General features: G+C 51.6%; 27 protein-coding genes and 1 non-coding gene across 38 annotated transcripts; 9 read left to right on the plus strand and 19 right to left on the minus strand.

Moving 5' to 3' along the window:
* The first annotated feature begins 23711 nt into the window (after positions 1-23711).
* Positions 23712-34895, plus strand: PICK1 (protein interacting with PRKCA 1). 2 transcript variants are annotated; one of them, XR_015183730.1, is made up of 14 exons: positions 23712-23739; positions 24754-24838; positions 25683-25794; positions 26275-26403; positions 26527-26593; positions 27898-27987; positions 28419-28472; positions 28567-28629; positions 28974-29107; positions 29889-29981; positions 31010-31060; positions 32563-32707; positions 32974-33592; positions 33749-34895. XR_015183730.1 is itself a non-coding variant. In XM_086469024.1 (13 exons), the coding sequence occupies exons 2-13, from the start codon at positions 24798-24800 to the stop codon at positions 33216-33218; spliced, it is 1224 nt and encodes a 407-aa protein (XP_086325150.1). In that variant the 5' UTR covers positions 23712-23739; positions 24754-24797; the 3' UTR covers positions 33219-34895. The 2 variants fall into 2 exon arrangements, 1 of the variants encoding a protein (XP_086325150.1); XM_086469024.1 differs by having other exon boundaries at positions 32974-34895.
* A 2595-nt stretch (positions 34896-37490) lies between these two features.
* SLC16A8 (solute carrier family 16 member 8) lies at positions 37491-42542 on the minus strand. The gene is made up of 4 exons (XM_009951682.2): positions 42314-42542; positions 41666-41809; positions 40245-41108; positions 37491-37885 (listed from the first exon to the last, which is right to left on the minus strand). Exons 1-4 carry the CDS (start codon positions 42540-42542, stop codon positions 37491-37493), a joined length of 1632 nt encoding a protein of 543 aa, XP_009949984.1.
* A 5450-nt stretch (positions 42543-47992) lies between these two features.
* On the minus strand, positions 47993-59522 carry BAIAP2L2 (BAR/IMD domain containing adaptor protein 2 like 2). Its single transcript, XM_009951683.2, has 14 exons — positions 59416-59522; positions 58355-58430; positions 57948-58034; positions 56785-56846; positions 56105-56176; positions 55386-55502; positions 54840-54986; positions 54238-54390; positions 53825-53963; positions 52800-53025; positions 51830-51901; positions 51310-51490; positions 49405-49445; positions 47993-48588 (listed from the first exon to the last, which is right to left on the minus strand). The coding sequence occupies exons 1-14, from the start codon at positions 59452-59454 to the stop codon at positions 48513-48515; spliced, it is 1488 nt and encodes a 495-aa protein (XP_009949985.1). The 5' UTR covers positions 59455-59522; the 3' UTR covers positions 47993-48512.
* A 1335-nt stretch (positions 59523-60857) lies between these two features.
* PLA2G6 (phospholipase A2 group VI) lies at positions 60858-76419 on the minus strand. The gene is made up of 16 exons (XM_086479774.1): positions 76156-76419; positions 75421-75636; positions 74443-74623; positions 72897-73084; positions 71529-71625; positions 70414-70596; positions 70009-70117; positions 69264-69413; positions 67468-67558; positions 66519-66682; positions 65845-65995; positions 65536-65672; positions 64767-64921; positions 63849-64016; positions 62660-62733; positions 60858-62156 (listed from the first exon to the last, which is right to left on the minus strand). Exons 1-16 carry the CDS (start codon positions 76362-76364, stop codon positions 62015-62017), a joined length of 2415 nt encoding a protein of 804 aa, XP_086335900.1. The 5' UTR covers positions 76365-76419; the 3' UTR covers positions 60858-62014.
* Positions 76420-77167: 748 nt separating this feature from the next.
* On the plus strand, positions 77168-79243 carry MAFF (MAF bZIP transcription factor F). 3 transcript variants are annotated; one of them, XM_086469054.1, is made up of 4 exons: positions 77321-77404; positions 77584-77610; positions 78491-78538; positions 78631-79243. In XM_086469054.1, the coding sequence occupies exons 1-4, from the start codon at positions 77321-77323 to the stop codon at positions 79042-79044; spliced, it is 573 nt and encodes a 190-aa protein (XP_086325180.1). In that variant the 3' UTR covers positions 79045-79243. The 3 variants fall into 3 exon arrangements, with proteins under 3 accessions (XP_086325198.1, XP_086325180.1, XP_086325189.1); XM_086469072.1 differs by lacking the exons at positions 77321-77404; positions 77584-77610 and adding an exon at positions 77168-77194 and having other exon boundaries at positions 78485-78538; XM_086469063.1 differs by lacking the exon at positions 77584-77610 and having other exon boundaries at positions 77321-77341; positions 78485-78538.
* Positions 79244-83130: 3887 nt separating this feature from the next.
* On the minus strand, positions 83131-109744 carry TMEM184B (transmembrane protein 184B). 2 transcript variants are annotated; one of them, XM_086469090.1, is made up of 10 exons: positions 109733-109744; positions 99035-99295; positions 96414-96579; positions 92886-92976; positions 92229-92304; positions 89015-89106; positions 88548-88717; positions 87133-87327; positions 86201-86224; positions 83131-85129 (listed from the first exon to the last, which is right to left on the minus strand). In XM_086469090.1, exons 2-10 carry the CDS (start codon positions 99233-99235, stop codon positions 84888-84890), a joined length of 1257 nt encoding a protein of 418 aa, XP_086325216.1. In that variant the 5' UTR covers positions 99236-99295; positions 109733-109744; the 3' UTR covers positions 83131-84887. The 2 variants fall into 2 exon arrangements, with proteins under 2 accessions (XP_086325216.1, XP_009958032.1); XM_009959730.2 differs by lacking the exon at positions 86201-86224.
* A 6578-nt stretch (positions 109745-116322) lies between these two features.
* Positions 116323-133337, minus strand: CSNK1E (casein kinase 1 epsilon). The gene is made up of 9 exons (XM_009951724.2): positions 133262-133337; positions 127221-127331; positions 126910-127058; positions 125938-126166; positions 119363-119533; positions 117693-117841; positions 116988-117180; positions 116745-116884; positions 116323-116355 (listed from the first exon to the last, which is right to left on the minus strand). Exons 1-9 carry the CDS (start codon positions 133335-133337, stop codon positions 116323-116325), a joined length of 1251 nt encoding a protein of 416 aa, XP_009950026.1.
* Positions 133338-154138: 20801 nt separating this feature from the next.
* KCNJ4 (potassium inwardly rectifying channel subfamily J member 4) lies at positions 154139-156736 on the minus strand. Its single transcript, XM_009954042.2, has 2 exons — positions 156699-156736; positions 154139-155468 (listed from the first exon to the last, which is right to left on the minus strand). Exons 1-2 carry the CDS (start codon positions 156734-156736, stop codon positions 154139-154141), a joined length of 1368 nt encoding a protein of 455 aa, XP_009952344.1.
* A 9114-nt stretch (positions 156737-165850) lies between these two features.
* LOC104353247 (endosome-associated-trafficking regulator 1-like) lies at positions 165851-166945 on the minus strand. Its single transcript, XM_009959777.2, has one exon. It carries the CDS (start codon positions 166943-166945, stop codon positions 165851-165853), a length of 1095 nt encoding a protein of 364 aa, XP_009958079.2.
* A 14255-nt stretch (positions 166946-181200) lies between these two features.
* KDELR3 (KDEL endoplasmic reticulum protein retention receptor 3) lies at positions 181201-186889 on the plus strand. The gene is made up of 5 exons (XM_009953876.2): positions 181201-181291; positions 182276-182376; positions 182913-183071; positions 183400-183652; positions 186849-186889. The coding sequence occupies exons 1-5, from the start codon at positions 181201-181203 to the stop codon at positions 186887-186889; spliced, it is 645 nt and encodes a 214-aa protein (XP_009952178.2).
* Positions 186890-189307: 2418 nt separating this feature from the next.
* On the minus strand, positions 189308-208322 carry DDX17 (DEAD-box helicase 17). 3 transcript variants are annotated; one of them, XM_086479800.1, is made up of 13 exons: positions 208016-208322; positions 203788-203938; positions 201617-201716; positions 201342-201475; positions 200516-200581; positions 200088-200229; positions 197856-198016; positions 197595-197767; positions 197112-197222; positions 196588-196649; positions 196098-196157; positions 191604-191843; positions 189308-190918 (listed from the first exon to the last, which is right to left on the minus strand). In XM_086479800.1, exons 1-13 carry the CDS (start codon positions 208057-208059, stop codon positions 190398-190400), a joined length of 1965 nt encoding a protein of 654 aa, XP_086335926.1. In that variant the 5' UTR covers positions 208060-208322; the 3' UTR covers positions 189308-190397. The 3 variants fall into 3 exon arrangements, with proteins under 3 accessions (XP_086335926.1, XP_086335910.1, XP_086335919.1); XM_086479784.1 differs by having other exon boundaries at positions 189308-190921; XM_086479793.1 differs by having other exon boundaries at positions 189308-190921; positions 191598-191843.
* A 2789-nt stretch (positions 208323-211111) lies between these two features.
* DMC1 (DNA meiotic recombinase 1) lies at positions 211112-224109 on the minus strand. Its single transcript, XM_086479812.1, has 13 exons — positions 224053-224109; positions 223442-223486; positions 220430-220576; positions 220032-220114; positions 219353-219405; positions 217719-217760; positions 216396-216468; positions 215660-215751; positions 214756-214829; positions 214538-214652; positions 213622-213682; positions 211897-212013; positions 211112-211181 (listed from the first exon to the last, which is right to left on the minus strand). The coding sequence occupies exons 1-13, from the start codon at positions 224107-224109 to the stop codon at positions 211112-211114; spliced, it is 1029 nt and encodes a 342-aa protein (XP_086335938.1).
* Positions 224110-245749: 21640 nt separating this feature from the next.
* Positions 245750-247632, plus strand: CBY1 (chibby 1, beta catenin antagonist). Its single transcript, XM_009949770.1, has 4 exons — positions 245750-245824; positions 246242-246347; positions 246428-246543; positions 247552-247632. The coding sequence occupies exons 1-4, from the start codon at positions 245750-245752 to the stop codon at positions 247630-247632; spliced, it is 378 nt and encodes a 125-aa protein (XP_009948072.1).
* A 718-nt stretch (positions 247633-248350) lies between these two features.
* On the plus strand, positions 248351-250295 carry TOMM22 (translocase of outer mitochondrial membrane 22). Of its 2 annotated transcripts, none has more exons than XM_086469143.1 (4): positions 248351-248461; positions 248573-248691; positions 248944-249061; positions 249551-250295. In XM_086469143.1, the coding sequence occupies exons 1-4, from the start codon at positions 248351-248353 to the stop codon at positions 249623-249625; spliced, it is 423 nt and encodes a 140-aa protein (XP_086325269.1). In that variant the 3' UTR covers positions 249626-250295. The 2 variants fall into 2 exon arrangements, with proteins under 2 accessions (XP_086325269.1, XP_086325260.1); XM_086469134.1 differs by having other exon boundaries at positions 248351-248458.
* Positions 250296-252638: 2343 nt separating this feature from the next.
* Positions 252639-260540, minus strand: JOSD1 (Josephin domain containing 1). The gene is made up of 4 exons (XM_086469155.1): positions 260322-260540; positions 255902-256030; positions 255573-255767; positions 252639-253038 (listed from the first exon to the last, which is right to left on the minus strand). Exons 1-4 carry the CDS (start codon positions 260504-260506, stop codon positions 252939-252941), a joined length of 609 nt encoding a protein of 202 aa, XP_086325281.1. The 5' UTR covers positions 260507-260540; the 3' UTR covers positions 252639-252938.
* A 2157-nt stretch (positions 260541-262697) lies between these two features.
* GTPBP1 (GTP binding protein 1) lies at positions 262698-281607 on the plus strand. 2 transcript variants are annotated; one of them, XM_086469166.1, is made up of 13 exons: positions 262698-262889; positions 268510-268621; positions 271112-271292; positions 272350-272698; positions 273139-273262; positions 275233-275347; positions 275801-275945; positions 276090-276272; positions 277092-277227; positions 277830-278008; positions 278529-278723; positions 279843-279884; positions 280327-281607. In XM_086469166.1, exons 1-13 carry the CDS (start codon positions 262698-262700, stop codon positions 280417-280419), a joined length of 2046 nt encoding a protein of 681 aa, XP_086325292.1. In that variant the 3' UTR covers positions 280420-281607. The 2 variants fall into 2 exon arrangements, with proteins under 2 accessions (XP_086325292.1, XP_086325301.1); XM_086469175.1 differs by lacking the exon at positions 279843-279884.
* Positions 281608-287418: 5811 nt separating this feature from the next.
* Positions 287419-294070, minus strand: SUN2 (Sad1 and UNC84 domain containing 2). 2 transcript variants are annotated; one of them, XM_086469185.1, is made up of 17 exons: positions 293943-294070; positions 293208-293380; positions 292920-293054; positions 292664-292759; positions 292395-292488; positions 292099-292169; positions 291711-291835; positions 291112-291342; positions 290952-291029; positions 290820-290863; positions 290195-290360; positions 289882-290109; positions 288751-288835; positions 288524-288639; positions 288171-288338; positions 287647-287739; positions 287419-287532 (listed from the first exon to the last, which is right to left on the minus strand). In XM_086469185.1, the coding sequence occupies exons 1-17, from the start codon at positions 294068-294070 to the stop codon at positions 287419-287421; spliced, it is 2145 nt and encodes a 714-aa protein (XP_086325311.1). The 2 variants fall into 2 exon arrangements, with proteins under 2 accessions (XP_086325311.1, XP_086325317.1); XM_086469191.1 differs by having other exon boundaries at positions 293208-293383.
* A 2749-nt stretch (positions 294071-296819) lies between these two features.
* LOC104341004 (extracellular serine/threonine protein kinase FAM20C) lies at positions 296820-302007 on the minus strand. Its single transcript, XM_086469203.1, has 10 exons — positions 301529-302007; positions 299866-300041; positions 299700-299778; positions 299111-299203; positions 298813-298928; positions 298321-298501; positions 298113-298222; positions 297349-297430; positions 297140-297199; positions 296820-297054 (listed from the first exon to the last, which is right to left on the minus strand). Exons 1-10 carry the CDS (start codon positions 302005-302007, stop codon positions 296820-296822), a joined length of 1611 nt encoding a protein of 536 aa, XP_086325329.1.
* Positions 302008-307541: 5534 nt separating this feature from the next.
* Positions 307542-309927, minus strand: DNAL4 (dynein axonemal light chain 4). Its single transcript, XM_009960328.2, has 3 exons — positions 309815-309927; positions 308889-308972; positions 307542-307740 (listed from the first exon to the last, which is right to left on the minus strand). Exons 1-3 carry the CDS (start codon positions 309884-309886, stop codon positions 307576-307578), a joined length of 321 nt encoding a protein of 106 aa, XP_009958630.1. The 5' UTR covers positions 309887-309927; the 3' UTR covers positions 307542-307575.
* A 9216-nt stretch (positions 309928-319143) lies between these two features.
* NPTXR (neuronal pentraxin receptor) lies at positions 319144-328197 on the minus strand. The gene is made up of 5 exons (XM_086469224.1): positions 327616-328197; positions 320679-320901; positions 320291-320535; positions 319772-319951; positions 319144-319368 (listed from the first exon to the last, which is right to left on the minus strand). Exons 1-5 carry the CDS (start codon positions 328195-328197, stop codon positions 319144-319146), a joined length of 1455 nt encoding a protein of 484 aa, XP_086325350.1.
* Positions 328198-333543: 5346 nt separating this feature from the next.
* Positions 333544-350104, minus strand: CBX6 (chromobox 6). Its single transcript, XM_086461694.1, is given in 6 exon segments — positions 333544-333655; positions 340295-341277; positions 349319-349385; positions 349564-349629; positions 349848-349891; positions 350036-350104. Coding segments are annotated over 6 exon segments (1341 nt in total).
* An 11927-nt stretch (positions 350105-362031) lies between these two features.
* CBX7 (chromobox 7) lies at positions 362032-371386 on the minus strand. The gene is made up of 6 exons (XM_086469236.1): positions 371318-371386; positions 369879-369922; positions 365721-365786; positions 365149-365215; positions 364191-364530; positions 362032-362180 (listed from the first exon to the last, which is right to left on the minus strand). Exons 1-6 carry the CDS (start codon positions 371384-371386, stop codon positions 362032-362034), a joined length of 735 nt encoding a protein of 244 aa, XP_086325362.1.
* Positions 371387-397991: 26605 nt separating this feature from the next.
* Positions 397992-411320, minus strand: PDGFB (platelet derived growth factor subunit B). The gene is made up of 6 exons (XM_086469246.1): positions 411165-411320; positions 404440-404536; positions 401116-401199; positions 400410-400615; positions 398534-398675; positions 397992-398128 (listed from the first exon to the last, which is right to left on the minus strand). Exons 1-6 carry the CDS (start codon positions 411318-411320, stop codon positions 397992-397994), a joined length of 822 nt encoding a protein of 273 aa, XP_086325372.1.
* A 35947-nt stretch (positions 411321-447267) lies between these two features.
* RPL3 (ribosomal protein L3) lies at positions 447268-454813 on the minus strand. 2 transcript variants are annotated; one of them, XM_086479820.1, is made up of 10 exons: positions 454782-454813; positions 453478-453670; positions 452728-452896; positions 451689-451824; positions 450283-450469; positions 449704-449864; positions 449322-449423; positions 448735-448830; positions 448130-448249; positions 447268-447378 (listed from the first exon to the last, which is right to left on the minus strand). In XM_086479820.1, the coding sequence occupies exons 1-10, from the start codon at positions 454782-454784 to the stop codon at positions 447334-447336; spliced, it is 1212 nt and encodes a 403-aa protein (XP_086335946.1). In that variant the 5' UTR covers positions 454785-454813; the 3' UTR covers positions 447268-447333. The 2 variants fall into 2 exon arrangements, with proteins under 2 accessions (XP_086335946.1, XP_086335952.1); XM_086479826.1 differs by lacking the exons at positions 447268-447378; positions 448130-448249; positions 448735-448830; positions 454782-454813 and adding an exon at positions 454143-454426 and having other exon boundaries at positions 449392-449864.
* Positions 450073-450163, minus strand: LOC147416339 (small nucleolar RNA U83B). Its single transcript, XR_015184255.1, has one exon. It is a non-coding gene; the product is annotated as a small nucleolar RNA U83B (small nucleolar RNA).
* A 4780-nt stretch (positions 454814-459593) lies between the features above and the next one.
* SYNGR1 (synaptogyrin 1) lies at positions 459594-475718 on the plus strand. Its single transcript, XM_086469264.1, has 4 exons — positions 459594-459692; positions 471165-471402; positions 472877-473022; positions 475500-475718. Exons 1-4 carry the CDS (start codon positions 459594-459596, stop codon positions 475716-475718), a joined length of 702 nt encoding a protein of 233 aa, XP_086325390.1.
* Positions 475719-485294: 9576 nt separating this feature from the next.
* On the plus strand, positions 485295-494129 carry TAB1 (TGF-beta activated kinase 1 (MAP3K7) binding protein 1). Its single transcript, XM_086469255.1, has 11 exons — positions 485295-485327; positions 486172-486308; positions 486501-486654; positions 487265-487351; positions 487916-488054; positions 488520-488633; positions 490987-491098; positions 491207-491351; positions 491753-491975; positions 492246-492402; positions 493454-494129. The coding sequence occupies exons 1-11, from the start codon at positions 485295-485297 to the stop codon at positions 493659-493661; spliced, it is 1509 nt and encodes a 502-aa protein (XP_086325381.1). The 3' UTR covers positions 493662-494129.
* A 40183-nt stretch (positions 494130-534312) lies between these two features.
* On the plus strand, positions 534313-535821 carry MGAT3 (beta-1,4-mannosyl-glycoprotein 4-beta-N-acetylglucosaminyltransferase). The gene has a single exon (XM_009956606.2). It carries the CDS (start codon positions 534313-534315, stop codon positions 535819-535821), a length of 1509 nt encoding a protein of 502 aa, XP_009954908.2.
* The last annotated feature ends 11185 nt before the right edge of the window (positions 535822-547006 follow it).

Consider the following 547006-nt stretch of genomic DNA (forward strand, 5'->3'; position numbering starts at 1 on the left):
GGACATCTTCAAAGAAGCATGTGCCGTCCACACATTCTCAGTGTCTCCTCACATTTAAATGGCAATTTATCCCTTCATTCTGCCTTTCTCCAGTCCTTGCTTTTTGTCTCCTTTTGTTGTGCCTCCTCTTTCTGAACTGTCTTGCCCTGTAGCACCTTTGCCCCTGTTCCAGCCCCCTCTGACAGCACTGACTGCTGGTATATCCTTTTCCATGTCTCTGCTGTCCATGTGTCATCTCTCTACTTGTGCTATGAAGAGGTTGATGCAGGACAGCAACCTGTGGAAAATATACCTCTACTGCAGCACGAAGAGGTGTGACTGTTTCTCAGCAGTTGAGGTGAGAAGACAGGCAGAGAGGAAGGAGAAAAGACCGTCCTTGTTTCAGGAATCACTGGGGTGGCACGTCTTTTCCTCCAGTGTCTCCTGGGAGCCCTTTTTAGAGACAAGGACCCTCCAAGAGCTACTGCTGGCCAGAGCAGCTACCGTTGCAGGTCTTTCTAAATGCAAGTCTTCCTAATGCCTGGTCCCTGGGGAAATGCTTATATAGCAGGTTTCCACCCCTTCTTTTCAGCATTTATTTCTATGGATGAGGTGCTCCAGGTCCACAAAAAGGGACAGCCCTTTGTGGATGAAGGATCTACCAGTGAAGGTGGTTCATGAGCCGGAGACCTTGCTAAGCCATAAATTTCCAGTGGCATGTCACTGAAATACTTTCTTTGGGCCTCAGTCCCTAATATGCAAAGCCAGAAGGATGCCACTTCTCCACTGTAAAGCCATGTTGGGAAAAACGGGTAAAAGTGGGTAGGAAGTGGAGATGTCCCACCACGCTAGGTGCTTGTGCACCTGCGCCGCTCCTAAGGGCGATGGGAAAGGCACCCTGCCCTGGGCTGTGGGCTCGGTTAGCCAGGTGCACCATCAGAGGGGCAGGGGCACCTGCTCAGTAGGATTTCAACGACCATGTTGGTAGGACATCACCACCACCAAGGTGGGACAACTGAGGTTGCTGGGGAGGGATTTTGCTAGATGACACTCATCCCCTGCACCCGTGGCAAGGGAGGAGTAAGAGAGGAAAGCCTGTCTGCAGCAGAGGAGCAGCATGATCCCCATCACAAGAGCCAGGGCCAGCTTTTGTCCCCTGCCCAGCTCAGGGGCACAGCACTGGTATTGTCCCAGGACTGCCTGGGAAAATGGGAGGGGTTCCCCATGAAATCTTTCCATACAGCAAAACAGCGTCAGAGCTGGGGAGCGAGGGGGGGACAACACAGACATTCGAAAAAATACACACACACACACACCCCAGCCAAACAATACCCGCAGTGTGCTGAGGGAAAGGGAGACCCATGAATTGGGAGTTTGATAAGGATTTTCTTCCGCGCGCGCCCGCTCTCTCAACAGCCCCTTCAGTTTTCCCAACACCCCCCCCTCCCTCCTTCCCTCGCCAGCTTTCTTGTTTGCGCCTTAAACAGTGCGCCGTCTTTGTTCGGGATACAGGTGAACGACAATCATGTGATTGACACACACTCACACACACACACATGGGCGCACATAAAAAGCTTTTTAAGAGCGTCCAGCTTGCTCCAGACCCGAAGACGGGAGAGGAGACCCAGGCTAGGAGGAGCTGAGGCAGCGGCAGTGGCCAGGATGGGGATGGTCACTGGGATGGAGGAGCAGGCACCACTGCTTCTCTGCGAAATCCCCTTCCCATGGAGGTGGGCACGTGAGGCAATGAGGGACAGGAGGGGTGGGGGGGGGCAAGGCTCGGGATTTGGGGGTGGGAGCGTGTCTCGACCCTGATGACTTTTCGCCCGTGCCAGGCAGGCTGTCCTGTGTCACTGGCTGTGTCCCCCCGTGATGCTGTGCGAAGGACAGTGGGTGACCATCACAACATCATGCTGGGGAGGGGGATGCAGAAGTCTCCCCTTCTCTTCCTGCTGGGGAGGGAAGCCAGGTTTCCCATGCCAAAGCCAAGCCCCCGACCCTCCCCGGCTCCCACGTGAGATTTGCATCTTCACTGGCATGAGGCTTGCTGGTCCTGCTGTGGCTGGAGGGGAGGGCTTGGTGAGGAAGAGGAGGGGGGGCAGCCCTCATGCTGGAAACGGTGGATGTCTCCCCACCCAAGTGTTGGCCCAGGAAGGAGAAAGAGAAAGAGAGGACCAGGCACCCAGGCAGTCGTGGGAAGGTTGCAGATGGCAGGGACAATTGACCTATGCTGGAAGAAGACTCGCTGCCCCAGCCAGAAATAGTGTATCCAACATCCTCAGTGATGACTGCATGTCCCCTTTAGTGTGGAGATGCCACGGGGCCCTATCACACCTCATCACCATGACTGAGCTAGTTACTCAGTCCTGGCGGGGAGGCTAGTGAGGGGATGGCCAGGTGACCATCTGAACCATCCACAGAGGAAGTCATGAAAGAATTGGAAAAAATGGCAAGATTTCAAATTGTTACTCTTTTTATTTGAAGATCACCTGACGCTCCAAGGAAAAGCGGGGGCGAGCAAAGGGAGAGGCCACCATAACCATAACGCTTGGAAAATCTATGGGTCTGCAGCTGGTCTCACTCGTGAGACATCATGGGACATGATTGATGGCAGCCTGGGAGAGATCAGGACTGGGCCATACCCTTTGCCGGAGCACCCAATCCCAGCCGTGTCTCCACCACTTCCTCATGCCCTTCTCTCCAATTTTCTCCTTGATCCGATGTCACGACCGCCTTCCCAGGCTCCCAGCGTATGGGTCATTTTCAAGCCCTTTCCATGAACAGGAGAAGCAGAAGGTCCCCAAAGCCCACGTTTGTGTCACCCTCCACAATTCTGTGGTGGCTGCAGTCTCCAAAGAACCATAGGCGTCCTCCCAACAGGGAGCTGGGCACAGGAACCACTGCCAGGCTCTGGTCTTCATCACCCCTCACCGTTTTTGGCTGAAGATGCCTCTTTGGTTCCAGTCATGGGCACCAGTGAACTGACTGCCCGCAAGACAGCCCGAGGAGAAAGAAAGCATTTTGGGTCACTCAGGAAAAGCAGAACTGCCTGCAGCTCTGCCTGGGTTTTGGCAGCACCACATCATGTCCATGTGGTTACAGGACAGTTAGCTGCAGGGGGTTGTCAGTAATTTTCGTCATGGGCCATGCCTGGAGTTGTTTACTGCCTGACCAGGTTGTTGGTCAACCCAGTGTCCTGCACAGGGCAGCAAAAGAAATGTGGTGTCTGCCCTTCTCTGGGCTTATCATTCCCCACAGTGACACAGCCTGGGTGATGCCGATCGGCACATGGCCCTGCGCTCCCGTCACCTCAGGTTGGGATGGGAATCCTTGAGAAGCTCTTTGGGGACTGGGTCTGGAACGTGATTGCAGAGTCCCACCCAGCTCCGGAGCAGGAGAAACCCCATTCCGTCGCCAAGGCATAGTGAGAGCTGCCACAGGTGCAGGAAACCACACTGCTGCTGCTGCTGGTGTGTGTGCCTTGATGTGACTGAGCAGGAGACTCTGCTCAGTGGCTTTTTTTTTGCTCTAAAGCAGTGGATTACAGTGCTAGTTGCTTCGGAGAGGAGGTGTAGGGAAAACCTTGTGGAAAGGAGAGAGGAAAATCACCTCTGAGCACTGCAAAGACCCCATGCAGCTCTGGGCCCATTGTCTTGGCCAGCCCAACATTTCATGGGCATGGCAAGGACTTGTGATCGCTAAAACAGGACAATTTTCCTGCATTACTCGGGTCTGGGAGGATCAAAGAGGAACAGGGCAAGCATGTCTGTCTGCTACCTGCCTTGATGGGTGGCACAGAGCCTCCCTGGCTGTTAACCCCCTCGTCTCCTGCCAGAGAAGCCAGGTGTACTTCCAAACAGTGAACCCCAAAAAGCAAGCGCTGAAGGGGTGGAGAGCTTGGGGAGAAGGGGACCGGTTTTGCCTTTTCTCAGATGAAGTCTTGCATATCCAATGTGGTGTAATGGAGGGAGCTGGGTGCTCTCGGTCTGCACGACAGAGTAGAGATGCCTGGTGTGGAGAGGAAAGGAATTGTACAAGATTGGGCAGAACAACCAGAAAAGGGGACCCTCCCAGCGGGACCTGTGGTTGCAGCAGTGCTGGGTAACGCTAGTGGGCTCATTCAGCAGTGGCCAAGGTGGCTCCGGGGTGATCTTCACCTCTGCTGGTCCTCTGGCTGCAGGGAGGCTCCTGGGGAGCCGGGGGAAGGGTTAAGTCGGGAAGGCTTCAGGCTGCTGGCTTGGCCCCTGTAATTCCTCCAGAGAGTAGGACTGGGAGAACAAGGAGCCCTTTCTGTTCACAGGAATTAATAGCAAAGAGTCATCTGGGGTGTCATTCAAGCCCTGATCAGCTCCCGGAGGAATGCGAGGGAGAGCGGGCAAGGGAGCACGGCCCGAGGCTGAGGCACCAAATCCAGGGCAGAAGCAGTTCGGTTGGTAACCAGTGTTACCGGCTGGCATTTGGGCATCGGGACCCTCTTCCCCTTCACCCCAGCCTCTGTCTCCCTTCTGCCCTGTGCAGGGCCTCATCCTGACACCCGTACTCAAAGGGCTCCCACCAGCTCCTAAGCTTATCCCTTGTTACCCATCACTTTGTCTCGAGGGGGGGGATACAATGTCCCAACCCGTCAACACCGCGGCCTCCCTTCTGCTGAGCTGGGAGGGATGGGCCAGGCAACCAGGCGCCAGCACAACCCCACTGCCCTCACGGTGGTCATGAACTCCAGCAGACACACCCTCTCCAGGGCTTGCCCATCACTCCCAGCCTGGATGGCCATGGGGTTTTTTCCTCCCAAGCAAGCTTGCCCATGGAGAGGGTCTCCAGGGAGCCCTTAAGCATGGCTGCAGACATAGGGCGATAGCTCAGGGGCCACAAAGTTCAGTGCTGTTGTCTTTACCACTGTATCATCTTGCCCAAACTGACTTGGTCACTGCAATTTCAGGAGAAAAAGATCAGACCAGTCAGTTATCATGTTAGCATTTCACAGCATTGCTTCATAGCTGCGCAGGAAGGCTTCAAAATGCTGCTGTAACGGCAACCAGCTCCGGTGAGACAAAGAGAGATTTTGGCCACATCTCTACTAGGCTGAGAAAGAGACCTTGGAGTGACCCATCCAGCTCCATGGCCTCCTGCCTGTTCTCTGCCGGGGTGCATCACGGGTGGCCCACATGACCATGCCTCTTAGCACAAGGTGGCCTAAGGCTCTGGTGATGCAGCATGGTCAACCCTACCATATGGACTATGGGTTCTTCAGGGCAACCCTTTGGGTCAGCCTTAGGTGTGCGCAGTCACAGCACGGACCATGATCTGAGCTCACCAGCCCAGCAGCGAGTGCAGGTCGGGCAGACGGTGACTTGCACGAAATATGAACGGAGCCGTCCTGGAGTGTATGAGCTGGTTTTGCTGGCCGAAGCGCATCCCACCAAAGCTTCCCCTCCTCCCCACACGCACCACGTCAATGCAAAACCAGGGTTAAGCACTAGCCCTGCATCTCAGCATCCTCTGAGAGACATGCAGTGTTGCCAGGATGGACCCCTCCGCCCCCTCCCCACTCCCTGTACCACTGCCACCACTGCCACCACAATGAGCGTGTCTTGTCGTAGAGGGGTTAATAAATGATGCAAGAAAGGAGCCCTTTAATGCACGGTGACCTTTGGCCTTTCATAAATCACAGTGTTGGGCTGCAAGTGCGCGGGGGGCACGAGGCAGTGGGGGGAGAGGATGGGAGGGGGTCCATGCAGCTGCGCCACGGAGTTGACATTGTTCCCACCATCACTAAAGTGCAACAAATCCCTCTATTGTGTTCCTGGTTTATCTGGTTCCTCTTGTTTATTAGCAGAGGTTGTTTGGCGCTGGCTCCAGCCCTGGGCGGGTGGAAAGAGTGTTGGCACGCACCAGAGGAGGGGAGGGAGGGAGTGGGGGGGATCGGGACAGGAGGACGAGAGCAGTTCATCAATGGCTGTATTGTCCCATCTTTTTTGTTGCTCCTGTAATGATATGTTCGAAAAAAAGGGATTAAATAAAAAAAAAAAAAAAAAAGAGGCAGGGGGAGGGGGGAAGACGAGAGAGGGAGAGAAAGACAAACGGCACAGAAGGACTTGGTAAGAATGGCTGGTCTGGGCCCGCAGCGGATGCTGTCGCAGCTGGGGAGGATGGGTCGGGACGGAGCCGCGACGGGGCTGCTCTGTGCCTTTATGCTGCTTATTCAGGTCGGGAGTTGTAAGCCCCAGTGGCTCGGGCTGGGCCTACCCGTGCCAACTCTATTCATGGCCAGCGGGGACCACGTGTGCACGGCGGAGGGGACGGGGTGGCGGGAGCGAGGGGCTGGAGCTGGCAGGGAAGGGGGAGGAAGGCTATTCTTCACATCCCTTGAGTCTGAACCTGCCTTTGTGCAGAAGAAGCAGTTGGGGGGCACAGCATCTTCTCAAAGCACTGGCAGTGTCCTTCATTCCACTTGGTCATTGTCCCCCAACCTACCCACTCATTATAAGAAGTACCAGGGCGCCTTCCCAAATCAGCAGAGATTTTCTTGTGCCCAGACCTTGCTTACGCTTGCATTTTTTCCCCTGGAGCTGCCTACGGACACGTGCCCATGGAGAGCTCCACTGGTTTTCATAGGGATCAGTGAGACAGTGCTGGAAGACAATGGCACTTTGGTCACCACTTGGCCTAAAGCTAGATGACAGTGTGAGTAAATCTGCCACAGCCACAGGGGCCTTGCTCATCATTGCTCTGCCTGTTGCTCTTCATGGAGCTGAAGAGAGGTACACATCCCTAAGAGGTGCACACCCTACCATAAACAGCCGTACTGAGATCAGAGTGAAATTTGTTGAGATAAGAGTGAAATTCTGTCTGGGATGCCCAAGGGCATTTTCTAGTTCATCTTGGGCCTCTATTTGGACAGTTTTACCCTAGCCACACTGGCTGTTTCTGCTCCAGTGTCTCTGTCACCTCAGAGGTGTCCTGTAGGGGTACATTGATCTGGACAAGCACAGCAGCTCTGCTGTGATTTTTTTTTTTTTTTTTTCAAATGGCATAACCAGGAATTGAACCATTCTGCTGAACTTGAAATAGCAGGGTTTTTTTTTTGTGGTTATTAGGCTCTTGTGTCTGACCCCTCATCTTTTAACTCGGGTCAAGATTTAAATGCAAAATGCTGGTTTGAAGTGAAATGTCAGAAATTCCCTTTGAAAATTCACAATTCACAACATTTTGGCGCTTAGAAAACAGAATAATTCAGGAAGATTGTCTTGAAATGAAATGTTTCAATATTTTAAAAATCCTCCTCCCACACTCTCATTCCAGCCAAAAGTGCTTCTTGAGTTAGGTCTGGATCTGCATCTGGTTTCATTCCCCTGAAGTCCCATTTCTTGGCAAACTATTTACCCATAAATGCTTCCTCGGTACCCGTCATTCCCACCCTCAGATGATGCCACATCCTTGCCATCCCTGGGAGGTCTCAGGGTCTTCACAAAGTGCTAGAGTGTGCCTGGATTCTTGGCTTCCCCGAGTCCCACCTTGCCACAAGTGATCTCAGGACGCATGGCAGGCCCGCCACCAATCTGCGCCACCCACGCCCTGAAGGTCAGGAGTGAAGCCCAGCGCTGGCACAGCTATAGGTTTGTAGCCTTGAAAACTAGAGGCTTAAACTCGTGTAACGTGGTCACACATGTTTGTGTAGTTGCTGCTCAGGGTGTTTCTAAAGGGACGTGTGAGGAGCTGGGTGGCAGGGCTGTGAAGGTGTGAAGCTGTAGGAGAATTGGAGAGGAGGAGATGAGGGGATGGGACAGACTCTTCCTTATCGCAGGGATGTAAGGCAATGCATGCAGAGGGACCCCTTTTCACCTGAGTGGAAAATTAAGTGTGTCAAAGCTGAGAAATATTGCTGACTTGATTAAAGATAACATTTTTTATACCCACTTCTCCTATGTAAACATAAAATGAAAGAGTGAACCATCCCAGTGGCCACACAGAGATGAGCCAGGTAGTGATAAGAGGATTATACAGCTTTCCGACCCCTCATTTCAAGAGTGGTTCAGCTCCCCACCTCCTCCTCTGCCCATCACACTCCTTCTCCAACACAAGTCTGATCAGCTTGTCCACTACAGGAAATTCTCAAACCTAATTCTGGGTTCCTGCAGTCAGATACTGCTCCATATCCAGCAGGTACCTCCATACCCAGTGTCATCCAAAGCACCTTCATGTAACCTCTTGAAAGAAAGAATGAATAATTCCCACCAGCAGTCAGTATCACTACTTTTTCAGATAAACCATCCAGGTCCTCCTGTCCTTTCCTTCCTCCAGTTCAGTGAGAGGGGACTTCATAGGACTTCTGGATTACAAACCTGAAGATTTATAGGGTTTTCCTTGGAAAAATCTAGTCACACAATGAGTTTAGCAGCAACCTGGAAACACTTTGCCTGTGCCAACTTGAACTGGTGGCAACATCAACCCTACACCTGAGCTGGACAGTCACAGGAATGTATTGAAGCCAAATCCCCTTTTAAGACTCTCAAGTCTCTCTTTTTTTTTTATGAGCCGTCTAAGCTTTGCCTAACCTAAGGCTACCTACCAATCTCATTGGCCCTTGCAGCGGGTGACACTTGTGGCTTTGAAGGAGGTGCTCTTGTCTGCCCAGAATAGATCATGTCACACCACAGAAAAGGCATAGCGCTGGGACCTGGATTTGTAGCAGGCAAATCCACCCCTGAGTGTTTTCATAGGCGAAGTCTAGCCTGGGCTGCTTCCTCTGAGAGCAGCATCTGGATCACACCACAGATGTCCCCAAGAGCATTCAGTGGGTAGTAATGAGGACCAGTCAAGTTGCCTCAAGGCTGTGAATGCAAAGCACTGTAGATTGCAGCAGGGAGTACCTCTCCTTCCACATCAGGTGATAATAGAAGAGAAAATAAATTCTCATAGCGCACACAAAGAGGACATCTCATCCCAGACACTCCTTGTACACCGAGGTCTCAGCTGTGCTCATGGCGGGCCTGGCTGCTTTCAGTGGCATCCCTTGGGGCAGGGACAGGGCCGTGACACTGGCCATGAACTTCACAGCCTGAGCAGTTGTCAAGAATCTTACCATTAGCTTTTGCTTTCCAAACCCCAGAGATGTTCAAAGAATCACTTGACTGCCAGCAATGGTCTGGGAGTTTTTAAATGAGTATCAGCGTTAGGCGGGAAATTCATAACAAGCCCAGATAACTTCCTAATCAAGAGGTACATTTGGGACGTTTTAAACCCAAGTGCCACCTCTTGGGAACAGCACAGGCCCTGTACCTCTGCAGAGTCGCACCCTCCGTGTTTTGCTCTGAAGCAGGAAAGGAGTCACATCCCGTCGCCCCACGGGACACGCGACACGGTGACTAGAGGAGCATGGCACTGCCTGCTGAGCATCCCAGCCCAGATGGCACAGCTGAACCTGCTGGGTGGCAGGACTCCCCGCACTGCTGGTTGCACCCGTTGCCTGCTCCCGCACTGCCCAGACCACAGCTGTCTTGTGTCTCCTCTCTCCCTACCCCCCCAAGAGACCGCACAGCATCTGTAGTCCCCTGGCCACCAACGTGGCCCCTCCATCAGGGGTCCCCTTGCTCACTGGTCAGCTCTGTTTGAATTGAGGCATGAGAATTTCTCCCTCATTCACACAATCATCTTGCCTTCCCCCCCCCCAGCCGTCAAAATCCTTCTTCCCTGCCTCCCTCCTTCTCCTTCCCGCCGCCTCCCCCCTTCTCTCCCTGGAACTTCCCTGCAGCTGCAGAGCTGGCTAGACAATCGGGTGTTTTAGAGAAATACATTTTTGGGCTAATTTGCCATGCATAAGTGTTTCTCTTACCCTTTAAAGGCAGGGAACAAAGAGCACATTCTCTGGGAGCTCTGCCCTGTTGTGAGCAGCCCTGCAGCTGTACAGCGCTGTGCTACCCTCCGCTCTCCTGCTCCACTCTCTACTAGCTGTGTAAGGAGATGGGGCTCTGCTTCTCCCCGGGACCACACCATCTCCTACCCATCGCTACACATTTCTTTCTGTTTTTTAAAAGCAGAGCCAGAACAAGTGGGGAGGGAAGGGATTTGGCAGCACTGTCACATAGACTGACTTGCCAGATCATCCAGGTACAGTCTTTTATGTCGAGACACCATTTATTTGGAAACAGTCTGAATTTTCCTTTATTTGGAGCTTAATCCTCTGTCCAAGTTAAGTATTTATTTTATCCCTTCGATAAGTAACACCTATTAGACTGCATGAAATTTTGCTCTATCAAGGAAATCTAGTCATTAAAATACAAGTCATGTACAATGCTTTCAGGTCCTATTTCCTCATTTCAAACTCTGGTAGCTATCCCTGGTTGGGGAATTTCTCAGACAGGAGGATTTTCCTTTTTAAGGCTAGGATGTTGAGTCATGAACAGATTTGACCTGGTGGAACAGATCAGGAAGAACATGCAGATATTCTGGCATGAACCACTCACAGGTAGTGGGAGAAGGAGATGGTCTGGAGCAGCGGGACAGTGAGGAACTAAAGATTTTTGTCAGCCTTTTGGGAATCCCATTTCAGCACTTGCTGAGTAATCTTTTCCCTATCCATGGAAAGTTGGTTCAGCAAACAGCTTCCCAGATGGGGTGACAGGTTCTGGTATAAGCAAAACGAGGCTTTTAAACCAGCCACAGTGAAGTCATTTCAGCAGCACTGTATCCAGGCAAACTCTTCCCATCAGCCCACTCCCATCCACCATAAATACTAACTCAGTCCAAACCAGTCCCATTTTCAGCTCCAAACTCAACACAGTCTAAGGCAGCCAACCCAGCCAAGTGTAGCCTACCCAGAACACGCCTATCACAAGCTGGCATCTCAAACCCACATCACGATTGCACTCAGTTCATGTAAGTGTAGCTCAGTCAGATCAAAGCCAGTGTAACTCAGGCCAAGCCAGCCATACCCAGGCCATTCTGACCAAATTCAAGCCACACTCCATTCAGGGACTAGTATAGCCTACCCTGTCCCGTTGCACTCAAAGTCTAACCCAGTAAGGGGGTGAACCAGGATGTGCCGTCTGCGAGGTGACAGAAATTCACCTCTGAGACACTTGAAATGTGTTTTTAGGTAAAAATGTCTGGATCTTACAGGGGTCACCATGGCTTTAATACCTTGTGGCACTTTATCTCAAACAGGTTAAAAGTATCAGTCCCCCTGAAACACCCTGCATATCATACCAATACAGACGCACTCATTCTTCAGTTCTTTCCCACACCTTGTGCCCTATTGTTTTGCCTCCAGCAGATCCTCTTGACTCAAATCCAGATGGATGTCTTGCAAAAAAAAAAAAAAATGTTAGGGACTCTGCTTTAAAATTCTTCCATCTGTTTTAGGAACACATGGGAAAAGAGGAGAGGAGAGGAGAGGAGAGGAGAGGAGAGGAGAGGAGAGGAGAGGAGAGGAGAGGAGAGGAGAGGAGAGGAGAGGAGAGGAGAGGAGAGGAGAGGAGAGGAGAGGAGAGGAGAGGAGAGGAGAGGAGAGGAGAGGAGAGGAGAGGAGAGGAGAGGAGAGGAGAGGAGAGGAGAGGAGAGGAGAGGAGAGGAGAGGAGAGGAGAGAAGAGGAGAGGAGAGGAGAGGAGAGGAGAGGAGAGGAGAGGAGAGGAGAGGAGAGGAGAGGAGAGGAGAGGAGAGGAGAGGAGAGGAGAGGAGAGGAGAGGAGAGGAGAGGAGAGGAGAGGAGAGGAGAGGAGAGGGAAGGACTGCAGTTAGCAGAAACGCATTTTGGGGGAACATGTAACACAAGAAAAAATGAAGGTCTTATGGACTGGAGACTAAGATCCTGAGCTTCTAAGCTAGGAAAGGCAAGCTTGGAAGAAATGATAGCTGGAGGAACATACAGTGGAAGAAGGTGTAATCGGCAACACCAAGTGCTAGCACAGCCCACTAAAACCCTCAGTTCCTTCCTGACTCTCTGAGGCCTTTGCACTCAGCAAGGTTGGTAGCCATGTGCACATAAGAACTTAGTTACAATAGGAGGCCATTATCGGAGCCAAGGCCCAAAGACATGCATTTTTTGATAGTCGGTGGCACTTGTTCTATGCAGATCACTACCTGCTCTTAGCTTAGAGCTTAGCTTAGAGATTCCTGCCTTGCTGTGCTACTGTGAATAAGTTGTATGAGGGAACACTGGAGAAGTTCAAGTTTCTTAGTTTCCAAACTCCATTTCAAACTCCAGAACTCATTCTTCTGAGCTTATAAATGACTCCAGTAAGTGCCAGTCAGGTATTAAAACTTTAGTGCCAAGAAGTTGATTTCTGCTGGACTCAGAGCTGCAATAGTGAAAATCCCATTGAGCAACGGGTTTAATCATATTTAGCATCCCCTCTGGGTAAATGTCCTTCAATCCCTCTAGGAGACTGAACTTTAAAATTTCCCTAGCAGGGCTGTGGGGGACATCACACAGCACAGGTGAACTGAGTGACATAGGTAGGCTGGACGCCAAGACCAAGTGCCAACACAAACACTCCAAAGCCCAAGATGAGGTTAGCAGGAGCAAGATTCAGCTCCAGCCTTTGTGATTACCATCTCAGCAAGACACAGAGAGAGAGAGAGAGAGAGAAAGTAGAGGGAAGGGAGGGAGAAAGTTAGGGAGTGGGGGAGGGCCAGGACCCTACAGACTTCTGTTGCCACATGATTTTCCTGGTTGTTTTCAAAGTACTGCTCTAACACATACACACGAGTCCCATGTGATCTCTTATTTACGAAAGCACAGTCATAATGCTGTGTGCATCTCAGATCCACTCAGCAGCCCACCTGACTGCGGGCTCTGTTGGCACCCACTGCATCCTCCCCATTTGCGCCATCGAGCCAAGGGGGATGGGTGATCCATGATGGGTGGACACTTCTCCTGTCCTGGCAAGGAAGGGATGCAGACAGGAGGACCATCCTCCCATTTCCAAACTGCTCTTTGTTTCCCTTTGCCTGGCACTATGTGAGGAGGCTCCAGAGGCAGGGTGCTGTCTCTTCTGTACTGTCATGGGGAGAAGGAGCTTTTATTTCAGATCTGGCTGTCTCATTTCTAATTTGCAGAGCACCCAGAAGCAAGCTCAGACAGAAACTGACCTAGCATATGCCAATATCCCATATTTGATCTCCAAATAGGTGCAGACTCTCTTTCCTTGGGTAGACTTTTTCTCTTACAGTCATCACAGAAGTCCCCTTTCACCCAAAGATCCACTAAATTAAAGAGGAAGCCTCAGAAAGGGCAAGGAGGAGGCTAAGGGAGAGTGTTCATAGTGAAATAAAGCTGGTTGTTTCTTTGGGGTTGGGGATTTGGCCTACCTTATATTCATTTGTACAGACACCCCCTAACTCCAGTAGAATTGTTCTTCTCAGGCGAAGGGAGGTCCAAGACATAAGCAAGAGAGATGCAATGTGTGAGAACGGAGTTTTTGAAGGCCAACAATAGGAACTGAATTCACAGAGGCTATGATGGGACAAGATTATGCTGCAGTAGAACATATATTTTAGGGGTGGTGTTTTCCTTTTCGTTCTGTCCCCATAGTCCTAGATGCCAGCGTCCCTAGAAAAAATGTCAATAGAAAAGAGTCATCACCTCATATGCTGCAAAAAAAGTCCAGTGATCTTTGCCAAAACCGAAGCTCCGATGAAAAAAGGATGTCTGACATTTTAAAGCTTTGATATGGTCAAACCACCCAACGTCATTCCTATCTCCTTTTCCCAGACATCCAACCCTTGTTCTAAATTGCCCAAGAGCCAAAGCTGCTACCTCACCACACTACCTCGCCGCACAGGTTACGCCTCTCACGGCCATGCCTCTTTCCTGAGTAAGTTGCCTCCATGAAGGGTTAATTCAACCAGAGCCTTTTACTCCAAGTTGTTTTCCAAGTAGCTGAGAGAATAGAGCTCTTGTTACAAACATGGCTTCTGGGCATTTGGTGATGCTTTCCCTTTTCTCTCTCTCTGTATCACAAAAGAATCTTTTGTTCTTGTCCCTCTGTCTCATTTACTCTCCCCCACCCTGCTCTCGCCTCTTCCCTCCATTGGCTGCCAAGTGACTAAGGAATGGCAAAAAATGACCATAGCGTGGTCATGGCAAATATTTCTTCAGCTATTATCTGATAGAAACCTTGAGCATCTATGTGAAGGGCCCTCTGCCTTCCCTCGGGCTTCTCCTAGAGATGGGGAAAAATGAATCAGACACAACAGGGCAGGATATAAGTTGAATCAGCCCAACATGCTAATGGAAATGTCTTGCGAATGGAGTCATGGTGCCTGTTTCAAGAAAATCAAATGATAGGGACCCAGAACTGGCAGGAATCCAGTGGCAGCTTCAATGGGTCTAAATTTTTATAGGAACTCTGCGTTTATTAAAAAACGTGCAGAGGCACAAAAAAGTCACTTTCTTGCCTCCACATTTACTGATTCAGCTGTTTGTAAGCTGGAGCCGACACTCTTTGTTGGATGAGTTGTAATGCCATATCAGTTCTCCGCACCATTGTTATAAATCTTGTGCATGACCAGGAGGTCACAGCAAAGCTGTGGCAAATCCCCATGGACATCACATCTTCCCACACCCCATTGAAATTATACCTCAGGCATTCCCACAGACATCCTTCTAGCTATAGACTCCTTGCACATACTGCTTCACTGAGTCATTTTACACGCACATGCATAGATATCTAAAAGTTCACATGACGCTAAAGTCACTGCAACTTCCACAATGACCTTTCTGCAGCAGAAACGATTCCCCAGCCAAATTCTCACCTCCCTACCTTTTAGAGCATTTGGTTGTATCCTTCACTGATACTGCTTTCCGCAAGAAAATCAAATTCTTCAGTCTCACCTGAAGCAGATCTTGCTGTTTCTGCCTTTCTGCTCATCTTCTTCTCCACTGACCCTCTTCACTCCTCTGACTACCCTTTGTCCCAAGTCCACCTCAGTCCGTGTGGTGCTTTAGGTGAACACAGCATGCACTGCCTGGCTCCATCTGCCAAGCTTTCTGCACTCTGCTCCCATTCAGTGCCTTAACTATTTTGGAAGACCTTTGAAACAATCACTAAATTTCAGCCTTAGTGACTTCCCACACACACACATACAAAACTGTGGATGTAAGGTGTTATCTGGAGAATTTTTATTCCTATAGAGAAGGGGAATGGACTATATAGATAAAAGGGCCATTATATTCCCACATTAGAAGGACTTCTTGTCTCGTGGATTTTAACCAAGCTGGTTAAAACATCGTGAAAATGGTGCACTGACCAACTTCTTATATTCATATGACTGTGCCCACGATCATAACTGTTTAAAATGTGTGCAGAGCAGCTTTCATTGTAAAGCATCAAACCCATCTAACATGTAACAATTAAGGAATATATAATAATCCTCTTCCTGCCTTCTGGCTTGATAGCATCTAAATGAATCCCAATGCAGACACAGAGATCCTTACTGCAGTCCCAGCTGTGCCCCACTGCTCCCACAGTAGCTCTATCATACAGGGTGCCCGACAGGAGTGTACAGTCAGACTTAGTAGATAAACACTGATCATCTCCACCACAAAGCACAACCAAAGCTCTGTGAGATGAAGAATTTTACCCTTGTCAAAAAAAGCAAGTCTCTAGCAGATCCAGAAACTTGTTAATGCAAAACGTTGTGCATCTAGTGCTATAAACATAAATCTCCCCACAGCAGTGCCCCTGGTGAAGCAATGCATTCCTGGATCCTCTTAGAAACCCACATTTAGCAATGGTGAAACAAGAAAAAGGATTTGCTTCTCCCTGGTTCCAATTCCCCTTCACAGGATGGAACCCCATCGTCCTGCAGTGGAGACTATTGTAGTCAAAGGCATTATACTGCCTAGAAAGCCCCGTTAGGATCATGTTTGCAGCCTGTGAAGATTTAAGAGTCGGTCTGAAAACAGCATTGTCTCAACCTTGTCATCAGGGATATGGACAGCAAACGAACCATCACTAGTCCACTGAGTGGACCGTGACAGAAGACCAAGAGGTCAGCTGTTGAAGTCCCTTTGGAAAAGAGAATCTACCACCATCTCTTTCACAGATGAGAAGCCCAAGGATGGATTATGGATTCTTACTTAGATAATTTTGGATGAATCGAGAAAAGAGAGGAGGGATAGCTGGGTGGCTAAATAAAGCCAATGAGATCACATGTTCTGCCTTTTTATCTGCTTTTCTCTTTCTGCTTTTGGACAACAAAGCTTCCTTTGATACAGAAGAAGAGGGGGGTAGGGAGGGTGGGGAGAGGGGGTGCCAGAGTCACCCCAATGGCCCCCGGTCACTTATCCACGCTCCTTAATGTGATGTTCCCACTGACAGAGACAGAAAAAACCAGTGATCTCATGATTCCAGAGACGATTCATGCAAACAACCCTGGGAGATGAGGGGTAAAGGGGACAGGAAAGAGGGGTGAAGGATGAGTGAGGAAAGGCAAGAAAGCAAGAGGAAAGGGCAGGAACGATAGGGAGAGGGGACACGGGAAGCAGGACCTTGGAGGACAGCTGCGGATGGAGTTAGAAACTGAAGGTCAGAATCCAAAAGAGGATGTGTCTCAGAGGGGTTGTAGGGAAAACAAGAAGAAAGAGGAGTCTTGAGACCAAGGGTAACAGGACTGGTGGAAGATGGTTAGATGTGACATTTTATGGCAGGACTGAGGGCAGGGTCGGGGTAAGAGTTGACTGAGTTGTTGAGTATGTAGGGAAGGGAGGCTGGGCTCAGAGACAGGGTGGTGGGATGAGGAACAAGGGCTTGATAGGAGTGTGAGAAGGAAATGAGGGGGAAATACCTATGGGGTTGGAGCAGAAGGGGTAAGACTTACTGAAGCTTGTTACTTCTGCATTCTGCTTACACAAAACCAGGTCACCAAATCTGCCAAGAAAATAATCCTGGTCTCTCGCAGCCCCAGAGCAACAGATGCCAGGAATGAGATGGGGAGAGAGATTTAATACCTGAAGCATTCAGCCATGTCCAAGGCAGGAAGTGGTGAGGCAGTGGGGCTGGAGACAGGCAGCCTGGTTTCCACTTTGGTTGGGTTGACCTCTCTGCAGGAGACCTTCACACCTGCACTGAGGAGCACTGCGTGTGTATTACACCTCACCTGCCAGCAGCCACCTTCAGCCTTCTTCCTTTCCTTCCCTCCTGCCCTTCCATTCCTCCTTCCCTTCTTCCCTCTCTCCATCCTTCCTTGCCACCTCCCCACAGGGAGACAAGTGCTTGGCACATTTGGCAGGAGATGTCCCACCTTCTTATCCATCCCCCCAGGGAACCTGCCACCCCAGCAGCCCTTCTCCTAACCAGTGAAGCAGCCAGGGCCCAGCAGGAGGCTTCTGAGCCCACAGAGCTCCTGATGGAGCTGGGACAAAGAGGGGGATGAAGGACTTGGGGAACAACCAGAAGAAAAAATGTCTCCCATTATGAGCTGCCATCTCCATATCTCACGGCTCTCCCCAACACTGGTTGTCCCAGGGGCTCATTATGTTTCCCCCCTCCTCTGTCTGCTCCGTAGCAGCTAATTGGTGACCCACTGACAGTCTCTGTCCATCACTCGTCTCTGCACACAATGGGGTAATTAAACCCTGACCCTCCGCTCCTTTTATCCATTTCCTCTGCGCAGTCGCTCCCTGGAACGGCAGAGGGGAGGGCCTGCTGTGGAGGCTCCTGCCCCAGACTCCAGCTGTAATGAAGATGTAAAGCACAGGAAGGACTCGCTGCAAAAAAAAAAAAAAAAAAAGATGCTGATGCTGAGGGGGGCAGCCAAAGAGGTATTGAGTGGTACAAGGCTTCCCACACACTTATGCTGAGATCTGCTGACCTGCCTCCCTCATGGACCTTTGCAAACCTTCAACTCTTTATCATCACACCCACAGGTTGTCCAGCATCCTTCCCCTGCCCACACATACCTACAGCAAACCCACTGTTCCTCTGCGTGTCCTCAGGGCAGTGCCAGTTGTGGGCACCTAGCTCAGGTCTAACAAAACTTTCCAGGAGCCTCAATATGTCCAGCCCTGGGCTTGCTCCCCCAGAGTACCACCCAGCTTTGTTGATGTGCCCCATCTCAAAGCTTCTGCACTCCCTGATGCAAACCCATCGCCTCCACTTGGGCTAAGCTCAGTGCCTCAGACCTGACACATTGGGCTTTCCTCATTAAACACCTGCAGAAGGGCAGAGGGAGTTTTCAGTGTCAGGGTGCATCCCATAGAGCACAGTGGATGGACCCAGGAGCTGGCTGGGGCAAAGTGATGTTGCTGTTGCCTGGACGGCAGGACAATGGAAGATGCACCCAGTGACAGTCAGGAGTCACAAAATGCCAGGAAGCTGGGGGGGTTTTTTCAGTCTTTCTTTTTTTCTGGCTTTCTGGCACTCCACACAATTTATTACACAGATTGATAAACAGCCAGAAATGATGCTGAGGAACCCAGATTCTGCTTCTTCTTCCCTACTGTGAGTGGGGAAGCTGCCTCCCTCCCACGCATGAGCAAGAAGGGCTGGGGCCACCCGGGGAAGGGCATGACGGGTAAAGCAGTGCCCCCGAACAATTAAGCACTGTCCCAGGCACTGCACACCCCTGTCCCGGGAACAAAAGAGTCACACACAAGAGACCTGACTGTGAAGCCTCCATCCGCTTTCATCACTGACCCCTGGGGCAGTCAGGGCACAAGGTCAGCCCTCTTAAACTCCAAACTCGGCCAGAAATAGAGCTGGGAAGTGGGCAAGGGTGGCCAAGTGCAGGGGTCCCCAACCATTTGAGGGGTTCTTTGACTGAGCCATTTCATTTCATCAAAGACACATTTTTTTCTGGAAGGAAAATGGAGAGCAGCGAGTGTGAAGGGAGTAAGGGGGAGGCAGGGTGTTCACCGTGAATTATGACCGCTCTCAACAAGAGTCTTTTACATTGCGGAGGTGAGGAAAGGATGGGGTAATTGGGCATATTAGACCCATGCATAATGAGGGCAAGTCTCTGCCTGTTTCCCACCCTCCACTCTGCCACTGCTCACGAGACGTGGTCGCCCATACGGCCCATCACTATTCCACTGGAGGTTTCAACACCCCAAGGGCTGAACCCAAGGACCACAAGCTTTGATGGTGCCTTACCAGACTGGCAGTCCTCCTGGGCTGTGCAATAGCGTGTGGTCATGCCTCTGGTGTGGAAAGGCTGAAAGTTGCCTTATAAATTAAAAAACGATCAGGCAAGCCGGGCTCACGCTCTCCACCTGCAGGGTCTCAGAAAACCCATTAGGCTTTAAGTCGCTGTTTTTTTTCAGGTTGTAAATACCGCCTTTGCATGCAATGCTTTCATGTAGCTAACAGCTGTACTTTCTGGGGGTCAGCACTGAGCAGTATATTAGTGGTAGGTAAGAACAGATGCTCCTGAGACCTAGCTCCTTGATTAGGAGGAGAAATCTGTGGGGACAAAGTCAAGGGGGAATGAAACATGTTTGGCACATGTGGAAGTACGATGCATCTACCATGGAGCATTGTCCATTTCACCTGGCTTCTTCCCTCTGGATAAGCTTCTGACAGTCATAAATGCAGGAAATTTCAGAGGAAGGACAATTAAAACACCCAGCAAAAAAAAAAAAATACAAAAGAAAAAAATAATCAATGTGCAAAAATGCTGGCTTTCACCCCCAAAATGTGAAATTTCACCATCCAGACTAAGTCAGCCTGAACTCCAAAGAACAGCGATACTGTGTTCTGCTGAAACGCTACGGGGCAAGCACTCAGAACTTGGTGCCCTCATGGGGAAGGATAGCTCCAGCTTGTGAGAATGAACTGAAGGTACATCTCATTCTGGGGGGAGTTTGAATACAGCAGCAGTAAGGTGTACTGGTTGGGAAATAAGCAGTCAAGTAATTTGTAGCCATGTTTTCAGTGTTCCTCACCCCTTCCTCTCTGAGTTGGTAGCCTCAGGATGCAAGTGCCAACAGCAAGTACTCACCCCGGTGTGTGATAAACCACCTCTGCACATGACTGTCCCCTGTTCCACCTCAACGGGGCCACCACCACCTCCTTCTCCCACCTGCACCATGTAGAGGCCCCTGCAGGGTTCTGGAGCACCCAGCAGAAGTGGGGCAGGGATGGGGCAGGCAGGCTGTGGATCGTGGGCAGGGAATGCAATCCCCACACTTATCCACTGAAAGTTCCCCCAAAAACAGACAACATGGCTCAAGGGACAACACTGAAAGAGATGTTAGCTTAGCGTTGTTTGTATTGACGCTGGTAACAGAAAAGCAGCCAGAAACACGAGATTCATCACAGACCCAGTACAGATAAATGAATCTGAGTGCCAAGAAGCTAACTAGTCATGCAACGTGTGATCTGCCTGCAGACTCCTTATTACACGTGATGAAAGACAAGCAAGAAGGGAGTTTGACTCTCAGAGCCTGGGCTGACTTTTCATGGGTTGTCTATTTGGGGGTGGAAAAACGTCTGTACTTGCAAACCGAGCCCTCTTGATCCAAACCATATTGGTAGACTGTAAGCAGTGAGCTCACTTTTCAGGATGAAGCTGTGTTTCAAATTTTTGATACAACAATTAATCAGACCTATTCTTAAAAATGAACAGCTTCCTGGGATTTTTTTTTACATGTTGGCTAGTCTTATTTTTTTTAGATTTGAGAGAACCATTTTCATCAGCAATTCATTCCTTTTTCCCTTAGGAGGAAGCGGTCAGCTGGATTTCTAACACTGAGCCAGGCATGGCTTTAGGGCACAGGCAGATTCATTCTCCATCTCACGCGGAGAGAATCCAATCGATCTGGGGCACGTTGGAGCGACTGTACCCAAAAGGCTGGGTCAGTCAGCACACATGCCTGGAAAGGCCGATGCTTCAGGGACACGCCGAAGGACACACGCAACGAGCACACACCACTGGAGCAGTACAAAAGCAAGGCACATCAGACCTACACGGTTTGGCCTTGTCAGTGTCAGCAGGCCTGGGTTTTTTATCTCAGGCTAGTTCTGCCTCTTGTCTTTCTTTCTAATGGCAGGAGCTGCCAGGAAAGGAGCATTCACCGCCTGCTCTTTTCCTCTTTTCCCCTGCAGCAGGAGTGGATGCAGGAGAAAGGGGGTCCCGGGACTTCTTTTAACCAGCCTGTTGCCCAGCCATGCACAAAGCCCTGAGCAATCCCCTTGGGCACAGCCAAATGATTTACGTAGGTGTTCTCCTAGGTGTGGCAGACACTGGTTTGGTTTGGTTTGGTTGTTTTTTTTTTTTTTCCCCCCTTGCAGTAAAATAGGAGAAATAGCCCACCGTTGCCAACCCAGGACGCCTGAATCCAGCCTCCCCCCGCCCCTGCATTCTCAGCAGCGCCCACACGGTGGGGCTCCCCCCCCAGAAATGGAGCCCAGCTGACCGGCGGGGTGATCCCCTCCTCCGGGGTGACCCCGCAAAGCCCGTGGGCACGAAAAGGGATGCGACACAGGGGACAGTGTGGGACCCCCAAGCCACTGCTCGGAGCAGTCCTGCCGTGGCATGGGACAGACAGCAGGCTCGACTTCAGCCCCTGCCGACGATCCGCCGTGTGACATTTGCTTAGTCAGATCTTGTCTGTATTAACTGTCAAATTTGGGGAGGGATATGCAGGGTTCATTCTGTGTTCAGCAGTGCCCAGCCAGGGGTTGGACTTCAGCGGGGGCTGCAGGCAACCGTAACAAATACGCCAACTCCTAGTTGTCAATAGTGAAGTTATGTGCTCTGAGGACAGATTTTTTTTTTTTTTTTAAATGCATTTCAAAGTATTCTGAGAAGAAGAAAGTTATGGACGGTTGTTTTATCCAAGAATTTGAAAGAGAATTACACAGGAAAACACATTGTAGGGTCTCTCTCAGGACTACAGCGTCACAGAATCTGTTCAGTTAAATTTTCACTGTCTCTAGGGATAGCAACCTCTCCAGGCTGCTGTAACAGTGCTTACCCACCCCCACAGTGTTGGGTTTTTTTTTCCCTTTTATTGCATCGGAATTTCGTGCTGCAACTTGCAACCCTCGCCTCTTGTCTTTTGCTGTGCAAAAGCCCTGGGAAGAGTCTGTCTCTGTCTTCTCTTTACCATCCTCAGCCGCAGCCAAGAGCCATTGCGCTGCTGAGTCCCAGCGAGTGCCTCATGTGCAGAGATCAGGGCCTGGCTCATCAATTCCGATGCTTCGTGGATATAAACTCTTGTCAGTGTCCAGGGTTGGGATATCAGTCTCTGCTCTTCAGTGAGCTCCCGCGTGAAGGAATGCATTTCTCATTCAGCTTCCCTTCATAAATAAATCACCTCTTAGACTCAGGACTTCAAAGTGATTGTTAACAACATGTTCTTGCCCTTGTACTCCAGTATTGTGGGTGGCTTCAGCCGGTGTTTTGATGTATGCAGTTGAGAGGTTCATTGGGCTGCACACTACAGACACTAGCCACCCTCCCAGCTAGCCAGAAAGGTCATCGTCATGAGCCAGTCCTTGTTCCCGGTCACAGACAAGTTTTCAGTTCAAAGACTGCAAATTATTTTTTTTTTTTTTTTTGATCTACGTCAATAAGTCAGGTTTGGCAGCCTGGTAATTGCTCAGAAGCCAGCAGCGGCTGAGAGAGATGACACATAGCGCAATAGGCGACGACATTCTTCTGGGAAATCAAAGCATTCTCTCAGTGACAGTGCTGTCTTGATGGAGGCAGAAAATTCATTTGAACACCTAACCACAACTCCCTCACACACATCACAGAGGAGAAAAAACACGCGGGAGCTTGGCGATCCTGCCATACACGTGGCAGCACGGTGGCTTTGCGTACAGCTGTGCTGACTGGCTTCCAAATCACTGCTTCCACAGGTCGCCGCTGGCCTGCCAGCAGTAGGGGCAATTGTGCCAACCAGTTTCAAAGCTCTTCATGTCCCTGCTGTCATCTGAATCATCAATCTGGGACGTGTTCACGTTCACAAACATCCTTCTGAAACGCACCCTCCTGTGGGAGGCCAGTGCTGGGTATGTTTGTGTAGGGTACATCACCCTGCACAGGTAACAGCTCTGTATTTTTCCAAGTGACAAGTGCAAGAGAGCGTCTTTTCCTCAAGGTGGGTGCACTTTGGGTGCCCCTCCTGGTGACCGAAGAGCTGATAGGTTGCCACGATCCACTAACAACAATGGTAGGAGAAGCCATGGCGCTGCTGTTTTATGCCGTGCCATGAAACCTGTTCAACTCAGAGGTTCCCATCCTCTTCTTCAGCTGCTGCCACCACCACAGCTCCCCCTCTGAGACACTGAGCCCAAAGACTCTGCCTCCGGGTGCCCCACGGTGACCGGGGTAACTCCGAAACCTAAATCGGAGTCTGACGTAGCTGCAAACCTGGGCTGAAGGTTACAGGCCCTGCTCCACCAGCCTGCCCAGCCCTCCCTCTCTGCACGCTGCGGCGGCCGGAGGCGCCCCAAGGCCCCGCCGGCCCAGCTCCCTGAACCGGCCACACCGGAGGGGGCCGGCTGGGGGGAAGGAGAGCGGCCCCTTCCCCTCAGGCCGAGGTGAGCCCCTCCCCGAGGGGGGGGGGCCCGAGCGCGGCGCTGGGGCCGAGGTGACACCGCCACCGCCACGCCGCTCTCAAGATGGCGGCAGCCCCGGGCTGGCCCCGCCCCCGCGGCGTCTCCGTCCCCATGGCAACGCGGCGCCGAGCGGAGGGGGCGGGGCTCCGCCTGGGTGCTTCCGGGCCGGCCCCGGCGGTGACGTGTCGGCGGGCTGACAGCGCCGGGCGGCAGGTGGCGGCAGGGACCACGCGCCAGGCGGCCACTTCCGGTGAGCCACGGGACCCTCCCCCTCCCCCGGGCCCTGTCAGCGCGATCTCCCCCCTCCCGAAAACGGCCGGGCCGGTGTCCGTCCCCGCCCCCGCCCCCCCCGACCCCGGGCCTGTGGGCTGGGGCAGAAGCCTCGGGCCGCCGGGAGACCCCGCCGTCAGGGCCCAACGGCGAGCCTGACAGGCCGGGCCGTGGCCCCGCGGTCCCCGGGCCCAGCCCGGTGAGAGGGCGGGGGGGTGGCGGACACGCTGTCGGCGGCGGCAAAGGGCTGTGCCCGACGTGCGAGGCCGCTGCCGGGAGGGAGGCGGCGTGGCGAGCTGCCGGCGAAGCCCTCACCCCGTGGGCGGCCCGGTGGGGTTGGATGTGGCGGTAACCGCCGCCGCGGCGTGAGGCAGCGTCGCGGCGCCTTTGGTGCTGCCGAAGGATGAGAGAAACCAAACCGTGTCTGCTGGTTGCTGTCCGGGATGAAACGGAAAGTGCAACGGGGCCGGGGCTCGTGCCTCGGGGGAATAACGAGGCTTTTTTGTGAAAGCGAGTTGCAAAAAGCTTTGTGGGGGCCTCCCGAGATACGAGATGAACGTCAGAAAGTGACATAACTTGATGTGAAGTCAAGAACAAATATAATATATAAATAAATATAGTATTTATTAATATAAACATCTCCGGTTTAACGGATGTAGGGCATAAAGCTGCAGGTATCTTTAGCAGCCGTGGTGCAGGTGGAGCATGGGGAGAAGCAGCTGCCGGAAAGGGCGGCGATTTGTTCTGTGCTTTGGCAATGCTGCACGTGCGTGGGGTTTGAAAGGGGCAGCCCTCAAACTCGAGGACTTTCTCCTGCCTCGTTCAGAGAACGAGACACGCTTGGCGTGTCTTTCAGCTTTGATGTAAGGAACAGGGACAACAACGTGCTGGTCAAAAACAAAAGAAGGGGATCGACAAGGGTGACGGGTTGATTCTCTGCAGTTTCTGTTGAGATCGCTGGTTTATTGGGGTTTATTCTGTTCGTTCTTCCCAGGGTGTAAGCAGTTTCAGACGAACAGGCTCCACTTAACCAAAACAATGTTTGCAGATTTGGACTATGATATCGAGGAAGATAAGCTGTGAGTATTTCGCTTGTCTTTTCCCAGTTTTTACTAACAGTAGAAATAGTCTCTGCAGCCAAGACCTAATGGGAGTGGATAAATTTACCTGCTCCTGACGCTGTGTGCTGAAGAGTCAGACTTGCTGTTCGGTCCTGATTTCTTGCTCCCTCTGGGGACTGGCGATGAGGCGTCGCTGTGCTGGTCAGCAAAGGAGAGCGCTTGTCGCTCTGCAGTGACTACCCTGCGGTTCTGATTGCAAAGCAGTGCTGACTGATCTCGTGTGAATTAGTGACCTTAGCCAGGAAAGGAATATTGATCACCGGAGAAAGAGAGTAAGAGGCAAGAAGAAGCGGAGAGAAACTCTGGACTCCTTGGGTCTGTTTGGAGGAGAACGCTGACATTTCCTGAGCACGTAAAAGGTTGGATGAGATTAGCAGTTAATTCAACGTGGAGCACTTGTCTTGCCTCTCATGGGGGCTCTGCAAGTTTTCCTCTCGCCCCAGCACTAAGAGCAAACGAAACGCTCTGTACAGACACGTAGCGTTTCCTCCTCAGTGCCTAGCGGTGGATGAGGGTGCCTCTCCCACCTCTGACCCTTGCACGCAGTCTCAAAAAAAAGATAGCCCAGAAGGTCTTTCCGCTGGCCCGTGCCGATAGAATCACAGAAACCAACCGCAGAGGTTGGAAAAGACGCCTGAGACCATCAAGTCCAAGACTCCGTGGCGGAGATGATGTCATGAACTCGAACGTGCCGTGCCCGTTGCGTTTTCCGTTTGTATCAGCTCAGATACCAGGGTTGTTTTCGTACACGCGCAGCGCTGCCTGCCCCGGGCAGTTACTCATCCCCCCTTTCTCATTCCAGGGGGATCCCCACTGTACCTGGGACAGTGACCCTGAAGAAGGACTCGCAGAACCTGATCGGGATCAGCATTGGGGGAGGAGCTCAGTACTGCCCCTGTCTCTACATTGTCCAGGTGGGCACCTAGGGAGGAAGAATAAACCGTCGCTGTAAAAGGCCCGAGGGATGGGAAGCGTGGAGAGTCCGATGCTGTTTGGTTTTTTCAAAGTGGGAGACATCATCTCGCTTTCCAGTGAATAAGGTTCCCTCACCCTGGTACCTGACAGGTGTGGAAGGATTAAATTCAGACTTCTGAAATTATCCTTCTCCTTGGAGAGCGTGTTAGAATTCACAGGGGAACAGTGTGACGTTCTCAACATCAAGAAATCCTGCGCTTGAGGAGGTACGTCCTGGAGGCAAGAACTTCCTGAGAGACCCAGATGGTCAGCCCACCTTTTAGTTAGGAGAGGGGGAAAACTGCAGCTTCACCGTGAACACAATACAGCCGAGTTAAATAGGAGGAATGTAATTGTCTCTCTTTTGTTCTTCAGCCCTGCATTCACCTTTCTCTTCCTCTTGGTTCCAGACTACCTGTGCTCTTTCTCCTCTCCGCTAGGTGTTCGATAACACTCCAGCAGCCGTAGATGGCACCGTGGCAGCTGGTGACGAAATCACAGGAGTGAATGGGAAATCCGTCAAAGGGAAGACCAAGGTGGAGGTGGCCAAGATGATACAGATGGTAAAGGTGAGAGGTAGGAGGGGGCCGCTGGAGCTTTTGGGTCATAGCTTGCACTTTCCTGTCCATTGGTAAAGGAAGCCACTTCTCCTTGCTTCCGGCACAGCAGTTTTGGATTTGCTCTTTCTGCAGGGAGAAGTGACGATACACTACAACAAGCTGCAGGCCGACCCGAAGCAGGGCAAGTCTCTGGATATCGGTGAGACCGGTTTCTTTCTTCCTAGAGCGTTAAAACAACACGGAGGGGTGAAAGATTGGTCCCAGCTAAAACTGAAGTAAAATTCTGGTTCCCTTCTTCCTCTTCACTCAGTCATTTTCAAATGGATACTGGTCAAAGAGAATTACAGGTTTAAAAAAATCTTCCCTGACTTCTTGAAGTAGTCTTGAAAGTTAAATTCAGGCTTGACTGTTGGTGCAGGAGGCTCGCTTTTCTGCGCTGTGTTTAGCATGGATGATGAAACTCAACTAGATAATAATTTAATTTATTGTTAACACATGTAAGTTATGCTGACCTATTGAGATTTTTCAGCTGTACACAGAAATGTGTCTATCGAAAAACATCGGTTGCAGTTTCTCAGCTTGGAGAACAGTGATGGAATACCTGTCTACACTGAGTTTTGTACAACCGAGAGCTTTATAGGAGAGAGAGGAGGCTTTACTTCTAAAACGAAGTGTGTTTTGAACTAAACCTACACAGCTGTGTCCTTTATATGGTCTGCCTTTCTCACTTTCCTAAACAAACCGTCTGTTCTTTTTGCTTTCATTTCCTTTCGTGGTGATTAAGGTGCTAATGAATTGACAGGGGTTCAGGAAAATCTTGAGGAGTGAGATTTCTGGGGAAACAGAAGTGTGGTGAGAATACAGTGTTTTTCAGAGGTGCTGAACACTGTGGCTTCAGCTGGGTTCTTGGGAGCTGCAGGCTCATGGCATCCCTGCAAGTTTGCCTCTAAATAAACGTGTCTGAGTCACCTGATTCCAAAGAGGGCAGGACTGCCTCTAGTAATCTGCAGGGTGTGACCACCAAAGACAGAAATTAATCGTATCAAGGGGTAACAAAAGGTTGAACTGAGGTTCAAAAGATAGAAGTAAGCAAAGGGGTAGCTTTGAGCATTATGTCCTATTTGTTTTGCTTTCAGCCTCGTCTCCTGACTTCAGCTGAAGTGATGCAGCAAGTAGCACAAGCAAAGTTTAGTTCCAAATACCACGATAGGTCGCTTATAGCAAAGTGATTGATTGGAATAGTCTTCCAAAAGAAGTGCTGGAGCTCTGTTGATTGAAGGGTGTAGGATGTGAGACAGAACAGACAGGCAAGACAGAAGATGTGCTGTGCGTGGCTGGACTGAACGCGTAGTTGATACGGAATTCTTTTTCTGCTCACTGCTTCCAAAGTGCGTTGAGTTCCGTTTATTCAGTGCCTGAGAAACCAATGAGGTGTGCTGGTGAGCTTTTCATGCCCGTATCAGTGACCCTGATCCTGGTTTGCAACCCTCTTTTGGCCTTTAGTGTTGAAGAAGGTAAAGCATCGACTGGTAGAGAACATGAGCTCGGGGACAGCGGATGCCCTGGGGTTGAGCCGAGCCATACTGTGCAATGGTGAGTGTTGTCCAGCAGGACGTTTTCTTAAGGGAACGCTTACCCTCTTGTGCTTACCTAGTTTTTGTTGTTACTTGCATGCTCCCCATTATTCCTTCGTAATTCTTTCCTTCTGCTGTGCCTCACTGCTGTGATTGCCTCTGCCCTCCCTGAGTGATATATCCTGTCGCTGGGGCCACGTAAATGTTAGCCAAGGTCAAATTAATTTAAAGTGGGGACCCACTTAGTGAATGCCAATAGGTGATGACCCCACACTGTTAATAAAAGTTTGCAGTTATTTTAAAAGCTTCCCATGTTGGACCAGGGGACGGGCATTAAGAGGTGAGGGAAGTTTGAACCAAAGATGCGGTGTTTTTCCAGTTGATCAGCTCGTAACCGTGTCCTGGATTTGACTGTTGTAATTCTGTATTCTGATTCTTGTTTCCGTTTAGATGGACTGGTGAAGAGATTAGAGGAGCTGGAGAGGACTGCAGAGTTATACAAAGGTATATAAACCTTTAGACACCAGATGGGAGGGAAGGATGCCTCCACTATGCTTCAATGAAATGAGTTAAATGTTTTTTCTGTCTTCCATCACAGGCTTGACAGAGCACACCAAGAGTCTTCTCAGGGCCTTCTTTGAGCTATCCCAGACACACAGAGGTAAAGAATCTCGAGTGAAGGGAGCAGGAATCTTTGACTTTCAGTTTCAGGTGTCTTAGTCAGCACTTAGATGTGCGGTTCCCTCACCCAAAGAAAACTAAGCGTTGCAGAAATGGGCAGGGAAGGGCTGCCCTCCTGGCTTTAGCTGTCACGGTGCTATCACAGGCCCTGTCTTCTACATGAGACGTTGAAGAAATGCCCTGCCGACTTCTGATTTTTAGGGAATATGTAGCATCGTTCCCCAGCTGAGTGCAAGGTTATGGGAAGGAGTTGTAATACTGGAGGCAAGATTATTCTCCAGGGCCAGCTTCTTTCATCTGTTGGTATTTATTACCCTCATCCAGCATTTGGAGACGTTTTCTCTGTCATTGGTGTACGGGAGCCACAACCAGCCGCCAGTGAAGCCTTTGTGAAATTTGCTGATGCCCATCGCAACATTGAGAAGTTTGGGATTCACCTTCTGAAAACAATTAAGCCGGTAAAGAATTTAACCATAGGGGTAAAGGGTCTGGAGAAGAGGGGAATCTAGAAAGACACAAGCCTGTCTTTGAAGGTCTTAAAGATCACTCATTGTGGGGAGAACTGCCTTTGTCTGCTTTCCTTCAGGGAACTCTCTTCAAAAAGAACCTGAGAGGTAACGTAGGGGATGTATCCATCTCATCCCTTTGACTTTTGTACATGAGTATATTCCTCTTCTTTTCTTTTGGGGATGAGGGGGTAGTTTGATCAGTGTAGTCCCTGGACCCCTTTCCCTGATGTTGGTACCCGTAATTTAAAAGAGATCACTAAATTGGAAAGCGTTTAGATAAGCAGTCCAGGAACAATTTAATGATGTCAATCAATATATTTGAGCGAGAGTCTCCAGGGGATCTGTCCACTTAGTTTAGTGAAGAGAGTATTAAATGTTGATTTGAGCACCGCTTTCAGTGCCACGTCGGATGGACAGTGTGGGATAGCGGGCCTGTGAATGGGGGAGAGCGGTTTCCAGGACCAGTTGAAAAGGAAAGGAGATGAGTGAGAAGAAGATGGATTCAGACTAGAAGCGAGGCTTGCATTTCTGACACCGGAGCCACTTGCTGGTGACAGTAATGGATGCGCTAAACCGTGGCAATTCTGAGTCAAGATCACACATTTTCTTCCAAATATGCCTTAGTTCAAAAAAGAGTTAACTCGAGGCAGTCTCATGACCCACGCCGGCTGGAGGGTTGCCCTTGATGAGCTGTAGTCATGCATTCAGCAACAGGATGTTTGCCTTGCAGATGCTCACTGACTTGAATACGTATCTGAATAAAGCCATCCCTGACACAAGGCTGACTATCAAAAAATACCTGGACGTCAAGTTTGAGTATTTGGTGAGCTGCTTGCCTTTTTTTTTTTTCTTTTTTTTTTTTTTTTTTTTAGTGCTGGTTGAAATTAAGTTTCACAGAATCACAGCCTGAGGGTCACATACAGCCCATACGATCACATGTCCATCCTTCCACAGCCCGTGCAACAGTGCGTTATTTTTTCTGGTTCTTTGTCTACTGCCGGATTACTCGGATTCAGACATTGCTTTTAACCTAATAGTTCTCACTGGTAAGAAAGATCTCCCAGAATCCAGATGACTTATCTTCCACCTGACTGAATTAATGTCCTTATTTATTTTTAAAGAGTTCCTATGCAACTTAACACTCTTGAACTCCCCTAAATAGCTCTCCTGCCCATATTTTTTAGGTAGTTTTGGATAGTCCTTCTTTAGCCAAACTAAACAAATGTCAAATCATATTTGCTTTCATTTAGACCGTGCCTTTTTTTTTTTTTCCTCCATTCCACTCACCCCTTGTTTTCTACACCCAAAAAGGGGAGGGTTGTTAAGTGCATCTGTTCTATAACTGTAGGAATCTATTTCCTTTTACCAGTTGAGAGAACTATTTGGAGCTGCAGCCCTAAGGCAAGTGAATATGGCAGCATCTCTTCCCATATCAATCCTTCCCAAAATTCATCTTGGTTTGGGGTTCTTTTTTTCCCTCTTTATTTATTCCCTGCTCATACCTTTCTGGTACTGTGTGTTCCCAAATGGTAGATGAACACAGGACTTTCCTCTTACTTAAGTTATACTTATCTAAAGTATTTGCTCCTGTAATAGAAATACTAAGTGCCTTCTCTCTCCCCCGACATTTTCTCTCCCCATCTTTCTCTAAATAGATTTTTTTCCCACCTGGGATGTTTAATATACTCTGATCCCGCTGTGCTTTCCCCAGTGTCCCTAGCTCCAGCATTGAAGGAAGGCTTGAAATGGTACAACCCTGTGGCTGTGGGTAATGGTGAAATTGCTTCTAATTCTTAATATTTCCTTCTTGTTCTGCTTTTTTTTTTTTTTTTAATTTTAAATCCTGCAAAGTCTTACTGCCTGAAGGTCAAAGAGATGGATGATGAAGAGTACAGCTGCATTGTGAGTACCAGTACTGTGGCAGTCACAACTGCATACTCTGTTTCTGCAGCTTCCTTGTGCACGCTGCCTTATAAATAAATGCAAAAGCACTTCTTTGCCTGTGTGCATCCACACTAGTGAATACATCCTAAAAATTGCATGCATTTGTTCTTAATGTATTAGAAATTGGAGATCCTTAAATGCTACCTAGAAAACAATGCCAATAACTGTCACGAATCACTGGTGCTGTGGAATAGTAGAAGGAACAGACATCTCCTGTGCAGCTTGTTTGCTCAGTGGTTGCCTGTCTCAGTGTTTAAGTAATATTAGCTTGTGTAAGGAGGATTAAGGTGTTATCTTCACAGATTCCATTTGTGTGTAGTGTACAGCTTATCATTAATTCTGGACTTGTTTCTGAGAAGTGGAGGCTTAGCTTCTCTAGCAAAACACATGGGAAAGCTGCATTTGTAGTTGAGGAAAATTGATTAAAGGATCTCTCTAACGGTAGGGGTTTTGGTAAAAATAAGTAATTTAAAATCAGAAGACTTCCGAAAAAACCCTGGCAACTTAAAGTAAAAAAGTAATAGTTTGCTGTCTGTTTTAGAGTTTTACAACTGTAATCCTTAGCTGCTCTGTTAAAGGTAGCTAATGGTGTACCCTACATGCTGAATTTCCCTGCATAAAAGTAAGATCTTGTTTTATCCTAGGTATTGATCTCAGAGCAGGGATTTGAATTTTTGGAATGCCTAGTTCCCAGTGCCGAGAAGGAGTGAAAGTTTCCTAACACAACATTTAATTATGTCTTTCCTGATAAATGGGAAGGAAAGAATCACAGTCTTGCCCAGCAGAGTAACATCTTTGGGTTTTGGCACATGCAGCGTGCATTACCAAGCCGTAGTCCCTAACACGGATTTTTATCTATGTGATGTTTACAGGTGCAAGAGAAAAACGCTGTTTTGCTGACAGCCCCAACCCCTTTCTCTCAAAATTATTTTGTGGGACAACGTATAGGTCCCTCCCTGCTGGTTTCCAGCATGAAAATGGTTGTAGATACCACAGGATTCTCTGTGTAGATGTACATAATGTGTTACACGTATAGGGCGAAGCTTGCAGAGAAGGACAGATTTTTTTGTGTGACTGATATAAATTAATATATCCCTCAGACTTGTTTGTTGCATAGTGCCTGCCTTAATAGTTCAGGTAAGAAGCCATTCCACTTCTCCGTGCTTGAAAGGTGCCCGTCCTCCTGTTTTTGCTTAGTACTGATGCTTTTCTTTACCGTGGTTGATGTGTATTTGGCCTTCAAAACAGCCCCAGTGACTCCCAGCTTTCCCCATTCACTGGCCTGGTTTAAGCTTGTTGGCGTGGCTCAGCGTTCCTTACATTTCATGCTTCCCGACTGCGGTTCCGGCGAGCTTCAGAGGGCTGTAATAACCCAGGGTCACTGTGAGTCCGCATTGGTAGGTGAACTGTGTGTACGAGCACTGTCGTGGGAGTCTAAAACGGCGCCGTGTTTTTGGCAGGCTCTGGGTGAACCCCTCTACCGGGTCAGCACTGGGAACTATGAATACCGCCTTATCCTACGTTGCCGGCAGGAGGCTCGCACACGCTTTGCCAAAATGAGGAAGGACGTGCTAGAGAAAATAGAGCTCCTGGACCAGAAACACGGTGAGTACCACTGCTGTGTCCAGCACCAGAAGGGGTCAGGCAGACGTGGCTCTGGCCTTCGTGCTCCTCCTTCATCTCAGCTCAGAAGTCTTTGCTGAAGAGCCCTTCTGTGGCTGTGCCTGAAACGTCTGCCCTCGGGGGCGAGAAGGGATTAATGCACAGGAGCCTGTATCTAATGCTGCTGAGGGAGGCTTGGTGACAGCCTTCAGGCTCTGCTTGTGAAGGGGTTTTTCGCCTGATTTGTTCCTAACTTGTCTCCACGGCAGTGCAAGACATCGTGTTCCAGCTCCAGCGTTTCGTCTCCACGATGTCCAAGTACTACGACGACTGCTATGCCGTGCTCCGAGATGCAGATGTCTTTCCCATTGAGGTGGACCTTGCTCGCACTACTCTCAACTATGGGCAGAAGGACGTGTACACGGATGGGACAGAAGAAGAAGAAGGAGGAAGCGAGAGAGAGGGTAGCGGGAAGGAGGACGCAAATGGTGAAAAGCTCATTGATGATGCCTGAGCGTGCCAGCACGGCCGGAGGAGAGACTTTGCAGACTGTTATAAAATCGTGTATTTCACATGGCGATTCATCCTCCGTGACTTCTGTATATGTCCAGCCTGGGATTCCTCCTCTGCTTTGGGTGGGGGGCGGCTGGTTGGATTGGGACCAGCCTCTGCTTTCCCCTCTCTTCCCTTGCTTGTTTGCCTGGATATTCCTTTTTCCCCCCAGAGACTTCTGCTGCCCAACTCGGGTACTGAGGTGTGGGGAGGAAAATCCCCGACCACACCGCCGTGTGACTCTGTGTGCCGACAGGACGCTGCCGAGCATGTGGGGTGCACCACTCCCCTCTGGCACGTGGAAGCCGGTTAAACACCTGGAGATGATTATGAATGGTGAGAACAGCCCCCTCTGTCCTCCCCTTGTGCTATGGGAAAGTGTCAGCACCAGCGTTGTTTTCTTCACCGCACTGCTCGCTGTCTTCAAGCTTCCCATTCGCTGGCCTGGTTTAAGCCTCTTTTGCCTCTTCTGTCTGTCCCCGTGGGCTGCAGGACTGATTTTTGCAGGACGATCACTCCCACCGCTCCCAGCTCAGTGCGCCACTGTTTTTAAGAAATAGGAGCAAGTCTGAACTGGTGCCTAGAACCAGTGGTGGTAGGTACATCTGATCTCAGCACCCCCCAGCCAAGGGGCTGGTGTGCTGGGCTGCTGCAGCCCTGCTGCAAAGATCGGGCAGTCTTTTCCCCTGGTTACCGTCCTCTCCACAGTCCCTGAGCTCTGGCACAGCTGGCACCACGTGCACACTCCATAGCTACTCCTCAGGGCTGGAATCCTGCCCTTCCCTGCGGGAACGAGGGACCCGGCTCAGGAAAGAGCTCTCTGACTCGGCAGAGATGCTGAGGCGAACGTGGCTTGCCTGAGGCAGACAGGTTCCTGGGAATGGCAGCAAAGCTGAGTGCATTTCTCGCCCGTCGTTCTCCTCTGTTAGGGCTCCTTGCGGCGGACAGGAACCGAACACGCTTCATGAGGATGCGCAGCCAGTCCTGCACGCTCTTTCCTTGTGCGGGTGCCAGGGGGAGCCACCTTAGAACCGCAAAGGAGATGTGCCATCCTTCGAGTGGAGAGGAGAGACAGGAAGCCTTGTGGAGAGAGGAAGACATGGCCTGTAGGCAGAGGCTTTGAGATTTTGTAGTGCCGTAGGTGAATAGGGTACCACCCCTACCGCCCCCTGCTCTCCTCTCTACACAAGCATTTTGTGCTGCCTCTGGGCCAGCCAGAAGCAGCAACCCGCATCCCGTTCCCCAGCACATGGGAAGGAGGGAAAGGAAGATCAAGGTAAGTGAGGCTGCTTCCTTCCTCCTTCCTTTTCTCCCTCCATCCCTGCAGGGTGATCCAGGATGCAGATGGCACTTTCTCTTCTAGCGGGCAGCACAACTGCGAGGAGTGGTGTGCTGCTCAGAGGCCAGGGTTTTGCCTTCTCTGTCATTACATTCTAGTGGCAGTGAGAGAAGTTATTTAAGGGCATTAATTTATGATTGTTTGGTTTGGTTTGTTTTTTTCTCTTTGATTTGTTTTTGGAGCTTCGTCATCTCTGTGGGTGCCTGGAAGAAAGCCACCCATGGCCAAGCTGCTCTGGAAGATTTAAACGGATTCTGATGTACTGACGGTTGTCTCTAATAAAGAAAAATGTGACATTTCGTTTCCTGTCCTTCGTGGGTTTTCTTTAGAGATTTGTTTGCTCATCCTCCACTGGTTTTAATCTTCAAATATAATGATGGGAAGATGTGCTGGCCATTTTTTTTCCTGCTCATACTGATGGATAATCTCTATGCCAAGCTGCGGGGGTCACTGCAGCACAGGCTTCGGGAGGAAGAGGGTAATAAATGCTACAGCAAGGCCAGGCCTCCGTGTCATACCAGCTCCTCTGTATCTTGGCTTCCCAGGGGACCACCAGCCTTGTAAAGCCCACCCGTGGCTTCAGTCCTGCCCGGTGGCATCCTTGCACCCCTCCAGGGCCAGCTTCTCCACACAGCTCAGCTGTTGCATCACAAGCTTGAGCTGATGCTTAAGTCCCTGATCCTCTTTCAGAGCTGTTTGTTGTGCCAAAATATGGAGCCGTTAAGAGGAACAGAGAAAACGCGGAGCCCGCCCGAAAGCCCAACAACGCAAAGTGGAAGGCAGCGTAGCCAGGTTTTTTGCAACGTGACTGGTGGAGGGGCAGGAAGAGGTCTGGGTATCTTACAGCACCGTCTGTGGCAAGAGCTTGTACCCTCAGGGCTTTTATGTGCTTTTGTGAAAAGATTTAAGAGCAGGAGGCTCAGTGGGAAACATTGGCTGGTGACGAGGAAACAGAGAGGACCTTGTTCTAGTGACCTGCCTGGAGCTGACAAGGGAAGTTGTTTTCATCTTGTGGACCTTGGACCTCTGGGGAGTTGAGGACTGCTTCTTGGAGGGGGGTGTTGGTGAACAAGGAAGACCCAGCCTGGGGGACAGGGGTTTGGGGTTGCTGGGGAAAAGCTGTGGAGCAACTTGGTTGAGAACAGCAAGTGAATGAATGCCTGCAGCGCTCTGTCACCCTTGCTGCTGCTTCTCATTCTCCCAGAGCTTCGCATCTGGGGTTTATCACGGTGCTTAGGCTGATTTGGGGTGTTTCTGAGGGGGTTTGAATAGGAAAAAGCCCAATTCACTGCTGTGACTGCCTCATAATCAGAGCTAACAACGGTGTTGTCAGCCATGGCAGGACCAGGCACAACCCCATGGGGTTTACCTTCTCCTCTCCACTTTCCAGTTCGTGGGTCTCTTCTTAAACCAACGTTCTTCAGCAGCTTTATTTTGCTCATCATTTACTGCTTTTTGCTTGGGAGCATCTAGAATGAAACCCTTTCCTTCATGTCCCTGCTCCTCCTCTGGGTTTAAATGGCTTTACGGGTCCTGCAGGCTTTGCCCATCACCGGTTAATTTGTAGTCAGTCCGGTTTGGAACGAAACACCTATTTTGATGGTTCCATGAGCTGCCTTCCCTGTAGCCCTCTGCTTAGTTTTTGATCCCTCGCTATAGTCACAGGTTCCCCCAGGGCCTCTGAGGTGAAGCAGTTCAGGAAACCGGAAGAAAAGGCTTTGGCCAGGGGTGTTTATAAAAGATCCAGTCCTAAATCAGATTAGGAATGGTTTAAGCATGCCAGGGAAGGTTGGCCTCTCTGAATCTAGAAATCCACCACTGCAGCAGGGGTGAGGGGGTCATGCCTGCCTTACCACGTGCTCCAACCACCTTGTTAGTGGCACCCAGGGGCTGTGGCTTGTCCTTCTGCCTTACCTTTGATTCCTTTACGTAAGAGGGTTTTCTCTATTTAAAAGGAATATACACACACACATTGGGTGCCATTGCTGCTGAATGGATAATCGCCCGGGACATGGTTATTTACCTGCCCTGAAACCCCCCACCCCCCCCATAGGGGCCAAGTTGTTCCCTTTACACATCAGTAGGACTCATTTCAGCCTAGATAAATCTGGCTCCCAGCTATTCCTATCGTCGAGGCTTTGTCTTGTGGCTGCTCACCTAATGGCATTAGTCTTCCTTAGATGTCTTCTTCTTGTACCTCAGCAGTGGCCTCTAACCCAGCACTTCCCTACTTCAACAAGCAGCATCATGTGCCACTGCCCTGGCTTTAGCACCCACCAAAGATACTCCAGACAGAGGTGGTCAGAGCCGGTGTCCCACTGCTTTGGCAGCGCTCGAAGGAGGTATTGCTGGGCACGCAGCACTACTCCCATGCTGGCTGCAGCAGGAGGCAGCCCAGATGATAGCTATGAATTACACCACCTCCTAAACCTACTGCCAGCTAGACTGGTGCTATCCCGACCATGGAAGTGGGGCAGAGGAAACACACCAGACCAAAGTGTACCAGATCTGATTACAAAGAGTCTCTAATTGTTTGTGTTTTGTATTGTGACAATGCAGAAGGAAAAGGAGAGTCCTTGGCAGCCTCTTCAAAAGGCTTTCTCCAGGGCTGGTTTGGAAGTGAGGAAAGAAGATTTTTTTTTTTTTTTTTTTTTTCTTTTTGGTGTTTGGGCTGTTCTGAGCCTGTGTTGTACCAGCATGGGTGCAGAATGCAAGTAGACGTATCACTGGGTAGGTATGTGGACATATGTACATAAGGACCAACTATTCTTACCCCTCTCACTTCTTACGTCTGCTCTTCTCTCAACTTTCTCCACCCCATATCCCACCTACCCTCCCACGCTGATGCACATGCAAACAAGGCAAGTTTCATACGTCCCTGTTCCTCTGCCCTGGCTAAAACCTGTCCCTCTCCACCATCTGGTCAGCGTTGCAGCCATCTCGTGCCAACACCTCCCCATCCCCCTCGGGACATCCACCTCCCTCCCCGCTCTGCTCCTCTGCCACATGGTTGGCCTCCTCGCTGGCTGCCACCACGGCATTGTCGGTGCTGTGGGCCGGCTGGTGGTTGTCGCTGCTGTGCTCCTCAGCTTCCTGCACGTCGGACTCTGCTTCCTCGGTGTCGCTCCCACCACCCACAGAGGGGTTCTTCTCCGGGGGAGGTTCCTTCTTCTTCCCTCGGTTCAGGCAGCAGTAGGTGGCCATGGCCAAGAAGAGAGCAGAAAGCACCACCTCTGAGCCTGCCAGGTAGAAGATCACCTCGTAGTTCTTGAGAGCATCAACCAAGCGGCCTAATGGTTGGAGAAGGAACAAGACAGTTAGCCTCAGCTACGTACTCCTGCATGGACAGCCCAGCACAGGTGGGCAGCACCTGCATTTGAATGAGGACCCATTTCTCAAAGCAAGAGCAAGAAGCCTGAATATCTAAAAATCACCCTGGGCAAGAGCCACACTGTCCCACCAGGGAAAGTACTGTAAGAGTGTGGGGTTGGTGTTTTGTCTTGTTTGGATGAGGTTAAATAATTGTGACACACTGATGTTATGGTCTCACATCATGGGGGGTCATCTTCTTCCTGCCAAGGTGAGACAAGCCTCTGAGGACTTGGCTTGTCCAGTCTCAGAAAAGAAACAAAATTTGAGAGGCATTGCTATTTCTTAAGATAGCATGTCAGGAAAACATTCACAGGGGGAGAAGAAACTTATCTTTGGCAGAGAAATCACTTTGGTTGGCCCACACCTGATGATTTCTCTGCCAAAGTGATGTTCTCAATGTATCTTCTGAACACCCCAGGGCCAGCAATGGAGGGAGGGTTCCCAGCCCTCAGCGCTGGAGAGCCTGAGCAGCTGTGCTGCTGTGGGTAGGATGGGGCCACAGTGACCAGAGGCTTCATCCCACTCCCCCGTGCTCCTGACTGCGCATGTGACCCCTGGTCCCTGCCTGAAACCAGCCCCAGGGCCCACTGAGGTGCTGAGGTGCCTCCCCGAGCAGTCATGGGAGGCACGCGGCAAATTCCTCCGCGGGCAAATGTGCCCCCGTTCACCCAAGCCAGACAGCGAGCGAGAAGCCTGCGTGCACGCACGGGCACACGCGCATGTGTGTGTGTGTGTGTGTGTGCAGCTTATCCTGTGCCAAACCCCCTCAGCCCCACAGAGCGGGAAGCAGCTCAGGAGGATTACACTAAACAAAGCCACTTTGTTCAACCCCCTTCTTCCAGCCAAGCAACACTCCCCCGAGTCCAAGCCGTGGGGTTTGCCAGCACACTTGAGTTTCCTGCAGCAGCAGGACCACCCGACCCCCCCCCCCCCGCCCCCCGGGGACGAAGGTGGGAACCACGACTTGACTCCCCCCAACACCGTTCTTTGTGACCCTGCACCATCTGCGTCCCACTGTGCGTGCGCACAGTACCAAGTCACAGCTGAACTGAGGCAGGAGGGCTAAGGGACGTCCTCCATCATCACCCACTGGGATGTCTTACTCCTTGGAGCAAGGCGCTGTTAAATTCCCCTCTTCCCCCATGATCTCTCTGCAGCTGCCTCTGAGACACACGTTTCTTGACCTTCCCTGGACTTGGACTGCCAACTGCCCCACCATTTGTAAGATGGGACATGAATTATTGTTAGCATCAAGAGTCTTCACTTGGCCACCAGTTTTCACCTGAGATTTGAGTGGAGTTGCTGAGGGCGGGTTTTGCTCATAACTGGTGGTATGTGCTGGGGAAGAGGTCATTCACACACTGATAGGCTTTAGCCCATGTGTTGCAGCTGAAGGAAGGGAGTGCAAGGAGCAACGAGTGGTTCCTGCCCTGGGATTTGTCCATGGTCTGTCCCTCGCAGACTGCATATGCAGGGAACTGCACTTCATTTGGAAATAAGCCTTTGGCATGATTTGGCTTTCTCAGACCTGATCAGACACTTAACAGTAACCTACACTAACCTCTTGGGTGAAGGGTCGCTCCCCATTCAACAGCCTGTTTACGGGCTGCTTGTGGGGCGTGGACCTTACCAGGGATTGTGGCCTAGACTAGATTGGTTGAGAAGCTGTAAGTGTCTTAATCCTCTTCAAAAAAGAAAGAGCAAATGCCTCAGGTGGCTCTACAAACTGTTTTGACTTGATTGACACCAAAATGCCTGTGCCTTGGGATCAGGGCCAACACAAATTGAGATCACTAGTCACAGCATCAATCTGAAGGCCACGGACACCAAGGAGAACTTGAAAGACCCTCACCTTCTCCTTCCAAAGACTCTCAAAGGTTTGCCTGCAGCATGTGCCTGACCCTACCCATAACATGATTTTATGCAACATCTGCAGTGAAGGCAGAGACCTGGATCCCAGCATGAAAGAGCGGGAAGTGCCACTGATCAGCACTGAGGGACAGTGGAAGTCATGCCACTCTGGATAGCTCTGTATGCCATCGCTCAGGTCTCTGAGGAAACCAGAAAGAGAAATATCACTTGCCATCTCCTGCCCTTGCTCAGATTCAGTGTTGTGGTACTTGGAATGAGACTGGGAGCTCTCACTTCAGATCTCAGCTTCCAGAGGAAATTTTAAGTTGAGAAATAGGGTCTGTCTTCAAGTACCACACCCAATACCTGCAATACTGTGGAATGGCAGCCAAATGAATCACCTGTGTTTTGCAGCAAGAGACCTACCTGCAGAGGGTGGACCGATGAGTACAGCAAAAGCCTCGATAAGTAGGACCAGCCCGATGGCACTGGAGAACTTCTGGGAGCCAACGATGGCCATCAGCACCTCAAACTGCAGTGCCCCCACCATGCCATAAGAGATGCCAAAAAAGACGCAGAAGATGACCAGCCCTGTGTAATTGCTAGCCCTGGCACTGCAGATGTCTGTCAAGCCATTGAAGAGCATAGCAAAGCTGAACAGGTATGCCACGTGAGGGCGGACCCACTTCAACCCTGCCACCATGCCGCAGGCTGGGCGGGCAAAGATGTCTATGAAACCAATGATGGAGAGCAAGAATGCAGCCTCTGTGTCTGGTACGCCTGTGTCTTTGGCGTAGTTGACCAGCAATATGGGGGGCACAAAGAGACCCAAGACCAGGATGAACTTTGAAATAGTGTAAATGATAAACCCTCGGTTGGAAAAGATACTGAAATCCAGAAGCTTTTTGCCTTTCTTGGGCTTCTTCTTGGCTTTCTTGGCTTTCTTGTTTCCATCAGTGGTGCTAATACCCTCCTCTGATTTCCCTCCTATGGGCAGCATCTCCTTCGCTTCATATTTATCCTGAGTTTTCTCCATCTTCCTCTTCATGCCCATATCCAGGGGTCTCATGACTGCCCCACAAGTGCAGCAGTTAAGCAGAAGGCCCCCCATGATAAGGAACCCTCCTCGCCAACCAAACTTCTCCAGCAGCACTTGCCCCAGTGGAGAGAGGGAGGAAAGGAAGACAGGGCTCCCAGCAGCAGCCAGTCCATTGGCAAGAGGCCGACGCTTGTCGAAGTAGGTGCCCAGCATGATCAGTGAGGGCTGGAAGTTCAATGCCATACCCAGACCTACATAAGGGTGAGAGCCGGGAAGGGGACAGGGAATGCAAGAACATGAGATGTGGTTCACAACAAGCTGAAAACTCCCCCCCAAGACTACCCTAGTCCTGCACTCCCGTGATTGGATTCACATGTTCCTCACAAGCCTCTGCTCCTGCAGGTTCGTGGGTCGACCCCAGAGAAGATGGCTAAACCAGCCTGCTACCTAAAATGTGTTTGTGTCGGGTAGCTGTGGCCATGTTTAGACAGGACCTGGGCCTTAAACAGGAATTTTTCCTCTCTCTCCGACCGCTATATACCGATGCTACCCCAGCTGCCATGATCACTGAGCATCACTGATGTTTCTTCTGTCCCTCTCCCCTCAACCACAAGCCCTCCCTTTTTAGACCCAGCAGATGCATCTCCCACAGGTGCAATGTTCAGGACTAGATGCCTCCTGTGATCAAGTGCAAATAGGTGAGGGAGGACCTGATGCTAGACATGGTGATGGTAAAGGGACATGCAACATGGTCTTGGCTCTTCCCCCGGTGAGTCTGCCCCCCACCCCCAACTCCTGGGGCTCTCACCCGTCAGCACGCCAGCTGTCAGATAAAGCTCAATGATATTGGTAGTAAAAGATGCCAGGATCATCCCAGAGGAAGCTAGCAGACCGCCGATGAGCATCACGGGCCGGCAGCCAAACTGGTTCACCATGATGCTGCATACTGGTCCTGGGAGGAAGCGGAGGAGACAGAGTAGGACACCAGAAGGACACAGGACAACTGGGAAGGGGCAGCCAGCCTAAGAGGGCACTCGGGGAAGGTGAAACACTGGTGATGGAGATCTCTACTTGGCTGCTTAGATACACATCTGTTGGGCCCAGCAAAGGGAGAGAGGCTGCAGTGTGGAGACCTCTGCTTTGCCCTGCCTTCAGCATCCTGTTCCCTGGGAACAAGAGGGCCTTGGTGTGGCAGGGGTAGCACTTCAACAATGGGAGCAAACCCCATGACAGCTGTCTGAGAGGCAGGTGGGGTGACCCCTGAGGTCTCCCAGGGCAAGCAGGGACATGAAATGCAGCACACTTCTAGCAGAGAAGTGGTGGGCCAATTGTATCCTGCATGTTGGTTCGTGACCAGGCCAACAAGTGTGAGGAAGGCCGATGGGGACATGGTCTGGGCCTGTAGTGGGGTAAGGAAGGAACAAGTTGGGGAGGGGGAAGTGTGTCCAAGCATCACCTGTCCCGTAGAGCATGGCCAGCATGATGGAGGAGATCCAGGCTGTGTCACTGTAGCCCACATGGAAATCTTTCATGAGCTCCTTGAAGTAGACACTGACGGCTTTTGGGAAGGCATAGGAGAAGCCGGTGATGACAAAGCAGCCAAAGAGCACGATCCAGCCCCAGCCACCATCTGGGGGCTTCACGGGAGCTGGGGACTGCCCTTCCTCTGGGTCACGTCTCCCCATTGTCTAGCCTGGGAGGGGAAAGGCAGGCCGGGAGGAGGTAGGGCAACAGAGAGAGAGAGAAAGAGAGAGTAATCTCCAGGCACTGCAAGAAGAGAAGAGAAAAGCAAAGCAGGCAAGTATTTACTACAAGGTTTCTCTCCATACCCACCATCTCCAAGCTCCAAGAGCCTCACTGGGGGACCACATCATCTCTTTGCACCTTCATCCTGCCAGGCGAGGCAGGATTGCTTCAGGGTGCAAGGTCAAGCCACAGCTGGGCAGAGGTGGGAAGCTCCTCCTGTGCTTGGGGTAGCCCACAGCTCCATAACCCCTGGTCAGACACAGCTGAGCAGGGTCACAGCTCCCAGCTGAGACTGGCGAGCTGCATCTGATGTGGTGGGGCATCAGGATCTGCAACACCCTACTTCCTCCATATCCAGCCTTGCCTGCAGGCTAGTGCAAGGAGAGAGGCAGCAACTTGAAGCCCTTTTGGCTCCCCAGATCTCTCCTGCTCCAGCTGGACCTGCCCTGCTACACCGAGGCACAGGAGATCCATTAAGCGTGCTGTGCTCTGGGAGGCCCTGGTGTCCACACCTCTCCCTTGCCCTCCCTTCCCCGCCATGAGGGGCCAGATTCAGAAAATGGGTGAAGGGGGAGAGCACGGCAAACCAGTGGTTATTTGCATGCCAGAGAGATTAGGGCTCTGTACCTACATGAAGGGGCCGGAACAAAGCCTAGGGGGGGAGAAGGAGGGAATTAGAGAGGATGTCTTGTGAGTCGCTCTTGGGGCTCTTAAGCTGCCCAGGAATTTTGCTCCAGTTGGCTGCTGTGGGTATGTTTTTTCTCATTTCTCCCCTAGGCATCAGGTCTCTGCCTTCCAGCACCATTGGACTCAGTTTATTGATCATCCAGGGTTATTTTCATACCTGTATGCAAAACCATCACTGGACTTTGATTTAAGATGCTCCCAAGTAGCATCAGACAAGCATTAGAAAGCAGGGGGGGCTTTCTTCATGCCTAAGCTGGTCTTTGTTAGGTCTGGTTTACCCTACCACCATCCTGCTGGCAGTACACTCCCAACGTGGGTCCTCTCTCCTCCCCAGCTCCCTTGGCTGAAGGACTATGAGATGGAGGCAATGTCCCCATCCCTTGACACCAGCAGTTGTGGGAAATGCCAGAAGTCACATACTGACTGGAGGCTGTGGAGGGGCCAATGACACTCCTATGGATGGGACACAGGAGGCTAGCACTCGGGAATTTTGGATCTGGGTGCATTTCTCAAGGAAGCCTCTCTTCTGTGATTCTGTGTGACTTGACCTGATTCCCATAGCTGCTGTTGCTCTGACATGGATCTGCATGTTAAAGAAGTGCAAATCGTTTAGGCAAAAGCATCGATGGCACAAGTTGGGGCAGAGCCCAGGTAAAGGGCCCTTGCTCGGCAAGAGGTGGTCTTACCCCTATGGCACCCTTGAATCTTGCAGAAAAGTAGAGTGATGATTGGTCTTTCTCAGGGTGCAGGAGGTTCAGCGTGCAGAGCCAAGGCTGGAAACAGGACTGAGAATTGCTTTGAAAGGGGTTTGAAACTAGTTTAGGGGATGTTGGAGGAAGGACTTGCAAGAAAAGACAACTAGGTCAGTTCTGGACCCCTCAGCAAGGGGCATGGCACCTGCAATCACAGTGCATCAATGTGAGGAGGCACAAAATGGTCTTGGCTGGTTGGTTTTAGTTAGGCGCCCAAGCCAAGGTTGACCTATGGAGGGAAGGGTGGGACAAGACTCACCAGCCACCCTCACCAGTACCCCTCCTTCCCCTCCCTGGGGGACCCTTGCTCCTGAAAATACAGCACTGAGGCACCTGCCACCACCACAGGTCCCTGAAGCAGAGCTCCCCAAACCTTCAGGACCCCATCAGCCATGAAAAAAGGGAGCAGGAGCTTTCTCTGAGCATGGACTGGGGCAGCTCTCCTGGATGGCCGTACCCTAACAGCTCTTGGGCTGAACCACAGGGGCTGGCACAGCCTACTTCAGTCTCTCCCCTGCATCCCCGGTCTCAGGGACTGTGGCAAGGGGCAGAGGCATGAACTGAGGACAGGGTACTTCAAGGCAAAGAACCATTGCAAAGAAGAAACTATTAACTATACACTCTCCAGACACCCATACTTTCCCCCTCACACCCTTTCTGGTGTTGTCTGGATCATTGGCACCCAGCCAGCCAGGCTGAACAGTCTCGCTCAGCTTCTACCATTACCTGCCTGCTGCTCCTCTCCCAGCTCCAGCTGTACAAAAGGTGACCTGCTGCAAAAGCACAACAATTTCTCGATCGGTGCTGGTGCTCCACCGCTGCACCATCTGCTGCACATAGCCACTTCAAATAAGAATGACTGCCACCAAACATACCCTGAGCCTTTTTATCCACGCCCCTCTCCCAGCCTTGTTCTTATTGATCTCATCCTGCACCACAAATGAAATGAATCAATCAAACCGTTGCAATTAATCTTTTTTTTCCCCTCAGCTTCCTAGCAAGAAAGTATTTGTCTGTCTGTGGCATGCTCTTCAGAGATTTCTGTATCATTGCTTGTCAACGATGAGTCAACAGCATCTGATTTTGAAGAGGACACTAGCCAAGTATCCATCAGCACTCTCTGGGTTTGGAGCTGGGTGGGTATCTCTGCAGGAGCCACTTGCTCGATGCTACAGAACTGTACAGCAAGGCATTGGAAGGGCTTTTACCGGCCTGCAGCTAGACGTTGGCTGAAAAAGATGAGGTGCACCAGAAGAGCTCGCCTGTGGAGATGCCTCCAAGGCCAATACGCTGTTGCACAGCTCTGCTGGAGGATTTATCCCAGCTCTGAGCCAGGCAGTTCAGAGCTGCCTTGTTCCTAACACTGTGGCACATCTCCTAGCTCTTCTGCTCACGGCTGCACACAGTGGTCACCACCGTGTACCCTGCACCTGCCTTTGCACACTCTATAGCTTGCTATTATTTTCTCCTCAGTTAAGGAGCTTTATTCACGGGTAAAAATACCACGTGTAAGTTCACGCGCACCTAAAAAGCTCATCAGCGTGGGCACCTGCCCTTCCCTGTGCATCACAGGCAGGCGGGCCAGAGCAGGCACAGATGCAGAGCGAGGTGCAGGTGGGTGCCAAGAGAAGACTTGCGCCGACACCAGAAGTCACAAGCCCAGGTTGGGAGGGCGAAGGCCGCAGCAGGTTCAGCCGTGGCTACCAGTCCCTGGGTGCACACAGAGCACAGAGCATCCAGTGCTGGACAATGCCCAGCAAAGCCCCACTGTGCCAGGCAAGCTGCATCCAGGAGGGTCCACAGAAATGCTAGGATGGCTCCTAGTGCCTCCACACAGTATGGGGGGGGGCGGTCTACTTATTAAATGCAAGGGCCACAATTCATGCCACCAGCCTCCCCAGCCCGCAGACAACACCCTAGGAAAACATTTGTTAGAGAATTAAATGAGTTCAGGCCTGGGACAAGCTGTCCTGTCAGCAGCCGGTGCCAGGATGCAAACATCCCTCTGCGCCACTCACCTGCACAACGAAGAGACGGCCTCTCGAGCACGGGCTGAGCCTCCAAGGGCTGAGCGGACCCGTCAGCAACACTCGCTTCTCCCTCTGGCTGGCAATTCCCAGCTCTGGACAAGGGCTCCTGGTTAGATGGTCCTGCTGCCTCTTTGCTCCATGGTGGGCATGCTGTCAGCTGGGCACAGGGCGATGCCTGCAGGAATCCAGCACCCGTGGAGCAGTCTCTTGTGCCCCACTCCTTCCTGTGGGGCGACTACGTCCTCACTAGAGAGCTAATCCCCCTCTCAGCCTGCTTTCCTCCAGCTCCAATGCTGCCCGTGGCCAATCTGGGGTGATGCCCCACACAGGGGGGACCCTCTTGCCTCCTGCAGGTGCAGGTAGTGCCCCACGGCGCTCCCAGCGTGGATGTGGGTCAGCAGCTGCTTATGGTTTCAGGTCGGCAGAGACCGGCGGGTGCTGAGCGGGCAGAAAGCACTTCTCCACTTTTAAGAGGCTTTCCCAGCCAATGGGGAGGAGGTGGCTGCCTGCCGCGGCCCGAATCCCCCGGTAATCCCACTGCCCAGGGGCTCCTCGCCTTTCCCCCAGCAGAGCGGGGCAGGCTGGCGGGGGCAGATTCAGAGGGGCTGAGGCAGGAGGAAGTGGGGCGAGGGCGGGGAAGTGCTGGTGGTGATGGACCCTGCCAGGAGGGAGGGTGCCAGGGAGGAGGGCAGCGGAGGATGAGGGCAGGGGCTCATGCTTCAGTGATGCAATGGGGGAAGGGGCTGCTTTCAAAGCCCCCTGCTGCTTCCTCAGCTGCCAGCCAGAAGGACTGAGAAGCGCTGGCGTGGTTTTGCAGGGCATGTGCCCAGCAGAGAAGGAAGACAAGGTGAACCGGCCGAGGTGCCATCCATGGCTCCAAGTGCCAGATCCAGCCCACCCCTGGCAGCTCACTAACCACCCCCCCCCCCCCCCCAAAGAAACAAACCAACCCCCTTCAGTGGCTGCCACCCAGAAGGGAGTCTGGCAGGCTCCCGGGGATGAGCCAGTCTCCGGCCACACATGGGGGAAACTTGTTTTACTCCCAGGGAGGGGGCCGGGGCTTGCCCCACGTGGTGTTTTGGGGAGGGAAAGGCCCAGGCTGTAAAACCCCAAAGCCCCTCAGCCTCCTGGTGGTGGGGCAGCAGCGGGGGGGCTGTGGGGACTTTGCAGTGCTCGCAGCCAGGGTTTAATTTCTATTAATAAGGCTAATCGGCTAAAGCCCTGCCTGTCGCTCTCACTCCCTCCCTCACCCATGCCACCTCTCCTGTGAGGTCTCCCCCAGCACATGTAGGGCATCCCCAGCAGCGGGGCCAGGCTGGTGGGACCCCCCACAGGTTCCAGGGGAGCATATTCCACACACATCCCCCCCGCAACAGCCCTGGGACCTGGGGTGCCCAGCAGTGGGTGAGGAGAAGATGGCCACCAGGCCTCCTCCTCCCAGGCAAGGCCTGCCCATGCATGGCAGCTGGGAAGTGGGGGCTTGCTGCCCTCCAGCAGCAGCACAGCAGCGGGAGCCCAGGGGGTGGCCAGCAGCAGGTAGTGCAGCCCTCCTGGTGCCCTCCATGTCCACCCTGGCCTCCTGGGCTGGCAGCTGCTTCATCTGGAGCCACAACCCAACCGTGGGCAGCCATCATGGCCCCAGTGCTGGTGGAGACCACACATCCTCCTCCTCCTGCATCCTCTAACCGAGGTGATGTCCCAGCCACTGGGATGGCTACGGAAGTGGTGTTCTCCATTTTATTTAAAAAAAACCCAAATCTTTTCCACAGGACAATAGGTGAAGGAGCTGGGCAGCAGCCCTGGGCACTGTCACCTGCCCCCACCTTGCCCCAGGGCTGCCCAGCAAGGGAAGGGGCTGTGCTGGGGGTGAGAAGGGGCAGATGCTGCTACAAATGGACACAATTGCCAGAGGGGCTGAGAGCAGAGCTGCACACTGCAGATCCCATCAGCCGGACCGTATCGCCGGAAGCCTTCTTGTGGCCTCCTTTCTTTGGGGTTCGTATTTCTGGTAGCAAAGGGACTGTTTGGCGAGTGTCCTTCTCTGCCCACAGCAGGGCCAGCAAAGGTTCGCCTTTGTCATCCTGCTAGCACCGCCCCGTGCTGCAGACAATCTTACCCATCCGTCCCTTCACCTCCCAGACCAGCAGCATCCCCTCTCCCAGGCCACTAGCACCAGACTTCTCCCACTCAAGTACAGTAACATCACACAGGGAGGGGGGGACAGGGGGCAATCCACAAAGAGCAGCAGGGATTTGCTGTTGGCTAAAGCAGCCAGACAGCCGGGTGAGGTAAGTGCCAATGTCCCGGAGGTAAGGGAGGGGAAAAGAGAGGTTACTCCGTGAATGATAGCACTAGGTTGCTGCCCAGCTGAGAGTCTCAGCCCATCACTTGTATGCCTCCCGCTTCCCTGCTGAAATTCTCCACTGTCCGCAGCCCCGCTTCATCGGATGATGGGTGCTGAGCGGTCATTGGTGACCGTGGGTCGCAGCTTGACTGTGGCAAAGGGGTTGGTACCTCTGCAAGGGGAAAGGAAACAGGCAACCATCAGGAAATCTGCAAAGACCACGCCGGGCTCCCACTGACCAAGCAAAGGCTCTTTAGTCCTGACAGACAGCCACCTCCATGACAAGGAGGAGAGCGCGGTAAAGCTGGCCGCTGAGTGTGTTTTCTCCCTCCTTAACACACCCAGCTGCAGGTTCCCACGTGGTTCCCCTTGGGCTCTCCTCAGGGCTTCTCACGCTCCCATAGGATGAAGAAGGGATGCTGGCATAAGGCTGTCCCTTGCACTAGCACACTACACTTGTGGCCCCTGACCCTCCGAACAAGGAGTCAGGGAGCAGAAAGAGGCCACAGCACCATGCCGGAAACATGGAGACACCAACCCAGCCGCAGGGGAGAAGGCAAGCAGGGATTTATGGTAAGTCTCATCTCCACAGACCTGACTCACCAAAGCTAAAAGCCACGTCCCTTACACCTCAGCCCTTCCCAAGCAGGTAGAGCTGCACAAATCATGTAGCTCCACGCTCAGGCTGCAAGCTGCTATTGTGGCTCTTCCAGAATGGATGGGAAGAAGCATCCAAGTCTGGCCGTGTGCTCAGGGTTCTCAGGTCCTACCTTGTGTTACCAGAGGTAGGAGAGAGCCCTCCCAGTTGGCAGAGGCCAGACTGGCCCACCTCTGCCTCCTGTCCTGGAAGGTGGGGTTTGCATTGCTTTCCTCCGGCCACTTTCCTGTTCCTCCCACATTTGATAATCCAAAGATTAAATAATAATAGCATTGTAATAATGCTCCCCCTGTCTGATGATTCCACGGTGGAGCTCCACGCCTCACTCACCGTGGGAAGAGTTCAGGGGGCTGGTGAAATACTCCCGATTTCTGCAGTGAAAAGAAAGGCAGCAGTGAGCGATCTGGGGTGCGGAATGGAGAGAGAGAAGTGGGGCAGGAGACACTGCACACACAGAGGAAGATTTCAGAAAACACTTCAGTGAATTAGGAGCCCAAGTGCTGTTAACGGGGCTCTGACTCCTTATTCATTCAAGCTTTGCAAAAGCCCACAAATTCACTGCTACAGACAACACCCTGATTTCCGTGGTGGGGGCTTGTCCCTACACCACAGGTTCCCTGTTCCCCTAGGTCACTTCCTTTTGTCTTGGGGAAGAAAGGAGATGCCTCAGATCCCCAAAGTGTCTGTCTGAAGAGCACAGCAAACAGTGACAGTCTGAGTTACATTCCACCCTGCCAGCACAGCCGGAGATGCCCCCCTCATGTTGCCCACACACCCTGGCAAAGAGTTTATTGTCAGTGCCCTCACATGCTTCCTGCATCCATGGGGAACTCAAGAGCCGTAGCTACCTACCCTATGCCACATACTGCTTAAATGTGAACCAACCTGATGGAGAAAGATGGACCTAGGCCCTGTGGCCCTTTTCTTGGCCAGTAGATAATGAAGAATTAGTGACAACTGGCCTGATAAAGTAGGCCAGTTTCTGTAGCTGGTGGCAGACAAGAAAGCCACATGTGGCTATTTGTGTTCCAGTTGGGAAGTCAAACACGCACCCGTTTGTTGCTGGCTCAATTGGAGGATGCCTTGGGCAGAAGCTTAGAGCAAGGCTGAGTCTTTCCAAACTTCTAATGAGGCTCAATTTCTCTGCCATGGTACTCTAAATATTCCACATGCTTTGTTGCTCAATCCCAGGTCTATCCCTACACCTTAGACCTGGGACTGGATGAAAACTAGTAACCCAGAGGTGGGGATAGCCTGCAGAGCCTGTTGACCTCTGTTTTGTGCAGCCTGAGGCTCCCTGAAACCACAGACAGTGACATGAAGGGAAAAAAGCATAATTAAACGTTGCATTTTTCAGTCCTGTGAGCCATCCAGTTGCTTGCAACCTCACAGTGGCCTGGAACCAGCAACAAGGTTTCCCAGCCTCCTATGAGGCTGAGCAAGAAATGCCCCACAGGCAGCACCGCTCTCTCCCAGGTCCTCACCTTTAACTGGCCTCAACTTTAACTTTGTCCCCACCAGTCAATTCCCCACAGCTGGTATCAGTGATAAGTGGAGGGTTTCCTTCTCAGTACGCCATCCGTAAGCCATGGGGTGGACACAACCTGCTCTGAGGCTCACCAAAATGGCTGTGCCACCAGTCTTTGCTCCTAGCTTTTGCCCTACTCCAGCTGTGACTCTAACCCAACCCTTGCTTGAATTTAGAAGAGGAGCCCTATGAAACTCCTCTCCGTTCTCTGAAGGGAGAAGAAGGATGGCATCTCTGTTAGCTGGTCACCCACTCCCAGCCCAGCCTGATCACTCCATAGTCCTACTATTAGCAGAAAGAGGTGCTGCCCCGGAGCCACCAGAAATCAGGCTGGGAGGTCATGGAGAAAAGGACTGAACTGAAGGGTCCCTGGTGAGCAAAAACAGAAAGAAATGAGAAGGGCAGTGGCAGAGAACCAGTCTCTTGGGGGGACTCCTTGGGGGAGTAAAGCCAGGCACTGAGGATCTACACACACAAAGCTGACTGGCAGGGGCCACCAGCACATGGTGGCATGCAAACAGACTGGGTGAGAAAGGCCAGTGCTAACAAGACCCCTCAGCTCAGGAAGGGAGGAGGCGACACACCAACATCTGGAAGGTGTTCTTCTTTCTCAACAGGCCAATGCAGAAAAGGTGTGCCTTGGAGGATGAAAGTCAGACATGGCCCACGCCACACACACAGACACACACCCCCCCCACTGCACTCACCTTGGAGCCAGAACTGGCCAGGGTGGCCACCCCACTCTGGTGACTGGTGGTACCCACCGAGAGGGGAGGTGGGTTCGGCAAACTGGGCTGGGCAGCAGCAGGCCAGTAATTGCTAGAAGAAGGAGTGCTGGGATGGTCCAGGATGTCATCCATACTGTGACTGCTTCGCAGTGGGAAGGACCTGAGCAAGAGGAGAAGACAGTGGGGTGAGAGTCAAAGACCAAGGAACAGGGAGAAGCACAGTGCTAGCCACAACACGTATCTGTGGAATGCCTCTGGAGAAAATACACGTGGCTTGGACCGGCCCAGTCACAAGCGCCTTTGAGAAGATATTGCACGTGTTAGGGGAGCCCTCTAGGGTAAGCCTGTGAGATCTCAGGGCACAGTGAGGTTCTCAGCAGATGCTCCAGCATGGCAGCACTGCAGCTCTCCACGGGACACACCCCAAACAGGTACCACCCCACTGGTGTTAGTGGGATAGCCACTTCAGCTCCTGCCTGGCCAGTTGCTCTGCTGTTACCTGGTGGCTGGCTCCTCCATCTCCCTCGCATCCTCCAGAGGCTTGACATAGGCTTCGGGGAACCAGCCACATCTAGGGCACAGGAACAGAGATGAATGAGGTCCAGGCAACCATGGATGGTGGCTCTTCAGATGCAGCTGCCCAGAACTCCTGATCTACACCCATCCCACACATCAGCCAAGCCGCTGCTGCCACTACCTCGTGTGACAGGGTTTCTGCACATCTCTCACCCCAAGGTGGGGCATGGGGTTATGGCGAGACAGTCCTTGAGCTTGGAGCAGGACTCTCGCTTACCTGGCTGAGCACAATCACAAGGAAGCCAAGGCTAGCACACGAGGAAGCTGTGCAAATCCCTTCTCCTCAGGGCAAAGCAGCTCCACCCCAGAAACACCCCCAAAGAAAGGCACTGCTTTTGCCCATCTCCCATCTGAGTGTGAGCTTCCCTGCAGAGCACGGTGCGTGTGGAACAGGGCAGGCTTTGCACACACAGGTGTTGGCCGGCAGTGCCACGAGGAGTAATTCAGTAAGTGCTGGGTGCAGCAGTTTCCATGCCCTGTCTGTGCTGGAGGCTGCGGTGGCAGTTGTGGTGTGAGCTGAGAAATGCCAGGCCTCTCAGGTAACTCCAGCAGTTCACGGCCCTGATCTGGGTCCCATGAGAGGAGTCACTCAGTCATGCAAGCCAGGAGGCGGTCACTGCCTCCCTGGCTCTTCCACCCAAAGCCCCATGAGCTTTCTTGGGCAGCTCATCCACCCTAGCCCTGCCCCACCACATCTCCTTGGCTTGGAGAGCCCCCGTGCTAGGCACAGCCCATGACTGAGGACATGGCGATGTCCTACCCAGATGGTGGGTGAGACACAGTGCCCAAGCCACACCAGGAGGGGAGGGGGGAGACAATTTCGGGCATAAGCCTCCCAGTTCCAGACCTGATAAGCCTGCACCAGGCCAATTTAGAGCACCAAAGTCACTTACGTGGACGAGCCCTCCAGCTTGCCATACAGCCAGCCGTTCTGTGCATCTGGCATCAGCACCGTGATGACATCCCCGGGGTCAAACCGTAGCAGGGTCCGGTTGGCACCTGTTGTGTGGGGCACAATAGCCTGCACTCTGACCGTGCCGCTCCTCCTCCTGCTTTCGCTGCCGCTGCTGGCCTCGCCGAAAGAACCCGAACGGGAGGTACGGCCGGTAGGAAGCAAACCTGTGGGGAGACATCCAAGGGGTCTGGATGGATTCTGGCAATCTCCTGCAAAACCCACGCTGCCTCAAAGGGAGCAGCGCTTCCCCAGTTAAGTAATTATCCTAGAGGAGTGGATGGCCTTTCTCTGCAGGCAGAGAGCAGGGCGTAGCATGGGAAAGGGCAAAACATTCATCTTGCAGGAGAAAATCAACTCAAGCTGAAACCACTTGCTCTGCGCTATGGCCTCTTTGGCCAGATGTCTAGGGCACAGGCACTGCCTGCTAAATGACTGGCTGATGTCTCTCTTCCCAACCCTGCTCGAGCAACTGAGAATCTGGGTTGTTTTCCTCTCCCTCTGCCCCCTTTATAAATTTTTTTTTAAACACTTGAATTTTTCAGGAAGGAAAAGCAGGTGAGACATGAGGTAACTGGCTGAGTTTTGTAGGGCAGGGTAATATTTAATTTGGTAGTGCAAGGGAAGGCGCATTACCAAAATGGGAACTCCAGTAAGAACCAGCCCTCATGGTTCAAGGAGCCTTGAAAACTGCACAACTGTGGGTTCCCACACACACACACAGCCAGCCGGGAAACCTGGCCTTGTCCCGGATGGACTGTACTCTGAAATTTGTGCTCACCCGCTGCTTCATTCAGCCTCGCCCTCCCCAGCTCCCATATGCATTGCCCTCTCACCACGCCCAGGAATGTGGCTGAGGACCAGCGGTCTGACAGAGTGGTAGTCCCTCCCCAAACCCAACCCTGATCCCGGAGAGGCCCAACTGCTCTGTTGCCCCACAGCATTGCTCCCGGACATGGGTCATACTGGCTGACGGTGTCCTCTGCAGCGGCCGCCTGGGGGGCTCTGGTTGAGGAGACAGTCTCATTTCTGGAGGCTCTGGAGAGAAGATGCTGGATCTACTCCCAGACATGGGAGAAGGAAAGTCCCCAAGGGGTCTCTGGGGCTGTTGGAAGGAAAGGAGGCTGAATCCACAGGGGCCGCGTCAAGCGGGAGATGCTCTGAGACATACCCAGTCCCTCCCAGAAGGTCAAACCCAGCAAGTTCCCCCATTGCAGCCCACACACACACTTCCCTTCATCTTGGCCAGGAAAGGCCACAGAAGCTGGACAAGGCAGCAAGTACCATGGCTGGCCAAGGACTGGCCTTGCCCTGCAGCCTGAGAGGGGCAGCTGCAGCCTCGCCACCGCCAAGGCAGAGGGTGTCTGTGGGCTCCTCACCATCTCGAGGTGCGTGGGGGTGAGCCGGCCTGATGGATACCCCTGGCCATGGGAGGCCGCAAGAAGCCCCTGCGAGTGGCTGTTTGAGGGGTTGCGGCTGGCCTCCAGCTGCTCCTTCCACTGCGGTGTCTTGGTCTGGATCATGCCCCGGGCCTGGGGAGAGAGAGAAGAGGGGGTGATGATTGGGACAGAACAGCTACAGAGGGAGCCGAGGGCTGCCACGCGCACTAGATTAGGGACCAGATCCTCCCACAATGAGGTTTGTGGGAATGGCTAAACAGAGCCCCGCAGAAGCGAATTTCCAGCAGAGACCCCATGGTCCCAAAGACCCTGCTATAAACACCTACATCCTCCTTCCTTCTCCCATCGCTCGCACACCCAACTAACCCCATGTCAGCACCATCCTCACCCCCAGCCATGCTCTCCCAGTCTGCTTGGACCCCACAGCAAGAAGTGAGACAGAGTTTCCTGCCCAGTCCATGTACAGATGCTGCCGTCACCCAAAGGGTGGCTCAGCCCTGGCTCCCTCCTGCCTGCATCCTCCCCCTCCATCCATGCTGCCTGCTCCCCCAGCTCCGCTCTCCGGCACGCCGGGGCTGTACCCTGCTGTAAAACTGGAGGAGAGTGTTGTAGAGCATCTGGTGCTTTTCAGCTAGGAAGCGGTAGCGGCGTTTCTCCTCTAGCTCAGCCTCCCTCTGGCTCTCAGAGACAAACACCTGCATCTCCGAGCGCAGTCGCATCACATTCTCCTGGGCCGCAGGGGAAAGAGAGAGGAAGGGATCAGTGTAAATCCAGTCAGGAGTGGGCTCACACATGGCAGGGGGAAGGGGTGAAACGGGTCATTGTGTCTACCAGCTTTCCAGCCCACCTGCAGTGCTGGAGCAGCACAGAGGAGCTAGAGCAGAGTGCCAGGGACCAAGTCTCTGCTCACTAAGGCTTGCCGAATGAGGCAAGGGCTTAGCAGAAGCGAGAAGCACAGATCAACAGAAAAGGAGTTTTCTTCTTTCCAGATAAGCCTGCTGCATTTTGAATGTTGTGGGCAACCCTCTGGCTTTTAAGGAAGGACAAGGTTGCTCAGAAATCAGTCCTGGCTCCAGAGAAATCATCCAGTTCTTTTTCCAGCACCCCTTCCTGCAAACACTGCTCACCTTCATCTCCCGGACATTTTTATCACGGGCCCTCTCCATTCTCCACAGCTCTGTCATGCACTTATCCAGGTTGGTGGCTCTGCGCTGGTACTCCAGCTCATACTGCTTCTGGCTTTCCTGCCAGGGAGAAACCAGGCTGGGTGAGGAACCGGAGACCCAGCTACCCAGTGATGCCGGAGGGGTCGTACTCTGACGGACGGTTGAGCATCTGAGTCCCACTGATCTCTTATTAAAACTCTCTTTACCTTTCTCTTCACTTTGAAGGGTCCCAGAGTGCTAATGAGCCTCAGGATCCCAGGAGCAAAAACTGGCACCCAGCTCCCCCAGCACGGGGAGCAAGCCCCCAGGCCTCTGTCTCCCTCCATGACACTACCCACTGGCACAACCAGCTGGGCCACAATGGCACAGGACCCACACCCTATGCAAAGGCCGTGGTTCGGGGAAGCTGGGAACTCTGCTTTTGAGATGCCAAGTCTCTCAGCCCCGTTGAAGCATTTGGCAAGTCCCACTGCACAAAGGAGAACAGCTGCCTGCCCTCTTTAGCCCTCCATCATCAGCCAAACTAGAGGGTGTTTGGTCCATGACAAGAGAAGAAGATAAGGCCCCCTAACTCCTGCTGAGGAAAGTCAAGGAAACACCTCAAGTGCTCAAGCTCCCCTTGGGCAGAGGCGAGAAGGAAACAAGGAGGGCTGAGGAGGAGAAGGGAATTTATCACTCACACTGATGAACTGCACGTCCATCTTGGTGTTCTTCTCCATGTGCTGCAGCAGGTCCACGTGGAAGGTCTGAGCCTGGAAGAGACGAAGAAGCCGTCACCCTCATCCCTTCACCATATGGGGCGTTAAATGCACCGTGATGAGAGGTGGGTCATAAAACCCGCAGAGCTAATGACTCCTTTGCCACCCGGACCCCACACAGAAGCCAGAAATGGGCACATCAGGGCTACCATGGAGCAGCCCTGCAGCCTGTGTGTTGATACTCATTACCCGCCCAACTGTTAACCCCTGAGCTTTGGCACGGGCACAGACAGCAGTGTCTGGAAGGGTTAGCATCCCCTCCACTCCCGTCCCACCACTGCCACCCAGGGAAAGAGAGGATGGCCTCGTCACTTCTTCAGAGCCAGGCATTGCTCAGTCTACCGCGCACTTGCCACCATGCTTGCGGAGAGGTGGTGACAGTCCACCAACAGCACCAAACATCGAACACCAGCCAGGCTCTAGGCATGCCAGCTCTGTAACAGGCCTCCGTCACACACAGCAGGGATGGCAGGGAGGCAGGCACCAGCCAGCAGGCGTGGGAGAGGGTGGGAGATGAGGCAAATTGGGCAAATGCTCACAAGCTGTGGTTAAGGAAGTCCCTTTTTTCCCCACCTGCCCCAGCCCTCGGGAAAACCACTCACCACAACTTCCAAATCAGAGCTCAGGAGTCTCTGCGTGTTGGACATCTGCATCAGAATTTCACCTTCAGGGAAAGAGACGAGAGAGGGTGGAAAAATCACATAGCCATTTCCTTGTGTGCCCAAGGAGGCAGACCAGCAGCGTGCAACTCAAGCTGATGATATACAGGTGTGAAAGTCCAACAGATATCACAACACACTCTGCTCTCTGCACCCTGAGAGAAGCTAGCAGCCTTCCTCCCCAGGGTTCAGCTCCACCACCAGTCCTCCAGGCACTGCTAACATGGGGTTGCTCCAGCCCATGAAGCTGCCAGCCCAGCGCTCTGCTATAGCCCCAGGTGCTGGCAGGCAGCCTCAGCTCTGCCATGGGCTCTGGGTGCCGGATTTCACTCCGCCACAGCCCCTACAAGCTCCATTTCCAACACCAGTGGTACCCTAGTTGCATTGCATGGTTCTGGCTGTCGTACGGGAAAGCAGCTACAGCACCTGCTGCTGATGCTGTGCGTGGTCCCGCTCCACCGGTGTTGGTATTCTGAAACGGGGAAAGGAAGAGACTGATGACAGGGAGCAGAGGAGCGAGCTGGGTGGTGCAGACGACGACAGCAGTCTGCAGAAGGGACATATCTGCTGGAAGCTTTTTGTTTAAAAATGTTTAGCAGCAGAGCAGTTCCCTGAACATATTTTCAGCAGCCATTGTTAGGCTGCAGCATTATTTGCGCTGCTGAGTATAAGCCCCTCAGCTCCAAGCTGCCATTTCAGCTGGCTGCAGGCTCGGGAGGACAACACCCCATCAGCTGTTGTCAGTCCACGCTTTCTGGGTTTTCCCTCACACCTGCAAGGAGGAGCAAAATGGTTCCTCCGAGATGAAAACTTCAGCGCTCAGGGCAGGATGCCTCAGCAAGGACTGGTTTCCATGAGAGGTCCATCCCAGGAGCTGGGCTCAGTCCTTGATCTCAGAGAGATACAGGGGAGAGTGCTGGGGCTTTGGGGGATATTCAAGGATATAAAATAAATCTGACTCTCACCAACTGGACAGGGAGGCACCATTTAGAGGAGCCGTCTTCCTTCCCCCAGTACCTGGGAAGGGACCAGCTAATGGGGAAGGCCAAAAAAGTGTTAACTGTGGCTCATCACAGGACAGAGGATGGCGAGCAGGAAAGCCTTACCCAGCACACGTGAGGTGGAGCTCTGCAGTGCTTGCTCCCCTATCTTCTCAATCGCCTTAAAATACACTTCAGCTGCTTTGGATAATGCTGTGAGGAGAGGAGAGGAGAGGAGAGGAGAGGAGAGGGGAGGGGAGGTAAGGATCTGGCCTGCCTTCCCACCATCACCAGCCCCAGCAAGCAGCACACAGGACAGCCACCCCCTGGTACCTCGCCTATAGACAAGGGCACCCCGTCTCTCCCCACCTGTGCCTAATAACAGCAGTGGGTCCCAGAGCAGCTTAAGAGCAGCTCAGGACACGTCAGAGAGGAGCTGACCAGCAACCTGGTCCTGGGTGACAGCACAGCGGATGCCCAGGACGGATGCAGCAGCATCGTCTGGAGCCCTGGCTATGCAGGACCCCACTCACCGTGGAAGGCACGCAGGTAGTTATTCCCCAGGTACACCAAGTTCTCCAGCGCAGGGTTGAACTGCTCCAGGATACTCTGTGGCCAGGCAGAAGCACGTTAACGTCAGTCTTCCCCGCGCCCCAGAGACCTCAGCAGGCCGATGCCCTCCTGCTGCAGTTTGGCTGGGTGCCGCAGGGACCCAGAGAGCTCCCCCAGCCACCACGCTGGGTGGCCGTGGTGATGTACAGCCATGCACAAAGTCAGCTCCCCGCATTGAAGGCAGCTGGGATCTTCGGCTGACCTGAGTCCTCTCCAGCCAGCCGGGAGAGGAGCAATGCCAGAGGGCAAGGTAGCCGGCGGCAGAGCCAAGTGGTGGCCTGAAGATGGCTTCCTCCCAAGGCCCCACACCCACTGCAGACGGGGGAGTAACTGCAAGGGGATCTGAGCAGCCTTTTCCTTCATCCCTGAGCCAGCTGGGGTGAGGGCCACCGCTTGTTACCGAGGCACGAACATGACCTTTTCCTAGCCAGGATGTGGTGCACTGTCAGACTCAGCAGCTTAGTAAGAGAAGGGATGGACTGCTTCAGAGCAGCCTCTCTGCTCTGACCTGCTGTATTTATCAAAGGTGTTTATTGCCTGCGGCAAAGCAGACCAGAGGCTGGAATAAGGAATTCCCCCTTCTCCCAGCCCTCACCACCTTGACGCAGCACCGATGTGCACAGGGAAGCGTTGGTGAGATCAGACTGCTCTTTCCAGCAAGGGGGAAAACAGCCAACTGGACTCCTCCTTCCAACCAGCAACCAAGCCATGTCACCCTTCAGAAACATGCTCTTGTCTCCAAACCACCCTGGTTGCCCAGTTCCTTCCCGGATCTGCCCAAAGACCCATGCCACCCTCCCCTCCCTACCACCCACCTGCTCTCCAACACAGCCCACAGGAGCTGCTGCAGTTCAGCCCGGGGATGGATCCAGCCCTCAGCTGCCCATCCTTCAAGGGAGCCTTTGGCAGAACACAGCTCTCCTCCTCCCACCCGCACGTCTCCCTGAGGCAGACAGGAGCAGCCTTCAGTGCTGGCACTCACCTTATAGATGGAGATGGTGGATCTGTAGGACAGGTCCATCTCTGGGGCTTTTTCCCTCTACTGCAGAGAACCCAGGAGCAAAGGAGAGCACAAGGTGCTGTACTGGCCTGGAGGACTCCGCTTCCGCACAGCCGGCTGGATGGAAAGAGCCCGTCGCTGGCAAGGAAGGAGAGCAGGAGACACAGACGTGGTACAAAGGGAACAGAGCGCTGCTGGAGTTTAATAATTCACCAGCCAAGAGGCTGGAACTTGATCTCTGGAAGTAACCAGACTCTGGGGAGAGAGGAATCCTGCGACAGCCAGCAAGGGCATGTGACCGCCTCCTTGAATTATTGATTGCCAGCCTGGTACCCAGCTCTCCCTGCCCTGACACCTGCGGAGCCAGCCACCTGCCAGAGTAACCACCTTATGGCTCGCTGCCTCCCTCACTGCCACCACCTGGAGGTGGCTCGCTCGGCCTCGCTGTGCTAGCAGAGCATCTTCAGAGCTGTCCCTCGCACACGGCTTGCGATCGCAGGCACCGAACGGCAGGGGCTGGGGGGTAAACGTAACCAAAGTTCAAAACAGGTTTCACCTCTTCCCTTCCCACTATTCCCCCAACCCCAGGCCTCACCTCAGCCCTCTGGCTCTTTGTCTCCCTCCCGCTCCCAGTGAGACCCTAATGGCAGGCACGAGCTTGTGCCTGAGCCCTCCTGCTCTCCTTGTCTGTGTGCAAGGAGCCCGCGTGCACATCAGTCCGGGAAGTCCCTGCAGATGGCGCGGGCTTATAGTGGGGGAAAGTGCAAGCCAGGGGCAAAAAGCAGAAAGGAGCTCACGTTCTCTCCATCCCAAGATGTGGGGTTTTGTTCTTCCGCAGGAAGGTAAGCCTCTCCGTTATGCAGGAAAAAGGAAACCTTTACTCCACATTAAAAGCCCCTTAATTCCACAATCTCATTTGTGAAACTGAAGACCAGAAGGCAGATAATCAGTTTTTAGCCTTATTTGTGACTCAGCACCCACACTCCTGCCAGCGGTGTCCCTCAAACCAGCAGGCAGCAGGGCCAGCAAGCTTGCAGCAGTTACCTTGTCCAGGAGCCACCTGGGGATAGTTAGAGACCCATCTCCAGTCATCTGTACCCCAAGGTTTCTCAGTGTTCCCCTTTCCAGGCCAGACCAGCTGCAAGAGGATTCTCACACGGGAGCTGGTCCAAAGCCTCTCTGCTGGCTGCAGCTGATAAGCTCAGCACGCAACGCTGTGCTTTGTGGGACAGCCAGCCACTCACACCACACACGTGCTCCCAGGGCTGGCTGCAGGGACAGGACATTCACCTCCTCAGCCCACACAAAGGGTATAATCCTGTGTCTCAAGGAGCCCGATTTCTGGTTTTCTACCTGTAAGAAATTCATAGGCTGCAAGCTCAGAACTCCTCTGGGATGGAAACAGAGACAAGACAACCATGGACTGCATGACGGCGGAACCAAATGCAAACCTCTCTTTATTTCACGTCATGTTAGTTTCGCATAGAAGCACTGTCCACCACAGCAGTCCATTCAGTCAAAAGCAAACGATTAAGAATTCAGGTTACTTCTCAAAACACCTCCAAATAGATACATAAATTAGTTATAAATATGCAAAATTTACTGCAGACACACCAAGTAGTGTAGCAGTCATAATGGGGTATCCAGCAGTAAAAAAAGTAAATCCAAATTGTCACAGGATCAACTTCTTTGGGGGGAACTGATCCCAGAGCATTTCAATTCCACAGTAAGAATAAAGAGAAAAGATCTCCCTGCCAAGCCACGGCTATTGTCCCTCATCTTGAGCTTGCTGTGAGTGAAGACAGGCTTTCACATCTCAGCCCTGGAGTGAAGAGTAGCACAGCAAGTCAGGTGGCACAAAACAGTCTCTGGGGGGCGGTCTGCTCCCACCCGGGGCGCAGTCAGTACCTGTGCTGCCAGCCCATCTCGGAGGGGAGAGGGGAAGGTGCTACAGCACGACAAGTGGCTCAGGAAAGGCTCCCCCTTCTCCCAAGGCCAGTTGCAACATTCTCCATCGTGTCTACTGCGGAAAGGTGCAGCGTTGCTCCTCCCCTTCACACTGGGTGTGCTGAGGGAAGAACAATCCCTTTTCCCCCATGCTATACACTCTGAAACACCTTGATCCAAGTGGGTCAAGTAATCCCTGAAGCTTTATCTGGCCTCAGCCCATTCTCTGATGTGGGAAGGTGCACGGTGCTTTGTCAGTGGAGGTGCTGCACAGACAGGAGACAGACTCCAGCTGCTGCAGCTCAAAACAAGTAGGTGAGGGTTCTGGCTTCAGGGAAGGGAGGTACTCTCAGCTAGCAGGGCAGCAAAACCAAGCTCAGCAGCAGAGATGGGGCTACAGTATGAAGGTAACTGTCGGCATTTCCCAGCTGTCCAAGAATATGTGGGTGTGTCCCGGAATATGTGTGTATGTGCACTGTTGTCTATTAAATATCATTAATTCCTCATTATTATTATTATCAGTAGTAGCAGTCCCTCCCTGACCTCAACACCTTGGTTCCAGGGCAAATCCAAGCCATTTCGGTGTCCGCTGCTCCTTGCCATTGGGATGGCAGAAGGGAAACCTCCGGGTCAGTCATCGGCAGAGATGTTGCACCAGCTGCTCAAACTGCTCCCGGTGCTGGTAGATGTAAAGCTGGGTGTCCCAGAGAGCATTCACCAGCACGGTGTCGTTCACCTCGTCCAACATCACCTCCGTGTGCAGCTGAGGGCTAAGCCTGCGTACAGCAAGACAGCAATCACCAGCTGGGCACAGGCACGAAGGCGACACGGCAGCGAGCCGGCCACGCACGAGACTTGGGCGAAGCGGCTCCCGCTGCTGTGGGGGTTCGCCCGCCCTCACCCAGCGGGCTCGCAGAGCGGAGGCCTTTCCCCTCCTTCAAGGCCCAGCCGCCCTCGAGGCTGAGCCACGGCTCAGCAACCGCGGCGCCTAAGGCTCGAGAGTCTCAAAACACGCTGCGCGTGGCGGAATGCACATCCCCGAAGGACCCCCGCCACACAGCATCCCCCCAGCCCCCCTAGCCGACCCCAGACAAGGTGTGGATCGGCTCACGCCGCGGGCCACGGCATCCTCCACGATGTCACTAAGGCATAAGGAGAGGGGGCAGGGGGACAGGTCTGAGCAGGCGTGCCTCTGGAGGGGATGACGCATGCCCCGGCCAGGTCTGAAATGAGAGGGATAAAAATAGGTCCACGCAGAGAGCGGAAAGGAAGCTCCTACCGGAAATATGGGACATCCGTCATCTCGCACCAGGCCCTGGCACGATCCACAGCTGGGCCATCTGCGTCAGTGCACTGCAGGAGAAACAGGCCCGCAGTTAGAGCCTGACTAGCACGCTGCTCTCCCCCCTCCCCGCCCGCAAGAGGTTCCCCTGGCACCAAGTCGAACTGCACGAGCCGCAGAGGGAGAGGGAAAACCGGGAGCGAGTTCATCCTGGATGGCACCACTCACCACCAAGCGGGGTGGCTTTGTATTTGTGCGTTTTTTGTTGTTGTTTGTTTTTTAGTGTAAGAACGGTGCTCCTGATCCTTGGGACAAAAGGAATTGCACCTTACAGATCATCCATCACAGCACCGAGTGGATTCCCTTAAAGAAACCCCCAGGATGATCTGAATCTCAAGCCTCCTCAGGATTTCACCTCTATCCATTTCTGCCCAAGCCCAGCACCAGCAGAGCCTGTGATTACTGCAGGCTTTCTGGGCTATCCTGGGACAGCTTCCCTCGGAGCTCTGAAATAAAAGACAGGGGAAGCAAAGGGACCTCCCTGGGTGTTTTCTGGCTATAGGAAGCTAAATGGAGATAAAGCAACAGAATTAAGATTATAGTCAGAACCTCAGTTCTGATCTTTCTGGCTTTTATTCATTGGGAGTGTTTTCATGCACAATATGTAATGAGCTCCCTTCTGAAGCAGGCAAGAACGTACATCTATTACACACTCCTAACCATAGCTCTAAACTACTGCTTTTTATTAGTGACACTCCCACTTCTCTAGATTTTACTAATTTCCCCAGTAGAGATAACAAAGCTTTTCTAAAGAAAAATGAATTTCTGTTTTTCCAAGGTGTGATTTTTTTTGGTCCATGTTGCTCAGATTATAGTCAGTGCTCCACGGAAAGATACTGAGTTTCATGAACACACACGTGCAAATGTTCCTAAGGGGCACTGATCACCATCCCGTCCTCAGCTCCTTTCAGCTGCAAGAACCTCCTTTGGCGCTCAAAGCCCCAAAGAGGCAGACGGGGCTTCAGACCTGCTGTGCTCCCGCAATTCTTGAACTGACCACGGTCGGAGCAATTCCAAGGAAAGAAAATTTTCTTCCAAAAGGAAGAAGCTGAAGACTGAAAACCTTTGCTCCCTCCCTGCAAGCAGCCCCAGGGGTCTTCCCCCATCGCCTCCTCTCAGTACTCACACAATCCACCACCATCTTGCCGAGCTCCCTGGCCCCAAAGACAGTCTTCGCCAACTCCCAAGGGTTGGAGGGGCGGAAAACATCCACAGAGCTCACCGGGACCTGCGGAGGCTTCCCTGTCCCCAGGGAGACCACCAACCCCAGTCTTCTTACTTCCTGCCTCCGACCCTGCGGACAAACAAGAGATTTGTTTGCAAGGACCAACAATGAAGGTGGAGCAGGTCTTTCACAGGGGTCTTGGGGAAGCTCTGAAAGTCAAGGCAAGACGCTCGGTAGCCTTTTCTCTCCTCCATCCTCCCCCTTTAGTACTGCCTGGTGAGACAGGTATAATCCACGGGACTTCAATTGTTGCACTGTTCCGTCCCTTACACCCCTGGCTGCACCCAAATTCATGGGATCACCCCAAAGATGAGTCCTGGGACCAGACAATGTGAAACAGTCCAACTCTTTCAGTCATTTTGACAACAAACCTCCCCTTTTAGCTACAGGGAGCAGCAGCTGCCAGTACTTAAGTCATCTTTCTGAGGAACTTGCCACACCACAGAAGGCATTCACCCTTGAGCCTTGCAGAGTGCCCTACCATTGTCTTCTCCATCTATTTTTGGGCAGAAAAAGGCTCTGTAGAGCTGCGTCAAGGGCCACACACAACCACCAACTGAATCATCCTTGCTTAAAGTAGCAAGGCCAGGCTGATGGGGCTGCCTCCCCATCTCACACCCTTGTCAGAGGAGGTATTTCACCCCTCAGCCTCCATTCCCAACACATATCCCCCTCTATACACTCCCTTCCAGGGCGCTGCACTGCTAGCTTGTTTATCCACTAGAGAGGCATCCGTTCCCAAACTCTCTTCCCATTCAAGGGAGGCCCAGTGGAGCCAATAAAGCCTCAGTCACCAGTCAGGGCCAGGGTTTCCCTCACCTTCTTGATCAGCGTCTTGTTGTACTCGTGGATCTCCGCCATGGCATCGAGGGTCGGGTTGTTGGCTAGCAGCCCGCCATCCAGAAAGCGGCCTATGGGCCGGAAATAAGTGGGAGCTGCACCGCTGCAGCGGGCAGCGCGCCACACGAGTTGGTCTGGAGGGAGAGAAAGCACACGGCCTCTTGCAGCAACTTTCCTGTGTGCGAGAAGCACCCTGCCTTCACCAGCACACAGCAGGAGGACTTGCAACCCCAGAGGACCCTGCCCTGCAGCTGTGCCTCTTTCTCCCAACAGCACGGCCTCTGCTTGGAGGCACAGGATTATTTCAGGGGATGTTCTCGCCACTTTCTACGTATCCTGGGTCAAATTCACTCCCTACCAGCTTTATTGCTGGTCTTTTGACAGTGAACCAGTTATGCTTGCTAGACAAAGAAGCAAGCTGGAGGTGGCCACATGCTTCAGTGACATAGCTTTTCCATGTTAATCTGCTCCTGAGAGTCCAGGGAAAGGTACGCAGGACTCCTCTAGCAGACCCCTTCCTCACGAACCTCGCTAGCCAGCCCCTGTTCCCGGTACAAGAGAAGCCAAGGGAGGAGGAAAGAGGAGAAAAGAGAACCATCACTAGGAGCAAGCTGCAAGATCAGGGATAAGCCATTGCCAGGACACCCCGATTTTCAGAGCAACAGGAGAAAGAACAGGAAATCTTCTGTCTCTGAGGGACGGCCCCCTCCCCTGCCAACCAGCTGGACTGCTGTGTGCCAGCATTTACCTTCTGGCGGAGTGAGTGGTTTGAAAGATGCGCTTGTCTTGTATTCAGTGGAGGTTTTCGTCTCTGGTACAGGGTAATTCCGGAAAAGGTGGAGCTCAGCCGGCTGTCGGTCACACAGTGTCCCTGTCACCATAACCCTGGGGGAGAGGACATGAGAGAATGAGGGTAAAATGGAAAAAAAACCCTTCAACAGTCTGCACATCACACTCCTCCAGATCTGCTCTAAGGAGAGGCTTAGCATCTCTGCTGAGAGTGGTCTAGAGCACACTCAGGAGAGCATCAACCAGCGCAGCCCCAGGCAGAACTTACTTGGGTTTTTGGACATCTGTCATTTTGGTGTTTTCCCCAAATTCCTTCTTCAAGAACTCATCCAGGGGCTCCGACTCGTAGGGCCGAGACCCCCGGAACACCATGTCCTTCATGCGGAAGTACAGGCAGCGCATGTAGTCCATGGACTTCCCTGAGACGGGCAACAGCATCGGCAGGAGCAGAGGGTGGGAGGAAGGGCAGGCAGAACAAACAGCACATCAGAGCTGGGACTTTCCAGGACCAGCAGGAGATGGGAGGTGTCACTCCCAATCTTATCCCCTTCCTAAGCTGCCTGTCTGCTTGGACCTCAGCAGCATGACTGGGAAGGATTAAAGAGGAAGGGCAAGCTTGGAGCGTAGTTTCCCACTACCAGAAAGCATCCATCACCTTGCTGTAAAACCCCCGTGGAGAGAGCAGGAAGAACAGAACATTGCACTCTGCCACCACACACTTCCCAAAACCCAGAAAGCTGCTCAAGGCCGGCCGATGCGAGAAGCGAGTGCAAAGCCAGGTCTAGGCTTTCCTTCATTAACAAACATCCCTTCCCTCCTTTGGCAGGGACAACAAATCTGTTGGGACTCGGAGAGGCAGCTCCCACCCCGCATCCGCTCCCCACAGAGGAGCGCTCAGGCCTACGGGAGCAAGAAGGGGCCCGTTATTTGCACTGTCCTCACCATGTACAATAGCCAAGGCCAAGATCCCCCCAGTGCTGGTCCCCGCGATCCAGTCAAAAATCTCTCGAACGGGACGGCCCGCAGCCTTTTCGATAGCTAGGAGGAGCTGGATGAGCACCAGGCCCCGGATGCCCCCTCCATCCAGGCACAGGAGGCGGTCGTGACTGGAGAGAGAGAGAAAGAGACCTGACACAGATGACTGGGAACTGTGGGACAGCTTACAAATCACAGCACGCTGCGTGGGAACGCAGCCCTGGGGACGAGAAACGATGCCAGTAACAAGAACGTTGCTGCAGACAGTGTAATCAGTGAACAAATAAATCCAGCGGTGCTTCCTCAGATGCAAATAAGGCTGGATGCAGCCAGACAAGCCTTGTCAGAGCTGGGGCAACGCCACTTGCTCTTTTAGCCACCTCTAACCTCTACAGCAGAGACACATTCACAAGCTGAAAATGCATCCAAGTCCCTCACTATGCAGTAATGGGTACCATGTCATAAATAAAAAGCAGACAGCCCTAAGTTCCTGCTAGTAGCACTTCAGTGCCAACTCTCCCTCCGCACCACGCAAGGCGAGGTGCAGGCACTGCCAAGGCAGCGCACAGCCTGGCAAAGGAGGTGGCTGAGCGTCAGGGCAGCGCGTGGAGATGTGGAAATCACAAAGCCAAAGCAGCATCTGGTGCCCAGCGGCAGAGGGGAGGGACAGAACAGAGGTTTCACCTGCTGAGCTCGGGCTCCACTGCAGCTCCAGGGCTGCCAGCAGGAACAGGCGGTGGCTGTTTATGGGAACAGAGATTTACCGCAAGGTTCTGGCAAAAACTGCAATGTCAATGAATTTTAAATAATGTCAGCTCTGAGGACGCCACACCCACAGGTGTGGGTGAGAATTCACACACACGGATTTCACCTTCAAGTTGCTCAGAAGCCTGGACAGAAGGTGTTCCTCACTTACTTTCTTCTACCCTCACTGGGTGAGTCCACAACGTCTGGTGCCTTCAATAACTGTCCGAGCGTTGTGGAAACATACAGAAGGTCCTTGTACCCTAGAGAGCCATGAACATGCAAAATGAAAAAAAAAAAAAAAAAAAAATTAAAAAATGAGAGACCACTTTGCTACCTGAACTCCCTGACGCGTGCCTCAGAGACAGCAGTCAACCAAATTACACTTAATCAATTAGAAAACCTTAAATTATTTCTCCTACTGTCTATCTGCCCCCAGAAGGCCTGGCCATGCTACCCAAACCTCCCACGAGTGCAGTAAACTATTTCCACCATAATCACACAAAGAACATCCAACTCCCTTCCCAATCAAATAAAGCTCCCTGCAGCAGACACAAGCCATCTTACCCATAGCCACCAGGTTCCCCCCGCCCAGGTTAAACCCCGCACCAAAGAGGAGAACCCCTGTCCTTTGGAGCAGGCAGCTGGAGATGCACCGGCAAAGACAAAGGATTTGTAGAAGCAGATGATGAGCAGAGCAGGCGAGAGAGGAGGCAGAGCCTAGCAGCGTGCCCACTACGCAGTTTACTGTAAGCCGTAAGATACAACCTAAATCTACCCCTGCGAGGTAACCTAGACAGGAGAGCTGTGGGGACAGGGTGGCTTGTCGTTACCCCTCAGCTGACGTACACCCAGGCCACCCTGGGTGCAGGGCACCAATCCAGGCTAGGTGAGAAGCCAGCCTGCAAAACCTAAAGAAGAAAGAACAGTGGGGGAGAAGTTCAATGCTCCTGCCAGTGCCCAGGCCAGAAGGTGGCTGCAGATGACAATGAATGTGGTGAGAAGTTTCTTCAAGGGCCAGAGTCCATGACAAAATAAACGCCTTGCTCTGTCACTGCATCAGAGCTGAAACTGGGGAGGTCGCCTTCACAAGACCGTGGTGAGAAGAAAGTTCTGGTGTCACGAGCCAGTGAGACTTGTGGTGACACCGACGCACTCCAGGGCTGGGAAGGGGTTGTCCTCTAGCCCCACAGGAGGGCCTTTGCAAAGGAAATCACCAGCCTGAGAGGGGAAGTGGACCACAAGCTGCTGTTATCTGCCTGCATGCCCCTCTCACAAGGGTCAGAGCCTCCCTCCAAGCCAACTCACCCACCACCCACTCCATAACCCCTCCTGCTGCCTCTGCCCGAGCTCTGGAGCTCCCCAGAGGAGGAAAGCCCAGCACCTAGAATAGACCCATGGGCTTACTCACACCGTCTGGGCAGTACAGAGCACAAGCTACCACACAGTCATATGTCCTAAGACAGGCTTCTTCTATACTGTAAACCCTGTGACCAGGGTTGCTTATCCTTGGGCTTTACCCCTTCCCTCTCCCAGCTGCTGGCCCCCAGGATCTGAATGAGCGACGCTTCTAATTTCCTTGTGCCCAGCACGACAGCAGGAGGTTCTCAAGGCAGACCAGGAAGTACCTCCCCTTCTGTACACGACCCAGTGGATAAAGTACACATAGGCAACTAAGTCCTACACCTCTTCCAGAGGGGTGAGGGAACCAGTCTTCCCTTTCCTTTTTACAGGGAAGCACTGTGATGGTCTATAAAGCAAAAGTTTAGAGTACAAGAGTTTAGAGTACACACACAGGAAAAGCATAGACAAGAGATAGGATCCTGCAATGATCTGAATGAGGACAGCCACCAGAAATGGAGAGCTAGGAGACAGTCCCCAGAGCACGGCCCACCTGAAGAAGAGATCTGAGACACCACTGTGAAGCAAGAAGGGAGGAGAGCGAGGGAGGGCCAGGGAAGGCTTTACCTAAGCTGTTGAAGCTGCTCCGCGAGGAAGGTTGGCCTTCCAGGAAGGAGGCGGCAGATGGTGCCAGGCTTGGGGAGTCAGGGTTGGGTGGGTGGCAGCGTTCGGTCCCTACAGTTTGCAGCAGGTCTAAGAGCACTTTCCGGTTCGCACCTTAGGTGACGAAGGGGGAGTCACAGATCAGAAAGAGAATCAGCGCACGCACACACCGGTAGGGGGGGCTCTGCCAAATTCACAGCAGCCCTGACCCTCATAAAAACCTCCGGGATGACATTGGGAAAGGGAAAGCACGTCCCGGGTATTTCTCCCCCAAACACCAGGCAGCGGGACCTGTGTACAGCAGGGACACCCAACGGTGTGCAGCTTCAAGGGTGTGTGCCGCACACTTCTGGCCAGTGAAGAACCGCCCGTGTCTGCTTATGCTTGGGTGGTTCAGCAGCGCTGTGCCATCCCGTTGCGAACCTGCAGTGCCTGACATGATGCCTTGACAGGGGTGGAGTGCATGCCAGCTTTTCCTCTTGCATCTCCGTCCCATAGAAGAGAAATCCATCAAAGGATATTAATATAAAGCCTATGCCACTAGCTCAGGAAGTGCCTACCCTGCGAGCAACTAGAAGCTGGGAAAGCATGTTGCAGAGCATCACCCACGCTTGGCATGTTTTCACCTCTGCCCAAGACACTGTTTTGGCCACCAAGGGGAAACAGGATGCCAGGTTCACCCTGTGAGGCTGATGACACGCTCCCTCACCTTTGCTGCTTCTGGCTGCCAACAGCCCTGGTGTCTCCCCAAAATCATTGGGGATCTCGACATCTCCTCCAAAGACGATGATCGCTTTGATCATATCCAGGTGGTCATGCTAGGGGACAAGAGAAAGCTCAGTCAAGAGCCACGCTCCCCTTGGCTACACGATTTCTCGTGCCCTCCCTACTCTTTTCATTAGCCAAAGCACCCACAAGGGATCACCCCATGAAAGACAAGGGCCAGGATTTCAAAGGAGTCTGTCCCTGCCTCAGCCCTTCAAGAAAATCCTCTCTCTCCCTCCCATCAACCCCTCTCTCCCTCCCATCAACCCCTCTCTCCCTCCCATCAACCCCTCTCTCCCTCCCATCAACCCCTCTCTCCCTCCCATCAACCCCTCTGCAGAAAACTCACCTTCATGGCCAGGTGCAGCGGCGTGTTGCCATCCTGACCCCTGGCATTGGTGTGGGCCCCGTGTGTCAGCAGTACCATGGCGCAGTCGAAGCGGCCCCTCTTGACCGCAATGTGCAGAGCCATGTCAGCCGTCCGGCTGGTCAAATTCACCTCAGAGCCGTGCTCCAGCAGCAGCCGTGTCATCTGCGCCCAGGCACGCACGTGCCAGGTCAAGAAGAGAGAAAGCCATCGTGAGGACAACCGCCCCGGGTGCTCAACCGATCCAGGTCTCACGGCAAGCAAAGCAGGACGCTTAGCTTGGACTTGACTGGCTGGCAGATGCCAGCTGCCTTGTTCCAAGCACTGGAGGTGGGGTTTCTCTGTCTTTTACCACAAGAATAGTTGGTGGTTTCACAATCTGGCTAGAGCTTCTGGATGTTTTGGTACTTACATGAAATCGTAGCAACTGGCTGAAAGCAATGGAGAAAAACCAGTTCCTACTCAGGCCAAAATCCCTGTGGACTGGAGGAAAAAGTTTGCTTTCTGTCCTTGTCTTTATAAGCCAAGGAGATTTATGTCTGCTCCAAAACTCCACAGGACGCTTCTGAGAGGGATGTGACACCACAGGACGGAAAACAGTCCTGACACAGTAATGTCCTCTGCTTGCAACACGCACCACTCAGGTGCTCCACCATGCACATCACACCACTGACCTGCCCATCTCCGGCACAAGATGAACCATGACCCATACGCCACCACCCTGTGTCAACCTCCTACTCTCCCTACGGTTTTCAAGGCAGCAATCTGCTTCCTTCCATGAAACCGTCAGTAATGAGAAGATGGCTCCTCCCCACACCACTCCAATTTCCCCAACGAAAGGGACAAGGGAGAAGCTGGCAGTTTCACAGCCAAGGACGACACACTAGGGATGAGCCCACCGGTTTGTTTCAGGTTTGCTCCACTGCTCTGTCCCCCGTGGCAAACAGCACTGAGCAGCACGTGGCAATCAAAGACCGGACTGCTGGCTGGGCTCTGACACTCCCAGTGCTCTGCACATGCACCCAGGACAGGGAGAGGTCAGCAGCAGGAGGAATTAACCGCATTTAAGGCCCTCGCCACAGACTGGGTGCATTTACCTCTGCCTTCTTCGCCCAGTGCAGCGGAGTGGCTTCATAGCGTGGGTCCTTGGAGCGAACCTGGCTGGCGTCCACCTCGAGGATGGCCTGGGCACACCTGGCAAAGACAACGAGATGAAGATGATGGGTGGCTGCTGTCTTGACTCAAGACTTCCACTCGCAGCAGCACCTGCTTCCTCCTCCAGGGGCTTTCAGGAAACCCTCCAGCAGGCGCAGGCTCTCTGCAACACCTGCATGTTCCTCAGCTGCAGTTTTGGTTTGCTCTTTTTAGAAAGGAAGGGCACAACAGGAAGCATACAAGCAGCGCAGCACTCGGAGGAAGCAGGAGAATCCCTTCCCAATTCCAAGTTGTGAAGCAGCATCTGGGTGCTTCTCCAACACAGCAATATGGCATTTCTGGAAACTCTCAAGACCCAAGGGGAAATTCTTCTCTTCTCCCTCTCTCTCCGTGGAAACGTGGGGATAAAACTGAAATAGTTACATATTTGCTGAAATTAAGGATCTGTGTACTTCCTCACAAGTGAAAAATCACACCTATTGTGAACAGACTAGTACCTAGTGCCTAGAAAGCGTGAGTAGGTACTTACAAAACAAGCATACGCTCTCCACTCTGAAACACCACCAAATAAACCACGTAGAAGAGATCGAGCCCCGCTGCAGACTAAGGGACCTAAGCACATTTTTGGCTCGTGAACGTGTCTCTAATGTTGGAAAGCACTTTTCAAAATGCTGAAAAATTAGCTAGCAGCAGCTAGTGTTGACTTGAGAGCCCTATTTGTAGCGCTCGGACACTATGAAAATTAAGTATTATAAAGCACGTACAAAGAGAATCAAACTTCTCCAGGGAAAACAAAACAGAGAGTAAACATCATGTCTCTCTTGATTCAGTTCTGGAGGGTGTTATTAAGAGTCAAGAGTACCTTTGGCCCACAGCACATGGAAATAACCAGGCTTTGAAATGAAAGCTTATTAGGATCAGAGCACTCAAAGACAAAGGTACAGCAATTAGCAATACTATTTAAGCACCAGTAAATCATCTTCTCACAGCTCATTCTGAGAAAAAGAATTTCACAAACACTTTTTTAAAAAAAAAAATTGTGTCTTTCTCCTGATGTGTGATATTAAACAATATATATAGATAGATAAATTCAGGGAAAACCTTTTTTTTTCTGAAAGTGTTTCTTTCTTTTCCACACTAGCACTTCCCTGTTCTTTTGCCAACTCGGTGATGCAGCAGAGGACAGCACAGGACATCTTCCTACTGAGCACTGCCCTGAAAGGGGTCAAGTCTTGGATAATCCTGAGCAAGCAGACAGGTCCCCAGACTGGAGGATGAGCCCTGTCCAGACAGCCCAAGTGGTTACTTACCCCTTCTGGGAGAACTTCAGTGCTGTGTGGATGGGGTAGCCCAGCGTCCCCACGACGCTGCAGCTGGCACGGCATTTCAGCAGAGACCGAACCATGTCCTCTTTGCCCAGCTGACAGGCGAGATGCAGAGCAGTCAGCCCTTCATGGCTCAGGTGGTCCAAGCCAGCAGTTGGGGTTCTGCCCAGGAGCTGGGAAGAGGAAACAATAGATAAATAAAATAGACAGACATGGAAGAGCACCATCTCCCTTCCTGAGCATCGACAACAGGCTCTGGAGCACTGGGTTCTTCACGACGCTACAGCCTGTCCTCTCCACCCCTGCTTCCCACACAGCAGCTATGGAAGCACTCCTTGTTTGCTCTCCCCAAAGGGTTTATCGCTGCTCTCTGTGCCCTCTTCCTCTGGCCTGGGTGGTTCTGAGACACCCCTCAGCCAAAAAGGGCTCACACCACCTTGAACGACACAGCCCAGCAGACTTCCACCATCTCCCACTGTGTGAGCCAAGCTCAGCCCAACCAAATTAAACCAGTAGCTCCCTCTCCTGCTGCGGCCCCATCAGTTACCACGGCCAGTCAGGAGGCAGCAGCTCAACCTCCCCTGCAACTCCACCATTGCTTTCAGATACAAATGGGATTCTGTTTAAAATATATATATGGGGATACATTTGAAGGAATTTTCCTATTCTCCCTGGAAATTTTAGATCTGTTACCTGCTGACTGGTTTGTTACACAAAAATATCCCACCGCTGTACTGGGAAACCCTGTGAGCCCTGGTGCGCACGAGAGAAGTGAAAATCTAAGAGGTTTTTTTCCTCTGGTTTAGCAAGGAATCAGGAGAGAAAAGAAACAAACAGGAGACAGATCAGACCTGGAAGTATTTCTGTAACAGCAAGCCAAGTTGCTGCCATCAGAGAAATAAAGGAAGATGGTATCTTTTTAATACCAAGGTCCTAACTGCCCTGCTTCACAGCATGGCAAGGATCATTACCCCTCCCCCATCATGCATTAGGAAACACCAGCACAGTCTGGCAGGCAGAGGGAGAGCTGTCACAACAGGCATTGGGCAAATGCGGGGAGTGCAGCTGTAGGGGAGAGCCGGTCTCGCGCTGGGGAGCTGATAAACCTGAGGAACCAAAGCGGAAGGCCACCCACGCCCTTACAAACCCTGTCACTCTGCCCAGCACTTCTCAGCAATCGAGAATGCCTCTGGCTTCAGACTGTCTTGGCCTCGAGGCTCTGATCAGTCCCCCGTGCAATGTCACTCAGTTCAAACAACAAGTTCTGCAGCTCAGGAGAGCCCCGGGTGGCTCCGAACTGTCCTTCAGCTTGTTCCGCTGCAGGGTTGAATCTGGAGCCTGCTTACAGGAAACAGCACCAGTAAAGTGGGAAGAAAGAGGCTGAAATCAGCCTCAAGCATTAACTCAATGCTGCAGCAGAGGGAATGGACTTTCTCCTCCCCTGCCTGCAGCTATTTTCCTGTCTCCTCCCCATGGCATAGAGAGGACCCCTTCCAGTCCCACTCCCTCCCTGCTTCAAAATCGCTCCCACCTCGATGATGTGGGGGCTGTTCCCTCGCACAGCGTAGTGGAAAACGGTCTCCCCGTTCCTGTCGGTAATGTCCACGCGTGCGTGGCACTCCAGCAGCTCCAGCAGGCACTCCATGTCTCCCTTGCGGCACGCCAGGTGCAGCGGGGTGCAGCCATCCTCACTGTCCGTGCTGTTCACGCAGCTGCAAGAGACAAGTCAAGGTGAGGATGAGGAAGGGCTGCGGAGACGAGGCCCTGCAGCTGCCCAGGAAGACGACACGTCTGCGACAAGCCCGGCTGGCACGAACCACAAGGTTCACGAAAGCCCGGCCTCTGGCCAGGGAAGGAGCATGGGCAAGGGCCGCCAAGCAGCCGTGCCACAGACCCTCTCCCTGACACGCTGCTCCTTCCTCTGTTCCACATACGGGAGCAGCTCCCCATGCCCAAAGAAAGGCAGGAGACAAATTACAGTGAGCAACCTGACAGAGGTGCTGCCATCAGTCCCCCAGTCCTCTAACTCCTCACTTGTCTCCTCTACCCTCAGTGAACTTCCCCATGGAAACAGGGCAAGGGCTTGTGGCCAAAAACCATTTCCAGAAAAACAGTCCTACTGTACCTCTTGTGGGGAGCCAAAACCCACTCTGAAAAGCAGCTCCACAAGGGTTGTAAGAATCTAACTAGGGCCTCTAAGCAAAACACTTCAATCCTTTAAGCCCAGACACCAGAGCTGTGGGCTTTAACTTCCACAGCAGCAGGCTGAAAGGCCGCCAACAAGCTTACACAGCAACCACCGGGCGCCCTTTGCTACCACGTCTGTCATTCAGGCAGGACGCACCAAGGGGGGCACTTTTAAACTCGACCCACGCAGTAACCACAGGTGTTAAGCTCCCCCAAGAAGCATTGGTACATCAAGCCAGGATACCCTCATCTGGCCTAGCCGGCCCTCCCGAGCTTGTTCCCAGCACCAGGCCCACCGGGGACCCTTGCCCCCGCGCCTTGCCTCAGAACGTGGTTGTGCCGGAAGCTCTCACGACGGCCGAACTCCACCGCGACATGCGCTGCAGACCAGCTGGGGTGGTCGCGGAAGCAGTCGCTGAGCTGCTGGAGATCCTCCAGCGACAAGGGCTGGTGCGAGCTCTCGTAGAAAGGGCGCAGCTGCCTGCTGTACTGCTCGAAACGTGCCAGGGCATCTGCTTCATTGTCGAGCTGGAACAGCCTAGAGGGAAGGCAAACGCAGTGTTGGTCCTGCTCAAGGAAACAATCTCCGTTCCACGCAGCTGAGAGAAACGGCTCTTCTCTAAACGTTAGTGCTGGATACTCTCCCAATCCTCCTCGTCTAGTGTCACGCTTGTTCCAAGGGAAGAAGGGAGCCTAATTCAATAGCAGAGAGCATCTCCTCTTCCTGAGGAACGCTAACTTTTGGGCCAAAGCATCCTGTGCTCCAGAAGCTAAAGCAGTAACGGGTACGAGTGGAAGTGCATGTACTTGTGGATATTCTGACCCGAGTACCTATTTCACAGTTGTGTGTTTTCACTGTTTGGACTCTGTCCTGCCCTGTTCTCACAAGCTGTTTTGATGACAACTCCTCCACCAGCACACGCAAGCGCCTCGCACTCCTCATGAGCCCACCTGCTGATCAAATACATCACCCCACACCCACTGCCATCCTGAGATCAGAGGGTTCGAGTCTTTAGTTTCATGTTTGACTAGTGACTGCTAAAGGTCTGTCACTTACCGGAAAGCAACCTGCGGGCTCTGGGGATTCACCAGCAGGCAATCCCAAGAGCGAGCGAGGCTGTTCTTATACAGGGCCACCCTGCCTTCCTCCCTCAGGCAGGTGTGAGCGGCATACTCCGCAGCCGGCACCTCCTTCACCCGGTAAGGGTTTGTGAATATCTGGGTGACGCTGTTGATGGTATTCACCAGCCGGCCAAAGAACTGCATCTTTCAGGAGCTTCAGGCGGCTTCTTCCCCGCGCCCTGAGGGACTCCCGGCCACAGGCTCCGCCCGGCTCCTTCCCCGAACTTAGCGACCCAGTGCCAGGAAAGGGGAACTGAGAGCCGCGGGGTGACAGGCCGCCCGGGAGGAAAGCTCGGCAGCGGCACCTGTGGTTTCCTTCCTGGCTCCTCCGCAAACACACCCGGTTCTCCTCAGCGCCTCACGGCGACCGCCCACCTCTGACCTCCCTCTCCCGGGCCTTACTCCGCCGCCTTAAAGGGAAAAACACCTCCCTCCGCGGCCAGCCCCGGTGCCCTGCCGCCTGCCCGCGCTGGCAGGAAGCCGCCCTCCGCCGAGGGGAGAGGAGGGGAGGGGAGCGGCGCGGGGCCCGGGGCTGGCGGCGAACCGGCGGCCTGACAGGGCCAGGCCCAAGCGCCCGGGGTGCGACGGCGCCCGCAAACGAAACGACGGCGGGCTCCCAGCGTCCTCCGCGCGGGGCCCCACCCAGCCCGCCTCGCCGGCTGCCCGCCAATCGCCGCACCGCCCCCCGGGGCGGGCCAATCAGCTGCGCCGCGCCTGGGGAGGGGCGATTGGAGCGGGGGAGAGCGGAGAGCGCCGCTGCGTCACTCGCAGCCGCCATCCCGGAAGAGGGCGGAAAGGCGGGAGGCGCCATCTTTGTGAGGGGAGGCGTGCTCTTCTTAAAGCGGCAGCGGTCTATTCCACGAGAGAGGGCGGGGGCGTTCTGCTCCTGGGTGCGGCCATTCTCTGGGCGCGTGTCACCACGAAATTTAGGGACAAACACCGCAGTGTTGGAGCGTGGCTGCATTCACACCCCGGTGCGTTTAATGCGCTGGCAGCGTGCGAGGCGGCGGGGTCACGGCGGGCGCTTTAAGAGCAGGGGCCACCCCGCGCGGCGGCGAGGGGGCGGGGCGAGGGTGACGTCACCGCATGACTGTGTTTTTATGAATGAAAAGAATCCGCGGGTGAGTAATCGCGGGGAGCGGGGCTGGAGGCGCCGCCCGACGGCCCGACCCGGCAGCGGCCCCGCGGGGACCAGCGCAGCCTCCCGGTAAGGGCCGGGGCGGAGGGGAGCGGGGAGACCCCGCCGGGGCGGCACCCGTCGCCCCCCCACTCCCATCCACCGCCGTTCGGCCGGGAGAGGGGGGCAGCGGGGTCCGGCACCGGCTGGAGGCCTCTCTGCTGCCGCCGAGCGCGGGGACCGGAGCGGCGGACGGACGGACGGACGGGGAGGGTTGTCCGCGCTTCCCTCCCGAGCCCCGGCCACCGCCCCAGAGGGAGCCGCCGTCTGTCTCCCGGTTCCCCGGCCCGGATTGCATCAGCTTCCAGCCGCCCCAGCTCCACCTTCCCCACCGCCCCCCTCCAGCCCCTCACCTCCCCGCGGGGCTCTACCAGACACCCCCCCCCCCCCGCCCTTTCGGAGGCTCCCCTAACGGGAAGGGGGCTCCCCGAGGTGGGGAGAGGCTGCCGCGCTGCCTGGGCCCGGGCTCCCGGCCCTCTCCATCCCCCCCAACCCCCCCTAACCCAGGGGACGGGGAGGGACCGGCCACCGGCGAGGGGACAGGCGCCTCTTCCGTGGCTTTCACCTCCCAGCCCCGGGCTGCTGAATCCCTGGGAAGCCACTTCTCGCCCACCCGACCCTTCACCCCGCAGCCTGCGGCCACCCGACCCCTGTGCCGGGAGCCACGGTGCCCTCGCCCCGCCGGGTCCCGCCTGGGTGGCTTCGCCCCGTGGGGCTCCTGCTTTTACTTTCCTTTCAGCCTCGGGCGGATCTCACCCGGGTTTCCTCCCAGGGAGGGGGAAGCCTTGGCCTCCCGGTAGCCGGGTTGGGGTGTTTTGGGTCCCCTGGGCAGAGCAGCATCCCAGCCACCTTGGGGTAGGGTGAAGGAGGGATGGGGAGCTTTTCCCAGTTATTATTATTTTTTCCAGTCATTGTTACTATTATTATCATTATTAGTACATCTATTTTTAAAGGGGTAAGGATGAGTCACGTGGCCCGCAGTAGGAGGGGGGGATATGGGCAGGGGTCCAGCAGGCCCAGTGCCCTCTGTGCCAAAGCGAGGGGCATGGGCTGGCAGTAACTGGCCTTTCTTCTGGCTGCTTGGCAGGGCCAGCGTGAGGCAAGGATGGCTGCGGACGGGCTCTCCAGCAAGGCCCTGAAGGTGAGCACCAGTGGGACTGGGGTGGGGGTGGGGGGTGGCAGGGCAGGGGTCTGGTCTCAGAGGTCTCCAGTGACCTCCCCTCTCTCCGGCAGGTGAAGCGGGAGCTGGGGGAGAACACTCCGCTGCTGTCGGACGAGGAGCTGATGGGCCTGTCGGTGCGGGAGCTCAACCACCACCTGCGGGGCCTCTCCAAGGAGGAGGTGGCGAGGCTGAAGCAGCGCCGGCGGACGCTGAAGAACCGGGGTTACGCTGCCAGCTGCCGGGTGAAGCGTGTCTGCCAGAAGGAAGAGCTGCAGAAGCAGAAGATGGAGCTGGAGTGGGAGGTGGACAAGCTGGCCCGGGAGAACGCCGCCATGCGCCTGGAGCTTGACACCCTTCGCGGCAAGTACGAGGCCCTGCAGGGCTTCGCCCGCACCGTGGCTGCCCATGGGCCCCCTGCCAAGGTGGCCACTGCCAGCGTCATCACCATCGTCAAGTCCAGTGCCAACCAGGCCGCCTACTCCTAGTGCTGGCCTCTGTCCCCCGGCTGGGCATGGCCCTCCTGGGGTGCCTTCCCCCATAAATCACCTCCTGTACCCTCCCTGACCTCCTCCCTGCCAGGACCTGTGCCTGAAATCCTCCTCCTCCTCCCATCCCTTGACCTCCAGTTTCCCCCATGTAAGGAAGGGCTGCTGCAGTGTGGGTGCTGGGGCAGAGGACAGGACTCCACCAGTGACCCACAAAGCCCCCCAGCCCCCTCCCTTCTAACTCAGCCTTGTTTCTGCCACAACCCCCCCTGGCTGGGCACCCCTTGTACTGGGGGGGGAGGCATGCAGGCAGGAGAGGGCAAGCCTGTGCAGGCAGCAGTGGGGAAGCATCCCTCAGGTCCAAGCTGGCAGGAAAACACCAGGTGCCTCTTTTTGGGGAAGCATGGGAGAGCTGAGCACGAGCCAGGCACTCATGGAAGCATGTGCCAGGGAGGGAAAGGAGGAGAGAGAGGTTTCACAGTGAGGGGCAGAAGCGATATGATGGAGAGGGGTGTCAGCATTGGCCCACAAGTTGGACCATGGTTGGAGCAGAGCGGGGAGGTGGCAGCATGGCTGGAGTCTCCTGGGAGGGGAGATGGCGAGGGAAGGTGGCAGGTCAGAGGGGGAGAGAAGGTGGCTGCAGGTTGGTGCCTCGTAAGGGCGAGCAGGATGGGAAAGTGCCATGGCAGCCTGTGGAGCTGGGGGAGCCAAGAGGTGACAGTGATGGAGGAGGATCCCTCGGGCAAGGGAGAGCCTGGGGACGTGAGGGGGTCAGCCCAGGCTGTTGCCTGCAAAGGGGAAAAGCAGTGGTGCTGTTTTATCTCGTTCCATCATGCACATCCTTCATGCCTCTTCCTGCCTACGGGAAGCTTGGCCAGCGGGTGTCTCCAAAATGCAGCGGCACTGGCAGGAAGGAAGCGGAGGCAGCTGGATCAGAGATAAACACTGTTTTGCTCAGCACAGGCCGGCTTGTACGGCCCCACCAAGCACTCCCCAGCACCCCACCGCCTACAAAGCCGACAGAAAGGTGCTCCTAGCTCTGGAGAGCTGGAGCTGTGGAGGCAGGGAGGGGTGGAGAGCATCCCTGCTCCTGGGAGCTGCCTGGCAGGCAGGTAGGCTCCTCCCTTTGGTTTTCCTCCAGCTTGGACACCTGTGTGGGACAACTGGCTCTTCAGCAGGCTGAAATGCTGGAGAAGAGTTGGGTTTGCTTAAATACAGGCAGCACGGGGGAGGTAACAGGAGGCAGACCCTTCTTGGCATCTGCCACTGTAGATGATCCCCCCACCCCCTTTCTGCCCCTGCCTGGGTATTGCCATGCCGGCTGCCCTCGGCTGCAGCCTCCGTCTCTCCCCAGAGAGGTGCCTGCCCGCTGCTGTGGAGGGGGCACTGTGGCTAGCATCCCCCCACCCCACCTCCTCTTGGGTTTATTTATTGCACGAACATAAGTTATTTTCACGTCCTCTTTGCCATTCCGCCTCTCGGCACAGCCAGGATGTTGGTACAGAGCCGTACTTTATATTTTATATATGCAAATCACATTTTATCTTATACTTATATAGAGCAAAAAAAATACTTATTTATTTTCTGACTTACAGTATGTGTCCTACCCGACTCCTCTGTATTTTGTAGACTTTACAAATAAAGCAAGTTCTTTTTTTTTCCACAGCCAGAGTGTGTTTGGTCATTCTTGAACTTCAGGACAGAGCTGTTGTCTCAGTGGGACCAGGTTTTCTAGCTCCCTCTAGCTTTGCTGCCGGACATGTTCAAGACCGTACCCAAAAAAAGATGGGATGGGGGACAGCTCATGACTTCTTAGAACAAGCACAGATTTATTGTCTCCGTAAGGGCTCAGTAAGCAAGCTTAATGCTGAACATCACCCCCCCGAAGTGCTTGCTTTCAGAGGCAGTTCAGCTGTCCTGGATCAGCTTTTCCTAGAAAAGAGAATGCTTTTTGTTAGAAAAATTCCCTCCGGTCTGCCCTCAGACCCAGTGTGGGAGGAGAGGCAGGTGCAATCGGGGCAGCTCTACCCAAAACCTTCTCTGCTGAGTGACCTCACTGCCTGACTCAGGAACAGTGAGGATGAAAGCAGGGAGCTTGTGTCCGTGGGTGGCAGGAGAAGGGGAAGGAAGCGTGGCAGGCGCCTTACCCGGAGGTGAAGTCCAACCTCCTCCCTGTGGGCAAAGCCACCCTTCCTCAGACCCGAGGTGGAACCGATGAGCTTGTTCCCCTGATGCCCAGGCAGGCCAGGTCCTGGCCTCCCAGCAGCTTACAGTGCTCACATGGTGGTTCTGGGTTTTACATCTAGTTCCCTCTTGCCACTGCAAACTGCCCCAGCGCCACCGCTGCTCGTGGAAGAAAAGCCCAGAGCCGCTGTTCACCAAGGCCCCTGTGAGAGAAAGCAGCCCCCTTTCTCCCGCAAGTGTTTTGTGCTGACCACCGAAGACAAGGACTCATCTCTACTCCAGGTTTTTGACAAATGGGTTTTGCTCCTGCCTTGGGCCGTCAGCGAAGTCTCAGCGCCAGGCTGCTGTAGTGCTGCTGCTCTCTCAGCTCCTGCACACACAGACAGCGCAAAGCTTTCCTCCCAAGAAGAGGACCAGGAGGACAAGACATACCGATCCACTAAGCCTCGGCCCCTGCAGTGAGCAAAAACTCAAGATCGGTGCAGAGAAGTAGTCACCCTGACAATACCACGCAGAGGCAGCTTAGGTACAATCTATATTATCTCTATATTTTTATTTGTCATCATATTTGCTCATTTCTGCAGAGTATAACATCACAAAGACCAAAATAGAGAGAGCGGCTTGTCGCTGAGCTCACATCCGTTAAACACGATAGGTACAAAACTAGGTGACTCTGTCTTATTTATCATACATTTTTTTTCAGTCATTTATATACAAAGAACTACGCTATATGGAAAAATAATAAACAAATCCCATGGGTATGTTACATGGTAAACAAAAAGGAAGGAAGGAAGGAAGGAAGGAAAGGGGAAGTAGGTGAGGGAGAGCAGCTCCAAGGGCCTACTCTTGGAACCAACACGTTTGTTGGGGCCCTGGGCTACCGTGAGCAGACCTGCAAGACCACGGACGCTTTGGCCTCCTTAGTCTCAAGCTCTGGATCTCGTATTTGTTCCTGCAAGCCAGAGCAGCTTCAAAGCCAGTCCTTGCTCTGGCACTTGCCTGTCATGAGGCAGAGCAGGAAGCTCAGAGACGATTTTGTGTGGTGTCAAAAAATATAGACGTATATAAAATTATAATGCATGGCAGCTGGCTGTTGTTTGGGCACTAGTTCTTCACCAGGCTTCTCCGAAGGCAGCTAGTGCAAAAGGGTTATACTTGAAACCACTACATACAGGAAGCTTTGAGAATATCCAGATCCTCTGCACAGCATATATATGCAGCATACATTTCAAAATAATTTTTAAAAAACAAACAAACCCGCCAACTCTTCCCCAAGCCTGGATCACCTTCAAGCTCCATGAGGTAATCCCAGCAATTTCAGATCTCAGCCACCCAACGCAATGAAGATTGGGGATGGTCACCAATTAAGTGACACGGGGACACCATCAAGGCCTGCAAATGCAGTGAGAGGAAGGGATCACGTCCCATGCCCCGCTTTCCTAAGAGAGAGGGGATGTTTAACATAAATACCTCACAGTAAAGGGCTATTAATCAAAGCCATGGAAGATGAAATGAAAGCCCAGTCTTCAGCCCTGCTTTCCAGGTGGCTTATGGCATGAGGAAAAGGAGTTTTACACCAAGCCCACACAAAGCCTGGCAGATAGTGTTTGTGTGTCCATTTAAGCAGCTACAGAGTTAGGCAAAGCAGTACCTAACTGCACGGGATCGCAGGATGTGTGCAAATGGCGAAATCCAGCAGCAGAGAAGCTGCTGGATCCACTGACCCTGCCTCCAGCTCCTTCAAGAGTCAGCACCATTGCCCCCACCTGCTTCACCGTCGCTCCCCTAGACATGTCAGTACAGAAGGAGACACTGTCCTTAAGCCTCCCTCTATCTTACCCTCACAGCAGGGAGCAAACCTGCCTCTCTTCAAGCCCTTTCCCTTTCCCCGCCCCCACCCCCCACCCCCTGCTCCTGACTACACGCTTCTGGCAGGGGTGCTGAGGAAACGAGGTGCTCTTTGATCACAGTCGCTTCTGAGAAAGCGAATGAGCGAGCACATAGTTTAGGATACAAGAGGAAAGGTAAACTCCGGGCAGTAAACCAGACCCCAGTTCTCTTGGCAGAGCAACGAGGGGCAATCTGGAAACGCACAGGTCTGCTGATGGCAGGGTAGGCATCAAGCAGGAGAGAAACAAGAGAAACTACAGCCAAGAAGAACACGGCAGCTTGCTCCAACCTCTCCATTTTGCTTCCTGCTTGCAGGGTAGGGGCATCTGATCTGCGGCACTTGAGTGTGCTCTCCCCTCCTCCCATAGACAATTTTAAGCAAGCAAGAGGCATTTCCTGGTCCCTGGATAGACAGACCTACAGAAGGATCATTTTTATTTTGGCTCCATTAAATACCTAGGGGCCAATCCAAAACCCAACAAAAGCAAGGGGAAGCTTCTTTTCCCACTCCCATGGGCGCTGGCTCCACCCTCGATAGCATTGCTGTTGCTCCAGGGTCTGTGAAATGTGCAGCAGCAGCAACTGCTGCCTGGGAAAGTAAGGGGGACAATTTTAACCAGCCAGGTCATGTCAGGTTTCAAGTCCACTCCAGTCTGGCCCCGAACAGTTATGGAGATAAAAAGCAAAGGAGGAGTGTGCAACATCCTTTCCTGAATACTCCAGCCCAAGGGCAAAACTTGCGCAGCTCGCAGGGGAAGTCAGTGATGAGAAGCACGGGGAGAGCCACCTGCGAGAGACCAGGACCTGCTCTGGCAGCTGGTGCAATCCACACCCTTAAGAGGGGCAGCTATGTCGGTGGGGGACAGGAAGCAAGAAGACAGAACATTTTATTATTTCCATTATCTTCCTTTCCCAAAGAGGGATGAAAGGACCAGAGCTCTACAAATTTCCACCACCTATCACGGCCAGTCCTCAGCCTTGTTAGCAGGAGACAGATGCTCCAGGGAGGCTTTTTGCCACAGGAACGATGCAGAGATGGGTAACCTGGACACCCGGTGGTTAGAAAACCCCGCTCTTGTGAGACAGTAATTCCATCCCTGATAAGCTTCAGCAAGCATCAGGTTTGATAGGAGGCAGGGGGGCTGCAGGGAGCTGAGGAACAGGAAGAAAGTCCTGTTCTTTTCCCCCTCGCTCACCAAGCGCTTAGGAGGGTGGGGGCAGATGTTCCTTACTAAGCATTCAAGGCAATGGCTATAGAGAGACCAGTCTCTGGTCTGGTCCTCAGGAATGCTCATCACTGCATCCTAATACCATTTCCCAAGGACCACAGAGATGTTAGTACCAGGGAGCTGGGGGAGAAAACTGTGCCTACATCAACAATTCAGGAAGAGTAATACAAAGCAGTCCAGTTGGAAAAAAAAAAAAAACAAAAACATTTCTGGCCATGACTCCAGGCCCTGGCCAGTCACGTTCCACACCAAGCCAGGCAGGTGTGGGAGGCCAGAGCCCGAAACCCTGGAGCTTTTGCTTCAATTAATTCCAGTCGATCGCTGCTGTAAGGAATGGGCTCGAGAATGGAGTCCTGGCCATTCCCCCATCTCCACACTGCTCATCGTGTCCGTACTCGCAAAGGCCAATGGGAAGTACCCACTTCTGCAATCTGCACTCTCTAGGAAGTGATATGACTTGTGTGTTTCTGCTTCAATAAATTAAAAAAAAAAAAACAACAGAAGAAGGAAAATGACAGCCTGTGCTGGCAGTTTCCCCTCCTAGAATTCATCGTCGGAGCTCAGCAAGAGGGTCTTCTCATTGTCGCGGGCACCCGAGCAGCTGTGGGAGCGCGAGATAACGTGACTGCCGTTGCGCCAGGGCGGACCATGCTCCAGCGTTGACTGCTGGGTGTACTGCTGGTAGGCTGGGGAAAAGTTGTGGATTGCATCTTGGACAATGTCGTGGGGGTTCATGGTCTCCTTGAGGCTGCTGGAAATGCTCTTCATGGGAGCACAGCGACCTGTTGGGGTAAGACGGGGAGAGACAAGTAAAGAGTACTGCTGCCTTCCCCCACACCCCTGAACATGAAGGTAAGGAGAACAGGGAACATGCACTCCTAAATCCTGCAGAAGTTACTTTACAGACTTCCTTAAGCAGCTGCTGAGGAAACGCCACACAAATGCGCTCCTAAAACCAGCCACTGCTAGCGAAGTGAAACCACCTCAGCACCAAAAAGGGGACATGCCATGAGAATGGGATACACCCACAGCAACAACCTCCTCTACACACTACCTGTGCTGGCTTGGGTGTGCAATGAAGACAGGTAGAGAGGTGCTCCTGTAGAGGGTTTCAGAAGACAAAAACTAAGGGAATTCTAAAAATACAGGAGAAATGGCATTTGCCATTTCCACTCCCTGGAAATTAGATGGGTAGGGCAGTATCAAAGCGCCCACAGGAAAGAGATCGTAAAAGTGGAAAGCAGTGCAAAGGAGGGGAAGGAGGGGAACAGGCAGTACTAGAAGCAGAACCACCCCACGGCTGGAGGGTGTCACAGTGATACCATGAAGGAAGCAACAGTTGGAGATTGCCCACCCAAGTGCTGAGCACAGAGGAAGGCTGTGTGTCCTCCTAGGAGCTGCCATTTCTCACGGCTTCTAGGTCTATCACGGTTCCCCACATCACACAAGGTCCCGCTTCCAGCACGGGCTCCTGGCTCTGCTCAGTCCAGGGGATGAGCTCGCCACACAACCAGAGCATGCTGATCATCTGTGGCAACTGGAAAGTGAAGGGAGGCTGGGGCTGAGACAGCAAACTGGCTCCTTTGAGAGCCTGTGCAACTCTTTGGAGAGAGGTTCAGACAGTCCCGACAGAAATGCTCCAAAGCTAGGTGTTATGCCACTGCCCGCGGGGCTGTTTTACAACTCATGATCCAGACAACCCTAAAGCAGCTGTGTGAGGCAGTCGAGTTACAGACCTATGAGGAAAGGGGAACAAGGGGCAGAGCAGGCAGTAGGCAGGCTGGGAATCAGGACAGAACAGCATCCCAGTTAAAAACCAACGGAGACAAACACACAGAGCATGCTGTACCTACCGTATGGCCCATATGATGGAACAGCTGCATCAGGGACCAGTGGCCAAAGCAAGGGAGAGATAAAAGGGAGAGGAGAGAGAGACAGAGAAAGCAAGAGAGAAAGAGAGAGAGGAAATAACAAGAACTGAACAAGACCCACCACCGAAACATCCTCCATTGTACTGGCCAGCAGTTTACCCTTTTTCATCCCCCAGAGATCTCATCTCCCCCGGCTGCAGCCACTGTCCTTCCCAAACCTCTGGGGCTGACTGGGATGGGAGGGATCATCTACATGAACATTGCCCAAGGGCTGCTGTCTTCCCACACCTCAGCACAGACTCCCCCCCAGCAGGAAGGAACCCCTTTATTTGGAGAACATTGAATGTATTTGCATAGACTGGGCATGAAAACCCCCTTTTCCCAGAGATAACGTCCACCTCCCTCTTCCCCAGAATAAGATTTCTATCAGCCCAGCCCTCTCAAAGTCATTACAGGAAGATCCTCCTTCTCCAAGCCAAATATATTGCCAAAGCACAGCCTCATCTTCCTGAGCCAGATTCAAAACAGAGCCTGTTTCAGGCCCTGTCCCTTCTGCCTTCAGTCTGTTGCACAATCTGGAGCGATGGAGTTCCCCTTTGGGGAGACAGGAAGAAGGACAAACCCACTCTACCAAAAGGATGCAATTCTTGCAGCCCTCAGGTCTGCAACAAGTTCTAGTGGGTGGCATCCTACGGAACTGAAAAGGGAACAATGCAATTCAGGCAAGGTTTCTGCCCTGCAGAGCCGTTGCACAATTAATCTGTTCAGACATCACAGAGGAGGGGATGTGATGTGATGTTTTTCCAAGCACTCAGGTTGGGAGTCATATCAGTGTGCTGGTTGCTAGAGGGACCAGTCTCCACCCAGTCTCGCTACTAAACAGACATGCCATATGCTCTGGCACTATTCCCTACCTTGGGCATCAAGTCTCTTGTCCACATACACCTTGTATGTGAAGGCATGGCGTAGGGCGATGGCCGCAAAGAACATCTCCACGCAAATGATGAAGTCCTGGTACCCAGCAGCTACGGTGCCTTCACCCACAGACACGTTGGCAGAGTGGATTTTGGGGATGGCACCACACTTTTCCAAGATGGCCAACAGCATCCCTAAACAAAGGAACAAACTCGTCTAAATGTGCAGAAAATGCGATCGCATACTACCTGTAAGGAATGGAAATAGCTGTCTGTGCAGTATGTCCTAGATCCAACCCATTTTACACAGGAGCTACAAACAGAGCGGGCTAGATACTCCCATCTATGCTCAGCTGTACAACAGAGAAAGGAAGAATAAATGATTCAGATATGTTTAAGCAAAAAAAATGTTCAAATACTGACCCTCTTTTAAGCTCAATTGGCGCATAATCTGTGGAACTAGCTGCTGCAGGACTTAAATCCAAAAGGGTAAGAAGCAGCCAGGTTATTTCTGTGAGCACTTCCGTGATCTCAGCGCTTCCACTAGCTAGAGGAAAATTGTGGTAATAGAGCCTTTCATTTAAACATAGAGTGTTTTTGACACACCTTTGCAAGAAAGATATTTCTCCCTGTCCATAGCCAGGTGGCTGAAGAATTCCAGAGAAGGCAGAAAGTCTGTGACCAGATGGCTCAACATGATACACTAGACAGCTTATTAGTTTGTCTGTAGACAGGGAGGATGGACCATATTCCAACAGCCTAAACTCCACCTAAGTTCCTACTCAATTAGTCTTTGAAGTGCAACTCGGTAAACTTAAGTAGGGCATTGAACAGGGAAATGCTTTGAGCCAATTATTAAGAAGCACTAAGCTTAGGTGGAATTTCAGCGCTCTGAATGTGGCTCTGCATCACATGTATGTATTCTCAACGTCCTTCCGCTCGGTGATGGCTCTGTGGCAGCACACGCTGCATTCAGCCAGCTTGCTCCTTCACATGAATCACAGACATACCATTAAAATTTTATTTATAGAGCACTAAAAAAAAAAAAAAAAAAGTACTAAAAATTGTTAGATGTACCACTTTAATCAATAAAATGGCAGCATGCAGATAAAATGGCAGCTTGTGCTTTAAAATTGTTCCAGGAATGCAAAGGACTCTTCATCCAAACAGCTGATTTTGCCAGGCAGATACGTGCACACACATAAGGATAGTGAGGATTCAGGAGCATAGAACCAGAAATGAAAATGAGCAAAATGGGTTTTCCAGAGAAAAGCAACGAAAGACTATAAACTAAATACAATAATAATACAGAAAGACATTTTGTCTACTAACTGGCTTCTGTTCTATCAACTCTAGCGTCTGAGCCCCTGCAGAATGCTCTTTGTGCCTACGAGGGGAAGGGAAAAGCAGCTCACCTTGCCAGAAGGACAGGAAGATGACAGACTTCACCATGAAGAACTTGAGGACTGGGCTATAGGGACTGAGCAGCTCACGTGTGGCGAAGTAGAAAAGGAAGAGGGCGTACAGCGCCAGGCTGACAGAGATGTTGTAGATGATCGTCACATAGAGGTAGCCACTGGTGACACTGAAAAGAGAAGATACAGGAATGCCTGAATTTTCAGCATGATCTTTTCCCCTTGCCAGTGTCACTGGGGAGTTTTAAGACTCCCTTTTCTTCCTGCCTCCCTGTCCCATTCCCTCCCCGAAACAGAGGCAAAAAACCCTGAAACCAACAGGCTTACCCCTGCTGTCTTTTCTCATGTGTGTTTCAGCCCATGTTGTCCCCCTGCCTTTTCCCATGGCCCAGCACACAGACAGACCAGAGGCACAGCCGGACAGAGCAGAGGCAGCCGAGGCTTGCCTGCTGGACAAACAAACTTACTCAAAGTCACCATCCTGGTACTTGCCGAAGGCCTGAAGGATGACTGTGCTGATCGCCATGAGGGGCTTCACCACACAGAACTGCAGGGTGGCCTACAGGAGTGAGAGAGGAGGAATGAGAAGGCAGGAGGTGCAAGAGGCCAAGTTCCCAAACCAGCACCAAGATGGGAGTGTCCACTGGGACCACTCAGCAAAGGCAACACAATCCAGTCCCAACACGGAGCCTGGCCCCGCCACTTGCTAACTGATTGTGCTTCAGGACTGCAGCACTCAAAAGGAGATAAAGGAGATTCAGCAGAAGTATGTGTGCTACTACTTGTCCAGAATGGGAAGAAAAACCCCCTTGCAGGTTGCTCCTAGAAGATGCTCAGCTGCTCTTTTCCAGAGCTGTTTTTCATAAGCTGTGCTGCAGCACGTTTATGCATGGCAACAGCATGAAAAACAAAAAATCCCACACTGTGCTATGGTATGGACACAGTAGGTTTAACAAAGGGATACTGAGGAAGGGAAGCAGACTCCAATCCATAGTTGCCATAAAGCTAGGCAAGAAGGTCCCCTGGATAGGAGGGGAATGCAGCTCTCAGAGGAGGAACTTTGACAACTGCCACCATTATTAAGACATTCTGTAAACACAGCAATGTGTGTTGCCAGACAGAAGCTAAGAGCTATTCTGTTGTCACCCACACGACTTTTACTGAATCTCCCCAAAGGCTTCATGGCTCTCGGGATCAACTCTATCCATTCTGCCAGTATAAATCACTGCTCCTGTTGGGACGACTCCTCTCTCAAAGCCACACCATTCCTCATCTTTCTGGAAATGCTGAACTTCAAGGTCCTAAGAGAGTGGAGGGTTGTGACCCTAAAACTGTCACCCGTGTCTCCCTGAAGGAGGCTGGAAGACCCTAGGTAGGTGTTGACCTGCACACATGTGGGGAGGGCTGTGTATGGATAGAAGGCAAAACCAAACAGGAATAATTGCTTTGGATACGATGCAATTTGTTAGTGGTCATAAGACTTCAAGGAGATTAAAAACCCCAGCACATGCCAGTTAGTGAGTCACTGTAAATATGTGAACTGGAAAAGGTCAAGCTAATTGGTAAACAACTCTGTCCTCCGAGCTTCCCCTCCTTCCAATCTGGGGATGTTTTAACCGTTTCCCTGCAATCCAAACCACCACATCCTATTTTTAGTTGCTTCCCTAGAAGATGCTACAGCATACCAGAAGCACATGGATGGTGTGTGACCCATCTGTGAGGGTCACCAGGCACAGATCCTGCAAAGAATCTTGATCAAGACATCTTCAAGGAATCAAGCTGTCTGGATTTTACACTGCAGCCACCCGCACACCACCTGACTGCTGAAGGGCCGCAGGCAACGCAGGCAGACTGACTGACCCACAGCAGGCACCTGCCTGAGAACAGCTTGGGGTGGGGGTGAAGATGGAAAGAAGGAACAGTTATAACACGTAGATTCCTTCAGGATGAAAGGGGCTGGAAAGAGCAGAAAATGGACAAGTGGTGGTAGGAGGCAAGAGGAGTGCTGGACACGCTGAGAACAGGGACAAAACGGGCAAGGTGCTCCTTCCAGCATGTGTCTCTTCCTGATCATCACCATGGTGGATACTGCACAGATCAGCATCTATATGTGCTCTGTTGCCCTTTCACATCAACCTTCACAGGAATAAGCCTTGAAAGGTCTTACTCGGTAATCCTGGAAGTCTAGAAGTACCAGAAGGTGAGTCTTGGTGTCAAAGATTTCTCACCACGGCAACATTTAAGCTTGAGCCAAGAAGGACAGAAGTATTCAAACATCCCTTTGCAAGACACCTCCCTCACAGCCTCCACAGCAGACTTAGCAGTTTGCAAAGGGCAGGCCTGACTAGAAGAGCTGCTGTCAGATAGCTGCAAAGTAAAAAGCAAAACATCCACCTTAGCCAGTTACTAAATGAGCTGAGGATCTACAGAAGCAAACAGAAATCCCCCCTCAAAAAAAAAAAAAAAAAAAAGTGCTTCTAGCCTTCATTGTTGTGAAAAAACTTTTCAAACACAGCCAGGTGTAACCCATGTGGAGATTAACTGCCAGAGGCTGTGGGACATGAGAAACAAGAGGTCTAAGGGAAATTATTTCTCCAGCGCTCATTCACTTGGATGGGTGTTAAATCTGCTTATGACATATTTAAAAGGTAAAAGCTAACATTAGGAGCAAAAAGAACAGGTAATGCATCGAATCAAACAAAGCGTGTACAAATGAAGCCCAAGTGAAACAGATGAAGCAGGATACTGGGAGCAGATTAGAAAACAAAGTATCAGGGAAGAAAAAAGGAAAGCCATGAGGACAGAATATAGGACAAACAGAACAGAGAAAAGAAAGATGTAGTTCTGTGAAAAAGGCCAATTGTGCTGCAGAGATTAACATTGGATATCACTACGAGGTTGCACCGCACCTCTGATGTTCCTGTATATTGCTAAAACACAGAGGATGGGTCATGATGTGGAGGAGAAGCCAGGGCAGATATCTAGACCCAGTGACCAGAATTACAATGACCGAAGCCCTTTCAAAGAACCAGACGTGCTTCACGCTGTCTCCAGAGAAACCTCATGCATTCATTTCAGCAAGTGAGCAAAGCCTCGAAACTCACCTGCTGTTTCACGGCAGCCAGAGGTGACTGACCTGGGATGAGCAGACAAGGGCTGTATCGAGGTTTAGATCTCCCCCATTTCCTCCCCCTCAACATACCCAATTCAGCACAGACAGACATGCATGGTGAGCAATACTCGGTTCCTCCTACAAAGTACTGTGTCACCCTTAACCTCCACCCCCTCCTCAACTCCAAACCACAACAGCAGCACTGGGAATTGAGGAGGCTGTTACACAACTGCGGGGTGTCTGCCGCACAACACAGCCATCAATTTCTTAAAGCTGGGACCTCTGCAATCCAGAAAGGGAAGTGGAAATCAGAATTTCTTCCCAGGGCTAATATCAGACCCAGGTCTTTTGCTAAGGCCTTCCTGAGTAGAAAATGTTAAGATCATTCAAAACAAACAAACCAACCCCGAAACACTCCCTCTTCTCAGCAGTCTGCAGGCCTCTCAAAACGATATTATAAACCCCTCAAAGGCGCACTCATCTCAGAAGTTCAGCAGCAGAAGGCACCACTGCCACCCCCACACAGTTCATTCACTTCTGGAGGATGGCACAGTTCCTCCAGCCCGTACCTGTTTGCAGAACCTCAGGAATCCAATTGAATAGGTCTTTCCCCACAGGCAGCAAGTCCCATAGACACAGCTGGACCTGAAAGAGCCAACACAAGATGCCAGCGCTCAGAAGCAAGATTTGGGCTAGAGTGTAAGATTCCTACCCTCTTTGTCTACCTCTCTGTAGCAAAGTTGCAGGACTGGTGCTTTCTCCAAACTATGATTACAGTTACAGCCGTACTGTCTTTCAGAGACATGTTTAAAACAACATCCTGACTCCATTCTCCAATATCCAATATTTTCCTCTCTTTTTTTTTCCTTAAATTTCCCTTTTTTTTTTTTTTTTAACTGAGTAGCATGGAGAGAAACACAGATCCTAGAGGAAGCACACACAACCAACTGAAGACAGAAAAGATTTAAAGGAGAAGGGAATAAGAAAAGAAACAAAGGAGTAGGCAGGCATCCAGGAAAGCTGTGAATCAGTCCAGCTTGCCGAAGAGGATGTGATCAGCCTGATCTGTCTCCGAGCAGGGTACTGGCAAACCATCACCATCCACACACTGCCCAGTCCCAGCAGGCATTTGCCACCTAACACAGTTTTTCGGGGCAGGGATAAAGGTATGGTACATGGGCACAGAAGGAGGAGAGTGTCATGCTGTAAGCACAATAAATACTCACTCGATTGGTTTCCCTCTGATCTCAGACATGATGGAGCTCTCCCCTCCCAAGTACTCATAGCAGAGGCTGAGAAAGTTGTATATTACAAAGGCTGCAAAGACATCAATCAAGGTAAAATGACAACCAACTTCAAAACAGGTGCAGGGACCAAGAGTACAGACAACAGACCAAACATTATCAGGGACTGCTTACGCAGCATCTTCCCCTTCAAAGCACTCCAGATTATTTTCACTACATTTATCGTCCTACCTCAGCACTCACAAGACTATCTGAACTGGAGTTTGGCCAAGGTCCCGGGCCAGCTCCATGACTCATGCCAAAAGGGTCACAGGACCATTTAGAACTGTGATCAGTCTCTCTGTTTTACTTGGCATCTGTAAGATGCCATTCTTTACAGGGTTCCTGTGCATTATTCCAGGACATTACACTGGTACTAAATAATTTGGAAAAGTTATCTCTGGTCCATCAACCATATCTTATCTCCTGTATTTAACCTTTTAGGTGATGAACACAGTTTCCCCTCTCTGAGGTAAGCAGACTATAGACATCAGAGCTGAAGAAACAGAGAGTTTTTACCAACCAGTGAAACTCTGTTTTCACGCCTGGTAGAGATTTTTGAAAAAGAGGCTCTGTGCTTCATTTCCTCAGAAAGCTGATGTTTCTGGCTGAATTGACTTCTCCTTGGGCCACCTCTTTTCTGCCTTCCCCAGCAACCCAGTACAGATGAGGAAAAGCCTTCTCAGATTGACCGCTAATACTCTGCCCCATTTCAATTCTCTTCATGGCTCAGTTTTGCTGATACATACAAACTGAGGTGAAGACACTGTGGGGAGGGCTCTCATCTCTACAGGCATGTTTCCTTTCCATGGGATACAAACCACTTCATTGTGCATGAAGTAAGCCTGTACGTGCCCTGTTTGTCACTCTCTTGACTTGTTATAATCACTGCCGGACCTTCAACCTCAGTTTCGAGATTTTTTTAGGGCAAGGACTGTACTCCTAAGTTTGCCACATCCAGTCTTGGGGCAAAATGACAGACCAGATGACCCTTCTTTCAATGTTATTTTCTATGATAGTCTATACCTAGACGTTCCCTGGAACGTCAACAGCCACATCCAGGTTTTGGCCCCCAGCATTGACATAATACAAAGAGAAAATAACTTCAGATGGAAACAGAAGTCTCAAGGAACTTTGAAATAAGAACAAAAGCCTAATAATGCACAGTCCTGAGCAGCTGACCTCATCAAGCAGCCAGTTATTAAACCTGAGCTCAATTTTCCCACGTGGATGAACTTCCAAAGTCAGTGAGAGACATCGACTCCAATTCTTCTACAAACATCCAAAACCATGCCCAGGAAAAGAGGTACTTAAAGCTCCCCCAAACGCTCATAGTCTCAAAACATTTTATTTATGCCTTGTAGACGTGCCTATCTGGCAAGAACACTACAGCACATAAAAGCCAGTGGCATACCTGCTTCTATGTGTGTAATCGGGATATTGTATTTCCATCTGCAACCCTTGTTATTGAACAAAGTTAGGTACGTTCACAGCACAACGATTTTGCAAAAGCCTTAATTAGGAGAGAAAACACCAACCATGGAAAATTTATTTAAATAACTGTGGTAACCCCTTTTGCCTGCAATTTTCCTGCAATTTAGCTGACAGCTCCCGGCACCCAGAGGAAGAAAAGCGAAGCTCTTCCTATTGTCCTCCAGTGACCCCTGCCCTCTGATGTGGTCATTACAATACCAGCTGCCCATTCCACAAGCACTAGGGAAGAAATGACATCAGAGGAAGAAAACAAACAACAAAAAAAACAGAATTAAAAAAAAAAAAAAAAAAAGAGAGAGGGGAAAATATCTGCCCCTCCATCTCCAAAAGAAATGAGTGGTAACTATCAAAGCTCACCACACCAGCAAAAGAACTCTTCTCACATTCATCAGATGGGGCTCATGACATCAGCACAACAAAAAAAATCTACTTGTGTCAGTGTTACTGACGCCCAGGTTTGACGTGACTCTGCTTCTGTACAAAGAGCAACACCAAAACATGCTCCTCCTAATGCACACTATGAAATGCAGCCCATAAATGGCCCAAGACAGCTTTCAAAGTTTATTAGCAGGGTCTTCTCCCCCATATTCCCTAACAGAGCTCGCAACCTAAAACCTTCCCAAAAAAGAGAGGATGAGGTGGATGGCAAGGGAGGGAAGAGAACAAAAAGGCCATTTCAGAGTGACCCCCGGAAGAAGCAAGGGAGAGAACCTGCTAACCGAAGGTGCTCCCACCTCCACCTCTACTCTTCTCACACAGCCCAGTGGGCCGAGGTGAACTCTGGAGCGCGGGCTGCCTCCTGAGCAGACGCTTAGATGTCTGCAAACTCCCCGAGCAAGCGAGGCAGAGGGAGACTGACTGTTGCTAGGAGAGGAGTTTTGCAGAGCAGCAGGCTTCCTGCTAGACCTACACAAGCGTGCAGGGCAGGGAAGGAAAAAAAAAAAAAAAAAAAAAAAAAAAGAAAAGAGACACCCAAACAAAGATGCCTTCTGAATCACGTGCGTGCATTTGCCATCTGCTGCTGCATCTCAGAGCATTGTCGTGGATGTGAAGGAGGGCCTGCTGGTCCCTTCAGCTGATTAACTTGTTCACATGGCCAGGGGCACCTCTCTGCAATGCAAATCTCACCGAAACAACTACACCAACGAGTCACGATTTAATGAAGGTATGGTCATAAACAGTCCTCAAAAATACACTGCTAGAGTGCAGTTTCTCCTGCTGGGTGGGTAGAAGCTTCTTTCTGGACGAGATCAGGAGAGAAGTTTAGATAGCATTTATCGGAGGGTAACCGTTTCCCTCGCATACTAGTGTATCTGCAGCAGATAACCAAACCCAAAGCAATCAGTAACCCATCCTGAACATGGCACGCTCCCTCCTGCAGGACTCCAAAGCACTTTACACCTCACCAACCCCAGCACGTGGTGGTTGTGCTACCCTGTGTGAGCACACAAGTGGCCACAGAATTGGACCAGAAGAATACATTGCTAACAAACTGCACCAGGAAAACAGGACAAAGCAAGTGGCTGGCAGCTGAGTAGATGCTGTTAGAAGAGCCAGGAGCTAACTGATACATTGCTGTATAATACACAGGTAGAATCAGAGTTTTGGCTTTACACCTTCCTGAAGCAAAGGACCCAAGAAAATCATAAGCTTCACCTCTACAGAACATTGGAGGGAAGGCTCAACACATCTTGTCATGCTCAGAGGCCAGCGAGGGAGAAGGTCAGGTTGGACGGGGCTTTGAGCAACCTGATCTAGTGAAAGACGTCCCAGCCCATGGCAGGGGCATTGCACTAGATGATCTTTAAAGGTCCTTCCCAACCCAAACCATCATATGATTCTATGAGTTTTAGTAACTGAGTAAGTCATTGTTATGCAGTGAGGCACACTGTAAAACTCTGTCTCAGCAAAGAAGCAAAAGTTCTCTCAGGGCAGAGACTCCCCACCGCCCCCATTTTCTGTCTGACCCCTCCTTACCTTCATAGCAGTCCCGCACTGTGCCAAAGTAAACATAGTACTGGTCATTGGTGAAGAACAGAAGACTGAGCCATGAGTCAAAGGCGTAAATGGGCACAATGAAGAGGATCCGAACAATGTAGCGCTGTTCATTTGGGCAGCTATAGCAGCGAAGATGCATGTAGATCTGAGAGGGTGGAGAAGGGAGACCAGGATCAGCGGTATATGGAACAGAGAGGAGAAAGTAGAACTGAAGAGTCAACTGGTCCAGGAAAAACGAACTCAGTAAATCACCTCTTGTTTGCCTCCAGCAGCCTCAAGGTGATGAACACAGAAAAAAAAAAAATCATCACTGTCAGCCTATGGCATTGATACAGCATCCCTTAGTTTGCAGAGGGGGAAGGAGGAAAAGAAAGTGGAGGCATTTCTAATCTAACTTCTCACAGGGAACTAATTTACCATTATTATCATCACCTTGCCCATATTCCTTTGGCCACACCTTTTTTTCCAACTATCAATCCCATATTCCTGCTACCCTGTTTTAAGTACCTAAGATTCCAACACTGCAGGTTGCTTTTCTCTGAAGAGGGAAGGTGCATGTACTTAAGCACATGCTCATTGTAAACACTCTCACTCTCTAAGGCAGTTTTCGATGCTTTCAAGACTTTCACCTGAAACAACCTAAGAGAACCCTTCACAGCACTGTCAAGAGCAGTGCTCAAAAGGTGACACTCTGCACACTGGTGACAGCACCGCCACAAAGCGTCAGCCGTCAAGTGAGCACCGAGGTTGTGCACTATGCTCAAAGGAACCACGCAGCCACACCGCTTGCTTTGTCTGACTGTCTGCACGCATGCCAATCCCCCTAAGTCACTGGCTAAGGGGACTGCAATGTCCCCACCCTACCCACTCCCACCGCTCACAGTCTGTTAGCCATCATTAAATCCCACACCTAAGATGCTTCTTCACAGAATACCCACCTCCTGGAAAACAGACTGACCACAAGCATACCCTGAAGATGAGCACCACTTCTGCAATGGCCTAATAACACGGCCAGAGCTTCAGCAGGGGTTGCGGGTACGCTCCATCGGCCACGTGCTCCAGAGGCACAGCCTCCATACAGCAACCCTCATCAAGCTGCTGCCCCAACTGCTGGAATTAATAACAGCTAGTTTATTACACACGTGCCTCACGACTGACCGATTTTGCTGCCTGAACAGGCACAAGCATTTGTCTGAAGCTTCACCCTGCATTTGGGGGTGCTGTGAGGATTCTCCAGGGTCTAAAGAGGCATACATTGATGATCTCGCCCCTCCCCCGTAAGGGAGAGGGGGTTGTCTCCTCCCAGCTGTCTGTTGTTCATCTCTCCCTGCCTCTTGGCCAAATCTGGTCAAAATCAACTCAAGGGCTCAAATTACTTCTGTTTCCTCTCCCTAACCCATGAGGAGCTCACAAAAGCCCCACTTCCTGAGGAGAACAGGTTGAAAATAAACTAACGAACCTTAGGGATATTTTTTCCTTGTGACAATCCCAGTGACACACCTCACCCAGCACAGGGACAGCTGACACCGGAGTTCAGATGACTCTGCGCTTTGCCCTTGGGATGTCACAAGAGCCCTGCGATCCGTGTGCCTATGAGAGCGGCGGAACTGCTGCCTTGTAACAGGACAACGGTGCATTTCAATCAACAGTGTCTCTCTGGCACTGACCTCCATTGGTTTCTTTGGAGAAGGGCATTAATGCCTAACAGTGCAATGCTATACTGCAGAGGAAAGATTTCTTCCTACCCTCAGTAGGCAATCAATTTGTGCTCTGAAACAGGAGGATCCATGGCACTTGTAATTGTTACCCAAGCTGGTGAAACTGCGGGTTACTCTTACTCATCAGTGACTAATCCATTTTTCAACTTCACTAGCCCCTGCGCTCCATCAATAGGCTGTAGTTTTCCAGATCCTAGTCATCACTCTGGAATCTACAGACCAACAGGTACAAAACACAGGTTGATAAATAACAGGGCTTGCGTTTCCCCACTGTGTTTTTCAGTTCACATGACAACCGCGTGAAAGAGAGGTATGGAACAGGATGCAGGGTTTGACTTGTTCTGGCTCCCAGGACACCTGCCCCAGAAAGAGGGGAGGGGAGAGAAATTAAAATAAAACATTTCCTGCTACTCCTTTCCGCAGTGCAGTTCAGCCTGTGGAATCCACTGGCATAGGAGATCAAAGGAGGTATGTCAAACAACAGACGACCACGATCATTTAGCTAACAGCTGACACAATAACAAAATGGCTAGTTCAGCTACAAGACCTGGGAAAGGATGGCTTGAGATAATACACCTTTCTGCAGACAGTCGAGACACGGACAAACGTTTTACACCTGCTAGTTTTAACGAGTTTGCTTCCTCTCCATTCACACTACAGGAATGGTCTGAAGCTGGGCAGAAAAAGGCCTTCATATAAAAGCTGCCACCTCGATCAGCACAGATAATACATTAGACCTCAAAGAAGCGGTCCTGGTACCACTCCAGAGTCTGCAAACCCCCATCACCCAGCTGTATCTGGCAGAGATAAGCCAGGGCATCACACGTGTTCCTCCACGTGGGGAAAAGAAAAGGATGAGAAGTACGGGAGATGGGGTTTTACCTGATGGCAGGTGATGAGCAAAGCTGTCCATACAAAGAAACCTGAGATGGCCTGAGCAGCGGTGGTCATGAGAAATATTGGCTGCTCCACAGCTGTGGGGCTGCCATCCTCTGGCATCCAGGAGAAGTTGGGAGCCACAGCTGGAGTGGTGGCAGTTGACCCCAATCTGGGGGCTGCAGTGACGTCAGTCATCACTATCATGGTGCCTTTTGGTGTGAGGTTCCAGTGGTGATTGCTAGGGAGCCACCCACGAGCCAAGACCTGTCAAGAAAGAGAACCAAACAGCAATTGAACCCAGCTGAAAGGACTCAGGAGCATAACAGTAACAGTACTTTGCATCTCTCGCATGCCTTTCACCAGGCTGCTCACATGCTTTACGAACAGGACCTGGGTAAGCCTGCCACTGCCACCCCTCGTGATACAACAAACCATGTGGTACTCGGGAACCTTTCTACCATCCACAACACAGCCGAGATCACAAAACACTGCCACCACCATTGGCACCATCTTTCTGCAAAAAAAATATTTAAGAACAGCATTCACCTGAGATCAGAAGGAAGTATCTAAACTATCCACACTGGAAGATGACAGGCACAGTTAACAGCTCTGCTTCCACAAAAGCACTGTCTGTTCTGTCATGTCCTGAAAAGCCAGAGCCCTAGTCTTACAGTTTCATCTGGAAGGCAGCAGAACAAGAAGCAGAGGCAACAAGAACATGCACCACAAAGTGTCACTGAGCAGCAAGGGGGAAAGAAGAGCATCCTTATTCCTCCAGCGAGCAATCCCCAACTCTCCCACTGCCGTTTTGAAAAACACACTCAGCCCAAAGCACCTTCATTGGAAGGGTATGCACTGAAAACTCTCCTCACTAGAAAGAGGAGCATGAAAGTGATGCTTTTACCAAACATCGTATGGCATGGTACACTTAGCCAGCCTCTCATTAATTCTACTAACTTAGCATTATTGTCTACATGACGTGAATTTAACCTGATTGGCTTTTAAAAGCCAGCTGACCCATGAAAACACACCCAAAACACAAGGATACGCAAGATCTCAAAGCAGCATGACCCTTGGTCATTTCCTGGATGAAAAGCCATTTTCTTTCAACAGAACAAATTCTTGAAGGTCTAACATCTAAAGCAGCTATTATTTTCAATTTGGTTGTAAGGAGGCTCTAATGTGACCTCTGGATTGGAGGAAGATAATCCACTTAAACCAAGATCATAAGCAGGCAGCCATTGGTTCTATCCACTAGAACAGCTGCTTCTAATGCAGCCATAGTAAAGACATGGCTATCAAGAGGAATAGCATAATATTGCCTCCTGATAACCTCCGAATAGTTTTTGGGATACCCTTTCTGTAAAAGTGCAAGACGTAGCTCTTTAAAACCAGCAGACAGAAAGGGGTTTAGAAAGGCCAACAATCCATCACCACAGTTTACAGCTGCAGCAGGGAAGGACACATCTGTCATTTTCTGACAGATCACAGCAGAACACGAAAGAGAACTTGCATCCACAGATGAACTGCCCCAGCCTTGCTTCACCTGAAGCCACGGCACAAATTGGGGAGCACGCACCCAGTAAAGGCAGAGAACCAGGAGCAAATCGCTTCCACCTGCAGACTAAGGTGTGCAAATGGCCCCTCCAGCACCTGCTTTTCCAAACCACACACTTGCACCAGCAGTGCACAGCACTCTGATGTTACTTACGTCACATTCCACCTCATTTCTGCTTTCTTCTACAGAGGGAAGAGAACAAACACAAATCCTGGGAAATTATCCAGATTTGTTTAAGCAGATATTATCTTACTATAGAGGGAGCTGCACAATTCTTATGGTTTAATTTACAAAATAATCATCAAACTTGGCTTTTTTTTCTTCTTTCCAGTTGTTTTTTCCAAAATATCCCTGCTCTGAGTTACAGCTTTCCATAACCGCCCATACTGAGAGGTAATTCCTTTTCCAGTTGTAATCAGTACAAGAAATATAACCATTAAGTTCTGAGTTTCAAAGCATTGACACACACACATTGCATTATCTATACTATTATCTAAAAATTTGGAGAGATGAAGGCTGGATGGAGATGTCACAAGGTAGCAAGGTCTTTATTGCTTTGAGAAGAAAGGGATTTCTACCCAAGCGACTTCTGAAGTGACTGAACACTCACAGTGCCAAGAGTGCTTCCAGCTCACAAAGGGCACATCTAAAACGAAATCAGAGCAGATGCACCTGTGGCTAACCTAACTAAATAAAGTCCAGCCAGCTGCGATCCTGCACATCCCGGTGCACTTTGGGAGCTATGCAAGAGAGGAAGCTGCTAAGCCCTTCCTAAAGTTCATGGGGGAGAGGATTTCTGCTGCAGACCACCAGCGGCAGGAGGGACAGGACCACGCTCCAGCTAATCAACAGCACAGACCCAACTGCAGAGCCGGTAACATCAGCAGAACTGAAGTTCTGAAAGGGAATTCCTCTGCTTCTCTGCACTCATTTTAAAAGAAGCTGAAACAGCAAAAGGGGATCAACAAGCATTTTGATGCCACAAGGGTTACATATTCAGAAGCAAGGACACTTACAAGTTCAAGTTGTGTATGTAACCTTAACACTGCCCCCTTGTGATTATACATAAACTGCATTAATTACGTGATTATGCACCATTCTTCACCTAATCGCCTTTAATTCACAGAGTTGTTGAAACTAATAACTCTTTCCAGCATTGTTCTGAAAGAAAACATACAAACTTTCTTAACCAGGGCTCCACTTCTCCTTGCCCCAAACCCCAATCCACCTCACCCATAAGCACCCCCCTGTTCCTCAGGGCTGTCCCTCAGGACAACTTTTTAAATTGCTTGATACTTTTTAGTGGTTCTAAGCACCAGCTTGCAGCTCATTCTCCTTGCGAGTGAAACACGAAGGAACACTGTACTCCCCAATCTGCAAAACTAATACACACCTTCCAAATTATCCCTTCTAATCTCCTAAAGTCCCATACACCACTGCCACAGTGACAGGTATAAGCAGTGCACAAAGCTAATAGGAAAGGCTACTGGATCCAGGAAGGTGAAGCTGTAAGAGCAATTCTGTACTATATTTAAGAAATAGGTAATAGCACAGATGATTGGATTTCAGCTCATTCACTACCACCAGCTCAGAGTCTGATAGCTCCTCTTGCCATGTTAAAAAGGGCATCACGAGGGCAGGCTGTTGCAACTCTCTCAACAGGCCTTGTTTCCCAGATGCCCCTTCCACACCCTGCAATGGGACACAAGCCCGGCACATCATTAGAACAGGCTTCCAGTAAAGGTGGTGCCTGGGAGCACGTCACAGCAAACACACAGCCTTGACAAGCTACAGATCAAGCACCCTCATGTAAGCAGCTTCCCTCTTAACCGACCAGTGAGTGTGTTTTCATACTTGTTTCTTGGACGCCTCTGCCACAGTCCACGTCAGTGCCACAACACACACCTCCTGCTTCCTCTCGTGCCTGGGGAAAAAGGTCCTTTCCAACAGCCACAAAGCTATTTCATGTTCACCTTGATTTCCTCCATCCTCCCACTTTGCTACTCCAGCTGTGCAACAACCTGACAACGGTTAGGCTACCAGCTGTCATCTCTTTTCCATGTACTCCTCCCAGCTGGCTGTATTTCTCTGTTGTTTCTTGCGCATTTTAAGCTCCTTGGGACAACTATCTTTTTGTTCTCTGCCCCATAGAGTTCCCAGCACTGTGAGGTACCAAACCATGAGGAAGGCACTTGACATTACCATATGGTGAGTTAGGGGCATTTAGAAGCCTGAATTACCAATGCATTACAAACCAACTAAGCTAACACATAATAAATTCAAGAGAGTTCCTCACTCTTCTGTCATATCCTGTTTTCTCTGCCCATCTCTTTTACCTCCACCTCATTGCTTCCATTTCAAGGGAGAGTAAAGTTACTCGCACACTTATTCTCCCCCTCTGGAGGGCTCTCCTAAATATATCAAAGGGAAACATTTCAACACTTCTGAATTTCACTCTTGAAGCTTTCCCCATCTCCAAGTGACTACCTTGCTCCCCCCGGAGGTAACCCACAATATAGCACATCCCAAACGGGACCAGGAGAATGGATAGCCAGGAAAAGCACCAAACTTTGGACACTGGAAACACACACACAGAAAAGTACATCTGGGTAAACACACGGGGCTTTCGGACACGGGCTTAGGTGTATTTCACAACGTCCACAGGAAACTTGGACCAGCTGGTACGACTCCTGAGGGTGGGCTACATGAGCTTCGAGCAGTGCTTAGGTCTGTGTGAGGTTTATACCCAACAACCCCAAATACGGAAGGCAGAGATGACACCCCCATCACCAACGAGCTGTTACATGTTTCTGCCTAGATGACACTACAAGTTATGTACATTAGAGCAAGACAGAACCTTGTACTGCGAGGGCATTAGCTTAAATACCAACCTGGTACCAGCTTAAACTTATCTAACAGATCTTCTGAAAGCACTTTAGGAGTATTAGGGTCTGCTCTCAATACGAGGAGGAGAAAAGAAAACAAAGCAAAACACGTGCTACTTGTATCAAGATAACTTCCCTGATAAAAACCCGGAGATGCAAAACACTGTTACTGGGATTCTTAATAGGGAAGGGGCTCCAAGACACATGGGGACCAGTTCCGTCAGACACACCACACCAGTGTAAAGCTAACAGGGATGTGTCTGCAAGGCCTGCACGCACAGAAAAACCGCAGAGCAGTAATTCTCCATCAGGAGCAGATTGCCATTCCTGTATTTTTTGGAAACAGAAGCCTTCTGTCTCTAACATTAACATGGCAGCTTCTTCCACTGAAAATAAATTCAGAACAGTAAACAGAAAGGATGTGGCACAAGCGAAAACAGAAAACTTCATTTTTGGCTTGCGTAAAGGCATGGAAAATGTTACCACTGAGGAGGAGCTATTTCTAGATAAACAAACATAAATATGCAAACCCCATTTCTGACATAACAAAAGCAGTGTAAGAGGAGCGAAGAAACATTCAAGCTTGGTCCTTCAGTTCCTAGGGGTACTTCCGAACACATATTCAATGACAGTCTAGTAAAAGAGGAGCGGGCTGCCAGCTCTGAGCGAGACCCGCTCCGTTGTGCTGCTGGCAACAGCCCGCTTGCTTTGCCCCAATGTTGGTAGGAAAAGAACCCCAAATGACATGACTCTGAAGCCATTCTCTACCATCTGCAAACACAATCTGTGTTTTTAAAATAGATCATCTCCTCTGAGGCTAAAAGCATTTCATTTCTAAACTGCTGAGAGAGCAAAGAACGATACACAAAGCTATCCCATGAAAGAGTCTTAACAGCTAAGCCTCCTTCTGCTGTACAAGACAGGATCCAACAAAACATGCATGACCTGGCTGCAAGGTTCTCCTGGAAAGCTACGAGGCAAGAAATTGCTCCTCCTTAAAACCTACTTCACACTTACTGTAGTCTCAAATATCCACCACGCTGAACTTTGTTTCTGTTAAGATACCACAAAACTATTTTCCACTCCCTCTGAACTTCTTATTCCTCCAAGTTTCTCCATTAAATTATCCCTATTCTGGACCCACAAAGACCAATGCAGAAGTGCCATGAGGGAGGTGATTTAAAGCCTGAATTTTCTGCGTCTATTAGGACACAACCCAGAGCTTTACATTAGTGAAAGCAGGAGCTTTATGGTTTTCAGAACGTCCCCTAGACTTACAAGGCATGTGAGAACACATGGCAAAATGGTTCCATGTTTATTTTAGACTATTTTAATTATAAGAATGCCTAGACTTGCCAACTGGGATCAGCTCTTTCCATTGTGCTAGGTGTATATTGCAAATTCATAATTGATTTAAGGTCTTTTCAAACCCCAAAGGCATGGCATCACCAGCTGATCTGGCAAAAGGTAGGAAAAGGAGGCGGCAGAGAGTCAGGACAAAATAACGTAACACTATACAATAAGAGAGTCACTGGTGCAGCTCAAACCAGTGATAGCAGTACAATAAAATCAAATGCTTTTAAATTTATTATTTCTTAAATTGTTTTTGCTCTTTGGGGCGGCATCTAGTTTACTTAGCTATGAGACACAAAAAGGACCCAACAGTGCATTTTTAGGCTCTCCAGTACCATTCCCAAAACAATCTGAGTTAAGTATGTGACCTGGCATGCAATTTTTACTAGTGCAACTCATTTACATTTTACTATCCACGCTGGGCAAAGCTTTCTTAATGTCAAGTCAGTGAGAGAGTCACCCCACAACGTGCACTTCATACACAGGCATGCATACATAACTCCAAGCATACGTGAGCAATACTGTGCTCAGCTAGAAGACAGGCATTCGACAAGATTTACAAAAACACACAGCAATCGGATCTACAGTTACTGTGCTTCGTATCGGCCCTTCTCTCTCAGATCCAAATGCAGTTCTTCGCAATGTTATTTTTCCAGAGGAATAAGCGGTCTGAACGCTGAAGAGATTTTGCCCAGTCACAATTTTCAAAACAGCTGTCAGTACAGTCAGTGAAACAAGAGAAAAGTGTCACTGGGACATAAAACCAGCAGCATCAGCACAAGTGGAGCAGGAAGACCATTAGCCTCAGAAGCAGAAGGTAGAGAAGTCAGGCACCTAGAAGGACCAAACCGCAGGGCAAGGTACACACCCACTACGCCATATTCAAGAGATGATACTACACCATATTCAAGAGGTGATCCCACGCCCATGTACACATAAAAGCATACCGCACACACGAACAATTTAACCTTCAACAAGGCCATGCAACAACTTTTCTCGTTTTAAGGAAATTAAACACTGAGAATACCACAAAAATCTTCTCCACTTCCAGCTCACACAGCCCCCACCCATTTTGCTAATCCACACACAGTCATCCAAAGAGAGAGCAGCTTCCCCTCCCCAGGCACCCATTTAAAAACTCAGAAACTACAATAAAACCCTTTTACCCTGAGCCGTGCGCTCTTCTTTCCAGAGTTTTTTTCTGCTCTATTAATTTCTGTTGTCTCGCTGTACTCACACAGCCCTCCTGCCCCCATCCCCATCCTCCTCCTCCTCTTTTTTTTTTTTTTTTTTGTCAACTGACCCACATTGTGATAGGTCAACATCCAACATCCAGTCCCTTTTTTGGAAGGGGACAGGAAAAAAAAAGAGAAAGGGGGAGGGAGAGGAGGAGGAGGAGAAAAGCTGTTCCCCATCCTTCCAACCACTTCTCGGAGAGCAGGATCAAGCACGCTTGGGCAATGTGTTGCATCCCTTTCCCATATTCCCAGCAGCCCCGCTACACACAAACCAGTCAAGCCCTCTGCTCCCAGAGGAGAAACACAGAAAGACTACAACAACGTTCTGCAACTGGCAGAGGGGAAAGAGACAAGAAAAGGATGTGTTGTAAACACTCATGTCTGACAGGACAGAGGAAGTTTGCATTTCATTTTCAAAGTTCTCAAGAACAAAGTCAAATCAGAACTCACTCCACCACCACTTGTACTCATCCCTCCCCACCTCCAAGTGCCAAGACAGAGGAGACAGCAGTTCTAAAGCTGCCACGGGGTATACAGTTACTCTTAAGAAGAATCAGAAGTCAAACTCCACAATGGGACTGAAAGCCAGTGAACTTGTGGCAGTCACACGTGAAGGGAGGGGCTTTTTTTATATTGGAGCATACTTTCCCACACAAAACATAACATAATCTATCAGATCAGAACCATACTTAAATTTAGGAAGTAAATGTGCTGGAAGAAGACAGACATCATAAGCCTAGACAACTGTGCAGCGACGCATATGAGGGAAATGGCACATCTGACTTCCCTAGCAATCAGTCTCTGATGCAAATACGTAGCAGCGATGAACACGGCAGAAGAACAGAGACTCTTGACAAAGCATCCAAAGCTGCTCACTATGAAACCATTCTGTTATTGCTAAAATAACATCTGATCTCTTATTTTTGTTTGTGGGTTGTTGCTTTTTTAAAGCTCTGGACATAAGACACATACACCCTCTTGTTAATACCCCAAAATCACCAACTCCTAATTTCATCACTCCTGTTCAACACTGCCCCCCCTCCACACTTCTCTCCTGCCCTGCTACTCCATCAAGAAAAACAAAAATCCTACAGATGCAAAATTCTAAAAGCAGACTTAGGAGCTTTGTATTCCCAGACTCCTGGGAGCAGAGAGATCCTCCCTACACAAAAATGCCAAGCCTTAGATACATCAGCATTACAGCTTTGCTAGTTAAAGAATGAGCCCAGACACAGCACTTCCCTTACAGAGAAGTCACCTCTGGAAGCTCACAGGTAGAGAGCAACACCTCAGGGAGAAAACCATTCTCGCCCTTGCTGGCTAAAGCACAGCAAGTAAGACAGCATCAGAGGGGAAAACCTTGCCCAGCAACCTCTTCCGAAGGCTACTTACACCACAGGAGTGGCTAGAAGCTGCTCACCCTTTCCAGACTCAGGCACCAAAGCTGACCACAGAGCTTTGCAGAGAAGTCGCCAATACTGTTAGAAGCTGGCAGATGCCAACAGCCACTAAAACAGTTTGAGGCAATTCTGAAATCCCCCCTCTTTATCCTAGAAGTCAGCAACAGCAGTGCATTTTCTCTATAAAGGGGCACACCAAGCATCCACCTGAGAGGGTGTGTGCTTAAATAAAGATAAAACTTCAACCCAATTTTTCCAGACACCGTAACATTAAATTACCCAGTTGGATCAACCTGCCTAAATGGGAATTTATATGAATAACTTCTAGCTTAAAACTCTGCTGTAAAAATCAGTGCCATCACAAAGCCATTGGGACAGGGGAAAGAAAGTCTGAAAGTCAGGAGAGTTTGGAGGAGGAGAGAGGTCGCTCCCAGCTCCCACGAGACAATTAGCTGCAAATAGCTTCTTCCCCCACCACTAACCAGCCTCTCCTAGCAAAGCTGGCAAGAAGGAGACAAGACCTGGTGAGCCATGAAGGGAAATTCACTCTCTTCTGAATCTGCCTCCTCAGGTGACTAACTAGTCCCGGTTCATTTCAAGTAACCTGGACAGAGGCATGGCTACTTACATTACTGCTGCCCGGGCTGTATCTGTGCTGGAGATGCCCAGGTAACTGCAGGCTCCCAAGCAATCAGCTCAGCAGCCCCCAATAGCATCCATGTCATGTTTTGCAGCCTGAGGAGGGAACAATGGGCTGGCAAGGTCAGCTTTTGAGGTATTATTTCATCTCATCTCCTTCTCAAAGCTTCACTGCTGCACTAGATAACATGTTGCAGTCATTTTCTTTGCTGAACCAGAGACACCCTTTTTTTACCTTTTTGCCACAGAGTTGATTGGGGGCCAGATGTACAACATAGCCAGGCAGAGAAGAACATTTTTGGGCTAGACACAAAAAATTTGAGGCTGTGACACCAACTCTCTATGCTCTTGGTCACTCTCCATTATAAAACATCCTCAAATAGCTGATCCTTTCAGTATCATCAGGCTCCCAGGCACTGTGACTGTAAGATAGTAATATAGCAGTATTCCCATCCTTCCAATCCATAGACAAAGTTGAGTGCAGGAAGACAAATATGCAGGTACTCTATGGGTTAAAGGACATTCAATGCTGCAGGTAGAGCATGTAAGTTATTTCCCTCTTCAGGTTTCCTGTAATTTATGCCCCCCAGGGGCCATAAAGACCTGGTTACACCCAGATACAGCACAGTTCTAGGGCAGCTTGCCTATATACTGCATTTTCCCTGGACACAGCTTGCTCTGTTGACTTCACAGATATGTTACTTACACCATCACAAACAAAAACCCCATGGAGATTCAGCTGATTTTTAAAGACTAGAGAGAACCTGGCTACAAGCAAGTACTCCAGCCCCCCTGCCTCTTCCTAGAGGTAGAAAAAACTCTTGAGGCAAGACTTCTGGAGTGTGGCTGCAACTAACTGCTTCAGCTGGCAAAATTTCACCTCCAAAAACTTCCTGGGGAATTGCTGCTCTGAAAACACGAACTGTTGCTCCCCCCCAAAGTAGTCCATAAGCAAAAAAAAAAACAAAAAACAACCCACCAAAAAACAAACAAGAAACCCCCACACCAAAAACCTTTTCAAAAGGGTGTTTCTAGTCCAAGCGCTGTCATATTTTACAGTTATGTTAGCTAAGTGTTTTAATCCATTTTATCACAGTGTCAAACCACTTTCAGAGTCCCAAGTGTTCTGGTAGGGTGTAATTTCTTGGCAGGAAACCACTCCTCCACCACAAGAAAGCAAACACCCAAGAGTTTGGGAAGAAGAGAGAACAGCACACACACCGCTTCAAGCGAACAGATGGGCAAGCCAGCACACAAAACCCAAACACAATGCTATTCTCTACAACACCTCAATTTTCCAGGGCCTCGGCGAGTGCAATCAATCACAAGCTTTAAAACAGAGAAAAGCTTCTGTCCCCAGCCCTGGCTGTTCACTGACACACAGCAGCTTTGTTACGCATATAGCTAGCAGCAGTCATGTACCAGGGCAACTCTACTGTACAAAGGTTAAGTGCAATTTCTCTCTGAGGCTGCACTACTCTCTCAATTCTGCAGACAGCCCAACCTGCACATTCACCACTGCTTTAGAACCTTGGTTTCCTGAATTTTAGCCTGAAAACCCTGTGAAAACTTGTCACAGCAGCAGCCCTTCAGAATCAACAAGCCTGATCTGCAACTTTGTATCTTACCTCAACCTTCAATGCTTTGAACAATGCAGCACTGGGCTCTTGAAGCAGCTAGGACCTGGTGGAAAATGAAACAGGCACTTCTGCTAGAAAGAGGCAGCAAGGGCTCATCTCCATCGCTGCAAACATAAGCCAATTAAACACAGACCCAAAACAGGAGGAGAGGAGGGATGAGGGGTAAGTTCCATCACATGGAAATTAAAAGGTTGTTGTCTTAAGCCAAAACATGATCATTAGATGTTTTAGTTAACTCAGCAGTAGAACTGGCTAGAGAAAAGGACCGACATTTTTTGACGGGCGGGGGGAAAGCGTTTTAAAAGTTATTTTAATTATGAGTTGGGGAAAAAAACCCACAACAACACACCCTTCCTTTATCCACGAGAAGAAAAGAGCCCTAATCCCACAACTGCAAACCGCAAAAGCTCATCTCCCAGCCTGCTACCAGCAAACAGGCAAACAAGCTGACAGAGAACAAGGTGGATTTCTAGCTGGATTTTATCAAATTGTTAGAAACCAGCCAGCTCAGAATGCTTTCGGTATGCCAAACCAGCTAGTCACACTGAACTTTATTTTCTCATCATCTCGTGCACAGCTAAGAACCTTCCCCTTCTAACTGCCACGTGTCCCAAGCAGATGGACAAATAAAAGTACAGAAGACGCCCCAGTGATTATGAAGCATTCTTCCCCTTGCTTTACATTTCCAAAACACAACCCCTTCAGCACACTGAACTGATTGTAGAGACCTGAGCAGAATACAAAGGAAAACATCTTCCCACACCACCGAACCGGTTAGAAACATTAACTTCAGTAGCAATGCTTTCCTGATCATTTTACAGCAAGACCAAACCACTTCTGCTCCAGAGGCAGAGGTAGCCACCTGCTCCATACATGCCACTTAAGGTTTACAGCACAACCGTAACAACCATGGTATTAGACTTAAAAACTGCTCCATTAGACCAGAGCAGATTCGAAGACCATTTTCCTGGGGACAATGGTGATAAAAAGCCTGAAGTAGGACTTTGTGGAATACCTTCACCATAAGAAAAGCTCTCCCTAAAGCCCTATTGTTTAATACTTAGCCAACATCCTAAAAGTGTGAGAGTTTTTCAGTTGTTTTTTTTTTTTCCAAAAGTACCACACAAATACAAACCTTTAGTATTAGAAACCCAAATAACATGAACATTTCTAGAGAAATATCTGATCCCTTTTAGGGAGGCTGCTAAGCTCTGAGACTCAAGGGTAACTTCCAGCAACACAAGTTCAATGGAACAGTTAACTATTGTGTTAAAAAAGCCAAGTCTTTGTTAGCTGGATGTATGCTTTATTACATTTTCATCGATTGTTGTCTTTTTCTTGCAGGATAGGAAACAGACACTTCTATTCATCCTGCTAGCATCTGCTCTATTATTGATCAATGCCTTTTTTTGGTTTTCTCTTCAACAGAGGTAAACAGTTTTCCCTCTGGGGAAGCCTGTCTATGTCTTCAATAATTACTCCCGTTCAAGCTCCTTATGTGGCAAGAACAGTTTCAAACTTTCTGTAAGGAGGAACCATCTTCAGTATTTCCTCTAGATTTCCCACTCCTCCTCCTCCTCCTCCTCCTCCCACTCTTGACAGCTTTACAGTGTTCCAGGCAGCTTTCACAGAGCTGTCCCTGAAACCACTCCAGTCCCTTTCCCGGATCACAATTCACGAGAACACAGTCACGCACGCTGTTCTTCCAAAGCCCTCCTTCCACTACACGTTGCAGTTGCCAAGACTGAATTAGCCCTCACGAAGCAACCGAAATTTCAAGCCATTGTGAGCATCCAAACAAGACCCATCGCAACTCACCTGCGATGCAGGAGCATACATCAGCACACCACACTGCGCCTGTCGGTCTGTCCAGCCTGAACCAGGGGAGGGAGGCACAACAAACACAAACCTGGTGCCCACCACCTGCTGGAGTCTGCTGTGCCCCCAAGCCCGCCTGGGGGCAAACACCACCCTTGTAAACGGTGACAACCACCCAACGCCACCGAGAAGCGTGACAGCACCGGGGGGGTGTGTGAGGGTGTGTGCTGGGGCAACACGTGTGCGTGTGCATGGGGAGACTGGATGGGCTGCAGCAGGGATATTGGGGGGGGGTGGGCGACTGTGAGGGCTGCACTAGGAGCTTGCGGGGGGGGGGGGGGTTGCGTGCGTCTGCGTGTGGGTGTGCATGCAAGCCACACGGGGGGGAATGTGCAGGCCGCGTGGGTGGAGGTGGAAGGGCGGGGGCCGCACAGAGGGGCAGGGGGGCGGCACATCGGAGAACGTGCTCGGGCTGCACCGGGGAATGGGAAGGAGAGCTGGGGGGGGGGGGGGGGCGGGGGGGGCCGCACCGGCGGAGGGGGTGGGCACGCCGGGGAACGGGAGGAGGAGAGATTAGGGTAGGGTAGGGTAGGGTGGGGTGGGGTAGGGTGGGGTGGGGTGGAGCGGAGGCCGCGATGCGGGGCGGGGTAAGGTGAGTTGGTGGGGTAAGGTGAGTTGGCGGGGGCCTCACCGAGCACCCCCGCGCCCCCTCCCCCCCCCCCCCCCCCCCGCAGCCAGCGCGGCCCCTCAGGCCCGCCCACAGCCGCCCCCACACCCCGGCTCCGCGGGCACCCTGCCCCCGCCACGTCTTACCTCCCGGCGGGCGGGGCTCAGCTGGGCTCGGCCCAGCCCGTTGGGGTGAGGAGGGGTCGGGTCGGGCCCTGCCCCGCTGCCCCGCGGGCGGGCGGGCGCCGGCACCGGCGCGGGGGCGCTGGGGGCCTCAGGAGCCCATGGCGACGCCGGGCCCACCCCGGCCCTCCGCGCCTGCGCACGGCGCGGCACGGCACGCCCCGCCCACTCCCCGCGCCGAGCGGGCGGGGCGGCGGGAAAAGAGGGTGACGTAACCGCCCGGTACTTAAAGGGGCGGCACCGCCGTGAAGGGCGACCTGGGCACCCAGCGCTGAGGGCGACGAGCTGCTGCCCCGACCCGCGCTGTGCTTCCCCGAGGCGGACACCGGGGGCTTCCAGCGCCAGAACAAGGGATTTTAAATCTAAAAAAAGAAAAACACTCAAAAAAACCCCCCAAAAACCCCAACCCCAAAACAAAAACCAAAACCCAGCCCTCAAAACCTTCAATGCACAAGCAAACTGCTTACACAGAGGCCTATGCTAGCACCAGGAGGTGATACCGGGCCTGAGACGTGCTTGATGAGACTTCCCCCCTGCTTCTTTGGAGGGGCACTTGCCATCTTTTGAAACACAGGCACGCTCAGGGAGCTGCTACCCCCTATCCCCCAAAATGGCGGCTCTTTCCCTCCTGTCCCAAAACAGAGCTCCCATCCAAAACCCAGCAACCTCTCCTGAACCCAGCCGGACCAAGGCTCTGCTGCCTGCACTGCAGCGAGGCCACGCACTCAGGGGAGCAAAGGCACCACGGGGAGGTGGGTGTTGTCTTCCACATAGGCAACGTCCCTCTTTCTCACAGAAAACAAGATTTAGAAGGGAAAAAAGTCCAGTTTCATTTGGATTCCTCAAAAACATACTCAAAATGGAGGCAGGACCAACACGTGATGAGTCAATAGGATAACCCCCATACCCCTGAACTATCCTCTTCCCTTCCCTTCTACTCTTCTTCTCTCATCCGAGGAGCTGGAAGCCCCACGCCGAAGGCAAATGAAGAATCAGCTCTTCCTGCTCAGTGGGCAGAGAACAGGCTTGGAAGGAATTTTGCGAGGTTACCAAGATCCATCATTTATTCCCAGCAGGTGTTTCTGAAAAATTAATTTCAAGAGTTCACACAGCCTGCAAGAAACAGACTTCACATCCAGCTAATGCAGGGAAGCATAACTAAAGGACCAGCAATTTAGAAATAAATCAGTATTAAAATTCAGTCATTTACTGCCAGACAGGTCAGGCAACCAAAGGAGAAACCCAAACAAACCACACTACCGCAGACACCAAAGCAGCAAGTGCCACTTTACAGGGAGTTCAGCATGTTTGCATCAGGCACAGCACTGTTGTCAGGGGCCCAGGGCTGCTGCTCTGACCCCTCTCCTTCCCCTTCTTCTGTGATTTAAGTTCAAGGATGGAAGAAAGCAAGAAAACACAAAACCCAGGATCCATCTCCGTCGAACGCGGTGCACACCCGAAGTCAACGGTGTGGAAAGGTCCCATCCCTCCCCTTCTGAAGGCCAGACACATGGGACACCAGAGGCTCAAATCCAGGAACTGAGAGATCCTGAGTCAGATTTCACATAGCTCTCACTGTTCCAAGACTGCAACTGCAGAGATCAGCTCAGATTTATTTTTAGGTGCTCCAGCCCTGTGCCTTTTTTCCAGTAATTCTGATCAAACTTGTTCCTGGAACTCAGGAACAGGTTCAGCTGCAAGACAGCACTTCCTGCATGTAAGATGTGACTCCCAGCAAGGATGCCAGGGAAGGAAGAAATGACAGATGCTGGCATCACTTTATCATTTTCTACTTTATTACTTCAAATTAACAACCACGATAAAGCTCAAAAAAGTCCAATATTTACACAGGAAAAAAGTACAAAATCCCCCCCAAAGTTCTTCAGGTTTTTTTTTGTTTTTTTAAATTACAAAGTAATAAAAAGTTTTGCTCTTTAATTAAAAAAAAGAGAGAGACAGTAAGAGGGGTAAATAAATTAGGAAAAAAATAGGGAGGAAAAATAAAGTGTTAAATAGAAAGGATAAAAACAAACAAAACAAAGACTAACCCCACCCTCCCCGCCCTGCCAACAACCCATCGGCTCCACACTACAGTGACAGTGTGTCTGCTACAGGCCATAGGTCGCAGTGGTGATCATTGTGTTTCAAAGCCCCAAGTGCCACAAAGCAGCTTGAGTATTCCTAAATTATATTTAAAAACAACTAAAGTGGGGGGGAAGGGAGGGGAGACGGGTGGGAGAGGGCAGGAAGGGATTGTGCATGTACGGTGGATCTCACTTGGGGTTGCATGAGGGAAGGAGAGCGCAAGAGCTATCGCTCCGAAAGAACACCAAACTCCAGTTTCTGTGCGCCCCTCTCTTCTCCTCAAGTCCCACACTCTCTCCGCAGGAATTAAAACAAGTTTTAATTAAAAAAAAAATAAAATAGAAAAACACGCACAGCCAGACGAAAAAAAGACCCCGCTGCAGGGATGGGAAGTGTGTTTCTCCCTGTATTTCAGCTCCAGCCTTCCCATCCTCCATGGGACCAGGTGCCTCTCCATAGAGATCCCTCAGCACGTGAGGGCTGCTCGGATCAGGGGAGTATGGCACTTCTCCCGACAGCCGAAAAAGAAAAAAAAACGCAGAGAAGCCACCCAAGGAAAGGAAGCCCGAGTCAATGATTAGGCTGTTGCCACAATTCCCCTCACAGCTTAAAATTCATTTAATGCTTGAGAAAATAAATTCTGTTATAATAATAAAAATCAGACTGCTACCATCAAGCGTGGCTGGAATCTGATTCACTCCTGGACCACAAGGCTCCTGAAAAAAAAAACAAAAACAAAACAAAACAAAAAAAAACCCCAACAACAACATAAAACCCCCCCACACCCCACCATTCCCTGCCCTCAGAAAAAAAAAAAAAAAAAAGAGTAAAGTTAAAATTTATATGGCTAGAAACCATACGATTTGAAAATAATAACTGAAAAAAGAAAATAAAGATAAGGTATCCAAGAAGAAGAAAAACAAAAAAGAAACTAAAACCAGGAGCAGAGAGTCAGGAGAGGGAACTGGGGGCAGCCCATGGGGGCAGCGGTAGGGCCAGGGTGGGGCTGGGGGGGCAGCGGAGGTGTTCCCGCATGGCTCCCACGTCGTCAGCTTCTCAGAGGCGCTCGCGCTGGGGGATGCAGGCGGCCTTCTCAGAAACGGCTCACGCCAGCGCAGGGGCACAGCTCGACTCCTCGTCGTTGGCAAAAAGAAATTGTCGGGGTTTTTTTTTTTGCTTTTTTTTTTTGTCTTTTTTAGTTTTTTGTTTGGGGTTTTTTTTTGGGTTTTTTGTTTTTTAAAAGAAAAATACAGTGAAGACACTAGAAAGAAAATTAAAGAGAGAGAAAAAGGGAAGAGACGTTAGGAGAAAAAGCTCTTCCCAGCACTTCCAGTGCCAACTGGAGTGTAGCAAATGAAGTCAGCCCTTTCTTCTATGCTCCTGCCACCCCTCGGAGTTACCTTGTCCGGCTACTGTCGTTTCCTCTACAAGAGGCACTCGCTAACTGTGCAAAGTCTCGCACACTTGATTACGTGCTCAGCACCCTCCTCCCAATGCTATCGCCAAAAAAGCATTCATCAGGAACTAACAAAATGGCTCCCCAGCCCAGCACCTTCTCCACCCGCCCTGCCCTCCTGGAGAAACAGAAGCTACCTTCACACCCAAGATAATCCATCCCCTCAAGGGTTTTGGCAGCCAACCTTACTCTTCCCTCTGAAGCTGAAAAACATCTCAAAGTAAGGTGAAGGAAAAGGAAATGTACCAATCCCCCACAGCAACACCAAAGCCTTAACCTAATCCCTTATGCCAGCAATTCCCTCCTTGGGGGATCCCAAGCATGAGGACAAGCTCACCTAAGCAAACACTGGTCCAGTGGCAATTGCTCCTCACTTCCCAAGGTGATCAAATGGCACACTTGTCTACAAGAGAAAAAAGGAAGAACAGGTTAAGGGATGGGGAGGAAGAAAAAGGTACAAAGCACACCAAAAGAGAAAGGCTGCACGTTTCTCTCACAACATCCTCCCTCCCAAGAGTTTACTGTTCCATGTCTCTAAACCACTGCGGTCTGGAAGACAACCAGATGAAGGCTTACTCCAAGCAAAGCAGAGCTAAGATGACAGTACTGAGCATGGCCTCCAGAAAATACATAACTGAAGAGCGAAGGCGTTAACGTGGTACCACTCCCCTCACCACACTAGAAGCTTCGGGCTCATGTCAGCTCCAGCAGATCAGGGAAAAACCACTGTGGGGCCCGTAGCCCTTCTGGGACATCCAGGCCAAGGCCACGAACATCACAGCAGGGACTCACCTGTGATGCTGAAATCCGTGACACCTCTTGCCGCCCTGTGAGGTCAGACGAGGAGACGTTGGCAGGAGCTCCTCGGTGTAACCTCATGCTGACCTTCCGCTCCCTGTCCACTCTTGAGATTGCTCTGGGGGACGTGTTTCCTATTGGGACAGAGAAACACGAGACAAGAATATCAGTCAATAGTTTCGGTTTCCAGCCAACAACAGGGGTGGCATCCTCCTCCAGCTCCCCCACCCCACTCACCGGACTGTTGGATTCGGGAGGTAGGGGTGGAGGCCATGGGCTCAGTGACATTACGAAGACGGTTGGCAGTGGCTCCAGCAGGCGGGCCAGGGGGCAGCGCTCGCGTGGCTGACCCCCGGAGTTGTCCCATCCTCTCTTCTCGCTCATGCTCTCGCCGCTCCCGATCCATATCCTCAGGGTTCCGGGCTGCTCCCTGAGGAGGAGAGAAACATCCACGCCGCACACGGCTGTCAGGCAGCAGAGACCACAGCAGCCCCAAACAGAAAACACATGGTGTCCCATCACACCAAGAAAGCAGAGCTCCATCCCCAAAACATGTTCTTCCCCCACCCCACTCAGAGAGGGCCTCTTTCTCTTCCATGAAGAAACAGGTAAGAAAGCATATGGTACTACAGCCATTATTGCAATCCACGTCTGCGTCCCACCTCCAAGTATAGGTTCTCTCCTGAAAAATTATCTCTACCTAACCATAGCGACAGATCTATTGACACACATGCTCCACCAGACACACTCACTAATACAACAGTAGCTGTACCGCCCAGTTAGCACCACCAAACAACTCTGCCTCTCTTCCTCTGGTCCCCTTTCTCAAGTTGCTCACCAGGGTTAAGTACAAATGGCAGGTAGTTTCCAATTTTCCTCCCCCACCTCCATGACACAAAAATCAACCCCTGTCCCTCCAGCCCTTTTGCCACACACACTCACAAATTTAAGCATGTTCCAGTCAAAGACGTAGTCGTAGGAGAAGCCTTGGCGGTGGAAGAGGTTGCGGAAGAGCTGCCGCAGGTATGAGTAGTCAGGCTTATCATCAAACCTCAGTGAGCGGCAGAAGTTGAGGTACGTCGAGAACTCAGCTGGAGGGAGCAAAGAACAGTTGGTTGTTGAACACCATCCAACCCCCAACAGTCCCACTGCAGAGCCCTTTCAGCAGTGGTGCGCTGGACCAGGATGGCACAAACAGAGCTGTGTAACGAAAGCGGAGCCGGCTGGTTGCAGTGCTTTGGCCACCGAGAAGAGTCCATCCCCTTTTTTAACAGAGGAAATGCTCATGCATCTCTTTCAAGCTGCTTCTCCAAGCAAGACATAGCAAGTCACACAGCCTGCTTAAGGAGATTAAGAATGCAGGCTTAAAGAATAGGAGGACGTGAGCTTTGGGAAGCTCAGCTCAGACCAGAGGTCCTCCTAGTTCAGCAGCCTGTCTTAGGCAGTGGCCAGAAGTGGACAGCTACAGAGAAGAAAGACTGGGGGAAGCACATCTGACACTTCCATTGACATCAGCCCAGCTTCCATCTACTTTCAGCTCAGGGAACTTTCTGATCTGGATGTGGTTTCTAATTATTTAGTAACCCTCAGTGGATCTCTTCTCCACATAGTCTTCCAATCTTTCCTTGAACTCCTGTAAGTTTTAAGTACCCACATCATCTTCTGGGAAGGAGTTATGCAGGTCTACTACTCGCTGGGTGAAGAACCACATCGTTTTGTTTCTATGCTAGCAGGAACTAGCTTTGTTTCTCTTCCAATACAAGAACCAGGGCCACCAAATAATCAGCTCCCATCCAAACTTCTGGAGGCACAGCGAGAGCATAGACTTTTACCATCTCTCTAATCACCTCTTTTCCAGGTTCCAGCAAACTCGTTGCTTGTGTAAAATCATCTCACTGCTGATTACACTTTTGGCCTTTCCTGGACCTTTTTCCAGTTCTACCACATCCTTTCTCAAACAGTGGGATGGACCAGAGCTGCACAGTGCACGCAAAGTGCGAGCGAGCCATGGGTTTATGCGCACTGTTTGTGCTTCTTTTCTTTCCTAGTAATTCCTAATACCCGAGCCACTTTCCTCAGTAGCCACTAAGCGCATAGTTGATGCTTTCAAAGGATCATCTAACTGCAACAGCTCATTGGTGAGTGGAACTGGTCAGCTCAGAGCTTACTATTCTGCATGTGACATGACGACCAAGTCTTCTACTCTCCCCTCATATATGTTACTCCACGTTTACCTACAAAGAACTGCGTTTGCCACTTCATTGTCTGGTTATTTCTGGGATTCATCACAGTCGGCCCTCATCCTCATTATCCAGAATAACTCAGGATCACCAGCACATCTTCTTACCTTGATGCCCACCCCTCTTCCAGACTGTTTCTGAGGTCCTAAAGATCCCTCTCAGCACCCCCACGTCCTTACTAACGCAAGGCTTGACTCTCCACAAAAAACATCTGCTTCCCACCACTGGCGCCTTATCCTTCTCATGGCTGGCATCAGCAGCACATGCTGGGGGTACTGGACATTGCCCTTCAGGACTCAAAACTCCATGAGGTTTCAGCCAGTGAGAAAACCATGCACCAGACAAGACAGTCATCAAGATGAAAGCACTTACAAGGGTACCCTTTACAGAGCACCTCAATGGGCGTTGACATCTTTTTCTCACTGATCCTCTCGTACTTTTGGCGCTTGGTGGCAGCCTTGAGGCCCTGCCAGGGCAGCGAGCCCAGGTTGAAATACATGAGCACGTAGCCCAGGCTCTCCAGGTCATCACGGCGACTTTGCTCTGTGGGAAGAAGTTACAAAGGGGCAAGGAGTGAGCAGCAACCAAAACTGCTTTAGCAATCACAGCTTTGGAGGGAAACATAGAACAAAATAAACAACGCCTCTCTCTTCTTTGGTAGGTTTCTATGGATAGACAAACTTGTAGAAGACATTGCAGTACAAAGTCCTACGGGGATGTTCATACTGCAAGAGTTAAAGCGCTCTTCTCCCCAAACAGCCCAACCCACTTCATAAACGAATAATTACTCTGACTACCTCCTCACTTGGACAAGCCTTAATTCACACAAGAATTCAACAGCTCAAGAACTGCTGCAGTGACACTGCCTACTTTGCTCTTCCCAGTCCCAAGGAAAGGCACCTACACTTCTCCACCCAGAATGATACTTCACCCTGGGGATTAGTCATGGCAGAGGTAGTCACAAAAAGACAAAGCTAACAGAGGTAAGCCCAACAGTTTGAAACACATCTTTTAATTAACCCTCTGATACTCTTTACACAGGGAAGAAACAAGGAACTAGTGACCCCTTCTTGTGGTAAATGACTTTGTCAATAGTTTAGAGAAGCCTAACTTGTAATACTGTGCAAATATCTTTCCAGATTGGTGGCATTTTTCAAGCTGTGGAGAAGAGAGGTATACTTTGAACAAAAGATCCCACTCCAAACAGGGAACGACTGCGTAACTGGCATCACTATCAACTCTACACAGAGCAAGGGTTGCCCTTAATATACCATTGTAAGGGCCCACTTTTAGATGCTTATTTACAAAACAAAACAAAAAAATTGTTTCCCCCAAGAAAAACATTCCAAATGGAACTTGTTCTCTGGAATGGCCAAGCCATTTGAACTTGCCAACTTAGCTCAAGATGGAGTTGATGCAGAATATCAGCAACTGAAAACACTGACTGGTTAACTTGCAAGACTCCTTCCAGCTCATGCTTACAAATTCATCTATAAATTTTGCCACAAAGCTCTTGCCCCTGTTCCCCTCCCAAATAAAATAAAATAAGCACTACAAAGAAAGCACATTACATCTTGAGGAGAACAACAACTTACATAGATAACACAGAGGCAAAATATGGCTTGAGGGAGAGCACAGGGCTAGAGGAAAGACTAAAAAGATTAATCTTTTAGATTCATTTACTACCACAGCACGTTTTGCTGGATTCAGTGCCATATCCTAGAAGATACCGCAGATTATGTATTGGTCTCTGGGTTAATTCTCAGTATCAGTTACATGCTACCACCTGCCCCATCCAAAGGCCAGTAGATTATTACAGTTACCCTTTACTCTGCTAGCTGAACTGAACCCTGATAAAGGAGTAGCTGTAGCAGGTCACAGATCTAGATGTCCAAATGTACCAATGCAAAGCTGTGGGTCACCACGGGCCTTTCTTCTCCTGCACACCCCTCATAACCTCTTAGTGTTTTGAGGACTAGGAGGCTTGGCAAATTAAAAATATTGGGGGGGGGGGGGGGGAACCCACTGTGGTTTCAGAAGAAAAGGAGGGCGTCATTAATCCATAAACGAGAGCGCCTTTGGTTCAAAGCACATGAAATGCCATGAAAATTCCATGTTCCAAGACAGAGGTAGAGGAGAAACTAGTCCCGCAGATCCCCAAACTGTCTTACTTGGAGCATGCAGAAGTAACAGCATTTTTTGACCTCACTAACTTACTGCCTCGAGTTGCCCACTTTAAAGGGGCTAATACTTCCTAATCTCATCAGGCTGCTGCCAAAGATAACTACATGACTGGCTGGGAGGTGCTTAGATGCTATGAAGGGAGAAGGGAAAAGAAATCCACAGTTATGCATTTAGCCTAAGGCTGGGATACGTGTACTCTCAGAAGGCTGCGATTACACACCATGCATACCAAATAAAACTAAACAATATTTGATAATGACCTACATCCTGAGACAGGAGGCCTGTGGAAATGGGAGTCAGGACTCACATCCAGGCCCTGAAAGCACAGGTGACGAAGGTAACCTCAATCCTGCAGTTTGCCTTGAGTCATCCATGCACTAGCTTTAAAGCCTGTAACTGTCGGTTCCCTGTCTGGAGTATGGGGGTGCCCCTCAAGAGGAACAGGGAAAGGCAGGGCAGGAACCAGAGACACCTACTGAAAAGACAAATCAGCCTCTTAGAAATAAATCAGAATCTTGCCTCCAAAATCTTGCTTAAACTCCACACTGCTTAAGGGAGGCTGGACCACACGTCTCCATTTGTGTGGAGCACAGCAGCTTTGAGCATAGCCACCAACCCCATCCAGAACAACAGGAGACCTCCTAAAAACACATGTCTAGGCACAGGCCTAGTGATTTGGGGAAGGCCAGAATTAAGAATTGAGGTTAGGGAGACAGAAGTCAGTGAGGGATGCTACATGTCCCTACTGGAGGCAAGGAGAGGGCTTACAAAACCACACTGGGCAGCTCACTAGTATCCACTGCATGCATGCAAACACACCTTAACTATGCCTTAACACAGCAATATGATCAAAGAAAAATAACTGTAAGCAGGATACTCAATTATTAAAATGCCAATGATAAATGTCCAATTGTGTCACATCCCTGGAATTATCGTTTCTCAGGAACATGCAGTCATTGTAGTCCACTTAAACAGTTTCAGTGAGAGATTCAAATCCATGAGGAGCCTGAAGCACCAACATGATGGGTCACAGTTTCAAGCTACCTCAAAACCCTGTAGTTGTCTTTCATCTGTAACCCGAACTACAAGATCCTGAATTAAACCTTGGATGATGATGAAGAGTTCTTATATCCCGTTTCTTTGTTTCATCTTCAGTTACTATTATACATCCCAAAGCCATCGCCAAATTTTTATTATTATTATTTTTTACCTGGCCTCATATACCAACAGCCACAGAATACTACATAACATTAGAGAGCAAAAATGGAGTAATTAATGAGGTAGAAAAAGGTTCACCTCTACAAACCAAAGAAACATTATTTAACATCACTGCTTCCCACTTTTAGAAGCTTCACGATTATTGACTAAGCCTCACAGCATGCCTGGGACGCAGGCAAAAGATCTCAATTTACGATTTGAGAAGAGAAAGAGAAACAAGTGACATGACTGCATGCCCAGAGCAAATCATTCCAGAAGGAGGATTACAGTCATGACCTGTGACACTACATCACACTTCCTCTCTGCATTTTATTTCAGCCTCTCAACTCTCCTACAATAGATGGGAGACTGCTACTTTTGTACGACACTCACCCTTTCCTCCCTCACAAAACCCCTTCCAACATAAAACACAAGGTTGCCTTCCCACGCAACCCAGCGTGACCTCTCAAACCCAACTCACTCTTGCAAGCAATCTGGTGCCAGTTCCCTCCCACTCCCAGGGAGGCTCCCAGCCAGCCTACACCCTCACTCCCTTCCCAAAGCAGGGTCCTCAGAAGGAGCCGAGTCAGGAATGAGTAGCACAAGGGTGAGTTACCTGGGGAAGACGTGCCTGGGCAAAGACAGGAGACCGAGGACTGGTTGGCTTAGATGTAAGGTTCGTGACAAAGCTTGTTTCTTTGCAGTGTAAAGGGCCTCTGGTCCCCAAGGACAGTGCTTCCCCTCATCCCAATCCTATCCAAAACAATGCTGTTCCCATGCAGGACTCCCTAGAAATCAGCAGTCTTCACTAGGGCCAGCCCAGCTGCAAGCAGTCTTAACCAAGCAATGTCTTCCTGACTACACACTCACATCTGATTTGGCACATGCTGGGACTACACTTCCCTTTTCTCTCCCCGCTGCATGGCAACAGGCTTTAAAAACACACAAAAATCTGGAACGGGTGACAGAGGGCAGGATGAGCAGAACTTTAGGCTCTGCACAGGCTACACTGATGCCATCTAGGACACGCGTTTGAGAAGGAACTGTCCCCCACCACCAGCCTCCTGTTATCCAGACAGAGCCCACCAGACTTCTTCCAAGACTGTCTCCTGGGCACCCCTGGGCATTTATTTCAGACTTTACAAGCTGCAAGGGACTCTCATCCCCAGAGCATGTGAAAATTGACTGGAATGCGTGAACCAAAGCCTGCACAGTCCAATGACTCCCCCAACAGCAAGTCTCCAGCTGTGGAAACCCTCCCCGAGCTCGATCTCGCCTCCTACTTTTTCACCGGGTCACTGGGAAAAGAATGTGTTTCCTCCAGACATCGGAATGCCCAACCCTTAGCTTGCACATTCAAATAAAGGCATTTATTCATTTGCTATTCCCGTCACATGAATACCCCAGCACCTGGTTCTTTCCCTCTCCTTAAACCGCATTAATGTAACGTTAAGACAGAGAATTCAGTCTCTGAAAAGTCAAAAAATTCAGAGTGATGGTTCCCATGGCAATGCTGCTAACTCACAAATGCGTCTGTCATACGCCCTGTGGCAAGGTCTTGAGAAACAGGAACTCCAGTTGCAGCCCTGACACCCCCAGCCCCTTTCCTCCTGACAAGTCATGTAACCTTTATGCCATTCAGGGGAACTATCTGCAACGTGGAGATAATACGCCCGAGACCTGTTGCGCAGAGTAACTCACACCCAGACTCTCCCCAAAGCAAAGGGCACGAAGAGAGCAACTGCTGCGCTCAGACCGACGGCATATGCGATTTGCCCTTGGATTACTGTTCAGACGTTGTTTGTTCATCCTCAGGCACAAGCCAAGCACCAGTAGTAAAGGCCTAAGTTGGGGTAGGATAAATAATAAACTCCCTCAAAAAAAAAAAAAAAAAAAATCCACAACCAGACATTTAGCCTCTCGTGATCAGTTCAGACAGAGCAGGCACACACAAAAGAACAGACAGACATAGTAGTGAGAATTATTTTGTGCATGTCTCCTTGTGGCAGTTACCATGGCGGTGGAAATCCTGACTGAGAATTCAATGGAGAGTCAGTTATATATAAGCAGGTCAAGCCAAAATACAGAAGACCAACTCGGAAAGCTCTACGAGAACTATTTTTACTACATGGAAGAGGTCAGGAGATCACAGCACACTCTCAACACACAACACTCCCCATTTCGATATAAATAATTTTCAGTCTACCATTATACAGTATTAAGCAACAAAGACAGTGTGAAACTGCTTTATTTTCTGCAGGTCAAGTCTTGACTTCAGATTTCTGAGAAACCATCTGCAAGAGGGGAGAATGGGAAGCTTTCCCTAGGAAGAATAAGGACATGAAATCCTGTGGAAGCTGCTAGTTTAAAAGGTTTGAGTTCGTCGCTCTGATTTTCAAATTCCCAGCTTAAACATTTCAGAATAAGGTCTCCCAGAGATACAAACTGAGCTGCGAGCACAGGAGCTACTCTCCTGGGTCCGCAGGCAAGGCAGCTTCAGTGTTTCTGCTCTTTGGCTTTGCCAAACAGCAGCAGAACCAAGTCAGCCTGCTCAGAACGGACCCTATGGTAACTAAGAAACTGTCACACCGTGGACAAAGTTTAGCCCAAGCATGGGAAAAAGGTCACACACTGGAGAGAAGTATCTGGTCAGGGGACAGAAGAGAAAACCATAAGAGGTTTCCACCTCTGTTCCTCACAGCAGCCAGGTGCTGTGCATCAGGGGCTCATTCTCAGGACAAGCTTTGGGTGACTTCAGGAGGTTTAAGCACAGCGGGTACTAACCTGAACAAGGTTTTTACAAAGCCTGGGATGACGGCCACCACCCATGTTAAGACCTGGCTGAAGCCTCAGCACTCTTTCCCAGCCCAGTTTCATCCCCACAGTACTAGCCATAGCAGAGCCCTACCTCCCTAAAGCTGCCTCACTCTCTCTCAGTGGTGAATGGGGCAGCATGGTTCACAGACACACACATATTTTGAAGGCCCATGACAACCAATCCTCAATCACAAAACCTGGATGTCCAGGCAGTAGGAAGCCTCCCCTCATTTCAGCTTCTTTTTCCTCCCCTCCATTTCCAGCACACGGCTGTCCCTGTCCTCAGTGGTGGGTAACAGAAGTATCATCGTATTGCAGTGGGGCTGTATCCTCCAGCTCCAACCGCTACAGAATAATCACCGATTAAGGCATTCAGGAGTCAACAAGAGAGGTTTCAACTGCACATATCCCTAAAGGCTCGGCGCCTACAAACGTCTCCTTTACACATCTAATCAGCCCGCAAAAATTGTGCAAGGCAGAGTTAGTAGCAGTAAAGTCAGGGAGGTCACAGCCTTGCTGCTGAAATAGGGCCCCACTGCACTAAGCAGCACACAAACACATACCAGTAGACAATTCAGGAGCTCAGAGCGCCACAAAAGGCAGGAGAGGAAACACAGGTGTAACAGTTAAGCTATTTACCCATCATCTCAACACAGGTCAGCAGTAGAGCCAGGCACAGAACCCAATTCCCTCCTGGGGACACACTACCTCCCCTGGAAAGCCCCAATAATCGGCAACAGCAGGCTCACCAATTCCCAGGTGGGTGTTGATAGAGGCATAACGGGCTGTGCCAGTCAGATTCTTGTTTTCCCGGTAAGGGATGTGCTGGTGGGTCCGGGCGTCTCGGTACTTCTTGGCCAAACCAAAATCAATGATGTATACTAGGTTGCCTTTTTTGCCAAGGCCCATAAGGAAGTTGTCTGGCTTCACATCCCGGTGGATGAAGTTCTTGGAATGAATGTACTCAATACGGCTGATCTGGAAGGGCAGGTGGGGAGGGGGTGTGTGTAAATAAATAGAGACACAAACAACAAGGTAACTTATGTTAACTGCATCTGTCAAAATAAGCACCCTGCCCAGGACAGTGGCCTGTCAGAGCAGGGAAAGGGACATTTTGCAGAGAACAGCAGAGATGACAGCCAAGGAAAAAGACACCCTCTGGAAGCACAAGGATCTAGAGAGGAAGAATGGAGATGGAATTCAACCCTGCACATCAGCCCAGTCTTCCATCTGGAGAGGTCACCATTAGCACCACAAGGAAGGATGGGAAGCAAGCTCTTACGGACTAAAACTTTGAGCTTCAGTATTGACACCAGGCAACTTTCAAACTTAGCCAGGCTGGAAGAGGGTCCAGAAGAGCTACGGGTCTTAAACCCAAGGCATGGGCGGTTGAGTCAACATAGGCAGCGATGCCAGCCGTTCGTTACATAGGCAAAAGCATCTATGCATGCAATGCTAATACAGGGTGAGCAGCAGGGGAAGGAAGGAGGGATGGAGATCAAGGAAACCCAGCAATGCCTAGGTTCCAGGCCTCCAGTTTCATCAAGAAATAGAAACATGGCAGCCACTTGCTGCTAAATGAAAAAAGCCTGGGATATAGCAGTTCTTGAGCACAGCGGATGGGAGGGGAAAGAAAAAAAAAACCAAACCAAAAAACCAACAACAAAAAAAAAAAGGCACGGAAAAGGAGAGTAGGCACAAATGCTTCAGAGGAAACTCACCATCTGGTCTGCCAGGAGCAGAACTGTCTTGAGACTAAATTTGCGGGAACAGAAGTTGAAGAGATCTTCCAGGCTGGGCCCCAAGAGCTCCATCACCATCACATTATAGTCCCCCTCTGCTCCACACCACTTAATGGAGGGGATACCCACTGGGGAAAGAGAAAGATTAAGCTCATGGAACAGAGGAAAACTGCTGCATCCCCTGCTGAGATGATCATATGTAACATCAAATCATTTCCTTTCTAAGTCCCTCCAGAATAATTTCTTTCTTCAACCACTCCCCCAGCCCCATCCTTTCCTCCCCGTCTCACCTCCTCCCTGCATCATCTTGTAGAACTTGCTTTCAATGTGGAGCTGGGGATGCTTGGTTTTGACACATTCCAGTTTGATGGCCACCTCTTCACCAGTCGCAATATTGGCTCCTGCATAGAAACAAAGGTCAAAAGAAGACTGAGCAAGCTTCCACTGCACACTTTTAACAAGGCCCATACAGATGTCAAAACCTTAAGATTTGCCCTGAAATTTATTCTCTGTAACAGAAATGAGATTCAGCAACTTCATACAGAGTTTCCAGCGCTGCCATTTTGCAAAGGCAAGCCCAGAGGAAGGCACATGAATAGGAAACCAGCTCTGATCCTGCAGCCAGGCTAGAACAGTCCTACAACCTGTTAACTGCCTTGTTATCTCAAAAAGTGCCAGACTTTGGGAGGTCAATCTGCTAACCCAAGTGGAAGTTTTAGCTGTCCCTGACCATATACCTAGAGCGTGAATGCAAACCAGGCCCCCCAGGCAGTGATATGGAGTACCTCTTCCCAAGCAAAATTACTGGTTACCTCGGGTACGTCATTTCAACAGAGCCAATTAGTTCAGGAGGAGACATTGTTAACATTCCCAGCTACCTCTGGTTTCTCCACAGCCCTGACCTGCTCAATACAGACAATTCCCAAATCTCCAGCTTCTCCCTCTCCCAAGGGCTTTAATAATACCTGTATCTTTTGCCAACATAGAAACATTTGCTATATCCTAAATTAGAAGCGTGAAGAAACAAACTGAATCAGGTACTGAATTAAGCTACTCAGATGCTTTTGTTGAAGGTACGGCTAGATAGTTTGCAATGATACAAAACCACCACCCCACACGCTTCTTTCTGAAAAGAACTGAGCTGCCAGCCATGAGAGCGAGCACTCTGATCCCAAAGTACACTGTCAAAGGAGGAACAGGCTGGTCATTCTCTCGTACTAGCTGAGAGGATTCCAGATGTTTCACATCATCCTAAAATGGAAAGAATTAAGATCTGTACACAGGTCACGGGAATGACGCTCAAGACTCTCCCCCTCTCCCATGCCTGCCTCACACACACAGACAAGCCCTTCCTCGTACCCGGAACTATTAAAAGCTGCACTCAAACACAAATCAGAGAGCAGCTCTGATCACAAGCAGATCATGAACACTGTAATAAAATAAACTGCTCCAGAATATGCATGTCAAACATGAGCTGGAGTCAAAGGCGATGTTTTGTAGATACCCATAGCTCGTTCTGGTAGGTCTGGTTAATTCGTGCCTCCTGATCCCTACGGGAAGACATTCAGAGTCCACAAGGACAGGTGCAGACAGATCTCCAGCCATCCTCTTTCACACACCGCCTCCAGAGCCAAGGACCAAAGAGAAAAAGGAGATGTTCACACAAGCAGATACTTTCTCCCCCTGGATCCTAAAGAGATCCATCTCCTGTTGGAGAGTTCCGGCATGTACACAAAGTTAGCCAAGAGCTGCCTGCTAGCAAAAAGACATCATCTAGATACTGCAATGCCAGGTCGAGACAGACAAGCGGCTAGGAATTTGTAAAAGAGGAACAAAAATGATCAGGGCCTAGAGGGATTGATTTACTAAGAAAGATTAAAAGAGCTAAATATGTAACCTAGACAAAGAGATACAACTAAGAAGGGTGGGGAGGAAGAATGGGACATGACAACAGTCTGCAAATATTTGAAGGCTGTAAACACTAAGGAGGGAGAGGAATTCTTTAGGGTGCTCTGAGGGAGGGGAAGGAGAAGCAATGGGATGAATTTAATAAGGGTTTTTACTCAAGAGCCAGGAGAAGGGAAAGGCACAAAGCCATCCTGAGAGCTAGAGAGCCATTTGTCCAATGGTTACTTTTGGAAAGATGCTGACATTTTCCACTTAAAAACTGCTGGCCAGCAAAGCAAGTCTGTACATTCCCTTCACTCCACCACAGGACCCTTCTTACAAGCACCAGGAGTGCAAGGAGGGAGGAAAAGAGCTCGAAAAGGGGTTCAGATCCAATAAAAATGTGGCACTGGACTATTATCTAACTTTTAAATTACTGTTCAATCACTGGCCAGCATTCAGCATGGAAACACCCAGGACATCGAAATAGATAAAAGCGCTTCCTTCCCTTCTCTCTTTCCCCCGCCTTTGTGATGACTTTCCTCCAAATGCTCTATAGCAGCTCCCTTGTCCGCTCCCTGGGGGAATTTTTCCCTCTCTTAGTCCATCTGCTGACACACACGCAATGATAAGTCTTGCTGACTTTCAGCAGCACTAGCATTTAGCATTTCGAATGAACCCTACTGCCCAAAGTTGAACAGCAGAAAGATGAACGAGTTCCCATCTCCACATTACCCTGTGTGTTTAAGAAGATGATGATGCATCCATCTACTAGGCTGTCTGCAGGTGGGGAGTGTTACCTGTGAGTATGTAAAGCAGGAAAAGGGAAAGGAGGGGCAACCGTCAAGAAAACTTAAGATTCTGCAAAATATAAATACGCCATTCCAATGATCAACATTCAGCCCTACACTCTCCATAGCCCAAACACAGGTGTTAGGAAAAAGCAGAAACAACCCCATGGCCTGGAACAGGAGAAGTAGGACCAATTGGACCTATTCTTTGCTGAGGGGGTCACTGACTGAACACTTTACGCTTGCTCCCTCCTGAAACCCTCCTATGTCTTCAGGTTGATCCCTCTACCATTTTTTGCCTAGAGATCTACCCAGAATGAGATCACCACAAGTGAGGAAGGAATTCAAGGGCAGGAGTCTCTCTGATCCTTTGTTCCATGCTTTAACCACCATCTTTTTTAAAGATACAAGTACAAAAGCAACAGTTCTCCGCTCCCTCTCCAGACTGGAAAGCACCACATTTCAGACAAACGCAGCAGAGCCTGCCTAGCTTCAGCCACTCGAGAGACGTATGTAGGATTGGGGATAATTCCTAACATCCACCCCCAGTCTCGCTCCGCTGTGGGGGCTGCACAAATTCAACTCATTCATCACAAGCTGTTTGAAACGGGGCCCCGGGGACAGAGGATGTCACCGGCTAAACAGGATCTTTTCGGAGTGAAAGCCTTGCTGCATGTCTGATACAATAAACACTGCCCTCCCTGCGCATCGGGCAAGCCAACAGGCACAGCCCCCCCGCTCTCCCCACTGCCCACTCCCCTCTCGCCAGCTTGGCACGGGAAGAATGGAGGGCTGGGAACAGATGGAAGAAGTCAGATAGGGCGAGAGAGAGTTAACAGGCCAGGAAACAAAGGGAAGGCACTCCCCTCCCAGCAAGGGAGGAGCCTGCCACCAGGAACTGTCCCCAGCCAGCGCAGGTCCCAGCATGCTTTGTCTGCCCTACCATCCCCAGCTCCTCTCCTCCGCCAACATCCGCTCCAGTGCATCCCGGCCCAAACGATTCCTACTGCATCCAGCAACCCTGCCCTGCCTCTTGGCCGACACCTCTGACAAAGCACGTCTCTTCTGACGGCCTGAAGGTCTCGCCAATTCCTCTGCAAACTCGGTTTTGCTCTTTTGAGTGAGAGTTTTGAGAGGCAAATGGGCTAACCAAGGCCCATGGGCAGCCTGACCTCAACCTCCCACCCTCCCAAACTAACATGGGGAGAATATCCCCCCTAGCACATCTATCCCTTGAGGCAGGGCACAGAAGCAAGGCATTGTGCTTTAAGCCTCAGCCAAGGATTAACAGGAGTCCACCCTTTGTGTCTACCCATGTAGAAATTCAAGTTTCCTTCCAACAGGAAAACCCAAAAACAAATCCCGAAGAGCACAGCATGCAGGACCCACTGTTTACAGAGTGGGTGAAAAGTACTAACATCCTGGAAGAGAGAAGCTGGGGATAAACTGTACAGCCCATGCTCATCGTCTGCTCCATCTCCACACCATTATCGAGAGAGAACTGTGATGTGAATCTGGTGCAGGAGGAAAGTCCTTGTGAATAGTCCCTCTGTCTGCAGAGCAGACCACGAGAGGACAGCACGAGCACAAGCGTCCTCCAGACGCGCCATCACAGACTACATGCCTGATCCCTCCAGGCTGGGGAGTCACCCAGGCTCCAACAAGTCTCACTATCGCTGCTTCAAAACACGCTGGCCTGCACCTCAATGAACATCACAAGGACTTTGATACTGCATTCAAGTAACCTGGTTGAACTCGGCAGTTGGAGGCATCCCACTGTGCTCACCACACTAGGGCTTCCTCTGCCTCTCATGTTGTTTGGTTACGGGCAAGGCAGGCACAACACCTTCCCCAAAGCCTGTTTTCCATGCTCCTTTTGCACAGGTGGACAACCTGTTACGTGGTGCAGAGGAATGCAGTATCAGGCCTTTCCATTCAGTTCCTCCCTTCTTTCTCCACATGTACCCCAGATGTTTTGCAAGATCCTGACAATTTATACTGTCCTAGAGAGGGTCAGGAAGGCTTCATGCCCTAGCATAGGTGGAAAATGCAGTGTCTGGGCTATCACCCCTCAATCCCTAGGCACCTGGGAATTAAAAGCACTGTCACCCAAGACACTGACTGGCTGGAGGGCCACAGAGGAGTGGCATACAGGAGTAGGCTGCAGTAAAGGCAGCACATGGTGGAATTGGGATCCCAGATCCATTATTTATCATCTTCATTCATGCTCTGGATACAGGTAGCAACAAAGCCTGTTACTGATGATTCCCACAGGATACTTAATCAAGAGAGGCTGCCAGCACCAATCAAGAGAGAATAAGAAAGCAAGAGGGAACTGGAGAGAAAAGCCAGAGGTAGAAAACAGAAAGTGATTTATAGACATGGGGAAAAGTAAACTGAACTAGAGATATTCAAGGAAAGGAACTCAGGGAGGGATGGGAAGATGTTGCAGAACCTGGAAGACATCACCTACGATACAGCTGACAGCGCGCTAAGGCCAATTCTGCAATCCAATACAGCGCTGGCGATGGGGGAAGCCAAGGAGACCCAAAGCAGTCTATGCAGAGGCGTCACATTACAGATCACTCAAGGGTAGCCCTTCACTGCCAGGCACTGGAAATGCCACACCTCAAACGCTATGTAGGCTCCAAGCTGGTCAGCAGACGGACAAACTGGGAAAAATGGAAGGAGCAGCAGGAATGAGGTGTGGTAAATGTACTGGGAAGCAAAGTACAATCCAACTGAGCAAATTAACAGTCAACGAGCACATGACAACCACCTGTTAGTACCCAAAGGGTGCAAACACCAAGAAGAGAGAGGGCAATCATTCTGCTGGCCTGCAGGACTACAGATAAACAGGTACTGGTGAGAACTAGATGACAGGTAAAGCCATGCTAGCTCTCATGGAGGCTACTGGGTAGTCTCGGCACTCCGACCCCACACAGTTTGAGCCAATAAAAACATCAGCAGACACAAGCATCAGGAACATATCTACACATCAGTGTGCTGGCTTGGAAGAACTTCTCCCCAGGTGACCTGCAGTGGTAACAGGAAACCCAGCATCTCATGGGCTCCCAGCTCAGGTCATTCCAGACATTAACTCTAAGTCTCATGACAGATCTAACAGATCTGGGCCCCAGGATCATTTAACCAGGGCAGCCTCTCTGACCTGTTTCACACCTCCTGGTCTCACACCTCTCTCACATGTGCTGGACCACCTCTTCCACTACCAATCTTCCCAAAACTTTATCACTTTTACCCTTCAGGAACAGAGCTCTCATCCCTTTCCACCACCCACTTTTTTTTTTTTTTTTTACAGAGTTTATACCCACACACACCCAAGCTCAAAAAAAGGAAGAGAGAGCTGGAGTAGAGTGTATGACAAATACGCCCCGAATAGTCCAAATCTACATCAGTCTGATCAAACTCCACTGTGTCTCCAGTATCCGCGAGGCAAAGCCGAGTTCATCCCACTTTCTTTGCCCTTAGAAGACTGGCAGCAACTAGCAGTACTCCTTGAAGTTCTTTTTCTCTCCATCACCTTCAACCTTACACGGTGGCCACAAATATCAACAGGCAAGAACAACCACCCCAAAACGATGACGCAATTCAGAAAAACAACCCTGTGGGGAGAAGGACAGACTCACACTCACCTAGGTAAATGTCTCCAAACGAACCGCTGCCAATCTTTCTGCCCAGCCGGTATTTGTTCCCCACTCGAAGCTCCATGGTTCAGTCGTGCTGAGAAAAGAAGCCCAGAAAGCACAGCGTCAGAGCAGGAACAGGAAGTGAATCATGTCAGACTACAGAAGAGACCTCCCCACTTCACCCACAGGCTGAGTACAGTTTTTAATCTTGAAATACTTTGCTTTCTACACAGCCTCTGTCACCTCTCCTGATCTCCCTGGATGTCCAGGGACAGCATGAGCCAGAAATATAGCAGGAACGTGACCCTTACAAGCATGTTTTCCATGTTCCCATTATGGGAATGAAGAAGGATTGAATCTCTTCCCTACCATTTTGTTCAGTGCCTGGGGGTGGGGGACAGGAAATCCCTCCTACAAAGGTTTCAGGGGGTGATGACTTCACACTGTTGTGAAAAGAGAAGGTACTGCTCCTTGTAACTTACAGTACCTGGCACCAGGACAGTGGTAACCTTGTGAGACATCAGAAGGGACAGGCATAATAAACTCTGTGAGAAGGAGCGCTTCTGGCCCAGCCCTAGACCAGCACCTCAGTGGCAGCAAAGCAGAGGACCCAAGGGCTGCGAGAGACAGACAGACTGCCAGGAGCAAGCGACTCCATCGCCCCTAGGCAGGGGCTAGCACAAGGGACAGGGAGGAGACATCTCACTGAACTGAACCCTGCGAGGCACACACTGACTGTGATCCCCACTTGTTTATCTCCACACACTTCTGCTGCTGGGATCACAGCCCCCTTTGGTCTGCCTGAGCCTCTCTGTCTCTGTTGCCTACCTAGGTGTGCCAGCTGTTTGTTTTTAGCAGCTCAGGCCTTTCCTCATCCCTTTACCTACGGTGATTAGCTAACCCTTTGACCTGCTATACCCCATCAACATGCCCGGGCTTAGCCTACTCACCTTCCACAGAAAACCAACTAGGTGGAAGGACCACAGCCACAGAGTTTGTTCTCCCTGCCAGCCTCAACTTCTGCTGCAAACACCTTGGCCAAACACAGTTCCAGCAGTTCCCCTGTCAACAGCCCCCGTTTCCTTGCCCCTTCCGTGGCCACCAACTTATTCGAGGAACCACAGCTCTTCCCGAGACAGCCAAAGCGTCTCCTTTTAGAGGGATCTGCCACACTAATTTATGCAATGCCACATTATTAGCGTACAAAATGCAGACACAGAGCCTGTTGGGGACAGGAAAGGTGAGGAATGATTCATGTTTTCACAAGTAGGCGAGAGGAACTTTCCCTTGCTGGAGCTTGGTGGGAAGGAAGCATCACTCATGGAAAGAAGGGAGGAATGGCTTTGTGAGACACAAGCTCAAAAAAATAATCCCAGCTACAGGATTCTGGGCATACTATAAACCCAGAGCTGCTTCTCCTGCCCCAAGAGATGGGATTACAGAAAGAGGAATGGACGAGCTGCAGAGACGTACAGAGAAATAATCCTATCAAGGCATTCAGGGGACATTGTGAACCCTGAAAGCAGAGCTCCAGTCAGCAGAAACCACACACAAAACACTCAAGAGGTGGAGTCCTCTCACCTAGTATTTACTTATGCATGTGGGTTTCTGTGCGTCTAAAGTCTACAAAACCCTGTGGCTATTTCTGACTTTCTTACTAGCAGGTATGTAGGCAGAGCCTTGGGAACCAAACCAGGAGGCAGGCGTACCTGGGTGAGGGCGCAGCAAACAGACATGATTTTTATCCGCTGCCTGCTGTTCTGTATAACCACATTAACATACATCTGACTTGCTTACACTCCTACTCCAATAAACGATCAAAGGTCTGTGTCCCCAGGAACCTGCCACACCACTGTCAGGAAGCCAGCTCTCAAACCTCCTTCCTTCATTGCCGTGTTTGCCCAGGCCTGCAAAGCCTGAGCACTTCCACTCGAGTCCAACTCCCAGCCAGGGCAAGCACAGCTGAGCAAGCTGCAGAGGCCAGGCAACAGGTCCCGGGAGGGTCCCCTCCGCACCAGGACGCAGTGGTTACTGCTCTGCAACACCACAGTCCCAAGCCTAAATTCGATCCCACCCTTCTGGGACAGGCAGGAGCCAGGTTAAGAAGGGTTTCTCGCACAACGAGGCAGCAGCCCTTCTAGCTGATTAAGCAACAGGCTCCAAAGGGGAATCTAAAAAATGCTCCGGGGCGAGGGGGTGGAAGCGGGAAGCAGGATAATGGAGTGAAAAATCACGGTCTCACACAGCTGTCATTTTGCCTTATCTCCCCCCCAACATACACACAAGTGTGCTTAGAAAACCTGGGCGGAGGACAGCCAGAGAGCAACAGCCTGGATTCATGCTAAGGGAGCAGGACACACACATCCCACCCCCCAACAACTGCTCCAGGAGTTCAAACATCTACCACATTTGCTTCTACTTCACACACATACCCCCACCATCTACAGCTTCTGTCTGCCCTCAGCATCTGATCTTCAGGTCTACTATTACAAGACGAAAGAAAATTTTACATACAAAATTTATATTGTTATATATGACATTTATATTACTCTCTCTGTATTATTTATATGTATGAAATTTAAAAAGCCCTCCCTCCCGCCCCCCCCCAGCAGGCTTAACCCCCCCTGCCCTGCCACCCTTCCTGCGCTCTCCAGCCAAAGCAGCGTTCCCAGGGGCTGCAGGGCAATCATTTAGTTAAACCATTTAGTTCTCCATAAGGGATTAACGCACATACAACCTCAAAGCGAGCGTGTGCTCTGCATGAGCGTTTGCATACGTGAATATCCAACATTACACAGACACCTACAATATACTACACAGCCTCAAAAAAAAAAAATAATACTATCCAGCCGCCAGCGCTGCTTCCCCACACACACCATTTTGCACCAATCCCCTTTTATATAATATAAAATACCCACGTAGAGGCACAAAGGCCATTATATAAACACAAGATAGAGTTGATCTCGCACCGCTGTGCCAGCACCGATGGCGACTGAAGACGCAGGGACCATCGGGGTGGGGGGGGCGACACACACGACAGGAGGGCCACCTCGGTCCCACCTGAGGTGGTCGGGAGCGAGAAGATGCCCTGGCTAGCAAAGGCCACGCAAAACCAAACGCACGGCTCCGTAATGGAGGCTGTCGAGCCCAGCAACCGCTCCGGCTTTGAGTAGAGGTGTGGGGAGCGGGGGCTGCTTTGCCCATAGACCATAAAGGCTTAACATGGCTTTTTTTTGTGTGTGCGTGTGTGTGTGCGTGTGTGTGTGTGTGTGTGTGAAAGGAATAAAGGAAGAAGCTGGCAAAACGGTAATGTGAACTGGCTTAAAAATGCGAAGGGAAAAAAAAAAAAAAAAAAAAGAGAAAAATAACATTTTGATTGAAATGCAAAACATCAAACCCCTCCAGACCCTTTCACACTTACAAAAAGGAGAGCAGCAAATAAGATGGGGGGAGAGAAACACCACGTACAGAGCATTTGGACTACATTTTAGGAAGAAATAGCCACAACAGGAAAACGGGGAAAACAAACAAAAAAAATAATAATAAATATGTCTCTTACACCCCCACCCCCTACAGGCAAAACACTACGCGAAGACAACCTTACCCGGGCTGTTATTTTTCCGGGTAGGTAACAAAAAGCAGCCACCCCCGGGAACGGCACTCAACTTCTCCTCGTCGTCTCCCCCCCCCCCCCCCCCGCTCTCGGCCGCCGACCCCCGCCCCTACTGCCCCCCACCCCGCACAAAAGCGAACACCGAGCCCCCCCCTCCTCCACACACACCCCCAAATCGCAGACACCCCCCCCCCCCGCGAAACCGGCGATGAAGGGGGCTGGGGAAAGAAACAAGGAGCATCAGTGAGCGGGAGGGGTGGGGGGTTAAATCACTCAGGGGGCGACCCCCCACAGGGACCCCCAGTCCCCCGCCGAGAATGGCACGGCACCCCCTCCCCGCTCACCCCGGCCCCGCCAGCAGGCAGGCAGAGCCCCGGCAGGGGGAGAAGGCCAAGAGTGGGGAGCCCCCCCCCAAAATCCGCCGCCGCCGGACGAAGGGACCCCCTCCCCACGCCCCCACAAAGGGGCTTTTGTCCCCCGCTACTCCCCCCGGCCCAGCGCATCGCGCCCTGCCCTCCCCTCCCCCGCCCCCTCCCCCTCCCTCCGCGCACACAAAGAGCCGGAGGGGCCGCCTTTCCCCCGGGGTTTGCGCCCCAAGATGGAGGCGGGCGCCCCCCATACCCACCCTGACGGGAAGGGGGCCGTGTGGGGCTGCTGCTCCGCCGGCTGTCAGGAGGCCAGGCGGCCGCGGCGGGAAGGATGACGGAGGATTGGGGAGGGCTGGTGGCGGCCGTGCCCGGCGCGTCCCTCCTTCGCTCGGCTCGGCTCGGCTCAGCGCGGCGCGGCGCTGCCTGCCGCCTCCCGCCCGCTCGCCGTCCCCTCCAGCCGGCGTGTGCTCGGCACAGCCCGGCGCTCACCCAGTTTCCATTGAGCCCCAGAGCCAAACCCACTGATGTCACCCAGCGCAGCCCCGGCCCTCCTCCTCCTCCTCCTCCTGCCGTTAAAGGCGCAACCGCCCGCCGCCGTTCCCGCTGCTCTCCCGCCCGGCGTACCCCCCTCCCGCCCCGCTCCTCTAGCCACGGCGAGGGGGAGGCCTACCCCACATACACACGGAGTGGCTTTGGGGGGACGTTTCCCCTCAGCGGCCGCCGAGCTCCCTGCTGAAGGTTTCTCCTTCTGGCAACAGCCCACTCGTAACACCCCACTACAGTGGGGGGCAGTGGGGCAGCCCCAATATGGCACCATTGCAGCCACAGGAGGGTCATCGGCCCCACTTGGGGATCCTGACGCAAGGGCACCAGGCCCCGTCGTGATGGCGGTGGATGCCAGGCAGGGGTCCAGCAGGAAGGCCCATGAGGCATCAAAGCCGCCCCAGTCCCACAAACGAGTTCACCCCTTGGGTGAAGCACCAACAAATCCATGCAAATGTCAGTGCCCACACATGAACTCTAGCACAGGTGAGCAGAAGTCCACAGGTGCAAAGCCAGGGGTACAACCCAGGCCCCAGGGGCATTTGAGGGCCAGGTGGCTCACCATGCCCCAGGAGCAGCTCAGAAAGAGCCAGCTAAGTCGGGGAAAAGCAACCAGAGTGTATCAGGCCTGCATGGGGGTGTAGGAGCAGAGCCCTGGCTGGGGAAGTGTTTGGGGGGGTCCTGGGAGGTGGGAGGTTGGGGCTGGATGGGCAGAGGAGGACTGAGGCGCCATTGTGAGCTCTGGGAGCAGGAGTGTGGGGGGAGGCTGGAGGCCAGCATAGGGTGAGAGGGAAGGGAACAGCAGTAGGTCCTGTGGAGCAAGAGGCGGACGCTGCCGAGCTTCACAGGCACCAGGATGCCTCGTTAGGGAGGAGCTGCTTCGGCACAGTCATGAACTGCAGTTTCTGCAGTCAGGCTAAGGGTGCAGGAGATAAGCATGATGGGCAAGAGCTCAAGAGGCCCCATACCAGGCCAGCCCCTGGGTGCATCTAGGCCAGGACCCCCACGTCGACTTCAAATACACATTGTAAACATGGGCACTTGGCACCACGAGACCAAAGTTGCAGCCCAGCCAGCACTGTGTGGTGCAGAGAGCAGTCGTTTCTTCAAATCGTACCAAGACAGTGGGCTGCAATGCTCTGAATTCTGCTGCCAGTCAGCGCCCGTGCTGAGTTGATGGGCCACTGAGACCTGGGAATAGTTTCTGGTTTATGGGAGCCTTTGGGAACTAGTGCTGTTTCCCTCTCTCACTGCTGGGCCAGTTTTATTACAGAACTTTGTCTCCATTCTGAGAAGTTAAAATTTAATTGAGTTTTTTGTAGTAATGACATTTCCTTACACATGCTCCATTGAACCGCTGTAGTTTCACAGCTTACGTAACAGCAAACAGATGGGAAGGTAGGTAATAAAGTACGCGGCCGCTGCTGAATACAGCTGAGGGCTTGCCCTCTTACCCTGGGTGGGTGCACGTCAGCCGGGAGGGAATTTGCTGGAGCCCAACACCGCTCACAACTGCGAGTGGCAGGCCTGTACAGGCACTGAGCCAGGTGGGCTCTGACAGAGAGGGCTCCTGGAAGGATGGATCTGAATCAGACCCCATGAGAGGCAGCTCTCGGCATGGCTAGTGGGAGCAGTTTGGGGTGATGCTGCCTGACAGATGGGTGCAGAGTCTGGGGGGACGGTGGCCAGGCCAGCTCTGCCCTTGTTGCTGGATGAGACGTCAGGAGGGAATTTGAAGAAATCCCGAACGTAGACAGAGCCCTTGGGGATGAAATAGGGATGTGTGTATGGACACTTCAGCTACCTTTATTTTAATCATTTAGGGCTTAAAATAAGAATGCTTTAATTAGAAACATTCCTTAATTGAATTGTAATCAAGCTTTTAGTGCCGTTAGCCTGGCTAACCATGTGATCTAATAACACCCACCTTCTTCTCTCCAAGCATTGCCTAGTTACACCTCTTCTTATGGAGTGATTTATATTAGGGAGCCTGGGCCAGAGTCTGCTGATTTTGGCTATCGTGTAGCAGCCAGTACCACGGGGACTCTGACTCCATCAGGACTGTCGCTGCTCCAGTGGTACAACAGGTAGCTCCTGCCGCAGTGTCTACGAAAGGCAGATGTTTTATATAACACAAGCAGCAGGACCCCAGCTAGAGAGAGGTTGCGGTTGGGTTGAGAAGAATTTTGAAGGACAGGCAGAATCCATGCTCACAATCTGTGCTGGGTCATCTCCATTTCTCCCCAGTTACCAAATCAGTGTTCAGGAGTAGCCACAAGCATCTTTTCCTCTCTGTGCACCTCTCCAAAAATGAACATCCCCTCAGGTCTAGTCCTTTATTAGGCACCAGAATACAACAACAAAGGCTCGCTAACACTTTGTTTAAACATCAGCACCTGGAAGGCTGCCTAACCTCCCAGACCCAGCAGTGAGCTGCAGCCACACTCATAACCCCATGCCAGGAGGAGACCTCAGGAGGCCTCACCTCATCCCTTCCCCCTGGTTTGGCTGGGAAGGATCTTTGAGTGTAGAGCATGGAAGGGAGTTGAAGCTCCAACCAAGCCCCTTAGCTCAGCAACCAGGGGACCTGCACCTGCAACACCTCACGTCTACCTTTCATGGGGTTCAGATGTGGCCAAAGCATCCCTAGATGATCCAGGGAGTGCTGCTGCTGAAGGCAGGCAAGCAGAAGATGGGGTACAGGGAGTGGCTCTGCTCACAAGCCCTTTGGCTGCTGCCCTGTTCGCATGGGAAGGTCCTTGAGCAGTCCCCAGTGCTCACACTGCAGCGCTGTAGGGGGAACCTGAGTCGATGTGTCTTGAGCTGCGTCTTGTGGGCTGGCGTGTCCAAGGGGGCTATACCTGAGCACCCAGGCAGCCTCACCACTGCCCGACATGTCACTCCTCGGGTAGGAAAGGAAAAGAAGGGCTAGAGTTGCCCTGTTTATTCACAGTGTCACGGCTGGGTGGCCTTCCAGAGTCACTGTACATCATATTCATAGCACCTAGTAAAACTCGCAGGAAAGCTGAGCTCCAGCGACCTAGCAGACCTCGGAGAACTGCCAGGTTGCATTTGGCAGCTCTGTCTGATCCGCAGTGAGCAGAATCCTGTTTCTCCTGCTATCTGGAGAGGGACATGCTGCTTTGAAGACCAAAGCCACTTCTTCACAGAGAGACTTGCCTGTGCTAGGAAACTGTGAGGAATCAAGGAAAGAGCAGAGAAAGCTTTGGCTCTGTGCTGAAGTTCTACTTCTGCAAGGCCAGTGAAAGCAAGAAAAGATGAGAAGTGAGAACAAACGCATTTCCGCTGGCAATTCAAGAGCAGAGGTTCCCGAGGAGGCAGGTACCTGTGGCTTGACACATCCAACAGAGCAGAACAGAGTTGTTCAAAGCATTAACTCACAGTTTATTCAGAAAAAGCAGCCCCCACTCAAAAAACAATGATTAACGTTCACAGGGTCTTTTTTATGGGACACACACTCTAGTTTCTCAGTACTTCCCAAATAATAATACATTTGCCTTTTCAAAACTCATACCAAGCAAGAGAGTAGAGATATAGAGAAGACCCAGTATCCCTGGAGGGAAGGTCAAATGCAGCCTGCAAGGTGGGGATGCTGATCTGAACACTTTACCAGAGGGCTCTGCATTTTAAAGCCTTTTCCACAGTCAAGTGCAAGTCCCCATTCACATGCAGCAGGGAGCAATAAATACTCCTGCAAATGAGACATTGGGATCCCAGGATAGCACAAGGCTAAAACCAAAGCAAAACGCCAAAATAAATAAAACATAGCTAATAGCTACCTCTGAAAAGGTTGCTGTGAGTGACTCGCTTAGCATCGGGTAGGAAATCTGCGGCAGGGGCAGGCGTCCAGGCCAACACACAACTGTCTCAGCAATGAGTCACTCCTTTTTCTTCACACTTTTGGGGAAAAAAAAAAAAAAAAAAACCAAACCAGAGATGGTGCTGAGTCCCTGCAAAGGGCCTCTTTCATGACACAGCCCAGACTCATCCAGAGCACCATCTAACCTGTGTGCTGCAGGTGTCCTGTGGAAAATAAATCTGTGGCCACATAATTAAAGACTCAACCATAATTCATATGCATGAGGACATTGAAGGGCAATTGTATAGCCAGGCTTGGTGCTGCCATTTCTCAGTGGTGAGAAATGTGTATTCTGATATAACAGATAGCAGCAATGGCCTGTTGTCCTCAGTGAGGAGCAGAGATGTCAAGAAGTGAAATGCGCTGTCTGGTGGCATTTGGGGTAACAGCATGGGAGCAGTAAGGCTTGGGAGGAAGACTTGGGAGAATACTCTTGTTTGGGCACTGGAGAAATCTGTGGTCCGACACACCAGCTGGTACGGCTGTCCTCCCTGCTCCCCTTGTCCCCTCCAAGCCTTCCCACTTTTGGCTTCCCTTCTTCGGGCTTGCCATGAAGCCCTGGGCTCTGGGCCCAGCCATTGCCCCCTCCCAGGTCCACCTCCCCTGTCCTTCCCTGTCTCTTCCCCACCACACTCCCGGGCCCAGTCTCCTGCCTAGGCAGTTTACCAGTCCGGCTCAGCTGTGTGCCCTTGGCCAGTTAGTCCCAGCCTTCCCACCACATGCTGTCCCCCTCCACACAAGCTGCTCCCTGTCACCAGTCCAAGCCTTCCTGGACAGTCAGTCGGTGACAGCTCCCCGCCATCCCCAGCCCCCATCTGTCACCAGAATCCCCCACTCCCCAGGCAAACAGTTTGAGTACTGCTTGCCTCCCTCCCATCCCTCCTGCCCGCTCCACTGCCGGGCACCCCTCCTCTGCTCTTCCATTCCCCATCTCACTGCCCCAGCCAGCCCTGCTTTCTGCTCCCAGTTCCCTTGCTCAGCCGGCCCAAGTCACTCCAGCAGCTTCCAGGCAATAGCCCCTTGCCCAACCAGCCCCACGGGGCATCTCCCTGCAGCTCCTGGTCTCATCTGCTTCCCAGTCTCAATTGCTTTTCCCCAGATTTGTGGTCCTTTCCCTTTGAGTTTCATCCTTTCCCTATTCAAATCAGGGGCTTCCCTCCACTGGGCTTCCCAGAAGCCAAAGGAGAGGTGACTGGGAGCATAGTGCAGAGGGAAGCATCGAGGGATTCAGCCCGACGCCTGACGCAGAGCAGCAGGGTGTGGCTGTAGAAGGGAAAGCCCTCCCAGGTTTCTTCAGCCTTGCTCCTTCGTGGGAAAGCCCATATGCCCCATATGCCGTCACACCAGCCAGAAGCCAAGGGAGGCTTGGGCAGGTTAGTAGAGGCTGAAATCTTTGTAGCTGTGAAGCTGTGACAAGTCTTCCTCCCGCGTTTAACAAAGCCGTGTAATTTGTACGTGCTGGTGGGGGAGAGCGGCAGTGTTTCATGGTGCTGGCAAAACACAGCCTCCATGACACAAAAACTGCCCAAGGCCAAGCCCTTGCTTGAAAGCTGAGAAGATCCACACCTTTCATCCCCTGGGCCATATCTATATATATAGATATAGGTATATAGATAGATATATAGATAGATAGATAGACAGATATTCCCAGCCTGGGCAACCTAGTGGTGGGACAATGTTTTCAAAAAGAACTAGATAAATGTGCCCAATTCAAGCTGAGGCAATTGCTTTCTATGGAAAATTTCTGCTCCAGTGGTGAAACTTTGACAAAGTTATAAGCAAGTGAAAACAGGGTCTTAAAAGGGGAAGTGTTGGTAACCTTAATAATAGGAGCTGCTCCGGGCCTCACCTGTAATTAAGGGCCTTTATTGCTTTTTTCCATATACCTTGCCTTTTTTATCCTTGTGGTATTCCCAGCTCCTGTCAGTTTGCAACTGACTCTCCTTATTACACCCACGCTGGCTTGCTTTGGTAAAAAAAAAAAAAAGACCTAATGGAAGAAAAACAAACAAACAGAAATATTCAGGTGCACCCTCAGAGCTGCGTCAGGCCAGGGCAAACGTAGCAGTGGACCACAGGACAGGGCCAAGGTTCTTTGGGAGGAGCTGGACTCAGGGCTGAATCAGCAGATCTTGCTTGAAGACACGTAACCTCGTCCTCCTTGCCTGCACACTGAGTGCTCCTTGGGCACCAAGGCACCTGAGTGCCCAGTGAGTGGTGGAAGAACCTGGCCCAGCAGCCTGGGAAAGATGCAGGGATGCAGTGAAGGCACCGCCTCTGCCTTGCCCAGCCTTGTGGATTCCTCCTCACCTTTCATGCAGCACATCTCCCTCCAAGAAACTCCAGCCCTCATATTTTTTGGAGAAAAGGAGCTGAACTGGTTCCTCTCTCGGTTTGAGCTTTTGGCCCGTGGCCACATCCTGTGGCAGAGCCATCGGCTGGGGCAGCCCTGTCCCATCTTCCTGGAGGGGTGGGATCAGGCTGCTCTGCTCACTTCTCCTTTTCTGCATGGCGCTTGGGATGGCTTTTGGTGGCAACGTGATCTTCTTGAAGCCTCTAGTGAGAGGATGTGCAGCCCAAGCAGAAGAGAAACAACGCTGGGGCTTAGAGACACAGCCCTCTCTCTGTCTCAGCAACAGCGGGAGAAAAGCAACAGAGAACCGAGAAGCCACATTCACCCCTGCAGGAACATTTGCAAATCACACCAAATGAAGTATAGGACTAGTCAGGCAGGAGGCAATTCAGCTGTGAAACAATTTGTGTTTGGGAAGCTGCTTGGAGGAGCAGCTGGGTACAGAAGTGTGGATCAGAGGGGGTTCCCTGTGACTGGAGAAAGGCCAATACTGCATTCTGCTTCAAAAAAGGCCAAAAGATTGATCCTGGGCACTACAGGGCTGGTCATAACTTGTTTGTGTCCTGGAGCGGGTCCTCTTGGAACACATTTCTGGGGACATGAAGGAGAAGGAGGTGGCTGGCAACTGTCAGTGTGGACTTACCAAGGGCAATTAATGCTTGAACAACCTGATCATCTTCTTCAATAAAATGACTTGATTTGTAGGTGAGGGAAGAGTAGTAAAAGTCACTTATCTCAAATTCATCCAGGCTTTCTACGCTGTTTCCCACAACATTCTGATATCCAAGTAAAGGTGTTGTGGTCTCAATAGGTGGACAACCACATGAGTAAAAAACTGGTTGACTGGTCAGGCTCAGGGAGTAGTTGTTAATGTGTTGTACTCTACTTAGAGGCTGGTACTAAGTGGGGTGCCTCAGGGGACTGTCCTAGGACCTGTCCTGTTTAACATGGCTGTTGACAACTTGGAGGAGGAGATGTGGTGCACTTCCACCAAGCTTACAGAAGACACCTAGTTGGAGGGGCAACAAGTCAACATGTCTTCAGGCAGGTCTGCCGTCAGAGGGACATAAGCAGGCTGGAGGAATGGGCCTGCAGGAACACTGTGAGCTCAGCAAGGGCAAACGCACAGCCCTGCAGCTGGGAAGGAAGAGGCCCTGGCCATGATACAGGCTGGGGACCTGCCAGATGGAGAACAGCTCTGTGGGAAAGGACCTGGGAGTCCTGGTAAAAGACAGAAACAAGCTCTTCACAGTGGTGCTCGGTGGGGGGATAAGGGACGACGAGCATAAGTTGAAACAGGTGAAGTCCAGCTTAAACACAAGTGAGATCTTTCCATCCCCAAAGACAGTAAAGCACGGGGAAAAGTTGCCCAGAGAGGCTGTGCGGTCTCCATCCTTAGAGGTTTCCAAAAAAAGCTCTAAGTGATCTTGTATGACCTCTGTGCTGACCCTGCTTTGAGCAGGAGGCTGGACTAGAGCTGTCCTGAGGTCTCTTTCAACCTGACTTATCCTACAGTCCTACTATGCCCAGTGCCCCATTTGTGTATGGCGCGGGTTTGGCATGTGGCAGGTCCGTATGTGCCACACACGTGTGTCCATGGCAAGGGCGAGCTGCAAGCCTGTGTCCCGTGTGAAGGGTGTAGCTGAAAGGGGACGAGGTACCACACACACACGATGGGCCATGGGTGAGGAGCACCCCGTGGCAGGGGAGCAGCTGGGCCAGCAGCTCTGAACGCCTGTGACGAGCGTGCCAGTTTTGCGCGTCCCGGTGAGCTCACCAAGCGTCACAAGCGTGCGAAGCAAGGAGCTTGCGATGCAAGCGTGCGGTGGGAGCGTGCAACGTACGCCAGGGGAGCGAACATGTGGCCGTAGTAGCAAAAATGCATGTGCAATTGGGGTTGGGGGGGGGGGCGCGGGGGGGGAGCGGCGTTTGTGTGGGCTTGTTAGTCACAGCCGCGCAAACCAGCGATAGCTAAAAAGCCTCCCATGTATGAGCATCTCCCGTGCGGACTCAGAGGGTGGTGGGACAGGACATAGCGCAGGCGGTTATGAAACCAGCTTGCCCAGTCAGGACAATATACGTACTGCTGTGGGAGGGACAGGAGAGATAAACAACACACAGGGAGATGGGAGGGCAGGGAGAATGGCTTAAAATGCAGCTTCCCAGCATGCCCTGGTGGATTAGTTCAGCATCTCAGCCCAGCTCCTCTTTAATTCTTATGCAAGGGGTTTCTCTGGAAGGGACAGCCTGTCCTCACCAGCTGAACGCCAGGCACAGGGCACCGATTAACAAAAGGCCATCTCACCACCCGTCCCACGCAGCGAAGGGCGAGAGGCAGCTGGAGACTTGTTCCCTATGAGGACTGAGGTTGTGGGGTTTTGTTTCTGCCTTTCATCGTGCTATTGCTTATCAGGGACTGCAGGACATGCTCGTCTGAGCCTGCCATGGCCTCCTATTCACTTCTGGGTGTGATCTGAAAGTGCTGATTTGTATCTGTAAGGCCCCGTGTAGGCTATTTTGGGGAAAGCACTGTGGCCCAATGAGTCCCAGTTCCTACACCAGGTTGTCTGGACGTCAGGCATATCCGAGTTAGGAATATGCACTGCACTGGGTCTGTCAGAGCTGCCATTTGGAGTCGTAGGCAGTGGTACAAAGGTGATGGGTGTTGTGTACATACCTGTGGAAACATGACATCCTGGCCACGGCTTCAGTGCAGCTGCAGTTGCAGGATGGGCAGAGAGCTATTCTAGGGAACACTCCCTGTTTGTTTATCACTTGCAATGTCCCCAGCTATGCAGAGAGGTGACAGGTTAAACTCTCAGTGGCACATTAAATTCCTTCTTCTGCCACTGAGTGCTTCATGATCTTGGGCAAGTCACTTTGCCTTGCTGTCAGACACTTCCATCCCCCTTTGCTTTCTTTCTGGCTGGGAACAGAAGCTTCCCCTTCTCTTGTGACTGCAGCAGCAAGCACAATGAGGCCATAGAAGACCTGAGGGTTCTGGAGGCTTCTCCGCGGGACAAATCATCAAATAATTACAAGGACTCAGAAAATCTCATGTTTTTCACAAATTTCTTTTGCATTTTAACAGCTGACGATGCCTTTTGAGCTCATGAGACCATTTGACTGCTGCAGGAGAGCTGTGTCTCAGAGCAGCGGGGAACACGCAGCTTCATCCAACCAGTTCAACTTCACCAACATACCTTGTACCTCCTCTGCAGCACCACTGCAGGCTGCTCTCACCCTGACTTCCCTCCTCCACTGACCTCAGACCGCTCTGTCCCATTGGCACCTACCAAGTTGCGGAGCACTTCTGGCTCCTTGGGCACTCCAGAGCTCCCAATTACTTAACTCTGGCACCCTGGGTGCAGCCAGTCACCCCGTGTCTGCAGCTGTCTGCTCCAAAGCTGTTTTTCATCACAGCTCTTCCCTGCTTTCCCCAGGCTCTTGCGGTGCTGGATGGGTCACAGAGCACAATGCTGTGTCCTGGAGAGCAAAAAGCACATGGTGTAACCCAGCAGCCTGGAGATAAATGATGGCTCTGCTTTGCTTACGTTTAATCAGCTCCTTCTGTGTGGTACCGAGTGTTCTGCCATAGGTCTGCATCGCCTGTCATGTGCTCGCACCCACTCTCCAACTGATTCATTATTTTGTCCCTGAGAGAAGCATGTGCAGGCTGCAGGTCGTGTTATATATATCTTCAAAGTCTTCTCTGGAGTTTCTGTGTCAGCTCGTCCTCCTCTGTTCAATACCCCAGGAGTGGTGTGCAGGCCTATGTCGGGTCCCTGATAGACATGCTGTTGCTGGGTGAGCATCTAATCACCTGTCAGGAGCAATTTCAAGCTCCTTATTCTCTCGGTCGCATGGCTTTTGTAACGAGGCTTTGTATCATACAGGCCTTCAGATGACTGTTTCCGTGGCTGTAGCACTGGGACATTCAAACAACTCTATCAATGCACTACAGACAGGGACCCAAATATTACCAGGTCCCAGGTTTCAAGATGTGCTATTTCAAATCTGGGACCAGCACCAAAATAATCCTGCTAATTTCAGAGGTCAAAAAAACTTTTAAAGCTCAAATATCCAGTGTCTCACAGACTATTTCAGGATGGTGTTTGTGTCCATCCTGAATTTCTTCACAGGCATTAAGGCAATGAAATCACATCATTCCACTTTTCCTCTTTCCATGCTGACCTGACTTTGATAGCGGGTTGCTTGGGGTCTGTGTGCCCAGGATGCCCAGAGAGCAGAGCATTGCCCCCACTAAATGCTTCCATCTGGAGCAGATGTGGTCAAAGGTAAGCAGTATACTGATGGCCCACTGACTGCACTGCTGGTGTTGCTTTCCCTGGCAGCTGGAAGAAGCCCAGGAGCCAAGGCTCCGTACAGTTTGCAAGCCAGGCTGTCATTATCTAATGTTCTGAGGGGGTGTGAAAAGGTTGTTTGCCAGAAGAGCTCTCTGGGCATTGCAAACCCTCTACGTGAGAGCCCTTGTGCTGTCGAGGATGCATTCGAGTGGGGCATTTCTCCACTATGCTGCAGTTTCACTGCCCCTCTCCTGCTGGGCGAGCGTGCTCCCCTGCCACTGACCTAAGTTGTGTGTGTCCCGTTGAGGGACTGAATAACAGGGAAAAGGGGAGCAAATCTCATTCGTTGAGCACATGCAAGCAGGCAGGGCTTGCGAAGCCACCGAAGGACACACAGGCAGCAAGGCGACAACCAGAAGGACCTGACTCCGAACCAAGATTTTCTCTGCCTAACTTCCCAGGGCTGGCGCGGCTTCGCAGGCTTTTCCCCAAGAAGAAATCAAAGTGGCAGCACACGTCTGAGCTGCTTTCAGAGTCAGCGGGTGCTCTGTGAAAGCCATGGCCTGACCTTTGTTGCAGGTTATGGGTGCAGCGCTGGTGGTGGGTGCCGCTCCTTTCAGAGCCTGCCTTCCCTCAAGATCAAACGTTTCGACTCCCGACCCCCCCAGCTCTGACCCACGGCACTGCCCGGGGTGCCAGCCCCAGCCCAGGGAGGATGCCGGGACCCGCGGGGATGCCAGCCTTGCTTTCATCTCTAGATGGTGCTCTGGGGCCAGGCAACGGCCGGGCTCCTCCAGTTTGTGCCAATCCCCTCAGCCTCCCTAGTTTGTGTCCTGCCGGCGGGAACACAGCGGGGCTGGGGAGGGCAGGACCCCCACCCTGCTGACCATGGCAGGAGGAGAAGCTTGTGTAGCCCCTCCAAGAAGTGGCTACCGTGTCGGCCCCTCCTGGTGTGACATCCCCTGGCCGTGGCATACCGTGCCATGGGCGACTGCGTCCGCAGCCTGCCTCCCTATCCATCCCTCTGCTGTCCCCCTTTACCTGCCCCAGTGGGGCTGCCCCCGCTGGCCCTACACCACCCCAGGCTTTCGGCCTCCCAGCAAGCTGCCTTCCCTCCTGGCCCCCTCCTGCACAGCCAGCAATAGTCCGTCCCGGCTTTGCAGATTTAGCACAGGGCCGGTGCCTGCGGGGTTTTCCGATAGTGGTGCTCCATTAGGGCCCAGCTCTGCTCTTACCACGGGCAATGGCAAAAGTCCCATTGACTTCACAGGGGTGAGAGAAAGCCCTTAATGGCCTGGGAAGGTAAGGCACTTTTTTTCTTTTTCTTTTTTTTTTTTTTTTTGGTGACATTTAAAACCGTGGCCACTTCATACTGCCTGTCCAAAAACTGGGAGAAACCTCAGGCCCTCCTGCAAAGGCAAAAAAGGGCTGCTAAAGCTCAGAGTGAGCAGAGAAGGCATTTTGCTGCACAGAGGTCATGAGCCTGAGTGCAGCTGCTGGGGCAGTGCCCTGTGCCCTGCTCTGCTCCTGGGCAAAACCTGGACGAAATCCACCTGATTGGAAAGGAACGTGTCTATTCAGCAGCACAGACATTTTCAACACCATTTCCTGATCATGGAAATCCAAACCCATTTTCTCCTCGTTTGAGATTATTGTTGTGTTTCTTGAAAATATTTTTAGTCACAGCGTGTATCATAATGTTTTGCTGAGCAAGTTTTGGGTGAGTTGAAAGGTGCCAATGACAGTTTCTTTTCAAAAGGGTTGTCCAAAAGTGTCACCAAAAATAAAACATGAACAAGTTTCTCAAGTGTCATTTAAAACCACAAAATTAATCTGAAAGCTGGCAAGGGTGACAGCAGCATAGTTAGTTGTCATAGGGTGGAGGATCTGAACCAGTGCCTGGATCTTATTCACAGGGAAAAAGTCCTTCCTCTCCCCATTATCTATCTGGTATTTGAACAGCTTTCAATAACAAGCCAAGGAAATCATCCAGAAGTAAGTCAGGAAAGAATTAGAGGTTGTGGGCAGATAAACAAAGAAGTGATGTCTTCCTTCTCAAAAGCGAGCTGCCAGCCCCTCGGGATTAGGGGCAGGTCTTGGGGAAGGAGTCCCTCCGTCAGATCCTGGAGGAGGGAGGAAGCCCAGGGACATTGTGCCTTGGTGTGCAATAGAGGTGCCTTCTCTGGAGAGCACAGGATGAGAAAGTGTCACCTACCTGAAAGCTGATGCTCCACATATTGTATGCAAAAGCCAAAATATCAGGTGTGTTTACAGTTGTGAATGGCTAGGAGAGACGATTTGCAGACTCCTTAAAAATGTCCAGTCTTCTTCTTTACAGCAAACAGCTTTCCAAGGTGGATTCTCCCGGTGGCTCGTCATGGGCTCCATAAAGGAGTCCCCAGCATACAGCCAGAGAAGCGCTTGTGGCAATGGATGCTGCTGTCACAAGGCATTTGTGTGTATGTTGTTGGGTGTTTATGGGATGAAGTTGTGGTATAGGATGGGTTATGCCCCTGTGTGTGACGTACATGTGTGGGTACGTGCAGTGTGTACTTGGGCGCAAGTACTCTGCGATTTGAGCGTGCGGGTACAGAAGTACCTGTGCAGAAGAATGTACGTACCGCTGTGTATCAGCAAGGCCTGTGAGCGCATGTGCAGCTTGCAGAGGCAGAACAGCACGTTTTAGTGGGGCAAGTGACCGCATCATGCCATCAGGTGGGCTATGTGTGCCTGAGGAACGTGACATTTTGACAACGTAAGAACAGCTTTGGGAGGAGTGCCTGACAGGAGGAGGTTTACCCATCACCTCCTGCACTCAGGCTGTCCCTCTCCTTCCCTCTGCCCCCTCACCTCCAGCCCCTTCTCTCCCTTGGGTCCTCCTCAGCTCTCTCCGCTCTCTAATGATGTGACAGTGTTGCCAGGTTTCTCCCAATTTTATTGCGAATGGCAGCGGCGTAGCTAGTTTTCACCCAGGCCTTGGTGTCTTCTCCACTGTGATGCCAAATGTGACATGAAAATGGCCAGCAGGTTCAAACATATGGAGGGGGCTGGGATACTAGCATGGCCATAAGATGCTTAGTCCCTTAGCCTTATTGCAACCTTTTCCCATTTTTCCCACAAAAAGCCCTGCCAGCTGAAGCGAGGGGTGGCAGTGCTGGCCTGTGTGCTGCCTCAACCACCCCAGCTGTGCATATCCACAGCCCTGGTGCACCTCAGCTGCCCCATCCTTGCCTGGCTTCCCTGGGCCCTCAATTCTTAGAGATGAGCCTCCCAAGAGCTAACAGGCCATGGGCACTTCATCCCCACCAAGCAGCGTCGTCTGTCTCTGAAGGATGCTGCACCTCGGCAGGGGGGCGCCCAGCCAGGCAGGTTCACCCCTCTTCTGGAGGCCACCACCTCAGTCTGTGTCCTGGATGCCCGTGTCCTCGCACACAGAGTCCTTCTCTCTCGGTCCATTAGTTTGTTTCCACTGCCATGGCCAGTGGCAGGCACCCAGCTCTGAAAGCTGTATTAAAAGCCAGGTCAATACCAGCCCCTGCCTGTTCCCTCTGGGGAAAATAAATAAATAATAAAAGGAGGGAGGGACTTCATTAATTACCAATGGGGAGGAGAGGTGGGTCAGGGACACACGTGGAAAAATGAGTCTGCGTATCAAGTCAGACATGGGAAAAGCCAGGAGGCACCAGGATCCACGAGCTCCTGTCCCCACTTTGTGCCTGATGGGAGGAGACAGAGGCATCAGGAGTGATGCCTTTCCTCCCCCCACCCCGGCCCCTACTGATGCTCTGCTCTTCAGTTGTCTACTGTCTGCTTTGCCCTCATCCTCCCACCAGGTCCTCTTCCCTTCTTGCCAAGGCTTCCCGAAGGCGTCTGGTCACTGCTTGGGTGCAGAGCAAACCCGCGCAGGACAGCTGTCCCCCCACAGAAGCCACATGCCGGGATAAAAAAATGGCCACGTTTGGGTCTAGACCCATCTTGTTTGTCTATCCCTGCTCTTTCTCAAATGCACTCCCATATTACCTCAATTTCTCTTCTTCTTTTTCCCTTCCTCCTCCTCCGCCTGCCTACTGTGCCTGCTTCTTCCTCTCACTCCTGCTATTTCCTTCCTTCCCCTTCTGCTTCTTCCCCCCTTTCTCTTGCTTCTTGAACCAATTCCAAATCGATATAAAGATGCTGTTTTTCTGCTTTGTAGATCAGGGCTTGGGTGGGACATAATTTCTTCAGTCATTTCCCCCATAGCACAACTGTTGGTGCCCAAAGCAGCTTCCTGAGCTACCTGTTTGTCTTTCTGCCCTCACATCATCTGCAGTTTTGAAGGAGTGATTCTGCTGGTCCTAAAGGAAAAGGCTCAGCAGGTTTTCGCGTCTTTTGTGAAATGATAGCAAAGTGATGTTACAGGTCTAGCCCTCATTGATGCCTTCCCTCATTCCATAGTTCTTACTTGCCTCTAGCAAAAAAAGAGGCTTTGGGGTTTTGGGGGTTTTTTTGAGCCTTACATCTAGAGCAACGTCTTGCACATCTCTACCTCTTCATCAAGCATATCTATAACCCTTCCCTGAGCAAAACTCTCGTGATCTCCAAAGCAAGCAGGATTGTTTGACCCATCCTACTGGTAATTTTAATGAAAATGCATCCCTCCCTCCATACGTTTTGAATGATCTTCTCCCTGAGCAAATTCTCTGAACCTCTTATGGTAGGTCTTTACCAGAAAGGACCAGAACAAGGGAGCCTTCGTGGTGGAGCTTCCAGGCACCAATGACATACAAACAGCAAACACCAGCACTAAGAACTCTCATCAGTCTCTATACCAGGCTGCAGCCTTGGGGTCTCTCCTTTGCTTCCAAACCTCCCCCTGGGATATTAGACTTTATTAAAAATAAATAGTTACAAATTCAGTTTTACAGCTGATGGCAGCAGGGAGAAGAACGGAGGAGGTGAAAGGAGCAAGTCGAGGGTCTGCTGTCCAGTCAGGTCACTTTGTCATCCTGGCTGTGCTGTGCCAGGGAGCAGTCTGAGTGTGCAAGCACAGGGCCCTGCCTCCTCTGCCAGGCGTCACAGGAGAGGAGCAGGACATGTTTTTGAAGAGGACTGGGAGAACTGGGTCTGAGTCTGTGGAGCCGAGCTGCTGCTGGAGGTGACAGATGCCAAAAGCCAAAGAGAGCACAGAGTATGCTACGTAGAGCGTCCTTGCCTCCTAGCTTGGCATTTGCAGTGGAAGAATATGGATTTCAGTTCTCTTTCTGTTTTATATACAAAGAAAGAGTCATGTGCAACAAGCAATATACATGCAAGTAAACCCCTCCCTTGAGATCCTTCCCCACTCCCTCCAGGAGTCCTGAACTCTCCCATCCATCCTCATCTGGTCAGTGCTTAGGTATTGCTCCTCTCCTAGTGACGGTCATGACTCTTGACAGCCATCGGCCTACCCACGTCAAGAGGGGACAGAAAGTCTGCTGTTGCCTCAGCAGCAGAAACACTTGTTGTGGGTCCCGGTCTGTCCGTTGAAGGCAGGGACTCCCGTCGCCTCTCCAGAGATGAGAAAACAGGCGTGCTGCTCTCCTGTCTCTGGGTAGGAAAGGGGTCATAGCACAAGCTGCACACACGGGAAGAGCAGTGTATCCTCACTCCTCCTCTAGGCAGTATGACTTCATGGAAAAGGGAGTATATCAGAGCAGCTCCAGGCCTTGAGGTACTCAGGGGCTGAGAGACAGTCACAGGAGGCGTTTTTTGGTGGGTAAGGGACTTATCCAGCTACGTACAGGTGCAGAACGGAGGAGGAGGTGGTGGGTGGCAGGTGTGGAATGGGGAGGCTGGAGGGGTTAGATGGCCGACTCCCTACGGTATGAGATTGTGTCTAGGGGCAGAGTTGCCTGGAGCCGCTCCAGGTCCAGGTGGCTTCCAAAATCCATCATCTGGATGACGCCTCCCTCCTCCTTGGTGCTGCCTCCTAACACCACACCCACTTCATCATCGTCTTCATCTTCATCTTGACTGACAAGAGCCAGCTCATTCTCATAGCAGAAGGCACTGGGAGGTGGGGGAGAAGGTAGGATAGTCATCTTGCTTTCTTGCAGCTCCCGGGCTGAGCAGCAAGGCGTGCCGGCTACCTCGTAGGTCTTATGAAAGCGTGAATAATCCACTTTGTAGTGGTTCTTCTCCTCAAACACAACCGGTTCAAAACGATGACCCCAAAGGATTTCACTAGCAAGGTAAGAGCTTCGTGCCTGTGTGGTCATGGCTGTGGCTTCCACCATCCCCTCCAGGATAACAACAATCTCGAAGTTCTCCGTCTCCAGCTCCTCCTTGCCAATCCCATAGAGCGGGCTCTCCTCATCAATCTCATGAACGATAATAATGGGTGAGACCAAAAATATACGATCAAGGCCCACATCATAGCCCACATTTAGGTCCCGCTGGTCCAGGGGGAGGTATTCTCCTTCCTCTGTCATGTAGGGCTTGATGAGCTGGGCTCGGACATGGGCCTCCACAATATGACTCCTCCTCAGGTTGCCCACCCGCCACATGAGGCACAGTTTGCCATCCCGCACGGAGATGACCGCATGGTGACTGAAGAGGAGGGTCTGTGCCCGCTTCTTGGGCCTTGCCATCTTTGCCATGATAGTACCAATCATGAAGGAGTCAATAACGCAGCCCACGATGGACTGGACCACAACAGCCATGATAGCCAACGGGCACTCCTCAGTCACGCAGCGGAAGCCGTACCCAATGGTTGTCTGTGTCTCCACTGAGAAAAGAAAAGCCCCTAGGAAGCTGTTCACGTGCATGATGCAGGGCTTAAGGAGAGAGGGACCACCTCCCACCACTGGTGCATTGAGGTCACCGTGGAAGAAAGCGATACACCAGAAGAGGAAGCCAAAAAAGAGCCAGGAGACCAGGAAGGCAGCAGAGAAGATCATAAGCATGTACCGCCAGCGTGTGTCCACACAGGTGGTGAAGATGTCAGCCATGTAGCGCTGAGACTTGTTGCTCAGGTTGGCAAAATAGACGTTGCACTGGCCGTTCTTCTTCACAAAACGGTTGCGGTGCTTCCGCCGGGGGGCATGGCCCTTCCCGTTCCGGCTGTGCCCGTTCATGCTGCCCAGTGCAGAGAACTTGTGTCCATCCTCTTCGGTCGAGACAATGCTGTACCTAGAAGAGAAGAAACAGGCATTTCCAGCAGAAATATGCGAAGAATAACAGCAACCACTGAGACAGTGAGGGTGGAAGAATTGTGGGAGGCTCTCAGGGCTACAGTACCCTGTTGCTGAATATCGCAACAGCATGTTTCCCTTGTTATTGCACTATGGTGCCACCCTGACCAAATTGGTGAAGCTCAGCTGCAATATTTGCCATGTCCTGCTGCCAGGAGTTTGTATCTAGCAAAGTCCTGACAGGGCAGCAAAGCAGGAGAAGCTTGCTGTGCTACCTTCCAGCCTTTGTGGTGAAGAGGGATCCAAGGCTTCGAAACCTGACAGCAGCTGGGACAGCTGGGAAGCTTGGAGCAAGCATGCACAGTCTGGCCACATTTTGGCCCTGACATTATGTAAGACCGGGAGTTTCTATTTTCTCCTCTGCTTTCCTCACTGATTTCATGGTGCATTGGCGACAATGTTTATACACTTCCTGTGCTCAGGACAATTCTGTTGCCACAGCAACACGCATGGCTCCTGGCATCCCGCATCCGAAGCCAAAGGTGTAATTTGGAGATCAACAGCCAAAGCGCTGGCAGTTTCCCTGGCAGAAGCTCCACATGCACTTTCTGGGAGATGTTTGCCCCTCCGTCTCCCCTCCCTTGCAGGTGGTGCTGCTGCTGCCCCTCACATGCTGGGACAGTTGCAGATACTCCTTAAAGGCTTGATGGCAGAAGATGCTCTGACCACCGAGGAAATCAAGTGGGTGCACAGACCCATGAAGAACGCTCTGCCCTCATGACCACTGAGCAGCAGTCTCCCAGGACCCCTCAGGCTGGCAGTGTCTCCCTCCCACCCCACATGGGGTTGACATGTCAGCTGGGGCCCTCCAGCATGGACTTTATGACTGCCATCCTTGTCTTACAGCTAGGCAAGCATTGGTGGCTGGAGTTGTGATTCCTGGGGACATGAGGCTTCTGCAGCACTGCTGGAATCTGTAATTTCTGGTCCAGCACCATGCAGCATTTTGCTTCCTCTCCATACTACTTCTCTGAGCACTGCCCCTATGAATGGCGTGTTTTGGATTGGAGAAGAAGAGAGGAGCCATACTTTGGAGCAGGAAAGACCCTGGCAGGCATTTTGAGAAGAATATACCGAAAGGCAGGCTGAAGGCAGGGCTTGAGGGGCCAGATGACAAAGGACGAGGCCACTCGGGGCAGCAGCAGTCCTTGAGAGGAGGGTTACTCACCGGTTGACTCGGACACTGCCCATGGCTCGCTGTATCATCAGGTGTCAGGGGGCCGCAGGAGCTGGGAGGGTGTGGGATCTCATACAGCAGCACTCACATGGGACCAGGCGGCTCCAGGTTTCACCTCTGGCGAGCTGGGACCCGCGTTGCCATTGCAATTTCTCCTGGGCACGTGCCTTGCAGAGAAGGACGAAGCAAAACCCAGTCAAAGCCTCCCCTGACAGCACCCATCCCAGTTCCAGAGTGCAGGGCGCAGGGCTCCCAGCCTTATGCTCAGGAGGGGTCTGGAGATGTCCAGCGGGCACCGTGCTGCAGCCTGGCTTGTGCAGGTGAGGAGCTGACAGACGCAGAGCAGGTTGCACGGCCCGCAGCCCCCATGTTCCCCAGCATCTACCACCGGGAGAGGTGCAGGGCCAGCCAGTCACCACTCTCCAGATCAAGGGCACAAGGGCTGAGCAGCTTGCAGGGCCCTTGCCCTGAGCCATTATATTAATATCATAGCTTACACTAGGACGGGAGCTCAGCCAGGCTAAATACCTCACACACAAGGACTAACGAAGCACAGACATGCACGGCAGCCCTCAGGGTTCCCCATCAACCCAGCATGACCCAGAAGGGATTTATTTCCAGGGGGTGCGGAACATGCCCCCTGTTTCAAAGAGGATTAGAAAAGCGATGGGTAGAGCCAAAAAGGAGAACTGATGGAAAGGAATGGCTTAGGGGTAGCTGAGGAGAAGCCGGTTAGAGCAAACAGACCTTGCGACATGCCCTGTCTATAGCATCCAAGGAGCGGCTCAGCAGCAGAGCCCTGGGGAGGATGTCCAGCAGATGTTACGTCCCGACCCGATGCTCCCCGAACTGAAGAACAGGGAAACTGAAGACTCAAGAGCCGACCTATCCCGCCTGCCCAGATCTGCTGGGAAGTGAAATGCAGTGAGGGGGCAATGACTCACAGATTAGGAAGGGCTTTGTACACCCGTGCTAATCCTGCACTGTAACCTTGGGATTACAGCAGCCGGTACGGAACGCAGGACACAGACAGAGCCAGCTGCTTCACTTTCTCCTAGCCTCACTGATGAGCAACAAGTGGTTGCCATATCTGAGACAAATTCAAGCATTTTGGGGTCAAATCCAAGGTTTAGAGCTGCTTGCAAGTGGTCATGCACAGACAGGAGAGAGGAACGGCAATGATGTTGTCTGGGATGGAAAAGCTGGCGAGAACCATCCTCATCTCATGATCAGTGTTGCAGAACGGGGCTTCACGTGGCTAAGGGTGACCACCAGCTTTCCCCGGTTAGGAGCACAGACTGGAAAGCAGCAAGTAAGGAGTTACAGACATCACCTACGATGTGCAAGCACTGCCGTTGTCAAGTCTGGGGTGAAGATTAACCAGCAGTCTCTCTTCCAGAGAGCAAGGTTACTGAGGCAGTTTAAGCTCTGTGGCAACACAAACATGGTTGTTCAGACCAAGGATATTATGGGACCAGGAGAAGACAGCAACCTTGTAGTCCACGACTCACCAGATAGAGATAAAAGTGAACAGCTGCCCAAAAATTCCCATCAGGAAAAAGTACTTTGGCACTGAACTCTGCCAGCACCCACCCCCTCACCATCATACTGCATCCAAGTCTTTAAGGAGGGTCGGTTTGGCCAAATGCGGGAAATTTTGTTTTGCAGCTTAATAAACCTACAGCAGTGTAATGGATCTGCCTGAGATGCAGCCCTCACCGTGCTGTGCAGTGGTAGCTAGATAACACACCAGTGTTTTGACTGCTGCTGAGTAGGGCTCACACAGCATCAAGGCTCTTTCCCCAACATTTCCCCAGCAGGCTGGGGGTGGGTGAAAACTTGGGAGGGGATATAGCCAGGACAGCTGACCCAGACTGACCAAAGGGATATTCCATAGCACATGACGTCTGCTCAGCAATATAAGCCGGGGAAAACAGGAAGAATGGGGTACATTCGTTTCGCTACACGTACGGGAGCCCTACTTCCCAGAAAGTGGCTGGACATCGCTTGCTGATGGGAAGTAGAGAATATGACCTTTTGTTTTGCTTTTGCTTCCGCACATGGCTATTTGCTTCATTAAACTGTCTTTATCTGACCCATGTGCCTGTTGTTACATTTTCTCTCCCCTGTCCAGCTGAGGGGGTGAGAGCGATAGAGTGGCTTTGGTGGGCACCTGGCATCTGGCCAGGGCCAAACCACTACAGTCTTTTTGGTGCCCAATGTGGGGCACGATAACGGGAGTTTTGTGTTAAGTGTGCTGTAGCTGCAGTAGCTATTAAGTGGCAAATTCCTGTGCAGGTCACGGAGTTTGTTAGTTGCAGTGCTTATCTCTTTATTTTGCTCTGCTTGGGAACATGCTAGCACAAAAAATAGCTATGTGCTCTTGCCTGGTATTGATGGCCTAACCGTGCTTCGGGAGCTGTATTGTGGAGATGAGAGAACCCATCTCCCTCTCCCTACCCAGGATTGGTGTGGATGATTTTATTATCCAGGCTCCCAAGGTTCTCATTCACCCTTATGTGAGTTGTTTAGTACTACTCATTAATACTTTTGGCATGGTATGGGTTCTGTGGAATCTGGCATCATCCTGGTATAAGAGAAGACAGCTTTTGGGTCAGGCAACACTGAAAAGTGCCCTGAGGCAGCCAGTCCCTGGGTGGCAGGGTGTGTGGAAGGATTTGGGCAGATTCTTAGGACGGTTATCACCTCCCATAACCTGGGACTTCACACCTGAACAGGCAAGCGATCCTGGCAAACTAACGCACCACCTGATAGAAGGGTGCCTTACCTACCCCAATGAAAACCAGCAGCTTCTAGCCCTGTACTGGGGCCTGGCCTGTGCCTATTGAGCCACAGTTCAATACTCTCAGAGGACTGTGGCCGAGGCAGGGACCTAAACTACATCTGAGAACACCATGGCTGAGATAGGAACCCAAACAACAACGATTACAGTAATTGCCCCAGTAGTGAAGAAGAAACAGTGGACAAGAAAATCAACAAGTCCGTATCCTCAATTAATAAGGGAGGAAGAAGTACCTGATCAAGAAGCCGGTCCTTCAACAAGGAAACCAGAGGAAGAAGTGAGAGAAATCAAACAGGAAGCAGAAACTACTCGGTCCTTAACCTCATCAGAACTTTGAGACATGCGGAAAGATTACAGCCACCAGCCAGGTGAGCGTATTGCTGCCTGGATGCTCTGATGCTGGGATAACGGGGCCAACAGTCAACAGCTGGAAGGTAGGGAAGCTAGGGAAACCCAACAGCTGGGATCCCTTGCTAGAGACTGGGGAATTGAGAGAGGAATTGGAAAAGAGACAGCAATTTGCAGTCTCTGGAGATGGCTGCTCTCAAGTGTAAAGGCAAGATATCCATTCAAGGAAGATCTTGCAACCTCACCAGGAAAGTGGATTACTGCAGACGAAGGCATCCAGTACCTGAGAGAACTAGCGGTGCTGGAAATCATCTACAGAATCTGGACAAAGATGAAGTCCCCAAAGATCCAGAGGATGTCCTATGCACACGAGCCATGTGGAGGGAGGTGGTTCAAAGTGCCCCTGTGTCATATTCTAGCAGCCTGGCTTCAATGTATTACCCAGATATGGATAGACTGACTGTGGAAAGAGTATCTGCTTGGCTCCGAAACTTTGAAGAAAATCTGTGTACCTCATTCTTATGGGACAGCACCGTAGCTGTCAGGGGTGCCCCAAGAAGACAGTCCTCTCCTGCACCGGTCAGAGGGAAAGGAAGCCCTAGACCTATGCCACGTGGTGCACTCTGGTTTTTCCTGCGTGACCAGGGGAAGGACATGAGGAAGTGGGACGGTGAACCCACCTCCAAGCTGGAAGGCCATGTACGTGAATTGAGAGGGAAGATACCTGTTAAGAAGGAACCACCCAAGAAGGCTGTCAGTGTAGTTTCTGCAAAGACACAAGAAGGCAATCAACAATCTCCCAGACATAAAAGAACTGAGATCACCTCCCTTGATCCTGATGAGGGAACTTCTGCTCTGGCACTGCAAAGTTCAAACAGTGAATATTCTGATGAGGAACAGGAATAGAGAGTCCCTGCCTTCGGCCAGGAGAAGGAAAGGGATGACCGAGTATACTGGACTATGTGGATCCAATGGCCTGGCACATCAGACCCACAGAAGTACAAAGCTTTAGTAGATACTGGCGCACAGTGTACATTGGTGCCATCAGGGTATAGGGGCACAGAACCCATCTGGATCTCAGGAGTGACAGGGGGATGCCAAGAATTATCTGTATTGGAGGCTGAGGTGAGCCTAACAGGGGATGGATGGGAAAAGCACTCCATTGTGACTGGGCCAGAGGCCCCTTGTATCCTTGGCATAGACTATCTCAAGAGAGGGTATTTCAAGGACCCAAAGGGATATCAATGGGCTTTTAGTGTAGCCACTGTGAACCCCAAGAAGATCAAACAACTATCTACCCTGCCTGGCCTCTCGGGGGATCCATTCATTGTGGGATTGCTGTAAGTTGAAGAACGGCATGTGCCAATTGCTATCAGGACGGTGCACCGACGACAATATTGTACCAACTGAGACTCCTTGGCACCCATCCGTGAGCTGATTCATCAACTGGAGAGACAAGGAGTCATCAGCAAGACTCATTTGCCTTTTAATAGCCCCATATGGCCGGTGCAAAAATCTGACAGAGGGTGGAGGTTAACAGCAGACTATCATGGCCTGAACGAAGTGATGCCACCACTGACTGCTGCTGTACCAGACATGCTGGAGCTCCAATATGAACTGGAGTCGAAGGCAGCAAAGTAATATGCTACGACTGATATTGCCAACGCATTTTTCTCAATGCCTTTGGCAGCAGAGTGCAGGCCACAGTTTGCTTTCACATGGAGGGGTATCCAATATACCTGGAATTGACTGCCCCAGAGGTGGAAGCACAGCCCTACCATTTGTCATGGACTAATACAAACTGCACTGGAAAAGGGTGATGCCCCTGAACATCTACAATACATTGATGACATCATCGTGTGGGGTGATAAGGCAGAAGAAGTGTTTGAGAAAGGAAAAAAAGTAATTCAAATTATTCTGAAAGCTGTCTTTGCCATAAAGAAGAACAAAGTTAAGGGACCTGCACAGGAGATTCAGTTCTTAGGAATAAAATAGCAGGATGGACGCTGTCATGTGCCTATGGATGCGGTCAACAAGATAGCAACTATGTCTCCACCAGCTAACAAAAAGGAAACACAAGCTTTCCTAGGCCTTGTGGGGTTCTAGAGAATGCATATTCCAGGTTATGATCAGCTTGTGAGTCCTCTCTATCGAGTAACACGAAAGAAGAACTGTTTTGAGTGGGGCTCTGAGCAACAAGCCTTTGAGCATATCAAACAGGAAATAGCTCGTGCAGTAGCTCTTGGGCCTGTCCAGACAGGACCAACTGTGCAATACAAAACTCTACACTGCAGCTGGGGAGCATGGTTTCACCTGGAACTTCTGGCAGAAAACATCAGGAGAAATCTGAGGTTGACCATTAGGGTTTTGGAGCCGAGGATATGGAGGATCAGAAGCCCACTACACCCCGATTGAAAAGGAGATACTAGCAGCATATGAGGGGGTTCGAGCTGCTTCAGAAGTTGTTGGTACAGAAGCATCTCTCCTCTTGGCACCACGATTGCCTGTGTTACACTGGATGTTCAAAGGAGACATGCCTTCTACGCATCATGCAACCAGCACTACATGGAGTAAGTGGGTAGCATTGATCACCCAACGAGCTCGACTGGGAAAACCCAACTGTCCAGGAATCCTGGAAGAAATCATGGACTGGCCAGAAGGCAGAGATTTTGGAGCATTGCCTGAGGAGATGGCTCGTGCCCAAGAGGCACCACCATATAATGAGTTATAAGAAGATGAAAGGCGTTATGCATTGTTTACGGATGGATCCTGTCGTGTGGTAGGAAACGGTCGGAAGCGGAAAGCTGCTGTGTGGAATCCCACACGACAAATCATTGAGGCTGATGAAGGAGAAGGCGAGTCAAGTCAATTTGCTGAAGTAAAAGCTATCCAACTGGCCCTGGAGATTGCGGAGAGAGAAAAGTGGCCAGTACTCTATCTCTATACTGATTCCTGGATGGCGGCTAATACCCTATGGGGTTGGCTACAGCAGTGGAAGAAGACTAATTGGCAGCACAGGGGTAAACCCATCTGGGCTGCTGCACTATGGCAGGATATTGCTGCCCGGGTAGAAAACATGACTCTAAAGGTACATCATGTAGATGCTCACACGCCCAAAAGCCGTGCCACAGAAGAACATCAAAACAACGAACAGGTAGACAAAGCTGCCAAAATCAAAGTAGCTCAGGTGGACTTGGACTGGGAGCATAGGGGTGAGCTATTTGTAGCTCGATGGGCCCATGAAACATCCAGACATCTAAGAAGAGATGCAACATACAAATGGGCTTGTGATCGAGGGGTGGACCTGACCATGGAGGCCATTATGCAGATTATGCATGAATGCAAAACATGTGCTGCGATCAAGCGAGCCACAAGAGTAAAATCTCCCTGGAATAGAGGGTGGTGGCTGGGTTTTCAATATGGTGAGGCCTGGCAAATTGACTATATTCGACCACTGCCACGAACACATCAAGGCAAGCGCTACATACTCACCATCGTGGAAGCAACTACCAGTTGGCTAGAAACATACCCTGTAAACCATGCCACTGCCCGAAACACCATCTTAGGCCTCGAAAGACAAATTTTGTGGCGACATGGCACCCCAGAAAGAATTGAATCAGACAATGGAACACATTTCCAAAATAACCTAATAAATACCTGGGCAAAGAAACACGGCATTGAGTGGGTGTATCACATCCCCTATCACCCACAAGCTTCTGGAAAGATTGAACGATATAATGGACTGTTAAAGACGATGTTGAAAGCATTGGGCCATGGGGCATGGAAGCACTGGGACATAAATTTAGCAGAAGCCACTTGGCTAGTTAATACCAGAGGATCTGCTACTCGTCCTGGTTCTGCCCAAACAAAATCTCTGCATACTGTGGGAGGAGATAAAGTCCCCGTAGTGCATACAAGAAAGTGGCTGGGAAAGGCGGTGTGGGTTGCTCCTCCCATGTGAAAAGGCATACCCATTCGTGGGATTGTCTTTGCTCGAGGCCCTGGATGTACTTGGTGGATAACGCGGAAGGATGAGGAGATCCGATGTGTGCCCCAAGAAGACTTAAGCTTTGCCAAGAAGTAATTTGTATGTTGTAGGAAAGTAATGTAGCAGGAGTGACCTGAACTGACGAAGAGAGAGTTTTGCAAGGAACCAGAAGAGTGCAGCGATGACCAAAACCAAGCCGGCGCTGGTGCCCAACCATAGAACATGTGCTTCTCTTGTTCTGAAGACTCATCTTGACAGATGGGACACAAGTTGTAGACCTGGGGAAAAAGACTATCTGTCTCCTAAAGGACAAGGGATAGCAGTAAATCAGAACTTTAAATCTCTATGTTGGGGCTAAAGATGGTTTAAGTATGTAGCATCAGTTGTAAGTATTGATAAGAAGGATGTGCATTAAATTATGTGGTACCTGAGCACGACACAAGTGGTATGGAATAAGATGTGGATATTGTAATGGGTCTGCCTGAGATGCAGCCCTCACCGTGCTGTGCAGTGGTAGCTAGATAACACACCGGTGTTTTGACTGCTGCTGAGTAGGGCTCACGCAGCATCAAGGCTCTTTCCCCAACATTTCCCCAGCAGGCTGGGGGTGGGTAAAAACTTGGGAGGGGATATAGCCAGGACAGCTGACCCAGGCTGACCAAAGGGATATTCCATAGCACATGACGTCTGCTCAGCAATATAAGCTGGGGAAAACAGGAAGAAGCGGGGGACATTCGTTTCGCGTTTGTCGTCCGGAGCAACCGCTGCGCGTACCGGAGCCCTACTTCCCAGAAAGTGGCTGGACATCGCCTGCTGATGGGAAGTAGAGAATAAGATCTTTTGTTTTGCTTTTGCTTCTGCGCGCGGCTTTTGCTTCATTAAACTGTCTTTATCTGACCCACGTGCCTGTTGTTATATTTTTCTCTCTCCTGTCCAGCTGAGGAGGTGAGAGTGATAGAGTGGCTTTGGTGGGCACCTGGCATCTGGCCAGGGCCAAACCACCACAAGCAGAAACTGGGGTTGGTAGCCTAAATTCATCAGAAATGTTGAGGGATGACTGGGTGATGAAGAAATGTCACTTCATGCCCACAGATTGTCCTGCTAGGATACAGCTAAGATATATCATCAGTGATTACATGGTGAGTTTGGACTGCGGGGTCCCATGGGTCTTTAGTAGGTGACAAAGGCAGGCAATTTAGGTATACCCCTCTATGCCAGCTCCAGCCAGGAGAGGAAGGGCATCCTCCCCAACTGAAGCCTGCCTTAGCCAGCCTGGATAAACCAAGGTCATCCTTCGCCAGTACTGACACTGATACCAGAGGAAAGGCATTGCCACAGCTCCCGTGGATACTTCACGACTTCCTAAAGGTTTCTGATCACCACCACTCCCCTTTCCTCAGCTGCAGGAGCAAGTGCGCAATTTCTAGAGACTTTGGATTTCTAGCCCAGGTGATGGCCAGCTCCAAAAGCAAAGGACCTAAGGAGCTTCTGCTCACTGAAACCATGTGCAGCAGCACCCAGATCTCTGCTCCTCACCTTCCCCACCTCACCAAGAAGGGGCAAAGGAAGCAGGTGAAATGCAAGGGCTTTGCTCACCTCCGGTTCTGGCTGGTACAGCCGTGGGAAGGGATGGGCACACTGTTTAAGAGCACTGCAGGCCATGCTGCGGTGTTTCCTCCCGGCTCCCACACAGGAGCTCAAGTCAGCCAGAGCCGTGGCACAGCCCCTTGTGCAGAGTCCACCACAGCTGGACCCTGCAGCTCAGAGCCTGGGAAACATTCACTGCTGGCTCCGTAGTGCCAGAACAGTGCATCAGCAGCTAAAACTTCATCACTACCTGCAGTTTGTACTCAGTCACAAGAAAAGTATTTCCATGAAGAAGAAAGGCTATGAATCTGAACACACACATTCAAGCATGTGCGAGCAAACAGTTTTAATATAGGCCGTAGGGGGAGACCTGTGGACTCGGTCCATACACCCATCTGTAGGACCCACATATTGTTTTCATAGCTCTTTTTCTGCTTCAACCTCGAAAATTTTGCCGATAGATTTAAGGACCTCAGCAACAAAATGCAGCGACTGCACTCCAGCGGTAAGCTCTCTGATGGACCAGTTTGCACCCATTATTATCTCGTGGAGGTTCTGCAAGGCAAAGTCTGTGTTTTGCTTCACTGCCCCTAGGTCAGTCATTTGGCCCGCTCTTAGGTTTTCGTTCTCCACCTTGGAGCTCTCCAGCTCTTCCTGCAGAATAAAGATCTCCCGCTTCAGCTTCTCCACGTTGCTTTTTGCTTCCAGAGCCCTCTGGGTCATTAGCTGAAGACTCTGCTCGGTCTGCTGGACAAAGGACTGTAGCTTCTGGACTTCCCTCTCTTTGTCCAGGCTGGCCTTCAGCTGCCTCTCCAGCCTCTGCGCTGTGCATGCCTGGCTCTCCAAGGAGCTCTGCATGCTCCTGACCGCCCTCCTGAGCACTGCGTTCTCCTCCCTAAGCGTGTCGTAGGTTGGCTGCAGGGATGGGAACTCCCTGTCCCCGATGGCCTCCTTGTGCAGCACGTGGGGCTCCACTCCCCTGCTGCCCTCTGAGTACCCCCGATAAGGGTCACTGGCATGGGCCCATGGGGCAAAGGTATCCATCCCCAAGTCCTTGCCCACACTGCCTTGAAAAGAGCCACAGGAGCCATGCGGTGCCATACCCACAGTTGGGAGAACATGCGACTTTTGATGCACAGGAAGGTGACAGGTCCAGGGATGGTCCTCATCTTTGGCCAAGCTGCCAGGCATTTCCTTGCCTTTGTACAAAGGTGCCTGAAACTCCTCATCTTCCTCCTCAAGCTCCAGTGCATGCTTCACCAACCTCTTGGCATATATTCTGTTTTTCACTCCTTCATTTTTCACCATGTAAGACTGTCTGGGCTTTAGGGAAAATGGGACGGGTTCTCCCAGATCCTTCACCTGACAGTCATAGCTCTTGCACTGGGGTGGAGCATGTGCAGGGCAGCAGAAGTAGGTGAGGTGGTTATCATCGTTATCATCATCTTCCAAGCCTCGAGACTCTAAGCAGACCTTCTCCATTGTCCTAGAGGTGCCAAACAGCCATGACATTTTTCAGGATGCTTTGGGATGCAGCAACTGAGAGGATCCAAATTATCCTCCTGGAGCCCCGGTTATACAGGCAGGTGTCACTGACAAGCAGTGTGCCAATTTCTGCAGCCTCAGCGATGTTTGTAGGTGAAAAAGCAGTCACTGAAATCCTTCCTTTTAGATCACCAGGGTGTTTGGGAGAGAGCAGAGAGGAGGACCAACCAACTCTGTGTCTCTCTCAACCAGCTCTGCGGGGAGACCAAGAATCACCAAGGTCTGTGATCTCATCACATGACTTCGCAGCTGCGAGTTATGACCATGGGGGAGAGGAACCAATCAACAGCAAAAGCGCTTTTTTTTGCAGCGGGAGGATAAGCTGGATCCTCATGGCCGCAGAGCTGACTCCACCTCGAGGGTGCTGTTGCGGGAAAAAAGAAGGAACTCAGGAAACTATCTGAGACCTCCAGCATGCAGGGACCAGCCAGCCCCAGGCAGGCTATGTGGAGCAGAGGGGACAACCCTTCCCCACAGGCTACCGAGATATCTCCAGCAGCAAGATGAAGCCGGTGGCATTTGGTGCCAAGGCTCACCCTGGGCAGAGGCAGGAGACATCTCCAGCACTTTGGCAAGAGGCAATGCCCCGAGCTGGCCAGCCAGGGAGCCGTGGTGCTGTTGATCTGATTCATCCCCTGCTGCCAGCTGGCGTAGGGAAGCATTAGTAATACCGGGCGCCACAAATGTGGAGCGGCACGAGCCAGGAGACGAACGAAAATAAACCCACTTACCACTTCCACCCCAACACACCCCCACAGCGCGTGGTGCCGCCATGGGAAAGACAGACAGGCAAGCAAGAAGCCCTAGGCTGGGGACTGCCATTGCATTGGGCCAGCATTCGCATTAATCCCCCGGAGATGCCACACTGGGAGGTGATGTAGCCACCATCCCTCCTCAGCAGGTGGTGGCCCAGGGCCACTGCTGACATCCCTGCCTGCAGAATGGATGCCACCAGCTCGACAAGGCCAGAGGCTGTACCAGGAGCCTGAACCCTATGCAAACTCAGTTCAACCAGCTGTGAAATGGTCCTGTTGCTCTTTGGCAACCCGAAACACAAATGAGATGAAGGGGGAAGGTTCAGAGATGCTTCCAGCAAAAGGGGATGACATTCACATCCCGAACAGGCAGCCGCCTGTCACACAGATGAGGGGGAGGAAAGCCTGGTCGAGGACAGAGATGCGAATCCTGGAGCATCCCCAAGGACTGACCTTGGAGCTTGCCCTGCCTCCTGGGACACTGCCTCCTGTGGAGGGGGAAGCCAGGGAGTCAGTGGTGACTCCTGGGGAGTGGGATGAAACCACACTCGTGGGTGCAGCACAGGGCACCCTGGGAGATACTAGGCAGGAGGCTGCAGTCCGAAGAGTTTCTTCTCCATCCCCCTGCTGCCCTGTCTGCAGCATACAGGAACACTCACATATTTCACGGCCTGAGGAGGCCCCCCAGCACTCTGTGAAGCTGCTGAAATGTGGGCATTACGGCTGCTGTCTCGCAGCATTGAAGCTGTCGGCCATGTGGGTCTCCAGGGGCCAACAGCCACCTCCAGCCCTACAGATTGGGTTGCTCTTCCCAACCACTTTCCCCCTCCTGCGCCCTAGATTCATCAATGCTGGGGACACCACCGCCATGCTGCAGTCATCCCCACCTCGCTGGGTGACACCGCGCTCCAGCAGCACAAGCCATTGCACCGGTCCATGCTGCCACCCTGGCGCTGCTCTGACCCAGTGCAGACACGTGGGACTGGGCTGCTGCCACCCCTTTCAGAGAGATCTGCAGGCTAATAATGTCAGGGCACATGGTGCTGATGCAATGCCTCCATCACTCCATCCCCAGTATACGGTGCAGCGCCTCGCACATCCCAGGCTTTCTCCAGCCCCTGCCAGAGCAGATCATATATTGTCAATCCTTCCTTAAAATTGCAGTGGAAGAGTCTCATGAAACAGAACAGAAAAGTCCATGCTGAAGCACTCCCCCACTTGTCTTTTTATAACAACCATATCTGGTGCTCTGGGATGTACACCGTGAACGACGATGATGGAAAAATCCCAGGGTATTTTTACACTCTTAGTCTTTGCTTTATCTGGAGTCGTCTGGCAAATGCTTCCCTCCTGTCTGTGGTCAATACCGCAGCCGCTGGTTGCGCTGCGCTTCATGCCTTTATTCCTCTTACCGGCTGCGTAGCACCGTCTGGTTTTGAGAGCAGCATCCACAGACATATCCTGCTGGCTTGGGCATGGTGACAACACAGCAGACATCCTCTCTCCTCTTGGGGAGTCAGGGTGGGAACACCCACAGTAGAGAGGGCTTTGGCTTTTTGCAGAGCCTCGCAGACCCACGGCATTCAGTTTGTCCTCTCCATCCTCTCTGTGACTCCATGTCTTCTCCCCTTCTTCACAAATATTCCTGGGGTTCATGCCAGGGCTCATAGGGCAGCTCGGTGCTATGGGGCTGTCTTGCCACAAGAGACAATGGCTGAGCTCTCGCTCCTCCGTGTCGGCAGGGCTGGGTGCTAGGCGCTGTACGAGCGCACGCGAAGGCACAGTCACCGTGCGGGAGAGTTTTACCATATTAAAAAGGCAAGTGGCATATGGAAGGTGAGGGGAGGAAGCTGTAATCAACTCTATACCATTTTTATATACACACTTCTGCCTTTTCGTTCAATAATTATAAATAGATCAAGTAAGTGCCAACAGTCCCCATCTGCCCCGCAAGGCATGATCCGCTGACCAGTTTCTCTCTTCAGAAGAGGATTTTATTAATGTGCCTCTGCCCAGTTTATATTTTGGGGTGGAGTGAGAAGGGGGGATTTTTTTTTTTCCCCCCTGTGAAGCTCTGGAGCCTGGGGATGGGTAATACGAAAACAAAACAAAATGATTTGAAGTTAAACCATCTCAGTGTGTGACTCAGAGCTATTCATAGCTCCCTGAAGCCAGCTGCAGCAACGGAGCCAGAAGGATTCTGCCCGTATTATTATTCCAATTACCATCTGAATTAAAAGTTTGAGCAGTGATCAGCCCACATACTGACGGGAGGGGGAGAGAAGAAAGCGAAGGAGAGAAAGAGAGAGAGGAGAAAAAACAGATAAAAATGGGATCCACACAAAGGTCCCCAGGATGACAAAGTCGGGAAGAGGCACAGAAAGGTGACAGCATCATCTCCTGCCTCCTCCCACACCGCCCCGGCAATCCCTGCTCCGGCCGCACCACCCGGGCAATGGCAATGCAAGAGCAGCTGCCCACTCCCCGGGATCCCGTCTGAGAAGGGGGTTCCCCATGGCAGGGCTGGTGGGACTGGCATAGGCACTCACCCGCTCTCCTCCAGCCAAAACGGGGCTTGGGGGAAAAGAGGCAGGGGGGTGGCTGAGCAGGAATGTAAGGAGAGGATGCTGCTGGGGCAGCAGCTGGCGAGAAGTCCCTGCTTTTTCTTGTCGAGTGAGGTAGGTGGGTGTTACACTTCGTGGCTGGCATCGCAGGGAAAATTAACTGCTCAGAAGGCCCCTGGCCTTCCCTGGGTGGTGTTCTTGGCCAAAAAAAGAGCCAGGCTTTCGTGGCAGCCAGGGCACAGATCGTGTTCCACCTGCTCCCGAGGAAGCCCTGGGCCTGATGTACACCCCGGCAGCCATCCTGGCAAAAAAAGTGGACTAGACACCCAAAGGGTTGGTGCAAAACCCGCGAGAGCTGCAAAACCAAAGGCGCTGGGGTGTCTTCGAGGTTTCCACGTCCTGGGAGGCTGTGGTGCACCCAGGTTGCCTCCTCCAGCTTCCCAGCATGACTGAACCAGCAAAAAGGCCATCTCCCTTAACCCTCCCACCGCAGGAGCTCCCTTCATTGAGCAACCTGCCCTGCAGGAGCCTTGCCAAGACACAGCAGTGTCCCTGCTCCTCGGGTTCTCTCCAGCACAGAGCCCCTCCTGAGCCCGTGCCAGCTTGGCCAGGAGGGCTGCCCATGCGGGGCCTCTGGATGGCTTTCAGCTAGTCAGGGATGAGGATTGTTATCGGTACTCAGGAAAAGGGGGGCAAGGGTGGCTCACATCATCTCCCTGCCCACGGCGGTTGGGCTCCTGGCAAGGCAGGGACAGTCTGCTGGTGCCTCTGTAAAGTGCCCAGCAAGGCAGGCGCCTGCAAATGGGTTATGAACGGTGATAACAACAGCAACAGCAGCAAAGGGCAAGCAATACCCAGGGCAAAGCCTGCTCTGTGCCAAGCTCCCGACCGAGAGAGGCTGCAGCCACAGCTCCACACTCGGCTGCTGCATGAGGGCTGAGTTTCCAGCCCAGCCTGGCTGCTCAGCGCTAACCCATCAGCCACAGGGAAAGAAAAAATTACCCCCAAACCCCCTCCTTGCTGCTCTAACAAGGAGCCCAGCAGAGCCTCCTGAGGGGGTCTCAGCTTCTCCCCTTTCAGTCATGCCTGCTAGGCACCAGAAACAGAGCCGAGAGAGCATCCCAGGTAAGCTGCAAAACTGCACTCCCACAGAGAATGGATCGACTATTTCACTACAAGCCTGCTGACTTGTATTGTTGCAGCTGGCTCGGTCTGGTTAAACAAATGCACCTGAAAGACATCAAGCCTAAGTGCTGCCTGGCCACCACAGTATGGAGGACCATCCCCCCCTTCCTTCCCCCGGCCCCCAGCTCCACAACGTGGCAGGGACTGCCACAGCAGAAGGGCTTGGGCGCAGGGGGAGAGCGGTACGAAGCTGGACGCAGCAGCCGTGTTTGCACTCTGCTACGCCTGCAATATCCCCCCTGCCATCGTTATGGGTTGCTGTTGTATCCCTGCTCCTCCAGGCTGCAATGCTCCCTCCTGCTTGCGCCCTGCCTGCTCACCTGCCTCTCACCCGCTGGCACTCGGCGTTGCCCGCAGCTTCTGCCTGGTCACCTCCACCCCGACATGAGGCTCTTTCTTGATGGTGGGAATGATGGGGACATGAGAGGAGAGGACTTCTGGGGCTGCTAGGTCTAGTCCCATGGCAGGCACCACCTCTTCATAATGCCATCAAGCTTTTCGGAGGGATGAAGCGCCTGCCTGTCCAGCCTCTGAGATCCCCGGTGCCCTTCAGCCCCTGTGCTCACCGTGCTGCTGGTGAGGCCAGTCTATACAGCCCTCATGGGGCTATAGGGCTGTTTTACCCTCCTCTATAGCGGAGTCACTTTTGACATCCTCTTATCTATAAGTCTCTTTTTGGTTGGCCCCTCTGCATGGGTGCCTGAGCAGGCTGCCAGCTAACGCCATGGCCCGGCGCAGAAAGGGAGCAGGCTAGAAGAGAGCAAAGATGAAGGCAGAGGAAAGGAGAACAGGCAGCAGAGAGGCAGACAGGACGAGGCCGGCAGCTCATTGCACCAGTGCTGCTGCCACTCGCTGGCGAAGGAGGAAGGGAAAGTGAGGAGGGAGGCAGGAGAGGTGTCGGGGTCTTTTCTCCGAGCCTTTTGCAAAGGGACGGAGTGGGGGACGTTGCCTCCCTCGTTTTCGCACAGCACCAGGCTCCCTCTGAAGTGTTTCAGGAGAAATGTTGCCATAGAAATAGAACAGCCGTCCAGATTGTGAGGGGCAGGCCCGCCGCCATGGTGGCAGGGGCTGGCGCAGGCGTGGGCAGAGTGGCGGCAGGACTCCTCGGCCAGCAGAGTGGGGCAGCGCCGGGCTGGAGGGTACCTCGTCCTCCATCCTCCGCTCTCTCAACTCCAGTGAGAGTGGCAGTGGTGCTGCCGTCCCAGCGTGGCCAGTGCCAGCCCCAGGTGGCACCTCCTCCCCAAATGCACCGGTGGGTAAATGCCAAAACTGCCCCTGCAGACAAGCTGCCTGCCACCAGGCTCCCGAGAGGACAGGCATGAAGGTGTGTGGGTTTCTGGGGCAGTCAGGACAGGGTCACACTGCAGCCAGCTCCCATCCCTCATCCGCCCGGGCCATGGCACCACCTCCACTGCTGGAGAGCAAGCCTGAGAGGTCTGAAGGCGAGGACCAGCTCAAAGGTGGCCCCTGCCCATCCCAAGCTCCCCACTGCCAGAGGATCAGCATCTCTCCTGAGAAGGGTCTTCAAGACCAACTATTCCTGCTCAAGCCACCTTGTCTGAGGAGGAAAACCAGTGCTGATGCCTCCGAGGACTCCATGTGAGGCCCCTCCACCCTGGTAAGGGGCACGGGAGCAGCGCCGTCGAGGAACACGAATTTAGCCCGACGCGTTTTCGCAGCGCTGCGAGGCAAGCGCAGCTTCACTCGGTCCTTACCATTCACAGAAAAACAAGCTCCAGCGGGAGGCTGGGGAGCCACGCGCGTGAGCAAGGGATCGATCGCTAAGACACGAGCATCCATCTATTGATCCCCAGCTGCACTGTCGGGTTAAGCCAGCCCAGCCCAATAACGAGACAGGACAGTGGGAACTTGCTGAGGGCAGATTGCCATTAACCGCTCCGCTCTGCACTGATGTCAGAGCATGGCAGGCACAGGTATCCATCACCGTGGCCTCCTCCCCCTCGCTAGCACCCTCCCGCCAGCAATGCCACCCCAGGAATGCAGCTGCTGCCAGGGTGGTGGCCAGCAGCTGAGCTTGGGTTGGCTGAGCGGCCGGAGGGGCTAGCGGGGACCTGTCCTGCCAGGTAACCCCATCCTTTCCCAGCCACATCCTCGCTTCACGGCTTTGCTTGCAAACCACGATGGGGAGACTGCGAGGGGCAACGACCACTGCCAGCCCTGTGCCAAGTGCCACACATTGTGGTGCTCGGTCTTGGCACGCAAGGAGAGGGAGAGATGAAAGAGGAGAAAGGTGGAGGAGAGGGAGCCTCACTTTCCTCCAGATCAGCCCTTTCCAGCTCATCCTGTCCCTGGCCATCCGCACCATCCCTCCTCTTCTCCACCACCCCCTGTCCCTACCAGGCTCACATTTCCCTCCTAAGGCACATATTACCCCTGTACTTATTATTATTGTCAGTGGCTACAAACAGGGGTGGCCACGTGCCGGGGTGACTCAGGCATCTCTGGATGCCACTTCCAATGGTGAATGGAGAGGGGGCACATCCCCACGTCTTTGGTGAGACGTCCCCCCTGGGCTCCGGGTGACCCCAAGCCCCAGGTCCCTCTCCACACCTCCCACCTCCCGCAGACGCCTCCTCCCAAGAAGCTGAGGAGGGCACAGAGCGGGGGCTGAGGGTAGTCTTGGAGCCTTGTCACCTCCATCACGCGTCCCCCGTGTGCACTGTCACCATCTGCCCTTCACAGCCCACCCCTCCGAAAGGAGGAAGGAAAGAAGGGAGAGGCCCTGGAGCCACCATTTGCATTGCCACAGATGGAGACAGGGCTGGGCGGTGGGACGGGAGACTCCAGGCTCTCAGCAGAGGGATTTGGTTGTCTCCAGGTGATTTGCCCAGGAGGGAAGGCATTGGGGGCTGAAGGTGGCATCATGGACGTCCGAGGTGACCTGTCTGCCCCAACGCAAACCTGCCTGCCCATTCCCGCCCCAGCGGGGATGCCAGCCTTGCCAACAGGGAGCAAAGGCAGAGTTTCTCTGGCATTTTGCTCATGGCTTCCTCCTGAGCTACTTCACCAAACCCAGTATCCAGAAGACCCTTTACACCATGCCTGTCTGGGGGATGTTGGGCCATCACCATGCTGGGACTAGAAGAGCTGGAAAGCAAGGGAGAAGGGTACAGGTCTGGAGCCCAAAAAGCTCCATGGGCAGTGGGAGAGCCAACACAGCTGCTTCAGCCCCAGTTGCACCCGAGTGCTTCGAGAATGGGTCTCCAGCTCCGTTCCTCCCCGGGAACTGGCCGAGACCATTGCCCCCATGGAGCAGGAGAAACGAAAGATGCGAGACCCAGCCCTGGGCGAGAAGGTGCTAAGGAAACACGGGGAGCCAGAAAAATGAAGAAGTTACCTGCCAAGCGACCGAACTCAGGGCGGCGAGGGGTGGGCAGGGAAGTTGGGGAGGTTTACAGGCAGGTACCCACCCCTGCCCCTTGGCCCACGGCCACCCCGGTAGCCGTATATGCATACGATGTGCACACAGGCAACTTTATTATTCACTGGCACGCTCACATGAAGCCACGCATCTCTCCCTAAGTTATATTTATAGCTGTTCCTCAGAGCGAGCGCAGATGAAACAATACATTATTTTCTTAAGGAAAAAAAAAAAACCCTTCCCGGTCTCATGCTGGTGAGGGGAGCAGCGCACCCCGGCACCGCCTCTTACCCGGGTCCTGCCGAGGGCTGCCGCCTGCTCCAGCTGTGCCGAGCCAACATCAGAGGAAGGGGAAAGCGGCCGGTTTCTCCATCTCACCATGAAATGCCTCAGCCGGACCGGAGGAATCAGGCAGGTCTCTCTGCAGCCCTCGCTCGCTTCTGGCTTGGGTTGGTTTCCCCCCCCCCCCCCCCACCCGAGGAGCTACTTCTCCACCACGACCTGCTCCTCTCCTAACTCTGCCCTGCCCACGCCAGTGCTCTCCTCCTGCCTCTGCCTCTCAGAATTTTTCGCTCCCGGGAGCATCCATCCCACGGAGCACTGATGTGCCTTCGTGGCTCGGCGACGGGTTCAGGTCTCCCCCTCCTGCCTGGCTCCTTCCTTTCCTAGTGTTATTTGCCCTGTGCCCTTCGCTGCCCCCCTGCTCTAGTCCCCAAATCCCCCCTCTCCCTTCCACTCTTCCTCCCTTTGCGCTCCGCTCCCTTTCCCTGGCTGCCTCTCCCCCTCGCTGATTGCTATGCAGTCTGTAGCTGAGAAGTCAGTAACTCTGTGGTAGGATCCAACAGCTTTCCGCTACTTTAGCCCATCCTCGCGTGTGAGCTCAGAGCGGTGGAGGCACCGCTGCGGAGCCGCCATGGGGGAGACGAGAGCGCAACCATCGGCAACGGGAAGGGGACGGCGGGGCCACTGGATGCCCCCGGGGAGGTGAATCCTCCCGCTGAGCTGGCGCAAGGGACTGAAATATCCACTGTTGGGGTTTTTTCCCCACCTGGATTTGGGGTGCTGGGCTGACACCTCACCCTGAGCAAGGACCAGGGTCTCCTGGCTCGTGCAGAGCGCTTGCCATGGGCATCACCTCCCCGAATCCACAGCCCAGCCTCCCCACCCCACAGTGCTGAGGCCATCCTGCTGGGAGAGGCGATGCCAGGTAAGGGAGCGTGGGCAAGGAGAGGCTGGCCCTCAGGTCTCCAGGATGGTGCATGGCCACCCTGCCAGGAAATCTGTTCCAGAAACCTCCCCTGGATCTCCATGGCCAGCAGCATCTTGGGGGCTTTGAAGAGGTAACTTCTTGGTGGCAAGGCAAGGGGCCAGGGGACCCTGAGGCAGCAAAGCCAGAGTTTGAAGAGTGCCCTGACCCCCCCAGACAGTGGCTGTAGGCACAGGGTCCTGTGAACATCCCCATGCCAGGCCAGTGGGATCCACGGGCATGGTTTCCACCCGTGCCTCATCTGCCATCCCCAGTGTTCAGGCCTATGCTGGAAAGTCAAAAAGGATGAAAAAAACGCTCTTTGAGTGTCCCCTGGGTCCCAATCCTGCAATGATCATGACCCTCGTTCCCAAAATCACCCCAAGATCTGCTGGCACATGGGGTGCCCCTTCACACAACACAACACACTGAGGGGACCGCCGTCCCCCACCCGGCATTGGCAAGCACCGCAGTGGCGAGCATAGCCCACTCTCACCTGGCAAAGCCACCCTAGGGGAAGCAGAGGGTGTTTTCAGTAGCTCTCCCCACAGATGAGCAGCTGCAAATGGGGAGTGTGTCAGCATCCTGCTCCAACCAGCTCACCCCAGCCTGTTCACAGCTGCTCACCACTGCTCAAATGGGGGGTCCTGGGGAGCCGCAGCACCTGGATGGAGCGGGGCCAGTCCACTTGCTGCAGCCATTCCTACGGGGACTTTGTTCAGGTTCAGGAGGAGACCTGTTTTCCCAAAAGCCCTGTCCCCAGGGCCTGTGAGGCTTCTTCCCAACAGCTAACAGCAGGGAGCTGAACAGGTGCCCTGTGGCAAAGCGTACCAGACCTCTGGCACCACGACAGGCCTTTTTCCTCCGTGTAGTAAAGGGATGAATATGCTTTTGAGACATCTTGCTCCTTCCTGGGGCAGACAAAGCCACCAGGCACCTGCGCACCCCTGCAGCCACCTTGGCTTCAGGATGGATTTCACCCTCTACGCCTTTTGCTCCTCCTCATCAGCTCCCCTGGAGACCTCACCATGTTTCCCTCCACCTGGCCAGCAAGAGGATGAATAGCTGCAACTTGTCCATGGCATGGCACCCTGGTGTGGCCAAGAGGCAGCCGGCATGGCTGGGACCATCAAGAGGGACATGAGGACATTACATGGAGGATGCCACCAGTCCTTCACTGTCCTTGTGCCCCCGGGGTGCCATGCCCCGGCCACCCCAGGCCCGCCGGCCCCAGCAGCGGGGTGGCTCACACTCACCACCCCCGCCCGTCTCCACCAGCACCGTCTTTAATAAGAAGCGTGGAATATTTTAGCACCTATGGAAAAGCCACCACAGACGGTGGTGGCAGCCGTTGCCAGGGAGACGCTCCCAAAAATAGTCCCACTCCGCCAACCTTTCCCGATGCTGCTGTGGGGATGAGGAAGGCAGAGGGATGGAGGGATGGAGGGATGGAAGGGTGGAGGGATGGAGAGAGGGATGGAGGAAAGGAGGGAAATGGAGATGGAGGGAGGGAGGGAGGGAGGGAGGGAGGGAGGGATGGGTGGATGGATGGATGGATGGATGGATGGATGGATGGATGGATGGATGGATGGACGGATGGACGGATGGATGAATGTTTGGAGGGATGGACGGAGGGATGTAGGGAGAGGAATGGAGAGGTGGATGGAGGGGGAAGAGGGAGCTCCTGAGAAGGTAAGCGAGTGCTGCCTGACCCCTCTCCTGCCTGGGGTTGAAGGCAAGCACAACCCCCATGCCAGCGGCCCCTGCTTGGGCACCTATGGTCCCGCTTTCCTGTGACACCAGCTAAGCCAGCATGGACGCTCAAGCCCTCTCTGCCCTGGGCAGGTCTGAGTTTGAGTGTTTAAACCAGGCAACACAGCTTTGGACTCCTTAGCACCTGCCAGGCTCCCTCTGCCATCCTCCTCCGACCATCCCATCTCTGTCTCCAGTGCTCCAGGACTGCCCTGGCTGAGCTGTCCTGGTCACAGGGGCAGAGGCGGTAAGAGATGGAGGTGGCCCGTGGTGCTCAACTCCACCATGTTCCCCAGTCTCTCCAGGAATGACAAGTCACTTCCCTCTGTGGGATGAATCCTGGGGGCTGCCTGCTTTCCCCAGTGGGGGGTTTGGATGTGGCCTGAGCCACAGCCTGCAGCAGAAATGGGGGGGACTCCCAGCTGAGCACCTCCAGGGGCAAAAGCACAGAAACCTTCCTGGTGGCAGGAAACAAATGCTTTAGTGGGAAGGAAACACCCTTCGCCCTTCTTCTCATGCCATTGCCACGGCCTGGCAGGGCAGGCGGAGGTGGAGAAGGGCCCTCGATGGAGCTGCTGCTGCCTGGCCTAGGGGCTCTGCAGGAGAAGGAGCCTCCTCGACCAGCGAAGGCAGAGAGGGAAACCCAAAAATAGAACTGAAGGGGGGGGGGGGGGGGAGGAAAAAAAAGAAACCAAACAACCCCAAATTCTTGTTTTTAATGCCAAATCCCAGCTCGCTCGCCTCCCTGTCACCCTGGCGATATTCCTTGCGGTCGCCATGGAAACAGGAGGCATGGAGAGAGCATCACCGTGCAGGGCGGTGGCAGCACCCGGCATTATTTCGGGAGGCAGGGAGACACCCGGTGCAAGGCGCTTCATGTTGTGGCAGGGAGGGAGGAGGGAAGGTTTATTTTTACTTGCTCTCACTTCATGTGTCAGTTTTTCCTTCTCTAAGCGCCCGGGTGCCCCTCGCCCTCCTGGCAGCTTTCCCACGGTCCTCCCTCACGCCACACGAGGATGTCCCATGGGGAGACCCCAGCCCCAACCACCATGTCCCAGCTAGGTGAGCTCGGTTGGGCTGCTCCCATGAAGTTCCTCTGATGGTCACCTCAGCTGGCAGTTCCTGGTGCCACAGCAGGAGATAATGCCGTGGTCTGGGGCCAATCAGCTCTTCTTGGGAAGGCGCAAGATGAAGAGAATAAACTTTTGCTACCCACAACAGTCTTACCCCTCCACAGGAGGCTTCATCCCCTGCGCAGGACAAGAAGCTGCGAAGAGGAGGACATGGGCTCTCAGACATTGCGTCCCAGAGGCTTGGAAGGGGATCTGTCAGAAGAGAGGACCCTAAACCTGTTCCTTCCCCTGAAACTTCCCATCCCTACGCCATGGCTCAAACCTCTTGCTGCCCACCTTTGGATTTGGGACACCAGGGACCAGCTGGGCCACTGGGGCTGGGGCCTGGCTTTTGCCGGTACCCACACGGCCACACAGAGCTCTGCTGAAACCCCAGTGGCTCAGCTCCAACAGCTAGAAACCTAATTTCAGCCAGTCCCTACCCTGTCAGTCCTTTGCCGATGCCCTCGTTTGGTCTAACCTGCTCTTCTCCCACCACACAACCCTCTGCCTCAGTGCCCTGGCCGGGGGCAGGCAGGGCCCTCCCCAGTTTCACAGGGCCAAGCGGGTGTTTTCCAACCCAGCCTGGGAACGTGGCTGGAAAAGCCCAATGCGGCAGGTGCTGGAGCAGCAGCGAGGGAAAACACAGCAGCCAGCCTAATGGGCAGGGAGGAAATGTATGCAAATGTATTCAGAAAGAAATCCGGTGATGCTAATAGACTTGTTAGTCCTCTCAGTAAGCACCAGGAATAATATTTTTACACTTTAATCATTAAGGATTTTACTCCAAGCAAGCCCATAAGAGCAGAGGGAGACGGCCACTGGTGATGGCTGGGGACAGGGAGGGCAGCCACCAGAGCCGGCCCCAGGGCAAGAGCAGGCGGGGTCACGTAACCCTTGAATAACCAAATTAGACCCACGGCCAGATGTGCTTTGCTTGGGGACAAGGGGACAAAACATCCATTTGGTTGTATTAAAGCAACTTTATATTAGTGATTAGATAATGAATAACTAATGTCCCTGTCTGGATGCAGAGGTCTCCCTGCCGCTGCCATGGGACCTCCCTGAGTAACTGCTGCTGCAAGGACAAGGTTTGTCCCAACGAGGCTGGTCACCCAGGGCTCTTTCTGGGTGTATTAAAACCTTGTAACTGTCACTACTAAGCTCCTTTCTGTCAAATCTATAAAAACAGCACACCTATGTGCTCCTTTCGCTCGACACATGTATTATGTTGTTTGTAATCCTTTTGCAGGAATCTTGTATTAGTATTTTCAACGAAGTTTGTCTCAAACCAGCCCTTGGGAGGATCTTGTCTTTGTTCTGGGGCTGGGCTCTGGGATCTACACCGCTCCAGACAGGACACCTGAAGGCAGGGGTGGCTGGTGGGGAGGCTGGTGGGGAATGGCTGTGCATGACCCGCTGTAGAAGTGGGGTGTGATATACAGCCACAGCATCCCGATAATTCAGATCTCTCCCTATTTCTTCATTTGCCCCAGGAGACAAGGTGGAGCACTGGGGAGAAGGTGCTGGAGGTGGGACGGGGATGGAGATGGGAGGGGCAGAGGGCAGCAGGCTGCCAGCTGGGAGCAGGACAGAGGTCGATGCGCCCACAGGGCTTGTCCCTGGCAAACCTCACCCTCGAAGGAGGGTGCATCCCCAAGGCCAGAGGATGGGAATCCCTTTCCCTCTGCCTTTTCGCCTTTAACGACACTTCCGTGTGTAACTTGAGACAAGTTGGGGAAGAAAAAAGAGGAAGGGAAAAAAAAGAAAAAGGGAAAAATAGCGCGGTTATTCCCGCCTCTGCCTCCTCCTCTCTCTCCTCCCCGGCCAGCCAGGAGCCACGTCACCGTCACCCAGCGCTGGCTTCGGGGCTGCTCAGCAGGCTCAGCCTGGGGCTCTCCAGGGGACAAACCCCAACTTTAGGCTTGGAGCAGGGAGAGGAAGGCCTTGTGGGAAGGAGAGGGAAAATCCACTTTGGGGGAAAAGTAAGCAAGGAAGACATCCAGCTTGAGCGCCTGGCAGGGAAAAGGCGCTTACAGCCAGGGGAGAGGGGAGCCTGAACTTTTCTCTGCCAGAAGAGAGGGCTCCCAGCTCGAGGAAAAAGGAAAGTTGAGCCACAGCGTTCACTCGGTCAAGGCTCAGGGGGGAAAAGCTCCCTGCCCTCACCATCCTTGCCTGCAGAGAGCACCCTGCTCCCTTCGCCCCAGAGGAGCCCCCTCCAGCACCATGAACGTCTTCCGCATCCTGGGGGACGTCTCCCACTTGTTGGCCATCATCATCCTCCTGCTGAAGATCCTGAAGTCCAAGTCTTGTGCCGGTGAGTGCTCCCATGCCCCAGGGAAGGAGGGGGGGGCCCTTCTTGAAGGGTGGCTCGGCGAGGGGTACAAGGGAAACGGGTGCCAAAAAGGCTAGTGGTAGCCCACACAAGCTGGCAGCCCTCCCCGATGGGCTCTTGGAAGGAAGTCATCCTCCTCCCTCCTCCTCTGGGAGGTCTCCCTGCCAGGATGAGAGGGCTGTGTTGGAAGGATGTGATGTGGCAAGGCGCAGGGCCTTGGGCAGGTGTTGGTCTCAGGGTGGTGAGGCAAAGGAGAGGGCAGCAAGGCCGGAGGGAGGTGGAAAATAAGCACAAGAAGTTGTGGCGGCACCAAAACCAACAACCTGGAGAGAAAGCTGCAGGTCGGAGGTCCTGCCAGCGGGTGGGCAAGTACCAGAGACTGCTGCATCCCTGGGTGAGGAAATCAGGGCGGCAGCTTCCTGCAGGAGGATTTTGCTCAGGGTTTCCTCCCCAAGAGACTTTGGAGCTGGGCTGCAGCACTGCCGCCGTTATCACAGGTAGAGAAATGGGTGGGTCTGACTGATCTCCCTGCCGGTGGTGACTAAGCTCCGTCAGCGACCCTGGGCTGGTCCCTGGTCCCGCAGCTCTTCCCTCCTGCGGCAGATGTCACATCACGCAACCCCTGGCAAGGTGGGCAGGCGAAGCGGGCAAGAGAGGGATGAGAAAGGCGTTTTGATGTCAGTAAGGACAAATTGGCCAAAGCAGTGAACGTGCCCACCAAGTGCTGATCCCTACGACCTGAGGCAGGTCTCAGCAGTGTCAGCAGGAGCCTGCCTTCTTACTTGGGAGGCTCTAGCCAGTCCTGGGGTAGATCTAGAGCTACCACAGCCCCTACACGCCAAACCTGGCTCACAAAGCAACAGGCATATACACAACCGCTTCCGAAGAAGGAATGAGAGGAAAGCACCACCCTAAGGGTCCTTCCTCTCATCTACCTTACCTTCCTTTCTTCTCCCTGACATGCAGGTATCTCTGGGAAGAGTCAGATTCTTTTCGCCCTCGTCTTCACAACCCGCTACCTGGACCTGTTCACGACCTTCATCTCTGTCTATAACACCGTGATGAAGGTAAGGAGAGAGCAGTGCAGAAGCAGGGGCTGCCCTCAGCTCGCCGTGGTTTCTCGGGAGAGGTGAGCGTACGCAGTCACTAAGTCAGTTTTTCAGGCAGGAAGGGCGGATTAAGATGCTTCCTTTGGTGTCACTGGCCCTCCGTTGACCAAAAAACCCCCTCACCACAGTTGGTGAGCGAGCTGAGCCTGCCACATTTAGTACCACCAAAACCAGAACGAGTCACCATGAATCAAGCCTGGGTGTCCTTGCACAGCAGGAGCGTTAACAGACAGCTGCCACCAAGCCAACCTCTTCACACAGAGCCCTAGAGGGCTCAAACAATGGGGCAATCTTTAGTTGACCGCTGGGGTATCTCCAGCAGGAGAATTCAATCCACAAGCCACAGCAGAAAAAGCGTTCACCACTATCTCACCCTGTCACGGCCCGCACCAGAACCAGGTTAACAGATCTTGACTTCGGCAAAGCTGTCCTCTCCTCAAGCACAGAAGGTGCAATTGCAGGTAAGGTCTTGCCATCTCCCTTCCTTCCCCTAGGTCATTTTTTTGATATGTGCCTACGTCACCGTGTACATGATCTACGTGAAATTCCGGAAAACATTTGACAGTGAGAATGACTCCTTTCGCCTGGAGTTCCTGCTGGTCCCTGTCACAGGCCTGTCGTTTCTGGAGAACCACAGCTTCACTCCCTTGGAGGTAAGGAAAACCTGAGGCAGGAAAGGGGAGGGGAAGCAGCAGCCTGGCACCAGGCAGCAGAGTGAGCAGCATGTTCAATAGTCGAGATTTTTAGCAGCAAAAGCCGGCAGGAAAGGCAAGGTTGGCAGGCCTTGAAGACCGTACCATCTGTAGAGCAGCTCAGCGCTGTCTCCTCTCAGTCCCAGCATAGCAGGCTCCCTTTCCCCAATTCCAGCAGCACTACTCATCCCACTCGCACATCGGTGCTCTGCCAAATGAAAAGGTTTGGGTCTTAACGCTTGTTAACCAGCACCAAGACTCTCCGCTGCCTTCATTTTGCATCTTGCAGATACTCTGGACCTTCTCCATCTACCTGGAGTCCGTGGCTATCCTTCCTCAGCTCTTCATGATCAGCAAGACGGGGGAAGCAGAGACCATCACGACGCACTACCTGTTCTTCCTGGGCCTCTACCGTGCCCTTTACATTGCCAACTGGGTCTGGCGCTACTACACGGAGAATTTCTACGACCAGATTGCCGTAGTTTCGGGGGTGGTACAAACCATCTTCTACTGTGACTTCTTCTATCTCTACATTACCAAAGGTAGGTAAAGAGGTTGGTGTAAATCTGAAATGTTCATTCAGCACTCTTGCAACGTACAGTGGAGCTGCAGCTTGCCAGGCATTAATCCTTACATGACTTTATCCTTTGCTGTATTTGCGGTGCATATCGTCCACCTAAAATCCGATTTAAAAACCCTATCTCTTGGATGCAAGTGGGCATCTCTGCTCACAAGGCTCTAGAGGTGAGCGTGAAACAAAGTAGAAATTAAACCAGACCTAAGCCTGGTTTAACCCCACCTTGGGAAGTTAACAATTGAGGTATATTCAATTCTATGTACACTTTGAAAGATTATGAATCACACAAAAAAAAAAACCTTTGAGGTGGGAAAAAAATAGCTGCAGGCAGACAATGTACCTGAGAAAGCAACTGCAGACATATGGAGATATTATTAAGCCTGCTTTTTCTTTTCATGGTAACATTCTCAAGAACTGATTCTGTAGGATGACAGGCATCTGCATGGACAACACACCCCTTTCTGTTTCCCAAAATCAGATGCCCCTTCCACTTCAGCGCCGTGCTTTTGTAAATGGGTACACACCAGAGCTAAGAAGCGCATCAAGGACATAAAACCTGGTAGAAGATGCTTTGGTTTGCTGAGGCTGAAGTACGCTTTAAAACACTTTTCTGTTGAGGAGGGGGGATTTGATGAAATCTAGCCCAGTGAACAAATATTTTCTTCCTTCTTCACATTCCCGAACGAGTCTGCCAAAAGCAGTAGTGAGGGCCTGTGTTTGATGTTTCAAGGGATGAATCTTTGGTAGCTTCATTTAATACACCTGCTGATAGAGAGGTGACAGGAGCACCGAGCAGGTGGCTGGCCTTGGCAGATTAAGACTTCCTTCTGTCATTAAAACACTTTTGTAGCCAGAAAAGTACTTTGTAAAACTGCCATCAAGGTGCTCCACGTCAATTCCCTTTTTTTTTTTTTTTTTTTTTAAACTAATTCCCATTTTAGCTTCACTCAATTCATGCGTCCCGTGTCCTTCTGTATTTTGTGAGAAACCCATACCCTTTGTGGTTGCGGATGGTGGAACAAAAGGGGGGAAAAAAACAACTGCTGGCTTTCAGTCTCGCATCGCTACTGAGAGCGCTGCAAAATTTAGATGATACAGGAAACAGAATAAAAAACATTTGTCCCTGGGACATCACAGCAGGAAGAGAATTGGCACTTTTTTTTTTTTTTCCCCCTCCCTTTTACACAAACGTTCTGGATCATGGGAGAGAAAAGGTATCTGAAGATATGCAAATACTTTGCAGTCATTTATAAAATCCAGCAATATTATAGCAGGTTGCATCTCTCTTACACTCTTGCAAGAAAACAGCTTTTCAAAACATTTCTAGCGCTGAAGAGCTCAGACAAAAGGGCAGCGATGCTGCAAAAAAGGAAAGATGAGTTATATAAAGAAATGCATTTAATAAGACTTCAGAGCCTATACCAAAGCATTGTAAAGGGATTTGTTACAGAACACAACTTCTTTTTATCTTGTTTTCAAAACTAGATGAGCTCCTTTCTGTTTAACACAAGGACCTGAAAGATATTCTGAGGAAACTTTCAGCTCCCAAAAGCTTGTATTTCACAGAATGGCTGAGGTTGGCAGCGATGAGGGGGATCATCTAATCCATCCCCTTGCTCACAGCAGGATCACCTAGAGCAGGTTGTTCAAAGTCCTGTCCAGTCAGGTTTTGAGTATCTCCAGGATAGAGGCACCACAGCCTCTCTGGGCAACCTGTGCCAGTCTCCGACCACCCTCACTGTAAAAAAATTTTTTCTTACGTTTAAGTGTAATTTCCCATTGCCTCGTCACTGGGCAGCACTGAGTGGAGTCTGGGTCCGTCTCCTCCACTCCTCCCATCAGGCATTCATGCGCATGGGTAAGATGCCCCTCAGCCTTCTCCAGGCTGAGCAGTCTCAGCTCTCAGCCTGCACTCTTACATCAGATGCTCTAGTCCCTTAACCATCCTCGTGGTCTTTCCAGATTCACTCCTGTATGTCACTGTCTGTTGTACTGGAAGCCCAGAGCTGGACCCATCGCTCCAGCTGGGGCCGCACCAAGGCTGAGACGGGGGAGGACCACCTCCCTTGACCTGCCAGCGACGCAGCTCAGGAGGCTGTTTGCATTCTTTGCCACGAGGACACAGCGGCGGTTCGTCTTCACCTTGGTGCCCACCAGCACACCCAGGGCCTTTCCAGCTGGGTCAGCGTCCCCGCACACTCTGGTGCACGGGGTTGTCCCACCCCAGGGAGCAGGACGTAGCATTTCCCTTCGCTAACCTTAACGAGGTCCCCGCCAGCCCATTTCTCCAGCCTGGCACGGTCCCTCTGACCCTATCTGGTGTATCAGCCGCTCCTCTCCGTTGCGGATCACCAGCAAACCACCGAGGGCATACTCTGCCCTTCCCTCCGAGGCACTGAGCAGGACTGGCCCCAGTACCCACCCCTGGGTACACCACCAGTACCAGGCCAACAGCTGGGCTCTGTGCCGCTGACCACCACCCGACCAGGGCAGCCACTTCTCCACCCACCTCACCAAAGCCTCTGGGCCTCTGGTATTTCCCAGAGGCCTCCCAGCCCAGCTTCCAGGTCAGATGAGATGGGGCAGGCTCGGGGAGGCTTGGCCACAGACCACTTATTCAGGCCATGTTCTCTACTAAAAAGAGGAAAGCACAGGAGCTAGAACAGTACATACTACATCATCAAGGAAAAAATGGGGAAATTAAGAGGGTCCACCCATGAACAAGATGGAAGAGGAAACTTCTCCTTCAGCATAAAGGAGAATAAAGAGGTTGTGGACCTTCCCCCCTTAGAAGCAATTCTGTAGTGTCTGCCTCCCATAAAGGATCACAAAGTCTCCCAGTCCGAGGATTCCTGAATTTTACCCTTCTCACTAAATTCTCCTGGATGCTCCTTCCACAGTGAACAGGATGCCCGGGAGCTGTTAGCACACCCTCCTAACTGAGGACAAGCACTTGTGTCCTGATGACAGCACAGCCCTATCCCTACTAGCCTGCAGCAGGTGCCCGAGGTCTGTTTGTAACCTCATCGCCATTTGCAGACCTGGCCACTCAACAATCCAGCATTTGAAATAGCAAGCTAAAAGAAAAAAAAATTGCTCAAACAATGAAACAGTTCAATTCCCCAAAGTTCCTTCATTACCTTCTCTTTCTCTTTGCACAGTCTTAAAAGGAAAGAAGCTAAGTCTTCCCATGCCTGTTTGAAGACATTGCCACAGAAAACACAAGGAATTCTGAAGATGAAGCTCTGAAGATCACAGCTGTTCTCTCCTGGCCCTTTTTGACTAACGGATGGCTCAGTCAAGTGTCACTCCAGTGCCAGGAAGACAATGAGGCCGGGAAAGCTGACACGCTTTTCATCCTTATGAGACTTTCCCTCCATTTTTTTATTTTTTTTCTCATTTCTTCTTACTTGAATTTGGTGCTAGTAAGTAGTGCTGGCCAATACTGAAGTAGCGCAAATTATTCTCTCCCGGCTCTTCCCAGCATCTACCTCCAAAACACGCCTCTACCTTGACCCTGAGGCAGCACAAGGAGTATAAGGGATATCGTCACTCCCTTTAGCCCTGCAGTCCTTTAACGAGTGCCCAGGGTAGAGGGAACATGGTACTATTAAGTGATAACATAGACAAAGGCCACTGACCCTCGTCACACGTGGCCACATCTGACAGAGCAGATGGTACAAACTGTTACTTTAACCCTGTATGAACTAGCATCCTCCTGAAAATTAACTCTGCCTAACCCTCATCCTATTCAGGTCCTGTAACATTCAGGAAAAACACAATCCCTTCTAACGCCGTGAATCTTCCAATTCCACAAGTATTCAAACATCCTCCCCACTCATTCACTTTCAGTGATGGTTCCTCATATTCTCCAAACAGGGGCCATTCAAAACAAAATTCAGGTGTTTCCAACTCCTTGAATTTGACTTTTTTTTTTTTTAAGAACTGGGAAGAACGGGGACAAAGACGGCTTTACACTCCAAAAATAAAGACAAAGTTCACAATTTATTGACAACAGTGTTTTTATTTATACCTACAAAAGAAAACAAGATGGTATCAAAAGGACAATTTACAAACTAAGAATAGTAACATAGCTCTTAGTATCCTGTGTCTGAACACCACAGATCTATGAATCTCTCAATTCAAGTCTTCATTAATACAACAGGAATGTGTTCAGAGACCAGCAGGTGTGTGAAACAAGATGCTGATCCCACACAAAGCCACTAACCCTTCCGTTGTTCAGAGAAGTCCAAACAGTAATTTGCTTCAGGAAGTGGGAGGGGAGGAGACACCCAACTCTTTGGACACTCCCACAAACTGTTACAGGTTGAAAACAAACGCAAACAACGCTAGACGCTAACGCTTTATCCACAAGGGCCCTCCAGCTGGGATATGGAACAGAGCAGCGAGCACCAGGTGGGACAGGGGCAGCACATGCCACGGTGCATTTATGCATTCGACAGTCTGGTTAACACTCTGAACTGAACTGAGACCCTGGGCTTCAGCTGACCTCAACGGCCAGGAAGCACTGCGAGACTCGGCACAGATGTTTACGCGTGCGCAAGTCCCCCCCAAAAGGAGTGAAAGCTACAGCAGACTCTAAGGCAGCTTTGGCGGTCCAGAGACCCTTCTTAAAGCCGGTCAGCGAGATGTCCTGCTCCTACACCCCTCAAACACATTTCTGCATTGAACTCACAAATTTGGCAAAAAAAAAAAAAAAAAAAAAAAGAAAAAAAAAAAAAAAAAAGAAAAAAAGCTCTACATTTGCTCGTGAAGGAGGCCAAAGACAAATCAGTCAGTGCCCAGATAAACAAAATGTTTCTGGCTCTCACTTAACACAACCAAAGGAACTTCCTGCCCAAGCACTGGAATCAAAAGATGGGATGAGGGAACCAAGGTTCTGGAAGATCTCCCCTTGTTCCCCCTGTGTCAGCAACCTACCTGTGTACTGCACACACAAAAAAATGTGCATTCATCCCCCAAAATTTTACTCTGGGAAGAAATTAAATTAAAAAAGAAATCATTTCTGTACAAACAACCTCTTTTCCTGGGCTACAAGAAGTTCCACTCTGCTATAGAAGGAGTGGGCTGCCTTGCTCATCCGTACGCAAGAACACCAACATGAGGAAAAAAAAAAAAACCACAAAACCCAAAACGCTGCACTCTCATAGTGCAAAGATTATGCCTCACAAGCCAGGAGATGTATCCATTCTTTTATCATATTATCAGAGCAAGAGCAGCCAACTCCTGTCATCATCTACTGCCTCTGAACCGCCTGGGATTAGAAATAACAAGTCAACAACATGCTTTACCTAAAGGGGAAGCCCCCTCACACCCACCTTAGCCTGTAAAATAAACAAGTTTTATTTACGTATTTACTAAAATTTCACTCTTCTCTAACATTTTCTAAAATGCTACCTACCTGCGAGAGCTCAGCTCAAAGGGACCAATGGAGCAGGGAAATGCACTCAAAAGCCAGAAAAAGCAATAGTCAGAGCAAGGTACAAAATGAAACAAAGCTTCAGAATCAAGATGCACTAACCAGCTCACTGCTTACCTCATGAAAAGGAGATTCCAGGCAATCTCCTCCTCCTCCCTTCCTCCCCTTGACCTCCCCCCCCAGCCCACCCTATTCAAACCTCTTAAAACTTAAGTGTGGAAAACTCTGTCACGTGTTATTCAGCGTAGCGGCATTCGGAACGTTCCCCGTGCCAGAAGGTCGTTGTTCGTGAAGGACAGACAAACGAGATTCGCTGCTCATCACCTCAGCTCTGCTCAGTTTCTGGGCTCTCAGGTAAGACTCCTCTCAATAAACCCAACAGAGCAGGAACTAATTTAAGGATAACCAGGCTCCACGCGTTCGCGATGCCGCGATTTAAGGATCGTAGGGAACGAACTTACTTGGCCGAACACTCTAGCAGCGGTACCTACAGCGACTTATCTGGTTTTCAGGTATCGAATCCAAGACAGGTTTGGTCTCTGACACTGGGGTTTTAATCCCAGCTTCCCTACTGCAGGCTGCTACGGGTACCAGAAGATGGGGCCGCTGCTCCCAGAGCCGCAGAAAACGCCAGCAGCGTACCTGGGGCATTACTCTGAACACCGCCCAGCTCAGACAAATGAGCAGAGTTTTCCTATAGAAAAAGTCACCTACGATAGATTACAAGCAATAGTAGTGAGCTACTTAAAAAGAAAAGTTAAGATTACGAGAAGTGAGCATTGCTCCCTTGCATTTATCATTTTAAACGAAGTGCTTTTTGGCTCCCCAAAGTTTCCCACCTCTCTTGATACCTCCTGAAATTAATTAACGTGTTATAGAATAGAAACTTCCTCCCCTCAAAAGCAAGTTTTCACACAAACCTTGGACACCAAGATGATCGAGCTGGGACCTATCTGCCTTATACCCATTTCTTTTAGAGAAAATAAAATTTCCAATTTCCTCAACATGCAAGACAAAAAATAATAAATTTTCCAGTCAACTATATATATCTCTTAAAAAAACAAAACAAAAAAAAAAAAGGGAAGAAAATAAAAGGGGATAGGGTAATCAGTAATGTGGACTGGGGGCCATTTTTGATGGGCTCAAGGGATCTGAATGGTGAATTCTAAGTCTAACCTGCATGAAAGAGACATCACAATGGGAAAGAAGAGAAAGAAAAGGTTCCTTTAAATGCAAGAGGTCTACACTGGTCACCAGAGGGCGAGTGGTCTCATTTGCGGGAGGGGGGAGGGGGCGGGGGAGGGGGCGGATACTGGTAGGTGGCAGTCTGTCCCATATAGCCCATCACGTTAGTGGCAGGGGGCTGCGGAAACTGTTGTGACATGAGCGGCTGTGGCTGCTGGCCCGAGCGCCCCACCATCCCCGCATACTGCTGTTGGGTAGTGCTCTGTGAGGTTCTCCCAGCGGTGGCAGCTGTGGTGCTGGCACCATAGCCACTAGCACTGTACTCTGCAGTGCCATAGCCACTCGTGCCATAGGCAGCTGCTCCATAGCTCCCTTGAGTGTAACCATACTGGCTCTGTGCTGCCCCAAAAGCAGAATTTGGGCTCCCGTAGGCACTGCCATAGGTCTTGTTGGCTCCGTTGGCGTAACTGTCACCACGCTCACGGTCTCTGAAGCCACCTGAGTCTCTCCGGCCCTCTTTCACTCCCCGGAGCCTCCTGTCACACTCTTCCTGGTACATCAGGTTAGGGTTGTTTACTGAACTGCTCGTTCGGTAACGAGAACGACCTCCTGGCGATGGACATATAAAGATTTAGTACCACGAACAGGTCTTAAAACAATGAATCCTGGTACAATCATGCCACCCTTTCTCCCCCTTTTTCATCCACCACTTTGCCCACGAGGAGCAAGTTCTTTTGACCGACTGTAACTCCCCTGTACAGCTGGGCATACACGCCTCCTCCTTTTGTTCAAGGGGTAAATATGAAGTTCAAAAAGGGTTCTTAATGCATGAGATTGGAGAGAAGGAAACAGAAGAAACTCGGGACTAACTTGGAAATATAAGGAAACCTATTGTCCCTTCAGGGAACAGGAGGAAAAAAGCGTCTCGGTCCCTGAAGGTAAAGTCAGTGTGTCCCTTCACCGATTTCAATTTTGCATGTGCACGCACACACCTCCTCTTGCCTGTGCTTAGTTAGGAGCTGCGAGACATTAATGAATCCAAGCTAAATTAACTCTGTGAGGACCTTACCAGGAGAAAGAAAATTCTACATCTAAACAGGGGACTACCTCTATGTTGGACAGAAATAGGACATCTACATCCGTGTTGAGACCTCGGGTACAAACCAGCTTTATTACTAATCTGTTTGCTATCTCAGACTTGCACTTCCTACTTCCCTACCCTCTTTTAATCTTCCCTCCCTCAAAATGGGGAATCTATTCCCTGTGTAGCCCTTTTCCCATGTGCCTTTACCTCCACCACCACCTCCTCCTCCTCTGTGGTCCACAAGCTGCATCAGCTTTGGATTGATGGCTTGATTGGCCTCTTCCAACACTTTGATAAGCTCCCTGGCTTGTTTCAGGTTTCCTGGTGTGAAGAAGGTGTAGGCAGTACCTTTGTTGGTACTACGTGCGGTACGGCCAATACGGTGCACGTAATCTTCAGAGCTGTTCGGATAGTCGTAGTTTATCACAAATTTAACATCTTCCACGTCTTGTGAAGTGCCCAGGTGCGAAGCACAGTGAAGGGGTAGGGTTGAGGAAAGGGGAGAAGAAGAGAGGACGTGCCAACGAAAGGTGGGGAGCACGAATGCAGGTGACAGTAATAAGAAAAAAAAATACAAAGTTAGTAATTGCACGGAATAAATACAAGACAGACTCATCCCAAAAGAGTAGAAGACTCAAATTTAAGATCATCAGGAACAAAGATCAGTGTCCTGAAAAACAGGGGTAATTTTAAAGCAGGTTTGCCCTACACTCAAATTCATCCTCCCCGGAATGCATTTCTCTGTCTTTCTGTGTCAAATACCTGATGTTTGTGAACAATCTAATTGAATTTCGTACTTTTTAAAAAAAAAAAAAAAAAAAACACAAAACCAAACACAACTTGGAAAGTGAAAATGCCACCATCAGACAGAGCAAACTGGGGTGGAGGAAGGGCAAAACTGCCACAGTAAAGCTTTTACTCTGTTGGGAGAAGTCTAACAAATAATAACGGTAATGAGATCACTTACCTTCCACTCGGTTAACATGAAATAAAAGGCAATCTTAAAAATATTTACTTTTACAGTCCTAATATACAGTGAACTACTTTTCCTAGCCTAAACCTTAAGACACTCCAGTTACATTAGCATTATTCAGCCAACTCATTAAAAATTATTCAGACCTAGAATATCTTAACTCAGCTTTGTAGTTACCACCAGAATGCATTGCACTAACATTTCACTGTGCTGTTCTGCCCAGCTCCGGCAAGCTTTCGTAATTCAGACAATCCTGAATTCCATTACCAACTCCCTACTTCCACTGTCAGACGGAAGGAGGAAACGAAACAACCGAAACTGCTTTGTATGCAAAACACTACTAAAATTTAGGAGATCAGAACTGCGAGCCTTATGAGAAGACAGACTTTGTAAACTCCCGGGACAGAAACAAAGTAAATGTTAGTGTAACGCTTCAGTGAAAGCCCCTCAAGTATCAAAAGCACCTGTTTACTATAGAATACAGTATTTTTTAAAAGCATGGTACTACAATAAGATCCCTAACAGCTCATTAAAAAAAAAAAATTAAAAATCTGCATTTTAAATAGAATATTCTGAAAATATCCAAGATAAAACACAGATTTTTGTGATTTCCTTTCCTTTTTTTTTTTGTTTGTTGTTTTAAAGAGAGAAACATTCTCTGTTTGTTACCAGACCGATGCACACTCCCTCCTCCTGTGGGAAACCGCTGCAGCCGATCCCGTCTCTTTGCCTTTTATTTTTGGCGGCCTCCTTTCGAAAACTCCGCCCTCTGACACGGGACCACTGGAGCGCGGGGAGCATGCATCAAGGGTCCGTGGCAGCGAGAAGTCCCCACACACGCTCGCTCTGTGAACTGGCTTAGACGCTTCTCTGTAGCCCCATTTGGTTGTGAAGCGCCGGAGAACCTGGGTTCAGGTAAAAGTTTCAGGTCCTCCAACGCTTTTTGTCCCCTATTTGGGGTTCTCGGGGGCAATTGTCAAAAAAATGAAGATACAAAAATTACATCCAAAGGGTCAGACTGCATCTATTGCCCAGACTGCATCAATTTCAAAGGGGTTGTAGGAAAAATAAAAACAAGAGGGTTGTAGTGACAAGAGGGGGACTTTATGTCTGTTTCTTATTACAGCAAAGGGGCGGCTCCTCAGTCTTTGCTGACTCCAAAGTCCTGAATCACACCAAAAAAAGGGAGTGAGAAGGCAGGTTTCACAGGGGGCTGCGCGAGTCTCCAGCTAGGGTCCTTGATGCAACAGGGTTTTTTTAAAAAGGGAAAGTGAAGTAAAGAGAGGAGTGCGTATGACAGATTGCATCTTCACAGCCAGGGTGGAACTAGTCTGACAAGCTGCAGGCTACACGATCCTCAGTCAGTCCCGTTTTGCACGTCCACCAGTAGCAAAGCGACTCGAATTACCAGAGGGTACAAGGACGTGCTTTCCCGGCAGAAAGCACAGGGAACTGCAGCTACCGATGTAGACGGAACTGACTTGACTGGGGAGGGGCGGGAAGAATGGGAAGGCAGGAAGAGGAAAATGCAAGGGTGTTTTCCAGACTAGAAAGTGGTCCTGGGAGAGCACGCAGCTCGCTGAAGAAAAGACCAGAGCAAGTACAAGACTCTGCTTCTCCAGTCTAGCATGCTCCGAAGGGTTTGCGCACGCTCGCAATCTTCCTGCACTTTTAGAGGACAACGTAGCAGGATCAAGATTTCAAACTGTAAATCATTCGTGACAGCTACCTGGGAAGCATTCCCTTTGTCAGACCATCAGAATACCCTACGGCACAGACAGTCTCCAAATATTAATCAGGAAAGAGATAAACTAGCAAACATGCTAGTCTAGAGAGCTGTTTAGACCATCAATGTAGATGTGCCCCCACCCCTGCACTGAGAATGATCTGCAGCTGATAATCAAAGCTTCTGTTAAAGAAAACAAAACAAAACAAATTCAATGTTTTTAGTTTAATAGACTGAACAAAAAAAAAATAAAAAAAATAAAAAAAATCAGTGCAGAGAGAGGACCTCACTCCAGGGAATTATCACAAAGAAGTCATTACGGGACTCAGAACTTACCTGGAAGAAGCTTTTTTGAAACCAATGTTCCATTAGGAAGAGGGAAAGCCCTGGTGACTCAGCCAAAAGGCGCGCGCCCCTGTTTTATGTTATTTAGGTAGAAGCCTTCACTTTCCAGGATCTTGGAGGAAGTCGTCCAGAAGTTTGCCAGTTAAGTGACTTATTTTAAGAAGCAGCAAACTCAGGGCCCCAAAACAAGCAGAGATGTTGTTCAGTAACAAGAAACAGACTCTGGTACCTTTCCCCCTTAGCTCGGGTGAAGTGGAGGATGGGAAGTGGGGAGACTGTTTTCTGAAGTGTTATCCAATTGAGTAGTTTCGGGGGGAGTGGGTTGGTTTTTTTTTTTGAGGGGGATGAGGCTGTTTTAAATGTCTAGGCAAGATGCACAAAGAAGCTACCAGCACATAGCAAGCCTGTTTAAAAAATGCTGCTAGAGAAAGCAGCTCTCTTTCATACAAACTGGTTTCAGGCCTCAGTCCCTTCTCCCAACAGGCCCAAGTTCTAACTGCACAGGTCCAGACATGACCCTAGAGGGCAGAGACTGAAGTCCATGTAATCACCTCTCTGAGGAAGTGTTGGACGTTTTTTGAGGGGGGGGAGGGGAAGGAGGGGTGAAGGTTGTGTGAACAAAGGCTGCCAAGTCTAGTAATGGTCTGCCTGTATTAAAGTGACCACATGATGCACAGCACAGCCACCCTTTCAGCATATGAAAAAGGAGAGCTCAGATAACCGAGGTTTTTAATGAACTAGAGATTCCTCTGAGCTTCTCTGCACTGATTTGCAGCAATTTTGTCTAAATTTGCTACAATGAGACATCAACTCCCAAGCAGTTTATCTTCTACCAAACTCAGGGAGGTAGAGTAGTCCATGTCTGTTGTTAAACTCTGAGCACTTCTGAAGCCATCCTCCTCCTCTATAGTGGGCAGACGTATAAGGACTGTGCTTAGCACACAGCGTTTCACAATACAAATATGCTTCTTAAAAAAGGGGGCACAGCTGATGCATCCAGACAGATCATTTTCATACCACCAGAATAGAGCTGTGCAATTTTGATTCAATTACACATCTGGGTAACGCTATGTTCAAGGCCATATATAATCTCAGTGGTCCTGCCTAGAAGGAACACAGAGGAGGGAAGGTTACATGTCAAGACCAAAGATCTGGAGCAGTGCTTTCTCAGATGTGAATACATCTGTCGGGTCAACATGCGTGTACACTGGGGTGGGTATGTTCAAATCTGTGGTGTGTCGGGGGAGAATATTAGCTATTTGAAGTTGAAATGCTCTCCCACAACTTCCTACTTGGACTTTATCTGACACGCTCTGAACTGAGAGCAATCCATCCCTATCATCCAGCAACAAAAGCTGGATTTGGGGAACAAGTGAGTGTGGTGGAAGGGTTGGGTTGCATAATTGGACGTCTCTTCTCCCTCTTGGCGATCGATTGGTCATGCCTAGGCCTTGCTGCAGACCAAAGCCTGTTCATTAGGAGCAGGAAGAGACTTTGAATATGAAAGAAAAAAAAAAGATTAATGTTAAAAAACGTATTTCACATGTGGGGGAAAATCACGCTTTGAATTTTTTTTTTTTTTTTAAAAAGAAAACATATTTCAGTCCAAAGAAGAAAAATACGCAGCAGTAGGCAAGAGTGGTCTATGTGTACAAACCTAGCCCACGAGATGCAACGTCGGTAGCAATGAGGATAGGAGCCTTTCCAGAACGAAACTCTGTAAAACAAAGCATGCTATGAAGTAAGACTTTTCAAAAAGGTTAAAAGTTACCTGAACTTGATTTACCCTAAATGCTCATTTCCCAGAACCTAGTAAGATGGGTCATGGGTCAGTTTCAGAAACCCCAGCGACTCAGGATATAACGTGTCAACTACTTTTTCAAAATCCAGCTCTCTGGGTTAAGCAATGATCCCACCATGGTTTTATCACAAAAAAAAAAAAAAAAAAAAAAAAAAAGCAGCAAACACAAGTACTGAAATTAACAGTACAAAGGCAAAGCAAGTTCTTTTGAAATGTATCTATTGCGTGTAGAGACAAAAAAAAAAAAACAAAACAAACAGAAGACGAGCAGAGAACCGCAGAAAAGCACATCTCAGTAAATTACGTACAGTGGCCCGAGTTATCCTCCCCTCAGCGATGGACTCACCATTAAGCACCCAATCTCTTTCTGGCTGACTCTTGTCTCCATGGATACACATGGCTGGCCAACTGCCAAACAGAGATGCACGTTAGTACAGACAGAAAGTCCATACGTTACTGGCATTTCGGTAAAAAGGCAAAAAATAAAAGACTTGAGAAATATTTTATTCCCTGTCCTCCTCTGGCCTCTATCTACCTAGCACATATACTGGTCAGTTTCTTGCGTGTTAAACCCACTGCCGAGACAACCAACCACCTAAGCCAAATCACACCTGCTCTATCGATACAGTCCCGACCAGCGTATCGGTGTCCTGACACACTAAAAGCTGCACGGCTTACAAACACTCTCTCTCTTGTACTAATGCTCTGATGGACTGGAATCTTCTGGGAAACCAAGACTGAATTCAGCCAAGAAAAGAATGGACAAGTTGCTCCCAACAATAGCATCATGGACATTGAAATCTTACTGCTCTTGATTACAATTTCTGTTTCCCACTAGAAACATGAGGAGGGAGGGGGGAAGCTAATCACCCATCTCTGCGCATCCTTCGAGTGAGATCATCACATCGCCTCTTTGTCTCCACAAAGATGATAGTCTTGTTTTCCTTCTCTGCCATGATTTCTTCCATCAGTTGTATCAGTCTAAAACAGACGTGAGAGCTAAGACATATATCCACATTTACAGGAACACAGGAGCACTCTCCCAACTTACATTAAGAACATAAACAAGGCACATCCACGTAAATAAGTCAGGATCACTTACACATGGCTTCCTACAACAGCACAGTTAAAACTGCTGTACAACATTTTTACGTAAAATCCGTTATACAAGAGTATAGTTAAAATATACACAATACATTAGTTAATTACAGAACCTGCTTATTTTGTAACACTCAAAAGGTTAAGTAATACTGCCAAGTCCCTTCACTATTTGAAATTCACATTTGGCTTACAAAGCAATGTAAATTTTTAAGTACAACCAAAAAAAGGGAAACGGTAGGCAAATCAGCTTACTTATGGTCTTTCTCGCTTTCCATGCATACATCCACTATCTGCAGGATATTGTGGTTGGCACTCAGCTCCAAGTTTCCCACATTGATCTGAACATAGTCCTGCAGGAAGTCCTCGGCAAGCTGGCGCACTTCTTTTGGCCAGGTGGCACTCCACATCAGAGTCTGCCTGTCAGGCTAAGAAAAAGGGAAAATGGATTTATTGAAGGTACTGGACTTCGAATGGGAAACCAAAGGAGGCCGTCCTCTCGCTAGGTTCACATACCCTTATCTGGTCAACAATTTTACGAATTTGGGGTTCAAATCCCATGTCCAACATCCTGTCTGCTTCATCCAGCACCAGGTACGTACACCGACGAAGGTTGGTCTTTCCTGCCTCAAGGAAGTCAATCAAGCGACCTGGTGTAGCAATGCAGATCTCCACACCTTCAAAACAGAACAAGGAGAAAGAGTAAGGCTCTTCATTTGAATGTCAATTGGTATTTTTAGTCAGAATGAATCACCTTCCAGAGCAAAATTGTTTAAAAAAAAGCACCGCCCTCATTCGTACCCAAGATTGAGTCACTTCAGTAGAAGCCCTAGTTTCTTTTAATATTTTTCCATTCTGAAATTACTGTTACAGAGCCATTAGAATAATAAATGCAGTATAAAAGCTAAAAGCTTATTGTCAGAAAACACCAGTGAAGAGCTGTGCAAAAATCAGAAGTAAAATAAGCTTCTACTCAAGCCTGACCCCCCTTAATCCAGAATTATGCAGTCTAGAGAGCTCTCCAGAAAAAGAAAAGAGCAAACTCCAGCTAAACTCCCCAATGTTAATCAAACATGAAGTGCTCCTCTTGCTATACAGGTCAAATTACTTCCACTTTATTTTTTTTTTTCCTTTTTAATACATAAAGCCAAAGCATAGATTTTAATACTGAGTAATTATGCACCAACAGTGACAGACAACCATCCTGCCCATATTTGCTAGCATAAAAATGGAATTAAAATCTTCATGAACTAGTATCAGCTATGGCAATTTCTACATTCCTGAAAAGGAGGGACTGGTTTCCACCAATTCCCATATTTTACAGGCGAGTCCTTCATTGTCACAGAAATGTCCCCAGGAGGTTAAGTTTAGGGAAGCAGGGGTGTGAAAAAGAGCAAAACCTCGACAGCTTTCTTCATACTGCACTTACAGATGCAGAGCATCTTGTGGCAACCCAGATCTTTTTGTCTGTGTCAACCAGGACTCCTCAGAGCTGACAAAGCTGGGCATACTTCTGGTTTCCATAAATCTCATGCAAGAATTAGATTTCTAATGGAGCCACTGGTCTGCTAGGGAGACTGAATTAAACTGCAATCTCGGTTGTCAATGATATACTCCCTCCACAGTACATTCACTAAATACCCCAAAGATCACAACTAAGGGGAAAAAAAAAAAGTTTTCTTTACTTTCACCTATTCAACAATCTTTGCTGCAGAAAATACTAAGCAATTATCCAAGGACAGTAAGACCTGAAAGGACTGGAAGCACTGAACCTGCCCACATCCTCTAACCAAAGCGTCTTCTTCATAGGCAGAACAGCTGTTTTACAGCACTCCAGCAAGGTGTGCAAAACCCCACCAAGCTGATCCTTCCAAGGTCTCTTCATGTAACCTCTGACTCTTCCATTGAAGATGGTACTTTCGAAATGGAATCCACTACCACTTTCTCAAAGAGAACTATCCCACAGCCTTCTACCATGTAGGCCTTCATCCCATTACAACACTTTTCAACTCTGACTCTGCAAATTGCAGTGAAAAATATAATTTTCTGACTTCTTGAGTTGATCTGTATGTGTAAGCTTACCTTGATAGTACTTCGTGCATCTTTTCATGTAATTCTATTACATTTTTTTTTATCGTAATGAAAATGAAAGCCATCAGCACATTCCTGCATTTGAAGTAACATGTAACCAGCGCTTGAAGGTTAGGTCACCTGAGCACTACTGTGTCACAGGGGCTGCTGGAGAACCAGCCCCTTGCTATGTACTGAATGGCAGTTACAGAACGTTACGGGGTACATGAACAGAAAGAAAGCTTAGTGCTTAAGAACAATAAAAACCCCAAAACCCACTGTCTAAAGAAGCTTCTACACATTCAGAAATTAAGTTTGACGATTTGAACAAGCCTAGGCAGAACACCTGAAATCTGGCTTAAGAAAAATCATCCCTTAAATTTGCTGCTTCTGCATTTCCTCAAAATAACCCCTTCTCTTTCTGGTAAGTTTCCTTTTCCCCTTTGCAGTCCTGATGAGGAAGTTCAAAGAGAAAACAGAAAGGAAATCTAACATGCAAGTAAGTTGCCAGACAACAAAGAAGAGAACTACCTCACGAACTGTCATTGTAACTGGAGAAAGAGAGCCCCACTCACGCACACACACCTCCTTGCAAACAGCTTTTATGAAGATCACCTTATTTTTACAGAGATTTTACAATACCACCTCCTCCAGAAACTACAAACGTTTCATAATTACCTCTTTCTAGATCTCTGATTTGGGGACCTTTGGGTGCTCCTCCATATATGCAGGTACTCTTCAGTCTTGAACATTTGCCATAATCATCAGCCACCTGCTGCACTTGCTGGGCCAATTCTCTAGTAGGTGCTAGAACCAGACACTGCAAAAGGAATCCATTCAGGATAGCCAAGCTGCACACACATCCCTAACTTAAAAGCTCTGCACAGATACCGTAAGCAAAGTTGGACCATCTGTTAGCCAAAACATTTAAATATCTTTAGGCTATGTCAGCGATTGCACAGAATTTCAGCTGAGTGGAATGCTCACATTGTGATAGTAAACATTTCTCTACTTACTGTTCTGGTATACCAATTAACTAAAGTATCCATCTCATTAATGATGCCATGTCATACACACAAAAAGGAAGAGAATCGACAAGCACTTACAATTGGGCCATCTCCTCTCTCCAAATATGGCTGGTGGTTGATGTGAACAATTGCAGGCAACAAGTACTAGAACAGAAAAATTCTAAGTCAAGACACAGGACTTCAACATTCAACGCAAATGACCTCCTGCCATGACACATGGATGACAGGAAGAGCCCATTTAGCTTAACTTCCCTTCAAGAAGCCAACACCTGATGTGAGAGACAACAAGAAACCTCAGCTATATAAAAGTCAGGATTCTGCAAAAGCAGATACTTGCATTTATCCAACAGATCAGATTTTCAGAGCTGCTGACCAACCATGTCTGCTTTGATATGAGCACAAAACTTAGCTGCTTAGTACCTCTGAAAAGAAGGCACACTTAAATTTGGAGTCTAAGTCAGGAGACTTGAGCAATCTTGGCCCGAACCAGTACTTTTGATACAGGATAAAATTCCTTCTTAACCACTGCAGAAAAAAAATAATGTACACCCTGAAGATTCAACCATGTTTTATTTTAACTTGCATAGGTAATAAAGCAAATACACTAAAGAGCACATACTGGTTTTTAAACCACAACGTAAGTGTAGACCAAAGACAAGTGACTAAGCATCCAAAAATAAAGACACACACAAAATACAGGCCTGTGAATAAGACAGGCTAATTGAGTTGAGACTAACGTCTCAAGTCTCACCCATGACAAAATAAACCAAGCTTTAAATTCATGTAATCATCTCACTTCACGCCTGTAGTACTGACAAGCCCAAAAACTACTAAGTAGCCAAGGGTAATTTCTGCAAAGCAACAAGGAAAAACAAATAAACAAACAAAGGTGAAAAATACATACTGCTAGTGTCTTCCCAGAGCCAGTCTGCGCAATGCCCACCATATCACGACCACTGAGGGCTAGTGGAAAGCCTTGGCACTGAATTGGAGTGGGTTCTGTGAAGTTCTGGTCCATCAAGGCATCCATCACATACTCTAAGAATTTAAGAAAAGAAAAAAAAAAAATCTTAAAAGGATAACTGAGGCTTCAGAAGACCTTTTAGAAAACAGAACAGGCCTAAACAGTTATTGTTTTCGAGTAATCCTCGTTATCTTCAAGAATGGCAAAATACATACGCGGAAAGCTACACTGGTGGAAGGCAAACACAGGCTTGGGGCAGCCCTCCATTCCTCGAATTGTTATCTCTTTCTTTCTTCGCAATTCTTCAACTTCATACTATGTATGTGGGGAAAAAAAAAAAAGGCAAAGACAAATGCCGAATGTCAGCAGGGACTTACAGTGCATGTTTGTAACTGTTAACTCACTTCACACCTCTAGATAACAGCTTTGTTAGAGAACTGAATTGAAACAAATCTTAAAAGGCCCGTTTTCCCAAAGGTTTTATCGTAAACTGAGCTATGACACAGCTTCTCCAATATTCAGAGGTATGAGTTCTCGATGTAGTCTAGAAGAACTAATGTCCGTCTCATTTTTCAACCAACCCTTTTTAATGAAAAGTTTATTAATACGGTATTTTTAAGAATTTTTTTCCAGAGGCCATAAATGCCAAACAGCTTAAAAATTATTATAAACAGAGGATCAGATAAGAAACAAGGTTTATGTCACAGGGCTAAGAACTAAACAAAATAAATAGGCCCTAATACACTATGAACAAGCAGAAGGCAGGGCAGTCCCTCTCCTTCAGTGAACACATTCCAGAGGTGGTTAAATACAGAGCTCTTGCTGGACAACTTGCAACTTGGAAATGCTGCTTGGAATCTTTTAGGAACCAGCACTTCTTTTCTGTATGAAAGAAGCTCAAGCAGTGTCATAACGATATCCCAAGACCTCATTGGGTTTTTTAATCATGGAACTTCTTAAAATATTTCTGAAATGTGTATCCACATACGCATAATTTTAGTGCTGGAAAAAATGTTTGGTCTAGGTTATCTCGCAAATCCAGCTGCACTTTGCCACATGCTTCCACAATTCATTACCTTATTCTAATGCTAATCGAAAAATCAACAGGAAGACACACATCAATACCAAAAATACACTTCATCCAAAGCAATAAATTTACTATTTGTGAGAATCTCTTGAGCTGGAATTAAAAGGTAGAACAAGAAAAAAAACTTCTGGGAAAAACATGAAAATCCTTTTAGTTGGCTAAGACAAAGACAGCTACAGCAGCTAAGGCTAACTGTGGTTCAGCAGTTCAAGTTGTATCTTCAAAAAGCCAACGCCTCCTTCAATTCCTTTATGCCATGTAAGTATCTCATGAATATTTCACATCAAGATTTGTGAGTCTATGTAATTAGATAAGAACATTTTGTTTGTTTCTTTGTGTTACAAATCAAGTATCTTAATTTCTAAATACAAAAAGACATTAAAGAGGTATAAAAAGACTGGACTCGGGCTGGGTAAGAAGGGGAGATTACTGTACCTAGAGAGTAAACACAAAGAACTGCACCCAGCTTTGAGCCCCCAGTGTAAGAAGGACTTTTTTTTTTTTTTTTTTTTTTTTTTTTTACCAGGGCATGTCCAATTGTGGGGGGAAAGCTGGAGACTGGAGTACAGGCTGTATGGAGAAAGCCTGGAGCGCTGGGTTTGTTGAGCCTGGGAAAGAGAGGACTAACAGGGGAATTTAACTGCTACTGTCAACTACTCAACGGGTTGCTATAGAGATGTTGCAAGTGGGGGGGCAGGGGGTGGAAATATCATGAGAGACATTAAGCCCTGGGACAGCCACCCAGAGAGGATATAAACTCTCCCCATTCCTGGGCATAGTCAAACTCAAAGGACAAGGAGCTAAGCAACCTGCTCTAGTTTTGTTGTTAAGCCTGCTCTCAGAAGAGGATTAAACTAGAGATCTCCCATGGCCTCTTTCAGCCCCAATTATTACTACGATAAAATAGTACTTTCAAACATTTCTCATGCATTTTGCCACTCTTAGTTCATTATTTCACGTTCTTTCAGGGCCTACCCAGTAATGCAACTCTCAAGTTCTCTACGTCTTATCTACACTGACTAATAGCTAGACACAAGCAAGCACTATGATGACAAATTACAAACCACCAAATTTAAAATATCTCGTATAAAAACAGCTAAGAGGAGAAGCATCCCCTTTGCTAATGTTAAATACTGAAGGCAACTAAAACTGGTCTCCTGCAGAGCACGCACATACCGAACAAGCTTACTGAAGAGACAGTTCTATTACACACTGTCCCGGAGTTCCTAGGACAAGTTTTTTCACTTGTGACATTTTCTACTGTAGGCAAAATGGAACAGACAAAATCTGAAAACTTACCGGAGTAAGCCTGGCCACTTCTGGATGTTCCACATAAAAATTCTTCTCAAACTTGGGCAGCTCATTTAAATCCCATTTTTTCTTACGTAAACGTTCCCCCGGATTACCAAACTTCTTTGGAGGAAGAGGACCTCCGCGACTTGCTCCAAACCTGGGTACATCAATGTTAGACAAAAGAGTATTTAATTACTCTGGCATTTGGGGGTTTCTTAAGCATTTTCCACTCTCTTTTCCCCAAACTGAAACAAGAGCACAATATTCTAGCAAAGTCACCCCTCTCCAATCACTGTGATGGCATACAACTCCTGCTTTAACACAAACCTGCTTTAAGTCAGTTCTGAACCTAAAAAGATCTTGAAGTTTCCTGCCAGTGCAGCCATTTGCAGTCACCGCCTTAACGCTCCTGTCTCTGGGTTTCTATCTCAAGGTTCCCTTCCCTGGGACAATGCTGTGGGTACACCTATAACACTTACCTGTTCTTGAAACTGACAGTACACTTAAACGTGGTTAGATGAAAAGGATGAGAAAAATCTCCAATTAAGTTCCTTTTATCTCTCTCAAGGTTAGTTTTACACAAAAATAGCTACTTCACTGCCTCTCCCTCTATGTCAACTCTCCTTTCTTATCAAGCAGTATGCCTCAAATAAAAATTAGAGTGAAGAACAGAGAGTAAACAAGTCCAGTCAAGCCTGTAAGTCTGTCTGTAATTCTGGAACCAAAGCAATAAAATAAATAAAATAAAAATTTATTTTGAAACCAGAGTCTAACAGGGGGAAAAAAAAGTACCTGGGAAAAATCATATCCTCTCAAAAATGTTTTTGATGAAGACTCAAGAGAGTACGAAGCTAATAGTTACTAAAAATTTCCTAACTAGCAGAACAGCTCGGAAGTTACTGCTCTTCACCCCATTAATTTAATATACTTCAGAAGGTTTAGAACTAACAGCAATGACTTGTTAATGCATTAGACAAATCATGAGCTTCTGGAAATAATCTGTAGGGGTAACTGAAACCCAAGTGGCATAAAATGATTATTTACTGCCAATGTAACAAATAATGTATTTTAAAATTCCACAAAAAAAGTTACAGCTCTTTCATTAGTATCATACAAACACAGCAGAAGGTACTTTTCCAGTTGCTATGGGGTCAAATTTTGTCCTAATTCAGATTTTGACTAATAAAGCTACAGCTTTCTGCAAAACATGAATTCATGAGAAATGTCCATTTAAAACAAGACTTTTATTTAGACAGCAAATCCAAAGTGTCTGCACCTTGGCAGTCCGCTAGTAAATAAAAAGCTGTTAATGAAACAAACCAAAAGCAACAAAAATCCCAAAGCAATCTTCTTACACTAGTAGCTTGGGGAGAGGGGGGGTGTTGCTAAAAAATAAAATCTGAAATAAATTTCTGAATTATCTTAAGTACAAGACTATCTGTTCAGGCATTAACTACATTTGTTCACTGAATCACTTCTCAATGAAACTACAAATTATAGTGATTAAAAGACCAAAGAACTCAAATCAACACATTACCAGGAAGAAGGGGTTACCTTGTTGGAAAAGCTAACTATGGTAGATATAATTTAACTTAAAACCTTGCAAGAAAGTTTTCAAATGTTTGCTTTGTTGCACCTGTTTCATTAAGTCTCTTCCCTCTCCTATAAATATCCCTTATTTTCTCAACAGTATGTCTATCTGATCCCCCAGGCAGCCTGCATAAGCAGCAATTTTTGTCATATGAAAAGACTGTGAAACACAACTTCAAAAATTCATTTCAGCATTACATTTTCTTTCAGGACAAAGTGCAAAAAATAGTATAGATTTTCTTTTACAGGGACATTCTGCTTTACTGAAGATGTCTGCTACTGATCATCCTAACTCGAGGTCAAAATGACGACTATTTCTGTATCCAAGTGGTTCTAATAAAACCCACAGTCTCACTCAAGTCAACTGGATGTTCAAATGGTCAGTGAGTTTCCTTATGGAAGGAAACATACGGAAGAACTGATTGCAAGACTGGACACTGCAACAGCTGGTTACTAGGAATATTTGCTCCATAGCTATCCAGAAGGAAGAACTGATACACTCTACATAGAAGTCATATAGTTTCAGTTCTCCATTCTTATATACAATATGGCTATATACCGACCTGAAAGAAGTAGCCCTTCAGCAGTCCCCAAACACTGCCTCTGATGAAGTTTATCAGCTAAACCGGCAGTAACTGACACTTGACATTCCAATTAGAAGTAAAACCAGATTCCAATTCCAGTTAAACTGACTTAGATTTAAGATAATTCCACCGATTTGCCAAAAGGTCTCTTTTCAAGTGTAAATTCAGTCTGACTGAAAACATTCTTCTCTGGTATTACTGGTGCCATCATTTCTGGGAAACAACCAAGTGAATTTGCTACATTCCAGAGCAAAACAGTAGAACTTTGCATTCTAAGAAGTCACCTACAATTTGTTCCTGACAGTAGGGAAACAGAAAGCCTGTATTTGGTTAGCCTACAAAAGAATCAAAAGACTCTCAAATGGCACTCAACCAGCATGCTAAGTGGCCCAAAATTTTAGAGGTTATTTATGAAATATGGTTGCTAGTGGTTACAAATATTTTCACACCTTAAATAGATGTATATAACAAACTGAATCTCAATGCATGAAAGCTTCCAGGATCACATGCCAAGGAAACTATTTTCCATGCAAATGTCCAAAAACTTCACAAAGAAGCATGTAGGCACTCCTTTTACTTATGCAAAACCCCTGATCTAAAAGAGAAGCATCCGCCTATTATCGGTCTACACAAAATGAGATCACACAAATTTTAAGGCATGCCAAGTGTTGTGACAGTGCTTTTAAGTAACTGTACATAAACCCTCATACTCAAACTCACTCACTGAACTCCAAAAACAGCTGGAGTCTGAACTATCTCAGACTTGCCAAAGCATTTACTCCAATGTCCTTGTGTTAAAACTGAGCTGGAAATCTCATAGTGGAAAAACACCAGAACCCTCCTCCCTGCGAAAAAAAAATTCAAGTATCTTTTAATTTCAGAGAGTGAAATGTGGGTGTATGATAAAGCAAGGATACGACTATCTCTCTCCACAGACAAGAAACTACATGTTAAAACGGATTGCAATATATAACAAAATATTCCTGAATCTCGAAAAGGAAAAGGAACTCATTAACTGAGATCTAGTCTGCCATATTAAGAACAACGGAGGCCACATGATATGTTTATTGCTAAACCCTGAGAATGGAGGCCTAACTACTTGTGATATAAAAGACAGAAATGGCCACTCTCCTGAATTAGTTCTAACTTTCTCTTTAAAAAGGCCTGGGATGAACATCTCATTACTTTCAACCCTTAAAAAAACTCAAGTCTCAAACTAGTCATATACTATAATACCATAGTATTTACTGCTGCCATAATAATTTTAAGAAAAAAAAAATAATAATCAAACCTCCAAAAACCTCTTCCAATCCAAGTTTCCTTTAAATAGCAGATTAAAAAATATCAAGCACTGGGCCTCTGCAGTGCCACACAGACAACTCCTGTTTGACTGCTACATAAGCTTGGTCACGCTCCTGATGAGTGGTCCAGGGCCGTGTTTACCGAGATCACCCTCCCGAGCCTGCACGCCGCCTGCATGGCAGCAGTTTTCAATCTCATTTCCTCTCACGATAAGCCTGGGAGCGCAACTGAGAAAGATCTTTCACCAGCTGCCATCTTTCTAGTAAGTCCAGAAGGAGCAATGACAAGCGGAAGGGCAGACCGTCCAACCACCCTTGCCAGGGCCACAAAGGCCGTCGTGGCTTGCGGAGGGGGGGGACGGGGGGGGACGGACGACGGGGAGTAGGGTAAAGAAAAAAGAGGGCTGGCAAAAAACAAATGAAGGGATGCGGGGGAAAGAAAAACGCAGGCCTTAAAACTGCAAGCAAGGCACACACGGTTACACACGAAAGCTAGAAAAGCTAAATTAAAAAAAAAAAAAGCCCACCACACCACCCCTTGCTGCCAGAACCGTACTGATAAAAGTCTCCAGCTCACCCCCCCACGCCGAGAATTTTTTTGGGAAAAGCTCCCCCAATACCGCACTCCAGCCCCCCCGCCGGCCCCCCGACTCCTCCCCCCAGGCCCTGAAAGCGGGGTAGACGGCCCCCTCCACCGCCCCCAAGTCGGGTCGAGCCGCGCCAACACCACCCACCCCACACCCCCCTCCCCCCCCTTACCCGCCGCGGTCTCGGTCGCGGCCCCGGTCCCCGAAGCCCCTCATCGCCCCCGGAGGGGTGGGAGAAAGGCAGCGGAACGCCGGCCGTGGGGACGGCGAGGGACTGGGGGTACGAGGAGACGGTCCAGCCAGGGGCGGCTGTGTCTCGGAGGAATCGCTTTGCGCCACCTCGCTTCTTTGGTGGGATACAAAAGGAGAAGAGGTGGTCAGTGGGTCAGAGACCCGCTGGACGTCGGCGGAGGGAACGGCGGGGCTCTCGGTCGGCTCCAGGGCCCGTGAAGTGTGGAGACACCAGCGTCTTCTTCCTCCGGGCTCCCGGCACAAAATGGCTGCCGCCGCCCCAACCCGCTTCAGTTACGTTACGGGCGGCCCGGCGCTGCGCAAACTGCGGCCCTCGAAAATACCTACGCCTATTCCCGGAAGCAAACTACGCCCTAAGCTCGCTTGGCGAAACACTGCTCCGCGAGGCAGGCGGGGTACGAAAGATGCGTAGCGTTCTTTACTTGAGCCGGGCCCCTGCGTGAGGAAGGGAGGGAGGAGAGTAACTCTCTCCCTATTCCTCAAAGTCTGCTACGCAAAGAGTCAACACTGTAACCCCTTCTCGGCAGCAGGGAGAACCTCAGCCGAGGCGTACGTTACGTAAGTATACGGCGTACGCAAGTTGCGTAGCAGGCTGCCATAGGGCAGGAGGAACCCGTGCGTTTTGCGTAAAATTCTTCCGCGGCTTGGGCAGGCAGGGTTGGCGGAGGGTCGAAGGATTACGTTAATTTTGCAGCGTAGCCGGGTTTGGAGAATACGGCCTTTCGCCTACGCGCCCGCTGGCCCCGTGGAGAGCGGCGGCGGGATTGAGGAGACAATAACGGGACCGCGGGGCGGCGGCGGGGGCCCGACCCGGCGGGGCGCGGGGGGCGAGCGGGCCCCTCGGGCCTCCGGGGCGGCGCCGGCGAGGCCCCACGGGTCCGGTGGGTCGGGGTTTTTCCTCTTGCTTTTTTTTTTTCCCTGGCAGATTATTAGGGGGATCTTGGCGCGGCGCTCGGGCAGGAGCAGGAGTGACAGCAGCCATGATGTTTGCGTTCGCCTGAGTGCCGGGAGAACATGGCATAACGGGCCCCGACACGGGTCGGGCCGGCAACCCCCGCTCGTACACCCTCTTCCGCAGCTGCTAGAGGTTCACGGCAACCTCTGCAGAAAGTAAATGAATTCACCCCTTCGCTCGCTGTGGTATTGCTGCCCGTGATGGAAGAAATGAAGGACTTGAAGGATGCCGGGCACGGTGTGGACACCGTGCTCGTGGGCTGCTAGCGTTTGACTCCCTAGTCCAACCAGGGACTCCTGGCTTAACGATAAAATAAGTCATGAGGCAGTCGCGTGGCATAGGCCAGAAGTTCTTTTGTGCTGCACTTACACTCCTAGCACCCACCAAGAAGTAGCCAGTCGGTCCATCCCTGCACGAGAAGCCGTGGCTGGGGGTGGGAGGGAGTCAGGCGGCACCGTAAGCTCTCACGGGCACTCAGTGCTTGGCCATTAGATGCGAATGCCTGGTGTGGGAAAGACGGGCACACTAGATGGCAAAGAACTAGGTGTTAACAAATGGCAACGGCTGGTCCGTTCCTGGCTCCCTCCGATCGGCCAACCTCCCTGCCTTTGTCTCTCTAGACTTCTCTCCACTGTGAAAAGTAGTGCTTTACCTCAGGAAAAATGTCAAAGGTCTGTTAATAAACCACTCAAGGAAGGGAAACTCTGTAGCTCCGTCACAAGGTAAACCCAGGCTACAGTGTCAGGCTTTTCCTGGATGAATTTCTGGTCATTGCTGCCTTGTTGCTTCATGTTATCTTACGTGGATTAGTTAATCTAAAGAAAAAAATTCTTATGTCAGTGAGGACAAGCTCTCTAAGCAGACACCAAAGTTAGACCCATTCTGATCAGTATTTTTATACAAGAGGACAAAGCAAGGCCTTCCCTTAAAGTGTCTAACATATAAATTGTTGAGTTTATTTTAAAAGAAGCAATTCCATGAGCATTGGAGGTGATGCAAACTGCATTGGGATTTTGTCCCCTGATCCCCCATTTCTCTCTTTACTCCTGGCTTCTTCTTTTGCCCCTGGTCACACACATCCCTGGCTAGATGGTAGCTTTGCCTGAGCTGCTGCCCAGGCAGCACGCTCCCCCAGCCAGCTGAGCCCTAAGTGCCTTTCCCTTGGTGTAAGTACCGGTGCCAGCCTCTCTCCCCTGTCTAGCCACTGGTTTTGTTTTCTTATGCTTTTTAACAATAATCTTTAATATTATTTAATAATAATCTTTAATATTCTCACTTATATTAGGAGACTGACAAAGCAAATCTATAAAGTTTGTGTCTTTAGAGAACTAGGCAAAAGGTTTTAAAATGGTGGGTTGCACCCGGTTCATTTCTCTCATGAAAGATCAGTGAGATTATTGAGAGCACGATTCAAAGCACCCAAACATAAGCAGAGTGCTGTTCTAATTCATAATCTTTATTTTTAACTTTAATAAGAACAGTTTTAAAACATTCTCTCCAAGAAGTAGAAAACGCCAAATGAAAATACAAAGATTATCTGCTCAAGATAAAAATGCCTAAAAATGTATTTTTAAAGTAGGTTGTTCCTCTACGCTACATAAGAGTCTATCACGTTCTTGGCTCCTGCCACTGCCTTTTCCATCTATTTATGTCAATTTTATAACTGTGTTTATTCCAATTCTGTTCCATTTCGCACTATTCAATTCTACTGCATAGACATTCTTTTTGAAAGAGACCAGAAAAGAGTGTATCAGTCTCATGTGAAAGGACAGCTTTGATTTTCACAAAATATAGGAAAAGGATTCTTTGAACAATTCACAAGCTTATTTCTTAAATCTTTGTCTGCTGAATGTTCAGTTGAAAAATGAAGACCCTAAATGAACCAAATCCTATTAAGATCAATAAAACTGAACTGTACCGAGTTCATCCCAATGTTCTCCCAAAATATCTCAAATGGTTCCCAAAAGATAAAAGCGCAGCCAAGCAGGTGGTGACCTTGCACAAATCTTCATCCCAGCTGCCTAGGTGGTTTTCAGCTGTACATTTATATCAGTCTTCTGCCTATTCTTTGGCATCCCCAATCCCTCCAGCAGTTATTGCAAATGTGGCTTCGTTTTCAGGCATCTCAGGGCTGGGGAAAAAAAAAAAAAAAAGAAACAAGAACCTTGTGGGTTTCCCCATGTTAAATGCAGTTGTGAAACAGTCCCCAAAATGTTTTAAGTGTAAGCACCCTGGAATACGTCAGTGTCTTTATACCTACGTGCAAACAGTAGGATATGATCAATATTATCTAGATCAGAAAATACTAAATCCGCATCTTGGAAGATGACAAACACAAGGGAGGGGAATGGAGAAGGTGCGGGAGAAGGAAAGATTCTGTCCATGCAAACTCTCATTTCAATTTCTTAGTTCCTGACCAGAAACACTGGTCTCTCCGTGCTATTCCACTAGCACGATTTTTAATGACTTGTGTCTGCCACAGCTTACCAGGTAAAGTGAAGTTAATTATGTCAGCAAAACTCAGTAATTTAACAGCTCTGGAATTTTCCTGCCAAGGGACCACCAGTCTTACCAAACTGTTTGATGGTGGCCCTTAAGAGATGAGCATCTATAGAAGGATTTATGATGAAAGATTATCTAATTTAATATATATGACATGCAAGACAACTTTAGTCTGTTAATTAGTTTGTCCTTCCAGATTTTCTCTCAGCTTACCATCCAGAAGTGTGGTTATTCTGAAACCATGAATCGACTGTCAAGCTATTAACTTTCAGTACCATGAACTTTGTGTCACCTTCCGGTTGCTCGTAACACGGCTTCCTTCCTGGGAAGGAAAGGTGATTTACCTGTCGTATATCTTTGCAATACGCAGCTCCCCTCTCCCTTTCCTCAAACTAATCCTGGTAGTCGAAGCATGAGCCAGGATGTGGCCCCCAATGGGCTTTTTTGGGTCTGCCTGAAAGCTAAATTAGCAAGAAAGTTGTGATGATTCACTGTGCAGATTCCATAGGTTAATACTGTGATTAACTGTCAGACAAGGCATATGCAAAGAATCACAGAATGATTTGGGTTGGGAGGGACCTTAAAGATCACCCAGTCCCAACCCCCCTGCCATGGACAGGGACACCTCCCACTAGACCAGGTTGCTCCAAGCCCCATCCAACCTGGCCTTGGACACTGCCAGGGAAGGGGCAGCCACAGCTTCTCTGGGCAACCTCTGCCAGTGTCTCACCACCCTCACAGTGAAGAACTTCTTCCTAATAGCTAACCTAAATCTCCCCTCTTTCAGTTTGAAACCGTTACCCCTCATCCTATCACTACCCACCCTGATGGATAGTCCCTCCCCACCCTTCCTGCAGGCCCCCTTTTAAACACTGGAAGGCCTGTCCTCACAGGGGAGGTGCTTCAGCCCCTGATCATCTTCGCGGCCCTTTTCTGGACCTGCTGGAGCAGGTCCATGTCTTTCTTATGCTGGATGCAGCACTGCAGGTGGGGTCTACCAGAGCAGAGTAGAGGGGCAGAATCGTCTCCCCCGACCTGCTGGCCACACTTCTCTTGACGCAGCCCAGGATGCGATTGGCTCTCTGGGCTGTGAGCACACATTGCTGGGTCATATTTAGGTTTTCATCCACCAGCACCCCCAAGTCCTTCTCCACAAGGCTGCTCTTGATCCCCCAACCTGTATCTGTGCTTGGGATTGCCCCAACCCAGGTGCAGGACCTTGCACTTGGCCTTGCTGAACTTCATGAGGTTTGCATGGGCCCACCACTCCAGCCTGTCAAGGTCCCTCTGGATGGCCTCCCTTCCCTCCAGCCTATCGACCGCACCACACAGCTTGGTGTCGTTGGCAAACTTGCTGAGGGTGCATTCAATGCCACTGTCCGTGTTGCCAACAAAGATGTCAAACAGCACTGGTCCCAATACCAACCCCTGAGGAATGCCACTCGTCACTGGTCTCCACTCGGACATCAAGCCATTGACCGCAACTCTTTCAGTGTGACCATCCAGCCAATTCCTTATCCATTGAGTGGTCAATCTGTCAAATCCATGTCTCTCCAAGTTGGAGAGAAGGATGTCATGCGGGACGGTGTCGAAGGCTTTGCACAAGTCCATATTGAATTCAGTAATGAATAATAAATAGGTAAATATATTCAAAAAGGACTTTAACCCACTAGCCTCAAGACAGGATACTCAAATGTTCAATGGTGGCATATTTTTCCTCTCAAATTCAAAAGGCTCAAGAAATACACACCTTAAACTTATATATAAACTGCTCCAAAAGAAAATGGTGTGCTTTTTCAATACTTTTAATGGCTTGTTCTCTTTGTTCAAGTCACAGTGAAAGAAGCCATTGTGCCAGGCAGCAGATAAACGTCAAAAAACTCATTACAAAACCTGAGAGAAACCTATAGATGTCATCCATGAATGATTCATCATACCAGAGGGACCAATGACCAGTCTGAACCTTCATTTCGGTGCCTCTTGCTCCATACAATCTCAGTTCTCATCTCTGTTAAATATGTAATACAAAAGAGAAGACTTTTTTTTTAAAAGAGAGAGAAGTATCTTACGTCATAGTTGCTCCTGGGTCAGCAGTCATCTGGTTGGTCACAAACACGGCCACATTATATTCTGCAATAGAAAACAATGCAGAGAAAGTGGACTATGTCCAATCAGAATTCCAAAATATTCTCCTATCCATGGTAAAAGCAGGGCTGCTGCTGGAGCATTTCAAATTTCAAGTGAAAGAGAAGGAAATACTCTTTATGTCTGATGGCTGAAGTTAATCAGGAGACAGCCTAAATTTGCTCCTGTGTGACTTCAGCTGTAATATGCCAAAAATGAGCACTTTTCAGAATTCCACTGAACAAGTCTTTCTCAGTTCCCTCCTTCTCTTTTGGCTCCCTGCCCTCAGCCCCCTCTCCCTCCTTTTGTTTCCCTTTTTTTTTTTTTTTTTTTACTTCATGAAAAAAACATTTACTCATTCCTCATCAACATTTCTGAGATGTTCCAAAAAGGAGGAACCCTATTCATCCTGTCATCGTCCCTCAGAGCATTGCAAAGTACTGGGAACATGGCAATGTGCATGGCCTTTTTATCTCTCTGTGCTTTCATCCTTTTTTCTATTCTTCATTTTTCTTATGTATTTAGTCTGTCAAAATTTGGGGAAGACAATTTCTCTTGTCCAGTTCTACATGGCCGGTTCTACAGCCTATTCTCTCATTAAGGACTTCTCTGAACAGTATTTCTAGGAAAACTCTCAATGTTTAATATTTCTAAAGACTCCTTAATCTGTCATCCTGAAATAATATATTATTATTATCAGTTTGATCTTTTTGGTAACTGACAGAGGTGTAGAGTGAGGAAAGATTCCTGGGCCAATGCCTGATGGATAATACACTCGGGCTATGAGGTGGTCATGCTACCAACATCTACTGTTTCGGTAACTCCAGTCCATGCTTTCCAAATTTTGCAATTTTCCCTTACCTTCTGATATTTTTTGGAGCCTTGACAGCATCTGAGCAAGTTTCTGTTGTCGTTCAGCCAACTCTCCACGACCACTGAAATCCACACGGAAAAGTGCCATTATGGAGTCAATGATCTGCATTGTAATTAGGCTAGATTAAGTAAATTTAGTGAAAGAAAATAGGAAAACATATTCTGAAAGCAGTAAGCATACAAAAAAAAAACCACTAGTCTTGTACCAATAGCTTGAAGATACCAGCTTCCTCATGGAACTTGGCTGCTACATAGTCAAGCAGTTCCATCTGATGTTCACCTGGTGGGAAGGACAGTTGCCAAATGAAATTAGGACCAGAAGGAGCTCTGAAGCAACAGAGGCCTGAATTTTAAAATTCTGCTTTAAATGTCTGCACTGTTTATATTTTCACTGCCAGCAGTTTTAAATCCAGTGCCCAATAACAAGCTACCTGTACAGTACCCAACAGTGCCTGTGCTTCTGCAGGTTCCAGTTTCCACTTGCCCAGCTAACAAAGCTTCTCTGTGAAAAGCTTCACAACAAAACTATGTGTGAAGACAACTTTTTTGTTGTGTTAAGAACTGAAAAGCAATATAAACATTTGAATTTAATGTTGAATTAATTGACATGCAAAAATTGTGTTAACCGTATTGTTCACGTTTATATTGTACTCCTACAGTAAAAGTCCCATTTAAAACTTCCTTGAAGTTTTAATGCCATGTTTTGTGACAGAGTGTGTTGGAGCTGTCTCTGTAAAGTTCCCTTCACAAGATCGTAGAGAATTTATCAGCAGCATCTATAGAATTTTGCATTTGGGCAATCATGGTTACGTTAATTGGTGCTTCTCTTACTAAGATGCTGCGCTGACACTCATCATATACACGGCAGAGTTCACTTACTGTTGTGGCAAACTGCAAAACTTGATTTTTCAGGTAGTGCAGCTGAGCTGGAATCCTTGTACAACACCAGAAACAGAAAATGGAAGCAAGCTTACGACTTCTTTTGTTAGCAGCAAAACATTCTTCGTGATCCTCAGTGGGCAATCTCAGGTAATAAACTGAGAACTATTAAAATGGGGCCCTTTTAGAGAAAAAACACAGATACCATGCCAGTTGCAATAATGGTCTTACTAGTATATGCACGTGCATACAGCACGTTGTCAAGTACTGCATCGTGGTCAACGCTGAAGCGATCAGCAATGTCACGAAGACGGTCTGGTCGGCTGGCATCAAAGTTAAGGATTTCTCTTTGTACAAACATGCTCTGGAAAGAATAAAATTCCATTCCAAAACAGAACTATGGAAAAATAAAGAAGAGTATTTATTTTGATCCTAGAGAAGGCTGACTTTTTCTCTTCACACTGTCCCACGTACCCTAAAGATAGTTTAGGGCTCACGATGATAATTGGTTTGTGTTTAGGGTTTGAGGCAGAGGGGAGGTTGACATATGGATATCTGTGCTCTAGGAATTTAGCTGTGAGCAAAACCTATTTATATGCAGTCTACCACAGACATGAAGTGTTAAAAATAGTGTTCAGTACTTAGATGAATTTCTCTTGAAGTAAACAGAAAAGCTTCTATCACCTGTCTCATTATCAAGAAGGCATATTAGACTAAAAAAAAAAAAAAACAATTAAAATAAAATCTGTGTCTTAACTCTAATTTTTCCAGGTTGGATTATTATCAAATGACAGAGAAAAAAAGTCACTGCCCTGTGGGCCACTGCACACTGTGCTCTCCAGGCATTCTGGGTCAGTCATAATGTTTTACACGTATGAAGGTATCTGGAGCCTCCTATTTGCTTATAACAAAACGAACTGTTTTTCCAGTTCTTCGTAGCTGTAGCTTTCAACAGTCCAAAAGATACAAAGTGTTTTCAGTATCAATGAAGATGATCTTTCCACCTGTGTAGCCATTTGGTCCTGGAAGCTGAGCTGTCACTACAGTGAATCATAGAAGATCAAAATAAAAAGCAGGAAAAATATATTCTTACTCCCTCTATTATTATTTTTTAATAACATACAACTGCTTATCCATATCACAGAGAACCACCAGTTTTAATCAATGGGGAAATCAGGAGTATCTCAAGTCTCACTGCCACCTTGAGAAGAAACTCAAGCCTTTTTTTGTGATTTGAGATCACAGGAGGTTTAATTAATGTTAAAATTGTGTCTTACTCAGTACCATCACTAAATCTGTATATTTTATGTTGAAAATAGGTAAGGGTATTATTAATAAGTTCTTATGCACAAAGCATCCTCTGAGTCCTCTGCCCAAATTAATGGTATTGATTTAGTAGGTTTTTTTTTTTCCCAGCTGCAACTCGTATGATCAAAAATTCTTTGGATATGAATTTTTCCTGATACACGAATAGTTACTGATTGTGGGTTTAGTCTCTTTGGAGTGAATAAGCTAAAATATTCAATTCAGTTGTAATCATTCATGCAAAAGGGTATGACTCTGCTGACCATTTGACTGTGCTAAATGGAAGAGGCCTTATTTTTCCAAAAGCTGCCATAATTTCCTTTATAATACAGGGTTTGTTTAAGGGAATGTTTGCCTACCCAGTGTCTGGTAACTATATGGAATATAGTCTGGTAACTACATTCCAGCAGCATTAGTAGCTATATTAGTTATTATTTACTTCTATTTACACATGGAGAGGTATCGCTGGGAAATCAGAGTCCTGCTGCATTTGGCACTGCCCAAATACGGTGACTGCCAAAGCCTTTGTTTATCCAGTTCCTGTCAGCCAGTAGTATCCTTTTGTTGCCCTTTCAGAATGTCATATTCAGCAAAACCTCTTGAAAACAGAAAATTAGAAGAGTGGCTGAGAAAGAATCTTGCCTTTGCCCTTTTCTGAGCAAAATGCCCCTGTCCACCTGCAACCCGTATTTGTGCTCTGCCTTTCCAGATGGCGTGTGTCACTGATTTCTCTAAGACAGTCTATTATCTTCTCTCTTCTTATGGCAAAACTTACACTGATGTCAACAGTATTAAAAAGTAATCACTTATATGAGTTCTCTACTCAAACACAATTAATGGAGGTAAGAGTTGCCAAAGGTCTGTTTCACTGCATTTCTAGAGATAAAAGATTCTGACTTGTCTCCATGTGTTTAATTCTGCTCTAGTTGTAAAGAGTGGATTCACTGAGAAGAAACAGCTCTCTCTTTTAAGGTATTACACCTACCACAAAGGGTGTGGGATAGCTGGGTTTTGCCTGTCCGGAACTCTGTTAAATAAAGAAAATTTTTTTTTAAAAAAAGGTCAGGGTTTCTTTTTCTGAGTTTTCCAGATTCAGGAGTTCTGCAGTTAGAAACACTCTAATTTTATTCACCTCTATCTCTACCTTTTAAAATCATTTAACCCAAATTTATAAATCATATTCTGTGCAGTAGAAATGTGTTGAATGAAAAGCAGAATCTCAAATGAATCATAGAATCATAGAACAGTTTCGGTTGGAAGAGACCTTCAAGATCATTGAGTCCAACCTTTGTCCTAGCTCTATCAACACCACTAAACCATGTCCCTAAGTACAACATCTACCCATCTCTTAAACACCTCCAGGGCTAGTGACTCCACCACCTCCCTGGCCAGCCTGTTCCCAATGCCTGACAACCCTTTCAGTAAAGAAATTCTTCCTGATATCCAGCCTGAACCTCCCCTGGTGCAGCTTAAGGCCATTTCCCCTTGTTCTATTGCTTGTTACTAGGGAGAACAGACCAACCCCTGCCTCGCTACAACTTCCTTTCAGGTAGTTATAGAGAGCGATAAGGTCTCCCCTCAGCCTTCTCTTCTCCAGGCTAAACAGCCCCAGAACCTTCAGCCGTTCCTCGTATGGGGGCCCAAAACTGGACGCAGTACTCGAGGTGTGGCCTCACCAGTGCCAAGTACAGGGGAATGATCACCTCCCTGCTCCTGCTGGCCACACTATTCCTGATACCGGCCAGGATGCTGTTGGCCTTCTTGGCCACCTGAGCACACTGCCGGCTCACGTTCAGCCGGCTGACAGTCAACACCCCCAGGTCCCTCTCTGCCTGTCAGCTCTCCAGCCACTCCTCCCCAGGCCTGTGGCGCTGCTGGAGGTTGTTGTGGTTGAAGTGCAGGACCCGGCCCTTGACCTTATTGAAACTCATGGAATTGGCCTTGGCCCAGCGATCCAGCCTATCCAGATCCCTCTGTAGAGCTTCCCTACCCTCAGGCAGATTGACACTTCCACCCAGCTTGGTGTCGTCTGCAAACTTACTAAGGGTGCACTCCATCCCCTCGTCCAAATCATTGATAAAGACGTCAAACACGAGTGGCCCCAGTACTGAGCCCTGGGGGACACCACTTTAAATGCTTTAATTTGATCATGACTGACTGCTAAGGTCGTTCATTCTTTCCTGTGTAGAAGTTAAAACCACATGGCACCTGTGGAAAAGTGTTAACTGTGGGAGAGGAAATGGCTGATTCCACTGATCAGGCCCAGTTTCATTTTCAGTAAAATGACCAAGGGAAAGCTTATGAGTTTATTAATCCCATGATATCAAAGCACCTTAGTCTCCAGTTTATCTTTTCTAAAGGGAAGAGTACTGTGGTTTATGAGCTCTTATTGAAGTGTTAACCACTAACTGGTCAAATTTACTATAATAGTAGCTTAATTTCAATTTCAAAATCTTACATGAAATGCAATGTATCCTAAGTGTGCATAAATAAAATATCTTTTGTGGCAGTTTTGTTACTGGAAAGGAACACAGTTTGCGTCAGAGAAATCTTTCCTATATGGCACATTAGTAATAGTATTAATAGTCCAGTAGTACTCATTTAATGTGGTTTTCTCACCTCCAAAGGCCTCAGTGATCGCCATGCTTTCAATCCCACCACCCAGAAGTTTACTGGAAAAAGGGAGAGGATTATGATATAGTTAAAGCCACAAAATCACAAGAGGAAAGTAAAAAATGATACATTTTTGCTGCTTTAAGAAAAGTTATCTCTGCTCTAAAGCCCCTCACTTGATGCATAAAGTGCAGGGCACTAAATGATCACTGATTTATAAAGAATTAACTCTGTCTTAACCTCAACTCTGTCTCAACCTCCCTTTCTGTGTGCAAGAGAAAGATCTACAGAAATTACTACTGGAAAGAAAGAAGAGAGAAAATACCTTTGAAAATATAACATTCCATAAAAGTATTTCAAGGGAGGTCTTGAAGACATAATTTTGACCCGAGACCTGCAGCTTGTTTTGGCTAGGTGAAAAAATGATGATACGTTCAGGATTTCTGGATGCAAACTGTTTATTTACAATGACTGTACAAAGTCCAGTTTCCCCTCAGAAAAGAGGCTGGTTTTGTTGACTACTGATGCAGGCATCTTTGAGCCAGCACTAGCTCCAAAGGCAAGGTACCTTACATGTCCTAGCTGAATATTTATTCCTTTATATTTTTGTGTCTCGTTAAAGGTGATAAATATGATTATTGGAACAGTTTGGACTAAGGAAGGATTTAAGTAGAGATAAGCTTACTCAAATTCCTGGCTGCCAGTAGTAATATGAAATACCAGCTTCCGTTTTTCGCTGTACTCAAAGGCGGTCAGGAAGCCTGGTTCCTAAGGAAGACCAAAGAGAACACGGGAGGTTTATTTTAGCTTTAACTTGAAGGTAAAGTGCAATGTCCCATCTAAGTATCTTCTCTCCACCTTAGCCTCCTTTACCCTCATTTACCCATAGGTTGGGTATGAAAAGCACCACAGCATTTGTCTGGTTGTTGTAGAGTATAAAGCATTATCCCTTTAGAATAAAACGCAGAATAATTTTCAAAATTATCTTGATGATGTGGTGAAAACATCTGTTAAGAGAAATGTCGCACAGCATTTTGGAGAGGCCAGCGTAAGTTTAAATTATGAGGAAAGTGATTGGCTTACAATAAGCTTGTTTGCAGCTTCTTTAATCTTGTCCACTTTGGCCTCTGAAAGCCCTTTTACATTGCACAGTGCCCGTCTTGTGGTCATCTGGATTCCTTTGATCGTGCAGATCCCAACTGACTTCAGTTTTTTAATATCCGCTACGTTCTGTGAAGACAGTTCCCTTCTGTGAGTACTCGTGACAGTTAACAACCAGAAGGCAAAGTAAACCTTTGAAACATATTTTATTATACATTCACATGTCTTCTCACCAAGAAAGAAGCCGATTTATAGTAAAGTCTTTGTTCGGTAATTTGTGACACCAACAGAAAATTTTCAGTAACAATGGTGTGAGGGATCATGGTGCAGAGACCAGATCCTGGTGCTTTTGATGGAGAGGTATCTTATCCCTGTTCAGTCTTTCTAGATCCAAGCTGGCAGCAAAGAAACAGTACGGATTATTTCAGATAGTCTGAAGCCCACCCAGGTAAACCCTGTAACACACAATCTGTCCTCGGTCCCTTAGCACAGCTAATTTGTAAACCAAATAATCTGATTGTGGCTAACTGGGAGCTGACTCACAAGGATCATCAGAAGCTGACTCTTAACTGCTGTTTCTCCATGTTCACAGTATGTCCAGTTTAAAACACACGTATCCTCCAGATCTGACCGATAGTTTGGGCTGGAATGAACTACTAGAGTTTTTCATAAATTGGAGACAGCATGACTTCAGTCAGCGCCCTACTGACACATTTTGCCTCCTCTCACTTCATTTAATGACTGACATCAGTGGAAACTTTAAGGCAAGTAACAGATTACTCAGAAGAAAACATACTATGTGAAAGGTGTGGGATAATACTTCAATTTACCATTTCAAGCCAAGATTTTTCTTTGAAAAAACCTATGAACTGGATGCATCATCTATTTATCTAGAGCATGTGGGTGCATAGGACATAAGAAGGGAGAGGGCTTATGCAAGAAATTAGTCATGTTCACTTGGAAGCTTATTTCTCATCCTTTGATATGTTTTTCGATTATTACATTAATAGGGATGGGTGAGGTAAAATCAGTCACGAATAAAAATGTCTCTTCCACCCAAAAGAATATGACAATCAGCAACATAAAAAGGATTGAGCTGGTTTATTGTTTGTTTCTATTAAGACAACAGACTGCTACTGCAAAGACCAAACTTTGAATGCATTACCCTGCTTCTGCGTTTCTTCAGTGGCTCTGTCTTTCTGATCACATCACACTTAAGGCTGTTGCACATTACAAATCTCCGTGTGGTAGACCTGGTTATAGAAGTTCTCTCCCGCACAGATCCACCTTTCACCGACAGCTTAGGTGCCAACCAAGGTCCTAGGATACATCCTGCCTCCTTAGACTAGAGTTCAGTACTGTGAAGGGTTCAGCAGTACTCCTGGCTGAACATGCTGACCCGCCTGCCCCCTTATACCAGCTGCTTCTCCTGATCCTCCGCCTCATGTTGCAGCCCTGTCCCAGTCCTGTGCCTCTGAGTGGAAAAGGGAGCAGGCTGAGAATTTCCAAACCAAAAAAACTAAACCATGTTTTTTTGTTGTGATACTGTTTGGACTAATTGATTCTCAAATCCAGTTCACAGGGTGGCTACGAAAGCAGATGTGCCAGAAGAAGGGATAGCATGCTCTAGGGGCAGGAACACTCAGCAAAGGCTGCGGGGTCACAGCACCTTAATTCCTACCAAACACTTTCGAATATCCAGCCGCAGCTTCAGTTGTGCTAATCTGACTCTCTTTGTGGCCACGCTGTCAGATCTACTAAATGTTTCTACTCCTAGGAAAAAAACTCTAAACCCACAAAAACTATTTATTTAAGCAAATGAATTTAACAGATATGGGTCATCGTATGTTCACACAAAGATTTTAACTGGCACAGCTGAGAACAGAAACTTTACCTGGCATGTGGGAATAATGACTTGGAAGGAAAAAAAAAAAAAAAAAAAAAAAAACACCAAAAAGAAAAAGAGCAGGAAACCCTCATTAAGCCAGAAGAACAGCCTGTCATTATTCTTTATTTTCAAGATCTTTCATACCTTAGTATCATTCTCTGCATACCATGCATCATTTAATCTTGACAGGCCAGTACAACTCCCTTCCAGCTCATGAGGTCAGCCTCCTTGGTCAACTTGTAAAATTTTTAACACAAGAATTTGTGTGGGTTTCCTATGTTGCCCCATAGTTAGAGCTCCCAATCTCATAATCCTTCAGAACCCTCAATGAATTGCCAATAAAAAAAGTCGACAACAATTACATGCTGACATGCTAAGCCCAGTAACTGTAGTGCTGACTAAAGCTGTCTTACTGCGTCTGCGTCCTCCCCATCTGTATCTGTCTGCAGTAATTTATATTAGAGCTAAATCTGACATTACTTTGGGAAAACCCAGCTTTTTATTCTGCTTCTATAACACTGAATGTAATAGGGTTCTGATTCATAAGCCGGTCTCCTGGATAAACATAGTAATAGTAGTTCAAATAAATAGGTGATGTTTATGTGATAATAATAATGATGATGCTAACGATTATAGGAATTCACATTTGATGAAGAAAACGAACCACTTATTTCTCTAGCTACCAATATTTTCCTCACTCCCACTCTACCCCCTTCACCAGCATGCTGAAAATAGTATAGCAACAATTGTCACAGTGTAATTTCACAGGCACCAAAAATGCAGGAGTAATTACAAAGATTGGCAGGAACAGGAAATAATCTATCACACAGTTTTCAAATAAATTAGCAAGTCGTTGGTTTTTCAAGAGTGCTGGGTGCTAAATACTCTGAATATCTCGCTGCTTTATTTAGGAATCTGATGGAATGAGATTTTCTGAAAACCTGCCTTATCACCAAAGGCAAAATTTATCTTCTCATGACCGATTTAGAATTTATTGCAAGAAAGAATTTAAGTTACTTGTATCAATGTCTATACACTTTTGGAAATAATCTCGTAACAGCTTTACATGGACAATTCTGTGCGGTAACATCACTGCTAATACTTACAATTCCATGCTTCTGTAGCAGGTCAATATCCTGAAAAAAGGATTCCTAAAAAAAATAGTGGAAAAAAAATGTAAACATTTATAAACATTTAAATTATTTTCCCTAATAATACGTAATTTGGTGGACTACCCGAATAAGCAAAGCCATAGTGAGCCAAGAAGGCCTACACGTTTCCTATCAGCCTCTTCATAAAATGTATGTTCACAGGCAAGCCATCCTTTGCTGTGCTAATAAAACTCGTGTTACAATCATCATCTTCTTGATTCCTTCCGCCACAGTTCCTCAGCCTTTTCAGGCGGAACACCACTCCTTGGAAGCATAATTGATAGTTCCTTTGCCTTTAATATAGAAGTGTAAAATATAAAGAAATAATGATAATCCTATTAAAAACTGTGCATAGCTTTTGAAAGGTTAATGAAGAGTACTTGAAGAGCAGGGCTGTGCAGGGACTAGAATGAGATTTTCTTGGTATTAGACTGGAACAAAATTTTAAATGCATTGAACTGCCTGATGGTCTTTGGAGACCTCCTGTCTCTCTGTGGATTTTGTAACACATCGAAATACCGTCAAACATTTGCTGCACATAATTTTTCAATGAATCATGAATTTACCTCATCATCCTGGTATCCTGGTTCTTCTTGGACTACTTGATCCTCCATGGCCTTCATTGTGAAAGAGCACGCGATAATTTATTGATCTCACTACTGGGAAATGCAAACAAAGATAGTATTGGGGTGGCAATAAGTGAGCAAACGACTGTAAAAGGACTTTTAAGAAGTCCTTGAACTACAGAACCTTTCAATATTCCATCACATATGGATTTAAACTCAGATTCTGCTTTCAACTCTTCACTATCTGACCTACCAGACCAAAAGGAGAAAATCTATGGCATTACTCTCAGATGAACCGGTTTGGCTAGGAAGGGTTTCACAGGTATTAGGAAAAGAGGTCTCATTTGCTTGTGAGAATCTTGGATCAGAGATGAGTTTGGAGGTGAGAACATTTTAAATTATTTACCATTAGTGGCATTTATTCTGGTAAGAAAGTTAAAGGCAGTCTGTATCTTTATGACAAAAGTCAGCATAGTTGCAGGCGGAATGGGTAACGGAAAGGCTATACAACATCTCAGCTTCCCCATCTTCCTGTGACAGAAAGCCCACAAAACAGTGCTATTGAGATGGCTACAACTTAGTCGTACATCTTGAAAGTAGATTATAAAGCTGTATTTGTTTTCAAGTTCTTGCTGGAGTTCAGATTACCTAATAAATGCTGAAGATGTGCAAGTAACGCCTGTAAGAAGTGTGCCTGCATGAAGAGAATAAAAGGGTAGTAAAAATCTGAAGCTTTTATTATGCACAAACATATACAGAGAGTTTATTTTGTGGTTTTTTCATAGTTAACTTCCTATGTCTGTAGTCCATTACAGCTCCACTGCCCTCTTTATGTGACTTCCTATAAGCAAGGCCTAGAACCAGAATAGGCACTTACTGATAGCACGGTTAAATAAAAAGTAAAACATGACCTCCTTAAATTTCGCGAATGCAAGAAAAATTAATACAAAGTAGATCCCTAGAAATATGATCTATAACCTTCTGTATCATTTTTGTGGTTTTGTAGATGGATAGGTTGCTTCTGTCTTCATTGTCAGCTCGCCTTCACTGTTCTAGCTATGGCTGATCAAAAGTTTTTAAACTACCTCATCCAGAAGTGCATATATGTTTGCTTGCTCATCCTTGCTAATAAGATCCATGAGAGGTAAGACAAGTTCATTATGAAACTACAAGATGGGCTATGTCTAACAAAGGACGGGATAATTTAGACTAAATATCTGCAAATAGCTTTTTTTCAGCTAAATGGACACGTAAGGTCTGCCTAATTTGCTTGCAAAAATCTTATGTACAGAGGCTGGAAGACATGAGAAAGAAAGTACTATAATTTTAGAATTACTTGGTTTTGGAGTGAAAATGTGACGGAGTCACTTCTGTTAGTATTTAATGGATATATTCCCATAAAATCAGTTGTTTCTGATAGTGTCAGGATATATTTCATTTCTATTTCAGATCCCTGACAATTATGGAATGAGAAATCATGCCTTCACATCCTGCCTAATATCAATCAGAAAAATAATTACAGTAAAACATTAATTAAAAAATACTTGAAGAGATGTAAAAAAACCCTTAGCTTCAAATACTGAAGGAAGAAAAACAAGTCATGCAAAAGGCATTACAATTGTGTTACAATCCCCTTCTCTATTAAAAATATCCTCCTGAAATGTACGTAATCCTGCACTCCAAGATGGACAGGTCATGGGACGACTCTCTTACTCCCCATCCTTAGGTAATTGGCATCTCACAGCAGAAAAACAAGGCAGACCCAGACCTGTGCCCTCCTGCAGTTTAGGAGGGAAAACAAAGAAATTACACCACACCCTACTGAAAACTTTAGGGATGAACATCAAGGGTCCTCGTGTTGCTGGTGTGTTGGCGCACCAAAGACCCAGAGGCTTTCAATTGCCACGGCCTGCAATGAAACAGATAAAAGGATGAAAGCCTGAGACGACACAGCAAGTCCATGAAGAAACAAGGGTCTTTCTGAGGAAACACAACGCTTTGTGCCACCTCGGGTGCCCCGATCCTCCTGTCACCGCCCTGGGAGCTAGGAGACGTGAGCAAGACCTACACGCTGCACTCCCTTCAACAGACACGGCCAGTCGGTGTGATAGGGACCTGGCCCCGACACGGAGCGTTGGGTTTAATGAGCTTGTTTTAATGAGCTGGTTTTGAACTGCCAGAAACTTGGCAGCTGACTTAACCGAAGCTGAGTTTGGGCCCCTGCGCTGGGGGCAGGAGGGGATCTGACCTGCCCCGAGGGGCGCCGTGGTGGAATTTTACATCTGTTGCCTCAGAGGAAAATAAATGATTAATCATATATCAACACACGGATTTATTTGGCTTTTCTTTGCCAGATGCCTTTTCAGGGGATGTAAATTTCTGTTCCCCAAGGGTAAAGCACCGCAGAATTTCCCTCCCCCATCGAACACCAAAATTCCTCCCTCAAAATTACAACAATAATTAAAACACAGCTCACCCCCGGAGCGCGGGGCTGTGAGAGGTTACGGTACCCCAGCGGGCAGGGCTGTGAGCCCCCTAAAGCCGTCCGGGCCGCAGTGCCCGCCCGCCCGGCGCCTCCTCCTGAGGGAACGGGCCCGGCGCTGTTCCCGCCGAGCGCTGGGACCCCGCTGCCGCCATGAGGGCGGCGCGCAGGCTCCTGGCGGGAGCGGGGACTGCCCCGTGTCCCTCCCCCCCGTCCCGCTGAAATACCGTTGAATTGTTGTCTCCGATCACTTCATCTTCTAAAATTTATCAACTACTGTATTGGCCATATCTAATGAATATTGCCAGCTGTAAAATAAGGGTACTACAAAGGCGGGCTTAATTAAAAACGTGGAGTAGTGGTGGTTCGAAGGGCATGCAATTCGACACAGCTCAGCCTTATCTTTTCAGGGTGACACACACACACACACCTTTCTAAACAAGGCACATGGCATTTTTGGATCGGTTGGCCAAAACCTGTCAGAAAGCTGGAAAAGAAATGACTCGCCTAAAGTCACAGGACAAGAAAATGAGGCTGAGTCATACACATGACTTAATCTACCATTTTAAAAGGATGGAGAAGGTGCTTTTTAGGATACGAACACTTCTACAAGACTCCTGTGGGCTTCTTAGAAACAGTGTTTGAAAGCAGTCACACGTTTTATCTCGCCTTCGGTAACGCCGTCAGTACGGGACTGCACATAAAGGAGATGTCGGTGTACTGCGAGCAGGAGGGGTTGCTGGCTGCCCCTCTGGTCTCTGCCCTGGTGGTGGTTCAAATGGCAGAAGGGATGGAAGCAGCATCTCAGCCTGTTTCAAGGTGCTTGTCAAAACTTCCCCTCTGCCTGTGGGAGGTTAAGAGCGCACATGGCTGTTGTCAGTGCTAGCCAAGTTGGGAAACCAACCAACAAAACTCACAGCCCCTAACCATCATCAGGATGTGCTTGCAGGGCCCTCATTCGAGACACCATTTATGTAAGTACCTAAAGTCTAATCCTGCATGCCCAAGGCTTTGTCTATACAGAGGAACTGGCTGGCGCTGCTTTTGAAAACTGCATTATTCCGCAAGATCTATTCCAGAAGAACACTTAGGCAGACAGACTTTTAAAGAGATATTCCTTCACAAAGTATGCTTTTATTCCAGAACACAATGCAGAGAGTGATTCTTCTGGTGCTGATGAACAAGACTGCAGCAGCTAATGCCTATGTGAACAACATTCCTTCCATTATCCTTCTAGTTCGTAAAACAGTTCTCACAGGGGTCAGTGCATGCACTGAATCTGAAGATCATTTCCCACCCCAAAGTGATACTTTGGGCAATAGATTACATTCTACATCTTGAAAATGTTGTGTGATCATTAACTGCTCTTTCGGCTTCCAGCTGGCATTGTGCGATAACCCCACATACCCCATCACGTTACACACCAGCCAAGTGAGTTGAGGCATCCCAGAGTCTGCTTCTTCTCTCTTGCAGGTTCTGCTGCTGACCAGTGCACCCCTAGCTGTGGGTGAGGCGCTGGCACACTGCTGTGGTTTGCATTTCCTCTCGCTTGAGATCTTTCACCAGTTCGGACAAGACAAGACCCACGTCAAACCATTACCATAAAAATATTAAGTATTCAGCTGATTTTTTCATCCTCACGAACCATTTTAATCCATGGTTGTGCTAGGAAAATCATGTGGGGTTGTTTTTGTTGTCTGGTTTTGATTCAGATTTATGTGGATCAAATGGACTAGAGTCAAATATACAAGCTAATGCCTTCTCTGAACTTGGCAAGTTTGTCTGTTCTTAACCAGGACAGAATAATCTGATATTAGGCCTTCCAGAATATAAACCATGAAGATTCAGCCCGGGATATAAATGTACATTTATGTCTGAGTTGTTTTGGAAGAACTGCACCTTCTGGTTTCCATAGGAATGCATTTCACTTACAGTTGGTCCCCGACTAAAACTGACACACCTGAAATCCTCCCAAAATTGCAGAATGCTTCTGGGCAAAGATGCAGCAATTTCTTCATGTTCTTCAGCTCTCCCTTCTCTAGCAGGAATTGGGTTTTTGTTTTTTTCCCCTTTAAAGTTGAAAATACATGGCGGGGAGGGGGGGTGGGGAGGGGAGTGGTGAATACCAGATATTTCAAAGGCAATCCAAGTATTAACAAGGTAAAAACTTCCTTATGTCTCCTGCATCAAAGGAATATACAGAGTAAAAGTCCAGCACCACTTTGGAAGTTAACTATTATATCCCCAAATTTACCCAAGTCATGATAGCCTTGCATTGATGTCTCACTTTAGCTACTCCTTAGTCACACCAGAATTAATGATCACTGCTTCCAAAACAAAATCTGTCAAAAACCTTTCTGCAAGGAAGCACCAGGCAAACAGATTCCACCTCAGTCTGTCTCGGGGAAAGGCCATGCTGTTTTAATGCGCCTCATGGAATTTGTACTAACTCACTCCACACATCACAGCTCCCTCTTCTTTCTCCACACCTGAAAGGTCTTCTGAAAACCCTTGTTAGGTAATGGGTTATACTTCTAGCAAAAGAAAAGAATAGCAGAATTGAATTCAGGCTAGCAGGACACAGTAGGATGAATCCACACAGATTTTTTTGTACTTAACTAATTTTTGCTTACCTTTCTGCCGCTTCTGGTCCAAATCCCCCATTTATCTCCAGTGTCTCTGGTACATTTCTTTGAATGCCATGTCCATCTTGTGAATATGCCTGAAACTCTGTCTGCATGTGTTGGGGTAGACTCTAAGTTTTACATAAAGGAAACAACCTTGCCTATGTTTTTCTTCTCTTTGGTCACAACTAAGATGAACTGCAAAAGCGGTATGCATACAATGGGTCTCAGGACAGGACTGGCAAAATACCAGACCAGCCAAGCTTCATTGTTCAGACTGGAAAAACAAGAGGGCTCCATTTTAAAACGGAATTACTGGAAGGAATAGAGATGGTACTGCGAGACTGAGTGATGTCTCTGTCCCAGTCTTGAGATCCTTAGGCAAAGTCTTGACAAAATACTCAATACTACACTGCTGGGAGTGATCCTACATTAAAAAGACACAGATTTTGCTGCCTCTAATTTACCTTGAGTCAATCATTAAGGATCTGTTATAGTATTAGAGATCTCCCTTCTGTGTATCAAGATGTCCTGTCCCGACCACGGTTCAGCGTTGCAGCCCTGGAGGAAATGGTGAATTTGAGGGCTGTGCCCGCTGATATTAAAGGGGTGCCAGGCCAAGTCAGGACCCCAACAGGTTGGATGTGACTGGAGAAGAAAAGTTGCCAAAGATAACTTATTAATATCAAAACACCAACTAGAGAATTCAGCCATGGGTATTTTTCTAAATGAAAAAGAAAGAATCTGTATGTCAACTATACAAATGCAGTAAGCGATAGCAGTCCAAGCACCACGAGCTTCATTTTCTTTGTGATCATTTTAAGAGATGATCATGAAGTAAGTAATTCTTTACATATAATAAAGGATGACATGGTAACAAAAATGCCGACTGGAATGAACAACACCACTTTTAAGCTTTTCAAAACCTAAACCCAGTTAGAGGCTTTCTGGAGACACACACCAGTATATCATATGCAGAGTCTATCAAAAAGACAAAAGAGGTAAGAAAAGCAATCCCTTTTGAGAATGCACAAGGAATTTTTTATTTAAGGTAAAAGAGCAACCTAGGAATAGAGAACAATAGGACTGAAAGGGACATTAAGAGATTATCTAGCTCAAAGCAGAATCAGCTAAAATTGGCAGATGTTTGTCTGCCTGGGGAGTCTGGGGATTTTCTTTTATTAGAGGTTTTTAAGAAAGAACCAGACAATTTCAGTGCTCAACTATCCTTGCCATTACCCTTGTTTTCCACCATTCACTACGTAATGCGATTTTGCCTGTAAAATACGCAATATACTTTGAGCTGACTTCTAGTTTTAAGAAGTCAGATAAGTGAGACGCTTAATTCTTGCATTCTTGTGTGTTCTACCCCAAAAGAGAAAATGCGCCAGCATATCCAATTCCAAAAAACCCCTGCTCAAACCTGATGGATTAGCTGGTAGTGCGTGCAGCTTCCTTTTACCTGCTCATGGCTTTTGGGGCTCAAACACTGTAACCACATAGCCCTGTAACAGAGTATTGCCATTTTCAGTAATTTCCCACAAGCTTTGTACTGAATTTGCAAGGCCTCAGGACTGAGGCTTGCCAGGCTTGCTTTGTCTGAACTTCTTTTGACCCTTCAGTACCTTTTACTCGGTTAGCTGTGACAGCAGTTTCCATGATTGACCAGGTCTATGGCTAACTTGTTTTACTTCTGTTTATCTGTGTGTGGTACAGCCATCATTTTATACGAACAGCAGTAACAGTTATTCTATGTAGAATGAGAGAGTTATGACTAGCACAAGGATGCTGTGTAGAGACATACAGGCCTGGTGCAAGAGCAGAGGCCTCGAGAAGTGGGGACACAAGATGTGCAGAGCAGTACAGGCATGCAAAGATAACAAGCGAGGCACAGGCTTGGCACTGGAGACCCGATGGCTGTAAACAACTCACCAGTGATCAAAGAAATGCCGACCTGGATGAAACTAGTTTTAGGGGTAACAAAAAGAACAAAAAAAAATAGTTAACTAACGTGTAATAGGCATCATATACCATAAAATCAGATGTAGCATGGTGCTGCAGACAACGAAGAAAGGTGTAAATGCTTGCTAGCAAACATATAAAAATGACACCAGGCAGATCCTAGAGCAAAGAAGGAGAAATCATCAACATGAAGATCATCTTCTCCCAGCAAAGGACTCTAGATGCTGACAACTCTCTATATCACCCCTTCCACACACACACACACACTAGAAAGAAACCACCAACCTCAAGACCCACAGGAGCAGTGGAAGGGTGAGTGAAGTACAAGGAGAATGGGTAGAAGCCAAGAAGCATACGTGTTACCATTTTATAGAAGTATTCTAACTGCATTATTATTCTTTCTCTTTCTGTAAGTTATATTTGGACCAATAATCATGAGACTCTCAAGATTTCAATTATACTAACAATAAATTCTTGGCTTCAATTATACACAAGGTGCACTTACTCATTGTCCATAAACAAGCTTTGAATGTAGCAGCGCGTCACTAACTAATGGCTGACACACTCACTTCTTAATTTCACTGGTAGCTGATAAATTAGAAGAAACTCAAGGATTGCCTGAGCTAACAAGCAGATCAGTAGCAAAACAGACAGACATGGATTAAGTGCGTACCCTGGTTATAGCTAAAATTCAGACCTTTAAAAATCTATCACTGAGCACGTTTCTAACCTATACTAATAAATATTTTAAAAAATATTTTAAAGCAGCTTTTTAATTTTTAACAAAATAATTTTTCCTGCTTGGGAGGCTGGTGCTGTGGCCTTTCTGCAATTTATCAACCTCTGCACAAAAATCTCTATTGCCAGAAATGAAATGCAGTTGGGGGAATACATTACTCTGAATCATGAAATGTATGCTTTGGGAGACCCAGGTCTCTTCTGAACTGGGAGAGCTTTCTAAATAGCTTTTGCAAATTCCAAAATAACTGCTCTTGACTAACTCCATATACACAGACTTTTGTTCTGGAATAAGTGCACCTTGTTCTACTTTACCTTAATCATCTTTATGATAAACAGGAATAACAGACTAATTATGAAATAAGACTGCCCACATACATAGCTAAGTGGGAGTAGTAATTGCAGTTACGTATATCTTTGTGTGGAGAATTGACCTCCTAGGTCAGATAAAAGTAGGATGAAGAAAGCAATAGTAAAATTGATTTGCTATGAAACCGTTATCAGTCTTCAAAGTCAGTGACAATGCCACCAACAAGCTTGCATTTAAATTAAAGCTCAATCGCAGGCCTGGTTAGGTGAATTACCTTCATTTCACTCAGTAAACCAGAAGAATTGACTAACTGTTCCTCCACTCCCAGGTGAAATGGGAAGCCATCACCCAAGGGAATGAAGTACATAATGCGGCCAGTCAGGCCCTAGGGCTAGGCCTGAGCAGGCTCCAGAGCGCGGCCAGGCTCCCATGCTCCCCCAACTAACGCCTCCCGCTGCAGCTCTCCGTCAGCCCCAGCTTTGGTTCGAGCCAGCAGGGCATTATGCTCTCCCTTATCTAAACGGCTTTACATTTTCTCCTATTTGTAGTCGCGCTGGTGCTCATCCGAACAGTAAAAAAGATGAGATGGGATCAGGCAGCCAGGGCATGGGGAAGAGAGGCAGGGAAAGGCTGCCTCAGCAAGGTGTTGGATCAGTCTTGCCATTTGGTGGACTCTCACCATTCCTGCAGACAGAGGGACTTCTCTGGGACAGAATGCAAATACAGGAGGTGGAATTTGCCTGGTGGCAGCTGTACACATTAGTGCATGAGACAGGAAAAGAGAAAGAAGCAACAGGGATTATTGCTTTAGGAGGAAACTGAGGCAGAAAACTTGATTTAACCAAGGTAACTCATTAGAAAGGGAGTTAAAGCGAGAAAATTGCTGACGGATGCATCTGCCACGCTGCAGAACACACGACTGTGTGTGTGTTCTTCACACCAAAGAAATTCTGACTCCTAATACAAACAAGCTGGAAGTTCAGCAAATATTGTCTTAACTGTTATGGCCAAGAGAGTCAATGCTTCTCTAACTTATTCACACACCAGCATTGAAGATTAATCTGAAAAAGACACAAAGGAAAGCAGCTTTGTCCACAGAACATAGGAGAGCAGAGTTTTCAGTGTTACAGCTAAAAAAAGCATAATTCATGGATGTTTCCCCCCCCCAGTACATTCCAGCTCACAGAAGCTGAGTGCTTCTGTTGTCACATAGGTTGAATAATGACTTTGAGTACACTGCTCTATTTTGTACTCGGGACAGCATTTTTATTGGCATGCTTCAGAAAGAAGAATGTATTTAAAGTGCAGCTAATAGAATTTTTTTTTTTTTTTTAATTTCCAGGTCACAGCAGAATTCACTGATCACATCAAAGAATGGCATTTTACAAGAAAAACATTTTTAAATTCGCACTTGGAAGAGGTTCAGCACTGGAATTTGAGACATTTCTTTGTTAAAAAAAGAAACCAAACTTTGAAGAGCCTCTACTTGAAAAACTAATGATTTTCACAGTGTTTCTACATACCTTATGAGTTTGGAAAAGTTGAGGCTTTCTAGCTCAGCCTCTCAGTTGGTAGCAGCTTTTCTTTTAAACCAGACATGCTGCAGAACTGAGCATGCTCTTCTTTTGGCCAGTTTTTTACTCTTGGCTTTGCCTGCTGCGTCTGCAAGTGACGTTGCATGTAAATTACAGAAAAAACCCCAGTCTTGCTCCATTTGTATTCCTTATGTTTGTCAGGCTAGTGGCCAGAAGAGATATCATAAGCACTTTGTTTTTCAAACCCTAAAACTTGGATAGGCATCGACTGCATCATCACACAGTTATTTTTAGCTTAGAAAAATATTTAGAGCTCTCAGGAGTTGTAATTAGCTTTAAAATACTGCATTTCCTTGATTTTGCTACACAGAGCCTTAATTTTCAGTAATGGTTCAGCTAATAATTTTCCTCAATCCTGCACCTTCAAACTTCAGAGATCCATTAGCCTGATTATTCTTGTTTTATCCCTTGTTCCCCTTTCCTTGCGTTATCATGGTTTCTTTACCAGCCTTACTGGAAGTGTGTCTGTTTCTTAAACATTTCTTCTGTACGTAACTGAAGAAAGCTTTTAACCTCTCCTCCTCATGTTCTTTGCTGAATTGGTGATTATAAATAACATATAGGTGTCCCTGAAAGTCAGTGCAGGTGCACAACTCCCACTCGGTTCAGTATACGCCTGTACTTCCTACTGCAGTCAGTCTGCCTCTTTTGTCTGTCCCCACTGATATTTTCCCACCGGATTATTAAGGCAGCACTTCCTGCTTTACCGGCCAGGCAATCCAAGACAGAGCAATAGGTCAGAGTTTCAGAGACCAAATTTCACACACAACCTCTGTTCTTAGGGCAGTGAGTACAAGACAAGTAGGAAATCACATGACACTCAAATATTTGATTTCAAAATAGTATTCATGTTGAACTGCAGCCAGGAGATGTTCCTAACTGACCAGCCACTGTTCCCCATCCTCAGCTACCACAGTGCTAACGCAGCAAAAGCAAATTGGAGATAAAAAGCTGATGAGAGTAACAACCATCTTTCATTCCATGCATTTGTAAGAAACGACTGAGTGGCCTTGAAGGAACTCTCTTTAAAATAAAAGCTAAGAATCAGCTCAGGAGTCGTAACTATCTGGGTGGAGGACTTTTCTGGGTGTCGCTTCAGGAGGAATTCAAGTATATTTGATAGGAAAAAAAAAAAAAAAGGCAGGGAAGGAAATTCCAGACACAGATAGAAGCAGCATGCAGTATAGAGTTTGTCTCCAACACTGTACTAAAGTTCCTAAAGAGCAACAGCTAAAGGAAGCCTGTCGAGAAGCACACAGTGCTACAGACTTCAGAACTGTCATCAGTAGGAGACTAAAAACATATCCAAAGCACGAAGGTTTAGAAACTGTACTTGTCAACAGTTCAACACAATTGAAGTTGTTTCAACTCTCTTAGAGGACCTGCTCCAGAGAAAGGAATAACGTCCTCTCACCCATTCCTCTCAGGAAGATGAAAGGTTTTAACAGGGACAGGGAAGGGACCTTACTGACATAGGGACAGAATCTCTGTGGAAAAACTGACAAGAAAGCAACACTAAGCTGTGCAAAGCAATCCCACTTCCACACTCCTTTTACACGAGCAGCTGCCCTTAAGAATCTTTTCTGTATTGCAGGGCATATGTGGATGCCGAGAAGATCAGCTATGTCAGCAGCAGAGAGAAAAATTCACTCAAATCTATCACGTCTCCCATCTTTCTCCAAACACTGCATCGCCTCTCTAGGATGAGGTGCTATTTTTAGTCTTCTAGTTTTAAGCATATGTTGAGATTGCATCCAAACTCTTTCCTTCTTATCCTTTTCAAGCTTTGCATCTTGGGTGTGGAGGTCTGAAATATGAAATATTAGCCGTCTGGATTCCCCTCGCCTAGCACACGTCAGTGAATCTAATACCTAAGGAAGCATTTGCACTAATTAGGCACACACAAGAGGATACACACACAAGCAGCTTTGATAGGTTCCAGCTGTCTAGGTTGGACAAACATATACAAATATATGTACACACACCCTCCTGCTTCTTGTCTGGGGAGCACATCCTGTAGCATAGCAAAGGCCTTCAGAACAACAAGCCTGCAAAGCTGTAGTAAAATAAGTAATATTTAACCTTTTCTTGTCCATTCTACGCCTGGAAAAGTCACTTTTTTATATTTTACGGTTTTGGACTTGGAAGACTTTGCTTGTTTGATGGGGTTGGTACTTGCTAGAAGCTTGTCCATGTCTCCAGTCCTTCAAGAAAAAGAAAAGGCAGAAAAACTTTCAGTAATTTACCATGTTGGTAGGATTAATGCCTTAATTCTCATGCATTCTCTTTAAAAAGTCTAGCCCATCCACAAATGAAACATAGCTGTATCTAGGGCAAAATAGAGCAGCCACTAGTGCTAGCAGCACCACATTGCAGTCATGGGAAACGGAATAAAAACATCCTCTCTTGCTGTAATGGCAGGAGAAATTTCAGGGTCATAGAAGGCAATTCTAGGCTTTCAAAATAGCTGTGACACCAGGGTAATGTCCTCACCTAGTAAAAAGTAACTGATGGAACTATTCCATAAAGTGCCCAGCCAAGTCAGCTGTCTCCAGCAGAAGCAAGTCTGGAAGATTTCTTCCCTCAAGATTCACTGAGTCCATGAATTGCTTTAACAAAATTCATAAAGCACAACACACTCATGTGTTTCAATATGCAAATCTGGGTTAAAAATGGCAGTAACATCACACAGTCACTGTATTTCTCCAAGCCAGTTTTATAAGCAAACTAGCCTCTCCCAAATACATCTACTCCTTGCACAATTAATTACTCAGTGAAGTATGTTGCCCCCTTGCCACGCTACAGTAACAAAGCAGCACTGGTAAGGGGGCTTTTTCTAACACTCAGTAATGGCAAGACCCTGGCTGTGGTGAGAGAAATTGATATGCTGGCAGCGTGGCAGTATCACTTTGATGATATTTAAATGTAAGCAAAGACAAGGATTCCAAAGAACGAAAGTGATCTGGAGCCTGGCAGCGTTCCTCTAATAGTGTATATTAAAAGAATAAATACACCAAGCTTGATTTAGCTTGGTCAAGAGAAACAGAAGTTGTTGCTTCCACTTGTTGACAGGCATGTGACAGCACAAACTTCCCTCACAAAAATATGTAGAAATCAGCAAGATGCAAGCTGAATAAATTGTGTGTCATGCTGAGAGAAGTCATCTGCAATATGAGTAAATATAAAAGAAAATGCTTGATATATCTAATTTCAGACTTTAAGGAGAATAACTTGCTCTCCTGCCAGCTTGTTTTCCAGGGCTCTAGGTTTTAATGGAATGGGCAGACCTTACAACTGATCACCTATTTCTTTTCCCCGTCTTCGATGTACAATACAGGAAAAATCACAAAGTGTGCAACAATACACACACTGTTCTTCAATTTAAGAACAATATAATTCAGTTTATTTCCAAAGCATTTGTAGAGAAATAAATGACTGACTCCATCAGCACCGACTTTGAATATTCTCACTGGCTTCTGTATCAGGTTCAGCGTTGCCAGCCTCCTGTTCCAGGCCGTCACTTTGTGTACATTTACCACTACCATTCCTTCCACTGTTCATACTTTTTTCCATTCTACTTTGCCCAAATATCCTTCTCTTGCTTTTTTGTTCCTTCTGTCTGACTTTCTTTGCTCTCTGTACTTAGAACTTTTCCCTTCTTTGTGTGACAAATAACCATCTTCTCCTTTCTCCTAAACCACTAACAAAAAGCGGGTCTAAAAAAAACCCAATGAATTTTGATTAGACATTTCAAAGTAATTTGCTACTCTGTATCCAAGTGCAGGGTAATGCTCTTGCATTAGTCCATCATCCAGGTCATTCAGGTCCCAAGATTTCAAACCAGGAATTAAATCAGAGGCTCGTAATTAAACAGCAAACTCTTAGGCGCCAGGCACCTGCAGTTGCCATTGAGGGCAAAATAAATTCTTATATTATAGAGCATTTTGGAAAATATCACTACTTGTCTAGGTGACTAAATACCAGATTAGGACATTTATTCTGGAAACTGCAATCCCCAGTTTTTACTGACTTGGTTATCCTCACTTGCAGCCTGTTGGACATTAGCTCACCTGTCTCGATTTCCATTACAAGCTTTTCCGTGTTCTACACAAAGCTTGACATACTGACACGATCCCTGACAATAAGTTATCACTACCAGTTGTTTAATCTTGGAACTGAGGCAGCACATTACTTCAGCAGTAAATGAATGAATGAATTGTGAGAGCAGCCTGTCTGCTGACCCATGAAAACAATTTAGCTTTCTTTCGGACTGGAAAGATTTAAATCTTCAGAGACTCAGATTTTCATCTGCTTTTATTTCCAAAATGAATCAAATTACATAGATGTGTGAGCCAGGAACGAGTTTCTGAGTATATACATGCGACTTCCCTCCCAGTAACATTATGGTGTGTAAGTCAAAGTTAAGTATCATTTTCCCTGTGCCACGTTCTCCACTTACTTCTTTTCTAAAGGAGATGACTCCTGTGTCTCGGCTGGCGAGTACAATACAGACGGCAAGCGCTGCCTGCGGAATGATGACCTGCAATGAGCGAGAATCCCTAAACAGCAAGGGAAGTGCAAAAGGTGCTTGTGGGGCATGTGTTTGAAAGCAGTAAGATCAAACTTAGAGAATGAGAAGTCTGCTAGGGACTTCAAGAAATTCTTTCTGAATGGTTAAGGAACAACTCTTTTTTCATGTCATCTGACAAACTGATCAAAAAAAAACACCCCAAACCGACAAACTTGTCAGTAATAGGAACAAGATAAAGAGGTCAGCAATGGATACTTTTAATGAAAGCCTTAGCTTCTGTGACACATCCATTTGCTGGCCACACATCTTTGTGAACATATTTTTATCCTACATTCTTGCACAGAGTGCTTACCAGCCTTCTCTGGACTGCCTGTCATCTTGAAGGCATCTGGGTAAGGGAGGCAGAATGAAAAACACAGTTCATAAGTTTGGAATCCAAGACGTAGAACCAAGTTTATGCAGAGAGAGCACTCTCCATAAGGCTCATTTTGCTTGGGCATTGAATGCAAATTCAAAATTTGTATTTTCAGGATTCTCTTTCCCTTGTGAACCAAAGAAGATCCTGCTTTACTGCTGCTGAACACAGTGATACCATCCAGCTATTTATGTGACAACTGTTGAGCTATCAAGATCACCTTCTACCTGGTCCTAGTAGGCCTCTCATTTGCACCCCTTGCTACCCCAGGGAACAACACAGAATTAAGATGGGAAACCAAAACACAACAATCGGATCTCCCATTTACTGCTCTAAGTACTACAGTACCTGGCCTTCAAAGCTTTCATAGGAACAAGTTCTGAATCTTCCCGTGTCCCTGAATAGTTTTACCCCAGGCTAGTTCAGGCCATGGGTGAGCAGCATCTGCATTCCCTGAAAGCTTGAAAAGCCACCTGATCTGCATATAAGCTTGAGCAGATACCCAGGACTGGAAAGGACTTTCTGGGCCACGCAGTCCGTTCTCATGCTACTGCAGACACCACATCATCTAAAGCCCATGTTACTTCCAATTTTTGTCTTTGATAAGAGGCCATCCACAGGTATACATTTCTAACACGAAGAATCAGTATAGAGTAAGACCTATAGGTCAAGGCATCCTGGGGAGAAAAATGACCACTCGGTTCGGATACGGAAGTCCTATTTAGATTAGCAGGGACTAGGACAAACTGCTTACATCAGTGTTCTTACGACTCTCCTCTGACAGCAGATTGCTCATCTTGAATTTTTCTGGTTACAACTGGGAACAGGCCCAGTTAGCACAGCTTCTTGGGGTTGGTAGTGTGCCTAAGTGGAGAGAAACAAGGAATGGTGAAAGAACGCGGAAGGGAAAAGGATATTCAGCACCTTTCTCCCATCTTCATAGTGTGCTGTACACACTAAGATTCACAGTATCTCACGATGCAGTATCGCTTGTTGGTATGGACAAAGCACAGTCAATGTTCATCTAAGGCATGAGATAAAACAAGCGTAGAAGAGGGTTTAGAATGCAGGCCCTGTTTGGTCTCCCCTATAAACAACATGGCAGCTCAGCCCAACGGCCTCACATCTCATCTGCAGCTGCAGAGGGTTACAGCAGAGCATAAGAAACTGATCCACGCTGAGAGATCCTTTCCCTGGTATAGGCTCCCCGCATCTGCTAATCGGGAATCTACAGACTGGAGGTTTAATATTTCATCGTTTCCTGGAAAGGACATCTTAAGTGACCCAGAGAATGGATAAGTGTGAAAGTAAGAGACAAAGAGGAGAGTGAAAAGGCAGACACGGAAGCAAGCAAGGCGTAGCCAGGTAACAGGAACTGAACAAAACAGGGCTTAACACAAGCTTTCACTGCTGCGAGGGCTGCACGTGTCCTCTGAACCTTTGGTCTCCTGATCACCAAGGACAGCCTCATGGCAAACCCTGTCAGGAAGCGATGGATTCTATCCAGTGCACGTGAGTGTCTGAACTGCCTGCATATTTGCTTAAGGTCTTTGAGGTGAACAGTGTGGCCAGAATGGTGAATGAGGATTGGAAAAGCCCTTCAGAGGCCTGGGAACTCTGTATACAACATCCTGGCTTCGTATACACTTTCCCTGCTCCTTATAGCAGAGGATACACGTTTTACACATCAGTACATATAAGAAAGGCCCAAGTAAACAAATGTGAACATGTAGAATGTGTATGTGGGAATTCAGGGAAGGAGGGCAGAATCCGAGTTTGAAAGACAAGGGATAACTCAATTTGCAGCCTCCAGCTTGCAAGAGCCACATTTCCTGACAGAGCAAAACTGCTCTCATCCATTCTAAAACTGTAATGCAAAGCTGTGTCTTGGACTCACCAGCACTGAAACATGATCTTGGGAAAACAGAACAGAAGCAGAGAGCTTGACTCAGCAGTGAAGAGAAAAAACTAGGGTTTAGGGAAAGACAAATGAAAACTATGCACTTTTTAGTTAAGAGGTCACGGACACAGTGTTCTTTTGAATAACAAAGTCTACATTTCAGCCAAAGCAATGACTGCAGCTTTGAAGAGGCAGTAATTAAGGAAAGAAGTGCACAACTTGGGGAGAAAGAGAACAATCAAACAGACTGTTAGTGATGATATTTAGAACTCTTAGTAGACAATGAAAGCCTGCTGTGAAAAGTGAAAGAAAATTAAGAACTGAGGAATAAGTAAATAAGTAAAAGAGAAGGCAGAGGTGAATTAGGCAAAGGCATATTCATTGGGTGAAAGACGGTGGGCAGACGCGAGTGACTGGAAATCAAACCCGTGCTTTACCCCATTTTATTATTTTACTTGTGTTATCAAGAGCCTTACTATCCAGAAGACAAAGGCATAAACTTTCCTGGCTATCACTTGGTGGTTCAATGCAGGGACAGCACCCATGACACCCCAGTATCGTCAAAAGTTACAGTACAACTGATGGTTGGATATTAGGATTCCTGCAAGCATTCATTTATAGCAGCCTCCACAGCACTCCGAAAAATCCCTATTTATAGGATAAGTATTAGTTTCAGATTACTCCTGTGGGGACGGGTTTCTCCACCTCATTTCACTGTCCCAGTGTTTTCCTTGCCTAGCTATAAGCACTGCAGTGAGGGCCTCCTGGTGGTGGAACCTGCGACAGACAAGCAGGAGGAAAGCAGAATTCTCTGCAAAGCGGTCAAACAGCTGATCTTCTGTCTCTTGAGCTCGCTATGGCGAAAAGAAGAAACAAAGAGAGAAAAAGAGGTGTCTGCTTTGTCAACAAAATATAGGTGAGATATTTAATATCTAGGATACATCACTAACAGCAGAGCGCTGAGGTGACAGGAATTATCTCATTGCCAAAGAAATTAATTTCAATTTGCCAAAAAAATTATTTATTTTATAGGTTTTAAACTCAGTCTCATTTAGCCCACCAGTCAACGTAGCAAGTTTCAAGCAGCAATAATTACAATAAATATTCTCTTTGATATCAGAGTAAGCCTGTAGCCAGTCTACTGAATTCACCAGTCAGTGGGGTTCACCTGTAATTACTGATATACCAAAGAACAGTAATAATCCCACAGTGTATATGAAAAAAGGCAAGAGAAACACTATGGAGTTAAAAGTGGCTCTGAGCCCATCTAAGCTATAGATTCTGTATCGCTTGTGAACTGAAAAACCCAAAGAAGATGCTCCAAATTAGGCTACCAAGAACAGCTTGGGTCTATTCCAAAATTTCCAGTCATGTGCTACAGCCCTATCTTTGTCCTGTCACTCTCTCAGCCTTTCGCCAGTGTTCCCAAAGACAGCCTCATAAAAAACCACGCAATTTCCTTACACAATGACTATAATATGCAGGTTCTTCACTGTTAAATGAGCTTTTGCAGATCCTAAGTGGTATCTCTAGTTATTGTGCTGGGAGAGAGAATGGGCACCAGGTGTTCACTTCCCCACGAAGCGAAAGGGACAGAAGGAGGCACAGCACTACGCCATAACACTTTTAACATCGCTTAAGATCACACGTCAAACTACCCACTGGCAGGAGAACAATGCAATATATTGAGAGACAATGCTAGAAACAGCAACGGTCAGCTCTTGCCTCAGATGTAAGTGGAGAAATAATGACAAAAAGCCACTGCCAGAATAGCCTGGGAGGCTGGTGCAGCGAGGAAATTCCACAGCATTTTTTTTTTTTGGGAAACAGGAGTCTGGCAAGAAATGAAATTTAGTGAAACCATGCAAAGGAAGAAAGATTCCTGAAGCAAACCACACCAAAAAAAACAGATGCTGAACCTCTTTCTCTAGCTCTCAAACTTCGGGAGCAGCTTTCTGAGCTCTCATTCACAAGCCCTACCAACTGTGAAGCTATTCACGCACATACTAGCATCCGTGTGCGCAGCAATCGGGCACCCAGAACTACGCCTTTGCCTCACACGCCCAGGCGGTGGGGATGGGCTGCCTGCCTTCGCCCGAGTCTCTGCCTTGGAGAAAGAGGCTGTCAGAGAATCACGGCGAGACCCTGGATAAATGAGACAGTTTAGTTTTACAATAATCATGATGTATTACTACAATACTCATCCTGCTCAGCACAAGACTCGAGTGCACTTCCCTGCTGAAACACACACGTTTCCTCTAGGAAGGTGAACTTTACCACCCCTGTGTTACTGGTGGGGCATGTCCTGACCAGAGCTTCTTAATATCTGGTTTTTCCCCTCTCATTATAAATACTCCTTATGAAGGAAACATATGTGCCTTCTGTCTTTGAGCATCTCAGGGAGATGCTTCTGTCATCTGGAGCTCTTCAGGTGAAAGTGGTTGGTAAGTCAAAGTTTTTCAGTGCTTTTAACAACTAAAAAAAAAAAAAAATAAAGAAAATGAGTATTAAGAGCTCAGTTCCTCACTATCCTGTATGGTCTTTGACTCTTCTAAGCACCTACGTTAGCTACACGTCTTTTTCAGTTCAAAATTGCAAATCTCCATTCTCCCAGCTTTTCTTCCAAGGTTCTTCCCCTCGTTTCACTTCTGGTCTTTCCTCTTTTTACCTTTCTCACCCAATATATGCACATGCACACACATACAGATGATGACAGGAGCCACAACTACTTCACAAAGCCCTTGTTCAGAACTGCAAGTTTTTTGTCTACTTTTAAGTGTGTTGGTGTCGTCCCTCTGTCCCTGAATCCCTTCTCTTACTAAAAAATAAATAAATAAATCACTAGTTTCCAGTGCACAGACCCTAGTACACGGGGTCAGAAGGCCACTGTTTTTATAGCGTGCGTCCTGCAAGAATCAGATATTGCTTAACTGGACTACCAGAACATGCTGCAGCATCAGAGATTTTTCTTGCCTATAGTCACCGGGTTGGCACTGCTGTATCTTTCCAATTCGCATTACAAGCGAGCAGTTTTCTGGTTCACTTCAGGCAGGGTGCCAATGCAGAATGAAAGATCGTTAAAAAACTTTTTTTTTTACAGACTATTAATACCGTTACAAAGCAAATTAAAAGGTGGGTGATTCTCCTCTGTTTTCTCCTCTCTTTTCTGCTGGAACTTCTGTTTATATTCCTGCCCTCCCTCCTCCACTTTTTCCCCCTTTTTATTGTTCCTCTTTAATTAAAGCTAGTATCCTAGCATCTCATTAATCTAAAATTTTCAGGAAGGCCTCACAAAGTCCTCAATAGAAGCTTTTCTAACAATGAAGCAAGTAATTTCAGATCACTAAAACCTAGCAGATTGGAGAATGATTCTAAAATTTAGAAAAGGAGTGGTATTTTGCCACTGCAAAATGAAAAAATATTGATGATAGGTGCTACATACCCCTGCTGTTCATTCAAAATATTATCCCAACCAACTACCAAGGCCACCTCCTATGGAATACAAGCCAGCAAGTAACACAATAAAACTAAATTTATTCCATCATGTGCTGCGAAGGGAAGGCTTTGCAACGCAGGCCGAAAATCAGGACGCTGGGACCGCTTCAGAGGACAGCTCAGGAAGGAACTGCCTGCTCTTGTCCCTCCAACTTCTATCCCCTCATTCCCTGACCTCAGACCTCCTCCACCTCTTCTCCCGTGTTCCCAAGCGAGAAGGAATTCTCTGCCTAATGGCGTTTCGATGTTTATCTGCAAAAAGAAACGAATTTTAAAAAAAGCTTTCCAGCCAATGCAAGCACTTTAGGGACGGCGGGAGGAACGAGCGGGCAGAACACCGCAGGCTGGGCGCAGCCCGGCCGTGAGAACAGCCCTGTCTCCACAACAGCAGCTCCGCCGCGCACGGCGGCTCCGAGGGGCGGCCGCAGCGGGCCGCCGAGCCGCGACGGCAGCGGGCCGCCGGGGCTACGCGAAGGCCCACCGCCTACACCGCCCGGCGCCGCCTCTCTGCCTCGCCCGCTCCCGCAGCCCCGGAGCATCCCTCACCGCCGCCCTCCCCACGGCAGCTGCCGGCCCCGCACCGCCCAGGCCCGAGGGCTGCCGCCTCCAGACGCCGCCGCGGCGGCGGCGGCGGCGGGGAGGAGGAGCGGCGGGGCCCCGCCATCGCCATGGCAACACAACGGCCGCAAACCGCTCCCGGGGCGGGCGGCGGCAGCGGCTGAGCCCACCGGCGCGGTGGCGGACGGGGAGCGCCGGCAGCAAGCGCGGCTCGCCGGAGAGGTGCTCTTCTTCTTCTCCCCCCCCTCCCCCCCCCCCCAAATTAAGGCGAACCTCGATGGAACAGCCCGGCCTAGCCGCCCCCGCACCGCGGGGCTGACCCCACCACTCTGGGGCGGGGGGGGAAATGGATAACGGCGGGGTGTTCCTCGTCTGCTCTGCCCTCGCCAGTGAGATGCCGGGAGGGAAGACAGAACGAGGGACCACCCCGGTGCCGGCCCGTACCGGGGGATAACGCTCTCCCGTTCCCCCCTCCCTTCTCCTCAGCGTTCCCGGTGGGTGGTACGATCCGTGCCCGCCCCCCCACCCCCCCCCGGTGCCGGGCAGCGTGGCGCTGGGGATAGCTACCGAGTGCGCCTGCGCGGGCGGCGGGGTGCGAGAGGAGGGGGCGCAGCGGCGGGGGTCCCAGGTGAGGGCGGCGGGGGGGTGGGGCTGGCTTCTTGTTTACGGTGGTGCTGGGGGGGGGGGGATGAGGGATGGCGGCAGGGGCGGCCTCGCACCGTTCGCCGCCCCCCCCCCGCTCACGTGGCGGCGGAGGTGCGAGGGGAGCCGCGTGCCAGCGGGGCGGGGCGCGGGGCGGGTGGGCCAGGCCCCACGCCAAACACACCCCCCCCCCCCAACCGCCATTTAACCCTTCAGGGTTCCTTTAACGGGGGCGCACGGCGTGAGGAGAACGGGCGCGGGGCCCAGTTTTAGGTAGAAACCGTGCAACGTCAGTGGAAGCACCGGAAAACGGGCCTCCGGAGGAAACCTCGTCCCCGCCGCTGCGGCCGTCTTGTGGCATCGCCGCTTCTGGCCCGCGGCCGGTCCGCGGGGAGCAGCGCAGGGCCGTGGGGAGCGCCCCGGTGCGCCCAGCCGGCACCGCGCGATGCCTCTCTTCGGGAACACCTTCAGCCCAAAGAAGACCCCCCCCAGGAAATGCGCCTCTCTCTCCAGTTTGCAAGTGAGTCGCGCGCCCTGCCTGCGGAAACGCCTGCTCGGTGGCCGGGGGTGAGCGGCGTCACCCTGAAAGGGGTCCCAGCCGTGCCCCTTCCCTCCTGCGGCGACGCTGCTGGTGGCTGTATATGAAGGTTGAAACGGAATGGCGCAGGGAAGGGCCGTCATCGCCCCACCCGCGATCCAGAACTTTCACCCGAAACTTCTCACCGATGGTCTCCGAGCCCAGGGAGACGAGTGTGTATTTGGGCGGGAAAAAGCGCAGGCACGGCAGTGAGCGGAGCTCATCCTCCAGAGCAGGATTTCAGGCTCCAGGGCCAGTCGGACCAGCAGCTTTCGTTGGAAGGCCAGACCCTAAGGAGATGGGAGAGCAGGGGGTGGCTTTGGATCTCTGTAGACGCTGAGCGTGATCTTCTCCCTGCAGCTGGATAGATCGGCCCATGCGATCGATCAGGGCCCGGAATACAGCATCCCCACCATGAACCTCGCCGGCCAGAGCCTCAAGTTTGAAAATGGCCAGTGGGTGGCAGGTAGAGAGCAGCTCGGCTCTGACCTGAGGTAGCCACAGTTGGCTGGCAGTCTGTATTTTGACCTCTCTCTTTCCTTCCAGAATCAGGAAGCTTCACGGGGGATCGCAGGGAAATGCAGCGCTTGCGCAAACGGAACCAGCAGCTCGAGGAAGAAAACAACCTCCTTCGGCTGAAAGTGGATATTCTGCTGGACATGGTGAGTCTTTCCCCAGCTGCAGCGGAAACGCCCACGCTAGGGGTGCTGGGGCGGCCAAAGGAGGCCGTTCTGGCTGCGCCCTGCTCCTCCCTGCCGCGCCAGACAGCCGTGCCGGCAAAGCGACTGTGGGAGGAAAGTCTGATCTCCCCTGCGAGGAGCGGACAAGGTTCCCCCCCTGCCTGCAGCAGAGCCTGACTTTGGTGGACGCTGTGGTGGGATCAGAGGGGAGCCCCTGCAAGTGCCCTGTCTCCCCTTTCCCTTTCTGCGTGGAGCACGGCGTTTTCCTCGCCCCTCTGCCCTGTGAAACCGCATTACAGCCACTCTTTCGGGTCATGGAACGTTAAAGCTTCTTCCATCTGCTGTCACAAGTGGTGTGACACCTATTCTGTGTGTAAACCTGTGGATGAAAGAATTCCCAAGCCCTAAACAAACTGAAATTCCACCTTACCCAGGGATCACAGCGTGAAAATGAATTAAGATTGATTTAAAATTGATTTAAAATCTGGAGACATTTTCAGCGAAACAGAATACGTGCGTATTCTCACTTGGTTAGTGATTTAGCCCTTATTTCAGCCTGAGCAAACACCTACTTAACCCTTCATCGTTCTCCTGACGTTCTTCCCTGTGTTTTAAAACTGGCAAGCCAGAGCGCTTAGCGGGAGCTCCAGCTGCTCTCCAGGTTTTCTAGGCGACCTGAGCGAAGCGCGAAATCCCAGCTGCCCTCTTGCTGGAACGGGAGCAAAATGCCCTCGCGCGCTCGGGCGCTGGCCTACGGCTGTGAATCTCGCTGACGCCTCTGGAAGGGCGGTGCTGTGAAATCGGAAAAGCTTCCGAGGCTGCCGTGACACGAGGTGCTTCCCCAGAGGGAGGACGATCTCCAGCCCCTCGAGGGAGCTTTCACCTCCCGTGTCCGAGGAACGCGGCGAGGTCACCGATCCGGTGGTGTCCCCACAGCCGTAGCGCGGGGTGGAGGTTGGGGGACTCGCTCACTCCTGTCGTTTGTTGCAGCTCTCCGAGACGACCGCTGAGACCCACCTGATGGAGAAGGAGCTGGAGGAGCTGAAGCACCACAGCCGGAGGAGGAAGTGAAGAAGAAGAGGTGGCCGGAGCAGGGGAGTGAGGAGGGTGGCCCGGAGCTTTGGCTTCCCCCGCGTGTGGGGTGTGGGGCTGGCTGGGGCCTCCTGGCCATGTCGGTGCTACCTGTAGGGCCGCGAGTGACAAGACGCCCCCAGCACTGCGCGGTGCCGTGTAACGGCCGGCTCGGTGCCCCAACGGGTGACGCCATTAACGAGCACTTTGCCTTTCCCCACCGCGGCCCAGCGGTACGTACCCCCTTTCCTAAGGCTGGCTGACAACAGGCAGTGGAGAAGATCACCCGCCGGGTGGGCTCTTCCCTGCCTACTGTGCTCCAAAATGCCGCAGGGAGACCCCCGCTGCCCTCACGCACCCCCAAATCTGTCCCCTCATGGGGGAGTCGTACCAGCTCCACCGCCTAGCAGGGCGCTGGGGTTGCTGTTCTCAAGGGTTTTGCATACCTTATATAAAAATATACATTTAAAACCAGCTTCTACGGGTGTTTGTTGTGTAAAGGGTCGCGCTGCGAGCTGGAGTGGGGGGTCGAGGGGAGGGAACTGGGGGCGCTGCGCGGAGGGAGGCGGCCGGTGCTCCTCCGGGCCGCCAGGGGCCGCTGCTTGACCACCCCCACCCCGAGAGCGGGCGGTGGGAGCACCGCCCCGGTTCCGGCGGCGCTCCGCCCGCCTTTCCGCTTCCGCTGGCTCGCCTCCCTCTCCGTCCCTGGCTGGTGGTGATGGCTGCCGCTGCGTCCCTCTCTCCGGAGGAGTTGCTGCCCAAGGGCGGCTCGGGCAAGGCCGAGGAGCTGGAAGACGAGCTGGAGGAGGAGGACGACGACGAGGAGGTAGTGGGGCGGCTGGCGGCGGGCCGGGCCGGGCCGGGCGGGGCGGGCGGGCGCGGTGACCCCGGCGGGCGCGCAGGGCCGGGGCGGGCCTGACGCGGTACGTGCCGCCCGCAGCTGGACGAGACTCTGGCGGAGCGGCTGTGGGGGCTGACGGAGATGTTCCCCGAGAGCGTCCGCTCGGCGGCCGGAGCCACCTTCGACCTGTCGCTGACGGTAGCGCAGAAGATGTACAGGTGAGGGAGCGGCGGGGCGGGAGGCCCTCGGCAGCGGGTCCCGGTGGATGCAGGGCGGGAAGGGAGCGGCAGGGCCGCGGTCTTTGTTTCTTCGTGGTGTGGGCAAAGCCGGGCAGGGGGAAGGTGCCGCCCCGGAGCTCGGGGGTGGAACTGGGGGAAGGCTTTTGTCAGAGGCACGAAGAAGCAGCCTAACGCCTATGAACCGCAGTGAAGCAACTGGTTCTTATTCCTACTCTGCTTTCTCCTCCCAAGATTCTCCAGGGCAGCTCTGTGGATTGGGACCACCTCCTTCATGATTCTGGTTCTTCCTGTCGTCTTTGAAACTGAAAAACTGCAGATGGAGCAACAGCAGCAGCTGCAGCAGCGACAGGTGAGGTGGGAAGGCCCCAGCCCTCTCTCCTGGCCCTTCAGAGTCAGCTCAGGGTGCCTGTGCCTCCTCCCAGTCACCAGCTGTTGAAGGAGCTTGGGGATCAGAGTGCAGCTTGTTACACGTTGTGGCCTCCTTCATCCCCCCCTGATGCTCTGGTTGGATGTTCCAATGGGACGATCCTCCCGATTCCCAGTAACAGGCTGGCAAAATGCTCTGGCAAACACAACCCGGCTTTTGCTGGGCCAAATTAGGCAGTGGGGGCTGCGCACAGGCCTAAGGCAGCAACGCCCAGACCCGCCCCCTTTGCATTTGGTGTAGTCGAGTCTTAATCTCAGTTGTCGCACCAGGGGAGGAACCGATCCTGCAAAACGCTGCGGCCAGGACCTTCATTGCCCCGACGAGGAGCTGCGGGAGGGAGGGGAGGGCGGCGTGGTGCAGGGCAGCCGTCTTGGGTCCTTGCAGCCCCTCAACTGACCATTTTCCTTCCAGATCCTCCTCGGACCCAACACGGGGCTCTCAGGGGGAATGCCTGGGGCCCTGCCTCCGCTCTCTGGAAAAATCTAATTTGCGGAACCTGCGTTGGATTCATATCGTATGGGAAGACCTTGAGATTATGATATATTGAACTGTTGATTTGTTGGGTCAGGGCATTTTTTTTTTCTTTTATTTTGTTTGTTTTTATTTTTGGTTCTCCTTTGGGACATTGACCTGTTCATAATGAGGGGGGGAGGGCCCCCTCTCTGGACCTGATGACGGCTCCTGTCTGCATCCTCCCCCCATACAAGTTGTGAGTCTTTCCTTTTTATTCAATCAGTACGCCATAACCGGTTACAGACTTGAACTGGGAGAGTTCCTTTCCCAGCCTCCCTGCCTCTCCCAAAACCACCCTGGGGTGCACAGGTCAGGCTTCGAAAGGTAACAGTCACACAAAAACAATCCTTTCCTGGCTGACTCGGAGCCGAAGGACACAGGTGATGGGAGGAGTAACTTTCCCAGCAGACAAAGCAAAGGAAGAAGGGGTGCAGGCAGCTGTACCCCCTGGAAACCGCTCTCCGGGAAGACACGTCTGCAAAAATACTGTCACTGCAGCTTCACGTGCGTGCGCGAGAACCGAGGGAGCGGCAGGCCACCCGCAAGACGATCACGCCCATGCTGATCCTCTGCCTCATAAAGTAGAGCTTCAGATCTCAGCTGCGTATTTTTTTGTATTGAATATTAAATAAATCCAACCTGAGCAGTGTGGTTTTAATAAGACGGCTTTAGGGAGGCTCAGTTCTTTCAGAGCCGTCGGTGGCTTTGCACGTGGAGACCCCGTGGTTTTGTGCAGGGCCTGGCGGTGGGGGAAGGGATAGACACCGCTTTGTCACCTCCTGCTGTCTGAGGAAGCTCTGCATGGCTTCAGGGAGCTATGAGAGGTGACTCCACCTCAGCACTGGTGATCCACTGTCAAGGTTCTTAACTCAGAGAAAGGTTGCAGTTTTATAACCAAAGAAAAAAAAAAATTTATTTTTCTTTTACATACTTTGTTACACAACAATTCAGTTGAACATACAGAAGTGATAGTACATTTATATGGAAGTGTTTTTTTCCATTTTTAATATTTGGTTAAACAAAATACATCTCTGTAAACAAACCCAAGACAAGGCTCTAACAAAACCAAACGAGCAAGAAAACAAACACGGGCTTTCCCCGCTCCCAAGCGGTGGGTCCGGACCAGCTCGCCCACCCTTGGGCAGTGCAGCCTCGCCTCCCACAGGGGTGTGATTATACTCCTTCCCTTTACCTGAGCAGCTGGGTCACACCGTTCCCCACCCCGCCACGGGAAAGGAGCTGACAGCCGAGGCGAGGAAAATAGCCCCAAAATATTTTAAAACATCTTTGCATATTGTGCACTGATCCGTTGGCTTGCAGTTTCCATGCAAACAGGGTTTCTCCAAAGTGCGACTAATCAGCATAGAAAACGTTGCTGTTGAGATTTATCCCCCCCCCCCCCTTGAAGAAATGGCTTCAAGTCACGAGCAGAACGCCTGCAGGCTGTGCATCCTGCCTGTAAAGTGTTTAAAAACTCTGCCAGCTGGTATTGGTCATTGGAATGTGTTACGAAATAGGACTTTTTATAGAAACGTTGGGTCCTTAAAACTTAAAGAGCCATTTGCCCTTGACTGCGGGAGGCTGTGCTCAGAAGACTGCAAAAGAGTGCTTGCCAGACATCCGGGGGTCAGTGAACGGCATCGTCCCGTCGTCATGCGGCCTCCATTCTCTGTTAGGAAGGTGTGATTTTGGTGGTCTCAGCTTCGAGCACCTGCTCGTGCGTCTGCAGAGCTCTCGAGAGAAAAATAACTGAGAAAAGGTAGTTACAGCCCCTCCTTGCGCAAGCTCAAACACCAGCAATAAGACTTTCCCGCACGATGGAGCGGGGATCCTGTGAGCTCCCATCACGTCCCAGAGGCCGCTGTTTAACTGAGACACAGGTTGAGGAGGGAAGCAAAGAGCAGCTCAGCCAGGAAGCGCTAAACGCAACCAAGTCTGTTCCAAATCCAGCGTTTCCTCCTCCTGCTGTGGAAGGCATGACTGAGCTACAGCTCGCCCAGGTGACGGGAAACAGCCGGTAGAGATTCCCTCTTAGTGTCTCCACGTCTAGTCGATCTTCCCCGTGGAAGGGAAGGGAGGAAAAAGTGATTTCTCCATTAATGGAATGTTTGTCAGCCAATGCTAAGACAGAGGTTGGTTCGACTGCCAAGTCGGGGTCTCTCTAACACCCAAAGGTTCTGGTGGACCCTCTGCATCTCCCACATTATCAGCTAGTAACTATAAAAAGGGCAAAACCTGATTATCACAAAGGCTTCCCCCCACCCCACCCCCAGCCAATGTTTTCTTTGTAATTTTACCTCTTCCTGGGACATTTTGCATGACATTTGCAACTGTGGGCTAGACTTCTGGAAAGAGGAAAACAAACCTGAATTAATTCCTCTCAAAACTCCTTCAGTTTGATTCCTGTCTCCGAGCAGCCCCTGAACTACTGGGTGACCATGCAGAAAACCAAAATAGATATTAAAAAAGAAAAAAAAACCAAAACCCTAACAATCCCAACGTAGCACAAAGAAACCCAAACAGACAGTGGCCTCTCTCCAGTCCAGGAACTCGATACTCCTCAATTAGCCTGTGCTAGCTGTTTCCACGTCGCCTTAGCCAGCCCGCATGCTGCCAAACCACTGCTCACCATGTACGTAAATCCCTGGAGACACTGGGGAAGAATCCTCTAGCTACCCAAAGGATTTCTTGAAAGATGACCCTGGTTTTATTATTGTTTCCTAATCCCTGGCACAAACCATCCCTAAGCAGCAGAGGGTTGTGCCGAGCACCGTACCATTCCTAGTGTTTGAGTGTCCTGAGAGACCCTTAGGAATTGGGAACGTCTTCACAACGACTTGTTTTGGAGGGAAGAGACGCGTGAAGAGGCGGCAGCGTGCTCGGCCCCTGCTCCTCCCCGACAAGCCCCGGAGGGAGCAGTGTCCCGCCACACACGGCCTTGAACCACGTAGGGAAAGGGAGGCCAGAGGCTTCCAGACCCCCCCTAGCCCCAAAGCCCAGTTTTAAAGGGCGCCATCCCTTCTAGCTAACCGAAGGGCACGTAGCTCACCCGCCTCTGCAGTTAAAGTGACTGGCTTCCAGTTTCCTCCACTCTGCCCTCGATTCTTCCCCGCTCGCCACCCCCAATGTCCTACGCCGTTGCCCTATTGCACCAAGGAAGGAAGAGAAGAGCCTAACAAAGGAAATTCCAGACGAGAAGAGTCGGGGCGCCCATTGTCCAGGTTTCAGGACGTCAGGAGTTCAGTAAAGGGGAAGAGCTGTAGTGGGAGGACAGAGTCAGTCCATGTCACACGTCAGCTCTCCAGCTCTGATGTGCTTCCACCTCCTCTGGCACCACCAACAGGAGTTCACAGTTCTTTCCTCTCAGCTGGTGTTTCAAAAATTTCCTATCATAGAGGGAAACAGAAGTAAGCGCTACTGAACGTAGAACTTCGTTGTCTTCTACAATGACTAAACAAAACTAGCTGCAAATATGACAAGAAATGGGAGGGAACCCACACATATTAGTTATTTTCTGACCAAAAAAAACCCCGAACAAATATTAAACTTGCCCGACTAGATTCAACACACGTCTACCCAGAAAGTTATCGCAGAATCAGACAGACACGGGGTTAACCTCAGCAGAGGTAAGTCTATACAGATGTCACTTTCCAATTTCCCAAGGTGGCAAAAATAGAATTAAAAAGAAGTTCAGTTTCTTCAGATCTCTGAGATCAAGAATCCCACTGTATTTTAAAATAATTCTAACAGATCTGGAATACTTGTGGAAACAAAAATCAAACGCACATCATTTAGATGTCCTGTAACGGGTCTGTGTGGCAAGGTTTTGGTAGCAGGGGGGTTACAGGGGCAGCTTCTGTATGAAGCTGCTAGAAGTTTCCCCTATGTCGGATATAGCCAATGCCAGCCGGCTTTAAGACAGACCCGCCGCTGGCCAAGGCCGAGCCAATCAGCAACAGTGTTTTTCGCCTCTGTGATAACGTATTTAAGAAAGTGAAGAAAGTGATTGCACAGCAGTAATTGCAGCGAGTGAGAGGAGTGAGAATATGTGAGAGAAACATCCTGCAGACACCAAGGTCAGTGAAGGAGGAGGAGATGCTCCAGGCACCACAGCAGCGATTCCCCTGTGGCCTGTGGTGAAGACCATGGTGAGGCAGGCTGTCCCCCTGCAGCCCATGGGCGGTGGAGCAGATGACTGCCTACACACCGTGGAGGGCCCCCATGCCGGAGTAGGTGGATGCCTGAAGGAAGCTGTGACCCCGTGGGAAGCCTGCACCGGAGCAGGCTCCTGGCAGGACCTGTGGCCCGTGGAGAGAGAGAAGCCCACGCTGGAGCAGGTTTGCTGCTAGTGACCCCACGGGAGGGGCCCACGCTGGAGCAGTTGGTTCCTGAAGGACTGCACCCCATGAAGGAGACCCACGTTGGAGTAGTTCACGAAGAACTGAACCCGTGGGAAGACTCATGCTGGAGAAGTCATGGAGGACTTTCTCCCGTGAGGGAGACCCCACATTGGAGCAGGGGAAACGTGAGGAGGAAGGAGCAGCAGGAACAACAGAGTGATGAATTGACCACAACCCCCATTCCCTGTTCCCCCATTGCGCCGCTGGAGGGGGAGGACGGAGAGAAATTGGGAACAAATTTAAGCCCAGGAAAGACGGGGGGGTGCGGTGTCTTAAGATTTGGTTTTATTTCTCATTACTCCTCTCTGAGTCAATTGGTAATAAATTACATTTTCCTGAAGTTGAGTCTGTTTTGCCCATGACTGTAAATGCTGAGTGATCTCCCTGTCCTTATCTCAACCCCACAAGCCTGTTGTTACTTTTTTTTTTCCCTCTCCCCTGTCCAGTTGAGGAAGGGGAGTGATAGAGTGGCTTTGGTGGGCACCTGGCATCTGGCCAGGGTCAACCCACCACATGTCCTTATCTCAGGTCATAGTGGCAGCGTACCCCTGGTCATTTGACATCATCCTGCAGCCCCTTTCCGCCCATAAGCTTTTTCTAATACCAAACTTGGATTATCTTCAATAACTATGAAAGTCAAATCAATCTTTTCTCCAATACCTTTTGGCCCAGATTTCCAAAATTCCCTATACAGGAAGCCCTTATTTATTGCTGAAGAACAGCACACCCAGGATAAAAACCACTACAAGCTCTGCCCAGCAGCTCCAGAACCGCATTAATTTATCCCAGAAGTTCACGAAAGGCTGACATTCACTTTACCAAGACTTTAATGGCACGGTAGGCTCTGCAAATACTGCTCAGGTGTAATCCCTACCTCAGCACAAGCCTAGTCAAGACAGCAAAGCTGCTAGTAAGGCTTTAGAAGAGGATGGAATGGAAACTAAACAGCAACTAAGCACAGGGGAGACTTTACAGTCCAAGTAATTACACCAACCATCTCATGTTAAGAGTAAAGAGGAGAAGGGGGTCAAGCCAGAAGTGCAGCATGTGCTTACATAGGCAAGTGATTCCTAACAAGCAGCTTTCACAGGTATATGGCTGCACTTGTAGTCCGGAAAGCCTTTTGCTGGGAACACAGACACAGATGGCTACTAAAGAGACAAAGGAATGCTGATACTCCCATGTTTGAGGAGAGAGAGAGGCACAGCACATCTTGTTGCAGGTGTCACCCACTAATACCAGACCTGGCCTCTACCTTCGTCACTAGTGACAGAACCAGCCACGTGAGAGACCAAGTCAGGCTCTCCTGAGCTCGCAGAAATCACCGCTGCCAAAATCATTTCCCTAGCTTCATGCAAACAGGGTATAAACCTAAGTAGAGGCACGAGAACCTTATTGCTCTCAAATCTTGGCTATTGAAGGTCAACCATAAACATTCCAATCACTGACTGTTTAAGGACAGATTCCCCCCTTCCAACAGGGAAGGATTTGAGGAGGAACAAGGATACAATAAATCCTACCTGAGCTCACTTTCACCTCCAATCCACTCGGGCACCTTGAGTTTGGAGTCGAGGTTGTAGTAGGTGCCTCCCACCTCCCGGACGCAGATCCAATGCTGTCGCTTGAGAGGGAGCTTCAAGGGGCCCCAGCAAAGGCTGGAGGGCAGATTCATGATGAAGCCCATCACATTAGACAGGGCAATGACGTTAACATCCCTGAAAGAGTGCAAAAAAACCCAAGGCAGCAATAAGATTATATTCTGGTACTTGTAACTTCATGGGTTTGGTTTTTTTTTTTTTTTTTCTTTTTACAGTGTCTCCATGTCCAGAATTACACGACTTCTCAGTACCTGCGCTTGTCCCACCAAACTGCCTCGTAGCCTTTGGTCTGAAGCGCTGCCATGATCACGTTCACATCATAGTTTCCGTTTCCCAGCATGCTCTTCTTGTGGGGCGTCACCATGGTGTTGGGAGAGAGCCTGCAAACAGGAGACTGCTCTAGCGGGTGTTTGCAGAACCTACATCCCACAGTTGGAAAGGGCAAATTGAAGCCCGTTTTCAGGGGTTTTGTGTTTAATCACGAACTATTCTGTTCCCTCTTATCACTCAATAAAGGGGCTGAGAGGGCTAAATAATGCATTAAGAATAATTTTGATGTACGAAGCCTCTAAAGATCCTAGCTTTGATGGGGAAGAGACCGCAAAGCAGGAAGCTCTTCCTGCCCCTCCATGAACCGGTACTTCTGAAGAACGCTTCCATTATTTTTTCCCCCTCAATTCATGGCTGGAGTAAATGCCAGTTTGCCGTTTAGAACAAGGGCTATCACAATTTCAAGAGTCCAACAGCCAACGCCAGTCTTGAAGACTGGATGAGATAACAAGAGGCAGGGCAGGCTGGCTGCAGAAAAGGTTCCTCTCCCCCCACCCCACCCCCTCATTGGTAGATGAAAAAAGTATTCAGGCACAAAGCTGTGAAGATATTTGGGTTTGGGAGCTTTCTAAAGCATTGCCGTTGCTATATGATAAAAAAATTTATCTGTTGCTGCTGGTAACTAACCAGATAACCTTGTCGCAAACAAATCTCTTCAGCTTTAAGCCATGAGCTTGCCTAGACAGCACTTGCATTACTACAGCATCTAAAAAATCCAGAATTGCAGTCCATGTTACATGCAAAAATATAAGGCAGCCTTTGCACAAACACAGATAATGGATGCAAGACATAAAACACAGAGACACATGGCAAAAGACTCCCAAACAAACAAGTTAGTCACTTTTATTGTTTTATGTTTTTCCCCCCCCAAGCATTTTTGTAAGGAGGGGAAACAATGAGGGGGTGAATTATTATGAAGGTGATAGACAGACTTCAACAGCTGGAAGAGTAAGCACAAGGAGCAGAGAACAGCAAGGTCACACTATGCCAAACCAAACCAAAGAAAGTCAGGCCTGAGGTCAGTTCTGTTGTAACGAGTTGCTTTTGATTGGTAAGGGCTCTATTAGCTCTGCTGGCACAAGGGTCAGATGTTTCATATCATTCAAATATCCACGTTTCACCTGCTTCTCCCTCACGGCAAGTCCGTCCCCCAGAACTCCTGATATTCCCACATGTTTTTCACTCGGCCTTTAGCACAGCGCAAGTTCTGCAGGCATATTCCATCCAGCGAAAATCCCTCAGCCCTTCTGCATTCCTCCCCTCACAGCATAAGGCATTTGACAAGAAGCAGCAGCAAGCAGTGGGTTGAGTAGGGACTTTCAGACCAACCAAGTCTAGAGAGGCTACAGACAGGTAGCTTTTCACATCAGCTGCAAGTTTTCTTGGGGTGGAGCAGACTGCAGCAGAACAGCCTGGCAAGTGACAGAAGGGAGGGGAGTCCAAAACAAGGTGGAAATGGGAAAAGCTATTAATACCCAGCACTGGGCATTTCCGAGCGAGGCAGTGACTTTTCATGGTTTCCAGTCTCCAAAGCTCTCCTGTATTTTACTGATCACAGAGATGCAACTGTAGCTTGTCACAGCTCTTCCAGCATCTCCATAAAGCGAGAACCCTTGGCTACAACCAATTCCTCAAGATCACTGCTTCAACCTATTAACTCTCATGAGTGCCAGCGAGCTCAGAAAGCCTTCCAAATACAGAGCCCTTTGGGTTGCACAAGCACCCTCTTGTGGCACCGTTTTCCGGAGAGAAGCTTAAATGTGTTCTTTCAGCTCTCAAACATCTTTGTTCCTTCCTGTAACTTTCAAAGCCTCCTAAATGAGACCAGCTGAGCTGACACACCCAAAGAACTGGTACCTGTGAGCAAATTTCTACCAAGAATCACCTCAATGTCTCTACTCACACACACCTAAATAGGATCCACAATCATCAGCTGAAGGATTCTGATTAGACAACGAATTAAGTTGCCTCCCCAAAGTTAATTTTTTTTATTTAAACACTAAGCTGAGGAAGACTGACAAAGCTGGACGGAAATCCAGGTAATAACCCTCCTGAGCTTTCTACGTCAGAAACTTTCATCAACATGTTGTCTTAACACAATGGGCTCCAAGATTCCTGCACACAGTTGTCTTTCCTAATCAGATCTCAATACACAAACTCCAGCGAAGCGAAGTGATTTTGGTTTGTATCTCCATGCCGCATTTGGAACATGCAATCTCACTTCTGCAACAAAAGCCAGAGGAACATCAAAAAGGTATTTCCTGTACTAGAGGAAAGAAGAGAGGAAGGACTACAAAATCAGAGGGGAGTTTGAACCAAGTGTTGGCATATCCTTGAGATAACCATCAGAGTACCCTGGCCTTATGCAACGGGATGCAGCAAAAGGGAAACTAATGATTAAGTAACGTCGTTCAATCACTCTTCAAGGGATGTGCAAAAGCTACAGAAAGCTTAAGCTTATTTGTGACTCCGTTACCTTGTCAACACTGGGTTTAAAAAAAAAAAGAAAAAAAAATCACACCTCGCAACATTTTTGTAGCTTATTAAAAATACTCATCAGTCCTTTATCAGTCATCAACACAGAATATGACTAGACACAGGAAAGACTTACGGAAAAAGAGATGTATAAAGGGTGACTAAATCCACACTTCCTAAAGGCAGGTCAAAGAGCTGGATGCGAGCAGTAACCCCACAGAGATGCCAAGGCAGTGGCAATTCTTAAGCACAGCTGAAAGCTCATCCATTCCTGAGAGGAATTTCCATGTATGTTTCCATACTACAGTGGGGCTGGATCAATCTGTGTATCTTGATCCGAATATGAGGACGGAACACCACCAGGTTGGAATCAAAGACAAATCCTCCCTTCTAGGGCAAGAGGTCCAACAAGATTAACATGCCAGCTCTTTCCAAGAGGTTTCATGCCCCACACTAATTCTCTCTCACCAAACCCAATGACAGCAAACTAATTAGATCATCACACTCCTACCACATGAACCGCCTTTGTTTGCTTCAGGCCAACAGCAATCCATCTGTGATTAAGATTCTGACAATCGCAGCTCTGGAACAAAACCACAGCATCTTCACACTGGACAAAGAGTGCCTTGAGCCTGCCATGGACCAGCTCCACTTCACCAACAGGAATTTTATTTACAATGCTATCATAAACAGCATTTCAACCCAGTATTTGCTGTTGTCCATCACCAGTTTCTTTTGCCAAAGACAGGCAAGTGTTTGGAGAGTCAAAAACCAGTTCCATAAATCTGCCGACTTTCAGGGTAGCAGCAACAGGCGCGCGGCTCCCTGCTCACCAGCACAGGGCTCCACGACTCCCTTGTCCAACCATACCTGCATAACTACTGCTGTGAAGCGTGATTTCCTACCCCTCACAAACACAAGATGCCATCAACTGCTGGTAACGGGTATTCACGCGTAACTTACGCACCGAGTACACCACCCACAGATGGAGTATCAGAGGAGACCCCGTTCCCTATTTGATTACTGTGCTTTGTCAATGAAAGGTCATCACAATTTTCAAAGGCACACTCAGAATTTCCTCAAAACGCCGAAACGGCACAAAATAAACATTGAGCAAAATATAAGCTACTGTACAGGCCACATTAATAATTTACATTTATCCCAGTAAAACTAAAAAATGCTTTTATTAATTATCTGAAGCTGTCAGGAAACATTTAGCAATGCCATGGAAAGTGGGGATCTAGCTACTGAAATTAAATCCAGTTTGACAGAGTACACACGGTCTTGCTGCATGAAAAAAAACGTAATATTTGAAGAACTTCATTTAACCACTTGAATAAGGAGTCATTCATTTGGCAAAGCTCCTAATTTCCAAAAAACTTAGAAGAGTTGCAGTACTAAATCAAGAAGTTTTTATGATGACCCATTTGTCATTCCTGATGCCTTCACTCCCCCAAGGCAATAGTAAAATCCGTTACTAACATCAAGATAACATATCTACACAAGGCAGAGACAAAAATATGGAGTAGGGTAGAAGATGCATTAAGGTGGGTGGGGGAGAAAACAGCAGTCCAACCACATGACAGCAACTCCAAGAAAGCCCTTGGTCCCCAAATTAGGAGCCAGAATAGTTTAAGAAACAAGCAAAAAGAGAGAGAATTTTTGCATGGAGAGAGGGGAGGAAAAAAAAAAAAAAAAAGAGGGGAGGGGCAAAGGTTTAAAAAAAAAAAAAGCTACATTCAGTTCAAAGCAGTGGCATACTCTGAACCCCTCCTTTGCTCTATTCTTCCCCCAAATAAGACCTGAAAATTTCTCCAAGCAACAGAGGACAAGGGGAAGCTAATGCCAGTGCAGAGAGTATCCTACCTCTGAAAAATCTCCTGCAGGGTTTCCCTAGTGAAGGCGTTGCTGTCCTGGAAGACATTGTTGAGGGCATGGAGGGCACACAGCTCCCTACGCTGCTTCTCATGGTAAATATGCAGTGGCGGTAGCTGGGGCGGCTCTGGTGATTCCGATTTGGTCTTGTCACCTTTCCATGGCACGCAACTCATTTTCGCGCAGGGTGGATGGAGAGTAGGCGGTGAGAAATGAAGGAGGCTGAAGTTTCTTCCTCCACAGTCACAACAGCAGCCCACTGCCCCCTTTTTTTGTAGGCTAGCGCTGCTTCCAGCTCACAAACCCTCCTCTTGTGCTTCAGTTTATTCAGTAATTGCCTCTGATGGCTGGTTTTAAAAACCACATAAAGATCTGCAACATATTTTTCCTCTCTCCTCCCATATCCCATAAAATGTAATAGTTCCCCCCACCCCCCCGAAAAAAAAAAAAAAAAAAAGAATGTCAAAAGATATGAATCCTCCTAGGCTCAAGGTACCAGCTGGAATTTATCACATCGCTCCTTTTCTTCCATCTCCTTTGGTCTATAGTGCCACTAAAAAGGTACCCAGATCAGATAACAAAGAGAGGTCCACCCCCAAAGTGCCAAAGTGGAGAAGATGAAGCCAGCTTCTGGTGCTGCCTATGGGAGCACAGGGTGGTTAAGGGCTTATCAGCTGCATTCCTCCATTCCTTTGGGAATGACTGAATCCAGGCAAGAAGATGCCAACACCTCGGGAAAGGAAACCGCTTCTTGCTAGGCCACAAAAAAAAACACAAAAAAACAAACAAAAAAACACCCCAAAAAACCGGTCCAGGCTCCGGGGAAGGCAATTCCTCACAAGTCACCCTGCACTCCGACAAAGGGAAGTCTCCGTTAGCAACGAGAAGAGGCAGCACAAAGCCCGTGGGGGCGAGGGGAGGGCAGGCAGCAGGCAGGACCAGCCCCAAGGCCTGCCTCGCACCTTCCCACCCCGGCCCTCCCCAACCCCGCGCTCGCACAGCCGCCACCACCACCCACCAACCGGGCGGCAGCCGCTTCCCGCAGCCAAGGCCCAGCCTCACACCCCGGCCCCAGCAGCCCCCCGCTGAAGAGACTTCTCCCCTCCGCCTAACTCCCCCTCACCCCCAACCCCGCCAGGCAGCCTCCCCACTCCTCGGAGCTCGCTGCTGGGCCGAGGCGCCGACCCTTCCCCTTCGGAGGGGCGCGGGGGGGAGCCGCTGGGCCCCGCCGCCTCACCCGCTCCTCGGCCCCGGTCGCCCCACACCGCCGCCCGCCCGCGCATGCGCGCTGGGCCCCGCTCGCTCCGCTCTTCCACTACACCCCCCCCTCCCCTCCCCTCCCCCCCGTGACCCCCGCTCCCCGCGGCGCGCGTGCCCCGCGGCCCGCCCCACACGCGCCGACGTCGCGCGCGCCTCCGCCCCCCCGACGTCAGCGCGGGAGTTAGGAGGTCGGGGAGGCGCGGCGGCGGGACGGGGTGTCCCGCGGCCCGGGACTGCAGCTGAAGCTTGTGGCGGTTGGGGAGCGGGTGCGCGACCCGGCGGAGGAGCAGGACGGACGGCTTCCCCGCCGTCTTGGGATCACCTGCCAGGCGGGGTGTCCCCTTCGGCGCGGGCGTCCCGCCGGCCTGCCCCTCACGGGCCGAAGGCCGCGGGGCCCGCACGGCGAGCAGGCGGGGACGGCGTTTCTCTCAGGAGCCCAGGGCCTGAGGGGGCGGCGGGACCCTTTGCCGACCTCCGACCCACCCCGGGAGCTGCCAGCACGCCGGGGCCCCGACGCCCGGGCTGCTCGGCGGCGCACGTCACCTCAGCGGAGCGCCCGGCCGGGACAGCCGGGCCCGCGGCTTGGAGGAACACACGGCACGCTTCCTCCCCGTTCCATTGGCCTATACAACTGTCCATGAAGAGCCTCCTCTTTCTCATTGGCCAGCCTGAGGGAGTACCCGCCTACCAGGGCGGGCGCAGTCCATTGTGGCAGCGGATTAGTCCCACCCCGTCGCTAGAGCCTTCTTGTTCGATTGGCCCTTAGGGTTGTTTGTCAGGAGGGCCAGCTCTCCTATTGGGTAGGGAGCACCGGACACGTCGAGAGGGCTCTGGTGTGTGTGTATGTGTGTATATATAGAAAACAAGCCGAGCTGGCAGTAGTTTTCCCATTGGCTTCGCGCGCTTCGCGGGGGCGTGGCCCTTCCTCATGAATAACAACAATCCCGCCCGCCGTCGTCGTGGCTACAGGCTAATCACCCCGTTCCTCCACCGGTGATTGGCTGGCACCTCCTTGGCGGGCCGGGGGCGGGGCCGCCGCGCCTCCCGGGGCGGAGGGGAGGGCGCGGGGAGGGGAGGGGGTGGGGAAGGAGGGCCGGGGCAGGGAAGATGGCGGCGGCGGAGCGGAGCCGATCCCCGATGGGGGGCTCCCCGGTGCCGGCCTGTATGTTCGCCCCGGAGCCCGGCTCCCCGGGTGGGGGGCCTCGCGTGGCGGCTGCCGCCTGTCCCCTCCGCGGCGCCTTCGACGCCGAGGACGGCGAGGCGCTCAACGGCGAGCCCGAGATCGACCTCACCAGTAAGGTAGGCCCAGCGGAGGGGCGGGCGGCGGCGAGCGCCATCAGCCCCCGACAGGTCCCGCTCCCTGGCGGCTGCATTGCCTGTGGGGTTGCCCCCCGCACCCTCCCTCCGCGGCCCGGCCGGAGAGGGGCGGCCCGACCCGACCCGACCCGACAGCCGGGGCCAGCCGTTTCCCATAGGAGAGTGAGGGGCTGCGGGCCTGCCCGCCTCCGCCGGGGCGGGGGTGTCACCCCGGGAGGCTTCCCCGCGGGATGGAGTTGGGTCCCGGGGGTTCCCCCTCGCCCCAGCATCACCCGGCCGGGCGCTGAAGGCCGGGCGGCAGAGCCCGCCGTGCCGCGGGGAGGCGGCGGCCGGGAGAAGCGCAGTAAAGTTGAGCTACGAAGAGCTGAGGGTGAGCTGTGTGTCCTGGCCGGGAAAGGAGAGTGCTGCTAGGCTTGTCCGCCCGGCTCCTTCCCCTCCTCGGCTCCCTGGGGAAGCACTCGCAGCGGGTGTTGCATTCTCTCAAGCAACAAGCTTGAAGCCGACGGCTGCTTTAACGTTTTGCTAACGTTCTTCCTCTGCGCTGGTTGTCTGTGGTTATCTCTGCTGCCAGTCGTACTAGTTCCTGGGGCTTTCTTCGCAATCTTAAAAGCAGGTCAGAGCTCGTAACTTTGGAGCACGAGGGCTCAGCGACAAGGGTGCCTTGCTCTTGCAAACCGGGTTGAGTCAACACAAAAAGGTTTGTTCGCCTTATGCCGTTCCTTTCTAGGATCAGAGTGACAAAACTGTGGTGGTCTTATTCCTGTCACGATCCGTTCTCACTTCCATCTTGCAGGAAGGTGTATTGTAGTAATACATGTGTGCCAGAGCCCGCCACAGACTACATCAGCTGTCTTTCTACACTGTCTTCTATTTTTTCCCTGTTGGCTGATCTCTTTAACCGTATACCTTTTGCTGCCAACGGTTTGATGTATTGTGATGACATCTCCCACTCTGAAGTCTCCTGACAACTTGGTTCGGTCTGCTTGTAATTATGTGATCCAGAAGTCAGCGTAGTTCCCTCTGTTTTTCTGCCATCCCTCCTCTTCATGCTTCCAGCTGGTGTTGTTCCAAAGTCCTGGATTTTCTTGCTGTCTGTGGAGAAATGGAGGGAGAGGAATTGTGGTGTGAGGATGTGGAAACATTTGTTTTTGAGGGGATGACTGGATATTTTACAATGTGGTACTGTATTAAAATGAATGTTATGAATAGGTCTTTAAGATAGTAAAGAACAGAAATCAAACCTGCAATATTTATTGAGCCACCTCTTCACACCTTAATGAGCTGGACGAGATTTTGCTACAGGATGCCAATATCGATCTGTGCTTTGTCTTGGACGTGGCTGAAGTGGAAGAGGGCCCAGGATGACGCCGAGGGCTGTGTCACAGATTCTTGACAGCCAGGAACCTGACCAAAACTCTGACGAAGAGAGAGGAATGCTTTTCTCCCACAGCCTCCATTTGTGTTGTCAGCCTGTCTTCCATTCCTAGAAATCCGCAGGCACTATGGAGGTGATAGGTAAGCATTTTTTTCACCTTTTTTACTTTTCTGTACAGCAGTGTACACCTGCTATCTTTTCGCTAGACCTTTCATTCATCCCCATCTCAGATGAAAGCCAAGACTATGAGCTCTGCCCCAGCTCTCCAAGTTAGTCTCCTGCTATGCGCTCAAAACAGCAGTCCCATACGGTGAGAATGCAGTAGCTAACCTGCCCCCCCCCATCCCCCCACCTTTTTTGTCTTCCAAATTGAATTCCTGCCCTGCAATTCCTGCTTAAAATGGTGATTTCCACTGCAGTCAATTTGTTTGCCAGTTGCTGCCTCAGTCCTGGTGTGACCCACCCCCTCACTGTGTTGCATACTTTTCTCCCAGTGTGTTCGTTGAAAGGTGTGCTCTTTTTAGAGAGGAACACTTTGGGATTCAGTTATCAAGTGCACTTTGTCATCTGGTCAAGCAAACAGTTCCATTTGTCAGCACTCATTCATTATCGTGTCGATCCGAATGGGTGTTTGTTTTCCCTTCAGTAGTAATCATCTTTCAGATTAAAATCACATCACACAAAGCTATTGGTGAAGCTGATACCTTTATTGACCACAGAACATCGATAGCACTTGAGTATGTATGGCCACAGGAAACAGAGAGCAAAATGTGACATTACGGAAGGTGCCTTTCCCCTGACTTCCCCGCAGCTGGTGGTGGCCTTCCAGCCATGCAAAATGGCAGGCTGTGTTATTCCAGTAAAGAGCAGCACTATGTACCACATGGTATTTGGTTTGCCCTTAATCTTTATAGTTTGTCAGTCTCATGGATGTGGGATGCTTCTTTTGTAAGAACTGCCTGTAATGGTGCTGATGCAACCGGAACTCAATCTCACCGATGTCTTGAAATTGCTGTTAATTAATACTATGGCCTCTTGCTTGCTGTTGGGCAGTGCAGAATGGCAGAGTCCAACTTGTCCCCTGGAGTAAGCTCAGACAACTGTAGCTATTACCCACCTCTGGTGTATGTTAATCCTAAAACTGATCAGAGGAAAGGTGGGGAAAGCCACCTCTCCCCAGAGACTGGGAAGGGACTTTAGAGATGGCATCTCAAACTTGTAAGTTACATCTCTTCTGCTGCCATGAGAATGAAACAATAACCGGTTGTTACTTTTTTTTGGCCCTATAGGAAATGTGTGGTTGCTAGACCCACATGGCTTCCACTGTTAACTGCCCAACGCCTGGTAAAATGGAAACAACAGAAGTGGAAAATTTTTGACTTTGCGAAGACCTCTGGAAAACACGAACACGTAGTGCAAGCATGGAGGGGATTGCTCAGAGGTGAAAAGCAGAAAAAGCAGAGAGGCCAAGGTGGAGGCTCTCTCTCCAACCAAGGAGATGGCAAAGAACAGGCTCCCTCTGTCCAGGAAGCTAGCTAAAGAGATCTTCAAAACAGCAAGTAAAGTCTTGCAGTGACCTAGGGAACTGCAGACCTGGCTGGGGGCTGCGGGCTGCAGAAGTCGCTGTTAGAAATACTGAACAGCATTGGAAGGTGTGATCCGTGAAAGCTGCTATTTGTTCTACGTGTCCTTCTCTTGACATGCCGCTATATCATATCAGCTGTAAGCTTCGTTGGCCCCAGGGTAGGCTTTGGAGGCAGTCTATCACTGGAACAACCTTCAGCAGCACCTTTGCATGGCAGTGAAAGCAGCAGGGCTGGGGAACAGTGTTTTCAGCTGATGTGTGTGAGTACCATGCTGTTTGAGCCCCCAGCCCCCCTGCCTGGTACCATGAAGAAAGGCTACAGCGAGCTGCTCAGCTGAAATGTCCCCTGGTGCTTTAGACAACGCCCTGGCCACTCGCACTGCTGAAGCATTTGAACTCGTAAAAAAAAATGAAGCTGGTGATGAGACTTGAAGAAACAGAAGCTAGTGTGCCTCTGCGCTGGTGGCCCCTGTTGTGTTATTGATCTGTATGTGTATGACAGCCTGTTTAATAGATCTTCCCGAGTCCCTGACCTGTGCTGGTGCACCAGCCTGAACAGTGAGCCTGTCTACTGTGCTCCCAGGAATTCTGGAAAGAGCTTGCTGGGCAAAACAAGCCCCACACGTCAACACACAGCCTTCCATTCCTATCCCAATCAAGCCTCTGAACAGTTGCTGGTTTCCCTCTCGATGCATTTACATCCAGTGGTCTCCTTTAAGAAGAAAACAAAACCGAAAGAACAACTAATAAAGGCAAAACTCAGTCCTTTGTAGCACGAAATAGAAAGACTATGTAGCCTTCCAGATCAGGGTGCTTTGCTACCCTTTGCAGACAATGCCAAGTAGTTAAAAGGCTTAGGTAGGGCATGTGTCTGAAAGAGGCATGTGAAGGTGCTTGTCTCTCTCTCTTGTAGCTCTCTGGCCCTTGCAGACACGTACATGCTCTGTGTGACCCTTAACGTTTGAGGAAAGCGTTGCTTTGGCTGCCTTAAACCTTCTAACCAGCGCTTGCTGTCTGTGCTTGAGTTTTCCAGATGCGTGCGTTGCTATAGTTTTGAAAGCTGCTTAAGCATTATTTGTGAGGTTTTGGGTTCCCTTACACTCTAGATTTCTAATAAAGGTCTCCATCAGCTACTATGTAGTAGTACTAGTAGGTGGTGAAGGTAGTTCCTCCTTGAATACACATTGTGTGGGCTGTGCTAGCGAGTCAGGCTGTGTTAGTAGAGAATGTTGGGCAGGCTGGAAGATGTAATCACTGTGGACTGCTGTAAACCATATGTTTCAGGCAAATCTAGCACAAATTTGAGACTGGCCTGAGTGCGTAGTGAAGGGAAGTACATCTTTCTGGGCGTGGTTTTGGAACGTGTATGTAAGGACAGCTAGTGGAAGTATGGGTTTCATTGTAGTGTGGCACAGGCATGCCTACCCATAGGGCTGTTGGTAGGTGATAGCCTTTACAACTCTTACTAAAAGTGCCTTTTTAACAGAAATGCGTATCTCATTTGCATCAGCTAGTGAGCCACTGTACCAGGATGCTCGGCCACCAACAGATCTGTAGCCATGGAGGTAGCCAGAGAGCAGGCAGCCAATCCATCCTGAGTGGGTGATGAAGGTCTCCTTGGTCTGCCGCTGCCACGCCACCATTGTGGCCACTCTGCGAGCGTCCTCAGCTGTACTGTGTGAGCGACGCAGGTTTTTGCCAGAAATGGTGCTACACCATTCTGTTCTAACAAAAATCTTTCCTGAAGCACTGTCGTCTTGTCTTCATTTTCTGATTTGTTTGTGTCCGCTTTTTCCTTCTCTTGACGCCTCTTGCAGGGAAGGACAAAGGAAGCTGTGGTTGTTGCAATGACTGCAGTCAAAGCTTGTTGGTAACGCAGCTGCTGGCTTGCAAAACTGCAGCTCTCCCCTGGTGAAACATCCAAATATGCTTGTACAAACTGCTTTGTGTGTCTGCCTCTCAGCACCGTAGCGTGAAGTACCCAAAGTTTTGTTAGGAGTTTGAAAATAATGCTTATTTGTGTTCTCTCCTTCCCCTCTGTGCCCTCAGAAAACAAAGGGGGAGATCAAATATGTGAAGGACTTATGAGATACTCTAGGTTCTGGTGTCTAGGTGGGCTCTGCAGTGAGGTCTGGCTGGCTTCCTCTGGCTGTCCCATCCTGTTTTGGGGGGGGAGCAGCAGCACTGTGCAGCAGAGACTGTGGAGTACACAGCTGAGGAGTTTCTTTGGAGAAAATATCTTGTCCCCTTTTCTATTTTCCTTGGAATACATGGAAACATGTATTACACAGAAGTAGAAGTGGGATGTTCACTTAAATGTGGCTTTTAAACGCTGGTTACTTCAAAATGAGATGCTTGGTATTCTTCCTTGCTCTGAAGTCTATCTTCCAACGTGAACTCGGAGGTCAGACAAATAACCTTATACAGTGTCACAAGGAAATAGCTGTCAGCAAAGCTGGTTTTTTAAAATTTAAAAAAAAAAAAACAACAAACCAACCCAAAACCAAACCACCAGAAAGTGGTCCTTGGAAAAGAGCCCTTCTCTTTCAATAAAGCACATGGATTGATTGTCCTTATAACTGAAGCTAGTTTTGAAATTGTTTGCTTGACATCTGCAAATGGATATTTAATCTTTCTTCCAGCTGGTGATGGTGAGTCCAACTTCAGAGCAGTATGACAGTTTGCTCCGGCAGATGTCAGAGAGAATTGATGAGGGTTGTGGGGAGACCATCTATGTCATTGGTCAAGGATCAGGTGAGTATAGCTTCCTCAGGGAAACAACAAAAAACATTAAAATTGTAAGGAAAACCTAGTTCACCTTAAGTGAACTGCTGCTGAAGGTAGTACTTACTTCTCCGGGATACCTTGGAAACCTCCATAAAGTATAGCAGAACATGTGGGACGGATTCTTTTATTCTATTCCTGCCAGCAACTGTCTTATGTAGTGAAGCTAAACATACTTTTTGTATAAAATCATACAAGTTCCATTTTGGAAATAAGGCGTAAGTTGTCTGGGCACACCAAGGAAAGACAAAGGATCTGAAATTATAGTAACAGTTTTAGTACAGACATCCTCAATGTCTGATGGAGGTCTTGTTCCGTCTGGTTTTGTTCACTTCTCCATCGTAAATAACAATATTTTTACCCCACAGGAATAAATGCTGCTGACTTTGTCAGTGGGCATCTGTACTATGGAGGGAAAGGTTTTCCGTTTCTCATCGTGAGGCCTTTATTGTCACATTAACTTGGGCCTGACTGCAGTTATTTGCCTTTGCAGATTTTAGCATTTAGCATGGTTTACCTTTCTGTTCTTTTTCACAATTTGAATATTTGCATCTGATTCTGGTAAAATAATATTGAACATAGCCTTGCTTTGAAATTGAAATTTGTGAATGCAAAAATATTATCTGTGGCTATCATAAGGCTAAAGGCATGTTTCAAATATGTTTGTTATCTGCTGGATATCAAGTTGTTATGATCAGACGTTCTCCTAGTTACTACGTCTGAGGAAGAGTACAAAATCCTGATTGTCAGTGCCAGGATTGGCTGAGATAGTGGAGGGAGAGAGTTGTCCTACCTTAGAAGTGTGTGCTTTTTGAGCTTGTGCTTTTTGGGTTTTCTTGGTGTCTTGCGAAGCCACCAACATAGGAGAAAAGCCAGGATTAGATGGCCAGTGATCACGCAGCCAGTATCACAGGGATAATGCTCTTTCTTCCAAAAGAGCTTCCCAGGTATAGTCTGAATCCTCAGTGTTTGGGATAACCTCATCTGCAGCAGAGATCTAGCTAGTCAGGCTAGTAACTGCTTTTTCTTCTAGGATACCTCGTAAAGGTGTTAACTGGTGGTTGTTACAATGACATCCTTAGAAGTAGACATTTGATTCTTAAAATATGAACTAAAACTTCTGACTTCATTTTGGGTTGGTACATAGTCAAGGAAGATGGGGATCTTTTCTGTAAATTGAGAGCAATAGCCAACAGAAAAAAAAAAAAATCTTGATATCACTGCCACTGTTGCTCCTTCTCATTCGCTTGGAGTGTCTGTGATTTTGATCATCGTGGATACCCAACTCTGATGACTGAGAAGTGAGTGTAGATTGCCAGGAAGCTCCCTGCTTCACCAGTAGTGACCCTTCCCTTTCTCCTTTGGCTTTTATCCTCTCCTGTCCCCTCATTCCCCTTCTGTGACCCAAGACCCCAGTCACGGTGCTTCTTGTTTTCCCCACTGTCTCAACAGCTTCCCAGGCAGCTTATGAGCTAGGCTGGAAATCCTGCAGCAACTCTACTTGTCCTAGAGCTGGGCGGTAGTTAAAGTGCATCAGCAAACTGCAGTTACTGCTCACCAGCTGATGAGTCAGCCATGAATGTGAATGCACACACAGCAATAGCTTTGGTCATCCAGGTGCTTTGTGGCTCCCCACCTTTGTTTGTTGTGTTTGGTTTTTTTTACCCACAGAGGAGATTCTGGCCTAAAATCTCTGCAGCTTCTCAGCACCTGGGTTAGGAGAGAAGTTGAGAGCTGTGGTGGCCTTTAAACTGTCTAGGTAGTTGCCACTGTCTTGCTCTGACTGTCAGCTCTTTGCTTGGGTGGGCTGTTCGGAGGCAGCAGTGCCTCCTTGTTTTTTTCTGGCCCCATGTGCAGTCAGCATTTATTTCAAGTGCCAGGACGAAGGCAGCAAGACATGCCAAAAACATTGTTTTAACTGGAGTACGTGGGGGCTAAAGAAATTGCTGTGCAGGCCAGACTTGCAGAAAATGTGCACTTGGGATGTGGTTTTATAAAATAAGCTGGTTGTTTAAATTAGTCCCACATTCACTAGTTAATTGTGGTGATATTTCAGTCAGAGCTTTCCTTTTGTGAATGCTTTTCCCTTTATTGCAATGTGAGAGGAGATGTTTTATCTGACGGAAGGAAATTGCACGCAAAGTACCTTCAGCATGCGAAGGAAGGGAATTAGACAGAAATGTGTCTTTTTTGCCAATCCCTAAGTATTTGCTTGTAGAAATTGTGAAGAAAACTCTTCTAGATGAAAGATGGTGCTTTTCTAGTACCTGTTAAGGCCTAGAGCGAAGACCGTCCTTTATTGTTTAGGGCAAAGGGTGCTTACTCTGTTTACATGTCTGACATCTCCAGTCAACGTATAAATCCCGATCGGTGTGAAAGTCCCGGGCAGAATGACATTGCTGCTGGCTGTTGCAAGGTGGTGCTCACTGACTGCCCTTTGTCTCCTCAACATCATTCTAGACGGGACTGAATACGGTCTGAGCGAGGCAGACATGGAAGCATCCTATGCCACATTGAAGAGCATGGCAGAGCAGATTGAAGCAGACGTGATCCTCCTGCGGGAGCACCAGGAGGCAGGGGGCAAGGTGCGCGACTACCTTGTTCGGAAACGTGTGGGTGACAACGACTTCCTGGAGGTCAGGTGAGGAGCCGGGTGGAGACAGGGTTAGTCAGCAGCCCAGCTGCATTTTTACCGTGTGAGCCGTCCGTGATGCTGAGCCAGCAACGCTGATTCAAGTCTGGGTGTTGTAGCTGCCCCACAAAGCTTGACCACTCCTTGCTAATGACATCGCCCTTTCTGTTGTTGTTGCTCCTCTCTTTTGTGAACAAACTGTTTGTGGAGATTTGCCTGTGTTGAGCTGAGGGCTGTTGCTGTCTGGGTGACAGCTTCGCAGTTTGGGGATCTTTTGTGGGCTGGAATCCCAGCAGGGAGTCACATGTGCACGTGTGTCTGTGTGTGTGTGCGTATACGCACGCTGCTGGAATACAGTACTTTTGACTAAGGGTTCGATTCTGTTCCAAGACTGTGATGATCCAAGTCACCTGTTTAATGGACATATAATAGCTTGTGTAACATGACTTGAGAGTCTGCCCAGACCTGGATGGAATGGATTTTCAACTTGCCAACAGCCACAATAACCACCTTGATCAGAGGCAAGGAAGGAGATTGCTGTAGGAGAGGGTTTTTCCCTAAAATGTTCCATTGTTGCTTGAGCTTTTCCTTTTCTGGGAACAGCAACTTAAATTTCTGTGCTCTGCCTAGCACCCGGTGCTATTGCAACATGAGGAATGAGAAAGGCAGGGGTATTCTAGACCAAGTTGGGATTTAGTCTTTCTTTTCAGTTGCCACAGTGTGTAGGTTGGATTGCAGAGACTAGGTGTTGGAAGAGAGATCCTCTGTATAGCATCAAGCAATGTCAGGTTCAGCTGACTGTGTTCTGGACAGCAGTGACATGTTTCCACAGTCTTCCACATCCCAGGCCCTAGAGTCTGGGATCTCTGCTGTTAACTAATAACTGTGGAAGAATCTCTGCTCTGCTTGTGAAGGTCTTAACATTTTTGAATCTCTGTTTGAAGGTTAGGGAGAAAAAGCTAGTTATTGGCAGGAGCAGTGGTGTTTGGGTTGGGGTTTTTTTGATTGCTTTTTTGTTCCTTCGCCTGTCGGATTTTACCAGGTTCCTTTTTCCTTTCCCCTCCAGGGTAGCAGTGGTTGGCAATGTGGATGCAGGAAAGAGCACGTTACTAGGTGTCTTGACACATGGCGAACTAGACAATGGCCGAGGCTTTGCTCGGCAAAAGCTCTTCCGCCATAAGCATGAGATCGAGTCAGGCCGCACCAGCAGCGTCGGCAACGACATTCTGGGCTTCGACAGTGAGGGCAACGTGGTGAACAAGCCCGACAGCCACGGTGGCAGCTTGGAATGGACAAAGATCTGTGAGAAATCCACCAAGGTCATTACTTTCATTGACCTGGCTGGTCATGAAAAGTACCTGAAAACCACCGTCTTTGGCATGACCGGCCATTTACCCGACTTCTGCATGCTTATGGTAGGTAGCAAGAAAGATGTACGGTACCTGCAGGAGTGGGGCTGTTCACAGCCTTAACAGCCTCAACTTCTTTCCTATTGCAAGGTCCCTGTGGGGTTGTGGAGGGGGGCAGCATCTCCCAGAGGTGGAGAGCAGGGGCCACTGTGGATATCTAGCCAGGTCTCGGAGGCGAGTGCCCCAGGACTGTCTGTCTCAGATGTATGGTTCTTGAAAACAGAAAGATTTCTAAACTCCAGAACACCTTGCTAGAATTGAGGAGCAACGAGTCCTGACGCAGTGTCCAACAGCATTTGGAATGAGCTGGGCCTGCTCAGACAGTCCCAGTGATGCGTGTACAACCTAATCACAGCCTCCTGCATGTCTGACACCAGACCTTCTCTGTAACCCAGCTCACTGCAGGAGGAACGTTTACATCACCCTATCTTGTATCCCTGGTGTAGGTTGGCAGTAACGCTGGGATTGTTGGAATGACCAAGGAGCACTTGGGTCTGGCGCTTGCACTTAACGTTCCCGTCTTTGTTGTGGTGACCAAGATCGACATGTGCCCTGCCAACATCCTGCAAGGTGAGTCCTACAAGCTCTCTCCAGGGCTGTTTCTCACCTCTGTACATGCTGCTGTCCTCTGCTTGGGTTGAGGAGTTACTGCTGGAGGAAAGCTGCTTTATCTGGTTTTGCCTGCGTCTTAAACACCTTCCAGAAATCTGTCCTTTTCCCTTGTCCATTTTGCAGTCAGTTCACATGTAGTCACCATTGCAAAATTACCCGAGTTGGGGGACTGAGCTGGGCAACCCAAAAGCGTTTGCTACAGGGTTTTGCTTAATTGAGCTCTAAGGGGAAAAACGTACAGTTGGGGTTGTGGCTTTGCTTTCTCTCTGGGTACTTAAACCTGGAGGGAAAGTCTGTAACTTCTCTTGAAAGCTGCTTTCCTCCTTGCCTGCAGTTTGAGAGTGATCTTAAGCTGTGATTAAACTTGTTCTCCAGCAGCTGTTAGGTGAAGGGGCAGCGGCTTTTTAGATCCTACTCACCTGGGCGCTTCTCAGATATGCTGGCATGACTGCAGCAACTCCTTCCTCTGTCTGAACAACCAACCAACACTTAATAAATCATGGCTCAAAGCAGCTGCGTATGTGGGCTATGGTAGCAGGACTGGGCTAGACACAAGCAGGGATGGTAGTGAGCAGCAGGGATGGCAGTGAGCAGCAGGGACTATTGACTTTTTTGCTCAGCAGCAGTTAAAGCAGCACCTCTAACCCCAGCAGTGTCCCTTTAACCTATGCTTGACATTTTTTCAGGCTGTGACCAACCTTTAAAATTCTCTTGGTGCGTTTCTCACACCTTCAGGAACATGCTGTGGTTAATTGGAGCAATGTTGGTTTGGTTTTTTTTTAGTAATCAGTCCTAAGAGTCAGGAAAGTGAATGCTCCCAGTACTGTTTGTGGTTAGTCCATTATTGTAAATATCCTAAATATGTTTCAGGTGCTTACCTGAAGCACATGTCATTGGAAGATAATCTAAATGTCTCTATAATACATGTTTGGCAAATAAATGTAAGGCCCGACCATAAGATAATAACTGGGAAGGAAGGAGAATGTTTGGCTCGGGGTGAGGAGAGAAGAGCTGCTCTTGGGAGAAGCCACTCCTGTGTTGTGTTGTGTTTAAATTAAATAGACACAAGATTTGGCTCAAGTGTATCTGTGGAGAGCAGATGGCATGATTAGATGTTTGTGTTTCTGTATCCAAAACATTACTTTCCCATAGGCAATCATTTGTTCACAAAGAACATCTAATTGGATGACAATTGTGGAATATAAATTATTTGCTCTTTTAAGTCCTTACTAGCCTTTTTTTTCCTCATTATTTCCACTTTGCAGGAGGCTGATGCTAGTGCATCAGATAATGCCCCTGCTGGCTGATAGATAGGAGGCTTAGAAAATAAAAAGAGGCAAAAGATCAAAGTTGGGAGCCATGAGATTTGTCCCGAAATACTTATTTCTGGATCTGGTCCACCTACGCTGTCCTAGTCTCTGATGGTGATCTTTACCTCTTTCATGCTTCTCTAAACTTCTAGGGGAGGTTGATTGCCAGGGAAAGTGTGTTGAGGTTTGTTTGGTCAGACTTGATTTCTGATTCATGTATTCTCAAATATTTCAGTTCCTGAGTGCTGCTGGTTTTCAATGAATTCAGTATGAAAAATCCCTTGTAGGAAGAGAAAATATCTTGTAACTGCTTAAAGCTACTTAATAGACAGCTATAAAACACCTACTTCACAGCATTGCACTTGCAGAAGCATACACATATGTCTGTTCATGTATGGTGTCACTTGGCAGCAGGCGAGCTGGCATGAAATGGAAGATGGAACGGCTCCTAAGTCCCACCTGGGCTGCAGCAAACTCAGTCTCACTCACGCACCTTTAGCCATCTTCTCCTGTCTATTTGTGGCGAAAGCACCAGTCTCCCTTCGGGGAGAGACCCCGCAAAAGCGATTTGTAAAGACAGGAGATGCTGCCCTAACAATATTCGTTTCACCCTTTAAGAAACCCTGAAGCTGTTACAGCGACTGCTGAAGTCCCCAGGGTGCAGGAAGATTCCCGTGCTGGTTCAGAGCAAGGATGATGTCATTGTAACAGCCTCCAACTTCAGCTCAGAGAGGTAATGGGAGTAGAAGAGAGTCATTTCTCTTTCGATCCTATTTGGAGACGGGGTGAGAAGATTCAGAAAGAATTGTCTAGATGTGTGAAGGTTGCATCTGCCATGTGGTGTGTTGATTCCATAAGAATGTGTTGATTCTGAGATTGACATGCTTGTGTTCCCCTCTCTGAGACAGAAATGAGAGGCTGCTTCTGGGCAGCCTGCAGAAGGTGGCAGGGTATTCGGCTTCCTTCAGTCCTGGAACCTTACACCTATTCCTGAATGTCATTAGCAGGCAGAGGCAATGTTGCAGGTTTTCAAACACGGGGTGTTGTGCATCTGACTGCTTGCTGGGCTCTCCCTTCCTAGCACCATGTATTGAATTCGGTCCCAAGATTTTGGATGTCTCCGTACACGTGGAATTCCAGGCAGGGAGGTGAACTAACTCCCATTTTCATCCGTTCTCCTTTACAGGATGTGCCCGATTTTCCAGATTTCAAATGTCACCGGGGAGAACCTAGATTTGCTGAAGATGTTTCTTAATCTTTTGTCTCCACGGACCAGTTACAGGGAAGAAGAGCCAGCAGAATTCCAGATAGATGATACTTACTCTGTCCCGGTAAGGGGGCTGGTATTTAGAAGAATTTTCTGCTCCCTCTTTCAGGTTGAAGAAGGCATCTTCCCTAGAGAGGGGAGTTCTAGAGCTCTTCTGCTAGCATGGTGGAGTAACCCCAATTACTGTTTTTTCCTTTTTTTGGCATAGGGTGTAGGAACAGTTGTGTCTGGCACGACACTGAGAGGCCTAATCAAGCTAAATGACACCCTGCTGCTGGGGCCAGATCCCCTGGGCAACTTCCTACCTATTGCTGTCAAGTCCATCCACCGCAAGAGAATGCCTGTCAAAGAAGTGCGGGGAGGGCAGACTGCCTCCTTTGCTTTGAAAAAGGTGAGATGATCTGCTCTGGGCTCCCAGAACAGGAACCACTCTCCTTGTTTTAGAGTGCTCTTGGAGTTCGGCTGCACCCAGACTGCTTCTGCAAACCTCAGCTGCCTCATTTCACAGCGCATTAAAATCCCACAGAACCTCCGTGGGTCTTATGTCCCAGTTGCTCCACCTGACAGCTACCAGGTAAGAGCAGTGGGACCCAAGGTGATGAGGACCGGTGTTGGGAGACGTGTAACAAAGCGGAGGCATTGCAAGAAAAGTCTCCTCTTTTGCTGTAACTGCAGTAGTGGTCTAGGCAGGGTGTTTTATGTTCCTCTCAAGCTGTAGGACCAGCTGCATGATTTGGGGTTTAAAAATCAGCAAAATGTGATGTGATTCCTCTGGCGAAAGGTTTCTGTCAATAGAAGCTGCACTGATTTTAAGGGGATATAGTTTAAGCTATACCAAACTTCGTGTGTTCAGTCTTATCATTTTGTGTTAACAGACATCATGCTTTTGGAGAGATCATCTGCTTGGGTAATGTGCAACCGGGATGTGTGTTTTGCTTTTAAAGGATCAGTGAGTTAAAACTTCTGTGCCAGTGTCCAGCATTCCCAGCACTATAACTAAAGCTTCTTTAGAAACTTCAGCTGAACTTGGTTTTTGCAACCTTTGCATGACATCGTTACATACTGCTAAACAGCTCTGGCTTTGCCTTTTGGTGAGCACAAGCTAATATCTGTGAAATCCCTTAGGATCCTTCTGGATGCAGTCAGCCAGAGAAGCAAATTTCTTCCCTGGAGAATCACGCTAAGGTTTTTTTGTGTCTGTGCTTTTCAGATCAAGCGCTCTTCCATCCGGAAAGGCATGGTAATGGTGTCACCCCGCCTGAATCCACAAGCATCGTGGGAGTTTGAAGCAGAGATTCTGGTGCTCCATCACCCCACCACCATCAGCCCACGATATCAGGCCATGGGTAAGTGTCTCAGTGCTGTCTCATCTTTGTTTCCTAGTGGTAACAGTTTATATCAGCCCTAGCCTGAGATCATTTTTCTCCTGATGGCTCTGTGAGCCTGAATATAAGCCGTAGTTCCTGGTTTGACCTTTCCCAGCAATGCATTAGAGGGAGGTGAGGGAGCTGACAAGAGAAGAGTGGGGAAGGCTGTAGGTAAAAAGGAGATGTGTGACTCCAAGTGTACTTGGAGCCTGCCTGAGCCAGATCTCCACGGTGTGCAAAGATTCTCCAGCTTCAGATGCTGACTGAGAGACTCATTTTAGGTCCTGCCCTCTAGCCTGGCTGCTTAGCGTGTAGGATTCTCTTGAGGATGCTTCAGGAAAGTCTCAGTTCGAAGGCAACCGTTGTAGCTTATATGAGGACTGATTTGCTGAAGCTTCTTTTTGAGGACTGAACAAAGGCAGCCGTGTGACCTGCATAGTCTTTGGCACACAGTAGATTTTTACATTCCAAACCCAGCGCTGTTAGCCGTAGGGTGGCGAGAGCCACCTTAGATGTCTGTCTGAAGCTTGTTCCACTAATGGCACTGGCTGTTGAAAGCCTTTGTGCGTTAACGTTCGCAGTGCATTGTGGCAGCATCCGTCAGACGGCCACGATTCTCAGCATGGACAAGGACTGCCTGCGGACGGGGGACAAAGCCACCGTGCACTTTCGCTTCATCAAAACCCCGGAATATTTGCATATAGACCAGCGGCTGGTCTTCCGCGAAGGCCGCACCAAAGCTGTGGGTACCATCACTAAGGTAAAGGCTGAAGAGTCCGACTTTGGGTTTTTTTGCCCATTAGCTACTTTTGGCACTGAGAAGCCAGCGGGAGAATCCAGATAGCTCTGGGAAACCGAGGGAAGAGGCCGTCCTTTGATCACAAACGTCAGCCCTGACGTGGGTTGCAGATGACCAACGTGCTTTGTCGTGGAGTGGGTCTTAGCTGGTGTGAATGAGGGAATGCGAAGGCGGGGGGTGAGACAGATGCCTCTGGTTCTGACAGCTTGGTCTCTTTCTGACAGCTTGTAGCTGGTCCCTTTGAGTCTTATTGAGGAAGGCTAACCGTCACCTCAGCCAAGTGGCCCTTTCCACCCTGTGAGGGTTCTTGAGGGCAGCTCAGGGGCCTAGATTTCTTTGAGCAGCTGCTGCTGCATTCTTCTCCCAGTGGCTGTTGGTGTCAATGCTCTCAAAGCTGTTTGTTAAAAAGCAGCGTTGAACCTTGACATACTGGCCTAGCTATTTTAATGCTGATTTTGGCCTCTCCCTTTGTAATTTGCAGTTACTCCAGACCACCAATAACTCGCCAATGAACTCCAAGCCACAGCAGATCAAGATGCAGTCAACCAAGAAGGGAGCTGTTACGAAACGAGAGGATGGTGTTCCCCCTGGGATGGCAGCTGGAGGCCCACCAGCTGGGGACGAGGGCACCTCAACAGCCGCAGCGCCACTGACACCTACTGCCCTGCAACCATTGGTAAGCGAGGAAAGCATCGTGTCTGTCCTAGCTGTTGGCAGCCTGGTTTCATCTGCTGGAGGAAGGGCACTCAAGCACAAGCGTTAGCCCCTCATACCCTTGAACTCACCTTGGGACTCAATGTGCAACAGAAAGAAGTAGAAATATAAGTAGTCTCACAGCAGAAATCAGAATTCTCTGATGACTAGATGACTCCTTGTGGCTGACCTTTCAGCAGCTAGCAGCTTAGGGTCCTGGGCCAATTCAGGTTGGACTTCAGGAAGTGTCTAGTCTAACCTCCTGCTCTAAGTAGGATTAGCTATGAGGTCAGACCAGGTTGCTCAGGGTTTTATCCAGTCATGTCTTGAAAACCTCCAAGGAGGAGGACTGCACAACCTCCCTTGGCAACCTATTTCAGTACTTGACTGTGCTCACAGTGAAGAAGCATCTCTATATACCCAGTAGCTGAACTAGTGAAGCATCTAACAACCAGTCACAGAGAATCTGAATGAGAGGTAGAACATCCCTGCACTACAGAAATTACAAACTAAGCAGTAGTATGAGACAGAGGTCGTCTGCCCTGTCAAGGAGGGAGGATGGAGGCGTCCAAGGAGGAGGAAAGGCTTATCTCTTTCAAGAGAAATTTATCCAGGTTGTTTTGTTCGTTAGGACTTCTCGGCTCAGCTTGTCCCAGAAAGGTATCTAGCCTTTCTGATGTGAAAGGAATGGAAACTCAATTCTAACTGCAGGCTTTGGGGGCTATTTATTAGCTTTATTACATGGGTCTTCTCCTTTTAGTGTACTTACCTAGTAAGTGAAAGGTTCAGGAACTGACTCTGTCAAGAGTCCTGGTCAGTGTTCCCCCTCTTAATTTTAGCTATCTTAGTTACCATTAGTCAAATCTTACCCTCTTGAGCCAGGCTGGCTGCTGAAAGAGGGCCCTCTGCCAGGGGTTCTCTCCCTTTGCATGTGCCTGTGGCTTCTTACTGATCCCCCATCTCCTCCTTGTCTTGTTGTAGCGTCACGGTGGTTGTTAGTAGAGCTCCCAGCTTGCTCTTTGTTTTGTCCCTCACCCTGAGAGTCTGCGATGCTTTTGTTCTTGCTTACCTCTGCCTCTCTCTCCTTGCTGCTTCCCCTCAGCCTGCGCTGGATGAAGAGCCCCACATCCGTGAGGGCAATAAGGTATTTGGCTGCTTTAAAAGAGAACGGTGGGTTTGCTGGCCTGAGGCTGGGAACGGAGTCAGGTTAGCAAGAGAGCCCTGGTAGGGGGGCGGGGGGCTCTCCTTCCATTCTGCACAAAGCCAAGGGAGCCTGAGGCCTCGTTTTCCCGGATGCCGAGCCCCGTGGCACCTGCTGCCTCTCATGGGAGTGAAGCATTCAGCAGATTGGGAGATCAGGTCATCCCCAGCTCGAAGGGCTGAACTTCATGGTGTATCTGTCTCTCCTCCTTCCTTCATGGTGTGCCTGTCTGCCTTACGTCCTTCCTGCAGTGGCAGGAAGCTGATCCGTCACCGCTGCCCTCCTGCTGTCTGGATGTGTGTGTGTAATCCACCTGAACTCCTGCCGCGTTGATGCTCTGACTCAGGGGTCGCTGCGCACTGAAGTGCACCTTCTTGTTTTTCAGTCAAAAGTCGGAGGAGGCGGCCGGCGACGTGGGGGTCAGCGCCATAAAGTGAAGTCTCAGGGAGCCTGCGTGACTCCTGCCAGTGGCTGCTGAATTTCTTATTCCTTCTCCCTCTGAGGAATTCCTCCCCTTCCCTTCATTTCTTATCCAAAAGATCCAGAGCAGCTTAAACCAAAACCCATCCCAGCTGATTGGCTGCAGAAGAATCGTCCCTCCTCCCCGAAGGAAGCGATGGAGAGGAGCATAATTTATAAGCTAATGAAGGTGATAAGACACACAGAACTGAGTAACTGACACCTTCCTCCTCCCCCTATCGACACATTTTTGTACATCATGGGCTTAGTTTTTATTCTTATTAGTTTTTATTATATTTTGTGTGCATGAAGATGAGAGGAGAGTCTGGATAGAACTGAGAAGAGCCAGTTAGCTGCCTCCCTCCTCCCTCACCCCAATTCTGTCCACAGGACTTGCTGCTCTCCTCCTGTGCACTGTCTCAGATCCAGGGGTTATCAGACGCCTGAAATTTCAGGCTTGCAAAGGTTAAAACATGTTGCTTAGGGATGGCTCCATAGGGCATTGTTTCCTCACCACTGTGGCCCCATGCCGAATAATGTTTCTGGATTCCCTCCATCTTAAACTATTTCTCAGTGAGTTTAATTTAATGTTGTAGTGACTGAAGTTTGAAGGAGATGGTAAGAAAGTTCATTAGTTGGAGATCTAAGAGGGAAACAAATTGGAAAGCAGTTCTTGATGTTGAGTTGAGGAATCCTACACTAAATACCCTTCTCAAATACATTGATAGCACTTAAGATTGTAATTAGAGACAGAATTAAATGGGCAGTCATTTGCCCATCCTCTTCCCCTTCCCATCATGCTGCTTCTCCTACTGTTTTGTTGGAGCAAACCTAACCTGCCTCTCAAGGCTGCGGCAGCTCGATTGGCAGCATTAAGAATATAGTGCAGGAACACACGGTCGGTCCCTTGAGCCAGGGAAAGCCTTCTCACCTCGACGGACAGAGCTCACAGGTGGCAATACACCTTTGGAACAGAGACACCAGGCAAGCACAACCTCCCCTTGATTTTGTTTACTTCCAAGATTTCCCAGATCTTTTCTGGAACTCACTGGCCAAACTTTGCCGTGGCAGAGGTAAGATTTGTGTTCTCCCCTCTTGGCCGAAGAGGGCATGCTGAATTGGTACCAAACTTAGAGACGTGCTTTCAGGGTTGGAAGTACATGGTAATTTTTCTGACTTTCATTTATGTTGTTTGTTTTTTTTTTTAAATGGCAAAGTATGGCTTCTCCAGGAAGGCCGTGCAAGGATGGTCAACTAACTTCATTGGTACCATGATTTTTTTTAAAGCTGGGTTGTGCAAGTGATCAATTCCCTGCTTATTTTGAGCTCTCTTCTAACCCTGCCTCTTTGCTTGGCTCCCATGAGCACAGGAGTTCCCCTCTGCTGGTTTGTGGTGAGCTGTGGGAGCGTGGTAGCATTTTGAGGGAGGAGGCAGCATCCTCAGCAAATCGTTGCTCTCCCCAGCAGGTGCGGTCAGCCTCGGTTTCTTTGAGGGCTTCCTCCTCCAGTGAAGGACTTTTAGTTTAATTAGAGGGAGACTGTAAAGTTCCTGTCCCTCCTTAGCGGGTTGTTCCTGTTCCTCGCTCTGTGGCACCTCGGCGGGGGTCATGCCAGTTCACCTCGTAATTCGAGGTAGGCTGTTAAGCCAACTGAGCGACAGCAGGCTCGGGGCGGGAGAGCGCATCTCCCGACGCCGGCACCAGCACTCCAAGAGCATTAAGCAGCATGGGAGAGGTGAGGACCATGGTTTGGAGATGAGGGTACTTTGCCTTAGAGACTGCAGTGGCCTGAGCAGGGGTGGAAGGGGGAGGTCAGACAGTCCTTTCCAAGCTATGTGCCTAAATACCAGCACTCTCCCGGCAAGGGAGGAACTATAGGCGGCTACAACACTAATAGCACCCGCGTTGTGAGAGGGTGTGAAGTGTGGCTAGGCAGGGCATGAGGGCCTGGTTGGTTTGTCTTTTGGCCCTGTAACAGCATCAAACTGCATCTGATTTCACTGCCCTCTGCTTCCGAGGGGAGCAGGGAGCTCCAGGCGGTTTTCTCTTTCTCCATTCCTTGTGCTCCAAATGAAGGAGACTGCCAAGACTGGAAGAGGGTTTACTTCAGTTCGTGCAAAGGAGGAGGTGTGATTTCTCTTTTGTGACCAGCATTCAAAGATCACTCAGGCTGGTGTGATCTATAAAATAAATTTTAAAAAAGTTTGTTCCAAGTTAAAGTACATCTTGTTGCTTTTTGTCCCTCTGGAAAACCACTGCTTGCTGCTTTAATGCCGAAAGCCAGACCAAGCGGGTTTGCCTGGCACTACGCTCCTTTGCTGGCTACGAGAGGAGGCTGCGTTGGTAGCGATGGCAGGGGAGGGTCATGCCATGCTGCAGAAGAGCTGCTGCCGCCGAGCCTCTGCACAGCCCCAACAGCTTCTACTCTGCCTAAGATTTAGTGCTTCTTGGTGGCGGAGTGGTGAAATAAGACTGCTTGCATGGTGTGAGCTATGCTGTGTGAGATGTGTGTGTGTGTGTGTGTGTGAAGAGCTGCTACAGCAAAACATTTGGGGCCAGTTTTATCAGAGACGTGTTGCTAGAGGGTGCAGTTTTAGCACAGCACTTCCCCTGCCTGCATAAGCTTGTGCTCCCTGGGCCCTTGCAGCGATTTGCAGCTCACCTGTTTCTGTGAATACAGCGGGACTTCCCAGGGCTTGGAACGGGCCTTCTCCTGCCTCCTCCCGTGATCTCAGAGGTTCACAAAGGCTTTTCCTGCCCTGCACAGCCCCTCCAGAGGTAAGTGTTGGGCTGGGAGCTGGGAGTAGCTGGAACAAAGACCCATGCAGCCCCTCTCCTCCTCCTGGAGGGGGCTGGGCCTGGGCCAGCAGCAAATAATCCTTTCCCTAGGGTGGCCACCTGCAAGGAGCTGCATGGGGGTTCCTCAACACCAGCCTGCCTCCTGCCCATCTTGGTTAAGCAGGCACCGGTGTGACCCTCCTCCAGCTCAAGCCACTCCCATTTCCCTTTTTGCACCCCTTTTTTATGCTCCAGGTTAACTTCCTCATGCTGAGGACAATTCAGTATTTCCTTTTACTTGCTCGTAGCTGCTTGCTAAGTTACAGCCCACGTTAAGGAAAAGACAGCAAACTGCAGCAACCCTTAACTGTGGTTTGTGTCAGACTTTGTCCTTGCCCCTCCACTGTCCCAGCCTCACTTGTCACTCCTCGAGGCCAAGCCAGGCTCTGCTCATGCCCATGATAAGGCAGAGGATGGCCTGATGCCCAGGGATGGCGTGGAGGTCACTGCAGGGATAGACTGAGCAAACAGCCAGGGTCTGTCACAGACTTAGACTACTAGAAGTCACCAAAGTCTTGAGGAATTTGAGTTTTTAAGAGTAAAAGTCTTGTTTTCATCATTGCTTCAAGCAGTTTTTGCATCCCAGAGCCTGCTCAATGACAAGGTAAAACCTGCTGACCCTAGAGTTAGTATGTCAGGCTGGAAAGTAAGGATTTGCCATAAGACTACATAGACAAAGCTATTCTTGTAGCTCTTCTTCTGTCTACTAGCTGTGCATCATTCCCACCAGCAAATTCACCTGCAAAACAGTCAAAGCAGTTTTGATATTTTATTTGTCTTGGTCTTTTTTTTTTTTCTTGCATAGGCATAAATTACAATCTGTTGATTAAAAAATAAAATGAACAAAACAGTGCAGCATTTGCAACAGGCTACAGCATCAAATACAAACTCGGTTCCTGCCTGTAACCATCTGTTTCTGCAGGGCTAACTCATAACACGTGTAGGGCAAACCAAGAAGGAGGGAGAACAGAGGAGGGAAATGGAGTAAATAAGGGAAATCTGCTCTGACAGCTGTTTTGCATTTCTCCTGCCTCACCAGGCTGATCTTCTGCACCAGCTCTAGGATTAAATACCCCTGGGCAGAGATGCAGATGCTGAAGCAGCAATTTTATGTGCCCTCTTTTCCTTTGCAGCTCAGGAAAGTGCTACAGAAATGCTGCAAGCTGCTGCTGGTGAGAGGCAGCTAGCTGGGCACTTGGTGCAGCCCCACACTGATGCAGAATTCAGGGGCTGAAAAAAACCACCCACAGCCTCAGCATACTTTCCTGGGGATCCCCATGCAGTCAGCATGGTAAGGCCTCTAAGACCAGCACTATCCCCTAGAAAACAGCATAAACCCCCAGGGTGACCTCTCACTGGTGTCTCCAGGGGGTTTTGCCCCCGAACAGCAGAGATTTTCAACTCCAAAGGACAGGGCAAGCTCACCCTGTAAAGCCAAACACTCCCTACCCCATAGCCAGTGGCTCCTTGGAAGGAGCAGAGACTGCTCCAACTCCATTCTTGGTGGAAGAGGCCCCCCTTTCCCATCTCTCACCAGCATGCCTGATACAGCCCAAAAATCATTTTTTCTTGGGCAAAGACCTTATCTGCCCTGACAGCCCAACCCAGAGGCCAGGGAGCCAGAAGGAACAGAAAAGGGGGTTTCCAGCCCCATGGTTATGGCATTTGCTCCAGCAGCCAGAGAACCCCTGGGGAAGGGGGAGAGCTTCACCTCTACGCTCTCTTTATCATTCAATTAAATACAGGAGCTGCTGTGCCAAGCCCAGGACACGTCTAGGCATTCATAAAAGCACAACTCTGTGTGCACAGGGCACTCACAGACAGGACTCCAAGGCAAGTGGGCAGCTGTAGACAAGTTTAAAATAACTTTGGCTGTGGATGCCAAGAATTAAGACTATGCTCAATATAGGAGAGAATTTATCATCACTGGAATGGGCTGCAGGTCTGCTTTCTCCCAGCAGCAGGGCCTCCCAGCTCTGCGGGGGGCTCCATGGGGTAATTTTAACTTGTTGGGAGACAGGGCTGCACCCTTTGGGCTCGTTTCCCTTGCTTGGAGATAGGAGACCCCTCCAGAAGGGACATGCCACCATAGCTTTCAGCCCCTCAGGCTGGCCAGTGGAGGGGTGCAGGGCTCAGCACCTCTGCCTGACGCACATCAGGGCGTGCTGAAGGGAGAAACCTCTTCAGCCCCTTCTCCTCCTCTACGCCCCTCGCCTTACAGCGCTTCAAGCGGAGCAGGACTCAACTCACAGTGCTCCCCCAGTGCTCGCAGTGCCGGGGGGGGGGGGGGGGGCGATGATGCCAGCATCAGTCAGGGCTGAAACACTGAACACAAGCCCTTTAGCGCTACTTTTTTTTTTTTTTTTCAACAAAACACAAGACAAAAGTGGAGGTTGTAAACACCCTCCAAAAACGTAAGCCAAACTAAGTGTGCTGCAGGCAGCCAGGAGGTGGAGTGGCCAGATGGCCCTGGCACTCCTCAGCCTGGGGAAGGTCCCCACGCATCCTTCCTGCAGTCCCCTCCCACAGCTCCCCCCCATCATGTGATGGGTACAGGCAGGATTTACTGCCCAATGCAGGCAGGACTCCCCATCCTGCTCTGGCATGGTCCTCTGCAGCCAGGGCGATACCAGCCAGGAGAAAGTAGGAGGGAAAGGGAGTCCTTCCAAAAGAAAGGAGACCAGCCCGCACCAACCATCTGCTATTGGGGACCAGGAGGTGACACCGGCAGCCCGGAGCTCCGCAGGTGGGGGGATGCCCTGCTGCCCCCCCCCCCGAGGTGAAGAAGCATGCTGGCACCTGCAAGCCCTGGGGAAGGAGGTCTCCCCTCCACCCCACCTCCCACCCAACAGACCGCCGAGGCATGGCGAGTCACGCAGAGCGCCGGGACAGCAGCTCCCGCTCGCTGCGAACCGTCACACCTAGGGACAGATGCAGCCATGGGCGAGTGGCCCTGGCCGCGCGTTGCAGTCTCGGAGGACATCTCCGGAGCAGGGAGGGCAGGAGTGCCCCCGGCACCCCGCCCAGCAGCAGTCCACAGAGGACCTTGTCTCCCACGTCCAGCTACCAAGCCACTGACAACTCAAGGCCCACATTTTAAACAGCTCTGCTCATCTTATTCTAGCTTATCCTACTGCATATGCTATTCTCCTACTAAAGAAAGCTCTAGCCCTCTCCACATCTAAGCCACTTGCCCAAGCGGCATGACGTAACATTCTCCGGTTAAGTAGAAATTGCATGGAAAAAGTATTTTTTTCCTTTGTTACTACAAAAAAAAAATAAAATTCCCCAACTGGAAAACAACCCGCGTCCCCACCCCCCCTTAAAAAAAAAACAACACCACCAAAACAACAAACCACAGAACAAACCCAAAAGGGGAAGCAGGCAACAGGAGTTTTCAATAGCATCATCAAGCTTAACACCAGGGAGCCAGCCAGCCAGGGGGGCCAACAGCAAGGCCAAGACCCAGCACAGCTGCCGGCAGCAGGAGGGCTCGAGCGGACCGACAGCAGCACTGCGGCGGGCTCCACCACCAACATGTGCCAAATATCTCCCCTCCTGCTGCCCCAAACCGTTAGTTTTATGTTAATACTTCATTAATACTGTCTCATTTCCCCTCTGCCAGCTCAGCATCAGAGGTCTGCAGATACCTTTACCGAAACCAACACCAAGGCAGGAGGAATGACCCCCCACAGAGGGGAGAGATTCTGTGGCTGTGACCAGTGGCTCCTACCTACTCCAGCAGCACCGAGCTGGTCACCGCAGTCCCTTACACCGTATCACGCCCAAGCCCGCGTGAAGCGCATTGCAAAATTGCGCACCCCTTTCCCAAGCCCTGGCAACGTTGGGCACGTCATCGGAAAGGAGCAGGGCAACGGGGATGAGGGGCCGTGCAGACCCAATAAAAATTAGCTTAAAAAGTTAAAAATGTCCGATACGCACTGAAAACAAGCCAGGCTATGCTAGGACCCACGCGAGATGGTCTTGCCTCACCATCCCAGTCCTCGGAAGAGTGAAAGCCTCACCCCTTAAACACCAGCTCTTCTCCTCCCCGAGGGGAGCAGCTCCCTGGGGCGGCTGCTGGCACATCCCAGGATCTCTACGTGCGAAGCGGCGAACCAGACGCATCCCCCTCCTGCTGTCATCCCCGCAGCATCCTCGTCCCCCACGGGAGCTGGGGGTCAGTGCGCCGGCTCCCCGTGCACACGGAAGCGGTAGATGCAGGTGTATTCGGGGTGGCCCCAATTGCTCAGCACCCGGAGCTCCACCAGCTGGTACGTGCCCACAGCATCACCCTTGGGGAGAGGGGGGAAGGAAAAACCTGAGCCCTTCAGAGCTCTTGAGGGCTCAGAGAGCCCAAGGCCTCGTCTTCTTCTTGGTGTCAGGTGCTCTGAGGGCAAAGCACTTACCTCCAAGTAAAATGTTTGGATGGGGTCGCCATCATGGTTGTAGGTGAACTGACCAAGGAGAAGACCCTCCTCCTCTCCCTCCTCCTTCAAGCCCTATGGAGGGTCAGGGAGGCAGAAAGAGAGAACAGGGAGTGATCAGAGGAGACTGGAGGCAACGAGAGCATGCAGGGCAGAAGAGGGAGGTGGAGAGGCAAGTGTGCTTGGCCCCCGCTCCTGCTTTTCCAGGCCAAAACAGATGAACGGGGACAGGGGCCAGTGAGAAGGGATGGGGAGGAAAGACCAAGAGTTACACCTACTCAATCCCTTCTCTCCCAGTATCAAACCAAAACCCTTCCTGAAGCCCAGTGCTCCCTCTCTTCCCCCAGTACTGCTTCCTTCCTCCTCGTCAGTTAAGACCAACCCCCCTCAGAGCACCCCATAGCCAGGTATGGGGCTCCCTAGCCCTCCCCTCCTGTGCCCTCCACCACAGCACCCTCCTGCTGCATCCCCCTGCTCCTCCCTGGGGTCCAGGCAAGGGCACTCACATAGACAGCGAAGTCCTTGGGGGCACTGGGGATGGTCCCCTGGGGCGAGAGAGCTTTCGGGATGTGCTCCAGCGTCACGGCCGTGGGGCGGATAATGCCAGAGAGGCGGATGACAGCAAAGCCCTGGGACCCACGAAACGCCCAGCAGTTCCCAGGGTTGACGTCTGGCTACGAGTGTGGAAGCAAGACACCAGCAATGTTATCACCATCAGCACCTTTTTTGCCCCCCCTGACACCAGCCTGCCTGCTCGCTCGGAGCAACAGCGAGAGCCCAGTAAAACCCATTGAGCCCATGTGAGAACCAGCCTGGATGGTCCTCCCCACCCGTGGGGTCTCGCCCCAGGGGTGCCCACCTGCAGGATGACACGTGGGGACTGCGAGTGGTACCACAGGGGGATGCCGAACAAGCTCAGCAGAGCCGTCCGTGTCTCGTAGGTCTCCGAGCAGCGGGTGTTGATGACGCTGGCCCCTGGCATGGAGAGGGGACGGCAGCCGGTAAGCTGCGTGCCAGCACCCTGTGGTTCCCTTCCCAGGATGGCTGGTTCATCCCGGGTGGGTGAGAGCCCCCACCACCACCTACCTGCTGACTCCAGAGCGTAGTCAACCATCCCCACACGGTCCTCGCTGTAGCGCTTCAGGGCCTGGCCCACGATGAGATGCACTTGCTGCAGTGGGAGCAGAGGCCTCACATGAGAGGGGTGAAGGGCCAGGGCAGGCACCCTGCCCCCCAGCCACCTCCACCCTGCGGGGACCAAGAAGGCACAAGGACCTTCCCACAAAACAGCCAGGGGATGAATCACCACAGCAAAAACAAGAGGACATGCATTTGGCTGGGAAGCCTCATTAGAGGTTGCTAAAAATACCCCAGACGAGAGGAGCTGTGCAATGAAGGGGCAGCACCCAGGGACACTGGACTCGCCCGTTCCCATACCAAAAGAGGGGCTGGCCCCAGGGGAGGAGGGGTATCCCTTAGTGGGTACCAGACACAACCTGACAGCCCACCCAGTCCTCCCCAGCTGGTCTCTCCTGCCCCTGTCCCGCAGGATCGATGGGAGCTCCCCCCCATCCAGAAAAGGGGGAACTGGCCAGAGCATCCTTCTGGAGCCAAACCCAGCCCCAGGAGCTAGGACACTGCAGCACCACTGTGTGTCTAAACTTTGTGGCGCGCACGAAGCTTGCGCAGACCACGGGGAGTGCTAATCCCAGCTTGATCCCTCCCTCCGCTGCCTCCGCAGGGAATTGCCAACAACTCTTTCCAAAGCAAGCAGGCTTATTTTTTCCCCTCGGTGTCATTCTGCTGAAATGCTTTGCCCCAGATGACTCGGCAGCGCTGCTGAAGGACAGGAGTAAGCAACATGCTCAACCCATGGAAACCATGCTAGTGCCTGCCCCACCTCCTGGGTGAAAGATGCACGAGCAGAAACTTGGATTTTAAGACAACAAGAGCCTCACAGGCATGCGGATACTGCCACCTGCGACCCCTTCCAGGGCAGGGCACAGGCACAGCCCAGGGGAGGCTGGCAGCAAAGAAGGAACTGGAGGAGTTGCAGGGATGCTCTTGCCAGGTGGGATGTGAGGCCAGGATCGATGTCCCAGCTGTAAGGGCTGTCCCCATGGCTCTGCCATCTGCCAGGCAGATGTGCCAGCCACCCCTGCACACTCGCGGTGGGTCACTCACCACCATGTCCCTGGGGCTCAGGCCAGCACTCACCTCCTCTGTCACTCCTGCAGTCCCCCCTTGTCGCAGGGCCACTCCGATACCAGCCTGAGCATCCCGTGCCGACAGCCTCCGGTCCTCCAAGACTTTGGCGAGGATCTTGCGCTCCAGAGCCTGGAGCTCGGCTTGCAAGTCTTCCCGCTGGAGGATGAGGCCAGCAGCACCATCCCGCCGGGACTGCGACAGGAACTGACTGACCCACGCCGGGAACTGCGCTTCCAGCTGCAACGGTGGGGATAGAGCTCAACCCCGGGGCAGAGACCCTCGCACCTCTCTCTGCCAAACCGGGTGGGGACTGGGGACTCACGTCAGCCCGCACCGCCTTCAGCTGCTCCAGCATCCCCTCCACGTGCTTCCCCATCACCTCCTGGTCAGACTTGAGGCCTGCCAGCTCCCTCCTCAGCGCTGCCACCTCCTGCTCCAGCTTGCTCACCTCCTGCTGGAAGCTCCCTCGCAGGCTATCCTGCGCCGAGCTGTGCCAAGAGAAAGGCAACAAAACCTTGTGCCGACAGTCCCAGTTCCCCTCTGATGAACCTTCTCCCCACCACCTACGCTCAACCCCATCTCCAGCTCCAAACTGTTTTAATTCCTGCAGCAATGACCACTTGTATTGCATCCCACGGGAAAGCGTCCGCGGCTCATCCCTTGGCTGAAAGGCCACGTTCCCCAGGGTGACGCAAAATGAGAGTGACAAAGGTCATTTGCTGCAATCACCCTTTGAACCCTGCTGCCAGCCAGGGTGCTTTCTTGCTGACATACCCACATAGCCATCCCTCCTTTCCCACCAAGATTGTACCTCTTGACCTCTCCTTTGGCCCAAACAAACCAGTCCTGGAAACCCCTCCCTACTAAGCCCCTCGCTGTGGGGATTTCACCCTCCTACCCGCCTGTCCCTAGCAGAGCGGCAGCTCTGCCCTGACAGCCAGCATTACCTCTGCCACGCCGAGTTCAGCTCCAGCAAGCGTGCCTCCATCTCCTGCCAGGAGAAGGGGAAGGGGTGAGACCTGTGCCACCAGTGCTGAGGACACCCTGCCCGGGTAACCACCACACGCTCAGCCCCTTACCTGAGAGGCTTGTGCCATCTTCCCCAGGCGCCCATCTAAATCCCTCTGCACCTGGGCTCGGAGGGCATCCAGCTCACCCTGCAGGGTGAAGAACAGGGGGGGACATCAGAGCCCAGTCCCACATGCCCCCATCTCCCCATGTGTCCCCCACACCCCTCACCTGGAGGTGGATGGTCATGTCAGTATGGAGATGCTCCTTCAGCCCCGCATCCCGGCGGCTCACCAGCCCCTCCAGCAGCTCCAGGACGTCTGCCGGCGGTGGTTCTCCCCCAGATGCCACCGCTGCTGCCCCCCGCCGCAGCTCCCAACGCGACACCTCGGCCTCCAGCGCCTCAAATCGCTTCTCCAGGGCCTGGAAGCGAGCCAGGAGCCGGTGCTCCCCCCGCAGCCCCTGTGTGAGGCAGGGTGCGATGCAGCCCCTCGGGGAGGTGTGGACCCCCAGGGGGCTGTCCACTCCACAGGGAACCCTGTGAAAGGGGACCCCAGGCCACCCAGTCCCCAGAGTCAGTGGCATCTTATTCATCTGCCGCTTCCCAGGAGAGGGCAGATGTTCCCCCTGCTCCATCCCTGGGACACCCTGAGACGGCCACAAGCTGGGGGGAGCAATTTCCACCAGCAAGGAGCCACCATCTGCCCAATCCTCCACCACTTCCTCATCCCCTGGAAGGGTTCCTTCAGCCATGGACCACATTTGTCCTGGCTCTCCCTGCAAGGCACCCACCCCACCTGGGCCACCATCGTGCCTTTACCGAGGCTTACCTGGTCCAGTGCGGTCAAGTCCCCTGCCCCAGGCACATCGGAGGAGGAAAGCTTTCCAGCTCCCCACCACGGGAAGGCAGGGAGGCTGAGTGTCGACAGCCCGTATGGGTAGAAGTACCAAGCTCCTGGGCACGCAGGGGGATGAGACAGTTAAAACAATGGGCTGGTAACAGGCCACATCAGGGGACAGGGTGGACCTGCAGAGGCTCAGCCATCAGCACTGCCTGGAGTTACCAGGAGGCCCCAGCGCAGGGGTGAAGACGCACCAGGGTAGCAGAAGCCATGAGCACTGAGCTCAGGACCATCCCAGCTCATCCCCCAGTACGGCAGTGGGGTGCTCTGCACTGCCCCAGATCTCAGGGCAACAGATCGAGCCGGGCCAACTCACCATAGGCGGCAGCAGCGAGGAGCAGGAGGAGCAACAGCAGAAGCAGGGACCTCTTCAGCCAAGGGTAGCGCCTGGAATAGGGAGAAGAAAGGCATTTCCTACACCTGTAGGACAGCAGCCGCCTTGCCCCACCACAGCACTCCTCTGGATGGGAGCCAGAAGCAAAGCCCAGCCAGGCTTCGGCACAAGACACCCACACCATGCGTGCCAGGCTCTGCGGGGCACCCCCCCCTCTCCGGGGTCCTGCAGGTTTTCCCCATGCCTCCCTCATCCCAGTGTCCTGCCATCACACTCACCTGGAGAAGGGGACGCTGCTCGGGTGGGGAGCCATGCCGGTGAGGCGGTGCCAGGCAGCTGCCAGCCCCGAGAACAGCCACCCCACGAACCGAACTGCCAGGAGAGAAACCGAGCCTCAGGCAGGGTCCCGACAGAGATGTCCACTCCAACCCCAAGGACAAAACCCCTCCACCCGATCAGGGAACAGCACACATGGCATGTGGGGAGTAGAGATGCTGGCAGGGAAGAAAGGTTCTGCCAGAAACCCCCCTGCCAGCCCTCCACTCACCTGGGAAGGTGAGCACCTGCCAGAGGAAGGAGCCCACCCGGGAGGCTGCGGTCCTCAGCCCCGACCCAGAGCTACTCTGGCCTGAGTAAAAGTGACCTGGAGAGGAAGAAGCGAGGCAGTTAAGTGATCAAACAGAGTCTGCATCCCTGTGCATCACCCAGGGCAAAGGTTTTGCACAAGGGGTGGGCCAGGCACTGGGCTGGTCCCTTGGGGACCCCCAGCACCTCTGCCACCACAGAGGTTGGCGCATCCCTACCGGCGTAGTCATCTTCCGAGGAGTACCCAGACGAAGATGCGTAAGTGTCGTACGTCTTGCTCTCCAGCAGCCCATTGACCTTACTGGACTCAGTGTCCCCTGTGCCTCTTCTCCTCCTGGTGGAGAGCTCCCCACCTGCCCCCAAAACACAGAGTCCCCCCTGAGAAACCATCCACCACCACCACCCGCACAGGGGGCAATCTGGTCAGTAGGCCTGGGGGACTGCCCCAACACCCCCCTGGTGCCCAGGGAGGTCCCCAGCTGCCACAGGAGGGAGGGAGGGCTCACCCCAATATGTGCTGCTGTCCAGGTCATCGTCTAGCACGGCCCTGCCCAGGGCAGCAAGGCCCCGGCTGCCCCCCAGGTAGGACTCACTCATCATGGACTCGCTGTAGTAGGAAGTTTGGGTGCTGGGGGCGGGAGAAAGGCGCTTCGTGCTGCTCGATTTCCTTCTGATCGTCCTGCTGGGGCGAGAACGGGCTCATCAGCCACGTGTGGTTATGAGGTGGGGGGGGGTGGGGGAGGTGGGGGTGTCACAGTGCATCCATGTGGGGAGAAACAGGGAATTCACCCCAACCTTTTGGCTGGCATCACTTCCCTCAGCCCCCACCCCCGCACCGTACCGGATGGCAGCAGGTTTCGGAGGGTGCAACCGCCGCTTTGCGTAAGGCCCTGCCCGGCAGCTGCTGGCACCGCTTCCGCTCGCACCGCTGCGGTTTTCCGGCCCGGCACTGGCAGCGTACCTCCCGCCCGCCATCGAGCCGGAGCTGGCTGGGGCTGGTGGTGTCACGCAGCCACCCCCAGCCACCCGCGGCAGCCACCTGTGCCCGGGGACGGGGAGTACGGGGCTTTCGCCAGCGTGGGGGGCACAGCTAGTGCCAAGGCAGCCATGCCCAAACGCAGCGAGCTCGCCGCCACGCTCCCTTCTGCGAGGCGCCCCGATGGCCCAACCCGGGGAAGGTGGCGTGGGATGGAGCGCCCCGGCCACTGCGGGAGTGGGGACCACCCCTGCACCCCACGAACCTGCCGGCGCTCTCCTTGAAGGGGAGCTGCTGCCCCCCCAGCAGGGAGCTGCTGCTGCTGCTGGTCGTGGCATCGTCGTCCCCGGGGTAATAACGCGTGGTGACGAGGCGCTGGCTGCGGCGGGACATGGCGACAGAGCTGGGTGGAGGGGGGGGTGTCACGGTTTACCTGGGGGGCCGAGGAGAGAAGAAAGTGTCAGCGGGGGGCAAGGGACCCGCCCGGAGGGACCCCACCCCCGCCGGGATGGAGCCGCCGCTCCCCCACCGCCCTCCCCTTTTAGGGTTACAAGCCCCCCCCTGCCCTCCCATGGGCCACCCTCGCCGGACACTCCGTACTCCCCCCCCCCCCCCCCCGGGCCCAGCTCATCTCCCCCAGGCCCCGGTACGAGCCGGCCCGCCCGCAACTCCCCCTCCCGCCCCCTCCCCCCCCCCCCAACCGCAGCCCCACGCAAACCCACGGGCGAGCCGCACACAGCACGAACGGAGCCCCCGCCGTCCCTCCGGGCCGCCGCCGCCGCTCCGCTCCCTTTTGTTTTGCAGGGGAAGGCGGCCCCAGCCCCCCCCCGGCCCCCCCCCCCGGCTCCCCGCCGCCGCCCCGCCCCGCTGCACCGCGCGCGCGCGCCCGCTGGGGCCGCCCCCGCCCCCCCCCGGCCTTTAGGGGCCCCTTCGGTGCCCCCTTCTTTATTATTATTACCATTATCGTCGTTATTATCGTCATTATTATGGCAAGTGTTTGTTATTTTAAACATTTTATTTTATTTTATTTTATTTCAGTTAGTTTTGTTTTATTTTATTTTATTCTATTTGTTGTGTTTAATTTTATTTCATTCTATTCTATTCTATTCTATTCTATTCTATTCTATTCTATTCTATTCTATTCTATTCTATTCTATTCTATTCCTATCATCATAATTTTGGGGGGAGCAATGGGGAGGGCCCATCCCCACCCCCTGGCTGCCCACGGGGAGCTTGTCACCACCTCAGCCCCGGGGCGGGGGGTGTCTCCCCGCCCCCCCATGCCCCTCACCAAGGGCCGCAGGCAGCCCACGCTGCCAGGTGAGGTCCCACGGGTGATGCCGGCCCAAAATGGGGGCTCTCAGGTGCATGGCTGCACCCCGGCCCCATTTGGGTTTTGCCAGCGCGGGTGGGGTGGGAAATACCCGGCACCCCCGCACACCACCTGGCGCGACGGCACGGCCGAACCCGTCCCTGCGGCGTGGGCAGCCCCGCTCGACGCCCGTGAGCCCACGCCGCCTCGACCGGGCGGGCGGGTTCTGCGGCTCCCCGGGGCCTCAGACACCCCGTTACCATCCCTCTCCCCTCCACGGGCAGCCGGGCTGGCTCGGCAGCGGGGTGCGAGCCAAATCTGGCTGCTCCCATGGGACCTTGAATGTGCGACGGCGCAGCCGGGACCTTGTGCAAACTCGCTGGGCTGAGAAAACAGCCGCCCTCCCACACCCCAGTTTCTAAATCTGACGGCGCCTCGGAAAAAGATTTGCCTGGGGGGGCTCAGCGAGGGCGGGGGGAACCGTCCACCTGTGTCTGGACACAGTTGTAGGGCCGCGTCTGTGGGGCATGGGGTGGGAATGGCCTTGCCGTGTGGGTATGGCGGCAAAATTTATAGAAAAGGTTAAAAAAGATGAAGCCAGCAAAAGGGGAATAACCTGTTGCAAAACAGCCCCGAAACCTTTTCCTCCCCCGTGCCAGGGTTTGGTGCACGAATGGGAGCAGCAGCAGGAGGACGTGCCGCCCGTGTTTGGGGGGGGGGGGGAACACTACAACAAACCCCGATTCAGAGTCCCCAGCCCCGTTGTGTAACGCGGACAGATCCTCTTTGTCTCCCTTTTTTTTTTTTTCCCCTGCCTTTCGAGCCCATTTTTTGTTCTGGCCTAAATCTCTGCCTGGCTTTTCCAGGGCAGCTCCGTCTTCCACTTTTGCCAGCCACCGTTTTTCACCCTATCCTGCAGCTTCCCATCGCTCCGTGGGTAACCAGCCAGGCCAGAGGACATCTCTTCTCCCCTGTGGCACCTTTATCTCTGGCCACGCCGATGTCAACGCTGTGCCCCATCCTGGGGACGCTGGTGGTGGCTCTAGAGCTGGCACTGCCCCTGCTGACGTAAACCTGCCGCAGATTAACCCCCCTGGGAGGCTCAGGGGATAAGCTGGGTGCTGAGCCATCGGGCACTAAATAGGGTGCACGGCCCCAGGTCAAGCCGTCCCGTGCCAAGAGCCACTTTTTTGGGTGGGGAGGGAGCTGGCGGTAGTTCCTGGGGAATTTGGGAGGATGCTGGGGCACGGAGTGGGGCTTGTTCCCCCTTGCTGCAACCCCGGTGCTGTGGCAGAGGCGGCAATGCCAGAGCCGTGGGGGTTTTTGGGTAGGCGTGGGAAAGGGGGGGGGGGCAGGGATAAGCTGTGAGTGGCCTCAGTTTCCCCACACCAGCAGTGGGGAGCCTCAGCTCTCTTTTTGGGGGTCACCAGGGCATCACCTTCCTGGGTGCAGGGGAAGGGCAGAGGGAACTTGCCAACTGCTCGAGTTCAGCAGCTCTTGCTGGTGAAAGGCAGGAAAAATCCCTACCTTTTCCTAAAAGGCTTTGGAGGGCTGAAGCGACACATCCAGGCAGGCGAGGACAGGCCAGGGCTGGGAAAGCAGCCCTGGTGGAGGAGATCTCGGCTCGTGCCTTCTCCACTAGGCAACCACCTTTTTATTTAAATACCCTCCCCATCCCCGCTACCCTTACAGCCCGCTTTCCTGGTGCATCACGCTGCCGGCTCCGGCGCTGCCAAAAGCCGATGCTACACGGAGTCAGAGCTGCACGCCGGCTCCCGTATCGCCCTTGGCAGCACGTCGAAACACCCCAACGGGGCACCGAGCCATCCATCACACCCGTGACCCCACATCATCCACCAGCACCTCATCCGGGCGGGCTGACCCGGCCAGGCAGCGTCCCACCACCGCCAGCACCTTCCCCAGGCGTCGGTCCAGCGCCCGCAGGTGGGGCTCGGCCAGGATGGGGGCCAGGGGGTCGGTGGCCAGCGCCTCCCGCAGCAGGTCGCTCAGGAGGTAGGGCTGGGTGGCCAGCAGCTGCAACCGCAGGTAGGTCGACTTCTTGATGCTGCCGAAGATGAGGAGGGAGAGGTCTCAACCCGGGGATCCTCTCCCCGACAGCAGCTCTGGGGTGGGCGGTGGGAGCCCCTTACCTGCAGCACTGCTGGAGGGGGGCCAGGATGGATAGTTCGTCACGTGAGTGCCTGCCAAAGCTGGAGGGGGGGAGAAGCCCACCGGTGGGTGTCAGGGCGGCATTGCCCCATGGCTCAGAGCCCAATGCGGGGTGCATTTTGGCAAGACCCGCGGTCTCTTCTCACCCCTTTGCCAGGATTTCTTCCCCCCCGCCCCACCCCTGCTTTACCCGCGGCCATTGTCCAGGTGGAGCAGGAATGTGTCGTTCCCAAATTTCTCGAATGTCTCGTAGTGGTGACGGTCCATATTGCCTATGGTGGGGCAACAAAATTGTCATTGGGTGGTGGGCTGGGAGGCGGGAGCGTGGACATGCAGCACCCTCCTGGTGCAAGGCCAAAACCCAAAGGCCAGGGAAAAGGGCTGAGGGCACCTCTAAGATGCACATTTGGTGGCGATGGCTTGGGGGGGGACACCTGAGTGGAGCCCCTGGGGCCTCCAGGCCCCTTCTCATCCCAGCAGCCCCACGGAGGGACAACAGTGGCAAATGGAGCAGAAGTAACGGCAAAGGCACGGCTGGGTAGCCACGGACGAGGAGACGGGATGCTCTCCAAGTCAGATGATGGCAGGGGAACAGCGTGGAGAGGAAGGAGCGGCCCCGGGGACAGGAGAAGCAGCGTGAGCCCAGGAAGCATCACCACCAGCCCCGGCTCCCCAGGGGCTGCATGTGGGAGCTTGCTGGGAGGTGCTTCCCGTTCCTGGGGTGTTCAGCTGGGATCTCCCCAGCATCTCTTGTCCTTCAGCTTCCGCCTGAGATGGGCCGTAACAGCACAGCCCTGCGCTCTCATTTTGGATAAGAGCACAGCTCTCTGCAGCCTGGGCCATGGTTTGGCTGACAAACCTCGCAGGGTGCGGTTCTAAGGGACACGGAGCCATTTGGGCCTCTCGGTCCCGAGGGGCCCCCGCAGCCCCCAGCGCCAGCACGGCGGGGCTCACCCATAAGGAAATCAAGCACCGTCATGTCGATGAGGTCGAGGAGGCGATGACCCCTGTCATAGGGTGGCGTCTCTCGCACCTGAGCGCAGTAGTTGGGGTTCAGCTCCCACCTGCAGGCAGAAGCCAGGGTGGGGCCATGAGAGGGGCCGTGGGGTGCCCCCCCCATCCCACAGCTCTGCTGCCCCATGCCCCCCGTGCCCCGGCTCACTCAGCCTTCTTGCTTTTGTGGTAGGAGCGACGCCAGGGGCTGCGCCAGGAGCGGCGCTTGGCCAAGGTCTTGTCGGGCAGCAGGGCAGCCATGGAGCCCTCCAGCCGGTCCGGCTTGCCGCAGAGGGCGTGCTCGGTGGAGCAGTAGTAGGAGCACTCCCCGTAGAAGCAGACGTTGCCCGCTGGCCGTGGGGACAAAGCAAAGGTTGATGAAGAGCAGGAAGGCAACGAGCCTGCTACCCCCGTGCAGGGTAGGTCCGGCAGGCGGCCAGGTGAGGATGCTCTACCCACCGTGGACAGGTGCCACCAGAAAAGCAATGGCAAGGAAGGCCTTGAGGAGCAGAACCCCATGGCAGGGGACCCAGCAGGAGCTGGAGCAGTCCCCAAAGGGACAGTTTGCCCCAGTGCAGGGGGAGCCAGGGCAGGAGCAGCCAGGTCCAGGGGAGCTCCATGCGGGTGGCTGCAGGAGAGGATGGATGGCATGAAAGCTCACCTGGGGAGATGAAGAAAGTCTTGGCCAGTTTCTTGTCTGTGGTGATGTCACGAATTTCCTTCGTTACGTTGACCAAACGGCCAGAAACTGGTGGGATTCGCCGGAAATCCAGGATCCTGAAATACAGAACTTGGAACCATTTCTTGCCGACCCAGCTGGTTTTCACAGCAAGTTATTAAAACCACGGCGAGATGCAGGTATCCCTCACAATGAGGAGGAAGAGGTGGGATGAAGAAGCAGTCTCTCTGCTGCTTTGCTGTCACAGAAGGGCAGGGTTGGATGCAAAGCTGGCGCTCACCTGTCCAGGTGGAAGGCTGCAATCTCCGCGTTGTGCCGCTCAAAGTCTGAGAAGTAGAAGAAGTCTATGGGGGTCTCCTGGTCCCGGGTCTGCCTGGGAGGAGAGAGGAGGGTGGGAGTGATGGCCATGGATGGCATCACCCCGAACATGGGCTTGGTTCCAAACCACCACTCACCTTGTGTCCCTGGTGCCACTGGAGACACAGCCAGACCCAGTCTCCTCCAGTCACTCCCCGCTGGGGCCAAAGCCCCCAGCCAAGCTCCCACTCACCCCCTACTCCCAAACCAAGGGCTGGGAAGCCCTCATGGACTGGAGGGTCCTGGATGGTCCTCATGGACCGTCTTCTTCTTTCCACCACTGGAGGTCACTACCCCATCACAAGCTGCGCCCAGCCCGCAGCAAGCACCACCAGGGAAGGCGAGGGGAAGAGGACCGTTGTGCTCGCCTCAATTTTTGGGTTGTGTGGGCTGAAGCGAGGCAGTGCAGGAAGCATTTCTCCATTTCTCCCTCCGTGGTCTCCTCTGGCCACTCCTCACCACCTAACGGGCCCGTGCCCATTGGGTATGGGGTTGTCCCCGGCTCTACTCACTTCATAGGCTTGAAGAGGGCCTGCCCGTAATTCGGGAACGTCATGATGAGCTTGAGTTGGGTCCCGCCGGACTTCTGGACTGAAAGGGGGCACATGGGGATGATGGAGGCAGGTGGCGGGCAGCAGGGCAGGGGTGTGGGCAGGGGTGCAGGCAGGGACGTGGTACCCGAGCTGACGATCCTCTGCGTGGCCAACTCCCGGAGGAGGATGGGCATCAGGGGGTCCTGGCGGGGGTACAGCTCGTAGCGGTTGATGCCAACATGGAATTTGAGCCAGGCGGGGTAGGTGTCATAGGCAGTCTTCCCTGTCGGGAGGAGCGTCTCGGCTTTACTGCTGCTGACCCTGCAGTCCAACAGCCACCGCCACCCCAACAACAACGACAGCATTTAGTTGGGACAGGACAGGTCCTGTGTCCCCAGGCCCTTCCTGGGAGCCAGTGCATGGAAGGTGAGGCAGGGGGAAGGCCTAGCACAAGCCCTGGATGGTGGTGAAACCCCCAGCCCCATGTGCCCTCCTTGGGGCTCCTGGCACCTAGGCAGATCCCACCCACGGCTGGTGGCTGGGAAGACCTGCTAGCATGGCCGGAGGGGGCTCAGTGTCTTCCCTCACATGCCCTGCGGAAAATTCCCGGTCTGATCCTGATCCTCTCATCTCTGCCTTTATTTCCCTGCCAGAGCAGCTCGTCTCGTTGTTTTTCCCCAAGGGATTAGCATCCAGGAATACAACTGGCTACACCCTGCCACATACTCACTGGCCACACACACGTGTTTGTAAAACAGGAGTGGAGGAGCAAGGGCTTCCCTGCCATCCCCAGCACCGACCTGAACTCCCATCCTCAACATCTGGTTCCCCTTGGACGGGTTTATCGCACACCCCTGGTTCCCCCAGGGGGATGAGTTTAGGTTAGCACTATCCCTGTCTCTGTGCCTCCTGCAAACTTGCAGTTTGCTGGCATTCAAGGGGGGCTCCTGGGGGTATCTGCCCTGCCGCTGCACCAGCACCTGCTGGCACAGCAATGGGACAGTCTGGCCCAGGGCATCTATAGTCCAAATCCACGTCTCTCCCGCTCTAGGAAAATGCAGGCTGTGCCTCAATTTCATCGAACTAGACCCGTCTCCCATGGTTGTCCATAGGCGAGGTAGTCCTCAGAGACAAGGCAAATGCCCATTTGTGGAAACCAGCTCTTACACCAGCTTTTATTCTCTCCCATTTTTAGCAGCCACCACATTTGAAAGGTGTGCTTTCCGTAAGGAAGCTTCTACGTGTTATCGACGCTAAAGCTTTTAATATCTTCCCTCCTAATTACAGGTTAGTAGTCCAGTGATAAAAATAGGCAGCTGGCAGCGGTGAGCTCACCATACGGCCGAGCCTAAAGAGGTCAGGCAATGTCCTGCAAAATGCAGGACAGGAACGGTCTCACCATTAGAGGTAACCTACATTGTGGGCTTTGCATCTCCAACACGTCAGGAGAGGGGAATAAAACTGGTTAGAAATCTGGAGTGGGGACTTCCTCATATATAGACAGAGAGAGACCAAAGGCTAGAGTCTGCATTGGGGAAGGAAAGAAGACGAGGAGATGACCTAAAAGATACCCTACATAATACTGTGAATAATTCAAGAATCTCCTTTGGCTTCACTGTCTGCTACAGGCTCCCGGGTAACAGCCCAGAAACTTGAGGATTTGAGGCATGAGAAGAGCACACTCAGCAACTGGGGCACCTCCAGGATGGGATGCTGGTCTACGCAAAGAAACAACGTGTTTTCTCCCTGCCGCTTGCTCCCTCAAACCCATCTATCCCCCAAAAGCAAGGGCTGAGCTCGCTCCTCACCATTCGTCACTCCCGCTGCTGCGCAGGCTGAACTTCTCCATGGGGTTGACGACAAACAGCTTGTCTTTCTCCGTCACCTCCGGGATTGGGATGTTGTAAAGAGGATGCTTGAAGAGCGCTGCCAGCTTTGATCCCTTGGTCCCCCCTGCGTTCCCCTCTCCGCTCTGCCACCAGACCCCCGGCTCTCCAGCCCTGGCTTGCAGTCTCGCCCCCTGTGGCTGGGAGCTTTTCTCCAAGGAGCCGTTGCTGCCGCTGAAATCCTGAAGGATTCGCAGGCTCAGCTTTTTGGGGCCGGCCAGCACAGGGCTGGCTGATGGGATGCCCGAGGCTTTCGATGCTTTCACATCGCAGCTGCAGGGCCTGCGGGCTGTGGGGAGAGCCAAATCCATCGCCAGGTGCACCAGAAGGGCCAAGAGCAGGAGAAAGAGGAGGCTGACTTTAAATTTCCTTTGGAAAAGCGTTTGCAGCCGTCGCCGCATCCTTCCTCGCCTGAGACACTCAGCAAGGGGTGGGCACCCACCCGGGGCTGAAAGAGAGTCGCTGCGGCCGCAGCCTCTGTGCAAAAATAGGAGCGAGGCGTCCCGGATTTAGAGCATCGCAGCAAAAAAGCAACCGGTGCAGAGTCACAGGAAAGATCTTTCACGGTGGCACCTCTCAGGGTGAAGCGGGACAGGGCGGGAGGTTGCAGCGGGGTTTATCAGTGCTGATAAAGGACGAGCCGGTACCTCCAAGGTTAGTGTGATCGGGGCAAGTTCCAAATCAATAGCCGCGATGCTGGCTCGGGTTCAGCGATGGCTGCAGATAACCCCCGCACCATCCTGTCCCTCCGTGCTGTCACCTGCATGGGGCTGTAGAACATTTCTTGGTATACAGGGCATTAAAGCGGTTCTGCCCCTCTGCAGCACCCACCCTGCCCAGCACTACGCAGCCCCATTCCCTGTGTCCATCATATCCGCACACTCGTAACCCAGGAGAGTTTTTCTCTTGCTGCTCAACCAGAGCAATTTTATCACCCTCCCCATCTATTCAAAACCACTTGTACTCAGCCCCCCCTCTTAAAACCCACTCAAACTAAGTAAAACAAAGGGGATGTGAGTATCAGCCTCGCTAGGAGGGGAAAAGCTGGGCTGGCAGTGCAAGGCAGGGCCACCAGGCAGGTGAGGTTCATGGGCAGGGACGATCCCAGGGCCCCTGAAGCAGGCAGGGGAGGCAGGTAGGCAGGAGTGGGGATGGTGCCTGCTGCCTCAGGCATCAGCACTGAGGGGCAGCAGGACCCACCGACAGCCAAGGAGGACCGTCAGCTTGTGGAAGGGACGGGCAGTCCATTTTTACAAGAAATTAACTTTTCCAAAAAATTAACTTTTCCAGTGACACCCAGGGACACAGAGCTGGGCTGCGTGGGCAAAAAAGGTTGGCGACTTGTAGGGAGGGAGCTTTGGATTTGTTAAGGGACAGAAAAGCACGGGACCACCTGCAACAAGCCTGGGGGCTTGGGTACAGAGTCCAGAGCAATGTTTTCCCTCTTTTCAATTTCCCAAAGGATGCAGAGAGCACGTGAAATCCTGTACAACACACAGTCCTTCCTTGCTGTGTGAGGTATCAGCAGCCCGCTTGGACACCCTTGCTCCAAGCCAGGGAGGGTATGATAAGCGGCAAGCAGGAGGGGGCATGCTGGAGACTCCCTCCTCTGCTGCCATCCCCGCACAACTCTCTTGCTCGCGCTGCCCTCTCCGCACTGTCCCATGCCGGCTCCATCCACGCCGGGCTCGGCCCCCTGCCAGGCGGTGTGGCGAGAACACGGTGTTCCCGGTGTTGTCGGCTCGCCGTGTCCCACGGCACGACAGTTGCCTGGAAACCGCCTCCGGCTGACACCATCAGCCGCCCCAGATTCAGCCAGCCCCGCGTTCCCGTGCCTTGCGCTAACAAGATGGCCGATGGGAGCCGGGGCGAATGGGGAGGAGGAGGACGACAGCTTTCCAGCCCGGCTGGCGAGCTCAAAGCCCTGCAGAAGGAGCCGGGCGGAGGGGAGCAGATGGCTTCCCCGGGGAAGGGAACACGGCGTCTTGCTCCAGGAGGTTTGCTGGATCCAGTCCGGACGTACGGTCTGGAAAGAAGGCGCCTAGGAGGGGCTGTAGCTAGAACACGGGATCGTTAGGTCATTGCTTAGCAAAAAGAAAAATAAAAACAACAACAAAACCCATGTGTTAACCGCTCGCATCAAAGGAGCTGGGCTCAGCTCCCGAAGCAGAGCCACAGATTTCTTTATTCCAGAGCCAGCCCTGGGAGACCAAGAGAAGAGGGAGAGCCCCTTTCTTCCAGTGTCCCAAACCAGCTCCAAACTGGGCTACGGGGGATAGAAACCTCCTTCCCATACAGCCAGACAGGGACAGGGACCCTACAGGCCGAAGCCACCCTACTGACCGGGAGTCCCATCTCCAGGCTAGGGGAGCTTGCAGTCCTACCCTGCGCCCCAATTTAGCATCCCATTGGAAAGTGGAGGCAGGGGGATTAGGTGGGGCACTTGCCACCCTTAGCACTTCAATGCTGCCATGAAATATTAACCAAAAGACTTTTCAGCGAGTCAGACACAAGCCCGCATCAATGGGGAAGAGCTGGAGAGCTTCAAAGCCTGCCTGGGCCGCCTGGCAGCATGTCGACGTACCTTGTTGCCATGACATCATCACAGAGAAGCGGTTGAGTTCTCACCTCTTTCTTCCCATCTCCCCACCTCCAGCTCTTCCTCCATCTTCCCAGCGCCTTCTCCCCTATCCAGCAAGTTCAAGTCACCCCTGGGGTGGAGGAGGAGCTGTACATCCAAGGACATTTCCACTGCTGGCACCGAGTCAGGACTCCCTGGCAGCTGATAATGATGTTGCCCATCTCCCCTCAGCGGGGAGGGATGAAGTCACGAAGCACAGCCCTCTGAGCTGCTTATCGCAGCTTTCCGGGACGGGCGGATAGAAAGGGTCATTTCGGCTGGCACCAACGCATCACCCTGCGTTTTTCATCTCCTTTTCTACATCTGACTCAGCCTGATGCTTTGATGGGTAATGGCAGCGATACGCAGGGGGCAAGAAACACGAGGGAAAGAAGAATACAATAGCAAGCCACCTGTTGCCAGCTTCCCTGACTTTCTGCTGAAAATTTTAAAGGTAAAATCCTTCAGCAAGAGACTGCAGTTTTATAGTGAAAAGCAGATAGGCCCTAGAGGCTCCAAAGCATCAGCCACAGAGGGGTCTCTTGGGGGAAAACACCGGACAAGGGACCGTCTCTGATCCATGAACCATACTCCCCTGAAAATTACAGGCATGTCCGAAAATGCACCAGTTCCACAGCAAGAGGACAAAAGTATTTAAGTATTTCTTCTAATACAGAGGGGCCGTCTCAGCATGGCTCAACATGTAACAGGCAGGGAAATTGATCTGTCGTATTGAACACTTGCCTCAGAGCAGGGGCCTGCTCGGACACGCGCAGCTGAATTTTGGGAAGCTTTCGAGTACGGTGCCGACGACGGGCACGCAAACCAGCTAAGATGGGTTGGCTTCTTCGTGGCAACTTCTTGCGAGAAAGCTGTCACCCTTGGAAACAAAAATAGCCTGCCGCTCTCCTGCGAGCCACCTTGCACTCACCTTGGGGGGAGTTACAGCGTGGGAGACGAGTTGCTGTGAATTCACACCTAGCTCACCTCAATCTGTTTGCACGCTCGTGCTTCGAGAAGGCTGGGGAGCGGTCAGCCTTTGCTTGTTGCCAGTGCAGGTCATGGAGACCTTAGCTTTGGTCAGCTGGTGGCCAAAGAGATAACGAAGCGGCAGTGAGGCCAAAAGATTGTGTGCTGAGGTAAGCAGCTCCCTGCGATCGTCTGCAGGTCACCACGACCCTGCAGAGATGCCCATGACCAGTGTGTCTGTGCACATGCACACAGCAGTTAATTATTCATTAGCTTGAAAGAGGCACGACTAAAGCGACTATGGCACGGCTGAAGGTATCATCGTGCTCCAACACGGGGCATTCCAAAGGCACTGGCTTTGCCATTTCCTCTGAACCTAGAGGAGACAGAAACCTGTGGAAGAGAAAATTATCTTCTCCACCTGCCAGCTGCAGAAAGTGCCAGCCAACAGTGCAATCTTCATGTAAAGGCAGCCAGCTGGAGTGAGACAGAGTAACCACACCAAGAGACAGCTCAGAGGATTTGGACTCTTCTACACTGCACAGCAATCCTGCCACCGTGTTCCACGGCACGGGGCAGGTGTCATGGCACCAACTACTTTTTGATACCAGTTATGTCCCTCCCCCACCTTGCAATTGCCTTCCACCTGATCAATAAGGTATTATGTGAGAGGACATTGGGCCCAGCCAGCACAGATGGTCCAAACTTGAAATAATTTCTAGTTGTCTTCATATTACTCTAATTCCTGACTTATAGAGGAGCTCCTGACATGACGAAATGGAGGAAGGACATCTCTAGCATCACACTGAGGTTCAGAGGAGGAACAAAAGGAGTTGTAAGACCCTCCACCAGTTTGATCCACCACAGGCACTAAAGCAGAAAGATCCTTCGGAATCAAACTATGGATGAGAGCGTGACCCCTCGTAAAACACAAGGTGCCAGTGGTACTGCTGGTGACTTTTTGAGAGTAAAGTCTGAAAATCAAGGAAGCCACAAATAGGAGACCCTGAACATCAGAGCAGAGGCACACTGCCTGGGCAGAGGGCACGGGTACGCTCCCTTGCTGCTGCTGCTCAGATAGCTGCGTGGCCTGAGGACTTTGGCCAGCAGCGGCACTGGGGGCCTGGCAACCTTCCTCGGCATCGTGGCTTGCACTGGTGAAAGGAACTGAAGAGGGAGGATGACAGCGAGTCTCTGGCACCTATGAGTCACTGAGGAAGCACGCGGGACGGACACTTGTCACTGTCCTCCGCCTGAGCTACACCATTGCTTGCTTACTTCCTACTTTTCCTTCTTGTCCTCCACTTTGGGATTTCCATTTTAGAACACACAGAGAAAAGGACATTTTACTAAATTTTTATTGTAAAAACACGATTCCCCAGATTTATATAAATAAGCTGTGTACGTAACATAACAATTACGTTCATTCCATCCTCCAACACTGACAGCTTTAAAAATTGAAACAGGCGAAAAGAATGCAAGTCCAAAAAGACGTTAGGTTTCTGATGACCAAGTGATATCTCACATGGAGCCTCCTTCCTCTGCCAGCCTCCAAACAAGATGCTGAAAGTACACAGCACTTGCAACACCCCCAAGAACTGACAGGGAGGCATTCAAGCCTTATGAAGAGTTCTCACCCACTCCCCAGGCATCGTCAGCCGCCTGTGTTTTCATGCCATCTCAGTGCGCGGTGGGTGAGAAAGGAGGGGGCAGTTTGCATAGCAACCTCCTACACCCAGGCAGCTCAGCTGTTGTACCCTCCCAAAAGAAGCGGGGCAGGGCAAGCGGAGCCCTGCTTCCCTGTGGCTAACACCTCCACGGGCAGCCCGAACGGAGGCCCTTGGCACTGCCAGTTCCGTACGGACATCTTAGACCGGGGAGGGGGAGAAGGTATTCTCGGCATTCAGAGAGAGGAGAGACAGGTGCTGGTCAGAACCATACCACATGGTAAGTGGGGAAGGCAGAGGAGAGAGGACACGACGTGGAACAAGTGGGAGTTAAAAAAACCCCCATACGGCTAGATAGCACCTTTTCTTTTTCGCTCCCCCCCTCCTAGTGCTGCTGTACGGCCCTGCAGCGTGTCGTGAGATTACCTATTCACCACCTCCTTCCTGCTTCGGCTCCAACTCCAGGGAAAGAGCCACAGAGGAGAAATCCCACAAGCAAGGACAGGACAGCTTAGCAAGTTTATATGAGCGCACCCCCCCCCCCCCCCCCACTCTATGTATCCCACAGAACTGCTACGTCAGTATGAAAAAAAAAAACAAACAGTCTTGACGTTTAACTATTAAAAATAAAGCCCCACCTCCAGATTGTACAAAACCTGTCATGAGAAGGAAGAAATCTCTTGTATGCAGGGAGTCTGGGACCCGGCCAGATGTCAGGAGCACTTCCAGACACACACAGCCAGGCTGCCACCAAAGAACATGTACAGCAGATTCTTCGCCTCGTGAGTGATCTCAAAGCCAAAACCTTCCCCAATCACCACGTGCCAGGAGGACCCAAATTTCTTGTCCATCATCTCTTTGATCATCTTGGCAGCGCTCTGGAGAATGTTAAGGAGGAGAGCATAGGGTGAGACAGAGCAAGCAGTGAGTTTTTATGCAAACACCCCCCTAGTCTTCTCCCTCAAATAAGCTACCCAAGCCATGGGCAAGAGGTATAGCAGCAGCTGCACTGCAGGAACTGGGAGCTCCCCAGAGCGACGCCCGAGGGTAGAACAGGTCTCTGTTTTCAGCAGCATCTGACACAGCAGCTAGGAGAAATTAAAGAACTGCATCTAGCAACCACTTCTCTCATTCACACAGTCTGAAGCAAGGGTTCTGGTGTAGATGCTGACGGAGTTATGCTGGGTGCAGTGAGCATGAGAGGAGATTCAGGTCACTAAGCTGCGGCTATTTTTACAGGAGTCCATTTTTTTCCTCCAGCTAATTACCAAAACACTGAAACTAGGCTGACTTTTAAAAGGCTCACTTCTCCCAGATCACACCCTGCTTGATCTAAATAAAGGAGAGAGGAAGATTTTGCAGTGACACACGGTGTCTCAGGCAGGATGGCACAGAAGCTATCTCTGGCTTGTAGCTTTGCCTTGCTCCAACACAAAACTGCTCCGGCAACAGTCAGTCTGTGCCCTGCCCACGGAGCAAGGTGTGTTTTCCTTTATCATTGGCTCTCAAAGTTAAGTGCAACCTTTCTTCCCAAAGACCGTAACTTCTGCATTACCCCCCATTTATATGGGCTCAGTAATTCCATTCAGGAGGCTGAAAGAAGAGAGGGATGACCTAACAGACTGTACCTAAAGGTTCAAAGACTTCCCTGTACTCATCCCCAAAACAAGAGTCTCCACACAGTTCTGACCCAAGCCCTCAGGAGACAGGGTATTTTATGAGCAGAGTGGAAGCATCTCACAGGCAAGGCAGCATCAGAAAGGAGGTAAGGTTTGGGAGGCAGCATCACTACTAATCTCTGCTTCCTGCAGGAAAGAAAAATGCTATTGTGGATCTTGCTGATAAAGGGAATCAAATCAGAGATCTAGCCAAGCTCTTTGCCTCCTTCTACCCTTTCTCAGTGCAGAAGCAGAGTAACAGGATGTCAGGATCTGACTCCACTCTGCCCTGCGTCCTTAGCCCTGCTCCTGCAGGTTCCCCACGCCGCAGCAACTGAAGGCTGGCCGTTTTGGGATTTGGCTAGTACCTCGTTGTTGGTGGCGTATTTCTCACACGCTGTGACACACAGCTCCATGGCCTCTACGCGCATCTCCTCCGGCATGTCTGTGTGCTGCAAACAGCAAACCAACAAGAGGAACTAAGCAGAAAAATTTGAGCTCGGCACAAGACAACAATAAGCAGCCCTTCCTTTTGCACAGGCTATAGCAGGGGCCTAGACTGCTGGAGGTGGGCAAAAGGCAGCAAGTCCCTGTGACTTTTAGCACTTGCTTCAAAGGTGGGGGGCATCACCAGCGAGGGGCTTGTCTGGACACCAAGCACTTCCACTGTTTCAGAGTACAGTCAGTATGAAAATGGCTCATTGCATTGCAAGTGATCCATTTGTTCCTTTGTCCCAGCCAATGCAGAAGTCTTCTCTACCTAACATTAAGACTAGCACTAAGTAAGCACAGCTTAAAGGAAGAGATAAATACATTTGTCAGTTTTTCTGTTAGAACGATGGAGCATGTTAATACTGCTCCAACCACAGCCCTTAATTATTGCTAGCGTAACAAATAAGTCTAAATTACACAGCCTTTTCTTCCTCTTTGGCTACCTGGCTGGCTAGCAAGGTCTTTTACTCCAGCTCCTCTAGGAAAAAAGCAAGCTGCATCCAGAACACAGGAGAAGGCTCCAAAGGCAAAGGCAGCACGTTCAATTAGGCAGATCACTTTGCCCCAGGCTTCCCCTGGCTGATGGAGGGGAACACCAACGCTAATAAATTTCCCTGACAGAGGTCAAGGACAGGGAGGAAGCAGCGATGATGACTGGGATCCGTCCACAGGACCACCAGTACACACATTCTCACAGCAGCTACTCAGTGGGAGAAATCCTAGTTTGGAAGGTTGGTAAAGAATGAAGGTAGAATTTCCTACCTGTAACACTGGTAAATGCATAATCCATCCCTCTCCTTACCCTAATCAGTGGAAAGCTGTGGAGTCTTTTATAATCAGCCTCCTCCTTTTTCCCCTCCCCGGTGTCTGCCATGGTCCTTCCACAGAGACCCCAGGAAGGGGCAGAGGGGCTGCCCAGAGCTCAGCAAGGTGCTGCAGCGCAGACAGCCGAGAGGAACACGGCTCTGTGAACGTGGGCAGAGCAGCTTCAGCAGAAGGGGGAACTTGTCGGCCCAGAGGACACTGTTTAGACAAAAACACAGGAAAGAGAAAGACAGCTTTGATTTAAAACAGAAGGCAAATAAAGCTATAATGAGAATATTGTCCGATCTCAGGTACTTACTGTTTCTCAGTACCGTCTTCACACCATGCACTTAAGAGGGTTATCTTACAAACCAATACAAATAAATTTTAAAAATCTATTATTTTCCATAAATGAGCTTCAAGAGCACAGCACTTTCCCAGAAGCATCAAGCAAGCTTGAGGGAAGAGCCAAGTCAGGGTACAGCTTCTGACAAGGGAAGGGGAAGAACAATACATCAGCCATTACATCTATTGATTAGTTCCAAAAAGATTTTCCCAGAACACTATTATCTGTGAGGGTTTCAAACTGCACATGACAACTGAAGGGTAAGAGTACTTTAGGAACAGGATCAGCGTACATGTCTGGAGGGAAGTGTTTAACAGGAACATCTTGGTCTGGTTTGTGCACTTGCTCTTCACGTCCCCGAGCATTTGTCAGCTGGGGAGGACCATATGGGAAAGCCCTGGACTGTGCCTCTGGGCCTAATTACCAACCAGCCTTTACTTGGGCAACGCAGAGGCACGGCACCATCTGACTGGCAGCTTCAGAACATTTCACTGTGCTCTTCCCTGTGGTTCTCTTATCCAGAACAAAGCACCTTCCTCTCCTACCCAGAGGAAGCAAGAGCGATCCCATATTAAAGGGAAACCAAAACAAGCAGTATCAGGCAACATCACACAGACCAAGCATTCATGCCAAGCACGCAGAGCTGCCGGCTAAAGCACCAACTTTGACAGACGACCGGCTTTCCCACGAGGGACTGTGGGATCTGTAGACGTCCCCACCACAAGCTCCACAGGACAGAACAGCCGCCTGGCTGGCATCAGCCTCCCGCAGCGGCGCAAACCCCGGGAGCCACTTCAATACCCAGCTTCTCCCTGAAACTCCGGGGCCACAGACCAAGGCTGGCCGCCAGGGGCTGCCCCATGGGCCGGCAGCGGTTCCCCCGGGGAGGAGCCGCCGCCGGGCGGCTGCATCGGTTAAAAGACAGGGCACAGGGGCGGTCTGGGGGCAGCTCGCCAGCCGGGAGTCCGGGAAGCCACGCTACAGCCCCGGCGGCAGCCGGAGGTGGGGGTGCAGGGATCGGAGCCACCGGGAAGGTGGGGTCCCGGCAAGGACAAGCCCCCCCCCCCCCCCCCCCCCCCCCTCCGGCACGGCACCACCAAGGGGGGCGGGGCGGGGAAGGGGCGGTGGAACACGGGCCGGGCAGGCCGCACACCCGAAGCAGCCCCCTCACACCGCCCCGCCGAGAGGAGGGAAGGGCTCGGCAAGCGGCCCTGAGCGGAGCAGGGGGAAGGGAACGAGGGGGCTCCGGGCACGGCCTCACCTGCGCCGCCGCCGCCACGGCCCGCACCACAGCCCCAGCGCCGGTTGCTAAGGAAGAGCCGTGCTTGTCGTAGCAACCGGCGCAGGAAGTCCCACCCACCCCGCCGTCCATTGGATGTGAGTGTGCCAGCCTGCGCGTCTGATTGGTGGCCTGCCTTGCCGGCTACCGCGCAGGGGCTTGGGGCGGCTGCGGGGCGCCTGTCCTGCGCCGCCCCAAGCGCGGCGAGGGGGGTGGCAGCGCCCGCGGCTCGGTGGCCCTCACCGGAGCAGGGGGGAGCGCCCGTGGCTGGGGACGGGCTGCCAGCACCGTGGGAGGCCTCGTTAAAGCACCCCCGGCATGGCGAGCGGGCAAGGCCCGTGACCCCGGGTTACAGCTGTGCCCCGCCAGTGCCGGGCCCGGGCCCGGGCCTGTGCGCTTCCCCTCCGCGGGGCGCCTCTGGGGCCGAGTCGGGAGCTGCGGGGAGGGAAGGCCGTCTCCCGGTAGCGAGGAGGAGCCATGTCTCCCCTGGCCTAGGCCTGGAAAAGGGCCTTCGCGGAGCCTCCCGGCCCTTCCCTCCTTTTCCATCTGAAGGTTTCGGGGTGGGGTTCGGCCGGGTAGGCTGCAGCCAAACTGCCTTGTATCTGGAGACTTAGATGTTTTTCTGACTTAAAGCGTTTGGGGGCTTTTGATTTAAACAGCAAGGGTAAATATTGGAGCGGTTTGGGGCAAATCAGGGGTTTTTTAATGTTTTTTGTTTATGGGAGAGGCAACCATTCATGTTTGCATGTTGATGTAACTGTAAAGAAGGAGAAGAAGACCCCAGGAGGGCAAGGAGGAGTCATGAGTTTGCAAGTAGCTCATATGACGCTAACCCCCATCTTCACTGAGCTCGTCGCCCCTCCCACTCTCTATGGCCTTCATATTTGTAATGTCTGTTTGAGGTTTTCCTTGACTCTCAGCTCTCTAGGAAACCTGTGTTGTCTCTGCATCCCGCTACCCAAACACTGATGTCTTCTAAACCAGAGCTTAAACAATTTCATGGGCGTCTAGGATTGTATTTGTCTGAAATTAATACAGGTGGAGAAGCAGCAAGCTCCAGATAATACGGAGGGGAAAGACTGCTCCTGTGCAAAGCCCCAGCTGCTGGGTGTGATGCCTGGGCTTCCATCAGGGCCTGTCCTTGTCTTATGGGGTGGCTTGTGGGCCAGATCTTCCATGCGGTCTGTCTGGCGTATGTTTGAAATGTCATCGTTCCTGGCTGTCTGCTGAAAGAAGAGTTGCTTTCTAGCTGTCTGAGAAGGAAAAGAGTGAGGGAGGAACAAGCTGGGCACTCTTCTGCCCCTGCCAGCTTGTGTAGAAGTCGGCTTCCCTCATCATAATCTCCTACAGCTGTAGGGAGGACATCTTGTTGCCTCTTTCACTGGTGTAACAGTGAATCGGACCTCCTCGTTGTTGTTAGCCTGACAAAGCAGTGGTGGAGGCAGCAGAGCCATCTCTGGGCTTGGAAAGACAATTACAGTGATCCTTCATCTTTGCCTTGGTTGCCGTCAGAGACAGGAACGAAGCGCTGCCTCCTGTCCCCCTCGTTCTACCGCTTCTACCTCCTGTGCAGATTCTCTCTCCCTCATTTCAGCAACCATCAGCCTCTCACAACGAGGCAGGCGCAGGGCTAAAATTGTCAAGAGATAGATAAAAGCTGAGAGATCTTTTTTTTTTTTTTTTTTTCCAGAGGAGATAATTAGGAATAGAATCTTTGCGAGGAAGAAGATCTTTCCATCACCATTACTTTATCTCCAGGCAGCTACTCTAATCTCTCCGGGGACACAGCGCTTTCAAGCATCGTATTCTTACTGTGGTTTCTTTAATGCTTTAATCCCTGTGTAGTTCACCCACTTCTGCTACGAAGCAGCAAGTCGGCGCGAGATGGTGTGTTTGCGTGCGTGTGCCTCTGTCCATGTGTGTGTTGGGGGGGGGGCAGGGGGTGTGACGGGAAGCGCGCAGGCGTGTGTGATTTTTGGGTTCAATTAGATGTGCTTTGGGTTTTGATCAATGTGTCCCCAGGGAGTGTTTCCCTTGGGAAGTGCTGGGACTGGTTGTAAGGATTATTCATCAGCAGCTCCTAGGTGAGAAGCCAAGAGAAAATGGCCAAACCCAACAGCAGAGAGCCCAAAGACAGGAATGCTGTGGGGTTTTTTTGTGATTGTAGTGGGTGATACAGCAGGGCTGCAAGGTAGAGATGCCTCCTGAGGAAGAAGAGCATCCCGCTGGCATGTCCCCGTTGTCTATGGCTTAGCAACATGCAGGCAGTTTGTTTCTGGACCCTCAAGTGCAGGGTTTCCGTGGGCTGCCTCTACAGCACCACAAGCCAGTGAAAGCTTTGTTGGGCAAACACATACTGGTCCCTTAGCTGCTCACACAAAAGGCAGATACACGGCTGGCTTCACATCACCTGGCCTTTCATTTCCATACTGAGCGACCAGGTGCCCGTCTGTAGGCGAAGGTGAGCCCAGAGCAAGGGTCCAATTTGCCCCTCTGGATCTTTAAGGAACTGTAATCGTTCCTCTGCTCTGGCTCGTCGTTTTTTTGTTCACCACTAATCACAAATGGAAACTTTTTCAGCCCTCTGCCTTCAACAGCCACAGTAAAATGCATTAAAACAAGTGCCGTTTGCTGCCTGACATTAGATTGTGTTGTACTTCTTAGCTGAGAAGCAGAAATGTAATTGCTGACTGCAAAATATGCATATATATATAATATATATATAGTGCCCCACGCTTTCTTTTAGCCATCTCGGTCCTCAACAGTGGGAGACCAGCTGGCAGGCTGACTCTTTATCAGGCAGAAGGCACCCACAGACTCTTTTCTTGGCCACTTCTGGCCGGGTTTTGGGACCTCCCCATTGTCCCCATGGGCACAGGCCCTGCCGTGCCCCATCTCCTCTCTGCGGTAAAGCAGGAGGCTAGAGATTGCTGTCCTGCCTGTCGGCCGCAGCCCAGGGGCTGGGCGCTGCTCCCCACAGCAGTGCTCCCCACACTCCCCACAGTACCAGAGGGCCCGGGCTGGCGACTCGGGACCCACTGAGGTCTGCCCTGCAGCTGCCCCAGGGTGGGTAAGATGGTCGCAGCTCTCTGGAGGCAGGAGGAGTGCTCAGGTGGCCCCCGTGGGGATGCCGAAGCCACGTTTTGCTGGGATCAGAGCCCCATCGTGTTGCGTTGAGCTGAGGGAAGGCAGAGACAGGGATGCTGGTGTGCGGGAATGGATGGCAGCCGAAAGCAGCCCAGCCCTCTGCTCTGGAGGAGAGAGTAACCCGCTTCGGGACAGCCAGATCCCCTGGTCTGCCGGGCAAGGCAGTGCCCCACGTGTGATCCCATAGCTGCTACCTCTAGTGACGTCTGCTGCCACAGCACTAGCAGCCGTGCGGGGGCCGTTCCCGCGCCAGATGCTCTGGAAGCACGACACGTTCCTTGTGCGAGCGCTGCACGAGTCTTAATGAGCCTTCCTGGCTCCGGGAGGGAGCGGAGGACACTCCCGGCAGGATGGAGAGGCGCAAGGAGGCAATTAAGGCAGCCCCCCGTTGCTAGGGCAGTGCGAATGATGGGGGCTTTGGAAGTGTCAGCTCCCAGGGGACAAAGTATGGGCTGGCTTGACCTGGTTTGAGGGGACTGGGGGGTTGACACACCGCAGGGACCCACAACCTGCGAGCCCAAAGCTGAGGCTGCAGGTGTCGGGGAGCTCCTGTGCTCCCCCGAGGCGGGGGTCCCAGGGCTGCCCGTGTGCCCGGGGAGGCAGAGCCTGCATGGCTGGTGGTGCTCTCCAGAAAGCTGGGCAGGGGCTGGAGGGGTTCAGCAATTGCAGCATTTTCTTTTCAAACCCAATAATTAATAGCCATCAGGCCTGAAGGTTTCCTCTTGCCATGTTTGACCTGGTTTTCGCTGCAGGACAAGGCCCTTTGGGGGGGTGGAAGTGGGGGTTGAGTCTGGCTGAACGCTTGGCCCACAGAAAGCCCTGCAGCAGCGAGTCCTGCGGATTAGGAAGGGACATGGCAATCCCTTTTCTCCCCTTGAAGCGTGTTAACAGCCCCTTGGTGGGGAGATAGAGGAGAGCATGCAGGTGGTATCCATCGCATCCGCCTGCCTCCCCCGCCGTCTCCTCTCGTGCCAGCCCCTGCTGAACCACCATAGCCCAACAATGCCCCTGCTCTGCCCACCTCTTGGGCTTCCTCCTGTTCTTCCCCCCCCAATCTTAGCTATCCAGACACAGCACAGTGTCCCAGCTGAGCACACCTACCCCAACCGCAAAACCTTCTCCATGCTGTTGTCAAAATTTTCCTTCTTTAAACCCCCCCTAAGGGCGAAGTTGTTGTTCCTCATCTCTTCTGCGCGCCACGTGTTGTTTTCCAACCGTCTGCCCTTAGAGAGATGCAGGGCTTCTCCTGAGTGCTCCTGGTTAATTTAGAAGCAAGCAATATGTGTAAGTCATTGTAATTACTCCTTCCAGCCAGCAACGACTTTGATTTGTTGTCTCCTCCACCTTTTAAGCCCTGTCACAGGCTTTTTTTTGCAGCTCTTGCAAGGATCAGCTTACCAAAAATAAATGGTCCCTTCTTGCTCCCCAGATGAGTGAGAAGCAGCCGACGCTTCCTGCAGAGAGCCAGGGCAGGATGGAAATCAAATATTTATTCCTGCTCTTGATTTTCTGTCTCCCAACCAATTTCTAATCTCTCCGTAATGTCTTAGGTTCCTGAAGAGCCTTATACAGAGGCATTTGCTGTAAGCTTTTAAAATGTCTGGACAATTTATTTCAAGTTTTCCTGCGGCACACCCACACACCCCCCACACCCCCCCCACTCCTCTGTGATCCTCTGCAGGGAGAGGAGGTCGCCTTGCAGAAGCTGTGCCACTGGGTTCCCCCCTTTCTCCCATCCCAGAAGTGACAGATCCCAGGGACGCGGCGGGGGTTGGGATCGCACCAGAATCATCTGGCAGGGAGATGGAGGGCAGCACCGGGGTCCCTGCCCAAGCACCTCCTGGTGTCCCCTTTGTTTCTGCTTTTCTGAGGGGGATTTACACAGATTTTGGCACGGGCTGGGTTTCCAGGCTCCAGAGGGGATGGGTTTTATGCCAATAGTCTACACCAATGGCCACACTGTTTCCATCCATCCTCCCGCATGTCTTCTGCCTTGGCCGGCAGCCCCAAAAGCCCCCTTGCAGGGCTCCTGCAGTTTTAATAGGAGGGTCTTCTAGACCAGCCCCTTCCTCCCCATTTCACCTCCTCCTAAGTTTGTGACCCCCCCAAGAGATGATTTTTGACATTTCCTCCTCTAAAAAAGTGCTTCCTTCCTAATTATGCTGCTATTTGGGCAAATGAGCAGAGGTCGCCTGTTGAACCCCCTCCTATTAGCCTCCAGCTCAGCAAAGCCCTTGAGCATATGCTCCAGCTGAAGTACGTACTCAGAGTTATAGTTTGTTCAAAAAAACACCCACTCAGCTTTGAGCAGATGTGCTGAAGGGCTGGAGGTGAGAGCCCCAGACTTTGTTTTATGGCATTAAATACCCTCCAGAAGGAGAAGTGGGAGCTGGGGGCATGGTTCTGGCTCAGCAAGGAGACCCCACTAGCACACCAGCAATGGTAGGGCCCTCGGGAAGACTGAGTCCTGTGGCTTTATGCTCTGTTTTCCCCAAATATTGGTGAGGCTGTGCCTTTCCTAGGAGGGGCAGGACCCACTGAGGGGCAAAAGTATTGTGCAGACCTGGCCACGAGTTGCTCTATAATAGGTGGCTCCAAGAGCCATGCCGAGGGTGAAACAGCTTGTGGCTAGCTAGGTCAGGAACTCATTACTAGTACTTAGCTAGATTTATACCCGACATGAGCTCCTCACCATCATGGTCTGACCTGAAGGCTGTGATTTCCCACTGGTTTCTGCTTCCCCATTGTCAGGATGGGGGCTCCTCCTCTGTAGAGCAGCGTTTACCCTAACACACACACCCACCCCCCCCCCCCCTCAGTAGCAGCCTGTATCCTGTGCTGCTCCATGATGGGACAGATAAGAGGTACCCAAACTGTGACACTCCCCACCCCTGGGTCAACAATACCCAGACCCTCGTGATGACATTTCTGTAATGCCAGCTACGCAGCTGTGGGCCTGGCCGTCTCCCTCCGGGGATGCCACCCTGAGGAAGGACACCTCGGCTTGGGCTGGCTGGTCCCCTCCATCCCCACAGCAACCTCGCACCCAGCGGGAGGCTCAAACAGAAAACATCACGTTTATTTTTCACGATCAGCTTTACAAAAGAAACATCCCAACACGGGTGCGCGTCAGGGGCCCCTTTCACAAACGTGCACGAGAGAAAGCGCGCGAGCGAGCGAGCGAGGAAGAAGGGGCAGCTCGGCAGGGAGCACGAAGGTCACAGTGTTTCCCACTTGGCACAAGGGCTGGGCCTCGTCCCCGCCACGTCCCCGCTGGTGGGCTGAGCCGCCCCACTGCCGGCGGGAATGCTGCCGGGGGGGGTGATGCTGGGTGGCAGGGCTGTCCCCTCTGCCTGCTTCACCTCCCCCGGGGGCAGGGACAGCCGTTGCCGAAAGCGCAAAGTGGGACTTGGGGTAGGGGGGAAGCACTGGAAGCTGGACACTGCATTGAGCAACCATGAGACCCCTGAAATACCCCACCCCACCCCCCCGAACACACACACGCACACACACACATACACACACACACACGCACTCTTGTTGTGAGACGTTGGTGACCACACGGTGTGGAAACAGCGTATTCTCAGGCACTCCACAGGGAAATACCAGCCCACCCCATCACCTCCGCCCAGTTCCAAGGCCAGCGGTGGCCCTGTCCCTGGCCAGGAGCAGCTCAAAGCAGGGGAGCCGGGTGGAGGCAAAGGCAGAAACCCAAACCAGCATTCAAAAGGCCAAGAGATGGACGACAGGGCTCGTCTGGCCACCACCATCCTTTGCCTCTTTTTTTTTTTTTTTTCCTTGCTTTTGATGGCAGTGCTGCACTTCTTCCCCCTCAGCCAGAGCTAGGGGAGACGCTTTGCCCCATTCCTCCCATTCCCTCGGTGGTGACCGATCCCCCAGCTTGCGGGGGGGAGCCCACGCTGCTTCCCTCTGCCTTGAAAGCCTGACTTCCCTCGGGCAGGGAAAGGGATGCAGGGCAGGGAATGCTGCCCCACCGACCCTCCACCATCCTCCCTCAGCCTCCCTGGGGCCACACTTGACAAACCAGGGTGGTACGAGAAGAGGGGACGGGGCCAGAGGGGAAGATGCTCCCAGCCGAGCCTTTGGGCTCGTTTGGAGTACGGGCTCACAAAACCGGATAGCAGGGCACTAGAAATAAATAAGGACAGGGGATGTGCTCCGGGGATGCCTGCACGCTGGCATCCCACTGAGGCCAGACCACACTCGAGGAGGACAGAGGTCTCCTTCCCCCTCGCCATTGGGGCCGACAAGGCAGGGACCCTCGTCGTACCAGAGATGCCTACGGGTACGGCAAGAGCCTCCCAAAACAGAAGCAGGGCAAGGCGAGACCTGGGAGCAGGCATGCCAGGAGCGGGGACAAGCCACGCCACTGGTGCAGGGCCCCCCCCCATCCCTCCCAGGATGCCAGCTTGGGGGGCTTGAGCATCGCCCCAGCGCAGTGGCAAGGCTCAGCAGTCTGGGAGGGGAGAGAGGGGCTCCCTGCTTCAGGGCTGCTGCCAGGCTCCTTGACACTGGGGAAGGGACAAGGGACCGCTTATGCCTTCCTCCCTTCGTCGCAGGCAGCGAAGCCCCCCTTGCTGGCACCCCCGAAGACCTCCACGGCCTGGTCGTCCCACTGGATCACGTTGCCTTGGAGGTGGGAGGTGCAGTTGGCCAAGCCCAGGATCTCTGCCGGCGCCAGCATGTGGTCCCACACGCCAAACTGCGCCAGCTCCCCCACGAAGGCCTGCGTGGCATCAAAGCGGCCGCCCAGCGTATCCTGGGAAAGAGCAGGAGAGAGGATGGGACAGGGATGGGGACAGGAGAAGGAACACACATCCAGTGGGCAAACAGGGCAAGAGGGAGAGGGAGAAGTTTGGGGAGAAGCGGAGCGAGATGCCCGATGGCAAGGAGAGGAGGGGATGGAAGAAGACAAGGCAGGGAGCAGATGGGGGACGGAGGGATGCAGGGAGGGACAAGGAAGAGATGATGAGCGCATGTGGCCTGCCAGGAGGTCAGCTGAGCAGGCAGGAGAGCCCCTTGCCCAAGCTGCCAATGTGCCATGCTGAGTGCTCCTGCCCATACCACCCCCTGCCCTCGCCCCATTTGGGGGCTGCCCCCCTGACTGCCTTCTGGCTGCAGCGATGCAAACCGGCAGCCCTTGGTGGCAGGCCAGCACGTACCTGCTCCTGGCCCAGGATGATGACGCCCTGGGGCTTGATGGCGTGCCAGGAGGCCAGGTTCTCGCCGGCACCCCGCTGCTCGCCGTCCTGGTACGCTGACCACTTGCCATCCCGGGTGGTCCACGCCACGCAGACGTGGTGCCAGGCCTTGTCCTTCAGGCTTAGCGGCAGCTGGGCGACCTTCGCACAAAGAGCAAGAGCCTGGTGCTTGGTGGGACTGCTGGGGGACTCCAGTGTCCCTGCCAGCCCTTCTCAGAGTAAGCGGTGGACCCCCACAGTGGTGGCACCCCAAATTCTATAAACATCCTGATGTGCTGCTTCTCCCTCTCAAAACCCGCCCCAGCGAGCCATCCTCCCAATCCTCCTCATCCTCCTGCCTCCCCCCTCCCTCCTGAGCACCTTCCTCCCAGCTCCCCCATACTGGTAGCCCCAGGAGCATCATCTCCCAGGGGGGGTTGTTGAAACAGGGGAGATGAGGGCAGGAGCTTCCCTCCCGCCCCCCGCTGCGGCTGGGCTGACCTTGTCATTGATAAGCAGCTCCAGGGGGTTGCTGCCCCACTCCAGCAGCACGATCTCATTAGCTTGGCTTGGGACAGAGTAGGAGAAAGGGGTGCCGAGCCCCCCCAGGGCCTTGGACTTCAGCCACATGCAGATGGTGAAGGCATAGAGCTCCGGCAGGCTCTTCTTCATGCGGGCATACATGTAATTGTTCTGCACCGGGATGGTCACCTTGAAGGCGTCGGGAGGACTGTAGCCTGGTGGTCCTGCGTGCCAAGGATGGGGAGGAGATAGGAGGGTCAGCATCCATCATGGCGATGAGGGTGGCCTGTCCTGGGGCTCTCCTGGAGATGCACCTTGGGGTAGGAACGCCCCTGCACCACCTCCATCCCCACCGGGCAAGACTCACCATGCTCCAGCTCGGTCACGCGGTTCTGGAGGGAGTTCAGCTCCTTCTCAATGTTGTGCTGCTGCTGGCTGCGGTCAGTGCTGGCGGCCTGGCGCTCCTTCTGCAGGGTCAGGATCTTGGAGAGGAGCTGCTCCTCCAGCTGCTCCATCTTGGTGTGGAGGGCGTCGCGGGCGAGGGCTGGGGTGGTGGGCGCTGAGCCGTTGGTGCGGGCTGGCAGCTCCTGCTGCACTCAGCAGCAGCCGCAACAAGAGGGAAAGGAGGGAGAAAAGAGAAAATTCAGTGCGGTGTCACCATAAGAGGTTAAATAAGGACATGCCAGCCCACACCACCACGGGGAGCGCTGGGACCACAACCCTACATCCGCAGCGCAGTCTTCTCCAAGAGCCTCCAGCTGACTTTGTATCTCCCCTCTCAGAGCTCCCATCGAGTTCATTATTGTGAAACAAAGCTTGGCTTCCTGCCACTTCAGAAGCAGAGCAAGGATGGGATACATGGGCACTCAGGTCATCCCTTGTCTCTGTTCCCGTGGGCAGCCTCCCACGAGGAGGGGACAGCATGGAAAGGAGCTCGGAGCTCCCCTCCCTGCTGCTCATGAGGCTGCTTTTCCACAGCCAGCTCATTAACACCACATAACGGGGCTGTAATCCTCTTAGCCCAGCTTAGCCAGCGCGCGGGGGTGCATGCACGTGTGCCAGGTGGGGCAGGTAGCTTTCTGTAAGCATAAGCCAGCCTCTCCCAGGCCATTGGGATGCCACAGAGAAGTGGGGCCAGTGGTAGGTCCTCCGGTCCTCAAGACGTGACCCATCACTTGAGGATATCAAGCACATCTTGTCCCACCAGGGTTAAAATCCAGACCAAAATTCTTCCCTTAGCTGATCCAAAACCTAGCACCTAGCGAGGATGCTCCCAGACGCTACTGCACCCTGCAAAGACCCCAGATGCCACCTCGCTGGGAGACCCCATCCCAGCTGGAAGAAAACTAGACTGGAAGGGAGAAGGTGGACTTTTGCCATGCTCACGGGGTTCCTCCATAAATAGCAGCCTTCTCCTTTCCCCATGTCCTTGGGGTGTTAGGCTCTCTGCCATGGGCTTGGAAAGATGGTGACCGCCTTCTCTGTGCTGCCAGAACTTCCAAAGCTCTGGCAGAGGCCAAAGCAGGGGCCACCACGGCTGCTCTGGCACTGAGAGGGGTCTGCATGGCTGCTTCAGCCCTGGACTTGTGCTGGTGGGACATGGGGTTATGCCATCCCTGCTGATCTGCACAGGCCCCCTCCCCCAGCCTCGGAGCTGGCCTGGAGGAGGTCACTATGCTCATCTATGGTTGTGGCTCTTCAAGCTTTTTCTTCTTCCCTATATCCTGCTTTTCCAGGATGGACAGGACCTGATGGTCATGCACACAAAGATGAAGGGGGGGGATGCCCCCCATGTCACCCCCAGTCTTTGCTGTCCATCATGAACAACAGAGGGAAAGGCTGGAGGAAAGACGGAGGAAAGCCAGGTTTGACTGGGCAGGATGCAACCTTGGCGGATGGGAACAGCAGGGAGAAGTTAGCAGGGAGAGGGAGGGTGAGAAGATGATGTTGGCAGGAGCACAAACGGCCCTGCACTGGGCAGGAACACACTCAAGCTGCAAACGAGAGGGCAGCTGAGATGCCCCAGGGTCTGGAAAAGCCTCCAGCAAGGTCTGCTGGGACAAACCCACAGGTTTTGCACGGAAAAACAACACGGAGAACCAAAACCAAGGAAGAAAAGAGAGGTTATGCGGGGGACATTTGCCAGCCCTGACCAAATGCCAGCTCTCGCAGACAGCAAAACCTCTCTATGCCCGGCAAAGTGCATCCTGCCTCTGGTCTCCCTAAAACAGGGAGGGAAGAGCTGATGGGGAGGGGGCTTTAGCCCCTTTTTTGGGAGGAGTGGGGGGGGGTGTGTCTCAAGGACCCTCAGGTGCAGCTGGCTGAGACGAAGGGGAGGGACAGCCAGAGGGAAGGGAAGGTGAGTGAAAAGGTGAATTCCCATCCTCCCATCAGGGATAATTCCCACCAGGGCTGCCCCCACTTGTATCCAAGTGGAGCCAGCTGCGTTGGTGGGGGCAGAGCAGGTGAGATGGGGATCGCTTTCGCCTCTTTGTCCCCATCCCGTGAGCCACGAGAGCTTTTCCCATCCCTTCCGGCCGCCTGGCTGTGGCGGAGGCTGGCACACTCCTGTCTGCCGCACGCTTTGATTGCTCGAGCTGCGGGTTTGGAGCCTACGTTCCTGCTTTCATGCACGGCTCCATCTGTTAATGACGAAAAAAGAAAAGGCTGGGAGCTTTTGTCACTCTCACTAGCCCCCAATAGCCTGCCCTACATTATTCAGTAGTGACTGAGTGCTTTTTTTTTTTTTCCTCCTCCTTCCTCCTGCTTTTTTCTCCCTGCTGCTATTTTCTTCCCTCTGTAACTTTTCTCCCTGTGGCTTTTTAATTTTTCTGGCTTCAGAGTGTCTCCTCCTGATGCTCCCCTCCATGCACACACATGCTGTCCATGCACATACATGCTGTCTCTCCCCTTTTGCTCAATTCCTTCCCCCTTCCTGAGTTTTTTCCCCTCTCCATCCCTCTCTCCATCTCTCCTCAGCCCAGCAGCCAGGGCACCGACAGCCGGACCCATGCAGCCAGCTGAACCATTGCTGACCCCATGTTCCCCCTGGCAAGGGAGGCGGCTGGTAACCGCATCCGTCAGAGTTTGGGGGTCACCCCGTCATCCCAGGAGCATCCTGGCAGACACCATTGCCATGCCTGCAGCCAGACCACAGCCGGACAGGAGACTGGACCTCCCCATCCCATCACCCGCAGCCAGGATGTGCCAGGTGATCCCCCCGCCCCCGGTGCCAGGCTGGGCTGCATCCCTTAACCATCCTCCACGTCTCTGAGCTGCCGCACGAGCGTCTCTCTCCTAAATCAAAATTATTTGCAAAATTATTAGTGCTAGATGTGCAGCTGTTATCTACCGGTGACCTTTGGGGAGGGGAGACGGGGGGGGGGGGGGAAGCGCCTTCTCCCCGGCTGTTCGGCAGGCAGCCGGCTTCCCATCTGCCGCCGCGCAGGCAGCAGGGGAGTGGGCAGTGGGTGCGGGGGAGGCTCGCTCGACGCATTTTGGCCACCGGAGCCGGCGAAAAAGATTGAAAGATGCCAGGTAATATTAATCACATTAAATGTCAGCAGCTGGTAGGGTGGGGGTGGGGAGGGGGAGGCGGGGGTGGGGGGCCAGGGCTGTAGCCCTCAGTTGGCAAATGCACTTCGATTTATGTAAGGAGATCAGAGCCTCATTTGCTAATGCACCGGCAAATCTGGGCCCCGCTGCTCCCCCTTGGCCACCGACATGGAGGTGCCCACCTTAGCTGCTGAGGTGGGGCGGGCAGGACTGTGGGATGATGCCCTGGCACATCCCAGGGATGATGATGCTGAGCTGGGTGCGTGCGCACAGCAGCTCCATCCCCTTCCCCCGACCCATGAATCCTCCCTGCATTGGCCACGGCCTTCCCAGCCTGCCCACAGCTCCCCGGTGGCCACAGCTATGGGATGCTCACTGCCACGGGATGGCACACCCGCCATGTCGTGGTTTTTTTGGACCCTGCCACCTTTTTGGACCTGGGCAGGACTCGAGGGTCATTAAACTCCAGGAGGGACCACCCGGGGTGGGAGGCGAGCAGGGATGCATCGGCCTTTCCCTCCTCCTCCTCCTCACACGAGAAGAACTCGCTGCTGATCCTGTCCCCCTCAAACCTTCCTCGGGGCCCGGGACTGTCACAATTCGGGGCTTTCCATCCCCACTCTGCCAGAGACAGAGGCAGGAGGGAGGCAGCCGGCTCATTCCCATTCCCATGCCCTTACCCGCAGGTTTCCTGCCAGCAGCCGGGTCACCAGCCACAACGGCATAGCCGGGCCGGCATGGCTGCACGCCAGCCGAGGAACAAACAGGCTGTTACGGCTCTGCCAAGGCCGGGTCCCCTGTAAGTCCCACCAGGGTGTCCCTCTTCCCGGCCAGCCCACCTCCGAGGGATGATGAGGACATGGAGGGCATCTACACCCCGGCACAGCCCAGGGGGCCAAAGCAATTCCCTCCCCCCTCCAAAACTGCTCAGTTTCCATTAGCAGCAGTAATTATAAAGGGTGGAAAAGGAGCATCTGGGCCACCCAGCTCTGTGTGCCAAGATGCACCTGAGCATACGAATGTGAGCACGTGCAGGGGAGGGGGGCAGACCCCTCGAAACTGGAAGGAAAAAGCCCAGCCAGGCCTTTCCACATAAGGATGAGCAATGCCTTGGGGGGGTTAGCAAGGGGTGATGGACGATGTCCCCATGTGAACACCGTGCCGGTGCTTGCCCACCCCTGCCAAAATGGTGAAGGGCAAAGAGCGAGCCCATGGGGGCCCTGCATCTCCCTCCCAGTAAACCCTGCCACCAAAATTAAGAATCAAATGATTTAATGAGTTTTTCAGTGCATCGATAAATCTCGTTATGCTTTAGTGCTGGGGCCGAGGGCACCTAGATTAGATCAGCGATCTTCTTCCAGCCCCCTCCCCACAATCCCAGCTCCAGACCCTTCGGTGGTAATCCAGCAAACCCACTGTCTGCAGGGAGACGCGCTGGGACGCAGCCTTCCCGGGGAGGCCCAAGGCATTTTGTGTCATCCCTCTCCTGAGACTAAGCCACCCCGGGCTTCGCCAAGGTTTCCTCCATTCCCTCCCACTGGGCTTCGCAGAGCCTCCGGCATGCTGGAGGCCACCTCAGGACTGTCCCCATCCGGGTCATCTTTTGGGGTGATCACTGCCACCCTTTAAGAGAGCTGCTGGGGCTGAGGGTGCCCCCCATGCCATGAGGTACCCCGGGAAGGTTCCTGGATGGAGCCATGTGGGATGGAGAGGTGGCAGGTACCCCACCATCCCATTTTAGGTGCCTGCTCATATGTGGGGGTGCAAAGGGCAGGCGGGGAGGCAGGCCACAGGCAACCATCACTGCACAGCCAAGGGGTGACCCCAGGGCTCGGCTGGCCGGGCTGTGGCTGTCACCGGGCCAGCCTTGGCAGCACGATAGGGCAGGCTGGAGCCAGGGCAGCCAAAGCCCAGCCCACCCTGCGACACGCTGCCCTATTTCCTGAGCTGGCAGGGCTCACCGAGCCACGGGGTGGTGAATCTGCCCTGCAGAGTACCCGTGGGACCCTCAGGTCCCCAGCAGCATGAAAGGGAACATTTTTGGCAACGTGACGCTTGCCTTCCTCATCAGTACATGTCTGTGTGAGCCTTGACCCAGCATCGCTTCAGGCTCCCCAGGCGCACACGAGAGCCTGCTCCGGCCCTCGTGAGCTTCACCCTCCTTCACCCTAAACCACCTATAATTGCCAGAAACCCCAGAAAAGGGGCCAGGGGAGCCCATGGGTGACGCAGCCCCACAGGAGAGAGAGTGACTGAAGAGCAGCTGAAGGTCTGATGCTCCCCGAGGTTCAAACTGATGTGCTGGGCACTGTCCCACTGCGCGTCACCCAGTCCTTCTGCACACACGGGTATGTGCATGCAGGGGCTTTTTCCCGCCCCGCGCCTTTATTTCTGTGTGAGCATGTCTGCTGTCTGTGCATGCATTTCTTAGCCTGGCTGTGTGATTCCACTTGTGGGAATCTGTTTGTTTGGGGCTGCAGGGGGGTTTCAGGGTAGCTCTGTCCTTCCCTTTGGCTGCATCGGGCTCTGGGCACCATACTCAGCCAGGCTGTGCATCCCCCTCTCACCACACATGCCTGTTTTTGTGCATGTATGTGCATTACCCTGGCAGCTCACAGGTGCTTCCTCCAGTCTCCAGCTCTTTCTCTTCGCATGTGCATGTGTTTACTTGTCTTTTCACATCTTTCTATCGCTGTTCATATCTCCATCCATAACAATAACCCTCTCTCCCAGTCTCATTCCTCAGCCCATGACCTCAGTGGCGCTGAATTTCCCACCCGTGGCCTGCTGCTACTGCACCCACGAGGCTGTGGTGAGGGGGGCAGAAGAGCAAAGGTGGAGAGAGGGACCCCATGGGGTGCTGCCTGACCCCCCTCCCAGCTCCACGCTCCAAGGAGGACGGGGCAACAAGGAACCAAACAAGAAGATGAGGAGGTTGAGGACTTGCAGGTGGCTCTGGCTCCTGGCAGACCACAGGGGACAACGCAACCCGCAGCAAAGATGGGACACATCGAGCAAACCCCCCAGGGAAGCCAGGCAGCTCCTGCAAAGCCTGCCAAGGCCCATGCAGCTGCTGAGCCCACGTCAGCCCAAATAAATCAACACACACGTGCACTCCGCAATGGGCCCCATCACAGCGGAGCCTTTGGTGCTACTGGCCTGCGGCCGGGACAGGGCTGAGCCTGCCGGGCACATGCTGCATGCCTGCTACAGAGTAGGGACCAGGGGTCCGCATCCCAAGTGCCAACAGCCCGAAACCACAGTGACGGGCATGGTGGGTGACTTCAGCTGCCCCCTTCTCTCCACAGCCCCTACAACCCATGCGGGGAAGGGGCACTGGGCTCGCAGGCGGTGGCACCGCGCTTTACTTTGTGAGAAGTCCCATCCGAAACTGGGATGATGTCGGATGGGACTTACCTTCCTGCTAAAGGGCAGGATCTGGCTGACGACCTGCTCCCGTGGAGGCCTTGGTGGGTGCTATGGGACAAGCGAGGTGCCCTGCCTGGGTGCAGACCTGGGGGAAAGTAGAGCAGCCCTGGCCCCTTGGGACTGAGATCACAGGGAAGAGCGGGGCAAGGACAACCTTCCTGAAGCCTCACAAGGGGGACGAGCTGGTTTGAGGGGGTTGGGGGGGGGGGGGGGGGGGGGAGCGGTGCAGCTGCAGGCCTGGGGAACGGGAACGGCGTGTGCGGGAGCATCTTCCCGCGGGTCCACCCCCCTCCCCAGACCCCCAGGAGCATCCCTCGCACCTCTATCCGGTCGATACGGTCCTGGAGGGCGCGGACGGCCTCCTCCAGCTCCCGCACAGCGGGGGGCTCGGCGGGGGGATGCCCCATGGTGCCGGGGCGCGGGGCGGCGCGGAGCCCGGCGGCGGCGGCGGCGGGGGGAGCGGCGGCGGGGGGCGTTCGCAGGCCGCCTTCGCAGCGGCTGAGCTTGCCGGTGAGCTCCCGGATGGTCTCCTGGTCCATCCGGATCCGCTCCTTCTGCTCCAGCGCCGTGCGGCGCAGCTGGGCCGCCGCGCTCCGCAGCGCCAGCAGCTCCTCGGGGCCGGGGCCGGTGCCGGTGCCGGTGGCCGGGCACTCGGCGCTCAGCGGCGTGCAGACGAAGCGGCTGAAGAGCGGCGGCGGTGGCGGCCCCCCCGGTAGGCGAGGCCCGGCGCTGGCCAGAGCCTCGGCGGGGCCATGCAGCGCTCCCAGCCCCTTGTCGGCGGCGGGCAGGAGGGCGGCGGCGGCCGAGTCATTGTCGGCGGCGGGGGGGGCGGCGGGAGCGGCGGTGCCGGCCGGGTGGACGCTGGCGATGATGCAGATGATGGCCCCCAGGAAAGCCAGCATGCCCGCCGCCAGCAGCACCGCCAGAAACTTCAGGGTGGCAGCGGCGTGGGGGGCCCGAGCCCGCGGACGGCGAGAAAACAGCGGGTAGAGGGAGGGAGGGAGAGAGGAATGAATGGATGGATGGATGGATGGACGGACTGACAGACAGCCCGGAGGGAACCGGCGAGAAAAGACGGTACCGGCAGCAGCACCGGCGCCCCGGCGCGCCGCGCCGCGCTTATATCTGCCGGGCGGCGCCGCCCGCACCGCACCGCACCGCCCCCGCCGCCGCCGCCGCCGCCCCGGCTCGGCCGTGCAGCCCCGCCCGGCCCTGCCCCTCTTAGGGACCCCCAGCCCCCCCGAGCATCTTTCCCCGGGCGCAAGCGTGAGGGGTCCGGGAGGTGAGCGGACGAGGGGCACCGGAGATGGGGAGGAGCGGGGGGGCGGCACCCCGGGGGCACCTGGGAACGGGGGCAGCCTCGGCTCGGGCTTGCTGAAATCAGCCCGGTGGGAGCTTCCAGCGAGGGGATGGTCCTCTGGGTAAGCCCAAGGGAGGATTTTGGCCTGCGAGATGCTTAGGCTGGAAGTAAAGGGCCTGGGGGTCAGCACCTCGCTGTCAGGCATCCCCCGGGAGGGTCTTTTGGGCTGCTGGTGGGCCTTTCCCTCTTTGCCTTTCTCCTAAAAATTAAACCAGCAACCTTCCAGCTCTTGGAAATGCCTCCTCCAGGAGAGTGGTGGGGTGGCCGTCTTGCTCTCCCACCCCAGACACGACTGTTGCAGGGAGCAGCCATGGGATGCCTCACCCTCTGCCCTGCATGCCCATGCCATCCATTTGGGAAATACCTACACTGCTTTACCCTAAACTGCTCGTGAAGAAGTTACTTCAGACACCCACATTCTCCTTGCTCCGACAGCCCACCCAACACAAGCCGCACCGTGCCCTCTACCCTCCCCGGGCACGCCAGGGCCTCGGCTGTGCAGCCCAGCCGAGCAAAGAGGAGCAGTGGAGGGAAAGCGAACAAAATCGATTTAAGCTCTGCTCAGTGATGGCAGGAAATCCTTCCTAGCCGGCAGAGAAGCGGCAGCATGTGTGTTTAAAACAGCTCCAGCACTGGATATGAAACGCCAGTAAAGATTATATCTACTTCCCCCGCCAGGCACGTTTGCATGGATAGCAAGGGAGCCAGAGCTATAAAGGCTCCTCAAATTCAGCTTCATGCGAGCAGGGAGTGGGATGCCGCTGGCAGGGCATGGTCACCCTCTCTCCCCACAGAGTGCATTGTGCTCCAGCCCCCCAAAATCTTCACCCTGGAGCCAGCAAGAGGCCTGCCTGGCTCTCGGTCCTGGGAAGCTGCAGGGAGGAGAGGAGGAAGTCGGATGGGGTGGTTTAAGGAAGAGGGAGAGATGAAGGGAACCGTGAGGCAGAAAAGTGGGGGTGAGAAGGTGGATGTGGAGAAAGCCCAGCGGCAGGCAGCTGGCCCCGGCGGCAAGGCCAGCAAGCGCTCTGGGCAGGTGAGCGCTTGGTGTGCCGGGACGAGTGGGCACTGGTGCAGGATGCGAAGAAAATGGAAGTGTCTGCCCTGCGGCACAAAGGGAGGCCACCGGCCTCCAATCTGCCTCTTCCCAGTGGCGACAGGGGATTGCACCCCCCCTACCGTCACCCCCCGCCTGCAGCCTGCCCACCCCTGTGGGCCAGGCAGGAGAGGATTCAAAACCCATATGGGTGCTGGACCAGCCCATCCTAACCCCCAGCGTGCAGATCAGGGCAGGAGGGGGCGTCCTCTTACCTGTAATCCTGCGAAAAAATGCCGTGCGCCTCTACGGGGCTTTTCAGGTCCCAGGCGATGGGGGAAGCAATGTGTGCTGGGGACTTTGCACTGGCCCGGCCATCCAGATTTTATTGCCAAAGGCTGCAGGATCACGGTGGCAAGGTTTATCCCTCTGTCTGACGCCGCTGTGGCAGTGAGTGGGGGTGGGTGAGCCCCTCCAAACCAGCCCCGACCCACTCACCCATGCCAGGAGGTGGAAGAGTTGGGTGCCACAGCAGGGCAGGGCAGGGCTCACCGCTCCTGGGGTCCCGACCTCTCCCTCTCCCTCAGCAGGGACCACAACTTCCTCCCGGAGACAAAGAGGTGGCAAAAATAGATTTTTCACAGAGGGTGATGACTCAGACTGGTGAGTAGCCAGAGCAGCCTCCCTGTCCTGTGAATAAGGATTCAAAGATGCTCCGTGGGCAGCAGGCTCTTCCAGGACGTGGTGATACTGAAATCCTGCCCTCCTGTGGGTGATGGGGTGGGGGGAAGCAATGGGGGGCTTTGGGGAGCCTGGTTTTGAATGAGATTGGCGACAGAAGCTGGTTTTAACAAAAGCTCATGGATTCAGCCCAGAAGGATGGAGAGCAAGCAATAAAGGGGTTTTCTTCCACCTAATTAACACGCAAACAGTGTCTCGGGTTGGCAGCTGTCCCCAAGGGGCGGCCACGGGCAAGGCAAGGTGGGCCAAGGGGCTGCCCTGCCATGGTCCCCAGGCAAGAGGGACATTTGGGATGGGCTGCTGGTGTGAGGGGAAGGACAGCCCCTGCTCTGAGCCAGGTGGATGTGCTGCCCCCCATCCAACCCTCCCTGTGGGAACAAGGCAGCCTCTCGCCGGCTGGGGGAAAGCCTGGTGCGTTCCTAATGTTCAGGCCAGCAGGGTGGTGGGGGTGAGAAAAGGGGAGAACCCTTTCCCAGGGGATTGTGACCTGGGGTTTCTGGGGCAGGGGATACCCCCCCCCCCCCCAGATCAGGGCCACACCCAGGGCCACCCCAATGGGGCAAAAGGGCTTCTCTGCAGCTGTCACCCCATGGGTTCAGCTCCACCTTCTCCTTAGACCGAGAGCCTTCAGTCCCTCTCGCTTGGAGATCTCCATGTACGTGGAAATCCTGGCTACTTTCATTTCCAGGTCTCACAGGCATGCAGACACGGCTTGTGTCACCTCACCCTGGTTACAGGGTCTGCCTGCACCAGCACACTGACACACAGCCTCATCAGATGCGTCTGGTCAAGGCTGGCATCTGCCTCTCCAGCCTTCCTCCAGCTCCAGAAGGTGTGGGTCAGCAGTGGCTTCATTTGCTGTACAAATTTCGGTCCAACCAACAGCCTGCTCACCTCTCAGCAAAACCAGGGCACAGGAGCGAGGGAGAGAGGGCGGCGTTTTGGCACGCAGCAGACACAAGGTGAGGCTGGTGGCACGACACAAATAGCACAACCCCTTGGCCATGCTGGGCTTCGGTGGGCAGCGTTCCCTGCTCCCAGCCAGCCAAGACCCACCGCCGCTGGAGAGGGCTCTCTTGGGTCTTGCTGAGCCTTGGATGCTGGAGAAGCACCTCAAGCACTTCCAGCCTTTGCTGACCACACAGCGACTCTCCTCCAGGAACCCCCTGCTCAGCCCAACCTCTCCCCCTCTGGCAAGACCCGGAGCACCACACAGTCAGAGCCACCTCGATGGTGACACCCTGCAGCCATGTCCCAACACTGCCCTTTCCCAGCACCCAGAAGCGCTTCCCTTCTCCCTGCTCACCAGAAGAGCACCTTTTCACCCAATACCCATCCGCTTTCCCCATTGCATCTCACCCCAATAGCACTTCCCCACTTTTTTTTTTTTTTTTCTGTAACCTTTTTTTATACATTTCTATGGGCGAGAGACTAATGGAGCGAATCTGGGACTTCAATTACACACCTTAAGAGTATTTTTCACCCTCTTTCTTAGATTAGCGTGTCATAAAGTGCACTTAGGGCCATGTTTCGGGGTTGGGAAAAGCCTAAAGCATTTTTCAGCCACCAAGTGCCAGGTTGTGCTCGGGTCTAATTTCCTTTTGAAAAGAAAAGGATGTGGGAGACCCACGGGAGTTTCTCCAAAGCACTTCAGAGGAACATGTTGAGGTTCCCCTTGCTACAGGCTGGCCTGCCCAAGTGCCCTCCCCTGCCCGCTGCATTACAGGAGAGCTTTGCCAGAGCTTCTCTGTATCCAGAAAGGTCTGAAGACCCAAACCAGAACTGACCCACGGCACGTGATAAGGTACTAAGCGTGTTCATATTTGACAGCAGAGCTGATCGATGCTGACTTAGGGCAGGTGTTTCAGTATTCCCACCAGCAGCTCCGCAGGTCACTTACGCCCAGAGCAGGTCACAGCCCACCCAGGGAAGAGAAGACAACAGGTTTTGGAATGTAACAATTTATTGGGGTTATTTTTTTTAATTTTTTTTTTTTTTTTTAAATTTTAACTCCCCATTTCTGGCATTGATACAATATTCAAGAGCAGCAGAAAGAACAAAATGTACAAGAATACAAGAGTAATTAGCACAACCCCCACCCCCAAACCTGGAGCAAACCATTTTCTTGTGGGAAGCGCCAGGGGAAGGGGTGATTCAATCACCCCTCCAGTCGCTACGCCTCCCACCCATCCGCTCTAGACAGAGTTTAGCCAGCTGGGAACTGGATTAAAAAACAAAACAAAAACCGAACAAACACTATATTTAAAATGAAAATTGCAAGACAAAAAAAAATATATAGATATACAATTCATCCGTGCACAATCCTTAAATGCATTTTTTTAAAAAATAAAAAAATTACAAGATACATATTTAGGTTTATTTTAAATTAAAAAAAAATTACCACCTTCACTCTGTATGCCAAGTGAGGGGAAATAAAGAGACAGATGGGTTGCACCAGAACCATCAGCGCTCTAGGAGTTAGGTCTGACCTTCTCTAAGAGAAAGGATAAGGCTCTGATGCTGCCAAAACTCAAGCACAGGCAGAATCTGAAGCACCAAGTACCACAAAGCTCAGTGGGGTAACTCGCCTGCTTGAAGTTCAGTATTTGCAGGAATCTGCAGGATTTGAGCCTAAGCTTGGCACTGGGGAAGGTGAAAGGAAGGAACAAATGAGGCAGGCCCCTGTCCTCCACCACCGGACAACTTTCTATCCAAAAAGAAAACAAACGAGGGGGGAAAAAAATAGCCCAAAATAGAGAGTCTCCTCTATTCTTACAGGGCGTACAAGGCTTAATGGCAGGGGAGAGGAGAAGAGGAGGAGAGGACAGCACACCAAGTCGATTAGCTCGGGGGAGGCGGGGGCATGACAACTTTTTTCTTAAAAAAAAAGTCACCACAGTGAATTTTCTTTTCTGTTTGAAAACTTGACCTAAGACTACCTCCCCCTTTGCAGCCAGGGGGCTGGAAGCAGCAGGCTCCCTTCGGGACAGCGAAAGAGCAACCCACCTGTGAAAAAGCACCCACCTGCTCAGAAGGAAACCCTCAGCACCCCCGGCAAGCGGGGCTCAGCCGTGGCGGGGGGCTGCTCGGGAGCACATGAAGGCCCTGCTAGTCCTACGAGGCCCCGAAGCGCCACAAAGTGCTTTGACGCACCCAGCCGCGCTCCTGTTGAAGCGCAAGCTCCAAACGCTCGGCTGAAGAAGGAACGAAGTCAAGAACCGAGGCCCTGCAGCGGGAATTAACACTTCAAGCTGCTCGTCCTCACCATGCCCCTTCCCCCTCGCCAGATCGATTTTCTGAGCTGCTGCCAAAGCGGGCGTCACCCTGACCGCGCCTCGCCGCTCTCCTGTCACCTCGCTTCTTCCCTGCGCCGCAGCACGGTGCTTGCTGCCCGCTTCCCTGCTCCGCTCAGCCCGGGAGCGCAGGGGGCAATCCCGGCTCCTCCACCTCGAGTGCCGCCCCTGCTGGCACTCTCAGATGGGTGCCCAGAGGGAAGAGGGCTCAGAGCACAGCGCTCACCCGAGGCGGAGGCACCCTCACCCCAAGGACCGTGCTTTCAGACGGTCCTGGAGACATTTTGTTTCCCACTGCAGAGAAGCTGGAAGGGAGAGAAGAGCTGCCAGAGGCAGCCAACCGCCACACGAAGGGCAAACTGATTACGCCTCCCTTCGCTCCCAGAAGGAGAGATTTAAAGAAAGGGAGAAAGAAGAACTCGGGGGCCCTGCAACATCCTTACAAGCGAGGCAGGTGGGACACAGGGCACCTCAGATGCACCATGCGGAACACAGGCAAAGCTGCCGGTGCCAAGGCCGTTGGCCCTGCACGGACAAGGGTGCAAACCCCACTAGCCACGTCAGTCTGACACAGGACAGCATCGAAAGGGGAGAGAAGTAGGGGACGGAAGGGCAAAGGTGAGGACGGAGACAGACTCCAACATCTCCTCCCATCTACACCCCCAAAAAGAAACGATACACATCGCATTCTGGGGAGAAACCTAAAAAAAAAAACCAGAAGCAAGAAAAGAAAATAAAGCCACTGATTCGCTCAACCCCAAAGCATTGATGAAATGAAGAGGCTTCCTGGAGTTACCGAGGGAAGGAAGCACGGACAGGGAGAGGGGGATTTCTGAAGCAATACTCGGCGCTCCTCCGGCGCTGTGCAAACGCCGCGGGAGTTGGGCTGCCAGCACCCTCAGCAGGATGGTCCCCTCCACCCACCACCCCCTTCGCACGAGGGAGACGAGGCACAGGGCAGCGACGCAGCTGGCAGAAAGGCCACGGCAAACCGAGGAGGAACAGAACCCGGGAGGCACCGAATCCCCAGCCCCGAATGAACCCTCTATAGCACAGCGCCTTCGGGGCGGAGGGCAGGAAGGCTGCACGCAGGGTGGTGGGTGAGACGGGGGGGAAAAGAAGGGAGGGGTCCTTTTATATTTATATATTTATATATAAAAAGTAAATAAGATCCCAGCTCTCGCACGATTATTGGGCAATTGAAAAATGCAGCAAAAGCAAGCGACATTGGAGTAAAAGGATGCGCCAGGCAAGGAGGAAAAGGTCTTGTCAGAAGGTGGGGAAGGAGGCAAGGGGAAAAATAAGCACTTAGCCAGACACGCGCTCCAGGTTTGTTACACCTCCCTGGGAAGAAGGGCCTGCTCCCGAGCAGCCCCACTAATGCCACGACCTGGGGCAGGCAGAAGCGTGGGGGACTCGGGACACTATCCTTCAACATGGCAACCTCTTTCTGCCAGGAGGTCCCCAGGAAGGTGATCATCTCCAAACGCTGGGAGCTGCTGAAACCTCCTCTACAAAGAGGGGCTGGGAAAGGGAGTGAAATCCCTAGGAAGACTCAGCTCAGAGACAGCTCCTACTTGGTAAAAAGCAGGATTGTGGTTGGTTTTTTTTTGTTTTTTTGTTTTTTTGTTTTGTGTTCTGTTTATATCATAAAATCTCCCTGGGAACTTCAGTATGGGGAGATGCAGAGAAATGCTCCCTTTCTTTTTTGAAAACAGAAACCAAGCAGTGGCTCACCACAGCTGGGCCTGCTCGCCACACTCTGTTTCTCTGTTTTCCATCCCAAAAGCAGCATCTCATTAGCTTCACACCTCCCCAATCCCGCTCTGCTCAGCGAGAAAAAAAGAGAGCACAAGACAGGAGGCTGCCGCTCCAAGCTGAAGGCTGTGGGAAGCACTGACAGAGCTCGATGGGCAGAGAGAGGAGAATAAGTTCCCAAGAGCAGCCCAGGCTATGGGAGGCATCGAGACATCCGTCACCTGCCACCGCAAAGCCAAGGGCACCAGAGAAGTCCAGACAAGAAAAGCTGTCCTAGCGTCCCCTGCCTGCCACCTTCTGTTCCAACATCTGGTGGCTTCCCTCTTCCCTGCAGTCACTCCCATGCACCAGATGAACACCCAGCAGAGACATCTCGGATGGGGAAGCCAGCACGCAAGAGCTGCCTCCTCACTTTGAAGCAACATTCAGGCAACTCTTTCCCCGCCACCCCGCAGGAAGCCGGAGCAGAAGGCAGTCCTACTCGAGCACGGTCCCGCCAAGGCACTCCTCTCCCCTCCCCACACCAAAACCTCCAGCATTCGCTGGCCTCACGGAGAGGGTACACCTCATTCGGCAACACCTTCAGAGCACACGAGGCAGCTCTCTCACCTGCCTCTGAAGATCTGACTACTGCCAGAGATGGGATGCCAGGCTACACACAGATGGGACTCGGTTCTGTGTCCTGATGTGGTGAATCCTATACGGAGAAATGCCACTCCCCACCTGATGCTGGAAGAAGCTAAGAGACCCTAAGGAGGAGAGGCATATCTGCTTCCCAGGAGATAAGCCCACCATGCTTAATCCTGCTTGGATATGTGGGAGGGAAGAAAAGACAGTGACTTGGCAGGAAAGGTACATGCCAACCCCAAAATCTTAGCAGCTTGCTGTGCATGCAAAGTCAGTCAACTGTTTCCATGTTGGTGGCCCGATCCACGTTCTGGCAGAACGCGACCGGCCATTTCTGAGGGCCGCTCGGCCGGAAAAACCACTTGGAGACTCCACCTTAGCTCACAGGAGAGGTATGGGAGGGAAGGGAACTCACTCCAACACTTGGGAGGCAAGGACGGGAAGGGTTTGTAGACAGGGTTCCTCCAACATGCAACTTGCCTTTTCAGCTCAGAGATCGCTGCTTAGTCTCAGAATGCCTTTCCCTCCAGTTCAAGCAAGCCAAACACCATCCCAGACATACATACTTCGATACTACAAAATACTCTTTCCTCTAAGGACCATCTAATACCACTACAGTTTGTGCAATCACTGCATTTATTATTCATTTTAAACTCTCTCTCTCTCTCTCTTCCTGTAGAAATTTTTTTTAAACTTTTCTTTTTTTATGCAAAACTAATCATTTCACTTTTTCCACTCCATCATAAAATCTCCTCTAAAAACACGACGACAAGAGAACAAACATGGCACAGACACAGAGAATATTTCCCTGTTTTTGCTTCTTTTCTTTTTTCCAGGGGTTATGGGGAAGGGAGAGGGATACTTTCAAATAAACTCCTCCCTCAACCCCATGCCCTTTTTAAAGGGCACGGCGGGATCTTCTTTCCCATCTCCATTAAGGAGCAAGGGCAAAAATCCAGAAGAAGGAGCATAACCCACGTGAATACGAAGGTAGGTTAGTCAGCCTCAAGTGGCTTGTCCACCTGAGGGAACTTGAGGCTGCTGCTGCATTCAAGTTAGCAAACCTCTAACTCGAAACAGCACAGGATCCTCATTTCGGATCCAGAGGTTCAGGGTTTGGTTCCCACCTGGTGACCCACCCAGGGAGAGATTTGTCACACAAGCAGTCGAGCTGTGTCTGCAAGCCGGATCATGCTCCTTTCTTCCTCCACAAAGAGGATCTCCTGCACGAGTTCCTCTGCCACAACAAGTCCCCGCATCTCCTCACCACAGGAAGAAGGTCCTCACGGAGTATCCCTACAATGACCCACTGTTTTGCTCTTCACAGACAGTCCCCTTGCTTGTCACTCTGGAGAAAGGCAAAACCCCTTCAATTAAACAATTCCTGCCCCCGGCCCCCAAAGAACACCATACAAGAGACACTAGGGAAAAGAATTTTGCCAAGCAAACACATCTTGGCCAAAACACATCAAGAGTTTCCTATTAAAGTTCCCTTTTATCTCCCACTTAAACGCTTCAAATTTTTTTTTTTTTCCAGAACCTCAACACCACGAAACAAAACACATCACCACATACGCACCAAACAGTAACTCAACAACCTAAAGTGACTGGCCAGTTTGCATCCACCCCACAAAGAAGCTCCTCTTATTTCACAGCCACAGAGTATTTCTCATTGAGACGGGGGGGGAAAAGAAAAAGAAAAAAAAAAAAAAAGAGAAGAATCTCCTCGCTGTTTCCTTAAGAGCGAGCTTTTCCCTATGCCTACAAACTGCTCATCTTTGAAGCTGCAGACAAATGGATAGGCTATGCTAAAACAAGGGATCCCCGGGTGTGCCAGGCACAGGAAAGATGCAAAAAAGAAAAAAAAAAAAAAAAGACACAAAAATACAGGCAGGTATTAATACAGACACGCACACAAGTCCAACAAGTTATAGGAAGCCTTAGCTTTGTGAATGGATCAGGGAAGTCTCTTTCTCCCTGCCCCTAGCTTCAGCTGTGAATGCAACCACATCCCCAAAGAGTCCACTAAGCTCTTTAATCAAGGAAAGAAAAAGAAAGAGGTGTGCAAAGGGTGGTGCTAACAGCACCTGGAATCCCCCTCGGACCATCTGCACGGACATCCAACCGCAACTGGTCTGAATTCGCCGTGCTCCACAGCTCTGAACGCCACCGGCTGCGAGGCAAGGCTTGTGGGGAGGGCAGCAAAGGTTTTATTACACCAACCCAGGCGCTGGAGGCAGGGAAAAGACAAGCTCTGGGCCCAGAAGCCCTAATTAAGGTCAGAAGCTGGTCTATCCCTTTACCGCCCCAACGACTCCTCTTGGGCAGACAAATATTACCTCTCTCCCACAAACCGCCTTCCTTCTACCCTCAGACCACTGCAACCACAAAATCACTACTCCACACGAGAGCACTCCTTGGAGCCGGCAGCTCCCGAGCATCCTCATGTGGAAGCACCAGAGGGGCCAATTCCACTCGTGTTCACCCACCCAGGGCAGGTTTGTAAGTAGGTGAGCCCTGGCATGGGGAATTTTTTCCACCCTTTTCACCTCTGCAGCATGTTATGTAGAAGTGACACCCCTCTGCCCTATCCCAAAAACCAGGGAGAGGGCTGAGAGGGTGAGGCTCTCCCACCAATTGATCAGCACCTCTTTCCCTTGCCCCTACAGGCTGAGTCCTGTGCGAGTAGGGGGAGAAGGGAGAGCACAGGAATAGCATCTCACTGTGAAGCTTAGGACCCACACAGAAATGGCAGGCAAAAGAGCGAGCTTATTTTGGATGTGAACAAGGGTGGTCGGGGAAAGAGGGAGCTGTGAGTAACGTACAGCAAGCTGCAGTCTTGCTCGCTCCTACTTGCTAGGGGGGGGAAGAGAAGGAATTTCTAGATCAGCTCATGAGCTCTAGGGGGAGAGATCCAGTGCACATGCATATGATGTGAGAGAGACCGTTATTTCTTATTAGCACCTTTGGCTGACAGTTGTAAGGGCTGTTTCAGATGCTGAAAACACAGAGGGGAACCCTCTTCCGGGCCATCCACCACAGGGAAGGGAGAGCAGGGGAGACTGAAGGAAGCAGAAACAGCGAACCACCCGCCTTAGCAGCCCTCCCTCCCTCCAAGGGAGTGGGGGGAAGCAAAAAGGGTCGGGGGAAGCTTATGCGCAAGGCGGGAAACCAGCCTCACCCGGCTGGGGCAGCTTCACGCTGTCAGCGTTATCTTCCCCCAAGCTGAAGGATGGATGCATGGCCCACTCCCACTTCCACCACAGAAAGGCTGGGGAAGGGCATTTCATGCCCTCTCCCCCAAGCAAGTGCAAGTGATGAACACCAGGAGGAAGATCTGGGCCAGAAGCAGACTCCCCTTTTCTTCCCTTCCCCCTGCTGAGCAAGTTGGAAGATGCAGGAGGAGGGACCAGGGCACCTGAAAGCGCCCATACAACTGCCAAGGTAGCACCAATAGTCAAAGGAAAGGGGAAGCCAATATGGGGGCGTATGCTGCACGGGGCACCCCCCACCGCTCCAGCTTTGTCTCAAGCACCTTCCAGGCATGACGCTTCACCTGTCCCTTTCCCCCTCGCTCTGGGGGCACCTGGATGCCACGAGGACAGCACAGGAGAGGGCAGATCCAGGCTGCATGCCAAGAAGGGGCAGGATGGCAGGATCAGAGTCATGGCAATGGAGAAATGTAGGAATGGAAGAGACTGCATGCACATTGTGGGAAAAGGCCTGGGGGTTGTGGGCGAGGGCTCCAATCCTCTTCCATCTTCCCCTCAAAGGTCTGGAGCTCCTCTTCAGTTTTTGTCAAAGATGGAAGGGGAAGAAGGAGGAAGAGCACCTCCCCCACCACCCCCACAGGCACACGCTTACCCTTCCCTCATACCCAAAGGTTCCACCGCCCGTTGGACAACACCACATTCAAGGACAAACAACCACTCCCCAGCCCCACCACGACCCTCCCTGCCTCCTCCCAGTGGCAGCGACACCCAGGAACAGTAGGTGCCCCTGCTCCCCGCCACTGACACACTCCAGCCGCCAGGCAAGAGGGAGTGGGCAGGGGGAAAGGAGGAAGGGTGGCAGTGAGGGCAGAGGGACAGCCAAAGGGAGAAGGAGAGAACTAAGGACAGCCATTCGCACCACGACTTCTCGCAGGTAGAGCTCCCCCCACGCCCCTGGAGCGGGGGGGGGGAAACCTGGCTGCTCACTTGCTGCCTCCTCCACCGCCGCCGCCCGCCGCCACCTTCTCAAAATCCTCCGCGTTGCAGAACTCCTTGATGGTGACGGTGAGGAGGTTGCTGGTGACATCCGTGACCACCACGTTAGAGCAAGGGGACATCTCGGGACGCCAGTCGCCGGCCTCCTGCTCCGGGTCAGACGAGGAGAGGGACAAGGAGGGTGTCTGCCCCCCACTGCACCCTCCCGGCGGAGAACGCTTGCTGGTGGCGGCTGACTCGGGTGGGATCGAGAGGTCGAGGACCTCCGACTCACGCCAGTCGGGGATGGCTGGGCTGAGGGTCTCGGGGAGCAGCTTCGGAGGGGAATCATCTGGGTCAGAGGAGGAGTGGGGGGCGGGTGATGGGCAGCCAGAGGAGCTGGAGCTGGGGGCATCATAAGGGGTGGAGCCCATAATGAGCCCACAGGAGGCTGCCTGGGAGCCTTCGGCCTCCCCTTTGCCCTCCAGAGAGGGGGCAGGCGCAGCGGACGGCTTATTGTAGAGCGAAAAGGCGCCGAACTTCATGTGGCGGATCTGGGTGCGGAGGACGCTCTCGCTGAACTTTTTGCTCTTGCCAATGACGCGGTTTCGGGACGGGATCTTGGGCCGAGCCAGGCCCCCAGCCCCGTTGGCCGGCTTCCCACCTTTGTCAATGACCTTAAGGTTGAGGATGATGCGGCTGCGCTTGGGCTCACGGGGTTTCACCTTACGGTTGATGATGCGGACGGTTTCCGAGAAAGGAGAGACAGGAGGACGGATGCCAGCCCCGCTGCCCACGCTCCCGCCGTTCTGGGGGTCCGGACGGGGCAAGGGGCGCCGGGACATGCGGTGGCATCGCCGGATGTCTTTCTTGAGCCGGTGCACCGCGGCGCTGGAGTGGAGCTTGGGAGAGGAGGTGCTAGAACCAGGCTTGACAGAAAAGTGTACATCCCCAATGTGGAGGGCCTCCGCTTGGGCCCGAGCCTGCGGTGGTGGGGAGAGAGAAAAAAAAACAGGGTCAGAGAGGCAGCCTAAGCGCAGCCAAATCTCAAATTGGGCGTTGCTCACCTCAAGACACGCGCTTATGAGCAATGCCGTGTCACATTTATACCCTCATCAACAACAAGCACACATACACACCTATGGACTAGTGCAAGGGGCACCGCCTACATCCTTTTTGGGCAGCTAATGACTCCCTAGGCCGTGCCCCTGTTGACACACCCTCCAGCCATGTTTCAGGGTTACGGCTAATGGTTTCCAAGGACCCCCTCTGTCATCATCAGCCAATGTGCACAACCCTCCCCCATCAGCCAAACAGCCAAGAGTCCTCCTAGGCACTGGGGCTGTTAGTGTGAGTTAGCATGCAAAATTAGGTACTAGTCCCATGACAGGGGACTGTATCAGGTCCTCTATGAAATGAGCAGGAGACAAGGGGGAGAAGAAAAGTAATGCATTCAATTCTCTTCCCCTCCCACAACCAAACTCATCTGCTCTGGAAAGCATGGTAGAAGGTGGTCCTGAGGAACACAGATGGAGGTGGGTGAGGGTGGTCTGACAAAGCTGTCTTAGCTAAAGACAAGAAATACAGAGATCTGAAGCTCAATTTTAACTAGAGACCACAAAGAAACGGTTTACCCTTCCTCTGCTGTGGGAGCAAGGTCCAGTGTTTAAAACCAGACACTAGGCCAGCTGGAATTCAAGTCAAGTTTAACTGCATCCCAACGAAGAGATTGCTTTGTCCTTTTGAACACCACACTTGTTTGAAAGCTACTAATGAAACAGGGCAGGAACAGCATTGGTTCAGCTGCTCAGTGCCAGCCCTCCCTGAGAGCCAGGGCAGGAGAACAAGACTTTTAAGCTCTTCTGGTGCTTGGAGATAGTGCCAAAACCTGCCCTGATTCATGCACCAAAGACAGGAACGTCCTCTGGCAGCAGGAACAGTTTTGTTGATAAGTGGAGGCAGTATGACCTGAAGACCCTGTGGACATGGAAACCCAGAGTGTATTCTTACATGACACCTTGTGAGAACACAGTTGCTTGCGGAGCTCAGCCTCCCACCTGCACCCTGCTCCTTGCCCAAAGCAACCCGCTCCTTACTGCCTCACAGCAGCGGTCACAGGCAGAAGTGACCCAGGCCTGGAGGGGACAGGCGAGCCCCCTTGATTGCCCATCTAGCGAGCAGCTTCCCCCACCTCGTGGGCACAACAAGAACTGCAGTGCTAGAAAACAGCTGCTTTTCCTCCCCAACTTTTCCATCCCCTTACCCCCTAGCACAGGCCAAGATCGGGATGGCTTCTTGCCAACTAAGAGCTTAAGCTCTCCAACACCATCTCCTTTGTCACCCTGCAGGCTGTGCCTCCTACCAGAGAAATGCCTGGGGGAAAATCCGTGCGTGTAAAGGCAGGGATCTAACAGATCTAAGCGAGGGGCCCAGGCCAGCTCTTGCACAGTAAGCTCAAAGCCCTGGCCCCACATCCCCAGAGCTTTGCTGTCACCCAGTGTGCCCCTCTTCTCCCACCGGCATCCCCATGGGAACCACAGAAGATCCTGAACGAGCAGAGAACAGAGACGTTAAGACATTTTGTTCCTCCCTGGGTAATGCTGGATGATCATGCCCTTCAGTACTACTTGTATCCTGGCTTTAAAAGGACTGCAAAGATGAGGCCTCCTTCCCCAGCTGTAGGTGAAAACGCAGACTGAAGGCTCACAGCTGAATCAGGGCCTCTAGAATTTGTATTAGCCAACTGACAAAGAAACAGGGACGGGTAACACGACTGCCAAGGCAGGCACAGCTACTCTCCACATTAACCCTGGGTGGTACAAGGCTGTTTCACGCAGCTAGAGGGAAGCATCCCCAGCACAGACAAACACCAACATGTCCTGCTGTTGCAAGAAGCATCCTAGTGTCCAGCTAGTTTCTCTTTGCTCAGCCTCGCACACTACTCCATACCCCAAAACTGTTCAGAAAATGAATAGTTAGACACAGTTCCTGTCCCAGGCATCCTACAAGCTGGAGCACAGCAACAGCACCAAGGAACTCCCTGTGCCACGTATCAACTCTCCCCATCCCTTCCCAGTGATCCACAACTTAAGAGACCCTGCAGACCCTGTCCGGAGGTCACAGCCACAGACAGATGCACATCGAGGGCTGTGCTTGCTCCCTCTCTGCTCAGGTCCCTGAAGCAGATGGCAGACACCAGGACAAGCTACAGTTTGCTTTTTGACATTACCTACCAGCACAGCCTGGATTAACAACTTTATTCTTCCTTTTCCCCTCTTCCCCATCACAGTCAGCCATTCTAGCACCGCTGGCTCTTATGCTTTGGGCTTCTCGCCAATTTACCACTGCTCAGCTGAGGGCAAAGTGCAACACAATGTCCCGTTCCAAAACGCAGGACAGGGAAGCCAGAGAAGAGGGTACAGACAGATGCACCAGTAAAAATCCTTGATCCACAGCTTCAGTGGATAGACACAGGCATCTTTCAGGGCCTCTCCTGCTGCCAACACTGCATGACTTCTAGATTAATTCCCTACACTGTAATCACCCCTCAGAGGGAGGGGTTCTGCCCCGAGTCGAGTCTGATTGCCGCCTGCCCACAGTGCTGCCTTCCACCACCCGTGTAAGAAAGAAGGTGGTCTCCTCCGAGTCTGGGGGAACTAGTTACAAACACCCACAGTTGCCTTATACACCCCAAAATCCCTCAGCAAAGCTTTCCATCAACCACCAAAGAAAAGCAATAACGCTGAGATGGTCACTGCCCAGCCACTTCCACAGTCCTGCTGATTTTACTTTCTCAGCCTGTGCACATTAATCAGCTCCCATCCTGTTTTGACAGGGACACCTGCCTTGGTTTTGTGCTTACACAGAGGCTAGCGCAGAGCCCTGTTCCACGGTTAGGACTTTTCCAGTGTGCCACAACCACTAGGTCTCCTTTACTTGCTATGTGTCTACGTTTCCAGTTACTTCTGGGGCACTTCCTCAAGGCTGAAGCTGTCTCTTAACTCATGTTTCAGCTCCCTGCATTTATTACATTTCAGTTTCGGTAGTCTCCAGGCAGACTACATGCAGCACCGATCTCTTTGGCCAGATTATTAAGAGAGAGGGTAAGCTGGGACCCAACAGTGTCCCCCCCAGGTGCTACACTGCTATCCCCAGCAACCAGCTTCAAGATAAGTTCCAAAGAGCAACATGCAAATATTCAGCTTACCTGGAAAAACAAGCTCAAGGTAAGGTTTCAAGAAAAATACTATCAGATGCTTTATCTGAGACCAGCCCCCAGAGCTCTCTCACTTGTGAAGCTCAGTATTCCTACCACAGGATCAGGTTTATCTGGGCATCAACTACACAAACTCAAGTCTCTTCCCTGCAGAGGACAGCACATTTTCTGGGCTCTCCTTCTCCTCCTTCCAACTTTACATTAAGTAACTTGCTACCTCCGGTTTGGAAAGAGCTCAGTATTCAGTTTTATCTGTTGGAAACGCAGTTCTCCCTGCTACAGCTTCATTCCTGGATCACACTCACAAGCCATATGAGCAAAAGTTCTTTGAAAAACAAACCCATTTAATCCTTTCAGCTGTGTCACTGCAATTTGCTACTTAGCTCGGAAGTTTTCCAAAAGGAAACTACGTCTCCAGGTTTTGCTGTTTTCACCTGCAGGATTTGCTCACTGCTGAAGAGGTACTCGGCATGTATACGAAGTAATTCACTCTCTGCTTACAGCTCAGCCTACATCAGGATGCAGCTTCTGGAGGCTTGCTGCAGTGCTCTGTCACGAGAGCAAGCCAATTGCTAGCATTGCTTCCCTTCCCCCCTCTTCCCTTTTGGGATATGTATCACCTTTATTTAGCTTGTACAGCTCTCCCTCATTGCCCCTGGGAACTAGTATATCTCCCTCATTCCCTACTATTTCTGAATAAATGTCCCCCGAGGCCCAGCAAGCATATTTGTTCATTCATTCCCTTAACGCAGAGGCACACAAGCACGTACACGGACACGTGCTTAGAAAAGCCTCTCTTACCTGATTTGTATCAAAACCTCTGCAATTTGGAAGAAAAAAAAAAAAAAGACCAAAAAAGAGACCTTCTAAGGCAACAGATTTCTAGTTAATTATTTCAAAATCAAGTCATTTCCAGTGGTGCTGCTGCACCATAGTAGCGCTACTCTCTCATAAATTACTCGTTCTGCTTTGTCTTTTATTCTCCACCTGCATTCCCACAGTCCTTGCTCCAAACAGCATTCGCAAGAGCTCTTCTTTCCCCTTTTTGGCTGCCATTCTGCCTTTTTATCGCCCTCTTTCTTCTGCAGTCTTCCAAGTGACAAGGCAACAGCAAGGCAGTTCATAGCACAGTTCTCCCAAGCAACACTGCCATAAACTAAAGTTTCCCTACTGGATGGAGAACAAAATGCTACAAAGGGGAACGGTCTGTTTTCAAACCGCTCAGGGATAATTTACGAACAGGGAGGAGATCAAAAGAAACCCAACTCCAAACTCCAACTTTAGAGTTCAAGGAAGGGCAAAGTGACAGAAAACCACGCTGCTCGACCCCTTCTTCCCCCCTCTCCCACTAAGGCTGTCTTTTACTCTACTCTCCCTTACTTCTTCCTTCCCATTAACCTTCTCCAGTCTTTTCACCTGAGTATTTACAGCCACCCCAACTCGGGGGCTTTGCTAGCCACCCACTGAGCTTGCAGCCCTGTCTCTTAATAGCACTTGCTAGACTTTATTAGATTAGTTGGCAAGTTTTACATTCCACACAGCAGAGTGCCGGGGGAAGAGCAAAATAAAAAGAGCAAACTGAGCAGTGGAAAAAGAGGAAGATCACTATAGCACGCGCTATGTCTTTTGCTAACCTCGCACAAGCTTCCATTCTGACCTGCAGCTGAAGGGCCTGTCCTCAAGGACTTCTGCCAGCCACCTACGTAGTAAGGTAAGAGCCTTACGTACAGCGCTGCCCGTTTCAGACCACAGACTCTGCTTCCCATACACTCGGTCCAGAGCTTGCAGCATACCAGCAGCCTCCCAAGAATTACAACCTCCCGCCAAGCTTGATCTCAGCTGTGGGAAAGTTTGCCCCTAGTATGCAGAGGATAAAGACCCATTTCCTGCCCAAAACTTTGCAGTTGAAGTTTGCACGGGTCACTTTCAACACTGGCCATCTTGACAGTGGTATTACAAAGCCTGGACTGCAATTTCCCTTTGCAGTCGGATCAAAAGAGCAAGTGTTAAGAGAGCTCTCAGCGACAGGAGCCTGGCTTACAAAGGCAGCAGGTGGCCAAAGACGCAGCTTTTCAAAGATTTTCCAAAGGCGTGGGCCACTAACCTGTAGGAATGCTTTCTGAAAATCCCCCGGGGTGCCTATCTGCAGCTTTTGAGAACTAATCCTGGGATAAACCTAGCCCCAACTGCAAACTAAAACACCCACACAAGCCAGGGGAGTGAGCAGCCTATCAGGGCACTAATGCCTTACTGGAGACTCAGGAGCCTAAGTTTAAGCACTGATACACGTGCAAAATTCTAGCAAGCCACCGAGTCGAGGCCAGACTAGTCTCCCAAAGTAGTCCTAGGCCAGACTCCTGCTTAAACATCACTGCATCCAGGCCTAATCTGTTCAGTTAACAGTTCAAAAAGAATATTGTTCTAACTGCCAACTCCAAAGGCTCCCTCTGGGATACAAGAATCAAATTTCTTCCCCTGCTTCTGAAATTCTCACTGGCAAGAGATTCTGCAGCTGAAGGAACCAAAAACATCGTCAGCGATGCACGAGGCAGAACCAAATCCCACTCCTCCCGCAGCAGCACCGGTGCTGCAGGGCTGGCAGAGGTCAAACCCCCATTTTGGGCAGGGCAGAAGAATCGACCGAGACCTGCATGCGATGTCAACTACCATGCCGGTCCCTGTCGCATTTCTAGCTGCAGTTGCGTTGCTCGTGGTTTGCCTGAACAGAGCTCAAACAAGTTCAAGATAGGGCTCGCTAAGATAGAGTTACTTCTTGCTGCCTGGCCTGGGGTGTTATTTTTAGGGTAGGATCCATAGTCACAGAAAAACGGCAAGTGGCAGCACTCTGCCCTGCCAGCCTCTCCCACAACGTGGCACCAGCCTTCAGGGGAGCTCATCTCGCTCCCTATTGCGATCCATCTCCTACAAAGTAGCAAGCCAGCTCCGCAAACCTACAGGTTTTCAGTAGCGTTCGAGAAGCTGGCAGAAGGAAGATGTGCCACAGAAACGTGTCAGGGATGTGATTCAAAGGATGCTGTTGAATAATTCAGGTTCCAAGTTTAGGGGGGTTTTAAAGGGCAAGGGGAGAAGAGGAGGAATGAGTGGGTTTTATTTTTGAGTTTGGGGGTTGGCTTTGGTTTTTTAAATGTGAAAAATTGGCAATTGATTCTGCCTTACCACGTTCAAAATCAAAATGAAAAGAAACTGATTACACAGAGTAACATTAAAAGCACAGCATAAACACTTCTCCACCACACTGCACAACGTCAGGTGTTACAAATACCACTGTTTTTTAATTCAAGCAGAGAACTATTTTAAGCTGGTGGTTTCCCTTTAAGTGTTTCTCTGCATTGTTGGAAACCTAAACACAAGGGTTTCATTTAATGCATGACTGCCAGAAAGAGAAAAACCAACCAGTCTAGTTTCCCTGAATAAAGTGTAAGAGGTGGCACATATCAGTTATGTTTGTAGTTCTCAGTCTGCAGACACAGAAAACGGTTAGCAGAAAAACAGGCAGTGAGGGAGAAGAGTGGTTCCATCAGCAGGACTTTCTGAGGATTACCACGGTCCCCTGGGTTTTACTTGGGGCATCAGAGCACGCCTGTTCCTGCATTTCTTCTGTCTGCTTCGTTTCGTCCTCTTAAAGCAGAGGAGAGGTGATACAGTACCCCTCACCGCTCTTTCTGGTGCTCACACAGTTAAAGTGCTACACTGACTTGAGTAAAGCTCCAACCGCTGTCAGGCAAAGAAAAGTATTAACCTGTTTCACAGATGGGGAAACATGCACAAAGGCTAAATGACTTGCCCAAAGCCATAGGATGACTTAGTGATAGTGATACCTTACCACAGGGTCCACCCTAGCTGTTCCAGGGCTTTATACCAGATCAAAACCAGGGAAGCTGTGAACTCGCTCATCTGTCTTAATCATACAAAGAAGGGTTGTTTCTACGTTCATTTGAAGTTTGAGACTGAGATAGTTGGAGAGGAAGGGGGGAAAGAGGGGAGCAAAGCAAGGAGTTTTGTCTTTAAACTAATAAACCCACAGAGCTCGCACAGCAGTCATGCAGATTTCTTAATTAAAAAAATAAAGTAAAAGAAAAAATAGAAGGGTGCAGCACCAGGGACTATCTTCCTCGTTCTTCACCGCAAGCAAGCAGAGATGCTACAACAACATCTCTTCTTGCAGAGATGCTGGGTCTATCAGAGGGGAACTGGAAACTTCAGCTGCTATCCTACACAGAGGTGAAACACTCCTCCTCCTCCTCCCCCCCCCCCCCCCCCCACTCCCCCCAAAAAAGTGAAACAAGCCTACAGTTTACAGATCAAAACATGAACCCTTCATGAAACTCCCATGGAGCACCTACATGCTGAAGCACAACCGGAGGAGCACAAGCGGCAGCGGGATTCCCGCCACAGCTGCCCAATTGCTCAGCATGCTGCTAAGTTGCAGGGCACAGGCTGGATGGAATAGGCTGCTGATGGCAAAGGGAGCGAGGCTGGCTAGCTCTCCACTGCGGCAGCAGAAGGCCGTAAAGAAGGAGAGGATAGTGGAAAGAGAGATTGCAGCCTCACTGTGCACATCTGCGTGTACCGACCGTCCTGCTGGGCCACGCGTCGCACACGCACACACTCCCCCCTCACATGCTTCTGCATCTCTACCCCCCACCCATTCCGTGTCGGGTTGTCCCCACGTTCCCAGAGCCAAGCAGCAGGCACAAGTCACTTGAAAGTCCAGCCCTTCCAAGGGCACACACCAGCAAGGTTTAAGAGACATTTGGCTAGGCCTAAGTTATTTAAATAAGAGTTACCTTCAGGAGAAAAGTTTTAGGCTTAGGTCCTCTCTTCTTGGGCCCATACAGCTCACGCTCTCGTTCCCTTTAGGGAGCCAAATTTATCAAGAAGTTAAAACTTTTCCCAAAGGGAGAAACAGAAGTATACAAGTTTAAAAAAAAAAAAAAAAAAAAGCGCCTGAGACGCCCTTTCCCGCTCACTCACCCACCCGAAGCCAAACCTGCTGCAGCCCCCCAGCCCGCGGTGGGGGATGAGCACTCACTTCTGCTCGAAGGCGGCGATGAGGCGGGAGTCCAGGATGTTCTCCTCGGGTTCCCAGGTGCTGTACCTGCCGGGGCGCGGGCAGCGGGGGGGGGACACGGGGACACACAAGCGGAGGGGTTAGCGCCCAAACCCCCCCCACAGCCGTACGCAGAGACCTCCCTCCCCCCCCCCCCATCCCATCTCACCCCATCCCGTCCCGTCTCTCCCCTCCACCCCCGCAGCCCCGGGGGCGGCCCCCCGCGGGGCGGCGCGGGCGAGCCCCCCCCAGCGGGATACACTCACTTGATGGCCCAGCCTTTCCATTTCACCAGGTACTCGATGCGCCCCTGCAACACACGGGGGAAGGGGAGAGAGGGGGAGTGAGGCGGGGGGCCCGGCGGGCCGGCGAGCGGCGCGGACGGGGCCCGGCAGCGAGCGGCGAGGGGGGTCCCGCGACCGCCCCGCCACCCCGGGGCCGGTCGGCCCCTCACCTTTCGGATGCGCCGCTTGATGATGGACTCGGCGGCGAAGACGCGCTCCCCCACTGCAGACAGCTCCATCTTGCTCCTCAGCGGCGGCGGCGGCGGCGGCGCCCACAGCCCATAATAATCCCGCCCGCCCGCGCCGCCCCGCCCCCTGCCCCCCCCGCCCCGCCCTCCTCGTGCCGCCGGCGGCTCGCGCACGCCCGCGCGCCCCCTCCCGCCGCGGCCGCGCGTGACCCTCCCCCGTGGCGGAGGGGAGGCGGTTGCTAAGGGGGGGGGGGGGCGCGCGCAGGCGCCGCCCGTTCAAGGGGCCGCGCAGCGGGCGGTGCGAGGGCGGGGGCTCTACCACTACCCCCCCCCCCCCCCTTCCGCCGTGAGGGGGGGACCCGGCGCCGTTCGCCAGCACCCCCCCAGCCCGGGGGACGGCGATGGGGGCCAGGGACCAGCGGCGGGCGGGGGAGCGGGAAGGGAAGGGAAGGGAAGGGAGGGGAAGCCCGCCCAGGCAGACCCTCGGCATGGCGGCGGTGCTGCTGCGCCTCCGCCGCCCCAGCCCCTTCCCGCTCTCACGGGTCCTTTTTTATTTTTTTTAACTTAAAACAATGGCGGCAGCGGGGCCCGCGCAGCCTCCTCTCCTCCTCTGTCACCCACCTCTAGCCGGCGGGGTGGCACCGGGGGGTAAATGGGGAAGCAGGCGGTTTGAAAGTACCTACCACGGCAAAAACTAGCAATAAAGGCGCTTAAATCCCTTTTTCTTTCTCCCTTTTGGCTGGTGCTTGTACGTGCCCTCATTTTTTGAGCCGTTAGCAGGTACTACAAGGTAAATGGGCCAAGCATGCTTTGGAATAAACCTTTAGGAAAAAAAAAAGAAAAATGTTAAGTCACTTAGAGGAATTCCCTGCCCTGAGTGTTGCTGCAAAATCCTATTTAATTTGCAGTGTGCTTCACACTCTCTTCCAGGTGCTAAAAAGACAGAAAAGAAAAAACCTCGGTCAAATAATCGTTCTCTGTGATTCAAAATGGAAGCTCCCGGCCCTGCAGCTGTCTTCATGTGGAGCTCGTGGTCCTCCTACCTGGAGGTACCACCCAGCGCAGCAGGACAGCACGTTCTCCTGCTTCAGCTCCGTTTTTAGGGTGAGGAGAGGGGGTGTTTCAGAACGACACCCTCTGGAGGAAGGGGCAGTTGTGAGGAGGGCTGGAGGCAGCGGCCAACTTGTTGCTGCTCTTTCTCAGCCCACCATGACCTCACCAGCTACCTGCGGAGCGTTGGCACCCCTCTGCTGCCTGCGTTTCAGCCGGCCTGGCAGGGAGCGCTCACAGCCCCTGTGGCCTTTGCTAACCCTTTCTCCATTTGCATCCGCCTCCCCTTTCCCTCTCCACCTCTGGCTCAGAGGTTCCACCCAGAAGGAGGATATTCTGGAAATGGCACTACTTGCAGGGATGGATTTCCCAAAATCCAGGTGGGCAGGTAGGACAACGAGCGTTTTCCTCACCGCCTGCAATTCAGGCAAGATCCGTCATGGCATTTTTTTCTTTTCTACCTTAGCAGCTGAAACGTTACAGCCACCACAAGCTCTCTGACCAGTGGAAAAGCAACTCAAGAGAGGACGTGTTCCCCACCGCCTTGTCCTCGTTCGAAGGGGGGTGGATGGGGAGGCTGCTGAATGCTGACAGAGGAGAGACGGCAAATGGACAGTCAGACGGACCCTGGTTCAGAAGGTGTGAACGATTCGGAGAATAAGGTGTTTCTGTGGTCAGGGACTGAACCATGGTGTGCTTCACCGCTGGTAGTTCTGCATTTAGGTCATACCACTTGCTTCGAGAACGGGCTGCAAGAGGCCCTTGCTCAGGTATTTACCATCACAGGGCAACCGAGACCAAAACCCCAGGCCGATCACTCAAAGACTCTCACCAGGAATGGGACAAGTCCTTCTGGACTGCCCCATTTCTCCAGACGCCACTTTTTTTTTTTAAGCTCAGTTCTTTATATGCTTGAAGGTGACTTCAAAAGAACAAGTCGATCACACCTGTTGCCTTTTGCTTTTCACTTTTTTAACTGCTTTTAACTTTGCACATTAAGCGTTGATTAACACCACCCGCATTTAAATTAGCGTATTTGTTACTGTTCACTTTGTTTAAACACAACTGCTTTAAAGACACTTGTGGCTGAGCGTCAAAGAATTGAACTTCCAACCGTCAAGTACCATCCACCCTAAAAAGCAGGCGCTCCCAAATCAAACGGGGGAAAAGTCCTTACGCAGCTACACAAACGCACACGCAGCAGCTGTGACGATGGCCTTGTCCCCAAACAGACGTGTGGGCCACGAGCAGCACACCTCACCCTCAGGGCAGGAGCACGAGGCACCCCTGATCCACGGACCAGAAGGGGCAGCAGCATGTCAGAGCGCTCCACGTGCTCTTTCCAGTTATTTTCTCCTTCCACCTGTCAGCGGGACCTTCTTTGCAGCCACAGCGACTGCTCAAATCAGCACGAGCAGCCATTGTATGGGTATTGCCCAACCCCAGGCTCTTTCATCTAACTTTTACTCTCGCAAAGAAAAATAGCGGTAGAATATCCAGCTGTTCAGAGCATTGTTGGGTATTTCCTTTGTTTCATTCACGTTTCCAGTAAAACGCTTTAAAAAGAAAAACAACAAAAAGCTTGGGAAGATGGCTCTCCCAGAACGGCTCTTGTTCACTACAGACACTGAAATAAAAATACTATTTTGGTGGCTCGCTGCCTGCAGGACCCTGGTGCCGTCGGATACACCGCAGCACTTCTTGCTAGCACTGGGAAGCCGGTGCAGGGAAGCAGTAAGCTTTGGGGGAGCAACAGGACCTTTCTCACCAGAATCACTGGCAAGCGGTGTATGAGCACAGCGGGGGAGCGGCAGGTGCAAGAACATATTTCTTTATTTTTTTTAAATGCCACTTGATAACGGGGCACTTACCTGCTCAAAGCTGGCACTCATTTTTTGTGACCCGGCAGGAGTAGCAGTGCTTATCTCCCTCTGTTAGAACAACTCCAAGGGCTGATCAACCGACTCCGTTGGTGTTTGCTCCAGGGAAGTCATGGTCAGTAACGGCAAATTTCTGCAAAGAAACGGTCACTCCCTCGCCTACACCGGGAGCCGGTGCAGCTGCACACACCCCAGCCCCTCAAGCAAACGCTGCGTCGGTTCTTAAGCAAACCCTTGGCGCTATGGTCATCCATGTCAACGCACGGCGAGATGTCCCAGCTGCAGCTCTGAAACACGCAAGAGCAAAGACAGACCCCTCAGAGCTGACCATGCACCCCCCCGTGCAGCAGTTACGGGGGCCTCAGCGCAATCCAAGTGGTGGCCGCAACGACCACCCCTCCAGCCCGCTAACTCTGTGACGCAGTGGAGAGAGGAGAAGGCCCTCCTGCCTCATGCAGTGCCTACACCACTGGGGCACTACAACACCCCTGGGGCCTGCCTAAAAGTTCCCAAAGCAGGCCCAGCCACCCAGGCTGCCACCAGGTCGGGGTGAATGCACAAGCCCCCCGGGGTTTCTTGCATCCTTGCTTCAACAACAGTTGCTTGGGGAGCAAAACGCTGGGAAGAGAAGGACCAAGAGCAAGGAAGGCGAGTGACGCTGAACAGACAGGAGGTGACTGCCGGCTTCCTGACAGCACTCGCCATCGTAGGGGCCACGCACGCAGCACTTCACTCCGTGCTGCTTCTCAGAGAACACCGAGCTGCTCAGACCCTGCGGTTTCCCCTTTGGGGTGCCGACTACCGTAGCAGGGGCCTGGGGGGCACGTCCTGTGGCGCAGCTGAGTGTCCTCGTTCTCGGACATCCTATCGGGAGCGCTGCGCAAGGCAAGCTGGCTGTGCTGCACGGATCAGAGGGGTGGCACAGCAACAGATTATGTAAAAAAAAAAAAAAAAGTCCTATCCAGATTATCTTTTAATCCAACCAACACATGCATGCGGAAGGACAAGCCGTTATGAGTTTCTAGTGCCAGCAGCCTCTGCAGCATTGGCAGGGGTAGGAAGAACCAATCTCCAGAGCAGGCTTTCCCGTAACTCTGCACTGCAGTTTCTTACAACTTCACCTGACTCACTGGCTGCTGCCAGAAAATGAGTGGCTGGCTGGAGTCCTGCTCCGATGCCATCACTCAAATCCAGCCCCCTGGGCTTGGGGCAAGCACGCTGACTGCGCTTTGCAAGACCTAACCACGCTGCCTTGAGCCACGACCGACTCAGGAAACGCGCCCCATCCCCCTCCCGTTTTTGCGCTGTGTGCTTTTGCGATTGACGTCATAGCTGCGTTTGGATGCAGGGCTCACCCCCACGTTACATCTACTAAAGACATCTCAGACATTCGCTTGCCGAGGTACCTCGACTAACAGCTAGCCCCTCCCTCCACAGAGGATGGGGAGGCACAGGCTTTGAGGGAACAAGTCGGAAACCAAAGTGGATGAAATTATATTTGGGATACTCTCCACGGAGTACCCGCAGTTCCAGGATTCGGGCTCCGTGGCTAAGCCCTGTGTTATTTGCAGTGAACCAAACTCCACCCAGAAGCTGCTGTGCTCCTGGGGAGCTCTTTGACAGCCCTGCAGGCCAACCCACCGGAGCCTTCCCCGCTGGCAACCAGTGCGGAGCGTGTTTGGCAGCCGAGGCCTTGCCTCAGATTTTGTCTGTTCCCACAGGAGACGGAGGCTTTGGGGCACAGCAGCGCTCTCCTGGTGCCGGCAGAGCTGTCCTGGCACCGCGGTGTGCAAGGACGTCAAGAACTCCCTAAACCCAGAGCAGCAGTCACCCTGCCATTGGCGTTCTCCTCTTCAAATTCTAATCCATCAAAGACCAACCGTCCCAGGTCACCTCTGTTACAGCTCTAACTTACCCAGTGGGTTAAAAATTAATAAAAACCTAACCTCCTCGATCAAAGTAATGAGTAATGTCAGAAACAGCCTTCTGCAGGCTCCATTCTCCATCGATCCTTCTTTACTGCTCCTTCTCACGCACGCACACACATTTCCCATTCTTTTTCCAGCCGCACTGCATGTTTATACCAACAGAAGTGACTGGCGGAAAATAATTCAGCTGTAGAATTCAAGTAAGGGGAGGTAAATGACCACACAAACAGACCATTAGGTAAATGTCAGTTCTCATATTTAATATTTTAATAATTTTGTTTGCAACATTTACCACATATATCATCTAAATAAATAGATGCTGTACAGTCTCTTATCCATATCAGTACAAAAATAAAACCACACTTTGTGTCAAATTATACTTGAGCCTGCCCTCCCTTTGCTATCACAATCTCCTTTTACAGCACATACTCGCTCAGAAAAGGCAATATACTCTGATTGGTTTGTTTGGAATTGGTTTACTCCCTATTTCCCCCCCTCCCCAAATACATTCAATTAGTCTGTACAAAAGCTAGAAGCTCATTCTGTGCAAAAGGAAGCTTTCTGTGTGCAAAGACTCAGATACTCTAGCGTGCTGACAGGAACAACAGCAACAACTGAAGAGACAAGAACAAAAATAGTCGGGGACCCTCCCCTCTAACGGACCCCGTCCCCCGTCCCCGCCAACAGAAAGGAAGCATACCGAATTAGAGGAGTCAGCGTGCAAAAAGAGTCCAAACGACGTGCGTACGCTGAGGGAAAAGGCTGGTGCTGAAAACCCAGTGAGAGAACCGGGGTTCCCCCAGCTGTAGAGCTGGCTGGGTGAGGGAAAAAGATTCTCTCATCTTAGCCTGCTCAAAAGGTTGTTAAAATACGCAGAACAAAAGCTTCATCTGAATGATTTTAGTTCTTTTGTTGCCGTTCTGTTGGAGGCGAGGTGAGGAAACGGCCTCTGGAAAAATCCAGCAGCTACTGAAGACAGCTCCTGCATCACCCTCCCTTCCTCTCCTCACTCCCTGCAGGACAGGTATCTCCCCGTTCCTCAACTAAGCTAATAAGGTGCAATTTTTTGGACAGGAAACTCTATAAAGATGTCTCCAGAGCTGGAAGAAGTGGTCGTAGTTCCAGACTAGGACCACTCAAAACTGAAACTCAAAACTTCATTTTTCCCTTTCCTCAGACAAAGGAGATGGGGAAGGAGGGAGCCAACCTGCATCCTGAAGGCGAGCGAGGGACTCTGCAGGTCTCCTCTCCTCCCTTCGGGAGCCCTCCTTGACTTGGCACGGCGAAGCACACTCCCCCTTCCGCTGTGGGAGAGAGGGAAAGGGCTGGGTGGCAGCTCTGGAATAACGGCGAGGAGCAGCCAGCGGCCTGAATCAGATACATCTTTTGCTTTTCAAACACCACTTTTAGACAGACGATGAGGAGTACTTAGCACTCCTAGTGCTTTGCATTTCCAAAGTGCTTCAAAACATACTTCAGATTTAAAAGCGAAAAAAAAAAAAGCCGCTTAACATTTTGACAGATTTGCAAAAAGCTCCTTTGTGCTGACACTACATTTTCTTGTTAAAAAAATTAATAATAATAAAAAAGGCTTTCCACCTCCTCCTGCTCCAAAATCCCTCTCCCAGTCAAAACTCTGCTACCCCAGTAACCAGATAAGCTGTGATAGAGGTTCCGAACGGTCTGATAAGCATTCCCTTTCGTCGGCCGACTGCCACTCTCGGGCAAGGACCCCCTAAGCATCTTTGCTCCCACCTGCCGTGGGGCTGCTCTGCAATCTCGGCAGCAAAGCTTCTCCTCCATCCCAACCTGGTAGCAACCCACCTCCACCATCAGCCATTACATGTTCCCACTGAGCTCCGCTCCTCTCTACAACTCCCAGTTAACTAGGGATCATCTCCCACCTGCTCCTTGCTAGGCCACTATACTGTAAGAAATTCAGGGTGCAAGGGAAAAGGAGGGGGAAGAGAAAAAGGGGTCATCACTCCAGGAAGTGCTTGTTACAGGAAAGGATTTGAAGGGTCTGAATTCAATTTTAAGAGATTGCTTCTCTCTCCTTCCAGTTTCCCTGGGGCTGTTTTGTAGGCCTTCCCATCTTGACCAGCTGCTTGGGTGGAATCCAGGTAGTTTGACACCCAGAAGGTTCGCACTTTCTCTGTGAGGACAGTAAGCTCAGCAGGCAGAGGACAACATGGTCTCTTGGTCATCAGCTATTGTCTCAAAACAAGTTTACCATGCCCTTGGGAAAAACTCTTTATGACTAGCACAGCAAAAGCCACACGTTCCCTTGACCTGCACGTGCCAATGCTGTACATTCCCACGTAGAAGCTACCCTATGCAAGCGTTAACGTACGCTTCTCACTCGCTTTCCCTAGTGGCAAGAGAGATGTGTAAATGCAGCACCGACCACCTCCTCTCCACAGGGCCCACTCAGAACTCCGAGGGGCACCCCCCCACTGATGCAACGGATCACTTCTAACATGCCTTCTCTCTCTGCCGCTGTCCTCAACCACCTGGCAAGAGCAACTCTGAGGCAACTCCTTCCCTCCCTTCCGTGAGAAGCAGCTGCCCCTACTATTTTCCTAGAAAGGCCCACTGCCCTCTTCTTCCTAGGCTGCAGGTAAAGGAGGAACAGAAGACAGGCAGACACCCGTTACCGGTTTTTGCACTTTCCCTACTTCAGAAAGCACAAACTGAAAGCTTGAGAGGAGAGGAAGGGGTGCAGAGGTGGTGGCAGATTTAGCTTTGCTCCAATACATGGATGTGGCTGACAGCCCTCGCTGCTGTCTTCCGCACCCCGGCCTCTGTTGTGGCTACCACAGAGGGTCTTGCAAGAGCTACCCTGCCTATTTTTTGACCTGGGCAAGGCCTCCCTTCGCTATGCCAGAGAAACCATCAAACAGCACTAGCAGGAAACAGTACTGGGGCCAAGGGCCCCCTGTGAGGTGAGCAAACAATTTTATACATTCAGTCACAAAACACCAGAAGAACAATTCCGGACAGTTTCACAACACTAACTACAAAAAAAAGCCATTCATTCCTTAATAAGCTTCTTTCTGTCTGAGGCTCCGACATAAGCGAGGGTCAAGTCACTGACAAATTTGGGCTTATTTTGGCAAACAGAACTGCTTTTGGGTGTTCTCACAATATCCTGGCCTTGCTTGATAGAGCAAAAAAACCCAACACCTTGGTCTGACTTCACAAACAGAAGGGCCCCCAAGCAAATGCAAGACAATAAGGAGCATGCAGGAGCTACGAGGCTACTTAATGCCACTATGTATGTGTTAAAACTTGCTGTTCCAAGGCATCACTTATATATCAGAGCAATAACATGTAGTTTATAACCATCCGGGAACAGAGGCAGTCCTTTCCGGTTTTGTGGTTTTTCGTTTGTTTGTTTTCTAAACACAGTGTCAACATTAAAGTTTTTCCAACCTCATGAAGCCCCTCAGTTCTGTCATATATACAGCAAATTCACTGTGAGAAGATCTATGAAATAAAAATTTCTGTCCCCCAAATGCAGCTGGCAAATTCTCACAGGGAAACAGTTCTAAGAGTTACTATTAGAACAGTTCTTCTTCGAGAAGTTTGTTTCTTGTGTGCAGTTCAGTGATTTCCACTGGCTGAAGTTTATTTTTCTTGTTTACAGCCATGGAGCCAAATGAGGTATGGGAGAGTTAGCCCATTTCTATTCTCGGCTTGTGCTTCAAATAGAATTATTAAACTGAGCTTCAGCTGGATGCTATTCTGGCTCTTCTAATCAAACGGAATGCTTAACGAAGCTCCGAGCACAGCATCTGATTTTCATGGTACATTAGCCCAAGAGGTCCCAATTCAATTTTCAGATTTTGGGTTCAACTGACGGATGGAAGGTATTGGAGAGAAGAGACGAGTAAACCCACACAACCTCTCTTGCCATCACAAGTAAAAACCCCAATATATCTCTAAACCTGCAGAAGTGGAATAAAGCTAATTTTAAAGTCCCTGAAGGCCAGCTCTACCAAGGAAGTTTACAACGATATGTCATCAGACAATATGGAACAGAGCTACATTTGAAAAAGATCAAGAGAAAAATATTCTAAAAAAGATCTTTAAGATAAGCAAGAATTCATGAACGTCAAAAAAAAAGTCCACCCCAACACACTAACTGCTTAGTTTCCTACCACAAACTCCTCCTCACACACACAAACCAAACCCACGCACATGCAACTTGTCGCATCTTAACCTGGTAAGGGTTAACTCCTCGTTGACCTGTACACAAAGCAGCATGGTAGCCAGGTACTTTGTTAAACACTTCGTGTGGTGAGATGATTAGTCACCAGCAGAACGCAAGCTAGACTGATCCAAAAAATGATTAAGAGCTGAAGCTGTGGGTGGATCCTCTTTGAAAGACCACCACAGGTCTTCAAAAACTCCATTGCAAGAGGAAGAAAAGATGTTGAAAGAGAAATTCCAAAACAAAACACTGAGAAGTCTCAGCTGGGTGAGCTGAGAGAAAAGTGGAGGATGGAAATACAGACTATTAGGATGAGCTCTTTCCTGGCGCAGGACTGGTATTGCTTCCAATGTCAGCCAAAGCCAGAAACCTTGGTAAATAGGAAGCTTTTTTGGTGTATTTGTACACTGAGATGGAAACAGGACAAAGGCAGCAGTAGCTGCATTAGAATAAAGAAACCAGATCCCATAAGTGCCATGAAGACTTAGCAGGATCAGCCAGAGTTCAAGATTTTTTAAAAAATAAGCTAAAATATTATGCTTCTGCAACCATAATTACCTGACCTGCTACAGCCCTCAAGAGTGGGCTCAGCCATGCGGTGTGTCCACTGGTCACAACAACAACAACCAAAAAAAAAAAAAAAAAAAAAGTTGCAGGTGCTCAGTGCATTTGGTAAGTGTCAGGAAGAGGGGGTGTGTGTAGGGGTGACAATGACAACGCTGTCTGACCCCACATCCTGCAAAAGAGGGTGCAACTCCAGATACAAAAGCCTCGCTCTGGACACCCACATTCAACGAACATCCTGAGCCTGTATGCTTACCTCATCAATCTGCCCTTGCTAGCAACTGCAAGCTTCTTTCCCACTCACTCTTCCTCTCATCACGATTCCCCTCCAGCTTCCACTTCTCACCCTCTGCGATTTCTCCATAACAGAACTCCCATGTCACTTCTTTGTGAGACAAAAAGTTAGTCCAGAAATTCAAGACCTTCCCAGTGGTCCTGAAACTGGTGTGACACGTCAGAAGACAGGGCTGCTCAAACAGCTCTGAGATGGGAGGGGAAATCCGAAGTCTACACTAAGCTGCCATATCCTATCTGAGGTAAAACCTGCTTTTAATAGAAATCATAGGGGCAGTCCAAGCACTTTGCAAAAAGTAGATGTTTGGAGGACCAGAAGCCCCAGAGCTCCTAAATTCTGCAGGCCAGCAGCCACGCCCTTCACAGAAACACACTGAGGATTTCCACAGGTGTCTTTACCTCAGAGCTCAGAAGGCTCGTAGCTTCATTTAGAATAAATACAGCAGGTAAGAGATGCTTCAGGTGGGGTGGGGAGAGGAAACAAAGGATCTAAGGACAGTAATAATGACAGTAGCTAATGTTACCCTGCAGCTCTGTCCTGCAGTTCCCACCTTAGACTCTTATTTTACTTTTCTTGCTTTCCATAGGAAAAGTCTCTATTTAAAAATGTAAGCTATTTAAATAAAATTTGCTTTTAAAAAATGGAAGAGAACATGCATGTGCAAGAACAGATGCTATGCTAAACTACCAACTCAAAATACAGCAATTCTTCAAAAACCTCAAAGTGTCACAGGCAGTCCAGCACAAGGCATTTTTAAGTGCAAGATCAGGCAGGGTCTATTGAAATGCAGACCACTTTCCTTGGCAAAGATTTTTAAGCCTTCCAAGGGGAAGTTCCCATCAGTAAAGTACTACAGGATCACAGATACTGTGAGGAGACTGGAGTCACAGAAGAATATTACTCAGGCAGAACAATCCAAGAATTCTCATTGCTAAGAATTAAGAATTTTTTTCCCCTCCTCAAATCTAATACTCGCCGTCCCCACATGTTGTTTACCTTGGATCTCTCAATGGGATCCAAGAACAGAATTTGCTGCTAATCAAGGTCCATTTCTAGCTCAGTTCTGTCCAATTCCTGTGTCCTGGGCCTGTGCCAGTACCTTGGCTATCTCTGCAGCGCCAGGCAATGCTTCGGTTGTCCTATCAGCCCCTCCTCCCGGAGGAGTCAATTTTCAACCAACTTATTACCACAGATTCAGGGCAGCGTTTGTCATTAATAATTTGGCAAAGGGCAAGAACACCCCACTTTCCATAATGCATTCCTCACACAGCCCAGCCTAGAAATCCTGTTTAGCGTATACAGAACGGTATGTCTCGACTGCGCTGGGTTTCTGAGCTTTTAATGAGGGAAAATTGAATTTACGTCGCCAATCTAGATTTCAGAGATGCATTTCAGTCCTTCCACATGATCAACAATCACAGGGAGAAAGCTCTGCTGTCTGTATGGACGCGGGCTGCAAAGACTGACTTACCACAGACAGGCAAATACGGTTCTGAAGTCCTGACAGCAGGCCACAGGGAAAACAGCACTGGAGAGAAAGTCTTAACAGGCTGGAGTTATCTACACAGGTCGGATCCATCGCCTTTCACTGCTGCAGGAAGAGAGGGAGGAGGAAGGTGGGAAGAGCAATGCACAGAGAAGTATCTTTATCCAAGGGATATCAATTGCAGAACAAGGCGGCAGGCTAGAGATCCAGCTCTCTTTCCACCTCCACATGCCCTCTCCCCACAAATGCAGCTGCCGCCACTTAACAGGATAAAAGGCGAATTGTTCAGCTTGCGGCTTTCACATCTAGGAGGGGAGTCTTTGCCAGGGAAAGGGCTGTCAGTTTTTCAGATGGACAAAGCAATGACAAACACACACCCCCTACACTGCCCTTTTTTGCGTATCTGAAAGGGGAAAAAGGAGAAAAAAAAAAAAAAAGGTCTCTGTAAACATTTTAAAGAGGAGACATTTTGGATTTTTTTTTTTTTCTTAAGGGATAAAATAACCCTTCCCTAGCCCCACCCTAAAAGCATTGGTTTTGGGGAGCACTGAAAACAGATTCAGAACTGCGCACTCCGGTCTCGGAAGAAGCCCTCAGCCACTTGTGCTTCTCTGAAAGTGACGGTAATGGAGTTTGCCGTGATGTCTGTCACTGTCACTTCGCTGGGGGGCACAGTGGGAATCCAAGGGAGACTGCCATCCACATCTGCTGCAGAAGGAGAGGCAGATAAGAGCATGTTAGTGAGAGAGAGAGGGTGAGAGAGACGGAAGGAAGAAGAGAGGGAAGGGAAAGAAGGGAAAAGGGGCCTCCTTTCTGACAAGCGGCGGGTGAAATCAGCCTGTACTGAGTCTGCACGTACAAGGCAAGAAAGAGCATGGGCAAGCCCTCCCCTCAGAGGCTAAGGGAAAATGGAGGATCACTGCAGGATGCAACAGGAAAAGGAAAGAGTAGCAAAGGTGTCCAGGCACACACCAGTGTCAGAACAGCCTACACAGAGGTCAAAAGACCCTGTAACACCACCCAGCTCATCTAACCATCCACAGTTCCCTGATACCTCTCACCCTATCTCAGCCCCTAATGTGGCTCTGTGCCAGCAAAGCACGCTCATCCAGGTGTGAGCTCACCTGCTTCTTCATGACCTACCCTGCCAAAAAGCCAAAAATCACACACTGTTACACACACTCTTCAGATACTCCTATGAGTGTCAAAGGGATCCAAAATGGAGAGTCTCCCTTGAATTGCACCTGCAACGCAGCCTGGGTACGATTCTATCAATACTGCTTCATGGAGAGGCTGCTCTCCCTTTCCCATACCCTTCCTTTGCTCCCGGATAGCTCCACACAAGAAACCCAAGCATCCCTGCACTTTCTCACTATAAGAATAATGATCAGTCCCTCTGCCACCCAAAGCCTCACTTCCCCCAATGCCCAGACACAGCCACAAAAATACACAGAGAGAGGAAGGAAAACATACCCTCTCCCTGTCGCTATACCTCTACTACACACCTTGTTGTGCCAGCCTGGGCAAGGAACGAGGGCCCTTTAAGAGCCTCTGTCTCAAATACCTGGGGTGCCTACTTTCACCTCAGAGAGTCCAGTCCCCCCTAACAACAACTGGAATTCCATGCAGGCCATGTGTCAAGGGGAGAACAAAAACAGTTTTAAATTTCTGTAGTGCTGTTCGCTCTTCCAATCCGCAAGTGCCAGCGCTTCTAGGGTGGAACAGCCCCACATATTTGTCCATCGCCAGGATGCAACACTGAGTTCCTCCGTGCTACCTTGCATTGTTGCCTGGATTTTGGGCACTGTTTGAGTCCCTCTCAGAAAGGAGAGGATAGCATTGATGCCCAGAACACAGCCCTCTCCTCAAAATCCTGCCTAATCCAGCCTGGCTAACAGCTACTCCTAGCAAGGAGTAACAGGATTCCCTTAGCTACTACAAGCAGCCTAAGCCCTGGTTTTCCACTCCTCAGGAAAGCTACGCCTTCAGAAGCTCTAATAATGCAGAGATAGAGTTTCCCTGGTAACTCAGAGCAACATGCACATCCCACAGCCTTCCTGCACAAAATGCTGGTATCCCTCCCCAAAATGCCAAATGTGCTTGGACATCTCCCGTGCCTACACTCACGCTGCCTACTCAGTGGGACTGGGCAGGGATTACCATCCTCACTTCATGTCTCTCATCCCCTTCTCACATAGCTTTACAGCAAGAGACTTTAGAGGACAGGGGGTGTGGAGAGGAAAGGGAAGGAGGGGGCAGAGGAACACACTATGGGTTCCTAGTGGCATTCCTGTATGTGAGCAGCGCTACGAGGGAAGCGCTCCGAGCTTGTCCGCTGCCAGCCAAGCTCCTTTTAGCAGAGCGGCAGGCTGAACACGTGTGGATGTGCGGACAGAGGCAGTGTTCATCACTGTCACACCTGCATGACACCTCTGCTGGGAGGAAACCACGAGAGGGGAGTGTTTTCTGACACTGGGAGGGGCACCACTCATATGAGACTACGGAGAGACAACAGCATGAAAAGAGCAGATTAATCTCTGCTGTTCATCCAAGCAAGAAAGGAACTTGCAGACAAGAGGGCCACAATGCGAGCCAGCGAGAGCTGCTGTGAGGACCTGACCTAAACCACAATCCCAGGACGAGGCAAGCAAGGAGGAAGCATGCAGAACATCCTTCGCATGTCCCAGACCTTCACAGCCAAGGGGTGTCTGGCCTTACCTTCTTTGCTGGTGTGCTGCATGGCCTCCCAGTCCTCAGGGCCCTGCCTGGCCTCTAGGCCCACTGCATCATTCAGGAAGAACTCATGCCTGCAGTTTCGGCTCTCCAGGCTCGCCATGCGGGGGAACTTCTTCCTTGACAGTCGCAGGTACTTCTGATTTTTGCGTTGCTTCCGGAGAGAGAATGGCAGGACCGCTCCCCCAGTCTTCTCCGAGAACTCTGCCTGCCCTGGCTTGGCCCCTGGCAGGCTACTGTCTCCTCCTCCAAACCTCCGCGCAAGAGAGAAACAGAGCTTCTCCTTTCCCTTGTGGGCACTCCTCAAGTCCATGCCATACAGCCGCTGTCAAGACATCAACGCAGCAAGGGTCAGAGCAGAAATCTGATAGTACAGTCAGGGCTCCCATCTGGGAGCCAGGAAACTAGTCTTTGTTCAGTCCCTGAACACCTAGATGAGCTAGGAGAAGTTGTGCTGTTTCTACAACACTTTTCTCTCACCTCTTCAACTGCCATCTAAGCTCTTCCTAATACCTGCTTCCTGGGATTGGCTGCTTTGCTTGGCAAAGGTCAAAGGGTACTAGAACTTCGCTTCCAACCAGTGGCTGCCTTTAACACAATGGAAACTCCAAGTCCAACATGAAATTAAAAGAGCACGCAAACCCAGTAACCTGCAACCACTCAAATCCAAAGTTTATAAAATCCTAGTTCAGAGAGCAAGGGCTGTTGCTGGTGTGGGTTTTTTGTTTTGGTTTGCACTTTTAAAGACAAGTTAGCTGGCTCTTCAGCTAACAGGCTAGAACTATCTGCCTACCACTTTGTCATGGATCTCATGTTGTTGTGTTAGCTCGTTACCTCCAGTTTTGTCCATGCAACAGCAAACAGACAGTTTCCACCTCCCTGTGAGCAGAGGAGCAGCACAGCAGCTAATGAGTTAGAAATACACAGAAGAGCAAGAAGCTACCTGCAGTAGTAGGCGCTTTGGTTTGGGGCCTCTTTTCCTGTACCCCGATGCACGGTCTCTCTCTTCCCTGTGAAAGAGGAACACAAATCAAACTGAGTACTAAATACCACAGCACAAAACCTAGTCGAGACTTCTACCTTTCACAGCACAGCTCCCTCATTTCCTTCATTAAAACCTAACAGTGACCAGTGTGGGCTTGGAAGAATTGCTTCTTGTAGGAGTGAAAGCCTTGTAATAAGGGAATTTCTCCGACTCAGCTGATCAAGGATGGGTTAGAGAAACTTATCACCTTGCATCACTCCAGTCCAGCCCTGGACCTGATTAAAACCCAAGGCTGATTGCTCTTTGGCTCAATGCTGCTTGTTCTTGGCCTCATTTCCTGAAGAGTGCCAATCAAAGCTGCTTTAACCCTTGTCTTGTCTGCCTCAGCCAACACTAGGGTACAGGATCTACTGCTATACATCTCATCTTTGGTTGAAGTAGTGACAACAGGGACACTTCATGCACCCTACAAAATAAAGGCACCATTTCCTTTTCCTGTGTCCAGGGAGAGAAAGAACACGCGCCCTTACTTTTCTTCATAAGCCACTACCAGGCGAGGGTCCAAGATATGATCCTCTGGCTCCCATGTGCTGTATCTGAAGAAAAACATAAGGAATAGAAAGTAAACAATACTTTAATGAAACATTCTCTCTGCAAGCCTGCTACCAGTGTGCTGTGGCCCTGGATACTGTCTTCACAAGGGTTGGTGGGGCGTGCCACAACACTGCAAGAGCTCTGAGGAATCCCAGCCATTCCATCCCCAACTTCCCGCAGACACCATCTCTTCCAAAAACGCGCAGGGCCAAGCATTAAGCAGCTCTTTGTAGGAGAACAGGGAAGACTTTCCTCCCCAGGGCCCCCTCCACACTGTCTGCAAAGCCTGTGCAGACACTCGCAAACTGATTTTAAGTCAATGCCTAAACAGGTCTCCTCTACAGCACTCCCTCAAATCCAACAAACGCCATGGAACAATGAGATGTGATTTGATACAGCTTTCTGAAAAATAGGTCTCTCTTAATTTAGAGTGCTCAAAGAGTAAGTACGCTTTCTCACCGGCATTATTAATTACCTCTAATCACTGGAGCTGAAAGTCTTCATTTAAGAAGAGTTTAATTTTTCTCCACCGACGCCACTCAACTGAACATGTTTAGACCTGGGCCCTGAGGCAAGCTGATGGCAGCTTTCCAACTATTCCTCCTCTTGCTCCACTCCCCCTGCAGGTTATTTCTATCTAGCAGAGGTCACCAGTATTTCTGTACTGGCGCAGGAGGGACCCATCTGCGTTGTGGTCAGAGCTACCAAAACTACTCAAAATAAGCCTGAAGCTCTGAAAGTAGCCTGTGAACAGTGTCACTCACTGCCCCATCTGCCGCCTCGATTGCCAGACAGCTGCGACAAGAGTCAGATGCTCAGGAAAGGACTGAACCCATCTAGCAGGCAACGCCAAAACCGGTTCCCAAAGGGCACATCTACACTTAATACCAGGGAGAAGCAGTCAAAACTCCCATTGTGGCAGGTAAAAGGATCACAAGGTGGTTCTCATGGCATGTTTACTTCTAAGGGGTCATGTCTGCCCAGAAAAGGTGGGTGGCATGTCTCTACCATACAATCTCAAAGGCAAGAAGGCAAGTCTGAAACCCCAAATGCCTCAGAACATTAATCTTCCCGGAATGGGAGGTCCAGGGCCTGGAGGCAGCGCCCCTCCCAGCCCCTGGGGAGGAGGGCCAGAGAGCACCACATACAGGTGGGCAAGAGTGCATTTGTATCCATGCCTTTAAACAGGGGGAAAGCATTTTAGGATGTTTACATTTCTGGATCAAGCACAGGCTGCACATGAGGCCACGTGGTACACTCATATATGTACACAGGGGAGGTGGTTTGGGAATGCTTTTCCCTTTCATCTCTCCATCAGACAGAACAAAGGTACTGAAATATAGGAGCATTCCTGGAGAATGGGTCTAGAAATTCAAGTACAATTCTTTTACAAAAGAGAGATACAAAAATATGAAATTCAGGTATCCCAAGGCGTACTGGACATCAGAGAGTTAAGAACAGACATGTCTTCATAACCAGCTGATTCCTCCCCCCTGCCTTCGCTCAAGCCTCCTGCAGCAACCTGACTGTGAGCTGTCAAAGCCAAGATGCTGTTTGAACAGAGGAAGGTTTCCTCCCAGCTGCAGGGATTCTGGCACTCATTCTACAAATGTAAGAAAAATAATAATACAAGGGGGGAAAAAAGACATTGGATTGCTTTTCACGGGCAGGAGAAGAAAGGGGATTTGCTTTTTTTAAAAAAAAAAAACAAAAAAAAACGGTGGGTGTTGCCGTTTTCTCTGCAGCTCAGTTTCTGGCTTCGCTGCAGTGGCAAAACACTGCGTATAAAAAAAAAACATGGTTGAGTTTGCCCCGTGCGCGCGCGCACACGCACACACAGCACTATATATACGGGTATACACAGCCCAGGCTGCAGCAGTATTGCAGAGAGCAGGCACTCTGGAAAACAGAGATCATATGATCTTCCTTCCCCCTCCTTCTACTCCTCCTCTTCCCCCTCCCCTCTTAACTCCAACACAAGTTGTAAACAAGCTTGTAGCTAGAATCAGATTGTAACTCCTCCATTCCCTCACTCCAGCAGTACAATCCAGAAATCTGAGCTGCAGGGCATTAACAAGAATTTTTTTTATTAAAAAGAAAAAAAACCCCACATCCTGAAATATCAACTACATGGGAAACCAGCAAACTCCTAACCTATCCGTATTCCCTTCCATGAAGCTTCCAATGGGAATGACAGGATAACTGGTACAGAGATTACAAAGAGCAATGCGACAAGGTTGGGGAGAGGAATGAAGAGAAACACGACGTGGGATGAGGAAATGCAATATGTTGGAAGACAAAGATGCAAACAGCTTGTGGTGCTGCATGCCATCACAGGCATATGTATGTTTAGAAACAAGGAACAGAGACTGCTAGCAGGATGAAAGTGACTTCAGTGCTCAAAGCATCTTGGTTTTAAGCACCTCAAAACACTGAGTGAACAGTTAAAATGGGGGCAGGGGTGGGGGGTAAATCAGTGCTCTTCAGATTTGGAGTTTGGGGGAAAAGGGAAGGTGTTTGGACACATCACAGCCTCGAAAGAAAAGAACCCTGACATCCCCTTGCTCACTGGGCAGAAGGCTATGCTTTTAATTCCCAAAAGAGAGTTTCTGGCTCCCCCCGAGTTCCAAGGCACAGGGCAAGGAAAGGCAGCAGTGAGAATAAGGGCTGCTCTGTCCAAGGAAGCATTACGCCATGCCTCAGCCCACCTTCTTGGCAAGTGACTTTACAAGAGAAAGACCTCAATGCATTTGTTGAAAGGAGACTGGGATAAACATCGGTATTCTGGCCAAGAGGGGATGGTGCCTCACACTCTTTTTTTTTCCCCAACCTCTACCAGCAATTAAATTAGCGTTGGCTACTTAGAAGGCTGAAGCAGTCCAAGGACTGACCCACACTATACAGCAACTGGTGCTCAACAAGTGCACAAGGTTACACTTTGACAGCAGAACTTAAGAGTCAAGAACAAAGTCACCCTCTCCCACTACCACCAGTGAGGGGAAGCTGCTTACATTCATACATGCCTTACAAGCACAAGGATTAGGCACGAGGATCATGCACACCAGAACACATTTCCACTTCTTGGACACCAGGTCCATCTGTCAAGACCACCTTAGCAGGCCCCACTTTGCAACTGCAAGGACAAACCCGTAAAAGCAGCCCCCTTTGCTTAGCAACACCCAGTGCAACTCCATGTGTAACGTAGTTGTGCCCACGCACATTGTGTATGTACACACACAGTTACAAACAGACAAGCAAAGACAGGGCCCCATATGGGTTGACCAGGAGGCTGTTCTACTAGACTGCTAGCTAACACAGTAATATTCCCCAGTTACCTAATCCTTTTAATCTCAAAGCATTTTGCAGACTGTTTAGGCACAGAGCAATCAATCTTCTTCAGAGGCAGCTGCATTTTAATAAAAGAAGTATACATAAACAGTGCACAGCAATGCTGCAAAAACTTTTTTTTTTTTTTGGGGGGGGGGGAGGGCAATGGAGCAACCGAAGCAAAAGCAGAAGAGGCACTCAAAACAACAGAAGGTTTCAGACACGGAAATGAAGGCATGGTGGAAATTTTCAAGGGACAAAGATCACCTGCATTTGGCTACAATCACTGAATCTGAAACACTGCCCCTTTCCATTTGTGAATTGCAGAGGGGAAGCAGTAGGACAACAAGACAAGACCATCAACTTGTTTTCTATTTTAAAAGACTGAATACAGCTCTAAAAATAAAGTGGGGTCCTCTTGGTGCTGACTCAGAAAAGCAGGAGCCATTCCAAATTCAGAAGAATCAGGGTTCCCTGTGGAACTCATAATGAATTTAAGAACATTTGTACCTAGAAAGCATCTCAATGGAATAGCTCAGCAGTGGCAAAACACAATCAGAATAGACTGGCACACAGTTTGTATCCCTCAGCTGCCAGTCCAGAAATAGATTTGGTTTTGGTTTGTGGTTCTTTGTTTTTGTTTATTGTTGTTAGAATGAGGCACAAGAGGTTACCCATTAAGAATGAGATGCTCAGTTGCACAGATACAGCGTAAGCTATTACCGAATATTAAAGAAAGAGTAAAAGACAACTGAAACACAACTTACTTTGGAGGCCATCCTTTCCACTTCACCAGGTATTCTACTTTACCCTAAGAGCAGAAAAAGAAAGAAGAAAACAGGTGAACTCCACAACCAAATACAGGCTACAGTTAGAGATGCAACCAATCAAAAGGACTAAACTCTGCAACTGCAAAGCTCATTTCCCATCACTTTATTTTCAAAACAAAGCCACTTCCTCATTCAACCATGCTTGCTATACCTTCTGCCGCAGAAAACTGGCACACAGGGGTATTTAAGAGTGCTTGAACTACCATCAGCTTGGGATCATACCTCCGCAGAAGCCTGGTAGGCAGAACCCCAAAAGCCAAGTGGAGAGCAAGACTGCAATTATTCCTGCACTTACAGGCAATCCTACAAGAAGTCAGCACGTATAAACGCGAGAGGGAGATGTATGCCAGGAGCAAGTGTCAGAGGAAATTTTTTTAAGCAGAGAGAAGAAATACAATATTTCAGACCCTATGAAGCATCTCTTTGGCATGTTCCCTTCCAGTTGCTACACGCTTTACTTAAATGCTGTTCCATCCATCACAGTCACTCAACCTTTCAACCCAAGCAAACAGCAGCTCACAGCTGAAGTTCTCAGTTATCCATTTATTTCTTGACTCTAAGAACAAGATTTAAAAAGCGAAACAAAACAAAAAAAAGTGTAGTGATTGGAAGCCATGTTCAATGGCTTCATGAGCAACTATTAAAATCTTTAATGTTATACTAAGGGGCTTGTTAAGCACTTCCCAAAGCATGGCAGAGGCCTTTGTGTATGCAGGATGACCAGTCCTCAAAGTGCCACTATTGCAGCTGTGGACACCTTTACATGACAGCCCAGCAAGCAAAGCACTCGAGTACTTGACCCAAAGAACCGGTTTCATTTTCCTCATTGGGGGCTCATCAGGTCCCCAATGTTGGAAAACCTTGCCCCTATAAGAAACTTTCTACCAGAGGACCTTTACACACTGCGTGCTCACAGGTTAATCCTTGCAACACCCAGTGGGGACAGACCGCTGGGGAAACTGAGTCACTGAGCTGGCCAGCAAATCTTTGCTAAAACCTCTCTCGATTCGGGCTGTCCGGTTTGTTGTCACCGGCACCGATTTTGCAGAAACCGAAACCCTTAACAATGACACGAAGGCTGCCCCAGAACCCCACCCACGGCGACCCCCGAAGCACCCACCCCACGAGCAACTCCCGCCAACACGCGTGCCCCTCGCCCCCCGGCCCCGCAGGCCCCAGGCAGGTGCCGGTGCCGGTGCCGCCCGTTACTCCGCAGGGAGGTGGAGGCCCACCACGCCCCCCGCCCAGCCGCCCTTATGCGAGGCGGGCGGAGCGGGATGGGGGGGGTTGAAGGGAGGGGGGTGGGGGTGTCCCGGTGTGCGCACACCCTCCCCCCTATTCTCCGGCGGGGCCCGCCCCGCCCCGCTGCAGCCCACCTTCCGCACACGCTTCTTGCGGATGCTCTCCACCGCGAACACCTGCTCCCCGATGGCCGACAGCTCCATGCAGCGGGCGGGACGGCGGCGCTGGCGCCGGCCACCGGCGGCACCGCGACCCGAGGAGCCGGCTGTCGCAAGGCGGGGGGCGGAGGCTGGGGGGCGGGGGGGGGGGGGAGCTGCCTCCCGCGGCGGCAGCGGCGGCAGCGAGGCCGGCCCGGTGGCGGCGGCCGTTGCCCGCTGGCGGCCGTTACCCGCCGCTCCCCCTCACACGCCCCCTCGCGCGCGGCCGCGCCCCCTCCCCTCCCCCCGCCCTCGCTTTAGAACCTGCGCAACGTTTTCCCCGGCGCGCGCGCGAGGCGGGGGGGGGGGGGGGGGGGGCGGTGGCAGTGGGGGGGGGGGCGGGCGGCGGCAGTGGGGGGGGGGGGGGGGCGCGGCTTGGGCGGGAACCGCCGAAGGGGCCGCTCCCGCCTCCCCGCCTCCCCGCCTCAGACCCCGCCGCCCCCGCCCCGCCTCACCCCACCCCACGCCGCCGTCGGGACCCGGCCTTCTCTCCGCTCCCCTCCGCTCCGCTCCCCGCTCCGGCACGCCGCTTTCTTCACGGAAAGGGCGGTCGGTTTCCGACAGCCCGGCGCTTGGCGGGGAGACCGCCGTGAGGAACCTCCGCCCCGCCCCGCCGCCAGCGCGGTCTCTAGCCGTCGCAAAGCGGTAGTATTGAGGAGCGTTTTTCCACAGGAACGGCCCCCAGCGATCGGCGGCGGCGGGTGGGAAACCACCAGGTGACAGAAGTGTTTGAGGCAGGAGAGGCCGGCGGCGCGGACCGGTGCGGAAGAAATCCGACGTGGCTCGTCCGTCCAGGCACCCGCCTCGTCGCGAGGTGCTGAGGGATTTTTATGGATGTAGCACACGCGGAGCTGTTTGACATCTTGACGCAGGCAGGAGCTAAGGCCACCTCTTCAAGGTGCCCAGGGCTGTCTTGGGTAAGGCACAAGAAAACAGCAACGACGCGAGCAGGCATTCAGCGCCGAGGTGTCCAAGCTCCATTGCGCACCAGTCTGGTACACAGAAATGTGCTTTTGCTGCACTAAACGGCAGATTATTTTTTTTCAAGTCTCCTGGGACCTTTTTTTTTTTTTTTTTCATCAGAGCAGGGATTTATTTCTACATGTGTAGCTGCCTTTCCTCCCACAAGTGTGCTCGATTGCTCCTCCACTCTGACATCCAGCATGTCCCTGGATGCTGTTTGTATGCAAAGTTTGAGGTGGGATGAACCCAAATGGCAAATATTACACAGAGGGAAGTCTGCAATGAGAGCGGGTTAGGGTTAGTCACGGTCACACGCCGTACCCAGTCCATACCTGTGGATGCAGTAACTGGCAGGGTGCTGCAGCCTTTTAAGAGCTCAAGGTTCACATTTGGGAATAGACCGCTGGGCTAACCATTAAGCAGACCTAGGAGTTTATAACATAGTTTTGGTCCTGTAACAGCATAGCTGTTGAATACTCAAGATTTTGTACTGTATTGCAAATTAATAATAAAAGCTTTAATCTTCTTTTTAATCCTTCATTTCTCATATTATGCTTCTATGTTTTAGAAGGAATAGAGGAAAAATGTTGAAGATAAAATTTACTTTGTTTCTCAAAATTAAGACCTTCAGAAAAAGTAGAGACAAAAGAGGATCAGAATATTTCTCTGAATTGCAGCGACCTGTTTGTAATCCCTTTCCTTGCACTTGAATCCGATTACTGTGGTGCCGAACTGGAAAACAGAAGAAACTGTGCCCGGATGACCACCTGGGGGTAAAAGAAAAGAAATAAATAAATCCCACAGTCAAAACAAACTTGCAGATGGATCCATTGTTGATAAACTGTTGCACTTCTTAGTATAGGATATGTACAACTTGTTATTAAATATGTCTTTTTAAGGTCAAAGATATAGATTGACTTTTTTTTTTTTTTTTCAAAATTAAAGAAACTTTGTTAATGAATGCTAAAGGGGTTCTCAAAACGAGTCAACCCGCATTTTGATCGCAAGCTATAATACTCTTATAAACAGAGATACGCAACAACCCACATGCTCGGTATTGTCAGTATAATTTCTGCACAATTATTCCCTTCTTTCTTTCTGCTTTTCTCTTTTCTCATGCCAGCAGCCGGCCCAAGTGAAGTTTAAGCAATATTTGCATCTGTTATGTCGCAGCTTTCAAAAAAATGGCACTTCTTTGCCGGGAAGGATGAGTGATGAAATCTGTCCACGGAATGCCATCAGCATGCAGCAAAGTTCCAGGCAAAGCCCACGACATAACAAAAACACGTGTTCCTCGTTTGCTGCGGGATTTTTCCATGCAAGCGCTCTTTCCTTCACGGGGGCTTTATTCACACGTGCGGCTGCACTGGCTGCCGTGACACCTGTGTGAGTGAGGACTGCTGCAACGACAACACCTCCCTGGTCCTTTGAGTGCCTTCGGTACCAGAATCCTCTGCTTCTGCCTCATTTTGCTTTTCAGAAAAGGCTACTCAGTGTCTTACAATGGTCCGGTCAGGTTTTTGCAGAGGTTGGGTGGTTTTTTTTAGGCAACACTTTGAATAAAAAAGTTACTTTTTAAAGCTTTACACCGCAGTTACTTTTCATTCTACTAGTGATTATAATTAACTTGAGTAGTGTGGGGGTTTGTTTGTTTGTTTGGTTTGGTTTTTTTTTTGCATTGACAACCAAAACCTGAACCCTAAAGGTGAAAAGCAAAACTGTCCTACTTCCTCCTCCCCATCCCAAGTTCTGAGTTGCCGTTAAGTGAATGTTACTAAGCCATTTATAGGGACTAGAAATAATTAAGACAAACAATTTAAGCAATCAAGTTTTTCAGATCTTACAGCTTGTTTTAGCAGTATTTTAAAAGCCATTCCGTGATAAAAGACCTTTTCTAAAGTGTATCAAGAACTAGATTACAGAAATCTTTATTGGAGTTGTTCTTGTTACGGCTAATTGTACAGTCGCACTAATATATAGCAGTGAACTTAATGTGCAGAAAACCAAAGCAAATATTGAACCTTCCTTAGTACAAATTCAGAGACCCAGATCCAGGAGCCTTTAATCAAAATTCCAATTAACTTCAAAGAGTTCTACTTGAGTAAGAATTGCAAGCAGAATCTAGCACAGAAAAATTACCATTTTAATTGCTACTAGTCTGATTAAGCGATTCAGCTTCCAGTTGATACAAGCACTTACATTAACACTAAAAATTTATTAATCTTCATTTACATTCTACAAAGCCTAATCCTGCCAAAGATTTTTTTTTTTTCCAGAAGGCTGCAGCGAAGCCAGCGCAGCTTCGAAACCACACAGCACATCCCTGAAGAAATGCTGCTTGATGAAGCTTCAAGAAACGACCTTGCAGCAGAAGCAAACCTTGGCAGCCTACGAGCACGGTGCTGCCATGACTCCGTAACGTCACGGGAGCGGGCAGCCATGGAGAGCCGTACTGCCGATGCCGCTTGCGATGTGTCACTGACTCGGTGGGTGAACCGGCCTCGCTCTGTCTCTCTCCCTCTCTGTGGTGCTGTGTGTTTAATTATCAGTAGATGGCACTCATCATGCCGCTCTGCAAATGCAGGTCCATTTTACACACAGATCACGGTTTTGGTGTGCAGCCTCGTAGCACATCATGGAAATAAAGGACAGTGAACGGGCACAGTCAGCGCTGCCCTGGCCCAGGAGAGCAGCCCGCTCAGCCCCTGAGCTAGCTCAGCAAGCGGAGTGGGCTGAGGCGCAGGCAGGATGCACAGGGGATCAGTGCAGTGAAAGCCCGAAGGCATCAGAAAAACTACCCTGTTGGTATACCCACATTAATACCCACACATTAGGATTTTTAATGTTAGTTTCTTAAAACCCACAGAAAGAATGCAGCTGCCCTCTGCTGCCGCTTGGCAGCTCCTCGGTTTACCCGGAGCCCTTGCGACAGCAGCCGGAGAACGATGAGTTTAAAGCCGCACTTTTGCCGTGCATTCCTCTCCTGGCTCTGATCTGCTGCCAGCACAGGGATTTTCCTGCAGTGGATGGATGGCCAGCGAACCACGGCCCCAGCGCAAAGTGGTGCTCTGCCTCTGGGGGGGCTACATGACACACACACATGGAAAACAAACCTGGAAGTCTCCTTGCCTTGGCCAAAGGAGCTAGTCCTGGGGGACAGTGGTCCAAGCTCGGGTCCCTCTGAGAGATCTGGCTAGGGTCTGCCACGAAGAAAAATACCTCCTGTGGGTTCAATGTCATTTCATGTCCCCTCTTAGCCCCTTTCTGCCCAGCATGGGGTTTCTCTGTCCCTTACAAGGCACACATGACCATTGTCTACTTCAGCCTTTCAAACTCTTTGGATCAGAGCACCCAGCATTTCTCCTTCATTATGGCCATGCCTTGGGCACAGGTCTGAGGGACCTGGAATATCATCCAAATGGGATGGTGAGCACTGAATCCCAGACTGTGATCCTCTAAACACTGCACAGCGGGCACTTGACTCTTAGTGTCACTTCGACTTGGTGGGCAGCTCAGTTTTCCTCTGCATCTTGGCTCACACCCGGGTGTGATCAGGAACCACCAGGTAGGTGTTTCTTCAGAGTTTGCCTTGAAAAGCTCAGCTACTTCCCGGAGCAGGATCAGTACAGAAAGGAGTAGATACCATTTTTCTTTGAAAACGCCGCTGGAAGAGGATTTGTTGTTTTCTTACCTGTTAAACAATAGCTCAACAGTTATAGCACACACCCAGCAGTGCTGGTGATCAAGGTCCAGTCCTTCCTCTGTCTTCAGGGCTATGAAATCCCATCTTCTGGGAGAATGCTCCAAACACCAGATCATTATCTGTCTCAGGAGCCAGGGGAGCACTCATGCACCCACTGAAGTTGTCTCACTCGGCATGAGACGAATTCAGAGTTCTCTGGGCCAGGGAACAGGTGTGACACATCTCACCTCCATGGTCATCTTCCTAGGCAAGAGGACATCTGTGTCCCAGTCCCGACCCCTGATGTTACATGTTACCCAGCGCCTGACTCATGTGAAATACCTGAACTGGTCCTACTGAAGGTGCTGAAGCACCGATCTCCGCTTTCCGAGTCAAACACTTATCTAGGGAATGGTCTTCCTTCTCTCTTGGCCACTTGGGCTGCTGAGTGCTTCCATGTCACTGCAAGAGTGAACTACGCTGGTTTGGCACACAAAGTACACAGTTCAGATAAATTCCTTTATGGGAAGCTGCAGTAGGGTTTTCAGTGCTCTGAAGCCTAGACTTGAAGCGTGGGTGGGCAAAGGAAAACAAATTCTTTTGTGGTTTGTTTTTTTAAAAAATATTTTTGTGGTTTCAATGAAATTGAGTTTTGTTGTTTCAATTAATTTGAGTTTTGTTGTTTTAGTGAAAGCCTGCCCATCTGTCGACATATGATATGTCTTTGAAAAGCCTTGGCTCCCACATGCTCTATAGAAACTTCTTCAGCTGTTCGGCACTTAAAACATCTAAAGACTCCCACCCTCATGTACGATCCTCTCGCGGCATCTCCTGCCTGTAGAGCATCCAGCCCTGAAAATGTTTCCTTTCGCAGAGGACTATTCGCATGTGAGGCAATGCATGTCCCCTGTTCCTTCCACTGTGAAGGGGACAGAGTTGCAGTGCTCACCTTCCTCAGGTCTGAAGGCCCCTGAAAATTTTGAAAGACTTAAAAAAAAGGTATGGGACAGAGAGTCTTTCATACTTAGCTGACAGTTCAGTGTGCAGGCCATTACCTGATCGAAGTTGGTGTTCAGATTTCCCGCCTTGATGCCAGAAGCAGGCAACCAATCTTCACGGCAGGACACGACTGGGTTATGCCCTTGGGATGCAGAAGCTGGGTCCTGCTTTTCCTCCGTATTACAGACATACCATGTTAAACCATGCCCTGTCATGCCAGGCTGGGTGGAGTAGTGCAGACGAGGCTGGTGGAAAGAGCACGTTACAGTCCCTCCAGGCTGAGAGGGACGCTTAGGTCAGACCTCCCGCTTTCTGGGAGAGGGCTTTGACCACACACCTACCATTTACATGCATGCCATGCTCTGTGACAGGACCTTTACAAGAGTCCTCTGCTCTGGTGGTGCCTGATTGGAGATCATGACAGAGAAGGTAAATGGAGGAGGAGGAACGCACAGCCCTAACTCCTAAGCTCCAGGGAAGGATTGAGCCCTCACATGTTTTCTGCCTGCTGCCTCTAGGCAGCTCCTGGCCCTGGGTAATGATTTGTCCTTCCAGGTCCCTGCTTGTATCAGCAGAGTCCAGAAACCTGAATGCAGTCCTGGGAGGCACCTCAGTACCTCAGTGTCTTGCTCTCTGGGTCTGAGAAGGCAGTCATTGCCGCTAGGACCAAGCTTGCACTTTGTGTGGAGCGTTCGTTCTCCTTCTTTTTGGTGATTTCTTGTGCAAAAACCAAGCACCAGCTGGTTTCTTTCTGAGGGAATGTCCTTTAGGCCCTTTAGAGCCATTCATAGAACCACAGAATCGTTTAGGTTGGAAAAGACCTTTAAAATCATTGAGTCCAACCGGAAACCCAGCACTGCCAAGTCCACCACTAAACCATGTCACTGAGCACCACATCTACACGCCTTTTAAATACTTCCAGGGACAGTGACTCCACCACTTCCCTGGACAGCCTGTTCCAATGCTTCACAACCCTCCTGGTGAAGAAATTTTTCCTAATATCCAATCTAAACCTCCCCTGGTGCAACTTGAGACCGTTTACTCTTGTCCTATCACTTGTTACTTGGGAAAAGAGACCAACACCCACCTCGCTACAACCTCCTTTCAGGTAGCTGTAGAGAGCGATAAGGTCTCCCCTCAGCCTCCTCTTCTTCAGGCTAAACAGTCCCAGTTCCCTCAGCTGCTCCTCATAAAACTTGTGCTCTAGACCCCTCACCAGCTTCGTTGCTCTTCCTGATCCTCATGCCTGACCACTGTCCTCACCAAGCAACTGAAGCCCAACTTCCGCCTCCTAAAAAAGTGGGAGTTCATGGCTTGTCACTCAGGAGGGTCCTGGTGGTGCGCGAGGAACAAGCCGGTGAGTCCCAGGAGGAGGGTGCAGGTTGCAACACTCCTCACCGTGTCACCTCTCTGCCCTGCCCCTTGGAAGCAGTATTTCCAGAAGTGATGCAGAGAAAGGACTTAGTCTAATTTGTTACTCAACTGCTGTTGACTTGCCTTGGGTATTCGGGCTTGGCGAACAGCTGCTCTGTGACCGCAGAGCAGGATTAGTATTATCTGCTGCCTAACGGCTGGGTTGCAAGGACCGAATAAATAATTTCTGAAGCACTGGGAGAGGGACGAAAGGCATTAGAGAGGAATGAAGAGCCCTAAGGAAGCCTCCCGCAGCCGCCTTTGCCCGATTTCCCTGCACACAACAGCATGCGTGTGGACCCCGAACGGCGCTTGTTCATTAGGTGGCACTACAGGCCCAGGATTTCACGGGCGAGCTCAGTCTACAGAGGGCTCCTCTGCGGCTGAGCCGAGGTTTGTCAGCTCAGAGGCTTCACTGCCCTATTTGCGTTGGCTTTTTCTCTTTTCCTGGGGAAACATGCTGTCCTGACAAATCCTGGAAGAACACAGAAGTGGTATTGCAAAAGCAAAGCAGCAGCAATCAAGACTTCCGATACTGCCACCCGGGCCTGAAGTCTCCAGGAACTGCACAGGGGGGCCTGGAGCTGCTTGGGGTAAAACCCCTGCGAAAGACCTGCAGCCCACCCACCCGCCGTGTCTGCACCAAGGCGGCACGAAGGGCAGCGCTGTGGGGCTGCTGCTTTCCCCTGATCCGGGAGACAGCAGAGCCGGTTCTCTCAAAAATCTCACCCTTTCTCCAAGAGCCTGCAGAGAGGCCTCAAAGGCTGCTGGTGATCCAGAGACACATGCTTTTGAGGAGAGGGCACTATACCATGGTGCCTGTGCCTCCTGCCTCTGCTGTGGGGCTGGGAGCGACGCCTGGCACCTTCCTCGGGGCCTGGAGTCTCCTGTGCTTTTGAGCAGAAGATACCCAACACGTCTCAGGGTGTGCCTCTTCCACTGAAATGTCCTGAGCTGAACTGGGGTAGGGAAGGCGCCTGTGTTCTCTTACAGCCCTCCCAGCCACCTTCTTCCTCACCTTGATTTCCTTGGCATTTCCTTGATTAAATGTTTATACAAGTTTTCAAAGCCAGGGAGTGCACGGGCAAGGTCCGGGAGTGCTTCCCTTGAACAATTTGGTTTGAAGTATTTTAACTCCTTTCCCCCGCGCTGCCAGCTACTCCTGGCCTGGCGCAGTCCTCACTAAAGCCTGGCTCTACCAAGGCACACCTGACTCGGCTGGCAACTAACGGCTATTCCCCTCCTGCTAGAGCTGGGCCTGGGCTTTTCCATCCCAGCTGGCAGCTTAGTCATTCTCCAGCCCCGGGGGCAGTAACCTGCAGCCTACTCAGTGCCCCTCTGTCTGAAGCTGAAAGATAAATGCCCTTGAAATCTGAAGTAACCACGATAATTTTATTTTGAACAGGAAAATGGACTGTTTTTTCCCCTTATCTAATTGATTAGGAATGTCAAATATTCTTTTCTGTACACCGTGCATGCCTCTTATTTATGTAGGAAGCAGCTGGTCTAGGGATTGAGCCAAACACTTTTTTTAACTAGAAAAAATTAAGCTTTCTTTTGGGGCTGGGGGTGGGGGGGGTGTCACTGTATTTCATCGTGAGTTGACAGATAGAATCCATCTCTCTGCTTTTCCCTCTGCGTTCTGACATGTCTCTGGGAAACACTCACCATGTCCCCGCTTCAAAGAAAACTGCAGGTGTCTGGGAGAATGGGGGTGAGGAGGGAGCGCCCGGATGCAGTCAGGCCAGAGGGATGTTCGCAGCCTAGGAGACACGTCTGGATGCCCGAATGACATCAGAAAAAAAATCTTGGCTTTTGTCTGGGTAGATTTCTGTCCACTTCTATTTCTGCACATTGCTGAGAAGTACTAGATGCAGCAGTTACTATCTAGAGGATGATATTAGCTTTGCATCCGCGTGACTCTGTAAGTAATTCCTTTCTGTAATGGGCTTAAAATGGAGTGTATGTTCCTGTTTTTCTCAGTAGGCAGTTACGCTTCCCATCTGAAATTATGCAGCCTTAGACTGCATTTCGGAAAGTTTTCTTAGGAAGAGCCTGAAATTGCAGTGTAGTTAGATTCGTTGCTAAGGAAATCTGTTCGTTCAGCCTGATTGACGGATACAGCACTGTCTACTTGCAATATCCAACAGAAAGATGGTTCTTGTGTAAATTGAAGCCCCCTAAAAGGTGTAGGACTCTGTTGAGTCACTAGTCATCACAACACCTAGAAGTTCATGCAAAGAAAGTTGCCAGTCAATAGAACTATTCTGTAGTATAAACGTGTAAATAATTTAAATGTGAGGAAAAATAGACAATCAATGCTATAGGTACCACCTATAATGTAAAGCTGTCACTATGGACGTGCCTCATCCCAAAGCAGCCTGATGCAGCTCCGTATGACCACGGCCAGTGGTTTTGGGAGCAGGTAGTTTGTTAAAGGGGGATGTACAAAAGAAATGGTAATGGAAGCACTAAATAAGGCCGCATATTGCATGGGGAACATAAAAATGTACCTCCAGTAGCACCTCCGTTCACAGAAAGTGAGAGCCGCAATGGCTCATATGTTGGTGGATCGTTGAACTAGCAATCTTTCATTCAACGTAGGGTTGGCGTCATCTGTAGGAGGTTTATACCCGAGTGGACTGAGCCGGGAGATACCAAAAAAATGGGGTAGCGTCTTACAACTCCTTTTAAAAATGTTCACATGACTCCATCACTCAGCCATGGCTGATGTCACCACCATTGCTTCCCACTTTCTGTGATACAGATCAGCTTGGAGGGTTTTCATCACAGATCCCAGATGCGTGCCTGCCTTCATAACCACACCGGGATCTTGCTGGACTTTGCTGTTGTAGTTAGCAGAGAAGCCACAAGTGGGGTGCAAGTGGGGGAGAAAATCAAGCTAGAAATGGACCCTCCCAGTCAAAATAGCACATATTCCCTGTGACAGGTTGCTATGGGAAGTGATCATTCTGACAGTCACCTTGAAAATTCCTCAGTCTGGTGAGCTGGCTTGGCGCTGATACAGCTTTCAACAGGCTTACACATGAGGAGTCCCATGACCAGCCAAGCCTGCCACTTATCTGCATAGGCCTCCAAGCTTGAGCTCTGAAGAGCATTAAGAATGGTTTGAAGAGCACTTTCACAGCACTATTGAGACAACCTGGGCTATCCTGACGTGACTATTCCCCTTTATTTACCCTAGTTGTGCGGCGTTTCCACGAGCCGTTTCAAAGCTGACCTCGTGGTTATCACTAGGGCTATGGCCAGAACGTCACTCTGTGCCTCAGCGCTGAGTATTCAGCAGTAACTGAGCCGCTAAAAGCTGCTCAATGAGCTCGTAGGGACGAGGCAGCTGAAAAGGCTTGACTTCACCTGGTCTGGCAGGAAATGCTGGGATTTGTTTAATCAGCTAGCCAAACAACCTCCAGCACCTGCTCCCTTCGCAGAGGAGGCCAAGCAACAAAACATTTTGCTGGATAAAAGTTTCCACCAAGTTCTCACTGGTGGGAGTGAGATTGGCCAGCAGTGCTCCTCTCCATCACTGAGACCTGTTCACAGGGGCTGACCCGGACATAGAGGCAAATATGGTCAACCTGGTTGCTCCCACCAGGTGTGAGGGCACATATACATGGTAATTTGGGCTAACTGTTTAGGTTTGGCTATTCTAGGTTTTTACTCGTGTTATCAAGTGCTGGTGAATTGCCAAAGGTTTGGCGGCTGATAAAAACAAATGCCGTGCCAGATCCAGCGAAAATGCCATGCTCAGAAGCAAGTTGCTAGCCCCAGCAACACTTTCTAAGCCAGTTCCAAAGTCCCCGAGGGACAGATTCTTTGACAATGCTGTTGGAGGATGAGCCATGCTCTGCGTGTTGAGCAAGCTGGATTTTGCTGAGGCAGAGGTTCCCGTGATCAAATTCTAGCCCTAACTGTAGTCGTTAAATAAATCAAGACAGGAACTGTGTTCCTGGACTTGCTGCTGCTTGTCGTATACTGGCGCACTGCTCTCCTGGGGTGGGATTCACTGTGCTTGGTGTTTGTTGGCTAAAAATTAAGCACCTTAGATTGAGCTGGCTGAAAATGAAGCACTCAAACACTAGCAGCCCTTGTCTCCTCCAGACAAGGAGAGAGTTGAGTGCTGCCACAGCACGATTCATCCCAGCCTTAAGAAAATAAAGCCAGAGAATTGAGTTGCCTTCTGGACGTGCCCATCTCGCTCTGTTGGCTGTCAAGGGAGCTGAGAGAGCTGGCTGAGACTTCAGAGCCAACGTTTAGATGTCTGCTGCGAGGTGAATCCCACTGTTGGCTAAGAAGGTGAGCTTTCTGCCCCGGTGAGCGACCAGAGTTACCACCACACGTAGATGGGTTTGGGTACGCACGGAGGGTACAGCAAGCACGCGGAAAGTACAAACGCACAGCGTTCTGCAGGGCTGTGTGCTGCATCCCAGCTCTGCCACAGTTTCCTTCCTAATTATCTCCCACTAATCCATCTCCAAAACCTCTTTGACATGGCTAACATTTGCTCAGAAACTGGCTTTCGCTGACCAAGAGGTTACCCTGGCTGCTGATGTGACTGACCACATACACCCTGTAGCAGGGGACAGGTTTATCTTCTGGATGGGAGAAGAACAGACCAAAACAGTGCCAAGAAGATGTCACCTTCACAAGGCATTTATTATCAGAACAGAAATCCATCACCCAGAGGCGCGACCTGACGTTTGTGCCCAGACAGTGCAGGTACGTGGGACCTTGGATGTGGCTTTTCTGGATTGCCTCAGGAATGTCAGTCAGTCCTTGAAACATATGAGTTTGCTCAGCTTAGGGCGTCAGTGGACACGTACGTCAAATGCCTACTTACACCTGCCGTCTGCTCCTCCACTGCAGAGCCTGGCCTGACCAGGACGAGGCTGGTCAGTTGTGCATGCTACTGGCTGAGTGCTGAGCGCTGAGCCTTGTCGGTAACAAGAACTACTGGGTCCATCTTTCCCAGCAGCCCGTGTCCTCTTGTGAGAGAGCAGAAATCTGGGGATTACATATACGGCTGAAGTAATGCCATTTTGTGCACAAAGACCCCATTTTGATTTTAAAAAGGGCAACTCCTTTCTTTCTTGCACCTGCTATTTAATCAGAAATCCCAATAATCCTCAGACAAAGAGATATGGATCTGATCAGTCCCTTGAAGATGGTTGATTGACACTGCCAGCAAACGAGAGGCGTGGCGTCTCAGATGCTAAATTTCTCAGGAAAGCAGCTAGAATAAACAAAACCGGTTTTACTTGGATCCCTCCACAACTCAGCCATTTAAATACTGTCGGTTGGGTGCCAGTGACACTGTCATTGGGAAGAGAAATCCCGAAGAAAAGAAAGCTGAGTGCAAGCCAAATGGGAACTGAAGAGCCAAGGTGCAAGTAACAGGGGTTCCCCTCCTCCCAGCCTGGAAGCCTGGCCAGAAATGTCATGAAACCGTTCGTCCCACACATGATGTACATTGTTTTGTTATTCCGTTTTACTTAACCTGGCAATAAATCCATGTCTTCATAGCTTGGGTATGGCTACACAGGGGTGGCTCGGGGTGGCTCCCTAGCTTATCTTGAAGGGATATTGCCCTGCAAAGTAGCTAAACCTGGATCACGCTGGTAGGTGGGAGAGGCCAGGAGAAGCGCCGAAGAGCCCCTTGCTCCCCACAGGAAAGCTGGGGGGCAGCGGGCAGCCCAACCGCAGGCCCCTCACTCCTCCGTGGTGCTGGGAACCAGTGCTCCTCGGTGGTGGGGACGAGCAGCAGCCCCGAAGCGCCGATGCTCCTGGGATGGGAGCCATCGGTGCTGACCGACCCCCGCGCAGCGGGGGAGAAAAACAAAAACCAGCTCAGGAGGGCCTTATTGCGAGAAGGAAGTATTATTTAACGTGCATTGTGCTGGGAAAGGAAAACAAGGGTCCTGGCGCAGGGCCAGGTCCTTTGGCCTCTCTTTTTTTTTCTCTTTTCTTTTCTTCTGGGCAATTGTTCTAGTGAGGCCATTTTTTTTTTTGGTTGTTTTTGCTTTGTTTTGTTTTCTTTGGTGTTTTTGGAGTTGACAATGCACGGGGTAATTTCTCGGCGCTCTTCCTGTGTTTTGGCACAGGGGCTGCCCAAAGCGCTCAGCCGTGCTTCCTGCGGCAGAGATGCCACCGCCACCAGTGCATTGGTTGCATCATCAGGCGAGTGGGGTCTTCTCGACTACCCTGGAGCCTGGGGGGGGGGGGGGGGGGGGTAGGAGGGAGAGGCAGGCAGCGGGGTGAGTCAGTGTGGAAAGGCAGCGCGCATTTCTGCGGGGTGACTCACCAGCCCTTAGGAAGAAAAAAAATAATAAAAGAAAATTCCAGCCAAATTCTTTCGGGGAGGTAAACAAGGTCACTCAGCGCGGCGAGATCCTGTTTACCTGAGACAGGACGTCTTTGCAGAGCCCTGGAACTGGGGACGTGTTGACATGACTCAGGGCGGCCGACGCAGGGAGACAGGGCTGGGGGCACCGCTCGGCCCGATGGTCCCAGTGGTGAGGAGGGGGCAAACCCCTGCCACGGGGCCAGATGCTCCCCTCTGTGGAGGCTCACCCTTCTGCCCTGCGGCTCTGCAAGGAGGGAGGGCAGAGGGCGAGGGACCACTGGGCGACAGCAGGGCTGTGCCTGCCCTCGATGCTCACCTCCAGCCCTCGCCATGCCTGTGGGCCCGGCAGCTCTGACACACGGCTGTCCCCTCGCCCGTACCCCATCGCGAGTGGGTGCTTTCCCTGTGGCCCCACGAGGAAACCCCGGTGGCCACACGGTTAATCAGAGCCCATTCCAGACGCTGACTGAGTGTTTTTTCCTGATAACAAGACGTGTGTGAGTGTATGTCGCTCGGGTGTATATCCTGTTCTTGCGACTGGCCGGGGAAGTGGGGGGCAGCTGGGGGGGACGACACACACAGCCGGCCGGGATTTCACATTCCTGGCATTCCTGCCTCGTCTGGCGACTGCAAAACAGCCCAGGGGGGAGGACAGGGCACCCATGGGTGGCCACTCGGACCACCTGCACACCCACGCTTTGCCTCCATCACTGCCTCCCTGGTGAGCCTGGCCGCGGCATTGGGGCAAGCAGTCAGCCTGGGCCACCCCTCCGTAGCCGCCAGGTCCCCAGATGGAAGCGGCCCAGCCCCCTCGGCTTCTCCTCTTTCCCTGATGGTCTTGGACCCTTTTCCAGCACTGCCCCCACGCTCCAGCCTTGCAGCACAGCATGCTGGTGTGAACCTGCGCTGGCCTTCGGGGGCACCTGCTGCAGGACGAAAGGCTGTGGGGCCTCACCGAATCTCTATGTCCTGCCCTTGACCACCCTGGCAGACCAGCAAAGACATGCTGCAAGGACTTTGCACTCAGGTCTCGCAGTCCAGGGTTTCACTGGATGAGAAGGCCCTGCTCTCCTCCCCACTGGAGTGTGATGCACGGGCAGGACAGGGATATACAGGAGCAGAGGTTACCCTGGTCTGTGCAGCTGAATTTAACTCTCCATAAACAGGTTTCTCCTGCTCCTTCCATAATCCCCAACCCATCAGCCACTCTCGGCTTCTTGCTGGGTCCGGGCAAGCCAAGGATGCTTAGCGCTTCCACTGCTCCCAAGCTGCTGTCAGGAACGAGCACAGCAATGGAGGAGCCCACAGGACATCCTCCTTCTGTCGGCACCTCTTCAGCATTCAGGGGTGCCGGAAAGCACCCACAGCCCTGCTTCACTCCCAAGCAAAGCACGGAGCCCAAGAGTACCCCTCAGCTGGCTGCCTGGATCGGCTCCCAGCCCCTCCACCCTTGCAGAGGTGAGCCAGGATCTGCAATCCAGCCATTTGAAGAGCTGCAGCAAGAAGAGCTCACTTCTTTCCTTTTTTTTCTCCTTATTTTCATTGACAGAACAAAACAAACAGGGCCAACGCTGACCCTTGGCCAGAGCTACGTCATGATGGTTTTGTCTCACGGTCAAATCAAGCTCCCCAGGGTCTTGCACAACCAGGTACTTGGAAAAAAGAAAGACTTCTTTCTTTCTTTAAAACACACGCCTGTTTCACCACCTCCAGCTTCCCGCTTTCCCCTTTGACAACCTGCTGGGGTTTGGTAACTTTGTCAATGAAACAGGCACACATCGTCACCCCATCGACTGCTAAAAAGAAGGAGAAGGAGACTCCCCATCACTAGCTGTGCACACGTGTGTTAATGGAAGGGGAAGGGACCAGGAGGAAAGAGGACAGTGCCTCTGGTCACATGCAGAACCCCATTTTTGAGGAATCGAAAGCATGTTATATCTGCAAGATTTCAAAAAAATACCCAAGGCTGCTTCTGCATTTTAGGAAGTGGCCAGTGCAGACATGCCCCTGAGGCCTGGGCAGGCTTGCGGGAGGCTCTCGAGGGAGTCCCAGTGCTAGCCCTCCCTACAGCCATTGGGGAGAAAATTGGGGCACACTGGGTGCAGGTTCCACCTGTGACTCGGCATGCAGCAGGGACCTCAGCCTCATCGCAGCGCCTGGTGCCTTTGCCTTGACAGTGGCAGGGTGAGGAGCTGGCAGGGTTTGGGGTTTGCTTGTCTTTTGTAGGGGGATGACTTATCACCAAGCCACTGTGATTTTGGTAGATCTGAGTATTTGTTTGTGGTGTTTATGGTGGGGGAACATGGGGTCAGGTACCTGTGGGACTGCAGTCAACACCAGATAAGCTGCCTCCACTCAGCATGGAGGCAGGTCCTTGCTGTCTCAGGGCCTCTCTCTGCAAAGAAGAGCTGCTCTGCATCGGTCCCAATTTTCTTCGCAGCGCGGAGGGCCTTTTTACCCCCCACTGGAAGGGGACTAAGCCGCAATGCAGAAGAACAAGGCAAAAGGGGCTTCTGTGCTTTGAACTCAGCCCCCAGTGCTGTGCAGGAGCTCCCTCCGGAGCTCCGTTTATTCCTAAATTCCTTAAATTCAACTTCTTTTTGAAAAGCCTTTTACACCTGTGGCCGAGGAGAGCCGTGATATCGGGGAAAGGTGGGAAGATTTTGGACAACACATTGACAAGTGCCTTATAAACACATCGTGGTCTGTAGGAGGAACGGTGTTGAGGTCTGGCGCTCACTGACGAAGCCCAGCCCAGCCCGAGGTTGCTTGGGAAAGGGTGTACGTGAGTCCTGCGCTGCCCAGAGAAAAGGTCCAAAGATCAGGAACTTAATCTGAGGCACGAAGCTCCAGTCGCTCAAGGACTTCAGCCCTGCCCGTGACTCCCAAGCAACCGAGCTCCTTGGGAACGGGAAAACCCCAGCAGGGATGTGCTGGACTCCCAGAGGATTACAGCCTAAATGACTAAAACTGTTAGGTCACTCAAATGATCTGCTTCCTTTTATGGTCAAAATCAAGTGTCAGAATCACAGGTTTCCTCTTTCCTTAGAACTGAGCTTTCTCGATACCACAGATCCTTCTTGCAATGCTAAAATTAAATGTCTGAAAGCACATGCATAGTGTTGCAATCTTGCTGCCTTGCTTACTCGTCTGTGTAATGCATGAGTTGAGTAACAAACAATAGAGGTTGGAAATAGCTGGACCGAGATTTCCTCTTTCAATTGCAGAATTGTTTCCTTGACTGGTGCGTGCATAAGCCAGGTGGCAAAATGCTTGCCCAGACCAAGTTTCCTGGCAAGCAGGAGGGGTCTTTGGGTGAGGAGTGGAAAGGAGTGAAAGAAAAAGTTCCCCCAAAGCAGCTCCTCCTTTTCTTGGGCCCAGCTTCACTCTCCTACTCCTCTATGAGTTCACTCTGCCTCTCAGTAGCGGGTTCTTGCAGCCCCTCACAAACTTCTCAGATTCTTTTTCAAACCTATAGGTGGGAGCTATTGACACCCCATATTAGAGAAGGAGACCTGAGATGCAAATGCCCGAAGCACCTCTGACACTACCAAAACCTGGTGCTGTGACCTCTCCCGTGCAGTGACAAGTACCCCAGGGAGCCAGATCCCAAATTCAGGCACTGCAGTGACGGCTTCCCTTAGCCCGCAGTAAGTCCCAGATGGTACCTGCTCCAGCCGAGCGCGGGCATCCAGGTCTCACCAGGCTCTTGTTTCCCTCCGCTCCAGTTCAATAAGGACTCACCCCATTCGAGGCTCAGGGCCCACCTGCCGTACCCACGGCTCGGCTGGAGGCCTGGCAGGGAATTTGTCGTGTCCTGGTCTCCAGGGGACCTGACAGCCCACTGAACACAGGTGGGGGAGCTTGCAGTGGAGGGGCTTTCCTGCATGCTGCAGACCCACCTGGTGCTTCTGGACCTGACTGTGCTGGTAGTGTCACCTACACGTTCCTGCTTCCAAAAAACCCAACTGTTTGAGGTCCCCTCCAGATCCTGGTGTTTGCGCCTTGACCGAAATGGCTGTCTCTGCCGCTCTCAACCGTTGTGACCCAAGAACTCCCCCAGCTGGGAGGTGTAAGGCGGCTGCCTGTCAAGCTTGTGACACTTCGGCTTCGTGGCCACAGGCGCCCCAAATGCCAGGGACGCTGACAACAGCAATGAAGTCCCTCCCCAGCTGCACCCACAGTGCAGGCAGAGCACCATGGTGGGCACGGCAGCACCATGCCAGCTCCTGCTGTTTGCTGCTGAGGGCTTCTGCTTCCCGGAGGGGTGTTCACATGCACCTAGATTCTTCATTGTTGTTTTTTTTTTTTAATCCAGGTTCATAAATATTAATGTTTTCCAGCTAGAAAAAAATCCATGTTCCTAGCTGGTCTTCCTCAGGGACCGGTGGTGTATCAGCCCCTGCTCTTCCTCCCCATTGCAGTGGAAAACCTCCAAGCTCCCAGGGCTTCTCCTACACCCATCCACCCAACCCAGCCCTCTCCTCAAAAGGAGAAGAGGCTCCTCAACCCAAACCACTCCAACCACCTAACCTCTTGCTTGGCAAAAAACACAGAGGATGAACTGGCAATCAAATATCCTGCTTTCTAATGGCTGCGTTAGACCACGGAGGGAAAGGAACAGGTTTCAGCCCTGGGTTGCACCTGGCTCCTCATCTGTGTTCAGAGCGGGAAACTGGGACAGGTTTTCTCTCCCACACTGTAGCAGCATCTGGTTGCTCCTTCCTGACCATGAGCTTTGAAACCATCTACAAAACTTGAGTAAATAAATAAGTACAACAATAGGTCGCAGCATACGCAGTGGGACTATCCATGGAAAAGGGAAAATACGTATCATGGGGAAAAAACTGCAAATCCTGTTCAGCTGCTCCTTTCTGTTTCATTTAACGCACTTGAAGGCAACTGCGCTGGGAAAATGTTTTGTTCGATTACGGGGCTCTTCGGGTTTGCCTCAGCAGAGCCAAGAGAGCCTCATCCCAGCCAAACCTGAATGCAAAGAGCACCCATTTCAATCCTATTACAACCAGCTATAAGTAACCCCCATCCCTCCCCAGAGACAAACCTGCACCACTGGCCATCGGCCTCGCTGCAGCAGGCACTGGTCCTGCTCTTCAAGGACCAAGAGCCTCATCTGGATTATCTGGATTTATGCATCCTTACAGGAGGGAGCTGCCCCTCGCCCAGCCTGAGATACTCCGAAGTGGAGTCTCCCATCAGCAAGGGGTGTGCTCCCCTTTCGCTCTGCTGGCCAGAGCTGCCTAAAACTTTCCAGGGCAAGGCTATGTTGCGATTGTGGTGTTTTGTCCACGGCCACCAGGTTTATGGGACACGAGGGAGACCCCCCTTTTCCTCCCCTCCCCCTCCCAGCACAAGCGTTTTGTTTTTCTTCTTGATTAGTGGAAAAAATTCCTGAACCTGTCAGAGGGAAGGAAGGTCTTTTCTCTCTCTCTCTCTCTCTCTCTCTTTCTCTCTCCTCGGTCAATTAGTGAAATACAAACAAATTCCATGGTCAGGATGAAACACTTTTTCCATCTAAATAACACCTCTACAGGCTTTAAAGGCGCAGGCACCTTTTCACAGCCCCCCAGCACGAGAGATGCCCTCCCCGGGGCCACATCGGAGCAGGAGGGCAATGGCTGTTTCCCGACCTGATTACCCGGACACATGCAGCCAGCCCAGGGCTTAGGGCACTGCAGGCGCCTCACAGAAACACAGACACCTTCCAGGGCTTTTCCCTGAAGACACCAAGCCAGTGTGTGCAGGGTCACAGCAAACCTCCCTGCCCTCCTCTCTGGGAGCAGCTAACACCCCGGCATGCCCAAATGTCAGCTCTCCTGAGTGCCCTGCCAACCCGCTGACCTACACCGAGCTTGCCGGCATATCCAGGCAGGGAATGTTCCTGGTGAAATCCCCTCCATGGAGGTGGCCATCTCCAGGACCTCCCCCAGTCCGGGCTGCACATGCCTGGCTGAGCTCCGCTGCCCGCTGTGCAGCCCTGCCTGCACTGGGGTACCCTGGCCCCTGCCCGCTGGAGAAGAGAGACAGCATCCCGCCTGCCACGTGTGCTGCAGAGTGCCTCCTTACAGCCGCCTGCCTCATTTGGGCAGACGAAGCGCTCGTGAGGGTGTGTGGTGTCATTCACATGTGTCTCCATGCGTGTACACCGGGCTGTCCATGTGCCTAACTCTCACTGGGCACATACAACATCACTGGGGGAGAAGACCACCTATGGGTATCCAGAGCCCTCTAGCCAGCTGCCTGCTGGGTGCCCTGGGCATGCATGTCTGAATAAGGGCTTCTTTCTGGGAGCACACCTTGGTTCATCACTCACCACTTTTCCTGTGCTGACCTCATTTTCTTTTGTCGCTGATGTCATCGCTCCCAGCCAGCTCTGCGCTGCGGGGACCAACGGTAGCTAACACCACCTCTTCTGCTCTTCCCTGCGTCTGTGCCAAGATTTGCACTGAAAAATAGTTTCTCTTTATGCAGAAAACACCCGAGCAGGGCCTGGGTTTGGGGAGCAGAGCTTGCCTGCACTGACTGCATTGGCTAGCAGTGGCCAGAGCCGAAGGTCAGGGTATTTGGGAACCTGGGAGTTTCCAAAGCTGCTGGGGGAAGACCTGCAGCAGAGCTGCTTGCCCAGCATCTCTGCACCATCCATCCTTTGTTTTTGCAGCGCGTGCAAGAAAAATAATCACAGCAATCATTTTGAAACGTGCATAGATTGTCAAGCTACAAACCTCCCTGCTGCCTGGGTCCCCAAAGCCGTGTTTGGGTTGCTGCTTACAAGCAGCTTTTATTGAGTTAGTAATTACAAGGGGGGTTGTTTCCCTTGAGGCTGCTTTGCTCCTGACTTTGCTACGGCCTTTGCTGTGAAAGCAAGGCAGTCCATCCTGCCGGAGGGTCCCATTTCATATCTACCTGGCTGGGGGAGGAAAAATTGTAGGTGAGACCTGCCATAATTCTGTACTTTAGTCTCTTCACTCTCCTGGCTCCTCTGCTGAGAGCCCCACTGTGACTGGGGCTCTTGCATTAAGCCAGGGCCTGCAGGGAGGCCCTGGCATTTGGGGTTCCCTCCAGTTCCCACCCTCTTCCTGCTTATTTTTTGGGGTGCTCTGTTCCTTTAACCCTGCGATGAAAGCCAAAAACAGCCGAGGCTGCCTGGCTTCCTCGCAACGTCTTTTAAGATGGGAAATTCCCAAGCCTGCAACAAGTTCACTTGGTCACGGGCAGATGACAGCCCAGGGTGGGCCGGCACCATTTGGTCACGGGCTGCATGAAGGCAAGTGGGGAACAGCTGCGTGCTCAGGCAAGGGATTTTTGTTGTGTTTTTTTTTTTTTCCTAAATAGCTTTTAATTCTTCACATTTTCCTTCTTTGTACCCTGCTTTTCCCTTGGCATAGCCAGCTTCTCACCCCCAGGGCCCACCAGGCACTGGTGCATGGACAGTGAGACAGGGCTGCCCTTCGACACATCCCCATCCCACCCCGGGATCCAGCAGGACAGCGATGGCTCCCACCGAGCCCTCTCCAGCTGCATCGGGAGCGTGGGCAGGTCGGGCAGCAGGACAGGGTGGCTGTTGTGGGGGCCACGGCTTATGCTAGGGAGGCGTGAGCTGAGTGCAGGGAGGAGAATGCCTGTGTGGGCTTCGTGCCGCATGGCTGGGCTGAAGAAGGCTCTTCCTCCGAGCCACAGCCAGGCGTGGGGACGAGCTTAAGCTGTTCGTACTCCCCAGCACCAATAAAATAAGCAAACAGCCAAAGGTTTTCCTGGGCCCGGCGAGGAAACTTTTGCAAAGTGATTTTTCACTTAGTTTAGCCACGCGACAGCTTTAGCGTTGCAAACGCTCAACACCAAAAAGCCCAAAGCTGAGGTTTGCTTTTTGCGCCTGAATAGCTCGTGAGCTAGCTTGCCCCTCTGCCTGCTGCTTTTGGGAGCCACGTTCTTGCAGGAGGACCCATCGCTGAAGCCTCTCTCCACTGCCTGGAAGGCTGGATGCGTTTCCTCCATTGAAAGATGACCCTCCTGTTGGATAACAACATATCCCGAGGCTGGGCCTTTAGGTAAAGCAGCAGTCGAGCAATTAAACCGTGGAGAGTCGCCAAGCCTCCTCAGCTCCTCCGAGACCACCTGTAGCAGCCGGCGAGTGAAGCTGACACCCCTGCATAGAGGCGATCCTTTCCAGCAGTGTGCTGCGGCCCTACCGGGGCTTATTTCGGAATTTATTTCCCAAGCTTGGCTTTGCGGGGTGGATGCAAACCACCTGCTCCAGCCTTGAGAAGCGGCGGCGCGGGCGCCCGCCTTCCTGCGCCCCACGCCGAGCTGCGCTGAGCGCGCGCCAAAGGCTCTGCGAGCGAAGGGCGGTGGAGCGAGCACCCGCGCAGCTGCTGCGAGCGGAGGCCAGGCGTTGGGGAAGTGTCACCTCCAGGCACCGGGGCCCGCAGCTGCTTTCAGCACCTCTTCATTTCGAGCTGCTAAAAGCAGAGACGCGCGCTTGCGGCTGGAGTTGCGCGCCTGCCCCGGGGACTGTCGTGGCCGGGCGGTGTGCTGGTCCCCTGGGATGCCTGGCCAGGTGGTGTGCTGGTCCCCTGGGATGCCAAGCCCTTCCTCCCACCCCCCCGCCGCAGTCCAGGCTGATGCGCCTGTGTTTCCCGTGCCCTGTACCCCTCTTTGCACCAGTTGCTCCCCAAATTCCCCGCTGACAGGCCTGCAAGCCCAAGGAAGTCTCATGCCAAAAATCTTTCTTCTCACCGGGCTACACTAAGGAAATCAGAGGAGGGATGTGATCATTATCCTCGCTGTGATTTTGCGGGTGCTTTCCATCCTCAGGGGCAGGTAGAGCTCACCCCAACTCCAGCTCCCTCCGGAGGAAAGCATGCCCTCACCCCAAAATGAACCACGCTGGAGTGAGGCACACACCCGGGAGCGCCAGGCTTGTCCTTCGAGGACAGCCTGGAGCACACCCAGACACCGAGCTCCCCGGGTTCACCATCGCAGCACAAGTCCCCACTTGGGTCTACACTCCTCAGAGCCGAGCCATGGACTGGGGGTGCTGTGCATGTGCCGGGGGGTATCCCAAAATTGAGGCACAGGGCAGCAGCTGCCTTTGCTCCCCGCCGCCTTGCACCCAAGTGCCAGATGTGCGATACCTCCCTTGCTGGGAGGAAAGGGAAACGTGATGGTCTTTCCGACCGAGGGAAGGACCGCCGTTGTCTAGACTATGTGACTAAGGAGGGAAGGGGCCGACTGTTTGTACAGCTTTGGGGAGTGTAAACAGTGCCGACTGTCCCAAGCGCTTCAAAGCAGAGAAATCCGGAGATCGGATGAAAGCACAGGGAAATTCTGGCCCAGTGTCCAAACAGAGCAGCTAAGGAGAAGGGGACCTCTTTGAGATAAAATCCCCAGCGCTCGAGTCATTTCAAACCAGCCCGAGCGCTGGGTGACAGGCGGGAAGGAGGAGCGCAGCACCGCCGGCCGTGGGCAGGGCTGTGTGTGGGCTCCCAGGACTTTCCCAGCTTTGGTTGCTTCTCTCTGCAATCTCAGAATAAGTGTCCTGAAAACGAAACTGGAGGCCTTGGGAATCCCGCTCTGCCCTGTGGTGAACTGGTCTGGCCTCTGCATTTCACTCAGCTCACAAAAAGAAAGAGAAAATGTTGTTTGAGAGGCGTTTTCCTTTTTTTTCTTTTTTTTTTTTTTTTTTTTTACAACTTTAAATACAGTACTGAGTATAAATTAATCTTACATTTAAAAAAAAGGCCAAAAAATTAAAATAAAATAAAAGCTCACCATCTTTACAAACCAAAGGAAACAGATTTTTGAACAAAGTGTCTTAAGACTTGAGGGCTTGGGGATGGAGGGAGGAAGCAACGTGCCGCCTTGGCAGTGGTACAAGAAGTGCTCTGGGCTTGCGAGAGGCGAGGGCTGGATCCCTCCGCAACCTGTAACAGCTCCCAGGTTGTGGCTTCGCCTCCTTCCTCCGGCTCCCCCTGGGGCTTTGTCCCGCAACAGGGGTGCGTGTGTGTGTGCGAGGGGCGAAGCGGCTGGAGGCAGGAGGGGAAGGGGAGGGCTGCCGCGCGAGCTCTGGGCAGGCATTTTCTTCGCGTGTAACGCTGCAGCGCCCAGAGCGCCGCGATCTGGGACCAGGGCTCCGAGGCGACGCTGGAAATTCCCATCATATGCAACATTTCTGCTAACGGTGACTGAGTATGAGGTGTGCAGAAACAGCTCTTGCCCACAGAGTCCTCCTCCCTCCTCCGTAGCAGGCAGCGGCCCGGGAGGGACTCTACAACTGACCCTCCAGTTGTTCTCTGAGTCCTCCTCACTTAGAAGAGCTTGGTTCTGTCTCAGACAGCTGCTGCCAACTGCAAAGACTATCCTCATTTCTTTGTCTATCGCTACGCAGAGCTGCCCACATCTTGGACCAACTTCCAAGCTAGGTGGGCTGGGAACATCTAACGGGCAAAAATCCGGAAGGAATTTGAGAGGGAAAATGTGAGGAAAACGATGGGAGATGTGGGGTCATTGGCAGGGAGGGAGGAGTGCCGGACACCCGTGAAGGGGTTAAAAACCTCGGGGGAATGACATGATTCTGCTTTCAGGAGCACAGAGCAGGCAAGGACAGCTCACTGAGATTAAGTCATGCTTCTAAGTTTGGCTGTTGTTGGGCTTGTTGTGGTGCCACTTCGCCTCCTGCAAGGAAGTTGTGCTGGGGGGTTGGTGGAGAGCGAGGGAAAAGGGCAACAAGACAGAGAGAGATCGGACGGTGCCTCTGCCCCGTCCCGCCGCAGACCTCGCAGGCACGTTGCAGCAACAGCGTGCTCTTCTGCCAGCCCAACGAAGCCGACGCATGCACGTGCCTCTGAGCTTCCTGCCACTGGGGAATGAAATCCATTTAAGAACATATATATATATATTTATATATGTATGTATAAATACACACACACACGCACACACGCACACACGCACGCACACGTATATATATATATATATATACACACACACATATACATGCGCACACATACAGAGCGAATTTAAAAAATAATTTGAGTCCGAGCCTGGAAAGTTGAATTCTCCACCAGCATGTGCAAAGATGGCTCCCCTTGGCAGGGGCCGGGGCGTGGAGACGATTCTGCCGCCGTCTGCTCCTTCCCCACGATCCAAACACCTTCCAGTCAGCACCAGGAGCAGGAGGGGAAAGGGAGGGGAGGAATGCATTTGGCTTCTTTGTTTTGTTTTGTTTCTGTTCTGTTCCCCGAGATGTTGTATATCTTAGTGGTTTTGGTTTTTCTTTTTTTTCTTTTTTTTTTTTAAAATAAAATATACACACGCACGTTAAAAATATATCTCTGTCCAGGTAGGGCGATAAAAGTCCTTAGTGCATTTTCCATCATCGGTCGCCGCTCGCAATCTGAGATACACCTGTTTTCAACATGCAGGTCCAGTGCAAGTGCTGATCTCAGCTGGGCCCCCCCCAGCCTTACCAGAAACACGAGGGAAAGGGAGAATATTCCCCTTCCGCCCTCTGTCCATTTGTTTTTCTCCTCCCCTCGGAAGAAATTGGACCCACTTTCCTTTTCACATTTTCCATCCCGTCCTCTGGAGCAGGGAAGGCATTGTCCTGACCTTGTGGCATATTGCGGCTGTCGGGGTTCATGATTTTATTTGTACTTCGTTCTTTTCTCATATATATATATATATATATATAGGTCATGTTTGTCCTTTTCTTGTGTGTGTAAAACTTTAAAATTATGCTAATAAATGAAAGAAGGGAGAGGCTTTGGTGGGAGAAGGTCCGCTGATGGAAAGGGAAGCACCAATTGCCGTCTGAACCAGACGTCGAGGCAGATGGACAAAGAGGAAAATTTATCACTCCAAGGACCCCATGGGGGCAATACAGCAAATACATTAAATAAACCTGGAAGTGAAACAAAACCAGACACGGCATGAGAATATGTAACCCTCTCCCCCTGCAACTCCCCTCCTCTCCCGTTTTCTCCTCTGGAAATGTTTGTGTCAAAGGGCCAGATTAGAAGCCCAGGAAGGCTTTTGACCTTCTCTATTTTTGCCCCCGGACAGCTTGAGCCAGAGCTGAGATTTGCATGGGTTTGCATCGTTTCTGCCCTGGGAACTTCGGGCTGGCCAGGAGGATCCTGGGATAATCAGAGCCCTCGCAGTGCTAAGCGTGGGAATACCAATCCCAAGACACCGCCTGGCGCCCCCCGTCCCCAGCTCCTGGGACGCCACATGTGGAAGCCGGTTGTCCCCTCTCCCGAGGTGAGGGGAAGTGAACGTGAAGTGAGTGGCCCAGGCTCATTCAAGGGGCCGTGGCAGAGCTGGAACTGCTGAGTCACAGGCCAGGGCTTTCCCTGTCAGGCTGTGCCACCTCTCTCTAAATTCAGGTCCCCCCAGTCTGCGCCCTGGCTACTGCTTCTCTCTTTTCTGCACCTTTCCCTCTCTCACGGGGAACCAGGGCTTATTCTCCTTTCCCTCGTACCATGAAATTCTTCTGATGACGAGGGAATTGCTCCTGTTTACACAAGCCAGGGAGAGAAGAATCAGACCCTGGACTGACAAAATCCAGATCTGTTGCCAGAGATTCCTGTTCTCCTTTCCCCCGGTCTGACCTTTCTTACGCACTCAGGCTCCTCGCTAGGAGAGAGAAGAACCAAAAGTGTTGCTGCTTTTCAGTCTTTCTGCCAGCTCAACTAATGAAATAAAAGCAAAAGGGATCCCCAGAGCAACATTAATTCTCTGCTTTCAACGGACAATCAATAGAGAAAGGAGAACAGGAGTGGCTCCACAGAAGAGATGAATTACATGCACCCCGGAGGGATCTAGGTGTAGCGAGAAGTCAGGCTCGCTCTCTGTCTGCAAGGGAGGCAGAGAAAGGAGAGGGCAGGGCCCGAGAGCAAGAGAGCTGCCCGTGGTTGCAGCACGATCCTTCCACCGTTGCGAAGAGCCATAAAGCCATAAATAGGATGCCCGTGTTGGGTCCCAGCCTAGTCCTTCCCTGTCCTTCAACCCGGGATTTATCACGCCCAGGCCCTGCAGTAGCCCCGCGCTGAATGAGCGGCCAGCGCTGCGGGAAGGCTCCAAGATGCTGGGCAGAACCACGTCCCGGGAGAACAACTCTCCCGACTGGCAAAGCAGCTCGCTGTTACCTGCCTTGTGCTCTCTCTCCCCTGCCAGCACTTCTATGCTATGAGGATTTCTTTCAGCACTTTCTTATCGTTGACATGCTTGTACTTCTTATGTTTCCTCTTCTGCGCCGGCGGCCGGCGTACTCGCTGCCTCTGTGAGACAGCGGCTGTGGTGAACGGCGGTGACAAGCCTGCCAAAACAGAGGGGAGAGTGTCTGTACAGCGAGGGGCAGCCGGCTCATGTTGAAATATCTTTCTCCGCACACTATCAACAAAGAGCTCTGCAACAAGAGGGCCACAAGGCCTCCTTCTGTTCTTCTGTCCCTTGTCCTCTGTTCTCCACAGTCTCTGCCCTCTCCCTTTTCCCACGATGCCCTTCCCCTCACCTCTCACCTTCCCCTCCTTCATCTCCCTCGGTTTCAGGCCCTTGCTGGCAGGCAGACATCCTGGGAAAGGTCCCTCGGCTGGTGTAAGCCAGCGAAGGCCCACGGGATTCACTGGAGCTAAGCAGACTGAAACCAGCGGAGGGCTCTTCCCTCTCTCCCCAGCCTCCCTTCTCACGCCTCCCTCCGCTCTACTCATGCCAAGACCCTTACGTCTCTGTTCACGTGGCCCTGGCCGGCTGTTCCTGGGGGGCGGACGGGACACCGCTTCACACCGACACTGCACATGGTCCTCCAAAGGCACAACGACTTTTTTGAATTTTGGCTTCCTCTGGACAAATTCGATCTTGTTCACCTATTTGGAAGAGAGAGGCAGGCAAAAGATTTAACACAGCTGCAGCTCCCGCTCTGCAAAAATAATCAGTGTCAGTACGCTTCAGTACTGGCTCTTTTCCTAAAGGGTCAGAAGGCAGTTTATAGAGCACGGTTCAAACTCAGGGGTGGCGTGTACGGGAGCTAATTCTGCACACACCAGCAGAGCAGACCTAGACCAGGCAAGTTTGGGTGTGACTGGTTGTTTCCCCCGTTCCTAACTATTGCCACTGCTTCAGCAGGATGACTGGCTGATCACAGACAGGAGCATGGGACGTGCAGAACATGCTAGCCTGCTTCTGACAGACGTGATGGCGGAGACCTGGGGGCAACCAGAATTAGTTCTCACACGATCCTCCAGGAAGGGCAAAAGGAGAAAAGCTCAGGCCCGACGCAAGCAAAACGCAGCCTCACCAGCTCTGCTGAGGCCTGCCTGAATTTGTCTCAAGCTCTTTAATAACTCACGGGGCTGAAGCCCTCAGCTCTGTGTTTCACGGGAAAGGCGGTGCTCTGGAAATTCCCTCGGACTCCCCACCAGTGCTGACTCAGAGGGAAGACTCACAGCTCTGCATCCCACCACAGGGCACAAGCTTCCTAAGGGGTCCTCCCACTCCAGGAGCGGCTGGGCCTGACCCCACTCAGCTTATCTAACAAGACCTCGGTCCCTGAAGTGCTCCGCAAGCTATAAATACTTGCTCTGCCGCGCGTCTCGGATTGAATTCCTTTAAACCCACTGCCCCCAGCCGCATCCCTCAGCCAGTGCCGAAGCAGCCAGGCTGTTTATCTTTCCTTGAAAGCCCACTCCACACGCTTCAGACCACACGCTGCTCGCTAGACAAACACTTCGAGCCAAACAATAGAGAGACCTCTGTCCTCAAAGAAACCATTTCCAGGTCACTTTTTCAGGCTGGCTTTTGACCTCTCACTTGTTTTTTCCACAAAAACAACTGCTCCCCCCCATTTTTCCCTCATTCAGCCTGGCTTTTCTGAGAAAGGAATTTCCTGATGAAAAGAGCTGTGTGAATACAACCTCTCCCAGCCAACCTCAGCCGCCTGCCTGGGGGAGTCTCTTACAGCTCAGGCAGAGGATTAGTACAGGGTGAGTATTATTTTTAAACAAGCTGTCTGGGAGGAAGCTGTGAGGAGATCACTGGTAGCTGTGAGGAGGGCAGGATCAGAGCAAGAGGTCAGCCATCAGGTGTCTGCTTGCTGCTGGAGCGGGTCAGGAGGTGACTGTGGGGCTGAGAAAGAGGAGAAGCTGCTCCAGCGCACGTCTTGGGAAGACGCTGCAGCAGCAGCAGCGAGGGGGATGGAGCACTGCCACGACAAGCCTTCCTCTTTTTTGCATCAAAACCAGTTCCCGCGACAAAAGCGTCCTGTTTCTTCTGCTCTAACACAGCAGATAAGGCTGCCTCCAGCCACAGGAACAGCCGTGGCACGGAGCTGCAGCTGGGGACGGTGCCCTGTAGCTCTGCTACGGTGACAGTCCCCAGCTGCTGGACAGCACCAGCCCTCCCAGCAGCTGGCACGGACGTCACCCCGCGCCAAAGGCCGCAGCGGTGCATGGCTAATGCAGGAGACGTGACTGCAGAGGGGGTGCGAGGGAACAGACAGATGCGTGAGCCTCGCACCTGAGACCCGCCGTGGTTTTGGTTTTGGGGGGTAGGGATGGAGGTGGGCTGTGGCAGGAGGGAGCAGTGGGAGGCATCTCCCTTACCTGGACGTGCCGGACACGAATCTGCGTGGGGCGACACTGCACGTTGCGGTTGTTGCAACACCCGGAGCAACGCTGCACCTCCACGCAGGGCGGCCACACCACAAAGTTGGCGTTGGTGCTGTCCACCATGTTGCGGGAGATTTCAAAGACCACCGCCCGCGTCTTGCACTCTGCGAGGACAGCTGGCTCTGCTGCTGCCAGAGCATCTACAGAGGGCCAAGAAAAGAAGGGGGGATGAAACGGGCTTTGCAGCTGTTACCAACCCCCTGCAGCCACCTCTACTGGAAGAGAAAGACCCCACACGGCTCTCTCACACACACACACACGCTCTTTCTCCTTCTCCCACCTCTCCAGCCCCCTCTCTGGACAGAGCTGCGCCCTGTGGAGGAGATCCTGATAAAATGATGCTTCTCGCTGCAGCAGCAGCCCTAGGCAGGAGAGGAAATTTCTTTAGAGCAAATCAGTACCAGCAGGATTTAAAGCAGAGCAGCTTGCAGAGCTCCAGACTCCCTCTCCTGCCCTTCTGGGGTGTAACACCCAGCTCCTACACGACGCCCAGACCCTCTTTCTCGTCTGTCTACTACACATCCATACGCAGTATATAACCTCTACCCCGAGACGTGTGTTTCAGACACACATCTACACCCAGCCACAGCTGCTCAGGTGAGTGCCCCAACAATCACAAGGTGCAACACCCCCGACTCACCTAGGCTTCGTCGCTCTCGAGACGGAGCCACTGCATTTTGACCAGTCTGAGTTGCATTCAGGTCCAGGCTCGAGCTGTCCTCCTCTGCAAAGGGAAAGACATGACCTGATGATAGCACCAGGCAGAGGCAGGAGAAGACGGCAGGCACTTGTGCTCGTCTCATCAGGCAAAGTGCAGCGACGTGGGATAAGCCATGACCCCAGTACATCACACAAGGTGTAAATCCACCAGCAGGGTCACGGCTCTGGTGGGGCACAGACACTCTAGGTTTGCTCTTTGCTCAGACTAGGCAGTTCGAAGCGACAAGCCTATCGTGAAAGAGGGGTCCCAGTCAGGTCTGGGAGAGGAAAACTCCAGCTCGAGAATGATGAGGCCTACAGCAGGGCTGTCTGCCGTCAGAGAGGCGGAGCGGAGGGATTCAGACAGGCTGGCTGAAGCCAGTGTGTGGCAAGGGGGATAAAGACCTGATGGGACAAGCAGAAAGTTTAGTATATAGCACTGAGGTGCCTTGCTGGGATGGCTGGGGACTGGGAGAGGTGGGGTGTGAGAGGGCAAGCGAAGGGTTCAATGGGCGGGAGGTGGGGTGCTTGGTTTCTCTCTCTGAACCCACCGCAGCCGCTCTAGGTTACAGTCAGTTTTACAACAGAAGAACAGAAAAATAAAGCTGAAATGTTTTTTCCCCTATCCTACTCTAAGGTAAGCTGCAGAATCTGGAGGTATTTCAGTCAGTGATGGGAGAGGAAGGCAGATAGCATTCAGGCCAGCCCTGAGCAGTTCCCTCCCACCCCACTGCTTTTTCCCATAGGAAGCGCTGAATAGAGAAATGCCCATAATCCCCATGGAGCACTCCAACACGCAGCCCCTCCTGAGCTCCGGACAATGGCCGCGCTCAGAGATAGCTCCCACCCAGCCACAGCTCCTTCCTTCTCTGACCTGCTTTAGCAGCTGAAGGAAGCTGAATGGACGTCAGCATCGAGGGAGCAATTTTCTTAAAGGGAATTTGGGGCCAGTGGAAGATCTCTGTTTATCAGATGTGCGGTGGAGCAGACTTCCCATACCTATCATGTCCCATCCCTCTTCCTCAGTCCTGCCCTACTGCAGCTCTCTTGTAAGGAGAAGCAGGGACTTTGCTCTCTACTCAGCTCTGAAGCAATCGCTGAAGCATTTGGGATGGGTGCACAGAGGCTCTGTTCACAAGGCAGGAATCACATGCCAGTGCAGTCAACATCTATGAGGTGGCCACACAGACACCCTCTAAAGTGTCTGGAGAGGTGTGATCAATTCTAGGGCACCATTCATCTCACCCTGAGGCAGGCACACAGAATGAGATCTGGTAGATCACGCTCCAGAAGGGCATAGCTCTGCAAGGGCTACAGAGGGTGTCTGGATGACTGGCTTAGATGGTCATGCCTGCTTTGCAGGCAGCCACAGTTAAAGGAGATGACCCCCACTCTACACCCCTCTGTTGTTGGTTCTACAGTAGTGCCTAAGGTCAGGAGGGTAGTATCTCAGCTCACCCGCCTCCTGGAGCTGCCTAATCCTGGCTCCCTGTGGAGTCAGTGGAGGGCAGTAGCTGTGGCACATACACGAGGCATAGACAGCACAGGGAATAGCCCCACCCGCTTTGGGATTATTTTTTTAACACACTTATTTGCTAATACACTAATTCCACACAGGGCAAGCAAATGGTGATGCCCCTCAGTCACTACCTGGGAGCAGATGAGAGCCACAGGATGCAACAAAGAGACAACTTCACAGCACCACTTTCTGCTTCCCTGACCAGTCTTTCCCATCTGGGACCTGAAGTGAAACCAGTGACTGAAAGCTCTGCAGCCTTCTCCCATACCCCTGGGCTTTTCAAGCCAGCAAGAGAAGCCCATTTTATTTCTTAATCGTGAGGGTGGTTAGTAACTGTGACAGAGGTGTATCTGTTCCTTAGACACCGGGACATGACAGACTGCACGCATCTTCTCAGCCGCTCCTTCCCCTCCCCTCCATCCTGCGCCGCCTGGCATTTTATCAGATGAGGGTGGGGGCTGTCTTCTGCGCAGAGGTTGAGTTGATGAAGGGGAGGGGGGGGAAACAGCAACAACTGTTGACTCGAAACAAATCTCCTATTGAAAACCATGTCCCTCCCTCCCCCAGGTTGTCCTTCTATACCCCGGGTCAGCACTAAAGAGGGTTGGGGCGGGGGGGACCAGCCTGGGACAATCCAGTACAGCTAATTTTGGAAGTTGCCCCATTGTGTGGCTCGTGGACGAGGAGAAGGGAACTGGTGAGGGCAGGGAGAGGCCGTGGTGGTGGGGAGCCTCGTCGCCTCTTTCTAAGGCAAACAATAGCTGAACGCAGCTGGTGCCCTCCCCCTCGCTTTCCCCCCCCCTGCCCCTCCAGGGCCGTTTTGAAAGGCAGCGGGAATGCTTTTGAGACTGCGCCAGTGGTTGGACTGGCATAGGAAACAAAAGCAGGAAATTCTGTTCCCCCGTAGATAGTGTCTCGGCAAGGATTACAAAGCTCCAAACAGACAAAACACGAGAGAGAAGGCGAGCTGGGGGGGGGGGGGGGGGGGGGGCGGGGGATGACGGGCAGGAGCAGGGTTAGAATAGAAAGGAATTTGCTCTGAAGAGACCATTTATAAATAAATTCCTGGGCCAGCCCAGCCGCCGTGGCGCGTGCTCCAATTCCCACACGTGCCGACCCCTCCACGCTTTGCTGCTCCTGCCGCTGGCTGTGCTCAGCCCTGGCCAAGTGACCCCGAGGCACTGTGGCCCCCGGAGCTCTTATCTACGGGCAAGAGGTGAAGTGATGCTACCCTGACTTAGCCCCTGTCCCGTATCTCAACCAGGGACACGTGTTCTGCTGCTCCTATCCTAAGAGCCTCTGGGAGCCCAGGGCCCTTTGTGGATGCTAAATGTGAGAACTCGTTCAGCCCTTTCCTCCTCTGTCACTCTATTCCCACCTTCTCCACCTGCTAAACTGATCCTTGGCCAATTCAAGCCCTGCTGCCTGTGCACCTCTCAGGGTGAAAAGTGCTGAGCCCAGTTCCTTGCACTCACCTTGCCCATCTCCTATCATTTTCGGAAGCCACTGTCCCTCAATAAACCAGGCAGTTAGGAGAAGATCTAAAAATGCATCTAGTTGCCTAACTCCCACAGGTTTCAGGGGGGGCTAGGTGTGGAAATAGCCAGGTCTTGGCTCCTGAATGGTTCCTACATTTATAGTGAGGTCTGATGATAGTGTGCCTGCTGGAAAACAGAATAACCCCTCCCTCCCCCCCGCAAAGAGTTAAGAAAAAATAGAGAAGTGTTTGGTGAAAAGGAGATTTACCTACGGAGTCTATCCGCAGGGCGCGCTGGAGGTCGCTGATGGAGCGCACTGAGCTGCCACCCAAAATCTCATAAATGTCTTCAGGTATGGGGTCCCCCTGACAGATGACAAAAAGAAAAGTAGGGGAGAAACAAGCGTTAGAGAGGCGGTCTGCAAATACTGACAGCGTCACGGAGCGGGAGTGGGGGGAATCAAAGGGGCATGGAGGAGGCACGACAGAACCAGCGAAACGCAAAGATGAGGCCTCATGAAGGCATCAGCCTGAAACCTGAGCAAAAGCGAGAGAGCCCCTCTTGCTGCCTCTCATAAAGCAGTCAGGAGGCTGAAAAAGCCCAAAAATGCCCGGGCTGCGCAGCAGAGCCCCGAACACTATGCAAGCAGCCAGCAAGGCTTCCTTCTCCGGTGCTGTATGACTTCTCCAGGTGGCCTCTCATTCCTGCTGCCTGCAGTAAAGGCGTTTTAACAGACTTCCCTTACGCTATCAGATAAAACCTTCCCAATATTTCCCTCTGTTATGAAACTCCCTCACGGGCTTTGTCAGATATCGTGTGTATGTGCGTGTGCGTGCGCGTGTTTTCAAACCACAGCGGCCCAATAATATACAACATTTGCATACTCTTAAAAAAAAAAAAAAGGTGGGGGTTGGAGAGGAAGATTGACCTTCGCAGCTGAGGCTGCTCCGGCATGAGCCCGCAGTGAAACCACAAACGCTGCAGGGAGGACATGAAAGGCTGTTCGAGGCAGTGGGCTGAGGAGCTCATTTGGACGGAGAAACACATGGGAATTTGGATGTCATTGCATGCCAGTGCCAAAAAACCTTAAGTAAGCAGGTTTATAGACATCAGACGATGGGCCAAATTCAGGGTTTGTGCGGGCAGGTGCAACGCCATCAATCTCTCGGGAAATTTTACCCTGGCACCAGGCTTGAACGGGCCCCAGTGACAGCACTTAACAAGACTACAAAGGAGTGGTGTGGGAAAGTAAGCACTGATTAAAACATACTTCCGAAAGACTAGAAAAAGAGACGGAGGAAAGTACTGGCCAAAGTGTTTGCTTAGCTCCTAGCTCTCTTCATTCAGGGCTACTCATGCGGAAAAGCTGCTCTTTCAGCCGGGTGCTGGATGCCGTCTGAGCCACAGCCCTACACATGCCCCTGTAACTGAGAGGAGAACTTGGCTCGTGTGCTTGTGAAGCGCAGGGATTCTTGTGTGGGTTTTTATGGGCAGTTGGTGGCATGTGTGTGGTCCTTCTAGTGTACAGCTATTCCCTCCCTGCCTGCGTTCAGCGCAGAACATTTCCCTTCCACTTGAGAAAAACCACCAGGCAGGTGGTTAAACGTTGGCTTTTAAACCTTGAGGGCTCTAGCCCAAACCTGCAGCCACTTTTGCATGGCTGCTTGAGCCTGGCACCCTCCCATGCGCACCTGTCCCTTGGCCACCCGCCCTTCGCTGCTACTAACAGGGCTATTGAGTGCTCCCTCCTCAGCCCTGCTAGCCCACCCTTCTAATACTATAACTTAAACTAGGACCTAGGACGTGGTGGTTTGAAGGCTGCTGCAGCCCAAGTCACGGGGCAGAAACCTCCTCGGACAGCCGCAGAGCAGACGACACCAGCATCTTAAACCTCCGCAGCCTGATCCACCAGAGAGCTCAAGTCAGACTGAGCCTCTCTGCCCTGCTCCGTCCCTGTCACTGTCACATCTCACCACAGATCTTGCTGTCCGCCTGCAGCGAAAAGCAGATTTTGCATCCCCAGGCATTACTTCCCCAGTCTCCGAGGGAGAGGGAAACAGCATCAGTGATGAATGCACAGCAAGAGAGAGACTTGTATAATTCAGGGATCACTGAATAGCTGCGAAATGAAGATGCCTTCTGACAACTCCTGCTGCGTGAGGAAGTGGGACCAACAGCCCAGGGCTGGAGAGGCTCTGCAGCACTTCCCTGCCTTGAGCCACACACATTTACTGGAAAAGGGATCATTTGCAATTCCCAGTACTTGCAGCCAGAGCTCAGCACTGGGCGGTGAAATTGCAGGCTTTTTAATGTTTGCACCTGTCAGCCAAACGCATTTGTGTACGAATGCTGCCGTGCACCGATGCCCCTGGTCCTTCCTGACACTTAATACGTGTAGGAAATGGAACTTTATTTTAAACTCCAGCACTCGCTAGGGGAGAGCGTGGGCAGGTGCTACGAGACTCGGTGACTTTGGAGGCGAGCTGGGAGGTGTCACCTTGCTAACTGAGCAGGGGGAACAGATACGAATCGGGGATTGCAAACACAGGCCCTCAGGAGCCGGATTGCTGGGGACTGCCTGTAGGAATAAGCTCCACTCCCTGCTCACAGCAGCAGTTTTAGGTGCCAATTTTTTCTTGTCGCAGATACTATCAGCATGGCTACGGCGTATCACCAGCCCACACGGCTCATAATCCTGTCCTCCTCCCCGGGGTTTGTGAGGCAGCTCTGCCAGTGACAACCACAAGCCTGTGAAGCTACTTACTTTCCTCCAGTGCTGCAGAACCGTGCCTAAGGCTGGCTTAAGAGCAGCTATGCACACCTGAGCTGCACGGTGTGTCCTTGCTCCCTTTGGGGTCTGTGATGGGGAACAGCCATGCCTCTGGGTCACCACCCCAGCCCTATGCCTGGGGGGCTCTGGGGCTGGGGCACCACACACCCAGGTTCGGCACACTGGGTGGGGATGGGACACAGGGAAGCAGAGCCACCTCCACTTGTCCCATGGGGTCAGAAGGTGGAGGAGCATTGCAGGAGGTAGGATCCCCAACAGAGCAGCCCAAGCAGCTGGTGCTTTTCCTGCTCAGCAGCTCCTCTGGAGTTATTTGTCTAACACAGGTTAACAATCTCCTTTTTTAACTTCGCGGCAGATCAAAGACGACTTTTGTCTCAATGGACTCCTGGCTGGCTGTCAAGTGCCCCAAGGCCTGGCCTCGTTTTCCTGCGAGGCCCTGAATTCCTAGAAGAAAGTAAGTTTGTTCTTCACTCCCTCCGGCTGCCCCCAGTGCCTGGCTCTCCCCAGAACTGCAAAGGCACCCCCTGCTCTGCCAGTCCCCTGGCAGCGACGTCCCCTTCCCTTCTCCCGGCTGCCGGTGCTTGGGGCGGGGGGGGTGGTGAGAACCAGGCCACACCTGACACAAGGCAGCAGAGCACCTGGGCAGGGGCCCTGCCTGCCCGGCAGCCGCTCTGCGCTGCGGCTGTGACGCCGGGGCCTTTCAGCGTGCCAGCTTTGCCTCCCTCCTCCCAGATGTCTGCGGAACTGTTTGGTCGCTGCAAACTGATGCACGTAGAGCAATGCCCTGCAAAGAGGACGTTCCTCAGTCCCTGCTCCCCACGCACACATTCTCTCAAAATCAGCCTCCTCCCTAATTCCACCACCTCCTGCCTCTGGAGCTTTCAGCCAACCTATGTTTTTTGAGCAGCAAGGATGCTGAAAGGTCCCCTTGTGATCAGCCGCAGCCGAGGTGGCGCAGAGAATATGCAGGGCTGTGGTCTGGTCCTCCCTCCGGCTATTCATAAGCCTTGGTTTCGGAGTCTTGCCCGAAGGTGTGTCTCTCTTGGTAGCACAGCAGATACAGAGGAGGAGGGAGCAAAGATTGTGCAACTGGCAGAGAAGGCAGACCCTCAGGGCTCAAAGAAACCAGCCAAGGATACTCCCAAGGTGAGGACTCCTCCTCTTCTTTGAGGTGGTGAGTCCACACACGCATGCACGTGTGACTGCACACGGAAGGACAGCAGGGTAGCAGCAGCAGGGACGTTCAGGGCAGGGAAGCACCAGCTATCTGCTGCTCCGCCCAGGAGAGGAAGACTTTCCCGAGCACCTCCACACTGACCGCAGCAGGGGATCTTGGCAGCAGGGTCTCGAATGATCAGCCAGGCAAAAAAACCCAGACAAACAGCATTTTTAAATTCCCTCTGAAGCCGATGTGAGGACCCCAAGGGGAGACTCCACCACGTTCTCTAGCAGACAGCAAGACCGTCAGCAGCTGCCACCAGCCCGCTGAACCCCAGAGGCTCTTGCTCCCCTGGCACAGGGCTTCCACCCTTCCAGCACCACTCCCAGCTACTGGCGGACCCCGACATCTGCCTGCCGGAGGACCACACATGCCTCTCCCCACAGCAGGCACAACCCTCCTCACACGAGCCCCTTTCACGTGGGACAGCAGCTTACATTTTCCTCCCTTAAAAGAATCAAACTTCACGTTTGATCTAGCCCACGTTCCTAAAAAAACAGCCGCACCTATCCACCCTTTTTCCCATTCTACTGCTCCATCCTGCTCCTCCACTGTCCCCCCACACCTCCCCTGCGAGGGCTGGAGGCATTTCCCCCTCCCCAGGGCTGGTTGTGTACCAGCAGCGCTGGAAACAGCGCAGGAACCACTGTCATTCTCTCCAGCTGCTGCGCATCAGCTGACGGTGAGAGGGAGGCAAGGACGACTCGCCCAGCTCCTTCCACGAGCTCACCCCAGACATGTCATCCATCCCGTCTTCCACGGCTTTGTCCTTGTCACCGCCTGATGCTAGGAAGACTTGGGAAGAGCCCGGGTGCCTTGCACTGGGAAGATGCGATGGGGAGCTGGGATGAGGTTATAAGCAAGCACCCAGCCGCACCCCATTCCTCAGGAATTCCAGAAAGCCCTGCCAGTGGGGCTTCACCCCAGCACAACCACGAAGGGCTCAGCCCATCTCTGTAAATGTTGCAAGGCAACTATTTCAGCCCGTGGGGCAAATGCAAATTGGTTTAGCATCCTCACTTCCCAACTGGCAAATACCTTCCCGTTGAGGCTCGTACTCCCTCCCTCCGGCTGGAAGAGCTCCAGGGCCCTCCAGCTCCAGATGGGTGTGATGGAAGAGGGACTCAGGAGGCTCCATCTCCTGGCCCAGGCCTCTGCTGATCAGGGGGAGCTACGCTGGGGAGGAGGTGCAAGCCCCATTCAGAGGATGAGTGTGGTTCAGAAGCCTGGTAGGAGTCGTGTTGTATGCACCTGGTGCAGAGGGTGCAACACACTGCCCTCAAAGTGGGTGTGGGGGACTGGCTGCAGGCTGAAGCATCTACCCAAGTAGAAACCTTCTTGGGTCTCTGGTCATAAAATGACAAATATCATGAGTCCTCCCAAGAAACCTAGAGCCAGAATTCCCAAACTCTAACCCTACTAGGTTGTCATAGAGCTCTGCTGGCTTTTAATGTGATTACAGTGCAAGAATAACAGCCCCCTGGGATCAGACACTTCCATCTTCACCCTTCCCCAGCGCCAACCATAGCTGATGTTTCACATTGCATGGGAGAAAGAGATCTGAGCCACCCACAGAGGAAATACCATCCTCTGCCCAAACAAACATAACCACTGGGCAGCCCACACTCTAACTGCTTCCCTTTGCGGCTTGAGCAAGGGCAAAATGGGCCCATAAGGAGGCGACGCGATACTTCGCACCCAACCCCTTCCCTGCCACCCACAAGAGAGGCTGCCTGAAAATGAGGAAGGAAAAGAAAAGATGCAAAGGGAGGAAACTTTTGGTGGAAGGATATTTCCTGCCCCCGACAACCCCCAAGCTGCAGATCCAACCCATGATTTTGCCAACTCGGGTAGAGCTGAAGTGGGAACCGAGCGCTGCGTGTAAATGGAGTTTCTGATCCCCTCAATCTGCACGCAATCTGACGCAGAAATGTGGCAGCAGAGGTCAAAGGATTTGGGGTCTTGGGGCTCCTTTTCCTCAACCACAGCTCAGGGTGAGGCTTTGATTTCCATGTAGGGAAACCAAAGAGGGTTGGGGTGTACATTCATCAGCCAAATCTACCGCCTGGCCCCCACCCTGTGCTCAGCTTCCTCCTGAGCAGAGCATGCAGGAGGGCTGCAGGACAAGATGCTCGTGTGACCGTGCAAGTGCAGCAGAGGCACTCATCTCCTGCCTCTTCCCATGGCCGCAGCTAGACACCCTACTAAATAACCGTGCCACCCCAGTGCTCGTGTCTCTAGCCATGCTGTCCCTCTCCTCGCCCCTTTCAAAGCCCCCCGCCCTTTCTCCATCAGCCCCCAGGCGATGCCAGGTTAGGTTTTGTGCTGTGCGTTATTCTGGAGGTGGCAACTGGGCCCCGGTCCCTGCCTCACGCATCCTGCCGCACTGCTAAAATAACCAGAGGGGGCAAGAGGCTCGGCGGAATCGCCGGCTGGCACCGCGCCCCGGGGTGACGGCCGCTGGGCGAAGCTGCCGGCGGGGCAGGAGGCTGCCGGCTCCCCGGGGCTCCCCAGGCGTTAACCAAGGACCGATTCACCCCGGTCTCCCCTTCCCCACCAGCCTGGCGCTAGCTCCAGCCCGGGACATACACGGGGGTGGGTTTCTCTCCCCTCAGGACGGGCCCCGCCGGGGAGGCACCCCCTCCTGAGGAGGGGAGCAGCCCCCGCTGCGAGGCGGGAAACCGGCGCCAACGGTCGCTCCCCCTCAGGGCCGGGGGCGGCCGGCTCTGCCCGCCATTAGCGCGCCCGCGCCCCTGCGCAGCCCTTCTTCCCTCAGAAAGGGGCAGGAAAGCCGCCGCCCACCCGGGCTCCTCGCCGCAGCCGTGCAGCTCCGTTCTCCCACCACCTACCCCGGCCACCCCCGGGCTTCACCCCGCCGCACCTGCGGGGCGGGAGGCGCCGCCGCTGCCGGTCGTCTCCCCCCCCCGCCACTCCGGGGCTCGCAGCTCGGCAGCACCGCCCGCTGCCAGCGACGGAAACTCACCTCCAGGCGGGCCAGGGGCAGGGAGAGGATGAACGCGAAGACCACGCCGAAATTCATCCCGACTTCAGGCCCCGCCGGCTGCGGGCACATGGACGGCGAGCCCTGGGAGGGAAGCGCTTCCCGCAGACAGCCCCGCGGCCGCCCGGCCTCAGGCATCGAGGGCACCCCGCGTTCCCATCGCCCCTCCGAGCCGGGCTGCTGGTGGGAGAGTTGCAGGAGCCCTTGGAAGCGGAGGTGGTGGTGGTGGTGAGGGGAGACAGAGGTAATTCTCAGTGACTTGCCTGCCTCTGCGCTATCTCATAAGCCCGGTGGAAAAAAAATGCAGTCCCTCGAAATTATACGCATCCAGAGTCTGCGTCCCCCTCTCCGCAAGGGATGCTTCAGTATTGCCTTTTGCTAGGTGGTCCACATGCTATTTTTCCTCTTGATTGTCTTCGGTTTTATATATATATATATATATAAGATTTTACATACAGGTAACAGTGACTCAATGTTCTTAGAAAAAGACACAAAATAATAATAATAATAATAAAAAAAACTTTTCCAAAGTTTGGTACAAAATCCAAAAAACAGAATCTTCTTCCTTAAGGTGTCCTTTTCTTAAAATGCTCCTTTTCTTCCTTACACCCACTTGCTTTTTAGCGAAAAGTTGCTAGTGTACATTGAATTTCTTCCCCTTACATTAGGTTCCTGCTTGGACGCCTTCTCGTTCGAAGTGTTGGCGGTTTGCTTGGACGTGAGGTTTGCTTTGGGTTTGGAGACAGGTGAGAGCAAATGTTTTCGCTCTGGTTTGCGTGTGTGTCTGTGTGTGTGCGTGCGCTGAGCCTTGACAAGCCTCAGAGAGGAGCCGCTGCTGCCTCCCGCGCTCTGTTGCAACAAGAAAGGAGGGGAAAAAAAAAAAAAAAAAAAGGCAGAAAAGGTAAAATTGAAGGGGAGGCGAGCGAGCTGATGGGTCTTTATTTTAGTCTGCGAGCTGCAAGAGAGACTAAACTGGCACTCGGGGCTGCTCCTTTTATAAAGGAGAGGAGATGGGTGGAGCATAACTTGCCATCCTCCTCTTGGCTGGGTATCAGAAAAATCTAGTGAGGGAGTAGCAGCCCATTGCTGACAAAATAAAAAGTGTGTTAATTTAAATGATAAATTAATTAAAAATGACTAATGCTGTAATAACCCGTATAATGTGGCTTTAATATCGCGTGAGGAATGGGGACAGAAATTCCTTCCTCCTCGGCAAGAGATAAGAAGAGAGGAGTTCCCGGCACAGTAGTTTGTTATTTTTTTTCTGGCCCCGGGTTCTCGCTCTTGCAGGCTGGAGCCCATTTCTCTAAGCTTCACTCGCCTTCTTCCCTTCCCTGCCCTGCTACACCACTAGCTCCAGGGAGAGAGGCAGCTTTAGTGTCTTACATCTCTTTGTGTGCACGGAAAAAAAAAGCCCCAGAAATTTAAACATTGCTACAAGACAGTCTGGTGTTGCTCATGGCACTGGGAGGTATTTTGCTGTGTGATTATCTCCACGATGTAATAAACATCTGAAGGGAAATTAAGCAAGCAGATATTTGCTGGGGGGGGTGGGGGGTGGGGGGGGGTGGGGGCGAGAAGGATGGGGAGGGGAAGTCTGCTAACAGGTGAGTTCAAGAAAGAGTCATATCCTATTGAAAAAACACCCGTACGCACGCTCTCTCATGGACATACGAGTGATCTCCCGGTGCGGAGTTGCACACTCGCAAAGCACATTCCAGGCACGACCGGGAGGGGTTTCTGCACCATCTTTGTGCAGGCTCGTATCCACCGATACATTCCTGCACCGTCATGCACCGCAGGCACTCGGCAGGCGTTCGCTCTGAATCCCAAGCATCTTCCCTGCTTTTTCTATGCTACGCACACGCTTCTATCCGAGACGCTCGCATGCACGGCTACGTGCAAATTTTGTCTCATTCACACATCCCTGGGCATCCATGTGTTCTCCTTCACTCTCCCCCTCTCTCTTCCTTTCTCACATACATACACCCACCAGCATACCAGTGGCCTCATCTCACAGCATCACACATGCTCCCTTAGACTATCTAGGTGCCTGCAAGCCTCATGCAGCCAAACCTCTCTAAAACACACGGTCTCACACCAGCACTCGCATATGCACCGTCCAAAGTGTCCGGGTACGAGGAGCGGCAGCCAGAACGGAGCAGCAGGCAGCCCACCAAATGCTCTTCTGTAGTAGGCACCTGACAACACCTCCCAGCTTGGCTAGCTATAGCCCCGAACCTGACTTTGGTCTCATGGATGTGGATGCTGGTCAGGAAGCACAGGGACACAAGGAGGACTGGGGATCCTCCATAGCTTTCTTAAAATAGCATAATAGCTCCTCTGCTCCTCCCATCACTGACACGGGTAACTCAAACAGAACATGGAAGGTCCTATGGTAGGGCAAAGTGCCAAGATGCTCTTGGGTCACAAGGGATCACCGAACTTCACCTCGGCCCAGAAGAAGAGGGGGTAGATTTCCCCACAGGTAGGGAGTTTGTCAGAGCCATGCCAGCTCCGAAGCCCTGGCCATCTGAGGTGCATGACTGCAGAGATAAGGAGTGTCCTCGGAGTCCCTCAGACGGAGTCTGAAGTGGCTCAGTCCCAATTTTGGAGCTCAAGTGGGAAATGTGGAAATGCAACACATACCTTTGCTCATTTCCACCACCAAGGACCTTAACAGGACTTTACCTTAGATGCTCCAGCCATGCTAGTAGCCCTGTCCCACCCCAAATTCCTCAGGGCGCTCTTAGAATTCCCCTCATTCTCCATCCTGGACTACCAGCGGCGTACCAGCCATTTCACGTGATGACAGTTTGGCTCCGACCCCCCAGCAGGGTGGAGCTACTACCCTAATGTCTACCTGGGTGCTGAAAGTCCTTCTGAAATCTGTAGGAGGCTCCAAAAAAAGGTTTTAAAAGGGTTTGGGTCCACATCACCTTGTTCCATATGGCACTGGCCAAAGGAACGGCGTAGCCCTGGGCTCTTTGGTGGTCAGTGGGGGGAAAGCCAAGGATGGCCAAAACAGCTTCTGGAAGTCCTTCTATCTGTGTAGAGGGAGCTGCGGGCAGCTAGGTCCCAAACATCCATGACCCCGTTATGTGTTTAAAGTTCATAAGGAGTAAATAGAGGCTCGGGTGTCCTTTGAGGATCTCTGCCCTCAAATAACCTGCCATGGCTCCACCACCTTCACGCCACCTTATTCAAGCTGTGTAGGGGGTCCCCCATGCCGTAGTGGCTGCCTGGCCAGGACAGAACAGCCTGCGTGTGGGAGGGTTGATTAAATTCCTCAGCAGGGAGAGATATCACCACCGGAGAGGAGAAGGACCTAGCAGGGACTGCTGCAAATTTCTTGCTTGGTAGCAACAAAAGCTACTGCAGGGCCTGGATTTGGGGGGGCTATGTGTGGTGTGTTGGGGTTTTTTTTTAAGTATCCGGCTACATTACATGTGAGCTGGGATAGAAATAGAGTTATTTATTTTCATGTGGATGATGCTGGGCAGTTTTTAGAAGCTCGACATCAGAAACAAAAAGCTAAACCCCATTGAATCTCCAGACGACAAGGAAGAGGATGTTTGGAATTTGACTAATCATCTACCTATGACCCTGCCTGGAAATAGAGCAAAATGATATTCAAGCTGCTCAGGCTTCAGCCTCTTTTCCTTATTCTTTCTGCTTTTAAGACAGGGACAGATTTTCCTGTAGCGGGGTCTTCAGATGCACTAAAGGCTGGGCCAGTCTTATTGGCGTTGAGTTCGATAGGGGCACGTCACTTAAAACCGCTGTGCCTTGAGCTGGGCGGGTGCTCCTTTGATTCTCTTGCTTTTGTGAAATTAGCCTGTCATTTATCCGCCAAACTCCTAAATCTAATTGGGTCGATTCTGTCTTCCCCACACCTGGCCTGTGGGGTGGGCATGGAGGCCTGCAGGGCTATCGGTGTCCCAGATGTCACAGGACAAGAGTTTAAATACACCATTGCACAAGGTGGGAAGAAATTTCGAGGTGACATGCAGTGGCTGGACCGTAAAAACCTCCCGTTAGAGCATCGCGACTTGACATGGTCCGGTTGCAACTGTGCTAGCTGGCAATGGACCCGCAGACAAACCACAACAAAAGCAGAGATTTCATAAGAGCCTGTAGCAGGGTTTCTTATTAAAATACTTTCACCGCCACTACAGCTTTCTAACCTGTGAACAGCTGAACTCATCTCCTCAGTTATTTTCTTATCACTGAGGAGGAGGGCAACACGTGTCCGAAGACAATAGGCAGTTCCTTGCTGCAAGGCTGCTCTCCCCTCATCTCGTGTCGGTGGAAAAAATTATCTACTAGCCACCATCCACAGAGGCACAATGTGAGGGGTGATATCTTCTCCTTTTTAACTTCTTTTCAGAGTGGGGAGAGAATTGTGAAAGGGCAGGAAGAAAAACAGGGCTTACAATGGAAAGCAAGACTCAGTCTGAACAGCTGAGATGTCTCAGCCTCTCCATGATGAGTCCTATTTTGAAAAACAATCAATGGAAAGAAATTAGGAGGTGTTGACAGACAACGTGTAGTCAGCCCGCCCACTCAAGGTATCTAACTTAGGTGTTGCTCCTGCTCCGGTCTCTAAGTTCAAGAGAACGATGAGCAATCCCTACGCCTACTCCACGGGGCTGCTACAGCCGTCAATGGAGGGGAGCAGCCGTGACACTGAAATGAAACACCTAGAGTAAGTTTTATGCCTAGTTTACACCAGGAGGCCCGTTCTGTGGGCGCATCGGTTTTACGCTGCATCGCCCGGTTGTATGAGGTTTATCGTGACCAAAGCAATCAGAACAGAGTCATCGTATGTATCTTATGCCATGTTTTACACCATTTGCTCCAGAGGCTGCTGCCATGGGAGATGCTCCGACTTCTGGATGAGTGAGCTCAGTCTAAGGGAGGAATAAAGGAGGAAAGGAGAAGAGAGACCAAAGGAAGAAGACAGACACAGGCAGGGAGCCTGGTGTTTATATTTGGTGCTGGAGAAAGGCAGAGCCTCGGGGTACCCAGGGCTTGCATAATTCACCTTCTCGCCCCTGGCGCTGGCAGGGAAAATGCTTTCCAAGGATGAGTAAAGCCCTCACAGAGCAACTGGCTCCAGGGGAAAGGGAAGGTGTCACCTGGCAAGCAGGCATTCGATGGGATCTGCCAGGCTTCCTCCAAGAACATCCCCCCCTCTGCCTGTCTCTCCCCAGCAGAGGGATTCCCTCAGCCCCTCACCACCTCCTTCATCTCACCCATTTCTGGCAGAAATCTGGCAGAGAGGAGAGGATGGGGAAGGGGGACGAGCGCACAGACGCATGCAGAGGGCAGAGCACAGCCCCTAACAACGGCAGAGAGGGAGAGGGTTCACGCTGGCCGCAGCTTGCTGCCCCGTGCTTTGGGGTGAAGGAGAAGGCAAAGGCGTTTCACATCTCTGCGGATGTGCAGCTCGAGCAGGATTCAAAGAGAGAAGGCAAAGCTGGGGGCACTGATTTCCCAGCGCTTTCCCATGTGCATACACGTTCCTACACCAGGTGGGGAGGAGGGGATGCAGCCTTCCCGGCTCACGCTACCATACATTTCTCCCCGCCCCCCAACCCCCAAGTTTAGGGTAGAAGGGAACAATTTCCTTACTCTGGCAACCATCCATTATGTCTATGGATCTGCTCCCCACCCCATTCCCCCTCTCTTTCCTGTTTTGATGAAAGGAAAAAATGTTCTGCTTTCCTTCTTTATTTTTCCAGACTGGTGAATAGCACTCGAAAGGAATTTCTCTCCCTCCCCCCTTCCCCTCTCCCAGTATAATAAATATATACGTTATGTGCGTGTGTGAATACACCGCACACCGCAGGTCATCTGTTGTTTTTCAAGAGGCATATACTATTTTTGTTTCCAAATTGATTAGGTGGGCAGCGGTCCCCCTTTCCACTGACACCACCCCAAACACCGCTTCCCCTGCCCTCAGCCTCTGCCACTCACCGTCTCCCCATCCTTTGCCCCTGGGTCCGCAGCGAGCGGCGGTGGCGGTGGCAGCAGTGAGAAGGAAGCTTGCTGAGCTGGAGTAAAAATAGCCCCAGCAGTTACTCAGCTCAGAACGTAACATGACTCATGATGTGAAATGAAGCTGAGGGTCGAAAACCAAAAGCAAGCGTCTCTCCCTCCCCCCTCCACCTGCCATCGCAGCTCACATCGCAAAGCAAAACCCACTCTAAATACTGCTTGCCAGGGGTCGGGGCATCGGCTGAAGTGGAAAGCCCCATGTGTGCTACCTGTGAGAGCTGGTCCCCCTGCCCACGCCGATTCAGTTGCTCCGACACCCGTGGCGGGTGGGTTTGGTGACGCTGCACCCAACCCTCAGCTCATTTACCTCCCGTAAGCCACGGGCCCCGAGTGAAGCTGGCATCCTGTTAATACAGCCAGGCAAAACACCCTGCAGCACCCTCGTGCCGGCATAGCCAGCAGCTGGTTCGCAACAGCACAAACGCGGCCGAGCGCCCTGCTTTGCCTGCACCCGCCGTGGCCTGAGCCTGTGACAGCGGAGAGGAGCGGGTTCGTGCCTGTAGCCCACCCTGCGCCTTGTCCCCGTCACCGGGCAGGGTGCCCCCCCGCACAGTGTGGAGGACACCCTGCTCCCTGGGGCATGCAGGAGAGCAGCACCCGTGGCATGGCAGGAGGCAGGCCGTCGCTATCTGCTGGCCTGTGTAATAAAGGAGGGAGTTTAAAAATAGACTTTGAGCTGCTTTGCCGGAAAGGCAGCGAGATGTATAGCGCGGGTGTGTATTTATCCTACACGCCCTGTGTCTGACTCCCTGCTGGCGTGGGGACCTGCCCCAAAGCAAAGGCACCGCTTGCAGGTCACGGGTGCTCACCGAGGGGCCCTCGTGCCAGTCCTTAGCGCCGCCTTGACCGTGGATGGCGGTGGGTGCGTGGGGTTGAGGGGAGCCCCGAGCTCTGCCTCGCATGTACCAGGGCTGCTCGGAGATGCTGACCCACCACCCCATCCCAAGGCCATTTGGAGCAGTGGGACATGTATCTCTTGCCCACGCCAGACTGACCCAATCTGCAGCTCCTCCGCCCCCGTATACCCAGACAAAGTGGCATCTCTCAGGACAAAGCCTTTCAATAGGTTCCCTGCCCTCTGCCCTCTCCCAAACAATGAGAAATCAAGGAATATTGTCCGAGCTGAATAAAAAGATCTAAATTTAGAGTGTCTGATGTGTTCTTGGTTTCCTGCCATGACTCCCCTCCTCCTCCCCGGCTCCCTCTTCATTGCTCGCTAGCCCTGTGCACAGAAAGGTTTCTGATGGGGTGAGATCACCACCAAGACCCTGTCTCCCCAGTGATGAGACAGAGGGGAATTCCAAGTTTGTCTCCAGTGTCTATTTTTATAGGGCAGGGAGGAGAGCACACCGTTTTTTGCCTCACCAGCTTAGATGAGCAGAGAGGAGAGGGAAACCTAAGGTCAAGAGAGAGGAAACTTTCTCTCCCACTTCAGTCTTCTCATGCTCTGGCCCTGACGTGCCCCATACACTGTCCATATGTTTCCACCTGCTTGTGGCATCGTCGCCTCCAGCTCTGCCACGGCAAGTCCTCGGAGCACTGCTGCCCCTGTGCTGTTCCAGCCCAGAAGCCCTGGCTTGTAGGACCCTTGCTGTCCTCCCACTTTCCCCGAGCAGATCTGGCAAGCAGCAAGCATCTCAGAAAGAGCACACAGAGGCAGAAAAAAGCCCAACCAAAAAAAAAGCCAAGAGGAGAGGGAGAGGAGGGGTGTTATCCAGCAATGTACTCCTGTTATTTAAACAAGGGACTCCCTTGGGTTCGTGCCTGATAAGGCTGGGTGTCAGGGGAATCTATTCATTTGTTTTCCTCTTTAAACAAAAAGGCCTTCCCATAACCACATTGAGGAGGGAGCCAACACCTCTTGATGGACAGACTTGTCTTAGGTGCACACATGCGGGAAGCCTTTCTGTCTTGCTCCTGGAGAAGAAAAAAAGCCTAGATTGTGAGCATTGACCACACCACTCAGTGTCAGTGGAAACAGGAGCACGGGCCAGCAGCATTTTCTGCACGAGGATGGTCACCAGGAGCTAACTCGAGCTTGCCAGCATGTCTGGAGGTGCAGAGGTCCTTTCCGATAGCAGGATCCAGGCAGATGGGCTGGGGGACCGCCTCAAAAGCAAGGAAAATTCCTCCCACCCCTCCTTTGGCTTTGAACAGTGTCTCCCAAGAGCCTCCTCCGACCCTCCCCAGCTTGGTGGCTGAGTCGGCGAGCAGGTGGAGCAGGGCTTTGAGGCCAGCCAGGCTCTCCCACGCTTCGCTCTCTTTCCCTGGCTGCGTAATCGGGGGGGGGGGGGGGGGGGGGGAGTGGATTATGAGTCTTATTATTATTATTATTAATTTCCCTTTTGCCAAGAGTTTGGGGGCAGGCTTTTTGGAATGATGCTTGTGTGTGCCAAGGACAGCACGCCAAGCGTGCCAGAACCGTTGGTGGGACAGGAGGGGGGAAGGAGCAGCACTAGGTGCTCCCAAGGAGGAGGAGAGTCGTCACAGCCTGGCCAACATCATGTGAGCAGGCAGAGAAACCGAGCGGGGCTGGACCTGCTGGGGCAGAGGGGAATGCCCCCCTTCCTTCCCTCTCAGCCACGGGGAACAGCACATGGGGCTCAAGAAGCAAAAGGGAGAGCCAGGAGCCATTTGTTGGTGGAGAATGAGTTTAGCGCCCATTCCCAGCTCAAGGGATTGGCAGTACAGGAGGACGGGGAATGGAAAAGTCCAGGCCTCCTGTTCCACGTGCAGCTGCTGCCAGAAAGCATCAGGCTAATGGATGCAGCAGGGTGGGAAGGGAAAAACCAGCATCAAGGCCACTGGAGATGAGGCCACCCACCGTGGTCTGGCTTGTCACCAGTGTGAGGGAGCAGTGAGAACAGGACTGCTCCACAAAAGAGGACAAGCCAGGAGCCAGGAGTGACCCCAGCCCAGGTAGTGACCCTGCTGATCTGGGTACAGTCCCTCAGTATCTGAGCAGAGACAGACATGGGACTGGAGATGAAGCAACCTGCAGAACATCTCTAGAGCCCATCTAGGAAAATCAGCCAGTAAGCCAGGACAGCAGGAGACAGGACCGGGCATGGGTCTGGGGTTAAATTGAGCTCCTGGGCCATGAGGATGGCTGGGTGCAAGTCCCAGGTGAGACTGGCTAGGAGAGATAAGGCCCAGTAATGCACTCAGGGTCCTGACAACCATCAAGGTATGTTCTCACCTTGTAGAGGTCTGGGCTTGATGGATGGCTCCTTGTGAAATGCCCTGGCTGCTGTTGGTTGAGTGACACAGAGCTAGGGCAGCAACATGGAGCTGGGTCAGGATGGTGACACAGAACCAGAGAAGGGTCACAGTGTGGGGAGAAGGGACTTGGCTGCAGGTTGGGATCATAACGTGGAAGCAGGGCAGGGACATGAATCTGCTTCAGAGACACAGAGATGAAAAAGGGGTCCCAGAAGTAGGCAGACATCGGGAGGGGTGCCAAGCCCCCGCTGCAGAGAGGCCAGATAGTTGTAGGCAGCATGGGAGAGCCAGTACTGAGGAGCCACAGGGACAGAAAAAGGGATGCAGCGGTGCCCTAGGGTCGCTGGGGAAGCAGTGGGGTGCGTGGTCCATGGCATTCACCTCAGGAGGAGGCGTGGGACCGCACAGCCCGAGGACCAGGCTCCATCATGCGCAGCTCGGGACTGGGGAGACCTCAGCTCACGGCCGGCAAACAGCTGGAGCAGGGCTGCCCCACATAGGCAACCAGGCCAAGGCCAAGCACAACCCCAACACAGTCCCACAGGCTATCAGCACCAGCAAGGTGATGACAGGGACAGATTCCAGTCACAGCCCTAGAAAAGGCAAGGTCCAGTCAGGAGCAGCAGGAGACAGGGCTGGAGACAAGTCTGCAACGTCGGTCCAAGGTGCATCCTGGTGACAAAGCTACCACCAGCTAAGGTCTGGAGTCCATCTGGGACAACCAGTCAGGAAACCAGGACAGCCAGGACAAGGCCAGGCACAAATACGCCTACAACATATCTCAGGCCAGAAGCAGGAGCCCCTGGGCAGAGGGGTGGTGGTCCCAGGTGAGCCTGGTTGGGGACATTAAGCCCCCCCAATGCACTCAGGGCACTGCCAAGCATTAGCCATCCCCACGGCAGGACATTCTCAACTCTTCAGGGTGTGGGGCCTGTAAATCTGTCCCTGGTGAGGCTCACCATCTGGGCAGGATGTTGATTACCTAAACCAGCCAGAGGGAAAAAGAGGCTTGAAAGCCAAGACACACCTGAGCAACACGTAGTCAAGCTGAACTATCCTTCTTTCACTTGCTCTCCCTTTCACTCTGGAATGACAACACAAGATACTGCCTCCATCTCTGAAATGTGCCAAGAAACTTTTATTTTTAAATTCGCAAACAATGACCTAGCAGCTGCTCCAAGGCTTTTTTTTTTTTCCTTGCTAACAGAGTGGAAATTATATATATATTTAATTAGCTCATCGGAGCTAAATTTCCCTTCCCACTATTCTTCATTAAAGGCAGATGTAAAATGACCCCCGACTTCAATCTCTATTGAAGGGGGTGTGACCCCTCTCCATCTAACCAAAGTTTCCAGAAAGCCAGTTTCTCCCATCCTGCCTCTTTGCTTTGTCCAATTGTTGGTAGAGGGAGCCAAGAGTTTAAAATGCCATTTTGGCTGCCTCTCCATTATCTTGGGCAGAGGGAGGGTTGAGATACCTCAGAGAATGGAAAAATCCTGATAAAGAAGGGGAGTGTGGTACCATACCCTCATGTCTCACAGGCCCCTAGACCCGTCTGGGATCCAAGGATGCTTTCTTGTTGTTAAAAAAAAAAAAAAAAAAATTATTTTCAAGTATCAGCCATCTCAAGTTCTTAATGGACTCAAAGTCAAGCCCAGTGTGCAGGTCTTTACTTTCTGCACCCAAAGACTAGCCCTTCCCCATGCATTGGCCATGTGCCACTCCAGGGCAGCTGTCCTGACCTCACGCAGGGCGAATGGGGCTCAGGAGCTCTCCGCAGCCTTGCAGTGCCCGGACGGGGCTGCCTGCCCCTCTCACGCACACCGCGCTGCAGGCAGCGCTGCCAGTGCCAGCAGAGGACCGTCGTCACCGTGTGAGGATTGTCTAACGCAGTGCGTGCATTCATCGGCCTGAGGCACAGCAAGGGCATACAGTCTCCTGTTCACACCTCTGATGAAAATCTGATTAAAACATGCAAAACGTTTTGTTTTCTTCATGCTCGCCCTGAAGGGATTCCCTGAAGGCGTTACTTTTCTGTCCTCTTTTTTGAGGAAAGGTACTGGGCTGATTGCCCTGGTCCCTGAGGCCCAGAACTGAAGAAGGAGCACACATCCCCTTTTGTTTCCCCACTGCCAACCTGCCAAGATACATCCATGGGCCGCGGGAGACAGAGTTCATCACACACACATCCTATACAACCACCACTCTCAGTTTGAGAAGGGGCATGTGCTCCAAGGTTCAACAAGACCTCATCCTTTCCACTGAAGCAACCAATCAGGTATACATGAAACACGGATTTTGGTACCTTTGCCACATCTCAATCTTTCTGCCATCTTTCTTCTCATTCTTCTCACCCCCACCAATTATTTAAGGCCTGGATCTGGACTTGTCTTAACTAAGCAGAAAATAATAGCGCGCTGGATGCTCTGGCATGCTTGTCTGCCACAGTGCCTTGGACTTGACTCCAAGCCATCGATATAGGTGGTTTGCTCTTGCTTTAGAGGTCTCCTACAGAATTTTGGGATTAACAGTCGCTGGATGCACATGCTGTGAGTTAGACCCCTCTGAATGCCCCAGCCTCCCAAGCCAATCTGTTTGGCTTAGGTCCAAGGCAGGACATACCAGACTGCCTGTTTTGGACCTGGCAGTTGTTGGCAACTCTGGGCTTCTCTACATCACCCCGGCCCCATGCCGGGTATGCCTCAAAGTTTGGGAGTTGTTTGATTACTGCCTTAATCTCCTCCAGTGTCTGAGCCACAATAGAAGGTCAAGTCAGACGTAAAGCCCGGCTCCTGCCACTGCTCCGGAGTGACTGCGAATAGGTCAGACTTATCTCAAGAAAACACAGCTCCAGGAATGGTGCGGCCCTTCTTGTCAACCTGTCTGGCCTCTCTTTCTCCTTCCCCCCCTGCTCAATCCCAGCTGGATCCCAGCGGGAGCCTCTGCAGGGCTGCCAGGGCTGCGGGAATCTCAGCAATGCTGGTCGCACAAAGCCCTCTCCGGTGACAATAGCTCCTTCCTTCCTTCCCCCATTCCTCCTTCCACCTCTGCAGCTCTCACACATTCCCAGAGCTGCTCCCAGGGCCTTCCAGAAGGTCCTGAGCAAAACCCCCCTCCCACTTTCCTCCGCCAGCCCGACTGGCCCCTGCCGTGCAGGGCAGCCAAGTGGGCGCTTTTGGGGAGGAGGGGTGTCCCCACTGTGCGGCTCTGCTTGGGAGCAGACATATTTACATCTCTGTCTGTGACTGAGGGTGTGGTTTCAAAATTGGCGCGAGTAGCTTGGAAAAAAAAGCTTCTGGAGGAAGTGGCTCTCCTGCCTTCTCCCCTCTCCCTCCAGCTGTGTATTCCCTCTTTTTTTCCCTGGTTTGTCCGTTCTGCTGGGATCGTTTTCAGTTGGATCAGCTCCAGCTTGCCACCCTGACGCCTGCTTGCTCGTGCTGATGTAGGAAGCTGGAGAAGGCACGGCCAAGATGGGGGCACCAGCCCTTTTGCTGGCAGCAGAAGCTTAGACCAGCAGAAACCAGTCCTGAAACCACCTGCTCTCAACCCCTCTCTCTTCATGCTGGGGAGTAACCCAACAGCTATGTGGGACGTATGTATCCGTGGCTCTGCCTCCACACAAGGGATGCTCCACACATCTCCAGAAGGCCACATAAGTGTGTGCAGGGAGATTTTTGCCGTATAATTTGTTGCACAGGAATAGATGCCGTGCAAATGGCCCGGAGGCTCTCTCTGGACTCGTGCGTGTCCCCACATCCATGCCTGTGGGATCATCTGTGTCTCTTATGTAAGGTGGCTGTGCACCACAGCACAACTTTGCCTTTTCCTTGACCACATGGAGTTTGATGAGCCTGGAGCTGGGAGCCAAACCCACACGAGTCACGCAGTTCTTCTGGGCCTCAGCTGAGGGAAGCGAGGCTGGAAGAAGCAGCAGGGCTGCTGTAACCCCCTGTCTTCTCCCCCTCCTCCTCAGCCTATTTCCTGACACAATTTCTATATAGGACATGTTTCTGTTGCAATCAAGTGTTAGGTTAATGAAACTCTGAATTACACCCCCCCCTTTTCTCCCCCCTCTCCAGGGAAGCCGTCCCAGTAGGCAAAGCAAATCCCAGGTATCTGTTCTCCACTCCGAGGGAGGCACATGCCCAAGGACATGTGTGGGAACTCAGGCTGGAGTGGCCTACAGGGAGAGGGCTGATTGGTACAAACCTTTAAACCCCCCGGCACATGTGTGCACAGGGACACTCACCACCTCACCGAGGACGGTAGGAAGAAGGGGAGGGAGAGGTGGGATTGTGTAATTTGGGTTTCTCTTACCCAACAGACAGCAGCCCCCCAGGGCACCAGCAGATAACGGGGCAGGGCCTGGTACAGTCGTGAGAGCTTTCAGGCATTGCCTGGCAAGGTGTTTGCTGGCCCCAGACAGGCTGGTTTGCTGGTGGTCTGGAGAGTGACCTGTCTGTGTGGCTCGGAAGAAATCGTTGGATTTGGAGACAGCCTGCTCCCTTTGTTTGGGAACTTTCATACCCAGGAACAGAGCTAGTGCAGGGCCACTCTGACTGCTGGCTTAGCCAGGGGTGGTAAGCACCTTTTAAAACCTGCTGATCCTGGGCTAATCATGGTAATTTTCTAGCATGATGCCTTCCCTCATTTGGGTTTGCTGTGCGGCTCCTGCCTGACTCTACATATTTCCAAAGACATTTTTGCCTTTAGCAATGATGGAATTTACCAATTGAAAGGCTTCAGTATATTAATACTGTGTATTTGTTTTCCTGCCTCTTCTGGATTGAGGGGTTGCAGTTTAGCTCATGATGGGGCTAGAAGAGTCTTTACCTCTGCCTTTTGTCTTCAAGCTGACGTGCTAAAGCAGGCTTCCCCCTCATTTGCACCTTTACTGCATCCCAGATCTGGAGTGATGCTGGCCTCCTTCTGCTGAGGGACTGTGCTTGTCAGGAGCCAGTGGCAGCAGGGTGTTCTTTGGTCCTGCTCTTGCTCCAGGCAGGGATGCAGCAGTGGGCTCTGAATCATGAAGACCTGTGATTTTTGCAGAGAGCTGGTGCTGGGTAGAAATGCTAAACTCGGACTGATGCCTCTGTAAAAGTGTGGGCAAGCTAGAAGGGGCTGGGGAAGGGAGCTTGAGTTATATAGAACAGATCCTTTAGTCCTGTCTGGCACAAGCAATAATAGCAACAATAGTAATATTCATCATCATCACAGCATTCAGATATCAATTTCCATCTTGCAATTTCTGTATGCGCACTGACTCATTTATTTTCCCTGCTGAGACAGGGAGGAATTGTTAGCAATTCCCTACATGGCAGATGTGGGGAAGCAGACATCCCAAGGCCTGCAGAGAGGGCCAGTAGTGGGGTTTAGTTGATAAATCGGTCCCTGCCTTCTAGTTCCATGTCCACAAAACTCTGCATGATAAGTGTCTACTAAAAGATGACTACCCTGTCATGGTACCCCAGCCACAAAGGACTTGGTGAATCAAAGTAACCGTCTCTCCGAAACTATTTGAGATTATTTTTTTCCCTAGCAAAGCTGTTATGGTGTGTGGACACGTGGGCACATGGGAAGGTGTTTACCACCACTGTAAGCTCCTGAACTCATGTTATGGGCTTTAATTCTCAGTGCTAAGGCTCTGGCACCTCGCGGTGGGACTAAATCGGCTGAGAAGCGTATCTAACCACGGAGCCATCCATGTGACGCATGAGCCACCGAGTGCAATGAAAGGCAGGCTCGTGGCTGAAGCCTTTTTCCCAGGCCAGCCTCCCCCGCTCCCAGCTGTGCTGGGCAGGACCCTCTTTGCAACGACGGGACCGTTGCGTCTGCAGCTCCGTGTCATCGCTGGCTATGCCTGCCCAGATTCAATAGCAGCCATTGTCCCGGGGAAAGGTCACCCAAGCCAGGCACGCAGACGGCAGCGAGCGTGGAGGCTGCTGCTGGAACAACTGAGAACAGGGAAGGGAAGCGGGGGCAGAGGGCAGAGGGGACCAAGGGGATGGAAGGGCCAAGGATGTCGGAGGAGGTCTGGGTTGCCTCCTGCTTGGGGGAGGTTTTGGGTCTGGACATCGTGAGGAATCGGTTGACTTCCACAGGGTTAAGCTTGTGTTTGTGTGGGCAGCACATGGACCCTTGTTGGGAAACTTCTAACACCTGAAAGCTCAAGGCTTTCCCAGGCGATCTGCTTTTCCCATAACTGGCTGCGTTTTGCTTTTCTTCCCATCTTGAACACAGCGCTTGCAGGGCTTTAATGGCTTTAGCACCACACCTACAACCGACATCACCTAGTCTCCTCTTACACGTCTCAGTCCCCAGACAAGTGCTGTGATTTAGTATGTCTGACCTTGTGCTGTGCGACATAATGAAGGAATGTCCTGTGCACAGGATCCCATAGCCTTTATCATTCCAACGAGGTGCCGCGTTTGCAGTGCCGGAGATTTTTGTGCCTGTTCAGCGAGACCTTCACTCTCCAGCCTGTTAGCATTGGGTTATTTCGTGCTTCTTACTGAAACTTCACAGAGAAGCGCGGCTGGAGTCATTCTGGCAGTCATTTTCTTTCCCCTCATCCCTTCTCCCTGGAAAACACACTGGAATTTCAGTAACAAATATTCCTCCAATTTCACGATCAGATGTCTGGGCCATGAGTCCCGCCCTGGTTTCTGTAGCGCGGCTTCTACCAGCCCAGGGTGGGCGTCTGCCTCCACCAAGTCCTGCCTGTGCAGATATCCATGAAACCACTCACAAAGTCAAAGCAATTGCCAGCATTTTTTCCTAATCTGTTCATAGTTCTGCAGGGCTTTAGTCAATGCTCTGGAAGCATATGCCATTGGGTGATCATCTTGCATTTGAACAGCTGCTAATCTCTGCAACTTTGCATTCACTGGGGTTTTTAGCCTCCTTGTTAATCTCAGGGCATTTGGTTTTGGGGTTTCTATAACAAGTATTTTTTAATTTTCAAAAGCAGTTCTCATTATCAGAGGGATCACCCTGGGACAATCATTCTCCAGGGAGAATAGAATGGAGATAAATTAGAGATGCATTTAATTTTAATTCATTTAACATGCCCAGGATGAGCCGGAGGGTGGGCAGGGCGGCAGGGGAGAAAGAAAAGTGAGAGCAGTTTGCCCCCGGGTACCTGTTGAGAGAGGCCTGGCTCATTACGTTGTGAGACATCCTCATTTAGGAAAGATCACAGACCTGGGTTTTGCCCCAGACCCTGTGGAACCTCGCTGTGCCCCTGGATATGTCTGCAAATCTCCATAAGGCTCCTCCATTTTGGGATCCTTTCTCCCAAATCCTTTCTCTCAAACTATCACCTCCCAACCTTCTCCTTGTCCTTCCTCTGCAAGCCAGGGGACTAAGGGGGGAAGGCAGAGCTACTTTTCCAAATACTGCCTGCAAAAGGAGGTCCAACAAAGCACGCTGCCAGCAGGAGACCCCAGGAGAGCAGACTGTGCGATGCTGCTTGTACAGAGCTGGTAAAGACTCCAGAGCCTGACTTCCCCTGGCTGAACCTGCTTGAACCTGCCCTTGCGTTCTGCCAGGCTTCTTTACGTTGGCACTGGCTCTTCTTCAACGAAGAAATAAGGGGACTTTCCCAGGCATCCTACTTTAGAGGTACCAAAATGAGACAGCTCTGAGAACGGACTGTTCTCAGCTACAAATATCCTTCTGCCTTCACCACGCTTGACTCTGCAAGGAGCTTTGGTGTCTATTGTTATTTGGGTTAGAATTCCTGTCTTCGGCCGATTTCTTCTTCAGATTCCAGTTATGGTTTCTGTTCAATTTTATTCCAAAGCAGCACGTCAGCCGCAGGCATTTCCAAGTTCTCAAGAGCTTCAGAGACATGCTACTGAGAGAAGGGTCTTTGCAACCTCCAACATGAGAAAAGAGAGTGGAAATATTTGCACTTTCTTTGACTTTGGCTCTACAAAGATTTTTGTCCCCCATCCTCGTGCTGAACAGACCCTTTTATTTTGATTACCTTATGACCACTTCTTCAGAGGTTTGTCTGTGCTACCTAAAATCCCCAAAGCGCTATCAGAAAAGGACTGAGCAGCAAAATTAAGTATTTTCTGCAATATATCCGTAATCCTAGGATCCTGTTGCCGAAACAGAGTTATTTAGGGCCATTTGAGATGTCTTAGGGCATCTGAGACACATGAAGGGGGCTGGCAGATCTGCCACGGGACTTAATGGAGACCAACACCCGTCTGGAGTAGCAGCTGGAGGCCAGGCAGGATATACTACTGCACCTAAAATGAAACTGGATACCAATATTTGGGGAACTGCATCAAACCACAGCTGAGTGAGTTGCGAGTGCATCCCCAACTTGAGCGAAACAACCTCAGGATGAATAAAAATCCAAGAGCTGAATAAACACGGCACTACCAAGCCTTGCAAGCACCCCGTCTTCTCTGCCAAATCAAATCCCGGTTCTTGCACTAACACTGAATCGAGCTGCTTGTCAGTTCTGCAACAAAATAATTTCATCCCTGCTCAGGCTGGCCATCTGTTCACTCTTTGGATTCACATGATTTTATGCCGTAGCTCTGTAACCTGATGATCAATAGCTTCGCCATTCCTGGCAGCTGGCATGCTGCATAAAATCTTTCCCAAGTGCTCTTCTTACATGGATGGGTGGAAGGAGCCTTGAGATTTCACGATAGTGTTGACCAGCAGTTTCTTCCTGCTGTCACCAGAATGGAGCATGGATCTCCGCCATCTCTGCCTCTCCCACGTGCGGTGGCATGGACTATTTCAGCTCTCCTGCCTGCCATTGAGGAACTGGCTGCTTTAGGGGCGTCTAACCACCTGTGGCTACCTCCTCCCATCCTCAGCCAGCAAGCTCAACCCACTCTGTTTCTGCCAGAGATTTAATTGACTTTAGTCACTGTGTAAGCGTGCTGCAACACACTGCACAGCTGATAAGAGCCTGAGTTTTATTTCTTGGCCTCAATTACATGACACTGATCAAGGTTGTGGTGAGTTATATGACCGTCACGTGGCTGGGGCCACCATGCACTGTCCATGCTGACTACCCAGCTGAGCGTGTGCTGGGACTGGCACGAAACCGTGGTACCAACAAAGCAAACAAAGCAAAGCAAACGGCTCTCTACTCCCTGAGGGATCTCCGGTGTGTTTGACGAGGAGTGCAAAACCCAAAAGCACCGTGGTGGGCGCTCAGGTGAGGACAGAGATGCAGGCAGTGCCTGTCCATTGGCATGGTGGGGAGTGTGTGCTTAGGGGTGCCTGGCGAGCTGTGGGGCAAGGGAGCCCCGTCACATCCCCATGTGGCCAGGGGTGGGGGAGGAGAGGCCCCCTGAGGAACAACAGAGCATTGAGCTGCCGTATCTCTCCGGGGTGAGGGAAACGGAAAGGTGATAAGAGCCTCTCGGATGAGGAATTCCTTCTCACTTTCCCCTTTCTGTTTGCCTTTCATCAGAGATAACACAAGTCTCAGGCGGCTTACCTGGACGCTGAGCTGCCAGCAGGAGAAGAGACAGCCGCAGCCAGCCCTGCATCTGTCCTCCTGGGCACGCACCCGTGCCTGCCACCCTCTCTGATGGGCTCCCACAGCAGCAGCCTGGCCACGGCCCCCTGTCCTTAGCCACCATCTGACCCATGTCCTCGGGTCTGCTTGCACAAGGTCCCGTCGATTACCCTCAGGAGCTGTAACCTGAGGAGCAATTCGGAAAAGGAGAGTGAGATTATGGGAGGTACAGCCAAGGCTGATAAAGGTGGCAGAATATTTGGGTAGCATTTCACTGCAGCACTGCCTACCTGCGAGGGAGCGGGAAGCATCTGAACGCCTGCCTGCTCTGTCTCCAGTCTGGGCTGCACACGCCGACAGGAGAGTCGGTCCCTCCCAGCTATCTTTGAGCCCTGCAGCTGCATCACACGGTGGTCGTCTTTCCAGCTACCACTGCCCTCTCTCTGCTGGCGTCTCCAGGTCTCACAGCTCACTGCTGGGGCACTGCGGGGCTGTCTGGCACCATCCCATAATGGTGATGGACCATTTTCATACTTGTGGTACCAACCATGGACCTGCACAAGAGCCAGGTTGCAGAGTACCACGAGCAGCTCAGACCACCCGTGATAACCCAAACCTGACAGTGTACACAGGCCAAGGAGAGCAGGCAAGGACCAACGCCGCTGACAGTGGCCAGCTGGAGGACCCCAGCACAGGATTCTGCAGGCTTTGCCTAGCGAGGGCCATACTCTCAATTCTCAGAGGCCCTGAGTCCATCGCCTGCCTCCACAGATGTGGGTTTGAAATGAGCAGAGCTCTGGGAAGAAAGACCCAGAGGAGCAGTCCTACCAAACCATGAGTCCCTTCTGTAACCACCTGAACCATCTCCAGAAGAAGAGGCTGATTTCCAGCTGCCTTTTCTAAATCCAAAGACAACCACTCTGACTGCTTAGTCCAATGCCCTTTCCCCCTGCCCAGCATGACACAGCCCAGAAAATCTTGCTTGCCAAGCCTTTTCCCCAGCCCATGTCATTGTGGCTGTGATCCCTGCAGTGACTGATCCTAGCAATGGGGCACAGTGAGGTACAAGCATGTTATGGGCTCAGTGGGAGCTCTCTGGGAGACAGGAAGAAAACAACATTTGCAAGCAGTCGGACCCTGTGAGTCTCAGCCTGTTGCAAATTTTCTCAAGAGAGGCTTAGCTGCACAGCGCTCGGGAATCCCAGAGCATGACTGGGCTTGCTGATTGCCTCCTCAGCAGATGTGACTGATGAATGGTTTGGCTGGAGATTTGGGCTGTGGTAGTGCCCCAGCTCCACACCTTCCTGCCTACACCCCCTTGCCAACAGCAGGGAGATCGGCCATTTGCTCTGGCAGTTCAAAAAGAATAACCTGCCAGCTCTTCAAGGTGGACACAGACATCCAGGCCAGGGTCTGCCTATTGGTGTGAAGAAGCAAATGAGAGAAAAAACAAGGAGAAAAGGCTGGATGATGGAATAAGAAGGCCAAAGCAAGGTGCTCGTGTTTTATCCTTGGCCTGGGCACAAACTCTTGGAGCAGGAGAAGGATCCTTGCTCTTTCCAGAGGAGGCTCTGGGAATATTCCTTTGGTGCTGGAAAAGACTGCAGCTGGAATTTGGTCTTTTTAGGAAGGGGCTCTTGAGCACAGCTTCCAGTTAGATGACTCAAAGATTTCTCTGTCCCCTGGGGTCACCAGTCCGTGTCGCTCAGTGATGGGCCATGCCCAGTCCCCTGTGGTACTGCAGTTGGGTCACGCATGCTGGGATGCCCGGGGATGGGCTGCTGGTCCCTCAGCCATCCTGGCCTCTGATTCATTCCTGCTGTTTGTTGCCAGTCCTTGCCAAAGGGAAGGCTGAGGAGAGCACGGGAAGAGGGGGTGACTCATCCTCAAAGCCCAGGTGGCTGTCCTAGCTGAGGGACACCTGAGGGCTTCCGGCGTGACAGGAAAGCGATAGGAAAGGCAAACATTCCCAGAGGTGCGGTGCAGAATAACTGCAGGAGAACAAGGGTTTCCCTGCTGCATTGTGTGCCTCCGCATCTGGGAATCTCATCAAGCCCACGCGGCAGAGTGAGCTCATAGCCAGGGTGGGAAGGCAAACCCAGAGGCTTTGTCTGCCCTGAAGTCCTGTCCAGCCGTTGCTTTGGCTCCCTGTCGTGCTGCCGACACTGATAGCTGAGTTACTACATGGCATTGCCCTGACCCACTCGTGGTGGGATGAGAAGATAGGATGGTCCTCATCAAGCATGTTCTTGAAGGTACAGGCATACCTTCAACAGCATCAAAGTTGTCTCCCTGCCACAGCACACCCCTGTGCCAACACCTCCAGAGACCAAATGCTCAGGGGAAAAGGGGGAGACAGGCCACTCGGGAGAGCCGCAAGAAGGGAGGAGGGAGAAGAAGGTATGGACGAGGACAGTGGAGGATGTGATGCAGATGAGGGAAGCTGGAACCAGCCAGGGAAAGCTTGGGGCTGGGTTTTGGAGAAATAGGTGAGATGGAGGTGGAACCACTGCTAATGAATACTGTATTCGACCTGGCAAATGAAATAGATCGTACAGCAAGATTAGAGGTCATGGAAAGTGTATTGCAAGCCCTGCATTGCTTTTATTCACTGGAGACTGTTGGAAAAACAAGCAGGAAGGCAGCACAATGGGTCCCCCAGCTACGGACATCTCAGCACACATTTGAAAGACAATGGAGAAAACGATTAACTCCAAGAGTCCTCTATCCTGTCTCCAGTAAGATGCATGCCTTGTTTTGCCTGGCTAGGAACTAGGGATAAAACGGACAATGCCAATTAAAAAAAAAATCTCTTAGAAATTTCTTCAGGGGAAAAAGGGGGTGGGGAGAGGGGAAGAATGACGCAGCTGCCGGGAGTAAGCACAGCCTGAGTAAGCTGGGCCTTCAGCAGATGTTGACTTGCAAAGGAAAGCAGGTTTGCACATAGCCTGGCCCGTTGCTGTGGGATTCCTCGGTCCTAGATAAGGGGTGCTTTGTTTTCAGGAGGTGTTCTGGCTACTGGTTCTCACTATCCCCAGGTACTGATGACCAGCCAGGCCTGCAGATGTGTCCCACCTGGCCACCAAGAGCTGCAATCCAAAACTTGGTCTGCAAACACCAAGTCCCCATTGCAGGAGAGGGGAGCGCTTCGGAGGAGAGGGCATTTAGAGGGAACGAGGGCTGCAGGAGCTCAGAAGTGTCCAGCTCCCGCAGAGCTGCAGCCAGCTGGCCATGCTGGGGGGCTGTGTCTCACCTGCCCCCAGACGGACAGAGGGTGGCCAGCAGGGTCAGGCACTGGGGAGCAGAGAGGAGGATGCTGGGGACCTACAGACACTCTTCCCACTCTGGCACTTGGCCTTGGCTGAAAGGACAAGGTCGGGGGCATCCTTGCTTGAGGTCTCTCCAAAGGTCTCTCCAGGAGGGATATTTGCAGCCTGTCACCTGTCTTAATTAGATAGATTATCTAATTAAATTGTTCTTCCATCGGTGTTCTTGTTTCTGGTAACAGATGGTGGCTTCCTTTCCCAGGAACCAGGAAAGCTGTGCATCTTTCCTCGTGTTCTGCTGCATCCCCGCTCATGACCACATCCCCCCCTCTGTGGATAACCATTGGCAGTTCACAGGGCTCTACTGAGGATTTTAACGTTCAGTCACATTTGTCTGACAGAGGAGTGGAGGGACCCTGAGGGACCGTACCACCTTCCCTACATGAGGTGATCCAAGTCCTTCAGCAGTGACTTGTCTACAAAACAGAGGCAGGTCAAGAATTGTGGGCGCAGCCCCTCAGGACTTCTGATCACCACGCTGGCAGGGCATCCCTGCACCTCCCTAGGAAACACCCCTGGGATTCAGAGCTGACTTGAGCAATGGCAAATTCCTGCTCAGATGGACAGCGGAATTGGACAGGCTAATGTGCTTGTAAGGTCCCTCAAAGATGAGAAGGGCCTGGCATGATGTTCGGGCTGGCCTCTTGCTTCTGCTGCTGCCGCAATGCCAGCCTGTTTGCTCTTCCAAACCTCCCAAAGCCCATTGCATCGTCCCCATGGCCTCTCCCAGGTCAGGAATCTCACCCATCTGCTACTACACTGCTCCCCACTCAGTCCTGACCCATGTGTATCCTGTTTGCCTGGACTCCGAAGGTTTCAATTGCCAGTTCTTATGTCAAAATGAAAAATAGGGGGCAGGGTGTAACAAGCGCTATAGGTGGAGGAAGGCTAGGAGAAATGGTGGAGGTGGCAAGAGGTGCGGGGCAATCCCTCCTGGGAACACCTGCTGCAAGCGACCCCCTCACCACTGCCCTCCGTGGAGCCCCGAGAAGGTACCATCACATCTTGGCTCTGGAGGAGAGGGGATATCCTTAACATCACTTCTTAAGGTATTTTGGCCAAGCATCCGGTCCCCTCTTCCTTTCCCTGAGTTCCTGTCCTCTGCAATGAGCGGTGACCTCAGCTTGCTCAACGGGTTGTTGAATTCAGAGATATGAGACCTCCCCATGGTCCCTTCTGGGCCAGTAGGCTACTTGTTTCATTTCCTAAGTCTGGAAATAACCTGTTATTTCAGAAAATCCTTCCCAATCTTGAAATTAGCCTCCTCGAGGGTGCTATGTTTGCTGCTTTGACTCATATACCCTCTTCCTCCACCTGGTGCAGCCTGGAAGGGTCTCAGCCCCTAATTTAACCACGGCTTGATGGGGTGCTCTGAGGTTGCAAATAGCTGGAGAGTGTCCAGTTGAACAGATCCTTCCTGGAGGAAAACAAAGCTTTACACAGGGTGGGGAGGTTTCGCTACTCAGCTCTCCCTGGTACCTCCGACATATATTTCCATTGCCCTCTATCCCTCCAGCTGGCTTTCGGGGGCACCTTTGTCCATGGAGGTACTCTGAGCATCTACTCCCTTCCCAGCACGGTCCCTGAAAGAGAAGCCTTCCCTGATCCAAAACCATCCTTGCTCTCACCTCCGTTCAGCACAAGTCATTGCTGATCTCCCCTTCCTCTGCATGCCCTGCCACAATTCCCTTCCCAGCCCTGCTCCTGGAAACGCGTGACAGCCCCCAGGTCTGCTCTGCAGCAGAATGTGCCTCCATCTCTGGATCTGAGATACACCAGCCCCTGGCTGTATCCTACTCCCTAGGAGCATCTTGGCTTTGATTCTCAGCCCTCCTGTCCTCGGCAGCCTCACCCTGCTCCACCACCCCTGCCAGGAAACGCCGTTCACTATGAAGAGCAGCAGTGCTGGATCCTGCTTCCAGCTTGGCATTTATCTCATGCAGGACTCCATCCAACACGCGTCCCTAAACCTTTTGTATTCTGCATAAACATCTTTGCCTAGATCTTCTAAAGGGCGGGGCAAGAGAGGAAGCAATAGTCTACAAAGAGCATGAAACTTCTGCATCATGCTCTTATCCACTTGTCCTTCACGTAGGCTGACAAGTCTGGCTATGCAGCACTGCGTGAGGCAGGGGCTGCACAGGGAGAAAATCGAGATGTGAAGGGTCTGAATGTGCTGCAAAAGGCCAACGTGTGTCAGTGATAGGCGCAGGGCCCCGATTTCCTTCTTCCTGAGCCTCCAATTCTAAGCTGCATCTCACAGAACATCCCACAAGCCACCCCGCACCTGCAACATCGTCCCCATAACTGGAAGCCCACTAACCAGCCCATCCACCACAGCTTTCCCTGCCAGCCATAGCCGGGCTCCTGGATCCACATACGGGGAGCGAATACGGTCCATCCAGGAGGAAGGACAGGTGCAGATAAATTTGGAGCGTAAGGAGGCGGAAGAAGGCTCACAGCCTGGCGGAAACCAGCTGCTGGTGCTGGGATAGCTCTGAGGAGAGGCAGCAGCAGCAGCATGGCGAAGGGCATGGTCGCAGGAGCTGGGGGGAGGCTCGAACGGGGAAAGGGGGATGAAGCCGGTGAAGAGCATCCGGAGGTGTAAGTGAGGTCAGGTAATTCCTCATATAGCAGTTCCTGCGCTTCTCTGGGAACAGACAAACAAGGCCTTCCTTCCTCCCAGCTTCCTCCTCCTCCGCATCTCTCCTTTTCTGGAGAGGCAGCTGCCTGGACCGCTCCTCCTGCATCGCTGGCTGCATCCCTCGGGGTGACTCACCTGGCCCTTGCTGTGCTCCACAGCTTCACACCTCCCTGCCTCGCTCAGCCTGTGCGGGCAGCATAGGCACAGGGGTCCTGCCTGGGACTCCCGCTGGGCAGTCACTGGTGGTGCCCTGGGGTGGCATGGTGCTGCTTTGGGCGAAGGTTGCAAAGCTCCTGCGTGCCTCAGCGCAGGGAGGTCGCGGCTGCTATTTTAGGCTGGGACAGTGCAGGAGAATAGACCTGAAATCTCCCCGCAAAGCCACGATGGGCACTTGACCAGGTGTCAGCTCCAGAGCTGGCGAGCCCAAGCAGCGGTGCTATTTTAGGGATGTATTCTTTCCCTCTGCTGGGGCTATTTTTGGAGGTTGAGTGGGTACCAAAAGGACCCGGATATGTTGCAGATAAGGGACCGATGACATTTTGGCGCTCATGTTCCAGCCACAAACACTGCTCACGAAGGCAGACCCTGGGAATAGCAGCACTCCTGGCAGCAGCATCAGCATCCTGGCTGTGCTGCCCTTGCTGCAGGCAGGAGGGTAGGGGTGCTCTGAGCTTCCTCCCCGCAGCAATGCCACCCCACACGACTCCATGGTCCCCAGTGCTCTCCCAGGCGTCAGCAGTGCCCAGCAGCATCACTGAGCCTCATGGTGTCACTGATGGGCGATCCTCCCCCCTGGCTCTAGAGCAGGCAGTGCATGTGCCATGGGGACAGGGTTGTGGACCGAGGGGGTCTACACCTGGTGGGGCTGGGACAGGCTGTTGCTCCTCAGCCACAGAAGGGTCTGAGCTGTGAGTGCTGCCCCTTGTAACACAGAAAAGGAGGGTCTTCACTGCAGGCAGTTGTGGTGCATGTTCTTTTCTTGAAATTAGGGATATGGGGACCAGATAGGGGCAATTTCCTTTGCACAAGTGTGTCGAGGAGAAGGTTACATCCACTGTCATCACTCTCCACTGCTATGCACGAGGCCAGGGCTCAGTGAGCCTGACTGGGACACCTGCATCGCACAGGACCAGGAGCTGGGAGAACCAAGGGCTTTGCCCCGTGCTGGGCAAGTGGGTTTCCTGCCCCAGAGCCATGTGGAAGAGCCCTTGGTACTTGGGATGCAGCACTGCTGACCCACGTCTTCAGGAGAAGCAGTGCATGGGAGCTTCCTTGGGCCACAAAAGAGTGCTGTGGATGGGGACGTGGACAGGGACGGCTCGTGACTTTGCAAGGCAGAGGCTTGCACGCTCCTCCCGGCCCCGGGTGAGACCAGCGACCAGGCCCTCTGGCCTTTTTACTCAAAGTTTCCTTTTGTCCCCGTGGGACAGAGGGCCCGTTGTGTGTGCGGGGCATGGGGACACCCCCCCCCCTCCCCCCCCGGCATTTTGGGGTGGCGGGGGGGATGAGGAGAGCTTTGATACAGTGGCAAGGCTGGCGCCCACGCCACCACCATGCTCTGCTCTGTTCCCACAGACTCCCTCTCTCCACCATGCCAGCTGAAGCTCTCGCAGCAGCTGCGGCCAGGATAGAGGACATCCCCCTGGGTCACCCTCCCCAGAACTTCTCCATGCCAAAAAAGTCTGTGTTGGCTTACAGCTGCCTCCTCTCCCAACTCAGCCTCCCCTGCCCCCCTCCGAGGTGTCCTTGCACCCCAGAGCTCAGCACAGAGTGCTTGGGCATGGGGAGGTGGAGGTGCAGCATGCCAGAGGGGCGGGAGGTGTGCTGTAAGCTGGGACTGAGACGACTTGTCTGGGCCGTCTCCAGCGCAAGCGCATGTATAAGCCCTTCTGAATCTTTGTCTTTGTTCCCCTCGGTGGCGTCAGTGGCTCTTCGCTCCCTCCAGGAGATGATTCTGCTTCCGTTGCTGCTGTTTCCTGTGTTTCTCTCTGCCCCCTCACTCCCGTAGAGCCAGGCAACACCAGCACAAAAACAGGATTCGAGCTGCTGGAGAATTACCCTGATAACAATGACCAAGGAGACAGTTCACTGGATGGGACCCTCCCCGGAGCCAGACTGAACGGGGCCCACAGCCGGCTCACGCCAACCTTTGGCACCCCCTCTTCCCTGTCCCCTGGTGCTACTGGTGGACGGGGGGGATTTCAAGCAGGGGAATCAGCAGCCAGAAAGGAGAAATCCTGGGTGACCTCCTGCCCTCCAGCAAGTCCTTCCATCCCCACACCTTGGCCATGGTGGCTGAGCAAAGATGTTCTGACACCATCCCCACGACAGCTCCTGTCCCCACCAGCAGTCGGCAGAGCAGCAGCGGCCATGCCATGCTCTCCCTTGCCAACCCAGAGCTATTTCCCAGGGGACAGAGCGTTTTTCGGGAAGCAGCCAAGCGCCATTGTGATTGGGCTTCATCTGTGAGCAGAGCTGAAGGCAGCTCTGGCTTGCAGGCAGGACCGACAGCAGGCAGACGTGCTCCCATGCAGCAGTAACCCTGGACCTGCGTGTCAATCCCTCCACCCAGGGCATGCCCGAGGGAGAGCTGGGAGAGCCGGGATTGCTCAGCATCCCAGATGGAGATATGAAATTCATGGAATCCTCACCCATGGCCCCAAATCCTTGCCTGGATCTTCTGAAGGAGATCCCATCCCTGGCTGCTGGCCACCGCTCCATGCCGAGGAGCTGCTGCCCTCCCAGTGTGCTGGTGGAGCCATGGCGGGAAGCATCGCTCGCTTCGCTTCGTGCAAAGCCCACCAGCACGGCCGAGGCAAGGGAAGAAGGGGCCCGAGTGAGCCCAGCTGATGGTGCCTGAAGCGAGCTGGGAAGCACATGCACAGACCGATCTGCTGGCAGGTCTGGAGGCGGCGACAAGCGCTGGGAAGGAGCTGCACAGCGGGAGCGCAGCTGGAGACGCATCTGCAGCCTCGCCGCAGCTTGTTGAACAAGCCGGGTCCGTGCACGCGCGGGCGTCTGCGCCGCCCTCCCCCTTGCAGGTGCTCACTCACCCCCAACTGAGTGCTCCCTTCGCCTCGCACGGCAGGGGCCTGCAGCTTGGGGGGCAGCAAAAGCTGACTCTGGGTGACAAAACCCACCCGAGTGCCATCGCCCCTGGCTTTTGTGGCCTGGAAACCACACTGCCATGCCCCACTTTAACTGGGCATCTGCTTCCCACTGGGGCTGTCAGTGTCTTGGTTGTGGTGGAACGCAAGAGGTGTCCTGGAGATGGAGGAACTCAAAGAAGTCCTGCCTACTGCAACACCCAGCAAACTCCAGCCTTGCAGAGCAAAACTGGAGCAGGACACTGTCTCCAGCCTTACTGATCCCTCCGGCCTTAGCCCTGGCCTTGCTGCTCCAAGGGGACATGACCACTGCCCTACCCTGTAAATGCCCATATGCACAGGCCCTTGGAGCAACTGGTGGGACCGGGGCCAACTGTAGGTGTGAGTCTGTCATGCCAGGGCCAGGGGGTTGTAATCCCCCCCATTATCAGCGTTGCTGCTGATCCGTAAATTCCCGGCGAGGGAGGAAAAGCTGACTGTTGGCCAACACAGGAGGTCTCTGACCAACAGAGGCAGGAAATAGCTATGGTGAGCGAATAAATAAATTGTGCAACTGTAGTTCTGCCTTACATGGTCTTCGTGGGGAGTTTTCCTTTGTTTTTCAGGTTGGCTATTTATACCGTGGAGTGTGAAAATGATGTCAGCGAAGCCTCTGCTCTTCGCCGCAAAGAAAACTAACCCCGAGAATTTTTACAGGGCGAAGAGACCTCCTTTAGCAGCAAGACTCAGAGGCTGTTCGCAAGGCTGGCGGAGTTGGCAGGAAACCCCAGCTGCCATGCAATTCCCGAGAAGTGCCCTCCACTTCCACGCATCCAGCTCGGGGGGTCAGATGTCCCAAACCCATCTAGGATATGGCTCTGCCCCTATAAAAGTCCATCTTGCCTAAGATGGACTCATAACCCCCTCCCAGAAGATCTCAAATCCCTTCCCAGCCTCCCCTTTCTTACTGTCTTTCTTTTTCGCCCCCTTTTTCTCTATCCCGTTCTCCATCGCAGCCTTTAAGGGTTTCAGCTCCAGCCTGCTCAGCCTGGTGGTGTTGCCCCAGGTCTGCCCTGGGGGACAGGGCAAAAGGGGACGGGGTGTCCTTCTCCTTGTGGGGCTTCGTTGCTCCCCTGGGAAAGGCCAGGAGGTATTTTGGAGAGCCAAGCTCCTAGCTGGGCTGTCCCCATGCTCATATGAGGTGGGAAAGCACAGGTCCGCCCAGAAGAAGACGGTCTACCGAGTTCAAGCTGAGCCTGCTGGGCAGTGGATGGTGGGCAGCAATGGCCACGCTTTGGGAAAGGAGAGGAGGAATACACCCTTCCTTCCCACTGCGTTTGTCCCCTGCAATTAGGAGCGGCGACGACAAGCCCACACAAGCCGCTCGGCAGCCAGCGAAGCCTCAACCGTGTCGGCCCCGGTGCCCGCGGGCAGGGGCGGTCGGCGGCGGGGTGGGAAGGGAAAAGCCAACGGGAGTTCAAGGGTTGCCGGTGTACTTGAGACGAGAAAAACTCTTGCTGGTGACACATGCATCAGGTGTTTCCAGACGATAACAAAACCTGCCTGAGGTCATCGATATTTAATTAGCAATGGGCTTGGTTAAACATTATCCCGGGGGCAGGAGGGAGGGGAAAAGTGCTGAACTGAGGAGAGAGGTTTAACTCTTTGGAGAGAAAGGGAAGGAAGAGGGAAGACTGCCTACAAGGAGAAAGGGTCTCCATGGTTGAGCCCCATCGGACGCTGACATTCGGCTGTCTGGAGGGGAGGAAAAGCTTTGGGGTACACGCGTCTCTTGGGTCTCCAAGAGAAAGAGGCGCTTTGCCCCATGGAAATGAAATGAGCTGAAATTGGAAGCCCAGCACTCCTGCACCCCAGCAGCCCCGGGGCTGCTGGAGCCAAAACACTGGTGAGCGGCGGTGGCTTGTCTGGTTTCCCTGCCGAAGCCCTCCTGGCCACGGCCGTGCCGGCGGCTGGTGCACCACGGCGCTTTCTCTCGGATGGTTGAGTCACAGCCCTGCTACCTGCGCGGGTTCGCACCTGGGTCCCTGCCTCACCGCTGTCTCTCCCGTTTCCTCCGGCGGCTGAACCCCTGGCACCCATCCCATGCTCTCGCTCCAGGGAGACCTGGCTCAGCACCACGGGGCAAGGAGGAGGAGGAAGGAGTCACGGGGGGGGGCTTACCTATGGTTTCCCTTTGGGAGGAAGGCTCAGGTTGAAGAAGTGGTGCCAAAGGCTTGGAGTGGGGACAATGTGTGCGTTTTGGTCCTCCAAGCACAGCCTGACGCGGCAACGTGCCCCAGGAGGAGATGCTGTTAAGGCCTGGCCCACTCTGGGGTGCAAGAAGCAAAGCAGCATGCGATGGAGTGAGGAAAGACTTGTGGCCAAGAGAAAGGAACAGCCTTGGGGCTGCAGCTTTTGTATCCTCATGCTCCCTCCCCAGCCCTGGCCGGTGCCGGGTGGGAGCTGTGCGTGCACAGAAAAGGAGGGGGCCAGGTTGCACGCAAGGAGCCACAATGAATGGAGCTGGAGCGTCTTGGTGTCTGCAGGTGCTGCTTATGGTTGCAAGGGGGAATCTGCAGACCCTGTGGTTGCAAGGGGGAAGCTGCAGACCCTGAAACAGGGAGACAGCACCCGACTGCATGAGGCAAAGGGCTGCTGCAGTGCCTCGACATGGAGCAGGGCATGACCCAGGTGAAATAGAGCCAAAACCCCGGTAGCACCCACCGTGCTCTGTCTTTCCCCAGCCCCTCACCATCCTCCTGATGCTCTCTGCTACCTTCCCCCTTCCAAAATCCTCTCTTGGCTGCCCCAAACCTGACACCCATAATTATGCCCTAGATCACAGGGGACCTGCTGAAAGAGCGAGCCTGAGCCAGGCCGGGAGGGGAACATGAAAAGCAGCTGCAGCTCCTGCCTGCAGCTGGTCCCCCACCACACCAGCAGCCCCCCAGCACTAGGGACACCTGGGGAAGGTGCTTGCTGGCAGAATGGGACTGTGCTTGGGAGATGGACAGGACAGCACAGCACAGCTCGGCTTAGGATGTGGCCAGCCGCAGCTCCTGCCAACCAGCTGGTATCCCTGGGGTCTGCTCCTGTCCCCCACGGAAGCCCCTCCTGCTCACGGTGGCTGGGTGCTGGGGGAATGCTCCCGCTCCACTCCAAGCAGAGCCTGGGGGACAGCCAGCCTTTGCTGGTGCTCGGTGTCACCTCCACAGGGCTGCTGCATGCTGTCCCTCCTGCAGCCCTGGCAGTGGTGGCAGCGGTCTCCCACGGGTGAACCCCTCAGGAAGGATCCCTGGAGCAAAATGGCCTTTGGGGAAAGGGTCTGTGCAGACCTCCAACGCGGCAGCACGGGAAGGGCCCACGGCTGGGATGGGGTCAGCAGCAGCAGGTGCCCATGGCGAGGGTGTCACCCCCTGTGCATCACCGGTGACACAGACAATCCACCCAGCACAGCCATGCCGCACTCCTAGGACCTCACCCTCCCATCATCCCTGCTCGTCACCAGGGCCAGGCACCAAGGAAGAGGAGAGAGGTATGGGACAGAGAAATAAACTGCTGCCAGGCACCTTCTTATTATCCCCTCACCAGCAGCAGGCGTACTCCTGCTTTCTCACCCCCGGCTGCCGTGACATCTGTGAGCACAGCCTGCACGCCCTGCACAGGAGCTGTCAGATGTGGCATGGGTCTTCATCGAGGTCCCTTGGAAGTGGGAGAGGGGATGAAGCCAACGCAGGGAAGGTGCCACAGTCTCAATCCCCCTGCACGCCTCATCCATGAGCTTTGCAAATGGAAGGGGGTGGGGAAAATGAAGAAATGCCCCATTTCAGGGCAGAAGGAAAAGCAGCAGCAACCCTCCAAGTCTTCAAGCGAAGGAAGAGGCTGCAGCCCCAGGCAGGGCGGAGCGGGGTGGCAGATGTAGGGATTTCATCTGCGAGGAGCAAGGAAATGTCCCGGAGCTGTTTGATCTTATTGTATGGAGGGAAGCGGGAGTGGGCGTCCAGCCTTGCTGGAACCAAACAAAGATTATAAATACCTCCCGCCACCAACAGCTCCTCGCTGACCTGGCCCACCGGGGCCCTGGTTGCTGGCTGATTCCCAAGGGGAAAAATGAACTTTGGTTTCCATCCAGCGCTTGAACAGTGGTGCATAGGAGCAGAGCACGTGGCAGACGGCTCCGGCCATAAAGCTGGGGAGGGATTTGCCTCTGTGGGAGGATGAGCGCTGGGGAGCCTTTCCCACCAGCCATACACACAGCCACGCAGAGTGGGAATGGCCCTTGTGGGCTTCATTCAGTCTCTACTGCCGCTGGTGTCAATAAAGAAGTTAAAAAATATATATTTAAGAAGACCCGACGCAGCGGCTGGATGTGAAGCAATGCCTGAGCCCGGTGACAGCCTCTGAGAGGTGTCCCTGTGTCCCATAGGGCACCACCCTGGATCCAGGTGTTTGCCTTTTCCCGCTTCATTCCTTGAGTTTGAATTCAGTGCCGTGTGGGCTGCCCAGCATTGCGATGCTTTGGGGCTGGTGAGGGACCGAGATCCAGCACTGCCTTTCCAGGGGCACCTGGGGGCCCCGGGGATCCCAGCACAGCAGCTGTCTCCTCCTGGGAGGGAGGGCAGCCCCATGCCGCATTTTGGGGAAGTTGGGAGGCAGTAGGAGATAAATTTAGTCTTCCCCATTGTGCTCGGTGGCCGCCGCAGAAACACATGATTCCCCAGCGCCGCGCTGGGGGAGGATGAAAAGACTTCTCAAAACTCACGTGGGCTCCCACAAGCCCCGTGCCTGGCTGGGGAGCAGCACTGCGCCAGGGCCGCTGCCACCCAACGGCAGGGAGGCCATGGTGGCCATGGGGATGGGGCAGCTTTAGCTTTGCCTTGTCAAGGGGAGCTCAGGGTGCCCAGGGGGCTGCAGTCCTGGAGCAGGGCTGCCCACCCCCCCTTCACCCCATGCAGGGAGGGCCTGACCTCTGTGGGGACCCATCTTCCTGCCGCATCCATCCCTGCCGGGTCCCCCAGGCACTTCTAAGGGTTGATGAGGAGCCAGAGAGTTGTCAGGTACGAAAGCAGTCCTCGGGCCGGGGAGGCCGCAAATCAAACACACGCCGCGCCCGGAAAAGCCCAGCGGAGCTGCTCCGGCAGAAAAGCCGCCGCGCAGCACGTGAACCCGGCCGCGGCTCCCCCGGGGCACCTTCGTCAGCCCCTCTCCCCAGTCAAGCGTACTTGAAGCTCCCTGCCTGTCACTGGGATCAAAGGCAGGGGCCGGGGCGGGAGGCAGGGGTGTCAGCTGGGCCACTTGTGAAGCTGATTGCGGGAGCCAAGACCTCCAACTTGAACCCGCTTTTTTCCCCCCCCCTGACCCCCGGGGCGCCCTCACACGCTTCTAACGTCTCCGCTCCAGCGTTGCAGCTGCAGCTCGTTTCATCTCTGGTGATGGAAAAAGGCAGCGCAGGAGCCAGATGCGCCCCGGGAAGGCTGGAAAAGCATCCCCCCACCCCCAGGAGCGCTGGGTCCCAGCCCCTGTGCCGCTGGCAGCTGTGGAGCACCGGCTGCCGGGGGTGAAATCCAGCCCCGCTTCCCAGCCGTGGCCCTCCCGGCACCAGCTGGGACGGGGAGCGTTCCCACGCTGCCCTGCGCTATTTTGGTGGGGTCAGGGCTGTGCCTGTCCTCCTGCGGCTCTCGGGTTGGTCCGAGCACCACTGGGGCGCGGGATCTTTTCTGAGCAGACAGGGATGTCGTTGGCCATTTTGGAGCAGGGAAGATGCACTCAAGCAGCATCACTACGGCACTTGGAGAGCTGTGGAGGGTGAGACAACTATGCCAAAAAGAAAAATCTCAATGTTAAGCCACCTTTTTTTAAGAGAAGCATAAGCCACCCTAAAACCAGTTTCTGGGCTCTCAGGAGGTGCTGGACTGATGCATGACCAGCACTAGTTGCTGCCTACTGCACTGGGGACTGTCCCCAAAACAGGGGACAGATGGTCTGCAGGAGCAGGGAAGCTGGGGGGATGAGGGCGGAATTCCCAAACCTGGATCCCAGGTTCCCTGGATCCCCAGCAAAGTGCCCAGGCGGCATTGCAGGGCTTCAGGAAGCCCTCGGAGGTGCCGAGAGGGAGCGCATAGCCTGGGTGACCTGGCCTCAGCTAAGCAGGGTTTTTCTCCAGGCCAGCGCCACCAGCAAGCTCTTGGGGACAAGTGTCCCACACACCATCTACAGAGTGAGGAGCGCCACCTCCTGACCTTGGGTGTCTTCATGTCCCCAGGACGGAAAAGAATGAAAACCCACTTTTGTGGGGTTTTTCCCCCGTGTCCGGTGTTTCATCAGGCAGCAACCATTGCTTCAAGAATAAACAAACCCAAGTCTGCCACTGGGTCCCAAGCCGAAAGCAACTCCTCCTGCTAGGCATGCACCAAGCATCTTCAACGAGGACAGCGTTTCTTCAGGACCGCTTCCTTCTACTTAGGTGCTAATTTGACTAAAAAAAAATCCCTCTGCTACCATTGCCACTCCGAAATGCATTCATCAGCTCCCCAGCCTCCAATGGGGCTCCCGCCACAAGATGCGATTTGCTCAAATGATGCGCTTTTACAGATTTTCATCAAGGCAGTGCATAGCTTGTCATGGATGCTCATCCCCAACCCATCCCAGGTTATCCTGATAATCCCAGTTCCCTTGAACGCATCTGGCTGGTTTGATCAAAGCGGCAGTGGCAGGCAGGACTGGCTTAGAGCCACACGCTCGCTAGCCAGCTAGCACATCGTGCTTTAAAACGGCCAGCTCGCCGCCAAGTGAAAAGACCACCTAAGGCTTACTAACAGGGCAGGAAAAACCTCGCTCTTCAGAGCTGCTCATAGAACTGCAGCCTCAAGACAGAGGTTGGAAATCCCACTTTCCTGCATCAAGGGAATACTAATTTAAGGTTCTTCTCTACCTACCTGCTGATCTGAGACTTGTGGGGACAGCAAAAATAAAAATTAGTGGGCGAGACCTCTCGTGTTACACTTGGCTGAAATCAGCCAGCAGGTTCATGTGTTAAATGAGGCTGACAGGGAGCCAGCCAGCTTGTGCAGTCATCAAGTCTGGTTTCTAGGGAAACAAGGTAAATGTTTTTCCTCCTCCTTGCCACCTTTTAACTCTTACAAGGTTCTTACACATCACCACAGGAAACACTCTCTACACCCAGTTTTTGCCATTTTGGCGAGGGCAGATCGCATCGAATCAGGTCAGTCTCCGAGCAGCGCTGCACTTCGGTGTGTCGATCTGGAGAGTTCCTGCTTCCATCACCGCCACGTCTCCAATTATGGTCAGCGAAGGCTACGCCAGCGCAGTTATCTAAATTTACACCAGCCTCCAGCCAGGCTATGGCCCGAAGCACGAGTGATCTCACTATCGCGGCTGGAGGCAGACAAGCGCTCCGGGCCACCGCTGCCTTTCTTGGTATAACGCCTCAGCTCCCAGCACCGGTGCTCCACACTGGGCACACAGGGAGGTTGTTCCCTGCCCTCGCCATCGGGCTGAGCTGGGAACACCGGCCAAACTGTGTCCCCGGGAGCCAAGCGATTATTTTGAGCCATGCAGTAAGGGAACACCAGCAGCACTCACAGCTCTGCCCCCTCCTCAGAGGGTGGAACCCAAGAGTCCCCCCCACTCCTCCTCTCCCAGGCAGGCCCCTTCCCTGTCACCAGGCAGAGCTGGATGGATTCAGGAATACAGAGCTGCTGCAAGGTAGCAATGTGTCACGTCACCTGCTGCCTTCTGCTGCTCTCAAGGACCGCAACAAACTGTGTTTGCAAACACCACACAGGTTACATCCCCTCTGCCACATGGAAACGGCAAGGTTTCCATGGCAACAGCCAGCATCAGCCACCCACCTAAAATTTAGTGGCATTTCAGCTGTCTGAACTAGTTTCCTTAGTTTCAAAACCTGTTTGATTCAAAGGAGCTCTCCAGCCACCCGGCAGAGAATTAATCTGTGGAATAACAGCTCAGTAACTGCAAACACGTTTAGGGCTCCTGCCACTCTACTATCTCACACAACCAACCAGAGGAGCCATGCTCTGCCTCAAAATCTCTGCTCTCCAAAAACAGCAACGCCAGCTTCTTTCTCATTACAGGAACCCTGCTATGAGCTGGATGCTGATGAACTTGAGCTTTACTTGCTTCTTCGGTTTGGCCAGTCCCACACGTAGGGCCTGCAGCAAGAGTACCAGACTTGACATAGCTACGTATAAACCAAGAGGCAAAGTTAATTTCTTTAAAATATTTATTTTTTTGGTCTGAGAGCACACAGGCCACAAGACTGTTCCACACATTAAGCCGTCTCCTCTTTTGCAATACGATCTTTCTTGAGTGGTCCCTGAAAAACAAAAAACAAAACAAAACTACATAAACAGCAGTTTACCACATTGCATCCCGGTTACAATGCTGTAACTTCTCCTCTTGCTGTAAAGAGATTAAGGCCAAAAAGAAAAAAAAAAAAAGAGCCCTCAAACGTTGCAGCCTGCTGGAAATCCCAAGCCTCTTCCCCACAGCTACAGGTTGTGGTGGAAAACTGAACTTGGCACAGCCACGCCGTGCCGAAGTGATGACTTCACACGCAACGGAGAAGAAACGCTGGTGCCACCTGGTGGGGAAGCCCCTGAGCAGCAGAACCACGCTCTGACCCGGCAAGGGCCTCGTCCAGGACTCCCCACTTGCTTTGCCCAGCAAGTGACATACCGAGAATGCCACCCACAGCAGGCTGCGAGAGCGCCACCGTCCGGCGCTGCTCTCAGAAGAAATGCAGCACAAAGCCACTCCCCACTGGTGTCAGATACTGCTCTGTGCTTCTCCCTGTGCTTCTCCTGCACCTCATCACCAAACAAGTTCTGCCCAAACATGGCAAGGCCCCTGAGGCACGAAGCACTGTCACAAGGGAAGCGAGACCCCAGCCCCTGCCTTGGTGGTTATCACCAAGGCGGCAGGATGAACGCTCTTGACTGAACCTACACGCTTTGACAGAAATTTCGGCCCTGTGGTAGCCCTAAGGTCAAGCTACCAACTGCCATTAACTGCAAAACAATAGAGAGATGCAACGCAAAGCTGCCACCTTCAGAAAGTGTCCTTACCATGAAAGCTTTCTTCTCCTCAGCTGTCTGGAAGCGGCCATGACCAAATTTGGAGGTTGTGTCAATGAACTTCAAGTCAATCTTCTCCAGGGCCCGGCGCTTGGTCTGCACAAGCAGGGACTACAAGAGAGATGCCAGGTGAGCGCGCAGCAGCACCCTTTCAGCCTGCCCGTGTGCTGGCTACTTGTTAGCCGTGGAGGTGATAACACCTCCTAAGTCACTCTGACCTCACACTTGAGCTGCTACTGTGTGCAAAGAGCGCTTGCCAACGAGCCAAGCCTGCACCTTTGGCCTTCGAGGCTCAAGGCTGGCCAGCTCACACCAGCAGGCGAGCCCAAGTCTGCCTGCTGGTGCCCTTACAGTCCAGGAGAATCCTCAAGCCAAAAGCGTGCCCTTCACTACAAAACAGCCCTGGGCTGAATTAACTGGGGAAAGCCCCTCGTGCTACTCCTGGGGTCACCGGTACGAGGTGGGTTTGTGTGCGTGGGGCTTTTCTTTCTAGCTGGCTACACGAGTCCCCACAGCATCAAGAAACTCCTCTGCCAGAGGCACCGCAGCTCCCTTCAGCTGTTCCAGCCCATTTGACAGCAGGTTGCACTACTCACCTTGCGCAGGGTTAGGACCCTCTTCTTGGTCCCAACAACGCAGCCTTTCAGCATGATGAAGTCATTGGTGACCTCACCGTAGTGGACAAAGCCTCCCTGAGCAAGGAGAGAACAGTCAGTGCAGGACCAGGGATGACATCCGCCTGCAGGTCAACGTTCTCACACCACTTCTGGGTCTCAGCCATTCCCGCGTTCACCGAAATCCCATTTCCAGCATTACCTTTCACTGGTCAGCTTTCCTGACACAGCAATTTACTTGCTGCTGTAAGGCTTTGGCTAAGAACAGCAGCAGCAAGAGGAGGTCGATGAAACAGCAAAAGCTGCTCTCCCTGCTAGGTTATTCCGTATCTACAAGTACCATTCCTAGGTCTGTAACATGTCTCCATACTACTGCCACATACCAAACGCAATTAGCAAGTTGCACAAGTCAATACTGAGAAAGACGAAGCAACACCACCCCCCACAGCAGCCCAGGTTTCTCTCAAGAGCTCTTCATTCAATCATTTTGCAGCTTTACACCAGGCCCGTTTGCCTCTTGTGATTGCAGCTCACAAGCAGACTCTCTCCACAGAGCTGGAACTACTCACCAGAGGGTTAATGCTCTTGTCAGACAAGTCATAATCAGTGGACGCATTGTTTTTGATCAGCTTTCCATCCTTGATTTGGTAACCCTGGCCAATCTTGTAGATCTAAAAACATGAAGAATTTCTACTTAGCAAAAAAGGCAGGAGAAAGGGCCAAAATGCAAAGAATCCTACATAGGGTTGGGAAAAAAAGGTCTGTTGCACTTGAAAACACGTGGCCAGAATTTTGTGGCTATCCACCACAACAGACTATGGTTACTGCCCCCAAGACAACATTCAAACAGAGTGAAACGTCCAAAGCAAAACCCTCCACCCTATTCACTGCCAGGCAGCAAGCGACCATAGCCGGCTCTCGTTTTTTCCCCAGCAGTTCGGAGACACAAACCTTCTTATTGATTTCAGTCCGGTGGTGATAGCCCTTCTGACCAGCCCGGGCCACCGAGAAAGCCACGCGAGCAGGGTGCCACGCGCCAATGCAGGCCACTTTGCGCAGACCCCTGTGAGTCTTGCGGGGCAGCTTTTTGGTGTGCCAGCGGCTGGTGACACCTGAAAGAAACCATAGCAGCGTTGCCAACTATTGCCAAGCTGAGATGTCACCAAACCCTTCCACTAGAGTTTTAAGTCACCTTTCAGGCTGCTGTCCCCAAGCAACAAAAGGGAAGCCCAGACCCAGTGCCCCAGGAACGAACCACATCTCCTGGTGCAGCACCCTGCCCCTGAACCACCCACAGCCCCTCTCCAGCTGTCCCTGGGTGGTGTTCTCAGAAGGAAGGCAGCATGGAACGACTCCTCATGGATGTCAGGCGCTGTGCCCAGCGCTCATTCCATGGTCTCATCATTGAACCGTGACAGCAGTACGGATTTACCTCCTCAGCTCTTCGCCGACACCCTTGTGAAAACTCAAGGCTGGGATTTCATTAAAAACTGTGTCTGATCACAAAGAGGAGAACTCCCACGCATTTACCTTTGTATCCCTTGCCCTTGGTGACTCCAATGACATCTATCATCTCATCCTGGCCAAAGACAGTCGACACAGGCACCTGCTGTTCCAGCTTCTCCCGAGCCCAATCCACTTTCTCAGCAACAGTGCCGCCATTCACCTGGATCTCCATCAGGTGAGACTTCTTCTGTCTCAGCGGAAGCAAACGCATCTAGAAAACAGGAAGGATGAAATTTAGCTCCTGATCTTTCAAGACAGACCTTCTATCAAGTAGCCCAGTGTCCTAATCCTGGCCTAATCTGTTTTTCTAACTAAACATATCCTTTTCCAAAATATACAACTTCAGCATACTGAGGTAAAAGGCCCCACATAAGGGGGAAAGGCTGCATTGTGGCTTAAGTGACCAGTCACAGTACCTGGAAGTTACACGCCACACGCAGAAACACACATTCTCTAACCCCATGGACACCAGCCAAACTCCAGCCAGGAAGGACAGGAGATAACGAGGGGCCATGGCTTCAAACTGAAAGGGTAGATGTAGGTTGGACATAAGAAACTTCTTACAGTGAGGGTGGTGAGACACTGGCACAGGCTGCCCAGAGAAGCTGTGGCTGCCCCCTACATGGAAGTGTCCAACGCCAACCTGGTCTAGGGGAAGGTGTCCCTGCCCACAGCAGGGGAAGTTGGGACTGGGTGACCTTTAAGGTCCCTCCCAACCCAAACCATCCCATTATTCTTTGATAAAGCCTGCCACGCTGAAAGACACTTTGGGTAGGGTCACGTGTGCAGTTACTTCTACTCTATCTAGCACAGAGGGACCGACAGGAGTATCAACAGCAGCTGCAATACTACCTTTGCTGTCTAGTAAGGAAAATTAATTCTAGAAAAATTAGCAACGCTGTAACTAGGCATCTTATTGCACTTACAGCCAGTTCACGGATTTAATTGCCATCTCCCAAGAAAGTCTGGCAGAGCAGGCTAATGAGACAGCACCACACCACTCAGCAGTGCACCTCCTCCAGCTGAGTAACAGAAGCCACCGAAGGCCTCTGCTGTTTGCAGTCCCTACAGAACGCAGCCTGACATGATGCTGACCTCACACCCCCCAAAGCATTCAGCCTATTTTTATTTGGTGCTGGAATTAAGAGAGCTCGGGTCTACACGGTATCAGCAAAGGACTGAGTCCAAGAAGTTCCTACTACAGTTCAGTCTCTTCTGGACACTGCTTCAGCAGCTGCCCTCAAGGTTCCTCAAGCGTCCTGTGAGCATACGCTTTGTATAGAACGCAGAGGGCCAGCACCTGTGCTGTGCTTTAACAGTCAGCACCAGGCTGCAGGGGAGGGCAAAAGCCTCCCTACAGAGATGGATCAAGTTTTAGGCTTGCTCTCGTAGCTGTTTCCAGCGTACATCCGAGTCCTGCAGACACTTACCTGAGTGTGAGCCATGACTCTAATAACCTGGCAGTATTTCTTCATGCTATTGAAATCTTTCTCCAACTGCTTTTTGCCCTCCTCATCTTGCCATTTCTTGCAGTATTTGGTGAAGGCCTTCTTCTTGGACTTGTGCCTTCAGGAGCAGAGCAGAGACAAGGTTTGGCTAAGCCCTTCATCAATCCCCCAGGGAAGCGGGGACGAGCGGAAGGAGCTGCCACCTCAGCTCGTTTCGGCTCATTGCCAGCTTCTAAGGACTCTTTTCCACTGGCAAGCGGAGCCTGGAGCTCATCAGACAGTGGCAAAGTTGCCAGAGCTGAGCGGAGCTGCCATGAATTCCAAAGCACATTAACATTCACAGTACAGAAGTCAAAAGACTGTAGAGAGATGTCAAACAGTAACAGAAAAAAAAATAGATCTTTAAAGCAATGGTCAGGTGACTGCTATCTGCTTCAGAATACCCCAATTCCCCCCTCTTGTAAGCCCAAACTATGCCCGACAGTAAGGTCGTTACTGTAACACCCTTGAGATCGTTATTGCTCTACTCTGACATCTTTTCAGCCCGCAAAGCTCATAAGCAGGCTGGGAGCTCCAGACAGGCTGGAGTCGCACTGGGGTGAACGTGCACACTTTGAATCACAACAGCAGCGCCGGGAAGAGCCGTCAGAAGTGACACCTGCCTTCCCCTCTCCTGAGAAAACAGGGCTACAGTCAGGACTCGACACTCAACAACAAGCGCCAGAGGCGATTTCCTTATGTCCGCCCGTCGAAGTTATCATCACGTGTAGCCTGTTCAGATCTCAGGCAAACCCCAGCGCCGCCACCCCCACGCCAAGAAGGGCTCTAACTAACATCACGCTGTCACCCTCCCCGAGCCACTCCCACAGCCTACCCCATTATTAGGCCAGTTCATCGAGGCCAAACCCCAATTGCCGAAAAGCCTCTTCAAAAAGCTGTACTAGCATACCCTGTGACCCAGCACAAAAATCTAACCACGGCATGAGATTAAGGCAACAAGCAAAAAGCCCTGCTCTCTCACCAGTTCTTGTAGAAGCGACGCTTGCACTCATCGCTGATGTGCTCAGCAAAGATGGTCTTGAAGCTACGGAGACCGCGAGGAGTCTGCACGTACCCCACGATGCCCACAATGACCATGGGAGGAGTCTCTATGATGGTGACCGCCTCCACCACCTCCTTCTTGTTCACCTCTGGATGAAGACAGAAACACAGCACAACTATGAACACCAGCATCGGCTACTAAACACCATCTGCTCTTTCTCACTCACAAACTCTTCACGTGAAAGGTTAAACGACTCAAGTTCATTGCACAAAGGCAAAGAAAATGGACAGCGAAGTGACCAATGCCTTGCAAAAATCTGAGGCTTGCTCAGTAGGAAGCACAGCAAAGCCTGACAGGCAACACAGATGGTAGCGAGTAACAGAACCGCATTTGGGACTGGACAATCAGCAAAAAAATGCCACAGGCAACCTGCTTAGGTCCACCCACCAAGAAGAGGTCATGCCAAGTAGCCTGTCCCAGTACAGCTAAACCATCAGGTCACGGCGCATCTCCGAAACAGGACTGACCGTGCTAGACATGAAGTCTTGCTGCTGGGACATCACCCACATTGAAGTGGGAGGGGTTTGGGTGCTTTATACCCCACCCGCTCAAGGACTCTGAACAGGTTGCAGTCAAGCTAGGACTAAAATCCAGAGCTGCTAATAAACAGGCCCTCTTTCACCAAGAAAAGAAACAATCCCATCTATTAGGAGGAACATTAATACACACTGGATCCAGGTCTGTCGACTTCACGAACGATGTGGGTCATGCCAGCTTTGTACCCCAAAAAGGCAGTGAGATGGACAGGCTTGCTGGGGTCATCTTTGGGAAAGCTCTTCACCTTGCCCCTGTGCCTGCTGCTGCGCTTGCGGGGCAGGAAGCCCAGAGACCCATGCCTCGGAGCCGAGAACTTGCGGTGAGACTAGAGAGAGAAAACAAACATTTAGTGCTTGCTAGAGAGGTTCACTTAGGCCCACTCAAGGGCCAAGGCTGATCCTCTTCTTGCCTCAAAACACGAGTATTAAGCACATAAAAGACTTTTCCCATGCTAGAAATTCTCCTCAGTATCAGCTCTCTGGCTTCTGCATTCCATTATGGTGTTACATGAACATGATCCTCATGCCCCAGCTGTGTCCTTCCCAGATTTCCTCAACATCCTCTCCCTTTCAAGCTTATTTTAAGACCTGACCAAGCCCCACTCCAGTTGGGAAAGCACACTGGCTGTAGCTCAGCCACAGCAAGCCACGAGAATTTCAATGCACCCCAGAAGCCCCAAAAACAGAGCAGCACAGGTAACTTTTATGTTTCAACGAATTAGTAACACTATGAAAATACGCATTATAATAAGAACTTCAGTTTGATAAGCTGCAGTAAACCAGTATTTCAACATCCACCTTTGAGTCTGTCACTTTGGGTGGAAGTGCGGGTTTTTTTCCTAGGTTCTCCTCAACTGCCAGCCCCGCAAGTCTTCCTCTGCGACCTGAGGGCCAAGCGCGGCTGGGTTCCACCTGGACAACCCTCAAGCCCAGCCAAGAATTACCCATCCAAATTTAAGGAGAATATTATACAGCTAACCATAGACCGAACAGCCAATAGCTAAACCTTCGCGCACCAGCGATGCGACCGAACACGACGTTTGATCCCACGCGTGGAAGGCGCCGAACTGCGTTACGGGCCTGGCCGCCCCCCGCCGCGGCCGCCCGGGAAGCCCCGCTCCGGCCCTCAAACGACCCGGCCAAGCCGGCACCACCGCCCCGAGGAGAACTCTCTCCCCGCCCCTAAAAAGGGACAGCGCCCTCCCGGCAGCCCCACAGCCGCCCGCCGCCCAGACCTCCCCCCGCCAGCAGGCCCGGCCGCCGCCCCCAAGTCAAAGCCCCTCCCGCCGGCAGAGGGACCCGAAATGAGCCCCGCGTCGGCTCCCGCAGGGCCCCCGCGCAGGGCGAGCGGGGCCGGGCAGCGCCCAGGGGCGGGATGGCGCCGATACCCGAGCGATGGCGCCGCCGGGCCCGGGTGGCAGCGCCACCAGCACCCACCATATTGTCCCCGCGCCGGGCCGGAAGGGACGAAAACCCTTGCGCGCGCGGCTTTTATAGACGCCCCGCCCCTGGTGACGCATTGCGCAGGTGCGTGCCGCGCGCAGATCTCGCGAGAGGTCGGCGGGGCGGGGCGAGTCGCCGGCGCTGGCAGGTCGTGACAGGTGATGTCGTGTTGTCGTTTAAAAAAGCAAAAGGAACGGGAGGAACGCGATAAAATACACGCGACTCCTTACGTAGACGTGTAGCTGCGGTTCTTCATCACCGTACACAAAACCATGACGTGCCCGTGTCGTCGTTCGGACGTATCTAACGTCAGAAAGCGTGTCCCGCCGCAGTCTTCCTCCCTGAACAGGCTGGATGTTTCCTTTCTGTGCAGATCCGGCGCCTGTTCCAAGCTGGGGGTGCGGGCCTGCCTCCCGGAGCGCCCCAGCGCCGCCTTTCCCTGCCCTCAGGAAACAGCTCCGGGGGCCGTCGGAAGCTGTGACGACCCCCGAGCGAAAGGGTGTGTGAGAAGTCCTCGTCACAGAAGGCGTTAGGCAATGGGAAGAAATGCAGTAACAGGAAAGAAAGAAAAAAATCAATAAGATAAAATCGGTTTCACTGCTAACGTCGCCACCCATCACTTTTGCGTGTATCTCAAAACAGAAAAAGACATCAAATAACTTCTCTCATACAGGGACGCGTCGTGGGGCCGACCGTGTGTTCTCCAGGGGTTGCATCCCGCTGCGTGTTCCCACAGCGCTTGGCACAGCGTGGCGCCAAACTCAGCCGGGGTATAACGAGCCATAAACCCGGCGCGGATGCTGAAGTTACGCTGCAGAAGAGGAAGCGAAAACAAGACTTTCTGTGGAACCTGCCTGGAGCTGTGGTCGGTGGTGCTGTTATTCCTCTTGCTCCATTTGTCGCTGTCCTGGCACACGGTGAAGCGCCGCCAGGACCGGCCGTGTCTCTGGGAAATGTTGGGCGGCTCGACCCACGTCAGAAACTCGCCAATGCGGGAGCTGGCGATGGAGCGTCTCTTCAGGGTAGGGGTGAAGCAGAGCTGAGGTGAAACCTGAAGAAGGTGGGAGCTGGGGGATGGGAGATAAATTATTCACTCTCCCTCTATCAACGCTGAGAAATGAGATGGGACCTGGCTGAAGAAGCTCCCTCAGGCTTCCCTGGATTGGGAATTGCATGAGAACCCTTGCGGGATAACTGACGTGACGCACAGCTCCGGCTGAAACGCCCCCTGAAGCAGCTCTGGTCCTCAGCTGGAAATCCTGCATCTCCTGGCTGAGGAGGGGAAAGGAGGAGCACTCTAAAGGATCGGGGTGAACCCACGTCTAAGGGGCAGGAGAGGATAACGGGGCTGGGCAGAGCTTCCTGCTTTGCCCAGCCACCGGCCCAGTTGGGCTGGCTAAAGACCAGGTGAGGAGGTATCAAGAAAGCAATGCTGCAGGACGTGGTCCCTCCGAGGTCTGTCACAGGTTTGCGTAGGGACAGACGCCCTCCTGGCCTCACGAGTGGTGTACCTGATTTTTCACATCGCTGGAGACACAGGTTGTCCAGCTGGGAGTGCTGAGGGCTCCATCCAGCCCACGCTCCAGCAGCCGAAGGCCAGTCCCTTTGGAGGAACGACTCCTTGCCGCATGCTCAAAATGTTGCGTGTCATGTTGCCTCTGGGTCAGCCTGAGAGCCTCAGCTGAGGTAACACGGGCTGGACCCAGGCTTCCAACAACTGGCATGGCATCAGGCATCCAGGTGGCTGGTAAACCTCAGAGCCCACCCAGCTCAGCTGATGGCCACATCCTGCTGCCTACGGACCCTCTCTGGGGTGACGATGCAGGACATAAGCGAAGTGAGGAAGCTGAGAAAGCTGCCGGGTGGTTGAGAAGTTACTAGGTATATCCACAAGGTTATTTGTGGAAAATAACCGAAATTCTGAATGATAAGATCCACCCCTACCACATCCAGAGGCTGAATAAATGGGCAATAAGTAGATAATTTGGGCCTTAATCCACCACTGCCCATGGTATAAAAGGTAACGAAAACCTAAGGCCATGAAGATGATGGTACCCAGAGCTGGGTGGGCTGGAGCTTCCCACGCACAGGGCACCCAGAGTTTGCCCTCAGGATCTCCTGGGGCTTGCAGAGAAGGATCTCTCACCAGGGGGACATCAGTGCCGCTGGGGATGGCTCCCACCCTGCTTCCTCCCTCCCTGCCAGGGATGGCGCAGAAGCCATCCGGATCCCCGCCAGGGGGATGCTGACCTGTAGCACGCGATGTAAGTGCTGCACATTATGGTTGTATCAAGTTACTGCAAACGTTAATTAAACAGTTCAAGCAAACACCTGCCTATACAGCCAAATCCCACCGCCGGCTGCGCAGGCGTAGCACAGCTAAGCCGTTCAGGTCAGGGAGGCTGGTTACCCAGCTAAGGTGAAATAGTTTAAGGAGGGCATATCCAAGCGTTAAACGTGCTTAATCAACTCCCAGAGAACCTTCCACCTCCCCTCCCCAACTCCAGTCGCTTCAGGTTAAGTAAAACCCAAGGCTGGAGGCTTTGCTGAAGGGACTCTGCGTGCAGACCTGCGTGAAAAAGCCCGTACAGACCAAGAGGTGCTTTGTTGGAGGATGTTTCATTGCCTACCCTAACCTGGCAGACAGTGGGAAGGGAACCAGTATGAACTGGAGGGCTGAGGGCCCAGCTGTGCTGGCACTGCAGCTCATCTTCCCAAAACAGAGTTGCCCCATCTCTGGAAACGTTCAAGGTCAGGCTGGACGGGGCTCTGAGCAACCTGATCTAGTTGAAGATATCCCTGCTCACTGCAGGGGGTTGGACTAGGTGGCCTTTAAAGGTCCATCCCCTACCTCCAACCTGCCCCTCGGAAGGTGCCCCACAAAGGACGAGGGATGGCTGCTGACTTTTTAGGGTGCTGCTCCTCATGGGCGACCAAGGGTGAGTTTTAAATGCTCTTTTATCTCCCCCACACATTTGTTTCTAGCTCCTGCACTGAGCTCTTGACTCACGGAGCCGATTCATAAACTCTGCCAAGAAAATGGATTCAGACTCAGGCAGAATGAAATGGTGGTAGAGAGGGGTCAAGCACATTTCCCATCCCACTGCTCTGCCCTTTGCTCCCTTGCTGCTAACCTGACGCTCTCCAGCCGGTCAGTCTGCTTCGTCAGCCTCCGTGCCGATGGCTGGGAGCAGCACCATCACTCTGCCTGGGTCTGGAGCTGAAGAACCTGGCTTTGTTGCGTACCTGGGTTGTTTGTCCAGGTCCAAAACCTGTTCATCCAGAACACCGGAGCATTTTGGACACCTATTTAGCAAAACCAAAACACTCCCCTCTTCATTTATCTCCCTTCTTTCATTCATCTCCCCCAATTCATGGGGATTTAGTTTTCAATGAGGGGACTTTTGTATTTCTGGGCCCTTCGAAGATGTCCAGGCACTGTAAGACCTTACAGAGAGCTCATAGCGTTCCCACCTCATCCTTCGGCTGGCTGCTTCCAGCAACCCTGCTGCCTGGTTTAAGTTGAGTATCTCCATAATGAAGAGCTAGGGATGTCCCGCGTTATGCCCGCTGGAAACACGGTGCAGAGCATCTCTGCTCGCCTGAAGCTTCTGAGCAGTTGGGCTTCATTTGTGTTTCAGCTGAAGCAGACAAACAGACGCAAAGCGGTTTTGATTTCCGCTGCCGAGCTTAGGGGACCACGTTACAACCCCAGGGCTTGCTTCTAATTTCAGCCCTATTAATATAGATTATCGGGGACTCTGCAGAAGCCAGTGGGCTGCTGGTACGCAGCCACTCTGCGCAAAAGGCACAGGCCAAGGAGCTTGAGCCTCCCGTAAGGCTGGAGGGCTTCTCCCCAGGCATCCCTCCTGGCTGTGCCGGTGGCCGTGGTGGTGCTGCAGGTGCCGTGGAAGCCCACGCGACTCCCACGGCTGCAGCCTGAGGGATGCGAGGTCCGTATCCTGCCGTCTCTGTCTCTCGGAGTCAGGGGGTCTCCCCAAAAGCTGGACTGCCCATGTTCGCAAAGGGCCTTCTTCCTGCTGCCCCCTCCCAGGAATGCGGTGTCTGGAGGGTGAGGGATGTTGAGAGCCCGAGGCACTGCTGCAGTGCGATTTTGGGGCTCACCAGGCACCTCTGCTTGGGAGTACACAGCTGGCAGGGGGGCAGGCAGCTGCCTGCACCCAGGGCACATCGCTGACTGCTCCCCTCGGACACCCGGGTCTCACCCAAGGGGGCCAGCCTTACCCCTCCGTGGGGGCTGAAAGCGGTGAAATACTGGTGCTGGGCCGTGTGGCAGGGAGTAACGGGGGGGGGGGGGGGGGGGGGCGTGAGCTGCGGGGGGCCGGGGGTGTCGGCCCCGCACTTCTGCTAGGCCCTACCGAAACCAAGCGGGGCAGCGCCCCTGCCTCCCTCTCCCTCTGTGGTGGGGGTGGGCTGCGTTTGTACCGGGGAGGTGACCTACCCACCCCTCAGGCACACCCCACGTTGCACCCGCCGTGCCCTCCCCCTCCCACACCCCCTCCTCACACCCCTGCCCCACGGACACCCCCCGCCTCCCCCCCCTCCCCCGCGATGTAGCGTGGGCGGCGGCGGCGGGGAGTAGGTGCGCGCTCCCGGCGCGGCGCGTCCCCGTGGGCGGGAGCGCGCGGCTCGTCGCCGTCGCCGCCGCCGCCGCCGGGCTGCCAGGCACGGCTCGGCGCGGCGCGGCTCGGCTCGGCACGGCTCGGCGCAGCCCGGCACGGCTCGGCGCAGCCCGGCACCGCCCGCCGAGCCCCCCGCCCGCCTCCCGCCCACCCCCGCGCCGCCATGGACGGGGGCGCCTTCGGAGCGGGGAAAGCCGGCGGCGCCTTCGACCCGCACGCCTTCATCCGGCAGCCGCACACCCTCCTGCGGCTCCTCTCCTGGGTAAGGCCCCGCCGGCACCGGCACCGGCACCGGCACCGGGGCGGGGGAGGTCTCGCCGGGCTGCGGGGGGAGCGGGCGCGGAGCTTCCAGCGGGGCGGGCGGCCGCCGCCGGTCCCAACCCCCACCCTGCTACGTACCTGCGTATAGATATCGAGATATATATATAAAATCATTATGTTATATGGCTTTGTATATTATTATATATTATGTATGATAATAATTGCACTCTATTCTGGATTATGTTTTTATATTAACATTTTATATCTCCTTGTGTATACGTATGTATCCACATATATGGATAAGCATATGTCCGTTGATATGGTTCCACACATCTAAATCCATGCAGGCACAGGTATATGTGTATATGCCGCCATAAATATTTGTGGCTCTGTATATATACGCATGTATGTTGGGATATATGGATCTATCTCTGGATTTATGTGTCTCTCTACACCTCCGTATATACATATCCACATACATGTGTGCGCACACAGATGTACAACCATATGCACACACATAGCTGTGTGCGTGGATATAGGGCCCTGTGGGGCGAGAGCACTCTGGTTTGGGGTTTCTTCCCTGGGGACGGAAGGGGTGAGCTGGGTTGGACCACGACCCTGTCTCCATCTCTGCTGTTTTGTGGGTGGTGCTGGGGTCTTCTCCCACCTCCTCCCCCCCCCCCCCAAATGCTCCCCCCCGTGCCAGTGGGTTTACGGTGGTTGCGGGGAGGCAGCGGGATGTGGGGTGACGGTGGGGGGAGCTGGGGGTGATGCTGCAATCCTGGCATGGCTCCCCAGCAGGTCGGTGTGTGGGGAGAGCTGGGCTCTGGCAGTGCCAGGGTAATCTGGGGGGGCTATGGGGGCTGGATGTCACTCTGTGTTTTGTCCTCATCCTCTCACCCCTCAACCTTCTTTCCTTGTAATGCTTTCCTCTCCGTAATTTGTGAGGAAGGGGGCAGGGGGAAAGGAGGGTCTAACAGGGGCAGTGAGGAGGGCGCTGGGTGCCAGGGGGAAGGTCTCTCCCTCTTCCCGTGACGCCGATCCCATGGCTGCCCGTGGGGCCGGCGCGTATGTGTAAGAAGGTCATTGGGATTAAGGGAGCGAGAGCTGCAGCACCGAGCCGGCGGGGAAGAGATTGAGGTCTTGGCCGGGAGCGGAGAAGGGAGGGCAGGGAGAGAGAGCAGAGGAGACACATGCGCAGCGGAGCTGGGAGGAGAGGCGTAAGGCTGGCTTTGGGAAAATAAAATAAAAGCAGTGCCAAAGCAGGGGAAACGAGAAGGGAAAGGGAAGGTGGCCCACCTTGCTGCCGGCAGTGAGGAGGCAGCCCCTGGCTGGGTGGGTGGGTGGGTTATGTCCCCTCTGGGTGACGTGACTCAGAAGGTGGCCAAAGAGCCCCAAGACAGCCAAGGCCGTAATTAATGCGGGTGGTCTGTCTGTCCACCCGTCCATCTGAGCTTGTTTACGGTACAGCACATCCTGCCGGGAGCGGGCTGGCCGCACTGGGCGAGGGGGTACATGCACCCCCCACTCCCAGGCGGGTGGAGCAGAGCCAGCCTGCGTGCCCGGCGATGATGGACATGATGTGACCTACAAAGGCTCTCCCATTGTTAATCTCTGGCAGAATTTCCTCTTTCTCTCTCTCCCTCTTGATCTGGTGTTTTCTTTTTTTCCCCTTCATCCAAGCACTGCGGGATTTTGGCTTCCCAGAGGTGCCAGGTGAGGGAGAGAGGACAGGAAATATGTTTATTTTTTAATTAGGCACCTCCTACTCTGCCTCAGAGTCTCTCTCACACTGTCAGCTCACTCGCCAAGCTCAGCTCCGTGCCCTGCAAGGTCTTCCCAGGCAAGGAGTGCTTCCCAGGGACTGGCAGCTCCGAGGGACCCCATGTTCTTTCCCCCTGCCCATCTGACCTTGACAGAGGACAGGACAGGAGTTACCCCAGGCACTTTTCTTGGCCATGAAAATTAAAGTCCTTTTGCAGGAGCTGGAGGTGCTCCAGGTCAGCAGTCCAGCAAGGGAGGCTGGCCTGCTTGTTGTGGCACAAGGCTACTCGTGCACCTCTTCTCTCCTGAAATACAAATTCCTTCTCCTGCTTTTCCACCAGCTTCGTCTTGTCTGTCCTCCTGAGCACTTCTCCCTGCGCAAAGCCAGGGAGCCACAAGCTCACCCCAGATATTTAGTTGTGGTTTTGGTTGGTTTTTTAACCTGAGACCAAGAGGGGTCCTCATGGGCACTAAAGTTCTATCTCAGGCTGTCACAAGCATCAGACACTTTATGGCCCCTTCCATAAATTGGTTGAACTTTGCTGAAAAAAAGACTAGTTCACGGGGTTTTTGCCCTTCTCACTCCCTCTGGGACAGGGTTCAGTGGCTCCAATGATCAGGGCCTTCCACCATAAATCTATTTGTGGCTGTGTTTTTATCCATTTGCTTTCATGCTCTTGTGCCCTTCAGTTTAAATGGTGCTTTTCCCTCCCTGGTGTTTTCCCCTGGGTGTATTTATAGATTGCAATCACGTCCGCACTTAGCCGTTCTATCGCGAGGCTCTATGAGCCAACCGCTTCTGGTGGTGAAGGGGTCTCCCTACCCGTGGTCTCTGTGAGAATCCTTCCTTTCACCTGCGCTGGAAGCCTTTCACCATGCACTGGAAGCAGCTTGCCTGCCATCTCCTGAGATCCCATTTGCCTTTATCTTGCTCATGGTGTGGGTGGTCCATTGTCTCCCCAGGGCAAGCTGGAGACTCCTTTTGGATCGTTTCATGTGATGAGCTTTCACCAGGAGCAGAAATTCTCGTGATTGCTTCCCCAGGCAGTGACCTTGTGCTCAGGTCACGCTGCCTTTTAGCAGACTTTGTGATGGCACGGAGGTGCATATGGCTTTTTACCAACAGGCAGCAAAACTGGCTCCTGCCCAGGGGCTTTGCAGCCCAGTTGAGATGGTGGCAAATCTCCAGGGAGAGCTGCAGGATTCAGGATCAGAAGGGGTGACTGAAGATTATTTATGTTGCTCCTTGCCGAGGAGGAGGTGACATGGGTTTGACAAGGAGGATGCTGAACTATGGAAAGAGGTTAGCGATTCTGGAGCATCTGTCCACCACAACAGTGTTGTGAGGCAGCTCAGGTTTCTTGGGTGCTTCAGAGGTCAGGCGCAGCAGAGTAAGTATGCATCTTCCTACAGAAATGTTGCCTGGCATGAGTGCTGGCAAGTGGTGGTGGTCCTGCAGAGCACCCGTATCAGGTTTGGATGTTCACCCTCAGCGTGAGCCATTTCTCTGCTACTGCCTGCCCCAGATACACTTGCCTGGATGAAACAGCACCTTTGTAGCACATGGAGGCAGCCCTATGGAGCAGTCTCTTCTGAGCATCTCCGCTGAGGATGCCTTCAAGGGCATCTGGATCTTGCAGTGAGGGGACTTGTCCAGTCTGGCTGGACTGAGGGTTGCACAACAAAAGCAATGTGCTACTGGAAGATCCCAGAGGCTTCCCCACCCTATTCCCAGTGGTGCTGAAGAGAAGACAAGCAACTTGTCCTGTTGCGATGGGTGGCTGGGGTTTACTCCCGAGTTCTGGTCTTTCAAGGCATTGCTTCACGCTTCATTTGCCGCCGGCAGCAATATGGAGGCGTGCTCTGAACTGAACTGCGTTGCACCACTGGTGCCCTGCGGTAGACGGGACATGGATGCATGGGTGGGCTTTTTACCACCCTACCCTATAACCCTGCTTTCAGCCCATTTAGATGATCCAGCAGCTGGAGCTACTGGTGCTATAGCTGGAGCTACTGGAGCTGGGTGACCCACACCGAGCTGGAGCTGTGCTACGGTACGCGGCTCCAGGATCGTTCTTGAAATACAGCAGGCAAGCGTGGGCACATCCCTGCGTAATCCCATCGTGCCCTGACCCACAGTGCTCTCCGCAGCCAGTGCGGAGGAGCTGGGAGGCTCCTTTGTGGCCTGCAGGCGTTGGACGTAGCACTGGCTCCATAAATAAGTAAAATGCTAATTGAAACAGGTTGTTCCAGGAGCTCCTGACTGCTTGGAAACCTGCTCGCTGGAGAAACTGAAGCGCTGCTTGATGTAAGAGCCCAACAAGGCGAAAGTAACTCGCTTTTTGGAGGCAGGCCCAGCTAGGTGGCTTGAGTGAGAGTATTTCCAACTGCAGCCGTGCAGGCGAAGCACAGGGAGGTTCAGTGAGGAGAGGCTCTGCCTGCCCTCCAGCTCCTCCTCCATCACCTACTGCCTTTGCCACCACGTGTCCTGGCTGGTGGGAGCACACAGACCTTTCAGGCTGGGACGGAAAGCGCTGTCCCCTGTCTCTGCAGGCACAGCACATCCCAGGCAGCTCCAGCTGAGCAGGCAAGGCAGGTGAAGGACAGGAACTGTGTCCCTGGCCTCGCCAGGACAGGCTGACGCCTGCGAGCTGGAGGGACAGGGGCAAGCCCCGGCATGGCAGGGAGCCCCATCTCCTGCCTTGCCAGCAGTTCCTGGCTCACCACGCTGATGCTCTGCTTGCGACACCCTTTGCTTCTCCCCCTCAATGCCATCCTTTGCCAAACGGAAAGGACACCTGGTGTGGGCTTGCGGTGGCAGTTAAACCGAACCTTAGAGCCTGGGGGCCACGTTAGTCTGAAACCAGCTGCAACCTCCACCTTTTTTCTGTCCTGGCCAGATTTAGCTGAGATGTTCCCTGTGTTCATGGACCATAGCTCATACTCTCTGCCTCTGCTCCTTCACGCGATTTTTGCCCCAGCCACCATGCTTGCTTGCAGCACGCTTGTGAGATAGTTGGTGCACAATGAAGAAAATGTGGCGGTTCAAAGCACACGCTTTAAGTCAAGCCCTAGGTATGATTCTTCATGGGATCCCCTTCCTTGGGTCGGCTTCAAAAGTTTTTTTTTGGGATTGCTGTCACGGGGACTGCGTGAGTGGCCACATCAGAAGGCAAGCAATAGGTGTGCAGAGCCACGGGGTGATTTGGGGTTGGATACAGCAGGTCACATTGTTTCCAGTGTAGCATTTCCAGGAAAGATCTTGGAGCTGGAACAAATCTCTCATTAATGGCATTTGCAGATAAAAACCTGAGAAATAGCACATAAGGACCAAAGGCACTCAGAAATATGAGCAAAAATATAAGATAATTGTATGTAATCTGCTGTTTCAAAACACGTGAGGCATACAGGTGAGGAGCAGAGAAACTTCATGGAGGTGATACATGGCTAAGGCAAACATTTGTGGCAAGACAAGGCAACAGAGAGGACTAGCATGGCTGTGAGAGGAGCAGATGCAGGTGGCAGTGGATGCGGTCCTCCACCTAGGTTGGCACAGCCAAGCCAAGGAGAGAGAGATGTGATGCTAGAAAGAAAACCAAACTCTTCCTCATGGAAAAAGATACAATTTTTGGGTGGTCACTTTGCTGAGCAGCGACCTGTCAATGTAGGGACCATCTGGAAAGCACAGAAGGACCTGGACCCCACCATGGAGGTGTGGCCATGGGAAGCTGTTACCAGTAGCGGTGGGACAGAGGATGCTATTTGACCATGAAAAGACTGTGAGACCTGTGGGACTGGATGGAGCTTCCTGAAGTAATTCTCTGGAACAGAGCTCCCTGTTACACCGATGGGCATCTTCCCACGGCAAAGCTCTTCCTTCCTCCCTGGGGTAGCACGCATGGCTGCTCAGCCCAGGCCTGGCTGTCGTCGGAGCCTTCCCGGCTGGTCGCTCCCGAGGTGCCCCAGCATTGCCCAGGGCTTGGGCTGCTGTGGTGGGGAAGATAAACCTGAGCGTGCGTCTGGTGGGAGGCAGAAGGGTTAATGGCCAGCCTGTGGCTGCCAAGCCATGTGTGAAAAAAAAGCTGGCTGGCCAGGAAAGCCTGTCCCAGATCCCGTGGCAGGAATTAGGGATGCAGAGCCTTTCTCCCTTCCATCACCTGCTCTGGCTCAGCCCCGGCTGGGGAGCTGGTGCCACGTGGCTGCTGGCCAGGATGGGGGAGCTGGGAGGGAGGTGCTGGCAGACCCATGCTCTTGCCCTGTCCCATGGTCAGGGGAATCGGGTACAAATGGGTACAGAGAGGTTGGCCCCCTCCAGCACCCACACAGGGCTCAGACATGCCGTTGAGACCGTGGGCAGGAGTCGCTTGCTGCCTGCGTGGTGCTGGCTGGAGGGAATAAATAGAGGCCGCCTGTTTCCAAGCTGCCAGTGCCATGCATATGAAAAGCTGCATATGTTTTCTTCAAAATGAACAAAATACAAGTAGATTTAATGATGATAATAATAATAATAATAATCCATGTCTGTGCAGGGCTCTCCAAAGCTTTCCAGAGACTCCATTTGCGAGTGGCTGAATGAAAATGAAAGCCAGATCATCTCTGCCAGTTTATCGTTTGCACTCTCCCCTGCTCTTCCTTTCTTTTTAAACAGATTTATTCCTGGTCATTACCAGATCAGACACAGAAGAGGTTATTGCTTCATTCTGCCTGAGGTAGATTTGATTTGAAGTCCCATGAGGAATATTATGTCACCAAACTATTTCCTCTCTAAAATAGAATAAAAAGGGGGTTTGGTAGAGGGAGAGGCAACACACAGTGTGACAGAGCCTGTGACCAGAGGGCACCGCAATGAGCCCAGGCAGGCAGCTGGACAGAAACCCTCTTCAGCCTCATCCCCACTATGACCGTTGTGGAGATCTTGGGGATAAAGTCAGGAGGCAGCGTGACAAAGTCCTGGGATGAGGTGCAGGAAAATCCTAGTGCACCGCCAGAGGCTGGCCGTACTGTGCATCCATCACATGATGCTCAGGAGCTTCTGATGCATGGCTGGGGATGGGCAGCGTGCTGGAAAGCCTCACATGATGCTCAGGAGGTTTCGCCTGGCTTTCTGCGGGGCTGAGCCTGCAGCGGGGAGGTGGGGAGGGACTGGAGAGCCTCTCCTCTGAGGGCTCATCTCCCGCCTTTGCCTCTGGCAAAATCAGGTTACCCAGTTCAGTGAGAGAGAAATAAAAAGGTCTTTTATGGTGGAATGCAGCCTTTTGCCTGTTCTGCACTTTTCTTGGTGTAGTGAGCCCTTAAATGCCTGTAATGGCCGTCACGAGCCCCTTGAGAAACTGGGACAGGGAAACTCTCAGCCTCTCCCTGTCTCCTCCCTGCAGTGCTTAGCGTTATGTTCATTCTGCTGCATCTTTTGGCAAGTTGCTCCATCTCTGTCAGCTTTGCAAAGTGCCTGGCTCTGGGCTTCACTTGGTGTCTCGGAGCTCTTTGATGAAAACAGAAGTCTAGGAAAATCATTGCAACAACCTGTGTGGATGTAATGTTTCAGGAGCGGTGAAGTTGAGAAAAGCTGGGTCCCATCAGCAACATTGAGTTGGTCAGATCTTCTCCACGTGCCGTTTTCTGTCCCTTTTCTGGAGCAGAGCCGAATGTATTACTGCTTATTAAATGCACACCTCCAGACAGGCCGCACACCTGCCTAATGAACGTTGGAGGCTTAAGGAAACCCTCTCAACCTAAAATTCTAGTTACTTCAAGGCCTGTTAACTGACTTAAGCAGCTTCGTGGAAGAAAGGAGGCCGCTGAGGTGCACAAAGGTGGGGGTGGCCAGCTGGTTTTGTCGCTGAGCGTAGGAAAGCTGCTAATGACCTCCCTCTGCGGAGCAGAAGGACGGGCAGCGTTGGGGAGCGTTGGGATGCAGTGCTTTGCACCCACCTCCTGTCAGCCTTTGGACAAGTCACTTCTCTGTTTCTCAGTGCTCAGTCAGGAGAAAACTTCCACCATCTTCTCCTGGCCTCCTCTTCGCAGCTGGCTGTGTATTTTGGACCATTTTATTAATGGCTGTAGGTGAGGCCTTGTACAGCGAGGATTTGCTATGCCAAACGGGGGTAGAAGGAACAAGCAGTGGTTCAGGAACAAGAGGGGCAAGAGGCTTCTGCCAGTGCCGCTGGTAGCTGGCGTTTCTTCAGGAGTGCTGCAGATGTGATGGGAATGTGGATATAAATGCTTCATCCTCTCAAACTTGGTGCTTTGTTAATAATCCAGGCAGACATTTATACTGCACCTGCTGCCTGGATCATCTTTGCACGGGCACGGATTGTGAAATCAAGGAAATAAAAAATACTTGCTGCTTCTAAGATGACTTGCTACGTCACCCACCCCCTTGCCAACAAGAAGCAGCTGCCATGGATTAAGTGTGTGACAGTTTCTCCTGATGGCTGCGAGATCTGGGCTCTCATAATTATAATTTTTTCTAGAAAATTGTTTGTCTGCGCACCTGTCGCAACAGTTTCTGGGTGCAGACATCATGGGGATAACACGGGCGATGCTGCCTGTCAGCAGCAGCAGCAGCAGCAATTGCTTCTTTTCCTGCTGTCCAGCTCTGCCTGTCAGACTGAAACCTCTGGTTTGAGCCTGCCTGTTCTCGCCCAGTCAGTGTTATCCAGTCCAGCTCAAGGCTTCTCGGCACAGCAGATCCTCACAGCATCTTTCTGTGCCGTGAGAGTGGTGACAGGCTGGCAAAGGGAGCAAGCCCTCTCCACTGCCACTGACTTTGACCTCTCTGCAGCGCTGGGGAGTGGAGCATGGACCAGAGCTGATACCAGTGGTGAGGAAAACATGGAGAGAAGGAAACATCTCTTAAGATACTGTGCTCGGTCTGTAGAAAGCTTTCCTAAGGAGACAGAGTACTTTGTGGTGGCTGTTTCAGGACACAGAAGATAAGCATGTGCAATGACTTGTTCTGCTCATGAGTGAGAATACTAGAATCTCCTCAGAAAACTCCTAAGATCATCTTAAATCAGATGCTTGCCACTAAATCATACCTTGAGCACCTCCAGGCTGCAAAACAGGTTTCTTTTCATAGGAGAGAAGTTGTGCCATCTTAGCTAACTAAAGATGGAGAAAGCAAGTTAGGAATGCCACCTCTGCTTGAAAATTAGGGAGAAGGAGATGCGTCTCTGGTCTTGTGACTCTGATCCGTGTCTTTACGACATGCCAGCATAAAAAGGTGTGAGAGAGCAAATGCAAAAAGGAATTATTCTGCTTCTTTCTCTCGCAGATGAGAGCTCTTCCAGGCCAGCAGCAAAGATAAAAGCAGAGGGAAGATGTGTGTCAGGATATGCTCAGAGTAAACAGAGGTGTCTCTGGGGAGAGGCCATTACAAAAGTTCATTCATCCCAAACGAGTAAGCAGAGACTCGCAATACCGCCCATTGCAAGGGCTGACCTGACTCAGGGAAGTGACATTTTACCAGTTTTGAGCCCTAAACCAAAACTGAACACCAACCAGACTGTGCCACTTTTAAGGCTGTTACTCATCTTCCAAAGAGAAGATACACTTTCTGTCTAATGCTGTGGAAAACGGGGCACTCACTTTGTAATCCTAATGTATGGAGTTTGGTACTTCAGATGGCAGCATCGGCGCTGGTCACAGCCTTACATTGGGACATCGCTTTGGGAGTCTGTCAGCTCCCCCTCAGGTTAGAGGAACGTGGTGTTGCTGCCAATGGTCCTAGGCAGACCTGTCAGCCCAGCCTGTTGTGAAGGTGTGCAAGACTTCCCACTGGAAGAGCCTGGCTGTAATTGTCTTCAATTTTGCTGCTTTCCAAACCATTCAGGATGAAATTTTAAAGACCAGACCTTTGCTTCAGGCAGAAGAGATTTTTATTTAATTTTCACGGGCAATTTCTGCAAAGTATGATCAATCTCAATTTTCAAGAAGAAGGAGGAGGAGGACAAATCCGTTGTTTTACTTCTAAGCTTAAAAAGCTCTTGTGAACTTTCAGAGAACCCATACAGTCCCCATGCTTAGGAGCACCAGCTTCCACCTTTTTTAGTTTGCTCTAGCATGTCAAAAACACACCCAACCTTAGCAATCCAAGTGTGACCCACTTATGAGCCTTGGGGTGAAAAATTAGTATTGGTGTCAGTGGATACTTGTTAACAGTTTGGCAGCTGAAACCTGGTCAGCGTTGAGTATCTGCCCAAGGGCTGTTGGGGACCGTGAGTAAGGTTTTTCCTCTGGTTCTTGCTGCCACAGGTCTGTGCTGTGGATCTCAGGCATCCAACCCCACTGATGGTAGATGGTATATTGGATTGGCATTCATCAACAGTTCATTTTCCCTGCACTCACAAAGCTGCTTCTCTGCCTTCTGGGTTGTCTGCAGTATCCTCATGTGGTGCTTGGTTGGGTTAAATGGTACTGGGGTCTTTCTGACCTCAGACCTACCCCCACTCCCTGCAGGAGACTTGGCCACCTCATCTTCTTGTGTGCTGCTACTCCTTGGGGGTTGGGTGGTGGTTCTGAGGGTGCCAGGCTCCTGTTATGCAGACAACTCCCAGGCTATCAGAGTGCCCTGGTAATGCCCTAGTGCACATCATATATGTATGTTCATCCCATGCTTGAGGTCCCATTTCCCGTCTGCCTGGGGCTCTCGCAGGCAGCCCGCAGATGGGCTGTTCCTACTGAGGTTCTCAAGACTCCCTGCAAAGAAAAAGCTGTACATGCTGCCTTAATCTTCCCCTCTTTTTCCTGTGGCTGTGAGGGGAAGCTGTTTATTTGAGATGCAGGACTGGGGCTGCTGTAAATAGCTCTCTGCTTTGATGAACCTGCTGTGTCAAAGAGGGACAGCCTTGTGGCAAGCGACGAAGGCTAAGCCTGTGATCGAAGATTAGACTGGCAACTGCGGATTATGGCATTTCTACCTGGACTCATCCTTAATTCTACCTGATTTAAAATAACATGTAGTGGCTGTGACGGGTAGGGAGGACTCATAGTGGCCCTGCCTGGTGGGCCTGGAGGGGGGATGTTTGGCCTGTGAAATCCGTGGGGAGGCTTGGAGCGTGTCGAGGTACGGGTGAGTGGGCAGAAGGATAGGTGGTGTCTTGCGCTGGACTGATGGAAAACTGGTGGAGAGAGATGTGTGATGTATGGGGAGAACAGGAGCCTGGCAGAATGGACCTGCAGAGCCAGCAGCAGGTCTGTGGATTGTGGGAGGGTGGATGGTGAAAAGAGTGTAGTAGCTGAATAGATAAGATTAGTCAACAAATGTGTGGTAGAAACAATGAATTCCTAGAAGGGAAAGGAATGGGTGGGAGAATAAGCGCAGGAGGATTTCCACTACTTGGAGCCCTCGTACACAGGCACCCACACCAAAACCATATCCCAGTTTACACTCCATGTCGCCTCCCTGTGTGTCTGTGGGAAGCCACCCTTACTCCAGACTGTGACTGCTTTACGTTGCTTTAGATCAGATGGATAAAAAAGGCTCGATCTAGAAGTGTCCTATTTTAAGTTAATCCTCAGAAGTAAAATGAGACCGTCTCCCCAGTAAATTCCCCGTGGCTACAGCCCAGGCAAGGCAGCAGGCTGGGAGCTCAGCAGAGCAGAGAAGTGCCCCCAAAGGGTGTCCGTCCCCTGCAGAGCCCTGCTCCTTTGTGCTGGTCCAGAGAGATGGGGCTTGCCCTGACGTGTCTCCTGCCTCCCTCCCCGCCAGGTGTTCTCCATTGTGGTGTTTGGCTCCATTGTCAATGAAGGGTACGTGAACCGCCTGGACGAGACACAGGAGCACTGCATTTTCAACCGTAATCGCAATGCCTGCAACTATGGCATTACCGTGGGTGTCCTCGCCTTCCTCAGCTGCCTTCTTTACCTGGCTCTGGATGCCTACTTCCCGCAGATCAGCAGCGTCAAGGACCGCAAGAAGGCAGTGCTCTCGGACATCGGAGTCTCGGGTGAGTTTCCTGGCCAGTTGGCCATAGTGCCCCTCTCCTCTGCCAGCAAAGGGAGAGGGAGGGAGATTCTGTCACCTTGCAGGCAAGGTCTCCCTGTTAGCAGGGAGGTCTTTGGGTTCCTTATTCTCTCAGGCCTTGTCTCTCTCCTTTTCTTTCCCTTTCTGCTGAGCCAGTCTGGCTCACGCCTTTCTGCTGTTCTCCATGGGCGTAGCTCAGGGAGCCCTTTAGCATCAGGAGGTCTTGCCTCCCTGCATGCTTGTGCTTGCTAAGGCCAAGTGTTGATGCCTCTGGAGATGGTACTTCCTTCTTTTCCAGCCCCAGGTGTTTGAACCCTATATATTTTAACATAAAAAAACATTGAGAGTTTCATGCAGGCTGACTAAACCTGTCCTCCTAGGTTACCTGGCACTCCCCGTGTGAATAGCTGTGCAGGACCTCATCCAGCCCTGAGTCTTATTCTAAGTTATAGTCAGATCTTTCCATGCCCAGTAGTGTGTTGAAGTGATAGAGTGATGGTGCATGTCTATGTGCATGTGTAATGCCAGTCAGCAGCATCATGAAGAGGCACTTTGCTCTCGTGCTGTGACCCTGAGTCGCTCTCCTGGCTTACTCTGGCCATACAGGCAAACTTTTCCATGTCAGGGTCTCCCCACAGTTTGTCAACGGGGCCATGAGTGGAGCGAGGGCGGGATTGGGTGCAGCATCTGAACTTGTTTAGGACTTCTGGCTTGCAAGTTTGTTCATGGTCAGCCCCTTGCCTACCAGTCCTGTGTGCAGCTAACAAGAGAAGGGGAAGGACTGAGCCCTGTTCTGCTGCCATTTAGGAATGCCCATTCCCTTGCTGCCAGGTATCTGTCTGCACCTGGCAAAGAGGGTGAATCCCAGTTCCCACCAGCTGCCAGTCTGGCCCTGGGGCTCCCCCCTGCCTTCACTCCTTTCCCTGGGGGTGCAGCATGTTAATGATCCTTCAGTACCTTTCCTCCGTGTGAGTCCCTTAGCCTATGCTGTCCTGAGCAAAAGCTGGTCTCTGTGCAACTGCAGGCCAGCTGCTTCCCACTCTGCTGCAGCTCCCTTGGAAGGGATTGCTGTTCACTTGTCCTTGCAGGACAGGGTTGTGAAGCACTGGCTGTTTCAGAAAGCCCAGGTGATCACTCCTGTACTGGAAGCCCTTCAGGCTGCCTCCCAAGGCCAAATGCAAGTCCTGTGATCAATTCAAACACAAGCAAATGAACTTTCCTGAGGCAGTTTGTGCAGACACCTATTGTCACCTTGACAATTTAGCCGTCAGCAAGCCTGCCAGGTCGCTTGGGCTTAGACAGGCTGTGCAGTCAGTTTGGCCCAGTCTGCAACACACTGGTGGGTCGCGTAGGGTTGAAGTTTCCCAAGAAACATGATGTGTTTATGTTCTGTTCACACGTACCTTCTTGATGTCTCTCCCCTTCCCCTTCGGCATGCTGGTGGTGGTCCATCCCAGCCTTTTGGGCATTTCTCTGGTTCGTTGGCTTCTGCTTTCTGACCAACCAGTGGCAAGCTTCAAAAGAAGAGGACAACCCAATGAATGAGGGAGGGGATGCAGCCCGAGCAGCCATCACGTTCTCGTTCTTCTCCATCTTCACCTGGGTGAGTACAGCAGCCATGATGTTGGATCAAGTGTCCTCTGCACTGTATTAGCTTGTGGGGGATGGAAGGTGACTGGCTAAGAGTGATTCCCTCTGAGATCTCAATTCACACGGCTTCTGAGAAAGAAAAGCAGGAGGGGAGGTGGTTAGGAGGTAAACTTGGGAAACAAGGACTCAAAAATTTACATGGAAGAAGGTGCACACTGGGAAAGAGGGTCCCATATTCCAGTATGGAGTGTCCTTGACAAACCTCTGATATGACCTTGGACAAGCCAGCTCCCCAAGCATCATTTTCTCTGCGTGTCAGAGGACTTCAACAGCATTTTCACCTCACAGATGCTAAGCAGAGAAGGGAGCTCCAGACGGGGGGGGGGGGGGGTGGGGGTGGGGGTGGGGGGGGCGGGGGTTGCACCCATCTCCCTCCCTGCTTTGCTCCCATCACGTGAAATGTTATCAGTGGCCACAAGAGGCTTCGATCACTCCCTCTGGGCTCCCTGTCTGCACCACGACTGCAGCATGCAGCACAGCCTCACTGGGTCGCCTCTTAGCAAGGTGATGGTGCTGTCTCTTAAGACTGCCCTTTCCCCAGCAGTTCTTTGTTGGAAGAACTGGAAAAACTGGTGCGCAATATAAATATCCCTCATGATTTCCTCCTGTCTCTGAAAGCACCAAGCCCGAGTGAGTTTTGTACGAAGTGACAGGATAGTGCCAAGCAGGAAAGCATTTTAGGCCAGTTTCTATGTGTCAGTCCTTCTGCCTTTATCTTCTCCTCTCCCTAGAGGCCTTAACGTTGGGCAGCAGCCCGGTAGGAAGCGGGCTGTAAGACCACGAAGCTGTCAGAGAGGAAGGGGGGCTGCAAAGGGTTGTGCAGTCAGCACTCTCACCAAGGTGACACCAAGCAGGGCCAAGGCACAGCAGCGTGCGCGTGTGGCCCTGCCAGCTGTGCTCTGCACTCAACTGCTGCCAAAAGCCCCTCGCAAGGTCCAGAGAGAAAGTGTGACAAGGAACAAGGTTTTTGCAAGGGGTCCCTCAGGACCCTTCTCGAGGTGCCACCACCTGCAGTGGTCCTCCCCGATCCACAGGCTTGCGAGTGGCTAAATAGGCATCCTCTTCTCCCAGTTCATTGGGGTTTTTATTTCAATCAAATGCTCTGGTTTGCTCTTCCTCACTGATTCTCCTCCCCACACCCCTCTCTCTCCTCACAGGGCTTCCTCACGTTTCTGGCTTTCCGGAGACTCAGAGACATTACTTTTCAGGAAGAATACAACACCCTGTTCCCTAACTCCCCGTCCTTGCTGCCTTAGTGCCCCTCGCTGATGAGGGCATTTAGGGGAAGGGGGGGAGGGATGCAGCTGGAGGAGGTTACTGAGCAGAGACGGTTCCAACACCCTGACCATGGGTGTGTGGTCACTGCAGGGCATGGGGTGGGAAGACATGGACCATTGAACTGCAGCGGGGTTCTCCACTGAACAGAGTATCTCCCTCTTGGGAGTTGGAACTGGCAATTTCTTCTCCTCCTCCTCTGCTCCCTTCTCTCCCTCACCCATACCCTAACTAATGCCACGTAACACCGCTGTGCCTTACTTTTGATGACTGCTCAGACCTAATACTTCAGCCAGGACGTGCCCTCTGCCCCCATCACTTTGTCTCCTCCATTTCCTCTCAGCCCTCATTCCAGAAAAACCTCTACCCCTGCCACTTGCTAGACTGCTCACCTCTATCGGGGATGCTCTGGGACAACAAGCCATGCCTGCTGGGGTCTGCGATGCTGAACCCCGTGCCTGGGCTTCCTCAGTCCACCAAAGGGTGTCCTGCCTGCAGTGCGTGGGGCAGGAGGCAGCAGTACGCTTGCTAACCGTCCCCTGGTCTGGGAAGCAGCCACCTTGCCTCCTGCTGCTGCTTCCCAAGGTCTGTGCTGCACCATGTGGATGTTGGCTGGTGAAGGGCTTACAGGGGGTGACCACTACCTCGCTACTCTGGGTCAAATCCTGCTCTCCTTTCTGGCCTCTGCAGGCAAAGCAGCTGCATTACATCCAGCCCGGCAGATGAACCTTCTGCGGCGTTGCCGAGGCAGATTGCCTTCCCAGGGGCAGGAGGGGCTGAATGGGATAACCACATGCCAACTGAGCCTCTGCGACCTGCGCCACATTGGTGAAACCCCACTGGCAGGCAGGAGGGGCCCAGCACACCCCAGAGACAGTGGGGAGCCCCGGTAGGCTGGACACAGCCACCTGGGCTTGCAGCCATCCCTGCCCAGCCCTCCTCTCTCCCGGCAGGCTCGTGCTTTCTGTGAGGCAGCCTGAACCTCCATGCTTTCGGCGGTGTTTCACCGGCGGTCTGCCAGGCAGGCCTCGCACGCTAATCCGTAACCACTACTAACCCCACTTTTGTTTGTTTCTCTTTCTCGGTACGTTCCCCCTCTCTTTCTCCCCTCCCTTCTCTGCTTCCCATCTCTTCCCTCCACCTCCTCCCTTAAAGGTGGGCCAGGCATTCCTGGCTTATCAGCGTTTCCGGCTGGGTGCCGATTCGGCCCTCTTCTCCCAGGACTACATGGACCCAAGCCAGGACTCCGGCATGCCTTATGCTCCCTACACGAACGAGGAGGATGCTACAGATGCGGTGGGGACGTACCAGCAGCCCCCTCCGGCAGATGCTTTCGACACCGAGACACAGGGGTACCAAACGCAGAACTACTGAGCCACCGATGCCCCTTTCCCTTCCCCTTTCCCTTCTGCGCCCTTTCCCACTGCCGGCAGAAAGCCGAGGCACAAACCAGACACGTGCGTAGTGGCACAAGAGGTGGCTCTCAGCTATGCTCCAGCCTTCTGGGTCATCTGTTTTTATTTATCGTTTTTAAAAAAGAAAAAAAAAAAGAAAAAAAGGTTTCCCCATCACCTCTTCCTTCTCCTCCCCGCAAAAACTACCTGCCAGAACCAAATTCTTCCAAAATCTGTCACCGCATTGTGACAGGAAGGTCCCTCTTTCCCTCTTCTCCCTCCTGCCTTGCTGCAGAGGGCAGAGTCTGGCCGGTGGGCAGGAGAGGGGCTACAGCACCAGCAGGGCAGGGGAGAGGGTGTTGGAGGCAGAAAGGAAGGAGTGAGAGGGACTGAGGACCTTCCTAGAAAAGATGGTGTCGCTAAAGGCTGGAGTAGATGTGGGAGCGTCCGAATTGGGCTGGAGGGCCTGGTGGCTCAGGGAGGGGCATGGTGTTGGAGTCAGCATGCAGGAGTGTGAGGGTGGAGTGGGGGCCGGAGGGGAGCAGGAACAGTGTCCTCCATGCAAAGACAGGGGGGTTTTCTCCGTCACATGCTAGTGAGGGAGGGGTGCTTTATTTTTAGAGGGTTTGGGGAGAAGTGGTATTGCTGGGGGAAGCACAAAGAGATAAAATGGGAAAGGAAGGAGGAAGATTTGCAGGTACAATCACAAACCACAGGCACGTCTGTAGGTTACAGCAAGAGACTCGGCAGAGCAGCGGGGCAGTACCATGAGAGTCACTCCCTCCCTAGCCCCCTTGGATTGAGGTGGAAGTGGTTCCCCTTGGCTGTACGTCCTGCTCTCCACTCTTCTCAGACCAGTGTTTGGTGAGGCAGGAGGAGAACCATGCCCAGTCCCTGGCCCCCAGACGCAATACCTGTGGGAGGAAGGATGGAAAAAGTGAGCTTCTAGGGGGCCCTGAGAGCCCTTGTCCCTAGCTGGGCTGGTTCGAGGAGGAGAGGAGAGCTTTGTCATTTCACCCTGGGCATGAGGAGGAGAAGAAAGCCAGTTTCACTCCTCAGGGCCTGCTGTACCCTCCTCTGTTCCTCTGCTACCACAGCACAAATTCTCTTGCTGACACCATCTTGGTAGGATACAGGAATGGAGCAGGACTCTCTGTGGAAAGAAATACTGCTGCTGGGGTGGCAAGCACATGTCTGGCTCTTGCATAGGGGTGCAGTCAAGTGGGGAAGGGTCCTGCCCTGCGCAAATGCGCTTTGCCTTCCACTTAGATGGGGAGGAGGTCGTGGTGTGCAGAGAATTGGTTGCGGCCAGACTGAGGTCTCTGAAAACCAGTCTTAGTACTTGCCATAGATTATACCGTCTTCTGTATCATCTCAGATCCTGCCTGTCTTTAAAGTCTCACCTAGGTGGCAGTAGTGACTCTCAGATAGAGCTAGTATAGACATTATTCCATAGTCCTCATGATTTTGCTTCAAGTAAAGATATAGCTGTGGAAGCGCGCTCTTTATTCCGGGATAGAAGTAAGGTCTATGTGTGAAGACGGTCCCTAAAGGGAAATAATTCAGCAAAAGCCACCCGGACAATTTTCCCCAGCACAGACATCTCGTAGAGCACAAGGAGCGGGGTATGCCTTGCAGCCGCGAGGAGCTCCATCCCCCCGGCAGCCACCCTGCTCCACACAACACTGGCCCCAGTAGCAGAGATCAGGAGCAGATCCAAAATCCATAGGTGCTGCCCCTGAGCATCCAGCCTATTCTCTGTAGCACCCTTAGGAGTCGGGAGGATGGGACACAGGTCTGGCCTGTGGTTGTGTGAACACCTCATCTGGAGGACACCGAGGTTACCAGTCCTTCCCCTACTCCCAGTGTGGCTCCTCTCCAGCTGCCCCACAATGACAAGAGAAGGGGTAGAAACCGTAGAGCTGCAGGCCCCAAGAGGGAAGGGGGGCAGTTGTTCTCCGCTGTATATAGGCACCGTTTCTGCCTGCTCCTGTCAGCAGACTTGCTCTGCCGGTGGCTGTCCCCATGGCTTGTCCTCCCCATGGCTTGCCACCCCTTGCTGGTGGTTAACCACTGGTGAGGACGGGAGAAGGGGACCAGCTGGGCCTGTGGATGCACCAGGAGGGACTGGGCACACACCCCTTGCTCTGTGGCTGCGAGCGAAAGCAATACTGTAAATAGGAGGGGTATTTTTTTGGAGGGAAGCCCCTCGGGCTTCTTCTTCTGTGGGCTCAGCCTAATATTTAGGCTCGGGAGGGGGTTACTTTATTGAGAGAGGTTCGTCATGACCATGGCTGTGGGGGGAGCTCCCTCCGGTCTGTCTCTCCCGCTGGGGGAGAGGAAAGAACGAATGATGAGGTGGAGGAGGAGAAAAATTAGTTGTACTCACCCAGACTACTCATCTGTGTCATCCTTCGTGCTTTCGTTTTGGGTGTGTGTGGGGAACCAAGAGGAGGAGGAGGAGGCTAAAAATAACCAGCCCTCAGCACAAAACTGTTGTACTTTGGGAAGAACTGCCCATCACCTGTCCCCTCTCCTCGGTGAGGGGGTGAGGGACCAGGTGCATGAGGAGAGGTACGGACCATACATGGGGGGTCTACTTGGGGGCTCTGTTTTGGGGTGTAGCACAGGAGCGTCTTACACCCCTTCTCCCATCAGTTATGCAGACAGCTAAACACTGTTTGGGGCTGACTAATGAGCAAGCTTTTCTTGATCCTTTTTGGCTTGCTTCCCTCGTGTAACCAGCTGATGGGCTCTGGTGGGCTTGAGGGAGGAATAAGCCTCCCCCTCAGAGCTGGCACTTCAGTGAGACATGAGCCAGGTGGCTTCATCCTGGGTTCCTGCCCATCTCTCTGTCCCTTTCCTCCTTGCTTTGTGCTGTAGGAAAGGCTTTGGTGCGGCAGGGGACACTACAACAGTAGATACTCAGGCGACTTCTTGCTTTTGCTCATGGGAGAAGACATTCTCCTCGGGTTGATGTGCTTTCAGCCTTTGCAGTGGAGGGTTGGTGGTGACAGACCTGGGGGTGGGACTCTCCTTGTTTGCATGTAGCTCTTTAAAATGCAATTCCCAGTGGCATTTGGCCGGTTCTGCAGCTGATGAGAGATAGGAACCCACACAAAGGGTTGGTTGTCTTAGCTTAGGCGCTCCTGATAAGGTCCTGCCTGTTTCTGGTGATCGTAGGCAAAAGCTGAGCAGCTGGCGGGAACAGGTCCCTTTTTGGTCCTAAACATGGGTGAGACCAGCCCCACTCCAGCGATTAGGAGATCAGAGGGAAGGCTGTGTAAGCAAAACGATAAGGCAGCTTTCTTCCCCCTCTGCCATTTGTCCAGATTACAGAGGATTATGCATCTCCTGTTGGGAGCAATGGCCCCTTGATGTCTTCTTATCTTGTGAAGCCCCCAAGTAAGGGAGTGTTTTGTGGATGTAGGGGCTGCGAAGGGCAAAGGGACGATGAAACTTTGTCCCAATTCTACCTGTGGCTTCAGTCTCCTGACGTGTCCCCATCCCCGGCTCGCCCATGTCCCCCCCACACTGTCCGTCACCTCATCGCACACCCTTCCCCTCCGCGTTATTCCTGGCAGTTCCCTCAGGGGAGGGGGCGTCTTTGTCCTTGCACCCTCGGAAGCACTTGGGAGGACGCGGGAAGGCAGCGTTGCGGGGTGGTTCCCACAGGAGTCTCGGCTCCGGTCCCCAGAGCAGGTAAAAGGCAAGGAGCCCAGCGAGGCCACCTCATGCAGCAAGTCCAAACCATCCATCCAGACAACTCCCTGCTGCCTGTGTGGCATCTGTAACACCACCTGGGCTGCTCTGCCCCCCTTCCCCTGCCACATTACTGCCTGTGTATAGTATATATATTATATATATATATTTAAAAAGATGTATAATATAAAGCTATACATATATACGTATATACGATGACTCATGGATGGCCTGCTGCATACAGGATCCCCTGAGTGGTCTTGTCTAAACCCGAGTGTCCCTTCACCCCTCCTCCCCCTCCGCCCTTCGCCCCCGTCCGTTCCGAAATCCAACTACAGCGAACCCCGCCACCTTGGCACCTGTGTTTACAATGTCCTATATATTTGTGGTTAACAAAGTGAAGGTGGTAACTACTGGTGTCTCAATAAAGTTATGACGTTCAAAATAACCAAACTATATGGAAAAAAAATGGTCTGCATTTTCTTCTTTTGGTGGGGGGTGGCCTTTTTAGCTCAGTTCTCTACGAAAGCACGGCTTCTGTGCTCCTGCATGGCCGGCCGGCAAGTTTAGTGATGGTTGGTGGCTTGAATGGAGGAAAAAGACCTAAAGAACTGTCCTTACGGAGATATATATTTCAGGGGGAGTTAATGGTTGCCTGTTTTGCTTGGCCTAAGTTTCAAATCACACACACCATCAAGGGTCTCTTACCAAGTGTCAGCAGGGAAACATGAGAAGGAGCTTGACATGCCATGTTAGAAGAGAATTCTTGTTGTGAAAAGGATATGGGTATAGGAGGCATGGATGGGGGACATACAGCAATATAGGATACAAACCTATATGAAAATAAACATCTGTATTTCCACACTCGGGGAAGCAGATCTGTTTATTCCTTTACGTGTCTTTACCTCTCTATTCATCTATGTGTGAGCATTGCTCGGGTGTCTAGCATAGTACACACCTCCAAAACATAACCAAATACTGGGAAACGAGAGCTCTCAGGGCACTGCCGACAGTGGGTGTCAGTAATCGATAGCCCACCAGTAAAAAGGATCTCATTTCAGCCGGCTCTGCAATAAAAATAAAATTCAAAATCCCATCCCGTGCTGATGCTTAGGTAAAGCTTCCTTCTCATCCCCTTTTAATGAGCCTGTCACCCAAGAACCCGAGTATCACATTTCCCAACCCCGAGCAGTTTGAGGATGGTAAGCAGAGGCACGTGATGGCGAACAGGCTCTGTCCAGTCCTCCAAAGTGTGTCCCCTCTTGGTGACACAACTGAGCACAAACACGCTGCAGCTTCACATCAGGTTATATGCAGAACTGCTGACAGACCCATCTGTTTCTTGATTAATCTCTGTTTGGACAAAGGCGCTTCCAACAGTCCCGCTTGTGGGGTGGAAGTGTTGTGGAGATGCCCACAGACAGGCAAATGTCTGTGTTGGCGACAGGTGGAGTTAAAAACTGGTGACACAAGGTGTTGCCAAAAGCAAGCATTTAAGATGAATAAGACTCCAACATTACTAGTTTGTTTGTGTCTTCTAATCATTTGAAATCTAATTTTGCTTTCTGGTATTTCAAGCTCTTATGAGTCATGTTTTGAAGGTTCTCCCTGCAGCCATGACATCTAGAAATGTAATTCTATTATAAAGTTGTTTTTTTAGAAAAAGTTCACATAATCCCAGGACTCGAGGAGATGAGACTTTGTTTAGTGACTTAAGGAATTCTAAAGGAATTAGAATATAATGCCATAACAATCATATGTTTTGGCACAACTGAAAACAACCCCATTTCCCACCCTCAAAAATCCAACTGGCTTAAAGCTCTGTACAAATTCTGTTTTGCAGCAGTATTTGGCTCTCTCTCAGGGGGATCATCCCTCTCTCACCACCCCCCCTTCCCCTGGCAGTAGCTCTCCACGTTGGCTCTCCACCTCTCTGGAGGGTGCTGGGGGAAGGAAGCTGCTGCTTCCAGCCCCCCTCCCTTAACGCTTGTTCTCTCTATTGCTCCATCTCTTGTTTCTTTGCCATTCCAGCCTGCCTGGACATAGCGGCCTGCAGAGGAGCGAGGAGCATTAGGGCATCTGCGCCTGTGGAGAGCATCGGGCTGGAGCCAGTAGAGGTAGCTGGGAGACCTCGGGTGGAGCTGTGTGCGGGCTTGCAATGCCACCCCTCCACCATCCCCTTCTGTAACGGTCTGCTGTCGGAGCAAACCAAGTGCCACAAGCTGGCTCTGTCAGAGAGCCCCTTCTCTTTTTTTCCGTATCGCCTCCTGCAAGCCTTGCCAAAAATCATGACTTTCCTTTCCGGCCCCTGCCTCCATTATCACCAAAACAAGGCAGAAAACCCAAATCTCCCTAAACATATCTCACACGTGACCAGCAGAGAGAAACGAAATGACGTGATGGCTTCTGCCGGCAATCCTGTGTTTGCCTCCCATTGTGTTTCCAGGCACCTACAGGAGCACTGCGCTGGGGCTGCCCTGTGCTCCCTGCTCCCCACAATCATGTTGTCCATCTTTTATCCAGCGACCCAGCAGTGACCAGGCTTCTTCCTTTTCCACGGCGAAAACATTGGTAAAAACAGGAAGGCAGCAGTACAGCTTGGCACCAGAAATACCGTGTGTATAATCCCTAGCATCAGGGACAGGGAAGCCATGAGAAACAACCATTATAAAAAGAGAGAGAGGGAGGAATGGGAAATGTGGGAGTTTAACATGAGAGAGCGAGCTGTGGATCTGGTAGTCACTGAATCATGTAATTCATTCATCGGTGCATGGATGATGAGGTTCAGTGACCGATATCCTGCATTCTTGCCGAGATTTTGGCTGCATGAGAATACAGCAGGGTAATTTCTGAGAGGATTTACAGAAGGTAAGAAGCATAAATAAAACAAAGGATAAAATAAGCTTGATCAATACAGCCAACAAAAGCTCTGTTGGTGCAGTACTTCATTTTGCGAGTGCTGCATAAAGCTATTGGTCTCTGTGAGGAGATATTCATGAAGCAGCACACCAGCTTTGGTAGCACTTCCCTTTGGGGGGCCGTGAAATGCTGGATAAATATACATTTAGCCCTGCGGCAGCTTCATTTGGTAAATCTTGCTGTTCGCTTTTTGCAGGCCAAGTAGTTAATTGCCTCACTCAAGCTTAGGGCAGAAGCTCAGTGACAGAACCACAGGAACATCCAGACAGAATCTGGCACAAGTATTTTCACCAAGAAAGAAATGTTTTGCACCACGTCTGTGTTCCAGCCCAAACGGGCAGGAAAAAAATAAACCAGAATGACAAAGATTAGTGACTAGGAGCTGAAGCCAGACATTTAAATTAGGAACAGGGCACATTTTTAACTGCAAGAGGTGACTAGTCACTGTACAAACAAGGAAAGTGGCAGCTTTTCTATCTCCTATCTTTAGGAAAGTTGTTTTGCTCTCTCATCAAGATCACATTCTGCCCCAGTGCACCCACACACAGACTCCGCTCTTGTTAGTCTCAAAAGGACTCACTTATGCATATAAGAAGACAGAAACAACTCTTCAATTCCCAGTCCTGCAGTGCGATACACGCTGGCAGTCTCTGAGCACACCCGACGCCTTGCTGATTTCAGTGGCGCTCTGAGGTCTGCCTGTGCTCATCAAGGTGCATGACTGCAACCTTGAATGTCGTTAAATAAGCATAAGCTTCTGCTGCAATGCTGAAAAAGTGACATTGGCGTTTAGAGCAGAGAAGCTCACCTGTTGCTTTTTAATGACATAGACAATGCTGTTCCACACATGTTTCTGCAGCACCAGGAATTCTTCTTGATACTGGTAAGAAAACAAATCTTCATCAGTGCTAAATCTGTCCATCGTACTTTTAATTTTAGTGCAGACTTGAGACCCATTCCTATAATTATTTGTACCCACTCACAGCTTTACCCACAGGAATATTCCAAATGACATTGGTGAGACCAAGCTTACACAGAAAGCTAAACATGCGAAACCTTGTTTGTAGACTAAAATTCTGAATTTAGCATTTTCTTCTGTCTTTGGCCAATATAACCTTTGAAAAAGTAATTCTATGTACCTAAGTCTGCTTGAATGGCTGAATATTTGTGAGCCTTGTGTGAAGGGGAAGGATCTGTAATCTTTGTATATTTGGAAGAAAAACATGTAACAAAACAATAGACAAAGGATTTACAGGAAAGGGAGGTCGAATCCTCCAGCAGGATCCCCTGCAGCAAAAACCATCGTTCCATAGAATGAGGTTAATTAACTGGCAATTACTTCTGAAGTGCATCTGAATCTAATATATTTGCCACAAAGATGTCATTAAAGGAGTATCAGGCCACTGCTGGAAGTCAAGACTACTCAACGCTCCCACCCTCACTACAATTGCACTGCTACACATGACTGAAACTGCACATCCCTCGTGTTGGAGCCCCCTCAGCCTTCATTCACACAGGGAAATGTGCTCTTCCCCAAGCCCACCGCTGCTGCAGCCTGCCAGCCGGCCACCACTCCTTTCAAGATATGCCACTCACACACCCGGAGGGCTCTTCCACTGATTTACAATGTTAAGAAAGTGGTGAGAATGATTCTTGCGTCTTCCCTCCTGCTCCTGCTGAGCTGATTCAATAGAAACAGTCCCTCCTGAAACAGCCTACCTCAGCCTGGAAAGGATCTTAAAGAAGAGCAAAACCAGTGATCTCTGGTTTTGTCTGGATTGTTCAGGCAGGCACAGAAGTGGTTTTACTGTTGTGCCTGACTCAAGGCTACCAAGGAATGCTCCAAACCACGGTGTGTATTGAGAACCACCAGCGAGCTGTTCTAGACACCTTCCCATCGCTGGCCTGAGGGCACGATCCCACTATGTCCTTGTTATGGCCTGCAAAAGAGGGTGGGAAAGGGCTGTAGATCACCTTTGGTTGGAGATGACCTCCAAGCTGAGGCAAACGGACAGCTCTTGTGGTGTCTACGGAGCAGCAGTGCAGCTGAGAGCTGGTATCTTGGCCTTACTTGGGCTTGGTCTTCCCTAGAAGTTGCACAGGACACAACACGGTGCTAAGAAAAACATTTCAACACCAGGCTCCCTCAGGCTTCCTGGTGCCTATGTTACCTGAAATAGAACCAATTAGGCCTTAGCTACAGGCCTGGTCCTTCAGGCTGCACCCAGGGTGACCCCATTTCACAGGACCCTCATACCCCTGTCCCCTCTCCCTCCCCCTCCACACACGCTTGCAGTGGTGGCCAAAAGGCGCTTCTTTCTCACAGGACCGAAGGCCTCAAGGTGAGATTCCTCCATCTCCCCTGGACAAGAGGAAGGGGTAATGACAGGGGAATTTAAAAATATTTCACTTCTGTGGGATTTCTCTCCTCAGGGGGGGTGAGCTGACGACGCTCTCCCCTCCAGCCATGAAGGCAAGGATCACACCGGGGCACCACCACAGGCTCCCGCAGGGGCGTACGCGCTTCTCCAGGGTATCATTTCGGGAAGCCACGCTTTCAAGCGCCCTCAAAACCGGCACGACAGCGCGACTTTAGGGCTTGAAAACGACGGTGCGCGGGAACGGCGCCCGCCGCCGCCTCAGCGCTGGCGACGGACCCTGAGGGGCGGCGGGTGGGCGGGGCGGGGCGGGGCGGGTACTCGCGCGTGCCTGCGCTGGCGCGCACGCCGCCGCTCCCGCCTATTGGGCGGGGGGAAGGGAGGGGCGTGGCCATCCCCGCGCAAGTGGGCGGTGCCGGTCGCCGCCGGGGCGGGGTAGGGGGAAGGCGGGTTGGTGGGGAGTGGCCGCTCTATCTGTCCGACTCGGCTGCTCTGGAGGAGAGAGGCGGGCGGGCGGGGTGGGGGGTGGGGGTGAGGGAGGTCGCTCCTGCTCCAAGATGGCGGCGCAGAGGAGGAGTCTGCTGCAGAGTGTGAGTGGCACCTTCCCCCCCTCCGTGCACACGCGCCCCCCCAGGTGGGTGCGAGGGGGGTACCCGAGCCTCCTCCTCCTCGTCCGCCCCCCGCAGTGCCGTGTGGGAAGGGGGAGGCCCGGCGAGGGCGGGGAGCGTCCTCCCTCAGTGGGGAGGGGGGGGTTGCTGCCCTCCCGCCCCCTGTGCCGCCTGAGGGCAGGGGGGCCCAGCTTGTGGGGGGTGGCCCTGTGTAGTCATCGGTCCCCACCTTGGGCTGACCTGCCGCTCTGTGGAGCTGGGGGGGGGTGTGGGGGGGTGCGGGCCGTGCCTGCGCTGCGGGCTTTTGGGGGGCTCCGAGGTGTGAGGGGGCAGCTGGCGTTTGCAGGCCGAGTGTGTGCGAACTGGCAGCGGGCGCCAGGGAGATGGTGGCCCCAGGGATGCCTCTGTAATTGCTGGCAGCAGCAGGGCCCCAGTCCCAGTGTCCTGGGTGGGCATGCTCCAGCGTGGAGCCGTAGCCTTCCCCGTCCTCTCGTGCCACGGATGCGTTGAGGGGTCAGTGAATAGCTAAGCTAATGTTGTGCTGTATCGAGTGTAAGACTGGGGTGCAGATTTTACTTCTGGCTGCTTGTTGGCAAGAGCCAGGGGTGCGGCCAGAGCTCCACTTCAGAGGGAAAAGAAGTGGTAAGCGATCCAGTTCTGCAGCAGGGAATGTGAAGTTGTTGGCTGGGGTGGTGTGCTACCCTGTTGACAAAGGGAGAAGGGCTGAGAAGAGGGTGGGGATGGACTCGTAACCTGTACTGGACCAGGATCCTCACTTCAAGCTGCTTGGGGTTTACATGGTCTCTTTCCTCTTTTTGTTCCCCAGGAACAGCAGCCCAGTTGGACAGATGACTTACCATCCTGCCATCTCTCTGGGGTGGGCTCAGCTCCAAACCGTTCCTACAGTGCAGATGGCAAGAGCACGGAGGGTCACCCCTTGGAAGATAACTGGTTAAAATTCAGGTAAGTGGGTTGCACCCAGGACACAGACTCCTGCAGACTCAAGGGCAGTAAAAGTGGTGTTTAGTTTTGTCACCCAGGACTCAGAAGAGGGGGGTGGGGCCCGAGCATGCAGGAGGTGTGTGGAGGAACTTGTTATGTACGTCTGTGTCTCGCAGACATATGTGACCTCTTTGCTTCTGCCCTCTTTGGCAGGAGTGAGAACAACTGCTACCTCTATGGTGTCTTCAATGGCTATGATGGCAACCGAGTCACCAACTTTGTGGGTCAGAGGCTCTCTGCAGAACTGCTGTTGGGCCAGCTACACGCAGATCACAGTGATGCTGATGTGCGTCGAGTTCTACTCCAGGTAAGGAAGCTTTGGCTGGGAATGGCTCTGGCTTCTCACGCTACCCACCTCCTCTTTTTGCCACCAGGGGAGAGCCGCATCTGGTTTCTGTGGGAGTTGGAAACATCTGCCAATGGTTGCAGTTACACTCATCCTGAGCAGCTGTAGTGCTTTGTTTCACTCCCACCTCATGCCCATCTGTCCCCCTGGCTCTGTCAGCACAGTGCTGAGAGCTCTTCAGGAAGCTGCAGCTATCCTTCACTGGACATGTAGGAACAAGTCAGCCTGTGAAGGAGATGACAGTGAGTGAAAGGGGGAAGTTAATGTGTGGGGAGATGGATTTTTGAGTGTACTTTCTTGAATGATAGCAAGTTCTTGCAATCAAGAGACAACATCAGATAGGTCTCTGACATTGCTGTGAATGTCATTTTTATGTTTGTCTCCTGTTTTGAGTTGTTGCAGATTATTTTTACAAGCTGTTAGCTAGTTGCGCTGAAATAATTGTGTTTCAATGTGGTGTAGTGATCCTTGAATGTATGTATGTACAACGATCATCCACTTTTATGAGCCAGTCTTGAGGAGGTGGGGATGGGTAGCCTCAAAGGTAGTTTCTCATTATGGCCTTTTTTAGGCTTTTGATGTGGTAGAAAGAAGTTTCCTGGAGTCCATTGATGATGCCTTGGCAGAGAAGGCCAGCTTGCAGTCCCAGCTACCAGAGGTAACGTAGCCTTAAGAACAGGGGTTGCTGGAGGTCCCATCCAGATTGCTGGATGAAGTTTGGGCATATTAGTCAGCCTGGTCCGAGAGAGGCTGTAATTGAAAATTATTTCCTGTGGTTCAATGCTGGGAGCTTGCGTGAACTGAAGCAAGCATCTCGGTCCATTTCCCGGAGTTCCCACTGTTCGTACTGGCACTACTTAGACCTGTCACTGATTATCTTAGTGAGAAACTGAACATATCATGGAGAGGGGTTCAACCTGTACGTGTGGCTCTTCCAGGACAAAGCCATATAATGCAGATGAGAGGCAAGACCTCAGATTTGCATGGCATCTGGGCAGGGGTGGATTCCGTTCTTCAGGTGAACTGGGCTGTTGTCTCTAGAAGCTTATCAGAGCGGTGTTACTTGTTAGGATTGACCAAATATAATTATGTATCCTCCACAGTCTTGGCACGAGGCTAAGACATGCCAAGATGACTCCCCTCCCTACAGAATTTCGATTCTAGCCGTGGTTTCTGCGTTGTGGATTCTGTGTTTAAGCTTCCCCCTTATTTTGGGTTCCAGGGTGTTCCTCACCACCAGCTGCCTCCTCAGTACCAGAAGATTGTGGAGAGATTGAAGGTTGTAGAGCAGGAGATCTCTGGAGGAGCCATGGCTATTGTGGCTGTTGTTCTCAACAACAAGCTCTATATCGCCAATGTGGGTGAGTTGGTTTTTGTCAGCAGCTCAGGCTAAGCGTTTCTGATGATGGCTGCGGTTCTAGGAAGTGAAAGAAATCTGAATGTGGGGGACAGTGTCTTTGATCTGTGGCCAAGGAGTGATATCGGGAAGAAATCAGCCTGGCTCTTTATCTCTGCAGATGTTGGCTGATGCAATGTGTGTGACCAAAGAACAGAGGGAGAACGGGTTGAGAGGCGGTAGTGCAGGTTCACTGAGAAATGGAGAGCTCTCTTGCTGAGGTACCAGCTCAGGCCTGGATGAAGAGCTGCCTAGCAGGCCTACTATGCTGCTAGCAAGGCTACGCTTTGGAGATCATGATGAGACAGTACAGGAGCCTATCTCTTATTTTCTGTCTTTATTCCCCTCTCATGGTCCTTTTCCATTTGGATATGTTCTTCCTCTTAACGGCAGAGCTATCTGGTGCCTCATCTCGCTGCTCCCACTGCAGGTACCAATCGGGCACTGTTATGCAAGTCCACAGTAGATGGGCTGCAGGTGACTCAGCTCAACGTGGACCATACCACGGAGAATGAGGATGAACTCTTTCGCTTTTCCCAGCTGGGTGAGTGTTGGTTTTCATGTTCTTATATGGAGGCATGTGATATTCTCAGATATCTGGGGCACCAGGAATGACTCAGGCCGCTGGAAACAATAAATGACCACAAAAAGAAGCTTGCTGTGGTTTCAAATGACAAATTCAGTGCCTTCTTTTTCTGTATGTCTAGCCATTGTGAGGCTACAGGGTAAATTCAGCTCACTGAACCAGCAGAAAACTATCTTTTTTTTTTTTTTTTTTCCAAGTTTCGAGAGTTAGTTTTGTGTCCAACTGCCAAACTGACATTGATTTGCCCTCCAGCTATGTGGTTGCTGGATTCGATAGGAAGGCAGGAGTGGAAGCACACAGCCAGAGGGTAGAAGCGGGGTGGACAGTGTATGACTGCTCCTTTGGAGGCAAACCACAGTTATGCTGGGTTAAGTTCTGTGTGATGCCACGCCCTCAGGATGGTGTGTTTCAATCTGCCTTTGTACAAGCTGCTGCATAAAAAGCAGCTATGCTTCAGACAGAGCCAGGCCAAGCAACGGCATTTACTGCTCTCATGTCAGTAACTATTGAACTCTTAATGCTGACATTTTGCTTTAGGCAATTTCCCTTCTCCTTTACAGTATTTGACATGTTTTCTTTCTTGGTCTAGAGCTAGCCCAGACCGCTTGTGTGATTGCTTGTACCGAGTTCTTATTGAGAGACTTATGTTCTCTACCTTTGTTTAGGTAGATCTAACTTGGCATTCTTCATTAGGTTCATCTAGTAGATATATTCGTACCTGGTGAGATTGTTGATGTGATTTCCTGCTGCTGAGTCTTATTTTATTTTATTTCTCTTCCATTTCCTCTTTTACTCATACTCATGCAGCAGGGGTATGTGCTACAAAACAGAAGACCGAGTACAAGAATCCAGGGAAAGAGACCTGTTGATTGCCTTTCTGCTGCCAAAAGTGCAGAATTTAGCTGCAGTCCGTAGCAGAACAGGGATCTGCTAGAAATACTGACCTTAACTTGGCGCAGCAGTGGCTCCCCTGCTGGCAGTCCCAGCAGAAGGGAAAGCCTGTGGAACAAGCCAGTGTGCACAGGCTGCTTTGGGGGCCTGGAGGAGGTTGTTGTAGGGCTAGGTTGAAGCACAGTGATAAGAGGTAGTGGGGATAGTGTTAGTCGTGATGGTGCCTGTGTCGCACCTCTCCTGGGGGAAGGGAGGGAGCAGTCTTAGGCCTTTGTGGCCCTTCACCCAGCACATTGCAGCTCGTTCAGTGCTCCAGGAGAGCTGCTGTGATTTAGACACCACCTCTGTGGTGTGCTGCGAGCCTCCCTGTGTTTGTGTCTGTCGATAGCGTTTATCCCCCTGCCAGGAGCTGGCAAATGAGCCAGGCCATGTTGATGAGTCAGCTTTGGTCTGTAGCAGATGGCAGAGTTGTGTCTTACTGCTGGGGTAGGTGTGGAGCCATCTGTGCAGTGAGGCTTGGTTTGACTCAGAGGGAGAGTTTCAGTTGGACCCCTGCCTTCACCTTGTACTGAGGACAGTCATCCCTAGATAAGATCTCAAAAGAACATTTTCTGCCTGTTAGCCTTAGGTATAACCAGGAAAAGGGAATTGCCAGAACAGACCAGGTAAGTGGCTCATCCGCTCTGAGTCCTGCCTCAAATAGTAGCAGTACCCAGATGGTCCCTGTTAGAACCTTCTTCAAGATGAGATTCCTTCCCAGCCCTTGCCAGAGGTATATCCCCTTAATTTTATTGAAATAAATACGTGTTTGGTCATTACCCTTATTTCAGGAGTATCCCACATCAGTTTGAGCACTTGAGCAAATTCAGTGCATCTTGCAGATAGTTCTCCCTTTATCCCTCTGCAGTCTAGTGTATTAGTGAAACTGTCAAGGCGGAGTTTTGGAGCGGGGATCGATGACAGGTGGAAGAAAAAGCAGAATCCTTCACATAATGTTTTCCTCTCTCCTGCCTTCTCCTCCCGTGGCACAGTCTAGAGCTGACAGGCGCAGATGTCCCCCTGCCTTTTCAGCGAGAGCCTGTGCGCCCAGGCCAGCTGCCGCTGGTGGCTTTGGACCAGGACGTGGGCTTTGTCTCGGGGCCAGCCGTTGCGTTCGGAGTGCGCGTGTCGAGTTGTGTGCATCGCTCTCCTTTTCTCTCCTTCCCAGATTACAACTAACAAAAAAGTGTCCCTTGGAACACAGCAAACTGCTCTTCCTTTTCTCCCTGTTGGGCCCCTGACGGTTCTTTGGCATCTCCTTTTGTCTTAACAGTTCACTTTAGCTGTGGATATTTCTTTTCTCATTCCTGACAGTGTAACCAGAGGAAGTCCTGCAAGATTCCCAAAGTCAATTAAACTTTTTTGTCTTTCAATCTGGCAGGCCTGGATGCAGGGAAAATAAAACAAGTGGGAACTATTCGTGGGCAGGAAAGCACTCGGCGCATCGGAGATTACAAAGTCAAATACGGCTACACTGATATTGAACTGCTCAGGTCAGAAAAACTCAACTTTGTGGTTTCAGGCCCTCCTTTTCTTCGTGACCCATCCATTCTCACCTACTCTGTCACCATTAAATACTAAATAACATTGTCTCTTTCCAGTGCTGCTAAATCTAAGCCTATCATAGCAGAACCTGAAATCCATGGAGGGCACTCGCTGGATGGGGTGACTGGCTTCTTGGTGCTCATGTCTGAAGGGCTCTACAAAGCGCTGGAGGCAGCTCATGGGCCTGGGCAGGCCAACCAGGTGAGCCTGCTCCCCTGGGAAGCGTTCCCTTGGCTATTGTCTCTGGCGGTGTCAGCTGCTCTCGTACAGACTTTTCTCCTTATCTGTCCTGTGAGAGCTGGCCAGGTTGAATGCTTGGGCCGCCCCATTCCAGTCTGTAATAATATGGGAGCTGCTTTGCCAAGCCAGTTCTTCTAGGCAGCTGCCTGTCCTGTAGGAGTAGCCTGTTAAAGGGAATGGGATGATTCAAGGCACGAGGGCACAGATCAGCAGGTGAGACTGTCGAGCATCGCAGTCAGATGAGTTGCCATAAAAACTCTCAGATCAGATGGCAGGAAAAGGTTTCCTCCAAAATGTAAACATCCTTCCTCCTTCTTTTTTTTTTTTTTTTTTTTTCTTTTTTGCCTGCCTTCACTGTTCAGGAGATTGCAGCCATGATAGCCACAGAGTTTGCCAAGCAGACATCGCTGGATGCTGTGGCCCAAGCAGTAGTGGACCGGGTTAAGCGGATCCACTGCGACACTTTTGCCAGCGGTGGGGAACGGTCCAAGTTCTGTCCCCGGCATGAAGACATGACGCTGCTTGTTAGGAATTTTGGGTACCCCCTGGGTGAGATGAGCCAGCCCACGCTGACACCAACGCAAGGTATGTTGGGGGGAGAATGAGGCAAAATGGAGGGTGTAAGATCTCTTGGTCGGTCCAGCACTGACCTAACATTGGGAGAGGAGATACTCGGTGTAGAAAGAATTTTCTTATTAAAGGGATTATTGGCTTCTGAGATGTAGAGTCTGTGACAATTTGACAAAACACAGTACAGCATCTAAGAAAGGCACTTTAATATAAATTATTGGGTTCTTTGGCCTTTCTTTATTGCTGTGTACCCCCAGTCACTCGTCTTCTTTTCTCCCTTCTCAGGAGGCCGTGTCTACCCAGTCTCTGTGCCGTATTCCAGCTCCCAAAGCACGAGCAAGACGAGTGTCACGCTGTCTCTTGTCATGCCTTCCCAAGGCCAGATGGTCAATGGTGCCCACAGCAGCTCAACTCTGGATGAAGCCACCCCCACCCTCACTAAGTAAAGTCCTGCTCTCTTGCTACCCACAGTTTTTCCCTGCACCTCACACTGTGTCAAGTGGTTGAAAAGCAGAGAACACCTGTCAGTTACCTGTCAATCATTCCCTTATCTGGAGCATGGCCCTCCTGACTGCAGTACTGACAGCCAGCATAACACGTTAGCTGCAAAGCAGTTGTGTGAGGGGTGGGAATGAGTAAAGCGAGCGGCTCTGAAGCCAGCTCTGGGAACGTGCCTTGGGAGCAGCATCTGCTGCTGTTTGCGGAGGGCACTCTGGCAGCGAGCAGCCCATCTCTTTGCATCTTGTGTGCCAAGTGCGTTGGGTGCTGTGCGTAGGGGGAGTGTGGGTACCCTTCGTTTTGATGAGGAAGGGCGGCTATGCAGGTCACCTGTAAGGCTGCTGGAGAGGCTGCGCCGCACAAGTTGACTTGAGGCCAGGGTAGATAGAAGAAAGGATAAAGGGTAGAACTGGGTCGTATTTGGACCCACTTTGCAGGATCGTACTAGTTAGTGGCTCTGGTTTAGGTTCAGCCTTTGGCACAGGGCGGTGTGTGTACGCAGTGCAAAGTGAAGAAGCTCTCTGGTTATTGTGTTCTGGTAGCTCCAGAAACAATGAGGCTGACGCACTAGCGCTGCTTTGGCTGCAACACAGGTCACGCAAGAATAGCTTCCCTTGCCGCCAGACTCTTCCCGTAAAGCTCGTACTGTATGGGTATGGGCACGCCAGCAGAGTGCATGCTGCTTTTTTTTCAATTTTTTTTTTTTTCTTCCAATTTTTCTTCATGCTTCCTCCCCTATGTTCCTCAGACAACTGGTTGTATCTAAGGCCTTCCAGTTACATGTTAATTGGGTATCTTTGGCAGTCATCGATTCCAAGCAGTTCTCAATACTTCTAGTGCTCTGATAGAGCCAGAGACCACAAATTTTTACCTGTTTGCTAAGGATAGCTTGATCTGTGAGGAAGCTGGCACTTGTTCTGGTGCTTTTCTTGTCCAGTGCAGCAGATGGGGAGAAATAAAAGATGCTTGTTCTTTCCCTCTTTTTCTCTCCGTAGCCAAAGCCCAACCGTGACGCTGCAGTCGACTAATACTCACACACAGAGTAGCAGCTCAAGTTCAGACGGCGGTCTCTTCCGCTCCCGACCCACCCACTCACTCCAGCCAGATGAGGATGGGCGCGTGGAGCCTTACGTGGATTTTGCAGAGTTTTACCGTCTTTGGAACATGGACCATGGTGAGCAGGGAGCACTGATTGTGTCCTAATGCGGAAATCTGCCTCTTCCAGACACCCTGCCCTCGGCTGCGTGAGCAAAGACTGAGGCAAGAACGAGAGCGCTCTGCCGAGGGCCGTGTCCCACCGAGAGTTAACTCCTACCCGGGAGGTGCTGAACACTGGGCTGGGGAGCGTGTGCAGCGCTGTCTACACACGTGGTGCCTGTGCCATGCACCCAGCCCTGACCAACCTCGTTCCCTCGGAAGCCCTGTGAATAGGGGAAGGGGTCTTGAATGCAACCCTCGCTGCAGGTTTTTGCAAACAAAGGTGCAGAGAGGGCTCCCCCTGGATAACGCGGGAGTAGGGCCCTGTACAAAGGCTCTGTGTGTGTGTGCGCGTGTGTAGGTGTACGCGTGTGTGCCTGCGCGTGTGCGTGCTGTCATAATGTTTCCACAACTCAATTCATAATGCTGTGATTCCAGTGTTCAACTCCATAGAAGATACCTCTATTTTGCAGAATAAATAACTTATAGCTACACTCATTGGCACCTATGTGGCTTGCTCTCTTCCTTACAATGTCGTGTGTGGGTGTGACAGCTCTTCATGGTGAAACCCTCTGTTCCTCCAGAATAGGGAGTTGCACCTTGCAGCAGGGAAGCTTCTGTTGTAAAAGTGGCCTGAGCCCTTGCAGGTGACTTAAAAGCGTCCCACGCTTACTTTTTTGCTGACCTTTGGCACTGGATTATGGCTTAGAGTTAAACTGTAAATTCAGATTATTGGTTTTTGCAGGCAAAATGCACATTGTTTCCCTTAATGCAGGCCATCTGGAAAGTTGAGGGCAGGTGGAGTTTGTAATGCAGCTTTCCTGTGCAGGGTTCTGGTATCACACAGCAGGAAGTCACATGTGGATAGAACCAAAACTTGCCTTAAAGGTGCAGGTGGGCACCCTCGTGTCAGAGCAGAGAGGAGGGGTTCTGTTGGCCTGCTGGCTATGCATCATGGCAGCCGAGGCCCGGACTATTTGGCAGAGGCGTCGGGATCACGGCAATCTTCCTTTTCATTTCAGGCTCCTGGTGGCAGGCGGCAAGCAAGCCTCTTCCCTCCCTCCTACAGCCTTCCCCTTCAGCCTAGCTTGCTGGCTCCCTGGCTAAGGAGCCTTTCCCCAGCAAATGGGGAGGCCTCCGGGGTGACTGCTGTGCCGCAGCGCCTGGTGCCTCCGTGGGGAGTTGCGATAAGGCACCAGGCAAAGCCAAGAGAGGGCTAGAGGAGGTTGTGGGAGAAAGGGCAAGTGAGGGAACCAGCCTGCGTTCCTTTCTGGGTGTATTTTTGCTTCCAGGCTGGTCCCTTTCGGAGAGAGAAGGGGAATGGGAAGGGATCCAGGTCAGCAGAGGATGCTACAGCTAAGGCCAGTGTGTAGCCAAGCCCTGGTGCGTACAGGTTCAAGGCACTTGTGGCGTGCCAGCTTAGACAGGAGCAGAGGGGGATTTATCCCTCTGGATAAATCAAATGGCACTGAGTGCCCTGAGGCGAGATCTGGGTTCACTGAGAAATACGTGGGCAGGATCAGAGCAGTGAGACACACTTGTTTCCTTGGAAGGCACAACAGGGATCCCTCGCACGTAGGTGGGTGGCTCTCCCCGACTGCCCCTTCCTGGTCCTGCAGGAACGGCTTTGCCCTGCGGGGTTTCGTGTGAATTGTGTGTGGCTCTCGGCTGCTGGGATGCCTGCAGAAGCTCGTGCTTCCCTGCCCTCCTGTAGTTCCCAGGAAGGCTGGGTGTGCTGAACGTGCCGGCACAGGTACCTACCGCTGAGACCCTTCCAACCCTGGCAGGGAAGTGGCATTCAGGGGCACAGAGGGAAAGGCAGCAGAGCTGTGTGAGGTTTGCTGCCTTGTTCCGGAGGCTGACAGAGGCAGGGGCTGGCAGTCCCTCACCCGTGTCTTCTGCCCTGTGAGGAGCAGGGACTTTGGGTATCTGAGCCCAGCCTGGCCTTGTTGTCCAGGACCATGCTGAAATGTCGTTTGACCTGGGAACCCTGTCCTTTCCTCCAGGTTGTTGTGTGGCTGTTTAATAGGATGGTGTGGTCCTGGTACGAACTTAAATGGAGTTGAAGAGGTTTTATCCTATTCTGCGTTCCCTAACCTGGCACTGATTTCAATAGCTGTATAAACAAGTCTTTCTTGCTGATTCTCCCATCCCATTTATCTATGGTATTTGCTAACTTATACCAAGAACAGTTCCAATGGGAAATATTCCAGCATGTGGATGCTCCAGATAAAAGTTTAAGAGTTGCCAAACGCGCTTACATAAAGCAGATCACGCAAACCAAACTTATCCTTTGGCATAATTACCAGTTTATGAAGTACGAAATAATAAAGTGGGTAGAAGTAGGTGGATCACACTAAGCTGTGTGTGTACAGCTGTCCCGTCCCACTCGGTTGGGTTTGGGGTAGGTGAATCTTTTGTATCCTCTCTTTTAAAAGGGAGTTTTCCTTTGCACGGCAGAGACCCTTTGCTTGGCAAAGCTAGCGAATTAGTAACCCTCTTTGGTCAGTAGATGGCAGCAATAACGCACTTTATTAGTAGTAAAGTTTCACAGATCGGCTAAAGGTAATGTTTCATAGATCGGATAGAAGTATGGCTTTCCCTAATTCTATCTAATAATATGGAGAGAGGAAGAAAGGAAGAAAGAAAGAGAAAGAAACATCACCACTCCTGGGGTCCAGCGATGTCTCGCAGGTCTGGTCTGATCTTTGGTTCTTCGGTGGTGGGTGCACACCGGTGTCTTGATTATTGGTATTTTTATTGTCCCTTTCCATCAATGTTTATGAGTCCTGTTCACGTTACCCCCTCCTGTTCTCACTTTTCATCCTAATTAGGATGCAGGCACAGTATATAACATTTTGGGGGTTCCAAGAGGGTTTTGTCCACTATAGATAAGGGACTGGACTTCCTCAAGTCCAGTGTTTGCTTGTAGATGAGGGAGTGGGCCTCCCTAAGTCTGGAAACACCCTTGTTCTGCAGGGTTTGTCTGGATAGGGGAGGCTGGGTAGCACTCCAACTGAAACCCCCTTATCGATCATCTCAGCTGAAGTTTCTGAAGGGGAAACCGCTTCACCCTCTCATCTCCTTGGAGCAGGCTGGGTTTGTTTGCAAAGCAGCCTGGTTTTAGGGCTAATACATCAAACTTGCACTGTAAACCAAAATATGTGTCTTTTGTTCAAGACACATACATAAAATCTGCAAAACAGGTTGTTTAAGGCAATAAATCAGACTGTCCTCCACAACAGCCACTGGAAAAAAAGATGAGGAAGGTAGGTTTTCTGTACATGCTATGTAAGCCATGGCTTAGGAGCCTAGGTCAAAGAAACAGACTGAACGTTGTGTATGGGGGGAAGGAGGCTCGTGAGCAAATGTTGGTATTTATTATTGTCCTTAGGGAGTGACGGGAAGATGCAGGCTATAACAACAGTGCAAAAACCTCCTCTCCCCTGCCCCTTTAAAATGAAAGAGTGGATGGAAGAGGACGGAACCAGAGCTATCTGGAGAAACAAGAGCAGGGGCCTTTTTGCAGTGTAGTGAAATTCAAAACCACTAGAAACCTAAAGTCCTAGGCAGAAAGAGAAAAACAGCGCAGCTATGCACCACAAGACTGCTGGAGAGGAGCTGGCGAATTAAGATCTGGATATGCAGAATAAGTCTTCCATAAAGGCAGCTAAGCTTATTTTCCAAGAGCTATCCCCCCTGCAAGACAAGGGTAGACATAAGAAGCCCTGTCCGTGGAACGGGAGCAGTGGGTGCTGGCTGAGGGTCGTTGGAGGGGCTCAGGCTGTGACTGGCGAGACAGGCTGGGAGGAGGTCCCTGTCCTAACGCTCCTGGGCAGCTGAGCTGAAGCAGTGTGATGAGGATTCGGCAGGGCCGAAGATGACTCAAACACTTTAGCTGCTCTGGGGTAGGACCAAAGAGATACGCACCTTGCTGCATGCCAAAAACCAGAAGAGACTGGAAAGGGCTTTGTAGACTCCCCGCTGCCTTTGAGGACTTCCAGAAAGCTGACTGAAAGAGGAGGCCATGTCAGGGCTGGTTTCAGTGTGGAGATGGGGCTTGTGTTGCTCTGGAGTCGAAGCGGTGCTTCTGTCCTGAGCCATCCCCAAAAGCCTTCTCTCAGCTTGCGCTCTTGCTCCTCCCTAAACCACCATTATCACCTCACCAGGTGGGTGCCCGTGTGGAAGACAGGAGATGGCCCATCATCCCTCCCATTCCTAATTTTCTGTACCTCCTTGCTTCTCCTCCTCTGAGAAACCTTTTCAGCAGCCCAGTGGGGAGCACCCAGCGCCAGTGGAGAGGGCTCGGCGAGTGTTGCATTTCTGCTGCCCCATATATCTTGTGGTCCCAGACAAGCAAGGGGGACCTCTGCAGCACTGGGAAAGGGTGGTTTCCAAAAAATGCTTGGCAGGATCATGTCTACCCCAGCCTGGGGTCTCAGCTGGCAGTTAGTGCTCAGCTCCAGTACACAGCCCGTGGGCAGGTCACACAGGGCTTGGGTTTTCTGCAGCGGCCGAGGCACCAGCCGAAGCTAACAGGGTCTGGTTTGTTCCCATTCACCTCTTGCTTCGCACTCAGTTGCTTTTGGCACACCCAGACTTTCCAATAGAGAAGAGGCACGTGGTGAGTGAGTGCGTGCCACTCAGTGTCACCAATGTTCCCCGGACCATGCAAGGGAAGTGCAGCATCCTCGACCAGAGTCTCTGCTCCCTCAGCTGCCATGCTCTGAGGAGTAAGGAATCTCCCCTTTTTCTTTTTCACCTCATTAAGGTTTGCAGAGTGCTAGGAGATAGCAGAAGGGTTTGTGGCACCACTGAAAAAAATGCTGCAATTGGCCTCCTGTCGTTGTGGGGCAGTGAGAGCCACAGCTGAAGGGTGAAGTTGCCTAAAATATAAATATTTTTTTTATTTGATAGCTAATAGATAGTTGTTTATATATAACAGTCTGATTTTTCCTTCACTAGAAATTCTGAGGTAGGGCTTTTAGAGTAATCCTGTATAGTTCATTACTCAAGTGACTCACCTTTCTCTGGTTAAGAGCATCGCTGGCATCCTAAAATGTCAGTGCCGTTAACGTGAGTTGTAAATAAACCACCAGGGATGGTTTAGGTATTTTAAATCCTATAGCTCTTCCTGTAAGCATAGGAATGCTATTCGGAGTATTCTGGCTAAAATTCAGCGCGAGTACTTGTATTCTGCCAACTCCAGTCCCCTCCTGGGAGTTTCAAATGGATACGATATTTATCTTCACTTCCTGTCTTAACTATTGTGTGTTGTCGCTGTAGGTTGCTAAACAACTGCTGTCTCATCGGTGGCTGTATTTTGCTGGCGAATAAAGTGCACCCCATGTGCATATGAACCATAAAGCTATTTGGAGTCCTTGCATAAGAACCCCAAGATACATGTAAGCTGTTAATATTTATTATGTGGAGCTGAGAACATCATGAAGATGGAGGGATTAGAGTAACTGAGTTCAGGCTGTTGAACAGCCAGACAGAATGGAAGAGAAAACAGATGCCCTGGAGGAATAAGAGCAAAAAGCATGAGGAATTTTCTGCATGCAGGATTAGACTCCAGTGGAGCATGGAAAGAAAAAGCCTGGGAATGCTCTGGAGAGCCAGGGCGGATAGGACGGATGGAGTGTTACGGCTTCTTGCTTAGAGGCAAATCTTCCCCTCTCTGCTTCCCCCAAACAAGCAGCAGCTTAACCACAGGCTTGCTGGGCTGCAAACATCAAGAGCCCTGTGAGAAGAGCCCTGTGAGAAGAGACCTGGTCACAGAAAGAGGTGGGTTGGACGAGGTGTTTCCAAGGCGCATGAGAAGGGACTCAATCTACTGGGCTGTGCAATGCTTGGGCCTGGTCCCCTCTCTGGTAGGTGTTTCGAGAGTCTCCTAACCCATTTTCTCTTTTTGCCTCATCTCAAGAACAGCATGACCTAGAAACTCTGCATTTCTTCTACTGGTTTTGCCTGAGCCAGGCAAAGAGCTTTTCTCTGCCTTACAAAAAACAAGGGACAGCAGGGAGCAACACCAGCCCCCTTCTGCGGAGCTAGGTCCTCAACAAACCAGCTGCTTTTATGTCCAAAGGACTGGTAGCAATGAAAGGCAAGGCTCGGAGAGCCAGAGGCTCTGGGAGGGTGGCCAACCCAACACCTCTCCGTTTGGGAGATAATGGAAACGCTTCTGCACAAAGCTCTTCTGGTTACCGTGGCACAAAGGCAGCCAACAGCCACCAAAACATCTTGGGAAGCCACTGTGGTTTGTTTCCAAAAGCAGCCACGAGCCCAGTCATCCAAAACTGGGGTTCCTAGAGGTAGTCGGGCATTTCCAAACACGCAGCGCAGAGCTCCCAACCGAAGCGAAATCGGACAAACGCAGCTGCCTCTGACCTCTGACGAGAGTCGGTTGCTTTGGAAAAGTCAGGACTCCTTTCAAAGTACAGGGATCAAAGCCGAGCTGTTAGTGGTTTCATGCATCAGTGATTCGGAAAGTCCCTTGCTCCAGCCAACGGCAACTGGCAGTCAAATCAAAACAGGTAGCCACTGTTGTCTGCTCATGCGCTGCGAGCTCTTCCTGGCCCCGTTGGTGCCTGAGCCGCTTGACCCCTGTCCTGGCTGCAAACCCGCTCAGCAAAACTGCCAAAAAACTGGTGCATCCATCATCTCTGAGGCAGCTGGGCAGACCCTCCCACGGCCAGGGAGAGGGTGATTTCACACGGCCATCACGCAGTCGGGGACAGTATGAGGGAGGAGGAGAGCCCTGATGCCTCGTCTCAACCAAATCTCCGCCCCAGACCCACTGTGCAATCCCTGTGCAGGGGGCACCAGCTGCCCAGGTCAGGAAGGAGATGCTTTTGTGCCCAGTTTTAGGCAAACAGAGCAAACTGGCCAAGTCACTCAGTTTAGCCTTGGTTAAAGATTTGCTGTCGGTGCCTGCTGTGGCGCAGGTGTGAGGGCAGAAACAAAAACTCATCTCTGAATGGGTTAGTTGGGCACTGCTCAACTCTTTGGTGGGGAGGCTGGCCTCAGCCAGCCCTTTCGTGACCCACAGTATTTTTTACCTGCAGCCGTGTGCTGTATGAAAGGGAAGAGGCTCTTCCCTCTCTTTGAAGCAAGAAATATGCAAGGAAGCAGCCTTGGAGCTCATCCCTAAAACACTTACAGGTCTTAAATGTAAATGATGGTCAGGGACTAAGGCAAAATAGCTTTTGGATATGAATTCTTCATCCAGGTAGTTCAATAATTTACTGAACTCCCCCCACCCCCCAAAATCCCAACATATTCTGGAGCCAAACTGCTTTTCCTGATTCCTCCTGTCATTAGCTCTTCCAGTTCTCAGCTGCTGCAGTGAGAAATATCCAAAACACTTCCACAAGGGACTTCAGATCTGAAGCCTTGAAACAGCAACAGCAACAAAAAAAGGCTAAATGGGAAATGGAAAAGGTGAGGAGACAAAACCAACATGCAGTCAATAAAAGCTTTCAGAGAAGAGATAAGAGCAACAAAACACAGAATGGCTTACTGCTTGCTAAAGGTGTGATGGGAATGAAAAGAGCTTTTGCAAATGTCTGGAGGGGGAAAGAAATTAGAGGAGAAGTGTATCCATTAGTAAATGAGTGTGTGAGTGTATTATTCATGGCTGCAAATATCTGAGCTGCAAAAGTGGGACATTTTTATTTCTATCTGCTTTTAGTGGCAAATTTAAGAATTTTGGATAGCAGGGAAGTAATTAAGACCTAATAAAGCAGCTTGTGCCTGCTGCTGCAAGCGAGGAATGTGGCAACATCCCTCCCAAACTCCACAGGGCTGTTCAACTGCATAAAGTTAATCCATGTTTGCAGAACTGCAGCTTGAGTCAGAGTGAAAAAAAAACAAACAGATACAGCACCTTGACAGAAATAAGGTCCGATATTCAATGATTTAGCTGAGACATGACAGCTGGTGCCCTTCACCATGGGACTTCATTTTCGGTAAGTCACAGAGTTCCTGCAGCCGTTTGGCACCAAGGGACCCTCGCTGTCATCTCCTTGACCCCCAGTAGTGCCCTTTGGAGGGGGGCAAGAGGACTATGCTGCACCTAGAAGCAAGGTGGGCGGCCGAACGTGCCTGCGATTTGCAGCTGCCATTGCCAGTCCCACCACAAAGTGGCTGTTAATTGTTATGCTTGGCACCTCCAGACAGCCTGGCTACATCTAGTCGGCTGCCTGCCAAGGGTGCGAGCAAATGCACAGTTCTGGGGAGACACGTTGTCGTGCTAATGGCCTTACTCGGAGCTTTAAGTAGGCTGGGGACCTATGGCTCTCCAAGCAGGAGAAGCATTTCACTCTCCTCTAATTAGACTGTTTTCTTGAACCAGGGCATTGGAGCGGGGCTGCGATTCCTGGAGAAAGGGATGGTTCCGAAGGCTGTTTGCCAAACCCACTGTGGGTGAGGGAGGGATGTGACTTAGCCGGGCCCCCCATGCAGGGGAGCTGGGAGGCACGCTGCCACACTGAGCCTTTTGCTGCAGCCGCTCCCACACTCCTTGGCGAGTCGTGTGCTAGTTTTGCGGTTCTCAGGGCAGCCGATACCCCGTGGCACAAACCAAGACATGGGATAGGGGAGAGATGTGAGGTTCAAGTGTTAGCCAGGCTCTGCATCCAATGGGAAAGCCAACTGCGTGCCAGTAGCAGAGAAATGAGGGTAGTTTCCAGAAGAAGAGCAGCCACAGCTAGTGGAGATTGAGGGATGAGAGAAGAATAGGTTGTGACAAACTTCGTTTGAGGTGGCTGATGTTTATTGAACCACAGGAGCGTGGCAGCTTCGATATAGAAAATTTCAGCAAAGAATATAAATATTCCTGTATTTCTGGGAAAAAAAAAAAAAAAAAGAAGAAGAAGAAAAAGAAAATTGGCATGGCTATAAATACAGCCATGTGAAAGCACGCTGCCTGGAGGACCCAGACTGCAATGATAAATGGCTGCTAAGTGCTATTTAGGGCCCAGAGGGCTAAGGAAGTGCCAGCGAACTAAATATCTAGTCAAGTCTCAGCATTGTCACTAATGAGTTCAAAGGAGGATGGCAAAGGGAGCTGCTCCAGGCTTCCTACTTATCTGGGGCTGGTGAAGTCCCCATGATGGAAAATAGCCTGAGAGGCACGAGCTGCAGCAGTGTCACTGCAGAAACTCCCCCATGCAGCAACGCTGGGGTGGTGACGACCTCATTAGAAGGCACGTTCACTGAACTGCATTAAGCGGATCATCTAGGGTAGGGACATGGCCAGGAGGTAGCACAAAAGCGGGCTATGGCATGTAGACTTGGTGGGGACAACCCACTGAAACATTAGGAAAATATAATGGCCATCGAAACCAAAAGGGTTTGGTGGTACACACTGCCTTGGACAGCCTCTAGTGAGAAAGCCCTGTCCAAGCAGCCTGATCCGCCAATTGCTCCATGCCTGTTTCAGTCCCTCCATTTATTTCTGCTAGCACAATCAAAAAAACAAGTCATGGAATTGTTTTCAAACCGGAATGATTCCCTGGCCAAACACCAACGAAATTCTGACTTTTTATTCCCGTCTGGTATGTAAACACATTTTGAAGGGTTGCAGTGGTGGAGGGGAAGGAATCTCTGCTCCAAGACAGCTCCTGCTAGCCAGGAGCAGCAGCCACGCTCCCTGGGCACCGGTCCTTTTGCGGGAAGGTGCCGCTCCTGCTCTGCGGGAGAGAGGAAGGAAGCAGCTCCAGGGTTCGGTGTTTGAACTCACGTCAGACTACTGACATTGCAGCTTTATTGCTGGTGGGCTGAACTCTTCAGTGTCCCCGTCCCCCCACCTGCCCCCAGGCTGCCCTTCGGCTCTTTTGGAGGAACCAGAGGAAACCAGGTCAAGGAGCTGAGCTGGATTAAAAAATAACCCAGGAGAAAACAGATTTTTTTTTTTAAAAAAGGGATTTTTTTAACCTAGGTCAGTTTTCCACTTGGGGTCGGCAAATGGACTCAGGCACAGGCCGAGCTGCTTGTGGCACTCGGTTTGGAGCAGTTCCCACTAAGGGGGCTTGTATGGCGGACGGCAGGCTGGAGAGGTGCAGGAGGGCCTGGGAAACATGGAGAAAGATGCAGTGAAATCCGCTCAGCTTTGCCGAGCTGGTACCTCGCAGGGACCGCTTGTGGGAGAAGGCAGAGTGAGATATACATCTCCGAGGACTGGGGAAAATGGAGAGGAGCCAGCGTGGGTGATGGCAGGGTGGTGATGTGGGCAAAACTGGATTTTGCTACCCTGAGGGTAGCAAAAGGGCTGAAGAGAAGAGGGTATAGAGGGATAGTGCAAGCACAGAAAGCAGAAGAGGGCCTGAGTGACTGCCTGAGCTTCTCACCCTGATCCTGGCCGCTCACAGCGGTGGCCAAGGTGCCCAGAGTTTCCTGCCATCAAGCAGCTCTGAGAGCTGGTGCTTGCTCGGCAGCCAAGGGGGGCTGCTAGCATGGGCTTGGCAGGTCAAGGACTATAAAATGGATTCAATCCCCTTCTAACAGCTGATATCTGAGGAAAGATGTGCAGATTACCCCATCAGCAGCGTCCCTGTTTTTGCAGAGCCAAGGACAGGGCTCCCCGTCTCCTGAATTCAGCTCCCGTGCACCGGCTGTGTCTGTTTGCAGAGATGTACAGCAGCGTCTTGCTTATGCCTGGCTCCCTCGCTCTCCTCTCGAATCCCCAAATACCTCTGGTTTATCACTCCAGCAGCAGTGGCGTTCCCACGAGGGAGCAAGCACCAACATTTGCTAACCGAGGCATGTCAGAGAGAGGCTTTCGCTCCCCCTTGCTCCAGCTACACTGAGCGTGCATGTTGGCTGGAAATGAGAGAGACCAGAGGAGATTGGCCCCGTGGGGAGTGTATCCTCCCCGCGGCATTGACCTGCCGCTTCTGGGGAGGATCGGCGATGGGGATAGAGTCAATTCTGCATTATCCGCAACACAGGGAAGGCAGCCGGGGCTCGTGGGGAGCTGGCAGGAAGATGGAGGAGCTGGAGGGATGCAGCAGAGTTTACACTACATTTACTAAACATGTCTAAAACAGGAGGCCAAACCATCTATTTATGATCTGGCTGATGTGCAAAATTTTGACCACGGTGACTGCTGCTAGGGAGAGACCAGACATCCATGGAAAAGCTGCCAGCGCAAAAACCCTGCTTGCCACATTGCTCCTACACCAGTGCAAAAGGTCGCTACAGCCTTACAAGAGCAGCACTGCTGCATGCAAAAGCACAAGGATGCAAACTCCAGCAAAGGGAAACTGTGCTCCGAGAACTGCTCTCAGCTATTTTGCAGGAGCCTGAGCCTGGGTGTGTGTCCTGCCCCGAAACATCACTGCTTATTCCCAAATACCTGCAAAACACCACACCTTTCCACTGCATTAAGCAGATACCTGAAGGCAGGATGATCTATGTAAGGGGGTATGTGGGTGGAATGAGGTAGCCATAAAACCACCACCACCAACAACAACATGAATCTTGCTAATTTAACTAAGCCCCTATGTTTAGTCACTGATCCATAAGGCCTTGATTAGAGATTGGCTAGGAAGGTGTTTGGTTTAGATTCTATGCAGGGAAAATCTCGTGCTGAGAAGGCTCAGCTGTGTATTGCTCCCAGGTGTTCAAACACCATGAATCAGATCCCTTAAAATTCTTGTGTTTGGCTTAAAATAAAAAGAAAATAATACCAGGTCCTTTCCATTTGTGTTCTGCACTTCAAGCCTCCGAGGTGCCTCGGGTAGCTTCTCCAGGCAGTTCTTTGCAACCTCCATGGCCTGAAGTGCCTAGAAAAACAAAAGGGGCAGAGCAGGGGTGATGCAGCCAGGGGTTGTCACCTCCTCGCCCTCCTCTCCAGCTCAGCGATTTCTACCATGCCACTGACACTAAATGCAACTTCACGAGGCCTGAGCTTGTTCTGTCTTTAAGGCATCTGTGGTATTTTGGACACATGCATGTTCCTCCCACCCTCCAGTTCCCATGACCCATCTAAGGGGCTGGGGAGGGGGCTGCAGCCCTGGCCAGCAGTGGCTCCCACAGCTGCTGCTTGGCCCCGGGTGGGTGAGTGTTTCCCCTCAGCACCAGCACATCTGCTTGGCCTTGGCTGCGAGCAACCGGCTTCGCGCGAGTGATCCAGCACCCCGGGGGGACCCAAACTAAAACTGAACCCCGGGAACGTCCCTCTGCATCCCCACCAGCTGCAACCAGGGAAGCAGGGGCCAGGGAAGACCTTTTTAAATAAAGTCCACTGATCCCTCTTAAATCTGCAGGAAAGCTCGGTCAACATCTAAAACCTGCCTCTCTTCACCTGCAAGGATTGTTCACTACAGGAAAAACAGGTTTAAATAAGCAAAAAGAAAAATAAAAGAGCACTGGAAAGGGAAATAGTTCTGCAAATTGAGACCCAAAGAATCCCGGAGGTATTTGATGCTTGAACGGCTGAATGAGATGCCATTCTGCAAGGCGAAGCATTTGGACTCATTTATTTATTTAAATTGGCATCGAGACACTGCTCAAATTTGCTGCCTGCAGCTATCCATCAGCCAGGATCCAGCGGGCTGACAAGGGCACTGCAGGCACAGGGGGATGCAGAGCCCTCCTCGCTCAGCACCTTCCCCTGGAGGGTTTTCTTCCCTGCGGCGGGCACAGCAGCAAGGGTAGGCGAAGCAGGGGACTGCAAACCCCCAGCACCCCAGAAATGCATCGCCCTCTACTCCAGCCATGATTTCCCAAGCCAGATGCCATCGAGTGGGTGGCGCTGGGGCGACCCATGGGGATGGGACCATCCTTCACTCTCCTGGGCTCTTACATTTCTGATATCATGTCAGATGGTGTTAAAACAGCCCAGCAGCGAGGAGAGCCATAATTCACGGAGTGGTTTGGTCCTTGGCCAAGGGTGCATAAACACACCAGGGAAACCCAGCTTTGGGGCGCCTGCAAGAGGCAGCAGCCCGTGGCAAGTTGCTCCAAATGAATTTGGGAGGGGAAGTTAGCAAAAGGCAGGAGCAGCCTGTCAAACCAGTCCCTCCTAAAGGCCTTACAGTGCTGGTAACACCTGTACATGCCTGGACAAGTTCACAGCAGACTCCAGGATGGGATGCAGACCCCATGCAGCAATGCGGAGCTGGGGCTGGCAGCCCAAACACGCCCCTGTCTCACTACAAGGGGTGCACACAACATGGATAACTGCTTTTTCCACCCCGTGGCAAGCAGGAGTGGAGAAGTTTTGGCCCTGTCACAGGGCAAGAGCTGAGGGAAGGAGTCGATAGCTCTCCTGAGCATCCTCGCCTCCCAGGCGCAAGATCCCTCCCTGGATGGGAGGGCTCCCAACACCAACCTGCAGGTGGAAAAGGTGTCGGTTTGGAGGGGTGGGTCCTCCAAATACAGGATTTCCCTTGGAGGTAGCTGCCAGCTCCTTTCCTGCTCCGTGACCCCAAACACAACCACTGCAGCTGGTGGAGACAAATGGCTGGCAGGGCAGGAAGCAGCAGGGAACTAATTGCATGAGGTTTGACAGGTCCACATAGGACCAGACCCCCTAATTTTTGGCCAACAGCCTCTTCCTGGCCTCTTGTGGCCCAGGATGTATAAAACAGCCCATGGGTTACTGCAGCTTGTCAGGACTGACCTGCAAAAAATCAGGCAGCTAGGAAAGCAAGAACTTTGTTTCTCATCCCCAGCAGGCACTGAGCTCAGCTGCATTCAGAGGAAAGTTTTGTTGGTTCAAGATGGAAATAAAGGTGAGCTAAACCAAATCCAGGCTTTGTGTAACCATGTTACGCTCCTCTCTTTAGGGCTCTGCTGACATTGTACATTGTTTTCCGGAATAGTGCTGGACATTTTCTGTGGACATATTCCCAACGGTTTTCCAGATGAAGAGCTACGGTAAAAATCTAACCTGGTACGTTGTAGGGCACTTCCTCATCACCTTCGCGAGATCAAGGAATGGGATTTATTTGGGATATTTACAGCTGCAAAGGAATGGCACCTGAGTAGAACATCTCACCAAACAAAAAGGAAAACCCCACAATTAGAATGCAGCTGAAGAAAACATGTGAAACCCGAGATATGGAACAAATCCCAGCTTGAATCATCTGGTTCCAAGACCTACATGGAGCCCATTGAGCTTGAGCTAATATCTATTCACAACATGCAAGAGGCAAAGACAAATAGGAATGTCCCAGAGCTAAAGTTACACAGCGCTACATCCAGAGACGATACCAGCCCCCTCTTCTGCTCTGACACCCAGTCAGGGCACTGGCCCTGCTCCCTGTGTACGTGCCTCTGTGGTGCTGTCACTGCACTCTCCTCAAACCTCAAAGCCCTTCTCCAGGGAGGGCAGGAACACCACCAATGGGAGCACACAGACCTCTGCAAACTTGGGAGTTTTTTGGTGACTAGACCTTGGGCTTGGAAAGCACCTTGGTGTACTCCTGGCCCTGTGGAAGCCCAGTGGTGCTGGTGTTACACCCAGAGGGCCAGCAGTTGCACAGAACACTTTCTGCTGTCCCCAACACCAGCTCATCCCCACCAGGAGCCAGCTGGGGACCTGGCAGCTCCTGGCCAGGTATCCCTCCCCTTGAACTACCTGGAGGGGTAACATGCAGCACCCTTTTAGAGATGTTGCTCCCACGGAGGTGCCCCCAAGCATGCCATTTAATTCTGGTGCTGCATCTAGAGGGGCAAGACGGAGTGTAGCACTTTGGAGCACACATAGCTACTGAAGTCTCCTTTGCAACCCTAACTGACCCACGGGACTTGATCTGTTAGCAGCTGCACCCTGACAAAAAGCTACTGCTTCACTCCTCTCCCCTGGCTGCCTGCCCCACATGAAGAACGTGAGCTGGGTGAGCGAAGGCTGGCTGATGAAAGGGTCACAGTTAACCTGAGTCACTTTGAGCAAAATGGGTTATGGAGAGGCTGAGCCAGTAATTTTGAAAGTGCCTGGGAGGAGGCCAAGCCTGCTGGTGGGGAGCCTGGTGGTGACATCTAGTTGGGCTCGGTTACCTTTTAACCTCGCTGAGCTGCAGGCAGCTCAGAAGCGATCAGACCTTTAGGTGTCATTTCCTGACCAGGTCTCATTTTGCTTTCAGGATGTTTTCCTAATTTTGCATTTCTGGGCTATCGGGAATCTATCTTGGCTTGGAAGATGAGTAAATCTCCACTGAGGTCTCTGGGCCCACTTGCAGCTCCCCAGTGAGCTGGAGGGGAGCATGGAGCCCCCGCACAGGCGTGGACCGTGGGCTTCCACAAGAGTGTGTCAAGCTGGGCAAAGCAAGCAGCTTGCTGCAGCATAACCACATTAGTCCTGCAATAAGCTGTCACCCTGAGCAGGGTTTAAAAGTTTAGTTAGATTACTGAGTCCGGGAGGGACGATGCCGTTCAGTCACTGCAGCTGGGGTGAGCATCGCACTTAAGCCAATGCAGCCGAATTTTGCGAAATAAGAGGCTGAGGGGTCAGGACAGTCCTGCCGATGGTGATCCTGCTGGCCTTCCCGACTGCAGCTGTCACCCCTCCCAAGAGGGTCTGAATGGTTTTCTCTGGGGTGCTTTGATAAGCCTCTGTATCTCATGGGTACTTCAGAAAAGAGCAGTAAAATGAGGGGCCGACAGGACAGGCACATGAGGGGAGAGCGAATGGTGCACATGTCGTAGTTGCTGGTTGCCATACGTAGACGTCAGTCCTCTCCTTAGGGACAGGGGACAGGCAGCTGCTGTCTTTCTGGGATGTCGCTCTGCTCCATGTTCCCATCTTCTCCCAGGGCGGAGGAGTCGTGAGTGAGTCAATATGGCCCAGGTGCAAACAGGAATGAGGCCAGCAGCTCGCCAGCATGGTGTGGCACAGGCTGAGGTCTCCGTCCTTGTCCTGACCGCTGCCCCAGCCCAGCCGTGGGGCATGGGGCTGCCCTGGCTGCTCACTGCATGCAAGGGATGTTTTTCAGATGCTGTAGGCACTTGCTGGTACCTGCCTCCAGCTCCCCTCTGCCAGCAGTGAGGGAGCCGTACCTTTGAGACAGCCCTGTCCAACATTGATAACTCCTCTCTGCAATGTTATCAAAGGCCTTATCAACGCATACAGCTGGCGCTGGTTGCAAGAAAATTGGTTTCAAGCCTGTTTTCTTTACAATTCCCTGGCTGGGCACGCTTGTATCAGTCACAGGGGTCGGGGAAATCCATCCAGCCCCAGTTGAAGCACGTTCACTCAGCAGCATTTTAACTCATTCAGCTGCAAATCCCACTGTGCCTTCGCCTGTGTCGGAGGTTGAATGAGGGAAGGCAGGGGTGGCAGTACCCGCTGTGCTCCCAGGGGAGGTCGGCCACAATGTGAACCAGCCTCTCCTTGAATGGGACTGTGCTCACGGTGGGCTACAATGCTCTTGGCCCTACCATTATCCCCCGCCCCAAATCCACTTGCTATGTTTCTGTATGGCTGGGTGGGTTAAAGTCCAGCCTGTGGCTTTTTGATAGATGTAATCCCGATGAGACAAGAAAAGGTGCTGAAAAAGATGCCAAATCGAGGGAGACTCAGATCAGCGTCAAGGGCTAAGAGAGGAGGGCAAGTGAAAGCAGAAGGGATAGCTGGACTGGTGCCTCACCTGAGATCGCTGAGGCAGGGACATGGTTTCAGGGAGGCTAGGGTGGGAACCATGCCGTGGGGAATATTTCAAAGCAAACTCTGGAAAATGCCATCCCAGGATCAATTCTGCAAGTGGATGGGGATGGTTTTGGTTTAACGTGGCTCCTCCACCTTTGACTTGTGGGAGGAAAAGTCACAATTCAGAGGTGTTGGGGCCATCCCCATGCAACAGGCAGCCAGAAAAAATCCACCAGCTCAGGTGAGCCCACCCGGTCCTGGTCAAGAGCCCCAACTCCTGCAGAAAATGCCTAGGGTCCTTTCCTAGGTGCCCCAAGGCTAATCCCTCTCACCCTCTGTGCTGCTGGTGAGCACTTTAAGCCCCTACAGCATGCACCAAAGAGTTAAGTGCTGCTCGAACTGTGTGCCATCCCTCTCTTCACCACTTTCTCACCTGCGCTGCTCCAGCAGCTCTGGGCATCCCTTTGACTGCTGGCTGAAAGCATGCTGCTCACCAAATGGCTTTGCAGCTAAACGGCTGAGCTGCAGGTATGCATGAGAGTTTTGCTGTGACTGAGGCTTCACATAATGGGGAGGATGTGGGCTCTGGGATTGGGCCATGTCCAGTCCGACAGCACCTTCCTGCATTTCCCCAGGTTTCTTCCTTCAGCTCCTGAAGCTACTGACTGCATTAAACACCGAGATTGGGGCTCAGGCCCGCATGGCGCTGCAGTGCTGCGGCACCGGGGCTTTTCCTCCTCTGTGGGTGATGGACGTGGATGGCATTAGCAGCACTGGAGCTCACCCCAGAAGCTGATGGAGGTAACAATTCATCTGGAGTGAATGGAAACCACAAAATAAAACCTCTCCAGACTGTGGCCACCAGACAAAACACACCAGCGTACCACTTTCCTTCCCTTACCAAGCTGGTAAACGCTCTAAGCCACATCTCAGTATGGCCAAGCACGTGGCGGCTGCTGCGCTGGATGGGCCTTTGAAAGAAGAAGGTGTTTCTCAAGACATCCTTGATCTTGGCCGTGTTTATCGCCTAGAACACTGCTGGGAGGAAATGATGTGCCTGGAGACACTGCGTCCGATGAATTACATGACATGGACATGCTGAAACTCATGTCTGGAAGAGGCCCTGGGGTGAGGATTGAGGCTGGCAAGGCTGGGAAGAGCATGTACTGGTCTTATATTCCCTCTCGGCAACCCTGTAGGACCAGGGCTTCCTTCTCTGATATATAGGCACAGCTCCATTTCAGGAGCTTTGGAAACTATACCCAAGTGGCAAATAAGAAAACCCCCTTTGCTGCATTGTGCTGCCCCTGCTTTCCCCACGGTACTTCTCAGCTCTCCCTTGGGAGCTCCTGGCAGGCCAGGACCGCAAGGCGAGATGCGAGGGGCACATGAGGTGGGGAGGCAGCAGGTTCGGAGAAGTGAGTAGGTGGGTCGGTTTGACCTGAGCCTGGTTAAGCAGGGAGAAATACAATGTAGGTGTTGGCAACACCATGAATTTGGGTCTGGAGAAGGGTGACAGGTGACAGCTGAGGGGTGCTGTGTGTGAGCAGGAGAGGGAAATGTGGTTCACTTTTCTCCAGGCTTTTTTTCCTCTCATGTTGTGATAATTATGTTTGCAAGAACAAATTATTACTCTTAAGTGTGAAGAGAAAAACTCAGCCCTGGGAAGGAAGGAACAAACTGCTTCCCTCCGGGAGGACACTTGCTTCTTTTTGACCACAGCAACAGCTTTGTGCACCCCCAAAGGAGGGCTGCTGCACCCAAGTCTGTCCATCCAGCATCTTCCCAGAGCCCTTCCACCCCCTGTTATCACATGACTTTCAGAGATGAGATCCTTTTGACTTCTCCCTTATCTTTGTTTTTGCCAATTCTCCACACTGGAAAAAAAAAAAATTAAAAAATCCTCTGGTTTATTCGGTTTCCAAGGCCCAATGTTGATGAGTTTTTGGCTTGTGTGTCCATCACTGGGAGTGCTGACAGGTACTGACCCCTCTGCAATCTGGAGGGTGCAGGCTAACCTGAGCCCAAGCAGTGACAAGAGCTAGAGAAACGAAGGCAGGTGACATTCTCCTTTTCCGTTTGCTGTTGCTCCTGAGGGGGAGACACCAGAAAGCTCCCGGCCAGGCAGCATTTCTTCCACAAGAAGGGGTTTGCTGTCAGAACAGGTGATTCAGAATAAGAGCACCCAGTGACACCAGGATTCTTAGTGCCTTCCACTGCTTGTATGCGATTGCTGTTAGAGACCTCTTCTGCCTTGCTGCAGAAATGCCTCTGAAGCCACTTTTTCATGTGCTTTTTCCCAACTTCAGGGTGTTTTTTTTAGCAAAAAAATATACTCGGTTGCTGCCAGCCTAAATTTTTGCTCAACTTTTCCTTCACCCTTCTTCCAACAAGCCACCACTGACTTGCTATTATTTATATTTCAGCTGTTCTTAGAGGAATTGATGGAAGCTCTGATACATCAAGTGTTCTAAAACCATACAGCAAAATATAGCCCCACGCTAAAGAGCTTGCAGGCTGGAGAGGCATGGTGTTAGCAGGTACAAGTGGCGTGACCTGAGCCAGGCAGGACACTGGTGGCAGCAGACACCCTCACCTCCGTGTCCACCACCTAAGGCAACCGTGCCACAGCTGCCACCCTCTTTTGCCCTCCCAGCTGCGGAAAGATTGGATTTTTCATGCTGCCCAGAATCACTCTGTAGTAGGAGATGAGGATGAAACTCGATCGCTTTGCCTTTAAGATTGCAAACTGAAAAAAAAAAAGCCAAATGCATTTCAGCAAATAATCCAAGGAGCAGGGCTGCCAGAAACCCCTAAGTGAGAGCAAACAATCCTTATCTGGCAAAGTTTTACGTTACTTAACACCAGTGCAAGTTTAAAGGCATTTGTTTGTTTCTGTTACACACAAGGCATCTTTTCTGCGCGGATGCTGTTATTAGGGTTGGTCCTCGAGCATTTGTACCAGCACTTGTTCACCTTCCCACTTGCTCGACTACAGCCTGATTACTGTAAATGGTGATTGCCCATGGCTGTAATTTTTTTCGGTTCCGAGGCCTCAGAGAGCTCAAAGAAATAAATATCACTGTCTTACGCTGTTTGCCTTGTGACGAAAAATGTCACTTTGTTGTTTTCCTCCCTGCCACCAGCAGCGCAAAATGAACAAGGGCATCGGGTTTCAAGACTGGTTGGCTCAAAGGAGGACTTTGTTTGCAGGGTCTAGCTCGAAAGGCCGTTAAAAGGACTGTAATCCCAAAGGGGGGGGGAAGAGGTGACCTTTTGGTGATCTTCTGGGGAAGGGGTGACAGTGAAAGTTCGGCTCTGCAACCATTAACTCGGCTCTGTAACTCAGTGCGAAGGAGTTAACCAAATGCTAAATGACTCGCACACAGGGAGCCCGAGAATCACTTATCAGCAACAGCTACATGGTGAAGAAAAGATCACATAATAGCAACCGAACAGGGAATGTTTGTAACTGCTTCTTAGGAAAGGGACTGGCAGAGTTACCTCTTTCTGTAGAAGCAAACCTTTAAGCACAGCCCGTCAGTTGTGAACTGGATTCACTCAGAAGTGACAGAGAAGTGCCTTTCCACTCCCTGCCTTTGGCCACCAGGTCAGAGCTACCCAGCTCTGCTGGGGTTGGTAAAGCCCAAGCACACACCTGACACCCTGGCCGGAGGCTCTCGCCCACGTCACACACTTTTGGCACTGCCCAAGAGGAAGAAAATAGGGCCATGTCACAGATCCTGGCCATCAAAAGCTAAAAAACCACAGAGGACAATGTTTTGCATCAAAGCCTTGCACCTGGCAAGGCAGTAGCATGGGGTGGGGAGGTGCAAATCGTCACAGGGCTGAGTGCATCACCAAGGAGTTCACTTTGGCTTCAGTTGAAAACATAGAAATGTCTCAGTTAGCAAACAAGCTGAGCTGAGGGCTTGGTTGTGGCTGGGTGGTGTTTTATCTTCTTCCGTCAGAATTCATTTGCATGCAGAGGTTTGGATTTTTAGACCATTTAAGGTTAACTCATTGCAATATGCTAATCGGCTGCTTTCCCAGAGGAGCAGCCAGTGGGGGTTAGGGAACTCGGAGAGCAAAAGTTGCTCTGCCAGCAGCGGGATGAACGGTCTCTGCCACATTCGTGCCTGGGGTGGCTGCATGCCCAGGGCATCCCTGCAGTGTGCTCAGCTCCTTCCCAGCCTCGCTAGCCCCGCACGTCATGCCCTGAGCTCAATCCTTCTCTCTCACTCCAGGGAGGGGCAGGAAGCATCCCATGCCATGCCAGGAGCAGGGTCCGGCTGCCCCGTGGCCTGCAGGCACACAGGGACATGCTCAGCTTTCTCCCTCTCTTCTCTCCCCTGTTTCTGCTTATCATGGAGCTCATCCAGATTGCTTTGCTGCAAGATCCCTTCCTTGCTGCTGGGTTTGGTTGAAGTTGGCCGGTGGATTCAAACCGTATCGTGGGCGGCTGATAGACAGGCAGATAGACAACATGATTGCGAGAGCTTCATTTCTGTAAGAAATCGGGCTAAAAATGACTCCTTATCCCAAGGGAGCTTGTCCAGCATATCTCAGACTGAAGTATGCAAAGCAGAGAGAAAACACTACACAGACACCAATGGTTACGGTGCTAATTCAAGATCCACAGTTAAATTTCCCCCCTACCACAGCCTCTCTGTTTGGCCTCCAGCAAATCACATAATTTTTCTAATCTTCTGTTCCTTTTACGTAAAACAGAGCCAAAGGTTCAGGGTTTTTACCTTTTGGAGAGGGTATGATGGCTAAGTAAATTAGAAATCATGAGGTGCTTGGATACCACATCTAAGCCTACAGCCTCAGTCTGGTGCCATTAAAGCTCGTAATACAAATTAAAAAAAAAAAAAGAAAAGAAAAAATAAAGAAACCCAAAAATTCTTCTGCTGTCCAGGCACACAAACCCAGAACCACATGGGTTTGGAAACAAGGTCCCACCTGGGAGAAGGTACAGATACGGCTGCGCTGGGGTGAAGGAGGTACCAGCATGCTGTCGCATCTGGCAACACACTAGCACATGCTGAAACAACAGCCTTCTGCATCATTCTGCTCTGGGATTAGCCTGGGGAAGAGAAAAATCTTGTCTTTCCTCACACAAAGGTTGAAGGGTGAAGCTAAAATCCCCCCCCCAAACTTTGCAGGGTGTAATAGAGGGGAAAACCCCTCCAGGGAGGCTATGGGATCTTGTCTCTCTAGTTAGGACTACTCAGTGTGGCAAACGCTGTTTGTCACAGGACAGGGGAGCTGTGGTATTGCAGCTGCCTCACTGTGCCCAGCCATGGTATTCTGCCTCTAGATTTGTGGCCTGATGTTCCTGAACATTTGCAATCTCTGGGTGAGCCTGTAAGCCTTTAGTTTTATCACATTAACATGTAAAAGTGTTGGCTGTCTTCAAACCACTCCGGGGATAATATTTGAAGCAAAGGAATAATGTTTTGTGAGCAAAGGAGGTCCAAAATAGCGATGTTTTCTTCCCATTAGCGCCAACCACTCCTTTTGTGATGGGTGTTCACTGGCTGGGGGAAAAGAGTCAGTGATTGCTGCCCACCTGTAATAGGATTTATACTCCCAGAGCTGAAAGCACCCACACAAGCAAGGCTAATGCCGTCACTTGCCAGCCCTCTCAACAAAAAAAAAAGCAGTTGTGGACTCGAAGCAAACTGAATCATGGCTGCCAAATTCCCCCTGGGGATGCAGGAGCTGAGGGCTCCCTTCAAGCCCAGTTTTCTGCTAGGGACCAGAGAGCACTGTCCTGTGGGTGAGCGACTTCATCCTGGGCCCACAGAGATGGGGGAGCTGTCTTGCCAGTGTGTTCCCACCAATGTGCTATTGCTGTCATTGAGATGGAGCCTTTTGTCCTCAAGGACTTGGGCTGGTGTGGTATTGTGCTATGCCCCAAAAAGACCTTCCTCATATGGTGAGAACTTCACTTGCCATATCCTCCGTCCTCATTCCTTCCCCTCAGTACTTCTGCAATACTCCTGAGGCACTTTTGGATCCAGCTGACCTCTGGCTGTCTTTAGTTACCCTTCTAGCTGAGTTTGCAGTGGAGAAAATTCCCCCTCATGCTGTCTCTTTGCCTGAGCCCTGACACGATCTCCGTCTTGGCCTTAAAACTCAAAATGAGGACTGCCCTTTCCCAAGGAAGCCCTCTCTGGTGCTGGCTCCGTAAGATGAGGAGAACAGGCAGAAGATCGGTCAGTAGGACAGACTCCTGTGCATCCCCACTGGGTTGCTGCAAGCACTGCTCAGGAGAACAGGCGGAGGCAGTTTGACAGAGCCGCTTCTCCCCTTCTCGCCCATCTGATAACTGGCAGGTTGGAGGGGCGTTGGCACCAACGCTTTGTTTTTAATGGGCTGTTTTCCTCAACTTCCATCAAATCGCGAGGAAGGGTGTAGTCTGGTTCTCCTTCCTTTTGACCTCCCGTTAGCTCTTGGCCCCAAAGGGTGAGGTCCCACACTTGCGTTTGTAGCGGTGCCGTTCCGCCGTGTGTGTGTGTGTTTTGGTTTGGCTTGGCTTTGTTTTCCTTTCCAAAGATGGGCCTGATGAGGAAGAAGGCAGGGAAAAGTTGAATGAAGGAAAGGCAGCTTTTGCGGTTGGGGGGGGCAGGATCAGGAGCCAGCAGAGGCAGGTTCTATTTCTGGCACCGCAGCAAAACTTCCTGACTGTCGCTGGGCAAAGCAACTCGCACATCTCCACCTCGCCCGCCTTGCCTCCCTCCCGCCAAACCGCGAATGCTCCTGCCCTCCCTCACCCGCCGGGCCACGGGGAGGGAGGGATGCTGCCGCGCCCGCCGCCGGAGGGGGCCGGCTCTGCCGTAGGGCTGCGAGGCGGCACCGCGGCTCTGCCTCGACCCCGCAGCATCTTTGGGGGGGGCACCGCCTGGCCCGGCACTCGCTACCGCAGCCCGCTCAATAAAACACCCTCGGCCTTCCCGCGGACCGCCGCGGGCCCCCCCCCCCCCCGCTACAAGGCGCTCCTTTGTTGCCGACAGGCGGGGGGCGGCCGTGCCGTGCCCCGGGGGGGGCGGGGGGGCGGGCGGTAGCGGCGGCCCGGGGGGGCGGGCGGGCGCGCCGGGGGAGGAGACAGGCGGGGAGGGCGGCACAAAAGGGGCTGCTGCAGCCCTGCCCGCCGCTGTCGGTGGGGCTCGGCTCCGCATCGCATCGCATCGCATCCTATCCTATCCTATTCTATCCTATCCTTTCCTTTCCCGCGGCCGGGAGGAGGTGCCGGGCCGCTCCGCTCCGCGGAGGAGGAGGAGGAAGGCGGCGGGGGGCTGCAGGCTCGCCTCGCCTTGCCTCGCCGCGGCCGGCGCCGAGCCATGCCGGGGGGCGGCGGGCGGGCCGGGGGCGAGCGGCAGCCTCGCCCCGCCGGGGGCCCGGCGGGCACCGACGCTGCGCCGGCCGGGGGTGAGTGAGTGAGCGGGGGGGGGGGGGGGCGGGCGGGCGGCGGGCCTGGGGGGGGGGCGGGGGGCAGCACAGCGCACACCCGTCCTCCCCGGTAGAGCTGCTCCTGGGCTGCGGGCATCAGCGGCGGGACCCCCTCGATCCGCCGCCCCCCGCTGCCGCCACCTGCAAGTTGTGCCTCGGCCCGGGGGTGCGGCGTCATCCCCTGCAGGCACTGCCGGAGAGGCTTCCCCCGCCGAGCCTCCACCTTCCCGCTCCTTATTTATTTATATTAGTGTTATTTTTTTATTCTCTTCCCCCCCACGCCCCCCCCCCCCCATAATCCCGGCATCCCCTGCTAGGGAGCATCGGCGGTGGGGAGGAGGGAGGCGATGCTGCCAGCCCCCTGCCCGCCGATGTGGGCTCGCCGGGGATAGAGGCACCCTCCGGCCGGGGCACTGCAGCGAAGGCCCATCTGCTGCCCGCGCTCGGCTTGCGGGGAGGGCACGGGCTGGGGATGCGTGCCAAGCCTGCAGCAAGCGAGAAGGAGTAACAGGAGTGTGTGCGTGGGAGGGGAAAACATACATACAAATATATGTGTATGATCATCATCAAATGTCCCCTCTCCCCCTGCTCTGTCTCCATGTCGGATTGCTACGATCTCGCCATCGGGGGCTGGCTGCAGAGGGATGTGGGCACCCAAGTTCTCCCCCGGCTCGGACTGGGCTGTCGGGGCATTTATGGGCTGGAAATAGCTGTATGTCCTGCTGGAGTGGCACAGGCTGGTGTAGCTCGGTCCTTGTGACAGTTTTGCTCCCTGGGTGAGCGGTGACAAAGGTGATGGGGAACACAGCATCTGCTGCAGCTCTAGACTTCCTCAGGCAGCTCAGCAAGGGAGGGAGCAGAGAACGGGATGGAGAGAGGCTCCTCTTGGTGCCTCAGCGCGTGGTTTTCCTCTGGGGATTTCCGCAGGCTGCGTTTCCGTGAGCCGCGCCTGGGTCGCTCGGGAGCCCTCCCAGACCTGGAGTCTCGCACCTCTCTCTTCCACCCTAGGGCAGAGTTTGGGTCAGGAGAGAGCCTGCCCTGTCTCCAGTACGCAGCGTGGGTGCTGAGAACCTCCCCTCGCAGAGGATGGTCCTCCAGTTAACTCCAAATCCCTCCCCTTGAGTGGGAAGTTTAAGCCCGTGAAAACATTCGGTGGCACCACTGCTAACAAGAATGACTTCAGTCACGAGGAACCCCCATCACTGTGCAAACTGCATTTCAAATTCCCACCTACTCCTGCCCCTGTCTCCCCCACCCCAGCAGGGTGTGAGTCAGCAGGAACTTTTCCGGCCCCCTTCCCAAAGGGTGGCTCTCATCCTCTGTAGATCCCACCTGCAGAAGTGGTCTTCAAGTCCAGCTGGAGCCTGTGATTTAGGAAGCACTTGCAAGTCCCTGTTGCTGATGCCTGGTTGCTGCCAGCTCCTCTGAGAAGAGCTGAAATCAAGCAGGACCTGCCATTGCTTCACCCTCGGACAGCAGAGAGCCATCTCGGAGGGGAGGGAAAACCAGCAGCTCCCCACCCTCCAGCACCCCTCCAGTTTCCAAAGCGCCCCCTAAACACAGCTGTAGCATCTGTGCTGGTCTTTCAGCCTCCGTAGTAGTGCTGGGAACATGTCCTCCAAGCTGGGGTAGGAGAAGAGCAGTCCTTTGAGCTATTGCTGGGGAGCCTCCAGCCTCCCTGTGGTGTTATAAAGCAAGCTTTGAATGAAAGTCATTGCTAACTGCAGAAGAGGAGTGAAGCTGTGACTCTGCCGTTGCCTGTCATAAAAGTCCCTGGAAGATTTGTGGCTCCTCTACGCCCTCAGGTGATTTTGCAGTAAGAAATCCACTACAAGGTATAACATTCCCTCCCTTCAAGGACTCTCAGTTATACCTGCATAGCTTGTTTATTAATGCCCTGGCAATTATATCCTTAGGAGAGGGGAGGGGTTCTGGCTAACTGCAGGTGAGTTTTCTTGCCCTGTTCCTAATGTGGTGGCCCAGCTGCTGCCTTTTGTGCTGGCACACCTGTCCTGGGTACTGCTGAGGCTCATCTCCATTGAAGGTGCCCAGAACACAGGGGACTATTTCCAAACTGGGTTCAGGGGCTGAGCTGCTACCTGCCTCTCTGCAAATGCCGGTAAGATTGGAAAGAGTTGCCTGTGTGGTGCACACAGGGGTTGCCTTAGCAAGGAGGTCATGAAGAGGAAGTGGAAAATAGCATATTTGCATGGATGCTAGTGTCAGGGTGTGTGCACAACTGTAAACACTTATCTATAGTACTTGTGCCTAACTCAAGCCAGGGATAGCTGGTCTGGAGGGTTGCTGAGGCTGCTCTGGGTGCAGAGCCTGCTTAGCCTAGGCCGGGTGTATGGCAGCAAGCACAGATACACTTAGTGTGCTTGCCTGGGGAGCATACCTATGAAGTTTGTGTGCTCGTGCTCTTCTCATATGCCTTGTGTTTACCTTTCTCTTCCTCCTCCCACACACAACTGGTTAAGTACGGTGTGACTTTGTGTCCTGCCAGATTGGTGTAACATGCTGATTGCACGTCTTTAAGGGCTGCTGGTGTTTGCTGGGTGGATGTACCAATGCCCGCAGGTCCTGCCAGGTGCACTTACCATGGAACACATGCACTTTTGTAGAGTTTATGCCCACAATAAATGTTGTGCATATAAGCCGTCGTGGGTACAGCAGTGCATGTAGATGCTATTGTGCATGGTCGGTGCGTGAAGGACACCTTAGGACAGCCAAGTTTCTCTCTCTGTCCCTCCCTTCCTTTGACCTGTCAGCAAGCAGAGATAAACTTTGTCTCTTGGAAGGCTTCGTAGCTGAGTTTTCAGCTTGCTGTGACTGAGCTTCCTCCTGTCTTGAGAACAGCATCTTTAAGGTGCCCCTGCTGTCACAAATTGACATTTCCCCTGCCACCACTGTGCCGGATCATAAAGGTGGAGGAAGGAAGTGGGGGAATTTGGTGATGGATGGATGGGGTAAGCTGGGCCAGCCATTCATTCCTAAAGGCTGATTAGGTTTTAGGTGGGGTTAATGGCTCTAAAATGAGCCCTTTGTACATTGTTGCAATCTGTGACCCAATCAGTGGGATGTGGCTGAAGGAGGTGGTGCTAACGAAGGCTGGTACAGCTGACAATAACTCTGGCAGAGAGGAAGGCGGAGGGGGTACTGACTGGCACAAGAGGCATCTTCCCATCTTTAGGTCAGTGTAAGGTGCCTTAAAGGGCTGGTTCATGTTGTCAGCCCTAACTGTAGAAGGCTAGTTGTCCCCACCCTACTGTCACTATCGCCCATCAGTTCCACAACAAAAGGTCAGGCTGCGTTGCGTTTGTGCTGTTGACAGGATGGCATCTTGTGGTACTACAACAAAGTGTTACAGTGGGGTCTGAAATTTGGCGAAAGTAGGCCCATGAGGTAGTGCAATGCAAGAGGATGTGAGGGTATGTTTGAGGAATGCCCGCTCTTCCCCATCCTGGATGTTTTTGGAAAGGTGGTGACATATCTGCAGTGCACATGTGAACTGTGCTGTCAGGTCAGTGCTGCAGGCTGTCCTCGAGGAGCCTTGGCAGAGCTGCGTGGAGGGGGCAAGCCTGGGATGGTGGGCAGCTCCGGGTCAGGTTTGGGGTGCTTTGATCCAGTTAGGCAAGTGTGTTGCTAGGATTGGGCTGCGCAGGTCAGGGCTGTGCCATAGCAGTGATGCTGTGTGAGGTGCTGGGACCAGCTGCTTGCCCCAGGGGCCAGGGTGGAGGTGCAGTCACAAAGCTGCTGCATTCCCCCTTCTCCTGGAGGAGGTGGGAAGAGATGCTGTGTGCTCCAGCAGCGGTGTAGGGTGCACAAGAGCATTCCATGCCTGCATCCCTGTGAAATGGTCTCTGGCTGCAGCTCTCAGGAAAGCAGAAACATGATTCCTTTACCTTCCTTTTCTGACTTCTTTGCACTCCCTGCAGTGCAAACCCTTTACTTCCCTCAAGCTTCTCCTGAAGCACAACAGGTACCTCCAGCTCTTCAAACCTCTGAACACCTGGAGCAGGGCGGGTGTATTTTTGTGCTCAGAAACTTGCCTGGTAGAGTTGATAGGTGAAAGGGAGTGCAGCACTGCACTCCAAGCTTTCATCAGGCAGGCTGAGGGAAGAAGCAGCGTGAAGGGAACTGGCTGCCTTACAAAAAGCAAGAGCTTATTCTTGAGCTGTGATTTAGGAAGTGATTATTCCCTGCCTTAGGATAGCAAAAGTTACCTGAGCTGCTCGCTATGGGGACCTTGGCCTTTCATACTGAGATAACCCCCCCAGTTGAATAAGCATCTTGATAAGCTCAGTTAAGGTTCCCTGTTTCCCTAGCTAGGGGAGTGCCAAGACTTGTGTCTAAATAGATTGTGTTTTGCTTTGTTTTCTTAAAAAATCAGCTATGGCTGTGGGGTATGACCAAACTGAGCTCTGCCAGCAGTCTTTTTCAGCCTGTAATACGTGAGCCGCAAGCAGCGGGAGAGGTGGATGTTGCTATCGGAGGGAGAGAGGCAGTGGGGGCAACTCCTCTTTCTGAGGATCATGTGTGTCTTGCATTTTTGGATAAGGTTTCTCTCCAAGGGCCTTGAAGCATCCCATTAAGCTTCTTTTAATTAGGCAATCCCCTTACCTGGAGTAGAAAAGTCTCTCCCATTTCCCACCCAGGGAAACTGAGGCATGGAGCAAGGCTATGATGTGCCCAGTGGCAAACAGAGGCTCAGCAGGAGAGCAGCAACTGAAGCACAATGCTTTGCCGCTGGCTGTCTCAGAAATCCCAGAGAATGGCCAGGTGTGGGTGCTGAGCCAGGGGTTATCGATAACTCTCTAGTCACTGCTTGGATCCTGCTGCCCTCTTCACTGCAGATATCGCCTCCTTCTTGATCTGCTGCCTAATCTATAATCCCAGCTCCCTGCTGCCTTTCCCTTGGAGTGCTGTTTTCCTCTCGGTGTGTAAATCCTTACAGTTGGGCCAGGGTTAGCCAGCCAAATCAAGCTCTGTCATCTCTTTAAGGCTTTGGGGTAATGTTTATCTCAGAATATTACTGCATGTGCCTTGCATGTTACCAAAGCTGCAGCAAGCAGATTTGAAGCATAACGAAAGACTAATGCAAATTAGACCTGCTGCATAGCAGCTTCAGCAACTGTGAAACCTGTGATCTAAACGCAGGTATCTGCTATGCTGACTTTATCTGTGTTAGGATCCCCTGTTTCAGCATGCAGATACTGGAAGTGAACAGAAGGCAAGAGAGACAGCATGGCAGAGAGACACGAAAGGGAGTCTCTCTCCTAGATGCTGAGCCCTTTAAGAAAGAAGAGGAAGGTAAGCTAGAGCCTTGCGATTTTGAGCTGGTTGTGCTGAGGCTGAAGAGAGGGCTACGGTAGCGCATTCAATTCCTCCTTCCTCTGGCACAAATGCTTCTAGCCAGGCAGCAGGGAAGAGGAGGACGGAGGCCTGTGCAGACCGAGCATGTTGGGCACAGAGAGATCTCAGACGCTGCAGGAGCCAGGAAAGGTAGGGCTTCAGAAGAAGGGTTTGCCTGCGTAGGGGCTAAGAGCGGATGGTGCTCGCTGTGTACGTGGAAGTCCTGTTCTCGTGGAGCTTGTAGTGCAAGGGCCGGCTCTGAGGCAGAGCAAAGGGCAGGGTAAATCAGGAGAACGGTGCCCTGGTGTCATCAGCATGAGCTGCATGCTGTTGTTTAGTGACCCCATTGCTGCGGGAAACCTCGGTGGCCCTGGTATTCAGGGAGGCAGTATCTCCTGAAGGCAAAGGAGTGGGACAGGAAAGCAGCCTGTGATTCTCTCTCCTTTGAGTTCAGCCTTCCCCTTATGTTTGTGCTAGCAAAACTATCCTTCTTTACTGCTTTCAGAGTGTTTTCAGTTCCCTTTTCTCCTTCCCACCTGCCCCAGCAGTTCTCTCCACCCTGCCTCGCTGTGCCAGTGCTGTCCAGCTGCGGCTCTCGCCAGCTAACCGTGATCGATGGAGGCAAGGTGTACCAAGCAGCCTCATGTGAAGGGGACATGATTTGCTGCTTTTTCTCCTGGGGCCATGTGAGGTCTCTGAAGGAGAGGTGGGTTAAAGGAATTGCTGTTTCCCCATCAGCTCTGTGTCCCCAAATACCTCCTGTCAGGCTGTTGTTTGGCGCAGGCCTGACTGTTAGCAAGTGGCCACGGTGCTCTCAGATATGGTCTATTGGCACAGAGCCTCTGTGGCCTTGAAATCCCTGTCTAGCAGCAACTTCTGGAGCAAGGGTTGACCATACCTGCATTCAGCTTGGCTGGGGGATGATGGGATTGCTTTTGCATAATTTAACAGTCTCTTGAATTATTTATAGTGTAGTTGTGCTTTGGAACAGAGTCTTCTTGCTTCCTGTGAGTGCTGGGGGGGGGGGGGGGGGGGGGAAGGGGAGTTTGTCAGGCATCCAGAGTCTATCAGTTAGTGATGAGGAAGTGCTGTGGGTTTCCTTTCTGCCCATGTTTGTTCGCATATACCTCTGTGCAGCTGAACTGCCCTGAAAATCCAGTTCTGGTTTCAGTTTCGCTCAGGTGTGTGGTACTGCAGAGCATCTCTGTGGCTTGGGACTCTGCGGGAGGTTACTGAGTCCAGAGCCTTGTCTTTTCAGTAAAGTGACAGTGTCAAGCTGGAGACGGTGAATCTGGTGCTTGGATTTGGTCCCTGACTCAATTACAGTGCTGTGGATCTGGGGCAGGGATCATCGGGACTGCTCTCTAAAATATTCAGATGCTTGAGAGCATTTTTTTTCTTTCAAAGGCCCATCTTGTCCTGCCAAAATGTTTTTTAGCTTTGGCATGACACGGTCCATTGGACTTTACAAGAGATCATCAGGACCTGAAGACTTGAAAGATCAGGTGGTTGAGCAGCAAACTGTGCAGCTGAAATTCCCATCATTTCTCAGTGATTAAACCCTGAAGAGCAACCCGTTGAGGGCAGAGGGAGTCTGGGGCAGGTTTTTTTTACAGGCTTTTGCAGCAAAGCAGCTTCGTGAAGATGAGCTGGGTGAGCTGAGCACCCATTCCAGCTACATATAAGTTTAATGCCTTTTGGCCCTATGCCTCATTGTGGCAGGTTGCTGTACCACGCAGATGGGCTGTCCTGCTTCTGCCCTGCTTGTTCTGGAGACTTCAGCATAACTGTGGCTCCCCTCCCGCATTGCATATCCTTCTCGTTCACCACCAATTTTCATAGTGTGCTTACACATTAGTTTTGTCTGCCTTCTTCCTTTCTGACCTGGCTATGGCAGCCGACTTCTCAGAATTGGAGTTCAATATAAATGTTTGTGTTACTACAGACCTGAAAGGGGAAGGAAAGGGCTGAGGGTGGAGAGGGAAAGGAACTTGGCCTGTAATCAAGTGATTGTGGCAGTAGACTGTTCTGTCTACTGTACTGTTAAGCAGATATGCTCAGCTTCCCTGTTTTTTTATCTGCTGCACGGTTTGTGGCTTTTGCACTTGGAGAAAAGTTGGACAGACAATCACCAGATGTACCTTGGATGAGCTGTGCTGTCCTACCTTGCCCTGGCTTGGTTGTCAGATTCTTCAGTCTGAAACAAAACCCATTCTTTCATCAAATGGTTTTACCTCTTTTCAGGGACGTTGGCAAATAGCTAAATGCAAAATTTCTCCTCATCCTTCTCAAGAAATAAGGCCATCTAAGGGAAGAATGTGAAGACAAATGGTCTCAAACCCTGTATGTTGTCCAGGATGGCATTTGATTTCACTGATAAAGACTACTTCTCTCCCTCTTTCCCCATAGACCTGCTCCCAGTTCTTTCTGCTTGGTTTAATCTGTAGATCAGGGTACTACTTTACTTAGTGAAAGGGAATGTTTGTACAGAAGAAGTAAACATATTGTTGAGACCCAGGCCTGCTGCAATGCCTGTAAACAAGATCCAGCTGTCTGTGGGAGGCAGAAGAGAGATTTATGTGACCCTGAGTTAAGTGCATTAGGAGGCTTTTGATTTCATTCTGGGAAACTGCCCCTTTTCATGGTACCATATGCCTGCTACCGGCATAGAGCCGTTACTGAAGATTTGATTTGTGTGGATTTAATCCGAGGGGCTGTGATGCTGCAGTCAGAAGGATAACATAAGCCGGGGGTTGTCTCTGCAAGCTGGAGCCCGAGGTGCTCTGCAGAGCCCCAAGCCTGTGCCCTTTGTCCACCCCAGAGGTGGGAGTCAGGCTGATTTACTTCTGCCTTGGGGCAAGGCATTGAAGAGCTCTCTGCCTATCAGCACTTTCTTTCCGAAAATACTAACAAAGTGAAGTGGCAGCAGGGGATCCAGGCGGCACTGTGTCGAGGTCTTGCCTAAGTCTTGAAAGAGGAAATGAAGAACAAAGGCAGAAGAGACAAATAAATAAGGGTCTGTTCTTGGCCCAAGAAAAATTCCCATGGGTTTGTGTAACATTCTTGGGAAGACGTGACACTCCCAGGGCTGGAGTTAGTTTTCAAGAAATAAAAGGAAAGAGGGAAGAGGCAAGAGAATGAGGAGGGGGGGGGGCATTTGGGATGGGGAGGAGAGAAGGCGGGAGAGACACCCTAGAGGAACCTCTCGCCATGGAGTCAGGTTTCTCTGGCTGTTCCTGGTGAAGAGGGGTTAATGCTCTTTGCATGGGATTGGCTGGTCACCAGACATTCAGAGAAGAGGGGGATCTGGGGACTGCCAAGGGGGACCCCTGTGGCCTGAAAGAAGGGGAGGAGGGGAAGGAAGAGGCTGGGAACACTCTTCCAAACAGTAATAGATCGGCTACTGTGGGAAAGTGAGCACACTGCCAAACCCCAAGTGGTTGGTGATGGATGGGGAAGGAAAGAGGGTGGGGATGCAGGGCCAGCTCTTCTCTGTGGCTGCTTGGATCTTGCTCCTGTTCCATGGCTGCTCTTGATTTATTGTCTTCCTGGGGTTTAATCACTCCCCTCCTCAATCTGTCTTGGAGACCTTTTATCCCAGGGATGCACAAACAACTGCCACCCGCTTCAAAAATAGCTGGAGGCAACATGGCTTCTGCTTGCCTGTGTGAATTTGTGCACTCTACCCATCACCATGGCATCAAGTGCTTCTTGCCTCCTTCCTTCTTTAGCTACCTTCCTCTGGGCCCCCAGGGCACCCACCTCACCTTCCTCTGGGCTATTCAACCTGCATCACTGTTGCTTGGGCTGTTACATGGTCCCCAGGAACTCTCCTTCTTTCCTTTGCATTGGGATTATGTGCACGGTCTGGCAGGTGACTGCCATGCGCTCTTCACCCATGGGCCTTCAGCTCTGAGGGTAATCTTGACTGCTCATCTTGGTGCTGTTCTGAGGATTTGTGACTTGTACTCCACTTGCTTGGCACACATGGACTGACTGCCAGGATCTGCTTTGAATGCAGTTACCTGCTGCTGCTTTTTCCAGATCCCTCCTTGAGATGTGCTCCTTCCCTGATGCTGCTGGAAGGAGTTAGCAAGCTCATGGTAGTCGAATGGGGGCCTCATTGGAGATTTGGTTAGATGAACAGTGCTTTAAAGTCCTGTAGTTTTGAGTGTCTGAGGATGTATCTACATGATACCACAGTTTCAGTGAGAAGTGAACTGGGGAAATAATTTAGAAAGTTTCTGCTGGTCAACTGCTTGTTCCCATGCCTAAGCACTTTTCTTGAAGTTTATTTTTAACTCAGAACTGCTGCTGATCTGGCTTTACAAAGCAGACTTTCATACAATTGACAACTTGAATTCATACAACTGACAACTGATGGGTGGTGAGCTGTGAAGGTGGTGACTGAGGGGAGAGAACCTATGAAACAACAGCCTATGTTACCACATGCCTCACTTGAGGTCTCTGAAAGAATGATTTTCTTTTATCCTCTGACAAAATGGTTTTGTCCCTGCAAGACACTGAGACTAGCTGGGAGTTCTTGCATACTTCTTTGATTATCCCATGGCCTGTCTGAGGACATAAGTTATTTTTTTTTTGTGTAGTTTTGTCCCTTTTTCCTTTCCTGTTCCTCATCGCATGATGGAGCATTCCTTCCCTGTAAGATACCGAAGTTGAGAAGCAAAAGAACTAGCCAGCTTCATTTTGCACTGCTGTAACCGCTGCACTCTTGAAGCGGTGAGTGGCAGCAGCACTGTATTTGGCTGGGAGAAAGGCCTTGCATCCTTGGGGGTGGGGGGTGTGTGTACTGCAGAGTGCAATGAGCAATGCCTCAGCTTACCATCTGATGTCCTGACAGACCTGATCTTGGAGCCAAGTGGTGATGCAATCTCCAGGGCCATCACAGCAGAGTTCATGGAACCAGATGTTTTGAGGAGGCAGTAAGCAGGGTTGAGGAAGAGTCCTTCCAGGATAGCAGGCATTAAGTGAAGGAGGGAAGAGGACAGCAGAAATGTCACTTCTCCTTTAGCAGGAGTACTTAGACTAGTGGTGCTAAGAAACTAAAACTGTGGCTTCTGAGAGCATCTGAAGGATCAGAGTGTGCTGAGGCATCCCTGGAACCATGGAAAGTCCTATGGTGGGGCTGGCTTTAGCTGGAGAGAGGCGTTTGGTTACAAGGGAGCCCAGTACAGCTGAAGGCTACTGAGAGGAATATTTGATAGATACCAGTAGAGGTGGAAATCCAGCTTGAAGTTTTCTTCAGCCTGCGGTGCTGTACCCTTGTGACATCCAAGTACTTCTTGGATAAAATTGAATTGGTGTCTCGTAGGCCATTATTGGATTTCAGTAGAGTTTCTACTTGTCTCTGAGCAGATCTTCTTTTAAACCGGGGGCTGGAGAATTATATAATTATGCTTCTATTAGTACTATGGTAGTTACAGTAAGAACAATCTGTTCAAGTGGAGGGTTTTATGATGGACTCTGAAGGTGTTCAGATGCTGGTCTATTCTGCTGACTTCTGGAAGATCAGTCTGGAGCCAAAATCCTGTCAACAAAGACCACTTTATCTTCAGGTCGTGTGTGCTCTATATGGAGGGTTAAAAGCTGCTTTGTTCCAGAGTGTACAGCTATCTCACTGTGGCTAGAAGTGTGGTATCTAAAATAACCAAGGCTTAGTCCACCAAAGAGCTGGACAAGACACTTGAGAGAACATTGAAACAGTGAAAGCCAATGGAAAGGGTGGAGTCCAAAGGTACTGTGCTTCCAGGAGCTAAAGAGGTGAGCAGCCACAGTAGTTAAAAAGCTGGAGGATTTGTATTGCATCCATCTTGGTTTCCATATGCAGCAAATCATAGCTACTGGCATGGAGCACTTGGGTTTCCTACAAGACTGCATAGGAGAAGAGAAACCTGTTTGGCCAACCTCACCTTAGCCTTGTGTAGATTCACTCTTTAGCTGTCTTTTTTTTTTTTTTTCCCTCTCCATCCAGTTTTTTTCCTGGCTTGATGACATTCATTAATGGTGTGTGGATGGCAGCTCTGGAAGTCAAATGGACGCTATGGTGGCACCCTGTTGAGAGTAGTCACCTTATCTCTGCTCATCTCCCTGTTGAAAGGGAGGGAATGTGCTTAGGATAAAGCCTCGCCCTCCTTTAGCCTGACCTTACCTGAAGAGTAACTGTGCTGGATGGCTTGCTCCAGCTGCTTGTGCTGGCAGCAAGTCAGTGGCGCCTTGTGGTCACTTGCCTCGAAGCGGCAAAGGAAACGCGTAGCATGAGGTATTGCTGTTTTGCATTAGTGCTGTGGGCAGCAGCTCTCGCAGGTCATGGAAGAGTGTTGTATTCTGTCCTTGAAACTTGAACGGAAGCCGATACAGACCTGCTTGCATTCAAACCACCTTGTACTGTAACTCTGCCAGAACTTCCTGCTGACATCCTCCTAGCGTGCAGTCCCTGAAAACACCATGGCATCCTTCACGTGAGAGAAATGCTGAGCCCTAGCTACCTTCTGGTACATCCCGATTCTTTCCACTTTCCCTGCTGTCCAGCTTTGTAGGATAATCTTCTCTTCCTGTCCTTAAGCAAAGCACAGTCCTGCTGTCACTGAGCTAGTTACATTTCAGTTGTAGACAAATCGTAGGTTTTATAGTTACTCCTTACTTCTGTGGGTGTTTGCAGGACAAAAGTAACTTCAGATTGTAGTTTTTTTGAGGTGCTGTGACCCTGATGCATGTTGTGATTCATGTGCCATGTGGATGGCAGGTAGACCTAGCACTTCCGAAGTGTGGAGCCTGTTCATTTGTCTCCAGCTGGAGCAAAGAGAGAGCAAGCGTTTGGCCCTCAGCGTGGAGTGGGGGATGGAAGTCATGCTGGATTTTAATCTACCATGTGAAAGTGATTCTGATTTGAATTGTTGCTTTGTATTGGAGTGTCTGAGTGATGGGCAAATATGTTACTGCCTGGGTGTTAGGGATAACTTTAGGCTGAGGAGTTGAGCATCTCTGTATCAGGGGAAGAACAGCAGCTTCTACTTTGACCTGTCCTCCACAGCAGCTTTTCCCCTGTAACCATGGGAGAGGTCTAGGGACTCTTGAGTCCCATGCCCTAACAAGCTAGAGTGTGAGGTATCATGCATCCAGCAGCCTGTTGCATGGCCTCTTGCCAGTGTCCTCCAGAAGAGAACATTAGGACTGGTCAACTGCCAGCTCTTAGTGGTGCATATCTTTCTCTCTGGCGCCTTGAAAAATCAGGATATGATTGCAGGATGGTATAAATCAACTGGTCACTTGATATAGTGGTAAAGTAAAAAGGTAACAGGTGCCTGGGATAACTTATATGCATACCACTTCTAGCTTTCGTCCTTCTCTGAAAGCCCTTCCCCTGCATGGTAGAGATATAACTTCAAGCAAGGAAGTATCAAAGGGATCCCTTTCAAAAAGAAGCTTTCAGCTTGTCTTGCTGAGACTGAATGTTGCTGAAGTGGTTTATAACTGTGTGTTCCCTAAAGAGCTTTGTCTTAATGGAGCTGACTGTCCATACTCCTCCTGGCTTTTTCTTCTACTTGAACATTAAAGCTTTTCTTGCTGTTGTTTTTAACCTGACAGCAACATGATTGGTCTCCCTGAGATCAAGTTGACTTTTTTTCCCCTCCTCACTCAAAATTGTCAGAAGGGAAATATCTCCTCTTGCTGTTTTCTGTGTTCCTGGTAACTGACGGCTGCTTTGTGACAGAGCAGCTGGGCTCTTTTATGACAAGCTGAGATGTCTCCCTGACTGGTACCTCCTTTTTCATTTCCACCATATGTAAATGTTCTGGATGGGGAAGGTGGGTAATAACATCTTCCTCCCCTGCTGGCCTTTGTCTCCAATTAGCTACCACTCAAAGACACGTCTTTCACTGCGATGCTGATTAGAGGATATGGGAAGAGATATGTAACTGATGGGTTTTGGTATCGCAGCCCACCCAAGGGTGTGTAAGTGTTCTCCCCTCCCTGGCATAGGAATTCCTGGCATGTGAGAATGGAAGTGGTTCCCAGGGAAGAGGTTTTCAAGAGGATGCAGCTTTCTTCTTTGCTTCTCTCCTTTTAGGAGGGGATAGGAAACAGGTTCATGTTCCCACTCCCTAACAAAGGCAACTGAGCAGTGAAAATTGCCTCCTGGGACATGTCAGCAGCGAAACAGTAGAGGGTACTGCAGGGCCAGCTTGCTTTGGCAGAGCTGGGCACATCAGCCTGGCTCTCCGAGGCACAGACCGCAATAACAGGGCGGCAACGCAGCAGCGCACGGGCTGAGTTTTGTTGGTGGGTGAAGAGCTGCAGAGCTGTGTGCTGAGCCTGACAGATATTGATGTATGCAAATGTCAAGTGAGAAAAATACACTTTGCTTCCCAAAACTGCGTGTCCTGCTATGTTGACATGGCGCACCACATCCCAGAAAGTGAAGCAGTGCAGTGAATGTCAAGAGTTATGACCTTTTGTCTGCGAATTTACCATGGCATGCGGAGCATCACAGCCATCTGGGAAGAAGAGGAAATGCCTTGTGTGACTCCTTCAGCACCTGCCCTCTGTCCTGGGCTGGCCCAGAGGAAGCTGGCTACCCTGCGTTTGTGTGTCCTATAGGAACTGGAGTGAAACCAGCATTAGCTGGCAGCCACTGGGATTGCTTTATTGGAGCAGGCCAACCATTCATCTCACCTGGGTTTCAGCATCTGAGAAGAGTGACCTGATGTCTGGAGGTAATGCCTCGGAGAAAGCGCAGAACACTTGATTGGAGAAAGCTGTACTAATTTAGGAGCAAGGGACATTTTCTCCTGACAGGCAGACACTGCTAATTTAGTGTTTTCAGCTTCTTTGTGCCCTTCTCTTCCCCACACTTCAAGACAGAGCAAAAACTGGTGACATGCAAGGAAAAGGCAATGGATGCTCCTCTACCTTGCAAGTCTTGCTGCTGCAGCAAGTCATTAATGGAGCCTTAAGGAAAAAAAAAAAAAAGCCTGGGCATGAAATGCTGTTGGGTGTTTCTGCAGCCCCTTGTTTTTCTCCCCATGAAGAAAACTTGTCAGCAAGACCCAAGATGGTCCCTTATGGCTTTGAACAGGAGAACATCCAGCCCCTTCGTGGCTGGGCCACCACAAAGATGATCTCCCACCAGCTGGGCCACAAAACCAGGCATGTGAGGTCAGGCTGTGGAGCCATGGCAGGTGGGTGCAGAAGGTGGGGGCCTGCACTGGCATGGCCCTCTGAGGAAAGCCACCAATTCCTCCTTCCCAGTCTGCTTGACAAGATGGCCTCCTGGGGGCACACAAAGCCAGGACCCTGCCCCTATGCTGACCTGTGGTGTGTCAAAGTATATCAAAACCTGTAATAAACCTTAACAAATTAGGATCCAAGCTATCTCTCTTTATTTATTTTATCTTTTTTTTTTTTTTTCCCCTCCCATGGCAATGCTGTAATTTTTCTTCCAGCTTCAGGCTCACAGCTTCCCCTCCAGAGCCTGACGTGTGACTCCTCACCCTGCCACCCCAGCATGGGAGACTGTGGTTCTCACTAAAATGGTGACCACAAAGTGTCCAGAAATGCTTGTCACTGAGCTGTAAGGTATAACTGTGGACAACCCTTTTACCAAAGTCCTTATTGGAGCCATCTGTAGAAAGCCAGATAGGTTTTCCTTTGGGCAGTTGCCATCTGTCCAAATGCTTTATGCCTTTTCACTTTAGTATTAAATTCCAAGTTAATCAGTAAATGCACTTTGCTGTATTCTACTTAATATCCTGTGAAGCGGTGGGAGTGGGCTGGGTGCTTCTTCCCTCTGCTGACACATGTTGGATGTGAGGAGCCCTGGGGCAGGAGCTGATGGCATGGGGCAGCTCCCCTGTGCCCCCCAGGAGGGGGGAGTGCCTCCTGCGAAGGCACTGCCGGCACCATTGCGCACTGGGTGGAGCATTTTTAAATCGTGGTATGGGGTATGTGGTGCCTCCCAGGAACTTTGGCCCTGGAAGGGGCACGGCACTGGAGCGAAGAGCCACTGTAGGGGAGCGTGTAATGGAGGGGACATAGCAGTGTCTGTTGCGTGTTTTTAGCTTAGAGGGGGCCGCTGCATGAAGGGTTTCATGCTCCAGGGAGGAGAGGACAGCCTCTGCATTGGAAAAGGCTTTTGGGTGACCTTATTCCCCTGCTCACCTTCACCTCGGCCTTCCCTAAACAGCAGAAGTTGAGCGCCTTTTCTCCTTTTCCTTGGCAAAGCATTGGGTGAGCTTAGTTATTTCTTCTGGTTTTTGTCCTTTTTCTGGACTGTAGTCTTTCAATCACTCCTCTGCCTGACAGCAGCTCTCTGCACCCTCCCTGGACTGGTGGAGGGGAGGTGGTGTAGGGAGAGGACGAAGGCAGTATTTTGTGATGTTCGGAGGGAAGGGCTCTGCACTGCTGGCTTCTTGCTGGCCTGACATGGATCTGTAAAGACAGCTAGGTGTTTATTTTAGCCACCTTGATCCAGATGTAAAAAAACTTGATTTTTGTTTTCTGTGGACCAGATGCTAAGGGCAACATTTGGAGATATAGTGTCCTTGAGAAGGATAGGAGAAGAGTAAAAGTGACAGATTAGTAATTTATTTTTTTTTTCCTGTTCCCCATGTGAACTTGTGTAGCATTTCCTAGGAAAAAGGGTGGGTTTTAGGGGGTGTGTTGAGCAAACACTGAAAAGATCTGAGGAGTGTAGGTGTTTTCCTGGCTCTAGCAGCCTGGTTAATGATCTTGGACCTTTAGAACTGCCTCTCTTACACCAGTCATATTTCAACTGCGTACCCCTACTCCATCTCATCCCTCCTGCTCTCTTTTCATCTTCCCCTAACCCTCTGGTGATGCAGGGACTGAGGAGGCCTACGTTCATTTTGTTTCTATCGATGAATAGGGGAAAATCTGCCAAGAGCAGTGAGTTCACTAGATCATGAATTCCTGTTCTGGATTTCCTGCCTTTCTACCCCATCTCCAGTGCCTTTCTTGCTTTTGTGAGTTTATAAGACTGTGACTGATCTAGAAGAGGTTCAGCTTGGCATGACCCAGCTGAGGCGAAAGACCCACTGAAGATGGCAGGAGGTGGCGGGTGTAGTTCTTGGGTTCAAGTCTCAAAAGATGCACGCTAAATTTGGACCAGCTTTCTGCCATCCTCTACCTGTCTTTCTACCAGTGGTAAACGTTTTGCACCTCAGTAACTATTGAACGTGACTTTTCTTTTTGTGGCTTTTCCACAGGATGAAGATGAGACGCCATAAGCTCTTTCTGACTCTCTGCATGGCTGGTCTCTGCCTCATCTCCTTCTTGCACTTCCTCAAGGCCCTTTCCTATGTCACCTTCCCCCGGGAGCTGGCTTCGCTTAGTCCCAACCTCGTCTCCAGCTTCTTCTGGAACAATGCCCCTGTCACACCTCAGGTCAGCCCTGAGCCAGGGGGTGCAGAATTCCTCCGCACACCCCTGTACTCCCACTCTCCCTTGCTCCAGCCCCTGCCTCCCAGCAAGGCCAGTGAAGAGCTGCACAAAGTTGAGTTTGTGCTGCCAGAAGACACGACAGAATATTTTGTCCGTACCAAAGCTGGTGGCATTTGCTTTAAACCAGGCACCAAGGTGTTGGAGAAGCCACCTGTGGGAGGGCGGCCGGAGGAGCGAGCGGATGGCGCAGCCTCGGGGCGGCCGGTTCGCAAGCCTCTGAGCATCAGCGGGACCAGGCGGCGCAAGTGGGTGGAGTGTGTGTGCTTGCCGGGCTGGCATGGCCCCAGCTGTGGGGTCCCCACTGTGGTCCAGTACTCCAACCTGCCCACCAAGGACCGCCTTGTGCCGCGGGAGATCCCCCGGCGGGTCATCAATGCCATCAACATCAATCATGAGTTTGACCTGCTGGACGTCCGCTTCCATGAGTTGGGAGATGTGGTGGACGCCTTTGTGGTGTGCGAGTCGAACTTCACGGCCTACGGAGAGCCGCGGCCCCTCAAGTTCCGCGAGATGCTCCTCAATGGCTCCTTCGACTACATCCGTCACAAGGTACTCTACGTCTTCCTGGACCACTTCCCTGCCGGCGGGCGCCAGGATGGCTGGATTGCTGACGATTACCTGCGCACCTTTCTTACCCGGGACGGCATCTCTCGCCTCCGCAACCTGCGCCCAGACGATGTCTTTGTCATCGATGATGCCGATGAGATCCCGGCCCGCGACGGCGTGCTCTTCCTCAAGCTCTACGATGGCTGGACAGAGCCCTTCGCCTTTCACATGCGCAAGTCGCTCTACGGCTTCTTCTGGAAGCAACCAGGCACCTTGGAGGTGGTCTCAGGCTGCACCATGGGGATGCTCCAGGCTGTCTATGCTACTGACGGAATCCGTCTGCGGCGTCGCGAGTACTACACCATGCCTGGCTTTCGGCAGTATGAGAACAGCACGGGACACATTCTGGTGCAGTGGTCGCTGGGCAGCCCCCTCCACTTTGCTGGCTGGCACTGCTCCTGGTGTTTCACCCCAGAGGGGATCTACTTCAAACTGGTGTCAGCCCAGAATGGGGACTTCCCCCGCTGGGGTGACTACGAGGATAAACGAGACCTCAATTACATCCGTGAGCTGATCCGGACTGGTGGCTGGTTCGATGGTACTACACAGGAGTATCCCCTAGCCGACCCCAAGGAGCAGATGTACGCTCCCAAGTACCTGCTCAAGAACTACCAGCGGTTCCGCTACTTGTTGGAGAACCCCTACCGAAAAGCAGAGGGCGCTGGGTGAGGCCACCGGGGCTTGGGTGGGAAATCAGAACTTCACAACAAAGGGAAAGAGTCGGGTGTTTTTGTCTGTTCCTTTCTTCTTTTGTTTTCTTTGGTTCTGAGTGGGGTGTGCCATTTCTCCAGAGTCACTGCCTTCTCTCCCTTCCTTCTCTTCTTCCCTTCATCCCAGGGTGACCCTGGGGACACAATTTCTCAGTCCTGTGAAGGGCAGGAGGAGGAGAGATGTTGGGGACCTGCTCTGGCAGTAGCATGAAGACTTTCCTACATCTCCTGGACCTCTCCTGCTGGCTGGAGAGAATCTCTGCAGCCAGCTGGTGGATTTTCCTCCGGGGGAGGCTGGGAGGGTCCCATGGGGAGAGAGGGCAGCTGTTCCTGTCCACCCTCGTCCTTTGTGGATCGGAGCAAGCACAGATGCGAGCCTGGGCCATTCAGTGAGCGTGTGAGTCAGCAGGCAGAAACCGATGCAAGTGGTCACGTGTGCAGATGTGTGTCAGGCATTTTTTGGATGAGTGAATGTGCAAAAGCATCTCAGTATGCGTTGATTTTTTTTTTTATATACCTCTCTATTCAAAGAATATTTCTGGGAAGGGAAATCCTTTGCTTCCAAGGTGTTCTTCCCAAGATGCAGCCTTCTCCTACAGGCTTAATGCATCTGTCCTGGGCTGTATCTTGCCCTGGTGCTCTACCAATCCTGGAGCTGGAAGATGGGAAGCAGAGGAGAAAGCTGATTTTTTTTGGTTGTTGTTGTTGTTATTTTAACTCCTTTTTCCACCCCTGCCCCCACAACACTGCACTGCCTTGGCCCACAGAAGCTGAAGCATCTTCCCGGCAGTATGTGCTTCTCTTGGGGCTGGGATAAGATGCAGGGGACTTAATCAGATGGTGGAGATGTGCGTTTACAAGTGCATGGTTTCCTATGTGCATGAGTGCTAACATGCATGGTTTTGGTATGCACGTGGGCGTTTGTTACCAGTACTGGGGGGGGGGAAGGGGACATAGTTGGGCTTGGGGGTGTGTGCTTTGAGGAAATGGTGGGATCTAGAAGCTGCAATCTCTGTCTCAGCATGAATGACTTTTCGGGGAATTCACAGGAGACAGCCAGGGAGAGCATGGGCCCTGCACAGCAGTGCTACATATGTGGGACTATTGTGTCTCTCTGGCTGCCTCTGCAACCCTGTGGGCTGTGCCTGTTGCAGGGTTGCTGCTTACATGTGCTGCCTATTCCTTCGTGCTGTGGGGTAAAAGGGAGATGAGAAGGGCAAAGCTCTGAGTCAGCAATGGGTATTGTGGGGAAACACAAAGTCTGTTAAGGCACAGGATCTGTCTGTCTGCTTGTAAGGTGTGAGGGAGCTCAGAAAAACGGGCCATAAGCAGACTACCCCTGGAGCCAAGAGATTGTTTTGGGACTGTCATGCAATCCAGAGAGCGTGTGCAGCCCACACGTGCAGCCTGGGCCATGCAGACACGACCATGCAGAGGAGAGGGGATCTAGGAGGACACTTAGTTGCAGCTGGTTGGGCCGGTGTCTGCTCAAAGCTTGCCAGTGATGGATCCTTGGGATCTGGCCTGTTGTTGTATTGGATTGATTCAGCTCACTGAGGAGGCAGATCCGTGTCTCCACCCTTACCACCCTTCCTTAGCAGATGGCTTGATGGGGTGCTTGGAGCCTGAGCTGTAGCGGGCAGAGGGTGAAAAATATGATGAACTTGCTCTGTTAGCCTTGCAGTGGAAAGACTGGCTCATGTTCCAAGCAGAGAGGGAAGTGAGGATCATACGGAGAAGGAGGAGGAAAAGGAAAATATTGATATATGGAATAGTGACCCTGACATCAGGGCAGCTGTGCTGAAGCAGGAGGGTTTCCATTGCCCTTCATCAGGGCTCCATATTTCTGTTGTCCATCCCATTCCCACTCTTGTGCCTCATTTCTGTCTCTGTATCTCTCTTTTTGCCTCCTATTCTTCTCTCTAGAGAAGTGAAAATCATCAACAAAAATAACTTGGTTGCCTAATAAGACTGAGACTGGAACAGAATGAAGATAAGCATTTTTTTTCTGATCAAACTGAGTTGGAGTTCATCTTGGCGCCTTCCACATCTCATGTGCCATAATGCCTGCCTAGAACAATTGATGGACCCTCTGTTGTTTTGTTTTTGTTTGTTTTTCAAATCACTGTTCTCACTTCTGCTATGTCTTCCCCATGGGTAGAAAAAGCCCTTTTGGGAATTGAGTGTAGGGAGAAGCTTTGGTAGGCAGAATACTTTTCCCCTAAAGGGAAGCTGTGGCTCTTCTGAAGTCCAGACTTGTTGATGCAGTAGGAGGGAGTCTTGTCACAGTCATGGGGTCCTTGTGCCAGGCAGCTGCATGGAGGTCTTGTGCATAGAGAGATTATAGAGAAATGGGGATCCAGCTGAGAAAGGAGGAGCCTGCATTGAACGAGATGAGAGCAGTAGCACTGAGGCCGCAGCATGAGGGGAACTTACCTTGTGGGATTCAGTAACAGAAAGGTATGGAAGGAGGAAGCTGTTTCTCATTCTTACTCTTAGAAGGGAGCCTGAGATCTACTCTCAGACCTTTGGCTTTGCCCTATCTCAGTGACAGCAACACAAGCCCAGTGCCAGGCCTTGCTGAAGACAGGAAAGGCAAGTCAGTGTTTGCATGGGTGCTTTGGCAGCACCAGAGCCCTCTGAAGCAGGGGCCGAAGTGCTTGTGTGCTGGAGCTGCACCTCATTATCTTCTACAGTGGGAGCAGCCTCTCTAATACCAGCCCTTCTGGTGCCTGGGCGTCCTTGGTGATTGTTAGTGCACTACAATAAGTTTTCATCACTGAGGTATGGCCCGTGTCTCTTGGGAGTTTCAGATGAGCCCACAGCTGTGACACCTGGATCTCCTATTCCTGAAGTATAGCCTGTAGCCTTCTCTCCCCTCTCCTCTGTTATTTGCTCCATCATTCTCCACCTCTCCCTCTGAATTGCCTCTCCCTTCTGCCCTCTTGGGAAGGAGGAGAAGGTCCTGCTGGAATAGCAGCATTAGGGCTCTTCTGCAGGACTCTGGCCCTGTCCTCCTCCTGGACTTCTCACTTCCTTATTCTTAGGAAATTAAATTTAAACCAGACTTCTGTTGTGGTGGGAGGAAAGGGCTTTACAGATGAAATGCATTCTTTTTTTTTTTCTCTTTATCAAGAATTGTTTAAACATATTTTGATTTAAGGCCAAACCAGTCAATGTTTCTGTCTGATTTGTCTGGCTAACACTCTTTATTATCCGTAGGGACCTAGAGTGCTTGTCATTAAAAATCTTCCTTCTTGTCCCTGGAGGGGACAGGGACTAGCAAGCTGATTTTTGCACAGTGATTTCCCAAGGTGGTGGCTTGCCCCTCTGTCCAGCCTTGCCTGTACTGCTGCACCGGGACCTCCACAGCCAGCGCATGGAGGGACAGTCACCCTACCAGGCAACTTCCACAAGAGGGAACCCAAAAGCATGTGGGGGTATGGGGTGGAGGAGCCAGGTTTGTATCAGATCCTCATTTCCCAATGCTAAACTCTTGAGGTGAGCATTGGGGCTCCTTGATCTTGCCTGAACCAGGTCCTGACGTTCGAGAAGGGAAGAACTAAAAAATTCTGTCTGCCCCTGGGCTGGAACTGGGATCGGACCACCGGAGCCCAATGTCTTTTGGTGGTTGAAGCCATGGGCCTGCTGGCTCTCTGGGTGCAAAGCTGCCCGGTGGAATCAGCCTTTCCCTGCAGCCCTCTTCAGCTCTTTCTTCCCCCAAACCTTTCTACCTTCAAATTAATTGGTGCAAAGGAGGGCCAGGTAGTAGGTGAAGCAGTGTGTGGCATCCCCAAGCCTTTCTCTTTTTTTGTCCACTCATCTCTGTTCTTGCCTTTCTTTGTGCTTCCCAGCTAAAAAAGGGATTGTTTGCCCATGCATGGCTTTGGACTGGGGAACTCATCTTCCTCCTTTGCCTCAAGTGAAGGGAAGGACATGGGCTTTGGTGGACCTGCAGCAGGTGAACTTGCTAAAGCAGAGGGAACGGGGCAGGTCAGCTATCTTTGCCCCTCTGGAGGACTGGGAGTGATGTCACCCAAGTGACAGACAGAAAAGATGGAGTGGTTTTGTGCCTGTGTGGTTGGTATGAAGGATGACATGCTTGCTGTTGCTTTTTCTGATCCCTGTGTCCTGCTGAGGTGTTTGCTGTTGTGCAGCTCAGGCCCGCCTGATCTTCATGTCTCTGTGGCAGGTAAATGAGGGGACCTTCTGGCCTCCAGGTATTGTACAAATCAGGATTGAGGGAGAATGTCAGAGCAGAACGGGTATTTTTTCCCCTCTGCCCCCCTTGTTCCCCCCCAAACATCTCCTGGGCTCTGTCCCTGTCTCCCAGCTCCTGCCAGCAGTCTCTGTGGCTGCTATGCCTCTGCACTGTGAAGACACGCATCCGGGGTCACTCCTGGTCTGATTAGTGAACACTGGTGGTGAAGAGGGAAGGGATGGCTTCTCCTGGCTTCACTGACCTCAAACCTTGGCGATAAAGGAGGGAAGTGGGAAAATGGACCCTGAATCCCTCCACTGTCGTATTCTCCCCACCCCCCCCTTCTGATTTCTGAGACATTGGACAAACTTGCTCTTACTATGAAAAGAGAGGGGGAGCTGGAGTTAAGGGGGTGGCATGAGGGGCTTGGATCCAGCACCAAGAACGGAGAGCCATTTCTAATGCAATACACTGACATTTAAAGCTTTGGGGACTACAGATAATGGATTAAGAAGGGATCTGAAGTACTCTGAGACTAAGATTCAAACCACTGTTTTTTCCTTCCTGTGTGGATGATGATGCAGTATCATCCTGGAGGTGGTCCAGCAGCACCTTGGAGCCTGGGGTCCACCTGGACCTACTGGTGGTGTTGCCCCTGCGGTGGCCCCAGAACACCCTGCTTTGGTAAAAGAATGCGTGGACTTGCCAAAAATAAAATAAAATAATAAAAAAAAGAGCATCTGTAAAGCTCCTTTCCACTCTGTAATTTATAAACAGCAAGTAATAATGAACTTTTTGTAAGGATAAATCAAATGTACATTCTGAAATCATTTTCTCTGTAAATGGTTGGATTTCATTTCACCCTTAAAGGGATGCTTAAAAGGAGGAGATAATAATAAAAATAAAAAAATTTACGAAGTATGAAAGGAAACAAAGGGATATGTGTGTGGCAGCTTTTATTTCTGATTGCCTGGCAGAGGGGTCGCTGGACAACAGGGTGAGGGAAGTTGCTTCCTACCTTGGCAGGATGGTGTTCCTGAGAAGGGAGAGTGAAGGGGAGCCCAGCTGATTTGGGGAATGATTCCTGATTTTGTGGGCCTGGCTCAGACCTAATCTTCTGCATGTTAGGTGAGTATGAGCATGTAAAGGCACATGAGTGGGGAAAGGTGGCTGCCAAGTGGCTCTCGGATGATCTGGTGCATGTGGAAACCAGCATCCCTGCTCATGGAATGGTCACTTGTCACCATCTTCCCTCCCTTGGATGCATCCACTTTTTCAAGTAAAGCTGTGGAAACCTTGGAGCCCCAAATTAAACTTCTCCCTTGCAATAGTGTGTCTCTGGTGGCTGACTTTCAGCACGGTGCATGAGAGAACATGACCTCCTTGTTTTAGCTTATTTTTAAACCTATGTAATGTAATTTTGGCTGCTCCCATTATTCAGTGTCAAAGCCCAGCCCTGCTCTGAGGCATCTGGCCTCAGCAGTGCCTTTGGCAAGGGCCTTTTGCAAGCTCATGTGCCATCTACACCTATTTCACTTTTTAAGTGTCTTGTGCTTCAGGTTCATTCCTGGTCCTGTTTAGAGATAGTGGCTGTAAACATAAGTTAGTTTCTGTATAATCATTAGACCTGGCACATTTCCTCTTCTTTCTTCCACAACAGTCTGATGTTTTCAGTTTTCCCCTTTTGGAAAGCTTCCCACCAAGCTAGAGACTCGTGTTGTCCATTGCTAATGCCTTTCCAGTGCTTCTGTCTCTGGAGCAAACATGCCGCTCAAAATTAACAAATAAAACTTTCTATTTACAATTTTTAGGGATAGCTGTATTTTTGTGCCCAAATAGGGAATAATCTAAAAATAGATGATTGCCAGAATGCCTGTACTTTCAATTTTTTCAAGAGAGGAAGGTAAGTGTAAGCTTAGGCCACTGGCAACTTAGCGAGACAGTTTAAGAAAACAGAGCTGACTAGGTCAAAGGTTCTCTCGTTATTTTTCTTGCCTCCAACAAAATCTTTTACTGACATTTATATTATTTTAAGAAGTAATGTAAATGGTATTTCTTAGTTTCTTGTGAGGTTTTAAAAGAAAACATTGACAGAACCCAGGATGTTTTTCCCCAGAAAACACAAGCTTCTGCTGCAGGAGCTCAAAGTGCGTCTGTGAGCGAGGGGTTGAGTCTTCCCCAAACTAGTCTCTGGTGGAGGCCCTCATTTGCAGGAACAGCACTGACAGTCAGCTGAGTACGGGGAGCCTGTGGCTCTCAGACAGTCCCCCAAGACATCAGAAAGGATTTTGGTTTGTGCAGCATGCATTATGGACACGGAGCCTTGAGCACCATATTGAACAAGGAGGGTGCCAGCCATCCACTGCCAATTAAATCCTGTGTGTTTTGCAGAATTCCAGTACCCCGCAGGTGCTACATGAGGAGATGCACCACGGGGGAGTTCTGGCATGACCTGTCTGGAAATAAGCTGCTTCTCCAAGCTCTCATTGTATGCCAGGGATGCCCAGTGCTCATCCTGGGTGCTGTGCAACACTGCTCGGTCAGGGCTGAGGCTGTGGCTGACCCTCCATCTCTGGCTCACAGAGGGGCGGGCTGGCTCCAGCTGAATCCCTATTGATGCCTGCAGCAGGTTTGCTGATCAGGGGACGGACATGCTGCTTCCAAACACCAGTGTGCGTGGAAACAAAGTGACTTCAATATAAACTTACCTTTTAGAAAGCTGGAAAGGGGATACCAAAAGCCTGGCTTGCTGGCTGTTTGGTTTTGTTGCTCGGATACGTTTGTTCCCTGCGTAAGGGCACGGCATAATGAGCTGTTTAGCAGGGACTGTTAATTTTTAACTATCAGTCCAATCTTATATTAATTTTTTTTTTTAAATCTCACTGCTTTAGCGGCTCAGCTGGGGAAGCAGTGAGGTCTCAGCTGGCTGGCAGCAGCCGGGGAGAGAGTCTCCCCAGCCCTGGAGAGCGTCACCAGCAAATGGCTTCATGCTCACGTGTCCCCGGCTGCAGGCGCCGGCTGCCCTGCTTTCTAGAGGACTGCTACGGAGAGGATTTGGCTGCAGCCATGGCAGAAGGGAGGCATATTCTTGCTCCTGGCAGTGGCACGTGTTTCTGTGGCTCACAGGCACACTCATACCCCAGCTGTGTCAAACCTTCACCTGGGAGCAAGCTTTGCAGGGCTTTTGCTCTGTCGCTGCAAAACAGCCTCAGAGGAGCCGTGCAAAGCTGTCCCACCCAGAGAAAGGGCTCCGGGTCACTGAAGTGAGAGGCTGACAGAAGGGATATAACCCACAGACGCTTGGGAGAGGAGCCTGCTGCAAGCTTTGCCTTTGTTGCTGCAGCAGGGACAAGCACGTCAGCAAAAGGGTAAAGGATCAGCCCACTTCAGCCAGTGTTTGGGACATCGCTGTAAGCATCTCTGAGAACCCCAAACACAAACCCTTACTTGGAACTAAGGAAAATTTGTCGATCCTGACACTTCCAGTATTTCTGGGTGTGCTTTTTTTTTTTATTACTAAGCAAAGCGAGAAGAGAAAACGGTCCTTACCATCTTTTGAAATACATTAGGGCTATGTAAGACTACAAATCTTTCAAGGCCATATTGCTCCTCACCTTGCCAAATGAAATACAAAATAAAACTCCATTGTTTAACTCTTATGTTTCCTGTGCCTTACGGCTTGAACTGTGGATCCTCTTGGCTGAAGTCCCTCCCAGTAACTACTTAATTCGGGAACCACACTTCACCTTTCTAAAAATAAGGAAAACTGAGAAGAAGAGCAACTAAGCTGTGCTGAAAAAACATCTAAAATTACTTCTCCAGGATCTTAAATTAAAGAAAATATGCTACCCAGAGAATGTATAAAATCAAACATTATAAGCCTGCCTCTATGCAGCAAACTCTTTCCTGTCATTTTAGCCCTGTTCTACAGTCTGGACGTTTTCCAAAAAGAGAGCAACAAATCATCAGTCCTATCTTTTTTTTTTTTTTTTTTTTTTTTCCCTTCTTTTTCCCCTCAGACACTTCCTAAGAACCAGGCACACGCACAAAAATAAAAGAATGTAGAAAACATCTACCCACTACTGTTTGGCTCCCAGTGTTTTTAAAGCGTTTGACTCAAACTGTTACCCAGAACTGAAAGTTAAACTACTGCACAACCAGACAGAAATAAATCTATCTAAGGACTCGTGACTTAGTGGGACGAGATGTGCAATAGGTGCAAAAGAGAAGCAGCAGGATATAGCATCTCTGCCCTTCTCAGGTCGTATATATGTACGTGCGACCAAACCCCACACGACACAGTGACTCGACGCCCCTTACCAAATTCCCATATTCACACTGGGAGAAGCATGGAGCGGGCAGAGGAGTACAAAAACCCTGGGGTCAGCATGTGCAGCCCTGGCCAGGGGGCTGGTGCCACCAGATGCAAGCTCTCAGCTCTCCACAGGCACTTCTAGCACAGAAAGCCCACGAGGCTGTCAGAGTGACGCAAAACTGCAAGGATAGGAGTGCTCACAAAAGCAGGGTCTCTGAATGGCTCTGGAAGCCTTCTGCAGCACGCAGCTGGTGCAGAGTGAAAAAAATGGGGGGGCGGAATCTCACTAGCCAGGGAAATAAAAAAAAAAATTAAAAAAATGAAGTCCCCAACAAACCCAACCACGGGGAAATTTGGTTGAAGGAGCATGAGTCATGCTGAGAACGAAGGTGCGCACGGACCAACTGCAAAAATACTACAGCAGTATTTTCGATTCGTTAGGTAATAAAATGGAGCTTTCTCAGCAACCTCCAGTGCACACCCTTGCAGCAGCAGCAGCAGCTCTGCATGGCATGGGAGACTGCTCGCCGCTGCCAATGTTTGCAGCCCCCCAGGCTGAAGGGCTGGAGGTTGGGTAGCTGAAAAGCCCCACTTCAGCAGCAGTGGGGCTGGCAACCTTTCCTTTCTTCCCACCTGGCAAAAATATACCTTGAGTGCGGATCCCTGGAGTGGCTAGTTTTACTCTCTGTTACTAAAATCTAGGTTTCAGCTGTAAATCAGGAAAACCCCTTGAAAGGCAGCTGTGCACCGGCGGTCTCTCCTCCCTCAGTACCTGTCTTCCTTCCCATGTGTGCTCAGCATCAAAGCTGCTGGAGGTTCAGGGAAAGAAGCCACCTGTGCCACCCTTGGCCCTCCAGCCCTCCTGGCTCATCACAGCCACAGAGTGGGAGCCCAAATGCCATTATTCCTTGCAATTTCTTGAGAAAAGTAAGGAAATAGGGCTGCAATGAAAGAGAGAGCTGTTGAATGGAGTTAGACTGCCAAAAGGCCTCTTGCAAGATCCGTTTACTAGAAGATATTAAGGATATTAAGCCCAAGCTCAGATGGCATTGGTGGGTCACTACTCATCTTCCCTCTCATGTTTTGGGATTGTTTTCTGGCTCCTGTAAGAGGCCATCTTTCTGCTTCCAAGCACAGGTTTTTCCTGACCCTGCAGAGTGCCCCCAAGACGCCATTTGCAGCTCTGTGGGCCACGCTCACCACCCTGCTGCCCAGGGAGGGTTTGCTGGCTGGTGGTGGGCAGCACAGGGATGTCTCTCTGGCTGGGAATGGTCCTACCCTTGCAAAATGGGTGATAGGAAGCCCTGGGGATGGCATTTGACTCCCAGGAGCAGAGGCCGCAAGCAGGGCTCAGAGGAAAAGGTTTGCTGCTTTTGGTGGCCATCAGAGCCACCTCTTGAGTGGCCTCAGTGGCCTCTTGAGTGGAAGGACCAGATTAAAGCATGAGAAAAACAGCAGAGGAGTGGCCACTCTGGGGAGGTGGGGGATAAGGGGATGTCTGTGCCTTATCCCAGGTAACAGCATGGGTTATTGTGCCCTGTCACCCATGCGGCCTTCGATATTTCACAAGCTCACTTAGTCATTTGGGGAAACAAATGTTGTTATTGTTCTCCAGGAGCACAGCTAAGGTGTGCTCCCTCCTCTCTGCCTGCACCTCGCCCCGTCAGGGCAAGTAAATTCCCTTTCTTGAAGGGACACAGGCTGAAGTCATGGGGGGCACTGCACTCCTGGTGGGTCTATGGGCAAAGAAGGTCACCAGGCAACAGGGCTCTGCAGGCAATGGGGTACTGGAGTCAGCATCCTATCAGAGCAGCAGAAGTTTTTGGGGGTGCTGTGTGGGTCCCCACCAGCATGGCTGCATGCAGCAGGTCAGCAGAGAAGCCGCCTGGGTTGGGAAACACTTGAGAGAGGGGGGATGTTGCTTCACTGTCTCAAGGCAGAGTTCAAGTTTACAACCCCTGGCACGTCACCAGAGGTCCGGCACTCGCGCAGCAGCTGGGATGGCGTCTGTCATGTGTTGCTCTGCCGTTGCGCTCGCCCTTCTCTTTGCGAGACGGAAGGGGCAGGTTGAACATCTATGCCTGCACGGCGTGGGCGTGGGGAGCCCACATCAGGCAGTGGGCACAGCGAGTGGCCTCCCTGGAGGGGCCGGGGCAGTTTGGAGGCACGCTGCGCGGCGTGGCCGGACGAGTTCACAACACGCACACACGCAGCCGCTGGCCAGAGGCCCGGGGGGCTGGCAGCCAGCCCGGGGAGGGGGGAAAGAAACCAGAGAGAAACACTAAAACAGGCGCAACCTAAAGGGGCCAGGCTGGGGAGGGGGCGCTTATGGAGGCCCGCAGTCCTTGGCTGCCATGGTGGGAGGGCAGCAAGCAAAGCCCGCCATTGTGCAGCCAGATCCGGCAGATCCCGTTCGTAGCGCATCAGGGGTTTGCTGCACGAACCAGACTTGAGAGCTTCAGGGCCTGGGCTCATCGATGCACCTGCCCAGAGGAGAACAGAGCCCTGTTGTGAGGAGTGAAGTATTTCTGTGGATCAACAACCCAAGGAGGAGAAGGAGGCAGGAAGCCGGGAGGAAGGTTCAAAGATCGATTTTCATTCTGGCAGAAGGTTAAGGGTAGGGAATAC

This window comes from Leptosomus discolor, chromosome 1 (assembly GCF_034619465.1).
Source record: "Leptosomus discolor isolate bLepDis1 chromosome 1, bLepDis1.hap2, whole genome shotgun sequence".
Classification (NCBI taxonomy): Eukaryota; Metazoa; Chordata; class Aves; order Leptosomiformes; family Leptosomidae; genus Leptosomus; species Leptosomus discolor.

Coding starts and splice junctions, on each gene's coding strand:
- RPL3 (XM_086479820.1), bottom strand. Junction 451,825..452,727: donor CGTCGCTTCTACAAGAACTG/GTGAGAGAGCAG, acceptor CTGCTCCTGAAG/GCACAAGTCCAAGAAGAAGG. Junction 449,424..449,703: donor GGACTGAAATCAATAAGAAG/GTTTGTGTCTCC, acceptor TCATGTTTTTAG/ATCTACAAGATTGGCCAGGG.
- LOC104353247 (XM_009959777.2), bottom strand. CDS start 166,945: ATGTCATGGCTGTTTGGCACCTCTAGGACAATGGAGAAGGTCTGCTTA.
- MAFF (XM_086469054.1), top strand. CDS start 77,321: ATGAATGAAAAGAATCCGCGGGTGAGTAATCGCGGGGAGCGGGGCTGG. Junction 77,611..78,490: donor CGGACGGACGGACGGGGAGG/GTTGTCCGCGCT, acceptor TGGCAGGGCCAG/CGTGAGGCAAGGATGGCTGC. Junction 78,539..78,630: donor TCTCCAGCAAGGCCCTGAAG/GTGAGCACCAGT, acceptor TCTCTCCGGCAG/GTGAAGCGGGAGCTGGGGGA.
- LOC104341004 (XM_086469203.1), bottom strand. CDS start 302,007: ATGCGGCGACGGCTGCAAACGCTTTTCCAAAGGAAATTTAAAGTCAGC. Junction 298,929..299,110: donor GCAGCCTTCCACCTGGACAG/GTGAGCGCCAGC, acceptor TCTGTATTTCAG/GATCCTGGATTTCCGGCGAA. Junction 297,431..298,112: donor GGTGCTTGATTTCCTTATGG/GTGAGCCCCGCC, acceptor GCCCCACCATAG/GCAATATGGACCGTCACCAC.
- BAIAP2L2 (XM_009951683.2), bottom strand. CDS start 59,454: ATGGACCTGTCCTACAGATCCACCATCTCCATCTATAAG. Junction 54,987..55,385: donor AAAATGTCCGGGAGATGAAG/GTGAGCAGTGTT, acceptor CCTGCGGCCCAG/GAGAATGTGATGCGACTGCG. Junction 53,964..54,237: donor CCCCCACGCACCTCGAGATG/GTGAGGAGCCCA, acceptor TCCTTCCAACAG/CCCCAGAGACCCCTTGGGGA.
- DDX17 (XM_086479793.1), bottom strand. CDS start 208,059: ATGAGGGGCTTCGGGGACCGGGGCCGCGACCGAGACCGCGGCGG. Junction 196,650..197,111: donor CGAAGGATGCGCAGAGATGG/GTGATTAGCTTC, acceptor TCTGTTTGGCAG/TTGGCCAGCCATGTGTATCC. Junction 190,922..191,597: donor AGGTGGTGGTGGAGGTAAAG/GCACATGGGAAA, acceptor GTCCATCGCCAG/GAGGTCGTTCTCGTTACCGA.
- DMC1 (XM_086479812.1), bottom strand. CDS start 224,109: ATGAAGGCCATGGAGGATCAAGTAGTCCAAGAAGAACCAGGATACCAG. Junction 212,014..213,621: donor GACCCAGGAGCAACTATGAC/GTAAGATACTTC, acceptor TTGCTAATTTAG/CTTTCAGGCAGACCCAAAAA. Junction 211,182..211,896: donor ATTGCAAAGATATACGACAG/GTAAATCACCTT, acceptor TTTTTTCCCCAG/CCCTGAGATGCCTGAAAACG.
- PDGFB (XM_086469246.1), bottom strand. CDS start 411,320: ATGCCTGAGGCCGGGCGGCCGCGGGGCTGTCTGCGGGAAGCGCTTCCC. Junction 401,200..404,439: donor CCTGCGGATAGACTCCGTAG/GTAAATCTCCTT, acceptor TTCCCTTTGCAG/AGGAGGACAGCTCGAGCCTG. Junction 400,616..401,115: donor TCGAGAGCGACGAAGCCTAG/GTGAGTCGGGGG, acceptor GGCCCTCTGTAG/ATGCTCTGGCAGCAGCAGAG.
- TOMM22 (XM_086469143.1), top strand. CDS start 248,351: ATGGCTGCCGCTGCGTCCCTCTCTCCGGAGGAGTTGCTGCCCAAGGGC. Junction 248,692..248,943: donor GTAGCGCAGAAGATGTACAG/GTGAGGGAGCGG, acceptor TCTCCTCCCAAG/ATTCTCCAGGGCAGCTCTGT. Junction 249,062..249,550: donor AGCAGCTGCAGCAGCGACAG/GTGAGGTGGGAA, acceptor TTTTCCTTCCAG/ATCCTCCTCGGACCCAACAC.
- SUN2 (XM_086469191.1), bottom strand. CDS start 294,070: ATGTCCCGCCGCAGCCAGCGCCTCGTCACCACGCGTTATTACCCCGGG. Junction 290,361..290,819: donor CTGAACTCGGCGTGGCAGAG/GTAATGCTGGCT, acceptor CTCTTGGCACAG/CTCGGCGCAGGATAGCCTGC. Junction 290,110..290,194: donor TGAAGGCGGTGCGGGCTGAC/GTGAGTCCCCAG, acceptor CCACCGTTGCAG/CTGGAAGCGCAGTTCCCGGC.
- DNAL4 (XM_009960328.2), bottom strand. CDS start 309,886: ATGGCAGACACCGGGGAGGGGAAAAAGGAGGAGGCTGATTATAAAAGA. Junction 308,973..309,814: donor ACAGCTTTCCACTGATTAGG/GTAAGGAGAGGG, acceptor TGCTGTTTGCAG/CACACAGACATGCCGGAGGA. Junction 307,741..308,888: donor AATACGCCACCAACAACGAG/GTACTAGCCAAA, acceptor AACATTCTCCAG/AGCGCTGCCAAGATGATCAA.
- SYNGR1 (XM_086469264.1), top strand. CDS start 459,594: ATGGACGGGGGCGCCTTCGGAGCGGGGAAAGCCGGCGGCGCCTTCGAC. Junction 471,403..472,876: donor CTCGGACATCGGAGTCTCGG/GTGAGTTTCCTG, acceptor GGTCCATCCCAG/CCTTTTGGGCATTTCTCTGG. Junction 473,023..475,499: donor TCTTCTCCATCTTCACCTGG/GTGAGTACAGCA, acceptor CCTCCCTTAAAG/GTGGGCCAGGCATTCCTGGC.
- NPTXR (XM_086469224.1), bottom strand. CDS start 328,197: ATGCTGGCTTTCCTGGGGGCCATCATCTGCATCATCGCCAGCGTCCAC. Junction 320,902..327,615: donor ACCGTATCGACCGGATAGAG/GTGCGAGGGATG, acceptor TGCTGAGTGCAG/CAGGAGCTGCCAGCCCGCAC. Junction 319,369..319,771: donor TCATCCTGGGCCAGGAGCAG/GTACGTGCTGGC, acceptor GCTCTTTCCCAG/GATACGCTGGGCGGCCGCTT.
- KCNJ4 (XM_009954042.2), bottom strand. CDS start 156,736: ATGATACAGCGAGCCATGGGCAGTGTCCGAGTCAACCG. Junction 155,469..156,698: donor GGCAGTGTCCGAGTCAACCG/GTGAGTAACCCT, acceptor CTTCTCTTCTAG/GTACAGCATTGTCTCGACCG.
- KDELR3 (XM_009953876.2), top strand. CDS start 181,201: ATGAACGTCTTCCGCATCCTGGGGGACGTCTCCCACTTGTTGGCCATC. Junction 182,377..182,912: donor TCTATAACACCGTGATGAAG/GTAAGGAGAGAG, acceptor TCCTTCCCCTAG/GTCATTTTTTTGATATGTGC. Junction 183,653..186,848: donor CTATCTCTACATTACCAAAG/GTAGGTAAAGAG, acceptor CTCTTTGCACAG/TCTTAAAAGGAAAGAAGCTA.
- CBX7 (XM_086469236.1), bottom strand. CDS start 371,386: ATGGAGCTGTCGGCCATCGGGGAGCAGGTGTTCGCGGTGGAGAGCATC. Junction 369,923..371,317: donor GCAAGAAGCGTGTGCGGAAG/GTGGGCTGCAGC, acceptor TTCTGCTCTTAG/GGTAAAGTAGAATACCTGGT. Junction 362,181..364,190: donor GCAGCACACCAGCAAAGAAG/GTAAGGCCAGAC, acceptor CTCCTTCTGCAG/CAGATGTGGATGGCAGTCTC.
- PICK1 (XM_086469024.1), top strand. CDS start 24,798: ATGTTTGCAGATTTGGACTATGATATCGAGGAAGATAAGCT. Junction 24,839..25,682: donor GATATCGAGGAAGATAAGCT/GTGAGTATTTCG, acceptor TTCTCATTCCAG/GGGGATCCCCACTGTACCTG. Junction 31,061..32,562: donor ATGAAGAGTACAGCTGCATT/GTGAGTACCAGT, acceptor TGTTTTTGGCAG/GCTCTGGGTGAACCCCTCTA.
- MGAT3 (XM_009956606.2), top strand. CDS start 534,313: ATGAAGATGAGACGCCATAAGCTCTTTCTGACTCTCTGCATGGCTGGT.
- JOSD1 (XM_086469155.1), bottom strand. CDS start 260,506: ATGAGTTGCGTGCCATGGAAAGGTGACAAGACCAAATCGGAATCACCA. Junction 256,031..260,321: donor CTGCAGGAGATTTTTCAGAG/GTAGGATACTCT, acceptor TCCTGTTTGCAG/GCTCTCTCCCAACACCATGG. Junction 253,039..255,572: donor GGAGGTGAAAGTGAGCTCAG/GTAGGATTTATT, acceptor CCTCTATGATAG/GAAATTTTTGAAACACCAGC.
- TAB1 (XM_086469255.1), top strand. CDS start 485,295: ATGGCGGCGCAGAGGAGGAGTCTGCTGCAGAGT. Junction 491,352..491,752: donor GGCCTGGGCAGGCCAACCAG/GTGAGCCTGCTC, acceptor TTCACTGTTCAG/GAGATTGCAGCCATGATAGC. Junction 491,976..492,245: donor CACGCTGACACCAACGCAAG/GTATGTTGGGGG, acceptor CTCCCTTCTCAG/GAGGCCGTGTCTACCCAGTC.
- TMEM184B (XM_086469090.1), bottom strand. CDS start 99,235: ATGATAGTGATGACTGACGTCACTGCAGCCCCCAGATTGGGGTCAACT. Junction 92,305..92,885: donor ATCAGAGGGAAACCAATCGA/GTGAGTATTTAT, acceptor TGGCTCTTTCAG/GTCCAGCTGTGTCTATGGGA. Junction 85,130..86,200: donor TCCATCATATGGGCCATACG/GTAGGTACAGCA, acceptor TTACCCCAACAG/GTCGCTGTGCTCCCATGAAG.
- GTPBP1 (XM_086469166.1), top strand. CDS start 262,698: ATGGCGGCGGCGGAGCGGAGCCGATCCCCGATGGGGGGCTCCCCGGTG. Junction 275,946..276,089: donor ATGATACTTACTCTGTCCCG/GTAAGGGGGCTG, acceptor TTTTTGGCATAG/GGTGTAGGAACAGTTGTGTC. Junction 276,273..277,091: donor CCTCCTTTGCTTTGAAAAAG/GTGAGATGATCT, acceptor TGTGCTTTTCAG/ATCAAGCGCTCTTCCATCCG.
- CSNK1E (XM_009951724.2), bottom strand. CDS start 133,337: ATGGAGCTTCGAGTGGGGAACAAATACCGGCTGGGCAGAAAGATTGGC. Junction 127,059..127,220: donor CAAGATGATGCAGGGAGGAG/GTGAGACGGGGA, acceptor CTCTTTCCCCAG/TGGGTATCCCCTCCATTAAG. Junction 117,842..119,362: donor GCTCTGTAAAGGGTACCCTT/GTAAGTGCTTTC, acceptor TGCTCCCTCCAG/CTGAGTTCTCGACGTACCTC.
- CBY1 (XM_009949770.1), top strand. CDS start 245,750: ATGCCTCTCTTCGGGAACACCTTCAGCCCAAAGAAGACCCCCCCCAGG. Junction 246,348..246,427: donor AAATGGCCAGTGGGTGGCAG/GTAGAGAGCAGC, acceptor CTTTCCTTCCAG/AATCAGGAAGCTTCACGGGG. Junction 246,544..247,551: donor TGGATATTCTGCTGGACATG/GTGAGTCTTTCC, acceptor CGTTTGTTGCAG/CTCTCCGAGACGACCGCTGA.
- PLA2G6 (XM_086479774.1), bottom strand. CDS start 76,364: ATGCAGTTCTTTGGCCGGCTGGTGAATACCATCAACAGCGTCACCCAG. Junction 70,118..70,413: donor CGCTGCACCTGGCCATGAAG/GTGAGTTTTCTG, acceptor CTTGTCCCCTAG/CATGACCACCTGGATATGAT. Junction 69,414..70,008: donor GGCAGCCAGAAGCAGCAAAG/GTGAGGGAGCGT, acceptor TCGTCACCTAAG/GTGCGAACCGGAAAGTGCTC.
- SLC16A8 (XM_009951682.2), bottom strand. CDS start 42,542: ATGGGGAGACGTGACCCAGAGGAAGGGCAGTCCCCAGCTCCCGTGAAG. Junction 41,109..41,665: donor GACAGCTGGCGTGCTGACGG/GTGAGAGCCCCA, acceptor ACCCTTATGTAG/GTCTGGGTATGGCATTGAAC. Junction 37,886..40,244: donor CATCGGTCCACCCTCTGCAG/GTAGGTCTCTTG, acceptor TCCAACCATTAG/GCCGCTTGGTTGATGCTCTC.